At 40.4% G+C, this 483005-nt stretch overlaps 6 protein-coding genes, 2 long non-coding RNA genes, 2 other non-coding genes and 1 pseudogene across 19 annotated transcripts; 7 read left to right on the plus strand and 4 right to left on the minus strand.

Annotated features, from left to right (window-relative positions):
- Positions 1-1272: 1272 nt before the first annotated feature.
- On the plus strand, positions 1273-5681 carry LOC148109522 (uncharacterized). Its single transcript, XR_015725421.1, has 3 exons — positions 1273-1999; positions 3017-3043; positions 5651-5681. It is a non-coding gene; the product is annotated as an uncharacterized LOC148109522 (long non-coding RNA).
- A 3297-nt stretch (positions 5682-8978) lies between these two features.
- Positions 8979-28841, minus strand: NUDT9 (nudix hydrolase 9). Of its 2 annotated transcripts, none has more exons than XM_045791532.2 (8): positions 28708-28841; positions 23241-23480; positions 20881-20976; positions 18390-18476; positions 14536-14647; positions 13064-13210; positions 11035-11119; positions 8979-9739 (listed from the first exon to the last, which is right to left on the minus strand). In XM_045791532.2, exons 2-8 carry the CDS (start codon positions 23435-23437, stop codon positions 9561-9563), a joined length of 903 nt encoding a protein of 300 aa, XP_045647488.2. In that variant the 5' UTR covers positions 23438-23480; positions 28708-28841; the 3' UTR covers positions 8979-9560. The 2 variants fall into 2 exon arrangements, with proteins under 2 accessions (XP_045647488.2, XP_045647478.2); XM_045791522.2 differs by lacking the exon at positions 28708-28841 and adding an exon at positions 28094-28505.
- HSD17B11 (hydroxysteroid 17-beta dehydrogenase 11) lies at positions 28694-68887 on the plus strand. Of its 2 annotated transcripts, XM_045791540.2 has the most exons (8): positions 28694-28818; positions 35123-35791; positions 42335-42442; positions 45400-45531; positions 47236-47342; positions 54449-54586; positions 63155-63271; positions 67061-68887. In XM_045791540.2, the coding sequence occupies exons 2-8, from the start codon at positions 35582-35584 to the stop codon at positions 67149-67151; spliced, it is 903 nt and encodes a 300-aa protein (XP_045647496.1). In that variant the 5' UTR covers positions 28694-28818; positions 35123-35581; the 3' UTR covers positions 67152-68887. The 2 variants fall into 2 exon arrangements, with proteins under 2 accessions (XP_045647496.1, XP_087720133.1); XM_087864007.1 differs by lacking the exons at positions 28694-28818; positions 63155-63271 and having other exon boundaries at positions 35095-35791.
- Positions 68888-76868: 7981 nt separating this feature from the next.
- HSD17B13 (hydroxysteroid 17-beta dehydrogenase 13) lies at positions 76869-94395 on the plus strand. The gene is made up of 7 exons (XM_045791511.2): positions 76869-77206; positions 80670-80777; positions 81704-81835; positions 83735-83841; positions 85516-85653; positions 88699-88815; positions 94176-94395. Exons 1-7 carry the CDS (start codon positions 76997-76999, stop codon positions 94264-94266), a joined length of 903 nt encoding a protein of 300 aa, XP_045647467.1. The 5' UTR covers positions 76869-76996; the 3' UTR covers positions 94267-94395.
- An 18259-nt stretch (positions 94396-112654) lies between these two features.
- On the plus strand, positions 112655-112817 carry LOC123789878 (U1 spliceosomal RNA). Its single transcript, XR_006778941.1, has one exon. It is a non-coding gene; the product is annotated as a U1 spliceosomal RNA (small nuclear RNA).
- A 44329-nt stretch (positions 112818-157146) lies between these two features.
- KLHL8 (kelch like family member 8) lies at positions 157147-212626 on the plus strand. 5 transcript variants are annotated; one of them, XM_045791460.2, is made up of 12 exons: positions 157147-157394; positions 178076-178234; positions 185998-186357; positions 192102-192650; positions 193859-194045; positions 198369-198512; positions 199519-199630; positions 206498-206666; positions 206878-207037; positions 209419-209620; positions 209866-209950; positions 211278-212626. In XM_045791460.2, the coding sequence occupies exons 3-12, from the start codon at positions 186145-186147 to the stop codon at positions 211320-211322; spliced, it is 1866 nt and encodes a 621-aa protein (XP_045647416.2). In that variant the 5' UTR covers positions 157147-157394; positions 178076-178234; positions 185998-186144; the 3' UTR covers positions 211323-212626. The 5 variants fall into 5 exon arrangements, with proteins under 5 accessions (XP_045647416.2, XP_087720135.1, XP_045647406.2 ...); XM_087864009.1 differs by having other exon boundaries at positions 178111-178234; XM_045791450.2 differs by lacking the exon at positions 178076-178234.
- Positions 177570-177859, minus strand: LOC148109523 (dynein light chain 1, cytoplasmic pseudogene; annotated as a pseudogene).
- Positions 212627-236349: 23723 nt separating the features above from the next.
- On the minus strand, positions 236350-430111 carry AFF1 (ALF transcription elongation factor 1). 3 transcript variants are annotated; one of them, XM_045791433.2, is made up of 21 exons: positions 429863-430111; positions 416211-416284; positions 324694-324814; positions 323372-324292; positions 288904-288948; positions 283421-283507; positions 282432-282468; positions 279122-279173; positions 271340-271394; positions 271181-271218; positions 268382-268538; positions 262349-263296; positions 252770-252873; positions 251519-251783; positions 250652-250743; positions 250413-250473; positions 245849-245985; positions 245192-245260; positions 244428-244565; positions 242651-242856; positions 238527-241662 (listed from the first exon to the last, which is right to left on the minus strand). In XM_045791433.2, exons 2-21 carry the CDS (start codon positions 416246-416248, stop codon positions 241541-241543), a joined length of 3693 nt encoding a protein of 1230 aa, XP_045647389.2. In that variant the 5' UTR covers positions 416249-416284; positions 429863-430111; the 3' UTR covers positions 238527-241540. The 3 variants fall into 3 exon arrangements, with proteins under 3 accessions (XP_087720134.1, XP_045647398.2, XP_045647389.2); XM_087864008.1 differs by lacking the exon at positions 288904-288948 and having other exon boundaries at positions 236350-241662; positions 429863-430109; XM_045791442.2 differs by lacking the exons at positions 416211-416284; positions 429863-430111 and adding an exon at positions 359751-360307 and having other exon boundaries at positions 236350-241662.
- Positions 430112-431640: 1529 nt separating this feature from the next.
- Positions 431641-472918, minus strand: LOC123788189 (uncharacterized). The gene is made up of 4 exons (XR_006778440.2): positions 472624-472918; positions 472048-472094; positions 470328-470402; positions 431641-431816 (listed from the first exon to the last, which is right to left on the minus strand). It is a non-coding gene; the product is annotated as an uncharacterized LOC123788189 (long non-coding RNA).
- Positions 472919-473131: 213 nt separating this feature from the next.
- On the plus strand, positions 473132-477296 carry C8H4orf36 (chromosome 8 C4orf36 homolog). Of its 2 annotated transcripts, none has more exons than XM_045791394.2 (4): positions 473132-473206; positions 473670-473806; positions 476758-476909; positions 477144-477296. In XM_045791394.2, exons 2-4 carry the CDS (start codon positions 473742-473744, stop codon positions 477293-477295), a joined length of 369 nt encoding a protein of 122 aa, XP_045647350.1. In that variant the 5' UTR covers positions 473132-473206; positions 473670-473741; the 3' UTR covers position 477296. The 2 variants fall into 2 exon arrangements, with proteins under 2 accessions (XP_045647350.1, XP_045647342.1); XM_045791386.2 differs by lacking the exon at positions 473132-473206 and adding an exon at positions 473207-473267.
- LOC123789818 (U6 spliceosomal RNA) lies at positions 474270-474372 on the plus strand. The gene has a single exon (XR_006778918.1). It is a non-coding gene; the product is annotated as a U6 spliceosomal RNA (small nuclear RNA).
- Positions 477297-483005: the final 5709 nt, after the last annotated feature.

The following is a 483005-nucleotide window of genomic DNA, read 5'->3' on the forward strand; positions in this document are numbered from 1 at the left end:
ATATGCTGCTTCACCTGGTTGCTGTTGCTGTTTTACAAGCTTGAACAATTTGGAGGAAGTTCCAGTGAACAGGTAAACTTCTTGTATTTTTTCAAATGCCGTGTTCATCATTTTTAAAGTTTACAGTTGTCTGAAATGACCGACATCATGTGTCTTTTTACAGGTATTTGGCTTCTACCCACCACCAGGACCACCATTTTTTCCTCCGATCTTGTTCCCCCACTTCCCCCTCCACAACTGCCCTGGGTAAACATGGGTTTGAGGAATCTCAAATTATAAAAATATGTATTACTTAGATGATAGTTATTAACTTTCCCAAATTTTCATACCCAAATATGAGGCTTTAAGAGGTTGCCAGGCTTCAGCTCTTCACACCCCTTTCCCGCTCTGAATATTCAGTGACTTCTTCCAATGGCTCTCTACACTTGTCATCAAAAAGGTGTTCATACTGAATTCCTTTGACTATGATGAGCCTAGCTGCTCTTCATGAAGAAAATACTAACCTCTTTCAATATTTTTTTCTAAATCATCTTACTGCTTTTTTTCTCAAAGTTCTTTTTTTTCCCCCACCTCTCTGTAACTTTTTCTCGCAGGTGAAACAACATAATTATTTTGCTCTTCCTGTTCCTCTCCAATCTCTCACAGTATCTGGATTCTTGTAACATTGTTAAATAAAGACCAAAAAAGTGCTAAATACATAATAGAATTTCCTTCACTCTCTATGTAATACTTAAACTGGTATAGACAGATAGCATTCATTCGATTAATATTTACTGAGTGTCTACTGCATGATAGAGTCTCTAGTGAGGGCTGGAAATGCAAAAACTATGAGATAAATTCACAATCGGATGAGAGAGAGATTCATAAATGTAAAAATGTAAGTTGATAAGTGCTTCTAGATGTAAATACAAAGTTGACCTGGGCTGTGATCAAAGACTTCATTCACAGAGGACACATGATCTGAGCCTGGTCCCAAGGGCAGAGGAGTTGGTCGGGCATGGCAGGCAGAGGGAACTGCCAAGTGTGTGGGACGGACCTGAAAGCGACAGGACAATTTGGGAGAATGATTGGTACGATGAGGCTGCAACACAGACTGGAGACATGTTAAACTTGGACACTATTTCAACAATGATATTTTGAAAAGTTCAGACACATTTTAAAATAGTATCTTGCTTAACTTCTTGTCTACCACCTCCTTTTAAAACAGATATGCTTTTGCATAATTTTGGTTTTATATCTAAATGTAATAAACACCTTCCTTTTGCTTGTATTTAATTTAAAACTGTTTATTTCACAACTTTTAGTAGGCTTTCGGAAATTTGTCACTGAAGTTACAGTCCTCAATGGGACAGTCTTTCCCTTTAATGTTTTCACATATCCTACATTTCTAAGTACTTGCAATCATTAATTGCTAATTTTGGTTCTAGTCAAAGCTAGAGCATTGTTTCCCTTTTTGTTTTTTGGCTGAAATTCAGTAAGATTTAAGTTAATGCAAAATCCTGAAGTTTTGCGTTATAATTACAGTGTAGGAATCTGTTAACATCTTAGGTAAAGCTATGTGGCAACAAAGAATCACTAGTATTTGAAATGGAAACTCTTCCTTCCACCAGATGGCAGAGTAGTATTAAAAAGCAAAGAATAAACTACCGTAGAGAAACTGGTAGATTTGCAAGAACGAGCAAACGCATAAGATAGACTCCTTGGCTTTTGATTTGACTAATTAAAGGGGAAAAAAAAAAAAAACTCTTGAGAGAAAAAAATAACTTAAAATCCATTAGAATCTAAGCTCCACCAAGGAGAAACTGGGCTCCTTGGGAGCACATAATTGCTCAGTAAGTACTGGATGGATGGATGGATGGATGGATGGATGGATGGATAAATGGATGGATAAAATGAGTTAATGAGAAAAAACACTAAAATAAAACTTTTATTCACAATTCACTCCCCCCCTTTTTTGTAGATTCCAATTCCTCTTCCTTTTCCTTTTGCTCCAAATCAGGTAAGTATACTTAAGTTTCCTTTAAGAAAATATTTAAATGAATACAAAACAAAAACTTGAAAATTCTTTAGATTTAATTGGTGAGAAACCTGATACCAAGGATTACTAGTTATCATTTTCTTTTGGACCCTCAGTTATTGGTATTTTACCTGGTTTGAGTCATTTAATGTACGAATCTCATACCCTGGCAAACTGAACTACCTAAGACCTGAAACTTGCCTTGATCGTGTGGAAGGAACCCAGGAAACTAGTAGAAAAAGCACGTGAAGTGAAATCATCTAGGGATGCAGACTGTGCCATTTCATACTTTAGAGTGATCTTGAATTCCTTTGAGTCTTTCTTCTAGAGTACAAAATAATGAAAATGAATGATTTATAAAGTCCATTTCACCTCTAAAATCTTATACTTATATCTGCCATTAATGAGAGAAAAATGCATTCTTATTGAAATGGAATCTGTCCTAGAATCCTTTGAACTGGATTTAAGATTATGGTCATGTTATAAAACGATTATTTAAATTTCACTTTTGACAGCATTTTGCTGAATGGAAAGACAATTTACATATGATGAGATTGATTCAGTCACAAACCAAAAAATAAGTTGTGTATATTATAGCGTATTAAAACTAAATTTTTTAATGATACCCCTAGTAGAGTGATAGGAAATGACATTATTAAGGTTTTCTTTCATAAAGAAGAGACCCTAGAATAGTCTTTTTTCCAACCTAGTAAGCATAAGTTTAATGACCTTTTCAAGAAGTCCCTGCTATGTTTGGAGACCACAAAAGAAAATGTGGACTATATGCTTCCAGAGATAGTAGGTTTAGAGAGGAGGAAGGGGGGAGTTACTTAAAATATTAGTGAATATGATTCTTAATGACATGATTTTAGAAATATAAGAATTCTCAAAAGCCTGTTTTCATTAATCAAGCTAATATAAAATGTATAACACAGACAAGACAGACAAAATGCTGAATTACAACTCCTTGATTATTTGATTATGTTTCCTTTATTTTAGGTCCTGACACTTACTGATCTTATAACGGTAAATATATCTGCTCTGTTAATCTACAAAGTTCATAAAAATACTACATGCAACTCCCTATGTAAGATAGGCCAGTTCACCATGAAAATTATTATCCTTATTAGTCTAATCCATTTGGAAGCAAAATAAAGCACAGCTGTTAAATTCAAAGCCAAAAAACAATCTCAATGCATGTGGACAGTTCTACATTCATTATTCAATTCATCCAAACTATAAATCGACAAAACAACCTCTTCCATCACTGATGAGGTTGAAAGTGAAGAGTCGAAAGACAGACTTAACAGAATAAATTGCTTTAGGAGAAATGAAATAGACTTGATTATTTCTTCACTAACAAGGCATTAGCATAAACACATAATACATTAAAAATTATCAGATCTAAATTCCAACAGGTAATACTTTTTTAACTGAAATGCACAAATTCAACTTTTTAATGAGGCCCTTTATTGATACAATAAGTTATTCAGAATCTTAGTTTAAGAAAACTCAGGAGAGGGGTGCCTGGGTGGCACAGCCGTTAAGCGTCTGCCTTCGGCCCAGGGCGTGATCCCGGCGTTATGGGATCGAGCCCCACATCAGGCTCCTCCGCTATGAGCCTGCTTCTTCCTCTCCCACTCCCCCTGCTTGTGTTCCCTCTCTCGCTGGCTGTCTCTATCTCTGTCAAATAAATAAATAAAATCTTAAAAAAAAAAAGAAAAAAGAAAACTCAGGAGAAATACTTGAGTGGAGTTAAAAAAGAGAACACTAAAAAAGTCCATTTCCTCTAAAAACATACTTTTCATATTTAAACGGTTTCTGAAATCAAGCCAAACCTCACACTAGATACATATATTTATTCTAAGATCTCCTTTTTCTTTAAAATGTTATCATTAACTAAATGGTACATTTTATAATTGGTGGTATCTTAGAATCAAGGACATGCATATTTTGTACAGATGTCAGAAACTTAGACCTAAATCATGTGTGTGCCTGAAAGAAAAATTTTCAGGATTCGAGACTATTTCAAACCAACCATCTTGAGGAATATTTAAGTGTCCCAGAACCTTGAGGTCAAATAGTTCTGAGTCTAATCAATAGGAACATAAGTCTCTTGAGTTGAAGTGCTCTTGCTCTCCCCACAGTCCACTCTGTTTAAGCAGTATTTCTTTTTCTTTTTCTCTTTCTTTCCTTTTTTTTCTTCTTTCTTTTTCTTTCTTTCATCTCCAAATGACAAATAAAAATTCTTGCATATTTCTAACTAAAAATATTTTAGGAAACTATCTTCCATGATTAATTACTGATGATTACAAAGATAGCAAGTTCACCTCTACATCAAAACCTGGGTGGCTCAGTCGGTTAAGTGTCTGCCTTCAGCTCGGGTCCTGATCCTAGGTTCTGGGATGGAGCCCCGCATCGGGCTCCCTGCTCAGTGGGGAGCCTCCTTCTTCCTCTCCTTTTGCCTGCTGCTTCCCCTACTTGTGTACTGTCAAATAAATAAATAAAAATCTTAACAAACAAAAACAACCATGGCTGAAGCACCACTGCCCTGTGGTTGGAAGGCTTTGATTCTAATCTCACCTTTACAATTAAATTAGCTGTGTGACTGTGGGTAAAAGTATAGTTTACCTCCAAAATCTCTTCCAGTGAAAATATTGACTCCTCAGACATAGGACTCGTTCAGATTACCAGATCTGAACACTTACTACCTATTTATACTTTCTTTTACTGAACTTTTTAAAAGTATTATTGGCTGGGGCATCTGGCTGGCTCAGTCAGTAGAGCGTGTGACTCTTGATCTCAGGGTCGTGAGTTCGAACACCACATTGGAGACATTACTTAAAAATAAAGTCTTAAAAAAAAAAGTGCCGTTGGCCACAACCCATCTGGGAAGAAGTCTGACAGAATATCCTACAGAACTGCCTGGTCTTCATAGTCATAAGAGTTTTTTCTCCCAGTGATCCTAGTTACGTCAGAAAGCAGGAAGAGGCCCCTAAGAGAACAAACAGAACCTCAGGTATTGCTCTCGCCTAGGGGAAAACTGGAACAGTGTTCAGCTTACATGTTCTTATATATGTGGTGGGATGGACGGCTCTGCAAATAGAGGGATCCACCTTCTTTCAGTGGTCAATTCCCTGAGCAAGTTGTCGGTCTATTAAAACGGAAGGAACTGTGGAAGCTACAAAGCAGTACTTTTCCAGTGGACTGCTCATCTAAGCAGACCCTCGAAACAAAGTACTCATAGTTGCCCTAAAATTTTGGATCAAGAATCAGTCACATAGGGAACTTGTGTAATTTAAGAAACACAGCCCTTGCCTGGATGTGTACACAGCAAGTTTCTTAACCACTCACATCAAGTTCCTACCTTTCAGATATAGTGAATATAATTACAAGAACATAGTTACAAGAAAACAGTTTTTTTGAATTAAGGAAATTTAAATCTAGATATTGTATATTCATTTTTAAATCTTATATCATGTAAATAAAGCACTAAAAATGGAATTAATTTTTTAACAAAGATTTTCATATTGAAAATATTATAGCTTATATGTGGACTAAGTTAAAAAATAAGTTAAAAAATAAACACACTGACAGCTCTAGCACTAATCATTGATATTTCTTCTTTCATAGTTAATCACTTCTATTTTGAACCAACTTGGGGTAAGTTCATATTAATTTTTCAGCTATTATAAACTACAAACCCATTTAATGGACTAAAGAGATTTTTTTTTTTTTAGGGTTTCATTGGGGTAAGACTTTATTTCTATGATTTTATTGATAAAAGCAAGTGACATTTAATCTCAGGAAAGGTAAGAATAATTCTCCTGGACTATAAAAGCATATGGCAGAGTCAAACCCAACTGACTTACCCCAATTAGAGCTCCTGAATAATAAATCCTAGGCTCTTTAGATCAGAATTTCTGCAGGTCTGAAAAGGTATTTTCATAATGTCCATGGCATGTGACAAAATTTCAGCTTACAGAAATATATGTAATATTAGGTTAAGAAATTTCAAACAGTAAATTTTACCTCAGGCTTGTTTTGTTTTATGGACAATTCATAGTAGCGGTGAGAAAAGTCTGCTGTGAAACTACCACATCTAGAAATGGCCTGATTTCAAGGCAAGGCAATACATCTCCGTAACACAAAAGCATCAGCTTGCTGGATGGCAAGGCTACAAACCTTGAAACTTCCCACTTAGATTCTCATCCCAACTTGTTTTCATTTAAAATACATATAAAAAATAAGTATATTCCTTTTTTAAATATCTGAATTAATGTCAATTAAAAGTATACACAGTATGTATTTATTTGAATCTACCTTGCGAGACGCTGAGTCAAAATATTCCCAGTCCCATTTTGAGAAAAATTGGATTTCACCCAAGCTTTCCTTCTGACAAGTTTCACTGCTCTAAAACGCTTATTTAGTATTTCTTACCACTTCGAATGCTCTTACCAGGCCATCAAAGGCCGGATTTCGGGAGAAGTTAAGCCCTTCGTTGTAGAAAACCCAGTTGAGGATTCAATTTATCAGCACTTCCGGCATAACAGAAACACATTATTTTATACCGCCCAGTACACATGACTATACCAATGCTAACCCAGCAGCAATAAAATAACCATAGGATGGGAGACATGAGTGGAAGCAAAGAAGAAATTATGGCAAAAAATACCTTCATGTAATAACTATAATCTGTACTGTTTATTTTGGCAGAAATAATTCTCTCACAACTATGTCAGAAGTTATATGCGGTGAGTAAAATCTCCAAATATCTTTCAAGCACTATTACATATTTTAAAAAATATTTTTTACCTTAGGAGTTTAATAATCTAAGGTCATGTCCATATTGATAAATTAACAGTTTGATGAAAGGTGTACTGATGAAAGTAGGTAATTAATTAACCTACTTAAATTCATTACAAATGCTTTCTTCAAAGGATGTGTTTTTAGATCAGTTTATTAAAACTTCACAAATACGTTAGAGTATAATACCAACTACCATTTTTTATACTGTAAGAAAATACAGCATTTAGCCTCCCAAAGTGGTTGGAATTTTCAAGTGCCCTTGTTAGCTACCAAATATTTAGGTTTTGGATAATCACGGTCTTATTATGTAAGTTCAGCATATGCTTCCGTTTGAGCCTGAAATGCTTTCAAAAGCTTAAGAACACCTGCCAGCAAGACAAATATTGGTTGCTGCCACTTATCCTTAAGATATTACCAAATAAACTGTCTCTGGGCCAAAATTTCAATTTCAACAATGCTAGCTAAATCACATGTGGCCCTAAAGTCATAAACTCTAGCTGTATCACTATGGATAATGGGGGTACTCAAGTAATACGTAATCTTCCAAACTGTATGCTTAAAGTATCAAATCATAAAAGTTCCATCACCTTAGTAAGGAATACGATACAGAACAAATTTAGGAAAAAGGCAGACCAGGATTCAAATCCCAGCTCTGTCCCTTTCTGAATTAACCTTAGGACAATCTTTCTAAATATCATTTTCATCTGTGAAATGGAAATAATACCACCTAACTTCGTAGGATTGTTGTTGAGGACTGAGCGATATAATGTAGATACTCATAAATGGTACGTTATTACTATTTTGCTAAATATCTCATCTAGACGAAAGTATTCCAGGAGTATTCCTTATACCTAAAATATAAGAAAAGCAAATATGGAGGTAATATCACCTAGTAATATAGGAGATGTTCTTCCAGAAGTATCTTAAACTAAAATTTCAATCTGGTTTTTCTTATTATAGGTGATGCTGGATATTTAAAACACTTACCAGAAGATTATCTACTTCTATCTACATAGTTTTGTAATTCTACATACTTTGTATAATATGTTCAGAAAAACTCCAAAGACCATGTGCTTTAGTCATTCTTTAAATAAAAATGTTGTATTACCTAGTATCTAATGTCAATGTAAATGCTTCAACACTATTAGTAACATTTACTATAAGTAAATGTTAACATTCGGGGAACTGATCAAACTTTCTCAAGGGCTTTAGTAAACAGCTTCAATTTAACAAATTCTATTCAGTGCCAGGAAAAAGCAATCTCTTCCTGACAAACAGGAGAAGTAGAACCCAACTCTTTCGTTCTGAGAAAAGGTCATCCTACCTATCACGTAAGGAGCAGGCCATGCTGGTCAGCACAAGTCCCTTATCACATACCCAGAGACCGGGATTTTATGGATTTTAGAAAATTAATACCATATTTAAACCTTATCACTCTTCCAGAAGGGTCTGAAACAACATCCTGAAATCAAACATTCTAATGTTTCTCAGCAAAACTTACAGTCACACGAAAGGGAAAAAAGGCAGTTCAGGTTTACCATCAAAGTATTGACACTAAATGGGGGTATAAAAAACCTTTTGATTTACTTTAAGCTCAAGTTCTGTCCTCAAGCTACAGCGTAAACCGAATACCTTTTTCAAATATGTGAAGAAAAGGAAACAACTATGTCTCTAGCCCCTAAACCTCCTTTGCTTCAGACGCTCCATCCGTAGTCCGGCTGGAATGAAGAGAATTAGGATGGTCCCCACTTTAGGTTGACAGGCGCAAATACCATGGGTGGATATCTCATAGCCATAATGTGACACAACTACCCGCTCAGACAAGTATTCTTTTCCTTCCTCTTCCCTGCTTCCAGGAGCACCTACAACAACAGCTCTTTCCTTTCCTCTGGGAATTGTATTGTTAACAGTGGGCCTCTCAGAAACCTATCCAAATCCTTCATGTTCCCATCCAAAAAAAAAAAAAAAAAAAACCACAAAAAACACTAACTCTCAAAGACCTCCCTCTGTCTCTCTCATTTCAATTTCTGAACATCTATTTTTAACTTCACTTATGATACATGTAGTTACAGTAGAGTGAAATAAACATATCAATTTACTAATTTCCTAAACATCTTTTAATTCAGAATTTTTGAAAAGTGAGAATGTGAGCTCTTGTTCTTGATCTTTATTGACTAAAAGAGTGACTGAAATTTCCTCAAAACACTGAGGACTCTAAAGTCTAGAATACATAAGGTTTCCATTTTGAAATTAGCTTCAGCAAGATCACATAAAACAAAATATGAAGCAAATAATTTAAAGATAAATTAGATGGCAGGAACATCCTTCAGACACCAGAAGATCAATAGAAAAAGAAAAGAACTGACAAATAAGAACTAGACGGAAAACAGTTTTCCATAAATTTATCTGACCATAAATTTATCTTTATTCGTATTATGATTTTTCAAAGAGCATCAGTTGTTTAGATTTGGTTTAAGCCATACTTAAATAGAATACATACAAAATATGATTGTTTATATTTCTTTTGCTTGGAAAGCAGAAAATTCTGTGTTACATTTCACCATATTTACTAATTTTATTCTGATGCGAACCTTCTAAATGCAAATAGCTTTGAAAGTGAGTAAAATAATTTCCAAGTGATCGACCCTGCCCTCTTGTAGGATGAGCTCTGTGATACCGCCTTCTTGTCAGCACGCGCCCCTCTGCTGGCCTGTGGCTGCCACAGCGACTCGGGCTACAACCCGCGGCACTCAGTTTCAGAGTCCTCACTCCAGTGTGCATCTCGCTTCTCGGCCACGAGTTTGATGAAGTGAGAGTGACTGGCATAAAGCTGGAGTTGATCACTGATGTCCACCCATTTCACTTTTCCAGCATCATCTCCAGCTTCTAGGGTAAGGTTATCCATTATCTCACCTGTTACCAAAGAAAAAACATCACCAAGAAAAAGTAATTCATTTATCTATTTATTTTTCAAGATAATCCTGTAGCTTCAAGTATTCTTACTAAAAACAATCTTAAATCATCATTGTGTTAGGTGGCCCAGTCAATTAAAAACCAGAATGTTCCTTGGTGCGCCTGGGTGGCTCAGTTGTTCAGCGTCTGCCTTCGGCTCAGGGCGTGATCCTGGAGTCCTGGGATCAAGCCCCGCATCAGGCTCCCTGCTCTGCTGGGAGCCTGCTTCTTCCTCTCCCACTCCCTCTGCTTGTGTTCCCTCTCTCTCTGGCTGTCTCTCTCTCTGTCAAATAAATAAATAAAATCTTTAAAAAAAAACAACAAAAACTAGAATGTTCCAAATTTTCCAAATGCCCAAATTTTAACCAAGTTCCTAAATTTTTTTAAAAAAGATTTTATTTATTATTTATTTGAGAGAGAGAGCACTAGTGGGGGGGAAAGGCAGAGGGACAAGCAGACTCCGCCCTAAGTACGGAGCCCAACATGGGGCTCAATCCCAGGACCCTGAAATCATGACCTCAGCTGAAGTCAGACACTTAACTGAGCCACCCAGGCACCCCCCAAGTTCCTAAATTTTAAATAGAGGCACCAAAAAGAAAGCTTTTCTCTTTAAAAAGTAAGAATATTGGCCTTAAAAAAAAAAGTTCATATTAAATAAGTATGAAAACTTAAGTCAAAATAAATTCTAGGGGCACCTAGGTGGCTCAGTTGGTTAAGCGTCTGCCTTCAGCTCAGATTAGGATTCCAGATTATGATCCTGGGATTGAGCCCCACGTCGGGCTCCCTGCTCAATGGGAAGCCTGCTTCTCCCTCTCCCACTTCCTGCCGCTCCCCCTGCTTGTGCTCTCTCTCCCTCTCCCTGTCAAGTAAATAAATAAAATCTTTAAAAAATAAAAAATAAAAAAAATAAATTCTAGAGGGATTAGAGATTTAAATGTAAAAAAAATAATTATTGGCAACTCATTTTACATTTTTAAGGTAAGTGGACCTTTCTAAGCATGACTCCAAATGAGAAACCATAAATGAAAATATTTATATTTACAAATAAATATATGTATTAAAATAATTATAATTATCAAAAAATTAAAAGTAATGCTCTCAATCACTGTTGGGAATGTAAATGGCATATCTCTGTAAGACAATTTGGCAATGCTATCAAGAGCTTTGAAAAAGCAAATTGTTTTTGATGAGCATTCATTCCACAAATATCAGAGTGCCTCTTATCCAGTCGGTTTAACAAACGTAAGTCAGTTTACCTGTTTCATCATGGTAGTTCACGGCTTCTGTCTCCATCCACGCATTATCAGTGTTTCGAGGATCATCAACATATCCCTTATATATCTGTTTTTAAAAGCAGGCAGAAAAAAAAAGTGTAGAATGAAACACAAATGGGTAGAGCCGAGGCATGTTACCTTCATTAGAATCAGAAATGTAAATATCCTGTTGCAAAGTAGTGTGCATATAATTAACATTGCTTAACTGTACATTAAAAATAGTTAAAATGGTAAATTATATGTTATGTATTTTTTATCACAGTAAGAAAAAAGTGCCAAGCTCAAATTGTCAGGAGGCAATAATTAAGGATTTATTTAGGATCAAAGAACTACAATTCAGGGTACACAGATTTGGGTAGCAACCCAGTGCAAAGTCAGGGGTGTTTATTTTTTTATTTTTATTATTTTTTAAAGATTTTACTTATTTATTTTGACAGAGAGAGAGAGAGAGAGCACAAGCAGGGGGAGGGGCAGAGGGAGAAGGAGAAGTAGACTCCCCGCTGAGCAGAGAGCCTCACCCGGGGCTTGATCCCAAAATGACTCATGACCTGAGCCAAAGGCAGATGCTTAATGACTGTGCCACTCAGTTGCCCCAAGTCAGGGTTTTTTAAAGACAGAAAAGAGAATGCCTGTAAAAGTTGTTTACGAGGAATTTTGACTGGCGTTGGTACAGAAAACCGATCGTGGCTGAATATAATTGGTTGCTAAGGCTGTCACTAAGCAAGTCTGTTCTTTACCAAGTTGCAGGTGTTTGTGTTGAGTCTTTGGAGTATTTGGGGTTTGGCCCAGTTTAAAAGTTCAGGGCTCCACCTGGTGAGGAACTGCATAAGGCCCACCTCCCTAAAGGCCTCTTAGCTCCATTTTAAAACCCCTTGACATAACTGACTCCATTATTTCGCCTTTCGTAAAAGAAATGTAAATATCACACAACCTTTCATGTAGCATTCCATATGCTTCTTTTAAATTTCCTAGGAAACAATATTGTCCAGAACCATTTGAGTCAGCTTTAAAATTCACAAAACCCTCAGGGCGCCAAGGTGGTTCAGTTGGTTAAGCATCTGACTCTTCGTTTCAGCTCAGGTCATGATCTCAGGGTTGTGGGACTGAGCCCTGCGTGGAGCCTGCTTAAGATTCTCTCTCCTCCTCTACCCCTTCTCCCGCCCCATTCCCCCTCATGAGAAAATAAAAAATTCACAAAACCCTCCACTCCACAGACTTTAATTTCATAATTTGGGAATAGTCACATTTGGGCCATGTGACTTTTTTAAAGGCTCTCTAAATATTTTTCTGCTTAGTAATTTCTGTAATTATAGTTTCAGACATACAAAGATTCTCTTAGTTATAAAGAGATCTACAAATAAATTTAGTAAAGACTAATATTTAAGCTATTAATACACGAAAAGATTTGGATCTAGCCATCTAACACAAATGTGACCAAAAACCTAAACATAAATAAATAAGAAATCCTAATTCTAGAAAGAAAACAAAGCAAATGGAACAAAAGCCAGCATAAAAGACAAGAAACTGCCCTTCTTCTTATCACCAGTACACATATTCCTTATAAGGTCATTTTTTTAAATCACAAAGGGTATGTAGACAAAACAGACATAAGATTCAAATGGTTATCAACCAGAAAAACTCTGAGTAACACGATTTAAAATGTAAATGTCCTTTCAAAGGGCTAAATTCACGTAAAAATTTTTTTAAAGGTTTTCTGATGGATGGGTGAGCTGAGGGTCACATTAGCTCACATCTAGTCCAAAGAAAAATTCAGAGGAAAAAAATGTATTCTAATATATCTGACATAAAGTTGGGCTATAAAACTTTAAGTAGAACTCTGTTTACAGTGAAGATCTACTACAATTTAAGTTGTCTTTATGAATATGTATTTCAAATACACAGGTTAATTCACTTTATTCAGAGAATAATCTACCAGATTTCCAGGTGAACTTTTAAATAATTTTCACTAATCCATGGGGGTAAATCCTTCAGAGGAAAAACCACTTCTTACCACTAGATGTTCCTGGCTGAAGAGTTTGTGCAACTGTTCCTCTAATTCTCTCTTTTCCACCCCGGATTTCTGTAAGGAGTTGAGAGCTTCTTCACCAAACTCTCTTTTAAGTGTAGCACTAATCTTCTCTCCTGGATCCACCATCCCCTAAGAGTCACATTTTTGTTTAAGAAAATAAAAAGTAGTAAGCTTTAACTCATGCAACAAATATTTACTGGGTGACACAGCAGACATTTATTGTTCTACCTGCCCATAATCATGATCCCCATTCTCCTGTGGTATGTTCTTCTGTAAACCATCTGATTCTAGCAGAAGCAGCCAATCGGGGTTCCTCATGTATCAGACCACAGAACTGGTCCAAGGTTAGCCTATGGTAAACTGAGCCAATCAGACTCCCTTCCTGGTACCTTCCAAACTCCAGCTAAGGAAGGCCTGGAGGTAAGAAAGAATACAGCAAGCTAATACCTCCCCATTGTTCATTCCAGTCCATTTCCATCCTACAAGGAAAAAACCATTCTTGCAGACAGCAGTGTATGTATAGTCATCCTCTTATCAAACTATCTCCATTTCATAATATGGCATAAAATATAAAACCCTCTGTTGCTAAAAAAATTTTTAAAAATTAAAAAAAAAAAAAAAAAAAAACACAATCCTTTGTTGGGGGCACCTGACTGGCTCAGTCGGTTAAGCGTCTGCCTTCAGCTCAGGTCATGATCCCAGGGTCCTGGGATCGAGCCCTGAGTCAGGCTCCCTGCTCAGTGGGGAGTCTGCTTCTCCCTCTGCCCCTGTCTCTTGCTCTTTCTCTCTAATAAATAAAATCTCTAAAAATGAAACAAAACAAAAAAGCTCTGTTGCACAAACACCCATTTTAAAATGCCACTTCCAATATACACTGACATGAATGCAAAAAAAGTACACTATTTCTGATGATATTATGGAAATTTTTTTAATTACAAAGAACAGTAAGAAATAAAAGTTATCTTTTCTTATGTCTAAAGTTATCAGAATTCAGCTAAACAGTGCTAACAGTTTTACTCTGGACTTGGAGTAGAGGCTGAATTCTGAAACGGGATCCAACATTTATGAATACCTAATTTATGTCAGGTGCTTTATGCTATCGTTAGTACTACTATGAAGCAGATACAATTATCTTTACTTTAAAGAGAAGGGTCTGAACTCCAAATACTCAGCTCAAAGTGGAAAGGCCAAGATACGAGCCTATGTCTAACTCCAAAGTCCATGTTCTTTTCTAAGGGTTTTATAATTAGACTCAAATTCTAACAACTTTGATGCATTATCTTATACTTGCTACTGACAGTGAGACATCATTGCAGTGATGAATGACAAAAGAACTACTAATTTAAGCGGGCAGGAATGGAAGATAAATGAAGGATAAGATCCACACCAAATAACCTTGCAGCAAACGAAGCAACTAAGAAGGACTTAAAACATTAATTTGATTTAATTCTTACCCCTGGGATTGCCCATTCTCCACAATCTTTCCTTTTTATCGCCACAAACTGTAAGATGTTTTTCCCAGAAATGGGGTGGGTGACTTTATTTCCACTTCCATCCCTTTTCCACCTGTAAATAGTAATATAAGATCATAACTGATTTAGAACAAAGAAAAGGACCTGTCTCAAGCTTAAGACAAAGTTATAAAGATGTATTTTTCTTTGTAACAAGAGTATATACAAGTTTACCTCAAATCAGCTAGTTTTACCAGAAAAATTATTCTGTAACAGAAACATTCTGTATTTAGCACTGTTACGAACCAAGTCGGATATCTACTTTCCATAAAAGGTACTGTATTCTCTGTAATAAAAATTCAGAATATAAATAGTTTTTACTACTTAAAGTACTGTCAAAAAAAGACGTTTAAAAGCCAAACAGAATTTAGAGTTAGGCGTAAACTAAAAAAATAGTCCAAGGACCTTTTTTAAGAATCACAAGTAGTGTAGGGGCACCTGAGTGGCTCAGTTGGTTACGTGTCCAACTCTTGATTTTAGCTCAGGTCATGATCTTAGGGTGATGGGATCAAGCTCCGCACTGGGCCCCGCGTTCAGCGCAGAGTTTGCCTGTCCCTCTCCCTCTGCCCACCCCCCCCCACTCGCTCACTCTCTCAAATGAATAAAATCTTTAAAAATTTTTTTTAAATAAATAAATATCAAGGGGATGGTTCCTTTCAGAATGCACTTCTTCTAACCATATCCTGTTTCCCAAAGATGCTGATACATCTCCCCTTTCCCTTCTATACCCCCCCTACAGCCACCCCCCACACCCAATTTTAAGAACTGTTCTAATACTATCTTACGCAAAGATAAAGACTTTGAACTTCTGATACTAAACTAAAAAACAAAGCCTAGTATCTAATCATTGCTTTGCTTAGATTCAATGAAATAAATGAGTTTTTAAAAAAAGATTTCATTTACTTATTTGAGAGAGACAGACAGTGACAGAGACAGTGAGACAGAGAACAAAAAAGGAGGCGAGGAAGAAGCAGGCTCCCGCTGAGCAGGGAGCCTGAGGAACGAGCCTGACATGGGGCTTGATCCCAGGACCCTGGGATCATGACCTGAGTCGAAAGGCAGACACTTAACCAACTAAGCCACCCAGGCGCCCCTAAAACAAAATTTCTTGATATAATGGAAATAATATATTTTAATTAATGAACCTCATTAACATTTCTTAAATATCAATGATATTTCTATATACTATTGATATCCCCCCCCACTTCTGATGGCCCACACCTTCCTGTCTCACCAAAACTAGAAAGAAAATGTTAACACCATTAACTTTTGATCTGATTTTATTCACAATATATTAACACTTCGCATCAAATTTTCATTTTAAAGGATCTAAAGGAATGTCAGATAGTTGTACACATAGAATCTGTATGAGAGGCACCTGGGAAGAGAAAATTTAACACGTGCCCTAGCGAGTACGGGCAAGGACATCTGTGAAATTCTATACCACATAATGCTGTTCCGAATCACGAAGTACTTGAAAGAAAAGGGAATGGAATCTTTTCTTTAAAAGTGACGAGGTGACTCCTAGGATGCTCATTAGTGAAAAACTGGTATAAAAGAGAAAAAGCACAGTATCTAAAGCCAAATACCCCCAATTCAAATTTCAGACCTACAAGATTTAGGCGAGTCACTTAACCTCAGTGAGTCTTCATTTTCAGATCTATAAAATAGAAAAGTTAATACCTACTTTGAGGAGTTTTGTGAGAAACAAATGGGCAAACTAACATCTTACATTCTTCTCTTCCCTCCATTTCCACTGCCACTCATCTATTTAAAGGGATTCACTGGTTAATAGATCCATTACTGAGGCAGCAAAGAGAATCAACCTGACAGCACAGCTGAAAGCTAGACTCTGCCACCTGCGGGCTCTTCCATAGCCTTAGACCATCTCAAAGCCTTCAGGTGTCTCATTTGTATAATGACAGAATTAAGCTCAAAATGTCTATTACGTTGAAACAATGCAACACAATCACCACATACACTCCCGTATATTTGGTTCACCAGAGATAAAAATAAGCTAATGAGAAGCTAACTTTCAAGTCTCTAGCTTCCTTTTTCTTCTTGACCCCTTACTAGCATTCCTACTTCAAATGTTTCACACCTTCCTGATCTTAGCCAGCCTCACCAAAACTGGAAAGAAACTGATACTGTCATTAATATTTTTTACTTACATTCATTAATAAAAATATATTAACTCTTCCCATTTTATTTAAACCGTAAAGCTTCTAAAGGAATTTGAAACTGATAGGTAGGTTGGCAGGCAGATACGATGGTAGGTACACAGGGCTGGTAGGTGGGTGGGTGGGTAGATGCACGAAAGATAAATCTGGGGTGGGGTGTGAGTAAAGATCTCTTTTGGCAGAACTGAAAGGGCAAGTAGGAGAATGAGATCGGACAAATATCGGTACCTCTTCTAGTAACTTGAAAATAAGGAAAATAAGCTGCTTTCCTAGAGTTAAACTATGAAATCATATTTATATCTCAGATCAGAGAAAAAGAAAGTCTCCTGAAAGAGTGAAAGGCTCTCAAAATATCAAAACTAAAGAAGTAAAAATATTGAGGGTATTTGCATTATTTAAAGGAGAGTGACAATTACATCTGAGAAGGGAGTTGATAAGTGAAGAAATCCTAAAAATAAAAAAATTAAAAGGATGACAGAGATGACAGAATATTCCAGATATGTTGGAAAGATGATCCCTATGGAGATGGTCAAGTACATCTAAATACTGGATTCATCTACCTTCTTTATTCAGATTCATGCTCAGCAAGGGGCCTTCTGAATACAGTTTGGCCTACCAGAAAGATCTGCCACAGGAAGAGAAAGCCTGTCCCCAGTTCTGAAACCTTCGGTGACTCCAGTTCACACTCCTTAACTTGGCATTTAATATTCTCCACAATAAAACTGCACAAAAATTAGGTAGGTTTGATTACCCACTATTCTCCTACAAAAATCTGCTTCAACCAAGCCAGTCATTTCACTGGCCCTCAGCACTCGGATATTACTACAAGCCTTTTTCTTAGGCCTCCTGCTGTCCCCTATCCAAGCTTCAAGTTCAGCTCAAGTCCGCCTCCTTAATAATGCCTTTCTTGGGTGCTCTAGTTTACCATCATCATGACCCACATCTAATCTAATTTGCAGGGGGGAGGGGGAAAAGGAGGAGAGAGAGAGAGAAGAATTGAAGCAGGCTCCATGCCCAGCACGGAGCCCAATGCCAGGCTCGATGTCACCACCCCAAGATCATGACCCGAGCCAAAATCAAGGGTCAGACGCTTAAAATAATAAGAGCCACCCAGGTGCCCCTCATCTAATTTTCTAAAGCATCCTGTATCACCCATGTTACCTGACATGTTTTCTTTCTTTTTTTTTTTTTTAACTTTGACATGTTTTCTTATTTCACATCTTTCGTCTCGCAAATGAAGCCACAGCTCTTCTGTGACAGGGAGCTGAAACTTAGGATTCTTTTATTTTTTTATATCCTCCAAAGCACCTACTCAATTCTGTGAACAGATGTTCAGTAAATACTAAGTGAGTTAACTTTGTTCAGATAATGCCTAGCCTACTCATATAACAAAACTACAGCTTTACTCTTATATCAGTATGATTTCACATAAAGTCCCTTTAAAATACAGATTTCACAAGTATACCTATATATACACACACGTATATATACAACCACACATACATGTATACATTACATATACACAAACATACATACACGTGTGTATATAAACAGTTACAGTCCGTATTTCTCCAATCACTTGGCTTTCTGGTGCTGAAATGTCTTTTTCATTCTTACCTGGTTATGATGGGATCTGCAGCATGATTTGGGCCCCATCGCCCCAAAAGCCCCCGGCCAATCAGTCCTGTCCGTCCTGCAGGATTTCTGGGACAAAAAACGTAAAATCAACTGAATGTGTTCATCTTTTTAAACCCAACTTGATATGGCCCAAAAGAAGGCAGTAAGTACAATAAGAGGGAAATAATATCTCGTCCCAAATCCACTAGCATTATCACATATGTGGCACTAAAATCGCGTATTTCCCTACACTGTTATTTAACTTTTCTTTTGTGCATGTCGTAAGCTTTGGGCTTGAACCAGGAGGAAGATCTCATTTTTCAAAGTTGTTCTCAATATGAGAATTTTTTCCATTTTCATCTATACTCTTAAATTCAAACCAGAACTTTACTGGACTCTCACAGCAGGGCAGGTGAATGGTCTGCTCCTGATCAGATATCTATCTCTACAACAGGATGGCTTATCATTCTAGATACCCACACTGTGTTCACTTTCTCACTGTTTCGTTTTCTTACTCCCATCTCACACAACCCTTCTCATGAAAATATTTTTGTTACTTTTTTCAAGTTTATTTTTTTTAAGTAATCTCTATACCCAAGGCTCAAACCCGTAACCCCAAGATCAAGAGTCGCACGCTCTTCCAACGGAGCCAGCCAGCCACCCTTATTTTTGTTACTTTTAAAAGTCCATTTATTCTCAATGGGTTCTGCATGCTTATTACCAATAATATATATTTTGTAGCATATAATGAGGTAGTAGTATCAGTCTGGATTTCAAAATTTTAAAGAAAATAATTTTATAAAAATGCCGACTTACTGTTTAACCAAATAGCACAACCCAATGTTAAAAAGTCCGTCAGGTAAACATAGCAACACTCATGCATAATTTTCTTCCAGTCGATATTCCTTAATTGTTCAACATTCATTATGTACCAGTAAAATACTGTAACCTACAGCCTCACCTTATTAAGATTTTATCTTCTGTCCTCCCAATACATGAAAGTAAATAAACAACCAAAATTTTCCGTCAGCCGTCTCTTTTTATTCTGGTCTTCCCTGTGACTATTATTCAAGCTGAATGAGTTTTGCTATTGTTTTTGTACTAGATTCAGAAATATTTCAGCAAGACTTAACAAATAAAGACATCAGCGACAATAATTCTACTTTTCAAATTCATAGGAGGAGAAGCAAGGCGGCCGACAACTTTGTTTTATTCCATGTAACCATACACCTCTGAATACAAATGATCAAAACCAACAGTAAGAGAGACAATGTTAGTTTTTATAGATGAGCAAGCCTCTACCTTGTACATGAGAAACTATGGAAAAGACACATAGACTACCCTATAGCCTGAGAAGCAGAGAAAGTTGTTTGTAGTGAAAGAGAAGTAAATGAAACATGTAAAAAAAAGCAAAGATGGGTTTGCAATTCTATCCTTTCCTAAAGTTAGCTGCATTTGTGCTCTGGGCTCCTTGAGATGGTCCTATAACCCTGAAGTTCACTTTTGACTCAGGCAAGCTGGAGTTGTTTCTATTAGTCAGACCCTTGGCTAAGACAACATGCTATCCTGCCTTTGCTGCCTATCCTTTTACCTGGGAACATATCTTTTAATATATTTTACCCAGAAAAGAACCCAAGGAATAAATCAAATGCAAGAAAGTCCGACTTAAAAAGATTCAATAACACAGAAAAGTGAAGTTATGACCAAAGACTGAATTCAGCAAAACTGAAGAACCAGGTTATGGTGAGAGGAGTACAATCACTGCCTTGTCCTTGAGGAACTTAGAATACAAATCACAACATGTTTCAAGGTAAGAACTATGACCACAAATCTCTGATCTTTATTTGAGGCACGCTAATTTTTACAATTCTTCCTAACTTTTATATTGTCTTGTTAAGGAAAATGGAAATTTTTGGAGTTGTGTATAAAAATCATTTTTAGAAGTACAGAAAGAACTTTGATGTTAAGTTTTTGGGTTATTTTTATTTTTACTCTCACATTTGGGTAAATTCTTACCTTCAGACATCAATTTAATAAATTTAATGAACAACTACTGAACGTACAATTTACAATCCTTTTTCTTTCTTTTTCTTTCTTTTTTTTTTTTAGTAATACCTACATCCAGTGTGGGTCTCCAACTCACAACCCCCAAATCTAGAGTCACATGTTCTACTGACTGAGCCGGCCAGGTGCCCCTCCCTTCTCTGTTCATTTACTCAATTAATTATTTCCACCTTCAACGTGGAGTTACAAACAAGTGCATTCAAATCCTGCCTCTGCCATTTACTGTACACGAATTGTTCACATTCTCTCTCCTTATCTGTAAATGGAACTAAAAATACCCACCCACGGGGTTCTTGTAATGTTTTAATTAGATCACATGTATAAATTTTGTACATTGTCTGGCACATACAAGCACTCAATAAATGTTAATAGGGTTTTCTACCCTTTGAAGACCCATTATTGTAAGATATCCACCCCCAGTACCTACCTGGGTCTTCCATTTTCAATCTCATACAAACCATTCTGGCTCTTTCTCTCAATATGCCCATCCTTTTCATTAAACTTGGGAGAGAAGTTACTTTCACTGTAATGAGAATACCAAAGTAAAATAAGAAATAAAGGCCCAATACCACCAAGAGCTCACTAATGCCAATCTGTCATTTATAATAAAGTATTCCTGAAACTTAATTTTTTAAGAGTCAGTTTTCATTTACAAATCCATCTTACTCATTCAAAACAGTTTCTTAAAAAGTGTTAACTGAAACACCTTATAATACAAGGATATGTATTATAACCCCTCTGGGAAGGACTATGCAGAGAATCTGCAGCTCCTCCTCCATGCTACAAAAAGTCTACGTTACTATCAGCAAGGAGGAATTGTCTGTGGGCACAATATGGCAATTAGTGGTTCCTATGTGGTCCCCAAAATAAGATCCTTTCTGCTATCTTGATGTTTTTACTGTATCAAAGTAATTTTAATTTCCTCAAATGTACACTAGCTAATATTTTCATCAACGTAAACCCACAAAACAGTGAATTTACCCCAAAACACCACAGTAACTATGACATAGACTAAAATAGACGTCGTATGTTAGAAAAGTCCCAAATCTTGATCTTGATGGTAGTCAGAGCTATATAAACAAAAAATTGTTTTGAGCTATAGAAGCACATGTGAGGAATGAGCACTCTACTACATCTGTCATTCCTCAATAAAAATATTTTCAAAGGAGATATAAATAAACTACTTTCCTCACCATTATGACATCGCTGACATAAATGCATTGACAGTGAACAGGTGCATAGCACTACATTGTTCATAGGCAGTTCTGATGTAAATTTTGGCTTTTTTCTTGCTTTAATTTCAGTAAGTGAGCATAGAAGTATCTGTGCTCAATTTTGGAAATAGTTCCAATTTGAATGATTCAGACATTTTTTTCAAGACTTCTAACCAATCTTCCATCTAACACACAAATAAAAAGAATTAAATGGTAAAAATCATGAAATTATAAAACCAGAGACAATGCTTTTGAACTCTAGAAATTCACCTAAGGGGGAAAAAAAGCACAAACCTAATCATAATTGAAATATTAATGTTAGTACTAAAGCTTGACTTAGATGGTAACATAAATTCAACTCTTAAAAAATAAGCTGAATGAAAAAATAAGAAAATGTACTCAATCTTCCTCTGTTTACACAATATAGTACCCTTGCCAACACCATTAATTTTAATTGTATATGATATTTATGTAAACCCTCAAATGGGGGAAGTAGAATTCACAGAAGCTACTAATTTCTCCACAGGTTAGCTTCATGATTAATTAATAATCCAAGAACTGTTACAAAGTTACCAACATATCTTCAGATAAAATAAGAAAACTATAGGTCAAAATCAAGTCACAGCAGTAAGACCATGGTAAAGTTTAACCTAATGAACTAATACTGGATCTAACTAGCAATGTTTTTTACTTACCTGACTAAATAATCCCATTTATAATAAATTTGCCCATTAAATCAAACTTATAAAACTGATCTAAAACCAGGGTAGCAGTTTAGCAGAGTGGGTAAGAGCATGAATTCTGGAGTCAGATTGAGTTCAAGTCCAAGCTTCACCATCTACTGGCTCTGTGACCATATGTAAAGAATAACCTTTCTGTGCTTCCACTTTGTGTGTGTGTGTTTTGTTTTTCTATAAAGTAGAAATAACAACCCTGTCTTCCAGAATAGTTATAAGAATAAAATAATGCTTATAAAACACTTAGTACAATATCTAGTTCACAGTTAGTACATTAAAAAACTCTATCATTATATTCATTAAAAGGAACATATATATATATAATGTGAATTGATGTACTTCTATGAATTTAGTCAAAGGATTTTTGCTTGAGTATTTTGTTTTCTTCTCTCTCCTTTATCCATTTGTTTTCTATTTTTTTCCCACTGTTCTAATTTTATTCTAATTTATAGTAATCTGAAAAAATTCTGAAAAATATTTTCACTACTTCAAAACAAGTCTAGCTATGGTGGAAAATAATCACAAAAGATGTTCTACTGATAACCTAAATAGAACAAATGGAAATAGATACCACCACCTGCCATTCTATAAAACAACTCCACAGTAAAACAGATTAACTTTTTTGGAAGGATCATCATAAAACTCCCAAAAGAACAAGCAAACATGGATTGTCTATCTTTAGCAAGAATTCAAGCCAATGTGGAAACTGAATTCGGACAAAGTCAAACACCAGATAAAAATAATTTTTCAGCTGTCAAAATGGTAATTTACAAATACAGCCATTCTCTTCACCATCTTACACCCAGCTACCAGCTAATGCCAGATAATTTGCTCACCTGATCTGAGGATCTGCCCACCTAGGTCCTGCCAAGACAGAGACTGCAGTGTATTCCACAGGATTATAGTCTTGCCACTCAACAAACCAGCCTACTTTCTCATTAGGAACCTGGCTGCGTTGGACTTTTGAACCCGGGTAAGGAGATGTCCGAGCCTTGTTGTGGGAATTCCCTTTGGCGCCATTAGAACTAGACATGATGTTCGAGCTAAGATGAAACCCACAGGATGAAAATGTGTTTCTGGAGAGAAAAAAGAAAAATGTTTCACATAAATACAAAAAAATAAATAAATAAAAGAACCTAACTCAAAGACCCAAAAACATACTTTTCAATTTCAAAATATAAAAGTCTAACATCTATGAGAAAACTATTTTCCAAATATGAACATTTTAAAAATACTGCCAAATCTTATAATTGGAATCTACTCACTGAATTTTAGTTGAGAAAAAGGGACAGAAGTTTACTTTTGTTAGCACAAAAGTTGGGAAGTTATGAAAATTCAACCATAAAAACAAACGTAAAAGACGACTTTTTTTTTAAGTGGTCTATCATCTAACACACGTGTAAAATGTATGGCAAAAAATGGCATGAAAGAAGAACAAACAAAATGGAAATATCTGTTCTAAGTTCTTATATTGTACAAGAAGTAATGAAATACTACTGAAAGTCAGGTTATGATAAATATACGAAGTCTAAACTGATGACAGCATCCCTGCCCTGCTCTCACAATATCAATGATCAGACAACCACCAACTCATTAGGATGGTGAAATAAGCCAACATCCTGTGCCTCCTGATATCATACTCTGAGAAGTACACAGTGATCATATTTGAGGTATTCCTTACAAATGCATGAACAGAATCGAAAACATGAGAAAATACAGAATAGAAGCAGGTCAAGGGAACAGCTTGCAAAATAAATGTGTGTACTCATTCAACTGGTAACATCATGAAAGACACAGGAACTCTTTCGGATAGATCCAGACTAAAGAGACACAAAACTTAAATGCAATCAATGATCTTGGATTGGTTCCTGAACCAAAAAAGAAAAAAAAAATGTTCTTTGCAGGACAAGTGGTAAAATTTGAATGGGGTATACAAATAATTTTATTTTTAAAAAGATTTTATTTATTTACTTGTCAGAGAGAGAGCACAAGCAGGGCGAGCCGCAGGAAGAGGGAGAAGCAGGCTCCCCGCTGAGCAAGGAGCCCGATGTGGGCTTGATCTCAGGACCTCAGGATCATGACCTGAGATGAACGCAGATGCTTACCTGACTGAGCCACCCAGGCATCCCTATAAATAATTTTAAAAGGTGATGCAAAACCATATTTATTTATTCCGGACAAAGAAACACTTGAGACAAAACAGCTTCATTGGTGAATTCTATGAAACATTAAGAATTAACACCAATCCTCCTCAAACTCTTCAAAAAAACCGAAGAAGGAATATATCCAAATTTTTTCTATAAGGCCAGCATTATTACCCTGATACCAAAGCTAGACAAAGACACTACTAGAGGACTACAGACCAATATCCCTGAGGCACATCGATGCAAAAATCCTCAAAATAGGAGCAAACAGAATTCAACAGCACATTTAAAGGATTATACACCATGACCAACTGAGATTTATTGGAATGCAAGGATGTTTAAACATACAAAAATCAGTCAATGTAATACACATTAACAGAATGAAGGAAAAAAATACATGATCACCCCAACTGATATAGAAAAAGTCTGTCATAATCCAACACCCTTTCACAATAACATTCAACAAACTAGGAATAGAAGAAAAAGAAGAAAACTACCCCAACATATTAAAGGCCATATACAAAAACCCCACTTTTTGGTGTGACAGTGAAAGGCTGAAAACTTTCTCTCTAAGATCACAAACAAGGGACCCCAAACAGTCCCTTGAAAACAATCCTTGAAAAGAAAAAGTTGGAGATGCCATGCTTCCTAATTTCAAAACTTACTACAAAGCTATAGTAATCATAACAGTGTAATACTGGCATAAAGACAGACATACAGACCAATGGGATAGCATGGAGAGTCCACACATAAAACCGTACATAGATGGTCAAATGATTTTTGACAAGGGTGCCAAGACTATTCAACAGGAAAGGACAGTCTTTTCAACAAAGGGGGCTGGGAAAATTAGATATCCACTCCAAATGAAGATGGTCCCTCCCTTTATAGCTTATGTAAACACTAAGGCAAAATGGATCAAAGACCCAAACATAGACCTAAAACTATAAAACTCTTAGAAGAAAACATACAGGGAAAATTTCATGTCACTAAACTTGACAGTGATTTCCTGGATATAACCAAAAGCACAGGCAACAAAGAAAAATAGATAAATTGAACTACGTCAAAATTAAAAACTTCGGGGCATCAATAAGCAGTCACTGGTTCTAGATATACCCTCACTTCACCCAGGGTTCCCAGCACTATAGAAATTAAGAGTAACTAGGGAGCCTGGGAAGCTCAGTCAGTTAAGCGTCAGGCTCTTGATTTCAGGTCATGATCTCAGGGTCCTGGGATGTCGCCCCTTCTCTGGCTCTGTACTCAGAAGGGAATCTGCTTCAAGATTTCTCTTTTTCCCTCTTCTTCTGCCCCTCCCCCCATTCACGCATACTCTCTAAAATAAATCTAAAATAAATATATCTTAAAAACAAAAAAGAGTAACTGGCAAGCAATTTTACATTGTTCTAGTGGCATCTATCAAAAATAGTATTCGTAACTTCCAAAGAACATAGTTTGGCTTTTTTTTATCTTTAACTCAGAATTTTTTAAAATTTTTAAAATTTTACTTTAACTGGAATTTGGTTGACACACAATGTTATGTTATGTTATAAAAAGCACAGATGTTTATTCCTTACCTCCCCAAATCCCACTGAAAAGAGATAAAGATGTACAAAAGGCAACAAAAGCCACAGAAGGAGAGAGACTAGAACACCACCACTGAGTAAGAGACTGTAACCAATTTCAGGAAGAATGTAGATGGACACATACTGACCTACAAACCGAAATACAACAAATTATATTTGCGAATATGCACCAAAAGGTGGGTGAGAGATGCCATTTCTACAAGAGGTGACCTGAGAGGTTTCAAGCTTGAAATAGTGGGCCCAGTTGTCCTAAGTGGGCAGTGGGCAATAACCATGGAAATCAGTTGTCCTCCTTCCCCAAATAAAAAGTTAGCATTACTTATGTTTTCCCCTGGGATTAAAGCCAAAAAGTTAAAATGAAAGACACTAGAACCTCTATTGTTGGGGCGCCTGGGTGGCACAGCGGTTAAGCGTCTGCCTTCGGCTGAGGGCGTGATCCCAGCGTTATGGGATCAAGCCCCACATCAGGCTCCTCCACTATGAGCCTGCTTCTTCCTCTCCCACTCCCCCTGCTTGTGTTCCCTCTCTCGCTGGCTGCCTCTATCTCTGTCGAATAAATAAAATCTTTAAAAAAAAAAAAAGAAAAGAAAAAAAGAAAGACTAGAACCTCTATTGTGAATATTGGTATTAGAGAATACAGCAACAATTTAGGCTTAATACCACCACAGTTCACACTAGGAAATAAAGTTAATGCAGCTATGCTCAGCAGAGAATTTGCTCCACTAGTGTAAAGCCTGGAAGAAAGGGGGGAGGGGGCTACCTGCTCACACACACTCAACTGAAACCTTCCAGTCTACGTCCCCTGGTATATGATGCAAATGTTCTATCAGCCCTCCCATTCAGAGAAAACAATGTTTATCACTTACATTAATCAAAATATAAATGGATAACCGCAGTCCACCAGATGTTTGAGAAGAAACAAAAGGTAAGAGGACTGAAAAGTAACAGAACCACTGACCCATAACAGATAATTCATGAAACAGAAGATAATTTTTTATTTTAATTATCATTTTTACAGATTCAAGAGTTTTTATATCCATAAAATAAGAAAAGACTGCTATTAAGAAGAGAAATTAGAGAAAAAAAAGTTCTTGTCAAAATTGACAATTTAACAGAAGAGATGATGCAATGGGCTGAAGTCTCAATTAGTAATCTGGAATATAAATCGGAGTAAAATCTCTAATACTGTACAAAAAGACAAACGAATGGAAAATGAAAGAAAAAGAGAAGCAAGAGGTTCAATCCAGAAGATCCAAGAGCTATCACAAGAGTTGGGGGGGGGGGAGGTAAAAAAAAAAAAAAAAAAAAAAGGACAGGACAAAAATGGGGAGGGGCAAACAAAATTTCCTTTTGCCCAAGAAACATGACATGCCAAACAAGAATTTTTTAAAAACCACTCTTAGAGACATAAAACTCGTTCATTACTCTATGCCTAGCACAGTATCTAGGACATCGTGTTTACTGAACAATGAATTAAGAGGAAAAAAACAGGATAAAAGTAGGAGGCAGTATAAGATACCATAAATCCCTAAATTTATCCAGGAGTAAAGAGGTAGATGATAAATACATTGTCTACACTTAAAAGTAGAGGTGGTGGGGAGGAATAACGACCTATACTTTTCATTTTACACCATTTATACTGTTCACATCTTTAAACTAATTGCATGTATTAATTTTTATCATAATGTTTTAGTATCAACCAGGGGGAAAAAATGGCACGGGACACCACCACATCCAAACAAGTGCTATTTAAACTCTCGGAAGACAATAATATCGGTGACTGATGGAGGATAGCAAATTTCAGTATCAGAGACCAAGAAAGATTACTACCACCAGCCTTTCTGAAAACGCGAAAATGGCTATAAAAACCCGGGATGCAAGCAAAGCCTACAGAACCCGCAGGACCGTACGCTTGCTCCACCCACAACCCAAGGACTCAGAAGGCAGCAATACGAGAGGAAATACCTGCAAGCCGGAATGCTGCAACAGCCGGAGGACTGGACAGTCACAGAGGCCAAAGCCACAGAGAGGGACACTGTGGCTAAAGTCTTTCCCAGGATGCGTTCGGCCATCAGCTGCCCACGGGCCGCTTCGCGGAGCGAGGTCACGCTTAACTGGGGCCACAGCCTCGGTCCGCCCCGCAGCCCCAGGTATCTAGCGGGCAGTAGGACCGGGCCTCCCTCCCGTTCTGGGGAAGGAGTATCTACGTCTTTCACAGAAACACACAAGACCGGGACCTCTCCCCAAGTAATCCCCCGCTTGCCCCAGTGAGACGAAGGGAACCAGATCTGCGAACCACGCGAACGCTACCAGCGCCAGAAGCCGCGGAACAGCAACCCGGACCCTGTGACTTCACAAGTCCGTAACAGCGCTTTACATCCAGGCCGTAAAGCAAAAACAGCGCCGGCTTCGCAGCACCCACCTTTTGCGACCTCCCAGTACGCGCACGCGTACTTGGGGTGGAGTGGAGGGAACTGTATCGAGAAAGTGCCAGAGCAAGGAGAAAGTGAAAGAGGGTGGGAAGCTGGAAGGGGGGAAATGGGGAAAGAAAGAAAAGGGATTGAGAGAACGTTGTTTACCTGTTTTTATTTTTGTTTTTGTTTATCGGCAGGAAGGAGTTACAGGCAGCTCATGAAGTGAACAGCGGGCGTCCCTAAACCTATCCGAATGAGTAGTTGCAGGAAAAGGAGGTACTTTAGAGATTTGCCGTCAGTTTAAGGCTTTTCTCTTCCTCTTTTACCAAGTTGTTTACTGCAGCTGCTAAATTTGACAGAGCTTTGCCGGATGTGGCCTTGGCAAACCCGTGGAGAAGCAAACCAGCTCTGAGCCGGATGCGCAGCTTGGAGCAGGAATACAGAGCAACACCCAAAACAAACAAGGGTCAAAAATTAGCCAAACCGCCACACTGAAGATAGGTAATTCAGACCGTACAAAACAGTTTGTAATCTGGCTTTCATCTTTTATATTTATTATCTTATTAATGTAGCAAATTAACTTTTAAGTACATAATCCACTGTTTCAATGGTGTGGTATAGACGTAGACATAAAACTTTGACTATTGCAAAAGCCAGATTAATGAAACTTTGACAAGAATTGTTCTGAATACCGAAGAATGCAGAACTTTTGGCATATAACAGCTCTATCACAACCTCCACACTAAGAGACTTGACAAAACTAGTATGGCCTCTAGCAGTTCAAGGCCTTGTCCCCTAGGATAACCCGAGACTCCTTTAAAATGTGTTTGTGGAAGAGCTAACAGTGCATGAGAATTGACTGTTCAGGCAAAACCTCAAGATAGGCAGATAGTACCTACGCCCCTCAGTCGGTTAAGTGTCTGCCTTTGGCTCAGGTCATGATCCCAGGATCCTGGGATCAAGCCCCACATCTAGTCCTGTGCTCAGCAGGAAGCCTGCTTCTCCCTCTTTCTCTGCACCCCACCCCATGTTCTCTCTCTCTAGTGAATAATAAAATCTTTTTTTAGAGATTAAAAAAAAAAAAATGTGTCCAGGTAAAAACTTAACCCCTGTGCTCCCTGCAGCTTGGGGGGCCACATGACCCTTCCTGGCCAGTGACATGAATGTGATAGCCTACTGTGTGGGTTTTCTGGGAAGGCCATTATTTTGCTGGGCAAAAGAGACTGGCTGATTTAGCAGGAGCTATTAACCCTTTGTAATTTCCCCTCCCTCCTTTATTCATGCTTGAAAGGAGGGCACATTTCCTAGAGAAGGAGCAGCCATCTTGAGATCCTAATGACAAAAGCCACACACACGGATGGCAGAATAGGGTACAAGAAAGAACCTGAGGGGTTTTGTTGTTGTTGTTGTTGTTGACTTCCTCAAGTAATTGCACTAGTCCTGCATAGATTGCTTCTGGACTAATAAGGAAAATAAACCCCTACTTAACTAAGCTACTATGGGTTTATTTTACGTAAGAATCTTGACCCAAGAGCCAAATATTATAAGGTCTTATAGGTTATGGTAAGGAATTAGCAGTTATCCCAAGTGCAATGGAAAGCCATTAACAAACTTTGTTCCTCAAAACATAGAGAAGTAGGTATTATAAAAGTTGGAACTGGATTGGGGCACCTGGGTGGCACAGCGGTTAAGCGTCTGCCTTCAGCTCAGGGCGTGATCCCGGCGATCCGGGATCGAGCCCCACATCAGGCTCTTCCGCTATGAGCCTGCTTCTTCCTCGCCCACTCCCCCTGCTTGTGTTCCCTCTCTCGCTGGCTGTCTCTATCTCTGTTGAATAAATAAATAAAATCTTTAAAAAAAAAAAAGTTGGAACTGGATAAACAGCAACATAAGCGGTAATGGTTGAAATGAGAAGTCCGGTTACTAGACTCTTAATACTTGAATCTACTGCTATCCTCTCCTTTTCCATAATCCCCTGGGTCGGAAGTAGCCTACTTTCCTTTCTTTTCCCTGATGGCAAGGATTTTCTTTGTATCTTTTGTGTTCTTTCAATCAGTCAGCAGTCCTGTCTCTTACTAAGTTAATGCATGCTGAAGGAAATTTAAACAAAGAATTTAAATGACTTGTTAAAAATCATACAATTAGAGAGTGACAGAGCTGGAATTCCAACCTAACTTCAGAGTTTTTGCTTTGACATTATGCTGCCTCAGTCTTCATAAAGGCGAAGGATGAACAGTTTTGAGATGACTGATTTCTTCTGGTCCAGTCTGTCCCAGTTAGTCTAATAGCAGCCTCCTGCTGAGGATAGCCACTATTAGTCATAAGAATGTCAATGCTATCTGCTGACTTTTAGCTTTCAGAATCAACATAGACCAAGTACAGAAAATGTTACAGTTACAAAACATAAAGTAGATATGATCAGTCCTGAGAATATGAAAGTAAACCAGATATTACCATTTGGGAGGTAGAAATGGACAGTTGAGGAAAACAATAGGGCTTACCCTCCTCTTACAAAATGGGAAGCCAAAAGTTTCATCATACAGTGGCAGGAATAAGACATTAAAAAGTGTAAAAGTTTTAAATATAAATAAACAGGAACGCCTGGGTGTCTTAGTTAAGGATCTGCCTTTGGCTCAGGTCCTGGGGTCAGGCTCCCTGCTCAGTGGGGAGCCTGCTTCTCCCTCTCCCTCTGTTGCTCCCCTGCTTGTGCACTTCTGTCTCCTTCTTTCTCTCTGTTAAATAAATAAATAAATAAATAAATAAATAAATAAATAAATAAATAAATAATTTTTTTCAAATTAAAAAAAATTTTAAATATAACCAAACAAAAGTAGTAAGGATAGTGACATAGTTGTATTGGGAATATATAGAGAGAAGGGTGTTAGGAGTGGAATAAGTGAACTACATCCTCAACTGTCATAGAAGAAAATGAATTAGTAATGTCTACTATTGATTAGCTAAGAAATGACAGTGTAAGCCTTTATTAGAGGCATAGAAGTCAACTGTAAAAGAGACAACTAAAAGAATTAAAAGTGGTTAATCTGAAGGGTTAGACAAGGTGGGACTGAGGACTATTGGTTTTTACTATCTGTCCTGCTGAACCATTTTTTTAAAAGATTTTATTTATTTGAAAGAGCAAGAGTGAGAGAGAAATTGAGAGAACGAGTGGGAGGAGGGGCAGAGGGAGAGGCAGACAGCCAGCTGAGCAGGGAGCCCAATGTGGGACTCGATCTCAGGACCCTGGGATCATGATGTGAGCTGAAGACAGACGCTTAACCGACTGAGCCATCCAGATGCCTCTTATTGAACCATCTTTAAACCAGATATATTCATTACTTCGAATTCATAGATTCATTACTTTTAAAAAAATGTGGTTGGACAAGCTGACATTTAACTCCCTCCAGCTCTAAAATTCAGACTTCAGAGCCAGGTGTGAAGGCTTCTATTCCACAATGACAGAAAAACTATTGGAAGCACCTCCTTTAGCACAGTCTGACAATCATTTTTTTTTTTAATTTTTATTTCATTTATTTATTTATTTGACAGAGAGAGAGACAGCCAGTGAGAGAGGGAACACAAGCAGGGGGACTAGGAGAGGAAGAAGCAGGCTTCCCGCAGAGGAGCCTGATGCGGGGCTCAATCCCAGAACGCTGGGATCACGCCCTGGGCTGAAGGCAGATGCTTAACGACTGAGCTACCCAGGTGCCCCTTGGCAATCATTCTTGAATGTTCTTCTTCAGTGTTCTTTAAAGTTACAGGGAAAAGGAAAGAGACTGTTCTTCATTGGCCTATGTAATTGCAAAGTATGGTGGCCTTTCCTTCTGAATCCACTAGGACTCTACAGAGCTAGCCTTGCAAACATAAACCTCTTACCAATGACTGGTTAAAATACAGTAGTAGCTATCATTCATTAAGTATATTTGTGTGTAAGATGTCAGCTTTGTGCTTTTTAAATATCTCATTTACTCAACCAAGCTGCTATTATATCCATCTTATATCCATATTATATCCATATATCCATCCTCAAGTGAAGTAACTGAGACCTCAGGAAAGGGTAATTAATTAACCAGATATGACATAGCTGATAAAAAGTTAGCACAAATTCAAAATTCTAGTTTTAGGGGTGCCTGAGTGGCTCAGTCAGTTGAGCGTCCGACTCTTGATTTCAGCTCAGGTCATGAACTCAGGGTCCTGAGATTGAGCCCCATGTCAGGCTCTGCACTTGGGAGTCTCTCTCCCTCCCCCACCGCAACACACACACACACACACACACACACACACACACACACACACACACGTGCTTGTGCTCTCTCTCTCAAAAAACAAATAACATCCTTGTTTTAATAGCTACGCTCTATTGCCTGTTAATTACAGATTAAGTTACCTAATGGTATGAGGGGGAGGTGTTATGAATGCTGTAGGAGTTATGAATAACAGGAGGTATTGTGAGTAATAGTTTTTACCCTTTTGAATTTTCAAAGTGATTTAGGGCTGGCTTAGCTTTTCCTCTTTGCCCTAAGAAAAAAGGCACCATAGCGTAGTGATAATGGCTTAGATCGAAATTCAGCTCTACCATTTATACTATGACCTCAGGTCATTTGCTTATTTCTCTTAAGCCTTTATTTCTTTATGTACTAGACATCTCATTGAACCTACTTCTTAAGACTGCTGAGAGGGGCGCCTGGGTGGCTCAGTCGGTTAAGCGTCTGCCTTCAGCTCAGGTCATGATCTCAGGGTCCTGGGACGGAGCCCTGCATTGCATCACATTGCATCGCGTGGGGCTCCCTGCTCAGCGGGGAGTCTGCTTCTCTCCCTCCCTCTGCCCCTCCCCCAGCTTGTGTTTGTGCATTCTCTCTCTCTAAAAAAAAAAAAGTGCTGAAAGGGTAAAATGAACTGTGTCTATATGTGAAGCACTTAGCATAATGCCTAGTCATAGTAAGTACTCAAATCATCATTGAAGGGCTCCTTATCCTTATCTTCCCCCCCACTTTTTAATGCCACTTCAACAGCTGGGAGGGGCTCCACACAGAAAACATTTTAAACTTTCCCAGTGAGAAGTATTTTTAAAAACCACAAATATGTAAAGTCACATACTTTGCTGCTATGTTGGATTAGTAGCTAATTATCACTCACAAAACCATCCACATTATAATTTTATTAGTGTTAATTATAACTTACAAAGAGTTGAATAGTTGATAGAGCACCGTGCTTAATGTTAACTCATTTGAGCTTCACAAGAATCCTGTAGAGTAAGTATTAATAACATCCCAATTTTACAGATTAGGAAATACCCTCAGGGAGGTGAAGTCACATACACATATAGGATTCAGGTATATGACTGTTTTCAAACCCTGGTTTCTTTTCCTAGACCAGGGAACTCCGGCAACTTAGTGGGTCAAAACTACCTGGTTCTCTTTAAATACAATTTTCTTTCTTTCTTTTTCTTTTTTTTTAGATTTTATTTTTTTAAGTGATCTCTATACCCAGCGTGGCGCTTGAACTCACGAGTCTCATGCTCTGCCAACCAAGCCATACAGGTGCCCCAACTACAGTTTTCTTCATAGAAAATATTAGGGACAGAGCCTACATATATGAAAGTCAACATATATGAGAGCAAACACACACACACGTGTAAAATGTGCTTTCTTCCTATAGGTATTGAGCAAAAAAGTTTGACAGAAACTGAACCTGCCTCTAGCCCCAGTTATGCGTTTACTTGCTGTGGGGGCTTTAAAAAGTTAATCTAACCAATCTATTCATTTATAAAATAGGTAGATAAACAGTTTTCTTCTCTACCTCCAAAGAGGCTTTTTAAAAATCTAATGAGATAATATACGTGGAAAAAAGCTCTGGAAACTTGAAACTTTCTATGCAAGTATTTGTACTACTGTAAACTTGGATTTGAGAGCCATAAAGAAAAGTTGCAGATGATAGATGTACAAATTCGTTGTGAACTTCAATTTTTTGTGATCTTCCTGCCTCTTAAATATAAAATGACCATCAGTCACCCACATGACAGAAGTCTCTTTCCAAGTACTGTAGTATCTCACGAAAAGCCCCAGTTCAATTACTATCAAGAACTGGATTGAAAAAATACATGTAACAAACAATGATTAAGCATTGCTGCACACAAACCCGGAACTGGGTCTTTTTTTTTTTTTTTTCCAGTAACCAATACTTTTATAAATAGGCTACTAAACCAAAAATCACATAGGTAATCTTTATGCAAGGTGATTTTCTTTCTATTTTATTACTCATGCTGGAAGCAGTGATTTATTAACCTGGATTAAGATACAATTACTTAAGTGTAATATGGTTTTTTCACAAATTCCAACGGGTTGAGTGAAAAAGGTTATCCAACTATACTGCTCTTCCTTGTGGAAACAATCCCTTATGATACGATACGGTTTTTCCCAGGCCTTGATTATCGTTGCCCTTGAAAGGACAACATTTTCTCTGCCCACCGGAAATCGCGCTTAGTTTAAACTAAAATGTGAGATTGCATAATTTCTCGGGATGGGGCAGGCGGATAGGGGGCGGCTCGCGGAACAGTTGATCTTCTCCCCACATCCCTTTTAAGACAGGAAACTACATTTGCATCCCTTGGCTGATGGTGAGCTTCAAGTTTCAAAGCAGCATCTGGACTGCGGACACCGTCAGCTATCTTTGTAACTTGGAGAGAAATTACCACATTTAGGAAAACAAGCGGAGCTAAGCCTCGAAGGTCGCCTCGCAAGACCCGGAGGTAGCGGGTCAAAGGCGGGCGAACCGGGAAGCCTTGCCCTCCTCTGGACTTCGTCCCTCCCAGATTTCTGAGCTGGCGAGCAGCCGCTCCGCACTGCAGCCCGAGCCAATTGTGAAAGACCTAATCAGGCCCAGCCCAGCGGAAGGAACGGTTTCAGAGTTGTTTCTCTTTGATAAAAGGAGCCCTTCCTTGCTCTTGCTTCTCCTCTCTTCGGTGTTTGACGGAAGCACCCTCCAGAAGCGATTTAGGGATTGGTGAAAGGAAGCACACCAAAAGCTCTCCGCGACGAGAAGGATGAAATTCTTTCTGCGGTGCCTCCAGCTTCTGCCCTTACTGATCATCTTCACCTTAGAGTCTCTTCTGAAGCTTTTTATTCCTAAGAAGAGAAAATCAGTTACTGGAGAAATCGTCCTGATTACTGGAGCTGGACACGGAATTGGGAGACTAACTGCCTATGAATTTGCCAAACTTAAAAGCAAACTGGTTCTGTGGGATATAAATAAGGTAATAGTGCTTCCTATGCTTTACTTTCTGGCACCTTTAATTGTAGTCATGGATGCGTTCTGTAGGCAACAACCCCGTACAGCATCTCTGTAAAGTATGGAGGGAAAAAATTTCTATTGGCATTTTATAGATCCATTAATGTTTATCATTACAGGATAAATGGACCTAGAGGATGTAAGATTCCCAGTTACTACCCATCATTAATTTTGCATTGTAAATGTGTCCTAACTTTCGCCCAGAAAAGAATTTGTGATCTCCTCCAGAGCCCGATTTCACTGATCCCTCTATCTTAAACAAATGGAAAGAATAATGGTTTTAAGCTAGTCTATTAAGAGGTTTGCACCTATTATGGAAAAAATTGTACTAGCCATTACTGAGATAAGTGGGTTTAAAAGATACCCAACAGAAAGCAATATTACTGTATCATAGCAATTGCCAAAAATAATTTTTTAAAATGATCTTTTAGTTAAAAAACAACATAAAAGAAAAAACTCTTTGGGGTACCCGGCTGGCTCAGTCAGTAAAGCATGCGACTCCTGATCTCGGAGTAGTTGAGTTCGAGCCCCATGTCAGGCCTCAAGTTTACTTAAAAAAAGTAAAATTAAACAAAAAATTTGAAAAAAAAAGTAAAAGGAAAAACTCTTCGACGTACATAATGTTTTACAAGAATAGGTGTAGGCTTAAGGAAGAGAGGAGGATTTAGAATCTAACCTTTTATGTGGCCAGTGGTAGATGGACGGAGAGGTTTCTGCAAGGCACCTAAGGCCTGAAAAGCCAGCCCTGCACATTAGTCAACGTCCAGCGCCCTAGCTGCAAACAAAAATTCAGGGAATGTGAAGTTCGATAAGAGTTCTCCCAGTGAGCAGGTGGTTGAGATAGTGATCAACAAGGACTTACTGAGTATTTGTTGCTCTGGTAATCAGTAAGAGCACAGTGGTGAATAGGCAAATAATCTTGTAGGGAAAATAGGCTTTAACTAATTAGACCTGCAACAAAAGATACAAACTAGGCCCAGTCTAATCTGATGTGGTCGCTGGTGGTGAATGTCAGGGTCAAACTCAGCAGAGCTCTCCACCTCTTCATGAGCCACCTCCTAACTTCCTAGAGCTTTAGATTCCTTTTCTGCAAAATGGGTAAAATAACAGTACTTGCCTTAAAGGACTAGGGAGGATTATACCAAATGGTACCCACAAAGCATTTAGCAGTGTCTGGCGTATGGTAAACACACATTAGTTACTTCCATTCACAAAGTGAAGTTCAAGCTAACATTGGAGGATTTAGGGCTAAGAATTAGGTTACACATCTGTGTTAATGGCTCCCAATGCCCTGTGCTCATTTGTACAAAATTTTCTCTGATTCGGAGTGGAATGCATTTATTCAACAAATATTTATTGAGTGCCTACTATCTGTCAGGCACTGTTCTAATGCAGAACTGAGGACATAGTGGTAAGAAAAACACAAACTTCATGAACAAGGGATGGTAAACAAGATATGCTGTATAATAAATTATGTAATTGCTAAAAGGTGATAAGTATAAAGAAAAGTAAAATATGAAAGGGTATAGGGTCTCTATGGTGGTGGAGGGGGCAGGGATGAACGTGTGGATCTTACACAGAAAGCCTCATGAGATGGAGAGAGTTGGGTCAAGATCAGAAGAGGCAGCCCCCCCATTCTCTGCGGGATCCGCAAATGCAGAGCATGGCACAGAGTGAGGGAAGAGAGAGAAGTAAAAGAAAAGTCTAGATCTGTGCTTTCCAACACGACAGTAGGTAGTGGCTACTAACCACTTAGGGTTGTTGAGCATTTGAAATGTGGCTCATCTGAATTGAGATGTGATGGTGGTGTAATTACACCCAGGATTTCAAAGACAGTATGAGAAAAGGAATGTTGACTATCTTACTAACAACCGTTATATGGATTACATGTTGAAATATATTTCATAATAATAACAACAAATATTCCAAAATAATATTTTGGCTATATTAAGTTGAATAAAATATACTACTAAATTTTATTTTTTCAATAAATGTGTGGCTACTAGAAAAATTAAAATTAAGTACGTGGCTCACATTATATTATAGGAGACAGCGCTGGTCTAGAAACTTAAGTAGCAGCAGCTCCAGATCAAGTTTCCCGTAAGCTATTGTGCTTCGGCTTTTCCTGGAGGAGCCAGTGAAGGGTTCTGAGCCAGATTCTAGGCTGTTGGGTTGCAGGGAGAGCAGTTAGGAGACCACTGGTAATCCAGGCAGGAGATGATGCTGGTTTTGCAGACCAGGGAGGTAGTAGTGGAAGTGGTCAGAAAATTAAGGACAGGGGCGCCTGGGTAGCTCAGTCGTTAAGCGTCTGCCTTCGGCTCAGGGCGTGATCCCGGCGTGATCCCGGCGTTCTGGGATCGAGTCCCACATCGAGTCCCACATCGGGCTCCTTCGCTGGGAGTCTGCTGCTTCCTCTCCCGCTCCCCTGCTGTGTTCCCTCTCTCGCTGGCTGTCTGTCACATAAATAAATAAAATCTTAAAAAAAAAAGTTAAGGACAATGTAGTATTTATTATGTTAAATTCATTGCATTTAAATAAGCCATCTATTATTTTAAGGCTATTTCCTTCCCACTTTTTTTGTGGGTGAAATATACATATATACTTAATGAAATTACAATGATAGTAACTGATAGTTTGGTTTTAATGTCCTTAATTGGCCAAATAAGAGATTGGCAGTCCTAGTTCAGTATATACACAGTATATACACCGCAGTCTACTTTTCTTGAATTTTTACAGGTTTTAAAATTATGAAAGTCTGAGAACCACTAAACCTGACTGGGTAGGGGGAAATTTCAAGCAGTGCAGGCAGCAGAACCTAGCGATGTAAAACTTTTGGGCTGGTGACTGTACGGAGAATGAGTGAAAAAGAGGAGAGTTTTGGATTGTTTTCAGATCAAGCAGGAAGGGCAGGGAGGGGCCAGATCAAATTCTTTCCCCCAGCGTTCAAAGACAAATTGTCCCCAGAGACAGATTCCTCAGATTAAGTCAAGCAGCAAGGTAGCAAAGATATCCTTCTCAGGGTGACATCTTCCTACTCATCGTGAAGTCCACAGAAAAGGAGCATGAATTTTGGGAGGGATGAGCGGTGGCTTCAGCTTTGTTACTCTGCTGAGACCGATGCCATGAATTTTTTATTGTTTTATGTAGATAATCACATTTCTTGACCAGTCTGTCACCTCCATGCCTCATTAGATAAGTTCGTGAAGATAAATTTATAGCAAGTGGTGAGCACCTACTGTATGCTCAAAGACTGTTTATCAGATGTTAAAGTGTATTAATGAATGGAAAAAAGCAATGGAAAGAATGAGGAAAACATGTAGATGTTTAGTAGTCTAGGTAATGGGCAAAAAGCTTTGGTTGTGGGGATAGAGGCAAAGAATGATAAGTAAAGACTTAAAGGAGAACCGAAGATTAAAAATTGAGAACTGAGGGGCACCTGGGTGGTCGGTTAAGCAGCTGCCTTCGGCTCAGGTCATGACCCCAGGGTCCTGGGACTGGGCTCCCTGCTCAGCGGGGAGTCTGCTTCTCCCTTTCCCTTTCCCTCTGCCCCCCTCTTCTGCTCATGCTCTTGCGCACATCCCCGCCCGTGCGCGCTCTCGCTCAAATAAATAAAATCTTAAATAAATAAAATAAAATAATAAAAAATAAAAATTGAGAACTGAATCCAGCACATTATGAAAAAATTAACAAGGGAAATGTTGAAGAATGATGAGCAGTTCCACTGTGCCGAGAAAACATTTAAGGGTCTGCTTATTTTTTTATTTCTTACCAAATGAATATGGAGACTGTCTAAAATTTTTCCTGGCAGAATTTTGAACTTAAATCTGTTGCATGGTTCAGGAGGTGTGGAGTGCAGACCTTGGCCCTAAGTGAGGAAGACCAGGGAAATAGCCAAAAGCATGACTGCAGATGTAAAGGAAGGACGTGTTTGTCACCGCACACTCTGTTCATTGATGGAGAAAGCCAACGGTACTAAGCGCATCTCCACAACTGCAATAAAGGGCAAATGGAGTTTTACTGTAGAATTTGTTCCAAAGAGGACTTTATGAATACCAAAAGAATCAGCACCATATAATTTTTAAAACTTTCTTTATTGTGGTAAATATGTATTACACAAAAATTTCCATTTTAGCCATTTTTAAGCGTTCAGTTTAGTTGTGTCGAGCACATTCACGTTGTTACGAAATGACCTCTACTATCCATCTCCAGAACTTTTTTGTCATCCCCAAATGGAACTTTGCACCCATTAAACAATACTCCCCAGCCCCTCTCCCCCAGCCTCTGGCAACCACCATTCTGCTTTCTGTCTCCGTGTATCTGACTATGCTAGGTATCTCATATAACTAGAATTGTGCCATATTTGTCCTTTTGTATCTGGTTTGTTTCACTAACTTAATATCATCACGGTTCATCCATGCTGTAGAATGTGTCAGAATTTTATCCCTTTTGAAGGCTGAATAATATTCCATCGTATGTATATACTACATTAATGAAATATACTTTTAAAGGAAGGGGCCAAATGCTGCCTCATGTTTCGATGTCCCTTGGGGAATAAGGGCTCCTCATCAGAGGACAAACAACAGTTTGTGTGAGAGATTTCAGCAAAAGGGAAAACACCCGATTTCCTTTTACTATCACAGTAAACTCACTGAGCAAACTGCGAATTCTTTCCATAGCTGTCCAGATTCGGGTTTTCTGCAAGAGGAATTACAGTTTACCAGCAAATTCGCACACTAGTGTTCTGCTCTACTGTTCTCTCTGTGGGTAAATGTAGTCAGTCCATCCACTTGTGCATTACCAACAATAATTTCTTGGCTTGCAGAGTTCACAAACTAACCCTCAATCCAAGGTATGGTTTGAGACGTTCTTTACAATGAAAAAGCTACAACACTGGTACAGGCAAACCAACAAACAAGCAAAAATGGAAACAAAAAAAGAAAAACGAAAACAGAACCCTCCGGTCTGGTCATGAATATAAGGTGACAAAATCAACACTCCAGACTGGGCTCGCCATTCCTTTTCTCAAATCCGCTCTCCTTGTGACTTCCGTGTGACTTGTTGCAACACCGTGTTGCCAGTTCCTTAAACTAAAAAAGGAACAACTTCAGCTTAGGTTCTTCCCACCTTCCTTATCTCATCCCAAATCCTGCTGATTTGGCCTCCTAAACATATGTTTTAAGGCTCATTCTTTTTACATTGTTTCTAGTCATGTCACAGTTCAAGTTTGTATCATCTGTTGGCCAAATCATTGCAAACTGCCTACTATGTTTCTCTCTTCCTGCAGTCTTGACCCCTAAAATCTGTTCTCCATACTTTAGCAAGTGTAATCAGTATAATACACAAATCTGATTCTATAATTTAATCAGTGCCCTCCTCTAAGTTTTTGGATAAAATATAGTATGACACACAATGCCCTTTAATCGGACTCCTACTGGCCTTGAGCTTTATGACCCAGCACGGCAATCTGGTAATATTTTACCACTGGACCTTTCTCCTATCCATCCCTTTGCTTACACTCCCCCTGCCTGCCCTTTCCCCTATTGATCTGTCTGTTCTACTCACCCTTAAGACCTAACTGGTACCTTTTCTTTTAGAATTGTATTTCATGCCCCTCCTCTGCGTTCCCATAACTCTCTGTATATTGTTCTGTTATTACACTTACCACAGTGTATCAGTTTGAACCATGTGAAACTGCCAATATTCAATCCTTTATTCTGACACAATAACAATTTCATATGTCCTACCTAAATCTTATACTTACTTTATGTTTCTTTCTACTAGACTGTGAGCTTGCTGAGGTCAGTACTCTGTCTCATTCATATTTCTTTTTTAAAAAATATTTTATTTATTTATTTGTCAGAGAGAGAGGGTGAGTGAGCACAAGCAGGGGGAGTGGAAGGCAGTGGAAGAAGCAGGCTCCCCGCTGAGCAGGGAGCCCGATGTGGGACTTGATCCCAGGACCCTGGGATCATGACCTGAGCCAAAGGCAGACGCTTAACCGACTGAGCCACCCAGGCACATAAGGTTCTTCTAAGCACTGTGACTATGAGCTAAACATTAAAATGTTAAAAGAGTGAGTGAATGAATGAATGAATGTAATTAACCCCTTATTTATTTAGCTAGAAAATTGATGTATGAATAGTTTTTAATGACACAGAAAGGAAAAGTTTAATATTATTTTTTAAATATTAATATGAAACACACACACATTCACGAAGTATATAAAATTCATGAATATAAAACTGAATGAATATGTGAATATGAATAGTATTTTAAGATTTTTATGTTCTTTACAAAAGCTTGCTTTAAGTTTGGTTCCAAATAAAAGAAGCTAGTCAAAGTACTAAGAGCAGAGTGTACCTGTGTCCCTGCCAGAAATGTGTCCAGTTAAATTCTTGCCTAACACTAGTTCAAACAATCTGACCTTAATATTTTCAGCTGTTGATATATAATATGTTCATGTCATTTAATTTGTTTTCTTTATCAAACTTTTTGTCGCCTTTCCTAGCACGGAATTGAGGACACAGCTGCTGAATGCAGGAGGCTGGGTGCGAAGGCTCATGCCTTTGTGGTAGACTGCAGTAACCGAGAAGATATTTACAGCTCTGCAAAGAAGGTGAAATTTTGCATTTGGTTAGGATCAGATCATGTCAGAGCCTGGAGGGATTCTGGAGATGACATCAACATGATGCAGACAAAGTAGCCGAAGTTTTGTGATTTGCCCAAAGTTGTGCAGCCAGCTAGTGGCAGACCCAGACTTCATTGTGTTCTAGAATCTTTCCATAGAGAGCTTGTTAAAAAATGACACCCCAGAGGTTTGCTTTTAGCGGATCAAGGGCTGGGCCCAGGAATCTGCCTGTTTAGTATGCCACATACCCACACCTCAGCCATGTGATTCTGCTACAAGTAAATTCTTCGATGACACTGCGAATCATTGATAGGGTCTTCAGACGCCCAAAGAACTGGGTTAGGGAGTTAGGATAAATTTAACTGATTATCAGGCTTTGATCATAGATAGAATTTATCTCTATAAAGCAGTATTTGCCTCTTCTATATACAACTGAGACATGCTATGTATATATAATGTAGCTTCACTCCGAATGCATTCATATATCTACTTGTTAACTAAATGCTACAATAGTAAGAAAGTCAATAGAATTATCTGGGCAAAGTTCTCAAAATACACATTCCTGGATCTTACTCCTAGATAATCTGATCCAGTACAGTATAAAGATTCTGTTTCAATCAGCCTTGAGAACCTCCTTGTTTGGGGAATTTTAGATTTGAGGATATTTTTAACTTCTACTTTTGAATTGTAAGCTTTTATCTCAAGCTAATGCCTCTATTACTGGTGAGGCCTGAGCTAAGTCGAAAGAATAAGTAGAAATCGGGGCACCTGGGTGGCTCAGGCAACTGACCTGATACTGGCTCAGGTCATGATCTCAGGGTTGTGAGAACGACCTGGCATCAGGCTCTGCCCTGGGTGTGGCGCTTGCTTAGGATTCTCTCTCTCCCTCTCCCTCTGCCCCTCCCCACACTCCACCCCTGCCCCTCTCTCCATCCCTCTCTTAAAAAAACAAAAAACAAAAAAACCCTGACTAAGTAGAAATTACTTAGTGGAAAATAGCTTGGTGGGAAATAGCTTTCCTGGAACAGGGTACAGTAAGAGCAAGGCCTGTAGACAAGAAACATCTGCATTTACGAGTTACTATTTTACTCGAATTAACGATGATTTTCCTTTAGAGAGATGTACAGTCTTCCAGTTACTACTGGCTGTATCAGTGCAAGTGACTTAACCTCTCCATGTCTAAGTTTCCCCAGTTATAAAATGGGGATCACAGCAGTACCTACCTCAGGGTTGTTAGGAGGATTAAGTGAATTAATGATGTAAAGTTTTTGGATCAGTATGTGGCACACAGTGATTGCTTCTAGACTCATCTGGGAATAGGCTGTTCTGGAAAAGGTAATTTCATTATTTGAACCTATTCCATGTGTTTTAACCCTCGTGTTTTTACTGAACTTGCTCAGGGATACACGATATGCTTAAACAGAATATGCACAATGACATGTGATTATCAGATATTTTGAAGTTATTTTGATGTGGTTACTTTAGTATCAGGATATTTTTATGTCCCCTAACCATTTAAACTCATGGCTTGCTTTCGTTATTGAGAAATGTGCAGAGCAGACGTTCACGATGCGGGGAGACAATAGGTGATGATGGGGAGCTCAAGGATGAAGGAAGGGACAAGTGTGGAGGAAGGGATAAGGAAGGGCAAATTCTTTGGCAGTGTAAAAGAGTAATTTATATTTTAAGTCATAGTAGTTTGGAGGCATTACTCCGGCTCCATCACTTCTAACCACATACACTGTCCTGTTCTTCTCAATATCTGAGGGGCATTATTCTGAACAACAGTTTTCATATCACACTAGAGATGTGGATATAAGTACAGATAGTGTTGCTCAAGGGCCCAGTGTCTTAGCTTGACTCTTTCATACCTTAAATACAACCTGATGACAAGCTTTCAGCAGTCGGCACACTGGTGTCCTACTGGGTCGCTGATGGGCATTCCACCTCCTGGCTTCCTTTCTGTTTGAGCCTTGAGGTTTGTCTTGAGCTCTGAAGTCAGAGGATCTGGGAGAGTCTCAGCTCCATGTGACCTTGAATAGCCATGTGGCCTTGGGCAACAAATAGCCATTCTGTGTTTCACGTTTCTCATCTCTAAAGTGAGCATACCAAGAGTTGCCAGCTCATGGAATTATTGTGAGAATTAAATGAGATAAATAATGAAATCGTGCAAAATGCATAGCACAATGAAAGCCTTTAACAGGCTATTTGTCACCTCCCCCTCAGGTCCCCAGCACACTGCAGCACTATCTAAATATGATAACTCTTTACAGAAGTTAGCTTTTATTTGGAACACAGTGTATAACAGAGGGCATTGTAACTCTAGGGTCTATCCACCAAGAAGCTTAGCTACTCAAAGAACTGTAAAAATATCAGATAAGATATTCTGGCGTTGCCAGCCGTTAGGCCAACTGCCACCCATGGGAGGAAGGTTGGTGAGCAACAGAATGGAGTGACTACAAAAATAAAGAAATAGAAGATGTGACCAGCTTAATGGTATAATCAGTTTTACATAAATCCCCAGATAGTCCCTACATTTGCCAATTAATTAAAACAATTTTTTGCTTACCTTTTGAAATAGTATTAAAGAAATAAATGCTGTGGGATTTTTGTTTGTGGAGGGGGGGTGTTTGTTGTTGTCGTCGTTGTTTTTGCCACTGGTTTTGTTTTTATTAGCCAACTGCCTCTCAAGGTAAAATCGATAGAGCAAAGTCAAGAGACTAAATTGCAAAAGAAAACTTCTACCTAGCCAGACTTACAGGCAGAGCTGTTTTGAAATTAAGTAGTTAAGATTAAAAGGTTCTTTTTTCCATATTGGCACATAGATTATAAAACTACATTTCCCCCTGCATCTAATGGAGGAACACATAGTTCTTTAATAATCCTTGCATGCAAACCTTCCTTCATAACTCTTAATGTTGCGGATATTTGTCTTATTTTTAAAGGTGAAGGAAGAAATCGGAGATGTTAGTATTTTAGTAAATAATGCTGGTGTAGTCTACACATCGGATTTGTTCTCAACACAAGACCCTCAGATTGAAAAGACTTTTGAAGTTAATGTACTTGCACATTTCTGGGTAGGTATGACTTCTTTGATGAAAACATTCCCTTTTGTAAAACCCAAAGACTATGTTTAAAGTGGAGATTTCAGGGCACCTGACTGGCTCAGTCGGTTAAGCGTCTGCCTTCAGCTCAGGTCATGATCCCAGGGTCCTGGGATCAAGTCCCACATCGGGCTCCTTGCCCATTGGGGAGCCTGCTGCTCCCCCTACTTGTGTTCTCTCTCTGTCTGACAAATAAATCAATAACATCTTTAAAATGGAGATTTCAGCAGACATAAAGATGTATCAAATTAATACTGAAGTTTTCTGCAGGTACTAAGGATAACATACAAAGAGGAAATTTTTCAGGGCACCTGGCTGGCTCATTTGGAAGAGCATGAGACTCTTGATCTTGGGGTCATGAGTTTGAGCCCCACATTGGGTGGAGAGATTACTAAAAAAAATAAATAGACTTTAAAAAAACAAAGGTCATTTTTCATGCTGTGACCAAATCTCATCAACCATTTTTTCTCCCCCCTTAAAAATATTAATAATAATTAATTAATAATAAACTTGAGGTGTTCTGTATGTTTTAATTTTAAGCTAGATTCTTACATCTATGTGATCTTGTTTATGAAGGAAGGGATTAGGGGTCATCTGTGTGGTTCTATTAAAGGTGAGCCCAGTTTGCTTTCAGATTCTCATGAGACTCAGGCCTTGAGTATTTTCTGGCCCCAAAGTTGCCAACTCTTCATAAACCTCACCATGCAAGGTCTATAGATACAGATAGAGAGAGATAGAGTGAGGGAGAGAGAGTGAGTGAGAGTTTCTGAAGAGGCTAAAAATTGCCCAAATGGCCAGTTCCTGAAAGGGTCCCTCAAAGTTTTCTTGGATATGACTTTGGGATACATAATCTCTAAAGAATATTGGAATTGGTGAAAATGTGATATTATGTCAATATTCCCAGATTATTGGCATCTGTCTTTGTATCTTTTTTTTTTTTTAAGATTTTATTTATTTATTTGACAGAGAAAGAGCACAAGTAGGCAGAGTAGCAGGCAGAGGCAGAGGGAGAAGCAGGCTCCCCGCTCAGCAAGGAGACTGATGCAGGATTTCATCGCAGGACCCTGGGATTATGACCTGGGCCAAAGGCAGATGCTTAACTGACTGAGCCACCCAGGCACACTGTGTATCTTTATAACTGACGAATTTGTCTGTCTTTCTGCCTTTATTAGAATGTAGGGCATCGTCTTAATGTTTTGAATCCCCATCACATAGTAGGTGCTCCATAAATATTTACTGCATGAATCCTTCAGTGACTACTGGAAGATTGCTATTCATTTCAGTATTTTGATGACATAACCAAACTATTTTCTAACAATTTCACATTACATAGAGAGTCTTTTTGATAACTCTAGATTATTACATCTATTCAATATATGAAATGATAGAAAACATCAGTGACAAAAGGGGTAGGGGATCAGGGGATATTAGAAGTTCACAATTTAAATGAAATGGATTCTCAAAGTTTTCAGTATCCATTGCTTTGCTTTGTTTTTCCAATCTAGGCATCCTATCCAGTTGCCTTTATTTGCCACATTCGGCAATTAATTGGGTTTTTTTCCTTTATTCCAGGAAAAATGTTAACAAAATATAGCTTTGTTTGGAAATATTTGCAATATTTGTCTGCAAATCAGAAATAATCATATATCTTTTTCTCTTAATAAACACTATTTCTAGACTACAAAAGCATTTCTTCCAGTGATGATGAAGAATAATCATGGCCATATTGTCACTGTGGCTTCAGCAGCTGGGCATACTGGCGTCCCCTTCTTACTTGCTTATTGGTAAGTGAGTGGGTGTTTCCTTAATTTATTTCTAGGTTTAACTTCTGTGTGATTTCTTACCCTGTCTAATGAAAGCTGCCGTTAATGATGATAAACTTGAAATTGCCCAAATAGTCAGGAAGTTGCACAAAGTCTCTCGTACAACAGCATTATCAACCATTAATCCCTTCCAGGCCGACCATTCTACAGGTGGCTGCAGGGAAATTATCCAATTAGAAGCCAGCTCTCTTTTTTTTTTTAAGATTTTATTTATTTATTTAAGAGAACACTAGAGCGAGAGAGTAAGCTGATGCAGGGCTCCACCCCAGGACCCTGAGATCATGACCTGAGCTGAAGGCAGACGCTTAACTGAGCCACCCAGGCACCCCCTAGCAGCCAGCTCTTAAAGCATTTCTTATCCCTTTTGGCAGCAAGAAATCATAAAAACAAGAGTGATATTTTTGTACCATGAATAAAAGTTAATAATTTTAATAAAGCAATTTCGTGGAAACAAAACAGTGTTAAAAGAAAGAGTATAATCTGGGATTCTAAACATTAAAAGCATCCAAAGAGTGGAATTGTTGTAAAAAAATTATAATAGTTATCCATTTAAAAACCCATGCCATTGTAATACCTGAAGAACTTACTACAGCAAGCAGAACACTGTAACAGTGTGCTCCACTGTATACCGTCAAGAACTGATCAGTGAGGCCACCATACCCCAGATGATCCTACTGGTTACACACACCGCAACAGTGCTTGGCCACTTCTATATTTTAGCAAATAACTCTTAAAATGTTCAATTGCTGTGCAATAATATCTATTGTCAAATAAATATACATACAAACATGCTCAAATTTGTTTTCTACCATCATGCCCTTTTGGAATTAAGTATCTAAATTCTAGAAACAACAGAGTTGTATGGGTATAAATATATAAACAGAGGCATGGGTGGGTATCTTGTTATATATACACGTATGTATCTAAAAGATCTATATCTTGCATTTTACAAGTCCCCAAGGATATATACCAAGCCATTTTGCTCTAACCACACCTAGAGAGTGGTCATCCTTTGATAATGACAAATAATTTTATTCTGGTCCTTTTATTCATCTATATTTTCTTTTTTTTCTTAACATATATTTAATAGTTTTTAAAATCAACACAGACTTGGATTGAGGTTTTTTCCTAAAAGACGAAACGACCACAGAGGCAGTCACAGAGCAGATCGATGGTCCAGAGCCAGTAGAAGTTAGCTGATTGTCCCCTGGCCATCCGAGGTGGATACCGTCTGGCATTCCTTCACTTGATGAAAGATAGCTGCAAGTGTTGCTTCTCAGCTGGTACACAACACCCTGCTCCCCTGCCAGGTTCTTAGCCCCAGGCATCGACATAAGCCAAGAGAATCTGCGTCCAGCAGGGCTGGGAAGGCTGTCATGCCTCCTCCTTCTCTTTGCCATAGTAAATACTGTAGCTCTTTTGATTCAGGCTTGGTTCTACTCCACTGAACGTGCAGCAGGGAAAATCAAGAGAGAATGTGTTTTGTGTGAGAAACAAATTTATTTTGGTCCCTGTTGATAGTGCTTTCAGCAAGACCTCACCGAGTCTTGTCAAAGCAGAAACGACACACACAGTTGTGCGGATTGCAGACTACACAATTCTAGGCTGCACTATTCATTTTCAGGTCCCTTTAAACTCGGAAGGTTTTCCAGGAGATGGCAGTGAAGTCGCTTGAGAAGACTAGGTTTTTTTTCTTCACACAAAGGCACCCTTTGGGCTGAAAGGCAGGGTCACAAGCACACAAGTGGTTGTGCACTTCCGGATTTGGGATGGTGTGGCGGCTTGCTTGCCCCTGCAGGACTCTCAGCCACACGTGGCCAGAGCGGCTACAGTGTGTGATCCTTCGTGACCATCACCGTCTTTTTTTTCAGTTGACTCTGGTTTTTTGCTCAGCATCTGATCAATGATAGAGCTTTCACAGAGACACACCGAAGGCCTCTCCCGGCGGAAAGCAGTGTCTATCGGTGGTTGTTACTAACAAATGGGCAATGTGACTGAGACACTGCTTTTTAACACATGAATTTTACTGAAGTGTAGCATACATGGGTAAAAGCGCAGAAATCATAAATGTGCTGCTCAGTGAGCTACTGTAAAGTGGGCACATCTATTTAACCACCGTGCAGGTCAAAAAATAGGACAAGGCCTTAGAAGCCCTTCTAGAACTCTTCCCAACCAGCAATCCCTCTTTCCTTCTCGAAGGTAACCCCCGTATTGATTTGTAACACCACAGATTAATTTTGCCTGTTTCTGATCTTTACATACACACAATCACGCTGTGTTTGTGAGGTGTATCCTTGCTGTTGTCCGTCACTACCGCTCCATCATTTCCTTGCCTACAGAGTACTGCATGATGTGACTAGATGGCTATTTATTTATCCATGCTACTGTTTACAGGCATTTGGGTTGTTTTCAGGATGGGACTGTTGTGGATCATATTGTTAGGAATCTTGACTCCGTCACTTACTAATGTTATGTGACCTTTGGCAAGTTACTCCTTTGTGCGTCACTTTCTTCACCTGGAAGAGAGGCTAATCATGGCGACTAACTAAATCCTCGGGCTGCTGTCAAGTTTAAACCGCATAATGTAATGCACTTAGAGTAGAATCTGGAGTCCTGTAAGTGTTCGGTAAGAGGAGGGTACCTGTTGGTGTTACATTCCAATTCTACTTTCCTGTAATCACACAAAGTAGTAAAGTCCTGCCTCTCGTTTTAGCTTCCAGAATGCTTTGCCCCAGTGGAACTAATCCTATATGCTCCGGCTCCCCAAATGAGAGGGGATCTGGAATGACCTGTTTTTTTCTTCCCCTGTAATTGAGCCTTTAGCTGTCACCAGCCTGAGTTGCTAAGCCACAGCAAAAGAATTTATTACAGCTCCAATCACCTATATATGTTGGAAAAAAAGTTTCCATTTTTTTTGAAGTTACAGTTCAATAGTTTTAAATGATTAGTGTGAAAAATCCAAGATCAAAGAACTGGATTCGCGGTGACAGGCGTTCACCTTTTAATTCTATTCTAAAATGTTTTTTTGCTGCTTGCTAAGAATTTTGTCCAGAAGCATTTTGATTTTTAAAAGAAAATATTTAAAGGTACCATGAAACTCTGGCTAATATATCTTGTCAACTTAAAGAGCCAATTTACAAGCATGAAAGTCACCAGTATGGGAGGACGTGGCAAAATCGAGTCCTGATCTTTATTAGCTTATAATGAAATGTTATTTAAAAGAATGATTGGGATAAAAAATATTAATTCAAATTATTAATAATAAGGAATTTGATGTAATGTTACAAAGTGCAGGAAAAAATCCACTATAGCTTTCATATATACATATGTCTAAAAATAAATTTACCCTGAAGTTCAAAAATACAGTTATTTTAATATACTCAACATCATTAACTCTGAGCTTTAATATATTTATGCACTTTTTGGTTCACTTAAGAAAAATCAGAAAATACAGTGTAGTAAAAGAAAAAAATTACTGATAGTCTTACTGATAGTCTAAAATACAGTTTAGTAAAAGAAAAAAAATTACTCTTAGTCTTACCAGAAATAATCATGGTTAGCATTTGTTATAATCTTTTAGGACATTTTAAATGCAGGTACATAGTCAAGGATTGAAAAAAATCTGCCTACATAATCTTGGCTTTTTAAAATTTTAAATGAACATTTTGCACGTTAATACATATATGTGCAATATTATTTTCATTTTTTGCATGGTATGCCTCTGCACATAGTTGCCACTATGTGTGCAGTTTAGCCATTGTTGTTGCACGGTTCATTTGTCAGGACCCTTTCAGTTGCAAGGAACACAACACTTAAACTGCCTCGGACCAAAAGAGGAATGTATTAGCTCCGTAGTTAAGAGTCTCGGGCAGGGTCTCTGCCTCTGTCTGTTGGTGAGGTGGCTACCAGCAGTGCCAGAGTGATAGCCTCTCAGTAGCCAGCAGGTGAGGGCAAAGCCGTGATTTCCCAGTACTGCCTTCAAACGCTCTAGTTCCAGAGGTCGCTCTAGCTACGAGGATCCAGCCACTGTACAGGGTGACACCTGTGGTGGGTAAGAGTGACGTCACCAGAATAAGGAACGAGGAATGCCAAAGGGCAAAAACAACAGCGGTCCACTCCAGACATTTAAAATTGTTTCCAACCAGTGGCCTTCATGAAGTACATATCCCAGAGACTAACCTTGAATATAAATCTTTAGAAATATGATTGGTTCTTTCTGTGGGATAAATACTTATAAGGAGAATGACTAGATCTAAGAGCATGGCATATCTTTAATGAATTTGATACCTTTTGCCAAATTGCCTTCCAGAAAAGGCTGCCAATTAACCTGTGCTTTGGAAAATAGAAAGCTGTGGAAAGTTCTCTCTCATCTTTTTTATTTTTATTTTTTTTAAGCTTAGACATACTGGAAGGCTTCAAGAGAAAAGATTCCTGGTTCAATCATTTAAAATGAAAACATTCTGTATGTTGAATAGCAACTCAAACAAATAAAAATTTCCTCATATCCTCACCATTATTGCTAGGCAAAAATTCCCTCTTGTTTTAGTTTGTATTTATTTTATTCCTGAAACAACACGTCTTTATATGCATATATCCATTGGTATTTTTATATTGTGAATTTTCTGCTAATGTCCTTTAGCCATTTATCTACTAGAGTATTGTCTTATTCATTTATAAAAGTTGCCCTATGTTAAGCCCTACCCACAACTTACATGTTGCAACTGCTTTACCAGTTTATCATTTGCCTCTTAACTTGGTTGGGAGCTAATAAAGTTTAAAGTACATCATATAGAGGCCTGGGTTATTGCCCTGATTTAAAGCCTGATTCTGCCACTTCATTTTATGTCTTTGGGCAAGCCCATTAACTCTGTTGGGAGAGGTCATCCCGAAAATGTGACCTGTGAGCTGGACCTAGGCAATTGGAGGCTCCTCCCCACTGCCCTGTCCTTGGAACGTGGTATCCAACTGCCTTCACCATTCCCAAAAGCTGCCCCCAGGACACACCCATGAGATAGAAATGTGGTGTCAAAGGGCACCTGGGTGGCTCGGTCGGTTAAGCGGCTGCCTTTGGCTGGGGTCATGATTCCGAGGCCCTGGGATCAAGCCCTGCATCGGGCTCCTTGCTCAGCAGGGAGCCTGCTTTTCCCTCTGCTTGCTGCTCCCCCTGCTTGTGCTCTCGCTTGCTCTCTCTCTCTCTCTCTGGCAAATAAATAAATAAAATCTTTAAAAAAAAAAAAAAGAAAGAAATGTGGTATTGAGACTATCTGGATAGTATGTATGGCTCAACCCAATTAAGGCCTCTATATAAACTTTTAAGATTCTGGCAGCTGGGTGTGGAGATCTACCACCTTACAGCTGCCCAAGACAAGCCTCCCAAGTTTCCTTGCTTATTAAACCTGCCACCCACCAATCTGGAGTGGTCTGCCTCTTTCTTTGGCCTCCCTGCCCTGTGTGTGCAGCAGGGGGCAGCTTCACATTATATCCAACAAGCTCCCAAGGAGATTGCAAACCAACTACTCCCGCCCCAGTGCCTCCGTTTCCTTTTTGGTAAATGGGATCATAGTAATATCCATTGCAAAGAGTTGTGAGGATTAAATGCAATAATACATCTGAATAACTGAAGACAGCGTCTGACATGCAGTGATCAATTTTACGTATGATTATTTTTGTGTCGTTTTTCAAGGTGAGATTTACATTTTACATAAGTGAATCTAGCAATCTTTTAAGGCTTCAGTATGTGTAAGCTTTAAAAAAAATAAGTTGAGAGAACTTTCCACAGGTTTGTATTTTCCAAAGCACAGGTTAATTGGCAAGAATTTACAACTACTTTGTATAATTGCTAATAAATACAGACTTATAGAAAAATAATCTGGTAATTAATAGCACTGAATTGCACATTTAAAAATGGTTAAAATGGCAAATTTTGTTATATATATTTTCACACAATTTTTAAAAATTTATAATGTAATATTCCAAAAACCATTGAATTTTACATTTCAAATGGGTAGATTATGATACATGAATTTATTTCTCAATAAAGGTATTTTTTTAAAAAAACGAATTAGAAAAGTAATATCAGCTTAGAATGTGAATAATTTTCTTTCTCTTGCCAAATGAAGGAGCTGTGACAATAAGAATTTCTTTGCATTTTGATTTATTCATTTGACAAATATTTGTTGAGCAGCTATTATAAGGCAAGCACTGTGCTAGGCCCTGGGGATTTACTGGAAACCAAAATAGTCATGAAATGTATAATAAAAGTATGAGGGGCGGATGTTAAAAAAAATTCACCCCAATGAATATTTAATCATAAATCCTAAATAGGCTATCATAAAAAAACTGAAGATTACAATATAGTGGGGAAATAATCGAGACTAGGGGCCAGGGGGGACCTCTTTGAGGAAGTGAAACTGAGACTTAAAGAGAAAAATAGGACTTGTCCAGAGAACTTTCCCAGGAATTCCTGGATATATTAGATAATTAACAGGCTATAGTGACATTAAATCTTACAGAAACAACAACAGCAAAAACAAACACTTGGCCAATTTTCCTAGCAAGACCTTTGAGCCTACTTAGTTCTCACTTCGTTAAGTGATATTGGGACGTCGTAAGTGTTCTGTGTGATTGCTTCTTAGACTTTAAGGAATGATTTATTGATTTATTTTTGAGAGTGAGAGAGGTCCTACACGCTTGAGCTCAAGCAGGGGGAGGAACAGAGGGAGAGGGAAAGAGAGAACCGCAAGCAAGCGCCCTCTTGAGCACAGAGCCTGCCCTGGGCTCGATCTCATGAGCTTGAGATCATGATCTGAGCCAAAATCAGGAGACGGACGCTTAACCAACTGAGCCACCCAGGCGCCCTGCTGCTTAGACTTTAATGCGTATCAATTTACCTGAGGATCTGGAATGCACATTCTGATCTGGTAGGTCTGGGCTGGACCCCGAAACTCAGCTGATGGCAGTGAGGCTGGGCACAGGTCCACACTTAACTAGGGAAAACAGACATCCGAATTAAGTAGATGCAGCATCTTTCTAGAATTATCTTGTGAGCTCTCTGTGTTTATTTTCAGTTCGAGCAAGTTTGCTGCTGTTGGATTTCATAAAGCTTTGACTGAAGAACTGGCTGCCTTAGAAAGAACTGGAGTCAAAACAACATGTCTCTGCCCTAATTTCATAAACACTGGCTTCATCAAAAACCCAAGTACTGCGTAAGTTGAGATGGAAATGAAGACAGAAGGGTTGGTGATTACTATGAATATCCACCATTCTGTGGGTTTTCTTAATTATTTTAATCCTTTAAACACCTGATATGCAATGCCCTTAGCTCATCTCAATTTCAGCTCCTGTAGAGTGTGGGAAAACAGGTGGAGAGACAAAGAGAGGGAGAGAATGTGTATAAACATAAATATGAGTTAACTCAGGTGAATTTGCTAATAATCCTACTCCCCCCCCCCCTTTCCCTGGGCAGTGGTTCTCTGACTTAGGTATATACACATTTCACCAGGAGTGCTTGGGAACCATGTAGGGGTCCTACCCCAGAGATGTTGATGCCTTGGGTTTGGCTGGGATAGGGTAGTGGTGGGGAAGGAGCTTGGGGCTTCTGTTTAACATGCACCATCGGTAATTCTGATACAGATAACCCAGGACCACAGTGTGAAAAACACCTTCCTTTGGTAATCTAGAGGTTATCCTCCAAAATGAGTACCAGTCTTTACTTGGTTAATAAATAAAACTACAGGGGCGCCTGGGTGGCTCAGTCAGTTAAGCGTCTGACTCTTGAATTCAGCTCAGGTCCTGAGGTCAGGATCATGAGATCAAGCCCTACGTGGGGCTCCAAGCTGGGCATGGAACCTGCTTAGGATTCTCCCTCTCCCTCTGCCTCCACCCCTCCCCCACCCCCTCTCCCTCTCTAAAATAAATAAATAAATAAATACAACGATAAAGGATCAGTTCTGAGGTTAACTTTTAATGTTTCTCCTTTTCGGAAATAGTTTTAATGGCTTCGTAAACATGAAGCATACTTTTGGAAAATTCCAATATAGAGAAAAATACAAATACGTTCTTTTTGAGCTTCCTGGAAACCCTCTATCCAGTGCAGACTACTCTTAACATTTTGATGAACATCCTTCTAGACATCTCTCTATGTACTGCTTAAATGTCTGAATTTTATGTAACTGGGATATGTTACACATGGCGTTCTGGACGCTGTAAGTCAAGTACTTATTTTGATCAGTGTTATGTTGTGGACATCATTTCCTGTCAGTAAATACAGAGTTTTATCATAAATTGTATCGAGTACTTAGTCTGAACAGTTGCGTCTACTAGTGATTTTCTCCCTCTGGCACAGCTGTGGTGAACATGCTAGTGCACACACATTTTCACATTTTGGTACCATCTCCTTCAGGTAGATTTGATTTATTTTATTTTTTAAAAGATTTTATTTACTGTGAGAGAGAGAGTATGAGCAGGAGGAGGGGCAGAGGGAGAAGCGGACTCCCCACTGCGCAGGGAGCTGGATGACTGGGACTTGATCCCGGGACCCCAGGATCATGACCTGAGTCAAAGGCAGAGGCTTAACCGACAGAGCCACCCAGGCACCCCTACACTTATTTTTATTTAGTTTTACATTAAAATTTCTCAGGTTTTTTTTTTTTTCCCCTTCATGGCCTTTAGTTTCCGCGAGGTGTTTATAAATGTCTTTTTTCACCCCAAGCTTATGAAAATATCTACCTGTATTTTTTTTCTAGTACATTTATGGTTGCGTTTTCACATTTAGACCTTTGCTCCACCCAAATTTACTTTAAGAGATAAGGTCACGGTATTGCTTAATTGTTTTTCCCAAATAGTAAATGTTATTTTGAATTATTTATTAAGTTATACGTCATTCCTTCACTGCTTTGAAATGTCATCTTTATAATCTGCATATTTACTTGGATCTACTTTTAGATTATCTATTGTGCTGATAAGATTTAATTTTTAAGTTTTATTCTGCCTCCTCAAATTTTCTCCCTCTTTCCTCCCATCCATCTGCCTTTGGTGAAAATATATTTTAAGTTAATGAAGAATATTCATTGTGGCCCTTTGGGAAAATAGCAGGTTCTATTTAAATACACCTTAACCTAAATATGTCTACCCACAGGTAGACAGAGTAGGAAGCCAACATCAGGTAGAAATTTGATAGCTGTCCAAAGATCTCAAGCCCCCGGAAGAATCTTATCAAATTGTCCAAGAGCCTATTTTTTAAAAAATTTATCTATTTATTTTAGAGAGAGAGCACGCAGGGAGAGGGGCTGTGGGAGAAGGAGAGAGAAACCCAAGCAGACTCCAGGCTGAGTGTGGAGCCCAGTGCAGGACTTGATCCCATGACCCTGAGATCACAACCTGAGCCAAAACCAAGAGTTGAACACCCAAACGACTATGCTACCCAGATGCCCCAAGAGCCTATTTTTAAAATACAATTTTGTTAGAAAGCAAAAGTGAACATATTTACTTCAGAAGGCAGTGTTTTAATTCACCTTTATTAATCAAGAAAACCCTACTTGGACCCTGAACAGAGAACATAAAGGACAGATTAATTTGGGCACCTGAGGAGTAGACCCTGACCAGGAAGAGTAGAATGAGGATAAAACTTCACTAACCTGTCAGACAAGTACTATATGATCTCACCTATGTGTGCAATCTAAAAAAGCTGGACTCGTAAAAACACAGAGTAGAATGGTAGTTACCAGAAGCTGGGGGTGGGAGCACTGGGGAGATAATTGTTTCAGGGCATAAACTTGCAACCAGTAGATAAATAACTTCTGGAGTTCTAATGTGCATAGTGATTGTAGACAGCAATACTATATTATAAACATCAAAGTTGCTAAGAGGCTACATCTTAGTTGTTCCCATCACACACACACACAAAATCATGTGATGGAGGTGTTAGCTAATTCCATGGTAATCATATTGCAATATATAAATGTGTCAAATCAACACATCATACACCTTAAACTTACATGTGATATGTGATGTGTCGGTTGTATCTCAATAAAAATAAATAATTTTTTTTTAAAAGAGTCCATTAAAATTAAGAGGAAGTGTCAAAGGAAGAGGTGAGTTCCATCCTCAAGGATAAGATTTGCCAATTTCCTCATCACTTTCAGGACGAAAACCCTCATTGGACCCTGATATAATATATTTGAGTTGGTTTTTTTCACCCAGACTGTCTTTCAGCAGTTAAAAACAGACACCATATTTTTGAAAATGGTAATTGAATTTTTTAACCTTGCCCCCAGGACAAGGTTGTCCAAAATAACCTTCCTTATGGGCAAGAGTGCCCTCTCCTGGCAAAGTGCTACTAGTGACAATTAAAAAGTAATTGGGAAGCTTGCTGAGTATACGTGTATATGTGCATATGTATCTTTGTTCACTTTTCTAACCATTTGGTTATGATTTTTTTTTGAAATGGAATTGCTGGATTAAAGAGTAGGAACTTATGGGGCGCCTGGGTGGCTCAGTCGTTAAGCATCTGCCTTCGGCTCAGGGCGTGATCCTGGGGTTCTGGGATCGAGCCCCATGTCGGGCTCTTCCTCTGGGAGCCTGCTTCTTCCTCTCCCACTCCCCGTGCTTGTGTTCCCTCTCTCGCTGGCTGTCTCTATCTCTGTCAAATAAATAAATAAAATCTTAAAAAAAAAAAGAGTAGGAACTTATTTACTTTTGATAGATTTATTAGATTGCCCTCCAGGACCGTCCTGATTTATCCTGCCACCGGCAGGGTATGAAGTACCTATTCCCCTTATCTGTGCCAGCTTTGAATATTAGCATACGTTTAATCTTGGTCAGTGTGATGAAGGGAAAAAAGAACTTCTGTGTTATATTAGTTTTTTTGATTATTAGAAAGGCTGATGATCATCTTTTCATATTTAATAAGTCCTGTTATTTTCTTTTCTCCACTCTGCCTATACAAATCACGCTGCCTCATACAAGCACTTGCCATATCAGCTTAAGGAAGTTCCCTCATGTTCCTAGTTTGTTAAGTGCTTTTTTCCCCCCGCATGAAAGCATGTTGGGTTGTGTCAAATGCTTTCTCTGTGTCTATTGAGATGATCATGTGGGGCTTTTCGTATGATATATTATAATGATTGATTTTTATATGGTGAACCACCTAGCATTCTTGGAGTTTTTTTGTGTGTTCTTTTTTTTTTAACCTATTTTATTTTAAAGAGAGAGAGAGAGAGAGAAGAGCCAGGGGAGGGACAGAGGGAGAGGGAGAGAATCTCAAGCAGAGACTCTTCACCAAGCCTGATGCAGGGCTCAACCTCACAACCTCGACATCGTGAGCTGAGCTAAAACCAAGAACTGGATGCTTAACCAACCAAGCCACCCTGATGCCCCTGCCTTGCATTCTTGCAATAAATCTCACTTGGCCATGGTATATAATCCTTTTTTAAAAAGATTTTATTTATTTATTTGAGAGAGAGAGAGTGATCTAGAGAGAATGAGAACACAAGTGGGAAGGGGCAGAGGAAGAGGGAGAGGCAGACTCTTTGCTGAGCAGGGAGCCTGACATGGGGCTCGATCCCGGGACTCCAGGATTACGACCTGAACTGAAGGCAGACACTTAACTGAGCCACCCGGGCACCCTTATAATCCTTTTACTATGAAGCTGCATTTGGTTTGATGCTGGATTTTATTGAGGATATTTGTATCTGTATTCATAAGAGATACTGTTATTTAGTTTTCTAGTGATATCTTAGTCTGGCTTTAGTTACAGGGTAACTCTGGCTTTTAGACTGAGCTAGGAAGAGTTGTATGTTTTTGAAGAACTTTAAGAACTTTAAGAAGGACTGATGTTAATTCTTTAAACATTAAGTACAGTTTTTCATGAAGCTATCTGAAATGTTACTCAGATTTTTTTTTAAAGGTTTTATTTATTTATTTGACAGAGAGACAGCCAGCAAGAGAGGGAACACAAGCAGGGGGAGTGGGAGAGGAAGAAGCAGGCTCCCAGTGGAGCAGGGAGCCTGATGTGGGGCTCGATCCCAAGTCCCTAGGATCACTCCCTGGGCCAAAGGCAGAGGCTTAACGACTGAGCCACCCAGGCGCCCCATTACTCAGATTTTATATTTTCTCTTGAATCAGTTGTAGTACTTTGTGTTTTTCTAGGAGTTTGTACATTTCTTCTAGGTCATCTAATTGTTGGCATACAATCGTTCATAGTATTCTCTTATAACCCCTTTTATGTCTGTAAGGTTGGCAGTAATGTCCTCATTTTCATAATAATATAAGTATTCCTATGCCCTCACATGCATTCCCCTTCCCCACACCAACAGATAGGCCTGAAGTATTTTCGGACAGTTTCTACAAAATCCATCATGAGCATTTATTTAATAGGATTTGCAACTCTTACTAAGACTAGACTGTCTGGGAAAAATAATTTTCCACGTACTGATACTTTCATGATTAAGATTTTATTCTGCCAAGATATTATTTTCCGGAGGCCTTTTCTTTTTGGTCTTTTAAAAATCATGGTATTGGCCAGCCATTAAATTTAATGAAAATTTCTTTGGCAGAGGCTAAGACTTTGGGTAAAGAGATCAAATACACTAAGAAAAGTTTAGTCAGTACAACACCATTTGGTTGGTAGGTTCACAAGGCCACAGTGTGAATGGGGAAGTATACTATACTGTTTACACAGGTGTTTGCGAGCTTTCATGGAGCTCGGGAATAGTGAAGTCTGGTAGCGATATGCTAGAAAGTGAATTTCCTTCTGAACACTTCAAGGCACCAGCATCTTTCAGTTTCTCGGTTCCTCCTCCTTGGTGCTCTGCTTATGCCACAGGCTAAAGGAGGGCTTAGTCTTCTTCAAGTTTCCATTGCCTTTCATTTTTGCCTCCTCTGGGCCAAAAGCTATCATCTTTATAATTACATTTCCTCTTCTATTGCATCACCACGTTTTTCCTATATAATATTTCAGGGTCCAGGGGGAGCATAGTATTTTCATAAATGACCTATACTGAGAATGAAAGATCATGTCATATATATTTTAAACTCTGCTCTCCTTGATATATTCAATTATCATGCTCACTTTTTAAAATTTAAATTCAATTAGCTAACATATAGTGTATCATTAGTTTTTGGTGTGGTGTTCAATGATTCATTAGTTGCGTATAACATCCAGTGCTTATCACATCACGTGCCCTCCTTAATGCCCATCACCCGGTTATCCCATCCCCCCAACACACCTCCCTTTCCACAACCCCCAGTTTGTTTCCCAGAGTCAAGAGTTTCTCATGGTTTGGCTCCCTGTCTGGTTTCTTTCCATTCAGTTTTCTCCCTTCCCCTATGATCCCCGTATGAATCATGCTCACTTTTGAGTATAAAACTACACTTCTCAACTGTCCTAATTTTACTTTACTGCACATTTTTTCTTTCCAAATGAACTAGTCTATATTTGTTCCTTTATATTTGTTCTCGTCCAATTCCTTTTGTCTCACTTCTCTTAACTAGTCACACACATTTAAAATCTGCCTCCCCAGAATATTACTCACTCAAATAGTGTGGTGATGTTGGCAAATTTCATGAGTGTATGTAATTATATACCTTTTTTTCCAAGTCATCAATAAAATGTTAAAAAATTAGGACCAGTTCTTGTGTAATACCATCCGAAGTGCGCACGCTCTAACACGCAGATAGCAAAGGCCACCTTTTAGAGACCTCCTGCTACTCCACAGTGCGTATGCCAGGGTGATTGCCCAGTGAGGGTGCAACATGGAACTAAGTAATAAGCCTGAAAAGTAAACCAAGACCTAGTAAATATAAAGGTTCCCTATGGAGACGAAGGACCTAGAATTGGGCACATTTCTTGTTTTGTTTATATTTTTATTTTATTTTTAATTTAAATTCAATTAATTAACATATAATGTATTATTAGCTTCAGGGGTACAGGTCTGTGATTTATCAATCTTATATGATACCCAGTGCTGATTACAACACATACCCTCCCCAGGGGCGCCTGGGTGGCTCAGTCGTTGAGCGTCTGCCTTCAGCTCAGGGCGTGATCCCGACGTTCTGGGATTGAGCCCCACATCGGGCTCCTCCGCTGGAGGCCTGCTCGTTCCTCTCCCACTCCCCCTGCTTGTGTTCCCTCTCTCACTGGCTGTCTCTCTCTCTGTCAAATAAACAAAATCTTAAAAACAAAACAAAAAAAACCACATACCCTCCCCAATGCCCATAACCCAGTGACTCCATCCCCCCACCCCCATCCCCTCCAGCAACCCTCAGTTTGTTTTCTGAGATTAAGAGTCTCTTATAGTTTGTCTCCCTCTCTGGTTTCATCGTTTCATTTTTTCCTCTCTTCCCCTATGATCCTCTGCCTTGTTTCTCAAATTCCACATATCAATGAAGTCATATGGTAGTTGTCTTTCTCTGATTGACTTATTTCACTTAGCATAATACCCTCTAGTTCCATCCATGTCCTTGGAAATGGCAAGATGTCATTTTTGATGGCTGCATAATATTCCATCACACACACACACACACACACACACACACACACACACACACACCATCTTCTTTATCCATTCATCTATAGATGGACATCTGGGCTCTTTCCATAGTTTGGCTATCGTGGACATAGCTGCTATAAAGATGGGGGTGCAGGTGCCCCTTCAGATCACTACATTTGTATCTTTGGGGTAAATACCCAGTAGTGCAATTGCTGGGTCGTAGGGTAGTTCTATTTTCAACTTTTTGAGGAACCTCCAGACTGTTTTCCAGAGTGGCTGCACCAGCTTGCATTCCCACCAACAGTGGGTTGCCCTTTCTCCACATCCTCACCAACATCTGTCGTTTCCTGACTTGTTCATTTTAGCCATTCTGACTGGTGTGAGGTGGTATCGCATTGTGGTTTTGATTTGTATTTCCCTGATGCCAAGTGATATTGAGTGATATTGAGCACTTTTCCATGTGTCTGTTGTCCATTTGGTTGTCTTCTTTGCAGAAATGTCTGTTCATGTCTTCTGCCCATTTCTTGATTGGATTATTTGTTCCTTGGGTGTTGTTAAGTTCTTTATAGATTTTGGATACTAGGCACTGGAGACATTTTTATACTTTAATTTTCTCTGATTCTTTAGAAATTGTTCGCTAAAGAGTCTTAGTATATAATAAAACTTGTATAACGGTACTTGTCTTTTTCCCCAACACCTCTAAAGATTTTTTTCAAGATTCTATTTATTTATTTATTTGAGAGAGAGCGAGAGAGAAGGAGAGCACAAGCAGGGGGAGGGACAGAGAGAGACGGAGAAGCAGACTCCCCACTAAGCAGGACGTCCTGATGTGGGGCTTGATCCCAGGACTCTGGGACCATGATCTGAGCTCAATTGACTGAGCTCAATGGACTGGCCACCTAGGCTCCCCAAGACTTCTAAAGATTTAAAAGTGAGTTTGTCAGTCCTAATCTAACTCAATTATTTTTGAGTTCTGGCTACTTCTATAATTCTCATTTGCACAATTAGGACTGTAGTCTCTCCGTCACAGGCTGTTGCAAAACTTCCGTGTGATGGCCTGTGGGGCGTGTTTAGCACAGTGCACAGTACGTGATAAGCACTAAATAAGTGGTCGTGGCTATTATTCATGCTACAGCAGCTACTATTTTTGAGCACTTACAATGGGCCAGGTACTGCAAGTCCGTGATGTTGTGCTGACTACGGTAATTTAGCTTCTTTGTTTAGCGCCTCACTAAAGCCAAAGCTTCCGTGAAGTGTTTGGTTGCTGAAGACTACTTCTGATTTCAGTTTGGGACCCACCCTGGAACCGGAGGAAGTGGTAGACAAGCTGGTGAATGGGATCCTGACTGAGCAGAAAATGATTTTTATTCCATCTTGTATAAGCTTTTTAACAGTGGTGGAAAAGTAAGTGATATTTACGTTTATCAGCATGATAAATATTTATGTATTACATCTTTTTACTCAGATTTAAAACGAGACATTTGGTAAAGTACAATTAAATGGAATTAAGGTATAAAAAAGATAGGCTTCAACAATCCATCAGTTTTTAAAACCACATTTGTTAATCCTTGATGCAGCGTTTGTATAGCAATGGGGTTAATGAACTGAATAATTTCCACAAGTTTTTAAGTTTTCTTTTTAGAGAAAGAAAGATGTATATTTCTGAAAGTCTTATCTCACAGATGAATGACTATGAAGAAGGATAGTTGTTTTTTTTTTAAAGATTTTATTTATTTATTTGTCAGAGAGCGAGAGAGAGGGAGAGAGCACAAGCAGGGGGAGCAGCAGAGAGAGAGGGAGAAGCAGGCTCTGCACTGAGCAAGGAGCCCGATGCGGGACTCCATCCCAGGACCCTGGGATCATGACCTGAGCCGGAGGCAGACGCTTAACTGACTGAGCCACTCTGGCATCCCAAGAAGGATAGCTTGTAAGCATCATTACATAATGGAATCATGGAACTAGATATTGGAGGAGACCATTGTAAGGTTTTAGATATTCATCTAAATATGCAAAGATAATCATCGGGCTCTTATTTTGTGTAAAATCATACTGAAGCATAGGAACTGTTAAATAACCCTTTAGAATTTTAGAGATCCTTGAGCCTGACTACTTGTATGGACCAGTGGCATCAGCATCACCTGGGAGTGTGTTAGAAAAACAGAATCTCTTGATGTCCTGAATCAGAATTTGCATTCTTGTAGTATCCACAGGTGATTTGAATGCATATTCAAATTTGAGAAGCATTTCTTTAGGGCACTAGCTCTCAGCTTTAGTCACATTGGCATTCACTTGGGAGTTTTCAAAATACTAACGCCTGGGACCTACTCCCCACGACTGATGTAATTGGCCTGGATGTGGGCCGGTCTCTGAGAGAGACAACTTTCTAAGTGATTCTGATGTACAGCCAAGATTGGAAACCGCTGGCTTAACCACCTTCCTCATAACACATTGCCTTATTACTCATATGGGAACACCGTGTAGCAGTGAGGCTGGTCCAGGTCATGAGGGGAATGTGAAGAGGTGGCTTAGGTTAAAAGAGGGAAGGAAGGAAGGAAGCCAGCCAGCCAGCCAGCCTGCCTCTTGTTCTCTGTCCCTGCAGTCAGGTTTCTGCAACATGGTGGGGTATCAAGATCGCTTGGGAAGATAATTTTAAATATCTGTCACATGGAGACAGGTAGACATTATAGGACTGTGAGGTATAAATAAAATGGCACACTTAAATTATTTAGTATACTATAAATACTCAATAAATGTTATATACAGCTATTATTATTATTATAAGTAACGCTATTATTAGCATTGCCAATTTTTCTCTGACTGTGAATGTTTGGTGCTCAGTTGCCAGGCCTTATTTTATTTTATTTTTTTATTATTTTTTAAAAGATTTTATTTATTTATTTGACAGAGATAGAGACAGCCAGCGAGAGAGGGAACACAAGCAGGGGGAGTGGGAGAGGAAGAAGCAGGCTTCCAGCGGAAGAGCCTGACATGGGGCTCGATCCCAGAACTCCGGGATCACGCCCTGAGCCAAAGGCAGACGCTTAACGACTGAGCCACCCAGGTGCCCCTACCAGGCCTTATTTTAATGCTATCTGGTCAGATGTATTTAGAGGTGGATTTTTTTTTTTGATACAATACAGTACTATAAATGTATTTTCTCTTCCTTATGATTTTCTTAATAACATTTTATTTTCTCTAGTTTACTTTACTGTAAGACTATAGTATGGGGGGGAAGAATATAGCGTATAATACATATAACATGTAAAACACATGTTGATTGTTTAGGTGGTCAGTAAGGCTTCTGGTCAACAGTAGGCTTTTAGTAGTTAAGTTTTTGGAGAGTCAAAAGATATATGTGTGTTGTGCAAGGTTCAACTGTAGTTACACCAACTTACATATTCTGTTTAGATTCTCAGTCTCATCGGAATGTGGCGAATTCCTCCATATTCTTAAGTACCGGCATTCCTCATTCTATTACCCTTCACCTCACTGTACTCTCAGATACTGTGTTTTTACAAACTGAAGGTTTGTGGTAACCCTGTATCAAGCAACCCTGTCAGTGTCATTTTCCAGCACCGTTTTCTGACTTCATGTCTCTGTCACGTGCCGATAACTCTTGCACTGTTTCACACTTTTTCACAATTTGTTACGGTGATCTGTGATCGCTGATTACAACTCCCTGAAAGCTCAGATGTTGGTAAGCATGTTTTAGCAATAAAGTGTCTTTTAATTACGGTCTATAAAAATTTTTTTAGACATAATGCTATTGCACACTTAAGAGACTACGGTATAGTGTAACATAATCTTTATATGCACTGGGACACCAAAAATTTCACTGGACTCGCTTTATTGCAGCAGTTTGGCACCAAACCTGCAGTATCTCTGAGGTCTGCCCATATAGGGTGGGGAGGAAAAAAATTAGACCTACTATGTGTCCACCATGTACAAAATAAAGAGTTTAAAGCATTTTATATTAACACATTGATTCTTCACAAGAACGCGATGGAGTAGATGTTAATTTTTCCATTTTCAAGTGAGGAGTTTAAACTCAAAAGTTAAATAACGTATTCAGCATTATGCTCAAAACCAAGTGATTTATCTGCATTTTCATTTAGCAGTTCTGTCTCCTCAGTCTCTCAGTGGAACATTTTAAATAATATTTTAGATTATAAAGTATAAAATTAGTTTCTGTTCTCACTTCCTTTCCCATGTCATGTTTCTTGTTTTAAAAGCCTTTAGCCTCTCAACTCTTCAGTTCTAGATACCTCCTCTCTTAGATCCTCTGAGAAACACAGGCGTGTATCTAGTTCAAAAACTAAATATTTCAAGTCACTCCTACCCTAAAGGAGGTGAAGCCTCCTTCCTTTTCCTTTTGACAATGAAATGGATTTAATTGGAAAGAACACATAGTAGTGACTCAGAGTTAAATCTCCTAATCTTAAAACTAATCTTGTTTATCTAACTGACCCTTAAAAAAAAAGACTGATCTTGTTTAAAATAATACATGATAAAGGATACACCCAAATCACAGATTATAGATATGTAGTATCTCTACTGATTGAGAAACTACTGATGACAAGAAGTTGCTATGAATTTTTTTTGTTTGCTGTCACAGCAGCACTTACATGCATTAGAAAATAGTGCAGGGAAGTAAGAGACAAATCACGTCTTTAGTTTTTAGACAAGGATTATAGCACATACTCATCCGAGGCTCTCTGTAGACGGTAGGATGGAAAGATCCATCCTGCAGACATTTCCATAGCCAGCTGTGGATGAGAAAACAGCATTATAATGGGGAAACTTTACAAATACCCATTATTAAGTGGGGACTAGGACAATAAGGCTAAAGTCTGTTTTTTAAAGAAATATCCAAAAAACTTCCTTATTCTTAAAGGAAAGAGAGAAAGAAAGAAAAAAGAAAGAGAAAGGAAAAGAGAAAGTCCAACAAAATAGTTTCCATCTTGTTTGTGCCTGTTCTCCCTTCCTCTCATTGTATCGCAGGGCTGTGTGACTGTATTCCAGCATATGATTTATACACTAAGTACAGCTGCCTCATACATAGAATATAAATTAAAAAGCTCTTTTTCTTATGCAAAAAAGGATGATATATGAGAAATGTAAGCGTTTTAAAAGATATTTTATAAATGCACTTAATATTAATTTCCTAATTATTTTCATGTATCTTTTTTTTAGGATCCTTCCTGAGCGTTTCCTGGCATTTTTAAAACGAAAGATCGATATTAGGTTTGATGCAGTTATTGGATATAAAACTAAAGGACAATAAATCCTACATGGATTACATTCCACGTTTAGTTGACGTAAATACATATCTTCAAAAATACCTGCTTTCCAAAACATTATTATGTTTAAGTAGTGTAACTTAAATTCTTCTTCATACATTAGCTATAAATAAATAGAACTGATATACCAGGGTTAAGTCAATTTCATCTAATACTAATCAGAACTTTAATATTTAGACTTCTGCTTTCCTCATTATCTTTCTTTCTTCAATGTCATCTTTTGAGGCCCTGGCAGTCCTCATTTATTATCACTTGTCCCTTAGCAGAAAGCTAATTTCATACAATACAAAGAGGGGAATATCTTAGGAATTGACCTTATAGAAAATGGAGAAAAGGGAACTTCTCAAACTCAATACACGAGAAACAAATAAACAAATCAAAAAATGGGCAGAAGATATGAACAGACACTTTTCCAATGAAGACATACAAATAGCTAACAGACACATGAAAAAATGTTCAAAACCATTAGCCATCAAGGAAATTCAAATCAAAACCACACTGAGATACCACCTTACGCCAGTTAGAATGGCAAAAATAGACAAGGCAAGAAACAACAATTGTTGGAGAGGATGTGGAGAAAGGGGGTCCCTCCTACATTGTTGGTGGGAATGCAAGTTGGTACAGCCACTCTGGAAAACAGTGTGGAGGTCCCTTAAAAAGTTAAAAATTGAGCTACCCTATGATCCAGCCATTGCACTAACTGGGTGTTTACCCCAAAGATACAGACGTAGTGAAGAGAAGGGCCATATGCACCCCAATGTTCATAGCAGCAATGTCCACAATAGCTAAATCGTGGAAGGAGCCGAGATGCCCTTCAACAGATGACTGGATTAAGAAGTTGTGGTCCATATATACAATGGAATATTACTCAGCTATCAGAAAGAACGAGTTCTCAACATTTGCTACAACATGGACGGCACTGGAGGAGATAATGCTAAGTGAAATAAGTCAAGCAGAGAAAGACAATTATCATATGATTTCTCTCATCTATGGAACATAAGAACTAGGAAGATCGGTAGGGGAAGAAAGGGATAAAGAAAGGGGGGGGTAATCAGAAGAGGGAATGAAACATGAGAGACTATGGACTATGAGAAACAAACTGAGGGCCTCAGAGGGGAGGGGGGTGGGGGAAAGGGATAGGCTGGTGATGGGTAGTAAGGAGGGCATGTATTGCATGGTGCACTGGGTGTTATACACAACTAATGAGTCATCAAGCCTTACATCAGAAGCCGGGGATGTACTGTATGGTGACTAACATAATATAATAAAAAATCATTAAAAAAAAAAGAAAATGGAGAAAAGGAATAGAAATAATTTTATAATAATTTCTAAGATTTTGTGGCTTGTGAAGTCTTTCCAAAATTTGTACTATAAATGTGTAAGATATATTTTTATTTCAAATTGCACTTAAATTTTATTGCACGTTTCCTTTTCTATTTTCTATAAAAGAAAAACCTTCAGGCTCTCTAAATACACTGAAGGACTGTATCTAGTGGCATTTCACAGTTTCATATGATGTAAGAAATATTACTCAAACATTTCATCTTACACATTACCACTCTGTTTCCTGAAAGATGCCTCACATTCCAAAGCCAGACATTTTAGCTCAAGGAAACCAGAGATCGACACGTGTTGCAGGTATAAAGACATCATTGGGATTTGAGGCAGAGAATTAGGAGAATGTACCCACAATGGCAACAATAAACAGATCAGACTTAAACTTTTGTCTCCATCTTTTCATCTTGAGCGGAACTTGGCTTAACCTTCAAATTAAAGGAAAATGGATTATGCAATCAAAGAACTTTTCTTTAACATCCAGAACTTTCTCAGATGTGAGTGATGTTCAGTGAGATGAGAATATAAGATCCAACTTATAAATGGGAAAAATAAGCAGGCTTGTTGGATTTCTATTAAAGAAAAATATTTCCAAGACTGTATTAGACACATATACAAAGGAAAGAACTTTGGTCCTTGTATCAGAAGGTTCACACTCAGAAAACATAAATCAGAATACTGACTCTTGTGAAATGGAGTAAATGAGTCACATTAGGTAAAGTTCATGGTAAAAGATCTTATTTCCGTTTCTAAACAGAAACGTATTTATTTAATATTTGCTTATTTACCTACAGCAATTCTGTGTAGCAGGCGGTGTTGAAGGCATCGTTGAAATTCCCGTAGGGAGCAGGAACCCAGAACCTTAGAGGCTGCAGCCCCGGCTCTGCGGAGAGGTTCCTGAATACTGTGCAGGCTCTCGGCTTTTATTCTCCGCCATCAGGCAATTATGCTGTGGCTCTAGGTCCGAAAACTTCTAACATATTTATTTAAGTCTAAACACTTGACCTACTCAGCAAATTAAGCAGTCTCATCAGTGCCGCTGCAGATTAGAAGGATCAATGATATCTGTTTAAGGAAGGGTACACTGTAGATTCTATGATAGATGAGAGAACTTCACAGCAGGTGTTCCTACAATACCTTTCTCCCCGCCCATCAACTTCCTTCTTCTGATACAGAGAATCTAAATACAGTTACATTCTACATTCAACGGATATCTGCGTCAAGAATGCAGTCTTCGAAAACATTGTTATATCTGAATAACAGAACTGACATTCTTCTCCACACAGGAGCAATACTGTGGTAGCACTCTATTAGAGTGCCTGGGAATAACCACAGAATTTATAGATTTACCTAGACCCTGTCCTGTTAGCAGAGACTAACACTAGAAGATGGAGAGTCTCTTATGGTCGGCTTATAAGTCATTTTGAAATACATATAGTGTTAATTCATTGCTGTAAATTATACCCATTCAGCTTGCCAAGCGGAACAATGAAGTAGGTAAGGAGAAAACCTTCAGCGAAATCTTCGGTAAGATAACTGAGGCCCCAGATATACTGATAACTTTCCTCTTTTTACAGTAAACATGTTTAGCTCTTAACACTCTTGTCTGAAATTAACATCTGAGTGGGCTCCGGCATTAAGCATTACGAGAAAGAAGTACTACTTCTTGGATGGTATGCTGACAAGATGGGGCTTGGTCCCTTTTCGGGGTGCTAAGCACACGCTAGCACGGTTTGCCATTTAATCCTCCTGCAATTCTGTGTAGCAGGCGGTGTTGAAGGCATTGTTGAAATTCCCGTAGGGAGCAGGAACCCAGAAGAATCTTAGAGACTGGGACCCCAGCTCCGCTGAGAGGCTCATGAATACTGTAGAGGTTCTGGGCTTTTATTCTCTGCCCTTTAAAAAAAAAAAAAAGTTTGCTCTGATTCGCTAACATCAGGCAATTACTGCTGTGACTCTAGATCTGAATTTTTTTTTAAGATTTTACTTATTTATTTAACAGAGAGAGAGTGAGAGAGAGAGAGAGAGAACACACAAGCAGGGGGAACGGCAGACAGAGACAAAGGGAGAAGCAGGCTCCCTGCCAAGTGAGGAGCCTGATGTGGGACTCGATCCCAGGACCCTGGCATCATGACCTGAACCAAAGGCAGCCACTTAACCAACTGAGCCACCCAGGCATCCCTAGGCCTGAAAACTTTTAACTGTTGATTTGAGTGAATGAATTCTAACTCTAAACCCACTTCTCCACAATTTAGTGGGAAAATTCATCTCAGCCATCGATAGGGCTGCTTCTGAGAATCACACCAAAATCAAAGAGGCTTATGTTGTCTTGGGGTAAACAGGAAAGACTTCTCTAATTATCAACTGTCATGGTATTCTGTGGTCCTAAACTAAGACCTTGATGACAGATGGCTCTTTTGTGGGGTAGGGATATTCTGACCGTTGGCAAGGAACCAGCCCTCCCTGGACACACCATAAAGTCTGAGCTCTTGCTATCACCCTTGGGGCTCTGCCTGGGATGACTAGGATTCACTGGCCTTTCTTATTCCCTTTGAGAATATTCCCATGCTTGCCTTCAGAAACACTCTTCCCTGTCCCTGTCCCCATGCCACCATTCTCACTTGCCAGAAATCTATTCTTTTTAATGGAAATGATGATTAGAAAGAGTGAGGAATCAGGTCACGGAAAAGGGTTACAATTGACCCTTAGTACGTCATCAACACCAGCTTGATTAGTGCGTAAACAGCTAAGAAGGATTTTGCTGTGGGGACAGGGAGCAGTTATTAAGACCTTCCTCTTCCAGGCTTGGTGATAGATTTATTCCCTTGAAGAATTCTGGTGGTAGACATCATTCTTCCCATTTTATAGATGAGGTAGCCTGAAGAGATTCAACAAACTTAACCGAAAATCACACAGCTACTCAGAGGTCAGGCTGAGGATTTGAATGCAACCGCACTGTCGGACAGCCTCAGTGGAATTCTTGGAGAGTCGAACCATCACCCTAAACACCCTGTATCTCCTTTTGCCCAAGCTTTCCTTGGTATTCAAACAATATTCCATAATCAGCCAATGATAATCTCTGATTGAAGCTCTTTCATCTAGGAATTATTTTAAGGTGAAACAAAATGCTGCATGCAGGTGCCCGAGTATTCTACCTGAAAAAAGGCTAGCCTGGACTGACCCAATATCACAACAGTCTCAAGTTTCCTAAAGTTAAAATGCTGAGCCCGAAAATACTGGGATAGTCTGGACCTGTGCTGGACATCACATCCTTCCAAAATACATAGGAATTCCCACTTGACCATAGAGTCGATCTGACCACTGAAGGTTTTTTTTTCTCCTTTTTCTCTTTCATTTCCACTTTTTTTTTTTAATTGGTATAGGCATGGCTGGACAATCTTGGGACAAAAGAGATGTGCCTTTTACTTTCATAGTCTTCCCTATAATTACACGTGGCCTAGTACGGCAAAAAGAGCACTGGGCCATCCAATTCAAGCTAGCTGCGCTGGAACCTCTGTTTCAGATTACACAATCTAATTCAGTCCTTTTACAGATGAGGAACCTCTGTTTCTCATCTGTAAAAGGACTGAATTAGATTGTGTAATCTCCTCTGTTATCTCCAGTTCCAGTTACATAAATCTCTTATAACCAACACATGCAAAACCTAGCATCTTCTGTACACCGTCTGTGTTCCCTAGCAGAGAATGGCATGTCTACCAAGTGTCCAAGGTAAAAACTTAGAATTACTCCTGCCTCCTTCCCTCTGCGCACCTCATCTCTCACCTCTCCAAAACCCTCTAACCTCTGGCACACACATTCAATATTGGTCACCATTCCCACATTTCCAGCCTGAATCTCTCCTCTGAATACCACACACATATGTAACCCCCTTCTTAATGTCTCTGCTGGTGTGACCAGCAAGCATTTCACCCTAAGATTTATGAAACTGAACTTTTGATGTTACCCCAAACCTGTTCCAAACCCCATTATTCCAGTTGTTCAGGCCAAAAAACAGTGTAATCCTTGATTCCTTCCACATTCATTACAAAAGCAATTCTGTTTGCTCTACCTTGAGAATATATCCAGAATTCTGTCACCTCTTATCACCTCCACTGCCACCACCCTGATGCAAGTCACCATCACCTCTTGTTCCCCCCAGCATAGCAGCCAGAATGAATCTTTTTTTTTTTTTTAAGTAGGCTCTACGTCCAGCATGGAGTCCAAAGTGGGGCTTGAACTCAGGACCTTGAGATGAAGACCTGAGCTGATATCAGGAGTCCGACGCATAACTGAATGTGCCACCTAGGCACCCCCAGAATGAGTCTTTAAAATATGAGATCATGTCATGCTTCAGCTCAAAATCCCCCATTACTTCTCACCTAAAATTTAAAGCTAAAGTCCTTACCATGAGCTAGAAGGCCATATGTAATCCAATCTTACTTACCCCCTAGCTTATTACCTATATTAGTCAGAGTTCTCCAGAGAAATAGAACCAGGAGGAGGTTTTATATACATACATACATACATACATACATACATACATACATACATACGAGGAGAGATATCTTTCAAGGCATTGAGGAATTGGCTCACATTATTGTGGGAGGCAGCAACTCTGAAACCTGTAGGAGAGGCTGGCAGACTGGAAACTCCTGGGCAGAAGTTGATGCTACAGTCTTGAGGCAGAATTTCTTCTGGCTCCGGGTGTCTTAGTTCAGGCTGTTACAGCACAATACCAAAGACCAAGTGGATTGTAAGCAACCAAAATTTATTCTTCCGAGTCCTAGAGGCTGGCAATTCCAAAATCAAGCCACCAGGATTTAGTGTCTTGGTGAAAGCCTGCCTCCTGGTTCACAGCCAACCAGCCTGTCTTCTTGCTGTGTCTTCACATGGCGGAAGGGCAAGGGAGCTCTCCAGGATCTTTTACAAGAATGCTAATCCCATTTATGAGGGCTTATGAACTAATCACATCCCAGAGGCCCCACCTCCACATACCATTACTTTGAGGATTAGGTTTCAACCTAGGAACTTTGTGGGGGGACACAAACATTCAGTCCATAGCACAGAGAAAGCTCAGTTTTGTTTTCAAGGCCTTCCAACTCATTGGATAAGGTCCATCCACATCATTAAGAATAATTTTGTCTTATTTAAAAGCTATTGATTATAAATGTTAACCACAAAATAACTTCACAACAATATCTAGATTAGTGTTGCACTGAAGAGTTGAAAACTATAGCTTAACTATGTTGACCTATAAAACTCTCACTAGCCTCACACTCTTTCAGTTCTCTCGAGCCATACCAGTCCCCTTGCTGATCCTCAGCCCACAGACATGTTTCTATCTGAAGACCGTTGTACTTTACTGCTTCCTCTCCAGAATGCTCTTCTGCAGAACAGCCACGTGGCTACCTCTATCTTCCCTTTAAGTCTTTTTAGAACTTCTCACTCCATATCTAAGATTGCAACCCTGCCTACAGGGCCATGCCCTGTAAGATTCCTCTGTCCTCTATTTTTCTCCTTGATACTTATTACTGTGGAGTATACTATATATTTTGATTATTTACCTTCTTTATTGTCTACATTGCCCCTAGAGCAAAGCTTCCTAAGGGAAGTGATTTGTTTTTATGTATTTCGCTCAATGGTATATCCCCAATGCCTGGAATAGTAGCTAAGACTTGCAAAGGGTTTGATATGTATTTATTGAGTGAATGCCCATTTATTCTATTATTCCCTCTCCTAAATATCTCTTTGCCACCATGTGCATTCAGGCCACCACCATTTCTGGCCAGGGTTACTGAACAGACATCCAACTGGTCTCCCTCCATCTATTCTTGCCCTTCCTCTAATGCATTCTCCATCCTGCAGTATTTGTAAATCTGATGATAGCCATCCCCTGCTCAAAACCTTTCACTAGCCCTCCTTGATGCTGAGACTCTGAGTGACTGAGCTTCTGATATGTTCTCTATTTTCTCTCTGCACCACACTCTGTTATCCAAGACGGACCTTCCTAGTCCTTGAATGTGCCATGATCTCTCACTTCCCAGTGCCTCTACACATGGTTTCCTATATCTGGAACATTCTTCACCACATGGCCAGCCCTGCTCACCCTTTAGGTCCCATTTATGGCTCACCTCACACCCTCCCCCCATCTTCAGGTCTGGTGATGCTCAGATGGCTCCTTCTATTTAGGACCATTGTAGCACTTTGCACCAGATAGAGAGTAAAGGGGCAAGAGATTTCTATCCTCCCAAGGATAGAAATCAGAAAACAGAGGTAATCATTGTGTAATACTTTGATAGTACGAGATGAACGATGCAATGGCAAACGGGTGGGGTGGAAGAAGATTTCACAGAATATTTTTACAATGGTAGAAAACAGAAAATAGTTGAAAGCAAAAGAGACAGGTCCTGTAGGCAGGAAGAAGTTGGAATTAATAGGGAAAGAATAATTAGAGGAACAAGGAAAGAAATACTGAAAAGTGCACTATAGAGATCAAGACCCTCTCTTTGCTCGATAAGAAGTTGGATTGATATGCAGAGATGAAGCAACAGGTTTCATAAACAAAAAATAAGTTGAGGCCTCTATAAGATGTGAACTTGGGGTTTGTCTGGATAGAAATCAGGTTTTGGGGTGCCTGGGAGACTCGGTTAAGCTTCTGCCTTCGGTTCAGGTCATGATCCCAGGGTCCTGGACTAGATCCCCATGTCAGGCTCCCTGCTCAGTGGGGAGCCTGCTTCACTCTGCCCCTCTCCCCCTGCTTGTGCTCTCTCACTCTCTCTCTCAAATAAATAAATAAGATCTTAAAAAAAAAAAAAGAAAGAAACTAGGTTTAGGAGCCTCAAGAAATTTACAAGACATTTAAGACTACCTAATACCGCTTTATCAGTTTGGCAGTACACAGAACCTTTGACAGTGTACTAATGAACTCTCCAGAAAGGAGGGGAACAATATTTATTTGAAGAGATTACATTCTTCAACTTGTACTTGGCAAATTACTATAGTTAGACTAAACAAACAGTGGGTTACAGTAATGTACATAAATCCTATAACTTTCTCATTTCATGGAATCCAAAGAAAGGGTGGTATTTCCTGATAACCAAGGTTCCAGTCTCTGTCCCTGTGTATTTGACTTATTTAGGTCATTTAAGTGGAGTCATGCAATATTTGTCCCTTCGGGCCCTCATTTCACCTAGCATAATGTTTGTAAGGTTCATGCATGTTGTAGCATGTATCAGAATTGCATTCATTTTTTAAAAAGGAATAATATGGGATGCCTGGGTGGTGCAGTCGATTAAGTGGCTGCCTTCAGCTCAGGTCATGATCCCAGGGTCCTGGGATCGAGTCCCATGTCGGGCTCCTTGCTCATCAGGGAGCCTGCTTCTCCCTCTGCCTGCTGCTCCCCCTGCTTGTGGCTCTATCTCAGTCTCTCTGACAAATAAGTAAAATCTTACAAAAAAAAAAAAAAGGAATAATATGGCCTTGTTTGTATATATTACATTTTGTTTATCCATTCATCCATTCACGGACACCTGAGTTGTTTCTACTTTGGGGGTGTTGGAAGTCACGCTGCTTTTATCACTTCTCGGCCTTTTGGCTAAGATCACGCGGAAGTCACACCACTTTTAAGTGGCGACTTGGCTCCTAATCTAATGCTCATTCCCATAGCATCACAGAGGGGATTGATTGCTTTATATAACCTCCAATCTCCTCCAAACTCAAGAGGTTTTTGGGGAAATGGGCACCTCCTGTGAAATAATTAGTTCACTGAAATATTGATGCTGAAATTTCATGAATAAATGAATCACACTAAGGTTGGTTGGCCAATACTTATTTAAGTCTCCTGAAGATAATATCTCTGCTTTCTCCTTTTCCTTCAATTAAACACACACACACACACACACACACACACACACACACACACACACAATGGTTTACAGAGAGATACCAAGAGAATACCAAAAGACCATTAGCTGATGCACTATCTCTAGCATTATTTCTAGAGGGCACCTGGATGGCTCAGTCAGTTAAATGTCTGCCTTCGACTCAGGTCATGGTCCCAGAGTCCTGGGGTCAGTCTGCATCCGGCTCCCCGCTCTGTGGGGAGTCTGCTTCTCCCTCTGCCCCTCCCTCCACTCATTCTCTCTCTCAAATAAATAAAAGAAAATAAAATTTTAAAAAACAGAATTATTTCTAGAGGTGAAACTTCACTGTGCAACACAGCACAGAACTGCTGCTCTGTAAGCAAGTCCAGAGAGCTCTTTCTCCAGGATTCCTTTGTCCCTGTGCCAAGCTTTAAGTAGCAATTGCATCACGTCCAAACTCAGGTGTTTCCAATCTACTAGAACACGTGGACAAAGTCTGCAGCAAACCTGGCTTACTTCTGCCAGTCCCATCCACACTTGGAGTGCAGCTCTTCCCGGGATCTCTGTGTGGAGGGTGGCTCCCTGCTGGCATTAGACAAGGACTGAGCCGGAGAAGAGTACAGAGCAGAGCCATGAATATTGTCTTGGGTATCCTCCAGCTTCTGCTCACCATCACCTACTCCTACTTGGAGGCACTGGTGAAGGTTTTCTTTCCCCGAAGAAGAAAATCTGTGGCCGGGGAGGTTGTTCTCATTACAGGAGCCGGGCACGGAATAGGCAGGTGGACTGCCTATGAATTTGCGAAACGGAAGAGCCAGCTGGTTCTGTGGGATATTAATAAGGTAATGCACTCACTTGCCCATCTTTTAAAGTCACAAGACATATATTGTAAACATTATTTGACTTAGCAACTGCTTACCTTTCTATTTTTCTTTTTCAGCATTTCATAAATTCTCCAGTGCCTTATTCTACATTTGCATTGGGATGGTTTGACAAAGGGAACATAATTGAGAACTAAGCAGTGATTTTTTTATGCCATGATATGTATAGGTTGATAACACAGACTCGGAGCCAGGCTACTTCCAAGCTTCCCTTTTTTCTTTCTTTCTTTCTTTCTTTCTTTCTTTCTTTCTTTCTTTCTTTCTTTCTTTCTTTCTTTCTTTCTTTCTTTCTTTCTTTCTTATTTTATGTATTTATTTGAGAGAGAGAGCACGAGCGAGGTGGGGTGGGGGGCAAGAGGAGAGGGAGAAGCAGACTCCCGCTGAGCAGGGAGCCCAATGTGGGACTCAATCCCAGGACCCTGAGATCATGACCTGAGCCGAAGGCAGATGCTTAACCGACTGAGCCACTCAAGCACCCCATCATTTCCTTATCTTTCAAAAGGAAATAATACCTCACAGGATGGGCAAGAACAGGGGTCAGCAAACTACAGCTAACGGGCCAAACCTGGTCCTTGAGCAGGCTGTTGAGCTAGGAATGTTTTTTACATTATTGAAAGCATGTCAAAACAAAAACCAAAAAAGAAACAAAGAAGAACATACGACAGGACCTCTTAGTGCCTCCCCTCATATCCACACAATCCTAAAATATTTACTTTCTGGCAATTTACAGAAAAGTTTGTGTACTCCTGGGCAAGCGGATTAAACAAGTAAATATTGTAAGTGCTTAGAACAATGCTCAGCCATAGTAAATATTAGTTGTGTTAAATAAAACCCACAAGCAGTGGGTTACGTTTGTCTTGAGCACTCATTTTTCTTGTACTATTATTTGTAAACGCTATATTAGCTACTCAGAATAAGAGTGAAATAGCTGAAATTTTGTGTCCTTTCCCCTAAACTTGTGAATTCTGGTAAGGCCATGAAAATACACATAGAAAAATGTTACCGGATTTTAAGACTGGAAAAAACTGTGAAGTGTTTTGTTTTTGTTTTTTGGTTTTTTTTTAAGAATCAGATTTTCCACAAATCACAGTGAGATCTTAACTGCCATTATATTACTGCTCTCCCATGTTCTTTGCTATCATGTCCAGCTGTCCCCTATTTCTTAAAGCTTTCAAAAATGTCGCTTGGGGGCACCTGGCTGGCTCAGTTGATAGAGCATGTGACTCAATCTTGGGGTTATAAGTCAGAGTTCCACGTTGGGTGCAGAGATTACTTAAAAGTAAAATCTTTAAAAAGAAATGTCACTTGAACTTAGAAAAGTAGTTCTTTTCTGGTTCTTTCCAGACAGCAAAGAATACTATACAAGGAAAAGTTGATAAATTTCTGTGTAACAGACACAGGCATTTAATAGATGAGTTGATATACATGAAAGTGATTTGGCATCAGTTTGGGCCTTGAAGAGGTTCCAATGCACTTTTTAGAAGAGGACAAGAATTTACAAATTGAGTTGTCTGGTGTTCTCAAGCATTCATCAAAAAAATAGAAATAAGTATAAATCCATGAAAAAGACTTGATAAAATCTAACCTTTGGATCTTTCCAGATGTGTGGTTGGAGGGAAAGGATTCATTCTTATTACATTTTTAAAGTTCCAGTGACAAGGAATAAAAATGACTTATTTAAGATTCTGCCTGAAGGATGAGTCACCTAACCTCACAGGATTTCTTTGAATCTTTGGATTTTATGGTTAAACATTACAGGTATTAAATTATTCACTCTAGGGCTGCAAATGTAACTCAGATCTCCTTTACCTGTGGAAGGTACCAACTTCCTTTTTGTTATGGCTGGCTTCTTTTGCCTTACCTAATGAATATACTAGCAGCTTGCCCTCACTCAATCTAAACTTGCTTTAGGAAAACTCTGAAAAGTGGAGTAAACCATGCAACCTGGAGTTGAAGCTAGAGCAACTATTTTGCTCACAAAAAGACAAGGCATTATATTTTTGCAGTTCTGTAGCTCAGTTATAAGCCTGACAAATTTTTAATTCTTCAGTCAAAGCCTCTGAGGACAGCTCTGGTTACCAATGCTCTCTACTAACCGTGAATCTAGAGCCAAAAGAATGCTTGGTGGTTCTTGTAATCCGGCAATAAGCAAGCTACCAGCTAAAGCCTAAATTGGTGAAAGAGCTCCTGTCCTCCCTCTCTACTCCTCTGCAACCCCCAGAAGTCTATGAGGGGACATTGACTCTGTGACTACATGTCCTAATTTCTGTTTGGGTCTATTCTTTGGGATTTCAGGCTACTGCTCCTGGGCTTACCTGAGGTAGTGGAATATGAAGGACCCAAGGCAGGTGGCGCTGGCTAAGGGAACCCACCTGCCACCCATTCAGGGACTGCCCGCAAGCAACAGCCACACTACTGACATCCCGGTGTGAGAAAAGGGCTTTCAGGTGCCCTTGCCTCTTCATCACAGTGAAGAGTCTATATACTGTGAGAGGAAAAAGTGTAATTTTTTTAAAACCTTATAATCTCAATAAAATAAATAGAGGTCAAAATTTGAAAAGAATTCCAATTTTCCAGAAATGCAGGTCTAGAAACAGGACAATTTTACCTTAGAAGAAAGGTCTTTGAATTTAGGCTGAAAACAAGTTTCTCTATCTCCATGTCCTAGTGTTGTTATAAAGTTACTACAAAGTTATTACATCCGTAAAGTTGTTACATAGACGAGACTCTATCCAGTGGCCCTCCCCCATTTTCCCTCAGGAACACCTGCACGCAAGATTATATCCCCATGAGTAGTAGCATTGTCTCCCTATGAAAGTCTTCCTCAAATAAGGATCCCTCTTTCTCCTTCCCTGTGAGAGGGTTCAATTAGAACCATCGAGAAAACTATGACAGGCAGGGGCATAGAGTTTTAAATTACCACGTGTTTAGAATTGCTTTGCTACCTATTATGTGGTTGGTGCTCCAAAGATATATGTTAAATGAAAAAACTGAGTTTTCTTCTGTGTCCTCAACCACCTCCATTCATGGCCCCACAAAGAGCGACATCTTTCAAGCACGCTCTAGCTGTGAGAGTAGCCTGCTTTAGAAAAACTGCCTCCCGGAGAAGTCCTCTCCCCTGAGATAAAAAGCTAGAAAAACATGAAGGATTCCCTCCCCTCCCCACTTTGACGGAGAATGGCTGTTGAGAATGAAGCCAAAGTGAAAACCCGCGCCTGATCGGAGCGCTCGCTGGCAGAAAAGCCAGGGAAAATCTCTGCGCACTTAGCCAAGCAGCGTCTCTCATGAAGCTTTCGTACAAACAAGGAGGGCATTTTGGACATGAATTTTAATCTTTAAAGATATTTCTTCTCCAGTTCCTTCTCTCCCACTCTTGTCCCCTAACTGACCTACATCTTTCTGCGTTTGTCTTTTCCGATGACAGCACGGTGTTGAGGAGACGGCCGCCGAGTGCCGAAAACTGGGGGCCACTGCGCATGCGTATGTGGTGGACTGCGGTAGCCGAGAAGACATTTATAACTTCGTCAAGCAGGTGAGACTTCAGAATACAAATTCCTTCAAATCATTTTGTATCCATTGACATGGGAAATGTAAAGGTGCCTTTTGGCTGCCTGATTTAGATTAGAACTGAGGAAGTTGTATGAAGAAGGAAGGGCATGTATTTTTTCTTTGCATAGAATTCCCTCAACTCTGTCTCTTCTTATTGTTTCATATCATCAGTCGGTTTCTTTCTGATCAGAAGTTTCGCAGTGATACAGAGTGACAGAGAAGAGATTTATCCCCAGGAGAAAGGATCACTCACTAATTTCATTTTAGTCCTATTACTTGTGCAGTAATTCTTTTTTTATAAGGGATTTTATTTATGTTGCTGCTAGTCTTCTATAGAAAATGTGATGTTAATAGTTATAACAATTTTTAAAAGAGTAGATATCAAATACAATGAGCCAAACACTCTGATAAATGACTGCAATCTCTACAATAACCCTACTGACCTCACCGGATAGACAAGCAAACTGAGGTTGAGAGGGGTTAGCCAGTCCGGGGGCACATGGCTAGTAGGTGGTAGGACCAACATTACTCAGCACTATAAACATATTTGGTCAGGACTGATAAATCAGTTAATCAACACAAATATTAATTTCACTTTATAGACAAGTTTTAAAAATCTATGAATTACAGGGTATGAAATTTAGATGTTAAAAGAAGTTTCTCCTAGCTTTATGACAGTGTTCCCTTTGCATCCACTTTCTGGCCTCAAGTTCTTTCCTGCCTAAACTCTTAAGAGATCTCGTCAAGTGAAATAAAGAATCTAATCCCTGGATGACATCAGCCCCGAAACTATCCATCCTTCCTTCCTTCCTTCCTTCCTTCCTTCCTTCCTTCCTTCCTTCCTTCCTTCCCCCGCCCCCCAAAACTTTGAGTTTCTGTAACAGTGAATGTGTTTTTTCCATTTCAAAGGTAAAGAAAGAAGTGGGAGATGTAACCATCCTGGTGAATAATGCCGGGACAATATATCCAGCTGACCTTCTTAGTAGCAAGGATGAAGAGATTACCAAAACTTTTGAGGTCAACATCCTAGGACATTTTTGGGTGAGTGTGAGAAACATTTCTGGTTTGTGCGTATCTCACACCTCTGAAGGTACATGAAGTTGTAGTTAAGTTCACACCTTTATATTTGCCTTAAATCAAGACTCACCAAATTAATTTGAGTGGAAGAGTCTCTGACAGAAGGGCACAGCTTGAAGGGACACAACTCACCAGAATGTAGGCTAGTTGGTCTGTCTTCTCCACCAGAATCTAACACAAAACATGGCCTGGATGGACCAAGTGCTCAATGTATTTGGGGAGCTTTGCTAAGAGTTGTCAGTGCACATCTTTTCAGTGCTTTAGAAGAAATATATACAACATACATTCACTTGTGACCTCATACCATGGAATTTTAGAACTGAAAGGACAACATGAATCGCTACTCCAGTGTATATAGGGGTTAGGAACTTTTCTGCATGGGACTCAGACAAACCCTAGATCCATGTCCAAACGTAGATATATGGTTCTACAGGCCTCTTATAATTGGCTATCAGAAGACTGAAATATGACTTTGTAAAAAGCATTTATATGGATTAATCTCCCAGCGCCTTAGTATTAAGTGTAGAACCTAGAGCAAACCTGGAGTCTGGAAGAGAAGAAAAAGAGATGTGTCGTCCTCACACCTGCCCCAACCCCTCACATGTGCTAATGAGGATTGATGATTATGACCACCAAACTGCATAGAGACCTCCTGTGTTAGTTATCTATAGCTACATAACAAATTATATCAAAATTTAGTGGCTGAAAGCAACAATAAATGTTTGTTTTCCTTTCAGAATTTCTGTGGGTCAGAAGTTTGGGAGTGGCTTGGTTTGGCAGTTCTGGCTGTGAATTTGCATAAGGTCCATAGGGTGTGTTTATAAAATTCTCATAAAATATTGATATTTCTCACAAAACAGCAAAAGCTTTTTGAAGATAAAGACTTTTTGTTTCCTGTCACATCAATATATAATATGCAGTGTTACAAATAGGGAGGTACTAAATCCAACCGTGATGGATACTGATTGTGGATCAGGACGAAATTCAGCTTTTAAATTTGATATCGTTACACAAGATTCTTCTCATTAGAATGATAAAGCCCCAAACCAAAAAAAAATTACACAATACCAGATTACCATAGGGGTCTTTTCAGTTCTGAAAACACTGAATTTTTCCCTTGATATTATTCAGATGATATATCCATAAAGGAGATATTTGATTCCTTCTGAAGGGAAGACGGCGGAATATTTTTCTTTTTTTTAAGATTTTATTTTTGGAGCACCTGGGTGGCTCAGTCGGATAAGTGTCTTCCTTCGGCTCAGGTCACGATCCCAAGGGCCCGGGATCAAGCCTTGAATTAGCTTCCTGCTCAGCGGGGAGTCTGCTTCTTCCTCTGCCCCCTACCCTGCTCCTGTTCTCTCTCTCTCAAATAAATAAATAAAAACTTAATTGATTTAAAAAATCTTTTTTTTAACTTATCTATTTAAAGAGAGGGAGAGAGAGAGCACAAAGGAACACACAAGCTGGGGGAGAGAGAGAGAAAGAACTGTAAGCAGCCCTTGCACTGAGCATGGAACCCCACATGGGGCTCAATCTCATGACCCTGAGATCATGACCTGAGCCAAAATCAAGAGTTAGACACTTAACTGACCAAGCCACCCAGGTGCCCTGGGAAGAAGGGGAAATATTAAGATGAGTTCTTAGCATGTGATATTTAGTACACGGCCCTCAATGCCAGCTTAAACAAATACTTCAATCTTTTTCATATCTGTCATTTATATAGAAGTAATTATGGAATCTTGACACGTATTTAATTTCATCTTAAAAGTTGTCTCAAATGCTATTTTTTCTTAAAAAGAAAACTACCTAATTTAGAAACCTAACACCTGAGTCATTTTTTTTCTTTCTGCAATGACCTTTAAGATCACAAAAGCACTTCTTCCATCCATGATGAAGAGAAATCATGGCCACATCGTCACAGTGGCTTCAGTGTGTGGCCATGGAGTGATTCCTTATCTTATTCCATATTGGTAAGTATTTTCCAGCAATGATATTTATATAACCCTTTCAAAGGTTTATTAGACTTTAGATTCCAATCCTCGTAGCAGGGTTATTTACAGAATTTACATAGTCATCTAGAATAAACTTTTAAAAATGACTTCTCCTAAAACAATGAAACTGGTTGTAATGGTTAAAATATATTCAGACTTCTGAAAGCTCCTCTGTAGAGCAATGAAATATAATGCCAAGTGTGCTTCCATTGTATCCTGGAATGAGTACTTGTCGATAAAAGAAACAGGGAACCACAGACCAAAGTAAAACATACGGAAGTCCAGGTGAACATCAATGTATGCCATCACCTGCGTGCCCAAGATCAGCTAACCAGAGCAAGCCCCGGACCAAAACGGTTTCCAGTGTGCTCGTGCCACCAAAGACTGTGGGGATGAGAGACAGAAGGTGGGGGAAGAGCGAGAGGGAGAAAGCCCCTATCTGATTAAAAGATGTAGATAGTACACTCCAAGATCTACCAAGGACACAGACAGAAAAGGTTGGATGGCGCCGAGGATACACTCTTTGCAAAATATCTTTTCCTTGTGAACTCCTTCAATGGTATCTCATTTCCTATTTCAGCTTCATATGAACCTCATAGAAAAATTTAACTTGCTAACATTTGGTCCAGTTCTTTTTGTAACAGCGAACACATGAATATCTGTGGGAGGGTGTGGGTGTGGGTCATTAATAGATTTATTATGTACTTATACATTATGTTCAAGGTTAAACTGAGTTACCGATGGAATTACTTCTGACACTGATTATAGTCACTGTAGTTCCATTTCAGTGTCAGGGATTGTTGCACATACATATGGTTGTTTCAAGCTGCTTCTACCACCATCAAACCTTACTTCAAAGTAAGAATTTCACAGATTAAACATTTGCTCTTTTAATGTTTAGAAATGTGGAAACCCAATGTCCTAATACTTCTCCCTTTTTGTTTCTCCCTTAAGAAAGCAGCTGGCCTTTAATTTTACTGTTCTTATTGTCACCTGAGCCAAAAATACAATGAACATTTATATAGATTCTTATAGGTAATGAAGTTATAAGGCATATGTTATAAAATTTAATCCTCAAGTCAGCCCTCTATTTTATTACCTGTGTTTAAAAATCAGAAAATCAAAGAAGGTAAAGCGATATGCTGAAGGCTGCACACAGGCACAGCTGCACCACCTGAAGTCTTTTTACTGCAGATTTTCACAATGAAATTTAGAAGCCAAAGCAGCCTCCAGGATCAAGAGAGAAACTAGGAACTCACTTAACAAGAAAGAGAGGAGAAATGTGTAGAGTCCCACAGAAGTTTTAGTGTAGATATTAGTTACAAAGTTTTTCTAAATATGTTTTTTCTGTTTCATATTTTTCAAAATAAAAACAGTAATTAAAACTGATTAGAAAACAGTTTGAAGATTGCATGGAACACCTTACACTAGGGTGGAAACGTGAGCAGTAAGCCAGTTAATACATTACTAGGATGCGTTCTATTGCTATCATTGCTAAATAAGAAATTGGTACATTCAGAATTCTGTAAAATCATGTAAGACAATGTAAATGAAAATTGATGACCAAGTGGAAGTTGGCTTCTTGTTCTCAAACCAAATCAGCATTGCCTTCTTGTAGAAAGCTAGTAATAATGGTGGGTAATTCTCTTACAGTTCCAGCAAATTTGCTGCTGTTGGCTTCCACAAAGCTCTGACATTAGAACTTGAAACCTTGGGAAAAACTGGAATCAAAACCTCGTGTCTCTGCCCAGTTTTTGTGAATACTGGGTTCACCAAAAACCCAAAGACAAGGTGAGGTCAAAGTCAAGCCAGGATAAAAATATGGCATGAGAAATTGATATGAAATTTGTACAAGAAGTTTTTAGGTGAATCAACTGAGAAAATAGGAAAAAAATGAAAAAGGAAAAATGTTTCTTCTTAATGTTATACTGCCTTTAAGTTTCATTTTGAAATTAGATGAATAAAGGGGGAAAATGCATTGATGACTAGCAGGAGTGACCCAGCTGCCAATGAGTTAGGCAACTGGGTGTTTATTTGTGTCCAGGTGAAAGGTTCAACACACTCAGGTGCCAAGAGGGAATGAGAGGGGGGTGGGACAGGCTAGAGAGGTGTGCTCAGAGATGTCAAGAGTGTCCTCTCCTAGAAACCCCACCCCCAAAATGAATGTGATATAACATCCCCCTCTCCCATTCATGGTTTGTCCTCCTAAGAGTATGGAAAGGTACAGGTATATGCCCCTTTTCCATCTTCCATGGTGCTAGCATGAAGTACTCTAACATTTTTCAAACTTGTCTGGTCCTAAGAATCATTACCTGTGTGTACATAGAAAATAAATGTTCTATGGGTCTTTCTTAGAGATTCTGATTGAGTAGGCCGAGATGAGCTCCAAGAATGAGATGTTTTGTTTTGCTTTGCTTTACAAGCATACCTGCCAGATAAGTCTGGAAATAGGTTTGGAAAACATTGATGTATTAATATAATCACGGGGGGGGGGAGGGGGGCGGTGCCTGGATGGCTCAGTTGGTTTAGCATCTTCCTTCAGGTCATGATCCTGGGGTCCTGAGATCGAGCCCTGCGTCGGGCTCCCTGCTCAGCTTGGAGTCGTCTTCTCCCTCTCCTTCTGGCTTGTGCTCTCTCTCACTATCTCTGTCTCTCTCAAATAAATAAATAAATAAAATATTAAAAATAAATAAATAAATATAATCACAGCATTTGATCACCATTACCTCCTTGTCCTCCATAAAAATGCAAATGCTCCTAGGGGCAGCAATAAACTGAGCTCCTAACCCTTTAATCAAGATGAATTTCTGTGAGAAATTTGTGTCTGGTAAGGGAGGATTTGAAACCATAAGAGAGGAGAAATTGGTCCTGAAAGGAGAGGGAAAAAAAGCAGAAAGGTAAGGAGATGGGCCCTAACATTCAGACACCTTCACAAATTTGCTTCAACTCTGGTATTTATTCTGCTGCAGGTTAACAAAATACACTAAACTTGCCCATCTGAAGCCAATTTATTACTAAAGGGGAATTAGACCCAATTTCATTCATTCAAAAGAGCTAACAAATTTTCCTTTAAGCTTCCTTGAAGCTACTGACTCGGAACTCTGGATTAGCTGTGGTCTAACCTAATTACTGTGTGGTCTCTGGAGCTGTGGTCACTCCCTGGCAGTGGAGTTTTTAACAGTGCTAGACCATAGGCACTTAACAAGTACCCAATATTTAAGTAAATACTGTGGAACGATTGAGACTCTGGACTCAGTTTTCTTAAACAAATTGGGCCTAATAAAACCCTCTTGGCCAGCATTCAGGCTTAGTGTGTGCCAAGAGTACCGGGTCCACGGGCGGAGAAGACACAATAGATGAGAAGAGTAAGCCTAATGTGACCCCAGATAGTGTGGATGCCTGGGGATGACCCTAGGGGCTGACAGGCATTACCGAAGGTTGACCCAGATGGCTGGATTCTGAATCTCCTTGGCAAAAGCTGAAATATTCATATACTAATGTCAGGCTTCGCTCAGACACTGGGTTGAAGAAACCAGGTAGGAAAAATCAGGGAGGGAAAAGGCAGAACCCAATAATTTAGAAAGGTATTAATTTATAATTCTGCCTGCTGGCTTGCTAGTCAATGCCATGGAAACCTCAATCACACAATAATCTGTAGTAAATCACGGAACATGTCAGGAAAGGAGGTTATAACTTAACTCTCCCACCCAACCTTTTTCTGTTCAGCCCATGCATCTTAGTTTTGATGTAACACTTTCAGTCCATTTACATTTTAATTTCTTGTCATCATCTTGCACTAGTGGGCATTCTACACTGAGCCTGTGGTTATAAGTGCTTCTCAAGAACTCATGCTCACAGTGTTCAGTATAAGCAAGGTCACGCCTCCAGTTGCAATGCAATACTCCCTGGGTGCATCTTGAACTTTCATTAAATTGTAGCATAGGCAATTCAGACATGGAACTCGAGAATTAAATGCCTTCAAAACAATCCAGCTTTGGGACACATGGGTGGCTCGGTGAGTGGAGTGTGTCTTCCTTCAGCTCAGGTCATGATCCCAGGTTCCTGGGACTCAGCCCCACATCAGGCTCCCTGCTCAGCAGGGAGTCTTCTTCTCTTTCTGCTTGCTCAGCCTCCTGCCCCCCACCCCCGCTTGTGCATGCTCTCTCTCTCTCTCTGACAAATAAAATTTTTTTTAAAAAAATCAATAATCTAGCTTTACAGGATAACTCCAGAAGAAAGAAAGTATGCTTAGCAATAGCCTTGTATCCCACAAGCCCTGAAGAAAGATGTCAGATGTTTTCTTTCTGTCCCAAGAATAATCCCACCTGCTACTCTTCCTTGCCTGGAGCCTCTTCACCTCTACCATCTAATTCCTCTCCACTCTTTTGATATATTTTTAAAAGATTTATTTATTTATTTATTTGAGAGAGAGAGAGAGAGAGAGCACGAACAGGAGGAGGAGGAGAGGGAGAGAATCTTTAAACAGATTCCCCATGGAGCGTGGAGCCCGTCTTGGGGTGCAGTCCCAGGACCCTGAGATCATGACCTGAGCAGAAACCAAGAGTCAGATGCTTAACCAACTGAGCCACCCAGACGCCCCTCCACCCTTTTGATATTTTGACCGAGTGAGCCATAAAACATGCCCACTGGATGGGAAAGTTTAAGATTGTGATGACAAAACATCCCTATGGCATGTGTGGGAGCAGGAAACATTGTTCAGTGAATCCTGGAACCCTTTAAATCCTAATTTGGTGACGTGATAAGTTAATTTTCCTGCCTTTGATAATTAAAACAACACCAACAAAAAGAACCAAACTTTTTTCTTCTTAATCACAGACTATGGCCTCTTTTGGAGACAGATACAGTTGCAAGAAGCTTGATAGATGGAATACTTACAAATAAGAAGATGATTTTTGTTCCATCATATTTCAATATCTACTTAATACTAGACAAGTAAGTATAGCACAAAACATCTAAAATGCTAAAACACAAACAGAGCTATCAGTGTGATGAAGAGTCTTTCAGCTGTGAATGTTGCTGTGGAAGCTCCCCATGCCTGGGGAGAACAGTTAAGTTTTCTCTGTTATTTCTCTGTCTTATTCAATCTATAAAAAAAGAATGATTCATTTTCTCTACCACATCTACCATCTCAGTTTAATCTTTGCTAGAGACTATTCCAACTGAAGGAAAGGCTGTTTAAAGAGAACACAATATAGCTAAAAATAAAGGGTCTATTTAAAAGCCTGCTGGAGTTTTGATGGAAATTGCCTTGAATCTATTGATTAACTGGGGGAGAATTGATATTAACAATATTGAGTCTTCCAATCCAAGAAAATAGAGAACATAAAATATCTTTCCTTTTTTCCCTCTTCTTTAATATCTCTACACAACATTTTATAGTTTTCAGCATTCAGTCTTACACACATATTATCAGATGTATCCCAAAGTATTTCATGTTTTGATGCTATTGCAAATGGCATTCAAAAAAATTTTCTATTTCCCATTGTTTGTTACTAGTATGTGTTTGATTTTTGCATTTTGATCTTGTATTTAGCACCCTTGCTAAATTCATTTCTAGTAATTTTTTGTAGATTCTAAGAGATTTTTTTATAGGTTATTTCAGATGATCGTATTGTCTGCAAATAAAGACACATTTACTTCTTCTTTCCCAATCTGTATGGTTTTTTTCTTACCTTATTGCACTGGCTAGAACTTTCCATGCAATATCAGATAGGATTGGTGAAAGCATACATCCAAGTATTCCGCTTAAGAGAAGAGTATTAAGTATTTCACAATTTAGTGTAATGTTAGCTGTAGATATTTTTTCATAGATGCTTTTTATCATGTTGAGAAAGTTCCCTCCTATTAGTATTTTGATGAGAGTTTTTATCAAATGCTTTTACTAACTATGTTAAGATCATATTTTCTTTCCATTTTCATTTCCATTTGTTGATATGGTGTATTATACTGATGAGTTTTAAAGAACAAACTACCCCAGCATTGTAATATCTTTGTCTGATTTTTGTGTCAGTATAATATTGACCTCATGGAATGAGTTGGAAAGTATGCTCTCCTTTTCTCTTTTCTAGAAGAGCTTGTGTGGGATTGGCATTATTTTTTTCTTTAAACATTTGGTAGAATTCACCAGTTAACCCATCTGGGGCTGTTGTTTTCTTTATACACAAGTTCTAACTACAAATCTAATTTCTTTAAAACCTATAGGGCTATTCAGGCTACTTATTTGTTCTTGGTAATATGTGTCTTTCAGGGAATTTGTCCATTTCATCTAAGTTGTCAAATTTATTGGCATAAATTTATTCATAATCTTCCCTTATTGTATGTTTAATATCTTTAGAATATCTCAATCCTGGTATTGGTAATTTGTATTTTTTGGTTTTTTATTCTCTTCAGTCTATCTTGAGGTTTATCAATTTATTGATTTTTTTCAAAGAACTAGCATTTGGTTTATTTTATTTTTTATGTATTTTTCATGTGTTCTACTTCACTAATTCCTTTTCTGATCTTAATTATTTATTTGATTCTATTTTCCATTTAATTTTCCCTTTTTCTAGTTTGTTAATGTGGAAACTGAGTTCATTGATTTTTTTTTCCTAGCATAGGCACTTAATGCTATAAAGTTTCCCTGTGTACTGTTTTCAGTTCTGTCCCTCAAATTCTACATATTTTGTTTTCATTTATATTCTGTTCAAAATACTTCTAGTTTCCCTTTTGTATCATGGGTTACTTAGAAATGTATTTTTAAGTTTCTAGCTTTTTGGATATTTTCTCGAAATTTTTCTGTTTTCTAATTTAATTACTTCATATGACTTAAATATTTTAAATTTATTGAGACATGTTTAAGCTTGGAACATGTTTATCTTGGCAAGTGTTCCATGTGCACCCAAAAAGAATGAGTAGTGGGACACCTGGGTGGCTCAGTCAGTTGAGTGGCTGCCTTCCCATCAGGTCATGATCCTGGAGTCCTGGGATCAGCCCTGCATCAGGCTCCCTGCTCAGTGGGGAGTCTGCTTCTCCCTCTGCTCCTCACCCTGCTCTTGTCCTCTCTCTCACACACTCTCTCTCTCAAATAAAAAAATCTTAAAAAATAAAAAGAAAGAAAGAAAGAGAGAGAAAGAAAAGATAAAGAAAGAAAAGAATGAGTAGAGTATTCTGTATTGTTGAGTGTGCTGTAAATGTCCGCTTAGGTCAAATTGGTTGATAGTGCTGTTCAAATCTTCTATATTTTTACTGATTTTCTGACTATTTGTTTTATCAATTATTGAAAGTGGTCTCAAGATCTCTAGTTATAATTGTGAATTTGTCTATTTTCTTTCCATTTTTGCTTCATATATTTTGAAGCCCTATTATTTTGTGCATAGCAATTAGGATTATTGTGTCCTCTTGAGGAATTAACTACTCTGTCATGTTGGAAATAACCTTGTTTATCCCTGGAAACATACTTTGCTGTGAAATCTGATAATATAGCCACTTCAGTTTCTATAAGTTAATGTTATCTTAGTATATCCTGTTCTGTTCTTTTACTCTTAACCTGTTTCCTTATATTTGAAATGTATTTTTGTAGGTAGTATATAGTTGGTTCTTTTTTTTTTTTAAATCCAATTTGGCATCTATGCTTTTAGATTGGGGGTTTTTAGACTCTTTACATTTAATATGATTGTTGACATAGTTAGATTTAAAGCTAAGTTTAAAGCTTGCTGTTTGTTTTCTATTTATCCCATTTGTTTTTGGTTCCTTTTTTCTCTTTTTCTGCCTTCTTTTGGTTTAATTGAATATTTTTATACTTCCATTTTATTTCCTTTTTTTTTTTTTTGGCTTACTAGCTATAATTCTTTATTTCCTTACTTAAGTTATTGCTTTAGGATTCATAGTATGTGTCTTTAACCTATCATAGTCAACCTTCAAATGATATTATACCACTTCAGGTATAGGCTAAGAACGTTACAGTGGCATGCTTCTATCTCTCCCTTCTGACTTATGCTGTGATTGTCATACATTTTACCTCTACATATATTAAAAAACCCACATTACATAGTTTTCATTTGTTTAAACAGCCAATATCTTTTTAAAGAGATTTAAATAACAAGGTAAATTCTTAAATGTGTATCCATGTGGTTTACACTTCTGGTGCTCTTTATTAATTTGTGTAGATCCAGACTTCTATCTGGTATCATTTTCCCTCTGCCTGAAGGGTATCCTTTAACATTTTCTCAGAGAAGCTCTGCTGGTTGTGAATTCTTTCGCCTTGTGTATGTTTAACAAATTCTTTATTTTGCCCTAAGCTTTGAAAGATACGTTCACTGAGTATAGAACTCTTGGTTGATAGTTTTTTGTTTTTCAGTACTTAAATGATGTTCTCTGCCACCTCTATGATTTCCATATCATCTCTGCTAGAGGCTGTTCTAACTGAAGCAAAGATTGTTTTTAAAGGAACACAATATGATACAGTGATTAAGAAGGCTCCACCTAAGATTAAACACCACTTTACCACTTAGTAGTTCTTTGACCATGGATGAATTATTTAACCTCTGTGGCCTCAGATTTTCCATATATAAAATGGAGATGTGCTAATATCTCCTTTCTAAGCATGCCATAACAATAACATAATGCAAGTAAAGCCCCTGCCATTAAAAAGCACAGAAGTCGGATACTAAAGGCTTAGGAAGCAGAACTTACATAGAATTCTAGGGAAAAGGGCATCTGGCTGGCTCAGTCTGTAGAACATGCAACTCTTGATCTCAGGGTTGTGAGTTCAAGACCCACAGTGGGTGTAGAGATTACTTAAAAATAAAAAAATATTTTAAAAAATGCTAAGAAGAGATAAGATTATTTACCCAGAGAGATAATCTCAGCTTTCTACTGAGGGACAGTTTATGATAGATTAAAATTGTATCAATGAGAAGATAACTATACTAACTTCACAAGCTCTTGGGTCATTTTGAAACCAATCCACATAAACTGTGCTACCTTGGAATAGAACCATTCAAGAACAGGGGACAAACTGCATTGCTGCATCAATTTCAATCTTCCATTTTAGCTTCAATAGACTAACAGCATAACCTCAACCTCATGGCAACATCATCTCGAGTTGACTAATGTCTTGTTGCTAAGCAACTGTAGGAAAGGAGTTTCATAAGATTCCTCCTCTCTTTAGGCTCAAAACAGGTCATATTAATGTGGAAAAAATCAAAATCATAGCATAGTTGCTTATGAACAAGATAATAAACATAGTCATACTGTCAGAGTTGGAGAATAGATATCCCTGTACAATAAGCAAGAGTCTCAAAGTCTTTGGAATTATTGTAGAGCTGTCATGGTGGTTTGTTACTCAGCAACAGGGACTTACTGTTAATCTTCTTCACATATAATTCCTTTAACAGAGATAGACAATTTTGTGAGCAAATGCAATTACTAGCATGGAGGTTTCTTCGTGAGGATAGTTAAAAGGCCTGTACAAGTTCTCTTATACTGGTCTTTCTCCCAAGCAGAGCTTCCCTGCCCCTTTGCTTATTCACTCATCTTCCACCTGGCCTGAAACAAGGATGTAAATCTTTCATTAGTCAACAAGACCAAAGTGATTTTCACTATGACTTTCTTCATGGAATGTGTTACATCTGTCTTGTTATCTTCACACATATGCTCTTCCTTTCATCTGCCTCCTCAAATCTTACCCATCCTTGAACACTTTGGAAGTTTTTCTTCACTATTCCAGCCCACATGAATCCTCTTCACAGTTATAACCCTTAATTAGAGAAGGCTGATATTTCTCATTCATTGTTTCAAGACAGCCTCTCCTCTTTTCTTAGCCTCTCAGCTCAACAATAAGCTGCTCAGGCCATAGCTATTTTTTTTGAGTACTTTTGTCCACCTTATTATAAGGTGTGTAATAGATATTCAGTAAATATTTAAGGAGAGGTGGAAGGATGGAGTTTTGGTGGTGTCTTTCTGTGAATGCTTCCTATCAGGATTCCTTGACAGTGTCAGCAATAAGTCTAGACCTTTAGTTTCAGATCTTTATCATATAAAATCTCCTGTAAGATTTCACTAATATGAGAAGGTTTGAAGAATAGTACCTATCAGTGCTTTCTTTATATGTTCACAGTATTTGAACAATAAGTATTAAAAGACACACATACACACAAAAGAGAGAGGGGTAGATGTGAAGGAAGAAAGGAGGAACACAGGAAGATTAAATGCAAACCAGATAAACTCTTGGTATTTTAACGGACAACAAAAAAGAACTCTCATGTCAAAAATTTTTAATTGAGAATTTTTCATCTCTTTTTTTCATACAGATTTCTTCCTGAACGTGCCTTGGCAGCTATAAATCATTTACAGAACATTCAATTTGAAGCAGTGATTGGCCACAAAACCAAAATGAAATGAATAAATGAGCTCCAGCCGGAGAATTATGCACCTTAATGATGTAAATCTAAGTTTAGAATCAATGCTTCAAAGCTTAATTTCACATTTTTCAATACTGTTAATATTAAAAACATTGGTTTGACATTAGCAGCAGTCAAATGAACAAGACTAATTACCTGTCTTTCTCAAGAATATTAATGTAGCTTTAACAGTCAGATCTATTTTTCATTCCATGCCTCTTAAAAACTTCTGTGCTTACAGAAACATATTCAAAAGGCCACTTTTCTTAAGGTAGTTTATTTCTTTTCTTTCTGCTTTGAGGGGGAACAAATCTACCTCCCTGAGAGTAAATAGAGAACTTATCTACACAGGGAAGGTTGAAGACCTTTTCAACCGTGTGAGTTGGCAGTTAGACGTGAAGTTGAAGCGAGCAGCAGTGTCCAAAGGCCAGAGAGGTTACTGCTGTGAAATTCAGCATTTCAAAGATTTCTGTAGCTTCTCCCTTGTCATCAGCCCAAAACAGTATTCTGTAGTTTCTTGCTTGATTCTGTCCTTAGTATAGCTCTTATCTCCACCAAGAGTGGACGCTCTATACTTTCTGCCCTTTTCATAATCTCTTAAAATACTATGCCATTGCAAAAGGTGACCCTCTCTTGAATATCAGAATATCTGAAATTTTAACCCCATGATAACCTCTTTCTTTATAGTTTATGCTTTCATATATCATTGGTACCAGAGATGTTTAGATAGTTTTGAGCTTCAAAAATGAAAACTAACATGGAAAAAGCAATCAGGCTGACTACCTAATACTAGACAATGGATCTAAGAGATAAAAGAGTGGTCTCTTTTTTTAATAGAAAAAAAATCCAATTCCCACTACATCAAGAGTAATCTTGTTTTTGTGTTTTTCTTAAATATAATAGACTGCTTTTACATCAACTATCTGCCTGTTTTTATTAAAAATGAATGATTAAAAACAAATCATTAATAAAAATTTCTTAAAAACAAATGATAAATGTTGTGCTTTTAAAAAATAACCTCTTGTAGTTATAAAATACAAGTTTTGATTTCTAATCTCTCAGTCTCAATGAACCTCCTTTAGGAAGCAAGGATCTGGATGGTAAAAGCTAGAACTTGCAGATATTACGGGGTCCCAGGTTTCTCTCAACTTTGGCTTCTTTGACAGCAGGAGTGTTGGTTCATCAAATGACTTACTAAATCCTTTCTGTGTGTGGCACTGAGCAGAGTATTATTTTTTGAGATTTTTTTTCCTAGCTACTTTGGCAATAATTTTTATTCATGATGACATTTTATTTTATTTGTTTATTATTTTTTTTAAGATTTTATTTATTTGTCAAAGAGAGAAAGCACAAGCAGGGGGAGAGGAAGGCAGAGGGAGAAGCAGTCTTCTTGCCTAGCAAGGAACCCAATGCAGGGCTCCATCCCAGGACTGTGGGATCATGACCTGAGCCGAAAGCAGACGCTTAACCAACAGAGCCACCCAGGCATCCCCATGATGACATTTTAATTCCTTGCTTTAAAACTAAGAACTGTAGGGACACCTGGGTGGCTCTGTCAGTTGAGTGTCTGCCTTCAGCTTGGGTCATGATCCCAGGGTCCCGGGATCCAGCCCCACGTCGGGCTCCCTGCTCAGTAGGGAGTCTGTTTCTCCCTCTGCCTGCCACTCCCCCTGCTTGTGCTCTCTCTCCCTCTCTCACTCTCTTTCTGACAAATGAATAAATAAAATCTTTAAAAAAAATAAATAAAACTAAGAACTGTATAAGTGAAGCTTAAAATGTGTTATTTTAAAAGTGTGATTACAAAACTTCAAAAGGGAAATATGTAAAGTAGAAAATATAAGCCTACCCCCCACAATCCCAGTCCCCAGAGGTCAGGCTATTAATGTACAACCTTCTGGTCATTTTCTATTGCATATACAAGCATATATATGATAAATACATTACATTCTTTTATTGTATGCGTTATTGTATGTGTTACATAATAGGTTGATAACATGCATTCTATTCTGTAACTTGTTCTTTTAACTTACCAATGTATCACAAACAGACTTTTCCTTTAGTAGAGTTTAACCTCATCCTTTTTTGGGGGCTCACAGTACTAAATGATATTATAATTAACAATTCCTTTGTAATAGACATTTCTTTGGCTCAACAAATCCAAAAAGATTGAAATCACATCATGCATATTTGCCAACCATAACAGTATGAAACTAGAAATCAATCACAGGAGGGGCGCCTGGGTGGCACAGCGGTTAAGCGTCTGCCTTCGGCTCAGGGCGTGATCCCGGCGTTGTGGGATCAAGCCCCGCATCAGGCTCCTCCACTGGGAGCCTGCTTCTTCCTCTCCCACTCCCCTTGCTTGTGTTCCCTCTCTCGCTGGCTGTCTCTATCTCTGTCAAATAAATAAATAAAATCTTAAAAAAAAAAAAAAGAAAGAAAGAAATCAATCACAGGAAAACATCTGGAAAGAATACATATACATGGAGGCTAAGTAACATGGTACCAAATAATGAATGGGTCAACGAAGAAATCAAAGAGGAAATCAGGGGCACCTGGGTGGCACAGCGGTTGGGTGTCTGCCTTCGGCTCAGGGCATGGTCCCGGCATTGTGGGATCGAGCCCCACATCAGGCTCCTCCGCTATGAGCCTGCTTCTTCCCCCTGCTTGTGTTCCCTCTCTCGCCGGCTGTCTCTATCTCTGTCAAATAAATAAAAAAATCTTAAAAAAAAAAGAGGAAATCAAAAAATACTTGGAGACAGGGGCACATGGGTGACTCACCCAGTTGAGCGTCTGGCTCCTGATTTTGGCTCAGGTCATGATCTCGGGGTCATGAGATTGAGCCCCGTGTTAGGCTCTGGACTCAGCGTGGAGTCTACTTGAGATTCTCTCTCCCTCTGCCTTTGCCCCTCCCCCCCACTCTCACATATTCTCTCTCTCTCTCTCAAATAAGCAAATAAAATCTTAAAAAAAAAATACATGGAGACAAATGAAAAGGAAAATGCAATGGTCCAAAATCTTTGGATGCAGCAAAAGGTGTTTGAAGAGGGAAAATTACAGTGGTACAGGCCTACCTCAAGAAGCAAGAAAAATCTCAAACAACCTAACTTTACATGCAGAGGAACTAAAAAAAGAAGAAAAAACAAAGCCAAAAGCTGGTAGAAGAAAGGAAATAATAAAGATTAAAGCAGAAATAAATGAAATAGAAACTTAAAAAAAAAATTGAATAGGTCAAGGAAACCAAGAGCTAGTTCTTTGAAAAGATCAAGAAAACTAATAAATGTTTAGCCAGACCCATTAAGTGTGTGTGGGGTGGGAAGCAAATACAATCAGAAATGAAAGAGGAGAAATAGCAACCAACACCACAGAAACACGAAGGATTATAAGAGAGTATTATGAAAAAGTATATGTCAACAAATTGGACAACCTAAAAGTAATGGATAAATTCCTAGAAATAAATGACTTTCCAAAACTGAATCAGGAAGAAATAGAAAATTTGAACAAATTGTAATCAGTTTGAATCCGTAATCAAAAACTCGCAACAAAAACAACAAAAACTCCCAACAAACAAAAGTCCAGGACCAGATGGACTTACAGGTGAAACTACCAAATATTTAAAGAAGAGTTAATATCTATTCTTCTCAAATTATTCCAAAAAGCAGAAGAGGAATAAAAGCTTCCAAATTTATTCTACAAAGCTAGGATTGCCCTGCTACAAAACCAGATAAAGACACTACAAAAAAAAAAAAAAGAAGAAGAAAGAAAGAAAGAAAGAAAGAAAACTACAGCCCAGTATCTCTGATGAACATAGATGCAAAAATCCTCAACAAAATATTAGCAAACTAAAAACAACAATAAATTTTTTTAAAAATCATTCAACACGATCAAGTAGGGTATATTCTCAGGATGCAAGGGTGGTTCAGTATTCACCAATCAGTCAACGTGGTGCATCACATCAACAAGAGAAAGGATAAAAACCCTACGACCATTTCAATAGATGCAGAAAAAGCATTTGACGAGATTTAACATCCATTCATGATAAAAACTCTCAATAAAATGAGGTTAGAGGGAACATACCTCAACATAATAAAGGTCATATATTTTTTAAAAAACCCGCAGCTAACATTATAATCAATGGTGAAAAACTGAGAGCCTTTTTTCTAAGAGCAGGAACAAGACAAGGATGTCCGCTCTCACTACTTTTATTCGAAATAGTACTGGAAGTCCTAGCTGCAGCAGTCAGGCAAAAAAAAAAAAAAAAAAAAAAAAAAAAAGGAAATAAAGGTATCCAAATTAGTAAGGAAGAAGTTAAACTGTCACTATTTGCAGATGACATGGTACCATTTATAGAAAAGTTTAAAAGACCCTACCAAAAAACTACTAGAACTGAAAAAAAAAATTCAGTAAAGTCACAGGATATAAAATTAATATACAGAAATATATTGCACTTCTAAATACACTAAAAATGAAGTAGCAGAAAAAGAAATTTAGAAAGCAATCTCATTTACAACTGTACCAAAAAGAATAAAACACCCAGAAAGAAACTTAACCATGAGGTGAAAGACCTACACTTTGAAAACTATAAAGCTTTGATGAAAGAAATTGAAGATGACCCAAACAAATGGAAGGATATTCCATGTTCATGGATTGGAAGAACCAATATTGTTAAAATATCCATACTACCCAAAGCAATCTTCAGATTTAATGCAATCCCTATCAAAATCCCAACAGCATTTTTCACAGAACTAGAACAAATAATCCTGAAATGTGTATGGAACCACAAAAGATAAAAATAGCCAAAGCAATCTTGAAAAAGAAGAACAAAGCTGGAGGCATCACAATCCCAGGTTTCAAGATATGTTTCAAGATATTCAAGATATGTTCAAGATACAAAGCTGTAGTAATCAAAACAGTGTGGTATTAGCACAAAAATAGACATGTAGGTCAGTAGAACACAGCAAAGAGTTCAGAAACAAACCCACACTTATATGGTCAATTAATCTAAAACAAAGGCAGCAAGAATATGCAATGGGAAAAGACAGTCTCTTCAACAAAAGGTGTTGAGAAAACTGGACAGATACATGCAAAAGAATGAAACCAGACCATTTTCTTAGACGATACACAAAAACAAACTCAAAATGGTTTAAAGACCTGAAACCATAAAACTCCTAGGAAACATAGGCAGCAATTTCTTTGACATTGGTCATAGAAACATTTTTCTATGCATATCTCCTGAAGCAAGGGAAATAAAGGCAAAATCGAACTATTGCGACTACACCAAAGTAAAAACTTTTGCACAGTGAAGGAAATCATCAACAAAACAAAAAGGCAACTTACCAAATGGGAGCAGATATTTGCAAATGATACATCCAATAAGGGATTAATATCTACAACATATAAAGAACTGATACAACTTAACACCAAAAAAACACAAATTATCCAGTGAAAAAAGGGCAAAAACCATGAGTAGACATTTTTCTAAAGAAAACATGCAGATGACCAACAGACATGTGAAAAGATGCTCAAGATCACTTATCATGAGGAAAATGCAAATCAAAGCCACAGTGATCTCTCACACCTGTGAGAATGGCTAAAATCAAAAAGAAGAAACCACAGGTGTTGGTGAGGATAGGGAGAAAAGGAACCTTTGTGCATTGTTGGTGGGAATGTAAACTGGTGCAGCCACTCTAGAAAACAGCACGGAGGTTCCTCAAAAAGTTAAAAATAGAATTGCCATATGATCCAGTAATCCCACTACTCTGTATTTACCCAAAGAAAATAAAAACACTAATTCCAAAAGACATATGCATCCCAATGTTTACTGTAGCAGTCTTTACAATACCCAAAATATGGAAGCAGCCCAAGTCTCCATTGATAGATGAATGGATAAAGAAGCCATGGTGTGTGTGTGTGTGTGTGTGTGTGTGTGTGTGTGTGTGTGTGTGTGTGTGTATTTCCTGCCTTAATGAAACTCACATTGGAGAAGGTGGGGCAAACAAGAGAAGACAAATATTATAAGAGAGTATTTAAAATAGTAGAGTCAGGGAAGAACTCTCTAAGAAGCAACATTCTGGGGCAGAAATGTGTATGAAGTGAAGGCATGGCCCATGCAAATACCTAGGGTAAGGAACATTCTGACAAAACCCAAACTTCTGTGAAAGACTGTATGAGGCCAGAGTGGCAGCACAAGTGGGCAGAACTGTAGGTGATGCCCTAAGAGAGGTAGGCAGTGACCAGATTCCTGGGGACCACATAGGACACAGTAAGAAGTTCTGATTTTTCTGAGTGTGAAAGGAAGGATCTGAGAAACTTGAGCTGGAGATTGACCCCAATAAATAAAATCTCAGTGTTAGTAGCAAAGAAGAAAACTTTCCTTTTTAATTCCACTTTTGGCTTGAACCCTTTGTGGGAGAAACTCAGAGAAATGCCTGGAAACACAAATATTGAGCTCTCTTTGTCAATTTTCCTGCATGTTTTGAGTATAGACTTCTTCCTTGTAAGTTCCAAGTGAGTTTCTAAATGCTTTACCATGACGGGTTCCATCTCATGATTCTCCGTAAGGGCTCTTACTCCCACTAAAATCCCATTTCCAGGGCTATCTCTAGGGTGTGCAGGTCCCTGGGCAAATATTTGTTGTGGGACTCCTGTATATAAAAATTAGTTGATTTAAAATATATTATAAAGGGGCACCTGGGTGGCTTAATCGGTTAAGCATCAGACTTTTGATTTTGGCTCAGGTCATGACCTCAGGGTCTTAGGATTGAGCCATGGGTTGGGCTCCCTGCTCAGAGGGAGTCTGTTTGTCTCCCTCTTCCTTTGCCCCTCCCACCTCAAATAAACAAATAAATCTTAAAATATATATATATTTATTTATTATAAAATGGTGTCTGGTTGGCTCAGATGGTCGAGCATGAGACTGTCTCAGGTCATAAGTTCAAGCCCCATGTTGGGGGTAGAGGTTAATAATTAAAAAAAATTTTTAAATGTATATTATAAAATTCATAAGTCTATGTGAAGCATAATGACTTATTGATGAAGATTTAGAATAATAGGAAGATTTATTTATTTATTGTCCAATCAGTGCATGTAAAGATTCTTCTTGGTATCCAGCTCCCATCTCTCTTTATTTGGTTCAGGAACAATTCCTTTCTTTTTTCTTTATTATCAAGTGAGCTATTTCTTGCTAATTTCATATCTTTTGCCACAAGAAAAGGTAGCAATGTTATTATTACTTATAATGCCATGGCGCTTGTAACATGTTTGTTGAAATAATACGAGTCTTCTAGCCTCTACAATACCCTCCTACCATTTATTTCATGGTAGTTGTATTATTACCTTTGACTTTGCATCATCCATTGTGCTACCTGTAAATACTGGCATCAATCGTTCAGAAATTGCTATGGCACTTCTTTGATAATAGTCACAAATTCAAGTCTGACCCAGAGTGTACAGGAACATGTGAATAATTTGTTTTCTGATCGTGTTGAATTTACTACTTGTAATGCTATATAGCACAGCTTGGAACAACCATCTTCCAACTATGTCTTGTCTTAAACTTTTTAGGCTATAATCTTTCCATTTCTAGAATGTGATCTTTTTCAATAGTAACTCTGGGGGGGGGGGCAGTGTTATATAAACACATAATTTTGTATATACAAGGTGTAGTTGCTACTCTATGGATCTATTTTGAAAGATTTTTTTAAGTATTTAATTTTATTTTTAAGTGATCTCTACACCTAACATGGGGCTCGAACTCACAACCTGGAGATCAAGAGTCATATGCTCCGCCACCTGAGCCAGCCAGGTGCCCCAAAAAACTTTCTTGATAACAAGAAAGGAATCATTTCCTGTATAGTGTAAGTATAGGTTCTTCTTATCTGACAGCAATGAATGATATTTAAAAAAACTTTTTTTATTTAAAAATTCTGAAAGGATATACACTGAAACACTTCCAGGGGATGGTAAGGTTTGAGATGGTTTTTAATTTTTTTCTATTGTCATCTCTATTTTCAAGGTCTTTCCAGACTTTTATTTATTTGTTTCCTTGTTTGTCTGGGTTAGGACTTATTTTTCTCTTTCATTTTGACAATTAACATTTAAAATATAAAATTTTCATAAGAGAAAAGCTTTTTCATTTCAGATAAAGAATGCTATGTGATTAGAAATTATGCTAAGAAGGTGCACCTGGATGGCTCAGTCAGTTAAGCGTCCAACTCTTGATTTCAGCTCAGGTCATGATCTCAGGGTCGTGAGATTGAGTCCCACCACGAGTCCCGCAGGACCCCTCATTGAGTGTGGAGTCTAAGATTGTCTCCCTCCCTCTCCCTCCACCCCTCCCCCTGCCTCTCTAAACAAACAAACAAACAAACAAACAAATAAATAAGGGGGTATTGAGAAAAGAGAAATTATATTAAGAAGATATTATTTAGGAGTTAAAATCTTTGTATTTTTTTTCTTGGCTTTTTATTATATAGATTTTTGAAATGTACATACAAATAGTATAATGAATCTCTTTGCCCATCGTGCAGCCTCCCCAGTTGTCAGCTCTTGGCCAACTTGTTTGATCTGTATTTCCACCCACTTTCACCTCTTCTAATATTTCTTAAGTATATGATTTTAAAAACCACATAGCACTGGGGCACCTGGGTGGCTGAGTCAGTCAAGCGTCTGCCTTTGGCTCAGGTCAGGATCGCAGGCTCCTTGCTCAGCAGGGAGTCTGCTTGCCCCCTCCCTTTGCCCCTCCCCCCACTCATGCTTTCTCTCTTTTCAAATACATAAATAAAATCTTTTAAAAAAAACACATAACATTAAATTTTCCTCCTTAACCATTTATAAGTGTACAGTTCAGTGGTGTTAAGAGTATTCACATTATCATGCAACAGATTTCTAGAACTTTTTCGTCTTGTAAAACTGAAACTCTATACTTTTTTTAAAAACTCTTTATCGTCAAATTACTTATTTCCTTTCTCCTGCTCCCAGCCTTTCTACCTCTTGTTTCTACGATTTTGACTACCTTTGATACTTCATATGTGTGGAATCATATGGTATTTGTCCTTTTATAAGTGGTCCATTTCACTTAGCATAACGTCCTCAAAGTTCATCCATGTTGCAGCATGTGAGAAGAGTTCCTTCTTTTTTAAGGTTGCATAATATTCTATTGTGCGTATGTACCACATTTTCTTTGTGTATCTGTCTGTCAGTGGGCATCTGGATTGCTTCCACCTCTTTCTTCTATTATTTTTAAGCAAATCCTATATATCATATTTTTGGAAATATTCTTTATTTCATATTAATTCAATCCAAGTTATGTCATTTCATATTAAGCAAGTTAAGCCCTTAATATAATATTATATACATCTGGATAATCATTGTGGTACATGATATATAATTGGGTAAAGGGCGTAATAAAAGAAGAGAAAGAGCTTATCAGTGAGTAAAATGTTCAATTTTTTAAAATGTAGGGACTTGTTGTATTGGTATTGAAGCTCACCAATTTGTCTTTCCAGAATTAGGGCAAAACAAATGTCTCATTCAAGTATTAAAACTGGATAATTTATGTAGAGATTGCCTTAATATGAGAACTTCAGATTTTCACCAGTATCAGTGTTTGCTCTAAGACTACAAACAACTCAGATGGTAAACAAATTTTAGGGGAAAATTCTTTAATTAAGAAAACTATATGTTATTAGGTATATCTTACTAAAACTCAATTCTGACATTTACATTTTTTTATTCAAGTATAATTAAAATACAGTGTTATATTAGTTTAAGGTGTACAATGTAATGATTCAACAATTCTATACATTATTCCGTGGTCATCATGATAAGTGTGCTCTTAATCCCCTTCACCTCTTTCACCCACCCACTCCCCACCTCCCCTCTGGCAACCACCAGGTTGTTTTCTATGTAGTTTGAACACTTTATTTTATTTTTTAATATTTTACTTTTAAGTAATCTTTACACCCAACGTGAGACTAGAACTCACAACCCCGAGAACAAGAGTCACACACTCCACGGACTGAGCCAGCCAGGCGCCTGCATAGTTTGAACATTATAAAATCAGTGAGATAACTGGCAAAATTTGAATAAAATTATAACAATGTTAATTTCCCAGCTTTAATAATCATTCTATGGTTTATGTAAGATATTGACATTTGAAGAAACTGGTTGAAGGTTATACTCGTACTATCTTTACCACAATTACATAAATCTGAAATTATTTCAAAATCAAAAAGCTTTTGAGTGCTAGTTTATATGTAATTGGCATCTTCTGAGTAAAACTTAGATTTGCCCTTTTAAAATTCCAAGCTTGATGGGTTAGAGACTGAGAAATGCACACTGTGAGAAGGCAAAGATGAAGGGATGGTGGTCTTGATCATACTATTTCGAGCAAGCAGCAGGGAGCTTGCTGAGAACTTCCTGCCCAGAGACCCAGCTACCTTTCTGATGTGTAAAGGAGGGCCAAGTGCCAACAACCAATAACCAAGCAGAGACACCCACCAAGTTCTTAGTCGTTGACTTTTTATATAAAATGGAATTTTTTCAGGGTGCCTAGGGGGCTCAGTGGATTAAGCATCTACCTTCAGCTCAGATCGTGATCCTGGTGTCCTGGAATGGACCCCCGTGTCCAGCTCCCTGCTGAGCAGGGAGCCTGCTTCTGCCTCTTCTCTGCCTCTTCCCCCCCTTCCTCTCATGTTCTCTCTCTCTGTTGATTAAATAAATAAAATCTTTTTAAAAAAGAAATAAAATCTTTTTAAACAAAACCAAGCCAAAAAATGCAATTTGTATTTGCAAAAAGACAAACTAGGGCACCTGGGTGGCTCAGTCATTAAGCATCTGCCTTTGGCTCGGATCATGATCCCGGGGTCCTGGGATCGAGTCCCGAGTCAGACTTCCTGCTCCACAGGGTGTCAGCTTCTCTCTCTGCCCCTCCTCCCACTCGTTCTCTCTCTCTCTCTCTGTCTCTCTCTCTCAAATAATAAATAAAATCTTAAAAAAAAAAAAGACAAACTGAATATGAAACTTAGAGCCACCCAGAATACAGGCGAAAGGGGACTTAGAGTCATTTTTCATTAGTGTGAAGGAAAATATACAAGTTAAATATACTACATCTGTTTTCCTAATAACTGGATATAATTACATTTTGATGAATTTCTTCTTCATGCTTTCTTCCTGTGTGTCTGCATGAGCTTATCACAAGGTCTCCCTGTGTTTGATAAATTTGAGCTAATGCCTGACCCTTTATTGTGCAATTAATACTGTCTTTGAGCCTGATATTTAAAAACTACGAGTAGCTATTAATTTCATAGTAGTTATTGTCCAGTAGGCGAGCACAAGTCTTATCTTAAAGATAAAGCTCTGGCAGTAGAGCCAGGTACGAAAGAAAACTGAGCTAAGTTGACATAACACAAGGCAAATAGATGGTCTAAGAAAAATTCAAAGAGACCATTTCACTTAAATGGTGCCAAAGATGCAGTTTCAGTCAACCAGATGGTTTTCTATCATATAGACATGACTTGAAGGTTAGTTCCTTTTCTAGCTTTCTAGTCACACCCATATGTTGAAGACAGATCAGCTTCATGGAAATGAAATCTGTAGCTTCGCAGGGCCCTGTGCTCAGAGCAGCCCCGCCATTGTTTCCATACTCTGCTGTCACCATCTTGAAATTCGTAATAATTTTGGAACAGGGGATCAAGCATTTTCATTTTGTGCAGGGCCCTGCAAATTGTGCACCTGCTCCTGGCTGAAGGCGCTTCCATTTGCCAATCAGCTCTCATCCAGGACACTATTTTGTGGCCATCATGGCCTTCAGTGCATAAAGCTCAGCCTCAACCCCTGTCCCATCAAGCTGAAAACTAAGATTCCAGCCTTAAGACTATTATCATTTACCTAAAAGGTACTTGGTGAATGTTAATTTCCATCCCTTTCCCTCTCTCTTTCCCACTTTCCTTTTCGCCTCTCCCTCTTCCCCGCTTTATTCTCCTTTTCTCCTTCCATTTCTTCCCCTCCTGATTCACCCACCACCTTACCAGCTCTTCCTCCATTCTGCCTCTTCTCTCCCATTTCTGATGTTCACATTCCCACTCCTCTCTCACTCTTCCCTTTCTATCAAGTCCTCTCCCACCCCCATTCCCCATTCAGGGTGAGACCTTTAAGAGCTGGTACCCTGGGAGCCAGTGTGGCAGGAAATAGCCAGGCTTAGCATTTCCACTAATGCCAGCTCTGCACTCCCAGAGTGACCATGCTCTCAGGTCCTTTCGACCTTGCAGAGGTGGAGTCACCTACTGTCCCTTGACTTTTCCAACACACATTTAAAATTTGTATCCCCTGCTTTCTAATTTTTCCAGACTGAATGCCAGGAAAATCCACCTTTCAGCTAAAGGATGTGTTGGAAAACAAGTTGCTCTTTGAAATGACCTGAAGATGAATCTGAGGGAGATGAGGTAGACCAGACACCTGGAGGGCTCCTGGACTCTTGGAAATTTGGGTAGGGCCAGTCTGACCGTAGTCAGTCTTGTCAGCATGGAAACTGTTAATGTGTTTTATTCGCACTTACATAACCTGTCACCAGATGAGGTCAAGATCAGTCTGTACGTGCTTCACAGAAGGAGTTGCCCTCTTTGTTCAAAACCTTGCTAAATATGAGAAAGGTAAGCATTATACATTTTGGGTGGTAGAGCTTAAACAAACACATCTGGGGGTGGTGCCAACACAAATGGCAGAAGTTGCTCCTGATTTGCTGGGACCCCTGCCAAGTGAAGGCCTGACGATTCTGGTCTGAAGGACTTTGTGCAGTTTCATAAAACAAAATTCATTATTTGAACTGAAACATGATCCAGGGTTGCACAGAGGAATATCTTATCTTAGTTCAGTCAAGGTAAATGATGCACTAATCTTAAGTAGGTTCTGGAAAAGAAGTCATAATTCTTACTCTTACTGATCGAGGCAAAGTGCAAAGATCCCCTTCAATATTGCTTGCTTTTTAAATTAAAGGATGGTGGTTTTCTGTTTTTTTTTTTTTAAAGAGAATTTATTTATTCATTTGAGAGAGAAAGAGAACGAGTGGGGAGAGGGGCAGAGGGAGAAGGATAAGCAGACTCCCTGCTGACCGGGGAGCCCAACGTGGGGTTCGATCCCAGGACCCTGAGATCATGACTTGAGCTGAAGGCAGACGCTTCACCAACTGAGCCACCCAGGAGCCCCAGGACTGTGGTTTTCTAGAAGCAGAGACATTGTGGTAGTAGAGTGAGGGAAAAAAAATTATTTTTGTGGTTCAGTGACCAAAAATTATTTTGTCAAGTAAATAAAGGAGTATGAGTAGCCTGCAGTAACACAAGATATTGTCGCAAATAAATTCCACATTTCCAGTAGTTAATTAACATAATGAAAATGTGTTTCTTACTCATATAAAGGACCCAGGCAGGTATGTGTGTTCAGAGGGCAGTTTTTGGTTATTTCAAGGTGCAAGTTCCTTCCTTCTTGAAGTTCGTCTGTTTTCCAACGTCTCAGGGCTTTCTAAATTGGATGGTGTAAGAGAGACTGGAGAAGCCTCATCCACTTCTAAAAATCCCGTAGCCCATCCAAACACCTATCAACAGTTGAATGGATAAACAAAATGTGGCAGGTGCACGCAATGGAATATTATTCCACCTTTAAGAGGAAGGGAATTCTGACACATGCTACGACGTGGATGAACTTTGAAGACATCATGTTAAGTGAAGTAACCCAGAGAGAAAAGGACAAATATTATAATTCCAGTTATATGAGGTACCTAGACTAGTCAAATACGTGTAGACAGGGGTTCCTGGGTGGCTCAGTCAGTTGAACATCCAACTCTTGGTTTCACGTCAGGTCATGATCTCAGGGTCCTGGGATTGAGGCCCATGATGGGCTCTGCACTCAATGTGGAGTCTGCTTCAGATTCTCTCTCCCTGTCTCTGTCTCTCTCTCAAATAAATAAAATCTTTAAAAAATAAATCAAAACAAAAAACCAAATATGTGTCGACAGAAAGTAGAACACTGGTGGCCAAGAACTGGTGGGAGGAAGGAATGGGGAGTTATTGTTTCAAATATACAGAGTTTCAACATCACTCATCATCAGGGAAATGCAAATCAAAACCACAATGAGATATCATCCTATACCTGTTCGAATGGCTAAAAAAACAAAAAACAAAAACAACCCCCCCACACACACACATGAAACAACAACTGTTGGCAAGGATGTGCGAGAAAAAGGAACACTCGTGCATTGTTATTGTGGAAAACAGTATGGAGTTTCCTCAAAAAGTTAAAAATAGAATTACCCTAAGAGTCAGTAATCACACTCCTGGGTATTTACCCAAAAAATACAAAAACACTAATTCAAAGGGATATATGCACCCCTATATTTATTGCAGCATTATTTGCAATAGTCAAATTATGGAAGCAGCCCATGTGTCCCTCAAATGAATGGATAAAGAAGATGTGGTATAGAGGCCCTGGATGGCTCATTAGTTGGGCATTGGACTCTTGGTTTCAGCTTACATCATGATCTCAGGGTTGTGGGATTGAGCCCACCCATCGGGCTCCACACTCAGCACCAAGTCTGCTTAAGATTCTCTCTTTCTCCCTCTCCCACTGCCCCTCCCACCCTCCACCCCCCCCCCATCACGTGCATTCTGTCTCTTTCTCTCTTTCTCTCTAAAATAAAAATAAATAAACCTTTATTTAGAGCCTGGGTGGCTCTGTTGGTTAAATGTCGGACTCTCGATTTCAGCTCAGGTCATGATTTCAGGGTCATGAGATTGAGCCCCATTTTGGGCTTTGCACTGGGCATGAAGCTTGCTTAAGATTCTATCTTTCCCTCTCCCTCTGCTCCTCCCCCCCACTCATGCACTCTCTCTCTCTCTAAAAAAGAAAAAAGAAGATGTAATATATATATATATATATATATATATATATATATATATATATATATATATATATATATATATATATATATATAATGGAATATTTCTCAGCCATAAAAAAGAATGTAATCCTGCCACTTGCAATGACATGGATGGAGCTAGAGAGTATAATGCTAAGCAAAATAAGTCAGAGAAAGACAAATACTATATGATCTCAGTCATATGTGGAATTTGAGAAACAAAACAAATGAACAAAGGAAAAAAAAAAGAGAGCGAGAGAGACAAACCAAGAAACAGACTACAGAGAACAAACTGATGGTTACCAGAGGGGAGGTGCATGGGGGGATGGCTGAAATAGGTGATGGGGATTAAAGAGTACATTTATGATGAGCACTGATAATGTATAGAATTATTGAATCACTGTGTTGTACACCTGAAATTAATATAACATTGTGTGTTCCAGCTATACTGGAATTAAAATTAAAAACTTAATTTTAAAAAAGATTAAAAATTAATAAATATAAATATATGTGTGTATATATACACATGTATATATATATATATAAATTGAATAGAGCTTTAGTTGGGGATGATGAAAAAGTTCTAGAGATGGACGGTGGTGGTCATTGTACAACAATGTGAATGTACGAACCAACATGGGACTATAACTGAACCATTTAAAAATAGTTAAAACAGTAAATTTTATATTATGTATATTTTACCACAATAATACTAAAAATAAAGCCTTTAGTTAAGTACTAGTTTTTGTTTTTTTGTTTTTTTTTTAAAGATTTTATTTTTATATTCGACAGAGATAGAGACAGCCAGAGAGAGAGGGAACACAAGCAGGGGGAGTGGGAGAGGAAGAAGCAGGCTCGTAGCGAAGGAGCCTGATGTGGGGCTCGATCCCATAACGCCGGGACCACGCCCTGAGCCAAAGGCAGATGCTTAACCGCTGTGCCACCCAGGCGCCCCTAGTCAAGTACTAGTTAAGAAAGCCTGGGAGCAAATAGCCCCTGGCTAGGTAGCAAGTGGGAACACCACACTGTAAGAGGAAGCACAAAGTTGGGGTGGACAGCTAGGCTTTTCTGCCATAACCAGGAAGGGAAAGGGGCAAAGCACTCAAGTATTCTTTTCAAAAAAGATCCCTGCCTGATGCTCACTCATCCCTATTCAAATAAGATGTTTTCTGGGTTATTATTTCCTCTCAACGTGAGTAGTTTATTCTCGCCTTTTAAAATATTACCTATGTAGCTAATATTTATCGAGTCCTTACCATGCCCCAGCCAGTGCTCTAAATGCCCTGCACATATTAAATTATTTAACCATAGTAAAACCTTTATGAGGTAGATACTCTTGTTATCCTTATTTTAAAATACAGGACCTGAAGGGTGCATGAGTGGCTCAGTCAGTTAAGTGTTCAACTCTTGATTTCAGTTCAGGTCATGATCTCAAGGTCATGAGATCAAGCCCTCCGTCGGGCTCCATGCTTGACACAGAGTCTGCTGGAGATTCTCTCTCTCCTTCTCCCTCTGCTCCTTCCCCCACTTATGCTCTAAATAAATAAATAAATAAAATATTTTAAAAATAAAATAAAATACAGGACTGAGGCACAGAGAGATTATGCCTCTAGGTCAGGACATACAGCTGCTGAATAGCATAAACAGGACTGGACCCACTGTCCAATAGAGCCTGTATTCTTAACCACTGTACCATACTATCTGGGAAGCTGTGGTATATTGACTGCTCTGTGTTATCTATAGCTAAGACAGTAGTTCAGCTGCTCTTAATGCTGGCTTACACAATAGAGAAGGTTTAAGTTCTCTTACTTTAAAAGTCTAAGCTGCTGGATGGCCCAGGAGAAGCCAGCTCTGCTCTACAGTATCATTTAGGGACCCGGACGCTTTCTTTTGCTCTACCTTTTCTGAGGGTGTATGCCTTGTGCTCCAGCACGTCCTGGTGCCAGACCAGAGGAAGTGGGAAAGAGCAAGAGAAAGGAAAGCAACTTCTTTCTATGATCTGGAAGTCACATATACCACTTCCGTTCCTCTGGTTCAGCCATAACTTAGTCATATTGTCACACGTGGCTGTAAGGGGAGCTGAGAATTTAGTGCCCGGCGAAGCAGTCATGAACACATCGGAAACTCAGGGGGAACTGGATGATTAGCCCTCTCTGCCGTGCATGGTCCTCACACAATCCTATGCTTAATCATCACACTGTATGTAGTAACCAGGTACCAGAGATGGAGAGTTACTAACAAGACTTTGTATTGAAAGCAACTTGGAGAAGTTCTAGGTCCTAGAAAAAGAGGTGAAAAATAGTCCGTAGAAATCAGTAGCACAGATTGGTGGTGGAATGAACCCTGATTTTGGATTCCAAAAGACTCGGTTCTAATCTGTTTCCGCCATTTACTAGTGTGTGAGGATGGGCAACTTAGCTTCTCTCAACTTTGGTTTTCTCATCTATAAGATGAAATTGACCACAATACATACTTTCAGAATTATTTTGGCAATTAATAAGGTAATGCATATAATGTCTAACATGTCAAGTTTGACATTTCCAAAACCAGGCCCTTAATATTCGTTCTCAAACCTGCTCTTCTTGTGGTCTTTTCTATCACAGTAGACGGCAACCTCATCCTTCTGATTCTCAGACTAAAATCCTTGGAGTTGTCATTGACTGTCCTTTCCCATCTTCATATTGAAACCATCAGTAAATCCTGTCCACTCTTCACTTAAACCACATCTGTTACTCAACCCCTCCATGCCATGTGTCCTCTGCTGCTGCCCTGGTCCAAGTCATTGTCTTGCATTGCCTGGATTATTGCAACAGCCTCTTGACTGTTCTCGCGGCTTCCTCCTGGGCCCCTAGCAGCTAAATTCATCTTTTTAAATATAAGATTGATTCTGTTCAGGGTGGTTGACCCTGGTTAAAACGCCAGTTATTTTACCAGCAAAATGTTTTTTTCCAGAAATAGCAAAGGAATTGCCATTCGAGACATGCAAGCTATGGCAAACCATAAGCAAGTCTGGAGAGGAAGGGACAGAAGCCTTACTTTATAGAGAAAAGGAGGAAGCTGGGAGGGGCTGCTTTGAATTAGACTCCTTTGGAGGAAAGCAAGAGATTAGGGTGGTGATGGTTTCTGCTTGGCTGGGTTGTGGTATTTTTTTATTGGTTGAGCTTGTTGCTGGGCAAGGAGGCAAGGTATGTCTCTTCCTGTTGGGTCTGCAATTGATGTCCAGTAGTAGGGTGTAAGGGCTTCCCCTTCTGGCCTCCTTATTCCACTTTAAATGAGGTTCCTTTATTCAGTTTCGCAGTTCCCCCTTTTGATGAAGATGTTTCTCCAAAGCATCACTGGTCCAGAGTTTGGTTTTCTGCATTTGATGGTTTTGTCCTTTGGTGCCAGGAAGGACCTTTGCCGGTTGTTATGTCCCACATCAGAGGGCAAGTGCATAGAAGTTGGAAAACATTTAAGGCCATATTTGGTGACAAGGAAAGTTAGGATATTAACCTGGTAGGGGAGATACCATGATCATGAAGGTCATTTTCCCACAGTGAGACTCATCCTTTGCATTCCAGATGTGCTGACCCTTGAGATTTCCCCAAATGCGGGAAACTCAACTGCATAATTTGTGGTAGGGGAGGACTTGTTCACACTCACCCCTGGGCAAAGCACACACACACACACACACACACAAAACCAAAAAAACAAGGGTGATTAGGAAAGAGAACTCTCAGGCATTTCTTATCCAAAGTCTATATCTTGTCAAGGTCATAAATTTTGGAGAGGGTATCAAAGCACGGAGCTGGTGTCACCCTACTGAATATATAATTTCTACAAAGATTTGACAAGCAACAGGCAGAAGACTTAAAAATAATTATGCAAAGCAGAATCAAAAGTAGTATGACAATTCTAGTTTTTATGATGGTTCTAAACCAGAAGCCCGAACCGGAAGGTAACCAGGTAAATAGGTCAAAAGTCGGGGGTCAATAGATGAGACTTGTTATAACCAGCGGGCTTGTTCCCTGATCTTGTGTAATCGAATTTCTACCTCTCCAGAGGCATTTATCCATGTGCAACATGTGGATTTATGATTATACAAATGCCCCTTTGTTCAGCAATTAGGTAATCAAAGGCTGTGGGATTGTCAAAAACAACTGTAGTCAAGTCAGGTGATCGTTGTTGGGCTGCTACTGCTTTAGCTGTGGAATCAGTTAGCTACCCTAATGTTAGGGAGCGATTTCGGATCATTCATTGGCATGTACTCTGATCCAGGAGAGAAAGGCTTATTTTGAAAGGATCTTAGAGAGGAGGTTTTCATTTTGAAAAATGCTTCTTGTCCAAAGAAAGATAGCTGAGGCACCATTCAAGTCTCAGCCCAAATGTCATTTCCTCACGGTGTCCTTTCATGACCAGCCCATCTAAATCAGCCTCTTCATCCTGCCAGTCTTCTTTCCTAGCACCTCCTACTCTGACACCTGTTTCCTATTTATTTGCTTACTCGTTTAATGGTTGTCTCCCTTCCATGAGAATGTAAGTTCCAAGAGAACAAGCACCTTATCCGTCTTATTTATTACTGTATCTCAATGACTTGATACAGTGCCTGCTATTTATTAGGTGTTAAATATTTCTTAAATAAATAAATGTGCAAGGGGCGCCTGGTGGGCTCAGTCAGTGGAACTTGTGACTCTTAATCTTGGGGTTGTGAGTTCATGCCCTACACTGGGTGTAAGGATTACTTTAAATAAATAAATAAATAAATAAATAAACAAACTAACAAACTAAGTAAATAAATAAATAAATAAATAAATAAACAAGCTTGGAAAAAATTAAATATTAAAAATTAAATTTTTAAAATTATATTAATTAAAAAATTAAATAAATGAAGGTGCAAGATAGTTTTGTGAAGTATCCATTAGTATCCATTAAGGTAGCAGTAACCACTGTAACAGATAAATCCCCAAATCCCAGTGGTCTGTAGAATAGAATTTTATTTATCATTGAAATGAAGTCCATTCAGGAGACCAAGCTTTTTTTTTTTTTTTTTTTTTTTGCAGGTCTGTTCTCCTAGTGGGCTTGCATGTCCTCTGTTTTCAGCAGGGGGAATAAGAGGATAGTGAATCACCAGTGAAAGTTTTTGTGGACTGAAAGTGACATATATTACCTCCTCTTGTTTTATTTTGGCTGGCACTCATTCATATGGCTACTTCATTCAAAATCTGTAAGTTTGAAGTCTGTTCAAAATTTCTGATTTGAGGGGAAACTGGCTGGCTCAGTCGGTGAGCATGTAACTTACTGTCTAGGTCATGAGGTCAAGCTCCATCCATGTTGGGTGTAATGAAGTCTACTTAAAAATATTTTTTTTTAAGTTTGAAGTTCTCATGGATTAATGAATGAATCAAGTCAGCCACAGAAGCACTAAAATGTCTGCTCTTATCCCAATGTTCTCAAAGACAGTAAAAAGGTCAAACATGAAAACCTAAAGATAAACTGTTGATGTAAAGTGCATTCATTTATAACAAAATTATTATAAATTTAAAGGAAAATAAAATCATAAAGTTAACTTTAAGTAAATACTACGGCAATTATAAGTTAAAACATTATATATTTTCCAATAAGCTATGGTCAGGATATTTTTCTTGGGTGTCCTTAATGATGTCATATTGCCTTCCTCTTCTCTATGACCATCTATAGAACAATCTCTATAAAATCAGTTTCTCCATTTCTAACACATGTCTTGCCCCTCGGGTGAACAGTATTATAATTTAACCTTAAATACTGCATCTACAAGATGATTTTTTGGGAAGAAACCAAATAATCAATCCCAGAAAACTAAGAACACCAGAAGAAAAGGGAAATGAAGCTAATGGTAGGAAGGCAAGAGAACACAACTGTGATCTAGTGAGTGGCATGGGAAATGGGATGGGAGGTAGGTGCGTGTGTAGCTTGTGCATATCTGAGTTGGAGATGTGGTAGTGTTTAGTCATTTCTGGACAAAGTCACGTACACCCTGTCAGGGTTCCTAGAGCAATTTGCAGAGCCTTCTCATAGCCTTTCTACACTGGGTTACAGTTGTCTGTTGTCTCCTTCTTCTCTACTGGATCAAGTTCCTTGAGTGTAGGAACCTTGTCCTTCCTTCTTCAGATTCCCAGCTCTTCCGTGGTGCCTATACACAGTAAGACCTCAATTCATGTTTAGAAGAAATTTTATAATAAGACTGTTGAAACTATGTTGAGAGAGGAACGCTTCCCCCATCCTTCTCCAGAATGCCAGCTATCCCCCAGGCAAGAGATTGGCAGCTATTTCTTTAAGAAACTAAATCACACAAGAGGAAAGGTCTATAGATTCTGACATCTGGGGGTCCAAAATGGAAAAATCTAATCGTCCTCTGAAACAACTACAGTGAACCAGCCCATGTCTCCAGAATGTGTTTGATTTTTCAGAACTGGGGACACAGGATTGCCAGGTATTTGAAAACTATGCCTCCTGCATGGCAGATAAAGATCATAAACAATTTTTTAAAGACTAAAAATCAACAATAAATAGAGGAAAATAAAAACTGAAATTTTAATTGATATCCTTGGAGAGATATGAAAATATATTGCACACAAGAAACAAAGAGGATATTATTAAAAGGAAACAACAGAGAACAAAATGGAGTTCTTGACAATTACAGGTTAGATAGCAGGCCATGATCTCAGGGTAATGGGATTGAGCGCCACATTGGGCTCCATGCTCAGTGTGGCGTTTTCTTGTCCCTCTCCCTGTTTCTCCTCATGCACGTGCTCGTGCTCTCTCTCTCTCTCTCGATCTCTCATAAATGAATGAATGAATGAATGAATAAATAAATAAATAAATAAATAAATAAATAAATACATACATAAAACCTTTTAAAAAAAAGTTTGAGTAGATAATGGTATCACGCTTCTCAACAGCAACATTAGGGAGCTAAGACTAGGGAGCAATGCCTACAAAATTCTGGGGAGATATAATGTTAAAACTAGAGTTCTACAAGAAAATTATCAAAGAAATAGAGGGTAGAGGGAGACATTTTAGAGATGCAAGCTTGAAAATGTAAATGCAAGCAGAATTGAAAGCTTGTCAACCTGCTACATGGCCTTTCTCAGGAAGTAACCAGAAGATAAACTTCATCAAAATGACAGGATAAACTAAGAAAATACCTATTGCAAGAATTAGAAGAAAAGCAGTGAAATACAAGAGAGGTGAAGTTACAGCAGGCCTACAGAATGACAAGTCCAGATTGGAGCAGGAAGCAGAGGAGTTCCAGGAGGGCTATCTCCGTAATGTGACGGAGCCAACTTGTATGGACTCACAAGAATAGACAGTGTGCTTCTCTTTTCAACCGTGCATTCAGTGATATCACTACTCGTAGCTTGAAATGGGTCATGTGTTAATCTGTATTTACACAACGGAAGGGGAAAAGCTAAACTTCAGAGTTCAGTTGCCCCTACCCGCCAAGGACAGCTAGTTGTTAAACATTTACCAGCCTACTCCTGAACTTTGCAGATTTGCTGTAAAGTTTAACAATGGAAATTTATAGTAAGAGGTATTTTGCAAAACTTTTGGGAACATGGGAAACTTTAGCCATAATTTCGAAACTAAGCAAGTAGGAAAAAATGAGGTAGTTACTATCTCTAGGAAAAACAAAAAGTACACAGTAAAAATACTATAATTATAACATGTTATCTGGCTCAGCGATGAGCAAATTTTACATAATTGTAATAACGAAAACCCTGAATATGGATGTAATCAAAATTGAAGTATCATCATATTGGAGAGAAGAAAACAGGGGAAAGGGTCTGTGAAAGAGAACTAAAATCTTCACCTGTCGTACTGGAAGTGGAGGCAGGCATGAGAATGTCCCTTCTCAGATTTCCAACTGCAGGGAACAAACATATCTGTCCAACGGGCCTAGTCGCTGCGCTTTGAAATCCATCACTACATCTGTGCGGAGTCCATACTTCCCATGGGCTGCTCCCAGCAGTGACTGAGAGAGAAAGGGATATTAAGGTAAACTGGTTTCTGGGAGATAGGGGATTTCTCCAATGGGTGACTATGATTTGAGGAATCCCCAGGGGCCTTGCTGACCTTTCCTTTGAATTGCTCTGTGCTGTAAAGTGATTCCACCCAGTCTTTCTCCTTTCCCTCTCTCTGACTTAGTAAGACTTGCAGATCAGTCTGATAGCATTTCAGTTTTCTCTTGGTTCTCTCTCCATTTTTCCTTATAGGCATTTCCCTAATAAATTTCCCACTTTTGTGTCTGCCTCTTGGAGGGTCTGGACTAAGAAGTGAGTTAATAATACCTAAAATTATAATCAAAAGATGGCTGTATATACTTTATTTTCCTAGAATATGCATGTAAATGCCAAAAGAAATAGCTAAAAGAAGTGATAAAGAGCCATACTTTTTTTTTTTTTTTTTTAATTTTTATTGAGGGACAAACTCAGACTTGGAAAACCTTCAGGGTGTGGTGTACATGGGTCAGTATGGCTGTTCTCAAGCATCAGGAGATGTTTTCTTAGTTATTCTTTCTTTTTTTTTTTTTTTAAGATTTTATTTATTTGAGAGAGTGAGAGAGAGAGCACAAGCAGGGAGGAGGGGGAGAGGGAGAAGCAGGTTCCCCGCTGAGCAGGGAGCCCAACATGGGGCTCAATCCCAGGACCCTGGGATCATGACCTGAGCCGAAGGCAGAGGCTTAACCAACTGAGCCACCCAGGCGCCTGGGGGTAAACATTTTTAGAAGTCTTTAGCACTACTGAACTTTTTAATATATGTGTATATATTAACTATTTATAAGTAAGTTGTTTTTAAATGACAGACCACTGCTGTAGACGTTGCTTGCTTTAGATTATAGAGGGAAACCAAGATTTTTTTTTAATTTGTTTCTTTTTTTTTTGTATGATGTTATGTTAGTCATCATGGAGTACATCATTAGTTCTTGATGTAGTGTTCCATGATTCATTGTTTGCGCATAACACCCGGTGCTCCATACAATACGGAAACCAAGATTTTATCTTGACTTTATAAACTGTACTTCTAGGACATGATCACTGTATACAATGACTCCTTGCACTTTCTTTTGGCATCAGTGGTTTCAGGCTGATTCATTAAACTCCTTGCAGACAGCTCCACCAGGAGGGAGCAAAATAATCTGCCGTCAGAGGGGCTATGCTGAAATGAAAGCACTATTTGCAATGTCCTTGGGTTGTTGTTTCTATGTTTAATATATACAGAAGAATAATTTTTAGAGATGTTATTTTTCCCTCCTCTCCTCCCTATTTTGGGTAGACAAGTGCTTAGTATTACTTTGTCTTAGAATTTTTGCAAAGGCCATCAAAAGTGGTATAAATCCTCAAAAAGTTCACTAGAACTTTTAAATAAAATCCAGGAGAGTAACTTTTCATAATATGCTATGACAGTTTATTAAAACATTGTATTTTATTGTCTAAAAACGATAATAACCCATTCACCATCTTCATGATCAAGATTATTTTCCCACATTGTGCTCAAGTCTTTATAAAAAAGTTACCTAATCTAATCCTTTAAAGTTTTCACTGAAAATGTAGTGGGAAATTCTAGTTAAACTAATAGGTTGAGATATAAACTTATCATGTTCCTTTTCATAATTTCTCTAAAATAGCAATTAAGAAATCTTTAAAAAGTATAAAAGGACTAAAAAATAAAAAGACTACAACAGAGAAGAGAATGTAGAAAGCAGATGGAGGAGGGCTAAGTAATTTAGCAGAATAGAAAAAAGCTGAAACCTAAAACCCCAGAGGGGTAAACCAAAAAGAAGCAAACTAATCTTTGCACCTAAGTTCTGAGTAAATTAAAGTAAAACAAGCAAACAAGTGTGATACCCTCAAGTTTTAAGATCCTCTATAGGACATAAGATATTCTTAGAACAAGAAAAATGTGCTGTTTTATAGAAGGAACATTTTGAGGTTGCATCTGGGCGGCTCAGTTGGCGAAGCATCTGACTTCAGCTCAGGTTGTGATTTTGGGATCCTGGGATCTAGCGCAGAATCAAGGTCAGTGCTCCGCAGGGAGTCTCCTTGTCCCTCCCCCTCTTCTTCTGCCCCCTCCCCCTGCTTGTGCTCTCTCTCTTTCAAATAAATGAACAAAATCTTTTTTAAAATTTATGAGAGAGAAAGAGAGCACATGAGCAGAGGGAGAGGGAGTGGGAGAAGCAGACTCCCCACCAAGCACAGAGCCCAATTCAGGACTTGATCCCAGGACCCCGAGATCATGACCCAAGCTGAAGGCAGACACCCAACAGACTGAGTCACCCAGGCACCCCTGAATAAAATCTTTAAAAAAAAAAAAAAAGGAACATTTTGAAAACAAAAGGGAAAATCTTAGAGGTTAAATATATTATGGACATTAGAAACACAAAAAAGGGGGGGTGGTGCCTGGGTGGCTCAGTCAGCTAGGTATCTGCCTTCACTTAGGTCATGATTCCAGGGTCCTGGGATTGAGCCCCTCATTGGGCTCCCTGCTTAGCGAGGAACCTGCTTTTCCCTCTCCCTCTACCCTTCCCCCCACTTGTGCTCTTGCTTGCTCACTTGTTCTCTATCTCAAATAAATAAATAACATCTTTTAAAAAACCACACACACACACACACACACACACACACACACACACACAAAGGTTTAGAAGGTAAAGCCAAGGAAATTTCACAGAAAGTAAAACAGAGACAAAGAGATTTAAAATAAAAACAAAGATAAGAAAACTAGAGAACCAGGAGAGTTCCAGATAATAAAAGAGAGGGAGGAAATTAACAAAAAATTATTACCAAAAGATTCCCCTATTCATTTAGTCATGAATTCATTCGTTCAGGTTTAGTAAGTACCTACTACGTACCAGACCCCACGCTAGGTGACAAGAACTCAGCGGTAAATAGTAAAGCAATAAAATTCCTGATCTTGTGGAGCTTACTCAGAAATGAAGGCTGTAACTCTTCAGATAGAGTCTACTGTATATCATAGGCAATAAATTTAAAAATATTGACAGAAAGCACATCAACATGAATTTTCAGAACACCAGGATGATGAAAATCTCCTAAAATCTTCTAGAAAGAGAAAAAAGTTTATATACAAAATCTTGTGAATGAAAAAAACAGTCTTCTTAACATATACATGGGAACTTGAAGACAATGGAAAGATGTCTTCATAATCCCAGAAGAAATTATTTTCTACTGAAAATTAAATTCCCAGCCAAATGAACGTGAGGGTAGAATATAGTCATCTTCAAACATTCCAAGTTTTCAAAACTTTTGCTTATCATGTAGCTTTTATTGGGAAGCTACTCAGAAGAGGTTCTCCACACAATGGAAAGTTAACAAAAAAAGATGTAGGATCTAGGGAACAGTGAATCCAATACCAGAAAGGCAAAGGAAGTTCCAGGATGATAGTTGTGCATCAGACCTAAAGAGCAACCAATCCCAATTGGAACAGAAGGCCAAGGAGCTGCAGGGAGGGGCTGTTTGCAGAAAGAGTGAGAGCAAGAGAGAGGAGTTGCAGGGAGCAGATACATTACCTGATGCATATGTATTAACTTAAGAGGACATTTATCCTGCTATCAAGCATTAAGAAAGAGTGAAGGATGGGTGAATAAGATAAGAATAAGCTAAAAACCACTAAAAAAAGCAACTTTTTAGAGGTGTAAGGTAACTAATTTGTAGAAAGTAATTAAGAATATGTAAAAGAGGAGCACCTGGGTGGCTCAGTGAGCTGGGTGTCTGACTCTGGATTTCAGCTCAGGTCATGATCTCAGGGTCATGAGATCGAGCCCCATGTTGGTCTCCATGCTGAGCATGGAGCCTGCTTGAGATTCTCTCCCTCTCCCTCTGCTCCTCCCCTCCTTCATGAGCATGCTCTGACTTCCCCTCTCTCATAAAAAAAAAAATAAAAGAATATGTAAAATTGGAGGAAAAATAGTAGAGCGAACATGTTTTTTATCAGGAAATAAATAACTGACAGCCACTTAAAATTAAATAGATTGTGTTTTTGCTCTTGTTTCCCTTGCCTCAGGCAATATACCTAGAAAAATGTTGCTATGGCCAATGGCAGAGACATTATGGTCTGTGCTCTCTTCTAGGATTTTTATGGTTCCAGGTCTCACCTTTAGGTCCTTAATCCATCTTGAGTTTATTTTTGTGTGTGATATAAGAAAGTGGCCAGTTTCATTCTTTTACCTATAGCCGTCCAGTTTTCCTAAAACCGTTTGTTGAAGGGACTGTCTTTTTTCCATTACATATTCTTGCCTCTTCTGTATTGAGACTACATCAAAATAAAAGCTTCTGCACAGAAAAGGAAATAGTCAACAAAATAAAAGACAACCTACTGAATGGGAGAAGATATTTGCAAATGACATATCCGATTAAGGGTTAGTATCCAAAATATATAAAGAACTTATACAACTTGACACCAAAAAACTCAGATAATCCAATTTAAAAAATGGGCAGAAGACATGAACAGACATTTCTCCAAAGAAGACATACAGATGGCCAACAGACATATGAAAAACAACTCAACATCACTCTTTGTCAGGGAAATGTAAATCAAAACAACAATGAGATGTCACCTCGCAGCTCTCAGAATAGATAAAATCAAAAACGCAAGAAACAGTAAGTGTTGGTGAGGATGTGGAGAAAAAGCAACCCTCATGCACTGTTGGTGGGAATGCAAACTGTTGCAGCCACTATGGAAAATAGTACGGAGGTTCCTCAAAAAGTTAAAAATAGAACTACTCTAAGATTCAGTAATCATTCTACTATTTACTCAAAAAATACAAAAACACTAATTCAAAGGGATACATGCACCTCTGTGTTTATTGTAGCATTATTTACAATAGCCAAATTGTGGAAGGAGCCCACGTGTCCATCAATACATGAATGGATAAAGAAGATGTGGTATATATATACAACGGGATATTTTTCAGCCAGAAAAAAAAAAAGAATGAAATGTTGCCATTTGCAACGATGTGGGTGGAGCTGGAGAGTATACTGCTAGTGAAATAAGTCAGTCAGAGAAAGGAAAATATCATATGATCTCATTCATTTGTGGAATTTATTTATTTATTTATTTTTAATTTTTTTAAAGATTTTATTTATTTATTTGACAGAGAAAGACAGCCAGCAAGAGAGGGAACACAGAAGGGGGAGTGGGAGAGGGAGAAGCAGGCTCTTAGCGGAGGAGCCCGATGTGGGGCTCGATCCCAGAATGCCGGGATCACGCCCTGAGCCGAAGGCAGACGCTTAAGGACTGTGCCACCCGGGCGCCCCCATTTGTGGAATTTAAGAAACAAGAAATGAACAAAGTGTGGGGGAGGGGACAAACCAAAAAAACAGACTCTTAACTATAGAGAATAGATAGTTACCTAAGGGGATGTGGTGGGGGATGGGAGAAATAAGTAAAGGGTTAAGAGTACACTTATTAGGATGAGCACTGAGTAATGTATAGAATTGTTGAATCACTAGGTTGCAACCTGAAACTAATATAACACTGTATGTGAACCATACTGGAATTAAATAAACAAAAGAAATAAAATACAAAACAAAACCAAACCCTCACAGATACACACACATCAATGGGAATGATTGTGGTAGTGAGGGCAGGAGAGGAGGGGGACTTGAGCATTTTTTTAGTTTTTCTGCTAATTCCAACAGTTTACACGTCTTGAGGTCAGTTTCTATTAATTCCTGTTTTTCTTGATTTGGTGTTCACTCTTTTCTGCTTCTTGGTATGTCCAGAACAATTTTAGTTTTGTGCAGAACATTGTGAATAATACATTGTTTAAAATTTTTAAAAAATAAGTAAATGTTCCTTCTGGTGAGAAGGATGATGGCGGGGATGAATGTGTTAGAGGCTACTACTTTTCATTACAAGCCTTCTTAAAATCTGAGTATGTGTATTTCTCTAATAAAAATTTAAATTAAATTATAAAAATATATTTAAAATTAATGCTACTTGGAGCAGCTGTCAAGCAGTATATAATAAAATAGAAAAATAGTTACTTGATAAATCTATTTTATTTAACAAATTTTTAAAAAGTTCTCTCTTCTGGGTGGTTCAGGTACTTTCTGAATTTGAAGAAAGAGTAAAGGAATAAGTCATCCATGAAAATAAGTCCTGGTCCATGGCCCTGGAACAAAGAGAAATCAGGTAATTACCCCTATTGTGTGAGCATTTCATAATGTATAGAATTGTTGAATCACTGCATTGTGCTCCTGAGCCTAATATAACTTTGTCTGTCAAGTATAATTCAATAGTAAGAAAATTTTTATTTATTTTTATCTATTTTTAATAGGCTCCATGCCCAACGTTCAGCCCAATGCAAGGCTTGAACTCACGACCCTATGATCAAGACCTGAGCTGAGATCGAGTCGGATGCTTAATTCACTAAGCCACCCAAGTGCCCCAGTAGTTAAAAAAAAAAAAATCAGGAAAGGCCTAGCGGCACCTGGGTGGCTCAGTCGTTAAGCATCTGCCTTCGGCTCAGGGCGTGATCCCGGCGTTCGATCCCGGCGTTCTGGGATTGAGCCCCATATCGGGCTCCTCTGCTGGGAGCCTGCTTCTTCCTCTCCCACTCCCCCTGCTTGTGTTTCCTCTCTCGCTGGCTGTCTCTCTCTCTCTCTGTCAAATAAATAAATAAAATCTTAAAAAAAAAAAAAAAAAAGGAAAGGCCTAAAGCAATTTAGGCAGTGGGTCAACATGATTCATTAAATAGGCACAAGGTTCTATCTGCCTTCTGCTCACCATCTCTCATTTGTCACAGAAGTCATGTTTGAAAGGGAACTCTGAGTCATTTTGCAGCAAGATTAGACAGACTCATATTCTCCTTCCTTCCTAAAAGGGAAGTGGTATAAAATTCTCAGTGTCAGAAGATGTAAGAGGAAAAAATGTTAAATATTTGTAAAGTATTAAAAACAGGGAAAAAAAACTGGAAAAGAGAGAGAGAGCACAAGAGCGCTAAAGAAAATTTTATAACTTGGCAACTTTTGTTATTATATAAACCTTGGGCAAATGCCTCTGAAGTCTCATCTGAGATGGATTTAATAGCGATACAGGAAAATAACTCTGCAAATTTCCCAAACATTTAAAATAAAAAAGTATTCTTTAAATTCCTTCATGTAAAGTTGAGCTAAATAAGTAAAACACAGAGATTCTCCAAGAAGGAGAAATAAGGGAATAAACAAACGGACAAAACCTCCTATCCTCCCTGAATGATTAATGATACAATAAAGATGAAAAAAATGCATTTCCCTATAATCCATTCTTGGTCGTGTACCCATTAATAGTTTGTCCTCCCTTCCACCTACTAATATCATGCTTAGTAATGTATATCAAGTGGACTGCAGACTGTCTTTTTAGCACATAAAGGAAAACAGCAACGGTGATTAAGAAGCCCTTCCTACTGTTCTTCCTCTTATTCTTTCTCCTTCTTTTTAAACAATCTCTTTAAATCGGGACGAATTGATTAGCAGAATAAGGAGAATGGTGAGGGAGAAGGACATGGAGTATCTCAGCTTTGCTTTTCACAGCAATAAAGAGAAATTAGTAATTAATGACTTAACACTAGCAGAGATTCTGCATCAAATTAGTTTTCAGGAAAGGAGATGCCAACAGAAAGCGTTACCAAATCAACAATATTTGGGTCAAAGGTGAAGTATTTCTCTGTCTACGGAGAAATAATTCTGTAAAAATTATTCCAGCTAGGGCTATTTGAAGCTATTTGGCAAAACCAACTTAAAAAAAAATAGACTACAAAAGTAAAGATGAAAAATTACCTCCTCCCAAAATACGACACTAAGTAGTTCTAGCCATAGCATGACCTTTCCAAATCTGTTTTTCTAGTGCATTGAAGAGGAAAAATTGAATTCACAAGAATTCCCTTGAGGGAGAGTGCTACAGAAGACAAGCCTTGTCGACCCTGTGCATGTTGGAAGCTCAGAAACGGAGAGCGTCTGAATGTGGGTAAAATGCCCTACGTAGGACAAGGGGATGGATTTTGTGGTAGTTTCAGTAAAGGAAGAGCAAAAGACCAAGAGGCAGCCGAAGGAGGGTAACAAAAGCCCACGATGTGACATCTCGTGAAGACTACCACCAGCGTTCTTCATGCAGATCTACTGGAAAAAATCATGAAAGGCTTGAGGTTAGTGAGTAGAAAGTGGTGAAAGTACAGATTTCAGCTCCAGGATCTCGAGGGGACTGATCAGAGACGCACGTGAAGGGAAGAGCAATGGTGAAGGCAAAGGAAAGCGTGAAGAATCCAGAGGCCATCAGACCCTCACAGACCACGATATGAGGGCCCAGGTGCCCAAATGGCATAGAGGTAACAAGTTATTTGTCGACTGAGAAAAGAGGCAGAGCAGAAATAAAAGCGTTTATTTGGGGGTCTCGGAATTGCAATTCAAGGAGCACAAACAGGGGTAGCAACCCAACTTGTGTGCCCTCGGGAACAAAAATCAAGGGTTTTAAAAGACAAAAGAGAATGCTTGTGTGGGTTGTTTACAAATAATTTTGATTGGTGTTGGCGGCAGAAAACTAACCTTGGCTGAGTATAATTGGTTGCTCAGGCTGTCACTAAGCAAAGCAGCAAATCTCAGGTGTTCATGCAGAGTCTTTGGAATATTTGCAGCTTGGACCAGTTCAGAAGTTTACGGTTCCATCTGCTGAGGACAGGCATAAGGCCCACTTCCTTAATGGCCTCCTGGCTCCATGTTAAAACCCCTTAACATAAGTGACTCCATTTTATTTTACCTTTCACAGTTTTATTTCGCACTTTTGCTTTTCAGCTTATCCAGGCTGCTTTGAACTAAGGTGAAAAACCCATTTTGATCTCAGATGAAATCCTCGTTTTAGCACCAGGTGTGCCCCTCACGGTTACTGCCAAACTATGAGACTCCTAGTGGAGGAAGGGGACATGACCTGTAAGAACTTTTGGAATACAATCTGTGTCGCAGGGAAGTTAGGGAGACCGCTGAGGTCGTGATTACAGACTGGAATAAGAGAGTGAGAGTTAAGGGAGGTGCAATTTAAGAGAGAATATTTCAGACAGAGACCCAGGCATACCCAGGACCATATGAGCTTCCTGGAATGCAAAGGTCCAAGAAGCTCTTGATGACCTAGGATGCTGGGTGTTGATATTCCCCCAGCCCTTATCCTACTTTACCTACCTAAAAAGGATTTTCAGAAGACTGAATGGCTTCTGTGGAGCTGGTGATCAGGCACATATGGGGAACCGTGGTCGAGGCTCCTGTTGCTACAGACAGTTTGGAAGAAAACAAGGATAGGACAGGAGGATTTGGAGTTCTAAGCAGAACATACCACTGACATAAAGAAAAAGTGGCTATTAATATAACATGTACAGGTCCAGCACTGGGAATTGGCAGGGACTCAAAGACATCAGTGCATTTATATTGGTGACAAAATGCTTGCCAGAGTTCAAGAGAAAATTGCTACAACCCATCTGCCAATTTGGGGGCTGTGCACAATAGGAATTTGGAAAGGTCTCTACATAGTCAAAGGACTTTTGCTGTGAGAGATGGCAGGGAACATAATGTGGAAAACAGGGCAAGTTGGAAGACGTTGCTCTAATCTAATCTAATCTAATCTAAGCAATTTAAGCAAAAAAATATTGTAGAAAGTCAATTTCCAAGGATCTCCTTCTCTCCCCCACCCAGGGTGAAATGGTATACCACTTCAGATTTGGAAGTGATAGAGAGGTGAATATTTATGGCCTTAGAGGCCCAAATAGCAACATTAAATAAACATAAGCAATATGCAAGGTATAACGAGTCTTTCTCCAAGGTTCCAACACCTGAAAAAATAAAAATCCAAAGAATCCACCTAAAACAAAAACACGGGATAAAAAATATTCTAGAATAGTCCCAACTTGTGCCTGGCAAGTGTGTTACTTGAATCCCAGCCTCTCTAATTTTTTTCTGTCCTTGAAATAATCTCAGGATCATTTCCAAAAAGTCCCTGCTATGGCAGGCCAGATGGAAAAAGAAAAAAAGAAGAAGAAGAAGAAGGAGGAGGAGGAGGAGGAGCAGGAGGAGGAGGAAGTTGCCTTCATAATGTAGATTACAAAATTGAATCAGCCCAGGAGCAGTGATCTGAAAATGTCCTCACTTGTCTGACAGCTTTATCATGTAGAGGGAGTGACGAGGGGAATCGCTACTCTGTGGCAAACTCTGACCAACAGGGAGGAATTTGCTGTTGAAGTGGAAATGACAAGAATTTCTGGTGAAAGTTATATATCACTCAGGACTGGAAATATATAGCATGAAGAAGCAGGGACTCATGAAGTGCCCAATTGCTATCTCCAAGTATTTGAAAAGCATCCATGTGGAAGAGAGACTTAGATTATTTTATTTATCCCTAAGGAGTAGAACTAGGTCTGGGGCACCTGGGCAGCTCCATCGGCTGAGTGCCCAACTCTTGGTTTCAGGTCAGGTCATGCTCTCATGGCTCATGGGATTGAGCTCCAAGTTGGGCTCTGTGCTCAGGGGAAGTCCACTTGAAGATTCTCTTCCTCTGCCCTCCCCTTGAACTCTCTCTCTCTCTCTGAGATAAATAAGTAAATCTTTAAAAAGAAGAAGAAGAAGAAGAAGAAGAACAACAACAACAACAACAACAACTAGGTCCAATGACTAGAAACCACAGGGTAATAGATTTCAGTTACTATAAAGAAATAACTTTCAAATATACTCAATGCTGCTTAAAGATTTGATAACTATAATTACCAGAGCCACCTTTTTGGGGTTTTGTTTTGTTTTTAATCTCATACTACAAAAATGTAGAGATTATTATTAGAGATGGGGAGTTCTCTGTTGCTAGGGGTGTCTAAACCATGGCTGGAAAGCCTCTTGGTCAGAATTGGTCCTATAAGCACTGGGCAGAATATCGGTTAGATATTGCTGCAGAACAAACCACTGCAAAGTGTAATGGCTTATAACAAAGCTATTTAAATCTGGGGGTCAGCACTTTGAGGTAAGTTAGCTGGACAATTCTCCTGATCTTGGCTAAGTTCAGTCATATGTCTACAGCCACCTGCTGGGTCAATTGGGAACTAGGACATTCTCTGCTGCAACATTGATCCTGAAGCTGGCTGGCTTCCCACAGCAGAGAGGAAGGTCCCAACAGAGTAAGAGGAAGTGCGCTAAGAGCTAGCGTACCATCACTGCATCCTATTGGCCAAAGCAAGTCACAAGGTCAGCCAAGATGCAAGAAGTAGGGAAAGAGACCTTACCTCTTCACAGGAGGAGATAAAAAGTCATATTGAAAAGGTTTGAGCCACAGAGGGGAGTGAAGGATTGTAGTCATTTTCACTGGCTTGTATAGAAAGTCACTAAGGATGTTGAGCAGAGGAATAATGTAATCAAATAAGCATTGTAGAATGATCACCCTAACAGTATGTTGAGAGCCATTGCTTTAATGTCCCTCAAATTATACTACAGAAAACATGAGTTATAGACAGTCTCACTTTCCATGGTTCTGATATGCACAAATTTCAGTTACCATAGGTTTAAGTTAAATAGCATCATTTGCCAACAACACAGTTCCAACCTCTGGTAGCAGGGTATAGTTACTGAATGATTACATAAGGTATCAACTCACTCCTTGTTCTTTAGTCCACAAATCACTATGTAAATAACAGATGCCCATCATGATCAGCGACCAATCACATCACTGTCTTCAAAGTTTGTCAGTGATCGTCACTGCTCGTCCGTAATTCAGTTCACAGGCAGCCAGGAAAGATAGTTGTAGAGACTTCTTGTCTCCTGGTGATTTACCCATGTGACATTTTACAAAAACAGATAATTGAAAGAGGGACTTGGCCAAGAAAGGTGAAAGAACAGCCAAGAAACAAAAAATGGTAACATTAGATGTCAAGTTCCAATTGAGCATAAGTGGAGCTATTAAGAAATAGCTGACCACAGAACTGGCGACATTGCATATGCAGCCAGAGGAACGTGGCAACGGCAAACTTGGGGCCGTAAATGAAGAAAGTGGTTTTGACAAAAAGGATAAAGATGTCCCAGGGGAAATGACAACAGCAAAAAACTTTACATCAAGGCAATTCTCAGAGCTATTTTACAACACTGAAAGCACAAAGGATAAAGTGTTGGAAGCTGATCCAAACTTAGGAAGGAGTATGGGAATCAGCCACGGTAGAGAAAAGACGCCAGTTCTACATGTAACTTACACGATGAGAGGGCAAGCGCTAGTCAAAGTCCTTGTGATAAGTTTTTTACAAACATTTTAATTCTCAATCTAAGGTTTTAAATTACAGTGGACTAAATAAATATTAGTTTTTCTATTCTTCATTTCCTTATATACTTTTAACCAACAATAAGAAGTTTTTAATATTTTGACAAAAGGTCACAGAACTATTGTAATTCTTCCCATTGATGAAGATTGCTTGGCATGGTTTCGGTTTGCATAGTCGTGTTTATGGTCCCATAGTACTGTGCAAAGAGAGGACTGTCCAAGAAAGTTCCTTATCAGTCAATGAGATTGTTGTTTATAGTTATCAATCTGGAGTTGTTTTGGGTGTAGTAATTCTGTCATTAATAAACAAAGAAAAATTAGATATTAGGAAAACAAATTGAGTTTTAATAGTAAAAATATTTTTAATTAGAAGTAATCCCATGGGGGCACCTGGGTGGCTCAGTCCGTTAAGCATCCGACTCTTGATTTCGGCTCCGGTCATGATCTCGGGCTCATGAGATGGAGCCCTGCATTGGGCTCCACGCTCAGTGGGGAGTCTGCTTGAAGAGTCTCTCCCTCTGCCCCTCCCCGTACTCGCGAGTTCTCTCTCTGTCTCACTCTCTCTCTCTAAAAATAAAATAAATATTTTTTAAAAAATGAATCCCATGGCTTTAAAAAAAGATTAAACTGCTTTAAGATCTAGTAAACTACTCCCATAAGGAAAACTGAGGATACGCTCTTCCCTAAACATTACTTCAGAGACAGTGATAATGACGCATAATGAGCAACAAGTAGATCTTTATCAAGAATAAAAGCTTTCTGCTTCAAAATAAAAACCTGTTACAGCCTCATCAAAAACAATAGCTTCCAATTCTTTGGAAGCTGCCAGTGCTTTGGGGAAGGGGGCTCCCTACCAACCTTGGAATCAGCATACTCTCTTTGTTTTGGTCCCTCCGATCATCTGAACTAGACGAATAAATAAAAACACCTAACACCAACTCTTCCATTAGTCTCCTATGCTCCTATGGTCTGGTCCAAAAATGAGAGTCGTGAAAGCAGAAAGGGTGAATAGCAAACTGTGTGCCCAGCAAACCAAGCTCATGCACCCAAAAAAGTTTTAAAAAGGTAAATGGTTAAATCATAGCTCTCCTCCCTCCACAATTAAATGGATAAAAATAAATATCCCTTCTGAGAAAGAGAAGAGGAAAAGAGGGGAGAGGGAAAGGACAAACATGGGCTTTGTGTGTGTTACAGGTCTTTCTTCTGAGAGTCTCTTCCTCTTAAATTACCTTAGCAAACTAAATATGGACTTGTTTTAAGGTAATAAGAAAATGGCCGTATTTGTTTATTGAACAAACACCGCCACAGATTTTACTGTGTGCCAGACGCTGTCCGGAACGCTTTGTGAACATTCAGTCAGGGAATCATATCGACAACTCTTTCAGCTATTCTTATTTATCCCACTTCGTAGATGTAGAAACTGAGGCACAGCGAGGTTAAGTAACTTGCCTGATATCACATAACTAGCACGTAGCGAAGCAGGAATTTGAACCCAGGCAGACTGGCCACGGAGTCTTGCTGTTTTTCACTGGACTATGACGTGTCAGTGCTTGCCACCCAGAAGTGTAGTTTGCTGTGTTTTTATTTTACTTTTCAGATCCTTCCCACTGACTTCTGTTTGTTCTGCTGAAACTTGGAAAACATTATCCTCTTTACTTATGTATAAGAACTTGTATCCGATGCCTGATCTGTGATTTTCATTCAGTTTAATGGTCCATGAACTTTCAGTGAAATCACCTTCTACATAGGGCAGAAATGTGCCTTTGTTTCTTGAAGAAAGAGAGGCCTATTTTTACAAACTTACAGTCTTTGAAGAGATAGTTATAATGGAGGTGCCTGGATGCTGGAGTCGGTTGAGCTGTGGACTCTTGCTTTCCGCTTAGGTCTGATGTCAGGGTCTTAGGGTTGAGCCCCCCATTGGGCTCCACGCTGAGCATGGAGTCTGCTTGAGACTCTTTCTCCCCCTCGCGGAGGGAGAAAAGATTTTCTTTAGAGAGAGAGAGAAAGCACAAGTCTTGGGGGGAGGAACAGAGGGAGAGGGACAAGCAGACTCCGTGCTGAGTGCAGAGCCTGACTCCAGCTGGATCCCACAACCCTGAGATCATGACCTGAGCTGAAACCAAGAGTCAGATCATCAACCAACTGAGCCACCCAGGTGCCCAATAAAGAAAATCTTTTAAAAAAAAATTTATACTTACTCAGCTCTGGTGTCAATATGTACCAGGCAATGTGGTAAAGCACATTGATGCAGTTTCTCCCGAACACCACACAACTCTAGGAGGTAAGTACCATTATAATGTCCATTTTATAGATTAGAAAACTAAGGTTAGAGAGGTAAAGTAGGGCTCTAGGGCGGCAGTGCCAGCTGGGTGGGGGCACCCGAGAGTCCCTGATTCCATCTCCCAGGAACTTGGGGAGCTGCAGCAGCACCGTGCAGGGTAGCGAGAGGCAGGTCATGGGGACCCCTGCGTCCCCCTGTGGTTCAGGCGTGAGAAAGAGCCTGGAGGGAGTTCAGAGACCTGGGTTCAAGTCCTGAGTCTGCTACTACCTCGCTTTCTGTCGCTTGGCCTCAGCTTTCTAGTTTAGAAATGGATGCCCTTCTCTGTGCCCTTCCTTCGACAGGTGGTGGTTATAAAGGCACAAAAGTTCTTCAGAAGTCACAGTCTGCAGCCAGAGCCCCTGACCTTCATTTTCACCGACAGGTGGCTCGGATCAGCAGAGGGGTCAGGGGTCCCCCGGGTTTGGAGCACAGCCCAGAACGGCAGGTGTGTAATCACTCTGGAGGTAAGGAGGGCCCTGCTCATCCACCTCCTGACTGGAATTTAGGACCCTCAGCCCTGAGTCCTGACTTTACAGAAGCTACGTTTGGAAGTGAGGAGTCCTTGGACCTGAGGAGGAGTGAACCTGGGTCCCTGCACTCACTCACCCAGGCTGATCGCCTTCCTTCTTTGGGTCCTGATGTTTTTGAGCTGTAAGATAAGAATTTAGGGTTTGAACCCTAAGTCTGGTTCTCAGGATTCCTGAAGCCTCCACCACACATCTGAAAGGAGGAGCCACAAACTGACTTTCTGTTCCTTCACCTATTTGCGGTTCTAAATTATACAAGTACCATGTGAGCGTTTGAATAGAGCCTCTTCCTAAGACTAAGGGCTGAGTGGGAGCTACCCATTTCCCACCCTGGGGCCTGGTCTGTGTCTGCCTGGCCTGGGAGAATCTTTCTGCTAAGGGATTGAGGAGAGTATCAGGTTGGAAAGTAATCTCTTTAGATCTGGTGGACAAACTATGACCTACAGGCCAAATCTAGCCCATCTGAGTGGTTTTTACATTTTTTAATGATTGAGAAAAAATGAAAAGGATACTATTTTGTGACATGTGAAAATGATATGACACTGAAATTTCAGTATGCATAAACGAAGTCTGTTGGGGAACACACACACACACACACACGCACGAAGAGGTTAAGTAACTTGCTCAAAGTGGCAGAGCCAATAGATGTGGAGCCTGGACTTGAAGCCAGATTTCTCTGACTCTGAAGATCATTGTTTGGTCTATGACCCTACGTCATTCTGTGTCATTCTCCAAGATGAATTATTTCCTTATAAGAATAGTCAAAGGAAGATCTTGGGGAACAGCAGAAGCTGGGTGCTGCTTTACAAATAAAATTCTTCCTCTGAAAAATGGTAAGCCACACAGTGACTAACCTTTCATAACCGACAAGGCATTGACAAATAAATACCAGAAAACAAAATTTAAATGGAGGTTTTAAAATCAAACTATCATGAAGCATCCCTTCTAAGGCATCATTGTCACTAATATTTCTTACCTCCTCCAGAACATTTCTCAGAAAAAACATACACTTTACAAACCCCTGACAGGAGTCTTCCTCAAGACACCTAACAGTGCTGACTTTTCCCAAGTAATTTTTCAGAACCTAGACGGTCTTCACAGTGTTCAATGGTCCCCATGGGTGTTCGATACCACATTGTTTTCCTTGTCTCTGTTTTTCTGTCTTTCCCATTATCGGTGAATGAAGAGAACACTTCAAAAAATATGTCCTGTACCCTTTCAAGCATCATGTCCTTGAAAAAGAAATAAAAAGAGAAAGCAAAAAGAAACAGTGTATGTTAAATGGATTTTAAACACAATACCTGATGTTTTTTCAAGATGGATTAATTTATAATTTGGAGGCCATTCTACCTGCTTATTTATAACTTCGCTATTTTATTGTAAATAATTTCAACGACTCTCCATATTTATGTCTTTCTTTTTCTAAGTTATTTTACTTAATTATTATTTTTCTCAGGATCCCAGTGTTCCTAAGTGTACCTTGGTCTTACTGTGGGGGGAATGGTGCGGGGAGGGGGGGAGAAAATGGCTGCCATTTCACTTTATTCCCTCCTCAGTTACAAATGGACCCCCTTCCCTCCCCCTCCCCCGCCAGAAAAAAAGAGTAGTAACTTTTATTTTATTTTATTTTATTTTAAAGATTTTATTTATTTATTCGACAGAGATAGAGACAGCCAGCGAGAGAGGGAACACAAGCAGGGGGAGTGGGAGAGGAAGAAGCAGGCTCATAGCAGAAGAGCCTGATGTGGGGCTTGATCCCATAACGCCGGGATCACGCCCTGAGCCGAAGGCAGACGCTTAACCGCTGTGCCACCCAGGCGCCCCAAGAGTAGTAACTTTTAAAAAGTTAAAGCTCCATTTGTTTTGGAAGAATTTGTTTCGTTATGATCTTTTAACACAAACTTTACCTGTTCCTTTAGGAATTTATCAAAATACACTTAAGAAAATATTTTAAAAAACCACCCTGACCTAAAATGGGATATTTTATTATATTGCAAATTAACCATAAGGCATCTATTTACTAATTCATCAATCCTTAATTCTCAAATTTTCCTCAGGAATAACTCCTTTGTGTTTCTCCCCTACCCCGACCATGGCCTCATTTTTTTTAAATTTTGAATATTCAACAAAATACTTTTTAAGTAATAAAGAATTTCCTCCATTTTTAGGGGTTGGACATGTTACCCAAAACCGGAGCCACCTCTTGCGGTCAAGCTAAAAGTCACAAGCAAGTCGAAGGATAGGAAAGGGAAAGGTAAACTTGCAACAAGTAAAGGAGAATACTGAGGGTATTTCCCAAAACAGTGTCTCCTGGAACAACAACACGGGTAAGTGTTAAGCTAAGCGTGCATCCATATTCATGAAGGGACTTGAGCAAGGGGGAATTCAGCATGGAATTGGGGTGTCATCAACTCTCTGGCTCCAGTTGGTCTGGTATCTGAGTGCTCACAGGGATTCAGCCCTGCAAAGTTAACGCAAGAATGTGTGTCAGCTCAATCTTTACTTTTGAACCAGCACTGAGAGTTTCACCATTGATTTATTGTCCCTGGTATGATTAGGTTATCTCCTGGCCTGGTGGCTGTTTGTTCTTACCTTCTCTTGTTCTTTTAGTAGAATCATTGACTACTAAGGTCTATTCTTCTGCAATTTCAACATAACCCAGGAAGTTCTGCGAGAAATGTGCTTGCGGCAAGTAGTGTCAGTCAGGCATAGATCACGAGACGGCGAGGGGCCTCAAATGACTTTTCTTATGTCAGAAAGCTGTGTGTCATCTATTTCTGGGGACCCCTGACTCTTTCTGCCTACAGACAGAGGGTGTAAGTGCTACCCACGTAGTTTTCCCCTTAAAGCCATGGGTCAAGCCTGTACCGAGGGTGGAGAAAGAAATAAGATTCACATAGAATTTAAAAATGAGGGGCGCCTGGGTAGCGCAGTCGTTAAGCGTCTGCCTTCGGCTCAGGGCATGATCCCAGCGTTACAGGATCGAGTCCCACATCAGGCTCCTCCGCTGGGAGCCTGCTTCTTCCTCTCCCACTCCTCTGCTGTGTTCCCTCTCTCTCTGGCTGTCTCTCTGTTACATAAATAAAATGAAATCTTAAAAAAAAAATGAAGCATTAAGCTAAACTGAACTGAGTATAATTAACCAAAATGTTATGGTAGGGATTAGATGAGGTAAGGAAGCGTCTTTGCCCTCAAACAGTGGTGAGAAGATGAACAGTTCCTTCAAGGGCAACAAGAAAACCTCCCTCAACATTCATTTACACAAATCCACAAATACATCCCTTTCTGATGCATTTCCTCCAGTCTTCTCTTCACTGGCCCACAATGTCTAAATCAGGTGTTTTTACTTGCATCACCTAAAGCTCAAATGAAAGGCTGAAGAATTTTCCTACACATCCCTTAAAAGCACGTACAATGTGGCATCATTTTCTCAGCACTCATTCCCCGGGTGAAACGCCTACATGCAGAAAATGAAAGTAGCTGCCCGTTTTCACAGCAGTACCAAAGAAAAAGTGCACTTTGCCCCTCTTTCCTATGGCCACCATCCATCTTCATGCATCACTCCCTAAAGCTCTAGCATTACAGGGAGTTACAGCTAATGCTACATTGAAGTGTTTAATGGGTGGAAGAATTAAACGCAAACAAAAACAAAAGAGCCATCACAAACTGCAAATTAAGGGATCAGCAAAACCCCTGCTGGTTTAAAAATCCCATTGGACCTTGCCAGTACACTAATTAATATAATAAGACACACAAAGATCTTGCTTAAAATGAAGCGAGCAGGCTGCCCACGGCTTGCTGCCCACTCCCTGAGCAAGCATCTGCTTAGAATGGCACCAATTGTCTCCTTGGGAGGTTAAAGGAAGGGAGGGGAAAATTGCTTTGGCAGAGGCTAACAGTTAACTAGGCCCCTTTTGAAAATAGAATTCTTACCCTGTTTTTAATGCCAAGCACATACAATGTCAAGTAAATTGGTCTCAATACAGAACATGACAGAACCGCAGCAAATGCATGAAAGCACTACTATGTACACTAAAAAAAATAATAGGAAATATATATATATATACACAATTAATCTCAAATCTTAACCAGTATTTGAAATTTTTTTTTTCCTTCCAACTTGTGGAACTCTCCTGTACCTAGAACAGAGCGTGGTACAGATAAATATGTGTTTAGTAACTCTGGTAGAAAACCATACACCTGTGGATGTTCCACAGACATTGTTAAGGTTAACAATTCAATATCAGTTCTTGATGTCCAAACCCAGAGGCCAAACATCTTGTTTTGCTTTGTTCAGTCAAGAATCATTTATTATGCCCATCACTGTTCTAGGTGCGATAAAGATTGTTTTTTAATTTTTTTAAGGTTTTATTTATTTATTTGACAGAGAGAGAGACAGCCAGCAAGAGAGGGAACACAAGCAGGGGGAGTGGGAGAGGAAGAAGCAGGCTCCCAGCGGAGGAGCCTGATGCGGGGCTCGATCCCAGAATGCCGGGATCATTCCCTGAGCCAAAGGCTGACGCTTAACGACTGAGCCACCCAGGCGCCCCCCCCCCTTTTTTTAATTAAAGCTTCCTTAAGCAGTTTACATTCTGGTCTGCAAGAAACAATGCACAGGTAGGAAAAGTTAAGTAACACTACAGAGAAATAAGAACTGAGTGACACAGAACAGGAGTAAACTGCCTTATTTCTGTTTCTTACGCCGTATCTAGCCACTGTCGTAGGCCACGGCCCTATGCGATTTCACTTAGTTCTCACTGCTGTGCTTTAGAGTAGGTTTTATAATCCCTCATTTTATAGAAAAGAAAACAGATACTCAGAGAGGTCACTCAAGGCGATGCTGATGGTAAAAGACAGAGTTTGGGATCCCAGATGTTTTACTTCAAAGATCAGACTCTTCCCAAGATGTCACACCGTCTCCTGTTTGTCAAACTTATAAAGTATGTTTGTGCCCCTTCTCAGAGCTACAGAGATACTTAGGAATAGTATGATAAATCGCCAAGTACGCATCGTCCATCCTCCATAATTACCTCCTTGTAGTCAATCTCATTTTATTTATACCTGTGCAGTCCTCCCCCACTCATTAGATTATTTTCAAGCAAATCCTGTATACCATGTATTTTCACCTGGATTTTAGTGTGTATGTCTCAAGACAGGGGCTGTTGTAAAAAAAACAAAAAACAAAAAAAGCAGGCTCATAATCACAATACCATTATGACACCTAAGAAATTAACAATAATTCTTAATTCAAATATTCAATCCACGTTCAAGTTACTCGTTTTTTTTTATAGTTGTTTTGGTCAATTCAGAATACAACCATAATTCATACTTTGCATGTGGTTGCTAGGTCTCTTAAGTTTCTTCAAACTTGTAGTTCTCCCTTCAACACTTTCTTGGCAGTCTGTTGTTGAAGAAACCAAAAGTAGGAGACAGGCTCAGATTTGCAAGCATACAAAGGGCTTTATAAGCCGTGGTGAGAACTTTGGGTTTTAAGTGCAATGGAAGGCCGTTAAGAAAGTAAAACGTATTCTCAATTTTATCTGGAGTCATTCTTCTAGCTACCATGTGGACAATGGATCATAGGGGGCAAGAGTAGAAACAGGCAGAGTCATTGCCATCTCCAGCATTTAGACACTGCCCTTAATCTTATGTCCCGCAGCGATGACTTCACATGGAGATTTTCCTGTTTTCTAGATTATCAGTGACTACACTGGATGTGGACACTTCCTACCAAATATCTCTCTTTGGGATAAGAGACAACTTTCTTTTCGGGTTCTTGATAATGAACATGAGGGAACGTACAGCAGATTAGTCTCGGCATGGCAGAGAATCAGCCCTCCCTTGCTCTGAAGTTCTCCCCTCTGGGCAGAGACAAAGTGGTCCTTGGCTAGACTCGCCAGCATGAACTGAACCCCACTGTTCACAGCAGCTTGTAGCACAAGCCTCACTGAGTCTGCTTGAGTTGGCAGCATTAAAAGAAATTCGGCCCTTGTCAATTATCAGGGCTAAATGCCCCATCCTGTGTTTTCCAGCTTCCACTCGAAATAAAGTGAATATTTCTAATTCTCAAAGATTTAATAAAACACACATTTCAAAGAGAATTAATATGGAAGCTTTTGGGTTTGCTTGCTGCCAATAACATCTGAAATGTAAGTGGCCGGGAAAGGGCCTTTCCTGTACCCGGATCATTAATAATAAATTGTCCTAGTCTTCTCTTTAAAAAGATTAAATTTCCCAATATCTTCTAGAAGGCACAGTAATTTTTGTCACCGTGAATTATTTTTTATAAAGTTATTTCCTGTCTACCAGTTCCTTGGGAACTTTGTGGCATAATCACATTGACAAGCCAAATAAATGTGCTGGCTGAAGGGACTTTCATGTCAGACTGCTTGGGTTTGAATCCCAGCTCTGTCTCTTTCTTAATTGTGTAACCTTAGGCAAGAAACTTAATATCTCTGAGTTCAGCTTTTCTCCTCTAAAAACTGGAGATAGTAATAGGAATATGTCATAGGCTTGTAATGAGGACACAACTGAGTTAATCTCTCTAATAGATTTTGAACACTAATAATAGTGCTATCAAGTATTAGATATTGTTATTAGCTGCCTCCAAAGTTTTAAAATGTTTTTGAGGCTGTAATTCTTCCTTCCTTTTTTTCTTTTTTGAGTTTAATTTTTTAAGTACATAATGCAATGGGTTTTGGTATGTTCACAAAGCCATACAACCCTCACCCCTACATAATTCCAGAGCATTTAATCACTGCACAAAGAGATTCCGCAAGTTACTGGCCATTCCCCACCCTCTGGCGACCACTCATTTGCCTTTGGTCTCTATGGATTTGTCTGTTATGGACATTATATATAAATAGAATCATAGAATACATGGCCGTTTGTGTCTAATTTCTTTCACTTACCGTAGTGTTTTCAAGGTTCATCCATGCTGTAGCATGTATCATCAGTACTTCATTTCTTTTTATGGCTAAATGATGCTCCATTGTATGGACATGCCACATTTTGTTTATCCATTCATAAGTGGACGGACATTTACATTCTTTCCACTTTGGGGTTATTACGAATAATGCTGCTATGGATATTCTTATACAAGTTTTTGTGTGGATGTAAGTTTTCAATTCTCTTGGGTAAATACTTAGGAGTGGAATTGCTGTGTCATGTGATAACTTTATTTTTAACTTTTTTGAGAAGCCTCCAAACTGTTTTCCAAGGTGATCACACCATTCTGTATTCTCACCAGCAATATGTGAGGGTTCCAATTTCTCCACATCCTCATCAACACTCATTGTTGTTTGTCTTTTTTATTATAGTTGACCTAGTGGGTGTGAAATGGTATCTCACTGTGGTTTTGATCTGCAATTTTGCTAGTGACTAATGGCATTAAGCATCTTTTCATATGCTTATTGGCCATTTGTATATCTTTGGAGAAATATTTATTCAAGTCCTTTGCCCATTTTAAAATTGGGATGTAAATATTCTTTATACATTCTGGTTATAAGTCCCTAATCAAGTATACAATTTGCATATATTTTTTCCCATTCTATGAACTGTCATTTCACTTTCTTGATAATGTCCTTGGAAGCACAAATGTTTTTATCGTTGAGGAAGCCCATTTAAACATTTTTAATTTTGTCTTTTCTTACTTATGCTTTTTGTATCATACCTAGAAGCCATCGCCTCATCCAAAGCCACAAAGATTTATGCCTAGGTTTTCTTCTAAGTGTTTTATTTATAGTTTTAGCTTTTACATTTAAGCATGTGATCCATTTTGAGTTAATTTTTGTGTATGGTATGAGATAGGGATCCAAATTAATTCTTTTGCATACTGGATAGTATGTCTACCCATCTACCAGTACTACACTTTGTCTCGATTACCACAACTTTGAGAAAGTTTGAAATTGGGAAGTGTGACTCCTCCAACTTTGTTCTTCTTTTTAAGATTGTTTTGGCTATTCTGTGTGCCTTGTATTTCCACATGAATTTTAGGATCAACTTATTAATTTCTGCAAGAAAAAAAAAGCAGTTGGGGTTATGTTGAATTTCTGGATCAGTTTGGGTAGTTTTGACATCCAAATGATATTGATATTAAATCTTCCAATCTATGAACATGAGATGATTCTATTTATTTAGGTCTTCTTTCATCTTGTTTAACAACGTTTTATAGTTTTCAGCGTACAAGTCTTATATTTCTTTTGATGTTATTATAAATGGAATTGTTTTCTTAATTTTCAGATTGATCATTGCTAGTGTATAGAAATTCAACTAATTTTTGTATATTGATCTTGTACCCTGCGAACATACTGAACTCATTTCTTAGCCCTAACCGTTTTGCATGTATATGTGGATTCCTTAGGATTTTCTATGTATAAAATTATGTCATCCATGAATAGAGTAACTTTTACTATTTGCTTTCTAATATGAATGCATTTTATCTCTTTTTCTTGGTTAATTACCCTGGGTAAACTTCCAGTACAATGTTGAATAGAAGTGACAGGAGGGAGCATCTTTGTCTTGTTCATGATCTTAGGGGAAAGGTTTTAGTCTATGTATAAAAAGAAATGAAGTATGATAGACATTAGTATGATATTAGGGGATGTCTGGGTGGCTCAGTCGGTTGAGCGTCTCACTGTTGGTTTCGGTTCTGGTCATGACCTCAGGGTCGTGGGATCCAGCCCCGTGTTGGGCTCTATGTTCAGCTGGAAGTCTGCTTGAGATTCTCTCCTTCTCCCTCTGCCCCTCCCCCACTCATTCTCTCTCAAATAAACAAATCTTTTTTTTTAAAAGGCATGATGTTAGCTGTGGGTTTTTCATGGATACCCTTTGTCAAGATGAGGAAGTTCTCCCCTATTTCCAGTTTGTTGCATGTTTTTAATTATAAAATGTTGTTAGGTTCTCTCAAGTGTTTTTTTTTCCTGCATCTATTGAAATGATCATGTGGGGTTTTTTTCCCTTTCACTCTTTCATATGATATATTAAATTGATTGGTCTTCATATGTTGAACTATACTTGCATTCCTGAGATAAATCCCACTTAGTAATTGTGTACAATCTTTTTTTAAAGGTCTATTTATTTATCTTATTTTAGAGAGAGAGCATGCTACATGGGGCTTGATCTCGTGACCCTGAGATCATGACCTGAGTCAAAACCAAGAGTGAGACGCTTAACTGACTGAGCCACCCAGGCACCCTAGTGTGTGATCTTTTAAATATGATGCTGGATTCAGTTCACCAGTATTTTATTGAGAAATGTTGTATCTGTATTCATGAGGGATATTGATCTATAGTTTTCTTTTCTTATGATGTCTTTGTTGGTACTAGAGTAATACTTACCTCATAAAATGAACTGGGAAATTGGGACCGCTATAGGAATCTGTCCATTCATGTAGGTTAACTAGACCTATAATTGACATTTAATTGTTTATAGTATTCCTTTATAATCCTTTTTATTTCTGCAAGGTCGGTAGTAATTACCCTGCTTTCACTTGTGATTTTAGTAATTTTAGTCTTCCTTCTTTTTATCTTGGTCAGTCTTGCTAAATCTCTGTCATTTTGTTACTACTTTTCCAAAAACCTTTAGGTTTCTTTGATTTTCTCTTTTTGTTCTTATATTCTTTACTTCATATATTTCCACCCTTTATTATTTCCTTTCCTCTACTTACTTTCAGTTTAATTTTCTCTTTGTTTTCTAGTTCTTTAATGTATTCGTTAAGTTACTGATTTAAGCTCTTTTTCTTTTTCCCATATAGGCAATTGCAGCTATACAATTTTTTTTCCTGCCCTAAAAACATGCTTATTGAGAAATCACTCAGGACTACATGCAAGGAATATAAGATGTAATGCTTAGCATCTGAGGACCTAAAAGGTATTATTAATAGAACACGGATTTGTGTTTCTGCAAGAGGAGCAAAAGCAGAACTCATTATCATTATCAATGTTAAATTTGTATTATTATCTTCAGTATACCAACTAAAAGCTATCAAGCCTGACATTATTTTCAGAAGTAGGATATAAATAATACAATCTATTACCATTAACTTCACCCTATCAATCGGCCAATGTTTTCTTTATGTCCGTGCTGGTATATCTATCTCGGTTAAATGGTTTGTTTATTTAACAAAAGTTGCATCTCTATGTTGTTTGTTAGGCCTGCCAATGAAAGAAACTAGAACTAAGCTAACTTTCTGTTCTTCTGATTATGTTAAAAAAAAAAAACAAAACATTTTTGGAAGAGAGTATCTACTGAGAATAGCTAAATAAACAACTTTAAGAAAGAAAAATGTACTGGCGAGCACCTCATCCCTCAAGTCCCAGTGCAAATACAACTTTCCTTTGAAGCCTTTTCTGATCTTCCAGAAAATTATGTATTCCCATAATTTTCCAATTCTGTCTTATTTTATAGGATTTGACGTGTGTTATTGTTATTATTTGTGTTACAGTGTCTTCCCCGGTAGACTGTAAGACTGTGAGTTCTGGGAGGTTGGGGAGCACGCTTTATTCATCACCAGGGCCTGATGCTGTGCCTGGGACTCAACACTGTAGTCATCTGGGAACATGGCTACCAGCCAGTTCTGGGATTTTAGCCATGAGAGTATGTGGTACTTCAGAAGTTCATTTCGCATCTTTTGCCTTCTCATTTACTCTCCCATTATCAAAGTGGTTGGGATTGATATTGTCATCCTCACTTTAAAATTAGGGACACACAGTACGGAGAATTTAAATGAATTCCCAAAAGTTAGCAAAAAGTACTAAACGTATATTTAAATTTATTTCGGATAAATTTTCTGTCATCAGCCTGCTAAAATGATGCTATTCCCTCCTCTGAGGCTACCTCCCATAAGGTATCTATTAACAGATCAAGTTCATGTTTTTTCCCAGTATAAGACAAATATTCCTAAAATAGAAAGAAAAGTGACAAATTTTACCAAAAACCCTAGAAGACAGTCTGCTGTTGTTTTAAGCTTTCTCTTGACCCTAGTCAAAGCTAACTCTGAGACAGCCATTTGTTTCCTTTTGTTTCCATTCCTTCCATCCTGAAGATGGAGCGCTTCCTTCCCTACTGCTCCTTTACTAATGTATTCCAGCAGGGGGAGCCTCAAGAGCTTTCCAACGGTTACTATGGAGCCTCTCTTCTACTCCACCTTTCCCAAAGACAAATTTTGGTCTAATTCTGGTGCCAAGTCATTGAATGGGTCTCTGACTTTTCCCTAAGGGTACGCTGGGAGCTGGTAGGGTGTAAACAACTTGAAAAGAGAGACTGTATTATATCACACATCTCCATATTCAATTAAGGTCATATTTAAATATTCAATATAAAGTATAGAACATAATTTTTAATGCTTGATTTGCTATAGTTAAAGATTGTGATAGATGATGATTAAATGATAACAATCATGCTCTCCCCCTCACCCCCTCAAAAGGTATGGCTTGTCCAATTCCTCTCAAAGGATGACACACAAAAAAATTTTTTTCCTGGCAAAACAGTACTTTTTTACCACATGCTCTATGCTTCACAATCTCATCACTAGGGATAACTACTGTTCAGTGTGCCTTATAACCAGAATTCCTATGCATAGACAAATGTGTTTGTTTTTATAAGGTAGGGATTATACTCTATACTTTTATATGTCCCTTTCTATTTATTTTTTTATTTTTACTTTTTAAATTATGGTATACACACACTGTTATATTACTTTCAGGTGTACAATATAGTGATTCGACAATTCCATACATTACCCAGTGCTCATTACGATAAATGTATTCTTAATCCCCTTCACCTATTTCACCCATCCCCCCCCCACCACCACCACCTCTCCTCTGGTAACCAACAGTTTGTTCTCTGTATTTAAGAGTCTGTTTTTTGGTTTGTCCCTTTTTTCTTTGTTTGTTTTGTTTCTTAAATTCCACGTATGGGTGAAATTATATGGTATTTGTCTTTCTTATACTGACTTATTTCACTTAGCATTATACCCTCTAGATCCATCCATGTTGTTGCAAATGACAAGATTTCATTCTTTTTATGGCTGAGTACTATTCCTCTGTGTGTGTGTGTGTGTGTGCACGTGCGCTCGCACGTGTGTGTGTGTGTATAAAATATCTTCTATATCCATTCATCTATCGATGGACACTTGAGCTGTTTCCATATTTTGGCTAGTGTAAATGGATGGAAGAATGTTTTTATATTTTTTTCACTTAGTGGGTCAAATCCTTAAAAATAGCTTTATATCTACAATATGGACCCAAAGCTCATCCCACTCTAAATGTATTGATCCATCCAAGAGTTGAATGCTGATTGCAGCAAATTGTTGGCCAGCCTGGGTTTTGGTAGTTTAAGCAATGTCTAAACAATGACAAAGAATGCATTGTGGAATGCTTCTAAAAGATAATATTTAGTTTGAAATAAACATTTAAAAATGTATTTATTTAAAATAATAAATCAGGAGCACCTGGATGGCCCAGTTGATTAAGCATCTGACACTTGATCTTGGCTCAGGTCTTGATCTCAGGGTCCTGAGTTTGAGCCCCAATAATAAATTAAACAATGAAAAAAGAAATGGAAAAATACTGAGTATCTTCTATAGGCTGGATATGGTGATAAAAAATTTCATTTATAAAAAATCACTTCCAGGGGCTCCTGGGTGGCTCAGTCGGTTAAGTGTCTGCCTTTGGCTCGGTCATGATCCCAGGGTCCTGGGATTGAGCACCGCATCGGGCTCCCTGCTCAGTGGGGAGCCTGCCTCTCCCTCTCCCCCTGCCTGCAGCTCCGCCTGCTTGCATGCTCTCTTTTTTGCTTTCTGTCAAATAAATAAAATCTTTAAAAAATAAAATAAAATAAAAAAAGATAAAATAAAAATCTCTTCCAGGCAGACTAATGTAAACCTCAAAAGCTTTAGAAAAAAATATCTTCATGTTTCAGGAATAGAAAAATGTTTCTTAAGGAAGTTATAGAAAGCTCAACCCATTAGGTAAACATCAATACATTTTATTATTCTAATTAAGAACTGATTATCAGAAGTTACCATTAAAAATTAAGAAGACAGGCCACAAATTGAAGAAGATATTTAATACTCGTATAATAAACAGAGGATTACTACTTATGATATAAAAAATTGCTCCTAAAAACTAATCTTAAAAAAATAAAATAAAATGGGCTCCTGGGTGGCTCACTCGGTTAAGCATCCAACTCTTGATTTCAGTTCAGATTGTGATCTCAGGTTCATGAGATTGAGCCCCACGTCAGGTTCCACACTGGGCATGGAGGCTGCTTAAGATTCTCTTTCCCACTCTCTCTGCTCCTCTCCCCCACCTCCACCCCCCCCCCCCGCATGCATATGCTCTCTCTCTCCCTCCTTCTCTAAATAAATAAATAAACAAAAAATTTTAAAATAAAATAAAAAACTAATCTGAAAAAGGAACAAAAATCAAATAGAAAAATGAGGGGATGGGGCACCTGGGTGGTTCAGTCCATTAAGCATCTGCCTTTGGCTCAGGTCATGATCTCAGGGTCCTGGGATCAAGTCCCTCATAGGGCTCCTCAGGGAGCCTGCTTCTCCCTCTGCCTGCCATGCTCTCTCTGACAAATAAATATATAAAATATTTTTTAAAAAGAAAGAAAAAGAAAAACAGAAGGGAAATTAAACAAAAATTTTGCAGAAAAGGATATCTGAATATGTAATATTGAAACTCATTCCTAACTAGATAAATGCAAATTAGAACCAGGAGATACTATTTTATATCTACCAAATTGGCAAAAATGGAGAAGCCTGGGAAAATTAGGTGTTGGCCAGAATGTGGAACAACTGAAATCCTCAGAAACTTCACTCAAAAGTATAAAGTGATGTAACCATCTTGGAAGACAATATGGTATTATCTATAGACATCCAAGTCATGAACCCTGTGAAATCAGCAATTCTCCTTCTGGAGAAACTCTTGATTCGCTGTGTAAGCTGTACTATAAACAAGTGTTCAATCCAGGCGTCCCTACTTTTATTTAGTGGTACATGCATATATACCATTAAGTACCAGATAAATTTAATTATTTTAAAATATTTTTAAAATTGTATATTTAGGGACACCTCAGTGGCTCAGTCAGTTAAGGGTCTGCCTTTGGCTTGGTTCATGATCCAAGAGTCCTAGGATCAAGTCCCTCATCAGGCTCCTTGCTCAGCGGGGAGCCTGCTTCTCCCTCTCCCTCCGCCTGCCCCTCCCCCTGTTTGTGCACGCACATTCTCTCTCTCTCTCTCTCTCTCTGTCTCACTGACAAATAAGTAGGTAAGATCTTTTTAAAAAATTCTATTTTTAAAGCTGTTAGCTCTGTTATGTTTAAATTAGGGTCATGGTTGTAGAGATAATGTGTTGGGAGAAAATGAGATTTGTGAACAAAGAAACTGCATAATCATGTTTGATTGATTTGGGTACAAAAAAGAAAAAAGATTAAAAAGAAGTTCCCCTATATCGAATTTTGGAAGCCAAGAGAATTTGGTTGTCACCGAGAAAGTTGGGAATAGTAATTGATTGGAAGTCAGGACTCAGCATGCTGATATTCAATGTTAACAGGAGAGCCAATGGAGAGATGCAGTAGGTTATAGAAAGACTCATGTGAGGACACCTGGCTGGCTCAGTCGGTAGAGCATGCAACTCGTGATCTCGGGGTCGTGAGATCGAACTCCACATTGGGCATAGAGTTTACTTAAGGAAGAAAAAGACTCATGTGAAGGGTCATTGGTACAGAGGTCAAGGGTAGACTTAAATGTGAATTAGATACCTGAAGCAAGGAGATGTCAGAGGCCTCTATTAGGTAGGTCCGTTCTTAGAGGAAGAATAACGGAGCGATGAAGCGTGACCTTCCGCTGGTGCTATAGCAGCATCTTCCTGTAACTGTCCTTATGCATAGAAATAAGGCAGTTCATTAAAAAAGGAAAAGAATGACCAATGGGAATATCAAAGTTCGTCCTTATTATTTTTTAAAGATTATTTATTTATTTATTTACTTAATTTTTTTTTTCGAGAGAGACCGTGTGCACGTGCATGAGAGCATGAGTGGGGGGAGGGGCAGAGGGAGAAGCAGACTCCCCAATAAGCAGGGAGCCCAAGGTGGGGCTCAATCCCAGGACCCTGGGATCATGACCTGAGCTGAAGGCAGATGCTTAAGTGACTGCGCCACCGAGGTGCCAGGTTCGTCCTTACTATTAATCAAAGAAATAAAATTAAATATTGGCAAGGACTATACAAAAAAAAATAGAATTGATAGAGTTGTCAGGAAATAAACAATCTCATTATTTCTGGTAAGAGTATATACCTTCCTAGGGGCCACTTAGGTTAAGATATTGCAAATATTTTGACCTTATATGCCTTCTGATTTCCCACATTTTGGGAAGTATCTTGATGATTTAGCTTCAAGTTATACAACCTAATAATCTTTTTTGAAAATCAAAATTCAAAACAATAAAAAATGAAAGCTTGATTCAAGGGATAGTAATAAGGGCACCTAGGTGGATCAGTTGGTTAAGGGTCAGACTCTTGATTTCAGCGCAAGTCATGCTCTCAGGGTTGTGAGACAGAGCCCTGAGTTTGGGCTCTGCACTCAGCAGGGAGTCTGCTTCTCCCTCTCCCTCTGCCCCCCACGCACGCTTGTGCATGCTCTCTCTCTCTCAAATAAGTAAGTAGATCTTTAAAGAAATTTTTAAAAATAAAGGGATAGTAATAGTAAATCCATATAGTGAAATGTCTACAATAATTTTTCAATGTTGTTAAATATAAATACGTTTTTTAAAAAAGATTATTTATTTGTTTGACAGAGAGCACGAGCACACAAGCAGGGGGAGGGGCAGGCAGAGGGAGAGGGAGAAACAGGCGCCCTGCTGAGCAGTGAACCTGATGAGGGCTCCACCCCAGGACCCTGAGATCACAACTTGAGCTGAAGGCAGACACTTAACTGACTGAACCACCCAGGCGCCCCATAAATACTTTTTGACAAGTTATTTGGTACATATTCTCAAGTGAGAAAAAAAAAAATTTAAAAAAACCCCAGTATTAATTCATGTAAAGAAAATGGTTCAAAGGATAACAGCAAGACATTAACAGTTTTTATTTTAGAATAGTGATGTTATTTTTATTTTCAAATTTTCAACAGTAAGCGCATGCTGCTTTTATAATAAGATAACACTAGCATTTTCTTTTAGTTTTAAAAAATGTGTTTGTAATATTCCTCTGGTGGTTCAAAAATATGTTTAGATACCATGAAAGCAAAGGAAAAGGAAAATATCAGGGCGGAGAATCTATATCAAACAAAGCACATCCTTTGTATATTCCTGCCATGAGTAAGTTGACTACCATTGTATATCTTATCATTCTACCCTGGAAGTAAACCTGGACGTGAACCTGAAGATCAGAATTTAAGTCAGAGTTACTGCATTTGGGAGATGATTCCAAGAAGCATTGGCAGCAATATGAGAAAGAACAAAGAAAGAAGATATTAAAGGTGTGTTATCATACAGATTACTGCTGTGGGCAACTGGGTTCAATCCCCTGAGGAATTCTGGGAAACTGTGTAGAAGTTACCTCAGATTTCCCCTCATCACGTAGGTGACTTTGCTGCAATTTTTAGTCACTAACTCCCTCAGGCACTGTTTGAGAGCTGCTTGTGAGAAAAAGGGAAGACACCTAACTTCCCAGCACTTCTTGCCTTCCCTGCGTTTGGGTAATCAGGCAGACAAGAAAAAAAAAAACCCTCAGGTGAAGAGTCACAGATGTCTACACACAGAGGCCTAGGTTCTACCTGCATGTTCACTGCCCAACTTCAGGAACACCCCTACTGACACACTTGTGTAAAAATCCTGGGGCGCCTGGGTGGCACAGTCGTTGAGCGTCTGCCTTCGGCTCAGGGCGTGATCCTGGCGTTGCGGGATCGAGGCCCACATCAGGCTCCTCCGCTATGAGCCTGCTTCTTCCTCTCCCACTCCCCCTGCTTGTGTTCCCTCTCTCTCTAGCTGTCTCTATCTCTGTCGAATAAATAAATAAAATCTTTAAAAAAAAAAAAAAGAGGAAATCAAAAAATACTTGGAGACAGGGGCACATGCTGCTGTGTTCCCTCTGTCGCTGGCTGTCTCGCTCTGTGTATAAATAAATCTTTTAAAAAAAAAAATCCTGACATTTAGAGGTCGTGTGCTTTCCAATACTGACTTCGAATGATTTTTCCCCATTGAATGTCCACATAATAATATGAAGGTATAATATGAAGGAGTAGGTAGGGCATGGTGATAAAAAGAGGGAGAAGATTAAGAAGATTACAGTTTGTGTTAACTGCTCTGTGCTGAACCCTGTGTTAGATGCTGTGGAAATAGAAAAGAAATGTAATTCATAAATTTTGGTCCACAGAGCTTACAACAGAATGGAATATGTATATACATGTGCAACTTTAAGGTGATAATAAAGGATGTATATAGTTCAGTGTCCGTGCTAGCGATACAGATAAAATGCTGAGGAGAGAGGCATTTCCATATTTAAAAGTAGGTCATACACTGAATCATAGACCAGACCAGAGGATTATATTACAATTGAGAATGACAGCATTCTAGGTGATACGCCCAGCATGAACAAAAATGTAATAGCAGGTGTGCTGAATATCTTCCAGTTGTCTCTATCCTGCTTTGTGCCAGAAAAGCTGAACTTTGTGAAAAAAATTAACAGACTTCCTTGTCCTCTGGCTTCCAGCAGCTGCCTTTGGCAGGGGCTGTCACTTGAGGTGAAAGAGGAGAAAAAGGTGGGGGGGAGGGCGGCATTGCTATCCCAACTTCCTTCTCTCAGGGTCACCACAAGGTAGCTGCTTTCCTTTAGGAAGTCTTTATTATAGTCAGGAGGCCCTGTACACGTAGCTTTCTCTCCTCTCCACCTTCTAGTAACTACTCTCTTACTAGCTCAGGAATACTGCACTGTTCCTAGGAGTTTTTCCTAGAACCTTTCCATACCTTTATTCAATTCCCTTCAAATTGCCCCTCAAATGTACCGCATGTTTTTGTCAGCTGCCTGACTGAAAGGATGGGGAGGGGCTCCATGGAGAGAAGAGTGAAATGTTTGACAGAGCTTGAGGAAAGAGTTCATGTTGTGAAGTAGAGGCAGGTAAGATGGACATTTTCCTTTTAATTTCTTTTCCAAAGAAAAATGATACTACAGATTTGAGGACAAGATTCTGAGTGAAGTCTACACATTCTTGACTGACGTGTAAACGGCTGCTTGCCAATAAGCCTGCAGTAAAGGCCATCACATGTTCTCTATTCTGAGCTCTCTTTGGCCTCATTTGTTTTCCGCTCAATAGTTGTGAGCATAAAGGAAGTCTTTCTGTGGGTACCTCCACCAGGTAGGCACATATCCAATTGCCCTCTGGTCTTCGATGATCCAAGCTTCAGCTGATGATAAAAGTAGCAACGGAAACCTTCCAAATAGGCTGAACAACAGGCTATTCTATTCTAGTAATCCACTTTGCCTTTGCGGAAATTGGCCGCAAGTTTCACTTCTGATTCTGCTTCCTTAAAAAATAAATGAACTTATAACAATTTTTCTTGTTCAGTGTTGATTTATAAACTCCCAAAGAGAATCACTTACAAAGAGGATCGGAAATTTGAGCTACTTTCCAGATATCTGTGCAAGGATTATGGGCGCATGGGTTCTAGATGACGGCTACACGACAGCCAGTAATTACTTAGGGGAAAGAGTTACATCATCTACAAAAGGTTGCAATGTGATAACCTCAAACTGTGGGTCTTAAAGTTTCTATGAAAAATGGTCAAGGCCTAGTGAAGTGAATTCGCATAACTCTGTCTGATTACTCAACCTTGATTTATCGTTTTTCATCAGTGGTTTTCACCTGCTGATCTCTTCTTGGCTCCTGACTGTTGTACCATCTTCCTCTGCTGACCCAGTGAAAAAGCAGTCCTAAATTGCTAATTAATGAGGAAGCAAGGCCTGCACGCCTGGGCAGGCCACTGTGCCAGTTCCAAAATTTGGAAGCAGCCACATTTTGTTTATCAGTTGGAGATGTTATTCTTTTTGCAACTGGGAATTCTCACCCCTCAAGGGCTGTAGTGAGATTGTTTTGGTGGTTTGATGGTCATCAGGGACTCTGGCTCCTTCTGTCCTTCTTTCACCATCCTATACGTGACTCAGATAACCTCTCGGTCCAAGATCGCGGCTAAAACTCAAGCCATTACTTCCAGGAAGAGAGAAGGATGAGAGGACCCTCCCAGTTGCATCAATTCCCCTTAAACAGCCATCCTCCAAATTCCATGCAACGCTTGTGTCTAATTTGTCTGAGAGGCTGAAAGACAATTTGTTAGCTAGGTACATAGCCACCCCTCAAAAAACCTGGAGTTCTCTTATTCACAAAGAAGGCAAGAAGATACTATTTAAGCACCTAGCAGTATCTGCTATGCTACATTTTAATTTAAATAAATCAATATTTCAAAAAGTAAACTTTTCAGAGATAGATTCCATTATGACAATGTGAAGATGTTACCGGAAATCTAATATAGATCTATATCTTAAATGAAACAAGCACTTTTCTTTTTTAAAAAAATTATCTTTTTTAAAAAAGATTTTGTTTATTTGACGGAGAGAGAGAGTGCAAGCAGCGGGAGCAGCAGGCAGAGGGAAAGGGAGAAGCAGGCTCCCGGCTGAGCAGGGAGCCGACTGTACTCGGGGCAGGATCATATGTAAGCCAAAGGCAGATGCTTAACTGACTGAGCCACCCAGGCGCCCCTAAATTTATCTTTTTATTTATCTTTTTAGTAATCTCTATACCCAACATGGGGCTTGAACTAGCCACCCCAAAATCAAGAGTTGCATACTCTTCTGACTGAGCCAGCCAGGCGCCCAAAACAAGTTCTTTTCATACAGATCATACATTTGGAATATGTCAGAATTGAAACACAATTGCATTTCTTTCACTGTGTCAGTTTCTACCAAGTATATGGATACAATTTTGCTCAGAAGTGTATTGCAAGTATTTCAAACATAGACATTGGAAAACAAAGTTTCTCTATTTTTCTGATGACTAAAGTCACAATACTTACAGAGTGGGGAAGGAATGGAGGCAAATTGCTCTCATCCTGTCACTTCACATATTGCTCTGGAGAGAATTCCACAGCTCCCCACATATGCAGCCTGAAAGCTCAACCAGGTGTAGGCAAGTTCACAAGAAATGGAAAGTGATTTGACCTGGGTAGGATTGAGTAGCAAAAGTGAAATGTTAAAAACGGGGGAAACCCGGATTAAAGTATAAATTGTAAAAACTCACAAACATAAGTAATTTTCAAAAGAAAAACTTAGTGCACAAACTGAACTAGCAGCGGCCATACCAAATATGTTTCTGTTTTAGCTCAATTCACTGACCCACCCCCAAACTACCCAAAATACTCACCACTCTAAATAAGAACTATGGATGTACTGTGTAAATATATCCTCAAATAATGTTCCCTAGCCTGGAGCTGCACCCCACTCCTTCCACTCATTTTTTTTTTAACTCAAATTCTGTCTTTTAGAAATATTCTGAAGCCACCAGTGGGAATTAGTGATTGTCCTTTAGGAAGCAGAGTTGTATAGTTGTGACAGGGTCTTAGAGTCTGCAAACCTTAAATATTTACCATTAAAAATATTTGCTCAAATATTCTTCTTTATTGCACGTAGTTGATATACATTCATTTATTGCCTAATGTTTATTAAACAGCTACTATGTATCAAGTACTGTGCTCCTACTTTCTATTTAAGAGTCTTTCAGATAAATGAAAGAGGTAGATAACTAATTAAAATGCTCACTGGTAAGTGCTACCTTTGGGGCAAAAATAGGTTGCAGTGTGAGTATAACTGTAAGGAACTAACCCAGAATTGAGGAGAGGGCACCGTAACCAGGGAAGACTTCCTGAAAACAGTATCTAAGTTAATACTGGATGATGAGTGGGAATTAGTCAGGCAAAGGGGGAGAAGGCACAGCAATTACAAAGGCCCAGAGAGAAATTAGGGAAATGCAAATATTTCAGAGACAAGAATGGAAAAAGGTTAGTGAAGGTTTAGAGATACCCGTGTCAGATTATTGGCAAGGGTAATGGATGTTAGGATGGTCATAAATTAACTAATATAGCATAAGCTGGGCCACAGGATGAAGGCCAGAAAATGTAGGCATCCGGTGTGCGTTGTGGGGCAGAAGGCAGGAAGTGATAGTTGTTAAAGGGAAGCCGAGGCACTACAGTGAAGTTTGGACGTGTTAGAGGGTGATAGGATAGGGGTCAAGAAGTGTCAAGAAAGCACAAGCCAGTGACCCTCTCTGATTTGGACAGGGAAAGGTGGTCTTGCTGGTAGTGTTCAGGCTCTTTAAGGAAGTTCTCATATGCTGGCAGTCTCGAGGGCTCTGCCCTCCGGCTGAGAAGCTATGCCTCCACTGCAAATGAAGATAAAAACTGTCCTCTTCATTAATCTTCCCAAATCCCTCCACAGGCCACATCGGAAATTCTTTTGGAGATATAAAGCCTTTTATTTCAGGATTAGAGATTAAGATGCCTTCTATTTTAGCTTAAAATGCAAACGTTGATTAAGGTTAAAACACTGTGGTTTATTCAGACCAATGTACAACAGACAAGGAGTCAACAGATACCAGGCCTTTTCCAGTTTTAATTTATGGGACTTTATGGGATTTAGGGAAGGGAAGAAAGACCTTTACTTACTAAGGCCAGTGCAGTTTATTCTCAAATGGAGCTAGAGAGGAATCAGTAAAAGCTAAGAAAATATTCGTTGTCAGATTTAGGAAATATGTGTTCTTTACTTTCAGTGGAGGTTAGGGATCCTGGCTGAGTCTGAAGATGAAACTGACAAAGAGAGGAACAGGAGAAAAGCATACACATTTTATTGAATTTTTACATGTATATGGGAGTTTTCCCAGTGAAGACCTGAGCAGGAAGCTTTCATACCTTTTAGACAAAGAAGTAATAAATTTGTGACAAATTCACAAGACAAAGGGATTTGGGTTAGGGGGTACTAAATAATGAAATAGCTAGGAAGATATGGGTAAGTTTAACCAGGCTTGCTTACATAGCCTTCTTGGCCCTAAATTCCATTTCTGGTGATAAAAATGTCTTCTTTCCTCTTTGTATATGGAGGGCACTTTTTACGTGACTTTTTTTTTTTTTTTAAGATTTTATTTATTTGTCAGAGAGAGAGCACAAGCAGGAGGAGCAACAGGCAGAGGGAGAAGTAGGCTTCCCAATGAGCAAGGAGCCCAATGCAGGAATCTCTTCCAGGACCTTGGGATCATGACCTGAGCCAAAGGCAGACGCTTAGGGGCGCCTCGGTAACGCAGTCGTGGGGCGCCTGGGTATCGCAGTTGTTAAGCGTCTGCCTTCGGCTCAGGGTGTGATCATGGCGAACTGGGATCGAGCCCCACATCAGGCTCTTCTGCAGGGAGCCTGCTTCCTCCTCTCCCACTCCCCCTGCTTGTGTTCCCTCTCTCGCTGTCTGTCTGTCAAATAAATAATTAAAAAAAAAAAAACAAAACCAAAGGCAGACGCTTAATGGATGGAGCCACCTACGCGTCCCTACAGGGCAGTTTTATCAACTGTTTCAGGTAAGAAAGGTGGGAGGGTGAGCTGCAGAGTGACCTTCCTTCTTCTGCTGTTTTTTTCAAATATCTTCAGCTTTATTCAATATGGCAACATGCTAAATGTGGGGGTAGCACGTCCTGGATCCCATCACGTTGCATCTTGTTTTGTGAGATATATATATTTTTAAAATAATTGAGAGCATTTTTGTGGATATATTACTTTTTAGAGAAGGACTCTCTCCCTCTACCCCTAGTTTATTCACATTTGGTTTGAAAATTTCATTTAATTTTTAGATTTTTTTTTTTTTTTTTTGTGAGTCTTCTCTCCCAACAAAAAGCTCTAGATTGGTGTACCTTGTATGTTCCCCACTCCCCTTGTCACTCTATGCATACCTTTTCATTTCTCTCAGTTTTCTGTCTCCTCCACTAGAGTGCCGGGACTGTTTAGTTTTGTTGACTGCGTATTTCCCATTTCCTGGCTCAGTGCCTAGCACATAGTTAAATGCTCAGTAAATATTCTTGAATGTATAAATGATAAGAGTATCGAAATTTTGTGTATATTTCTTTGATGTAGTTGGTAATTACAAGTAATCTATTGCTTTGTATATGTCAATTAGAAAAGAAAAAGCCACTCTACTCTATGGCATTTTTTATTTCATTTTTATTTTTTTTAAAGTAAGCTCTAGGCCCAACACAGGGCTTGAACTCATGACCCTGAGATCAAGAGTCACCTGCTCTACCAACTGAGCCAGCCAGGCACCCTTATAGAGTGTTTCTTTAGGAGACATAGTACACCTGATTAAAAAGAAAAGTTCATATTATATAAAAAATTCTATTAGAACATGGTTTTATTAAATTTATATTGTATTGCATCATGGTTCCAGACAAATTTTATAATTGTGTGTGTGTGTATAGTTTAAAACTGGTCTTGTGGGGCACCCGGGTGCCTTAGCCATTAAGCGTCTGCTTTCGGCTCAGGTCATGATCCTGGGGTCCTGGGATCAAGCCCAGCATCGGGCTCCCTGCTCAGTGGGAAGCCTGTTTCTCCCTCTCCCACTCCCCTTGCATGTGTTCCTTCTCTTGCTGTCTCTCTCTGTCAAATAAATAAATAAAATCTTTTAAAAAAATTAAAAAAATAAAGCTGGTCTTGCTCTATTTTTCTAAGGGCATTGACATTAAATTTGCAAAAATACAATCCTCTGAAGAGAAATATTTTGAAATATTAAGGATTATTTCAATTTCTGTTATATAAAAAGGGTGATTTTTTTTAGAAATGGAATTTCAAATTCAAGTAGTCATTTTGGGTTTTTTACGTAAGATGTTACTATTTTTACTTCTATTTTTTAAAAATATTTTATTTGTCAGAGAGAGAGAGAGAGCGCGCACACAAGAAGGGGGGCAGGCAGAGGGAGAAGCAGGCTCCCTGCTGAACAAGGAGCCCTATGTGGGACTTGATCCCAGGACCTGGGATCATGACCTGAGCTGAAAGCAGAGGCTTAACGGACTGAGCCACCCAAGCACCCCAAGATACTACCATTTTTAAAAAAGCTCTTTTTGTAGTAAAATCAATACAAACCTATGTGTTAACATTCATAAATGTACCTAGGGTTGAATTTATTCTGAAATAGATTCCTGGAGTTGTAAAAGCTTGAGTTTGTTCAAACAAAAAACATATTAGGAGAATAACCTTTTAAATTTTTTTCTTTTCTCTCTTTTAATCTCCCACCTCTACATTGCACTGACTTGATTGAAAAAATTGTTTTATTTCAACATTTTTACTTGCAATGGTTTTTGGCAGTGTCTGCTTAGGTCAATTAACTGCTTCCTTCGGTTTATAAACTGTGGGTCTGTATTTATAAACACAAGCCGCTGTGTATATCCTCCGCAGAGCACGTGGAGAAAGTGACATAGGAGTAAAAACGGAAGTCTTCCCTCTCCACCATTTTTAGAAAAGACACGAAACCTAAGGAACACTCAACGCGCGGGAGGGGAGTTGATGGATATAAAAGGAAACTAAATTCTGTATGGCCCCCGAAGTGAAGAAACGGATAACTTCAGAGATATTTATGCGCTGTCCTGTCCAGAACTGTTTTGAGGACGTCCCCTAGGCCCCGGTCTACCTTCCCCCCGCAGCACAGGACAGCAGGTCTGTGAAAGCTCCCGCCGCCCACAAACGGGCGGGGGCGGTGAGGACGTGGGGGGGCGGGCACCCGGAGGAGGTAACCATAAACCACACCTCCCAGAGTGCAGTGCGCAGGCTCCGCCGCGCGCTCCGCTCGCAGCCCCAGAGGCCGCCGCTCTCGGGGCTGACCCGAGAGGACCCCGGGCGCCGGCCGGGGTTCTACGGGGCCGCGGAGGAGGGCGCGCGTCCGTCAGCTGCTCGCGCGGGGCTAGTGCGGCGCCGCTCGGTGCTGCGGGGAGACGCTGGTTTGCTGGAGCCTGGTAGGGCAGCTGCAGCCTTGGCGAGGCCGGCAGGAACCGAGCGGAGGGACGAGCCGAGGACCGAGGTAACTGCGTTCATTCCCCCTCACGTCTCTCTTCCCTTTGTGCGGTGCTGTCGGTTCACGCCGAGCCCTCCCTTACCCCAACCTGAAATCGTAACGCCGCCCCGGCTTGCGCCTCCGGCTCGAGGAAACTCCAGCCCTACGAGCAGTAACTAAAACTCCACAGCTGAGACGGTTTGGGGCCCATTAAACCGCAGTATGTTTTCTGTCGGTCCCGTTGGCGGGAGGAACGGGGTCGCATTTCCCGGAGGAGATCCCCCAGCCTCTGGTTCTGTCAGCCGCGTCGGTGGCCCCCTTGGCTCTCTCCTCTCGGCCTTTCGAAGAAGAGGGGGACGGGCAGGTGCTTGGTGGGGTGCAAAGACTGAGCAGGAGCAGTGCGGCCGGCGGGGTTCGGGGGCCCGGAGAGGGCGGCCGGCCTGTGGGCGCGCGGCAGGTGGGCTGTCTCCCGGCCCCGCGGCACGGGGAGTCGCCGCGCGTCCGGGACTGGCCTGCCCAGGGGGCTCGTCTCCGGTCCGGGGCTGGCCCGCCGGAGGGGCTCGCTGCCCGTCGGGACTTGCCTCTCCGCGGGGCTCGCTGCTGGTCGGAATCGCTGGTACTGGGGGTTTGCTGCCCGCGCCAGCTGTCCCTTCCGCGGTGGTGGAGACCCTGTCGAAGAGTGCCTCCTGGTGTGGCGCCAGCAACCGCAGCCCCTTTCAGAAGGCGCAGCCGCTCCGCGGAGTTTGTTTTACTGCCCCGGAGCCAGCTGTTTCTTCCTTCCACTCAGTTCTGGGCTTAGTTAACTTGCTGGTGTCTTCAGGCAGGGCGATTTGTCTACGGAGTTGGGAGTTTTCTAGCCCGGGGCTTGTCCTCTACTGGATTTGCACAGTCGTAGCGTTTGCGCGCCTGGGTGTGAAAAGCGGTTTACGTATATTCCCACTGGGCAGTGTTGAATCAGATGACTTTCGCGGAAAATCGAACCTTTTTCAGTTCGTTTTATCTTTTAATCCTTTGTCTTTTATCTGTCGTATTCGTTTTAATCTTTTTTAATAGCATAACTATTTTTGGCTCTTTATGCTAATGTTACCGCTGTGGGTGGTTACCACATTTGGAAGATACTTTGGGGAAGGCTTCTTGAGAAACCTGGGTTGACACAAGTATTTTATCTACTAGTTGCGCTTTTTCTTTTTTCTTTTTTGCATTGTTTTTCTTTTATATAAGTTGATAATTGACTCTTGCTGTTCTTCATTCTCACTCTATGAAGAAACCCTTTCTCCATCTCCCTTGAATCCTGATCCTGGCAGAGGGTCGACTTGGGAGAAGAGAGGACGTCTGCTTGGCGGTGGTTTTTTTCATTGGCTGCTACTTTTCCTACTGCTTGCTCCTGGCACCCCCTTTAGTTTGTCAGTCAACCCATGACCCACTTCAGACTTTTAGTCCCTTAATATATTGCCTTTTAAACTATCAAATAGTGTGAACATAAATATAAAAAGGAATCTTCAGAAAACTATACTCACATGTGCTCTTAGCTTCATATTAACATTTAAAACTAATTCTTTTAGCATTTGATAAGATTACTGTTGATGGTTTTTTAAATGATAATATATGCTGCAATAATGGCAACTACTGTATTCTGGCAGGAAACTTAATTCACAGGGTAATTTTTAGAAAATTATTTCCTCATTTGTTAAGAAAATGAGGTAAATTTTGACACACCCGCCCCAGCCCTTTTGCAAAATATAGCTTATATTTAGGGCAGTTTTAGGTTCATCGCAAAATTGAGTGAAAGGTACAGATTTTCCCTACACCCTCTGCCTCCATACGCCCCCTGCCTGGCTCCCTATAGGCACAGCCTCCCCCCGCCACCATCGAAATTCCCATATAGAAATGGTACATTTGTTACAACTGATGAACCTACATTGACAGATCATTATCACCTAAAGTTTATGGTTTACGATAGGGTGTTGTATATTCTATGGGTTTAGACAAATGACGCTTTAAAAAAAAATCAAGAATTTTTTAAGAGTTGTAGAGAATGGAAATGAGTATTGTTATTTAGAAAATATTGCAAGGAATATTTTGAACATCCTAAAAATTAATTTCAGATAGTTTTTGTGTTTTAAAAAAATTGGATGTTTAAACTTTCAGTTTCTTATATTTACATTTTCAAGAGTTATTTATTTTTGTATATTAATAATTAGAGTTGAGTAAGAAGGAATGCTTCATAGAATAACAAAATGTCCTTATTTTTCAGTCCTAAAACTCATTAGCATGACCATTTATTTTTCTGAAAACCATATTTTATGTTAACCAATGAAGCAAGAAGAAATCAAGTATTTTAAATATACTAATTTTTCTTTACTGATGTCAAGATATATCTACAATAGGATGTGACCCATTAGGCTTTTTTTTTTTTTTTAATCTGTTTTCTCTGAGGGGTTTTTGTGGAAGCATCAGGATATAGTAATGTACTAAGTAAGCTCAGTTCTGTAACTAGATAACTGAATTAGAATCCCAACTGTCCATTTGTTGGCTGTGTGACCAGGGCAGTTTATTTTCTTAACCTCCATTTTGTTAGCTGTAAAAGGGAGATAAAAATATTACCTTGTTAATGAATCATGGAACACTGCATCAAAAACTAAGGATGTACTCTATGGTGACTAACATAACATAATAAAAAATTAAAAAAATATTACTTGTTATAATGTGAAATCATTTTATAAACTGTAATACACTGTAACGTTTATTGATATCACTAGTTACATGCTGTGTTTTAAAATGCTGCCAGTGTATTTTCAGGTGAATACTGCTTGAGTAAATACTATGAAACTTTTTTTTTTTTTAAGGGCTGGCTTTACATGAGAGTTCATTGTCTGGTTATGAATGATTTAGTTGGTTCTTATGAGTCAGAGGTAAAATTATGAAAGAGAGTCAAAGGTGCCTCGGGAAGATTTCTACTTCATTTGGTTCTTAACCTAGATCTATGGGCGTGTCCATAGTCTTACAAGAGTCTGAACTCTGTATATCCATACTTTGTGGGGAGAAGACCCATAGCTTTCAACAGCTATCTAAAGAGGATTCATGCACAACCCCCTGCAAAGGTTCTAAGAACTCTTAGCATAAGTTATCTAGGCAGACTTCTTTACTAAACATTTTGCAGATTATTATTATTATCTTTAAAGTAGGTTCCATGCCCAGCGTGAAGTCCAACTTAAAAAAAATTCAAACTCACAATCCTAAGATCAAGACCTGAGCTGAGATCAAGAGTTGGACATTTAGCTGACTGAGCCATCCAGGCACCCCTTGCAGATTACTTTTAATACTAGTTTTTGGTTTTTTTGAGAAAGATAATTTTTGAACCACCATGAGTACCTGTTTTTCTTCCAGAACTAGAGGTTGATATTTATGATATACTACGTTCATATGAACAATAGTGCTGCTTCTTATATGTGGAGATGACACCCCTGATGGATCCATTATTGTTAGGCAAATACTGTCCATTCCTCCCCTCCTTTCTTGTCTTGATGGGCAATAGAATACTTGGCAAGGAATGATACCCTAATACAATGTAGCATGTTAGAATATTATTTTGAAATGCTAAAAGATAATTTGGTTTCCTTAACCTAAAATTTGAACATTTTTTCTTTTCTCAACAGAACACCAAATACTAAAGAAAATTATTTTGTCTTACAGACTAGATAATGATATTTACCTAGTGTATTTGTTGTCATATAATATTTCTTCCTGTATAGCACAGAGTACAATGTTTTATTAATTTCCTGTATAGCACAGAGTACAATGTTTTATTAATTCTTAATTGTTATTTTGACTCTCGGAATTTCTGGTTTGGAAAGAAAATTGACAATCTGCTTATGTAGATTAGATTATAATTGTAATTTTATAACATTGAAGATTAATCTTATTTGCATTTGGGGAATTTTAGAGTTAGGTTAGAGTTCTAAGTTTGGGTTCATTCTTGAAATAGAGTTTGGAAGTAAGCTACATCAAACTGCCCTATGTTTCTTGTTAGTATTAGGTTGCTGAGCTCTGAGGCTTTATAGTGTGAAGCCAACTTCTCTTCTAGATCAGTTACCAGTAGCATTCACAAGGCCTGAAGTGTGTGAGGTGGATGAAGTAATGCAGCACAAACTTAAGAATAAACCTATGTAGTGAAGTAATGTCTTTTGGTCTTTTTCCTTGAGGTGTTTTTTACTTTTCCCCTTTAATATTGGTCAGTATTTTCATTTGAAGGAAGCTTTTCAAAGCTCAAGTTCTAAATCAATACTTGGGAATTTATGGAATAAAGTAACAGAACTGTGTTTGGCTTTCTAGGTTTGCTTTTTATAAAATTAGTCTGAGAGTCCTATATAAATCTCAAAGATAAATTAGAGGTGAATGCCAGCATTTGCAAAGTACTTTATGGGTACAAAATAAGTCACTATGCTGGATCTTTAGTTATTCTAATGCTGATGATTGCTTAATACTTTAATAATGAAAGTTTGAGTTAAATTAATTGGACATAATTAAAAAAGAGGAATCATTTCAGGGAAAATTTTACTTATGGGAAAACTATCATTTTAAGAAGATCCGTGATTTTATGTGTATTCTCTTACCCTTGAGCTTTAAAAAATTCAAAAATGTTTCCTGTATGGGGAGATTATTATTAATACCCCTATTTTAGTTCTTAAAAGTCATTTTGTATATGTCATACAGAGATAATAGTTAATGTCATCTTTAGCCTTGTGGTAAGAGTTTTGACTTTCTAGTCAGGCAAGCCTATGTTGAGTTCTGGGCATTGCCACTTAATTGCTGGTAACCTTGGGTAGGTTTCTTAGCTTCTCTGAACCTCATTATCTACAGCCATAAATATAGGAATACCTTTTCAGCTTGTCCCGAGGACTGAAATGAACAAATGTTAAGTATCTAACTCAAATAATAGCAGTTACTTATATGGTGTATGCGCCAGACAATTTATTAACTCATTTAATTCTTATAACAATCCTGTAAAGTTGGTACTGTTGTTTTCACATTTTTACAGGTGAAGAAATGGAGGCTAATGAAAGGTTATATAACTTTACCAAGGTCATACAGCTAGTAAGTAGATAGTAAGCTCTCAAAGCTGACTGTTGTCATTAAAAAAAATAATAATAATAAAAACAATAGGAAGACTTAGGGTAATATAGCCTGTCCTCATCTTTTGCTTTAGTGAAAAATGCACCTGAATGTAGATCATTATAAAGCATATTTTATTTGTTTGCTGGAAAAAATGGAGTACTGTCTTCCTGACCAAGGACTCAGGATCATATAATTTAAAAAAGTAAAATTGTTATAATGTAATATTAAGTAATATGTTATATGTAATATAATGTCATATATTAATGATGTAAAATTATTACAAAAGTTACATTCATTTATTGAATGTTTATTGTATACGAGATATAGGGTTAAATACTTCATATATTATTTCTTCATTTAAACTTAAACAAAAAAAGTTTTATCAAGTTCTCTCTACACCTGGCATGGGGCTCAAACTCACAACCCCAAGATGAAGAGTTGCATGCTCTTCTGACTGAGCTAGCCAGGCACCTCTATTAGTTCACTTAAACTTCACAACAACTTTAAAAGAAAGCTGAGGCTCAGAGTGATTTTAAGTGACTTGTCCAAGGCTAACAGCTAATAGAAAATCCCAAAACTGTCTGGTCCTAACGTCTGCTATTAATCACTAGTTTATGTGTCCTGTGTTAGATATGGCTAACAGATTTCTCTAAAAATCAAGGCAACTGGGGCGCCTGGGTGGCTCAGTTGGTTAAGCGTCAGGCTTTTGATTTTGCCTCAGATCATGATCTCAGGGTTGTGGGATGGAGCCCTGCTCGCGTTGCTGTGCTAAGTGGGGAGTCTGCTTGAGATTCTCTCCCTCCACTTCTGCCCCTCCTCACTGCATGCACGTGTGCATTCCCTCTCTCTCTCTCTCAAATAAATCAATAAATCTTTAGAGGTATCTGGGTGGCTCAGTTGGTTAGGAGTCTGCCTAAAGCTCAGGTCATGATCCCAGAGTCCTGGGATCAAGCCCCATACCTGCTTCTTCCTCTCCCTCTGCCTCTCTCCCTGCTCATTCTCTCTCTCTGTCTCAAATAAATAAATAAAATCTTAAAAAAGTGAATCTTTAAAAATATATATAAAAATAAAAATAAAGATAACAGCTTAGGGAATTTTAAATAGAAAAAAAAAAACACTCTCACATTTTAGAGGTAAACAGTGGTTACCTAAAACTAGGGTCTTATAGGCCAAACTCAGCTTGCTCTCACTTTTGTAAATAAAGTTTTAGTGGAACACAGCCACGCTCATATCTTTATGTATTGTCTCTAGCTGCTTTCATATTACTATGGCATAGTTGAGTGGTCATGAAAGAGACTAAATGGCCCACAAAGCCTAAAATGTTTATTATTTGGCCCTTCACAGAAAAAGATTACTGATCCATGACCTATCAATCCTGTTCTTTTATAAATGAAGAAACTGAGACTTGGGAGATTAGGTAACTTCCCAAAAATGTAGCTAAAATCCAATTATCCTGATACCTAAGTCAGTGTTATTTCTGCTATACTATGCCACCTCTTTTTATTTTTTTATTTTTATTTATTTTATTTTTAAGATTTATTCGAGAGAGCAAGAGCACACAAGTGGGGGGACAGAGGGAGAGGGAGAGAGAATCTCAAGCAGACTGTACTGAGCGTGGAGCCTGTCGCAGAGCTCAGTCTCACAACCCTGAGATCACGACCTGAGCTGAAACCAAGAGTCAGACACTAAACTGACTGTGCAACCCGGGCACACCCCTATTTTTATTTTTAAAATTTTAATTTGTTCATTTAAGTGCTTGCTACACTGAATATGGGGCTTGAACTCGCAACCTCAAGATCAAGAGTCACATGCTCTTCTGACTGAGCCAGCCAGCATCGGTGCTTCATGCTACCTCTTTTTAAGTTCTAGAAAATCAACAACTGTACCTTATGGTCATTATATAAGGGACTTTAAAGCATTATAAAATGTTTATGACCTATAAGAATATTTAATCCAGTTAAAATAGGTACACTAGCTGTAATAACAATAAATATTTAGTCATTTCCCTTTTGTTCTTGGAATTTGAAGAACTTTTGTGAATATACTTTGTACACCCCATCCCATAAATTTCTGTGACCCACTTTAAACTTATGTTTCCTTATTTTCCTCCACAGATTTCTCTATAATAGAGACTTTTGGAATCATTTCATTAGTTGATTCCAAAACAGCAATTGCAGTTGGAACCATCTCGTGGGTGGAAACCTACCACATATACATCTTTACAAAAGAGAGATCATACATCTTGTATCCAGTTTTCTTTCTCCTTACTTTTACATTATTCATGGATTTTTAAAAATATTATTCATGGAATTTTTTAAGCATTGAGGTGATATGATCTGATTTGAATTTGGGAATGATAACTGGCAGCAGTAGGAAGGATGCACTGGTGAGAGAAGAGGCTGTTGGGAGGCTATAATCATAACTGTGAGATGATGGGGCCTGGGACTAAAGTGATATTGCTGGAAGAGCAGGGCCGACAATGTGAGAGGAACTGAGGAAGTAGAATGTATGAAACTTGGTTATAGTTGGGTAGAGTGGAGTGGGAATTTTGAATACATGGGAGCTTTCACATTCAGTGGGGAGCCTTGATCATCCAGGCTAGTTTGGGTTGTCGGATAATATCCAGTATATCTCTTTACTATTGCCTTTACCACATTATTATTATCATCATCTGTTTTTGTCCCATCTGGATAATTCAGGCTCATTAATGGTAAGAATTATGTCATGTCTTAATCATCTTTTTTAGGGGAGACTTATCTTAGATAATCTTTTTAAAGATTAGATTACTTTTGTGCATTCAATTTTTTTTTTAAAGGAAAATAGAAGAGATAGGTTAAGGTGTTCCTAAATTTCTTCACATTTAGAGTCTGATTCTTTTGAAGCAGTTTTTATCTCAGAGTCATTCTTTTTTTCATACAACATAATCCCCTACTGCCTCTAGGGGATAGATGATGCAGCCTTTAAATGTGTTCTGTCATCATTCTTCCAATTTTGTCACCACTCTTCCGATTTTGATGCAGGTGTTTACTTGCTTGGCGATACACATTTTTTTTTGCCTATATCCTCACAACAAAACATAACACCCTCATCTATTGTGAATATTTAACTTTCTGAATCTTATGAAGTAGTGCTTCTCTCTGTAGTGAAAGACCAGTTTGTGAACTGTTATTTTTAATAAAAGACAACAAAAACTAGTTACTAGAAAAATTTAAAAAATGGATGTACAAAATATAAACTTCAATTATTCATTATATTCAAAGGGTATAAAATTATTCTGTCAAATATAAATTTCCTGTAAGAGTTTCGAAACTCCATTTTTGTACTTACCTCATTGCAGACCTGTAAAAAAGAAAAAAATTGTGGACCAGACTCACTTTGAATAGCACTGCTATAAAGCACTTGTTTGTTGCTTTTCATATTCATCTTTGAATTAACATAACCTGGGGTATAAGATGACTGACTGATTAAATGAATATATTCTAAGACAAATGGTATTTTCCCTTAACACCATATTTCTATTTTTTATTGTAATTTCTTGAAATATGATTATAAAACCATATGATTTACATACACAGTATATGTATGGATGTGTATGTTGGTTTGTGTGCTTACCTTGTGAAAATGAAAGGAAGTTTTCAAACTCCTAGGAGAAGACTGATTCTCGTGTAGCCATGGTAACAGTTGGCAGGTTTAACACTGGTTTGAGTGACTTACTGAGTAAATGACATTCTTTAGAATTGTTTTTAAGTCGATGTAATCAAATCAACAACAACCTGTCTTAGAGAACAGGATTTTGCAAGCCAGCCAGTCAATGGTAGCCCTTCTAGTAACCATGCTTTGAAACCTCTGAAAAATCCACCAATCCCTGGCCTCCACATTTCCTCCTAAACCCTATGTAAGATTAGCAGTCTGCTGTACTCAGAAGGACTGTGTCTGACAAGCGTAGCTTTCTCTAAGTAATTATCCAGCTTTGTGTTTTTTGTTTCATTTCAGATATTGAATGGGAAATATCTTTTCACACTTAGAAACAAATTATTGGTAAATTTATTTTTTGGTAGGCTTTATATTTTTATTCAAATAATTATCATTTCTTATCTTTAAGTACAGTCTAGTGACTTCTGTGACATTCTTAAACAAAACTAATAAGTAATAGAGTCCCTACCTAAGAGAGAGTTCATACATGTTGTTCACATACTTAGGTAAAATTCAATCTTTTTAAGAAATTTTTATTTTTTAGAGGTGCCTGGGTGGTACAATTGGTTAAGTGTACAATTCTTGGTTTTGGCTTAGGTTGTGATCTCAGGGTTGTGGGATCAAGGCCTGCATGGGGCTCCATGCTTAGCATGGAGTCTGCTTAAGAGTCTTCCTCTGCTCCTCCACTCCTTTAAAAATAAATACATAAATCTTTAAAAATAAAATAAAAAAATTTTTACTACTTTATACTAGACTCCCCAACTATTGACTATAAATTATGTTCAGACAGTTCAAACAAATGATTATGGTAGTGAAATATTAATAGATGGCCTTATTAATAAAGCAGACCCCAAAATAGAAACATCTTACAAAGTATTCAGTGCAGTGAAAATGTTTATAGACTCTGGGAATGACACTAGTATTTAACAAGCAGACTTAGATAACAGTTGTATCTAATACATGGTAATGCTAAGAAAAACATGTTTAAATCACAGCAGTAAATTGTTAGAAGCCATATATACCTTGACTAAGTAGGAACTACTGTAACTATAATCCAGTTTGTCAAAGCAGCAGCTTCTCCTTTAGTTACTGGCACAGTGTATTTTCTTTTGAACTGCTTGATTCAAAATTTAAAACCTCTATTCTTTGCTTTTGTAAATAAAAAGGAGATAATGGGTATAACCTATCAGATCCTGTATAAAGTGTAATATTTTGTATCATCTTAAAATTTTCACCTAATTGAATCATAAAGAGTACAAACTACAGTTATTTTTAAAGAAGAATGAATCTAGACTTTCTGGAACAGGAACTTGGGACGATGATGGAGTAGGAGGATTCTGAGCACCCCTCTCATGGACACATCATGGTGCAACTACATAACATGCAACTCACTTTGGAAATGACCTGAGGACTTACAGAACAGTTGTTCCATAACTTAAGACATAAAGAAAAGGTCACATTGAGAAGGGTAGTAGGGCAGAGATGTGGCTGGGAACCAAAACTCTGCATAGTGGGAAGGATATCATAAGCCTGGAGGTCCTCCGTGAGGAGTGATCAAGCCCCACATTGGGTACCCCACACCTGGGAGATCTGTACTGAGAAAATGAGCCTCCATAACATCTGGCTTTGAAGATCAGGGCTTAACTGAAGGAGAGCTGGAGGGCTATAGGAAACTGAGCCTCTCCTTTTATTTATTTATTTATTTATTTTATCTTTTTTTTTTTTTTTTTGGTTGCCTCGCTTTTTTTTTTTTTTAATGATTTTTTATTATGTTAGTCACCATACAGTACATCCCCGGTTTCCGATGTAAGGCTCAATGATTCATTAGTTGTGTATAACACCCAGTGCACCATGCAATACGTGCCCTCCTTACTACCCATCACCGGTCTATCCCATTCCCCCACCCCCCTCCCCTCTGAGGCCCTCAGTTTGTTTCTCATAGTCCATAGTCTCTCATGTTTCATTCCCCCTTCTGATTACCCCCCCCTTATCCCTTTCTTCCCCTACCGATCATCCTAGTTCTTATGTTCCATAGATGAGAGAAATCATATGATAATTGTCTTTCTCTGCTTGACTTATTTCACTTAGCATTATCTCCTCCAGTGCTGTCCATGTTGTAGCAAATGTTGAGAACTCGTTCTTTCTGATAGCTGAGTAATATTCCATTGTATATATGGACCACAACTTCTTAATCCAGTCATCTGTTGAAGGGCATCTCGGCTCCTTCCACGATTTAGCTATTGTGGACATTGAGCCTCTCCTTTTAAAACCAGAACCTATATTACTGTCTCTCAGACCCAGCACAGAGGCGGCAGTTTGAAAAATGCCTAGCATATATATGAAGAAGATTTATTGACTAATTTTAGAGAATGTGCTGGAGAGGCTGAGATCTGTAGGAACTTTTTCTGGGAGTGTAAGTGCTGGCAGGCATCATTTTTCTTGCCCCCCTTCAGCCTAACTGGCCCAAAGCTGGTGGGAGTCAGTTCTGTACTCTCCATCTACCCTGCTAGTACTGCTCCTTTGCCCAACATTCTCTTGTGGATCTACCCCCTCCCCCCGAATCTGCAGGGGTACCTCCACAGCAGCTTCCACCCTGTCATGCCTAGTTGGCAGCTTTTGTGTCTCCCCGTCTCCCCCAAAGCAACTGCTGCCCCCTCATACCCAGCAGGCAGCTCTTCCCAAGTGACTCCTGCCCACCAGCACCCCCACAACAGTTGCAGCTAGGCCTCTCAGTCAGCTGTACCAGGGGCTAACCCCACCCACCAGCATGCCCATAGTAGCTGCAGCCAGGCCATTCAGCCAGCTGTGCTAGGGGCCAGCCCTGCTCATCAGTGTGCCCGTGGTAGTTGAGGCTGGTCAATGTAGTCATCCCAGGTGGGGGCCAGCCCCACCCACCAGTGTACTTGCAGCAGTCATGGCCCAGTTACAGTATGAGAGCACATGCAGTTCTGGTGACTAGGGATGGGATTGTGCTACTGGGCCACATAGGAAGCCCTCCACACAAGGCCACTACTTTCAGGACAAGGAGACATATCTGACCCACTTGACATAGAAACAGAGTCAGACAACATGAAGGGAGAGAGGAATATGTTCCGAATAAAAGAACAAGACAAACCTCAGAAAAGGAACTAAGTGAAACAGATAATCTACCTGATACAGAATTCAAAATAATGGTCATAAACATGCTTGCCAGATTTGAGAGAAGAGTGGATGAAATGAGTGAGGATTTCAACAAAGAGAAAATACAAGAAAGAACCAATCAGAGCTGAAGGGTATAATAACTGAAATAAAGAAGACACTAGAGGGAATCAACAGTAGATTAGAAGATGCAGAAGAATGGATCAGTGATCTAGAAGGTGGGGGAGTGGAAATCATCCCAAGTTGGAAAGCAAACAATAAAAAGCATTAAAAAAAATGAGAATAGGTTAAGGGATCTCTGGGACAATATCATGCATACTGACATTTGCATTATAGGGGCTCCAGAAAGCAAAGAGAGAGAGAGAAAGTAACAGAAAGTATTTGTAGAAATGATTGCTGAAAACTTCCCTAACCTGAGGAAGGAAACAGGCATCCAGGTCCAGGAAGTACAGAGAGCCCTAAACTAGATGAACACAAAGAGGTACATACCAATACATATACTAATTAAAATGTCAAAAATTAAAAATAAAAGTCTTAAAAGCAAGAGAAAAGCAATTAGTGACATGCAAGGGAAACCTAAGGCCATTGGTTGATTTTTCAGCAGAAACTCTTCAGGCCATAAGCAGGTGGCATGATATATTCAAAGTGCTAAAGGAAAAAAAAAAAGTATAACCGAGAATATTCTACCCAGCGAGATCATTGAGAATTGAAAGAGAGTTAAAGAGTTTCCCAGACAAATGAAACTTGGAATTCATTACCACTAAATAGACCTTACAGGAAATTTTAAAAGGACTTCTTTAAGTGGAAAAAAGGCCAAAACCAGAAGTAAGAAAATCATGAAAGGAGAAAATTCCACTGGTAAAGTCAAACATATAGTAAAGGTAGTAGATCAGTCACTTAAAATGCTAGTATGAAGGTTGTAAGACAAAAGTATTAAAATTAGTTATATATACAGTAATTTTAAGTAAGATACACAAATTTAAGAGATGTAAAATATGACATAAACATAAAACATGGAAGGGGAGAATAAAAATGTGCTTTTAGAATGGGTTCAAACTTAAGTGACTTATCAACTTAAAATAGAAGTTAAATATGAAGTTAAATATGAACTTCATGGTAACCACAAATCAAAATCTTATAATGGATATACTAAGATAAAGGAATCCAGTCATACAACTAAAGAATGTCAAATCACAAGGGAAGAGAGCAAGAGAAGAATGGAACAGTGAAGAATTATAAAAACAACCAGAAACCACAAAACGACAATAAGTGCATATCTATCAGTAGTTACTTATTTTTTTTAAAGATTTTATTTATTAGAGCACACACGTGCTAGTTGGGGGAGGGGCAGAGATGGAAGGAGAGGGACAAGCAGACTCCCCGCTGAGCACACAGCCTAACACAGGGCTTGATCTTATGACCCCGAGATCATGACCTGAACTGAAACCAGGAGTTGGCTGCCCAACCTACTGAGCCACCCAGGCTCTGTTATCAGTAGTTACTTTAAATGTGAATGAACTAAATCCTCCGTAAAAAGACGTAGGGTGACTGAATAGTGAATCAAGACCGATCTATATGCTACAAGACAGTCACTTCAGACCTAAAGATGCATACAGACTGAAAGTGAAGGGATGCAAAAAGATACTCCACGTAGGTGCACCTATCTCTCTAAAATCTTTTTTTTTTTTTTTTAAGATTTGTTTACTTATTTTAGAGAGTGTGTGAGCAAGGGGAGGGGAAAGGGGAGAAGGAGAAAAGTAGATTCCCTTCTGAGTGCAGAGCCCGATGTGGGGCTCAGTCTCACAACCCGGAGATCATGTTTGAGCTGAAACCAAGAGTCGAATCCTAAGCTGAGCCACCCAGGTACCCCTCAAATAAGTAAGTCTTAAAAAAATAAAAAAAGAAATTCCATGTAAATGGAAGTAAAAGGAAAACTGGAGTAGCAATTCTTATATCAGACAAAATAGACTTTAAAACAAAGACTGTAACAAGAGACAGAGAAGGGCGTTACATAATGATAAAGAGATCACTCCAACAAGAAGATACAATAGTTATGAATATCTATGCACCCAACATAAGAGCACTAAATATGTAAAGCAAATATTAACAGACATAAAGGGAGAAATTGACAATATACAATAATAGTAGGGAATTTTAAAACCCCACTCATATCAGTGGACAGATCATCCAGATAAGGAAACAGTGGATGTGAACAACGCATTAGACCAGATGGTCTTAACAGATATATACACAACATTCCATCCAAAAAGGGCAGAGTGCACATACTTTAAAAGTGCACATGGGGGCGCCTGGGTGGTGCAGTCGTTAAGCGTCTGCCTTCGGCTCAGGGCGTGATCCCGGAATCCCGGGATCGAGACCCACGTCAGGCTCCTCTGCTGGGAGCCTGCTTCTTCCTCTCCCACTCCCCCTGCTTGTGTTCCCTCTCTCGCTGGCTGTCTCTCTCTGTCAAATAAATAAATAAAAAATCTTAAAAAAAAAAAAAAAGTGCACATGGAACATTTTCCAGGATAGATCATGTTAGGCTACAAAACAAGTCTCAATACATTTAAGAAGGTTAAAATCATATCAAGAATCTTTTCTTACCATAGCAGTATGAAATTAGAAATTAATTACAAGAAAAAAAATCTTGAAAAAACAAACATGGAAGGTGAAAAACACGCTACTAAACAACTAGTGGGTCAATGAAGAAATCAAAGAGGGAATAAAAAAATACCTGGAGACGAATTAAAGTGAAAACACAATGCAAATTTTATGGTATGTGGCAAAGGCCTACCTCAAGAAACAAGAAAAGTCTCAAACAATCTGACCTTATACCTAAAGGAACTAGAAAAAGAACAAAGCCCAAAATTAGAAGGAAAAAAATAGCAAAGATCAGAGCAGAAATAAATGAAATCGAAACTTTAAAGAAATGGTAGGAATGATTTGAAAACAAACAAAATTGACAAATCTTTAGAGTCATCAAGAAGAAAAAAGAGGACTCAAGTATATAAAATCAGAAATGAAAAAGAAGTTACAACCAACACCACAGAAATAAAGGATTATAATAGACTACGATGAAAACAAATTAGACAACTTAGAAGAAATGGGTAAATTTCTAGAAACATAATCTTCCAAGACTGAAGTAGGAAGAAATAGAAATCTGAACAGAGTGGTTACTAATAACAAAATTGAATTGGTTACCAAACTCCCAGCAAACAAAAGTCCAGGACCAGGTGGTTTCCCAAACATCTGAATTCTACCAAATATTTGAAGAAGAATTAGTACTTATTATTTGGAAATTATTCCAAAAAATAGAAGATGAAAGAGTACTTCCAAATTTGTTTTACCAAGCCAGTATTACTCTGATACCAAAACCAGAGACACCACAAAAAAAAGAAAATTATAGGCCAGTACTCTGATGAACATAGATGCCTAAGTCCTCAATAAAATATCAGCAAACCAAATTCAACAATGCATTAAAGAGATCATTCACCACAATTAAGTGGGATTTTTTCCAGGGATACAAGAATGGTTCAGTATTCACAACTCAATCAGTGTGATATATCACATTAACAAGAGGAAAGACAAAAATCACGTGACCATATCAATAGATGCAGTAAAAGCATTTAACAAAATGCAATATTCATTCATGATAAAAACTCAACAAGGTGGGTTTAGAGGGAACATACCTCAACATAATAAAGGCCATATATGAAAAACAAGCAGAGGACCTGGATAGATGTTTTTCCAAAGAAGACAGATGGCTAACAGGTACATAAAAAGTTGCTCAATATTACTAGCCATAAGAGAAATGCAAATTAAAACCACAATGCAATATCACCTTATACCTGTCAGAGTGGCTGTTATCAAAAAGACAAGAAATAAGGGGCTCCTGGATGGTGCAGTTGGTTAAGCATCCAACTTTTAGTTTTGGCTCAGGTTGTGATCTCAGGGTTGTGAGATTGAGCCCCACTTTGGGCTCCACACTGAACATAGAGTTTTTTGGGACTCTCTCTCCTTCTCCCTCTGCCCCCTCCCCCCCATGTGCACATGTGTGTGCTCTTTCTAAAATAAATAAATCTTAAAAAAGACAAGTCTTGGCAAGGATATGAAGAAAAGTAAAGTCTTATGCACTGTTGGTAATATAAATTGGTGCAGCCACTATGGAAAACAGTATGGAGGTTCCTCAAAAAATTAAACATGGAAATACCTATGCACCACTATGTTTATTGCAGCATTATAAACAATAGCCAAGGTATGGAAGCAGCCCTAGTGTCTGTCTATAGTGAGTGGATAAAGATGTGGTATAAATACCGTGGAACATTACTCAGCCATAAGAAAGAACAAAACCTTGCTATTTGTGACAACATGGATGGACTTAGGGGATATTATGGTAAGTAAAATCAATTAGACAGGAAAAGACAAATACCACATGGTTTCATTTAGTATATTTGAAATCTAAAAAACAAATGAACAAAAAAACCCCTAAAGAGACTCTTAAATATAGAGAACAAGATAGTGGTTGCCACAGGTGAGGTTATGGGGGGAATTGGTGAAATAGGTGAAGGGAATCAAGAGGTACAAATTTCCAATTATAAAATAAATCAGAGGAATGAAAAGTACAGCATAGGGAATATAGTCAATAATACTGTAATAACGTTGGTGACATAACTACGCTTACTGTGGTGAGCGTTGCATAATGTGTAGAACTGTTGAATCACTATGTTGTACACCTGAAACATACAATATGTATGTCAACTGTACTTCAGTTAAAAAAAACAAAAGAAGAATGAGTCTAAGAGTACTATTGCTGCCTGTAGTTGGTACTGCAGCAGTGCCATTTGGAGTTCCTCCTTCTACTTAGTACTGTTCTGATTAATGTGTGGTATAAAAGTCACTCTGCCGACAAAGATTTTAGCTACGAGAACAATACAGTATGAGTTGATACAATGTTCTACGTAATGGTATTATATATTGATAGTACATGCTAGTATGTGTACAGATTATAAATACAAAGAAATTAGAAAAAGGAGAATGAAGTGACTTAATATTTAGTATTTTTATGCTTTTGCTGTACGTTTTGTTTTCTGAAATTCATTGTAAGTTGTGCTTAAATGTAAAAACACATTAGTTTCATTGTATAGTCTCTTCACTGAACCAGTAAAACCTATCTGCTTCTGTTTGAAATACTTCTTTCTTCAGAACTTATTTTGTTGATTGAGAAAGACTTTACTAGCACTTAGAAGAACAGCAACAACAAAAATGGTCTCACTTCCTGTGTGCTTAGTGTCATAACACATTATGGTGTGATAGGAACAGACATCCGTGGATCATCTCTTTGTTTCTTTTTAAATTTCTTAATATATTGGGGAAGGGGGAGTATCTTATTTTTCCCCCCTAAGGGTCAAAATCTTAGATACATTTTTTTAAAAGCATTTTGGGTTAGAGTTTAGGTTGAGTTTTACTTTCACTTAATACATCTTTATGAGTCTCCAAATCTGTGAAGTTCCTTAGAGGAGTAAAATGTCAGGGTAAATATTCTGATCTTGTCTTCCTATTTTATTTATATATGATAGATTTTTTAAAAAGTTGAGGACAGACATTGCATTCTTTGAATAGACCATTTTAAGAGAATTTGGTATAGAAAGTTTTTAAGCTGTTGTGTCTTGCCCAAATCTGGTTTCAATGTAAAAATAATTTTATAAAAATGAATAGTAGTGCCCTTTTCATAGAACAATCCTCTGACAAAGAAAATAGTTTTGTGATAACAATAATAAATTAAGCCTTTCACTAAACAGAAGTTAGAGTGGTTTCATACAAGGGAAAATGTGTACGATAGTTTTGAATTGTATGTAAGTAAACTTAGTGAAATTTAGAAGTAACATTAATAATGCTTGCCATCCTAATACTCAGACTTTTAGGGTACAAAATATGGTATGATGAAAGTTCTGGATGAAAAGAAGACTCAGTAGCCTAATGAGTAATGAAGAGTTGATTCAGTTCTTTTATATTGAGGGAAAAAACAACCCATAAAAATCATGTTGACTCAATCACTTATGACCCAGGCTTATGTGGGCAAGATACATAGATATTATTAAGATACTGTTCTCTAAGAGTTAGCACTGTATTAAGCAGAAAAGCCTAAAATACTAAAGGAATAGTCAGAGAAGTACATTGTACTATGTGGGTTCACAGAAGGGTAATCACACCTCATTGGGAGAATGTACAGAAGGCTTCATGGAATTCAGAAACATTTAATTTGGGCCTACACATCATACCCTCACATGAAATAGCTTGTGTACTTGCACATATATTTGAGAAAAATGGAATAGTGAAGTCTGATTTAATAGAAAAAGAATGGGCTTAATCAGAGCTGAATTGAAATCCTAGCTCCCATGTTCTACCTGTGTCACTTTGGGCAAGTTAGGGATGTACTGGCCATCTATAATGTATTCATGATGCTTAAGTGAGAAAGTTTATGTAAGATTTCTGGCAAAATATGTGACACATAGTGGTTTAGTAAGTAGCCTTTCCCCCTCCTTTCCCCTACTTTATGTCAAAAATTAATGGAGGAAAAGACTAGGAGGTAAGTTGGAATCAGAGCAATGAATGCCAGGATAAGTAGTTTGAACTACATACATAGTTTGGAATTGACACTGAGAGCTAGATAAGTCTGGCAGCATTGCCCGTAATAGATGTTTAGGGATGATAGGGGCATGGTGATTGGTTAACGGGGGCTATTATAATCCAGGCAAGATTTGTACATTTCAGAGTGCGGTAGTCCTCCCGCGCCTCCTTTATCCATGGCTTCATTTTCTGCAGTTTCAGTTTTGTGAGGTCAGCTGCTGTTCAGAAGCAGATGATCCTCCTGACGTTTCATCAGAAGGTTAGTTGTAGCCTAACGGTACGTTGTAATGCCTATGTCATTCATCTCACTTCATCTTATCTTGTAGGCTTTTTTGTCATCTCACGTCAAAGAAGTGTGGGTGTAGTACAATAAGATATTTTGAGAGAGAGACACATTCACATAACTGTTATTACCATATATTGTTGTAATTGTTTTATATTATTCGTTGTTAATCTCTTACTGTGTCTAACTTACATATTAAACTTTATCATAGGTATGTATGTATGTTCATCAGAGATATTGGCCTGTAGTTTCCTTTTTCTTGTAGTGTCTCTCTCTCTCTCTTTTTTTTTTTTTTTTTTTGATATCAGGGCAGTGCTGGCCTTTTTAGAATAAATTTGAAAACTTTCCTTTCTCTTCTATTTTTTGGAATAGTTTGAGAAGAATAGGTACTAATTCTTTAAATGTTTGGTAGAAAACAGCTCTGAAACCATCTAGTCCTGGACTTCTGTTTTTGGGGAGCTTTTTGATTCCTGATTTAATTTTATTGCCAGTAGTCAGTCTTTTCCAAATTTCTATTACTCCCTGATTCAGTTTTGCAAGATAATGTTTCTAGGAATTTATTCATTTCTTATAGGTTATTTCTTATAGGTTGTTCTTATTTGTTGGCATATAATTTTTCCTAATATTCTCTTATAATCCTTTGAATTTATGTGGTGTCAATTGTTATTTCTCCTTCACTTCTGATTTTACTTGATTCCTCTTTTTTTTTTTTTGGATAAGTCTGGCTAAAGGTTTTTAAATTTTGATCTTTTCAAAGAATCAATTGCTGGTTTTATTGATTTGGGGGGTCTATTTCATTTCTGCTGTAATCATTATTATTTCTTTCCTTCTACTGGTTTTGGTCTTTGTTCTTCTTTTTCTAGTTCCTTTAGGTGTAAGGTTAGGTTTTTGTGTATGATTTTTCTTGCTTCTTGAGGTAAGCCTGTACTGCTATAATCTTCCTTCTTAGAACAGTTTTTGTTGCATCCTAAAGATTTTGGACCATTGTGTTTTCATTTTCATTTGCCTTTATTTTGTTTTGTTTTGCTAATTTAATAACCCAATAACAAAATTGTACAGAGAATGGCTATACAAAACACAATAGAGGTTCAGAGATTGTGGTGTTCTCTCATGCAAGGCTTCAGATTTCAGTCTCTGGTATTTGGAATTTAGTCTGCAATCCCTTTTTTTTTTTTTTTAAGATTTTATTTATTAGAGAGACAGCCAGCGAGAGAGGGAACACAAGCAGGGGGAGTGAGAGAGGAAGAAGCAGGCTCCCAGCGCAGGATCCTGATGTGGGGCTCGATCCCAGAACACCAGGATCACGCCCTGAGCCCAAGGCAGACACTTAACGACTGAGCCACCCAGGCACCCCTGCAATCTTTTTTTTTTTTTTTTGGATGGACCACTGGGTATGTGACACCCAGTCCATGCTTTTAACCAAATATGAACAGAAGAATGGCCACTTGGCCCAGGTAGTAGTAGATGAAGTGTTTGGTTTCATGTGTCACATAACTACCGAAATTTCTCCCTATGATACAGTGCAAGGTGGGGTTGTACTTCTTGTTAAACTCCTTAATATGGCTGTAGTGTCCTTCCCTATATTCAATGTCTGAGTAGCACACTCCACTGAGTCCTGTTGCATCTCTTCTGACATACTGGCATTTTTTTATTACAGACTTTCAGTAAGCACATGGTTATGGAGGAGCAGGGGGTAGTGGACTGCAGTGGCCTCCTGGGGGAGAGGCTGGTGACGCTCACACCTGGTGGGAGCTACTGTGCTATTGAAGCCATGGCATCTAAGGAGCTCTATGCCAGCTGCTGCTGTCTAGTCTGTCTCTATGTATTTTGTGATTTCCTCTTTGATTTCTAGGTTAGCCCATTCATTGTTCCACTGTTTTGGTATAGAATGTTCTGAATACATCTGAATGTTTGGGGATGGAACGTTCTGAATACATCTGTCTGATCCAATGTGTCATTCAAAGCCACTGTTGCCTTGTTGATTTTCGGTCTAGATGATCTATCCGTTAATGTAAGTACGGGTGTTAAAGTCCCCTACTGTTATTGTGTTACTGAAATTCTTTATGTTTGTTAATAGTTTATGTATTTAAGTGCTTTTACGTTGGGTGCATAAGTGTAATTGTTATATCCTCTTGTTGGATTGTGCCGTTTATCATTATGTAGTTTCTTTTGTCTCTTGTCACTGGCTTTGTTTTAAAGTTTATTTTGTTCAATATAAATATTGCTACCCCAGCTTTGTTTTCATTTAAAAATTTTTTAAATTTAAATTCAGTTTAATTAGTATATGGTGTATTATTAGTTCCAGAGGCAGAATTTAGAGATTCATCAGTTGCATATAACAAACACCCAATGCTCATTCAATCAAGTGTCCTCCTTAATGCACATCACCCAGTTACCCCATCCCCCCACCCACGACCCCTTCAGCAACCCTCATTTTGTTTCCTAAGATTAAGAGTCTCTTATGGTTTGTCTCCCTCTCTGATTTTGTCATGTTTCATTTTTTCCTCTCTTCCCCTATGATCATCTGCCTTGTTTTTTAAATTCCACATATCGGTGAGATCATATGATAATTCTTTCTCTGACTGACTTATTTTGCTTAGCATAATACCCTCTAGTTCCAGCCACATCATTGCAAATGGCAAGATTTCATTCTTTTTGATGGCTGTGTAATAGTCCAGTGTGTGTGTGTGTGTGTGTGTGTGTGTGTGTGTGTGTGTGTGTGTATGTATGTATGTGTATCACATCTTCTTTATCCATTCATCTGTTGATGGGCTTCTGGGCTCTTTCTATCTTTCGGCTGTTGTGGTCATTCCCAGCTTTGATCTGCGTGTGTCTTTAGATCTGAAGTGAGTGTTTTGGAGGCAGTGTATTGATCTTGCTTTTCTATCCATTCAGTCACCCTGTGTCTTTTGATTACAGCATTTAGTTCATTTATATTCAAAGTAATTATCGATAGATGTACTTATTGCCATTTTGTTACTTTATATGTAGTTTTTGTAGTTGTAGTCTCTTGCTTTCTTGTGGTTTGATGGCTTTCTTTAGTGATACGCTTAGGGATTCCTTTTTGTTTTTTGCATATCAATTACAGGTTTTTGATTTGTGGTTACCATTAGGTTCACATGTGATATTTTATGCATATACCTGTCTATATTAAGTTGATAGTTGCTTAATTTGAACCCATTGTAAAAGCACTAAATCTTTACTCCCCACATTTTATGTATATAATACTTTACATACTTTTGTGAATTCCTTGGCTGTCTTTTATAGAAATAATTGGTTTTACTACTTTTGTGCTTTAACTTCTGTACTGGTTTTATAATTAATCTAGTACTTTTATTGTTTGTATTTACTTGTGAAATTTTTTCCTTCCCTAATTTTCTTAATCTTGATTGTGGTTTTTCCTTTCCACTCAAAGAATTCCCTTTAACTTTTGTTGGTGTGGGAAACTCTTTATCTCTCCTTCTATTCTGAATGATAGACTTGCTGGGTAGAGTATTCTTGGTTTCAGGTTTTTTTTTTTCTTTTCAGCACTTTGACTATATCATGCCACTCCCTTCTGGCCTGCAATGTTGTGCTGAGAACTCAGCTGACAGCCTGTGGGGTTTTGCTTGTATACAAGTAACTGTTTTCTTTTCTCTTGCTGTTTTTAAAATTCTTTTTTGCTACTTTTTGCCATTTTGTTATGTGTCATGGTGTAGACCTTGTTGGGGGTGATTTTCTTGGGAGTTCTCTGTGCCTCTGGCATCTAAGGAGCTCTACCTGGGCTCCTTTATTAGAGAGACAGCCAGCGAGAGAGGGAACACAAGCAGGGGGAGTGAGAGAGGAAGAAGCAGGCTCCCAGCGCAGGATCCTGATGTGGGGCTCGATCCCAGAACCCACAGTTCTCTGTGCCTCCCAGATGTGGGTATCTCTCTTTCCCCAGATTTGGGAAGTTTTCAGCTATTTTTTCTTCAAATAAGTTTTCTTTTCCCTTTTTTTCTCTCTTCTCCTTTTGGGATCACTATAATGCAAGTGCTGTTATACTTGATGATGTCAGTCAGTTCCCATAACCTATACTAATTATCGTTCTCTTTTTTTTTCTGTTCAGCTTGGTTGCTTTCCATTACTCTGTCCTGCAGTTTGCTTATCCATTCTTCTGCCTTTTCTAGTCTGGTATAGATTCCTGCTAGTGTGTACAATTTTAATTTCAGATATTGAGTTCATTTCTGGTTCTTTTTATCTTTTCTATCTCTTTGGTGACAATCTCACTGAGATCCTTCACTGTTTTCTCAAGTTCTGTAAGTATCTTTATGACCATTACTTCGAATTCTTTATCAAGTGTATTGCTCATTTTCATTTCATTTAGCTCTTTTGCTGTGATTTGTCCTGTTCTTTCATTTGGGACATATGCCTCTGTCTCCTCATTTTATCTAACTCTGTGTTCGTTTCCATGTATTGGGAAAGTCAACTACATCTCCTGTTTTTGAAAGTGTGGCTTTATGAAGTGGAGGTCTGGTGGTGCCCTGTAGTACAGCATCCCCTGTTCACCAGAAACAGGCACTTCAGGGGTGTCTCCTATGTGTGTTGCATGCACCCTCCTATGTAAGTTGTGGCTGAGCTGTGTTTGCCTTAGGTTCAGTTGGTTGGAATGACCCAGTCTATCTGCTTTTGGCAGGGTTTTGGTCCCTGTGCTGTTGAGTTGCAAGTCTGGGGACACTGTTGGCTTGTAGTAGGGGGATGTCAGCAGTCAGACCAGATGCCTACCCTTAGCTTGTGTGCTGCAGCTGTGGTAACACCGAACTGCAGGACACTTTTCCTGCATTGCCCCCTGAGAGGCTTTTGTTGGTTGACAGGCCTGCAGTCAGACTAGATGCCTGCCACCAGTAAGTCTTCTGAGGCTGCAGTTGGACTGGTGTGTGTGGTTATCTGCCCCTGTCCCCAGCACAGGAGTCACTTTGGAGTGGTGCTGTTCCCCAGTTGGGCTGTTTGTAGGATGCATTGCAGCAGGAGCTGCTTTGGAGGGATGCTTGCCAAGTGAGACAGGGTTGGATGGGGAAGATCTGCAGGATAATGCAGGGTCAGGGCGTGTGGTGTTAGCAAGCTAGATGGAGTGTGTTTCCAGAAGTGTCCAGCTCTCCAGGCTTGGGGTGGGAGGAGAAATGGCATCTGCCAGCTCTTTTGTTCTTGAAGAAGTCTCTTTAAGACCCCTGCTCTCCAGCATATGTTCTGAGATTAAATAACTCTTCTTCCTGCATAACCCAGGTGCTTTTGAAATTGTTGCTTTTATGTTGGGTCTTTCAGGGCAATGATTCAGTTTCCTGTCACCTTCTGGCTCTCCCAGAGCCAGGCCTTGCTCATTTTAAGTATTCGGAGTTAAGCCTCACTGATTGTAAAAACTTGTGAAGGTAATCCTTACTGGTTTTCAAAGCCAAATATTGTGGGGATTTGTTTTTCCAGTGCAGGTCTCAATGTGGGGTCTGCTTTTCTTCCTTCTCTGTACTTGTGGAAAGCCTCTCATATGTGGTTAGTCTTGCCAGGAGTTAGTTTGTTGATCATGTCTCTGTCCCTCTTACCCTTTTTTATGTGGCCTCTTCCCCATGATTAACTTTGGAAAGTTTGTTCTGCCAGTCTTTGGGTCATTTTCTAAGTTAGTTCCTCTGATGTGGCTTTCCAGGTGTGTCCTTGGGATGAGATGAGCTCAGGATTCTCCTAATCTGCTATTTTCCTCCTGCACCTCATATCTGCATCATTTGACATTCCTAGCAACAGTTCATAAGGGTTCCAATTTTTCCACATTCTGGTCAACACTTGTTATTTTCTGAATTTTTGATTGTGGCCATCCTAATGGTTGTGGGGTCTTGATTTGCATATTCCTGATAGTGATGATTGAACATCTTTTCCTGTGTTTATTGATCACTTTTATTTCTTTGGAGAAATGTCTATTCAAGTCCTTTGCCCATTTTTAAATTAGACTGTTTGAGGTTTTTGTTGTTGAGTTGAAGGACTTCTTTATTCTGGGTATTAACCCCTTATATATACATGTCTTGCAAATATTTTCTTCCTTTCTGTGGGTTTCCTTTTCATTGTGTTGTTTTCTGTGCTGCACAAAAGTTTTAAAATTTGGTGTGGTCCCATTTGTCTGTTTTTTCTCTTGTTGTCTGTGCTTTTGGTGTTATATCCAAGCAATCGTGGCATATCCAATGTCATGAAGCTTTTACTCTGTGTTTTCTTCTAGGAGTTTTATAGTTTCAGGCAGCAGTGTTCCTAAGATTTATAGGTTTGTCGTTTTCTTACTGTCTTTGTTTGGCTTTGATATCAGGGTAATGCTTGGCCTCATAGAATGGGTTAGGATGTTTTCTGTTCTCTTCAATTTTTTGGGGAAAAGTTTGGAAGGAATAGTATTATTTCTTTAAATGTTTGGTAGAATTCACTAGTGAAGGCATTAGGTTTAGGTCTTTAATTTGTTGGGAGATTTTTTATTGATTCAATCTTCTTAATAGTTATGTCTATTCAGATTTTCTGTTTCTTTGTGAATTAGGTTTTGTTTCCTAGGAACTTGTCCATTTCATATTCAGTTTGTTGATGTACAATTGTTCATAGTGTTCTCTTATAATTCTTTTTATTTTTGTGGAGTCAGAAGTAATGTTCCCACTTTCATTTCTGATTTTATTAATTTGAGCCTTCTCTCTTTTTGTCTTAGTTGATTCAGCTGAAGTTTTGTCAATTGTGTTGATCTCTTCAAAGAACCAACTTTTGGTTTGTTTTCCTCTATTGTTTATCTGTTTTCTATTTCATTTATGTCTGTTCTAATCTTAATTTCATTTCTTCTACTAGCTTTGAGTTTGATTTGTTTTTCTTTTCTAGTCTCTTAAGTTGTAAAGCTAGATTTGAGATTTTTGATTTGAGATTTTTATAATATGTTTATAGTGTAAGTTTCTTCCTTTGCACTGCTTTCACTGTGGCTACTATCAGTTTTGGTATGTTGTGTTTTTTCATTTGCTAAGAATTTTCTATTTTCCCTTGTGATTTCTTCTTTGATCCATTGGTTGTTTAAAAGTGTATAAATTTTCCAAGTCCTGCCAGTTTTCCATTTCTCTTTTGTCATTGATGTCTGAATTCATCCTGTTGTAGTTAGAGAAGATATTTGGTATGCTGTTTATCTTTTTAAATCTGTGAGACTTAATTTGTGGCCTAACAGTGGTCTACTCTGATACATGTCCCATGTGCACTTGAGAAGGATGTGTATTGTGTTATTGGGTAGAGTGTTCTTTTTATGTCTTAGATCTAGTGGGTTTGTTGTGTTGTGTTCTCTATTTCTTCTGTCTGGTTGTTCTATCCATTGTGAATGGAGTATTGGAGTCTCCAATTATTATTCGGGAACTATTTATTTGTCACTTCATTTCTGTTAGTTTTTACTTCATGTATTTTCATGATTTGTCATTATATGCATAAATCTTTGCAATTGTTATATCTTCTTGCTGTATTGATCCTTTGTTAATATATAATGTCTTTATTTGTTTCTTGTAACATTTTTTGACTTAAACTTTATTTTATCTGGTATTAGTATATGTGTATTTGCTCTCTTTTGGCTACTATTTGCATGGAATATTTTTTTCAATCCTTCCCATTTTAGCTTGTTTGTGCCCTTGGACACAATTAGTAATTATTAAATTTTGATTAAAATTTTTTTAATTTTTAATTTTTTATTTATTTTTAACTATTCCCTCAAGTTGTATAGGAAACCAGATTTGGTGTTACAGATGAAAGTTATGGTAATACCAGCTTTTACATTAATGATTACTTTTTCTTTTTTAGATGTATTAGTCTCTTAAATCTGTAGAAAACAAAATGTGGTTACAAATCATTGCTATAGTAATACCGGCTTTTGTAATTACCCATGTGTTTACTTTTACTGAACTCTTTATTTTTCCATATAAGTTTGACTTACTGTTTAGCATTCTTTTATTTAACCTTGTAGGACTCTCTTGAATATTTCTTGCAGGCTGGGTCTAATGGTCACAAGCTCTCCCAGCTTTTGTTTATTTGGGAATGTCTTAATTCTTCCCTCACTTTTGAAGGACATTAATCCCAGATATAGTATTTTTTGATTGACAGTTTTTGTCTTTAGTACCTTGAACATATCTGCCCACCCTCTCTGGTATCTGAAGTTTCCGATAAAAAATCTGCTGATATTGAGGAATCCTGTATTTGATGATTCACTTTTCTCTTGTGTTCAAGATTCTCTTTTTATCTTTGGCTTTTGGAAGTTTGATTATAATGTCTTGTTGTGTTTTCTTTGAGTTCCTCTTTTGTAGAACTTCTCGAATGTTTATATTCATGTTTTTCATCAAATTTGGGGAGTTTTCAGTCATTTATTTAAATATTCTCTCTTCCCCTTTATTTTTGTCTTACTCCTCTAGGATCCCCACAATGTGTATGTTGGTCTGTGCGATGTTCCACAAATCTTTTAGGTTCTGCTGATGTTTCTTCATTTTTTTCCTGATAGTCCATAATTTCCATTGTCTTGTCTTCAAGGTTGATAATTCTTTCTTCCATTGCTCAAATCTGTCCTGAGCACCTCTAGTGAATTTTTCATTTCAGTTATTGTACTTTTCATTTCCAGAAACTCTTTTTGGTCTCTATTTAGTTTTATGTTTCTTTTTTTGATGGTATTGATTCTTTTCCTGACTCCACATCTTCCTGTAGTTCTTTGAGCATCTTTAAAAGACTTATTTTAAAGTCTTCATGTAGTGTAAATCCCTTTAGTTCCTTTTTAGGACAGTTTGTTGTTTGTCTCCTGGCCCCCATCCCAAATGTGTTCCATTGTATGTCTTGTAATTTTTTTGTTGAACACTGGGCATTTGAATCTAATAATGTAGTAGTTCTGGAAATCAGTGTCCAGATTTAATCCAATCCTTCTTTAAGGTCTGCTATTTTTTGTTACTTTTTTCTCTCTTTTTGATTGTTTTAGGCAATCTCTGTGCTGAAGATCAACCTGAGGTATAATTTAAGGTCTTCTTAGGTCTTTTCTGAGCATTTCCCTTGGCATGCATTGTCACTTTCTAATTTTCCTTGTATATATTCTTGTTTTTTATTGTTTTGCTTCTGAAAAGGGAAAACAAAAACAAAAAAAAAATGAGTGGGAAGGAAGGACACAAGCCTTTTAAATCCTCTGGAAGTCACTTCAGCTAAGAGGGAAGGACTTGCAACAATAGGTGGAAGTGTATTAACAATGACTGTCCACCCCCTTATCTACACCTCTGATCAGAAGCAGTAGTCAGCAATCAGCAGAGATCCCTGATATTTGGAGGACTGGGTCCTTTTTGTCCACCCTGACTCCTGAAAATTGTGCAGGCTCTCAGGAACATGCACACAGCTGCTTACTTGCCACCTGACTGAGTATGTGGGGGTGCGCTGCTGCTACTGCTTAAATTGACTAAAATTAAACATCTCAGTTTTTCCCTGGAAATTGCAAGCCTTCAACAAACTCCACAGAGTTCCAAAATAGTTAGATAGATTCTACCAGTGAAATTGTTGCCTAGGTGGGGAAGACAGATTCCTGATGCTTCTATTCCACCATCTTCCCAGAATTTTCAAATTAGATTTTAAAGGAGTTCCTTCACTGAAATAATTAGGTGAGGTAACTTACATGACATTTAGCATAAAGCTTCAAAGTTACTTTTTCTTTCTTAAGTAATAATTTATGTGGTCATTTTACATATGTAGTTTTGGTAAGCTGTAATTACTAATGATATTTTTTCTTTTGGTGCGTTTTTATGTGTTTTTTAATCTCAGGAAACTGGACAATGGCAATTTGAGTGGATTTTGAAAAATGTCTGAAGGTTAGCAGGCTGCATCTACCTTCTGCCTTCTCCCCACTCTTTACAAAAGAATAAATAGGATGTTTGAGAAGAGAGCTATATTAAAAGAAGAGTGTTGCAAATGGCTTCAGAATCTGTGAATGCAAAACAAGCTAGGAATCACTGCACAAAGGGGAAAAGACAGCAGCACCAGCAAATAAAGAATAGGTCTTCAATTAGTGATGGTGATGGGGAAGACTCCTTTATCTTTGAAGCAAATGAAGCTTGGAAAGATTTTCATGGTTCCCTTCTTCGGTTTTATGAAAATGGAGAACTCTGTGATGTCACACTAAAGGTGAGACTCTCTTTTTTTCTTTTTCAATCTCTTTATTGCATTATGAAAACAGGGTTTCTAGAATCACACAAGGCAAATTTTTGGTGCCATACTTATTTGTTACAGTCAAGATGATGTTAGTCTTATGTTAGATACATAAAGGGAGGTTAGCATAAGATACAATTATTGTACTAATTAAATGTTAATATTCATTATTTCTTAGTTAATTTAACTCCTGAGAGTTCTGGAACCTTAAAATGTTAAGTAGTTATAATTACGGAAATTAATAAATTGCTGTTGACCAGTAAGCTTTTAACTCATGAATTTAGAAATTACTTAGAAACTTAGGAAGTCTTGGTTGTTTATTCAGCTGCACTAGTATTTTAGTATATGTTCCCACCTGGTAATTTAACCTCAACTTTAAAATAATTGTCTCTTAAGTGAGACTATCTATACCTGATAGTGAAGTAGTGTCTTTTTCTCTGACAAATAAATAAATAAAATCTTTTTTCTCTAAGATTTTATTTATTTATTTATTTGACAGAGAGAACACAAGCAGGGGCAACAGCAGACAGAGGGAGAAGCAGGCTCCCCGCTGAGCAGGGAGCCCGATGTGGGACTCAATCCCAGGACCCTGGGATCATGACCTGAGCCGAAGGCAGACGCTTAACCATCTGAGCCACCCAGGCACCCCTAAATAAATAAAATCTTAAAAAAAAAAAAGTATTACAACTTAATCTTTTACAGGTCTGTTATTGGGTTTTTTTCTTAATTCTAATTCAACATTTCTTCAACTGTCAGAATTTTAACTGTCATAGAACAACTAAGTCAAATCGGGTTGTGGATAATTTATAATGCTCTGTTCAACATAAACTTCACTTTTTATATTCATATAACTTTGAGGATTATTCTTTGATATAAAGTCATCTATGTTCTTTTATTAGTATGTTTCTTTAGACCATTATTGCTTTTAGGACACACATTTTAGAAAGAGCATTGCACTGGCTTAGTCAGTGGTATGTGACTCTTGATCTTGGGGTTGTAAATTTGAGTCCTATGTTGGGTATAGGGATTACTTAAAAATAAAATCTTTTTTTTTTTTTTAAAGATTTTATTTATTTATTCGACAGAGCTAGAGACAGCCAGTGAGAGAGGGAACACAAGTAGGGGGAGTGGGAGAGAAAGAAGCAGGCTCATAGCGGAGGAGCCTGATGTGGGGCTCGATCCCATAACGCCGGGATCATGCCCTGAGCGTAAAATCTTTAGGGGCACCTGGGTGGCTCAGTCAGTTAAGCATCTGCCTTTGGCTCATGACATGATCCTGGAGTGCTGGGATTGAGCCCCACGTTGGGCTTCCTGCTGAGTGGGGAGTCTGCTTCTCCCTCTGCCCCTAACCGCACTCATGCTCTCTTTTTTTCTCTCTCTCTCAAATAAATAAAATCTTTTAAATAAAATAAAATCTTTTACAAAAAGGCAATTATTCAGATTTATTTTGTTATTTATATACATGGTCATTAGCTGATTTTTAAAATTCCAAAATGAGCACCTGTATTAGAAATAACAAGTTTATTGAGCATATATTTACCAAGGTCTTATCCTAGTACATGGAGAGTATAAATAAGCTTGAAATTTGAATAATAGTCTATTCTTGCCTTGAAGGCATTTGAAATTTAGCCAGGAATAGGCACAAACACAGCTAACAATAGTACGATTTAGTGATTATCATTTTTGTGTTATTTTTATGGTAACGTAGGAGAGGATTTACGAATTACGCCTGAGAGGTGATTGGAAAGGCTTCACATAAGAGATTATTATCTTGAGGTCATTCCAGGGAGAGGTAAAACTTGTTTATATATTATTTTGTTTATTAGTGAAAACATTTTAAACAGTATATCCAGTAGCAGGTCTAAAATTATATATGGGGCAAGCTTTTTAAGGGCAACAATTTGGTTGGCTAAAGGATGGGGAAATTAGTCTTGCAGAGGTATTGCATGGCACTCATAATTCTCATGTTACAGATCAACAAGAGTAACATTTACAAAGATGCTTATACTCATGCTTTATGTAGTTTGAGGAAATGTAATTATTCTTATGAAAGATCATAGTTAATTTTACTTAAAGAGGTTAACAGATTATTAGAGGAAGGAAACCCCCTACATCACCTGTTGATGCTGCCACTGAATATGTTTTATTCATATTATTTGACTTGCTTTTTTTTTTTTTGAAACTACATGTTTCTGTAATTTTTTTAAACAAATGTTTATAGGATTCTAATAAATACTTTCAAGACTAAGTGTCATAATTTTTTGGTGTCAGACTTCTAAATGACCAGGTGAGAATAAGTCCTCCAAAAGATTTCTGGGAAGCAAAATATCTGAACTACATTATAGTAGCATACTTCCAAGAGGTAGAAATGATAAAATTATTAGCCTTATAAATGTAACGGATGACTCCTGACTGGAAGGCAGGAGTTTAATCTACTAAAAGAGAAATGATAAAGGAGGAGGTGATTTTATGTTTAACACTTAAGCATTCTCTGTTAAGCAGTGTAATAAATGATCACTTTTACTTTCTGACATTCAAGTAATAAAGTGATATTTTGATTTTTTTCATGTTCAGAAAAGGAGGTACTTAAATATTTATATTTGTAGATCCTTGTTTATTGGATCTCTAAAATGTTATCCATTGTTTCCATTATGCAGGTTTTTAAAAAGATTTTGTTTATTGTCAGAGGGAGGGAGTGACCACGCACAAGCAGGGGGGAATGGCAGGCTGAGGGAGAAGCAGGCTCCCCACTGAGCAATAAGCCCAATGTGGGACTGATTCTAGGTCCCTGGGCTCATGACCTGAGCCAGAGGCTTAACTGACTGAGCCACGCAGGCGTCCCTCATTTCTAAATTTCTGATGAAATGTTCTTTCATTCCTAAATTTCTGATGAAATGTTTTTGGTAATTGATAATTATTTTTATGTACTAGAGCAGAAGAATATAGAAATAAACTTTCAGTAACATAATGAGATTATATAATGTCAAAGGAGAGAATTAATGCATAAAAGCAACATCAAAATATTTGGCTTATTTCATACACATGGCTCAAAGACCTTTTTAAAATTAAGATGGGTATTCTAAAAGGGCACATAGGGGGTGTGATTGTGTGTGTGTGTGAAATATTGAAGTTTTAGTTTATTTGAATCAAATTAAAATAGAATTACTGAAGGACAGGGGCGCCTGGGTGGCACAGCGGTTAAGCGTCTGCCTTCGGCTCAGGGCGTGATCCTGGCGTTCTGGGATCTAGCCCCACATCAGGCTCCTCTGCTATGAGCCTGCTTCTTCCTCTCCCACTCCCCCTGCTTGTGTTCCCTCTCTCGCTGGCTGTCTCTCTCTGTCACATAGATAAATAAATAAAATCTTAAAAAAAAAAAAAAAAAGAATTACTGAAGGACAAAACCTTATGAACAATATGAAAATAATTTGTGGTCCCTCGATTTATACAGCTTGGGTAAGAAAGCAGTGTTAAAATAATGTTTCACTGGGAATTGTAGAATTCTATTTTATGTAATGGCAAATTGTTGAAGCAGATTTATGTCATGTGAGATTTACAAATATTTGCATAGAAACTAAATCTCAATGGTGGCATATGCAGATATTCTAAAAAAAAATAATTTTAGCCAGTTTTTGAAATGTTTAATATCAGGTTTCAGATCCCATTTTAGGGCTGAAGTGAATTTGAAAACATGCCAAGCTTTCTGCTTTAGTCTAGGTTACACCTTGACTCTCAATAGAATGAATCTAAATCCTGCCTTCTGAATTCTTTTAAAAAATTAGTATAACAGGAATGATAATCTTGTGTTTGTTGAAGGAATATTCATTTTTCCTTCACATTAGTGAAAAAAAGGTCAGGGAGGAACACTTATAAACAAAAGCCTTTATACATTGTAATACGCCTCAGGCCTTTTTCTTTAGAAGTTCTCATTTTAAAATTCATTCCCAAATAATGAGACACAACTATAAGTGTATTATTTAGTCAAAATGCTACATGCAAACAGGAGAATTGGTAAAACACTATCCTATTTCTTGTACTTAATGATTATTTAACATAAAGTGCTGGGAAAACTGGGTACTCAGTACCAGAACCTTCCAGATGGAAATAAAGATGTAAAACAATAAAACCATAGAAATACAGGAATACCTGAAGTTAATATTTATGGGCTATCAGAATGATTCCAATTTTAAGCATAGCACCTAAGGCAGAAGTCATAAAGACAAAGATTTATTTGATTGTGTAAAAATCTATAGAAGGTGAAAAAAAAAGTACATCATAAAAGAGAAAAGCTGGAAGTATATATGACAAATGACTCAACACTCTAAGTGTATGAGGAGTTCTTACATATGAAAAAAGTCCCAGAAAAAAAGTTCATAGAAGAGATAAAAATAACCCAAAATTAATGATTCAATGACATTAGTAAAAGATAAACTAAAACAATGGGATAGTATTTTCATTCATCAAATTGACAAATATTTTTTAGTAAGTTATCAGTCAAAATATGGCACAAATATTGTAGGTAGATCAGAAATAGACAATTTAGCAGTATATATCCAAACTGCACCTATACTTTGAAATACCATTTCTACTTTTAGGAATTTATCTGTAGGAAATAATGGAGTGTGAACAGATTCAGTGACAGCAAAGTTTACTGTGTCATTTATAAGAGCAAACTATTGGCAGCATAATTTTTCAACAAATAAGGTGGTAAGATTTCAGTGTTTTTTATTATATTATTTCAAAATAATTTAAGAAATGAAAAAACTTTAGTTAAGCTCATAGTAAATACTACTAAATAATAGTTTATTTACTCTGTGCTTCAGTGTTCTCACTAATAAATTGTGGATCGTAATAGTACCTACTTATGGGGCATTGGAACAAATAAGTGAGTTAAGTGAAAAGCACTTAGCGGACACAGTGACTGTAATTACTAATACTGTGTTGTATATTTAGAAGTTGCTAAGGGGAGAGATCTTTTTTTTTTTTAAAAAAAGATTCATTTATTTATTTGAGAGAGAGTGTACGCCTCAGCATGGGTTGGGGGGAGAGGCAAAGGGAGAGAATCCCAAGCAGACTCCCCACTGAGTGTGGAGCCCAACACGGGGCTCGCTGTCATGACCCATTAGAGATTACGGCCTGACCTGAAACCAAGGGGTGGATGCCCAACTGACTGAGCCACCCAGGTGCCCCTAAGAGAAGAGATCTTAAAAAGCTCTTATCATAAGGGAAAGAAAAAATTGTAATTATGTGAGGTGTTAGTTACTAAACATTGTGGTAATCACTTCATGATATGTACATAAATGAAATCATTATGTTGTATAACTTAAACTTACAAAATGTGATATGTCAATTGTATCAAAACTGTAAAAAAAACTTTTTTTAAAAAGGGGACTCACAGACCAAATATAAGAATAGTGCTCAAATAGTGCTAGATGATGTGTGTTGCTCTTCTCATTCACAGAATGCTCCTGAAATTTGAGATAATATAGAAAATCATAATTTATGATTTTAGTATATGTACATTATAGACAATAAGTGGCTTATTTGGAAGAAGAAAATTTCAACTAGCTTAGATTAAAATAAGTGACCAAAGGATTGCATTGTTAAAACGAACACACTAAATCCCTGTGGATTTTTTCTCTGCTACCACACATGCTCAATGCTGATCTAAAACTGATTTTTATATTAAACTGAATCTCCTTTTGTTTCTTTGTTTTGAACAGGTTGGCTCAAAGCTGATCTCTTGTCACAAACTAGTATTGGCTTGTGTTATCCCCTACTTCAGAGCCATGTTTCTCTCTGAAATGGCTGAAGCCAAGCAAACACTGATTGAGATCAGAGATTTTGATGGTGATGCAATAGAAGACTTGGTAAAATTTGTCTATTCTTCACGGCTCACTTTGACTGTTGACAATGTCCAACCTCTCCTATATGCAGCCTGTATTCTACAGGTTGAACTGGTGGCTAGAGCTTGTTGTGAATACATGAAGTTACATTTTCATCCCTCGAACTGCCTGGCAGTGAGAGCCTTTGCTGAAAGTCACAACCGAATAGACTTAATGGACATGGCGGATCAGTATGCCTGTGAGCATTTTACTGAAGTAGTGGAGTGTGAAGACTTTGTAAGTGTGTCACCCCAACATCTCCATAAGCTTTTGTCCTCCAGTGATTTAAATATTGAGAATGAAAAGCAGGTCTATAGTGCAGCCATCAAGTGGCTTCTTGCCAATCCTCAGCATCATTCCAAATGGTTGGATGAAACACTTGCACAGGTAGGGGCTGAAATAAGATTGTGTATAGAAAAATGAAGTGATATGGAAGCAAATTAGATTGTTTCATTGATCATGAAAAGTGTAGATTATCCAAAGGAATTTGGAAATCTTTGTGTAATACAGTGTGAAAATGGCTTTCTCTACTTTCCTATTTACTCACTGTGCTATTTAAGGATAAGTCTGAATTTGTTACATTTAATTAGAAATGTCATTCTTTTTAACCTGAATGTTGAAAATAGCCCTTTGAAATTGTAGTAATATTTTATTTATGCTGATAGAAACTGGTTCTGAGAAAACAGCTCTAAGTAACTATTGTTTTATAATGAAGTTTCTAAATTGTTGTGAATTAGTTTCCTATCTGGAAAGAACCACAAGACGTTACTTTCCATTTTCTTTCCTCACCACAGTGTCACTTCTATAACCTCAGAAACGTGGCTTTTTTTCTATGTTACTTACTTACTTTCTGTCAACAGGACAACCTGGGTAGGGAGATAATAAATAGGCCTTAGAATTACTTTGAAAATAAGTTTGTCAACAGAACCAAAAAATTTGATGATCTCACAGCTATCTTATTTGTGTGTATGCATATGTACTTTTAACTCAAAATTATATTACCTGGTTCGATCATCCCCTTAATCCACTAGAAAATCAATGCATCTTTAAGGGAAGAAAAGTGAGTGCCTCTACTTAAAGTGGGGATGCGTCCCTGATTTAATATATAACCTTCCAAGGTGATCGATTTGGAGAAAACAACACTGATTTATTATGAATGTTTCTGTGTTCAAGCAATGAAGAAATCCCATTTCCATTTGTTCAATCTTGGCTTTAAAAGGCAAAAGAACAAAACATGGCAATTTTGTTTTGATTGTGCCTTTTTTCTAGCAGCAGTGGAGCCTTGTGATTATGACACTACTGTTTTTGGAAGTAAGAAACTTGAATGAATGCAGTTGAATTATTTTATCCCGTCTACTTAAATCTGTATTTAAAGGGGGGAAGATGCATTTAACATATAATCTGATTTCGTTAGTGCAGACCATACTAGAAATCACGTTAGAACTTGGCTCATTGAACTTCCTTCACATGTTAGAAAGGCTTTGTGTAGTAAATGAGTTTTAAAAAGACAACATAAAATACTACAAAGTAGAGCATGAGCTATCTATATCTAATTGCAACTTAAATTTTACATCTACAACTCTTCGTGATCTTAGGTGCGTTTGCCGCTGTTGCCAGTTGATTTTCTTATGGGTGTTGTGGCAAAAGAACAGATTGTCAAGCAAAATCTAAAATGTAGAGATTTATTAGATGAAGCAAGAAACTACCATCTTCACTTGAGTAGCAGAGCAGTTCCTGACTTTGAATACTCCATTCGGACTACCCCAAGGAAGCAGACTGCTGGTAATTAAATGACTAATTTTAGCATATCTACTGGAAGAATTATATTCCCAAACTTAATTGTAAGATGGTTAGTACCTGATTGTCTTAAAGTAGTAATTGGCAAGTATGGTTATATGTGAATTCTTACTGGACAAGATTCAGGTAGTTTTACAATAAGCCAATTTTTAAAAAAGCCGTAAGTTCTATGCACTTCAAAGAGCCTGCTTAAATCTCTTTTTTTAAGGTTTTCTTGATACTTCTCCCAGAGTTAATTCCTCTGTCATTTGTGCTTTTAGAATATTTGTTTACACTTGTTTTATTTTGCTGTGTTACATTGAAATTTATTTATTTGACATGTTTTGAGCTCTTCAAAGATAAGGAAATACCTTATTCAGGTTTATATCTCTAGTGTCAGGGATGGAACTTAACACATATTTTGTGTTTAAATATTACTAGGTTCTGTGTTTTATCAAAAGAAAGGCACTAAATGGAGTCCCTGGCTGACTCAGTGGGAAGAGCAACATGACTCTTGATCTTGGGGTCATGAGTTTAGCCCCATGTTGGGTGTACAGATTACAAAAAAAGTAAAAAAAAAAAAAAAAAAAAAAATAACAACAAAACTTGAAAGGCACTAACTGCATTTAAAATTTGTATAATAGATTGTTAGACTTTTAGAATCTAAAGGTCTTATATTTAAGGAGGCATGCAATTTTACCTTTATTTGCCGCAGTTTTCAGACCTTATTTTCCTAATAGTTCATGTTCGCTTATGTTACTTTTTACAAGTAAAAAAATATATATTTGAGGGATGATGGAAAATAAATGAAAATCCAGGAATTCAGGAAGTGGTACTCTGAACAGAGAGTTTATCTACATTTGTTGCTACCCAATATAATAATCAAATAAAGAGATCTGTGGGACAAAGGGCAGTACTTGATTATGAATAGTGGGGTTTTATCTAGTTAAAGAAAATGTGAATGTCATATATGTACTTATGAAGAATCAGTTCTTCTAAATACAGTTGACCCTTGAACAACCTGGGGTTGAACTACATGCATGGGTCCACTTGTATGTAGATTTTTTACAGTACTATAAATGTATTTTCTCTTTCTTCTTATTTTTTTAATCTTAAGTAGGCTTGACACCTAGCATGGAGCCCATGAGAGGCTTGAATTCACAACCCTGAGATCAAGACCTGAGCTGAGGTCAAGGGTCAGATGTTTAACTGACTGAGCCACCCAGGCACCCCTCTTATGATTTTCTTAATAACATTTTCTTTTCTCTAGCTTACTTTATTGTAAGAATATGGTATATAATACATACACAAAATATGTGTTAGCTGACTGTTTATGTTACTAGTAAGACTTCTGGTCAGCAGTAGGCTATTAAGAGTTAAGTTTTGGGGGAGTCAAAAATTATATGCAGATTTTCAACTACACAGGAAGCTGGCATCCATAATTCCTGGGTTGTTCAGGTGTCAACTGTAGTTAACATGGAAAGGACTCTCCTTTTTTTAATAGGTTGATGTTAAGAATTAAATTTTTTGAAGTGTAGGATTTTTTAAGTTGTGAATCCTGTTTCAGGAAGTCAAGATATTTAATGAAATTCCTCTTTAAATTCAGTTTTAAATTTAAACAACACCTTGGTAGCCTGAGTTATATGCATATAGTAGGCATATAGTAGACCTTGTATACCTGATCTCTTACCTGATTGTAGGAACTTAATGAGTAGGTTTTAGTGTAGGACTTAGTCCTTACTATGGGATAGATGGTGTTATTCCATTTTATGGATGAAGAGACTAAGGCTCAGAGAAGGTAAAAATATGCCCAAGGCTACACAGAGAAATAGCATAGGAAGGATTTGTATCCTGTTTGTTTCACTTTTAGCTTTTTTCCCTTCCATTCCATGTTCCTAGGTGAACTGTATAGCTGAAATACTAGTTTCTACAGAAAATCTATTCAATGATTGAGATTACATTCTGGGATTGTAATTCCAGCTATGCCATTAAATATTATAATTTGGGGCAGATTTTGTAATCTCTGAAAGCCTTTTTATTTATAAACAATTTTGATTTCCATGATCTTTAAAGCCTCTTCCAACTTTAAATTTCTTTGACTTAAAGTATTGATTTAGTTGGAAAAGATGACACAAGCAATTCTGTACATTTTTTAATGCAGTCATTCAGCAAATATTTAGTACCTCCCACATGCCAGGTTCTGGGGTAGACATCAGAAATGCAGATACACATAGAATATAGCCAGCCCTATTTTGAGAGAACTTGCAGTCCAATATAGGGAAATAGACATGTGAATAAATAAATGCAATGAAGTGGTAAAGGGATGTTGATATAAGTATAGTGGGGAACACAAAAGAATGGTTATTTTTACCTCAGAAGGGTTCAGGAAAGGTTTTATAGAGAAAGTAAACCTCAGTCTTAGTTTTGAATAATAAACAGATGTTTTTTAGGTTCCAGTTAAGGAAAGGGGTATTCAGTTCATTTTTCATCCGTCGAATGCCTAGTACATGCCAGGCACTGTGCTAGCCCTGATTAGTACAAAATGTTTAACACACAGTCCTAACCTATCTTAGACTCTGGAGACAGATATCAGCATAATGGATCATTTCTGTACTGTGTTAAGTGAATGATAGTTACCAAAAATTGGCTTTGGAACATCAAGGATGAGCACTGTATGCATTTGCAGGAACATGAAGTTTAAGAGAAAGAGAGGGAGATCAGGTTAGACAGTACAAGGCCTTTATGCTGTGCTGGGCTTTATCCTGTAGGGCAGTGGTTCTCAAAGTGTAAAAGAAGTGGTGGCCCCTGGCCCAGCAGCATAAGCATTCACTTGGGAACTTGTTAGAAATATAAATTCTTGGATCTACCCCATGCTTATTGATTCGGAAACTCTGGAGGTCAGGACCATCAACCTGTGGTTTATGCTTTCCAGGTGATTCTTGAACCACACTGAAGTTTTTCTTTTTCTTTTTTCTTTTGATTTTTTAGATTGCAGTGAAATATGTATAATCTAAAAATTTTCATTTTAACCATTTTTAAATCTGCAATTTAGTGGCATTGGCTAAAGTTTTTAAAAACTGATTTAGGTAATAGAAAGCTGTCAAAAGAGCCTTTTAGTTAGTTTACTCTGTTGAAGGTCTGAAAGCAAAAAGACCGCTAAGTGATAAGAAAGGACAGGATTTTGCAGTAGTTGGATAAGAGCACATGAGGGCCTGAACTAAAGCAATGGCAGTGAAATTGTGAGGGAGAGAAAGGGCAGGGCACCTCAGGGAAGGAAGAGGTTTCAGGTAGGTGAGGAAGGGAGAGCCATTTGAATATGTTGGGTTTGAGGTGCCTGTGGGACATCAAGTGGAAACGTGGCTTAGATCTGTAGGTTGGAAGGCATTATGATACAGATGGAACTTAAAATCAAGGAATGCACTTTTCCTGTGTGAATATGAAGTATGTGAGAAGTAGGCAAAGGATGAAACATGGGAAACAGGAAAGAGAAATTGTTGGAGACAAAAGGAGACTTCAGTATTATGAAAATCAAGAGAGTTAAGGAGTTTCCCAAAAAGTAGGGTGATCAACATATCGAGTGTTGAATTTGTATTCAATAAGAAATTAACTTAAGGGGCACCTGGGTGGCTCAGTCGGTTAAGCATCTGCCTTTGGCTCGGGTCATGATCCCAGGGTCCTGGGATCTAGCCCCACATCAGGTTCCCTGCTCAGCGGGGAGCCTGCCTCTCCCTCTCCATCTGCTTCTCCCCCAGCTCATGCTCTCTCTCGTGCTCGCGCTCTCTCAAATAAATAAAATCTTAAAAAAAAAAATTAAGAGTTTATTAGATGTACTTATGATCTTAGCAAGAGCAATTTTACAGAGTAGGTGAAGATCTAAACCATACTATAGGGGCACCTGGGTGGCTCAGTCATTAAGTGTCTGCCTTCAGCTCAGGGCATGATCCCAGGGTTCTGGGATCGAGCCCCGCATCAGGCTCCTCCCCTGGGAGCCTGCTTCTTCCTCTCCCACTCCCCCTGCTTGTGTTCCCCCTCTTTCTGGATGTCTCTCTGTCAAATAAATAAGTAAAATCTTAAAAAAAAAAAACAAAAACCATACTATAAAATGGGATGTTAGCAAACAGAGATAGCTGTTGTATCCTATTCTTTGAGAAATTCAGATAAGGGGAAAAAAAGAAAATTAGATTTTTAGTAACATAATGACATTGAAGTTATCCAGATAACTCTTTTTTTAGCAGTTCATCAAAATTTTGACTTCCTAAGTATTTTTTCCACACTAATTAAAATTAGGGAGCTATAATTTTGATCTGTGTTTTCTGGCTTTCCCTTTAGGTGTGCTGTTTTGTGTAGGTGGTAGAGGTGGATCTGGTGACCCGTTTCGCAGTATTGAATGCTATTCTATCAACAAAAACAGTTGGTTTTTTGGGCCAGAAATGAATAGTCGAAGGCGACATGTGGGTGTAATCTCTGTGGAAGGTGGGTCCATTATTATCTTAAGTCATGGCACGTGATGATAACACTCTTTTAAAATACTTGAACTTTGAGAATTTCTTTCTGCAAGAAAATTGCTAAATTACAAAATGTTTCACTATATCAAAATATTTGTGTGGTGATTATTTACTTGCCTTATGCCCATAGATGCTCAGTGAACAATGTCTTGTATGTAGGTGCTTATTGGGAAAAGGAAGTTAAAGAGTTAAACTCTTCGGAGTTATATCTGCAAACTAATCAAACTGAAAGTGTTTATTGAATTCAAATAATAAATATATATCAGCTTTTTTCTATGCCTAATTATTATTGAAATGAGATTTTTTTTACTGGTTACTGAAAAGGAAGTGATTACAGAACCATGGGTAAATTGTTAGGGGACTTTAAAAAAATAACTTTTTTTCCTGATTATAAAAGTGTAAATTCTTTTCAGGAAAATATGAGAACATTCTAATGAAAAGTAAAAATCATCTGTAGCCCAAACACCCAGAAATTTCTAGTCACAGTTGACATTTTTGTAGTAACCTTTAAAATTATTTATTGTATGTGTATTTTTAATAACTTCATTTAGAAAGTTTGATTATACTGTATTGAATTTTATATTTTCTTCATATAACGTTGAGTGTTTTTAAATTTTATTAAACATTCTTTGAAAGCATGATTAGTGATTTCATCTACTAAGTAATAAAAAGTTGGGAAACCAAAGGTAGGGATAGTGTTTGAGCATTTAAATAACTTCACATTGAACAGCATGTTCCCAGCATTTTATTAAGTAGAAGCTTACAGTTATTTTCATTTGACTATTTAAGTGACATTATTCATAATGTTGAACAGAAGACTATTTGTTGAAATTATCATGCTATTCTAATTATATGTTGATCATATATATATATATGTACATATATATATACACACACACACACACACATATATACGTAAATAACCATCAGTTTACTTACTTGGAATCAACTGAAAATGCTTCTCTGTTTGACAGGTAAAGTGTACGCAGTAGGTGGACATGATGGAAATGAACATTTAGGTAGCATGGAGATGTTTGATCCTCTCACTAATAAATGGATGATGAAAGCATCAATGAACACAAAGAGGTGAATCAGCATGGAATTCTTTTTGATTTGTTGGTGGAAAATAAAGCTTCCAATCATTGAAAGGGCTAATTTTCTACTTTTTACGTTTTTAGAAACTTTACTGTCTTAAATACATTTTGTTAAATTTAGCATCCAATGTGATGGTTATAATTTTTATATTTTCCTTCTTGAGATGTATTTTATATTTTTTATATTTTAGAATATGGTAATGATTAACATACTTTCCACCTAAACCTGAGCATTGATTTTCTTTTTTTATTTTAACTCTGAAATAATTTTAGGTTTAAGGAAAAGTTGCAAAAATAATAGAGTTCTTATGTACCAGTGATTCTCAACAAAAGATGATTTTGCTTCCTTTGTGGAATACTTGGCAATATCTGGAGACATTTTTGGTCGTAACAGTTTGGGGGTGGGGATGTTGGGGGAGTGGCTGTTGGCATCTAGTTGGGAGAGGCCATGGATGCTGCTAAAAATCCTGTAATGCACAAGAAAGCCCCCCACAGCAAATTTTCCCCGCCCCAAATGTCAGTGGTGCTGAGATAGAGAAATCCTGCTGTATACTCTTTGCCCAGCTCCCATAATGGTGACATCTTGCACCATCATAGTACGATTCCTGAAACCAGGAAACTAACATTAATACAATAGTATTAATTAATATTGCCAGTTTTTCCACATAACCCTATGCTTTGAATTAGTTTTCTTGTCTAGTTATATTGCCTGTTAATCTAATACAGTGTGAATAGTAGCAGAGATGGTAGGTGTTTTTATCTTATTTTTGATCTTAGTGGAAATGTCTCTAATGTTTCCCTACTAAATGAGATACTGGCTTTAGGACTAAGGCATAGGTTTTTTTTTTTTTAACATATTAAGAAAATACCTCTCAGGGCACCTGGGTGGCTCAGTTGGTTAAGCATCTGCTTTCAGCTCAGGTCATGATCCCAGGGTTCTGGGATTGAGTCCCACATCAGGCTCCATGCTCAGCCGGGAGCCTGCTTCTGCCCCTCCCTGCTGCTTGTGCTTTCTCTCTATCTCTCGCTCTTTCTCAAATAAATAAGTAAATTCTTTTAAAAAAGAAAATAGCCCTCATTTTTTTACTCATTTTTTATTATGAGCCTTAATATTTAAAATTTTCACCTACATAAGTTGAAATATATGTTGATAAGTGGATCAGTCTAAAGAGGAGGAAGATTTTCCATAACATGAATTAGTAAATGTTGACTAGAATTTTCTTAATGACTTGAATATCAAGTTTTCAGATATCTTAGGGTGAATGGATAGCTAGTATTTGATCAAATCAAGATTCAAAAGCATAGTAGGCCAAACATACTCTAAATCTATAGGCAATACCTAAAAATAAAGTTATAGGTTAAAACCTGCTTTAGGTGTTATGAAAGACACATTATATCAATACAACATGGTGGAAAATCAGGTTTGCAATTATGTTTCTTACGGAAAAAATTACTTGAACCAATATGAAGCACAGCTCTTAAAAAAAGGAAAACGAATATAATATAGTTGCCTATATTGAGAAGTGGATCCTTTAGATCAAGGAAGATTGTAGTTGTTCTGTTTTTTATGCTGATCTCTCCATAGCTATAGCCGGGGTCTCAAAGTGGGATATGCAACATCAGTTGGGATATGGGAATAAAAATTGGACGTATATATTTTTTATTGCATCCTTTTAAATTTGTTCTGATTGCATGTTTTTTTAATGAACACAACCTGTTAATACAGTAATGTATGTTTATAATTTGAAAATAATTATGGTTTATGGGTGGTACACAAAAATTGTTATAAATGTAGATAACCTGGGATGCATAGAAGGACTAGCACTTTAATAAGAGATCTGAAAACCGTGTAGTATAAAAAATTGTTGAAGGGTTCTGGTTTGGGGAGAGAGGATTTTTTGTTTTATTTTACTTCCAGTGTAGTTAACGTACTGTGGTATATTAGTTTCAGGTGCAGAATATAGTGATTTAACAGTTCCATATATTACTCAGTGCTCATCAAGATAGGTGTACTCTTTTTATTTCCCAAATATATTTTTTTAAATTTTTCCTTCTAACTATTTATTTTGGAATTGGTGTGGAGTGAGCCTAGATCTCTTTTTTTTCCAGTTGATATATAGTGTAATATTAGTTTCAGTAGTACGATTTTGTGATTCATTACATCCATACAGCACTCAGTGCTCATCACAATTTCCTCCTTAATACCCATCACCCAAGATAAGTGTACTCTTAATCCCCTTCATCTGTTTCACCCATTCCCCACCCACCTCCCCTGTGGTACCATCTGTTTGTTCTCTATATTTAAGAGTCTTGTTTTTTGGTTTGTCTCTTCTTCCTTCCCCCTTTTTGTTTCTTAAATTCCACATATGAGTGAAATCATAATATTTGTCTTTATCTGACTGACTTATTTCACTTATCATTATACTCTGGCTCCATCCGTGTTGTTGCACATGGCAAGATTTCATTCTTTTTTATGGCTGAGTAATATTCCAGTGTGTATGTGTGTGTACACATATATACAGCATGTTTTCTTTATCCATTTATCTATCAGTGGATACTTGGGATGCTTCCGTAGTTTGGAATATTATAATATTCCATATTATAATTTTCCATATTGATGCTTCCATATTGTAAATAATGCTGCAGTGAACATAGGGGTGCATATATCCCTTTGAATTAGTGTTTTCATATTCTTTGGGGAAATACCCAGTAGTGGATCTTAAGGTAGTTCTAGTTTTAACTTTTTGAGGAACTTCCATACTGTGTTCCACCATGGCTGCACGAGTTTACATTCCCACCAGCAATGCACAGGGGTTCCTTTTGCTCCATATCCTTGCCAACAGTGTTGTTTCTTATGTTTTATATTTTAGCCATTCTGAGAGGTGTGAGGTAATATCTCATTGTGGTTTTGATTTGCATTTCCCTGATGATAAGTGATGTTGAACATCTTGTCTGTTGGCCCTCTGGATGTCTTCTTTGGGAAAATGTCTATTCGTGTCTTTCTCCCATTTCTTAACTGGATTATTTGGGTTTTGGGTGTTGAGTTTGTTAAGTTCTTTATACATTTTGGATACCAACCCTTTATCAGGTAAGTAATTTGCAAACATCTCCCATTCAGTATGTTGTTTTTAGTTTTATTTATTGTTTCCTTTGCTGTGCAGAGCTTTTTACTTTGATGTAGTCCCAATTATTTTTCCTTTTGTTTCCCTTGCCTTAGGAGACATATCTAGGAAGATGTTGCTATGATCAGTGTCAGAAAAGACTGCCTTTGCTCTTTTTTAGTAGTTTTATTGTTTTAGGTCTCACATATAGGTCCTTAATCCACATTGAATTTGTTTTTGTGTATGGTGAAAGAAAGTGGTCTAGTTTCATTCTTTTGCATGTTGCTGCCCAGTTTTCCGAACACCATTTTTTGAGGAGACTCTTTTTTCCATTGCATATTCTTTCCTCCTTTGACGAAGATTAATTGACCATATAATTGTGAGTTTATTTCTGGGCTTTCAATTCTGTTCCATTGACCTATATTTCTTTTTTTTTTTTTTTGCCAGTACCATACTGTTTTGATTACTGTATCTTCATAATATAACTTGCAGTCTGGAATTGTGATACCTCCAGTTTTCTTTTTCAAGATTGCTTTGGCTATTCAGGGGTCTTTTGTGGTTCCATACACATTTTAGGATTGTTCTAGTTCTGTGAAAAATGCTGTTGATAGGGATTGCATTAAATCTGTTGATTGCTTTGAGTAGGGTAGACATTTTAACAATTTGTTCTTATTCATGAGCATGGAATATCTTTCCATTTGTGTTGTCTTGAATTTCTTTCATCATTGTTTTATAGTTTTCAGAGTATAGGTTTTTCATCTCTGGTTAGGTTTATTCCTAGGTATTTTATTCTTTTTGGTGCAGTTGTAAACAGGATTGTTTTCTTAATTTCTCTTTCTGCTGCTTCATTATTAGTGTATAGAAATGCAGTAGGGGCTCCTGGATGGCTCAGTCAGTTAAGTGTCTGACTCTTGATTTTGGCTCAAGTCTTGATCTCATGGGTCTCCTTCTGTAGATCTTACATTCTAAAAGGAAAGATACAAATAAAGATATAATTACAAGGGCAATAATTCCCTTTTTTTTTTTAAGATTTTATTTGTTTGTTTCAAAGAGCAAGCAAGCATGAGCAGGGGGAGCGGCAGAGGGAGAGGGAGAAGCAGACTCCCTGCTGAGCAGGGAGCCTGATGTGGGTTCTATCCCAGGGCCCTGACATCATGACCTGAGCTGAAGGCAGCTCAACTGACTGAGCCACCCAGCCGCCCCAAGGTCAATAATTCTAAGCATAGGGTAAGTAAAGGGTGCTTGAAAATGGAGAAAATCTTAAGTTCCATTTAAACTAAGATCTGAAGGAGTAGAAGAACTTATCCTGGTTAAGTGTTGGTGGGTAAAAGGGTTATGGGTGGGAAGAAATGAAGTCTGAAAATCTGGAGGTCAACAAGAGCAGAGAGCGTAAAGGAAGTCCAGTAAGGCTGAAAGATCAAGGTGAATGGTGTGAAAAAATAAGGCTGAAACAATAGGAACGGATGAGGGATTTTATGATAATCAGGTGTGGAAGGTGGAAAGAACAAGAAGCAAGGATGATCCTTCAGTTTTTGGCTTAAGCAATTGGATATGGATAGTGGTACAGTTTTCTGCATTAGGAAGAAAAAAGCAATGAACAAGATAAAAATTTTTGTTTCCCTTGCAATGGGTATATTTGTTTTCTATTGCTTTGAAACCATTTACCACACACTTAGCAGCTTAAAACAGTATCTGTTTATTAAACCTCACAGTTTCATAGATCAGAAGTCCAGCAGGTTTGACTGGGTTTTCCATTTAGGGTCTTACAAGGCCAAAATCAAGGTGTAGGTTGGGCTAAGTTCTCATCTGGAGGCTCTGGGGAAGAACCTACTTCCAAGGTCATTTAGGTTATTGATAGAATTCCATTCCTTGAGATTGTAGGACTGAGTTTCTCATTTTTACTGGCTATTGCCAGGTGTCACTGTCAATTCCTAGAAGCCACTCTCAGGTCCTTTCCAGGCATTCCTCACTGTCTTCAAACAAGCAGTGGCATGCAGAATCCACCTCATTCTTTGAGTTTTTGAGTTGTCTTCTGCTACCAGCTGGAGAAACCTCTCTAATATGGCTTGTGTGATTAGATAAGGACCATTCAAGTAATCTCTTTTTTGCCATATAATGTAGTATAAGCATGGGAGTCAAACTTGAGGGTGAATATACTGGGGTGGGGGGGGTACATCTTAAAATTTGCCTATCACAGGGAAGTAGGCAGTGAGTTTCATCTCGGATTAAAGTTAAGGTTGAAGAGGGATGCCTGGGTGGCTCAGTTTGTTAAGTGTCTGACTCTTGATTTAAGCTCGGGTCATGATCTCAGGGTCATGAGATGGAGCCCTGTGTCAGGGAGCTTGCTTAAGGCTCTCTCTCTCCCTCTTCCTCTATTCTCTGCCCTCCCCCCCCACCTCGCTCACTTGCAGAAAATTAAGGTTGAAGAGCTACCATGACAGATTTAAGGTAGAAGTTGGATATATGTCTGGAAATATACATTTGATTATAAATCCATGAAAAGAATGAGATTGCCTTGGGAAAGAGAATGTAAGTGGTAAGAGGCCTTAGGGAACTTGATAATTTAATGATGGGGTAGAGAGGAAGGCACTGATAAAGGTAACAGAATAGCACCAGCCAGAGATTTAGGAGGGAATTCAAATGTGTGATTTCATGAAAATCAAGAGAGTATTGAAGAGTAGGAAATAATATTATTAGCTATTTTGGTTTGGGATGGTGAGGGGGGAGGGATATTTACTAGGTACACGTCTGTCATTATATAACACCTGTATGTTCTAGAGTGTACACACGTGTTCACACACCTGCAAATTTTTATAGCCACAGTATTTTGTAAGTCATTGCTCTATACTCAAAAAAGAAATTAAGGGGATTGAAAATGAGTAACAACGTTACCCTTAAGAATCCTTCCTAGGGTTCTCTTTGGTAAACTTAGAATCTCGGTTGACCAGCTGCATTCTCCAGTAATAGAGCTAATACATAGCACTAAACATGGGCCAATCACTGTTCTAAGTGCTTTACCTATATTATCTCTGTATCACCTGTGTCTGCTCCTTCCTCAAATGGGTCACAGATGAAGCGGCAAGGTAGAAGTTTATAAAATACACTGTCCAAAGTACATACTAAGTCAGTGGCAGTTTATAGTTTTAGAATAGTTTAATTTTTATTGCTGCAGTGTTTAAGAAATTGATATAATTTTTTTTCTGATCACCATTACAGTGAATTAGCTTTTACCAAGGGCTAAGTCTCCCTCTTTCCAAGAAGGGAAATAAATGCCCCTCAAAAGTAAAGCGATGTGATATAAAGCTTGTAATACAAAAATTGATGTTCTTTTGTGTGGTACCGTGAAACTCTGCATCAAAACACGTGCTCTGCAATGACTTGAATTTAGAAATGAGATTGACTTCTGACTTCCACAGCAAAACATCTCTGTCAATTCATTAATCTCTAGTTATTCATTTTACTGTTGAATGTTTTGGACTCCATTTATATTATTTTGTTGGGTTTCACTTTGTTTCATTTGAGTTTAAATTAACCTGTGTAGGCTGTGCATTGTAAATCCAGAGGGCACTGTTCACATACAGTTGCACAATTTGGCAACCTTGTAGCCATCTATTCAGAAGCTTTGATAAATCTAAAAACAGGGAAAAAAACCTCATTGAGATTTAACAAAGTAAATAACTTCCCTTAGCATGATATTTTTACTACCTTTTTTCTGGAAACAAAACCGGATGCTTAAGTACGTTATATTATCTTTGCAGGCGAGGAATTGCCTTGGCCTCCTTGGGAGGTCCAATTTATGCGATTGGAGGGTTAGATGACAACACTTGCTTCAATGATGTAGAAAGATATGATATAGAATCTGACCAGTGGAGTACAGTGGCACCAATGAATAGTCCCCGTGGAGGAGTTGGCTCTGTGGCTCTTATAGTAAGTTATGTGGCAGTTTGCTCATGGATTGCATTGTATCACAGCCCTAATAAATAAAGGTCTGCTATATTCATATCTCCAGGATGCAGGTAATGATCATATACCATATTATCTCGTGAAACATTGCTTTCTTAAACATTCTGGCCTACCGATAGGACCACATACAAATCAATTAAAAGTCTAATGTCATGTGTTCTTATTCTTTATCTAGAACCATGTTTATGCAGTAGGTGGCAATGATGGAGTAGCTTCTTTGTCTAGTGTGGAGAGGTACGATCCACATCTGGATAAGTGGATAGAAGTTAAAGAAATGGGTCAACGAAGAGCAGGCAATGGAGTTAGTGAGCTCCATGGTTGCTTATACGTTGTTGGTGAGTGGATGATATTTCTCTAGTTTCATTTATTGCAGGATATACGGTGATAGTGTCATAAGACAACACAGTAATACAAATTATATTGCATTTAGGTTCAAATGGAATAGTCCTAAGTTTTGCTTTCAAATTACCAAGGTTCACATTTGTGCTTTATTTTATGCCTTCATCCTTCCTGTTTAAAATTTCTACCTTCATATTTTTACTAGGAGTAGCAAATATATCTAAAGTAGAGGATTATATTTAAATAAGATATATATATATATATATCTAGATATATATAGATATCTATATATATTTAATGTAAGGACACAAATGTGCTTTGCTGAAATCTTTTAAAGATTTAAGATTTTTTTCTCATCTTCATTTCAAGGGAATTATGTTGACTCCTTTAAGCAAAGCAATGGATATTTCATATGCATAATGGTGTTGGTATCTCTATTGCTTTTTACTTACTGAATTCCAGAATTGGAAGGAACCATAGGGCCGTGCTTTCTCAAACTCGAATATGCGTATGACTTCTGAAGATGCTGTTAAACTGCAGGGGAGGAGCCCAGATTCCATATTTCTTTTTTTTTTTTTTTTAAAGATTTTATTTATTTATTCGACAGAGACAGCGAGAGAGGGAACACAAGCAGGGGGAGTGGGAGAGGAAGAAGCAGGCTCATAGCGGAAGAGCCTGATGTGGTGCTCGATCCCAGAACACTGAGATCACGCCCAGAGCCGAAGGCAGACGCTTAACCGCTGTGCCACCCAGGCGCCCCCAGATTCCATATTTCTAACAGCTCCCAAGCGTTAATCAATGCTGCTTCTGGTCCATTCAGCACACTTTCAGTTGCAAGGTTTTAAAGAACTATAAGATGGTAATAATGATGAGAATTATTAATGAGAACTAATAATGAGAATTATTTGAGAGAATTATTCTAAGAATTAGAGATAATATGTGAAGCATCTCAAACTGCATCTGGTACTTTGTAGTTACCCAGTAAAGTGGGTGGCAGTATTGTGATTAGTAATTCCCTCCTTTACAGAGAAAGAAATTGTTCAGAGAGGTTGTAACTAGCATATGTCACACTTATGTTGATGTAAACTGTTTGTTATTACATAACTTAGAGTTCTTGATAAGAGAGTGTGGGATAGTATTAGCATTGAAATATCTGCAAGTAATGGAAATAATGCTGAATTTTCCAGTGCTTACGTATATTAAAAGAAATAACATAATTTACCTTTAGATCTTGTCTGATCCTCACAGCTCTGTGAGGTAGCGAAGACTCAGAGAGTTTGAATAATTTACCTCATAGTCACATGCCTTTTAAACTAGTGACAAAGCTGGAATTTGAACTTGAGTCTGTGAGAGACCAGAGTTCTTGCAGTACACAGTTGCTACCTCTCACAACTTCTATGTAGGAGAGCTAAACCCTTTATTATAATGAAAATATGTTTTATATTGTTGTGGTGAGGATACTACTGTACACATTTGTCAATATTTATCAAATTATACACATAAAATTGGTGAATTTTATTTCAATTAAATTGATTTAATTAAACCCATTAGAGAAGTTAACTGTTGTGGGTTTTTGTTTTTTGTTTTTTACTGACCTTGTTTCTGAATAGACTGATCATAATAGCAACACTTCCTGTCCTCAGGAAAATAGGCATAGTTGCTGAAGAGAGTTATTACTCATATAGACTGAGATGGAGTCTAAAAAAAGGCACATTTAGGGGAAAGAAGACTGTCAAAATAACAGTCTCTATATTTACCCCTCAGGAATATAATAAGTAGCATTGTTAGAATGATGTGTAGAGAGAACTGTCATCATCTAGAATATGTTGCATGAAGATGTAGTTTTGACAAAAATTGGTGAGAATTCAGTCGTAGCCGTCTCTGTAATTATGATGACAATTACAGTATTAGGGGAAACAGTTGGAAAACTTTCGAGTCAAATGATTCAGTGGTAGTTTATTCTCTTCTCGGGCCCTCTTACTGTTTAAAAATATGATAACATACACACAGAGAAGGAATCTCAATACTGTATTACTTGCTTCTAGGAGGCGAAGGACAAATTATGAATGTTTGTGGGGGGGTTTTCCTCCTAAATTATCTGCTTAGATACGGGGACTTTAGTTTTTTCTATTTTGAGATTTTTAATCTTAGCATTGAGGTATAAAATACTAAGTTATCTCGAATTGTTGAAAAATGTCTCATAGGAGTTGATAGTGATGATATGTATTGGGGTGAATCTTTTCCCTAATTTTCTCTACTTTCTAAAATGTTTTTTAAAAGATTGGGTTGTGTAGAAGCTATTGGATTGAGATTTAATAGTTAATTTCTATGAAATGTAGTACTATTTCTAAAATCTTTTTTTTATATATATATATAGGTGGTTTTGATGATAATTCTCCTCTGAGTTCGGTTGAGCGGTATGATCCTCGAAACAACAAATGGGATTATGTAGCGGCACTTACCACTCCCAGGGGTGGAGTGGGGATCGCAACAGTGATGGGCAAAATCTTTGCAGTTGGTGGGCATAATGGCAATGCATACTTAAATACAGTGGAAGCATTTGATCCAGTGCTGAATAGGTAATTTTCATGTTTTCTGTATGCTTTAATGGGATCTTCCAGTAACAGATTATTCCAGAGTGCTAAAATACTACTAGACATAGCTGTTAATATAAAACGTTAGGGATATCTTATCTCCCTGAGGAACCTTCCTGTCTTTCAGAACCAGTCCCAATAATAGGGAGTTTTTGCCTATGGTTGGTGTTTTGAGTAAAGTAAGTCATGCTTTGTTTTAAGATAACATACTTTTTCCTCTGTCTTTTCAGGTGGGAGCTGGTTGGATCTGTGTCTCACTGCAGAGCTGGAGCAGGTGTGGCTGTGTGTACCTGTTTAACCAGCCAAATTCGAGATGTAGGTCATGGATCCAATAATGTGGTTGATTGTATGTGATTTGAGTTCCAGCCACCAACAATTTAGTCATATTTGATATGCAGGAAGGACAGCCAGGATTTTGTGTGACCACCTTTGAACAGTTTTCACTACTGCTAGAGTCTTATTTTAAATGGAAACTGTCGTATTGTGACTAAGTGCAACATTTAGCCCTGTAGCTAAAGATCTATTAGTAATAAAAGTAAATGTGATACTCCCCACTTTAGCAAATAATGGAATAGGGAAGAAAAAGAATCTAACCTGAAACCATACCTCCTCTGAAAAATGTTTAAAGTAGTACCAAAACCTTGAAATCCCTCTTTAAAGACTTTTTGGATAAATCAAAACTCTCAAGTTTTACCTTCTCTTTTGCCTTAAAGTGGGCTTTTCCTAGAGGGGAGAGTAGAACCTGTTCATCAACACAAGTATATCTTGTTCCTTTTGAAGATCATTTCTACTTGGTGCTGATGAATTTATGCCTTGTTTTTTTTCTAGATGTCGATTTTTCAATTTCTTGGGTGTTTATAGAAGTAGAAAAAATGTTTAATCTTTCTCAGTGCCACTTTGGTTGAATTTTCAGAAGCTGTATGGGAGTGCTGTAAGAAGCCCTTAATTTCAGTTTGACTTGTTTAGGGCAACAAATATTTACCTGAACTAATCCCATTTGAATAAATCTACACTTTTATTTTTTCATCTCATGCAAAAAGTATTTGTTTCATATTAGCAAAAATTGAACCAGAAGAAATATTAGAGGAGAAGGCTTTAGAGTTGATATTATTCTAGTGCCCAGTTGAGAGACCTTGAGAAGAAATGGTGCAGATTACATGACTCCCTGAGAGAAATCTGAAAATATTTCTCTCTTTGATTTAATCATTTGGTTTTGAGCCCAGGATTATTACCTTTCTGTTTTGTTCTTTTCCACCATCCTGGTTTTTAAAAATACTGGAATTTGGATGTATTTATTATCAGAAAATGAATGCATTTTTATAAAAATTCTTTATAGATTATGGCTTACTGATTAGTTCAAGTCCATTATTACCAAGAAAAGATATTAAAAACAGAGCAAGATTGAAATTTACTGTTTCTCTTCAGTCACCTTCAGTATATTGAACCTCAGTTGAAAATATTTCTGTGCATTAATTTGAAGCCAGGATATTGATAAACCTACTGATTTAACAGCTCTTCGTGGTTTTAGCCAGTATTATAAAATGGTCTATTCATTATATGTAAATACTTGTATAAATATTTATGAAGAATATGAAAATATTCTGTTTTGTATTTGCAATGCACTTTGGTACCTCTCTTCCAGGCCTCCCTGAATTTTCCTGTCATCATGCCTCACAATTTAGTGTAGTTCATTGCTGGTTCACAAGGAAGCTGGGGCATTGAGGAACACTACCCCCCATCCACCCAGCTCTGAAGTTCATTGCCTACTAACTGTGATGGTCCTCATTAAAAGGTAGCCTGGGCTTGTCAGTATAGTGGGATCAGAAGCCACAGTACAAAAGCCAGTGTCTATTGAGTATATTAGACCAAAAAAAGAAAAACAAATTGTAGGAGGATCTCAGGCTAGCAGATAAAGGTCTTTCATGAGGCAGATTTAAAAGTTCCCAAATTATGCCACTTTTTGCTATCAGCCTATTGGCAAGTTCATAAGTCTTTGCTGGATCTGAATCAGTATTCTCTTGTATAACTATATTTCAGTCATTCCTCAAAGCATTTTACTCTCTAGCACTCACTGGATTGGTTATAACTAGCTGGATGTGGAGCATAAAATCTCGACACCTGGCTTCAACTGTCTATTTCTTATGTCTACTGGAATTCTTGTATTATAATGCTTGTCTGACTATGGTTACTAGAATGTTGTATTTATTTTGTGGGAGAGAGGATCATGATCTTGCTGTTTCTAAGATTATTTAAAGTGGGTTTTTTTAAAATGTATTTCTGCTTTTGTCACGTGTGCAGAGTTCAGGAACATAAAGGTGTTAAATTTCTTTTTTTTTTTTTAAGGTATTAAATTTCTATTTCTGGTTTTTACTATACTGTAGTCATCTAACATACTAAGGTACCCTAGCTACTCATAAAATAGGAAGTACTCATAAGGAAAGTGAAGTGAAGAAAACATGTGGCTGGCTGTTATATTATGTGTAGATCGTTAGAAGCATAGTTTTGAAAGACCTGACAATGGTTATGAAAAGATAAATAGTGGAACCAATATTCACAGTTTATTAAAAACATTCTTTAAGATATTTAATGAGAATCAGGCTGAAGGAATCATGCAGTTGAAAGATGATTACATTCACAGGAATAAAGAGATGACATTATTAAAAGAATATGGCTACTTAATTGTGAGGCCTTTCATTTTAACCTCAGATGTTAATAAGAAAACCAAAAAGTGATATAAAATAGAGATAAAATTTTGAAATGGCAGGTGGGAAAAAAAAGTGAAAATTTGCATATTATTATTTCTTCAAGAAGTATTGTAGGTGCTTTTGTGTGATTCTCCCATAAAGTTATTAAAGCCACTGCTTTCCTGTATTGTATTGCCACTTTAGAAACAAATTACTTGATATTGGTTTTGGTTAATTTCACTGTACTCTGTGTAACTGGTTATTTTAAATAATTTTAAATGTTTAATAAACTTCGTACTCCCTCTAAGCAATATTATTTATTCTCTTAATTCCCGCACACATTTTGAATTTATAATGCTATTAAATGCATAGATAAGAGATTGTTAAAATTATGTAAACTCCTCTTGCAAATGGTAAACTTAAGAATTTTCTTTGTTCCTTTTTTCTCCATGTCTTTCTTGATAGAGAATGCATTTAGAATCTAATTCATATCTTATCAGTTAATGTTTTCTGTCGTTTTTTTACATCAGACTTCCAAAGTAATTATTGTTGGGGTGTCATTGGCTCTGTCTCTTCTTTATGTGGAATTAAAAGTTGCAGTAAAACTTCTCTATAATATTTTCTTAAAACTGTAAGTATGTTTGTGTAGTAATATCCCCAACAAATCAAAATAAAAAATTATCATATATACTGCCGAGTACTGAGATCAGAGTTGGATTCATATCAGTACTATTTATTGATTCAAAATGTACTAGGCACCTGGGTGGCTCAGTCGGTTAATAAGCATCTGCCTTTGGCTCAGGTCATGACCCAGGGTCCTGGGATCGAATCCCTCATCTCTCCCTCTGCCTCTCTCCCTCTCTCTCATGAATAAATGAAATCTTAAAAAATACACACACACACACTCTCTACATGTATCTATTATGAATAGCAACTTTTTTAAAGATTTTATTTATTTGACAGAGAGAGATACAGCGAGAGAGGGAACACAAGCAGGGGGAGTGGAAGAGGGAGAAGCAGGCTTCTCACTGAGCAGGGAGCCCAATGCGGGCCTTGATCCCAGGACCCTGGGATCACGAACTGAGCTGAAGGCAGACGCTTAATGACTGAGCCACCCAGGCACCCCTATGAATAGCAACTTCTATAAGGTCTATGTAACTTTGCTTCTCGTTTTTTTACTACTTTTACAGAATCCTATCAAAACTATCTAATTGTTTATTCTCCAACCCTGACATTAAGTTGACTGTAATATTTTTTTTCTCATATAAAGGATATTTAGAGGCACCTGGGTGGCTCAGTCAAACATCCAACTCTTGATCTCAGGGTCGTGAGTTCAAAGCCTACATTGGGCTCCACACTGGGCATGGAGCCTAATTAAAATAATAATAATAATTTAAAAATAAAGGATATAGGCAACTAATGTAAGTAGTTTCACTAATCTTAGTAATGATTAAAGCAATAGTCTCTTCAGCAACTGCAGACTTGTACAGAAATGAGATTCTTTATGCATTAGGATGAATGTTGTCCTTCCAAGTAAGTGGTTTTTTTCCCTTTTCCAGTTATGTTGCCATTGCTAAACATTTTTCTGAAAATGGCCGTGAGAGTCCATTTGTAAGGCATCCAAGAGAATTAGTCTTGTCACTCATTTTAGTCATTTGCTATTTTTTTTAATTAGTTTTTTTTAAGATTTTGTTTTTAAATAATCTCTACACCCAGTGTGGGGCTTGAATTTACAACCCCGAGATCGAGTTGCATGCTGTACCCGCAGGGCCACCAGGAACCCTAGTCATGTTAATTTTGACCAGAATCTTGATTATGGCCATGTGTACTTTTTTCATGCTTATTTCATGTTTCACTTTTATGATTCACTTTTTTCAAGCTTGATTAAAAATATTTTATAGTTACAAAAGGGGACATCTACCCTAAAAAAATTAAGATTTTCCTTAACTGGAAAATTTTTTCACAAATAGACCGTTCCAATGGAAGATTTCTAAAATCGCCCTAAGTGATAGTAACTTTTTTTTTTAAGATTTTATTTATTTGAGAGTGAGTGTATGTGTGTGTGTGAGAGAGAGAGAGAGCGGGCACGCGTGCACACACAAAGGGAGCAGGAGAGGGAGAAGCAGACTCCCTGCTGAGCAGGGAGCACGATGCTGGGTTCCATCCCAGGACCCTGGGATCAAGACCTGAACGGACGGCAGATGCTTAAGCGACTAAGCCATCCAGGCGCCCCTGAGCAATAGTAACTTTAGTGAAAGAAGTATAAAGCTTCTTTAAGGGGAAACATTATTTGATGAAAAATTCTTGTGGTTTTGTTGTTTCAGAGTTACTCTTCCATTATATTAATGGTTGAGGCTAAGTTCAGCCTACCTGAACAAACTCTTTAGACTGTAAGGGGCTTTTTTTTTTTTTTTTTTTTTTTTTTTTAGATTGATTTATTGGGGCACCCGGGTGGCTCAGTCGGTTGGGTGTCTGCCTTCGGCTGGGGTCATGGTCCCGGGGTCCTGGGATCAAGCCCCACATTGGGCTCCCTGTTCAGCAGGGGAGTCTGCTTCTCCTCTGCCTGCTGCTACCCCTGCTTGTGTGCGCTCGGTTTCTCTCTCACAAATAAATAAAATCTTTAAAAAAAAAAATTAGAGAGCACAAGTGCGAGGGGGGGAGGGAGAGAAATCCTTGAGCAGGCTCCCTGCTGAGCTTGCGGCCTGATGCAGGGCTTGATCCCAGGACCCTGAGGTCATGACCTGAGCCGAAATCAAGAGCTGGATGCTTAACCGACTGAGCCACTCAGGTGCCCTTATAAGGGGTTTCTTAAATTTGGGTAACAGCTAAGGGGAGAATTAATAAATTTTTTAAAAATTGTGTAGTTTGTACCACTTTATAGCATTTTAATCTTTACAATAATTCTGTATTTTACAGTTAAAAAATAGATTCAAAGACATTTAATGACTTGTCCAAGATCCACAACTAATGAATGGTTACGACCACTATTCTTTGTGACCAAAAAATCCCACTGTTCCACCTAACCAGCTATACTATACATCTGCTTTTACAAGGTAGTATACATACATTTAAGGGAAGATGATTTCCTTTTTATACTGTCTTCACAATGTAAAAGTATTTCTGGTCACTATTTTTTGAGATATAATTGACATAACAGTTTCAGGTATGCACCATGATGATTCAATATATGTATATTTTGTGAAACAATCACCACAATAAGTCTAGTTAAGTAAGATTCATCACAACACAGTTACAATTTTTTCTTATGGTGAGAACTTTTAAGATTTCTCTTACTAACAACTTTCAAATATACAACACAACATTTTTAACTACAGTCACCATACTGTAATTATAGCCACAGGACTTCTTTTATAACTGGAAGTTTGTACCTTTTGACCACCTTCACCGACTTTGTCCACACCCCACACCCAACCTCTGGCAACCACTGGTCATTGTATTTCTTTATGTAATGTTTGATATATTAAAATACATGCAATATGAAACTAATGAATAATAACTGAACACCTACATACCCACTCCCTAATTAAGAGCTAGAACATTTCTGATAGTATTGACTGTACCTTCATGTTCTTCCCAATTCCAGTACCCAGCTTACCCTCCTCCCCAGAGGTAACTATTGTCCTGAATCAATCATTTTTTGTTTTTTGTCTTTTGCTTTATATATACATATTCCACATAATGTTTACTTTTGTTGAACTTTATACAAAATAGTATCGTACTTAATATGTAGCCTTATGTTACTTGATTTTTCCATTCAACAGGTTCATTTTTATAATTGGGTACAGTTTTCCTTATTTTTGTTTTTGGCTTTTACAGACAATTCTAAAATGAACATTCGTATAGTTTCTTGGTACGGATTTACAAGAATTTCTTTATATACCTAGAAGCAGAGTTGGTTGTAAGGTATGTGCCTGATTAGCTTTGTAACAGTTTTATAAGATAATACAGTTATTTTCCAAAATGGTTGTGCTAGTTTACAATATGGTTTATCATTTGCTTATACTGGAAGATCTGATTCTTGCCAATCTGGTAGGTGAAAAATGACATTTTATTGTGGCTTTAATTTGCATTTTCCTAACAAGTTGAGCATGTTTTCACTAGTCTTGTTTCTTCTGTGAAATACTTCTTGGTGTCTTTTGTCCTTTTATTTTTTCTTAAAAGAGTTCTTCATAATAGGATACTAATATTTCTATTGTTAATCTTAACACATTCAAATATAGTTATTTTTATATCTTAAGATTTTTTTTTTTTTTTAAGGGACGCCTTGGTGGCTCAGGTCATGATCTCAGTGTCGTGAGATCACCTCCACGAGCCCTCTGTCAGGCTCTGTGCTCCGTGCAGAGTCTGCTTGAAAGGCTCTCTTCCCCTCTCCCTGTTTCTCTCCCCCTGCTCATGTGTGTGCATGCTCGCTCGCTCGCTCTCTCAATCTAAAAAAAAAAATTAAGGATTTAATTTTTAAGTACTCTCTACACCCAGCATGGGGTTGGAACCTACAACTCTGAGATCAAAAGTTGTATGCTGCACCAACTGAGCCAGCCAGGGGCTCTAGGTCTTAAGATATTTCTTATAGTCTCTAGAAGTCAGAAATTCTCACGTTTGTCTTTAGTCTATTTGGAATTGATTTATGTGTGAGAAGTAATTTAATTTTTTTTACTATGGGGATGACCAGTTTTCTTTCTACTATTTATTGACTAATCCATCCTTTCCTCAGGGACTTTATCTACATGGCGAATTTCCATGTAAATGTCTATTTTGGGACTTTCTTTGCCATTCCATTGGTCAGTTTGTCTAACCAAGAGCTAAGGTGGCACATTATTTTAATTGCTGTAACTTGATTAAAGGTCTTGATAGCTTATAGAGCAAGTCTCCCCTCACTTTAAGGAGTGTTCTTGGCCTTTTGTTTCATTAAATATTAGAATCAGTTGTCAAATTCTTTGGGAATAAAAACAATAGGAGGTTCTTTTTTCTTTTTTTAACTAGAACCATATTTCATTTATAGTTACTTAGGAAGTACTGACAGCCCTACAATATTGAATTTTACTAGGTTTTGCTATTCTTTATCAGAGCAAGGAAGTTTCCTTCTATTTTATTAAGTTTATTGTAGGGGTAGAAATTTATGAAACACTTTCTTTTCCTCTTGAAATAAATGTGCTTATTCTCCTTTAATCTGGTAATGTGGTGAATTACACATAAAAAAAATTTTTGAATGTTGAGTCATCTTTACATTCTTGGGCTAAAGCCAACTTGATCATTAAGTAACAATCTTTTTAAAAATACACTTCTGAACTTTAATTGCTGATATTTTGTTTAGGACTTTTACATCTGTGCTCAGGAGTGAGATTAATCTGTTACTTTGTTTTCAGTTTTTAGCCTCAAAGAATGAGTTATGGAATATTCTTTCTGTTCTCTGAATTAACATTGAAATAATCCACTTTTTGAACATCTACTAGAACTTAATTGTAAAACCACTGGGGTCTACAGTTTTCTTTTGTGGAAAAATTAACTACCAGTTCACTATTTTATTGATAAGAGGATATTTTAGAATTTTTAAGTTGGTTTTGGTAAGTTTTATTTTTTAAAATGCCATAATTTTCTGGATCCCACAAGTTTTATTTTCATCATTTCATTAATGTTCACTTCTAAATATTTTTAAAATGTTTATTACAAGTTTTTCTTTGAGCCATGAGGTTAGAAGTGTATTTTTAAATTACTAATTTTATTTGATCAGTGATCATGATCTGTTTGACTCCACTTCATGGAAATATATTGAACTTGTTTTATGGCCAGTTGTGGAGTTAAATTTTGTTATTTATGTATTCTTAAAAAGCCTGTTTTGGTGCAGTTTCTGTATTCGTGCATTTTTTTTTTTTTTAAGATTTTATTTATTTATGTGACAGCCAGCGAGAGAGGGAACACAAGCAGGGGGAGTGGGAGAGGAAGAAGCAGGCTCCCAGTGGAGGAGCCCGATGTGGGACTCGATCCTGGAATGCCGGGATCACGCCCTGAGCCGAAGGCAGACGCTTAACGACTGCGCTACCTGTATTTGTGCATTGTATCAAACTAGCAGTTTGTGCTACTCAATCTTCTGTACGTTTCCATTTTTTTTCTTTGGCTAATCTCTTCCTCAACAGTGTTCCTCAACATTCCATATTATGATTAGTTGTTACTAATGTGTTGAGGTTTTAGGTATATGCTGATTTTAAACAGAGTTGAGCATTTTAAGTGTGTGTTTTCAGGTGTGTATTTGATTGTTTTTAGGGATTTTATCCTGGAAGGGAGCTTTCACTGGTTAGTTTTGAGAGTTCATGGACCCAAAAATGCTTCAGCCTTTTCAGACCTCAGACCCTTTGCTCTCTCAGTATTTGAGAAGGCAAAACCCCATCCAATTTCAGTACTGTTGTGGAGCTGGTCCTCTGAATTTTCCAGTATGTTTCCCTCTTTTGTGGTTCACGTTCCTGGTTGCTTCCCCCCTGCTCAGTTGCTAATTTCTCACAGGTCTTATACCTGCCCAAATTTTGGGGTTCCTGAAACACCTAGTTTAATTAGGATGGTGTACATAGGTTTTGTTATCCTACTTGTCCTGTTTTTTGGGGGTTGGGTGGGGGGGTGGGAAGCAGGTTAAGTGGTCAGAAATTTTACCAGCACTTCCATTTCTGTCCAAGACTTTTGCCTTTTTAAAAATATTTTTCTGTGTGTTTTCCCTCCACCTCTTCCTACTCTTTTAGTAGTTAACCTTAAATGTTCATTGAAATCTTCAACAACCTAAAGTTACTTAGTATGTTAAATGCCTTCCTGAACACTGAGGGCCTTAGAACACTAAATTTCACCACCTCTCTTCCAACCTTTGTTATTCAGTATTTTAGTTGTTTACCAATCCACATGTAAACATTAATATTTATTTGGGTTCACTTTGATCATTTTTCTTTTGTGATCTCAGACATTCCTTCTGAGGTAATTTGTTTTCTAAAGAATGTATTTCTAGAAGTTACTTTAAGGAAGTTCAAGATAATCGCTCAGTTTCTGTTCATCTGAAAATGTCATTTTACTGCCATTTTTACATCTAAAAAAATTTTTTTTTAGCTTTGTTGTAGTTGACAAAATCGTATATTTGAAGTATAGAACATAGGGGTAATTGGCTGCCTCAGTCAGTAGAGCATGTAATTCTTGGTCTCAGGGCTGAGTTTGAGGTCCATATTGGGTGTAGAGATTACATTAAAAATGCATATATATACACACACACCCACACACAGAACATGATTTGAGATATACAGGTCCATCACAGTTTCATGTGTGCGTCTGGTGAGAACACTTAAGGTCTACTCTCAGATTCCACGTAACACTTAACTGCTACTCTTGATAGTTTAACTGGGTACAGTTCTAGTTAATAATTCTTTTCTTTCAACAGTTAGAAGTTATTCCACTATTATCTAGTTTCCTTTGTAGTTTAAGTCAACTGCTATCCTATGGGATCTTTTACTTTCTGCTACTATTACAATCCTTTCATCTGTTCTCATCTGTAGTTTCATTAAAATGCATCTAGATGTGTGTCATATTTGTCATATATCTTTCTGCTTAGAAAATTTCAACCACGGGCTCTTTGAATATCACTTCCTTTCCTGGAACTTTACACAGAGCTGAAATGAAAAGTAATGAAATAAATAGTTTAAGCCGCTGTTACAACATGGAATCTCTAGTTTCAACTGCTATTTTTCATTCCCAAATGTACTATTTCATTCTCTTTTAGATAGGCTTGGCCTAAGTTTTTTGATTCATTTTTGCTTCTTTTTCGTTTCTTTGAGCATTTCATATATAGTTAACTTTATATCCTATGAGTGGTAATTCTAGTATCTGAAGTCTTTCAGGGGTCCTAAATCTGTTTATTGTCACTGAATTTTTCTTTATGGTGCCATTCTGCCACTGCGTGTGATGATTTTGTTTTGTGAATGCTTCCTTGGTTGAACTTGTGGGAATCCAGAGTTTCTAAATTGGACATGTTCTCTCAGAGAGGTTTTGCATTTGCTTCTGTAGGCCAGGAACTGCCCCTGGGACACTTTAACCCTCTTCTTTGTTCCTGGCCTAATTTGGGGTACTCAGGCTTGGCTCCTCCCCTTACCGTCCATCCAAGGCTTTAGTCTCAATCCCAGTGCTGATAAGGGCATTTGTCCTCAGGACAACCATGGCTTTTCTGTTTACTTACCATTCCTGCTTACATATTGTCCTTGGAGGTTTCCCTGCTTTCCTGAAAGTCTAGTAAGCATTTTAAAATGTTCTTATTTTATCCAGGAACTAACAGTAATGGGAGGGCCCTTTAGGGGGTGCCTGGCTGGCTCAGTAGGTAGAGCATGGGACTCTTGATCTCAAGGTCATGAGATCAATCCCCGCGTTGGGCCTAGCACTTACTTAAAAAATAATGAAGTGTATTTTATTTAAAAAAAAAAAAGCCTTTAGTAACCCCCACAAGTAGTGTGTTGCCACTACCATTCTAGAGCCAAAGAAAAGGGCATAGTTTTGTCTTAATATTCACTTACCTTTCTCTTATTACTGCTGGACTCCTTTCTAAAATTGAGTATCTTAGTAGACTTTAACAGTTTTTAGTCCCAGATATTGTCATACCTGAAGTTTTTTTTTTTTTCCTTAAGATTTTTATTTGAGAAAGAGTGAGAGTGAGCAAGCAGGGGCAGAGAGAGAAGCAGACTCCCCACTGAGCAAGGAGCCCAATGTGGGGCTTGATTCCAGGACCCTGGGATCGTGACCTGAGCCAAAGGCAGACACTTAACCAATGGAGCCAAGGTGTCCCCTGAAGTTTCTTTCTTGTAAATTTAAAAATCAGGAATTTATAAAGGATAATTCAGGATACGTAACATTGCTTTGGCATAGATGGGTCTATCATCACTTCTTGTCTCAAGTATGAGTTTTTTATACACACCAGACCCTTAACTTGATATTATAAATCCCTTCATAAATGTGACTCCACAGTACTGGTTTTCATTCGGAAAATAATTCCGTTCTACCTGAAGCTTTGCAACTTTTTTTTTTTAATGTTTCCATTTTGGCCTGTGGCCAAAAGTAATAAAATTTTTACCTGACCATAAATTGCCTGATTCCCTACCCGCCCCCATTCATCTGCAAACAATGTTCTTTTTTCCTGTCTGGAAACCAGAGCCCAGGACTGAAATGATACAGGGCTATTTATATTATATCCTAACAGTGCTCACTACCTATTCTAATGCAGTATTAAATCCATGTGCTTCGGGATCCAGGTTTACTGAGGTCTAATTTATATAAAATTCATTCACCATGTTTACAATCCATCATCTATTAAGTTTAGAGTTGTGCCAACATTACCATAATCCAGACTTAAACATTTTCATCAATCCCTGCCCCCAAATTTTTATGACTTTTCTTGCAGTCCATCCCCACTTCTCCCCAGGCAACCAGGGATGTGGTTTCTGTCTATAAATTTGCCTTTTCTGGGTATAGGTGAGATTGTATTCTAGATAGTTAAGCATCTGGCTTCTTAGTATAAATTGGTTTTTGAGGCTCACCAATCTATACTATAGCATTTTTATTGCTGAACAGTATTTCCATCTTATGTTTATATCACATGTTTATCCATTCACCAGTTGATTACCAAATTTTGGCTATTTCTGAACTTTTGACAGCAGCAGTATACATACAGAAGTAACACCAATCACCAAAGTAGTAATTAGTAAAAGTTTATTGTGTATATACTAGAAGCATTCAAACCACAGAATGAGGCTAAAGGGTATACTATCAAACAAACAGCTTATATAGTGGGAAAGCAGTGACTGTTTGTTTATTCTTCCCAGTGATTAATAGGGAATTGGTTAGTGGTTACCTCATATCAACTTTGGGAAACGTTTCAAGTTTTGCTTATGAATTTTAGAAGCATAAGCAAGAAATGACCCGGGTCAAGTTAATCTTGCAAAATTAAGTTTACTGTGTATAACTAAAGTGGTTTTGTCGGCCCAAGGAATTTTTAAGGCTGTTCTCCATTTGTTTTTAATAATTACCCCCTTTTGGTCATTTCCTTAGCAGGCTGAGAGTACTGTTAACCAGTACAGTGTTATTCTCAGTTACCACTGTTAATTTAGTCAGGCCAAAGAATCACATGTTCAGGGCTTTCATCCAGCTAGTTGTCAGACTGGAGGGCCATGCAGTCACCATCTACGTCATCTCTGTGGTTACCGTTGAGTTCATCCAGTTGTCTGGTAATTGGTATGTCAGTGGCTGCTGACAGGCATTGAAAACCCTCAAGAATACACAATGCACTGGAGACGTGAATGTGATGACGGTGAGGAAAACCACTTGGAAAAAAACAAACCTATTTATATATATAGGCCCAACATGACATATTAGCATTCACATCCTCATGGTTACTTAAAACATCCTTATATTTGTCCTTTCCTGTGTCAGTGAGCTTTCACCTAAATTAGGTCTCTGTATAATGTGAGGAAACAGGTAATTTAACGAGATGCATTTCCATGGAAACAAAAGAGAAAGATTAATAGTTCCAGCAAATCGGAGAGCTGTCAGTTGAGAAAATTTCTAGTGTTGGGTTCAGATGGAGTGGGGGCAAGCCGTGAGAGTCTGACAGATTTTCCTGGTTTGCAATGTGAATCAGACATATGAGCTGTTGTGAGGATTTCTCTGAAGTTTATATCAAGTTGTGCAGCTTTAACCTTGCATGGCTCTGGGAAAAGGGCAGTTTTAGTTTCATAGTGATTCCAACTCAAAAGAGTGGGAGAAAACTGGATGTGTTAGTTTGGAGAGTTGTAGCCAAACACCGGAGCAAACTAGAAGAATTCAGGATCTAGTCTAGTTTACAGGTAGAAAACAAAACCTCAAAGACAATAGTACTAGAATCCAGTATCCACACAGGTGTATTATTGAAAGGTAATTTTTTAAAAAAGATTTTATTTGTCAGAGCGAGAGCACGCACACCAGCAGAGGGAGCAGCAGGCTCCCCACTGAGCAAGGGCCCCTCGGGACTCGATCCCAGGCCCCTGGGATCATGACCTGAGCCCAAGGCAGATGCTTAACCGACTGAACCACCCAGGTATCCCAAAAGGTATTTTTTCCTCATCATTCCCATAATGATCAGAGATAATGACAGTAGACTAATTTGCAAATTAAATCTAAAATTGGCCTAATTACACAAGTGCAGCAAGAACAGGGATTTACTGCTTTGCTGGGACTTTTCATAAGGAATCTCAGATTGGATTTTCAAAAGCTTGAGGCTAGGAAGCCAAGCCTAGGACTTACCCAACTGTCCTGTTACAAACAGAGCAGATTCTTATTGAACTAATTTTTCTTTTTTTTGAGAGGGAGAGAGAGTATGCATGCATGTGAGTGTGAGCGGGGTTGGGGGGCAGAGGGAGGAGAATCTTAGGCAGCCTCTATGCCCAGTGTGGAGCCCAACGTGGGGCTTAATCTCACAACCCTGAAATCGTGACCTGAGCTGAAATCAAGAGTCAGACACTCAACTGACAGCCACCAAGGCGCTCCTGAACTAATTAAATACTTTTCAAAATCTGGAGAGATCAGGTGGAATGAAAGCGATAAAGGCTTTAGCCTTTGTTGCAAACATACAGTTTACCAAATTGCTGTAAGTTATAGATAGCTTAAGAGAGGAGAAAAAGGGGTCCTTTAAATCTGAAAAACATTAAAGAACTAGCAGTGTCTTAAATGAAATCACAAAAATTCTAATCATCTTCATAAGTTCATTTAGTTGTTTCTAATTCTTGTTTTGTTTCATCTTGGGTTAGCAGTTTTTCCATTAGAAATTCTTACCCAGTTCAGTGTTAACGAAAGTTGCCAGAAGCCTGCATCTTTGAATAACTGTCAATATCTTTCCCATGAATTTCTTTCAAAATGAAGCATTTTTGTAGGAACACTTCTGCAAAACAGAGTAAACAACTACTGTCTGTAAACGGCAAAAGACTTATTAAAGATCTGGTGAGAGTTCCTATATATATATATATACCCTCAAAATGATGCAACTGGCAGGTAACTTTGGTTATTTTTTATGATCTATAGTATTTTAAGATTATACCTGAAACTATAATTGATAACACTATACAAGACATATGAAATTCTTAAAAATCTTATAATTTCTGAATTATTTTAATGACCTATATATCCCAGAAATAGGATCTAAGAACATTAAGCAATTACAAATTATTTGATGTTTCCCATACAATTTAATGTATCAAATAAGCCTAAATAAATTAATACTTCTCTTTTTCATTCAGAATTTGATTTGGAGAAGTTTGTCAAAAGATTTAAAACATCTGATCCAATATGATCATTGGTCACTGTGAAAATAGTTATCCATTCAACCAAAGCGACAAAAGATTTCAAAGGCAAATACAGAAAAGTTTCATAGTTATAAAAAAGCTTTTTTAATAGAGAAGACTCAAAGGCTTGAAGCACAGGAAATATTTTCATAAGACACAGATCTTTATTTCCTAGGCAAATTATAGTTAAAAAAAAAAACACTTTGTTTACAATTTCTTATTAAAAGCAGACCAATAATCAGCCAAATTTTAATTTTTGCATCAGTATACTTTTTTTTTAAAAAAGATTTTATTTGACAGAGAGACAGCCAGCGAGAGAGGGAACACAAGCAGGGGGAGTGGGAGAGGAAGAAGCAGGCTCATAGCGGAAGAGCCTGATGTGGGGCTCGATCCCGTAACACCAGGATCACGCCCTGAGCCGAAGGCAGACGCTTAACCGCTGTGCCACCCAGGCGCCCCCCCTCTGTAACTTTCTATATCCACTTAGGTTTTGTCCTTTTTCCTTCCTTCTTCTGGAACAATCATTTTACTTTAGGACAAAAATTTTTTTTCCCTAAAAACAAGGCAAAACCCCAAAAGTCCTTTCATACCTTTCCTTATCCAAAACACACATTCTATTTTCCTTACCCTTTTTTTTTTTTTGGAGCCCAACATGGGGGCTTGAACTCACAACCCTGAGATCAAGACCTGAGCTGAGATCAGGAGTTGGACGCTTAATTGAGCTACCCAGGCGCCCCACCTTACCTACTTTTCACCTACAGTTCATTTTTTTAGCCCTGTTACTTCTAGTAGTTTTAATTACATATATTAGAATTTGTAACTGTTAGTTTTCACTAGGAATTAAAGCTCCTAAGAAAACAATTGTGGGTTGACAAATTTATAAATGTATCTCATAATTCCTAGAAGTATATTCTTCCTCATAGATTTTTTTTGGTGTGGCACTAACCATGTTTATTAATGGACCCAAATATCTTTTATCTCCCTATAGAAATTAAAAAGCCAAAAGTAGATAAACATTAAATGCTAAATGTAAGTTTAGAAATGACTTAGATAGTCAATGAATATCCATCATTCAGTTAAAATTAGTATAAACTTCAAGTTATTGCTTTAAACACTCATGTTTGGATTAGACATCAAACAACTAATCATCTTATTTTTCTTTTTGGCAAATTTTGAAGACATACCTGCTTTTATTAAACCAGCCAAACTTAAACAAGTTTTTATTTATCAAAGATTATCTCATCATACTGATCTTGGAAAACATCTGGGAGTATCCTTAATTTTCTTTAAGTGAATTAAATAGAACTCTTCGCAATTTAATTTTAATACCATCTGGAAGAAAAATACCACACCTGTAATATACATAGGCATTAAAAAAAAGAGACATCCACAGAGATCTTAGAGCTTTTGTTTTGAAAATTTTACCCAAATCTCAAGGTACAAAAGTCAAAAGAATTGTTGGTTGTTGGACCCAAGCTGTTTTTTTTTTTCTTTTGAGAGAGCACGCATGCCTGCAAGAGTGGAGGGGTAGGAGCAGAGGGCTCCTCTTAAGCAGGCTCCAAGCCCAGCACATAGTCCAACGAGGGGCTTGATCTCATGACCCCAAGATCATGACCTGAGCGGAAATCAAGAGTGGGACTCCCAACCGAGCCACCCAGGTGCCTCCCAAGCTGTGTTCCTGACAGATGCACTAAATTAAGGGTACATGCTCAGATGGCCAAAGATTTTTTATTTGCATGCTGTAAAGGATACTTTCAGAGCTCTTTTTGGAGTCATTTTTGTCTTTTAGAAGCTTCAGCATATCAGTAAAAGGATGCATTCCATGGTCTGTGAGAGGTTTGGAATCTTCTAAGGCTGCTCCTTAAGGTGGACCTATTTACATTAAAGGTTCCCCAAAGTGGTCCCCACAATTTCAAAAGTTTATTCATTTTCCAAAAAGGCACAAGAGCCTCCTCCATAGACCAGGTGGAAAACTATCCTTGCCTTTAAATGTCTAAACTGAGAGAGGCCCTGTTTTCTAACGGTTTCAAAACACAGAGAATCACATTCCACACCCCCCCCCATTCACCCTCTGAACAGAATAGAATGACTTACCAGGAAGTTTCAACAAGCGAAATGCAGGTGTGCACTATAAAGTTGGAGAGCTGAAAACACAAGGAGCAGGGCTCAGATGCCAGACTGACTTACCCTCAAGTTCCAGGATTAGTGAGAAGACTGAGTTCCGTGGGCTTCATGGGTACCAGCACCTGTTTGTTCACTGACCTTGGAGACATTCGGGGTCTTCTTTGGATCCCACTTCTGTTGCTAGGACATGGCAAAAGTTCAGAAATAACGGAAGTAAAACCAACCCATCACCCAAGTAGTGATTAGTAAAAATGTATTGTACACACACCGGGAGCACTCAAACCAAAACCTGGAATAAGGCTCAGAGGAGTATTTGTTATCAAGCAGCTTATATAATGAGAAAGCAGTTTATTCTTCACAGTTTTGGTTATATTAGAATTTTCTTAAATGGTAGGGAATTGGTCAGTGTGTTTCCTCATACCAACTTTGGGAACTGTTCAAGTTTTGCTTATGATTTTCAAAGGCATAAGCAAGAAATGACCCAGGTCAAGTTAGTCTTGCAAAATAAGATAAGTTTTGTTTGTATGACTAAATTGTTTTTGTCTGTTCAGAGAATTTTCAAGGCTGGTCTCTGTTTTTTAACACTGCCATGAATGTTCATGAGCATGTCTCAACATAAACATGTTTTCATTTATCTTCATAGGTTCATACAACTGGAATTGCTGGGTTGTATGGTAACAGTTTTTAAGAGACTACCAAACTTATCCACAGTGGCTGTACTATATTATATTCCCATCTGCACAGTATGAGGTTTCTGGTTTCTTTTCATCCTAACACTGTATATTGTCTTTTTCTTTGCTTATAGCCATTCTACTGGGTCTGAAGTGGTACCTTCTTCTGGTTAAATCCATGTATTTTTTCCTAAGGGAAATGATTGCTCTCTAGTGGTGCATTCTGCACATTACAGTTGCAATAAGGGCACTAATGAGAAGCCTAAAGCTAAAACTTGTTAACATTTACATTCACTTCATGCTGTGCCTGCATTGCTTAGCACACTGAATGCAGTTTGAGGCCCAGGTTCAAAATGTTTTTCTCATTACCACTAATAATAATCCTCAGGAGCTGGCTGTTGACTGTGGTTTTTACTTAATCCCCGGAGGTACATTATAATCAAAACTCTATGCTTTTGTGCTTCAGATCTCCTCCACTTCAAGCACGCAGATTTTTTTTGTGTATGGGTTTACACCTGTGGAGTGGCTAATGCCGATGAATAAGGGGAGGACAAGGACAGTTTTGTTGACTCGAACCTACCACATCCTCTCAAGCCAGAGCCAGAGAAGTAAATAATTCTTACTAGTGGAATGAATGTAAATTCTTTTTAATTAATTGCACACAAATGGAATGTCTGGTGGCTCCCTGGTATTTTCAGGTAACACTTTGTAAATATGCCTGTAGAGAGTTGTAAAGTTTTAGAATGGGTCTCAGCTGACCCCAGGCTCGTAGGCTCTGCTGAAAGGAGAGTACTATGCACGTAAAATAGCGAAAAATTGAGCAAAGGAAGGAACCTGGCCAGGGATTACAGGAATGTATATTTGGTAAGTAATGAAAGATGTGGCTTCAGGAAATTACGGAAGTAGAACCAAACATTTAATGGTTTAATGTGAGAACCTACAACTCTTGCTTTAATACAACAGGCTATCACTTTTTTTTTTTTACAGAGTGTCCATATGTGAAATTTCCCTAACTTCCTGTGTTTCAGGTAAATGCGGTGTGCTAACAATACATTTTACTATCCTTACATGTCCATTAAATGATCATGTGTACATACATATGCATATACACATAAATGCATATGCATACACAAATGCCTGAACACAGAATAGGAGAGAATATAATGGATGGGCCTCCCCATGCCGTAGGGATGGTGATGTATCATGGATGGAGTAAATGAAAGGAAAAAAGGCTGAGTAGCTCCACTTTGCTCCAGGGAATTTAGGACAAATAGGGCACAAGACTGCTGTCCTCTGCTTAATAGATAAACCGGCTTATGCCACACTGTCAAGCTTGAAATAACTCAGTCTGAACAGTGTAGCCACAGGGTGTTAGTTTTACAATAGCATCTATATTAGGACTGGCCGGAGGCAAGTACAATGGCAATCTGAATGGGAAAGTACCAGATCTGAAGTTACCTGTCACCTGGATGGAAAAGAGACATGCCGTCCAGAAGCTAGGCACCGTGCCCCGTGCTGTGTGTTAGCACATTCTGCAGCGGGTCATTGACACAAAGCAATCACTCAGGCTATTGAATGGATAGAAGTAAACCTCATAGGGTAAGAAATCAGTCTTCCGTGGTTCTTTTACCTTCATTTAAAATAAGCAAATGCCAGGTTAATAGGACTGTAGTCAAGTGAGGCCTGGGACTGACCTGTGACTAAGATTTGATCTCTGTAGGCCATAAGAAACCTATGGTGAAATTCATTCTGTACATCCAGTGGGCTTCAAAATGCCAATATTTCACAGCTTTCAGTTTACCCAGGATGTGTATCATTTGAACAAGTAATATGTTTTAAAGATTAACGGACCTTCAAATGCTATATGTCACTATTGTGCATGCAGTTTCACTTCAATAGGGATCAATCATTGCCTCCTACAGGGTTGGAAAAAAAGAAATGGGAATTGTAAGCAGCTCATGGATGATGTTTTCTGAGGTGCAAGCTATGGAGCAAAGTTGAGAAGAGAGCCATGCGGTGGGTTAGAGGCAATCAACAACCTAGTCCAGGTTTCTTAATTTACAAATTAGAAGAAAAAAGATAACCCCATAGAAAATGAGCTAAGCACAGGAATAGGCATTCCACAGAACCAGAAACAAACGGCCAATAAATTTGTGACAAAATGGTCAATTTCAGTTGTCAGAGAAGTGTGAATTGTATAAGGTTTTTCATATTGTATCCAAAACTGGCAAGGATGTATGCCCAACCTGATAAAGGCCTTATATAAAAAACCCATGCCCAAACTTTCCCGCAAGGTCAGAGCAAGACAAGAATGCCCACTCTCACCACTTTTATTCAGCATAGTACTGGAAGTCCTAGCCACAGCAGTCAGTAACAAAAAGAAATAAAAGCCATCCAGGTTGGTAAGGAAGAAGTAAAACTCACTACTCTATATGCAGACGACAGGGTACTAAATGTAGAAAACCGTGAAGACTCCACCAGAAAAGTACTAGAACTGATTGATAAATGAGTTCAGTGGAGCTGCAGGATACAAAATCTATGTACAATGCAATCTGTTGTGTTCTTATGCACTAACGAAGTAGTAGAAAGAGAAATTAAGAAAACAATCCCATTTATAATTGCATCAAAAAGAACAAAATACCTAGGAATATAAATTTAAGAAGTTTAAAGACCTATCTATACTCTGAAAACTGATTTAAAAAAAACCCTCTAAAACAAACACTGACGAAAGAAATGGAAAGACATTCCATGCTCATAGGTTGGAAGAATACTGTTAAAATGTCTGTCTATACAACTCAAAGCAATCTATAGATTTAATGTAATCCCTATCAAAACATCAGCAGCATTTTTCATAGAACTAGAACAAACAATCCTAAAATTTGCATGCAACCACAAAAGATCCCAGATAGCCAAAGCAATCTGGAAAAAGAGAAAGAAAACTGGAGGTATCACAATTCTAGATTTCAAATTATATTACAAAGCGGTGGTAATAAAAACAGTATGGTACTAGCATAAAAATAGACACATAGATCAATGGAACAGAAAACCCAGAAATGAACTCACAATTATACGGTCAATTAATCAATAAAGGAGGAATGAATACACAATGGAAAAAAGACAGTCTCTTCAACGAATGGTATTGGGAAAACTGGACAGCCACATGCAAAAGAATGAAACTAGACCACTTTCTTTCACCATACAAACTCAAAAATGGATTAAAGACCTAAATGTGAGACTTGAAATCATAAAAATCTTTGAAGAGAGCACAGGCAGTAATTTCTCTGACATTGGCCATAGCAACATTTTTCTACCTATGTTTCCTGAGGCAAGGGAAATAAAAAACTATTGAGACTACATCAAAATAAAAAGCTTCTGCCCAGTAAAGGAAACAACAAAAGTAAAAGGCAACCTACTGAATGGGAAAAGATATTTGCAAATGATAAAGGGTTAGGATCCAAAATATATAAAGAACTTTATAAAACTCAACACCAAAAAAAAATCCAATTAAAAATGGGCAGAAAATACGAACAGACATTTCTCCAAAGAAGACAGACACATAAGATACTCAACACCACTCATCATCAGGGAAATACAAATCAAAACCACCATAAGGGGGGACGCCTGGGTGGCTCAGTTAAGCGTCTGCCTTCAGCTCAGGTCATGATCCCAGGGTCCTGGGATTGAGCAGGGAGCCTGCTTCTCCCTCTGCCTGCCACTCCCCCTGCTTGTGCACTTGCACACACGCTCTCTCTGGCAAATAAAATCTTAAAAAGGGGGGGGGCGCACCTTGGTGGCTCAGATGGTTGGGCGTCTGCCTTTGGCTTGGGTCGTGATCCTGGGATCAAGCCCCGCATGGGGCTCCCAGAGGGAGCCTGCTTCTCCCTCTCCCTCTCTGCCTGCTGTTCCCCCTGCTTGTGCTCTGTCTCTCCCTCTCTCTAATAAATAAATGAAATCTTAAAAAAAAAAAAAAAAACCACCATAAGGTATTACCTCACACCTCTCAGAATGGCTAAAATAAAAAACACAAGAAATAACAAGTGTTGGTGAGGATGTGGAGAGAAAGGAATCCTCTTGCACTGTTGGTAGGAATGCAAACTGGTGTAGCCACTGTGGAAAACAATATGGAGGTTTCTCAAAAATATAAAAATAGGACTATCCTATGGTCCAGCTATCACTCTACTGGGTATTTTACCCCCAAAATACAAAAACACTAATTAATTCAAAGGGTTACATGCACTCCTGTGTTTATTGCAGCGTTATTTACCATAGCCAAACTATGGAAGCAGCCCAAGTATCCATTGATAGATGAATGGATAAAGAACATGTGTTATATACAACAGAATATTATTTCACCATAGAAAAGAATGAAATCTTGCTACTTGCAACATGGATAGAGCTAGAGAGTATTAATGCTAAACGAAATGTCAGAGAAAGGCAAATGCCATATGATCTTACTCATCTGGAATTTAAGAAACAAATGAAAAAAAAAAAAAAAGACAAACCAAGAAACAGACTCTTAACTATAGAGAACAAACTAATGGTTAACCAGAGGGGAGGTGGGAGGGAGAGAATTAAAGACTACACTTATCATGATGATTGATTAATTAATTAAAGGGGGGGAAGAATACATACCCATCCACAGTTGATATGAGAGCTTTTTGGGAGAAGTGGTTTGGTTAACATCCAAAATTGTAAATTTGACTTACCTTTTGATCCAGACATCCCCCTTACAAAAATTTATCCTATAAAAATACTTAAAAGAATGCAAAATGATGTGTATATCAAGATCCCTTAAAAAAAAAACCAAAAAAACCCCAAAACCAAACCAAACAAAAAACAACCATCAGTACAGCACTGTACCAGAATAATGGTGGGGGGGTGTCCAGGGAAGGTGTGTATGCATAATGTGAGAACGTTTACATAAAGGGTGATATATTCTTACTGCACAATATTTTGTACCATAAAAAGACTGAATAAAGTGAAAAGAATCAGAATTTGGTATATTCCACATTTATGTTTAAACACAGGGTATAAGTGCACAATAAAAGTTCTGGAATGAGATGCACCGAACTTTACGGCTGTTAACTCTGGAGGGAAAGGGATGAAGTATGTTTGCCCTTGCTATTTTTGCTCTGTATGCTTTTATGTCATTTTTTTTTAAATAGCCTATTTGTAAATCAGTTGAAAACAGGATTTAAAAAAAAATGATTTACATGTATATGTAGGCTTGGGAAGCTCAGCAAAGCCACTGTAGCATATCACTTACTCCCTCCTTAAGATGCTTGCCAAGTCCTCAGCTGCAGTCCTGGGTGCCCAGTCCTCCCTGCAGGAAGAGTTTCTTCAAAAACTGCAGGACAGAGGTGGAAAAGCAGTGAGTCGAATAAACTGAAGACATCCTTCTAAAGCCCATGCAGTTGAGTACAACTCATTTTTCACGTCCAAGAGTGCACGTACCTGTAGAAAAATATGTGTGTGTGCCTGTGTGTGTGTACACGTGTGTGTACTGTTGCTTAGATGATAATGTACAGAAATATTTAGCAGTAGAGAGCTACAAACCCGTAATTGTTTCTGCCGCCTACCCATGAAGTAAGGTAAATGAGAAGTTAGGACTGGGCCCCAGTAATAGAGAAGGGTGATTTATAGCACTTATCCAGGGCAGGCATATGGTCTTCTGAAGCTAAAATAGACTTGTCTGTTTAGGAAGTACTCCAGGTCCGCCCTCCAGTCTGTTCGAAGGGCACAGGTCTTTATTATCAGAGCCTTGATGTCTCACTGCAGTCTTGCTTTCAGCGGAGTGTGGTCTACGGGGAAACCACAAACACTGACAGAGTCCTGTTCTAAGACAAAACAGACCAGACGGGTACATTTATCTAAGCACAGCCAAAGTAACAGCAGATAAACCTCTCATTATATTACAGTAAAGACGCGTTGGGCTTCAAAGTAGTTTAGAACGGATTGGAAGATTCTCATCACCTAGATGTCCTAAGTGAAAGTAGCCTGGGTTGTGACAATTTACATTTCCAACAACGCTGGCAAACAGTGAACAAATATCTATTTAAATAATTCAGGCCCTAAGAGTGCCAAAATACTTACTAATACAGACTGAGAAGGACACAAAGGGCAAGGACTGCTTACCCCAGAGCTGCCGCCGCCGGTGCTCCATGGCGATAGTGTGGCCTCGTGGCGCCTGGGGAGTGGCCCGCACGCACCTCAAGACACCAAAAGCAGCAACTGCAAAGACATTGGTAGAAGTTGGCCTACTTAAAACAAACTTTATTTAAAAGTGCCATAATAGGGATGTCTGGGTGGTTCAGTCGTTACGCGTCTGCCTTCGGCTCAGGGCATGATCCAAGAGTCCTGGGATCGAGACCCACATCGGGCTCCTCCGCTAGGAGCCTGCTTCTTCTTCTCCCACTCCCCCTGCTGTGTTCCCTCTCTCGCTGGCTGTCTCTCTGTCACATAAATAAAGTCTTAAAAAAAAAAAAAGTGCCAAAGTAAAAACTGAAATGCAAAAGGTAACTTGGAGAGAAAGTTCTTTTTTTTTTTTCCAAAGATTTTATTTGACAGGCAGCGAGAGAGGGAACACAAGCAGGGGGAGTGGGAGAGGGAGAAGCAGGCTTCCCGCTGAGCAGGGAGCCCGATGCGGGGCTCAATTCCAGAACGCTGGGATCATACCCTGAGCCGAAAGGCAGACGGTTAACGACTGAGCCACCCAGGCGCCCCTGGAGAGAAACCTTTCTAACATAATAAGAGGTTAATATCCTGAATACAGAAATCAAAAAGGAAAAAGATGAACAGCCTGAAGGGACTCATGTATTCTCTCTTGCTGCTCAGCCTCATCTCTTCCTTAAGAGAACCCTTCCTAATGGTGAACTCATTACATGATTTAGATGAAAACCTTCCCCCCATCCACTGAGTTGGGCACTTGAACTGGGTCTTAGGGTATTAGCCACATAACCCACACTCTGCGAATGGCAACTTGGTATGTGATGGGAAAAAGTAGTGCCACAGGGATAAAATGTAAATGAAAACATCAGAAGACACTGTTTCCCACCTAAAGAATTAGGTGGGGTCTTTTCCCCTTGCATTCTCCAAGCATGATACCCAGGGCTGGTAAAGGAATGGATTATGAACGCATGCTAAAATCAGGAAGAGTCAGAAGTTGTTGGGCCAGGGAAAAGCCCATATTCACAACAGCGTTTCAATGGTTGTATCTTAACCAAACATTGAAAGTTAGCATCGCTAACAATTTTAGGTGCCTCCTGATAGGACACAATGTGAAGTATACCACATCCCCTGTGGGGTCCTGCCAAATATAATCCAGCCTCTAAGACCTAACCCACTTTGTAGGAAATATAGGAGTTGGAGGAATGAATTAAAGGACACTTTGGGAAACACACAAATCCAAGATGTAGGACATCGTATTTTTTAAAAGATTTTTTTATATAATGACTAAATGCATGAAACTTGACTGAATCCTGGTTTGAAATAAGCTCTAAGAACTTTCAGGGACAATTACAGAAATTTTAACATGAAGTGAATATTAGATGTTTGCTGAAAATTTTTCTTAGATGCTAACATGAAACTGGTGTTGGAAAATGTCCTGGGAAACGTGTGAACTTTTTTGGGCTGAAACCCAATTCAGCATAAATATATACATGCAGACATTTACGTAAGGACAATATGGTAAAATATTAATTGCTGTATCTGTCCAAATAGTTTGATTTAGGGATGGTTACAGAAGCATTCTTCACAATATCCCCTAATTAGAAATAATCTCAATGTCTAACAAGGAGGTTGGTTAAATAAACTGGTACAACCATACAAAGGACAACTACTACTTAAAATTTGTAATAGACAAGATAGGACATGGGACAGTTTTTGTAAAAAAAAAAAAAAAAAAAAAAAAAAAAAAAAAAAAAAAAAAAGATGAAAACCAGAGATTTTATGACCCATCTTTCAAGACCTACTTGAGATTTCTGTCCTATAGCTTCTCTTAATGAGGACTAAAACACTCCCTTTTCCCACACTTGCCTTGCGTGCTTACCAGTTCTTGTTGCTTGTCGACTCTACCACAAGCTTGCTGAGTGAGCCTGGGTGTCTGTTCAGTAGGACCGCTGTAAGTAGAGGTCAACCTAACCTACAGAACAAGAAATGAGAAAGGAAGAGGAGGGTAGTGAGATCTTTATCAGTGTTTGGTCGGAGGCTAGAGGGTAGCTGTGGGGATATTATGGTGCAGTGAGGGGGAGCGGTACATAAAGGAGCCACCGGTGAGTTTATGAGTGTTCATGCCAGGCTCTACACTAAGCACTCTCCAGAACCATCTAGCCCAGTCCTCACCATCTTACTACTATATAGATACTAAATCAATGAAGTTTATAAATGAGAAAACCCCAGAGAGGGTAAGTAACTTGCCTAAGGCCAGATTACAAACTCAAGAGCCAGGATTCAAATTCAGCAAGTCAGATTTCAGTACCTAGGTTTTTCCTGATTCACTAAAATCACTGAGGTAGAACATGAGTTCTTTCAGAGTAGCCAAGGGAGGAGAGACCAGACGGCCTCTCAAAACCATTCAATACCAACATTCTACATACTGTGCACCCAACAAACATTGAAAATAGGCAGATGATGGTCACCGTTGTACCTGGCACTTAATGTCAGAAAGAGAAGATGCCACACTGGTGAGAAGCTAATTTGGGTGTGACTATAGTTCTTAAAAATAAACCAAAGAGAAGGATGAGCTTCCCTCTGCCCACACTTCTTTTCCAAGAAATACATATTGTGAATGAGAGCACGCTATCCCACCACGTCAGACTCTTCTTGGCTGTAAGTGGTAATTATGTAGCAATTTTAGGAACTACTCAGGCAAAACAAAAGCATGGATTCAACCCCAATGATTTCTCTAAATTTTTATTAATTTTTTTTTTTTACAGCTCGATCCTCTTGTGAAAAGGAAAGAATTTGAAGATTAACAAGTCAATTACATGTTTTTTTAAACAGCAATTACTCCTCATTACAGAGAACAACAAACAAAAGATCTGTGGCACGTTATCTTTGGAAAGATCTTTTGCGAATTTTTCTTCTAAAAAAAAAACTATAATTTTCACAGATCACATATGTCTCTTTCAAAGGACTATACAAGGCAGCTAAATTTTATTCACAAAAGCCCCAAGTTGCAGTTCCATTGCTGAAGTAGATAAAATACATGGAGTCCCCCCTGTGTTGCACATCTTCCCATTGAGAGCGTCACTGCGTCCCTAGCCTATGTACAAACTCACTGTGTGGACTAGACAGCTGGCACAGTACTCCGCAAGAACTAAAGACAAATTCATATTTTAGATAGACCAGTGATTACTTATCAGCTGGACAATTCATTCCTGTTTTAAACAATTTTAATACCAAGATTTGAATTCCTCTAAAGTTGTAAGAAAGCAACAAATATATAATATAATATAATATATAATGGTAATAAATAAAAAAAAGGCAACCCTGCTCAGGTATCATCCGAAACATGATCACATTCAGAAAAAAACAAAGATTTGGGACACATGCGTATACACACACACACACACACACACACACACACACACACACCAACATGAACAGTGTGTACTTGATATCTGAGGGGGCGTGCAGTAATTTTAACAATATATGCTGATGGCCTGAACAAAAGGCGAAGTTAATACTGCCTGTGTGAAGCATCACTTAAACATCTACTTTGAAGCAAAGCACATTATCCTCCTCATAGGTCGGCCACCGCTGGTCTCACCAGTGCAGCCTGGCCAGCCTTGCTGCCAGTGGTCTTATTCCCTCGTCCTTCCAGGCTGATAAATCTTATCTAGGCTCACGCGGAGCTGTATGTTTCCTTCCTGCCCTCGTGGGTAGAGAAATACAGGCACTTTTCTACCCATCACAGTACCTGTCGAGATCTGTTGCACAGTGGAACATAGTGTGATTTCCCTAGGACAACAGGAAATCCACAGCCCCCTTACGTAGACAGGTGGTGCTTGTCAACTCATCGTAAGAACTGAAGAACATGGCCAGTGGTCAGCATTCTTACTCACTGAGAAACCAACACAACTGCATTGCAGATTGGAGGTTTATATGGTAGAAAGACCACTTGCAATGTTTCAAGGAAAATCCCCAATCCCATGTTATTCTGCCACTCCACCTCCAGCAACGAAATGACAAAAGATAAAAAGGCACAGGAAAAACCTTACATTAATTCTCAACAGGACCAAAAACAATCAAAAGAGACAACCCACTACAGAAAGGGAACAAAGAAGTACCGCCATAATCCTGACACGCCTCCACGGCCACATACACAACTCACCTCCCAGTGAGCAAAACTCTGCCTTTGTGTTTCTAAAAGAAGCCCAGATATTCTTGCAAAATGTAAATACTGGTAGTTGATGGCAAAGACTGTAGTAGACGACGTGGCAAAGTTTTTCAAAGATTTGTGTAGTGTCTGGGAAAATAAATCCTTAAGAAAAAAGTAGAATCTGTGGAGGGAGGTAGGGAATCGAGCCTAATTTGATTCATTTACCTTAAGATGAATAAATATGCCTCAAACCTCATGAAGCAGAACAAAAGGTAGAAGACCCACACTAACACGTCTTGAAGCCACAACAAAAGAAATACAGCACTATCCCCAAATTAGTATTATTTCAAAGTTAGGTTTGGTCAACAGAGGCACAGTGAATACATCTAATTCAACCAGCCTCGTACTGTGTGTGTGAGAGCGTGTTCGTACGCGTGCAACACACACACGTCTCCTTTCTGTATCAGATACAAAAGCTGCTCGTTTGGGAGAACATAATGGTTCATCTTTTTGCTTCTAAAAATTACTGGGCAGGAATTCTAACAAAATAGTAAGCTCCTGATTCTACTAACATGAATATTTTAGGTACCAATTAAGGCAATTTTTCAGCCAGAAAGGGGTCGACTGTTGTTTTCTCAAAAGCCTGAGATCTGGAATTAAAGGATATAAATGTGTTCTAATTTGTCTAGGGGAAAAAGCTAAATGTCCTGGTCAAAACAGATCTATAAAATAAAGGTCCTTTTTATTTAAAAAAAAAAAAATCAGATTCATTCAGTATCATTCAGCACTGAGTGTATCCTAGAAGTCATTCAACTGCAGTTCTTGTCCTGATAATATGCCTGCTGGACCCTCGCTTCCTCACCACAACTGGCATGTGGTGAATGTTTTCACATTCTTAACCCAGTGTCATTTGGTAAATTTCAGTGAAGTGTTTTTCAGTCTTTAGCAGGGCCCCTAGTCTGGCTAAAATCTCAAGTTCAGTGATTCACATTTTAATTATCTCCAGAAAGGACAGAAACATTCAACATTTTAAAAAGTAAAACAGTGTTCTTCCATTTCCTAGTAGACAGACACAGACACACACACACACACACACACACAACACACACGAAACTGTAGTGCCAAAGGCAAGATTTTACACTCAATTTTCACTCCTTAAGATGTTTTGTATTTGTCTCATTTTATAATCTAGTCCTTTCAATTATCTACCTCAGTACAAATTCTGCCTTTGGGGATTTAAGCATGCAGTGAAAAAGTGCAGTGATTTTAAAAATTCTTTAGATTTCTATATACAACTGTAACAGGAAAAAGACCTTATGAACATTAAGGATTCATCAGCCACAGTTTTTCACATACTCTATTTAAAAAGTAGCCACTGGGAATCCTCTTTTAGGTACAATGCAGTAAGAATCGGAAATATTCCATGTTCAAAATACTACAAATTGATCTCTGCAAATTGATTCGTTTTTCAAGGGACAAATAAATTTTTAATATAAAGGTCAGGGAGAAAAACACTACACACGAAGAATAAGGCCACTGAAAAAGCAATCAGGTTTTTTGTTTTTTTGTTTCAGAAGTGGCTGAGAAATCGACTCAGAAATGTCTTCAGTCACAGAAGCACGGTCGCTCACCGACGGCGCGCGCACACACACACACACTCCAACACAATCTGCATAGATCAGAACCTGTCCGAAAAAGACATACCCTCCCAAATTGACAGGTGACTTGTATTGGGGATCGGTGGGGTAAAGGGGGCAGAGAAGGCCAAGTGAATAAGGGGGAAAAGGACATTAAATAACCACATAAACCTGGTTCTGGTGTTTTGTTTCACACGTGTAAGAGACGGACACGATGCCACAATCCACCAGACAATTGCTGCTCGGCTAACAAAAGGTTTTGTTAAATGGCCTTGCTCTAGAACATCAGCGAATGAAATCGGTCCATCAGGATCACACATGCCGTTCTCATGCTCACATTCTGCTGCTGTATCTCTCTGGCGTTCACCTAAACCTGAGGTAACAAACCTCGAACTAGCTACTGGTAACAAAGAACAGGCTGGATAAGACACTGAAGACCGGCTTCACGCGGACAATTCATACGTGAAAAATCCTCCCCACTCCCATCCTCTACACATCCCTTTATGTACTGACCCAATCGCCAAGTTCTTACGGTCCTCACAGGGACTTTCGACCTCTTCATTGTAAAGATGGCACTCCCTTCTTAGTATGAAAATGACAAACATTCTGGGCAGGAAACAAAATGCAGAGGGGCAGAAAGGGATGAAGGGAGAGAAAAAAGAACCAACGGTGGTGGTAACACTCACTCCTCAATTTTAATACATGTGCAAATTCTACTTCTAACAGGGATTTCAAGAATTGGCTTTTAAAAACACTGCACTCAAAATAATGCTTCCAATAACCTTCAAAGGTTCAATAAAAAAAATCTGTGCTTATGGTTATGTGGGAATTTTGATTGTGTTCTTTCATTTTAGGTCATTCCCTATGAACTTGGTTTAATGTCTATAATATGGCGATAACTACATATGGGAAGGCCACAGTTTCTCTTCAGTCCAATCAAATCTAGTTGATTGAGAACACTTTGGAGTGAAGGCATGTGGTGACAATTTTTTTTTTTTTAGTCTAATTAACCACCTAATTCTCCACATCCTCTCAGGGAGTTAATTTACCCTAAACACTCAAGGGCTCAAAGTCTACTTTTGTTATAAATATAAAATAATCTGTAGCAGAAAAATATAGCCTCTCTAAGAAGTAGATTTCATTTTTCTTTGTTTGCTGACAAAATTCTGAGTTGGTTAAACATGAGTTACCACATAACTGTAGACCACAGATCAGCACCTCAAATTCCAGCTCTACTTAAACAAAAATTAAAAAGCACTTTAGCCATCTGGTCGGGTATAAATGTTGGTTCCCTTCTTCCCCAAGGTAGAAAATTCAGAACATAGTCAGTGGTGACTGCCTTTTGCTGAAGCAGGGGTGGGGATGGCAGCACCACGACCTCCATCACGCACACGATCTCAAGATGGCTTCCCTGTGGGCGGCAGCTCCTCCCTCCACTGCTCGGACTTAGGCTGACTCCCAGCAGTGACGGTGATCGCGCGGTACTCCACGGAAGGGGGGCATGGGGGGAGTTGCCTTCGATTTTATAAATTGTGACAATACTTGGTATTATCAAAGCCACTGTTCATGGGCAGAAAGTGGGGTACAGTGGAGTCCTTCACAACTTACGCTTTATAGATGACCGTCAGAATTTACTAAACAAATATTTCCCCCTAAACTTAAAAGAAAAAAAAAATCATCCACAAAACCATACACCAAAATTCATTGTTTAAAAAATTTCCTGGGAATAGACCAGGGTGGCTACTGAGATGCCATGAACTTGCTCTCAGAGCTGAAACTGCTTCTCCTCATTTCATCTGCCATTTGCATCCTGCTGGTTAAAAAAAGTACGGAAATGTTTCTAGACCACTCATACGCCCACCGAGTCTACACTGCACTTCTGTCCTTTAGTTAGGAAAGGCAAGATCATCTCTGAGGCCAGCCTCCTCCCTTCCGCTTCTGCATAACCACCACGTCCGACCAACGGTCACAGAAGTTCTTGAAAGTTTAAGTGGACAAATGTCCAGGCCATCTCATGGTGCTTCTCTTCTCGAGTCTGGTGTCTTGATGAGACAAATGTCTGAACTGTTTTTGAGGCTTTCAATGTGCAAAAAAGTTCCCAAGCCATCAAATCGACTCGGGCCTCCGTTAAGGTGTTTTGGCTGCTTGTTTTAGCCGCTGAAAACCCTGTCTCGTATAGTGCACCAGATCCGTCAAGCTGCTGTTGAGGGCCAAGGCACACACACTTGTGCTGAGCTGAGCGAAAAATTCTGCAAACAAAGCAAAATCAAAACCAAGTGAACACATTTGCACACACAAAAACAAAAACGGAAACATAAAAAGTCAAAGTTTCAGCAACTGTATCTCCACAATATTCTGCACTTCATCACAGCAAAACATCGCAATCAGCGGTAATGGCTCGCCGGTTCTCCACGTCCCTCCACCAGGCTGGAAGGCTGAGCCCCGGGCTGGTTCTCGAGCCGAATCCGTAATGCCTGGCACAGTGACTTGTGCTGGAAAATACCCAACTTCCACTGCCGGGTCAATGGATGGGTGAATCAAAACAAAACAAAACAAAACAAAACAAAACACCCCCAATGTGTGAAAAGCATCATTAGTCTGCTAAGAAAGAAAGTAAAACTCTAAGAGGCTATGAGAAAAGTAAGTGGCTACAGCTAGCTGGCCACTGCCTTCCCTACAGCCGGGCTGTGCAAAATCCGCAACGGCATTACTGGGCGGTGGCACACCAGCGCTTACTCAGTGGTCACCGGACTGACATGGAGCAGTTCCTCTAACAGCACACACTCTACCGTCTCCTACACCTTGGCTTCTCCAAGAAAGACTTCTTCTCAAAGAAGTCCCGGGCATGGTTTCTATGCCATACTTCTTACACTGCTGCTAACCCAGGTACTGAACAAACGTGCGACTCGGTATTTAGGTCACACTCCCTCACGTACCAAGTTGGCTGTGCGCAGAGACAGCCGGTCTCTTCCCTCCTTCACTTGTCTTGCCCTTTTGCTAGCATTTCAGTTCAGGCTGAAATAATGATGCCAGAACTTCTGGGGGGGCAAGGTGCTGCAACCACTTCTAACTTAATTTTGCGGAGATCTAGTCACAGAAATCTGGCTCCATGCCACAGAGCTCAAGAAAGAACTGCGGCCAGGTCGTGAGGCAGAACACGGAACATAAAATACAAACCAACCGTGTCACTCCCTCCCGATCCCCGTGCCCCGGGAATTACCGCCACAGAGCCTTTACCTTTACTCTTCCTTGTAAGGGCCTCAGCCTGCTCCCAAAGATCAAAGGCGGTAAGGACATGAGAAGTAATGGTGACGTAAGAAGATGTCATGTTTTGGATGGTGACAGGCATGCCACTGCTCCCTACGCTGCCAGCACTTGACTGGGACCCGATGGAGCCGGCAGGAGAAGGCATTGGAGAGAGAGGGGACTGTGTGCCTGTGCTTCTGGAAGGTGGGAGAAAGAAGAGAACTGGTTAATCACCTAAACCCGCAGATGATGGACGTCTGGTCTCTGGGACTGTGGTCCAAGTTATAAAGTTTCAGGGTGTACGAGCCAAAATGGCAATCACTTCCACAAGATCAGAGACACCCTTCACCTTCAGTATTTGGGGAATTTAGTTCATGAAACACAACAAAATGGGGCCCACCACACAGAGAAAAGTAACTGGATGGAGGCAAGGCATCCTTCACTGGACACGGACTCAGGTGGGCACTCCTACATTCCAAATACGCTTGCTCCATTTACAGTCTACTCCTTTGGCCTGGGATCTCTTCCTCTCCCCACCCTCAGTTCTGACTTCCAGCAAGACAATGCTGCCCTGTGAAGACGGTTCAAATCTCCTATATATCCATTCGCACCCACTCCACACTGGGCACTCCTCTGGACCCCGGGGAGACAGCATGGCCTCCCCTCGGCCACCACCTGAACTGGTTCTTTGCATTTACCTATTAATTTATCCACTGCATTTCTCACATCCCATTATATTCTTCTGTCTATTCCTTTTCCTTCCGTGAAGGCTGGGACCATTTCTTACAAATCTTTGCATTTCTAGCCCTTAGCACAGAGGGTAGGCGCTTCCCAATTATCTACTGAATCAATGTCTGGATGAATAGCAGGACAGCCTCCGAGGAGACTGGGCAAGAGGTATTCGCGTCGGGGGACTCACAGTCTTCTCTCAACTCTCCTTCTGGCTATATACCTGCACATGCAAGTTAACAAGGGCCTTGATGTGCCTCAAGTGAGAAACATGAGGAAAACAGACATAAACAGTAATGGAAAGATGTTACTTCTCAATCAGGATTTTTTTTTTTTTTTTTTTTTTTTTTTTAAGAGAGGCCATATGGGAATCTCTTCTCTTCAATGTGCTAGAAATGGGGCAACCTTCTAGGTGATATTCTTAAAATAGCAAAATTTATCAGAACTGGGAATTTTTCAAGGAGTATAACCAAATTAAAAAAAAAAAGAAAAATACTAGGCAAATACTACAGGGAAGAAAATTCTAACTTCATCTTAACAACACCTGTACAAAAATTCTGTTTTTCACCATCTTATGGCACAGATGAACACCTTCAGTCCACAAAGGAGGCGGGAGTTCGCTAGAGATAGTTTTCATTCTTAGTATTATTGTCATGGATCCTAGATAAGGGCATGCAGTTCTGGAAAGTTCCTGTTTACTGAAATGCCAAGATGACGTTTCATATGGACGGAGAAAAGACTTGGGCTCTGATTGGCTCTGCCTCTGTTTTGTGTTGTTAGGCATATCTGAAGATCCTCAAAGCTCTAAAATTTTGACCCTATATTCTTTGTAATTATCTTTTTATGTTAATCAGCCAACACCTTGACTTACAACTATTCCTCAAAAAGGTAGAAATATGCTAATAATTTAAGGAGCAAATCAGCACACAGATGGACACAATTTTTGAAAAGCCAAAGTCATACGAATGGTTGCAAAAGCAAGAGGCAAATAAAGAGATAACTTGGTTTTGAGAATTATTTAAATTAGACTTTTCATTACCTTGCACTGCATGGAGAAGGTGCCTGGGCAACTTTGAAAAAACTGCTGAAGTGTTCGTTAAGAGCACGAGAATACTTTATTGCTATATCTTTTTTACAACGAAACATCGCCATGTTCAAAATGGACTGGCAACGCAGGCTATGAACATAAACAGAAGGTAAAGTGAAGTGTTACTTTGTAGACACGAGTATCACTACTCCACAAAGCCATCTACCTAACCTTTTATACTTTGCCGGTCTAAGGAACACACTGGGTCCTCCTCATCTACATGAGGAAGAACGTCTTACGCATCTTACTGTACTGTTCACAGTACCATCAAAAGTCAGTAAGGCATAAAGGGGCGCCTGGGTGGCTCAGTCGGCTGAGCATCCCGGTCTCGATTTCGGCTCAGGTCAGGACTTCAGGGTCCTGAGATCAAGCCCCGGGGCGAGCTCACGCTGTGTGTGGAGCCTAAGGTTCTCTCTCTCCCTCTCCTTCTGTCCCTCCCCCCAAAGTAAACTTTGGTAGAAAAACACAAATACACAAGAATTCCACTTAAGTCATGAGACCAAAGCCTCTATGAGTCAACAGTAAAATGGCAGTAGCTGCCTTTCGTAAAAAGTAACTACCAGTGGGATTAACCCCTTGACCACACATCCTACTTTCTGGTATTGTTCTGCCTTCATTATTGATTTCCGTGCTAAGAAAACAAACTACAAAATCTTTTTGTAACAGCAAAAGATGCAAAAGCAAATACTATTTAGACAAGAAAAAAAAGTACACACCATAAAACAGCAAATATCTTCTCTTGTGGAGTTGAGGCGTCTGAGAAGGATTTTAATGACATTATAAATCTATAGGAAAATAGAAAAATACATAAACAAAGGCAGTTAGAAAATCCCAGGCAATCAAGACATCTTATTATGTTTGTCTTGGTTTTATGTTGAATTTCCTGAAGATGTGAAGACACGAAAACCACGCAGAAAGAAACCCCAGGCCTCGGAGCAGTAATTTAGGCCATTCAGAAGAGCAGGCAAGGACATGTCTCTTCTCTGGCCTGTCTACCTGCTTGAAACCACGTAGACTCGCAGATTCGTGTCCTCACCGAGTCCCCTGTCCAAACACAGATAAAGGAGGGGGCAGATACTGAGCTGCCCGCGCATCTGATAAGACAGCCGAACTGGAAAAACCCGCCTCTCCCTGCAGGTCTGGCCTTTCACAGTGCACCTGGCGAAGGATGGAGCAGGACCCAGTCCCTCCATTCTAGCACTTATCTAGAACACATGTTCATTTAGGGCCCAAGAAACAGTCCCGATCAGTAGCTTTTTTAAAGGCTCCCCTTTGTTAAGTTGTCTTCCTACTAAATTTGAATGGATTCAAACAGTCAAGGCGAGGAAGGAGAAGCACGCAGGTAGACAGCAAAATGACGTGGTGGCACTTACTTAATGAGGTCTACGCTTTCCAAGTACACCGAGTAAGCCGACTTGGACGCCGGGCTTTCCGACTCTGTGGCAATCCCGCACTCAATAAGCGACAAGGCGGCCTCCAAGTACTTAAAAGCCTTCCCAACCTTGTCAGTCTGTAGGAGAACATGGTCAGTGTTAGGCCTAAGACAGACTTAATTGTTTAGTTTCTCAACCACACTCTTTACCTCAATTTCCCTCCACTGTCTTAGTTTAATTATGGCTAGGGGAAAAGCGTGAGAACAAAGGAACCCAAAATGATAACCAAAGCCCATTGGCTTTGACTACTGCACGATTTCTTTTAGCAAAAATTGAGTAGGAAAGAAAAACCAAAACAATCTTATTAAGACTACTCTCTCAGTCTTTAACTGCATGTTCAAACCAGGGCAGTAAGCACATCGTCCCCTTGTTACTAGTGTACAATGACACATTATGTGATTCTCCTGAGGAGATTTTCCTACACACCTAGAATGATGCAGACGCAAATGTCTTTGTTTGTGTTTATCTTATAAGCAATAGGAAGCATCATGGTTCAGGAGCATCTCGGAACTTATGTCTAACGGTAATCGTCTTATGTAGTTTAGAGCCAAACAGATTATCCGGTCACGTCTGGAAGCCAGGGTTAAGTGTACAAGGCTATCCGTGGGCCAGCAGGGATAAAATTTCAGAGTCCCTTAAAGGGCAAGTAGAAATATGAATGAAATGAAATGCTGGTGGTCCCCTAAACCTGAAGGTACGCGGGGTCACGGAACGCTCTCCTCCCTGGAACACAGCCAGCTCCCTGAGACTGTGAGGAGCACCCCCACCTTTTCTCTACACTTGCCGTGTGGACCATGTGTTGTAAGAGCAACCGACTAACACGTATCCAAGTCTGTGGTTTCTGCTCATGCGTTCGATTCGGTATGTTCACAAAGAACTAAAAACAGCAAAGGTGCAAGCGGAGTGTAAGGAAGTGGTAACACATCAGCAGAGAAAGATGGTGTGGGGCTAATTTTTAATAAATAACTTGGTTCTAAAATATTTTTTCTAAAGAAAGCCAGGCTCAGAAAATTAGTAACAGCAGGGACTTTCCTCAAAAAATCAAAAATAGAACTACCCTATGAGCCAGCACGTGCACTACAAGGTATTTACCCAAAGGATCCAAAAATACTGATTCGAAGAGGCACGTGCACCCTGATGTTTACAGCGGCATCAGGAACAGCCGAACTACGGAAAGAGCCCAGATGTGCACTGACTGATGAACGGACAAAGCAGCTGTGGTGCGTGTATGTATATGTATGTACGTGCGTGTGTGTGTGTGTGTACATGGATGTATATATGAATGGAATATTACTCAGCCATCAAAAATAATGAAATCTTGCCACTTACAGTGACATGGATGGAGTTAGAGTGTATTATGCTACATGAAATAAGTCAGTCAGGGAAAGACAAATACCATATGATTTCACTCGTGGAATTTAAGAAACCAAACAGGTAAACACAGGGGAAGGGAAGGAAAAATAAAATAAGATAAAAACAGAGAGGGAGGCAAACTATAAAACTCACTCTTGACTATAGAGAAGAAACTGAGGGCTGCTGGAGGGGAGGTGGCTAGGGGGATGGGCCAGATGGGTGATGGGTATTAAGGAAGGCACTTGTTGTGATGACCACTGGGTGTTATATGTAAGTGATGAATCACTAAATTCTACTCCTGAAACTAGTATTACGCTATATGTTAACTAACTAGAATGTAAAAATAAAGAAAAATTAAGAAAAACTTGAAATGTTAAGTATTATATTTAATAAGTGCTGTCAACTTCTTGTACTTGAAAAATGTTTTCTGTTTTAATAAAAAGTCTGCTTTAACATTTCAAAAAAAAAATCAGTGACAGAAAGAATAAAGATCAAATTGGCACGCCCCCACTAAACCAGCAGTAAGGGCTTTACTGGTTTGCTTCACTGGTGAGAATTTAACTCCTTAAAGCGGTTTATTTAATGCCATCTCTTTCATGGAAATTCCAAGATTTATACCGGCCTTATTGTATAAACAAAAGGAATGACAGTAAAAGAAAAAAAGAAAGAAAGAAAAGAAAAAATTGCCAATATCCGCTTCTTCGAGCGAAGTATTCTGTAAGGCTGATAATGAACTCCCCGCGTGGCTCCAGAGACAGTGTTCCCACAGCAGCGACCGCACTTCCCTTCTCAACAGTGAGTACAACGCACAGAAAAAACATACTCCTCTATATTCACTGGAGAGCTTAACTATTTGGACGCAAAATGCACCTATTTGAGACCTTGTGCAAATAAAGGAGAAATAAAGAAGAATAAAGAGGCTGCCCATTCAGGTTTCTGTCCAAACCAGCATATTATCAGAGTGAAATGAGCTATTATTAGCTATTAAAAGGAGTATAAATCAGGTATAAATCAGGACTGAACTCGGCACACTGGGATACATGGGCGGCTTGGGCAGGGAGAAAGAAGAGAGCATCTGTAGAAGTTAATTCATATACAAAACGAGAAGTTCCCTAGACTATTGTTTGAATATGAAGGAATCTAGGTACTGAAAGCGTCCAACGCCAGGGTAAGTTTTAGACCGCCTGCTGACAATGTACTGAATATTTACTCCTTTGCAGAACGGCAAAGGTTCTCAGAGCTCTGGCAGCGACTGTGGAGAGCTGGGGGCAGAGCCGGGGGCAGAGCCGGGGGCAGAGCCGGGGGCAGAGCTCGGGGGCAGAGCCGGGGGCAGAGCTCGGGGCAGAGCCGGGGGCAGAGCCGGGGGCAGAGCTCGGGGCAGAGCCGGGGGCAGAGCCGGGGGCAGAGCCGGGGGCAGAGCTCGGGGGCAGAGCCGGGGGCAGAGCTCGGGGCAGAGCCGGGGGCAGAGCCGGGGGCAGAGCTCGGGGCAGAGCCGGGGGCAGAGCCGGGGGCAGAGCTCGGGGCAGAGCCGGGGGCAGAGCCGGGGGCAGAGCCGGGGGCAGAGCTCGGGGCAGAGCCGGGGGCAGAGCTCGGGGCAGAGCCGGGGGCAGAGCCGGGGGCAGAGCTCGGGGCAGAGCCGGGGGCAGAGCCGGGGGCAGAGCCGGGGGCAGAGCCGGGGGCAGAGCCGGGGGCAGAGCTCGGGGCAGAGCCGGGGGCAGAGCTCGGGGCAGAGCCGGGGGCAGAGCCGGGGGCAGAGCTCGGGGCAGAGCCGGGGGCAGAGCCGGGGGCAGAGCCGGGGGCAGAGCTCGGGGCAGAGCCGGGGGCAGAGCTCGGGGCAGAGCCGGGGGCAGAGCTCGGGGCAGAGCCGGGGGCAGAGCCGGGGGCAGAGCCGGGGGCAGAGCTCGGGGCAGAGCCGGGGGCAGAGCCGGGGGCAGAGCTCGGGGCAGAGCTCGGGGCAGAGCCGGGGGCAGAGCCGGGGGCAGAGCTCGGGGCAGAGCCGGGGGCAGAGCTCGGGGCAGAGCTCGGGGCAGAGCCGGGGGCAGAGCCGGGGGCAGAGCTCGGGGGCAGAGCCGGGGGCAGAGCCGGGGGCAGAGCTCGGGGCAGAGCCGGGGGCAGAGCCGGGGACGTGGCCATCTGGCACAGACGGGGACGTCTCAGTCGGCCTCCGGCCGGCCCAGAACAGGGCCGCTCTGGAGACAGGTCTGCAGGAGCTTTGGCCCCCTCACAGCGTCCCGCATGGTAAGGACTTGATAAACATTTTGTCCTGAGGAGGAGGGCTGATAAAAGGGTCTCTCTAGCCCGTCCGAGGAGAGATGCCCGCCTACAGATGGGGGCCGAGCGCAGGCCAGGATCTGGGGGCCGCCGTGCTCTTCTCATGTGGTGTAAGGTTCAATACACGGTATCTGCGGGGGTTCTGGCTTAGAGAATACATTAAATAAATAAAAGCCCCCGAGTCTTAGATGTTCAAACATGACAAAGGGCAGACATTATCTAATTATACTGCAGCCGAGATATAAAAGCACATTTAATTACGGATGCCATTACCACAACAAAAGCACCACTTCCCAGAAAGTCCCAACAGCCACCGGGTAAAGAGAGCTCATTTTGTAAAAGCATGTTTACCAACACTGCAATCATTATTACCTTCATCTTAAAGTGTTACCTAATGGCACGGGTCCACTCGTCCCTCTTCCCTCGGGTTGCTATCTCAAGGGCTCCGAGGCAGTTTCGGAGCAGACCACCTCAGCCTCCGAAGGGTTCCAGGCTGAACACAAACTGATCGACTTTCAACAGCAGAACTCGTCTCCCACATCCCAAGAACTGACTCAGTGGCACAAGAAAGCCCTCACGCATTAAATCCAACACTAACAGGTAGATTTAACTTCCATTCATTTAGATATAAAACTCTGTCACTAGGTACCCTGTATATTCGCCCAGTTCAGACTGAGTCAAAGCAAATAATCTCACTAAACATCCCTTGCCCCTCGCTCCTTAAGACCCGCGGATCCTGCTTTACTTTGTGGTCCGCGTCTGTCCTCCCCCGACACACTCCACACCCCACCCTCACCCCTTCAGTGAAAGGGAACTCAAGGAGACCACAGAGATCTTATCAGAAAACATTCTACCAACGGGATGAAAGAGCCAAACTGACCATTAACTCTGCTTTTTGCTTCAACTTTTTGGCCTCCTTCATGTGAAAATCGGCTTGTTGTCTGAAAGAGAAGCGAAGACCAGGGGTGGGTCATAGGAACCTGGAATGACTATACTGGGACAAGATGACTGAAGACAAAGGGGGTGAAAAAGGCTGGGAGGAGATGGGGGGGGGGCAGCAGAGAAGGGGCAGAGGAAACAGGAGGAAAAAAGCAGCAGCAGGAGCACCCAGGGTCTTACCTGTCAAGCTTCACTGGAGGCTTCCCTGGTTTAGAGTTACCATTTGGCAAAGAAGGCACTAGAAAAGGATATGCAGTATCTCCAGAAGATCCCTTTAAAAAAAACGTATCATACAGATCACACTCCAATAGTTAAAACCATTGACCTAAAGCTACCACCCCTCTAAATTAGCAGAAAATAGTTCAAAAAAGAGGAAATCAAGCACTGCACAATTTAGCTTAGTTAAGCGTTTCCCAGCTAGATTCGACTGGAACTGTAGGTTCTGACTGTGCTGAGGCCCAAAAAGATGTAAGACAGGAATGTCCAAGAGCACGGATAATCAACAAAGCTAAATGTAACATCTTCTCTTAACACACACACACACACACTCACACACTCACACACACACACTCACACACACTCACACACACACACACACACACACACACACACTCACACCCAGGTTAGCAGGAAGAGAGGACCTTGTATTTGACTATTATTTGAGAAAGTGGCTATTTTTTTTCCATTACAATCAATAACGAAAAGTATCTGACACCAAACATGTGAACTAAGAACTAACCTGGGCAACATTTTTTACTGCAAAACACCCAACAGAAAATTAACACAAAAATCTACTCTGGTTTTTCACCTCTGCACCACTTTGTTAAGGAAGAATAAGGTGACGTCTACACTTACACGGAATATTAACCATCCTTTTACCCTCTAAAAACTAGAACTTCAAACACAAATAACTCGTCAATGCCTTAGTAACAGTGATGCAGAGCTCTGAAATACCACCATGAGGAACGTCTCTTATTTGGGCATTTAAAGGAAAGAGGCACTGATGTATTCCACTCCGTAAGTTCCAGCCCCCTCCCCGCTGCTTACTTTGTGCTCTGTACAGCTTCCAGATCCCTTCCCCTCTATTTTTCTGTGCTTGGGAGCAGAAGAGTCTTTGTGGTTGCCCTTGTTACTACTGGCACTTTGGGGAGGGTCCTGGCTGCAGGGGTCGGCTTCCCGCCTTGGCCTCTTTTGTGCAGGCTTGGCTGGCTTCTGGGAGGAGGAGGAGGAGGAAGTAGAAGAGGAGGAGGATGACACAGGTGGGGGGGCAAGCACTTCCTTCTTTGAGGGCTCAGAGGAGGGCTTGGATGTTCTGGAAGGAGACATCATGCAAAATTAAGACAGAACACGAACCACATAACTTAGTAGTTTAATTGCAAGATAAAATGGCTGCTGACACCAAAAATTAAGAAATCACAGAGCATGAAATCCATTCTTGTAGAAAGGCCAAATTTCAGGGACTTTAGGTACCTTTGAAAGATCTAGACCGATCTATGAATAATGGATTAAGTTATGTGGTTTGTCACTAAGCTCCCAGAGATCCCAACTCCCCCAACCAAGTTAGTCTTTATTAGCTGCTCCCCAACCCATACCCTCCTCTGACAAGCAGGCAAGCCCCGCTGCCACCTTCTCTCTGACTCCTCCCCCCTCCCTCAATCCCTCTCAAATCTCTGTTGGCTCCCACCCGGTGACACTATGCACTTTCTTTTGCCGAGTCATTTTATGAAGTGATTTCTTGAATAAACAAGAGAGTGAATAACAATAATTTTTTTATATTCACACCTTCCTGGAACTACTCCCCTGCCCCGTGGCCACCTCTCTCCAAAGCAAGAGACTTAGTGAATAGGCCTGGCCACTCCCAGTAACTGCCTGAAGAAAGAGCACTGAACTCAGGCTCCCAGGGTTCAAGGGCTAGCTCCCTCTGTCAAGAATTTTGTGACAATGGACAAGTCATTTTCTCCCTCTGTGCCTCTGTTTCCAATTCTGCAAAGTAGGGATAATAAGAGCACCTTTCTTGTTTTTACGAAAAATTCTTTTAGAAAGAAATTACTTTCAGATGTTCAGGAAATTTTCCATTGTTAAAATGTCTTTGATAAACCTTAGTTTGGGCTCCATGAATTGTCAATTCCCAAAAGGTCCTCGTGGATGAAAGCAACATGGAACAAACTTAGCACATCAGCAAAATGAGCCTGACAGTGTGTTGATCGACTCCTGCTGCTGAAGAAAAATGGCTTTGCCCTGTCAAGGCCCGGGAAGACTCGGTCACCTTGCAAGGCTACTGCTAATCTCTATACTCACTTCGTTTTCGAAGATTCTTTGTGGGAGGATGAAGATGATGACTGTGACTTGGTTTCTTTCTCCAGTCTGGCTTTCTTGCTATCCTGGTCTTTCTCTGCTTCAGCCTATTAGTGTGGCATAACAAAGTACACTGTTACAAGGACAGACATACGGACAAAACAGAAAAGACTACCCAGCAAAGGTACTGAGAGTCACTGGGCTTTTGGCAACAACTATACACACAGCAAACTCCTAACTACCTACACTGTGTGTGTTTCGGCAGGTGGAGGGAGGCAGACAATCGATATTTGATGAGATTTGTACTGAGACAGATCTTCACACAAGGAAGGAGTGTTCTTCCCATCCAGGGAAGGGAGGATGTCTGTGTCTAAGTAACAGCTGACAGCAGGAAGAGTAAGTAAGCGTCCTGAACACATCACTGATGTTTTTCTAAATAGAAAAGAATCAATAAAACATGCACATTCACAGCAAGGAACAACAGATGACTTTTTGAGTGACATCCCCCTTTCTTTCAAAAGGACCATCCACTTATGCCCACTAATTTATTCTTTGTATAAAATTAGGAGTGGAGTACTTGAAGCTCACTTTTCATCTAATTAAAAGTAAGTACGTTTTTGAGAAAGAAACAGCATTACCAAACCCTCAGTCTCTGTATCTTACAGACAGGACTAAAAAGACACACAACAAAGTAAGAATAGTTACTCTGGGATTCCAGCTAACTTTTTTTTTTCCTCTTCCACTGACCCCAACTGTCTTTCTTCCTTTCTTTTTAAGAGATTGTCTTTATATCTCTCTATATGTATATGGGGACACATTTCTATTTTTCAAAAAATTTGAAAAAAAAATGAAGGATAAGTATAATTTTAATGAGGGAAGAATATGAACAGAAGGGATATTTAATTCTATAGAGAGTCACATACCTCAAAAACACGTTTATACCAACTAATGTGCAAGTTAAACACACACAATGATTAGGAGAACCAAGACTTCTTCACGGCAAAGTCTCTTTCCCTTGTCGACCCGCAGAGCAAGTATACAGCAAGCCTCCGTAGACGCGCTGACTTCACGGCGGCCTCCTTCCCACCGGCCTGGGCTCACGTGACCGCTCCGTGGGAAGGCCAGCCGGTGACGGTGACAAGAAGGGGATTGGTGGGAGTCCTTCGATTAATTCTGATGCACATTTAGAACTAAACTCCTCCAACTGTCAGTTCACCCAGAGAGAAATCTGGGACACCACCCAGTCAATCTAGGACAATCCCTAAAAAACCTGAAATCCTCTCTCAAAGCCTTAGAGGAAAAAAAAACATTCTTCAAATTAACTGACTGTGGGAGGCCCCGATTTTTTTGCTTCAACAAAAAGAGAGACAGTGGTCTCTCCCTCATTCCCTGAATTTCTCCAAGAAAGATGAATAAATTTTGATGGGCAGGCTCCAGCTCTGCCCAGACACTAATAAGCAGCATGAGCCCGCTTGAAGGAAGGGGCGAGTGCTCGAAGGGAGGGGGGAGCGAAGCGTGCCCCTCCTACACCAGACACCCTGCAGACACGTGCGCCTCAGCACGCCATCCGGCCCTTCAGATCTCTCCCGGAAAAACATTTTATCTCTTGCTTCAAAATGGATCATTGATAAGTCAAGCAGAGAAAGACAACTATCATATGATTTCTCTCATCTATGGAACATAAGAACTAGGATGATCAGTAGGGGAAGAAAGGAATAAAGAAAGGGGGGGGTAATCAGAAGGGGGAATGAAGCATGAGAGACTATGGACTATGAGAAACAAACTGAGGGCCTCAGAGGGGAGGGGGGTGGGGGAATGGGATAGACCGGTGATGGGTAGTAAGGAGGGCACGTATTGCATGGTGCACTGGGTGTTATATGCAACTAATGAATCATCGAGCCTTACATCTGAAACCGGGGATGTACTGTATGGTGACTAACATAATATAATAAAAAATCATTAAAAAAAAATGGATCATTGAAGGTGGCTTATCAAGGTAGAGGTTCCTAATCTCTTGGTGTGTGCACAGTGACAATATGAAAAGGGGAAAATGGGTAGGGAATAGAGAAGAGAAATGAAATCCAAGGGAAGGCTTTCACCCTCCTCGAGGCTGATTCCACGTGGCCTGCACACTCCCAACAGCCACCACAGTATCTAGACAGACCTTGGACACAGCCAGTCCACAGGGACCAAGTTCAAAGACTTGGTGCAAAAATTGGAAATGTAATTACATTTTTATATTGATTAAAGGTTGAAGTGGTGATGTTTTAGATACACTGGATTAAACAAAAATTTAAAAACTGTTTTCAATGCTTTTTGCCTTTTTGTATTTTTTAATGTGGCTACTAGAAAATTTAAAATCACACATATGGATTACATTGTATTCCTAGTGGACAGTACCATGCTACTGTTTCCTAGAGCCAATCTGCAAATCAGGCCCTGAACTTCCAGCTAGCCAATGCAAAGAAGGAATTATAAAATGTACAGGTTAGGGGCACTTGAGTGGTTCGGTCATTTAAATGTCCCACCCTTGGTTTCGGCTCAGGTCATGATCTTGGGCCTGTGGGATCGAGCCCCCAGTCAGGCTCTGTGCTCAGCAGGGAGTCTGCTTGAGATTGTCTCACTCCCTTTGTCTGCCCCTCCCCCTCCTCTAACAAAATAAATAAAATTTAAAAAATAAAATGTACAGGTTAGATAAGATAAAAATAAACCAGCTACTCGGAAATATAACCATTCATTAAGAAGGCTGGAGAAAAAGCATCAGGGAGGGGGTCCCTAGTAAGGAGATAATGTGACGTAAATAAACAGGCACATCTTAAAGGCACAGCTGAACGAGGACAGGGGATGTCACACAGCTGTTTCTCCTGCGGCCTTCAGCGTGGATGTCACGGCCAGCAGCAGAATTCTGGAGCACAATTCAGAAGAAATGAAAGGCGCTGGCACATGCCAGGAGAAGCGTCCTGGGGTTCCACACAGCACACAGATCCCCATTCAACAATTCGTAATGGTGACCCTTGAGAGACCGTCCTCACTGGCAGAGAAGAGAGAGTAAACTGGAAATGACTGGGTTAAAACAGAATCCTACTATTCTCCCTGTCAGTTAAGAGCCTACTGGGCCCAAGAGTCTCTGCCACCGGTAGGCCCAGCAAATTCTCCGTTTTAAGATTAAGGGCTGGCAAGCTGGCTGGCAAGCAGTGCAAGATGATGGGAGATTTCTCTTTGGGCGAAGTCACAGAATTTGCTGAAATATCCAGACAGGTACTAACTCGTCCATGTGGTAGTTAGCCATATGTATACTTTTCCCAGTGGAAGGCAGTTCTTGGCAATTAATGACACACAGGATAAGTCCCCATGGGAAAAACAGGCACCAACTGTCCACAAGGGTACTTCCTTAAACAAACAAATGAAAGAACCACCAAACCCCAGAGGTGGAATGAGAGTTCATTTTTGTTTGTACACCTTCATGCTGCTTAAGACATGCTAGTCAGGACGATAAACCACAGCGGCAGACCTTATACACCACGCATGCAAATAAAAGACTCACAGTGAGTCAGCCCGCACGAACTGGACATTACCCCTGGCTTGTGCCAATCGGTGACTCAAGAGAGCAGCCCCAAACCCCAAGAAGTCACCAAACGCGAACGCGGACACCAGCATTTAACACCTGTGTTGGCACTTCCTGGGGTAACATGCTCATGACGCTGACAGGCAGCGTGACAAACCGATCGTACTCCCTAAGCTGGCAGAAAGTCAGCCATTCAACCCAATGAAGCTACCTTCCCCTTCTGGTGATTTTCCTTGCTTGACTGAGTTCAAGCCTGTGGGCTTGAGGTCAGTGTTTCTGCACACGATGCACTTGAAACCCTGTCATCTTTCTGTCTGGAACAGTCACAGAGGCTTCCCCAGAGTAAGTATTTGCAACTGGCCCAGAAGGGAAGCTGAGCGGCTGAGGGGCACAGCTGAGGCCTCTCAGCCTAAGTGGCTGGATTTAGGAAAGGGCCATTGAACAGGGCGCCGGGCAGTACTCAGCGGCAGGAAATGTAGTCTTGAATTCCAAGACTGAAAAGCAGGAGGCAAGGAGTTCTTCAGATTTTTCTGGGACGAGCAGAGAGACAAGAGTGATGTACTCTCTCTTCACGAGGAGAAAGAAGGCTCCTGCACCCCGATCTCCTTAGCCACAGATCAAGCCCCATTACGGGGAAGCCTATGTAAGCTCTGGGCTTCGGAAGTTCCCTTTTTCCACAAGGATAAGCGTCTCAACAGGGCCTGCATCTACAACAAAAGGCGGCTGCTGGCTGATGACTGGTTCCTAACTAACTTGTTTGCTTTCCTCAACCTGTTGGGTCGGGCAGCCGAGGACTACGCGCCAGATGCCGCCCCACCTACAGAGGACAGCGCAGGGCAAGCCTGAAGACCGTAAAAGGAAGCGCTGGCGCTGCGCTGGGCCCCGCCGGGTTCTGCAGGAGAACACCTTCAGGGCAGCCTCCTGCCTGCCCCGGCATCTGGCTCACCATCTAAGTACCCACAGGTAGCAAACGGAAAATGAAGACAGCTTGTTCAAAACGAATACTCATTTTAGTCCACAGAGTTTTTGACAGGAGCTTAGCTATGACAGAGCGGAGGAGCATGTGAAAGGGGAACGGATGCAGAAGGGCTGGCAGGGGTGGGGGTGGGGACATGGCACACTGGAGTGGCAGGAATGGGGACAACAGAGGGACTGAGCCAGGATGACTTTCCGTCAGAGTCAGTATATCACCAATCTTGAACTATGACCTTGTGCCTCTCTCCAATAATCCCCCCAACCAGACACCTGGGTACCAAAAAAAAAAAAAACAAAACAAACAAACCATCAGGTGTGAAAGAGAAGAACATCACTGCACTGGGAGGAGTCCACACGAGCTCCAGACCTACTTTTGCTAAGCAAGCAGCCAACTGATGTTAGAGCCTTCCTGGATCTCCTCTAGAAAAGGGAGCAGCTGAACAAGTAACCCGTAGGGTCTTGGCACTCAAACTGTAAGGCTGTCATCTCCCTCAGGGAAGCAAGTGGGCTTGGTAGCAGCTGGGGATAGGCAAAGTGGAGAAGCAGCCTTCCGGGAAATTTGGGATTTGCCTCTGCAGGAGGTTCCCTAAGACGATGACACACAGGTCCAATCAGCACCAAGAACGAGGGCAGAGACTTACTGAGAAGACAGATTACAGTCACAGTACTACAGAAAAGGAAAATTAACCCACTTTCCCCACTTCTTCTTGGGGAGAAAATACACAGGCATACGAGGGGTTTAAAGCATCTTGGCAACCATGCCCCTACGGTTATGACGCTCTTCTGAGGGCAACAGACAAGGCACGAAGAAATCGGACATCAGTGGCTTTAGGCAACTATAAGAGGTGACTTTTCAAACCCTTGATTTTGTTTGTTTTTTTTTTGTTTTTTTTTTTTAAGATTTTATTTATTTATTCAACAGAGAGAGACAGCCAGCGAGAGAGGGAACACAAGCAGGGGGAGTGGGAGAGGAAGAAGCAGGCTCATAGCGGAGGACCCTGATGTGGGGCTCGATCCCATAACGCTGGGATCACGCCCTGAGCCGAAGGCAGACGCTTAACCGCTGTGCCAGCCAGGTGCCCCCAAACCCTTGATTTTGAAGACGACTAACGAGAAATGTTGGTCTGAATAAACAATCCAAAAAAGACAGTTAGATCTTGGATAGAAGGAAAAGACTGAACCAACCATCCGCAAGCAATAAAAACGCACACTTTCCCACCACATCCCAGAACTTCCTTTTCCCATTCCCTGAAATTGACATAAGTGATAGCTCTGAAATGTTATTTCCAAAAATGCCAATGCTTCTTGGTCAGTGAAGCAATTATTTAGAAAAATGAAAAGGGAGGCTTGAATGAATATACCTCCTTGTTCAGGTATTTGTCTCCTAATGGTTAGGACAGTCTGGCATTTTATTTGAGAGGCGATCTATGCAATGATGGAAATTAAATGCGATATTATCTACAAAGTGCCTAGAATACCTAGCTCACGCCTGGAGCGCTGTGCACGTTAGCTGTGCTGTGAGAATGCTCTCAACTGCGCTGGACTGACTGTATGTGTTCTTTCGTACTTCTCGACTTCCATTTGTCTTCCTAGTCTGGAAAACGTTAAGATTGGTTTACAAATTATATAAATGAAAATACGAGTTGTATTTTAAATTCTAAACTGGAAGCTAGATGATGAAATTTGTAGTTTTTGTAGGGAGCACTACACGTCGAGTCACGCCTATTTTCTCCCACAATTTTCTCCATTTTTCCATCATGAACTGCCCCCTGCCCAGTTCTTCAAGGTAGTGAATACTTTTCTCCAGGTGCCACATCCAACAGCTTCATCAGAGCGGCTGTCACCCACCATTAAGTCTTTAGGATGACCCTCTCCTGCTTTTAAGTCTAAAATGGCTTCAAGGACCTGTTAACCCTCTGAAAATATTTGCTAAATTTTGCACCACAAGAGAAACAGACAGAATCCAAATGAAAAACTAAAGGTCAGGGGCGCCTGGCTGGCTCAGTCAGTAGAGTAAGTGACTCAATCTTAGGGTGATGAGTTTGAGCCCCATGCTGGGCATGGAGTCTACTGAAAAATCAAAAAAGAAAATACAGAAGAAAACCAAAATTTCACTAATGTGAAGGATCAGACACATTCTTCAACCGCTCAGAGAGCTTTTTTCTAGTGTTCACACTTAAAATGAAAGCAATGAACAAATCTTCACCATCCAAATTTGTGGAAAAGCACTCAGACTTGAACTGAGACCAGCCCTGCCTGCCTTGGGGCCCAGGCGCACACGCTGGGGGGAGGCAGCCACTCTGTGGGGAAGGCCCAAACAGTGGGAGTCAGGGTCCTGACAGGAAAGGGGGGAGCCCGCCCACACTGGGACGGATCTCAGGGTCATATGATCAATATTCGTAATACCTAGAACCCAGCAGGAATAAACCCAAAGACTATGATTCTCTGAGCATGAAGTAAGTATACAGTTGGACTACTTTTAAACTGATTTATCTGACAGCTTCTAACTAGTGACATACTTTAGGCAAGGAATTCCTCGTTGCCTAGATCCATGATGTCACAATGGAGCACCCTGCAAGAACGTCTCGATCCAGAGAACCAGCTTTGCACAATCTCAGCCCCGTGGTATGGTTCTACTCCAGCGGGTCCCAGCTCCACTAGGCATTAGGAGGGGGGAAGGGTGGGGGTGCAAACTCCGCCGTCGGCAATAAAGGCTCCTGGGGTGCCCAGCATGTGTAGCCAGGGTCTGGAACCACTGGTTCAGACCCTGATCCTGTCGGTATCACAGCAGAGAGGCAAACTGTTCCCAGGGGCAGATCTCTCTGCTGCCTGCCAAAGCATTCGAGAAAGCATGCATCTGACTCAGCTGAGGGGTCATTATTTCTCCATCCTCCAGACAGGGAGCTAAATGAGCTGCCCGAGTGCAGCAAGACCAAGGGCTGGGAATGGCCTTTTGGAGCGCACGGCTCACACACAACAGGAGAGCTGAGTTTCCTGTTCCAGAGCTACAAGCAATGCTTCTAGATTTGCACTGGGGTGTGGACCAGGCTGAGAACTGTCTGGGGACCCTCCAATTCCTAACATTCCCACCTGGTTTGTAAGTATTTTAGAAGCAAATCCTTCTCCCCACTCAAGCTAATGCAGAAGGTTCACTAGAGACTAGACAAGACATGACAGCTGGAGGACAATGTGATAAAAAGATTTCCCAGGAGAAAGGGGTGGTACAGGAGTGCATTTTTTAAAGATTTATTTATTTCAGAGAGAGAGCGAGAGAGAGCGAGCAAGGGGAGGGGCAGAGGGAGAATATCTTCAAGCAGACTCCCTGCAGAGCGTGGAGCCCCATGCAGGGCTTGACCCCACAACAGACAAGATCATGACCTGAGCAGAAAGCAAGAGTCAGAGGCTTAACCAACTGAACTAAGCAGGTGCCCCAAGGAGGGTATTTCTGAACCTTTCTCGGGGATATGAGATGCAGGCACCTTTTTCCTAGCCGGGTCCATGACAATTTCATCCATAAAGTTTTATGCTTTTAACACACACACACACACACACACACCGTATTAAATGTTATCGGACATGGGAATATGCCCTCTTCTGGCTGAAGCAGCACCACCAATTAGGACTGGATCCCACCTAGCTTGAGTGGCCAGCTGCGGTTATGGTGGTAATACACACCCTCACGTCTCGTTCAACAAGCTTCTGGAGAAAACAGTCGCCCTTTGCTATTTGATAAAGTCATGTTATATTTTTAACCTGGTGGAGTAACTGGTCGAATCACAGACAGGACAGCAGGCTTCGTGATCTTTTTGTCCTTTGTTATTCTTAGCTCAACTTCCACAACTGCGTAAGAAGTTTTTCTGTGTTCTTACAAGAGTGTTAAAAATTTTTATCCCTTGTCAGCAGGAAAGAGTTGGCCCTTCTTGTGCCTTTCACTCTGAATCTTGAACGGATTAGGTTGGAATGCCACAGAGGGAAAAATTCACTTATCTTTACCATGAAGCATTAGCAAAAAGTATATCAGGAGCTCAGTGATTCAGAATATAGGAAGGAAGGAAGACTGTCCAAAACAGTGGTATGTCCAAGTTAACTCAGGATCTTAAGTAGTGTATGAATATTTTTTTTAAAGATTTTATTTATTTGTTTGACAGAGAGGGAGACAGCACAAGCAGGGGGAGCAGGAGAGGGAGAAGCAGACTCCCCACCGAGCAGGGAGCCCAGTAGCGGAACTCGATCCCAGGACCCCGGGACCATGATCTGAGCCAAAGGCAGACGCTTAACCGATTGAGCCACCCAGGGGCCCCATGAATTCTTCCCCACTATGTTCGTTCCTTAAATGAAATTTCCAAAAACTGTGATAACTAAAATGACAGATTTTCAATACCGTACAACATACTACTAGCAGTCCGGTATTACTCAACAAGGTATCCTAACCATGCATTTAATAGCTCTATAACTTTTTTCTTATAATGTTCTGCTTATTAATAAAAGCCTTTAATAGAGGTCACAAATTCTAAATCTGGTAGTTTCAAATTAATGAGGTGTTAGGCAGCCATGAGTTAAAATACAGATGTAGTACCAGTACTAAAAAGGAACATACCACAGGAGTAAAATTTAGCATATAGCAGTTCTTTCAGTAGTTCAGAATACTGATTAACATTTCAGTTCGTGTAAGGTATTAATTTCTAGGGCAAAACTTAATAATGGGTCAGATGGTAAATACCAATGTTATCAGAAAAAAATAAAAATGTACCCCAAAATGCTATGTTATCCTATAACAAGATATCCTTTACCTTGCCTGCCTCACCCTTTCTCAAACTAGCAAGACTGCTAAAGGGATCTAGCATTTGCTAACGCCTGCCGGCAGAGTGGGAAGCATGCAGGCCCACAGTGACAGGGTCATTCTGGTACAGGAGCAAAGGCTACATCAGATCGGAGCCAAGATTTCCCGCCTCTTCTAGGACAACTCAGGGGTCATAGCCAGCCCCAGGCCAACAGCAGGTACAATCCACACTGCAGAGGGAAGCTAGGCCCCCTTCACTCACCTTTCTTTTCTTGGCCAACTTGCTTGAATTGTCTGCGCCTCTCTTCTCCGAATCGAGCTTCTTCCCTGCGGGAGGCTGCTTGTCCTCGGGTTTCCTTGGACGGCCCCCCTTGCCAGGAAGCTGGGGTATCCGAGAAAGAAGGTCCAGGGTTATCTTCACCATCAAGATCGGCGGGGCAGAAGTGTCCCTGAGTGGGGACAGCAGCTTGGGGTCTCTTGCAGGCCCCGGGAGCTTGTCCTTCCTGCGGTCCTCCTGGACGACCACAGCGCGCCGGCAGCCACTAGTCCTGCCGCCGCCGCCGCCACTGTGGGGTGGGCCCTGGTTCTGGGTCAGGGGAACCAGGGCAAAGTGCTCGGGGCTCCTGGCCCCCGCATTGTCCTTCGTGGGCTCGGGGCCCGAGAGCCCCTTGGACGGGGCCAGCGGCCCGCTCCTGTGCTTCTTCCGCTCGCCAGGGCTGGGCGCCGCCGGCTTGGGCTCTCTGTCTCCCGCACGGGGCCGCCCTTTCGTCTTCACCTTGGGCTTGTCTTTGGAAGGCTGGTCTTTGGAGCCGTACGGAGGGGGTCCCGGCTCACTTTCCACCTGCAGGCCCGCCCGCGAGTCTGCCTGGGCCAAGGCCTTGACGGGCTTCTTGGGTTGTTTGGTTCCCACCGTCTGCCTCTGCGGCGGCTCCTGCTGCGCCGGCGACTTCTGACAGCTTCTCTTGCCGGCGTGGGGGCCTTCAGAGGCGCCCCGAGGGGCTTTGCTGGAGCTTCTGAGGGGAGGATCTTTGGATTCCGAGTGCTCGTGACCAGGGGCGGGGCCGCCGCTGTCGCCTCCACCCTTGCCCTTACTGTCGGGGTGCCGAGGCAGGGGCTCTGTGCTCCCCTGCGCGTCCGGGGGTGCTGCCGGCTGGCTGACCTTGGTCAGCCAGTTGTCCAGCTGCCATTTGTTTGTTGGAGGCGGCTCGGGCTAAAAACAAAGGACAAGAGAAAAATGTGAACTGACCAAGGACGATAAGCGCTTCTGTGCTAGTCAACCAATTGTACGGGGCTCTCCCAGGGAGGTGCAATCATTCCAAAACCCAAGAATTCGAGTCCTTTTCATCCTTCTCTAATTACAGGTCAGAGTCTCTTAATAATTAACTCTTCACACAATCTTCCAATCTGTGCTACAGGAACCTTTGCTGTAGCAGCTACTGACTAAGGATAGACCATGAGATACCACCACTGACCATTGCTGAGAAATCTCTGTAATATTAGGTATTTTATTCTAATGGTAATTACAGTGTAATTTAGACAGAACTGACACATTTTGGCTTGTAAACTACCAGAAAATAAAGGGAGAAATAAAGAATAAACAGAATCCTTTTATCAAAAGGATTTTCAGAAGGCCAATGAACACACTAATTCTTAGTGATTACCTGTAGGCTTTATCCTGTTTTTTTTACATAGTTTTCCATTGAAAATGACTTTCCTCAAGACTTGATTTCGTCTCTTTTATTTACTTAAAAACATTAAACATTTATCCATGACCAGGCTTGCAGATGATCACGGATTACAGCCTGATTTTCAAATTCTATACCTTGGTAAGAGAACAAGTGAAGTCACATTGACCAATTAAATTGGTCCCTAAGTTTAGTCCCACTTTAACTCTTTAAAAAATCAAACATTAAGTCTCTTGTTACAGACAATCTTACCTGAAACAGCACCTATTTTTCTAAGAAACACAGGGAGGCTCCAGGCACACAATTAAAAGCAGTGAGATTAGACTGATGACAGCACATCTGATATGACTAACAAACAGACGTTCCTGACTTCTGGGCTCTTAACTGCGGTTTAAGGCTTTGTGGCTGACTGACTGCCGATGTATCCCAACATGCTCTCCAAGCAGATTATTAACAGAAGACCTAGTGACATCTGCCTCTCCAAGTTCCACTCTTACGCCTTGCATGTAGCGGTAAAGTGAGCTACTTACCTGAGCATTTCTACAGGCACACTACCGTACCGATCCATCTCAGGCCACATGGAAACAGATCCGTGGCTAACACAGTAAGCACTGACTACACCTTCTGAGAGGGCAGTACATCACTGACATGCTACATGTTTTTAAGATCCATTCATTCTGACGGGTGGTTTGTATGAATGACTAAATCATACACACGATGCACCAGGACGTTAGCTGGAAGATATTGCACGTGGGATTTAACCGTTTAGATGATGGATAAGGAGCTCACTCCAGTAGGTGGATGGTATTTTACAGGGAAAGACTGCTAACAATGTTCCCAAGTGGAACGTCCCAAATAATTCAACTCTATAAAAACACAACAACCGAATACATCAAGACATGTGGAGTTTTTGCCTAGGAAAAAATTAGTTAATAGAATGATCAGGGAGGTAGTTTGGGTTTGGTATAATTACAGAAGAGGAACTTGAAGGAACCAGGTATGACTAAACTTCGGCCACAAAGAGGGCCGCAGAACTGTTTTTTCTGCCTGCCCCTTACTGCTGCTTAATATAATAGATCTCCTTCAATATCAACTCTATACCCAGGCTCTCAGTTGAATTTCAGAGCAGGGAAGAGGGAAGAAGGAAACTACTCTAATGTGCCAAGCATTTATTTTGCCACAGGAAATCTAAAACTGTATTCCATATTCTAACAAGACAGGAGGACAGTTAAGGGTGGAGAAAAGAGTAGCACCCAATACCTACTTGTCAAACGATATTTCCTGTGAACACTTTAGGGTGTTGTAATCCAGACAGCTAACTGGGGACAAGGCATTAGGATGTATCACTTGCCATTCACCTTGCGAACCAAACCCTTCAAACTCTTTCTTGGGACGGGTATGGATCTCTCATCAGGGCTAAGTTTACAGCTCCATTTGAATCACTGACATGCTCTATAGAAAAGTATTTATTCATGAACCAAAAAGGAAAGTCATTCTTGGTATAAATAACATCTGCTCTCCCCCCACCCCAAAACAGGGCAGTATAAGATACATTTAGTAGGAATGTCCTACTAAAGGAATGTCCTGATTACAGAAATAAAACACATATTCTTCCACTGTGGTCCTAAAAATGTCCAGAAGGGAGGCATATGGCCCAATTGCAGGGTAAAATTGAGTTTATGTGCCCAGGCAAGGAGAAAGAGTAGGGCCAATCCTTTCTACAGACCTGCTATAAAAGATGGAAAATCTATAGAATTCTTTTAAGGTCAGATATTCGGGTGTTGGGATGGGGAAAACTTTACCATAAGGGACTGACTGAAATCGATTTCACAATGAATTTTAAGTAAAAGTGCTGGGTAGGATCAAGGTTTGGACTTTGCTTTCTTGCCCTGCCTTTCCTCGTGCCCCGCCACCAGCCTCCCACAGCTAGCGCAACCCAAACACTGCACGCTGGACGTGAAAAAATACCAGACTTGTCTTCATCAGGCGTTTCCATAAATGTCTGACTGTATGTCCCTTTACGTCTCCTAACTCCTCAAACTGTCAGAACTTCGTGTATTTTAGGATAAATTGTGATGTTGAATAAAAAGTTTTGAGCTAGGCACAAATATGCCTACTTTTTCTTTCTTTTCTTTCTTTCTTTCTTTCTTTCTTTCTTTCTTTCTTTCTTTCTTTCTTTCTTTCTTTTTTTTTTTTGTAAAAACACTGTCATCATGAGTAAGTAGGAGTCCTAAAATGAAAGGAAAAGAAAAGGAGAGAAGAGTGAGAGAGAGAGAGGGGGGGGGGGGGGCACGGTGTCCTAGGAAAAACGGCTTCAGAGTTAGATGGCCATGGGCCTGAGTCTTGGTGCTACTACCTTTTGACAGGTGAAAACACAGCTCCCAACCTCACAGGGTGGACAGGGAGCTAAGTCAAAGAATTCATGGAAAGGTACCCAGTGTCTAGGAGGCAAATTAACAAAGGCAGTGCGCGACAAGAACACCGGACAATGAATGGACTAGAAAACTACGGAGATCCTTGAATAACTGACAATAGAGGCATTTTTTTTTCTGAAGCGAAGCAGTAAAAAGACTCGTCCTCCATCTATTGAAAAGCTGCGATTTACATTTTGATTCACACTATCCAGCAGACACTGAAAGCAGCTTTCCCCGTAAGTTCGCCACCAGCCCATTGACAGGCATGGGACATTTCAGATCTCATAAGATCACTGGACCACTTTGTCCAATGAACTTAAAATGGAGTCATAAAAAGGAAAATTCTCAGCATTAAAAACAGATTTAAAAAAGGGTGAGAAAGTTAAAGCTAGTAACTGTGGCTCATTGAGGAATTCATGACTCTTACACAGGAGATTTACAATAAGGCAGGTATTTCTTTTCAAAGGGGAGAAGGTAGTTAAATACACTGGGAAAAATTAAAGGTTTAAAATCTAGACCCAGACAAAATATTTCTGGTGACGTCAAGTGTCAGGACATGACATAACACTGTGCCCAAGTCTAGACAGATTTGCTCAACACAAAGGGACAAATATGAGCCTATTTGGTAAGGCGATTTAAAAAAATAAAGTAGGATGGGAACATTTATTTTTCAACTAAGAGTCTCTAAATCTACTCCAGCAACCTTCCGAGCAATAAGATACAATGGTTTCATTAATACAAACACCAGATTAAATGTTTCTTTCGAGTTTCAATTATTCAGCCAAATCGGTACCATTTCCATTTTATTTGAACTGAATTTTATTACTTAATTCAATTTTCTTTCTTCTTTAGTAACCAAACAAGCATGCAGATTTTTCTACCTGAATAAGGTGAGACATAAAGCAAAGATCTTATAAACAGGGAACAATCACACAATTTGTCTGCAGAGTATATTCAGTATCTTTTTCCCTGAGACGCAGGGAAATGATTTCAACAGTAATTTTTATCACACAAGGAAACAGCCCCCAGAAATACAGAGAGTAGTTTCCAAAATCTGAAAGGCATTTTAAGTGCAGTTAATGCTGATTCACGTTTATTCACTCCAGAAAATATTTACTGAGCACTTACTCTGTGCCAGACATAAATTTGTATATAATAAAAAAAAAAGGACACTCGGTTATTTTCCCAGCCTCCCTTGCCCGCGGCCCCAGCTGTGAAGGCTCAGTACGTGTTCTCCAGATGCATTCAGTTCATGCTCTAGTGGAACTGCCTTGATTGCTAAATGGCAGAGACAAATACTGGGAACTTTAACGCTTTATCAGAAACACTCATTTCCCAGGATTCCCATCTAAAATATGCCAAGTCATTTTCTCTATACAAGCTGGTCTAATTCACTAAAAATGTCTTTCTTCCCTTTACACCAAGTAGTCTTCCCCAGCATAATTTTACATTGCTACTCCAAGTTTTGAGGGCATCTGGTAGCCCTGATTGTTATTCAACTTCTTATGCTCAACGATCCAGTAAAAAAACAGCATAAATCCTCCAGATAAACTTAGTGCTTGCGATTTGCCGTCTCATCGGTTTATCTTACGGTATCTCCCAAGGGTGGGTGACAGGCAAACACAATTACCCGTTTTACATGGAGCAAAGCGAGCAAGAAACACAGCGCTGGCTAAAATCACTTCGCCATCAATTTAATGCATGGCTTTTAGGGATTCAAAAATAGAACCTCTGATGACTTATTTCTAGTTCACGTTCCTGCCCTTTGCTAAATTGGGCTGTCCCCTTTTGATTTCCTTAATTCATGCATTCCTGAAATTTCAAAAAGAGTTTTCATTAAGATTAAAACAGCAGCCTACTAAAAAAAAAGCTTTCTTTTTCAACAGAAGGGAAAAGAAAATGGTGTGCAAAACATTCTTCATGAGCTGCTCTTCCAAATAACACTAGCAACAACAGAGAAGAACTCATCGTTTCAAACAGGAGAGAGAAGACCGCTCCAAACCTCTAGGGCCAAATGTCTGGTAAGAAGTAAACAGAAATAGCTGACTCTACCCAGCATGGGAGTAGGAGAGAGCTGCCCCACGGCCAGAAGCACTCAGTCCAGGGTCAGTGCTGGCCCACGGCAGACTCTGGCCCCACAGGACAGAACGCTGCCATCTTAGGCTGCCTCTCTGCCTCCTGGGGGGGACACGGTACCTCAGGAGCCGGCGTTTCTCGGGGCTCATTCTCTTCGCTGTCACTTGAGCTGCTCTCGCTCTCCGAGTCCGAGGAGCTGTCTGAGTCACTGGTGCTCTCTGACTCGGCACTGCTGGAATGTGCTGAGGCCGCTGCTTCTGGAAGGGACTGTGGAGCACTGTGAAGCGACCCGAAGAGAGACTCTGAAGACACCTCGCAAGGTGGATGTTTTTCCCTCTCTGCTCATTTCCCCCCCTTGGCCATTCTTCCACTACTCAAAAGAAAGGGCCTCAACATTACCGAATATCACTAAATTACTAATATCATCCAGTTGACAGAAAGGCCCACAGTGGCTCAAAAACCAGTGAAAAAATCCTTAAAATAGCTCACCAAACAGCTACATAAAGGAGAAGCCTGTGGAATTTTGCTCCTGAAGAACATTTTGAGCTATACAAAATTTATGCTCGATGGTCATGCTTTTCTATCAGAATTTGGTAAACCACAGCATGGACAGGCTGCCTGTTTTTCTAAGTAAAGTTTCATTGGAACACGTCTACACCCATTATTTTATGTATTATCTGTGTCTGCTTTTATACTATGGAAGCAGAGCTGAATAGTTTCAAGACAGGCTAGATGGCCCACAAAGCCTAAAATATGTACTTTCTGACCCTTTAAATGAGTATATATTAGCCCAAAGAAGTTAATTTACAAAAGAACAGCCAATACATCAAAATCTCCCTCTATTCTCTATATGAAAACTAACCAAATGGTAGCCAGAGAATTACTGAATATCATATATTGAATATAAATTGTGTTCCTCGAGAAAGTGCCCTCAAAGGTAATCCATTCACACTCTTGGGTAGTATTATAAAAGAGGCCTTTCTTTATGAGTGGCTTAGGATCATCCCCAAATACCAGCCGAAGTAGAGATTAATTACTCCAAGTTTTAAGGATAGGGAAATCGGGGCGCCTGGGTGGCTCAGATGGTTAAGCATCTGCTTTCGGCTCAGCTCATGATCTCAGGGTCCTGGGATCGAGCCCACATCGGGCTTCCTGCTCAGCAGGGAGTCTGCTTCTCCCTCTCCCTCTGCCTCTCCCCCTCCTTGTGCTCTGTTTCTCTTTTTCTCTCTCTCAAATGAATAAATAAAATCTTAAAAAAAAAAAAAAAAGAATAGGGCAGTAAGTCTAGGTCAGTGAGAAAACACGCTGACCACACTGCTGGACACATACCGAATTTCACAGCCTGTCTTAAAAACTTGCCCCAGAAGGATCGGCCAGAGCAGTAAATCAATAACTGTAACCTTGAGAGCCTCCACATCTACCTAAAATATGAAATAACTTGTTGAATAAAATTGTGTATTACAATAAGCAGAGCAAAAAAATATTAGATAAAGTCACTAGCTGAAGTAATTTTAAAACACACACAGGATGCTCTGATGTAATTTCCTCACATAGAAAAATGCCACCTCAGGTCTGCGACCCCTTCACACTGGTAGCTGGAGTCAGTGATGACGGGAACCGAGATGCACCTTCCAGGTTATTCCTGCTTCTAATTTTTGCCCACCTTTCCTTTTGTTTCTTTTCCTCCACTTTTAAGGTAGGCTGTTTGGTCATAATTTATGGGCCATCACAAGCCACCAGAAATTACTGAACAGAACAGAACACAAACAAGTGAGCAGAGCTTATGAATCCATGCTCTTCCTCCGCACGCACTACGGCATCACCTGCTCGACGCGAGGCGTTTAGCGCTGCGCTCGTCTCGGGACGGTTGGCTCAGGACGGTTGGCCACATCACGAGAAGCACAACAGCTACCGCACAGCTGAACTCTTCGCCCGCGGGAGGCAGGTACTGGTACGTTACATCATTAAATTCAGTACCAGAGGAAAATGCTATAAAGGTGGTTCGGATAACTTCCGTTTCCAAAAATTAAAGCATCTTATATTCTGGAATACGGCTGCTGTTTACAAAGGGAAAAGAGTGCCATTTTTCATCACACTAAAATGCACTCTAGCTCATTTTTAAAAGTAGCTAAGGGGCGCCTGGCTGGGCTCCCATCGGTAGAACATGCAACCCCTGATCTCGGGGTTGTGGGTTCAAGCCCCATGTTGGGTATAGAGATTATTTAAAATCTATTTATTTATTAAATGAAATAAAGTAAAATGAAAGCAGCTCAAACAATTAGAAATTCATGACTGAGAAAACAGGCACTATGGAAAACAATTAACAGAAATGATTCAGCTTTATAATTTCTGAAAACAGCAAATAAATCTTCCATAAAAACTTTCATAGAAGTATTGGGCTCTTCAGCGTTAAGTTTTAAAATACTGGTTATACAATGCTGATGAAAGTGATTTAAGCTTATTTTTAAACTCTCAAAAAAATACTTACTTTAATTAAAAATTTTATTTATTTGACAGAGAGAGAGAGAGCACAAGCAGGGGGAGGAGCAGAGGGAGAGAGAGAAGCAGACTCCCCGCTGAGCAGGGAGGCTGACTCGGGGCTCGACCCAGGACCCTGAGATCATGACCTGAGCTGAAGGCAGATGCTCAACCGACTGAGCCACCCAGGCGCCCCATGAACTCTCAAAAATTGTAAACATCCAAACTGATGATTTAGGTGGGTACAGGGATTGTCTCTTTTACAGCGTTAACAACCTCTCCAAGCTGATTTAAGCTTCCAAAAAATTCAACAGGTACTTTCTTCTAACTGTGATCCTTCCTGTCCTTCCCCATGAAGATGCTAGGAAAGCACTGAATAAGGCTATATTTTCCTCACTTGGTAGAAAAACGCAAACATGTGCTCGCACTCACACACGATACCTTGGAGGTGCAGAGGCAGCAGGAGGCTTCTCTGGGCTCTAGGTGTTCACCACAAGGGGAAGGAGGACCAGAAAAAGAACAAAGAACAGGTTAGGATACACAGCTCAGACGTATTAGATTTAAGAGGATTCCTAGCATGACGGGGTGTATGAAACTTACTTGTTCGTTGTCACTGTCCTCACTGTCACTGAGCTGAAGGTCATCTTCAAGCATGCTGAAATGGACAGAGACATTGTAGGATTTAAACTAATTTCTAATTACTTATTTCAGCATATAAATAGAAAATATGCTTAATGATTAAAAGGGAGGGATGGGATAGGTCTAATTTTTATTTATTCATCAAATGCTTCATTTTCCTGGAAAGGTAAGTTTTACTATAATAACACAGAAACCAGTTTAGTCCATGCTCTTTACCGTCTCAAGACTGACTCTTTCCCACGTTCTGAGCATTAAAAAGCAGAACTGCCATGAGACAGGGATTTGTGGCCAGCCCTGAGACTCAAGTTCCCAGGTCCACACTAACAAAACAAACAATAACAACAAGAAAGAGAAAAACATATGCACGATACACTCTACTTTCTTCTATAGTCTCCAACTAGAACAAGTGATTAACCATTAATAAGCTAACCCTGGATAAGTGAATATTTGTGAAGTGCTGAGAACGGTGCCAGGGCACTTAGAAAGTGCTCTACGTGAACTCAATACACAGCAGGATACAGGAAGCTATCGAGGCCACGGTCACCAAACTGTGCAGGTATCTTCCATTTTTGTCCAAAGGACATTATTAATATTGTGCTTTATTTTTCACTGCCCCCCTCCACAAATTCTCACACACTTAAACACTAATTAGTTGAAAGAGTAGAATTACAAATGATCTTGTTCTCTAGAAAATATGTTTAACTTTACTGCTATTATTCTGGTGAAAATAAAACCTCAGTTCACTTCCTCAAAGTTATCATAATACTTATCTCTAGGCATTCTGGTTTATGATCAGCCTACATATTAAGAGCAAACATGATACTTCAATTTTTTTAAAAAGCCATTTTCCAATCTGTACATGTTTACTGAAATCTTAGCCCTTCCCTACCTCCTCGCTCTTACCATCTTCCACAGGGATGCCTACATATCGGAAGAATGAATTAGTCATTAATTGCTTGCTCCCACTTCCTCCCAAATTTATGAGCATGACTATTTGGGGAAATGTTATTAGTGCAAGTGAAAACAAAACCAATCTGCTTAAGTATTATTAATGCTCCAAAAAGCAAAATTATATTGGAGGTTACAATCCCTTTAGTAGTTCCAAAAACACCTCTTCAATAAATAATCTGACCAACAATTTTTACTGCGAACCCACTAACCTGCCACTGAAGTAAGCAAGCATGATTATTTTGGGAATCCTTGGTAAAATCATTGTATTTTCTAATGAAAATAGATAATAGAACTTGGCTCCTTCATAATGACCACCTACATGCAATGTTGTAATTCTGCCAAGGAACTCTTTTCTCCAACAAATGTACTAGAACTGTCCTGTGAGAAGTTTCTAAAAAATATGAACACTGTTAGCTACTTATAAATGTAGATGCTGCTGGATATTTACCTAATGAGAGCTACCTTCTTATTTTAGCAAGGCTGGAAAGCACAGCCTTCAGACGCAGGACTTGGCAGTAGGTATCATAATGGTATACAGGAAAAAGTCATTCCACAGTGTTAACTGCCAAGTCGTGGCTTGGCTGGGGTATACCCAAGCAAAAGATAAAAGATGTATCTTTGAATAAATGTAAGGTATGACACAACCAGGAAAACAAAAAACAAAAAACCTGACAGTGTATTCCATATTAACCCCCACCGAAAAAAACCACAGTAAGTGGACCTCTTTGCTTCTTAAGTCACTGGGTTCTGTATAAAACTGATTTGCTTTAATTTCCTGAAACATCAATGATCAGGTAACCAATCACACTTCCTGTTGTAAGCAGAGGGCTAAGTGGTCTGCCTGGCTTCCACAAATATATTTTCCTAAAGTAAGTCAGAAAGCGTATGTTCTGACATTTAGCTCTACTTGCTCTTAGGGAATAAAAGGGACTGTAAAAATGCTGTCCCAGATTCCGAGAATTTCCCCTTCAGAGCCTTATGTAGACAATAACAAAACAAGCCTGCAGGTATGACACCTAAAGAGATAAGGGACAGTAACCTCTGAAGGAGGAGTGCTCCAGATATCGCCAAAGAAACACTCAAAAAGCAGTGATAAACCAACAGGGTCAAACAAAACCTACCACTTATGTAGGATATACTGGTTATTTACTGGTTATTTACACATGGCATTTCATTTAATCAAAATTCATAGTCCAATTTATTTAATACAAAAATCAATGGTTTTTTTTTTTTTTTTTAAGAATAATCTCCAATAGGCCCAATGTGGGGCTTGAACTCAAGACCAAGAGTCGCATGCTCTATCAACTGAGCCTGCCAGGCGCCCCAACGCAAAAATCAACAAAGTGTATTATGAGTGTCTGCCACCCCTGCTAAGAGTAACCACGGAATCTTCCAGAAACCAGAGTTTATTGTATCACCAGATGGGTAGCTCAACATAAACCAACATGCTATTAGTGGGGCTAAGAAAGAGACTCCTAAAGTTTTTTTTAACAGACCTGCCCTGAATCGGTAGTAAGAAAAACGAAGAAAAAAAGTTACATAAAAACCATATCTAAGTTTTACTAATACAGAAAATTAATCATGAATGTCACTGTGATTTAAAAAAAAAAAAAAAAGAATCCACATAGTTGGGGGAAATCTAACCTGATAACAGGTACAGGTTTTATTTTTAGAGATGAGGAAAAAAATTTAAAGCAAGCAGCTGCTAAAATCCCCGACTTGTCCCACAAACAGTTATGTCTGAGGCCGAGCACATTACTCGAGCACGCTTCACATAGTACGTGTGGGAGACTTGGTCCTTAATGTGAGAAATGGCAGAACTAATTACAGCACATCTGGGTGACCACGTCTGCACCCACTAGAAGGGAATCAAACCTCTTAGACCCAGTCTCCCTCATACCAGTAAGATCTAGGTCAAGAGAGCATAAGGCCCAAGGGACACACTCAATGGTAAGCTATTCTGGGGCAGGACCCAGTCATTTTCACCTTCACATCTTCTACAGCCAGAACTTGGCAGGTACCCTAAGAGGCCGGCTGAACGAGTAGCACCCCTTTTGCTGAATAGGTAACAGTACCTCGTAGCTGTGCCCACTGAGTGATCAGAGCTCTGCAGACACTGCCTTTACTCACAACCCTGCAGGCTGCCTCTGCCCATCCCCTCATGTTCTGAGGGTGAGGACACGGGCTCAGGGTGGCGGCCGAGCCTGCCCAGGATCATGAAGCTGGCACATGCCGCGTCTGGCCAATAGAGGGCGCCTTGCTTGGCCAAAAGAGGGCGCAATGGCTAGAAAACCTACCTGACGGGACGGACTCTGACGGGACGGACTCTAAAAGCTCCGGAAAGACTGATTTCAAAGAAAACAGTAATTATCCTGTTGGAATAAAATGGATGCACTCTTTTTCCCTTATGAAAATAAATGAACTGTAAACCTTATCTACTTTTAAAATTGGTTAAATGACTAATTTCACTTGCAAACACCGAGACAAAAGCAGCTATTTCAAAGCACTTGCCACCATATGGCCTCCACTGGCACTGCTCAAAAGAAGCCAAATACTCAGGTACAGCGACTCTTTGAACTAACACGTAGGTTTAACCACATTTTACATTACTGGTGAGGGAGGGTTTTTACTTAAAGGTTACAAGGATCCTCAAACCCCTTTGTGCAGATGCTCTCTTCGGGCAGCTGCTGCGCAAAGCTTCCAGAGCGCGGACACGTTCTGGCAGGCAAGGCCACAGTGGCTCAGAGCCCGACTGTGGGAGGTGAAGACGCACAGGACAGGCCCGCCTTCCTTTCCCGTTCCCCGGTCCTGGGCTTGCCAAAGACTTCACTGCCAACAGCCTGTAACATCTCAATTCAAACCCCAAAACTACTTAAATAAGCTGACTTTTTGGCTCAGTGTTTCCTACGATCAGGCCGTCCATTTTATTTGGGGAAGAGCGAGTGAAGGCAAGCTCACGGTGATTAGTAAGTCACAACCCTGGTACTAGGTGTGCGCAAGATGGCAAGTAATACTTTTCAGAAACCGCTCATGAACATGTGAGAATGTGTGACCTTGAACAATCTCACAAACAGAAAACTGATTTGGGGATAGAACGGGTGACAGAGGGCAGATAAAGAGAAAGAGGACGGGCTCCGAAGCAGACGTACGTAATTCCCCAAATCTAAAATGCAATCAGGCTGTGATTCCTTTTTTTGATCAAGGGTGGAGATAAGGACTGCAAATGTTTTGCAGGAGATGACAGGAGGCGACAAATTATGAAGAAGGCGCCACACATAATAAATGAAAAACTGAAAAAACACATCTCAAGCAGTTGTGACACTGCACATAATGGGAACTCTCCAAATGGTGACAGGGGCTGGCATTATTCAAATTCATGGAGTGACGGTCTACGGGAGACTACGGACAAACAAGACAGGGGGAAGTGTACATAGAATAATCAAGATTATTACTGATAAGGTAAAAATTGTCAGAGGTATAAACGACTACTTAAAATCCGTGGATGAAGTGAAGATAACCTGAGGTCACATAAGGACAGGAGAAAAATTACAAGAATATAAATGAGGGGAAATCTGAAGTTAATTAATAAGATTAAATCAGTAAGTATGACAGGGGCACCTGGCTGATTCAGTTGGGAGAGCGTGCGACTCTTGATCCTGGGATTCTGAGTTCGGGCCCCGTGTTAGGCAAAAAGATTACTTAAAAAAATACGTATGTCAAATAAGATATAATTGCAAGAATGACATACTGGACAACCAGGAAAAACCTAGAAAAATTATTGTTGGAAATGCCGTATATTAAGTATAGTTTATACGTGTATTTAAGCAAGTTTCTGTGTAATACTCTTCTTTCCACATTTACTCTCAGCACTTACTACACGCCAGGCCCTGCCCTAGATTCAGTGGATATAACTCTAAGCGGACAAAATCCCTGCTTTGTGGCACTTACAGTCTAGGAGAGAAGCAACTGAAGTATATACTCTTCCCTTATGAAAGGGGAAATAAACAACAAAAATATGTATTTTTTTCAATGGGTAAAAAACCTATGGAGGGGAATAGAAGAGTAAAGATGGGCGTGGGTTGCTTTTCTATATGGGGTAGTTAGGGAAGTCTGCACTGCTAAGGGGAAGGCATCCACTGCTGGAATAGGGGGTAGAGTGATAGGGGGGCATCCAAATCAGCAAGGAGGGGGTGCCTGAGCAGCTCAGTCGGTGAAGCGTCTGCCTTCAGCTCAAGTCATGATCCCAGGGTCTTAGGATTGAGCCCCTGCTCAGCAGGGAGCCTACTTCTCCCTCTCCATCTGCACCCCTCCCCTGCTTGTGTTCTCCCTCTCTCAAATAAATAAAATCAAAAGGAAGGAAGGAAGGAGAGAAGAGGGAAAAGAGAAGACAAGACAAGAGAAGAGAAAAGAAGAGAAGAGCAAGGAGGCCAACGTGGCCACAGTGGAAAGTATACCAGAACATGGGGGAAGAGGGATTGTAAGGGGGCTAGAAAGGTAAGTTTCTGGCGGGCTCTGGGGGCCCTTGCAGGGTGAGACAGAATACACATTCTTATGGAAGCAGACCACATCTTGTGGATTTAATAGCCCAGCATCCCACAGTGGCTGGAATCCACAAACTGCCTTCAGGGGTAACAGATTCTCAGTGAATTAAAACATATCTTATTCAATCTTCCAGTCCATGTTTCAATTAGTCTACGGTCACTTACCGCAGGAGATCAGCAGTTAGATCAAATGTGAGACTTAACCTCCACCGGCTCCTTCAAAACCATGCTTTGCACAGGCAAAGGAACTACTTCAAAGTTGTCACCGCCAGTAAGAATTACTACGCCCCATGTTTTCAAATGGCTTCAGAGCCTGCTGCAAAATCTATCAAGCCCCGTTAGACGTGGCAGAAATTCTCTGGCTCCCTCTCATCATTCAGGCTCCAGATCAAATGTCACCTCCTCTGAGAGACCTTTCCTGACCTGCCTCCCAAAGTATCACCACCACCCAAAAGAACTGCTCCCCGAGCCTGTCACCATCACAGCACCTAGTCTGTATGACATGCCACCCGCATTAAGTTACAGGACAAAAAGACAAGAATTCTGTCTTAGTGGCCACTGTTTCCAAACACCTAATGCAGCACCGGGCACACAGCATGTGTTCACTAATTATGCCCTGAATGGATGAATGGAAGCAATTTTTGGAAAGATTTCCAAGTCACCTGCAGCCGAGTCCAGAGAACAATATTATATCTAAGGATTCCCAAGTACTAACAACTGACAAGAAAAAGCATTAAGACCTAGATTGATTTTTAAAACCACAGTACACATGATCCTGAAATGAACACTTTTTTCTCTGGCATTCAAAGTGCATTAGACCATCTCTCTGGCACTCTGCCACTCAAATAGTTTCACTGCATGTCAAAGAGCCTTCACGCTGACACTAGATCAGATTAACCTGTGAGCACTAACAGATGGGACAGACTAAGTCTGAAACATGACTGCATTTCACAAATTAACTGGGACACGGAAGTGATCCCTTTTCCCCGCGGTACGTTCGGCACTTATCAATACCAGCAGCCCCGCCCGGCCGACCACAACCGTCCCACCCTCATTCTCTCCCGAGCCCTGCTACCACTTTCCCTCCTCTGTCACGCTTCCCTTTCCTCCTCACCTCCACAGGGCCCTGCCTTCCCCTCTCCTTCAACCTACCAGGATCATAATAAATATTCTTTCCTAGGTGATTTTATATCTTGCAAATGAACAGCTTTGTAAAGAAAACACTACCTATGTTAGAAGAGAGAAGTACGCCTGTCACACTCTTGCAGGCACCTCTGATTTCAGGGGTTTCACTCAGCAGAAGGACGGCCCATCTCTCTGAGGTGCAAAACCAGCACAGAAAATGGTCTAAGTCCCTACCAATTACCCGAGCCTGAAAGCTGACGGAATGGCTATGAGAGGGGGTGACTCTGGCCTGCTTGGTCTGAAGCTGCTTCCCGGCCTCGCTCACATCCAGCGGCCTTTCTTCCTCTCCCCACAGGCCCAAGGACACAGCCGCTGCCTTCCCTCGGAGCCGCCTCCACACACTGCTCGGTGGGGAACTCCTCCCCCCATTCTTTCTGTGAAGGGGGCTGCAAGCTCTTCAATTCCCCCTTCCACGGTACCCCCAAAGACACTGACAAGGGCTGTTGGTGGCTGATTAGATACTGAAGGAGTATTACCTCGTTCCTAAAAACCCTCTGCAGTTATAAGAAAGAGGTATTACTTCAATACCATCAAGAAATGACAAAGTGGTTCCAATTGCTGATTTGAAAATCTTTATTATGTACTTTAAACTGTTCCAAAAACCCCAAATGTATCTGGACTTACTTGGCCTTAATAAAGAACAGCTGGGCAATAGGACTCACTCTTTATTAGTTAAAACGGGGCCAAAAAAGTGGCAAAAAAATCTTAAATTGTACACATCCCCTAAACTTTGTTTTCCAAAGCAAAAGCTAAATAGCTTTTGCTATTTAGGACTGAAATTTACAACGCTAAGATCTTCTATTTTCTACAGTTAATATGTAAAGAATAGCTCAAATGCCTTTCTTTTGAGAAACCCCCTTAGCACACTCTCTGGTGGTGCCTGAACCTTCAGCAGGAGAGCCTAACGCAGGTAGAGATGTGGGGCGCTCCTTCCATTTACAACGCAGCGGCAGTCTGGGAAAGTCGTCACTTGAAAGCAGCAGGAAAAAAATCTAAGCAATGGGTTTACGTGGGAAATGATGGTGTTATGTTATAAACTTTTAATAAACAAAAGCATTTTACTTACGATGTTCCCTGCTGAGAGTTAGTGTGGGTCTTTGAAGATGTATCATGTTGTTCTGTGGGGGAAGGAAAATGATCAGAGCGGCACAATGAGATACATGCATGAGTTTATTAGTTATATATCCCCCTTTTTTGTGCCGTCCCCCTCACCCCCATCCTCACCTTTTCCACCTGAACACTCAGTCTACGTCACTTCAGTCAACCACAGTGCTTGCCACACGCCCCGCACCCAGTACAATCACCCCATTATATAAGAACACTTACATTACCTCTAAAAAGAAGACTTGCTCAGAATCTAAAAATCCTGAACAGAGAGAAAAAAACCAAAACCAAACAAACAAAAAAACCACACACAGAAAAGCCCTGCTTGCAGCACAGCCCACCCCACGGCTGGTAACTTTCCTCAGTGCTGGAGACCTGACTTTCCCTAATGTCAGCTTGCAGTGGGGGACTCCCATGGGAGCCCTAGGACAGGGCTGTTCTCACTGCCACCTGGTCCGCCCTTCCCTATCAGTGATCTACTAGCATTCCCTTTTAACAGCCTCTGTCCTCGGTCGAGCGTGCACTCCCTCTCACCCGTCCCCCCATTATTCAGCACCTGCCCCCATTCACTCATTCACACTGCCTCATAGACACGAGATGTTCAAGGCATTCGACCCCATCCTCGATGAGCGTACAAGTGACGGAGCGACACGTGACAGGCACACCACTATCTCCGATGGCAGGCCGTGTGAGAGGAGTACACAAATCAGTCACATAAATGAACTGTCCCAGGCATCTGAAGAACGGTCTCTCAGTTGGTAGTGACTGAAGATGGCAAGTTAGACAAGGAGCAAAATGAACTGTGTCACAAAAGATGGGTGAGACTTTGACAGAATGACTGCTGGTCAAAGGGGGGGGGAGGAGGAGGAGGAAGGCCTTCAGGCAGCAGAGACAGTGTGAGTGGGGGCACAAAAGAGGGAAGATTTAAAACGGCACTGTGTCGGAAAGGGTAAGGACGGGGTGCAAAACGTGTGGACATCATGGAAAGACGGGTGAAGGTCAGATTTTAGAGGGCGCTGAATGCCAGGATGGTAAGTTATAACCCTGTTAGGCAAGGAGACACCCCCGAAGCTCTGTAACAGGGACAGGACGGACAGATTCCTCAGAGAGATTAACCTAGTGCCACCTGGTAGAACTTAGAAGGGAATGGGCAATAGTCATTAGGAAGGCAACAAACCGTCTGGGAAGCTGCTTTAGGCATGAGGTCATAGGGACCTGATCGGACTGGAGAGCAATGGAAATATGGATGCTAAAAGAGACAGGGCTGAACGAGATTTCCCAAAAATGTCATGTGCAGACCTTGCAATTAATCACTTCGTCCTCGTGGTGGCAGCAGCTCTTGCATGGTATTTATGACTGCTTCCCCTTTGGGCTAGAAAGCTAGAGGCAGGACCACAAACAGGAGGGTCTAAGGTCACTCTCCCAAGTACTCACAGGGACTCTCACATAGTGTCTTCGCTGGCTCTAAAGCGCCACAAGGCTCTGGTTATCCTTGGGCGTACTTCATTCTCTGCAGACTCCAAAACCTTCAGGTAACTCCCTCTTCATCCAACACACAACTAGACCTCTCTAGGGTCCAGCCGGGCCCCACCCTCACAGAAGTAAGCAAGGTTCCCCGGAACACGGACAGAGAAGCAGCAGCATGAAAAATCCCCGGGGAAGCATCTAGTGAGCCAAGACCTATTGGAGACCTGCAGGGTCTGAAAATGCCTTGGAGCAAGGAGAAATGGGCCCCGACTCTCCATCAGCTAGAGGGCCACCCATCCTCCACCAACAAAGTGCTTGCCAGCGCACCTTCAGCTAGGTTTGGCTGAAGGGGGAAATCAAACAATTTAAAGGATTAAAGGGTCTTTCTAAACCAAGAGTTAGCAATCATCAAAGCTGTGAGGAACCCAGTGGAAGGCACAGGATCTACCTGCCTGCCAGGCAGCCCTAACAAATGGGGAGGAGGACAGCAAGCAGTAAAGGGGCGCACAGCCAGCCTGCCCACAGCTGAGCTGGCCATCCAGCCGAGACTTGCACCACTCCACTGCTTATCTGTCTCCGGAGAGGCTGCCAAAATGCTGAGAAAAAAAGATCTCCCAATCTCCCCAAGAAGCCATTAATTTCTATTAATTTTACCTTGCCACTTATGTAATACTGTGGCAAGATGATCAGGTTTATTTCTCTGCATTCCAGGGAAATTCAGTTACGAGTTCTTTGCAAGATCTTATTCAGTATCTAGAGCAGAGGATGGCAAACTTTTTCTATAAAGGTCAGATAATAAATATTTCAGACTTTGCATGCTGTACCCTGTGGCATAATAATAAATGAACGGGCATGGCTGTGTCCTAATAACACCTTCTTTACAAAAACGAGCTGCAGAGCAGACTGACCCTCAGGCTATGGTGGGTCCACCCCTGCTCTAGAGGAAAGGATAGTCTGTTTCTTGCTTTCCTCGTCTTTTCTACTCTCCTCACATCCTTGCAATTTAAATTGTAGAAAAATAAAGGGAAAAAAATATACGTAAGGGAAAAGAATGAGGTGGGGAGATTAGAGAAGAGTCACCTCCATGGAGTATCTATGTGCAAACTTCTCCCAACATACACACATATCCTACCTTGGTTGCCCTATTTTTTGAAGACTAATACTTCATAACTTGGACATGCACCATTTATTAATAAACTAAATGACTGCAAACACCCTAGTCATTTTTATAAGGTTTGAAATGCCTTGCATGTAGTTGGGACATGATAACTTTATTGAGCCCAGGGGTTACTGATGAAGAGAAAGGCTGGATCCAGTCAGCTTACTTCTGTTTCCGAGTTCTCAACTGTTTACAATCCATAAAGAGAGACTAAACAAAAACTGCAGGGTGAACAGAGAAAAACTAAAGAAGCTATGTACTCTATTCCTTATACAAATTTCTGACTTTTGTTAGGAAAAAACACAAGAACCACACAAAAGATTCCAATCTATTCTATATACTAATTCCTGGGTTACAATGCTCTGAGAGTCACATTCAAGATGTGTGCATACATCAGGTAATTATATTGTTACAATTATGACACATTGTATTTGTCAAGTACTTTACTACGACATCTTCATTAACTCTTTGCAACGATCTGAAACTCTACCTGAAGAACAGTTTTATGTTCCACGCCCTTCCTATTCTTTCAAGATAGGAAGCCCTCATCTGTGCTGGGCTATTTTTCATTGTTTTTTTGTTTTTTTAACATTAAAACAACAAAAACCGTGCTTTGTTCTCCAATGCAATAATCAGTTCCACTTACTCTGGTTTTGGGTTGCAGAACTGATGTGCTGAGAATCCTAGAAAGAAAGAAAAAAACAAACTCTATTAAAATATTAAGGTTTCTATATCTAAGGCTGCATCACGGCTAAGACTGATGAACACTGATAAATCTAATTTTTACATATCTAAGATGGGTTTTACTTCTTCTATGTACTATTTATTTCTTCTATTCTTCCCTAGAATTTATTTTTCCTTTGGTGTTGGGCAAAGATTTATTTATTTTTACAAAGTATAATGTTTTACCTTAAAACCAGTAACAACGAACAACAACAACAACAAAAAACTATCGTGAGAAAATATGTAAAATATCTAACAGGGCAAATTCTGGTCTGGGTAGACATAACCTCTTTTGAAAACAACACCATGGAAAGGAATAGCTGTAACATATTACCAGCGTGCATGCAGACCAAGCTGGACAGAACACAGATCTGAAGGTGCTATTTCAATACTCTGAAGGTCACCCCAAAGTACAAATAAGCGAAAGAAAATGGCAGTGTTTAAAATACACTGTTCACAACTACTTCGACGGAAACATGCAAGTCAGCGACTGATCCACTTGTTATTAAAACCAGCACTAATGCAGACGATCACAGCAAACTTTAATTAGCAGGTATGAAAAGTCTAAGATTTACGTGTTGCACGTGTATCTAAATTCCCAAAGAGGAATCAGACTACTATCTCTCTTACTTTCCCTGTGCTTCTGTTCTCCCATGTGTAAGAAGTCTCAAATGAGAGAATTTACTGAAAAGTCCCAAGTGCTTTCATAAGCTACAAATGTAAGATGTTCTTACATAATTTGGAGAGTGATGTATTTGAGAACATTTTGAAGCACTTCAAAAGCTAAGTTGGTGGGAATTTTAACCTAATCTGCAAAGATTTCAACAGCTAGTGCTAGGTTCATCTAGCTCACAATACTTCAGGCTCCGCACTGGTGTGGACACAGTGCCGGCTGCACTGATAAGGAATTACCTTGGTGGGAAAAGGAAATTTGGAGGGCTCAGCTGTACTAGGCGTGTGTATTGCTGTCAGAGGAGGCGGCCATGAATGGGTCATTTCCTGGAAAGAGATTTGGAAAGGGAAGAAAAAGTGAATTATAAATAGAACATTTATTGCTAAGTAAGTTAACTTTCCAAACTAAATGTAAAGTGGATTGATTGGTGGTAAATAAAAAGTGAAATCTTGAAAGTTATTTTACTTTTTAAAAGACTCCTACTTAACGGGCTATGTTCAAATGCTGAAGATCTCCAACTCACAAAACAGAAATCAGTTCAAAGAAGAAAAACAAGAACGCAGAACATGAACGGTCTTAACACCGAATATTATAAAGCATATAAACAGTAATAGGTATTAACAAAGCTTATGTAACTGTGAACACGGAGTCTCTACTCAATGCTTTCTTTCTCCCTCAGCTTCTTAATTGCATTTCCTGGAATTATTTAAGTTCAAAGGAAGAAGAACTTTCCTGTTTGACTTAAGCAAACAAGTAATTCAGGTCACTTGTTCCACTTGGGAGAGTTTTAATGGATTTGACCCTCCCCTGATACACACTATTAGTACATATGAACTTTATTTATTTTTTTTTTTTTTGGAGGAAAGAGCCTTAAAAAAATTACCTTCCCTTTCCAGTAATAGAAGTTTCTATTCACTATTTTCATGGAGGCAAGATTTCTCTATCTTACAAATTAATACATTTCTCTTGACATGAATTCTTTTTCTGAGCACATTCATGACTTAATAGTCGGCTTTGTTAAAAAACTGGAGGAAAATAGGTCAGATTAAACATGTCCAATCACAAATCATGCATGAGTGCACACACACACACACACACACACACACACACACATCCCTTTGGTAAAGAGCTAAAATGGCACTGGAGATCATTCATTCTCAACCCCTTCATTTTTACGATGAGAAAACTGAGGTCCAAAATGACTGGATCAGGCTGATGGCTGAGAACACACACCGTGGGCCCCTTGGCTTCTCCAGTCTAAGAGCAAGAAGTCCATTTCCCCGTGTGTCAGACTGGCCTGGGAAACTGGCGTAAAGATGGACAGGCAGCTCCCTACCAGCAAAAGCTGGTGACCCCAGACTGTGCTGAATCACTTCCCTCGTACAACACGGTGTATTATAACACTGCACTCTTTTCAAAGTGCAGACAACCTCTCCATTACCACAGAAACACCATCTGCTCCTCGAACAACTGGAGATGAATCTCTAGCAGGTATTTCCATTCCCAGCCTCTGCACCCTCGCCCTTGCCTTTCCCCACAGCTGCTCCCTGGGTGGCTATCACCCCAGGACAGACATAAACGACCTGGCACCGTGACAAGCAAAGTCACTGATGCTGGCTTTCTTGAGTAATTTTTTGCTAAAGGTGAAGACGGCATGCCCCTGCCCACTGACCCACCCCCCTGCTTTGTGCAGCACAAAGGAAGAATTCTGTCCTAAGATACGATGGAAAGAGTAAGCACTCTGGAGCCAGAGTCCCAGACTGGAATCTGAACTCTGATCCTTACCAGCCCCGGGTAGCCTGAGGTGCCGGAGGCCTCTGAACACTGTTCTCAGTGAGACGTGAACTCAAGACCACAGATTTTTCTGAGGGGAATGAGGGTAATTTATGTAGTGTTTAGATACATGGTCACAGAAAGTACTTAATAAATTAAAAGCATCACAACTTTTAATTTAGCCTAGTTTTTCAAGAATTTCAATACTGCACCAAAGACAGCTCCCTGCTGTTTTATTTATTTTACTACCCTTTAAGGAATGGGATCATTATACTGCTACAATGTAAAAATGCAATTAATTGAGGTGTTTGAAAGAATCCCCCCTCTTGTTTTCCAAGAATTTCTTTAGAATCCCAATGGTATCTATGACTTTTAGTCACCAATTATTCCCAGAAAATGTCCATTGTACTCACAATGCCTCAGGCTGCCCCAGCTATTAAATTAGGCAGTTGGAAAGTGCATAAACTCTTTCAGGCCCTAAGTCGTTTGCCAACAGTCTGAAAGAATTTATATACTTCCCTAAATGCCTAGCTTACTGGAGGGAGTTAGGCCTTTGGAGAATTGGGGCCATAAGGCGAGGAGGCTGCCCAGAATAGCACACAAGGCCATGAATTCACCCCCTACCTTAACAATGACGTATCACACCTGCCCAGTCTTGGCTTCCAGGCGCCGCGGCCGCTGTCGCTCCTCGCTCTCCACCCTGTTGTTCTGCCCTAGACACACTGTCTAGCTCTTGGTGCTCTTCTAATATGCCATCCTGTTCCCACCTCAAGGTTTTTTTGCATTCTCTTCTCTGTCTAGTCCTCTTCATTTGCCTGCTATGGTACTCACAGTACTTAGCAATACCTGACATTTTTATTATATAATTATCTTCCCCCTGCAGTAGTCCCCTTTAGAGCAAGAACTCGGTCTTATTCATCTGGAATCCCCAGTGCCTAGAAAAGTATTTGAGGCTTAGTGGGTATTTGTTGCATAAATGAATGAACAAATAATAGGGCTGTCACTCACTGTCGTAGCATCACTGGGAGGCTACACCGAGGTCATGTGCATGAGTACTGCACTGACTTCCCTAGGAGGCTGTCCAGGCCATCCCACTGTAAGGAGAGAAGGTGAGCTGTTTCCATACACCCACTGAGGACATGAGGGTACAGTGCCCTGTCTGGATCTCGTGTGTGGCCAATTCCTAGTTTCTAGTAGCGTGTCTATCTGCTATCTTCTTACCCCATCAGCCTGCAGGAATTACAGGCCACCAACTTCCCTTCTTTGAAACACTTCCACTCTTTTTTTTTTTTTTTTAAAGATTTTATTTATTTATTTGACACAGAGAGAGACAGCCAGCGAGAGAGGGAACACAAGCAGGGGGAGTGGGAGAGGAAGAAGCAGGCTCATAGAGGAGGAGCCTGATGTGGGGCTCGATCCCATAACGCCAGGATCACGCCCTGAGCTGAAGGCAGACGCTTAACCGCTATGCCACCCAGGCGCCCCGAAACACTTCCACTCTTAATATTTCCACCAGAGAACCGAACAGTATCTTCTATGATTGACTTTTTCTGTTAGGGAACTATTTACTGCTTCTATTGTCCATCAGAAAGATTTGTGTTCAGATTCCTGGCAGTCTTCATAAATTGCTGGTACAAGAGGAGAAGAACAGGAACCAGGAGGCAGAGGAAAGTATCTGGATCAACCCCAGAGAGTGGGAGACCCTAGGGATCATCTATTAGCCCAGGGCCTTCATTCTACCAACGAGGGAATCAAGGCCCAGGGCATGATGTAGCTGGAGCTCCAAACAGAGGAGAAAAGAAGGGGCACAGCCTCGTAAGTCCCCGCTATGCAAAGGCCTGTGTCCCTCCTCAGCCCAGGACATCCTTCTGTTTGCTTTCTGTACGATTTCCAAATGAAAATAGTCATCTTGGTTGCTTGCATTAACCATTCACTTTCATGTATTTCCAGGTAAGGAAGAACCCATGAAAGTGATGGTGGCTGAGAGGGGAGGGAGTTTATTAAATGGGTTTACTAAATTAAAATTGCTTGTCTGGTGCTCTAATACCATCATCCTAATTAAGGGATTCCACAGGTAATACAGTAACCCACATCAAAACCTAAGAGTAGCATTTGACATATACAGAAGACAAACTATTCTATATTGTTGCATTTACTTTTGAAATAACTATAAAACAAATCACATACACTTTCAGAGAAAACGCTAAGACCGTATTTTATAACTAAGTCATCTGTTGTTTTTATGACTCATCATACAAAGGATTTCAGAAATACCAGAAGGAGAGGATGAAACAAAAGCTTGATCAAGATAACCTGTTTATTAATCTTCCTAGCTGGTTCACAAAAACTGCTCAATTCTAGCAGTACAAAGCATGTTTCCTTAGAGATATTTCTTTCTCAGAAGATCCTAACCACAAAAGTAGAGGACGAAGAAACCAAAAATGATGGGACTACCTTCCAAACATCTGGTTAGACACTACCTTCATCAAAAATTTTGCAAGTGAGAAGGTACCCTATAACTGCTGGTTTCAGGGGCACCTGGGTGACGAAGTAGGTTAAGCATCCGAGGCTCTTAGTTTTGGCTCAGGTAATGATCTCAGGGTTGTAAGTGCGAGCCCTGCATTGGGCTCTGTGGAGAGTCGACTCTCTCTCCCTCTCCCTCTGCCCATCCCTACCCCTCCTGACCACTTGCTCTCTCTCTCCGTCTAAAATAAGTAAATAAATCTTAAAAAAGAAAAAAAAATACTGGTTTCAATACCACCTTACTTTACAATGAAAAATTAAAGGAAAAAATTGGGTAAGCATATATTTTGAGGAAAAGTGAGCAGTGAAGATACAATTAAATAGGTACATGTGTCATATATATCTCTACTTCAAAACCAGAAAGCTTATAGCAAAAGATAAAACAAGAATATCATTAAAACCCACATAGAGGAAAGTTAAAAGCCAAAGAAAAGGACTGAGAAATAAATAAAACCCTTAGTGGGCACCTGGGTGGCTCAGTCGGTTAAGCGTCTGCCTTCGGCTCAGGTCATGATCCCAGGGTCCTGGGATGGAGCCCTGCATCGGGATCCCTGCTCAGCGGGGAGCCTGCTTCTCTGTCTCCCCCACCCCTGCTCATTTTCCCCTCTCTCTCTCAAAAATAAATAAAATCGTAAAAATAAATAAATAAATTGGTTATCACAATTACAGTACTCAGGCATTAAATTTAGCTCTAGATTTCTTGGAAATTAAAGTCAAAATGGGAAACTTAACAGTTTATATAATTCTTTTCTGATAAAAAGAAAGCATGCTGATTCATGAGGAGAATCCATTTATTTTTTCCTGGAGCTGAATTCTAGGAGGTATGTGTTGTCCTTGTGCAAAAACACCTTGAACCCAAGATAACAGGTTCAGTGATGTATCAGTAGCAGCAGCACAAATGTTCACGGCACCATCTCAAGAAACAAGAGTGAAAAATAACCCTTCAAGGTAGGTTTATAGATGTCCATTTCCTTTCTACTGCTTTTTTATTATTATTATTCCTTTAAAAATTCATGGCCTCCCTGAAGATGAGGCCATACATATCCGGTGTCGCCTACAAAACACCAAGAGGTACCAATCAAGCACTGTTTAACCCCTTAAATACAGAGGACTTTTCTTTCTGAGAAGTGAGCAACTCCCGTGAGTCTTTATGAACAACAATCAGAAAAACCTGAGAGAGGTCTTAAAACTCTGGTCCAAATGCCTTGCAGCTTATAGACTTCATCTCAATTAACAGAATCTGTCAGAGAGCTCAGTCAGGCTCTCAGAGTCCCTGTTACTAATCTGGTAACTTGCATTGGAAGGTATGAGGAGGCGAACTGTTTGAAGGGGTTTGGAATGGCAACTGTTCACTAAAGTCAAGTAAATGGATATCTGTCTACCTCCTTCAGTATTTCTTCAAATGGAGAAACAGTAAAGAACTCACCTTCAGAATCTCTTCAACACAATGAACTTCATTGGAGTAGGTCTGCTGCAAGTGAAAAACAGGAAGGAAAAGCTTAGCACAAACACACACCAACTGAAGCATTAGTGGGTGCGGGGATTCCCTCACATCAGGGCCACCCTCTTACTGGCTAAGTCGTAGGAGCGTCACATTCTGGAGGAAACAAGACCAGACACCAACCTGACTTAATCAGGGAGGAAAGGGTCTGCTAGAGACAACGGGAGGATAATTTGGACCCTCAGGTCAAAGTTTCCAAAGGAAAATATGTATCTTAAAGAAAATCAGTAAATCAGCAAATCTAGGGGAATAACAGACAAAACGAAAGTGGAGGCAGAAAGAGAGAAAACCAGGGTTGCCGCTTGTGGCTTCATAGGAACATCCGTCCAGCCAGCCAAGGAAAATGAACACAGAGATGGAAATCATCTGAACACCTCAGTGAGCCCACAGCAGAGAGGCTAACACCGAATCACGGATAGATTAGATTTGGGGGGTAATAATCTAGCCAGCCAAAGATTGTCTTTAAAGTAATGACATGCACTCTAATGTCTCTACCCCTCCTTCAAGTCAGCATTTTCACAGTATATATGCACATGTATATACACGCACATGTGCACACAAACATACACAAAGTATTTCCCCAGAGAAAGACCCCAGGGAGAGAGATTTCCTAGCGTCTTGGATGAAACATCTACTATTTACTTCTTCAGGATTCCCAGAGAAATGAATGCTGCTGCCACTAGTATCACCACCACAGACAGTGTCTAGGAAATGTCATTTTACAGTCTTTATATTTTTAAGTGCAAAGAAAATGGAAAAGTTAAAAAAAAAACACTAAAAAAACCCAACCACTTTTCCTTAACTAGAGACATGAAACAAATCCCATGACCTCATGATTTTCACTGGGAAAGAAACGTTTTGCTCTGTATCAATTCAGAGCCAAGTGCCCTGGGCCAGTTCTATACAACACACACCCCTCCTGTTACTGCCACCGCCGTGTGCATAAAGCACAGGTCCTCCCAGTCCGCCAGGTCCAATACCTGCCTCACAGCTGGAGAGGAGATGAAAGGGTTCTTTACCTGGCTCTCATTTCTAATCTGAGTGCAATTTAATACAGCATTGGTTGCCAATTCCTGATCTAGGATTCATTAACCCACCATTCCAGTTTAAGGATGAAGGAAAAGGAAAGAAAAGAGCACACAACATTCACACTGTCGTGGAATCAAATCTAATGGACATGTCAATGTTCAAATGTAATTTAACCTGCACGGGTCTGGTTTCAAACCATGTAAATTTCATGGAAACAATTTTGTTGAAATGTTTGCAGTTTGATATTTTTTAGGAAGTTAGAAGGTATAACCAAAGAAGGGTATCCCCTTCATCCGCACATCCTATCATATCTGCCTTTAGGCATACGCATGTCACTAACTACACCTGCTTACCTGCTTTTTGTTTTTCAAAACCATTAAGAAATGCCTACAAACTGGACCAAACACTAATAACCAAACCTTTTAGCACAAATGTCAGAAACAGAACTGAATGCTGTTTTGACCTGAGGGTAAAATGTAAGAATATTCTACGGTTCCAATTTCACACATGCATCATCAGGAAAAATAACAATTTACGAGCTGGAGGTAAATCAATACAACAGAGCATATAGCATATTAGTACTGACTCTGGTCAGACAGTCCCCTCGTCCCCCATCTGTTCCTGGAAGGAGAATGGGAATCCGATTAACATGTATGGGAATCCATGAAATAGTGAAGCATGCTGGAATGAGAGAGAAAAAGATCTGCCTACCGCTTCCAACAGAATGAGATGAGAAAGCTGTAACTTCAGGATGCTAAAAGACTTTGCAATATTCGTAATTATTCAAGGAGTCAACACTTAGCCAAGATGCTTCATGTCACTAAAAGACTCTTTTTTTCTAAAGCTTTATCACATTAGATGAAGCAGAACTGAAGAAATTTTTCTACAGCTCAGTATTTATTAGTATCTGGGTAAGACAAATATTGCTAAGTAGTCAACATTTAACCCATTTAAAATTATAAGCAGGGTCTTAGGTTCAAGCATTAATTTGTTTAATTTACTGTGAACTTTCCTATTAGGTCCACTATGAGAATGGGAATATTTGAACGGAGCGCAGGGATTCCATTCCAAATACATGAGGATATTGTCATATTTAAACACCTCCAAGCAGCACTGTTTATAACGGCAAATAACTGGAAACAATCAAATGCCCAACAACAGGAGTCTAGCTAGAGACCTTCACAGTACATCTACACAGCAGTATGATACAGAGAATTAAAATAATAATGTAAATGTATGCGCCTACATGGAAAGATGCTCAAGATATTTTCAACTTCTTTAGAAACAATCTTATGTTTACAGAAAAATTACAAAAACAGGAAAAGAAAATCCCACAAACCCTTCACCCACATTCCCCAAATGTCAGCATTCCACCACATTGTTGTTTACTTTTCTCCCCCACCCAACTACACTGAACTGTTTAAGAGTAAGTTAGAAAGAGTTAATGTCCCTTCACCCTTAAATACCTCTGTGAGTACCAAGATATATTTTTAAAACTCTATTTAACAGAGGGGAGGTTCCAAGATAGTCTGTATAACAGGAGCCCATTTCAGGTTCCATCTACCTGAGATTCAGATCTCTACTCTTCTTCCGACCCAAATTAAAGACTCTTTAAAACTAGAGTATAGGTATTTCAAATGTGTCTGCAGAGATCTGTAGGGACAGGCTCCCTTATTTCATAAAATACAAGTCTGGCACCTCCAAGTCTGCCACTGGAAGGAGACCTTCCAAAAAGGGAGGGGAAGTTCAACAAACCATTATGGCCTAATCCCTGCCTTAAAATCCACTTTGGCCACAGGGTCTCCAGCTGAGTCCTGCCACTCCTGCTCAGAGAAGCCAGGCTCCCTGGCACAAACCCTGCGGCCCGAGGGGAAGGAAACAGTCTCGCTAAAGCACAGCCTGCTGAAGGCTGCAGATCTTCAGGTAAGACTTCCACAAAGAGAAAGAGGTGACAAAAAGCAACCTGCACAAAATCAGCAAGTTCTCCTTCGCAGGTCCTTCCCTCATCCAGCGCCTGCTTCCATGATGTAGACAGAGACGTTAGCACTTACAACCACAAATCCCACTGCTGTCTCTCATACTCAACATCTGGGTTCCTAGGGGAGCTCAGCTCTTCCCTCCTGCCCACTTGTGGCTACCTCACAAATCTGGTGTCCTGTGTACAGATTGACCTCGCTTCCCTAGGAACTGTAATTCTATTCAATTAAAAATAAAATAACAGCAGCTACTTACTGAATACATATTGTACCTGACATGGCATTAACCTCTTTACATACTATTATTTCCCCTATCTGCTACCATCTATTGTAAGATGCAACATCATTAGGTTGGTGGGCGGGGAGACTGCACTAAATGTCCCCATCCACTGTAGATACAACCCTCGTTACAGAAACTTAAAAATGAAATACCACGGCTAACATTACATTCAACTGTGAAAGCTGAAAAAAAGACATCCACATTGGAAAAGAAGTAAAACCGTCCCTATTTGCAGGTGACATACAATATACAGAAAACTCTGAAGAATTCACCAGAAAACTATTAGAATAAATGAATTCAGTAAAGGTTCAGGATACAAAATTAATACACATAAATCTGTTGCATTTCTATACACTAGTAACTCTCAGAAAGAGAAATCAAGAAAACAGTCCCATTTAAAATCACATCCAAAAACAAACCAAAACAAAACACCTAGGAATAAATTTAAACTAGTAATGAAAACTGAAGACAACACAAATAAGTAAAAAGATAGATCATGCTCATAGACTAGAAGAATACTGTTAAAATGTCCATACTACCCAAAAATAAAACATCCACGCTACCCAAAACAATCTACAGATTCAGGGCCATCTCTGCCAAACACCAACGGCATTTTTCACAGAACTAGAACAAACAGTACTAGAATTTGTACAGAACCAAAACAGACCCCAAATAGCCAAAGCAATTTTGAGAAAGAAGAACAAAGCCTAAGGTATCACACTCCCCGATCTCAAACTATACTACAAAGCTATAGTAAGCAAAACAATATGGTACTGACACAAAAATAGACACAGATCAAGAGACCAGAATAGAGTCCAGAAATATGAACCCACGCTTGTACAGTCAATTAATCTTCAACAAAGGAAGAATACACAATGGGAAAAAGACGGTCTCTTAAATAAACGGTGCTGGGAAAACTGGACAGCTACATGCAAAAGAATGTAACTGCATCACCTTCTTACATCATACACAAAAATAAACTCAAAATGGATTCCAGACTTAAATCTAAGACCGGAAACCATAAAACTCCTGAAAAAAAAAACACAGGCAGTAATCTCTTGGACATCGGTATAAGCAGTATTTTTTTTGGATCTGTCTCCTCAGGCAAGAACAAAAGTAAAGATAAATAAATGGGACCACGCCAAACTGACAGGCTTTTGCGCAGTAAAGGATACTATCAACAAAACAAAAAGGCAATCTACTGAATGGGAGAGGAGGATGTTGGCAAACGATACAGCCAATAAGGGGTTAATACCCAAACTACACAACTCACAGCTACTATCCAGAAAACAATCCAATTAAAAAATGGGCAGAGAACTTGAACAGGCGTGGTTCCAAAGAAGACATACAGATGGCTGACGCATGAAAAGACGCCCAACACAGCACTAGTCACCAGGGACGCGCACCATGAGGTGCCGCCTCACACCTATCGGAAGGGCTCGTATCAAAAAGACAAGAAGTAACAAGTGTTGGCGAGGATGTGGAGAAAAAGGAACCTTCGTGCACCGTTGGTGGGAATGCAAACTGGTGTGGCTACTCTGGAAACAGTATGGAGGTTCCTCAAAAAATCAGAAATAGCATACAGTGCAGCAATCCCACTGCTGGGTATTTATCCAAGGAAAACAAAAACACTAATTCGAAACGACAGAAGCACCCCTACATTTACTGCCGCATTATTTACAATAGCCAAGATATGGAAACAGCCTAAGGACGCAGCCACAGATGAACGGACGAAGATGTGTACAGATACACAACGCAGTATTACTCAGCCACAGAAACACGTAACCTTGCCACGTGCCACAACGTGGATGGACCTAGAGGGTATCACGCAGTGAAGGAAGTCAGAGGAAGACAAATACTGTGTGATTCTACCTACACGTGGAATCTAAAAAAACAAACAAAACAGAAATAGACTCATAGATACAAAGAGCAATTTGGTTGCCAGGGGGGAGGGGGCTGAGGGTGGGGGGTGGTTGAGGGAAAGGGATTAAGAGATACAAACTTCCAGTTATAAAACGAATAAGACACAGGATGCAATGTACAGCATAGGGAATATACTTAATAGAGGGAACAATTCTGTGTAGTGACAGATGGTAGCTAGATTTACTCCATAATGTATATAAAGGTTGACTCACTATGTTGTACAACTGAAACTAATCTAATATTGTATATCGATTCTGCTCTAGCAACAGCAAATAAATCTCTGAGGGAATTCTGTATAATGCTCCAATTCTCCTATCAACCTCTGTGGCAGATATTATCCCACTTTTTAAAATGAGACTGAATTCCAGAGAAATGAAATGTCCAAAGTCGCACAATGCTCTGAAGTGACTGAGCCTGGGTTCATAAGGGTGTTAATACTACCTTTCCAAAGACCTCAACCTTCAGGCAAAAGACCAACATTTTAGCATTTTAAGGAGGGGATGTGACTCCAGTTGTCCTACGCATGACCAAAAACATTCTTTTAAGAACAAAGTTTGCCTCTGTTTGTGCCAAGAAGCACTTTGGTATTCAGATTCAACTGCCTCTTAGTACTACAGGTGCGTCAGGCCAGAAAAGGCAGCAATGCTGGCCTCGGTCTGATTGCTCACTCCTCTTGGAATGACATTGTGTAATCATAAGGAAATGCACTGATACCAAAATAAAACATGTTAGTAAATGTCTTCTAAGCACGACACGGTTTGTTTTAATAAGCTAAAAAGAGCTGAACGGAAGAACCATACCTCACCACTGAGACCAGGAGCCCCTCGCAATACTGTGTCTTAAGTCTCTCAAGTTTCAACAGAGCAGCACTTTTGTAACAATGCTGCTCTCAGAAAGGCTTAGTTATCACTACCCAGGAACTGCAGGGAGCACAAAGGCAGCAGGCTGCGGAAGGCGGCCAGATAATCTTGGATTCTAGCTCTGGCCCTGCTGAGGACTGGCTCTTCAATTCTGCACCAGATTCCACTTCTTTGGGACTATTTCCTCATGGTGATAAAGGGATAGTATTACCAGTCCTAACCAATACACATCTGCTGGTATGCTTGCAGGCCCAGAACTCAGAACATGAAAATAAATGTCCAGATTTTAGCTTCAGAGACTTCTTAAACACTGCAGTATGTCCTAATTATAAGTCAATGTCTTCAGTAACAGACTACTGGAAATAAACACACTGGGGACAAAAGGGAAATCGTTTTGCATTGTTTCATCCTTAAAAACATTAGGACTGCTCTTAGAAACTATTTTTCACCTGATTGGCAAAACAAAAAACTGACAATACTGTGTCTCTAAGATAGACAGGAGGAAACAGGCACTCTGATACCCTGGTTGGTGGGAGGGGGAAAGGTCACAAGTTCTGAAGACACCAATTAGGCAACAGCCCCCAAATTCTAATTTCCTGTACCCTGACCCGGCAATGTGACTTCTAGCCCCAACTTCTACATATCCACACAGACATCTGTAGGAAGTTATCCACTTCAGCCTAGTTTGCAAATAGTAAGATACTCGGAACAATCTAAATGCCCACCTAGGGAAAAGTGGCTGCGATAACTGTGGCATGTGCCCCTAACACACAAATACTATGCAGCTATGCAGAAGGAGGACCCGTTATATATTGATTTGGGGGTAATCTCCAAAATATACCGTTAAGCAGGAGAAAAAAACATAGGTGCAGTGTACGCCAGGATCTGTATCAATGAAAAGGGGACAGAAGGGAACATGTATGTGGAGTTACTCATGACACATGAAACACCACTGGGAATACCGGACGAGAAGCCTGTCCCACTGGTTGGTTCCACGAGGGAGATTCGGGGCCGGGGGGAGATTCTTCTATGTACATATTCTTATCCTTTAAATTCTGAATCATGAAATGTATTACCTATTCATAAATAAAAACATAATTAGGCTGAGATTTTAAAAAACAGGGATAAAAATTTTTATTCAAAGTACAGTCAAAATGTCTTCTGCCACATTTGTCTTTACTTTCTATTAGTCTTCCTCTAAGTGACTTTCCTTTTCCCAAACACACACCTAGGTGCATCGATTCCAGCTCCTTCCTCGGCGCTCTGGGCTTGCCCCACCTAACACTCAGTGCACCGAGCTGTTCACAGATGTGCCGGCAGCCTTCCATCACAGACTGTGAGGGGCTCCTGTGGAAACCCAGGGCTACTGTTCAGGCCTGGTCTGCTGTTTGCTGGCTAATTCACTCTTTCTTCCCAAACTAACCGACAAGTCCCTGAAAGAGGTGCATTGTTTGGGTTTGCTTTTTTAAGATCAGTCATACTTTTAAATACCGAGCAGCCACATACAAAATACACGAAACCTCCCAGGACTGCTGTGAGGAAGAAATCAGACAATACATGTTAAAGCTAATGCCACAGGAACAAATGCAGGCATTTATCATGAAGATGCCACAATCAGCATTTCCAAGAGACAGATTAGGGAAGGAAACCAAAAGGCCTGCCTGAGCGAGGTTTTGACACAAAATTCATTTTATTCTGTGAATACACAGTAAATTACCTCAACAGTGAGGCCTATTACAAGAACACGTTCGTACTGCTTGGGTGCGCCTGCTCGGGCTGGGAAAGGTAGAAAGGTGTTAGGAAACATGACTTCTTCAGAAGCCTCGTGCCCTTTGGGCAACTATCTAAACGTCTACTTCACACCCGGTATTTTAGAATAATTTTTAAGATCCCTAGACAGATTGACAGGCACACTCATAGTACAAACATTTTTTAAAAGAAAGCTATAGATAGTTAATATGGAAGGAGGGATAATGAGCTAGGAGACAGAACAGGGCACTCTTAACAGCGTTAACCGTATTATGTAAATTCAACTGTTCAATTCTAAAAAATTAAACACCCTCCCATCTCTCCCCAAATATTTTCAAATAATGGAAAGGTTCCGAATAGCTTTTAAAATGTGAACGCTCTACTATGTAGCAAAGAATCCCTCACATTTCCTTGGAGCCCTTTATTTGAGGCCACATGGTCTGCCACACATGAACGGCTACCATAGTCAAGGTCAGGCTACTTGCAGACATCTCTATCTATAGCTCTTCGAATACATTTTTCAAGGAAAGAAGGAAAGAGATCGATAAAGGATAAGATCATTTTAAATGATGAGGGATCTGGGGCGCCTGGGTGGCGCAGTCATTAAGCGTCTGCCTTCGGCTCAGGGCCTGATCCCAGGGTCCTGGGATCGAGCCCCACATCAGGCTCCCCCGCTATGAGTCTGCTTCTTCCTCTCCCACTCCCCCTGCTTGTGTTCCCTCTCTCGCTGCCTGTCTCTATCTCTGTCGAATAAATAAATAAAATCTTTAAAAAAAAAATAAAAAAAATAAATGATGAGGGATCTATAGGTCACCTACAGTTACCATCCAACAACAATTTATTGTGGAAAGACCATGCTTTCTACTCGTATTGGAGGATTTAGAAAGAGTGGTCGTGTGGAAACAGGGCTGTCACGAACACTGGCCGACTTTTTCTGGAAGTCTTCTTACTCCTTCACTCTCTGCCTACCTTCAACTCTAAAAGATAGCCCTTGGTGTTTTCATTTGTTTTCCACAGACTTGTTTCCTATTTTATTTATCTCTGTTTATTCATCTGTGTCTCTCAGGACCTCAGCATAATTCCAGACTAACACAGATGTGCAAGTAGTATTTGAGAAGTGAATTTACTTTTGTCATTTCACGGCATCTCTGACAAAATTCAGAAACACGAGCTTACCAAAAAGTACGGAGTATTCTATGGTGATTCTCTTTTTCCTATATATTAGAAGCAATATGTTTGCTCACATTTGTAACATTCCAGACAGCTTCACAGAACAATGACACTTTTTAAGACACAGAAATCCTGAATTAAAAAAAAACAAAAAACAAAAAATGCACAACCTATTGTAACAAAATTCCCTCACCACTACCAACCCCATCAGACGTTTTTCACCCAAGGAGTAGTTTTCTGAGTGCAATTTGGGGATGTGAGTATCTCCAAGCAAAGTTTCAGATGTGAGGTAACAGGAGATCATGACTGTTGGGGGGTGGGGGTCGTACGTCAGGCATGCTTGGGTTGGGGTAAGGAAAGGCATGGGTCTCCTTGAGACAGAACATGAGGAAATACTCTAGGGATGAACACAGAAGAATGCTGGAAGCTTGGAAGATGGGTGACACCCCAATTCACTTATTAAACAAAAGCAAATATACCTGGTTTTTAAGAAGTCACCTTTAGATAAACTGCTTTTTTATAGGCAAATTATTATTTTCTTGCCTTTCATGAACTAAAAATGAAAGGAACCCTACATATCATTACTGAAACTTACAAAACCTCACAAGTATTTTTAAAGATCAGTATGAATAATTAGAGTTTACTGTCCCTCCCAGTCACTTTGATTTGACCTGAAGTACTTTGCTTTAGTGTCATTAAGATTTAATTTTCCTAAAATGTGTAAAATTTATGAAAGCTTGTAATTTGTGTTAACTGAACTACTTAAAATAGTCTGGAAATTCTGTTTAGATCTCTATTAAAACAAAGTATCTTTTCATTATGGAACCCAGGATCTAGTTCTTAAGATTTGGTTTAAATAAAAATATGGATAGTGCATAGCCTTCTCCACATACAGAACCGTAAAAACTAACTTCATCTAAATGTACAAATGAGTATGAGGGGTGTACTGAAAGTGTTGGTTTTGTTTATTTTATTACTATTATTTTCCTACGATCACCTGAGTGTGTACATTTTAATGTATTCGCAAAGTTGCCGCAGAGTCACATGTAACAGTTCCTATATAAAAAAAAATACTATTTGTTTATCATTATATACAGAAATTCTTCAGTAGATATTATTTATGATGATGTTGACTAGTTGTCTTAGTGTAAAAGTTAAGAGGAAGGGAGTCCACCTGAGACCTGACTTAAAAACAAAGTACCTGGATGAAAAACAAATGTAAAATAACTTACCACTGCTTGATAGTACTTATGTCTAATCTTGATTATTCACCAACTCTAACTTCTGCCTATGAACCACTACCATTCACCATGTAATAAGGTATCAGAAATCCCCAATGCTCTTAAGACTTGAAAACACTGTGCCTTTAATGAAAGATCACATGAGACCCCACGAAGCCCAGTGGGTGTAGCGACCGTGAACGATTTAGTAAGACTGGCTAAAAGGGGAGAGAAAGAAAAGAAAGAAAAGAAAGAAAGAAAAGAAAAGAAAAGAAAAGAAAGGAAGAGAGAGAGAGAAAGGAAAGAAAGAAAAGAAAGAAAGAAAGAAAAGAAAGGAAAAGACAGAAAGAAAGAGAAAACAAAGAAAGAAAAAAGAAAGATCGAAAGAAGGAAGAAAAAAAGGAAAGAAAGCAAGAGAGAGGCATCTCAAAGAACAAGTCTAGACACTGGTTCCGTTCCAGTGATAATAAACTGACAAGTTCTTTCAAATGGACCAAACTATATGATCTATTCCTTCCACAACCAATTCTATTCACTAAAACAACCTTCACATTTTTTTCTAAGAGAGATTTAATTTTTATTTTTGAGTGGGTACATTAATTTGCAAAGCATGAACAGCCTTTCAATTAAAATATATCACTGCAGGGAGGGTGTTACACTGTAGTGTGATGGTGTTTTATGACCATGCTTCCTCCCGTCCCCACCCCACCCTTCTCTCTTCCGCTTGCTTGCGCGTGCTCTCTCTCACACTCACACTCTCTCTCTCTCTCACACACACACAAACACACGCGCGCGTGCGCACGCACACGAGTGCTCTCTCACAAATCATATTAACTGATGGTTTTGAGTCTAAAACAACACTACTAAATTACTTTGTCAACCATGACCGGATTTATGGATACATAAACCTGTATTACTGCCCCTCCTTTGAGTGTATGTGTCTATCAAACTTAAGTGGCAAACAGTGTTCAGGAACCATGTCTAATTCTATGTTACATAGAGTGCCCTGACTTTTTTCTTTTTTCATAGCTGAGCAAAAGCTAAGACTAGAGAGGCACCAGAAAAAAAACTTTCCATCAGTTTCTGGATTAGGTTGAAAGAAACTGAAGTCATATGAATAAGATAAGCCATTTAATCCATGCTTTGTCTGAAAGAACATAAAGATTTTATCTTGGGTTTATTCCAACAGTAATCTCAACAGTCCCCTCTGGGCTAGGTGTTGGTTGTCTGTCTCCTGGCATGATGACTTTTAAAAAACAAAAACAGAACCGTGAAAAAAAAAGGAAAGAAAATTACTGAAGCAGGCATACATGCTCTGAGGAAGCAATTTGAGCTTCAAACTACCCTGGGGATTACTGATACTATAATAAACAGAGGAGAGAAGGAAAATAAAGATGGCCTTGCCCTTTATATCTAATTCTGAACAAGCATATTCCCCTTTCTTGGGGCTTTGATGTTAGGTAACAATCAGGTTACTTGCCAGGGTCTAGAAAAAGGACCAAAGATCATTGTGGGGAAGTACAAATCATCTAATATTGTAACATTATGAATGGTTACAAACCACTTACTTAATCCTATCATCAAAGAGCACCTAAATTTCTAAGAGACTATTTTGCTTTTCTATAATCTATTAAAAACCAGATTCATTCTTTTTAGAAAAAAAAATTATTATTATTATTTTTTTTTTTTACTAATTCCACTGACTCTCTGGTAGACTCAATAATCTTTTCCTTTTCCTGAATTATCTTTGTATGTAAATTTGGTCTGAAAGTTTAGACAAATTGCATCAGGCTTCCAGTAAAGCCCATCTCATGAAGTGATTTATGTACTGGCCAAAGTGTAAAAGTTTAGTAACAATGTTTCAAACAAATATTTAGTCACTCAACAAGTGCTATATATAAATGCAAGGGGCAAGATAGATATGTATAAAATATATAAAATATAAATATATAAAAATATAAACATTTTATTCTTGCAGGGCGCTTGGGTGGCTCAGTCGGTGGAACATCTGACTCTTGATTTCAGCTCAGGTCATGATCTGAGAGTGGTGAGATAGGGCCCCACGTCAGGCTCCACGCTAAGCATAGAGCCTGCTTGGGATTCTCTCTCTCCTCCTTCCTCTGCTCCTCCCCCAGCTCATGCTCTGGCTCTCTCAAAAATATATATAAAATAAATTTTATTCTTGCATATATCTTAAATAGGTACTTCATATGTGCCAAGGGAAAACATTCTTTGCTTGTAAAATAAATGTACTCTAATAACCGCTATATTTTTTAAGAAGATTTCATTTCTTTATTTACTTGAGAGACAGCGCATGTGCAAAAGTGGCAGGAGGAGTAGAGAGAGAGGGACAAGCGGACTCTGTGCTGAGCACGGAGCCCGATGTGGGGCTTCATCCCACAACCCAAGCCGAAGTCAAGAGCTGGATGCCTAACCGACTGGTGCCCCTAATACCTGCTGAATTTAAAGCATTTTAAGCATTCATACTATATATGATCACGATTCTACAAGTGGCAGCAGCAAACAGTTTATGCCCATTTTGAACACATGAAACAGTGACTCCCCTCACAACTTTCCCCATCTCAGTATTTTCCACTCTCAGTCTCCTTGCTTTTCTCATCGTCTCAACACTGACACACACCTGCAGTGAAGTTTTAAAAGTACTCTTGACTTTAACCCAGAGCCCTTGACCCAAGACTCCAAATGTTCGAGTGTTTTAAGGCAAGGTAAGTCAACCCCATCTGTCATAACTCCCAACATTCTTGCATCTACTGTCATTCCTGTTTTCCTAGAATACAGAATCTAGGTGCCAGAGAACAGAGAATAGGAAAAACAGTCGGCCATTCTAACAGTAGCAACAAAACCAACTCCTTTTGAAAACTACCTTTAAGAGAAAGGAGGGTCAAACAAGCAGAAGTAAGTGACATCTCGGTTGTACATAAATCCACCTGTGGCCCTCCTGACTATTCCTCACACCTGGCACACGGCCTGCTGCAAAGATGCTCTTGGCGCCCAGGTCGCTTTTTTACTGACATTATCATAATTACAGTGCCAGTCTGGGGGATGCAGATGGAAGGGGCACATGCTATATAAAAAGTCCTTTCAATTTAAAGTTCTTTAATTGGTGTACAGCTGAATCCTCTGTAAAAATAAGCAATATTATTTATACTGCCACAATCCTGCTGTCTACCGAGTAAGATTAAATGAACCTGAAGAATTTTAGATGGGCTCCAGAGCAGGTGAGTCTTATCTGTTTTATCATCTCTTTTAGTTAAAACTTTTAAGAGGCATCTCAATGTCAAATGTTTCCTTAGTAAAATTCTCTCAAAAGCGTTTTGCAGGACAAAATAAGCCATTTTTTTCTGGACTTAAGTGGAACAAGTTCTTTAAAAACAAACAAACAAACATACATTATTTGTGAGGGGGCTTAAGTCACTTGAAAACTCTATTCCTTCCTAAATCTGGAGCTAACAGGTTCTCCAACTCATTTTAGGACATAGTTCCTACTTTTAAAAAGCCCAAAGGTAGGGGCGTCTGGGTGGCTCAGTTGGTTAAGCGTCTGCCTTTGGCTCAGGTTATCATCCCAGCGTCCTGGGAGTGAGCCCCCGCATGGGGCTCCCTGCTCAGTGGGGAGCCTGCTTCTCCCTCTCCCTCTACAGCCTGTTCCCTCCGCCTGTGCTCTGTCAAATAAATAAAATCTTTAAAAAAAAAAAAAAAAAAAAAAAGCCCAATTTAAAAAAAAAAAAAAAAAAGCCCAAAGGTATAACCTGAATTCAAATCAATCAAGGAAGAGTTCACACTATAATAACTGGAGGGTTCTCCCTCTTTTCTCATTACTTGTACCCAACTTCTCTGCTCTCTTGTTGTTAACACAAAACACTGTCATCCTCTCTAACTAGCCTTTCATCACATAAATTTAGGCCCCACATATATACAGGCTATGTGACCATGAATTACGCTGAATAAATTAATTTGAACCAAATAACTCTAAGAATATTAAAATTTGTCTCTTATACTTACCTGTACCAAAGTAAAATTACTTGAAAATATTCTTTACCGCTGAAAATAAATTACTACTTAAAAGTTAAAATTTGGGTGGGAGCCCCACAATCATTTGAATTTGACTCAAATTCCATTTGCTGAAAAATGAAAGCAAAGCAATAAAAGCCAAGGGGGGAAGGAGAGAGAGGGAGGGAGAGAGAGGTAAGTGAGAGAAAGCAGAGGGGGGGAAGCATACACGTGTATACACACACACAAACACACAAAGCTTCTAAGCTGCCAGGATCTTCCATTTGTACCTTTACTTTATAAAGACAAGAGAGACCATCGGTATTTGCCAAGAAATCCAGAAGTTCAAGACCAGAGCTTGAAAGATGGACAAAAAATTCTGAGTGGTAAGGAACTGCTTATTTTAAAGTGTTTTTTAATTTCTTTAAAATGCATTGCCAGAAATAGGCACAAAATGATAACGTTATACTTTCTTTACTTTTACGCCATTCTTTCATTAGAAAGAAACAGTGACAGAGTAAGGAAAATCCATAATCCAAACCAACAACCGCGAAAATCTCAAGAGGTATGCGAAGTCCCTAGTGGCAGCCAAAAGGGAAAAAAAAAAAAAAAAGCCACACCACACCACACCACCTGTCTGCTACCTATCAAGTGTATACCAAGGGAGGGGACATGGGAGGGGCCGAATACCTGTGGCTGGAAAGCTTATTTACCTTGTTTAGAAGGTCATGCACACATCGGCACTCAACTACAGAGGTTATCCTGATCCTTCTCTTCTTTGATGTTAGCCCCTAACAGAGGAAGCAAAAGAGAAGAGGAGGGGAAAGGGAAGGGAACGAGGGAAAGGCAGGATGGAGCGAGAGAAAAGGGGAGGGAGAGAGGTTTTCTCTTCTGAGGCCTCACTCTCTCACCTCCTTCTTCCCCACCTGAACCTCACGCTCGCACTTACTTGTACTTACTGTGGGGCAGCTGTTCACTGGGGGGCACTTACCTCTGGGAACATGTCTTACTGCCTTCCTACATGGCAAAAAGGCTTTTCTGTTTTCATACATCCCCTTGCCAGCCCTAATCGGTGCCACTAGGTCACTGTCTTTTGTGCAAGCGGCTGCAATGGCGGCCCTGACAGGAAAGAACTTTTCATCTCTTCCCTTGTACTGAGCCATAAGCAGCAGCGAGGGCTCCCAGGCACAACTCCCCTGGCTCTGCTCCTAAAAACGCTCTCTCAAGTACACCGTTGCTTAGCAATATCTGCCTTCCCCCTGTACGTTTGAAATTGGCAACATCTGTCCCTTTAGCGGTTTTGACTTGTGCAAAGCACCATGCTCATAGTTTTAAAACACACGGCTTTATGAAATGGGCAATCCTCCACTCTTCCCACCAAAACCGGGGATGCTGAAGACCCTCTGAAATGGTTTAAATCTTTACTTTGCTGTACTTTGCTTTCAAGGTCAATATACAAATCGTCGCAATTTAAAAGTGCCAAGAGCACAAAAGCAAAATATTTAAGGCACCACTGGGAGTCCCTATTAAGCCCCACCTAATAAGTATCTGCACGATGACACCTGAGGATTTGCCTGAAGTTAAATTCCATTCAGCTCAAAATTTTCTACATAACTAATTCTACCACCAGGTATTATATGCAAATACAGATTAGGTAAACCATAATGCGTATAACCTACAAAGGCAATGTATTCATGGAGTAGATGGGCAATTTTCACGCTCACATTAGAACCCACTTCATAAACAAAAATACACCAACACAGACAGACACACAGACATACACACACGCACTGATCAACGGCAAAGGAACCTAAAGAGTCTAGAGGGGAAAAAAAATTCATTTAAGTAATTCCAACATTATGTATTTCAAAACAAATGATCTTAAGTTTCCTGTGTTTTTTAAATTTATCCCTCAACAGTCATCTTAGTATTTTGCTAAAGTTACTCATTAACATGAAAGTAGTTTATAATGCTATAATTTTACACTTAAGAAAAAAATCTAACATAAAAATGAGTATTTTTATGGGTAGTGTATACGTTCTGCAAATAACTTTACTTATCCAGCATACTGATGGGAAATAAAAATCAGAGTAATAAAAAGTATAAAAGTCAATGAAGAATTGAACCACACTCCGTGTGTTGAAACTTTGGCGTGTAGTTAATTTTGTTTCTTTAAACAAATCAGGCTACAGTTTTCTTTTTGGCCAAACCAATTGACAGATTAGAAACACATGTTTTCAAAGACATTCTATAGGAACAGAGTTTCAGCTACAAAGGGCAGGGTGACCTATTGGTCTCATCAAGTCTCTACCTGGAACTCATAATGAAGCAGAAAAGACTGCGTGATACTTACGGCCACTAAAAATACATCCAAAAGGTCCTTAATTCTGCAAATTTAACAACAGCCCTGAAATCCCATTAACGTGCATGGATTTACAATCCTGCTTGGCCAAGAAACATGAATTCAACACCCTAGAACCCACTTCTCACCGTAGCTCATCACTCATACTTGCCCAGATGTACACAGTAATTCTTGTGAATTTAGGCTTTTTATTGCAGTTTATTAAAGAAACTTGAGCAGACTTTGCAACTGGGGATTCTCAAAAGTCTCAGATGTTCCTCCAAGTCGTCCTCAGTGGTTCTGGCCTTGCAGAGTAGTGCTTATGAGCAAGGGTCTGAGTTGGACAGACTGGCTTCCAGATAAGGCTCTGCCGGGAACCAACTACAAGCTCACTGCAAGGAAACGGCTTAACCACAGTGCCTGGTACATAGTATATTCTCAATAAAATATATCATTTTTACTGTTATACTCTTACATGACTCAAAAGCCTCAGTCTTTTTTTTTCCTTTTTTCCATTCTACTAAACTTTCTCACTTCCCCATACCATCAGCCAAACACAAGCTTTATTTAGTGAATGTGTATAAAAACTTCCTCTGGAAGGGGGAAGGGAATGCTGAAGGAATGAATGACAACAAATTTGATATCTTTTAATAACTACATCATATAATCCTTGCTTGCACCTTCCTTTGATTTATCCTTAAACAGCCAAGGTCTCTTCAGCTTTGAAGCAGCCATCACCTATGGATGCTTGTGTCTGTAGTATGTTTCTAATAAATTCTAAATTAATTAATGTAGGAAAACATGGTAATTTGTAGACACTGGCTCATGGGGACTGGGAGGATGGAGGGAGCCCAGGCAGGGGCTGCGGTGCTGTCCACCAAGCAAGTGCTGATAAGCCCTAAGGGTTCAGTTGAGCCTGCCTCCAGGATAGCCCTCACATCAAACCACTTACCAGACAAGGAGAAAGTGCAAAAAAAAAAACCCACAAAAAAAAACCAAAACAAAACAAAACAACATTCCCTGAGAATTGTTTCAGGACCACCCAGGGAAAACAAGGACTGGCCATGTCAGCACTGCCCTTCTCCATGACTGCCCGTATGCATGCAGAGTCTACTGGGTGGGCAATCAATGAGGGGCCACCAGAAAGCCAAACCCTGGGTTTACTTAACTAGAGCATTCTTGAGAATTTCTCCATTCTGATGCTTCTGGCATCAGACTTGCTCTTAAGGATGAATGCCACAGTGCCAATCAATCAATAATTATTAACTTCAAGTAAGGGAACAAAAACACAGGCTGTAATACTCATCAAAATGAGCTGTGTCTTCATTACCCAGTAGTGATACTCTACCCTATTCTGATATCCTGAAGAACATCTATGTGCCTTGTACAGCTTCCACCTTTGAAAATACTCAAATAGAGTTAAGCCCCGAACTCCTTCAAATCCCACATACCTAATAACTTTGCAGGACAACCTGCTGGCATAGTCAGAAATAAATTTCAAACAATATTATCATCAAAGTCTTCTAAAAAATACGCCTCACTCAAGAAAATTTTCTATAGTATGATATTGGTAGCAGCGGTAGCAGCTAGGCAGTAGTAAAAACATGTATTAAGTACCAGCTGAATAGAGGAGGTGGAGGAAGGGGGAAAGGAAACGGTGGACAAAATTGAGTTCTAAACGGAGGGAAGCTCCTCCAGCATGAAGAGGTCCTTCACAGGCGAAGACAAGGAAATGTTTTAAGTCACCACCAGGCCTCAAGCTCATTTTCCTTCTTTGCCACTGGCCCATCTCTAGGCAAACTTTGTAAATTCTTTCCTCTGTGACTCAAAGTATAGTCTAAAGCAGTTTTACCCAAACTGCAGTCATTTCCACACTATCCTGACAAGGATACCATATTGTATTGTAGCACCGCCCGTACTATTTTCTTTAAATCGACTTATGATCGATTCCGTTTTTCACTGGCCTCACCGAAGTAACAGTATTTGTGAAATCCTGAATTTGATGTGCTGGTACATATATCTTTCCTAAGTTCCATTAAGATACATAAAATAAATATTGATGCCCTATACTCTTTTGGACGTTCAGGTACCAATCAATAGTATTTGAACACAAAACTGAATAGATATCCTGGGACATTTCACTGGTGTTTTTCAGAAAAGCCGTGGTGACCTCCCTCCTTCACAGTCATCCTATCTGATCAGTTTATATAAGTGTTGCCCATCCTCTACATCAGGCTCAGGAAGCCTTCACCAGTTACATGAATATGCCTACTCATGCCTATCCTTCCTGGCTTTGTGACCCAGATGACAAAATTAACACCATATGATCTGCAGTTCTGTACCGTGACTTCCGCCCCGTGTGTTTCATGATGCCCAAATACAACTGAAACCTCTTGCCCCGTGGAGTTCTCACAACAGCTAATACAATTCTGGAATCCTGAAAACACAGCAGGTACTCAGTACTTTACTAGTGGTACAAAATATTCACTCAAGTCTCTTGTAAAAAGCGTATTTTAAAATTTGAATGGGTAAATACACAATTTTCCTACAGTGTGAATTTGCTTTTACTGTTATTGCATGTCAGCGAAGGTGGGACATCGTGTAGCCTACTGTATGTTAGGCAAACGTGTACTTTACTAGTGGTACAAAATATTCACTCAAGTCTCTTGTAAAAAGCGTATTTTAAAATTTGAATAAAATTAAATGCATGACAAAGAATTTCATTACTTCACCAAAACACCCGAGAAACATAATCAAACCAACCCAAAACATTAGGAAACTTCTTAGGATCCTGATGGCTTCTAAACAGAGTTATAAAGTCAATAAAGAAACTTGAAGATGGGTAAATACACAATTTTCCTACAGTGTGAATTTGCTTTTACTGTTATTGCATGTCAGCGAAGGTGGGACATCGTGTAGCCTACTGTATGTTAGGCAAACGTGTATCCCATTTCATTTCCACACCAGCCCTGTAGCTCAAGTAGAGATGCCTCATTTACAGATGGAGGAAAATGAACCCAGGTATTCTGACTCCACAGTACCATCCATTAGACAGATGGCCTCCCATTTGTGCTTCTTTAAAGCCTTAAAATTCAAAACTACTGGAGCACCTGGGTGGCTCAGTTGGTTGACTCTTGATTTTGGCTCTGGTCATGATCTCAGAGTCCTGAGACTGAGCCCCACAACAGGCTCCGCACTGGGTGTGGAGCCTGTTAAGATTCTCTCTCTTCTGCTCCCTCTTCCACCTTTTCAGGGGTGATGGGAATCTTCGGAGCCACCCAGGGGCCAAAGCTGTGTATCTCTTCCTCTCTTCCACTTCCTGTTTCTTTTTTTCTTTTTTTCAAAGATTTTATTTATTTATTTGACAGAGATAGAGACAGCCAGCGAGAGAGGGAACACAAGCTTGGGGAGTGGGAGAGTTCTGAAGAAGCAGGCTCCCAGCAGAGCAGGGAGCCTGATGCGGGGCTCAATCCCAGAACCCTGGGATCACGCCCTGAGTGGAAGGCAGACACTTAACGACTGAGCCACACAGGCGCCCCCCCCCTTCCTGTTTCAACCAATAAAGGCTGTTCGTTCCATAAAAACAAAAACAAAAACACATATACATGTTGCTAAGATCAAAGGAAGGAAAGCAGTTCTTGTTCGCTGATGGGCTTTGTTGAAAGCCCATTTCCCATTTTTCACTATAGAAACAAGAAAAGTAATTTTGAATAAAAGGTATTGAAGAATATGCTACTGGGCTCAGTATAGGAAACAGCATCAGCATCCAACTGCTAGGCATTCAAATTCCTTTTTAAAAAAGAATTATAATATTTTAGAGCTGAGAAGAGCACGACTGACGGACTACCCACCTCCTCATTTAGGAAAACGAAGGGAGCGTATTTCTACTTGGTGACAAGGAAATAAGAATCCATGTTCCATGGTTTGGGTGGTAGCAAACAACTTAAAAAAATAGTTAAGTAGGCTGACATTGCGGGGTTTTCTTTAAAATATAACTTAAGTGCCTGAATCACACATCTGAAGGCTTATCGGGAAACATCTCTGTATTTGGAAAGAAGGGCAAAAGACGAAGAAGCAAAGTAGGACCAACTTTACATAATTTCTTTTAAAAGTGTGAAAATCACAGGCTGGCTCAGTTGGCAGAGCATGGGACCCCTGGTCTCAGGGTTCTAAGTTCAAGCCCTGCGTTGGGCATAGAGCTTACTTAATTAAAAAAAAAAAAAAATCAATTGCTTTTTACTTTAACTAGATACCATTAAACACATTTCATTATAAATCCTTCTAAAAAGATAGGTCTTTTGCATGTCTGGGTTTACATCCATTGGATCTGCCCAGAGGGAGGAACAATCATGAGGATACAGAAATACCTGACTTCGCAGAGAGGACAGTGACACTCACAGGGCTCAAGCAAGGATGGGGGCAAGAGAGTGTGTGTGCCCTAAAGGATTAGCCAACTGTTGCTTTGCAGGAATGCAAAACTATGCTGCCAATGCTTGGGGGGGGGGGGGTCAAAATCCAGATTTCAATGTGAGGTATATTCATTCTCAGATGCCAGCAACTCAGTCAATGCCACCGGACAAGACCCTGGCCTTCTGGGGGTGAGTACTCTCTAAAGTTGGCTTTAATGCTGCCTTCTCTCACAAATGGGGGAAACGGGAGAACACAGTCCTGGCGAACATGCTCATTTTGAAGACATGAGTCTCTTTTTACACAAAGCATAGCCCCACATACATTATGGACATCTTCGGTTCCCTTGGGGAGATTGTGAAAAGGCCCTCTGTGTGGGGAACACAGTACGAGGCAGCCCCACAGCTGTACTGTGCGATGGTCCCGTTTGCCGCACAAGCGCCTGCCAACGCCTGCTTCGGTGGACTGGCATATGCAGCCTGACAGACCACCAGAAACACGAACCAAGTAAGCAAAACAAACCACAGTGTAGTTATTTTACATGACTTGCATGGAATAAATCTGTGAACTATAGGTGAGTCATCACATAATAAAGGACTCAATTAGGTTCAGAACAACACTCTAGTGTTTTCCCTTGTCGTAGCAACTAGCTCACTGGAATCTTGAGAGAATATAAGGGGCATAAAGAACCCTGGTGTCTCTGTTTTACTCTTTCCTGCAAGATAATTAATCTTACTAGAAAATTAAAACCAGGCTGCCAGTCGGGCATTTTCAGGGTCAATAATTCTTAAGTTACTAGGATACCAATTAATGATACCCAAGTGGCCTGGAAGAGTTAATGCCCCTACCCAAAATGGTTGGTTCATTCCCAGAAAAGTGATTCATTCAATGGCAAAATATTTAAAATTGAGAATCCTCTGAGATTAACAGCAATTTTATCATATGTAAGCACTTACATAAAAAGAAACCCAAAATCCACTAAAGGAAATTTGGTGTCTTATTTAATAGAAAGCACCTACATACATGACAGATACAGAAAAATCATGACTTTCCAAATTTCATAGTACATAAAACCACCTGATTAATCTCTAAACTCGATACTGAAAGTACAGCAATTAGGAGGCTGGAGCTCTACTAAGAATGCCTAATGATCGGATTACGCTGCTTATTTTCAAATCCACAGGTAAGAATGCCTAACATGACCTCGGAAATACTCAGGCTGAAAATGGTAAGTCAAACAATTTCTTTAAAAAATTGCTGAACTTAGTGCCTGCTCCCATCCTAGTGTCCTAAATAGGAAATACAGTCACACATCAAATTGTTCCCCCCACCCACTCTGATAAACACTTATAAGAAATTATCTTTCAGATCACAAAGCCAAGTGAACTAAGAACTCAGGCGCAGCACAGAACAGGAAAAATCCCCGTTTTCGCCCCTGTCCTCACTTGTGCTAAACACAAAGGACAAAGAAGCAAAGGAGACACATGATACTGCCCTCAAAAATGTTTTTACCACCTGGAGAAAGACACAGAGGATAACACCAAGAAGTCCTGGGACAGAAGTCTGTACCAGCAGCACAGAGGAGAAGGTCATGTCTTTCAGGGTCTGGGGGGCTGCGGTAGGGACAAGGAAGCATCAGCAGGTGGGCCATAACCCATGCCTGGAGAGACAGGTAAGAATCCCAACAAGAAAGCAATTGGGGGAGGGGGAGGTTGGAAAGAAGGCAATTGGAAATAATCTGGTTTTTATCTTGGACAATGAAGAGGTACTGAAGGATTTTAAACTAGGATGACTTGATTCAATTTTCATATAATAAAATCACTCTCTTATGCAGCAGTATGGCAGGTAGTTTGGAGAGAAGGAAAAGGCAGAGACAGGTTAGAAAGAAGTTATAGCAGTTCAAAGTTAGCATGAACAACTGAACTAAAGACGGGACCACGAGGAACAGAGAAAAGGAGAAGCTTTCAACGATACTTAGAAGGCGATATCCCTAGGACTGGGTGGATAACGCAGGAGACAGAAAGAATGGAGACCGGCGGCCAGGAAGGAGGAGAATGTTTGGTGTGTATGAAGAGGTAAAGGAGACCTAATGAAATCCATCACAGATGCTGAATTTGAAATGTCTGTGCAACATTAACAAGAGCTGGATAAAACGATCTAAAGCTGAAAAAAACTTTCTGCCAGTTTCAGGCTAGAAAAATCAATTTGGTGGTCATGAGGGTGTGTGCAGCTGAAATCTTGGGTGCAGATGAAGGGCTGCAGAAGGAGAAGAGATGGTTGAAGCAGAGCTTGGGGAAGAGGTGGGAAAGGCAGCCTCCAATGGGGATTATTTAAGCATGTGTGAAGAGGCAGGAGAAAAACCAGACAAACGAGGGCAGTGTTTCAGGGGATGGTGGGCAACAGCGTCAGAGGCCATAGAGAGGCCAAGCAGGCAAAGTCGGCCTCAAGCACCCTCCCGGACTCTGTCTGCCAGGCGTCCCCTAGAGGCAGCGCCGTGGAGCGGCAGGGGCTCCATGCATCAGCGGTGGGTTCGGAGACTACCTGGGAGGAGAGGATGCAGGCAAACGGTGCTTACCTACTTCCTTCTTGCCTACCTACTTCTTTCTCCAAGAGTTTTGCCTAGGAAGGGAACAAGAAAGAGGTAATGAGAGTAAAACAGGAATGAGGAAAGGTTTGTTTTGCCCCTTAAGCTAGGAAAGGCCTGAATGTAACTACAGACTCTAAGGAAAAGAGGCAAGTAATCAGGGAAAGGCTTAAGGTAACCAAAAAGCGCATGCGGGTGGAAGGGCCAAGAGAAGTATCAGCTCCTTATTGAGATCAAAGGGAAAGAGGTAAGTGGTGGATATAAATACGGATTGGGGGGGGGGTGTAGATGGAAAGAGCCGAGAGATCTCGTACGTGGCGGCCTCCTTCCTTAAAGGGTAGAAACCTCAGAGAAAGCCACATGGCCACCATGACCAAAACTGAGTTTTAATCATCCTCTCATTTGAATCATCTGTTCCACCCAACATTTGCATTTTTCAGGCACTGACATGAAGGCAAAGCCATGGAGAAAAGCAGAGCTCTTAACACTTCAAATAAAAGTGTTAAACAAATGATCATTACTCCACAGAAGCCATGTTTTGTGGTAGAAAGAGGACTGGAACCAGGAGCCAAGGGTCCCGGTTTCATGCCCCCAGCTCTGCCACTTACGAGCTTAAATCATAAAACTTCTTAGAGACTCCGTTCCATGGCATGTAATATGGTGATTCGTGCCAACGGCCCTAACTCACAAGGTTGCTGTGACAATTGAGAGAGAAACAGATTAAGCAAGTGCTTTGGAATTAAAAAGGGGTGGGGTGGGGGCTGCAGTAAAATATTTTCAAGCGCCTAAGTTTAAGGAAACATTTATACCAGGAATTGCCGAGCTATGGGAATGTGTCCTGCAGGTGTCGAATGCAAAGCCCCTGAGCTCTCAGGCAGAGCTGGGCAGTGGGGCCCCTCAGCAACACAGTTCTTGATAACACCGCCCCTAAGCAAATGCTGTCTTTCCCTAGGCTCTTCGCTGGTTTATTTTTAACACTTGTACATCAAATTTTTAGGGCTTTATTCAACCTAGCATCTTAACTGGGAATTCCTGGTCCCCTTGATCTGACCCCACCTACATTTCTAAAGCATACACCAATAAACGAGAATGTATTCAGTCTTTCTACTTTCCCAACCACAAATCCTCATTCTGATAACCCTCTAAATCCTACCTTTTTTCTTAAAGCCCGGTTCAAATTTTAACTCTAATTGCTCCTTCTACTACCCATTGCGCTCTCATTACATTCCAAGTGCTGTTCCAAGCATTTCATACGGGCTACCCTCAATCTAGTGGCCCCGCCGTACAGATAGCGAAACTAGTAACAACACAGCAAGGTCAAGTTTCCTGCCCAAGGTCTCACAGAATTGTAACCCCATGCTGCAGTGTCTGCCATCAAGCCAAAGCAATTTCTAGGTCTCACAGAATTGTAACCCCATGCTGCAGTGTCTGCCATCAAGCCAAAGCAATTTCTCCTCTTTATTAAGCACCGGTTCTTGGATAAGTTATTCACTAACGAACTAAAAAACTTCACAAACTGCCCCCCTTCTCAGTATGTAACTCATCTCCCCATTGCTCCGCTCTCCCCTACCCAACCACTCTTGCGAGGCTCCTCCCTGTGTCCTCCCTCCACGTTGCTTCTCTCCCCTTTACTGCAGCCCAGAATGCACTTTTGCCACTACCCAAAACTGGGAGTGCTACAAAAGTCGACCCTCAAAGAATGTACAGCTTCCCCTTTTGAAATTCAGGCAGCATAATGTAGGGGTCAGAGTTAAAAGTGTGGATGCAAGCCAGACTACTTAGCTCTGGATTCCAGAGCCAGCACTTACCGCCTGGGTAAACCTGGACAAATGAGTCTCTCTGTACCCTCTGTGAGCCTCTCAGTAAAACTGCAATAACAGTGCCTACCACATGGGACAGTTGCAAGGATTAAATGAGTTAATGCACAGAAAGCATTCAGAACTGTTCCCACTATAAAGGAAACAGAAGAACAGTGTGAGCATTAAAAGACTGTAATTAGTAGTTCCACACTACCTTTTTCATACGGATGATACTTTATATATTTTTTACACTATATAATAAATGTACTGTGTCAGTGTCTTTCCCATTAGCTCCCTTTATATCGAGTGGGTGTTCAAATGCTTGTAGACTAAAAAGGCAGAAACCTAGAATGTAAAGATGTGAATCCTTCCAGACCAAACTATTCCTGACAGGAAAAGAATTTTTAACATTTTTAAAGAATGTCCTGATTATTTGATAATAGAAAAAAATAACTTTTTCATAAATTAACATGTTCTCAAATATGAAAAAACGTTAGAAGTAAACTCTACAGCATCAAATTCTGTAAAAAAAATAAAAAATTTTGTAAGTTTGTAAAGAGTCTGTAAGAATAACTTCAGGAAATCTGAACAACATGGAATGCTTTAATTCAAGCAGCTCAACGCAAAGCTTTAAATTCTCGTCCAATATATATTTTCAGAGTTCTATTATTTGTACGTTGGAACAACAACAACAACAAAACCCTAAGATGATTTATCTAAGGGACAGAGCTAGAAATAGGACCTCTAATTACTTAAATACTGAGGCCCCTAGATTAAAACATTAAACCTCAAAACCCTTCAGCCAAAGGATTAAGGAGATTAGAGCGGGCTTGACAAATTACCAGAGGGTTAGGGGGAAAAATGCAGACAGAAAGTAGGCCAAGTATACACAGGGAATGAAATGAAGTTCAAGAGAAAACTAATGGTGTGTGTGGACCCTGAACCTCGGGGTTGGGGGGAGACTGTCAATCTAGTGATTTCAACAATTAAAGAAAACAGCATCAGTATAAAAATAGCTCTTATAAAGTTCTTGGAAAATGTGAATATGCAGCAAAGTTAACCTCGGAAAATAACGATTTTCAAATAGATCTTGGCAACTGGAGAGGAGAATACAAGGCCAAAAAATAAACTTGTTATGATAACAGGAACCAGGATTCTCTCTTAAAAGGAATTCTGCTTAAATAGCTCATTAGTATTGGTCACTTCCATCAAAACAACCCAAATCAAAACTACTAACTCAGTCATCAACAGACTCCCCTTGGAATATTTGGTTTTCTGTCCCTGAAGATTATCAGTTGGCTCAAAATAAATCACAATTAATCTAGACAAGAGCTAAAATGACTCCGGTGGCTACGTGAGAGCCTGGGAGAGCACTCGGCCTGGAAAGATTCTAAAGAGTTGAACGTCTACATTTTGGCAAAGGCACAACATGAGGGACCCAGGGGGGATCCCATAACTCTCCACAAACATCTCAAGTGTGAAAACAACGAGGAGGAACAGGAATTTCTTATCCTGGTACCAAATGTACTTCTGGCATTTTGAGAGGGAGTAGAACAGAAAACGAACAAAGAAAACAGCTCCAATTAATACCACCCAAAAAGATTTTCAAGGTTCAATTGTAGGCTTTCTTCTTCGGCAACTATATGTAATTCCGTTATTCATACTAACTCACTTCTAGCAATTTTAGAGCGTCTCAAAAATATCTTGCCTATATTATTTAGAATGTTTCCTTCAGAGTTTAAACTGTTTCTTCAAATTCAAAAAATTACCAGGATCAGCTCTAGTCCGTGAAACTGAAATCTGATTTTTTTTTTTTTTAAGATTTTATTTATTTATTCGACAGAGATAGAGACAGGCAGCGAGAGAGGGAACACAAGCAGGGGGAGTGGGAGAGGAAGAAGCAGGCTCATAGCAGAGGAGCCTGATGTGGGGCTCGATCCCATAACGCCGGGATCACGCCCTGAGCCGAAGGCAGACGCTTAACCGCTGTGCCACCCAGGCGGCCCTGACATCTGATTTTTCACCAGCATTCTTCACTTTGTAAAGATCAGCTCAAGGGGGGAAAAAAACCGAAAAAACCAAACACACACACAGGACTCAGGCAAAACCAAGTAGCCCACAGTCCCAGTCTAGGGCTCAGGCTGGCTGTAGCTTCTGCTCTAAAATTTCTGTCCGTCACTTGCTACTATGTTTTCATTCTATATTTAGACGTGTGGGGACTCTAAAATTTAGCCAGCTTCTAAGCAGATACAAGTTAATCACTAGTCAATATTTCTCACAGATCGGAAATATTCTTCTCCAGACACCCAGCATGATCAGGACCTGTGTACACAGATAACCTTTCTGCTTTGTTATCATTTTCTTAACACAAACATTTAAGTAGAGCAGGTCTGCCCAAGTTTAACGGAGTGCTAGCTCCTGGAACCTAATTTAATTTGCTGTAAAAGAGTTACTGTAATACAAACATCTTTAGAAACCTGAAGCAAGCTAGATGAGCTAGATACGGCTGTATCAGAATCTTACTGTCCCCACAAGCCTGACAATGTTGGGGACACACGCAAGGAAACAGGAGCTGTGGAGGAAGAAAAGCGCGTACGTAGTCTTCGGAGTCCTACTCCCTCCTTTCTTCCCTGAGGCTACTCTCATTTCCTACTCAGGACAGACAGTCCCATCAATTCAGCCCGATCCTTTAGCTTGAGGCCCACTTGGGAGAGACCGGGACCACTGGGGTTGGGTCTCAGCCCTTGTGGAGCCGTTTTTGTTTCCAGGCTCTAGAACAAACCTCATGAAAATCACAGATACAGATTCTAGAGCCCACCCGTATACCGGTGGAACCAATCTTCTAGGCTGGGGACGAGGAATTTTTATTTATCACAATTTGTCTCTTTAGCAGGCTTCCCGAGGTGATTCTGATGGGCTGCCAAGTTTCTGAATGAATGCAAAAAAATCCCCCTTGACCTACAGCACTGAGCTTTTAACTCAAGAGGACTTGTAACGGTCTCTGTCCATCACGTGGCATAAGCCAGTGGCACATGCTGCTCCCTCTTCCTGGAATACTGAAGCTGCCTAACCCCTAGCATATCTGCTGTGGTCTGAGTGTTCATGTGCCCCCCCAGATTCATGCTGAATTCCTAAATTCATGTTGAAACCCCAAAACTGATGACAGTAAGAGGTGCGGCCTCTGGGCAGAGCCTTCACCAATGGGATTAGTGCCTTATAAAAGAAGTTCCAGGGAGATCCCTGCCCCTTTCACCAAGTAAGGAGTGAGAAGACACCAACTAGGAACTAGGAAGAAGGTCCTCTTGAGAATATGATTGCGGCTAGTGCCTTGATCTTGGACTTCCAGCCCTCAAAAGTCTGAGAAATAAATTGTTGTTGTTTATAAGCCACCCAGTCTGTGGTATTTGGTTCACAGCAGCCCAAACAGACAAAGACAAGCCCTCACTTCTGTCACTTTTACTCGCTATTCAGGTCTTGCTTGAATTCTTCCCTGAGCTCCTTCATTCTAAGCCACAGCCCCCCTTTATCCCTCTCATATGTGGAGTCCTTCCGTTACAGCGCTTGCCGAAGTTCGTACAACTTGGTCGAAGTGGTTATCTGCATTATGTCAGTTCCTAACTAGATAGTCAAGGCCCAAGAGGGTCAGAACCATCTGTTTTGCCCATCCCCAGCACCAGGCCTGACACACAGTAGGTGCTCTAGGTGTTTTAGTTAGAAGTTGCAGAACTGATGGTGTATACAGGAGAGAGTGAACTTCTTCACTCTCCTGAGCCGTGTATCAGCAGGATACACAGCACCAACACACCAAAAGTGAACTGCCTGAAGGGTTAGGTCATTTCATAAGAGGTAAGTTGCTCTTTTCAGGGTTTAAGATAATAAGAGAACTAAATATGGAAGTATGGAAGACTATTTGCACATATGAATGCAAAGTGAATCACTATTGCACAATTTTCCACTGTGGGTTAATTCACACTGGTAGGCCGGCAGTTCGCTGAAAATGAAAGGTTCTGTTTAAGAACTGCCATGAGTCGGGGCGCCTGGGTGGCTCAGTCGTTAAGCGTCTGCCTTCGGCTCAGGGCGTGATCCTGGAGTTCTGGGATCGAGCCCCACGTCAGGCTCTTCCGCTGGGAGCCTGCTTCTTTCTCTCCCATTCTTCCTGCTTGTGTTCCCTCTCTCACTGGCTGTCTCTCTGTCAAATGAATAAATAAAATCTTAAAAAAAAAAATTAAAAAAAAAAACTGCCATGAGTCAAGGTAGTCCAACAATGAATTCAGAGCTGCAGGTGACACCTGGGTTTTGGAAATTAGGTGGAAGCATTTAGGAATATTCCTCACTGATGCCATAAGAGGCCACAAGGAAGTCAGAGAGACCATCAGGACTCAAAATCAGATTCACCTGGAGGGGTACGGCAAGGGACCACATAAGGACATAGGGGCAGTGGCAAATTTAAATTCACAGTAAATTCTGCTAGATGCCAGTGAGTTATTTTAATAAATTAACTGTACCATTTACATGCACACTTTAAACTAAGTGAAAAAACAGAAACCTATCATTTCTACTACTTTATAAGCAGATTCTCAAGTTCCCAGTATGGTCTTCAGTTTCTGTTTCTGAAGGCCCAGCCCATCCTCATTTCTTCCCACCTGCTGCCCCTTGCCTAGGTTAAGCTGAGCCAGGAAGGGCTTGATTCAGGGACTTTCCAGACGGTCTAGTTCCAAGGCTTTAAATATGTACTATATGTATACATGGCCCAAACTTATCATTTCTAGTCTTAACATCTTCTCTGAGCTCGTCTACTACTTACGACTGCCAACTGGTCGCATCTACCTGGACAGATAACGGCATCTCAAACTTAACATCTGGTCTACTCAGAGCTCTCTCGGTTTTCCCTCCAAACCTGTTCCACCCAGGTCAGGTCCACCCTAGGAGGCACATCCCGGCATCCAAACCTATCAAGTCAAACAATCCCTGGTGCCTCACTTTCCCTCACCTCAGTCGCACTCCCATCTCCAGTCAACCAAAGCCCTACCAGTTCTGTGCCAAAAACATGCGGAATTTGCCCAGTCTACCCCAACTCCACTCCTACTATCCTACTGCAAGCCACCATCATTTTCCAACCCCTACCGGGTCTCCCTACTTCCACCCCTGCCCCTCAAGCCATTTTCCACCCAGAAGCCAGAATGATTTTTTTCAAAAAAGAAAGATACATCACTGCCCTGCTCAAGATCTTCCAGCAGTCTCTCTCTGCACTTAACCAGCAGAAGTAGAAAGATCATAAAACTGAGAGTCTGAGCTCTGGCTCTACCACTAACTATAAATCTTGGCAAAATTACGTGACTTCCTCCAACTAGGCTGTAGTTGCGAAATGAAAGGGCTGTACATTTAGCTTTAGAAGTCTAATATTCTAAATCCAGTATACAATTTAAAATGCCTATCTCAGCTTATTCCATTTCTGTGTCAATAAAACATCTATTTCATAAATCCTGTATCTAATCCCCCCACCCCTCCCCATCCTGGGTCCATGCTCAGGAACACAACACAGAGTTGCCACAGGTTTTCTCTCACTTTCATTTGATATCTTCAGGCAGAAAAGAGGGACAAGGGGCCCTGGGTGGCTCAGCTGGTTGAGCATCAGTCCCTTGATCTCAGCTCAGGTCTTAATCGCCGGGTCCTGAGTTCAAGCCCTGTGTTGGGCTCCACACTGGGCATGGAGCCTACTTACCAAAGGGGGGGGGGCGTGCCTGGGTGGCTCAGTTGGTTAAGCATCTGTCTGCCTTCGGCTCAGGTCATGATCTCAGGGTCCTGAGATGGAGTCCCGAATTGGACTCCCTGCTCAGCAGGGAGCCTGCTTCTCCCTCCCCTCCCCCATCATGGCTTGTGCTCTGCCTCTAATAAAATCTTTTTTTAAAAAGGCGGGGGGGGGGGGTGGCTAGAGAGGAATCTCAACCTTCCACTTGGGCAGGTCCATCTGACGTGGCAAGGTACCCACATAAGATCTCCGAGTCCTGGCTGCACCCCTCAGATGGGTCGTTTCAAGCTGCTCGACATCTGCCAGCTGAAACAAAACTAAGACAGACACGCCCACAGAGAAACCATGTGCAGATTTTTGCAAGCCAGGCCTCTCTGTGGTCAGAATACTGACCTTTTGATCATTTTCTTTTTCCTGTAGGATTTTAGGAAAGACTAAGTTTTAACTATGGGAATGACTTATTCCAGAAAAGAATATCATTTTTTAGGAGAACCAACTAAAATATACAAACCACGTTTGCCTCCCACAAAATGCAAGGACAGTGTGGTGTGAGGAATTCACGCAGATGTGGCTTGAGAACGAAAGAGAGCCATGCGGATGAGATGACTTCTCCAGTTTGGTTCATTTTTTTAAAATACTGTGCCGTGGAAGCCATGGGGAAGGGGGTGGCGGCAAACCGCGAAACCCTCACACTCCGAAAGCCAGGAAAGAAAACCTCCTCTGACTTGCCTTAGGACAAATTAAGCAAATAAAGGAAAACCACTGAGCTACCGCCACGCCCCTTCTCTCCCAGCTAGCAACAGCCAACTTCCTCTATCCCCACTCTCTATCCTTCTGCCCCAACGTCACAAACAGCCCAAGATACTGCTAATATTCTGGCTCCACAGCCAGAGGTCACCCGCTCTGGGATGAATTCCCTGCTTTTTCCAACCCCCATCTCTATGCTTTCCTTTGATTCATCAGAATACTAAAATTTGAGATTTTAATAACTCTGCTTCCCAGACTGACTCCCCCTCCACTCCAGATCTGAGCTCTGAACTCCCCCTTCGCACTGGTCATGTGGCACCCTCCATCTGCCCAGGGGTTCCAAGGCAGTTGGCACCACAAAAATGAGAACCCCGAACAGAAACTAGACGGAGCCATCACATTAGAATGAACGCTCACTGCAAACACAGACAGAAGAGGAAAAGTTCACATCTACTCGAACTGTCGAAGGCAAAGGACCGCGTGCCAGGAAAACCCCATTCTCCAATCACCACATCTACGGAGGATTTTGCTCATTCCAAATATCCACTCGGAAAATATTCAAGGGCCATGTGGCATGGTCCTAGGTTTGAAATACACATTACATCTGAGCAGCTCTCCTCGAGGCCTTGGAGAAATCTCAACTTGGCTTATCTCTTTTTCACCGAGGAAGCAAAAAGTTAAGCCAGGGCTCTCTCCCCGGAAGGTCTACTGGAAATCTGACTGATTGAACGTAGTAACTAGGTTCCCGGCTTTGAGACTGCCATTTCAAACTTTCTCCAAGCACCAAGTACTAGAGTCTGAACTCAATTGTTCTCTAATTGTTTCCTGTGTGGAGGCTGATGTGTGCACTAGACCGTCACCGCGCCTGCAGCAGCGACCAATACTTGCTTGGCATCCCACCCCGCACTTAAGCATATGGTCGAGCATTTGGTAAACAAGGCAAATATTTGCTGATCTGTCTTAAATTTGTTTTAAAGCAATTTTAAGTTGCTTTTTTTCTTTAAGAAAATATGTTTAAATTCCCCCTTTATCTGTTTTTTAAACTGGGAAAACAGAACACACCTTACTTGATAAACAAAGCAAAGAAAATCCCACTAAGTTCTTCACTGCACGAATTATAAGGCAGGCTGACTGGCCATTATGAGGGGGTAATCTCACTTCATTCCACTCTGCCCCTAATTTGCTGCCTACCCCTCCTCCCAACACAGCACAAGATGTTTGGTAAATATCTCGTTCCGGTGAATCTTCAGGACTTGAGAGGTTAAAGGTAGAGTTCTGCCATCTTGGTCATTTCTACCACCTGCTTTCCTCCCCATTTCCCATTTTTCCTCGGCCTCCACCCAAGTCCCATTCTGTAGGCATCCAGACTCACTCCAGCTCACCAGGTGACTGTGGACAGAGCTATAACCTCTCCTAAACCAAAAGCTGACACCCCAGAGGAACAGATTTTCTTCCTTCAAGATAAGGGTTATCTTTCCAGCTAAGCATCCCCAAGTCTGTTTTGGTTTTTGGTTTTAAGCCTTAAGGAATTTTACCTTGCAGCACCATGTAAGACTGCTATCTGGGGCACACAGAAGCTTTTGAGCAATGGATATGCAAATTAGAGGTTTATACAATAGATGTGACTAAACCAAGGACATTACCTTAACAGATAAGCTTTCCGACAAATTCACTTCAAACATTTCACTTTGCACTACTAATCTGAATTTGGGAGTAACCATTGCTAATTTAGAATTTCAGTGATAAGATGTGTGCTCTGATTCTCTTCATTCAAACACAATGCTGCCATTTACCAAAGAAGCAGAAAAAGGCATTTTCTTTTTGTTTAGAAAGATAAAGTATTTTGGTTACTTGAAAAAGCCATTGCTGAATAACATTCTGTATTGTATTTGTGACTCACTCTCAAATGAGACATCAGGACAACCCCCCCACCCGTCTTCTTTCTTAGGCGGTAAATGAAAATATATTAGAAGTTTAGTTTCAGATTTTCCTGTAACTTACAGAGAACAAATCTTAAGAAATACTTTGCCTTCAACATTTTAATTTCTTATTTTTACTTTTTTATGGTTTGGATCTCAGAAAAACTAACTGGGGCTGAAGAAGTATTACCCCCCCCCCTTTTTTGCTCTACCATGTTAAAGTCAGTGTTCCCCTAAACAAGTAAAAACAAAAACAAAAAAACAATGACAGCTCAAAACTTTCCTGAAAGTTTCTCATGATAAATATACTGTGACTGGGTTGTGGGTTATACAGGTGCACACATTTTTCAAAACATGCCAAACTACTCATGATCTCTATTACTTTAGAGCATATAAATTAGGACTCAGTAAAAATATTTTTTTAAAAAACCTTCCTGAAAATCCCATTTCAGTATCTGTCATCCATCATTCCTCTCAGACCTGAGTTCTCTGTGGGGCAACAAAATCCTAGAGTCACAAAGGAATCTCACAACCCGAAAGCCATTGGTACCCAGGTCCCCAGCTCTCCAGAAAACTTCCATCTCGAATTTTCCCTCACACTGGAGTTGGCCCAGATGCGAAATTCCACTCACCTCCGCTGACTGAGACGGCATCTTCAGCTTGGTGAGCTTGGCTTTGGCAGGCACTTGTAAGTTGGTTTTTTCAAAGGTCTGCTGCCGGTACTCCTCCGGCAGTGGCTTCAGCTCCGGAGACTCACTAGGAGCCTGATCTTGACCATCCATGGGCCGGACGTAAGCCGTGGGCTTCTGCTGCATTGCAACAGTTTTTGAAGGGAGGGGGGGTGGGGGGAAAGTCTGAGAAGGTGGCTGGGGAGGGGCCACCCCGAGGCTGGCAACTGCCACCAAACTGTCTTGAGCAGTCTCTTTATCGTGGACCTTTACCACGGGGTCTTTGGGAGATTTGGCCGGGCAACAGCCTTTACTGTTACTGCTGCCGCTGTGAACCTTGCTGCTTCCTTGTGTCCTGGGAAGAGCGTGCTGGTTGGAATGTACAGGTGACAGGGGGGGCACTGGGGAAGGCAAGGAGAGGAAGGGAGAGAGCTCCCTCTCTGGAGCGGAGTCTGTCACCAAAGCACAACGGTCTCCATCAGCTCTGCGGTCACCTTTTTTGTGATGACTAGAGCCGCACCCCTCCTGACCAAGGCGATCTTGGGTTGGGTGCTGGCCGTCTGGTGGGCCATAGCTTTTGACATGAGGATTTGACATTGGTTCCATTCTTGGCTGTGCCATCTTTGGATTGTGGCTAATGTTACCAACAGGAAGTGGTCCAGAGGCAGGAGTGTTAATAGGCTGGTGGTGAGCACTAGTGTGGAAGGAGTGGGATGGAATGCTGCTCCCCTTCTCAGGAAATAAAGGATATCTTGGCTTTCCCAACCTATTTTCAGAAGCATCCAAGCGATGAGGGTGGGACTTGCTACTAAGGAACTCCTTCACTTCTTCATAGTTTCCCAACATGTTCTGTATTCGACTGGATAGCTCATCACCTTTTTCTGTCTGGAAAAGGACAAGACAGCAGAGTTAGATACTGGGGGGGGGGGGGGGGGGGGATCTAAGGAAAATCCATCATTTACTAAATGATGTTACATAGTACCATTTAAAGGGAAAAATAAAACCCACTTCAATTTAATGTGTAACGTAAACTTTAACATGCAGTTTAAACTCAATTCCCCTGTTGAGAAGCCCATTACTTTTAAGACAGGAGACTAACATTACAAAAGACGACCACAAATTCGGCAATTTGAACAAGGTTCAGAGAATTTTCATAGTTTGCTTTCAAAGACAATCTAAGGTAAGTTGTCTTATTTTCACATGTGTGGCCCCTGTTCATACTCATTTTCATCACAGAGTTAAATATGGTGATAAATCAGGCTTTCTAGCATTCAATAAATAAATACCTTGTAAGGCTCTCCAAAAAGGGGGATCTTTTCAGGATATGCCTCTTTCTCTTGGTGAGCTTCCTGGTTGCGCCTTTCCTTCTCTCTAATGCGAAGCAGGTTTCTGTCTTCATTGTACAAGCTGTTTCAGATGCCGCAAAAGAACAGAAATAATAAAATGCATCAGTGTCCAAGTTTTGCTGTGCATATGTACACGTGTGAGGGAGGCCAGGAGAGGTCAACAGGAAGTGATGACAAGGGAGAGGTTTAAAGAAGGCCTATGTCCCTCAACCCACTCCTGGATTATGGCTGTGACCCTTCAGGCCTTGGGTCCTGGCTCCAGAAACCTAAGCATTCACTCTGGAATACTGCCTTCATGGCTCAGGAAGGACTCCAAACTGAACAGTCTTTTATAGGCAGTCGTGGAACAGAGACAAGATTAATGATATTTTTACTTTCAGCTTGCAAAATATGGGGTAGAGGTAGGAGCTTTTCATCTGAAGGAGTCAGCAGGATGTGAACTTTAAAAAGGCTGTTTTCCTGGATCAGTATTATACATTTTGGAAGATTAAAATCAAAAGACCTGTTTCATAATTAAAAGATTACCAAGCACCCAAAACAGCATTTACTTTATTCTCAGCCTATTCTACTGGGAGTGTCTTGGCATGTTAAACCCGAAAAGATAATTTTTATTTCTCATTTCAAATGTCAAGGATGGGAAAATCCAATTTTAGACGCCAGCTTTACCTACCAAGAAGTCTGATGATCTGATTGCCCTACTTAAACCACATAAAAATACACCCTAAATCATAGCCCTGGCACAACAAGGGGTTCAAAAGGCACTCACTGACAAACAAATGGCAGAGAGGGAACCAGCAAGAGTGCAGTTCTAGCGAGCTGGCCCAAAAGTGGGCCTGCCTCCGGCGGGCAACACAAGCCACACCCTCCTGACCCCCACATGTGATATACACGAATAATGAAAACAAGAACTATAAACTGACTTTTGTCCTCATACACTTGCTTCTAGGGTAGCTACTGAATCTTTTCCCCCAACATTATGTAAATAAATAAGTAGGAAAACGTTAAATTGTCTTGCCAAGACCTTTAGAAACTCTAGCCCTGATCTCAGACACCCCTTTTCCTGGCCTCTCTGCTCTCATGACTTCTCTTATTTCCTCTGAAAAGAGCCTACTTACTGGCCTCCCTGCCTCCCCAACATCTTGTCCCTCCGAACTAGCCTTCTCATGGAAAGAAATCCAATCTAAAGCTGTGGTCCTCATGCCACTATCCACATTTTAAAATAACACACATTTGATGGCTCTTTGCTGCTGCGGAATCTTCGCTTTGGCATTAAAATCCCCCAAAGAATCTGGTACAGATTTACTCTAGATATTACCCCACTGTTTCCCTGCACAGCCACATGCCTTCTACGTGATGGTCATGTCCATTCCCCAAACATACCCTGTTAAAAGCAGCCTTCTGCATTCTAATCCCCACCCCAGAACCTGAATGATAACCGATTCTTCCAGGACCAGCTTACCCATGAAACAGGAGTCTCCCGCAAAGCATCTCTATATTGCAGGCATACTAGACTATTCCTTGCTCCTCACTGGTACCTTGGACTTTCATGCTTTCATTCTAATCACACAAATTTCCTCTGCTTCTCTCTCAACCTCACACCACCATCCCCAATTTTTAGCTACCAGCAAATCTCTTCAGTGGTTCCAAGGACACCCACTCTAAAGGCTCCCTCAAATCCACCAAGCCTGGGCTGACAGAACAGACTGACTGCTTCTCTCTTCTCCTCCCCTTTCGCCTAGAATGTGAACTCCCATCAAAATAGAACCTCTCATTTATCTCTTTCTTGATGCTAATCCATGGTGCTTTGCACAGACACTAATCATTAAATATTTTTAAATTAAAAAACAGCCACAATGCTTACAGTATATTTTTTAAAACTTACTTGTAATTTTAAAAAATTAGCTCTGGAAGACATATGCAAAAACACTTTTTAAAAAAAATAGCCATCTAAAAAGTGATTTTCCGCTGTTTCCATAGCCTTAAGGTGGTGGGGAGGCTAAGCTCCCTGGCTACGTTCACCTGGATGTGGAAAAGAACTCCCTGCTTAGACCACCGTAACAAAAACCTTCCCTAAACGATGGCTATCTCAATGGCCTACTTCATAAGAGAACTACAAAGTGAACAATTTATGTTAGTCAACATACTGAAAAAGTTGAGCAAAAACTAAACCAGAAACTGGCTATGGCGTCTTCTTTAACAGAGTGTGAATCTCACATGTTTTGGACAATTACATTTATTTATGGTTGAAAAAAGCACAGTGGACTTTGATGACTACTCAGGAATTCCTTTCAGTTATTTTATAATTTTGGTAATTCCTCATTGGCTTAAAAAAAAAAAAAATCATGTAACATCAACATACATCCATGGGAGCCAAAAAGAGGGCTGATCAGGAAATAACTTTTCTCCTTCAAACTTGCTTTGACAGCCACTTTGTTTGCAGAGGGGGTGGAGCAGGCAACTGTCCCGTGCGCAACCTGGAAGGCCAAGCTTCTCTTTTCCAAAGCTACTTGGTACACGGACCCCACACGGGGTGCACACAGTAGGAGAAGCTGCCCCCTAGGGCACCTGCTTTACTAGTCTCGCCCTCTCTGATTCTGCTGGGTACAACGCCAGAATCCCTGCCCACTTCAGAACTGCCAGCTACCGGTGTCTCCGAAAAGGGAGCCCCAAATGGCAAAATTCTCAGGTCCAGATTGGAAAGTGAGGTTGTGCCAGCAGCACTTCAACCAGCAGGCTGTTTGGGGCCCTCACTGCATTTTCCTGTCAACTCCACACATATCTGAAAGAAAAGCTACCCTGGCTTAAAAGTACTGAAGTATTCGTAAATTGATCAGCACAGCCTTATCTCAGTATCAGTTCGGTAAGTTTTACCACAAACCTCTAGGTTTTAGTTCTTAAATAATAAAAATTGCTATGGAAATAATAAGAACCCAATTTTACAACATTCCTAACAGTGGCTTATTGCTATGTGATTCAAAAATCAAGGTACCTCCCACAGGGAAGAAATCCTATTAAATTAGTGACTCTGCTTAATTAAAGGTTTTATTTCATTAGTATAAAAAAAGTTAAAACCCAGACCAAGATTTTATTGGCAGACATATGTAATACTATACCAATTTGGAAACAAGCTTTGAATGTATTTCTTTCTTTTTATTTTTTTTTTAACCACTACCCTTCAACTAAAAAACCCAAAAATAGTGAGATGAGGAAAGACCTCACGAGTGGCACTGGTAGGATGAGTTAATGAGGTCTGGACTTAATGAGAGAAACTCACTCTGCCCCACAATGTCTCTTGGGTCTCACTCCCCAAGGCTCCTGGGCAGGGCAGAGGAAGGCAGAAGAGATAGGAAGTGACCAGTCCACAATTCCCAGGACTTCACAGCATAAGTTGTGAGCCCTCATTCTTCTGGATTGTCTACCTTCTCCTTGCCACTGACCAGGTTTTACCAGTCGTACTGGGGAGCTCTCTGGTTTATTTTGGCTTTTACTTCCTGTAAGTTTGCAATGGTTTAAAGAATGGTTTGTTAAGGTTCGTAAGCAAATTTTTTCACGAATATTTTCTTTTTCTTGGTTCCATTTTGACATCAGGGGAAACACAGATTTTAAAAATATCAATGCAATTAGTAGCATGAGTCCATAAATCACTGTTCAGCCTTACACATCATTTTTAATTCAAAGTGGAAGCAAAGAGCGGGTGGATGGAAGAATTTTAAATGAGGGGATTTTAGGTAGCAGTACATGTCCTACATGATTCACAGACTGTTAATTACCTTTGAATAATTACAAGCTGACTATCACTTCGTTTAATTAAAGGTGGCGTTTTTCCTCTGGTGTGGAGGAGAAACATTCTTCCTCACGGGAAGAACGTTCCTCATGGAACATCAGCCTTCTACCATCAGACCTTCCCACTGTTCCACACAGAACAGAGTGAGCAACAAGTGCTCCTTCCTTGCTCTCCACAGAGCATTTTTGTATTAGATGAGAGGTTCCTGAACCAGTGAGCACTAGAATCACCTGGAGGACCTGTGAGAACGTGGAGCACAGAGACCTACCCCCCGCCCCCAGTTTCTGAGTCAGGAGATACGATGCGGGGCCTGAGATCTGCACGTGTAACAGGTTTCTAGATGGTTCTGAAGAGTACAAGAAAGCACACTCCTCTTGGGGGCTACGGATCAGTTTAATAAAGCTCACCAGAAACAGGAGCAAGGACGACAGCAACAGCAGGTTGCCGAGGACTGCCAGCACTTCGCGTCTCTTACCCGGTGAGCACTGACTTAGACACATCTCAGCAGTCTCCTACTTAACTTTCACAACACCTCTGTGAGAGGGAGCTTATGCACCCCATTTTCCAGATGGAAAAAAAAATAATAAAGCTCAGAGATTAATTTGCTGTTAAACGACAGACCTTAAAATTCAAATGCAGGTCTGCTTGGCAAAAAAGCGTGTATTTTTTTTTTTTTTTAAAGCGTGTATTCTTAATCACAGTTCTGCTAGCGAGGTCTGCACAGCAAGGCTGTGTTAAACAGGGCAACAACAAAGGAGGTGTGCTGTACGCGCGCTCACTCACAATCACTCGCAATTCCTTGGTCTCAAAGAAGGTACGTGTCGATCCGTGAGGTTTTATCCCTGCCAGCAATCTCAGAGCCACAAAGTGTGTTCGGTTCAATGTATCCACACGGGCCTGTCTGTGCGTCCGGACCTGACAGAGAGCCCCTGGACAGAGGGATGGCTGGCAGCATGAAGTTACTCCTCCAGTTATAAAAACTGCACCACAATTCTGATTTTAGAGCCTTTCTTTTTTTCTGAGCCCTTTTTAATGGACAGACTTGAGGTCACTGGCCCCATAATAATCTCTGGACTCACAAGTCACCTCCAGTGCGGTAAGGGACCCTTCACATTAATTTCTTTCCAGGGCAGGCTGCAAATAAACTTGCACCGAAGCCGCCATCCCATGCCCGACATCAGGGCTCCCCTCCCAGTAACTTCTGGCCACTGACCTAGGCCATGTTCCTTGGGCCTCGATGCCAGTTGTCTCGTCAGCCCAGGAGTCCCCACCTGGGGAGAAAAGGACCACCAAGTCACAGGAGGATCTGAAGCAACTGACGGCATTCACAAATAAGGCCCCGGGGGGAGAGTGCAAAGTCTGACCACCCGGCAGATGGCCAGGAGTTCCACCACAAGTCTGCCTACATAAAAGAGGGAATTACTGTCATTCGCCACATCGCTGCTTCTGGGTCACACACTACGTCCACCATCTGCAGAGGTTCAGCGCTGATGCATCAAAATGATCTCTGCAAAGTCCAACAACCCACGTCCTCCTTCTATTTTTTATTTTTTTTTAAGCGAGCTACAAAGACCAAAGGGGAAACCCCAGGCTTCAGTTTCCAGAGCCCTGCAGAACACAAGCGCACGAGCCATTACGAAGGGGGGCTGTGTCACACAGGTCTTCAGTGACGGAATTCCGCCAGTCTAACCCACACAGGAGCCCGAGCGAAGCTGGGGGTGTAAAACACGCCAGGATGCTCTCGCTCTCGGAGAGGTGGTGAAGCTCCTGAGGAATTCGGAGCTGCCCATTCAGCCCTGAATGCGGTCATTTAGTCAAGCCCATGCTGGGGCCTGTCGGGGCACATTTACTGTGACTTTTCAAACGCTCCTCCTTGGGGTTATGGGTGGGTGTGGTAAAACACTGCGGTGCAATGAGGAAATCACAGCTCTCTATGGTTTAATGAGAGCGCTCCTCTTTGTCACCTTCCCTTGCACTAAAAAAGGAGAGGAATGAACGTGGAAGGAGGAAAAGGCAGTAACAGGAAGGCCCACGTTGAGTGTGAGCTGTGGGGCAGCAGGCCGGCTAGGCCATCGTCTGGCTGGGAGCACCTTCTTCCAGGCTGGAGCCCACGGGCCCTGCTGCTGATCTAGGTTAGTCATGCAGGATCTCGGGATGCCACTGGGTGCTTCCATGGCAACCCTGGGCCCACGGGGCAGGCTGTGCACAGCTGACTACCCATTCATCACCCTTGACTGGCCACTTCACACAGACCTGCCTCTGATAGATGTGACCCACTCTCTCTAGAACTCGCGTTTAAAAGTTTAATTCTCCCTTGGGGAACAGGGTGTAATTTCTCCAGTGTCTTCATCTCCGGAGGCATGGAAGAGACATTCGGCGGAAAGGAAAAATCCTCAAATCTACAATTGTACATTAACTTTGGAAAAGAAGGCGTCTTTTTACTGTTTTAGGAGCAGCTCTCTGCCATTCTGACTTGAATGTGTGAAGATGAAACTGAAAACTCTCAAGTCTATTCACGAAAGTTGGGCAACCCTGGCTTAGAGACTGGTGATAGAGCATGTCACAAAGTGAGAGGCACAAGGATGGCGGGTTTGGGTTCTTACTCTTGTGCAAGTGACTTTTTTATTTTGAAAACCACCCCTGTTGACTTTTACAGTCCATCTTCTGGCCCTTTTTTCCCAGGTTTCTCTAGTCCGACAATCTAACATTCAGGGACCATTTTTCACACATTACAGAAAAATGTCAATATACTTCAAAGCACAAAGTTTGCTTTGTCATTAAAACTGTATTACTCATCAATACAATTTAAACATTAGAAATCAAAGTGGCTCCATGTTAGAAGAAAGAAGTGTTGCCTCAAAGAATGGAAAATCTTCTCCCTCTTTCACTTGTGCATATAAAAGAATTTTCAACAGGCTTTCTTGTAATAAAAATCACTCAGCGGGGCGCCTGGGTGGCTCAGCCGGTTAAGCGTCTGCCTTCGGCTAGGGTCATCATCCCAGGGTCCTGGGGTCGAGCCCCACGTCAGGCTCCCTGCGCTGTGGAGAGCCTGCTTCTCCCTTTCCCCTCTGCTCCCGCTCGCTCTCTCATTCTCTCTTAAATAAATAAATCTTTAAAAAAATAAAAATAAAAATCACTCAGCTAAGTACTCTGAAGATTTCACCTTTATTACCTCCCCCATCACCTAACGTACACAATAAATGCAAAAACAATCCAAGACTTAATCCTTAATTTCAAAAACCGAATCTGATTTAATATAAAAGATAAATATCAGCCAAGTGAAATGACAAAATAGCATTCTGTCACTGTTGTTCTCCTGGAGGAGCTCCCAGGGGATCAGGACCATCTCAGAGTAACAGCTCTCTGCTACTCCGCGTGCCACAGAAGACTCAGCCTCGTTAGAATATGGAAAGAGTTGTATACAACTCCATTTTGCAAAATTAAATCAACCTTTAAGATTTTTTTACGTAACTTAAAGGCATACTATGAATTTTAAACTGAGAGAGCCTCTACCTGGGCAAACTAGAGTAAAAAAGTCAGTCACTTCCACCCTAATGAGAGACATGTTAACTTACCTTTCAAAATGAATCTGCCAGGTATTTTTCTGCATGCATGTTAACATGTAGCAAGTGTCTGAAAGGATTCCCTTTACAAAAATCTATCAAGAAGCAGCACCAGATTAGGGTGGAGGAGGTAAGTGGTAGTATGGTGGTTTAAGGAACATTTTAACTTTTTTTTTTTTTTCACAAGATAGTATCCATTATTTGTGTAGTTAAAAATTTTGATTAAGAACAAAAGACATTGCTTCATATAACAACATCAAGATCAGGGCTAAAGAAATACAGGAGTGTTGAACATTTTGTCAGTAACTCTCACTGGAACCTATGAACACGGACTTTGGCCCCTGGACTCAGTCTTCGATCATTACTAATAATTACAGACCCATCTGCAAAAGCTGTGCATTAGAGACTATGTCCCGAAGTCCAAACACCAGCAGCTGTTTTTTTAGAAAAGTAGTCTAGGGGCGCCTGGGTGGCTCAGTCGTTAAGCATCTGCCTTCAGCTCAGAGCCTGATTCCGGCGTTCCGGGATCGAGTCCCATATCAGGCTCCTCTGTTGGGAGCCTGCTTCTTCCTCTCCCACTCCCCCTGCTTGTGTTCCCTCTCTCGCTGGCTGTCTGTCAAATAAATAAATAAAATCTATAAAAAAAAAATAAGAAAGAAAGAAAAGTAGTCTAACTATAGTCCATTTTGGTTATCTTAATAGATCACAAATATATTTCAAGAGGCATCTTTACCCTATAGATGGAAAAGCATAAGAATCTGTCTTCTTCAACGATCTTAAAAGGGCAGTGAGGGAAGCTGTGCGGGTGGGAATACACAACTCTAACAAGAGGAGGATGAGGGAAAGGAGACGGATGAGCTACTGCGTTCCTATGTGTAGGACATAGTCCCTTACCTTCTAAACACGTTTTATTTTTTTAGCATATTTTAAACATAAAAAAACAAAAACAAAAAACTAGTACTGACTGAGGAAGGACATCATGCAAATGGCACAATTACACAAACCACAACAGTGAGAAGAAATGGCTCCCGACCTTGCAGATCTGACAATCTATGTGCCAGGGGTTAGTAAAATTTGCTGTTAATGCTCTTTGAAATGAGAACATAGTGATGTTACTGAGAAATTCCAGAAAATGGCAGTCTCTCAGAGGGGATCCCTAAAATGCTGACAGTTCTTACTTACAGTTCACTGAAAGCACATTCAGAAATCACCCTCCCTCCCACAGTGGCAACAGGTTCACTAGAGATAAATCTGCCACCTATTTCCGTCCCCCCATTTAGTTATAACGGTCCCTGGTGCTCAGAGCTCCCTCAGACCGCCTGCCTACTGGAGACTACACATCTGGCACCAATCAGAAACATGGGCAGAAGCTGTTGGCTCTTCCCCTGCAGGTCTCGTCTGTACGAGGACCAACCGGAGCACTGGCCTCATGACCATGCCGTTCTTCTTACACACTCAACTGACCACGAAGGACCACATCACACACCTCTAAAATAATGAGGCTGGTCAAAGTCTGCATCACTACAGCCACAAAATAAAAGAACACGATGATCACAAACGAAGAAAGAATATAGACTAGCAAGCTCAAAGTTCTGGGCTTTTCTTTAAATGCTTGTCTCATTTAATTCATACTCAACAACAACAAAATGTTCTGCGTATTAAACCTATTAAGCATACAAAATTCAAACAAAGTGATGTGTGGACTCCTTACTCCGACTCGGAGCACAGCCCCCCTAGATGCCTTGTTCTGAGCCACTTAGCTCCACACAGGTACCTCACTGAACTTTCTAAAAATCATGAATTGGATCTTATTATTCACCTATTTACAACTTTTCTGAACCCAAAAGAGCCTACAGGATTAAAGGTGATGGGTGGTTAAGCCAAGCAATGCCCTTCACTACCTGGCTTCAAGAAGAAGCCTCTAACCTTCAGGGGGTAAGACCTCTTTCTGCTTATTTCTCACCCCAAAATAGGTTAAGACCAATTTCTGCCCCCTCTCTCTTTTCTAGACACTGTGAACACAAGGAACTGGGAGGCGTGGGGGGGAAAAAGCACAGCCCTTATCTCTGCGAGTTCTCTCATGAACTGCCCCCTGACTTTGAAAGCCTTCTGGACTATCCCTGCCCCTCCATCCCAGTCCCCCAGCACCAACCTCCACTCTCACCTCCCATCCCTGCCGTGAATGACTTTCTCTGGCATACATCTGTTCTTATAAATCTGTCCATGTTTGCATTTACGAACACAAGACGGACCGCGCACGTGCCTGCAGATCTTCTTTATTAGCTGAGCTCCTTAACGCCAAGGACTATTCCTGAGAGCACAGTGCTTGGCAAAAAGTGATGCTTAGTATACATCTTTGACTCAATGATTATACTCAAGCATTACTCAATTTCAAACAATCCAGAATTCTACTGAAGTCTGCCAGTCTTATTCATTATTTGATGACAACATATGATTCATTGTCTGATACCTAAAACTGATTTTACCAGATTGTTGTACCCATCAAATGACTCAAGCCTAGAAGGAGGCTGACAGCTCTCCTTCCTAGGTCAGCCACGAAAGCTGCCTCAGCTAACACCATATGTTTATCAGTTAACACTACAGGTTTTCATTTTTCAGTTTGCCATATTACTAGTCATGAAAGTCCAAGTATATGACACCAAAAAAAAAAAAAAAAATGTCTGGGGCGCCTGGGTGGCACAGCGGTTAAGCGTCTGCCTTCGGCTCAGGGCGTGATCCGGGCGTTATGGGATCGAGCCCCACATCAGGCTCCTCTGCTATGAGCCTGCTTCTTCCTCGCCCACTCCCCCTGCTTGTGTTCCCTCTCTCGCTGGCTGTCTCTATCCTGTCGAATAAATAAATAAAATCTTTAAAAAAAAAAAATGTCTGAGTAACATTTATAGCAAATACACATTTAATTTGAAATCAAATAAGATTCAGAATGATATTAATAAGCTGTCTCTAGGACTAAAACTTCCAACAACAAAAATCCCAAAATGAAAAATCTCTCCATGCTGTTATAAATGCATCATGGGGAAAACAAAACAAGGACCTACAGACCTAGAGAGTTTTAAAATGCAAATGAGATTATATGGCTCCTTCCACTGCTGAAAGATCACCATAGGCTTCCCTTAGCATTCAAGACCAAACCCAGAAGCCTGACCTAGAAGGCTCCATCCCAGCCCCAGCACACCTCCTCTCAATTGCTACCTCCAGATATACTCCCCTCCCCCTGCCCTTCTCAACTACTAGCCACATGGGCCTTTGCATGCCAGGAACGAGTGAGGCTGTGCACTGCCCATCCCCATCTGGATGCTCCACCCAGAGAGCTGAGGGCAATGCTGTCACCAACACCTCAGTTTAAGGGCGCTCCTCCATGCGGTCCCAGATCGAAACGGGCACTTGGCCCCACCAGCAGGAGTTCTGTAGCACTTCACCCCGCTTCGTCTCTTTATCACTATCTAAAATTATCTTGTCTATTCAGTTATCTGTTTAATTATGTTTGGCTCTCCACGCTCACCTCCTCCAAGAATGTAAGCTACCCGTCAGTCACCTTTTCACTCTTGTGCCACACTGTGTACCCAGCACTAACCCATTAGGCTAAATAAGTATTGGCTGAAAGGATGGAAATCGGCATACAGATGCAGAATATCAAGTAGTTGTTTCTTTTTAAAAAAAATCGTACAATTTGAAGCTAACAAAAGCATTTTCGAAACAGTACGAAAAGATAGTATGTTATTTTTTTTTAATTAGGCAGTTATGGACAGCATCCTACAAATAACAGATTTATACATCAAATTGTCAAGTACCACACAGAAAGCAAGAGAAAAACAAATCATTCCTAAATTCATCTTGCGTCTCATGAGACTGCTGAAATGCCCCTAAGGGGATTTACGGGGGCGGGGGAAAGGCAACTCTTTTCTCAACTATTCAGGAGCAAGTTTATTTTTTGTTCGTTAGGAAGAGTCATAGGAGATCAAATATACTAAGTGGATATTTTTTTGTCACTTAACATCTTGAGTACCAGCTAACTCCCAGCATACATCAAACTGAATGAGTTGCATTCTACAGAGCAGCTTAGGAACTGCACAGATTTACCTTCCAAAAGGAAGAGTCCCTCCCAGTGACTGAACTCCTAACGCACACACATTCCAGAGAACCAATCGCACCACATACGATAAGAAGAACTGTTTGAAACTGGGCCAACGTACCAAGTACTGCTTCAGCCAGGATAAATGCTCAGCATTTAGGCTTGCTAACCAACAGCAAAAAGCAACAGGAAAAGGCTTACATTTGGAAAATGAAAGGAAAAACAATGTCTATGTATTGATAAGAACAGTGAGGAACAATGGGATAATAAGGAAACTGGCAAGAGGTGATTTATTTTTCTAAAGAAGAAAATATTAAACATTTATTCTTTACATGAGTACGTAGAGACCCATCAGCACATTTCGGTTACTGAACAAACAAAAAAAAAAACTGTAGGGCTCCTCCTCTATCCATTTAATGAACCTCATTCCGTTATGGGAGTATATATCAAAGACCAAACTCAAGGACGGATCTTCCACTCCCCGGTGAACACACAACTTCCAGTAGAAGCCACTGCCAATTGTATCTTAAACCGAGTTAAACAGGCTGCTGTGGACATGCATATGCGAAAAGATAAACTTTCTACGACTAAAAAAAAGTTTTTTTTCAGGCTCCAACAAACATATGAACGTAAAAACACAAAGATATCCAAACCTACTACGTATCACACTAAACAGACAACCTAAGAATACAGTGTTGTTAGATTTTTACAGAATCTTCACGTTTTTTCTTTATCCCCCCCCCCCGACTTACAGTTATCTTCTTTTGGTTAATTGCACATGTCACATTTGTTTTCACAGAAAGCAAGCTTAATGTCATAAAAACGAGAGGCAGCCTCATTATTCTATTCCATTTCACCCCACAGACATTTCAAGAAGGAAGAACAGGGAGATTATTATAGGAGAAGAAAGCTGGAAACATGTATTGGTATTTTATATGGCAACAAGCAACAATTACATGTTTCTAAATATTCTCATTTTCATCATAACCCCAGCTCACCTCCTACCACTGGCTATAATTGGCATCTCCTTAAAGCTAAACAGTAAGTCATTGTTTTCCTGGAGAAGTCTCCCTTCATTTTGACCTCTGCTAAGCAGTGTTATGAGCCTTACAAAGCTTGTCAGGATTCTTTGGACTGGATTTTGGCCCAGCCATGGACATTTATATGCAGAATATATCATCTTTTCCCCATCACTGCCAACAGGCAGTTCACTCGCTTAAAACAAAGGGTATTTATCAAACATAATACAGCACCCTCCACCTTCTTCAACACCAGTAAACTAGAATCTGAGAGTTCACTCAACTTCTTTTTTAAAGTACACTTCAGGGGGCGCCTGGGTGGCTCAGTCGTTAAGCGTCTGCCTTCGGCTCAGGGTGTGATCCCGGCATTATGGGATGGAGCCCCACATCAGGCTCCTCCCCTATGAGCCTGCTTCTTCCTCTCCCACTCCCCTTGCTTGTGTTCCCTCTCTCGCTGGCTGTCTCTATCTCTGTCGAATAAATAAATAAAATCTTTAAATAAAATAAAGTACACTTCAGGAGCTTCACAGACTGTCTCTTTTATAATGCTTTACAATTTCCATTTTTAACTGAGAAGCAGAAGCAAATATATCCATTGTAAGGAAACAATAAGCAAACATTTAAAGTTACCAAATGCACTGATGATTTATATTAAAAGCCTCTGACTGTAAAATATTTTCTTCCAACAGAATTGCATTTTAAATGTTATGCCACTTAAAGTTATTTAAGAGCACGAATGCACTTCTATGGTTTTCCATAGTCCAACTAAGATCTTAAGCCTCACAGAATAAAACACAGAAAATGGGTTTCCCCTCCGTATTGGCTCCCCTCCTATGTGCTAGACCTAAGGACAAAAGAAGTAAGGTTCTACAATCTAGAGGGAGAAATACAAGGGGCGGGGGCAGATTGCTAAGAGTGATTGCAGAGGTTGGTTACAAATGCTAAAGAATCAGGAGAAAAACACCAACTCTAATGGAAGAAGCCTGGGATGATTTAATTAAGAGCGATGACATCTGAGCTTGAAGAATGAACAGGAGTTTGGAAGAGGGGAAGGGGCCTCCACACGCCTGCTGAGAAAGCATGTAAGTCGTGGAGGGGTGAGCATTCACCATGGGGTGTTTGCACCATCTTACTTCAGTGCCCAACTGCAACTCCAAATTTCTCCTAAAAAGGGTCCAAAGAACCATTGACAATTCATGGGGATGACAGCCTTTTGCAGCCATCCACTCCACTTGGCTGGCCTAGAGCCTCAGTGATATTTTAGGGCAGCAGTCCCCTGAGAATTGCCTGTGGCCTTTTCTTGGCCTGAAACAATGACCTCAAATTACCCTGCACATGAAAAACCATCAATTTTAGGAAATGAACAGAGTGGAGATGTCACAGTTTAGAATGCAAATGGACTTAACTGTGGCCTTAGATGATCGCAAAAACAAAACTGTCCACTCCTCCCACCCCTCCATCCTCCTCATTGCCCCAAAGAACACACTCCCGGTGCCCACTCAATAAAAAACCTTGCTGTGCAAAGTCTGGCCTGACTTCCTAAATCAAATGATTTTACTTTTTTTTTTTTTTTTTAAGATTTATTTATTTATTTATTTGTCGGGGGGAGGGGGGGAGCACAAGCAGGGCCAGAGCGGCAGGCAGGGGGAGAAGCAGGCTCCCTGCCAAGCAGGAAGCCTGATGTGGGGCTCCATCCCAGGACCTTGGGATCAGGACCTGAGCCGAAGGCAGACGCTTCACCGACTGAGCCACCCAGGTGCCCCCGATTTTACGCTATTTTCAAGTCCTCCTCGTGTCCTTGTGTTTGTTGAGCCAGCAGTCGTAATTCCACGATTTTTAAAAGTTCAGTAATAAATTTGAAACAAGCATTTAGTTGAACATCCCCACCTGAACTGTTCCTTCATTTCCTGACACGCTTAGCCCAGAAGTTTCAGGCTTTTAAGTAAAATTAGTTTAAAAAGAATAAGGCTACCAGTGGCAAAGAGGGGGAAAATGTGTTTGAACATTCCAATTTGAATAAACATTGATCAATGCTTACACTGCAATATAAAAATGTACAGTAAACAAAGTTAGCAGAAACAAAAAGATGGACTAGACCAGAGGTTAGCAAACTGGCTCATGAGACAAATCTGGCCCAGCTGCCTGATTTTATAAATAAAGATTTATTGGAACACTGCCCTGCCCATTTACTTCCACACTGTAGTCGCTTTGGACCTGGAACAGCAGAGCCGACTAGCTGCAACAAAGACTGAATGGACAGCAAAGCCTGAGATATTTACCATCTGGTCCTTTACAGAAAACATTTGTCAGCCCTTGGACTAGACCCGAAATTATTAAGAAAGATAAAGGGTGACTTTTTTAAAGTTTATTTTGAAGTGTTTCATTTTAAAGGAATAAAGTACAGACTATTTCTGAAATAATTTCTTCTGAAACATGTAAGGCTTTAAGTAACAAACCAAATTTCTCTCTTATCAGCTTTCCTGACTTGAGGGGGAAAGATGAGAAATCTCCACTCTTATCTCTATCTAATTTTAATGCCTTACTCTTTTATTCCAAAAGATTAGCATAATGTAGTGTGTGGTGAAAAGTGTGCCAAGCTGGCAGCCTCCAGGGTCTGGCACCGCTCACTGCAGGATCTTATCTATTCCCTCCAGGACTCAGCTCTCCTACCCGGCCTGGCCTATTGGTCAACAGCCTCAGAAGGGCTGTGAAAAGAGTGTGTTGGTGGAAGTTTGGGAAACGCAGGGGGCATAAAAACATCCCAGTCACTGGTTCCAGCTGCATCTTCAATAGAGTAATAGACTTCACACTATAACTGTGTATGATTTTAGGATGAAGGGAATGGGAAAGGACAGACTATGAAGGAGATCACAGAGCAAAAGAAAACATTAGGAGAAGCTCTGGGATTAAAAACTCCCAAGGCACAGTGACTCCATCCAACTTCCCTGAGCTATCTACTCTAGCAGGCGGGTGTGGTTTGCGGAAAATATGAAGAATTAAGCCAGTGGTTGCTAGTAAAGGTCAGAACTTACTGTTCCTCAAATGTCCTGGTTCTTTAGAAGTCTGGTGGGAGACTGCATCACTAGATTTGAATACCTTTATTTAAATAAAAGGACATTTGTCAGGTTGACAGTATAAGGAAACAGGCTGACAGCCTTGATAAAATTAAACCGAGATCTTCAAACGAAGGTAGAATGAAACCCTTTACACATTTTAATTTTATTCCTTGGATTTAAAGCCTTCTAGGGGATCTCTAATTAAGGCTGCTACCCTCCCTCTGCTCTCAGGGGAATGCTGCTTCCCTATAACTCTGGCCCAATCACAGACTCAACGATTCCCTTACAATGAAATAGCTGAGAAGTGGCTGAAATATTTATATTAGACTTGACCAAAAGCCGGGGGATAACAGAACAGAAACAAACAGGTAACATTCAACCAGATAATTTGATTGACAAATTACAACTTGCCCCACGTCAGCTCAGGGCCCCTGGTTATCTATGGACCTACCACCAGGTTACTTGGGAAAGCATTCCTTCACTCCCAGACTTCTCTCATTCATCCTGGTCCAAGAGGGAGGCTCTGAGAGCCCTGAGCCCACCCATTCAGGATGAGTGACATAAACTAAGTTCACCTCTTTCAGGAGAGACCCCCATCTCCCTACCAATGACTTCCGCAGCATGATCCTGGAAGAACATGACCCAATCATCCTGGCACCCCTCCACTACATGCACTCTTTAACCAGCAGGCTGTAATTACATGCTGTCACATGCATCCACTGTCACAGAAATAGGGAGGTCTTAAAGAATGGACAGAGGCCTGTACTCCCCATGAAGTATCTTGCACTGGGAAAAGGGCTAACCCCCCCCCAAAAAAAATTGATTTTGGACTCAAGCCTTCAAAGCACTCTGTAAAGAAGGCTTTGCTTGTTTTAAAGAAAGCAGTCACCATATGCCTAGTCACAGACAGAAGAAATTTTACAGTCTGTGACAGTCATGGGAGAAGTCATTTTAAAAACAATGTTCAGGGGCGCCTGGGTGGCTCAGTTGGTTAAGTGTCTGCCTTGGGCTCAGGTCATAATCCCAGGGTGCTTGGATGGAGTTCCATGTCTGGCTCCTTGCTCAGCGGGAAGTCTGCCTCTCCTCTCTCTGCTTGTACTCTCTCTCCCTCTTTCTGTTAAATAAATAAATACAATCTTTAAAAATAGTAATAATAAAATAAAATAATAAAATAAAAACAATATTCAAGGAGCACCTGGGTGGCTCAGTTGGTAAAACGTCTGACTCTTGATTTCAGCTCAGGTCATGATCTCAGGGTCCTGGGTTCAAGCCCTGCAGCTGGCTCCCAGCTCAGCCCTCAGCGGGGTGCCTGCTTGAGGATTTCTGTCCCTCTCCCTCTGACTCTCCCCCTGCTGAAGCTCTGCCTTTCACAAAATAGATCTTCAAAAACAATTAAAAAATAAAAAATACACAAAATTAACACCTTGAAAGGAGGAAAAATAAAACAGGAATGAGTCCATTTACTCATCTTCTAATCATCTTCCCACATACATACTAAAAACTAACCCTAAGATTAGTGCTGTATCTTCATAGGGGTTTGGGTTACACAGACATATACGCTGTCAAAACGTATCAAAACTCCTAAAGTTTGTGCATTTCATGGTATACCTACCTTTTATGGTTAAAGGGGGAAAACCCTGTAAATAAATACTTAACTTTAATGACATACAAGCTGAAGTATTTTGGGATCTTCAACTTACACAAGAGGCATAAGAGATTAATGGATGGATATGACAATGAAGACATGAGGACATACATAGTAACACAAATATAATAATAAAGTGATAATAGTATAATCTGGGAATAAGGCTTTTTACTGTGAAATTCTTCCGACTTTCTGAATGTTTAAAAATTTTCCTGATACAATGTTAGGGAAAAAATAGCCACAAGAATAAACTAGTAAATATGGCAGGATCTAAGAGGCTGCCAAACACGAGGAGATCCCACATGGTTCCATCACACACATCTACAGATAAAACTTCAGGTTTAACCCAAAGTCCCTATCAGAGAGGGGAAAGGGGGTGTTGGTGCACCTGAGTGGCTCACTCCGTCGAGTGTCTGACTCTTGGTTTCGGCTCAGGTCCTGATCTCAACCCACAGCGGGCTCCATGCTCAGCAGGGAGTCAGTCAGCTAGATTCTCTCCCTTCCCCTCTGCCACGCCCCCTGCTTGGGACCGCACTCTCTTTAATAAATAAATATATATTTTTTAAAAAGGGTGTGGGTAAGGGGGAAGCACAAATTCATCTATGAACTAGTACAGCAACTCCCTGAAAGGAAAGAAGCCGAAGTGGTCCTGCACTCTGAGAGACACATCATGACAGCTGCTGTTGGCAGAACTGGAACAGCTTGAGCTTATGTATGTCTGCAGGCTGCACGAGTTTCTCTGTGTGCGCGCACTGAGCAAAACCTTACCTCGCTCTTTCAAAATCTTCCGCTTTTGCTCTATTGAGAAACTGCAAGGGATCCCGCAGAGATACTACATGCATTTGGAGGGGGACATTTCAGACTCCCATTTGGAAAGCTTTCAGGGCAATCTCCTTAGCAGTCACTGTGGAGACTTAAATCACCTTTCCCTCCCCTCTCCTCCAATCTTCACCTTTGTAAAAGAAAAATCATTGTTTTTCCCTATTTGAGAACTAGGTTGGTTGCGAGGTTTCAGAAAATTAATCTTCTCCAATTCTTGTCCTACTTCTTCATGTTCAGATTTAGTGCCTATAAAGGAACCACGGGAATCACATTTCCTTCTTCATATTTCAAAGTGTTTTTCCTCCAAGTCCTTCCCTACAAAATTACCAAGCCAGAAAGCTTTGGGCTTTAAGGAGGGCCTGATTCTATGGTTTCCCTAGTTTAAGTTACATCTGATATCTAAGATACAAAAGGCCCAGATTTTAGACATGCATTTTACACAAGTAAATTTGTAATACAATAGGTGGTTACCTTATACCTACCAATCTCCCTTTCTGCCTATTTTCTCCCTTGAGTTAGTTGAAAACTGCTTCTGCGATCAACCTCTTCCCTGCCAGATATGTTGAGGCCCCATGTCACTCAGAATTCTTTCCTTGCTGCTTTAAAAGGCTCGCCTTAGTTCTCTGCTAATGGGCTCCGTCACCTCTGACCCCTCCATATCACCGTCTGCTACAGAGCGACCGGATGGCCACTCGAGGTCCCCGAATGGAGACTGCTGTGTGTCAGTCTCCCGCAGCAGCTTTGCTGAATTCGAGGAAGGCAGAGAGGGAGATGAGCAATACGCAAGACGATGGAACGCTCTGGTTACCAGCATCGTAAGCTGGTTAAGAGCACGGTCTCTGGAGTCAGGGATGGGTTCACACATGGGCGCCACGACTTAGTTCTAGCAGGTCCTTTGGACAAGTCATTTAACCTGAACGTCAGCCATTTTAAAAAGGTCGTGGTAAAAATGGTACCAATTCCCTAAACCTAATGTGAGGTTTGAGTGAGCTAATGCCCTATAGCACCAGAGTAAAGCGCGAGCACTCCGGCGAGTAAGAAAGGAGAAATCCGAAAAGGTCTCCAGATGTATCTCCAGCTGTGCTCTTTAAAAACACTCAGGTTTTACCCTTTCCAAATTTGCAGCTTTTATCTATCCAAGCCTTTGTCCTCCCCACGTCCCCTCTGCTTCAACACATCCTTTCCTCACCACCACACTCAGAAGTGTTCATTGCGCTTCTCCCTTTCCTAGAGGGCTGTGTAATCCACACGGTGCCCAGCAGCGTCCTGCACACACGCCTTGCGTCCGAAGCAAACAGGCTAACTGGCACACACTGGGGCCAGCACTGGGTGAGCTGGGGTCTCACTACAACATACTGATGTTCTCTGAGGCACAAACACCCGCGTACCTCTGAACCAGGGGGACCCAGCAGAGCAGGGCTTCTCACCTAGGCACTACTGACATCTTGAACCAAGTAATTCTTTGTGTCAGAGAACGCTGTCCTGCGCACCGCAAGACGTTCAGCAGGACCCCTGGCCTCCGTCTCAGGTGACGGGAACACACTGTCTTCGCGGCTGTGACAATCAAATATATTTCTAGACTTTGCCAGATATCCTTGTGTGGGGGTGGGGGGTAAAATAACCTCCCCTTTTCCCTGCCTCCCTGTGTTGAGAGCCCTGCTGTCGAGAAGGAGAAATATTCCCCGAGTCACAGCGTTCGTTTTCTACTGAAAACAGCATCCACCACAATGCGGCACATTAAAAACAGACACGGGAAATCCGGAGCTACCTTTGTGAAAGGCACCTTCGAGATTCTGTCACTACTAGCTATGGCCAACACGGCAGGTCACAAACTCGAAGCTCTAATTGCTACCAAAGTTTCAGAACCGTTGTAAGAATCAAATGAACTAATGCATACATGGCGCTTGGCCCCTGTTCCTGGCCAAGAGTAAGTATTCACTATCTGTGAGCTCTCGTTGGTAAGTACATACCGCTAGAGTGCAAGTGCTGGGCAGAGCAGCACAGGCCTTGGCACCCCCGTCGCCCATTCTGTGTTCCTCCCCCCACCTCCCCAAGGACAAAGTAAGATAATCCAGTACTAACCACAGTACAATGGTCCCTGGAGCTGAGAGCATATGAAGCAGGGTAAGAGAACAGAAGAAAAAAAAAAAAGGAGAATCCAAGAATGGCAGGAAAAGTGTGGTGTCTTGCAGCAGAGGCAAAGGGGTGCACACACTTCCCACTAAATAGGAAGAGGCAGCAGGATGCCTGTTTCATTCCAAAATGAGTTCCTTATAAGGAAGCAGCTTCCTGAAAGAGGATGAAGGGTACAAGGGATTTCACATCTTCTATCCAGGGAAGTTCCACCCACGTAATTCTCCCTTTCCAAATATTATAGGAGTTCCCCGAGTTACAAATACCCCACAGCTTCAAACAGTAGCACTGTCTCTCCTTAATTCCCCTTGTGGTAACCAAGTTGTGGGGAAAAGGCATTTCCCAGTGCAGGGCATTAGCAAACACTGACCTCACATTTCTTCTGTACGTTTCCTCACCCTGAGAGGCATTTTACACATACTATACTTCCCTATTCTCATCTCATTCCTTTTTCCTGTTTCATACACTTCAGTTAAAAGACACACACACACACACACACACACACACACACACAAATTATGTTCCATTTTCTCCATCATTCTTTTCCTCCATTAGTAAACCAAGGAGCACTGACCATACAGATAAGTGTATGAAGGACAAGGACAGCATTTATGTGAAAGTCTAGAGTAGATGAGTAGAGGCTGTGTGTCAGCTGTCACTTGCTGGCTCTGTGACCATGATCAGTCAATCACTGAGAGTCAGTCACTTAACCTCCATGAGCCTCTGTTTCTTCATCCGTACAATGGGAGGGATAACCCCTGCCCTATAGATTCAATATCAAATATGCAAATTCTTGGCTCAGGGCTCAAAACATAAGAGAATGCACAATAAAGAATTGCTATTATCATATGCCAAAATTATACATAAGGTCTGTGCCCTTCAAAGTACACAGAGTTTACAACAGAAATACTCCCAAGAGTATTTTTTCCACCTTTTCTTCCTATTAAACCTAAAGGTCCCTTACAACACTCGTCCCTCTCACCAAAAGAACCAACGTAAGTAAGCAGAAGATAAACTGTCGAATTTATTCAAGCATGGTTCATCTGCCTTGTTTAATCAATTGCACTGTTTTCCATTATTGTACCACATGTTTGACATTTTGGCACCATAAGTGAAGAAACATTCCGGGTTCAGCCTAGGGCCTAACCTTCATCACATGATTTTCGTTGCTGCTTCTGCAAAATATTTTCTGTGCTCCAAACCCATTTCTGGAAGAAAAGCAGTTTGTAAATAGGAAATCATGCATGCTTTCTTTTTAAATTCCGAACATCTATTGAAATAACATCCACTCTTACCAGCAATTCAACTATGAAAACATAGTGAAAGAAATGATTTTTGAACTAAATCAGAAAGGTTTCTCTCAAAACAACAACAACAACAACAACACCATTACAGTGGCTTTTGCTGTCCTACAGTTTGGGCACAATTTTTAAAGGAATTCTTTAAGAATCTATAAGATCTGAATTTTCTGTTCTTGATAATCTGAACAATTAAAGTTTACAAAGTTAAAGACAATTGCCAAAAATCTGTTTATTTCCTTACCAATTTTAAAACGAGATCGCAAAAACAAGAAATGCGATTTTTCGTTGGCTAATTTTAAACTAATATTTAAAGGCACAATGAGAAGTAACCACTTCAGTCCGCATTAGGATTCCAACTTCTGCTGAAGCAACATGTGTGTTCTGCGTGAGCATACGTGTACAGGTACCTGCGTGTATGAAGAGAAAAGAAAAACTCCTAGGTCTTCAATGTTTAGTTTGTGAGCTATACTAGTTCTTCTTCAAGTATGACAGTCTTAGAAATAAACACAAATGAGTGAAGCCCATAAATACGAAAGTCAGAGTAGCTTCCACACCCAGCATCATGAACAGATCGCAACATCTTTTTTGTGGTCGTGTGTGAGTTCTGTTACTACCTTGGCTCCTAGCACAAGGTATAAAATAACACCTTGCTTTAGTCAATATTAACTAGGCTGCTTTTGGCTTTTAAAAATATATTCTTAGCATGGCATTTCTAAGTATAAAAGAACTGGAAGTCTTATGTTCCTCTTCAAATTTAAGAAAAAATGACAATAAAAAAAAAATCACAACAGCCTAAAGTAACCTCCACCTCATCTTTCCCCCTCTACACTGAATAAATTACCTATCAAACACATATCAAGAATGATTCAAAATGTGCTAACATTTAAAATTAAAGAAAAAGTGGAAAAAGAACAAAAAGAAAATGTTTGGTCCAGTTGCTGAAAATTACAGAAGACGTTTCTCTTTCATTTTAATTATAATTAACTTTAGTATATTGCTGCTTTTGTTTTACTGAACTACAGAATATTTTAAAGAGTCGAAATTTTACCTATTACGGTCAAGGAAAAGTGAATGAAAAAAAAAATCTGCTAGGAAGTGAGATCCTCCCAGGGCGCCTGGCTGGCTCAGTCAGTGGAGCATGTAACTCTTCATCTCGGGTTGTGAGTTCAAGCCCCATGTTGGGTGTAGAAATTACTTAAAAACAAAATTAAAAAAAAGAGAGAGAGAGAGAGAAAGAGAAAGTTTAAAAAAAAAAAAAAGGAAAGGAAAAGAAAGTGAGATCTTCTCTACAGCAATAGAGACTACAAAATCATCCTTCTGCCTAAAGTCCAATGTGAGTCACCTACAGAAATACAATTCTACTCCGGAGAGTGAGATTAACAATGCATTCATTTGGGACAAAAGCAAATGTATATTTTCACTTCCTCCTGGAGAAACTGAGGCAACCAAGATTTCCCAAGTGTCCCCAAAATAAACAAGTGGTGTCTGACTAGTGATTCAGGAGTCCCTGGCACTCAAACCTACACTTTTCCATTCCATGAAAATCTGCAAAGAACACAGTAATCCTGTCTAAAACTTTAATACTTCTGAAAAACAGGATGAGGTTTTTATAGGAAGTTATCCCATTAAAAGGCCACTAGCTTTTTTTTAACAAAATACTCAAGTCGATCTTGAAATATATCCATGAAAATTCCAAAAGCAGGAGTAAAGAAGGGAGATCAGCTCTCTTGCATATTAACACACTATATTATAAAGGTACAGTGATTCAGTTTTCACAATGAGTCTTGAATAGAGAGAACAGAATGACTACTTTTGAGAGAAAGGAGGACTCCAGAACCCTCACTCCTTAAACCAAAACAAATTCCACATAGATAAAAGATACAAAAATATAGCTTTCAAAAAATATATAATACTCAAAGAAACCTTCTGGAAGAAGCCTTAAAAGTAATATTTGGGGGTGGGGGCAATTTAAAATGAAGACATAACAGTTATGAATATCTATGTAACAAAAGCATTGGATGAACATTCGTAAAGCAAAGACTTCAGAAGATTATTAGGAGAAACAGAAGCTCATTAATTATATCAGACTTATTTTATCTCTCAGTCCACAGAATGGACAAAAATAAGAATACAGAAATTATGTAAGGCAGGTCTGATGTACAAATCCACATTTAACTCTGGACCCTGAAAATAAAGAATATACGTTCTTTTTATATGTTCACAATACATTCACAAAATTATCATATATTATGCCACAAGAGGGCCACAAGTAAATATGTTTATTTGAAAGTCACTGTAAAACAGAGGTACGAAAGAGATGAGGTGATAATGAATGCAGGATCCCTGAAGTAACTTTGTATAATCAAACACAGCTGTGGTGCAGGCAGAGGTACGAACTTTCAGTTCCTATAGTAGTTCGTTGTGATCACTTTTTTTTTTTTTCAAGAAGCCACAGAATCCCTTGAGAAAAAGGTACTTAAACCAGCTGCTACTTCCTAAGATACCCAAGGTAGAAGATTATTTCCTATTTCAAACAGACTAAAAGAATTCCACCTTCCACTGTGTTTTCATGTTTAATTATCTTCAATGAGAAGTTCATTCCTGGGCTTTTCCTTAAACCCCTTAACATATATAATTTATTAATTCAAGATCTGTTTTTGGTGAGGTGGAGGCCATCTTTCACCACACTTCCTATAGCAGTCCTTCACATGCATGAAAGGTTGCTTTGTAAATTAACCTTTGTATTTAATAGCCAGGCTAAATACCCTCCTTACTGTCTAAATCTTCACTTCCTTATGACTGGACTGAGCTGGGACTTCCCTAAATCTACCGCCAATCCTTATTTGATGGCTTTCCAAACTAAGAAAAATGTACTCTCAAATTTCTTTTCCACACGTTTAACTTGTTTATATTTACGCACCAATTAAGGAAAACTCTTCGAAAATAGAGTCTCTATTTTAAAAGTACAATTTGTTATGGAACTCATTTTGCCTTTATAAAAAACAACAAAACACAACACAACAAAACAAAAACCACAGGGCTGGGTTTTGATAGAATTAATCCACAAAAATAATTTTTATTTCAAGAACCTGCCACATGGCAGTATTTCCTAAAACCATATTTGCCCTGTTTAAAAACACCGTCCTTTTCACTATTATCACTTATTTCCATGTATATTCTGAAAGGGCAGTTAGTTCTGACATACATCATGACCTGTTTTTTCTCCACTTCAGGTCAACTTTGTCAGAGATCCTTGTGGCTGACATGAGATCAAGTTCCACACTCTCATTATTCTCTGTCACGACACCCCATTTGTTTTATGTCATGGTGCTTTAACAGTTTGTGATTGTTTCATTGGCCAGTTTGTTTGCTTAATTTTCTGTCCTCCACTCCACTCCCCAACCAGTTGTGAGCTCCTCTTCATGTCGGGAGACAGATATATCTGTCTGAACCAGCTCAGAGCCCTGCACACTGCGGCTGGCTCTCAGTGAGCAATGAGGCGCTCATCAATACATAATATGGATAATATTAAAAGCACTGTTCATGTATGTGAATTGGCCACAGTCATAAAGCTATTAATGCTGATATAATCTTTAAAAGGGATAGGTAAATTAATACCCAGAAGCAGTGAATTCCAGTAACATGCCATAATGTTGAGGCTCTAAAGCTGAAAGCACACGGGGCAGCCTCATTAAAGGCAGCCATGCAGGAGACCGCTAACCAGGGCCTCACAGCTCTTTTACAGAACAGCAGCGGGAGTGCTGGAAAGATGATTCACTTTCACTACCATCACACACACATCTAAAGACAATTTCAGAGCATTTCATGAAGTATTTTTGTTCATAAAATAGATCTATCTTTTCCTGAAGTTTGGAACACACCACCGATTGGGGGCATATGGTCACCACCTTCCCCTGGCAGGACCCAAGTTTTAAAGATAATTTCCAGAAGCTCTACTCAGATAACCTATCTCTGCATTCAAGACTGCAGTGAATGGGAACAGCTAATTTTTGCCTGAATGTTTTTATTAAAAAAAAAAAAAAAACTACACAATTATATAATAATTTCTAGGGCTATTTTGCAGTTCTGAAATAAAGGATTTATATATATATATGGTATACATATAAAATTCATATATATTTATAAAATATATATTTTATAAACATATACACAGCTATTTGCGGGGTTTATGAGCTGTGTGTTGGAAGATTTACTTCCTACTTTGACAAAAACATGCATTGATACTTCAAATGTTAATCTGGTTTTCTTTAAATATTCCTTGATATAAGTTTCTGCATCAAAAAACCCAACCAATTTTAGGAATACTATAAAGTATTTCTATGAAAAAACGGTTGTTGTGTTTTTAAGCCATATGTATTTAAAATGTCACATTATTTTTTAATAATCAATGCAAAATTGATCAGATCTCAGAGTCACCAGTTCCACAGCCCAGCTGACTCTAAAGATAGTAAAATAACCTGCAAAAAATTGACTGAATTAGATCAGTTTAAATATGGGCTAGCGTGGACATATAGTCTGAAAACAGTGTAGTGGTTTTTCCAAAAGGCATAAAACTATCCTAGGACACAGCAATCCCACTCTTGGGTATTCAACCAAGCAAAAGGAAAATGTATGTCTACATAAAGACTTGCATGCAAATGTTCATAGGAGCATTATCATAATAGCCACCCCTACCCCATAAACACACACACATACACAACAACCAGTCTATCATATTCAGACAGCAGAATACTACTCAGTTATTACAAGGACAGAACTGATAACATGCTATGCCATAGATGAAACTCAAAAAAATTATGCAAGTGAAAAATTTCAGATATAAGAGACCATAACATTCCATGTATGTGAAGTACCCACAAAAGCCAAATTTACACACAGAAAGACCATTGCATGGGGCTAGGAACAGGGATTACCTATAAACAGACATGAGAGATTTTACTGGGGAGACAAGATGTCCTAAAAATGATTTATGGTGATGGTTGTATCAGTTAGTAAAGATAACTGGATATACACTTGAAATGGGCAACCCTTATGATATGTAAAATATACCTCAAAGTTGTAAAGAAAAAAAAAAAACAACTTGGGCTAAGAAAAAAATTCATAAAACGAGAAGTAACATAAGAGATAAAAGATCTGGGTGATAGTGAATATATCCTGATGAAAGCAAGCTATTCCCCTCCCCTCCTGTCAAAAAAGTCATTTACCAAGCTACCGAAAGACCAAGTAGGAGTTTGAAATAATAGATAATACCAACACCTTGGAAGTACCACCAGAATATGGATGACCTCAGGAAGAGAGCAGGTTTTATTCTAGGCTTATCATGAGAACTGTCATAATCTTTTCAAAGCCTACGAATTAAAGTCCACATTAAGTAAATCTATGATTTTCACTTTATCCTTAGAAAAACATGACTGTTAAGAAAAATACGAAGCTATTTGCAAGAATAAGGCATCTGTCATGAAATTTAAAACAAAAACAGGGGCGCCTGGTGGCACAGCAGTTAAGCATCTGCCTTCAGCTCAGGGCGTGATCCCGGCGTTATGGGATCGAGCCTCGCATCAGGCTCCTCAGCTATGAGCCTGCTTCTTCCTCTCCCACTCCCCCTGCTTGTGTTCCCTCTCTCGCTGGCTGTCTCTATCTCTGCCGAATAAATAAATAAAATTTTTTAAAAAACAAACAAAAAAAAAGAAAACAAAAACCGCACACTATCAGCAAAATGATCAAAATTATCAAACTCAATCTTTTAACTTCCAATTGAGAGTTTTTTGTCTTCTGGGCACAGTTCCCACTTAAAAACAAAAAAATTATGTTTAATCAGTTATTCTGAATTTTACTAAAACCAAGTAACACGACAAGCAGACAACAATCATCTCTCTATTCTTTCCAACATTTTCAGCTAGAAACTGATTTTGGAAACAAATGTAACATACTGGGTTGCACTGTATCTTTTTACTATGCTAGTGTCAGTAAATGTGGCTGCCTAATTTCTTTCCTGTGGTACAAGGTTTATATTTACACAATTTTTTAAATGGAGAGTTAGCACAAGTATGGTTTAACTCTAAAAGGGAAGTGAGAGGGTAAAGGTAGATACACTGACTATAAAATAACAGAAAAACCTAATTCCTAGAAGTGTAATTGCAGATCAACGTTACTTGAAAAAAAAAAAGAGAGTTAGCTATGTGTTACTGTCCAGAATTTTGTACCAATATCCCTTTTAACAAAATTTTTAAAGTATTTAAAATTCAGCGTATTAACTCAAGAGGCTCTGTTTTCCTTTAAAAAAACCACACACACAAAAATCATAGTATCATGGACTCATGACAGCTGAAGCTACCAACTTACTAGATGGGTCATCTTACTTAGAAATGTCTATGGTAAAATATTAATTTATTAATCAGGAGAAAAAACAAGCAATTTCTGCAAAACTAGGAAACAGGTTTCATTCTTTTACCCAAAACAATGGGAACTGGTTAATTTTATACCACTCCAAAAATTCACACCCAGAGTAAATCAGGTACACCTGCATTTTTAAGGCAACAAGAATAAGGGGAGCAACTTAACAAGTTATCCAGATGCACATGATCCAGGATGAAAGTCACGTGAGAGAGCAGGCTCTAGTGTGACCAAGAAAACATATGCACCAAATCAAAATTTAATTACACTGCAGGACACTGTTTGTGAATTGTGCTCCATATTTTATCAACTGCCCCCCTTCTGACAGGACAGTTTCCTGAAGGAAAGTTCCAAGAACTGAAGAGTTACAACACCCACATACCAGAAAGTGTTTCCTGAATTTTGTTACAGGAACTGACATCTGCTATAATTTGAACATTTACTTCCCAGTAGGAGACCCATTTAAAATTTTTGTTGAATATTATTTGTTCAACGACAGTAGACGAAGGCAATGTTTTGTTTAAAAAAAAAACAAAAACAAACCACCACCACCACCTTTCAGTTTCATAGAGTTTGGGTATAATTGACTGATTCACAGTTGTAACTTTTCCCCAGGGAACAAAAACATCTGCCGCCTGATAAACTGGGGTGTGTGTAGCGTGTGCGTTCATAGTTTTGGGAGGCAGCCCAGAATGGGCAGGAATGGGCAAATTACATATCCAGGTTCTTGGAAGAAACAATTCTTAGGAAAGAGCTGCATTATCAAACTTGGGCATTACTTTTAGTACCTTCCTTCTCCTTTTACTTCTTAAATTTAGTGCATCTGGACACTTGAGCAATTGCAGTTTGCGACAGGTAACATATATTTACAGAGATGGAGATCTACTTTTCCTACCAGCCTCTTGTCTATTTCAACGGGGGAAGGAGGACGTGTATATATGAGCACATATTAAGTCAAAATGTAACTGCAATGAACGATATACTTTATGTATCTCTCACACACAGACTCCACTTCACAAAGGGTAGTGGCGGGGGGGCGGGGCTCTGGCCTCAGAGAAGCAGGTCTCCACCCAAGCTCCACCCCAGACCCGTCCAATCAGAATCTCGGGGGGTGGAATCAGCACACTGGCAAGCACTCCTGGTGATTCCAGTGTCTAATCAAGTTTGAGAACCTTGAACTTAATAGGACTACCCTGCATCTAAAATGTTCCTTTATTTGTCTACTTGCCAATCCAGCAGTAAGCAATACTAAAAAGAAAGGCAAGATCAGGGGGGCGCCTGGGTGGCACAGCGGTTGAGCGTCTGCCTTTGGCTCAGGGCGTGATCCCGGCGTTACGGGATCGAGCCCCACATCAGGCTCCTCCACTGGGGGCCTGCTCTTCCTCTCCCACTCCCCGTCCTATGTTCCCTCTCTCGCTGGCTGTCTCTATCTCTGTCAAATAAATAAATAAAATCTTTAAAAAAAAAAAAAAAGAAAGAAAGAAAGGCAAGATCATCTGGGGTAAAATACAGGCAAGCCAGTGACTCAAGAGTTACATTCTTAACTGTCTCCAGCCCACCCAAAGGATCATGTGGCCCATAGGCGTCCAAGTATTCATCATTATACGAGCAACAACATTATGGAGCAACAACAATTCTTGGTACTTTTAGAGTGTGGTCAAACTGTGGGTGCCCTTTGGAGATATAATACTTAATACCAAAGTAATGGCCGTTTAGGTGTCAATGGACGATATATATTTGTCCCTTCAGTGAGCTTCAGTTCTTTTTGACAGGATATCAGTACTGGAATTCTTCTTAATATATTAAACCTGACCTCAAATTACTGCTTAATAACAGCCTTAAGAATCTGATTGTTCAATCGGGTTAAACTAAAAACAAAGCCAATAAACCATAACAAGAAAAGTTATGTTCTCACCAGAGAACAAGACTTTCAGGATATCAAGTCTGCTGGCTTTGTGACCATCGGGTTAAGCTTTAACTCACTGTGGACAGCTTGGAAAGGGGAAAAGTTTGCACAGAGGAAAGATTCTCAACACTGATCATTGCCAAGACACAAAAAGTCAGCACTTGGGATTGTTTTGAAGTTAATTTTTACTTTAGGGTCTCTAGGGCATTAACACCAAGAGTTATCTTATTTTTCCCCTTGAGGCCTAAAGCTAAGCTCCACCTGATACATTTATAGTTGAGCAAGATATTACTGTGCATTCAACCTCCTGTATTATTCTGAGCAAATGAATACATGTATATTCATAATAAAATTAACAACAACCTGAAGCAGAGCTAAATACTACAGCTTTCTCTCTCCCAATTTTTTTCACTTACGTAAAAAGGGTAATCATTTAAGCTGCTGTAAAAGTTATGCACACACCCTATGCCAATAAAATGTAACTGAACCACAACAGAGATTATGATATCCAAGCTTGTTACGTTTGTACTTCTGAGCCAAGAAACTTTGTCCTAAAGATGCAGATTTTTATTTCCAACTAGTAGGGAGAGAAAATCAGAATGCGCTACCAGTTGTAGTTCTCACTACAACTCACAGGACTTTCTCTTTTAAAAGATTTTGGAATTAAGTTTATTTGCCAATCTTGGAAAACAAACGAAATGGAGAAATTTCCTAATAGAAAACTAAGTTTATATATTTAGAAGCAATCAAATTGTATGTTATATCTCAAAGCAGCAATGAAGATAATTGGCTTTATAATTCCTCCACTTTACAGCTATTGGGTAATATATAGATTTGGGGGCTCAAACCAAACGACAGTACCAAAATGAGATTTCCCTCTTATCCAGGATTAAGATAACATTTTTCATTACTGAAAATACATGAAATTTAAATTGCTTAAATGCAGCATTCACTAAATTCCATTTTCAAAACAGTACAGAAGCAGCTATTGAATACCTTTTCATGCTCTCATACAGAATCCCCTAAATCTCTGGAGAGATCACTTGCATTAACGTTGCCAAAGAACGTCCCCATAAACCAGCTGACTGAAAAAAATGACTCAGTTCTCCTTCTTTATCTTGGAAGAAGCTGTAGTCTGTGAGTCAGGAAGCTCAGCTGGCTCTCAGGATGAACTAGAAGGAAATCACTTAAGAGACCTGTCTGTGTTTCTCTTCTGTCAAGGACACTGTTTACAATGGCGTCATAAGGGAAAAAATGAAGACATTCAGTGGGTCAAAATACTGCATAAATTATTTCCCTCTCAAAATCACTCCCTTGAACGGCACTTTCCAAAATACCATAGCATTCTCCTTTGCTATTTGCTCATACTCAATCAGCGCTTCTTTGCTTTCATGAATTTTCTTCCAACGTAATCAGTAGCTCACAAATCAGGAGGGCAGAGGACAGAGCAGAACTGGTTCTGTACCAGTTTAAGAGCAATGCTTTTTGCAATGGAAAAATTTCCCTCACCAAAGAGATCCACCAGAAACCGGCTTCATAATAATCTTGGGAACAATCTGACTTTGCTTTATTATTATTATTTTTTAAACTTCATTAACATTAACTTCAGTCAAATTCAAACAAAAACGCTGTGGGAGAACTGACTAAACCTAATTTCCTTTTGCAATTTGTCTGAAAGTGCTTTCTTCTGAGATGTGCTCAGCCACCAGATGCTACTCTCCTACAGAATTTCAACTCCCCCACTCCCCCCCTGGGGGGGGGGGGAGCAGGGCTTCTCCAGGAGCTCGAGGTGCATTTTAAAACTGGTTCATTAATCCCTGGGAGTAGGTGAAGGAAGGTATGTATATACTCCTTTCTAGAATTCAAGGATTGCTTCAATGAGGGGGTTAGCAGAGATGAGGAACCAGACAAAGCCCTCCCTTCTGTTTTATCCATCAACACACTGCTCAATCTAAAGCAAGCTAATCCTCACAGAAAAGTATAAATCTTCAAACTATTGAGATTCCATACCCACCCCTCCCCCCATCATAGGCTAGCTATTCTCAAAAGAGGGCATGCCAGGTTGTATACTTCTATAAAGTATTCTGTGCCTTAGATGAGAATTCGGAAACTAAAGCCATGATCTGTAACTATTTCACATTAAAGAAAGCAAGTTTGTTATAATTCCCATCAGAAAGTAGTCAATGTATCTGTTGTACTTACAGGTTCCAATCTGAGAGCTGAGGCATAATATATGTTCTGCTCTGACACTGCATTTCTAAGTGACTGCCTTTCTCCACAACTCAAATACTCAAACCAAATATTAAATGCTTTCAAAATATTGACCCAAAATCTAATTTTTAAAACATAGGCAACTGACCTTTCATTCAACAGATATCTCCCACTTCTGGGAGAAAACAATGAACCACAAAGCAAAACAGAATAATCAACTTCCTACTTTTAGGGGCTTTCCCCCCTACTTTAAGGTTTAAAATGAGGGAGGGAACTGGTCAACTTCAATTTATAAAGGTTCATAACCTAAGAAATACTTAGGCAGTCCCTCCCTCATTCAGAATACTTCTAGCTTATGCGGGAGATACTAAAAATGTGAGACAACATCTTAAGGAGCTGACTATAGAAAAGGAATACACTGCCTAGCCTATTCACAAGAAAAATTAGTCATATACCAACTGCAAGTATCAAATGAAGAATATTACCTTACAGCAATGCCAAATAATGACAGAGAAGTGCCATGGCCATCTCATGTATTCACTGTCAGTGCCACTAAATTCATTTTCATCTAAGTTCTCATCTGCCTCTTCTACTAAGGGGGAAAAAAAGTCAAACTATTTTAAATAGTGCACAATGAAACAACTGTGTTTAGAACAAACTGAGCTATGAATCTTAAGGGCCAATGAGTCCAACAATCCAAACTAATTGTTCCGACAGAAAACAGACACTGTGGCTGGCACCTGGGCAGGATTTTACTACCCTAGATTATAAATCAGAGGTGATGGTTTTGTTTCTCTTAGCACTGCTCTCAACAATTTGACCCATCTTGAGGTTTCCTTGAAATCCAAAACTATGTGTGACCTTCTCTTTAGATCTCAAAGATTACCTACCTACTGTCCCACAAAACACAATGCCTAGGGGCACATGGGTGGCTCAGTTGGTAGAGCGTCTGCCTTTGGCTCAGGTCATGATCCCAGACTCCTGGGACTGAGTCCCACATCGGGCTCCCTGCTCATCAGGGAGTCTGCTTCTCCCTCTCCCTTTGCCCCTCCCCACTGCTCATGCTCTCTCTTGCTCTCTCAAATAAATAAAATCTTAAAAAAAAGAAAGAAAGAAAAACACAATGAGCATAGACCACAATCCAGATGTAACTGTAGAAAGTGAATATTTACAACTTGTGAGATACACTCCCATTATGCAGGCTAAGAAAACCACAGACATCATGGCCTTGCGGCTTTGTTCCTGGTTCAAGGGCATGTTTGAAGGCCAGGTAGAAGAGCAGAATATATACAGTCCTCTTATTTCTATTAGTAACAAGTTGAACTACCATACTGATAACTCAGATTTTTCCATTTTGTAGCAAAGCACTTTTAGCAGACATTGCTTTTTGTACACTTACATTGAGGCTTTGCAGTTCCCTTTTCACACCTCACCTGAAGGATTAAAGGGGAAGTCTGGAAGTAAGGAAATGCTGCAGAGCAGCCCAGGCAGGCATTGCTCTACCTATGTGACCTCAGGCGAGAAACACGCTGGCTGGGCCTCAGTTTCTTTCACGATAAATGTGAAAAATAAAAGTACTTACCTCTTTAAGTGACTGAGAAGGATCAAAGAGATAATCCAATTAAAGCAGCTGTGCCTGGCACACTGCACGCAGTGTCCAATTAGCTATTGTCTCATTTTACTCTTAGTTTAAGAGCTGAGGCATTGAAATGACTTGCACCTGAGTTCAGATCCCAGCTCTGTATCATTGAGTTCTGTTGGATAGTATTTACTTAATTTCTTAGACCAAGGTATCTTAATCTACGGCTTTATTCCATAGACCCCCTTGGCAGTTAAATTTCACTAGAGGTTGGCAAACGAAGATGCAACTTCTGCTTCTCATCTAAGTTTTCCCACTACTCGGTCACAAGTTAAGAACACCTTTCTTAAAACAACCAAGAACATGGGGCAGGGGATAAACCATGGAGTTGAGAGGATTAAATATATAAAGCAAATAGCACACTCTATGGAGTAGTTGTTTCTCTTCCTAGAAAGTCCTCTTAGGAAAAAGTCTCGAATTTTATAGAGCCCAAACTTCAGCATTCGAGCTAGTCTATTTCTTTCAGTTTTCAGACCTGAAACGTATTTAGCCTTCGAAGACATCCCCAAATCACTGTACTCCACCAAATATCAACTTGAAGAGCCTTATTACTTTAAACAGGTGACACCAAACTGCTTTCTAGTAAAACTAAAAGTTAAAAAAAGAATTTAAATATAACTCTAAGTTTCCCTTAAGCACCAACTGCTGTCACAACTAAAATGAACGCACACACTTCAGTCTGAATCGTGTAATGATCACTAATGCCTTGTCATCACTCCTTAACACTCATTACCAAAAAAAAAGGAACCAACTATGGAAAGTCAGAGCTGGAGGTTCTTACAAATAGCGTTCCTCTGACAGCAACTGCAGTTCATTATCCTCTCCCCTCACCAACCCCGGCACATTCCCGGTCTTTGCCTACTCAGCAGATACTCGCAAGCTGTGCCGTTTTACGTGGAATACATTTTAGCAGTCAAATTTTCGATCACCCACCAGCCAAATTCTCAACCACCTTCTCCAAGGCGAGCTGTTTTTACATGAAATGATTTCTAAAATTCCGATCAAAATACTAGTCCCCTCCCCCCGCCACCCCCAAATCAGGAGAACCAAAGGGAGGTGCACAAAGAAACTAAATGAAAAATTTGGGCAAAGGCAACCAAGTTAAAACAACTTAATTCCTCCGAGAATAACAATTATTTTGGAAGACGGTAGAAATTGAACTTTTCACTTTAACTCAACCGCTCTCCTCTCCTCTGCAGGAATTGTCCAGTATGCTCTCCCAACTGTTTTTTTTTTTTTTAATCTGACATTAAGTAATGAACCACAGCATCGGGAATGATGAGAAAGCAATGACAAAGCTGCTTCCTGCCGGTCTTCGCAGCACCCCAACCGTCCCTCCCCCACCGCTGCCCGCAACCTTCAATTCCCCTAGCCACGAACACATTTAAAAAGTTTCTCTCGGTGCCTGGCTTACCTTGACTGGGCTGCCATAATTCAGTTTACAGAGCTCAAGGACTTCTGTCCATCGGAGCCTTCAACCCGCGGCCCTTCTGCCAGCGCCGCGCTCACCATTTGCCGGGGCCGGGCGGGGACGGTCTCCCCAGCGCGACTCCCCGGTGTTACGGGACTACCTGCTCCCGAGCCCGGGCGTCCTCAGCGCAGCCTCGGGCTCCGACCGTATTGGCTCGCACTAATCCTGATGGACATCCGGGCACTGGGGCCTCTGCAGGCGAACTACACTTTGGACCAGCTCGGGGAACGTCGCGTCCGAATTCAGAGCCAGTGAGATCCCTCGGGGCGATTTCGCAGAAGGGAAACCCAAGAAGCCCACGTCCAAAGCCCACCAGCGCACAGCCCCCACCGAGCGGCACTAGAACTCGGGCCGGCGTTAGAAGAGAAGCGAAATCGTCTTTCGGCTCACCGAAAGTTGTCCGAGTTCGCCTGAATACCCCCTGTCAAGAAAGTTCTGGTGGTATGGTCCGCCTCCTTAAATGGGCACGGCGCTCCACCGGCCCGAGCCGGAGGCTGCGCCGGGCGGGGGCACCTAGCCCGAGTGCCGACGCAGCCTGCTCGCTCGCTCGCTCGCTCGCTCGCGGCCCAGCCCCGCCTGCAGGCTCCTGGCTAGTGCTCTCTTGCCAGGTTTTAACAATGTACAAACACACCGCGGGAACACACAGTACCCGGCCGCTCAGAACTCCAGCTCCAATTTGAATATTTGTTGAATATTGGGCACCAAGAGGCTACAGTGAGCAAGGAAAAAAGCCACAGCAGTAAACCGCGTTCGCTACTTTTGATCATTCCAATGCTTGCAGTCAGGAAATGTGCAACTAACGCACCCTTGTTTTACTTTGTTCGCTTTCAGTTTTGATTTCATTACATTGAGAAAAAAACATTAACAAAACGCCCTTCCCTTTTTTGGACAACATAGATTACAAAGTAAACAGTAACTCATTTTGGGATTGACATTTAAAAACACAGTCACCGAGGATGCAAACCAACAATATAGTAAACACTGTGTACGAAGTACAAAGGAAAACGGGTCCTCCTAAGAGGACCGGGGAAGGTATTTCAACAGTGCCTGCAGGTAAGCAGGACAAACCTTAAGGGAGGCAGAGATGGAGGGAGGCTGTGCCACAGCATCCCCTGGGCTCCAGGAGCACACTGGAGGAATGGGGAGCTCTTACATGAATGCTGAATGAATGCCTGCCCTGGAGACTCCTCAGATCTACCTGGAACCGGTACACTGTTGTCCCCCTCGCAGACTCCAGACTGTATGACTGCCAAGCCACGGAACACAGGCACGTTGACCGCTGGCAAGAAAAAATACAATGCTGGGAGGAAGGCCCAATGCATCTTTATGTGTGGATCTCAAAGTGTGATTAGTGGCTCCTGGGAGTCCCGAAGAACTTCTGAGAGGTCAAAACTACAGAATAACACAAAGACATGATCTGTCTTTTTGACTGTGCTGACATTTGCACTAATGGTGCAAAAGCAATTGTGGGGTAACTGCAGGCGCCTGAGCGCCAACCAAGGCAGTGGCTGCAAACACAACTAGTAACACCGCATTCTTCACCACCACAGACCAGCAGTTACAGCAGGTGTCCTTTACGAATGTCCTTAATGAAGCAAGCAGTAGGAATTACTACTTTTGTTAAACCTCAACAAGGCCTCGAGTAGAGGTCTTTTTGATGTTCTTTGTGACAAAATGTGAAGTACACAAGGACCACTCCACTCCTGCAGAGTGAAGTACAATCGTCTAGAAGAAAAGTACTGGTGTAACTGAGTTGCAAGCTAAACCAGCTGTTTTTTCACGGACTACCATTTTTACATGCAAGAATGATGAACTGTGGTTTTTCGAACTTGGGTTTTTGGCAGTCATCTTCACAAAAGTGAACAAAGTGAGTCTGTTTCCTCAAGGAAAACAACTGACAGTATGTATTGCCAATGATAAAATTGAGCTTTCAAGCATTTTGGAAAACTTTACATCCGCCACTGATAGCTTCCCAATAATTAAAAGACTTTTCCAATGAGATTGGAGGAAGACCCAGTCATAGCCCTGACTGCCTCCATTTTGCCTTCAAATCTGTTCCTCTTAACTGTTTTTTTCCCCCTCCAGCTTTATCTGTTAACTCAGGCAAGGGACCCAGTGGGCAAAATATCCAGTGATGGGAACCAAAACTACCCCCTCAAGCAATAAGGACTGCCCTGACACCAGCAAGACCCTGCATGACTGACCCCAAGACAATAATCAACCTGACCTCTGCCACGCAGCTGCAGAGTACCCACCGATCTTTGCTCTGCGTTTTCCCTATATAAACTTAGACGTATTCTCGGCACCTTGGAGACAGTTCTCAGGACATTAGCCCACTGTCTTCCTGGTGCTAGCTTCACTGAAATAAATTCCTTTCTTGTTTCACCACCACTGGTCTCTCAGCCTTTAGATTTTGTTAGCGGCGAGTAGCAGAACCTGGTTTGTTTGCCCTCCCTCCACCCTCGCCAGGTGTTCTTGCACCCTGGGGCTCCAGTAACATATTTTCAGGTGAGCTGGCCAGGAGCTGTGCTTCCGTTTTGTCCAGCCCTCTTGGGATTCCCAGATGGAGCAGCCGGCTGCAGGGTGCCAGGGCTCACCCGTTCATTTCCCAAATTAGTGACGATGACAGGTTGGAGACAGCCACTAGTGACAGCACTAGTGACAGTCGACCTCAGGCAGGGAGAGTGAGGCGAACAGTCCCTTACAGCTGCCTAAACTTGTTTTGGGGACACTCCTTTCCGCTCCGCCCCAGATAGGCACGAACTGCCTTAACCACATTTGGCGAAGCAGAAAAATGAACTGAGGAGTAAGTGGGCCCTGAAAGATTTGGTTCCTGGTAAATTCCTCCATTGTGCGTGCTGGGCCCTGTCCTTCTCTAGTTCCCTGCTCTCTGAGCTCCTTGGAACCATTCTGAGCTTGTGTGGCTTGCTCATACGATTTGTAACAAGAAATTTATAAAATTTATCATTAGAGGTACCATTAGAAGAGGAGAAAGGACGAGTGGCAAGTAGGGAAGTCAGGATATGTGTTTGTAAGGTCTCTTGAAATTTGTGTAAGAATGGGAAGTACTATTTCTGTGCCCTCTCACACCCCCCTAAGGAGAATATTGGCTGACTAGTCTCTTTTAGCCATGAACCTATGACTAAAAAGAAGGTGGAATTTTACTGTAACACTACCTGGCCTATGTGTATGTTAAGCTCAGAGGAAAGATGGTACTAAATGGCTCTCTTGGATTCCTTCCTCCCATTCAGTTACCACTATACAGGGGGTTTTGATTTGGCTCTCTTAGCTTGTCTTGAAGCTTGTTTGGTTCAGTCAGTGAAGCCCCGACTTCTGGGAAAGAAGGAATGCTAACAGAGGTACTGTGAACTTCGTTTAGTGGTAGTTTTGTTTCTTCTGTGTTTTTTCTGAACTTTTGCCTGGGAAGATTGGAGATACTTCTGTTTCCAAGGAAAGTCCATTAGGATATATTTTGAATAAATGATGCAGAGGGCTAAAAAGCAACCAGAGGAAAAGCCTGTCTTGCAGGAGGGAGAGACAGGAGATGGAGATAAAGGAAAGTTAGTCCAGACTTTGACTCTACCTCTAGCCTTGCTGGGGGCACCCCTGCCGCCTCTGCCACCACCTCACCCACCCTCCTCCTGTCCTGGACCACCACTGGCTGGGTTCGCACAACTGCCTCCTTTATTATCCTTGGGGCTCCTGGTGCCATAGGCCCCTGCTCCTTCTACCTTCACCATCAAGGAGCACAAAGCACCCCAAGCTGTTGGGCCCCCTCTATGTGAGGTTCAAAATCAGCATGAAGGAGTACAGGGGCTCCCCTAGACTCACCCCACCCACTTCAGATTTCCCCACAGGAGCGCCAGGTAAGACGGACAGTGGGGAACAAACTGATGGACTTTTTAGCGGACACAGGTGCACCATACCTGGTATGAAAGCCAATTCAAGGTTGTTGGTTTAATTAAAAAAGACATGTCTTTAGAGTTATCAAAATTAAATATAAAACTCATTCTACCATGGTTCACTAAAGGTCAAATAAGCTCATGTTATCTCTGTTGCAATTTGTCAGCAAAAAGATGACTCAACGTGACAGCTAATTTAGTCTCTCTCATGAAGTTTTCACAGGTAATTGTTAAAAGCAAGTAGATTTTTTTAAAAAGGTTTATAGGGGGGAGCCTGGGTGGCTCAGCTGTTGAGCGTCTGCCTTTGGCTCAGGTCATGATCCCAGGGTCCTGGGATTGAGCCCCGCATCAGGCTCCCTTCTTGGCAGGAAGCCTGCTTCTCCCTCTCCCACTCCCCTTGCTTGTGTTCCCTCTCTTGCTGTTGTTTCTCTCTCTGTGTCAAATAAATAAATAAAATCTTTTTTAAAAGTTTACAGGTAAACTTTTTCTTTTAAAGATTTATTTGAGAGAGAGAGAGTGACAGAGGGAGAGCACAAGAATCCCAAGCCGACTCCCACTGAGCACCAAGACAGACACGGGGCCTGAGATCATGACCTGAGTCGAAATCAAGAGTCAGACGCTTAACCAACTGAGCCACCCAGGCGCCCTATAAGTAAACTTTTAAATAGCTTTCAAAATCTTTGGTAACCTAATACTTTGAAATTTCGCTAAATAACAAATTGGTTTGAACTCATTGTATATGTAAGTCTTTTCCAAATAACATAAAATACTGAAACATTAATTACTAAACTTGTCTTATTACAAAGAAACTAAAGATACTTGGGTCTACTAGTAAACATAGTTTATGCTTCACTGAAAGTTGTACTATGAATAAACACGTTCCTAAAAATTATGAAATATATTCATAAATTTGCCAACCTACAGAATTCTGGTGTAACAGTTCACAGTCGGTTACTACTTAAGTTTTCACTGGAGACTAAGGGTCTAAGAGTCAAAATTCTGATCCATGTAATTAAGACTGCTAGACACGATAAGGAGAGCAACTCACTGTGTAGGGAAAGTAAGATGTGTTTTTGATTAAGAAAGGTTAGGAGAATGGGAGTACATTTTTGTTGAGGAAAACAAAGTAATTTTGCTCCAAAATGAGACCAGTTAGGGAGAGAAAACTTAGGATAAAATATGAATGTAAAAAACAAAAACAAAAAACAAACCCTTGTGGAAGGTTTGTGAAGGGGAATCTTTGGAAAACAGTTTTGTGCGTGTTCAGGACTAAGATTGGAATGAATGAATATTAAAAGGACACTGGTGTAAGATTGGAATTGGGGTTTTTTTTTTCTTTCTGTTAATATGACAAAGTTTTCTTAGATTATTGGTCTACTCTTGATAAGAAATTATAGTTTTTTTTTCTTTACCTGCCCAGAAAATCAAAGTTTCTTTTTTCTTTTTCCTTTTGTTTTAGAATTGGATTTTCTTTTTTAAGATTTTATTTATTTTGAAAGAGAGCACAAGCTGGGGAAGAGGCAGAGGGAGAGGGAGAAGCAGACTCCCCACTGAGCAGGGAGCCTGACTCAGGGATCGCCTAGGACCCTGGGATCATGACCTGAGCTGAAGGCAGACGCTTAGCCGACTGAGCCACCCAGGTGCCCCAAAAACCAAAGTTTCTATGTTTTGTCTTTATCAGGTCTTTGATTACTTAAGAAGGTCAAAACTTCTCATTATTAAAGGTGCTAAGTTTTGCTAGCAACTATGTAACCTTCTGTAGAATCTCTTATTGCCATTTTGGTTACATAGATGATTAAATGTTATGTTTTATAATGATTTATAATTCTATCTAGGCATGTTGCTTTAAAACCTTAGGTTTAGGGGCGCCTGGGTGGCACAGCGGTTAAGCGTCTGCCTTCGGCTCAGGGTGTGATCCCGGCATTAAGGGATCGAGCCCCACATCAGGCTCCTCTGCTATGAGCCTGCTTCTTCCTCTCCCACTCCCCCTGCTTGTGTTCCCTCTCTCGCTGGCTGTCTCTATCTCTGTTGAATAAATAAATAAAATCTTTTAAAAAAATAAATAAATAAATAAAACCTGAGGTTTAAAAAAAATTAAAAAAATAAAACCTGAGGTTTTTAACAAAACTTCCCCAAAATTCAAATTCAAAATGAAGTCTTTTTGACTAATTAGGCTTGTTTATTTGGTATGTTAAGTTACATGGGAAGCACTGTCAAACAAATGATGATAAACCTTCTTAGGTTATATTGCATGGGCAAATGCTATAACTGTCCTAGAAAAAATTTTCTAAGATTATATTTATTTATTTATTTATTTATTTGAGAGAGAGTGAAAGAGAGAGAGCATGAGCAGGGGGAAGGGGCAGAGGGAGAAGCGGGCTCCCCGCTGAGCAGGGAGCCCAACTGGGGGGTGGGGGGATGGATCCCAGGACACCAGGATCATGACCTGAGCCGAAGGCAGAAGCTTAACCAACTGAGCCACCCAGGCCCCTCTGTCCTAGAAATTATATGAAATTCTTAAAGTTTCAACATGTCCTGGTATAAGGTCATCACTTGACATTCTACTTATGGAAATGCCATGTGTCACAGAAAGAACTGGATTACCTTGTCAACTGCATTATAATGCGTTATAACTCTCACCAGATCTTTAACCAGGTCCATCTTTGAGTCTTTTGTCATTTACAATCATTGTTCTGAGGCTCTTGCAAAATGTGTTTCAAGGGAATTCATGAAAAGGACTTTTGACAAATACAGGTTTCTGATATCCTTAAGATCACGAAACTAAACTGGGTAAGAATTTCCAAAACTAACAGAAAAGTTGCATTCAAACAGAACAAGATTTAATAACAAGGAAGTGAATGAACTGAGGAAGATGATTATAGTTTTTATAACTCTTCTTTGAAACACTGCTGGTTCTCTGTTTGCTCTTCCAGATTTAAGGAAAACTTTTCTCTTAAAATATCTATGACCTACAGAAATATGATAAAATAGTCCTTTGTGAATGAATGAAAATATTTATCTTTTCTCCCTATCTGAACCCTTTAGAATTCAGAAACTCTCCATGAGTATTCTTTCTTTCATGACAATTACAATTGTTTACATAAGTTCAATAAGAATCTGTTCTCCTTGCAATGGAACACCACTGGAAACACTGGTTATATTACCAGGGCTTTGAGTGGAATGTCATATTTGAGAGAGACAAACATAGACTCAGATATGACCAGACAGCTTTAAGGAACTGACGTTGACTTTATGGAGCCAATAGACCCCCTGGGAGATGTTCTCCGATACTTTGCTTACAGAGTTCCCGGCAGCCTTAACCAAATGAGTAAGGAATGTCACTTCCGGGCATATGCAGGACTCTTCCGATGCTTGGAGGACCTCAAGAAGAGAGGGATTTACCCAAATCTACAGGTACTGCAGTAGAACCTGACAGCAAGTATTTGGCTTGACTTCTCACCTTGAGAGGCTATTAAAAGTTCAATCTGAAATTCCTTATAAAAAATTCCAGCAAGGGGCGCCTGGGTGGCTCAGTCGGTGAAGCATCTGCCTTCAGCTCAGGTCATGATCCCAGGGTCCTGGGATCGAGCCCCGAATCAGGTTCCCTGACAAGTGGGGAGCCTGTTTCTCCCTCTCTCTGTGTGAAATTTTAAAAATAGTTCCAGCAAAGCAGATTTAAAAGAATTTATATGGCCAATTATTATTCTTGCTGTGCTTATGTAAATAATTAGGCCAAGTTTGTTAAAACTGGACTTGTTTTAAAAACTAGTCTTAAAACTAGTCTTAATTTGGCTATCTTTGTTGGAAATGAGGGTGGTTTTAGAGAGAAAAATTATGTCTCAATAACACACTTTTGTGGATGTTAGATTCTAGTTTTGATTGTCTTTAAAGGTTTGTTGCTCACCTAACCTATACAACTTGAGGTAAACTTCAGAGAAATTGCCACAATAACTCACATACAGACAATCTTCATGCCTGTTACTCTGTGGGGGATAAAAAAGGACCCATGGGCATATGATTGAACAGCTGGATAATGGGAGGCACTTGCTCGTTAGGAGTTCTTACCACTCCCTTCTCAGTCACATTAAGCCTGAGGTTGCCCATCGGACTAGCTCTCTCAAATTATTCACCCAGGTCACACAGGACCTCCCTGGGGAAATACAAGATGGAGTTGAATATTTTTTTGGGTATACTTTGCTCCCCTAGTGCAGAGTTGCAGCTCCCCAACATGTGTTTGCTTTAGTAAAGGAACAGATCACCACCACCACCCCAACCCGTACCCCACCGCCATGTGGGAAATGCAGTACATGGTGGAACTGAGTAGTTAACTGCTGAGCAAGTCCAATGGAGTAAAGCTGCCCCCCTACATAATAAAAACTTAAATAGTATTCAGAGATCATCTCAAGCTATGTGGCTGGGATGGCAAAAATCACTCCTTAAAAGCCAAGTGTACCCCCACTCTATGGGGTTAGCTATGGACTTGTGGAAATAATGGATGGCCTTACCTTCATTATGAGTGGATTAGTCAATGCACTTGGGGGTGAGTTACCTCCCGCTGATTAAATTAAAATGAAATCCCAGTGATTTCTCATAATTGGGATATTGTTAAAGCTCCACATCGGGCAAAGAGGGCTTCTGGATGGTTTTATCCCTTAGCCATGTTTGTCCCAGGAGCTGCCTCTATCAACGTGGGGGGCTTTGGCGAAGCAAACAACAGCCACCTTTACGCAGACCCAGCATGCAGTCACTCTCCTAAATGATGAAACCACACAAAGTCAAAAGGTAAGCCCTTCAAAACTGGATGGTCCTTCACATTTTGACTGCAGCCAAAGGAGGAAGCTGTACTGTCATTAAAACAGGATGTTACGTCTCTATTCCAAATTACTCAAAAAATATAACTGAAGCCAAGAAAGATTTAAACAAACACGTAACTGTTACAAATGCCCTAGATCTAGATCTTTCCGCAGCTGACTAAATTCGATTCCTTTTAAATGGAAATATGCCCTGCTAAGCATTGCTATATTTCTTTTTCTTCTCTTTGGTTGTTGTTTGACTTTGTATTTGTCACACAGAAGCCCACGCTTGTACTAGCTCAGAGATGCCCTTGCTGTCCTCCTCAGCAGGGACACAAGAAACAAAATTCTCCTAACCTGTCAGAATCTTGCATTCTAAAATGTCGACATTATTCCTGGTCTGCAGGAAGTAGTTACAGCAGAAATGACTGTCGTCCCTCCTCCTTCCATTGAAATGGAATGATGATGTGCCAGTGAGGATTTGAAGAGGACCCAGTCTTTGCCCTGACTGACTCCATTTTGCCTTCAACCTTTTCCTCTTAATGGCTTTGTTTTTCCCTCAAGCTGATCTGTTAACTCCGGCAAAAACCCCGCAGGCAAAACATCCCGTGATGGGAACCAAAACTACCCCCTCCAGAAATAAACTACTCTCCTGACGCCAGCAAGACCCCACATGATTGACCCCAAGACAAGAGTCAACCTGACCTTTGCTGCCACTTGGAGTATCTACTGATCTTTGTTCCACGTCTTCCCCATATAAACTTAGAAGTATTCTCAGCACTTTGGAGACATTCTTAGGACATTAGTCCTCTGTCTTCCCAGTGTTGACCTCACTGAAATTCCTTTCTTGTTTCACCACCACTCTTCTCTCAGCCTTTAGATATTTTTAGTGGCAGGTGGCAGAACCTGGTCTGTTTGCTCCCAACCACCGCCACCGCCCCCCACCCCCCGCCCCGCCGTCAGGTGTTCTTGCACCCTTGGGCTCCACTCCAGTAACAAGATGAGGGAAATAAATGTGATTTTTAGAAGATCTGCATAACTTCCTGACCGATATCTTCTAATTGGTACAAAGTCATGCACACGTAGAAGATTCACTCAAAGTGTAAGACCAATGGATTCTAATGTATCAAAGTAAAAAAACCAAACCAAACCAAACAAAAAAACCTCAGTGACAGGATTTCAGATTCCACACTGCAACTAAGCTTTAAGAAAATATGATTTGTTTAGTTTTGGTATAATATCAAAGGAGGCATTAAAATACTGCCACCCTTTTCTGTGTGAGACTGGATCACCTTCTTAGATTTCAACCAAAACAACATTGCAACACATTGAATACAGAAGCATATACAAGAATCCAGCTGCCTTCTATTGTATTAAGCTTCTACTGTGTTAACAGTAAAGAGATTTGCATAGACATAAAATAATGCCATAACTGTTACTAATTTATTTTATTTTGGAAATAGTTTTCACTAAGAAAGTATTTAAATTGACAAGTAATGGGTTTATTATTATTTTAAATATTTGTTTTAAATATCTCAATTTTAATTTTTTATAAAATATTTTATTTATTGATTTGTCAGAGAGAGAGCGAGAGAGTGCGAGCGAGCACGAGCAAGGGGAGGAGCAGAGAGAGAAGCAGTTTCCCCACTGAGCAAGGAGCCCGATGCGGGACTTGATCCCAGGACCCTGGGATCATGACCTGAGCAGAAGACAGATGTATAACCAATTGAGTCACCCAGGCGTCCCTCAATTTTAATTTTTAATACAGTAAGTATCAATAGATAAACCCATATATATAAAACTCTTTGGGGTTCTCAATATAACTGTAGGGCACAAACGTTCCATGTCATTTGCTAATACTTTCTTGTCCCCGTCACCTCTCCACACTCATCATGGCTTCTCTTGCATTACAGGTAGTATCCTTGTAACTAGTCCCAGGTAACCTGCTAGCACCTAGATCAGCTTTGAAAAAATATGGTCAGATCACCTGGGACTTGTGTTAAAAACACAGTGGAGCCTAGAACTACTGAATCAAAGTCCTCGTGGGTTGAGGTCCCAGGGATATGCATTCGGCACCTTCTCCAAGTAACACTTGTGTCTGCTTCTAAGTGAGAACCACTTACCGAGGTCATGCATATTTAGAAAATAATGTTAAGAGCTTTTTGATTCACTGTTGGTTTATAATTCCTGAATCACTTTATGGATCATGGCTGGACAGCATTTATCTTCATTGTCAGAGATCTCTATCAAACAATAAAACCCCATTGCGTGCATATATTCTTATTGCCATAGTAGAGTGATAAACCTTCAAGGAAACAAAGCATAAATTCAGGGGGAAAAGTCTACTCCTAAGAACTTTCTGCTTGCCATTTTTCTCTTGTTCTTCTCAACACCAACTATGATCATCTGTGCTTTAAACAAGCTGCTATCAGACATCTAAGTAAGATGAAACAGTATTTCATCAGAGCATTTACTCACAGAGTCTCCACTTACCACAGGCTAGGAAAGTAACATCAGTAATATTACAATTACACGTTTCCTCTGTGAACTGTGCTAATTGTTCTGGCACTATTTAAATATGAAGAAATGGAAGAATACAGCAAGCAGTTAACCCAAAAGGAAAAAGGGAATCACCACATCATTACACCTGAGATTACCCAGGCTGTCAAAACTGTTTGTAAATTAGGGAGGGTAATTTAAAACTGAAGCGGGATTATACCTGACTTGTAACAGATCTAAAAATACTAGAGGAAAGTGCAAGAGAAATTTTCTGGAATTAGATACTGTCTGTGGCTGCAGTACAGCAATACAAACACGGGTGTTACGACTTCCAAGCGTTCTGAAAACACCACTGTGTCCTAACCACAGACTCGCTCATTAGTAATGAAACTGAACAAAGACGACATTTTTAACCTTTGGGTAGGGGGTGGAGGGGCACAAAATTCTTGGGTTTTCGGATGAAATCTGAGGAGAAATCCCCATGCATATGTCTGTTATACTTTGATATGCTCATGATCTCCCTGGCACCCACTGAGGGAGCCCCCTGAGGTCTGGAGACTTCAGGAGAAGAATCGCTGGGACCTGAAGTATTCTCGAACTGCACCAGCTCATAGACCCAGCTTAGCTTACAAGTAAGAGGTAAGCCCACCGGTGAATCTTCACTGCCCCTTTAAACTCAGAGCTATCTTATTAATTGCCCAGTGCAGGGAAGAATTGCTCATGAAAACAGAAAGAGGTTACATGACACCGAAACATCATCTACACAACAAACAAGTTTCTCTGTATAGTGAGAAAATGCTAATCATCCACATTTTCTGAATTAATCCTACAGTGACCAAGTACACTAAAACCAAAAGTAAGGTACACGATTTAATAAAAGGGTAGAATTTACAAGGTGAGTGGGACAGACTAGTTTACAATCCAAACTATAAACTATGTTCCTGGATCACAAAAGTATCTTCTTATTAGCTCTTTAAGTTAATGGCCTTTATAAATGACACTTGAACACAGGTAGTGGCAACAATATATGGCATATATAACACACCGTAAGTACAATCACAAATATGTACTAGATATTGTTATCCAAGAATGAAACAGAATCATCTTCCCAGTGCTCCATTATCTATTTGGCAAAATATACAGACATATGTTTAGAAATATATATATATATATATATACACACACACACACACACAATTATATATATACACACACTACATATATATATACACACACACTATATATATATATATACACACACACACACTATATATATATATATATATATACACATACATATATACATATACATATACACATTTACATTTTTAATTTTTTAAAAAATTTAGAAGGCAAAATAACATACCTTGGTTGAAATTAAAGGGGGGGGGGGGTAAAATAAAGGTTACACAGGTTACCTTAATCCAAACTGTAAAATGCCTCCTTCAATGTACTATGCATTTGGTCCACAACAGTCATTCAATGATTCTACTTTTTCATATCACTTTGGGTCTAAAAGTTGCACAGGTCAAATCTCCTAAAAATTGCTACTTCATCTCAATGGAATGTTGTTTAATGGGGACACTGTAAAAAACTCACTTCACCAAAGGAATGCTCAAGGTTGCCACTGGAAGATCTCAAATAAAGCAGACACGGGAAAAGGGAGAAGAGGCAAAGGAGGAGAGAGAGAAGCTGATCAGTCCAAGGAGGGCAGGACTAGCAGGGAAAAAACTATCCTGAGCATCACTGGAAATTACCGGGTGCCCCCGTCAGCTGTGACCTCAACGCAAAGCAGTCCTCCCCTCCCTGGTCTTCAGAAAACCCTCTTTTTCCCCCGGGGCACTATTCCAAAGCTTTATTCCAAATCTCTCGGGTCCTCTATGGTGGTCTTCAAACTGGGGGTCCGAGGAAATTCACAAGAAGCATGAGGGCAAAGGTTTTAGGTAAATCTCTTTCCAAGCTCCTTAACTTCCAAATGCCTTCTGCAGGCTTGCCGTCCACTTCTGACTTGCCTTTCCCTACCTGAACAAGAAAAGCAGGCGTCTCACTCACCCCCAGTCAAAGGTGCATTGCTCCAGGGCGTAAACACCTCTGAGGCCCCAAAGGAACAGATCCATGTAGCAGAATCCCTGAGCTCAAATCAAGAAATATTCATGGGTGATTCCTCATGAAAGACATCCAGGTAACCAACCTATAGCAAGGCCCGTGCCTTCTCTACCTAGCTATACAGAATTACGAAATGAGGTGGAAGATTTTCTTCAAAGGTTTGAAAATGAAGACTTGCCATTTTTCATTGTCCTGGGTGGAGTGCGCACACAAGCAAAAACCTTTAGGACTACGGCCCGACTTCAGCTTGCTCCTCACTGAAGGTCTTGTTCTCTACTTCTGCTTTACACTTTTCCACATCTCCTTCTGCTTGTGCACTGTGAGAGCAACCCTCCTCCCCCTCCCCGGGACCCCTGCCCTTCCATACCAATGACCTATTCTCAGCCTGCAAACAAGCTCAAGCTTCCAAAACCCCATCCCAATACACACACACGCACACATACACACACACAAACACACACAGACCGCCTTAAAAAAATTTTTTTTGGACTTTATTTATTGAAAGAGAGAGAGAGAGATCACGAACGCGGGGGGGGGGGGGAGGGTGTAGGGAGAATCAGACTCCCCACTGAGCAGGGAGCCCAATGTGGGACTTGATCCCAGGACCTGGGATCTCATGACCTGAGCCAAAGGTAGATGCTTAACTGACTGAGCCACCCGGGCGCCCTAAAAAAATTTTTTTTTAATTTTAGAATAATTTTCGATTTACAGAAAAGTTGCAAAGAATTCCCATATACGGGGTGCCTGGGTCGCGCATTCGTTAAGCGTCTGCCTTCGGCTCAGGGCGTGATCCCGGCGTTCTGGGATCGAGTCCCACATCGGGCTCCTCTGCTGGGAGCCTGCTTCTTCCTCTCCCACGCCCCCTGCTTGTGTTCCCTCTCTCGCCGGCTGTCTCTCTCTCTGTCAAATAAATAAAATCTTAAAAAAAGAAAAAAAAGAATTCCCATATACCTCCCCAGTTTCCCCATTTTCACATCTTATAGCACTATTTCTCATTTGCCAAAACTGAGAAATCAACACCGGTATATTACTTTGAACTCCAGACTCTGTTTGGAATTCAGTTTTTCCATTAATGTCCTCTTTCTGTTCCAAGAGGCAATCCAGGGTATCACACACTGCACTCCGTGACAGTATCTCCATTTTTCTTGGCTGTTCATGACCTTCACAGTTTTGAGGAGTTCGGGCCAGGTGTGCTGTGGAATGTCCCCCTCTCCTCTTCCACCAGTCAGGGTTTATCTGATGTTTTCCAGTCAAGGGAAGGAGGGAATTACACTCCACCTCCCGTAGAGTATGGCTGGTATCTACACATCCTATTTGGAATTCTTCCGTGGGAAAGATTTGCTTCTTCTCCATTTATTAACTTACATAATCATTTCTTTCTATCAGTATGTGCTCATGGTTATTTTATCCTTTGGGTTTTAATTCAGGGCTACATGACTTATTTTATTCATCAAATTGTTCCAGACTTGGCCATTGGGTGCTCTCAGGTTAGCTCTCTGTCCCTTTGATTTGCTCCCTTCCTTTTGTCTTTTGAGCACTTCCCTAACTTCCGGTCCTACAAGATGCACCAGGCTCACCTATTTTTCTCTACCCCAGTTCTAGAATCAGCCATTTCTCCCATATATCGGTCTCCTCTTCTTAAAAGCTATCACCTGGGGTGCCTGGGTGGCTCAGTCGGTTAAGCATCTGACTCTTGGTTTCAGCTCAGGTCATGATCTCGGGGTCATGATCTCAGGGTTGTGAGATGGAGCCCCACATTGGGCCCCACGTGGGGCTCCCCACTCAGCTGGGAGTCTCCTTCTCTCCCCCTCTTTCCCCCTTTCTCCTCCTTTGCCCCTCCCCCTGCTTGAGCTCTTACTAAATAAATCTTAAAAAAAAAAAAAAAAAAAAAGCTATCACCCAATCTCCTACCATCCCAGCCAAACTTCCTAAATGAAGAGTAGTTGGCTTCCTTTGTGATGCCAGTGACCACCTTCCTTGAAGCTCTCTTCTGTGGACTTTTAGTATGCCACTGTATTTTGGGGGGAACTCATTTTTATAATTCTTTCTGCTCATACATCCAGAATTCATTACAAGACACTGGAAAACTTCACTTAACTCTCAGTCTCTGTATGTGGTCTTGGACAATATCATCAGTGACTCTCCAGAAGTTTCACTCAGCCCAAACCTCTCTCCACAACTCTGAGTTCATTCTTCCCAGCTACCCAGAAACATGATCCTGGGTATGAAAAGGCACTTGGAAGGCTGTCCAAAATGGATCATTCACTTAGCAAAAAGGGTCTCACCCTGGCAATGCCAAGAGACACCTGTCATTCAGCCTGAGCGGCTGCTTGAGTCTGCAAAGGGCATTTTCTCTATAAAGAAGACAATGTGTCCCTCCCCAAAGAAGGGATGGGAAAGAACTGAGAGGAAGGCTAGAGCTGGTTCCATTCTTGCAAATAAAAGCAGAAGGCAGAATTTAAAAAGGGCTTCCAATTAGCAGATCAGGAGGGACATGAGTAACACAAAACTAAAAAATGTCATTATCTTTATAATGGGTTTAACTGTAATGAAGAGCAATAAACACCTTAAGATAACACCTGCTTCCTTAAATTTTTAACTAGCAAAAACCAGTGAGTGTGCACAGTAACAGGTGGTGCGCAGAGTAGGTAGTGACACCTTTAAAAAAAAAAAGGCAAAGAGGTGCGGGAAAGAGACAAAGTCGGCCTGAGAATGGCCACAGGCCAAATGGTGACCCCCAGCAACTCACACTCAACAGGGCCAGAATTAATCTGACCCCAACTCCATCCAACCCATTCCTCTCCCCTTGGTCCCTTGATTATCCACCAGTATCCATTACCCAAACTAAAGATCAGTGACGCCCTTTCCCTGGCTCCTTCTCCGTATGTAATCACTACCTAAATCACAGAGGTCTCCTGAGATAGTAAAAAGGCAGGGTGCAGGGGTACAGGGGTGGGGATCTCTTCATTTGAAATGCTTCTCTATTATTTTCAATGTAAAGATTTTTATTTATTTATTTTCAGAGAGAAAGAGCACATGCAGGCGTGCACAACAGGAAGGGCAGAGAGGGGAGAATCTCAAGCAGACTGAGCTCAGCGAGGAGCCAGATGCAGAGCTCTATCCCACAACCCTGAGACCCCGACCTGAGCCAAAACCAAGACTTAGATGCGTGAACCAAATGCGCCACCCAAGCGCCCCTATTATTTTCAATTTATACAACCAGTCTCTAAGTGCGTCATCTTCCCCTGGGTTGAATACACTTTCGCCCTCCTGTTTTACAAAAATATTTAATGACATGGGGGGATATTATAATATAGTGAAAAGTTAAAAAAAAAAAAGGCAATTGCAATATGGTGCACTTGCGAGGAACCCACTTCATCAAAATGTAATTGAATATGTGTATTAAAAAGATTGACTGGGCCTCTGTACCAAAATGCTAGCCATAGATATTTATGGATGGAAGGATCAAATATCTTGTCTTTTTTTTTTTTTAAGATTTTATTTATTTATTTGACAGAGATAGAGACAGCCAGTGAGAGAGGGAACACAAGCAGGGGGAGTGGGAGAGGAAGAAGCAGGCTCATAGCAGAGGAGCCTGATGTGGGGCTCCATCCCATAATGCTGGGATCACGCCCTGAGCCAAAGGCAGACGCTTAACCGCTGTGCCACCCAGGCGCCCCCAAATATCTTGTCTTATTCTGAGCATTTAAATATTTTCTAAGTATTATAAAATGAATACGTATCTGTATTCCTAGTCTCTAAAATAAACAATCACAATTATTATAAAAAATAAACTATAAACAGGGGTGCCTGGATGGCTCTGCTCAGTTAAGCAGCTGCCTTCAGCTCAGGTCATGGTCTCAGGGTCCTGAGATCTAGCCCCCCTTCAGGCTCCCTGCTCAGCAGGGAGTCTGCTTCTCCCTCTGCCTCTGCTGCTCCCCCTACTTGTGCTCTCTCACCTGTGCATGCTCTGTCAAATAAATAAATAAAATCTTTTAAAAAGTCAACTTTATATAAAAAAATTAATAATAAATAAACAAACTATAACCAAATCTTCATTCCAGAAAGGGGACCAAGGTCATCTAATCCAAATCTCTATGCAAGAATGCTTTCTCTTCCTAGTCTGTTTGCAAATCTCCAGGGACATCTACTGTAATTAAAAGGCAGCCCCTCCCACTGCTGGCCAGTGATGAGACCAGAAAGTTCTGTGCTGCACAGACCTGAAATTGGCTTCCTTGCAGCCGTCATCCACTGGTTCTACTTCCGCCCTCTTGATCCTACTGTAGCTGTCCAGCTTTCTTATGCTTAGTGTTTGAGGGTATTTCTTATTCTCCCCTTTTCTCTTTTACGTCTGCATGTTTTTATATTTAAAATAAATCTAAAATATAATGAAATGCGTCTACTGTAAGGGTGTTGTGTTGGGCGCAGTCCAGTCTGCTGGATCTTTGTCTTGTAATGGAAATGTTCCGTCATGTATTTTAATCATTGATGTGGTTGGGTTTAAGTTCTACCAACTTGCTATTTGTCTTCCATTTTCCCTCGAGATTCCTGTTGCTCCTTTCCTGCATTCTTTTGCAAATGTTCAGGCCCCACCCAAGCCTACAGAATCAGAATAAGTGTGGGTGGGGCCCAACAACTGGAATTTCAACAAGCAGTCCAGGTGATTCTGTTTTACACTCACGTTTAGAAACCACTGCTCCAGGGCTAATAACTACCAAATTCTATTTAGAGTCAATCTTGTACCTATTCCCAGCTGACACTTTGGTCATCTAATTCCTTCTGGAAATTAAAAATAATCACAAGGTCTTCTAGAACCCCTCCCATTCTCTTAGTTCCGGTTCTTTCTCATATATCATCATGCTTTTTCAATAGCTTAAGAACTCTTTCTCTTGCCAACCTTCTCTCCCCACTTAGCGTTCAACACTACTGCCAGAATATATCATTCCTAAAATACACATCAGATGTTACTCTCTTGTGGAAAAAAAGAAAAAGAAGAGAGACAATATGCCTTGCCCTTGGCCTCCAGGATGAAGACCATCCTTCTTACAGGGACATCCAACGCCCATCCCCGCTGGGTCAAACTTCAGCAGCCCTTCTCATCTGCCACCCCCCTCCCCTGCTTCCTCGGCTTATCACCACAAACACCCTCCAGCCAGACGCCTCTCCTGCCAGCCGTCTTTGCACAAGAGTATATTTTCTTCGGTGGAATGCTCCTTCCCCCTTCTCCAGCTGGAGACCCCCTACCATGTCTCAAATCCCAGCCGCTGCAGCCTCCCCTGCTATCTTAACCTTCGTGCTCTCCCACAAGCTCCTAGCTCTCCTGTGTATCAAGTCACGAGGTGGGAAAGGATCAAGGGGAATGTGTGCTCGTCGGAGCGGAAAGGCAGCCAAAAGATAACGCAGCTGACAGATAATGACTGAGACAGAGGACCGTGAAGAGCTCCGCTAGTGGCAGCTGGAGACCACTTCCTACACCTGAACCCGAGGGACAGCCCTGCCCCCACCAGTGGAGCCTGAGGAGCTCTCTCGTTATGTAATCGCGGGACTCCGACTGAGGATCACAACCGGAGATCAGTGAACGATTTTCGACACTTCAGAAAGTCCAGAGGAAATCACATATTTGCCCGTGGAAAGTATGTGCAGGCCTCTGCTGTGGGCCTTTCTGGAGCGTCTGCCAACTGCGTGTGGTAACGCCAGGGAGCTCATGCTCACCAGGAAGTCTGACTGACAAGCTTCTGTGGTTTGATTACTTTAAAAATAGGAGAACAGCAAAGTTGTTTAAATGGAGTTTCTTTAGCAGAGGGACTCTTTCAAAACATGGCGTCCAAAGGAGAAGGGAGAGACAACAACAGAAAACAACAATTTAAAATGCACACAGGGGACGTGACTTGAAGACAGGTACTTGCCACAGATGTGAACTAATAATGGAAACAATTCAGATCCTTCAGACGAGGCACTGGTTCAACGCCTTGACTGTCCTGAGAATCACCTGGGGGAGACGGATAAGTTCCTGACACCCGGGGCCACACCTGGGCCAAGTACTCTCTGGAGGTGGGACCCCTGCGTCAGTATTTTTTAAATGTCCTCAGATATTGTGAAGCCAAGTTTGAAAACCTCTACTTTTGAGCCTTGCGATGTCCAACTGAGAACTGCCCTACACGGGAGGCTGCTTGGAAATACAGAATCTGGGGTGCCTGGTGGCTGGGCGCCTGGTTAAGCGTCTGCGCCTTCAGCTCAGGTCATGATCCCAGGGTCATGGATCGAGTCCCGCATCAGGCTCCCTGCTCAATGGGGAGACTGCTTCTCCCTCTGCCTGCCATTCCCCCTGCTTGTGCTCTCTCTCTCTGACAAATAAGTAAAATCAACAACAAAAAAAATCCAAGAAATACAGAATTTTAGGTTGTTTCAGATCTACCAAATCACAATCTACATTTTAACAAAATTCCCAGGTGATTCATACACCCAATAGAGTCTGAGAAGCACTATACTGTGAAATACAGAAGATTTAAGAATTTACTCTCAAAGACAAGTGACCAATATCATCCTGATATTCGTTCTAAAACAATAATCTCCAAACAATGTTTTGGTGAAGTCCTTTATGAGTTGGGGAGTTTGCCATTCCTTCAAAATACCCTCAAATTGGGGCGCCTGGGTGGCCCAGTCGTTAAGCCTCTGCCTTTGGCTCAGGTCATGATCCCAGGGTCCTGGGATCGAGCCCCACATCGGGCTCCCTGCTCGCTGGGAGCCTGCTTCTTCCTCTCCCACTTCCCCTGGTTGTGTTCTCTCTCACTGGCTGTCTCTCTCTCTCTCTCTCTCTGTCAAATAAATAAAATATTTAAAAAAAATACCCTCAAATTTTCCTGAATACACACATAAAAGGGAAGGATGTAAGAACTGGAAGAGAGGAAACATTTCTCTATCTCTGCAGGCTGTTTTCTCCTTTTGTGAGAAAAAAAGTTTACATACCCAGACGAGCTACAATGATCAGTAAATTGCAGCTTACATGACATTAAGAGCTCATCTCCCCACACATAAAAAGAGGTCAACTACTGACCTTTGTCTGTGACAGCCAGGCCTGTCCCAAATGTGTTTTTATTCCTAGCAAATGTTTGAATCCAAACAATTCAAAACCTAATTTGAGGCACGAGTTCTGCATTCCATTGGAGGGCAGAGGCTCTTCTCCAAAAAATGGGGGGGGGGGGGTTCATTTGAGGTCATGAGCTCTGCCTCCTACCTAGGTCACTCAAAAGAGGAAGATTAAAATGAAATCAAAGCAGCATTTATTAAGCATCCATTATGTCCAAAGCCCTGCATAACCCTATAGGAGAGATTTAAAAACTCTTTGTCTTCAAAGCACTTACTAACTGCGGGAAAGGGCATTTTTCTATGTCCTAAGTATCCTGAAAATATAATGAATCTAAAAAAAAAGTTGATTAATAACCAATTATACCTCTTCATGATCAAGGATCTCTAAGCTATGGAGTTAATTCGTTTTAAGCATCATGTTTAAGGATTCCTTTAAGAAAAGTTTTAGTTCACAGGCGGTGCCTATAGTCTCCGAAAGGAGGCGACTTCCTGGCTAATCCAATTAGACCTCATCCAGTTTCCAGTGGTCAAGGTGAGAACTCTCAGCTGGGAACTCTACTCCCAGTTGACAGACTAGTTAGTGGCCTTTAACACCTCAAAGCCAGCTGGCCTCGTGCCTTCAAATGATTAACAACTTAATGGACCCCTAAACTGCTTCCACTTGGAAATTCACAGAAAGATGACTTGCTCCCAAATCCAATATTCCCTCAGTATGCGTGCTTGAGATGTTCAGTAACAGTCCTAGTACCAAAGCCTGGGCACAGCGGCAAGCAAGGTGCTGGCAGTAATTCTGTTAGGGATACGAATTGTGACTGTTTGCTGAGCCCCCACAGTATACTGTGCTTTGCCCGTATTAAATTAATTCCCACCACAAGCCATTAAGCCAAGTCCAGTTTTACCAGCCCTGCTTTACAGATAATGATGGTGAGGCCCACGGAGCTGGGTGATTTTCTCAGTCACACAGCTGGTAAGTGGTGGGCCTGAGCTATGACCCTGGCATCCTGGCTCCAGGAACCCTTGCTCTTAATCACTATGCCAAGCAGCCTCTGGAGAAGCTACTGTTACACTGTCGAGCCGTCAGTCACTGGATCACTTTTACAGTCTTTTAGGAAATACTTTTCCTGACATCTAGCTATGTTTCATCACAGTACTCCCAAATTTGACATTACTTTTGAACTCAGCTAGGTGGCTTCTGCAAAAGGCAAATAGGGATTTATTACCACAGTTGGTCTGGTTTGGTGTTCTCCACGAGTATTTGGGGTTGAAAGAAATTCTAGGGGTACTTGACTGGCTCAGGCCATAAAGCACGTGACTCAATCTCCACAAATTGGGTGTGGAGCCTACTTAAAATAAAAAAAATATTAAAAAAAAAGAAATTCGAAATCTGGGACCAGAGCATCTACCATATTTTAATGACTAAAGATAAGGATATTTATATTTAAAAAAGCAAGTTGAAGTAAACATGGAACACCAGTCCTGGTTTTTACCTGATGTGTCAGGTGCTACAAACACTGGAGTTTTCCGCCATGATGACGTGGTTAAGAGAGGCCCGCCTCCATCCCAGCAGGAAGTCTGCAAAGCTGTAAGCTAATGTCACCGAGTTTGAGGGGTAACAGTAATGCAGTTATTGATGGTGGGGTCATCTAGGACAATCACTTTATGAAGAGAAAGTGCTTTCAGAACAAGAACTTGGCTGAAACAATTTCAACTAACAGCATTTCTCTCTCCTCTCTACCCCTCTTCTCTCTCCTTTAATAAATGCACAGATGCAGGGAGCCATATATGTAGTTACATATTTCCAACGACCTTAAATAAGCGGACCCCAGCTGATAAAATAATACACAAAAAAACATTTTGTATACAAACAATTTTCCTAACGCTCCTACGTTATTCTCAGCATGTTCCCCGAGCATCTTTGGCAAGTGTCTCCTTTGTGCTCTGCTTACTGCTGGTGGCCAGCAGTGCTGCTCATGGATGGCGCCCTCTCTGTGGGCAGCTTGAAACTGCCCTCGGGGGACCTGGGATTTCAAGCAGCTGTGTTGTACACGAACTCTCCTGAACAGCTCTCTCGAGATGTATCCCATGGCCTTGTGTTTTCTTCATACTTCTTTCCCATCAACAGCTAACCGAGGCTCTTTGAATATTACCAAAGCAGGGGTGCTGATGGCTTGCACTGAAGGGGAGTGGCTATCTTCTACAACCCGTGAAGCCTTCAAGAAGTGCCAAATTGTTACTACTCTACAATGGTTACTGCCTCTGGTTTCCACCTGGATGGGAGTTACCACCTCTTGACGAATGAAGTCTCCCACACAGAGAGCTGTCAGCCCAGTCTGACTCGGCCCAGTCCATAAACTGTGTTGTCGAGCTCCTGCTGGACCCCTCGCTCAAAGCTCAGAACTGCATGTCAGCCCCTGCTCAGGAGAGGGCAAAGGGCCAGGAAAAAAAATCAGAGGAGTTTTCTAGGGCCTAGGATCAATCAGGCCAATCAGGCTGAGCCCTGGAGTCCCTGCCCACAGAGGTACAGTGTTAAATAGACTTAACCACATGCAACACTACTGTTTGCACTTAAGAGTATAAGATTCCAAGAGGAAAACAAGAGGGAGTGGCTATTGCATAAGAAGCAGAGAAAAAAACAAGATAGGCAACTAATCTAATCCTCTTATTTTATTGGTAAGAAACTCAAGTACCAGGGTTTCCCAGGTTTAAACAGACTTTAATATGATTTCCTTAAAAAACATAACCACAATATTATCGTCCCATCTAAAATGTTTAAAAAAAATAAAAATAGGGGCACCTGGGCGACTCAGCTGGGAGGGCACCCGACTCTTCGTTTCAGCTCAGGTGATGACCCCAGTCTCCTCAGGATCAGCCCCGAGTTGGGTTCTGCATTCAGTGTGGAGACTGCCCCAGATTCTCGGCCCCACCCCCCCACCCCGGCTCTCACACGTGTACCTGCTCTCTCTCTAAAAATAAATAAAACCTTTTTTTTTTTTAAGATTTTATTTATTATTTGACAGCCAGGGAGAGAGGGAACACAAGCAGGGGGAGTGGCAGAGAGAGAAGCAGGCTTCCCACAGAGGAGCCCGATGAGGGGCTCGATCCCAGGACCCTGGGATCACGCCCTGAGCCGAAAGCAGATGCTTAATGACTGAGCCACCCAGGCGCCCCTAAAATCTTTTTTAAAAATTAAAAAAAAAAACACATGTTTTCTTTAACATTAATTACTCTTTAATATTAAAATTTTCCTTGACGCTTTCCTCAATTTTCCTTGAGGCTATTAAGCCTCAAATATCCAGTCAGTCTTCAAATTTAACTGGTATGCTTAGATCAAATAAGATCCTTTCACTACAGGGTTATGTCTTGGGTTTTTAAATAACCTATATATATATGTAAATATATATATATGTAAATATATATATATACATATATATATATATATACACATATATATATATATTTTTTTCCTACAGATTTGTTGGGGGGAAAAAAGATGACTTCCTGTAGCGTTCTCAGGCTATGGATTTTGCTGACAGCATGCAGGAAGTGTCCTTAACGTGTTTCATGGTCCAGTGTATTTCCTATAAACTGGCTGGACCAGATCCCTGTCCAAACTTTTGGAAAGACTATCACAGGTGGTTTGTCTACATCCCACTGAATCACATCAGGATACACAACAGTTACCTCTTTTTAAAAAAAATCTTAGCACTAAATAATGGATCCAGGTGTTATCACCACTCTAAACTATCCCATTGAAAAGCTTCTCACCACGTTTTAACCTAATGATATTATCATAGCTACTGGTGATCACTGCCTTTCAGTTTGAGAATGTAAATACTGAAATGATAATATTCTAATGCTATCACTCCTGATTTGTTAATTTTTCCTGTAAGTAACTTTTCCTCCTTATTTGGTTACCCAGTTTGTTCAGGAAACTAGGATAAATGCTGGATACTTTGTTTTCATTTTTTAAAAATCATGAGCTGGTTCCCTACCATTTTCCAAAGGTGATTAATGGATGTTGTTCTTTTAGTATCGGTTTAAATCCACAGGTTTAAACATATTTGATATGTTTTAATCCACACAGTTTTACTCTTTTAAGCTTTTATGCTGCCATTCGGCTGCTGGGAAACCCTTCAAGTTGTTTCTGGAGTCTTTGTTATCACCTGAGTAGTCTTGAATAGTGCTTTGCTTTCTGGTAATGATGAGAACTTGTAGGCTCATCTTACACATTTCTAGACCCAGACCTAAAATCAGTCTTCACTTCCAAGAGTCCTGGTTCCTTTTATTGGGAAATGGTATCTAAAATCCACACTGTGGGATCTGGGAGAGAGCCCTGCTGCTGGATTGGCCATTTTTTAGGCTTTTTTTGTTTGTTTTTTCCACAAGAGACAGAGGAAGAAAACATAATTTTATTTGTTTTTTCAAGATTGTATTTAGGGGAGCCTGGGTGGCTCAGTCAGTTAAGCATCTGTCTTTGGCTCAGGTCATGATCCCAGGGTTCTGGGATGGAGCCCCACATCGGGCTCCCTGCTCAGCAGGAGTCTGCTTCTTCCTCTTCCCCTCCCTGAGGCTCATACTATCACTCGCTATCTCTCTCAAACAAATAAAATCTTTAAAAAAAAATTAAAAATAAAACAAAAGATTGTATTTATTTATTTCAGGAGAGAGAGCATGCAAGCAGGGGGAGGGGCAGAGGAAGAGAGAGAACCTTAAGCAGGCTCCACGCTCAGTGCAGAACCCGATGCAGGGCTCGATCTCACAACGCTGAGATCATGCATGACCTGAGCCAAAATCAAGAGCCAGATGCTCAACAAACTGAGACATGCAGGTGCCACAAAAATGCAATCTTAAAAAAGATAATACGCATCATTAATTTCCATTGATATTTTCAATTAAATTTAGGATTACAGTCTTTTTACTTACCCTCCTTGATTTTGAAAATTTTGTTTCCTAACAGTACAATAACAATACCTCTATCATTACTAACCATGTTTGCTGAGAACAGTTTACAGTTTGTCACCGGAGTCACTTGAAATACAGATAGTCTTCACTTTGCAGAGTAATGAAGGTCCAAAAAAGGCTGAAACTCTGGTGGCACCTGGGTGGCTCAACCTGCTAAGCGTCTGCCTTCAGCTCAGGTCATGATCCCAGCGTCCTGGGATTGAGCCCCACGTCAGGCTCCCTGCTCAGTGGGTAGTCTGCTTCTCAGGCCACCTCCCTCTGCTTGCACTCATGCTCTCTCTCGCAAACAAACAAATAAATAAAATCTTTTCGAGAAAAGCTGAAACTCTGCAAACACAATCTTAATAATCAATGCAGAAAATTACAATTGTTGGGGCACCTGGGTGCTCAGTTGGTCAAGCATCTGCCTTCAGCTCAGGTCATGATCCCGGGGTCCTGGGATTGAGCCCCTCCTTGGGCTCCCTGCTCAGTGGGGAGCCTGCTTCTCCCTCTCAGTCTGTGTATACACTCACTCTCTCCTCCCTCTCTCTCAAACAAATAAAATCTTAAAAAATGAAATTACAATTGTTCCATGTCCTTTTTTTAAAAAAGATTTTATTAATTTATTTAGAGAGCATTCAAGTGGGGGGAGGGGCAGGAGGAGAGGGAGAGAATCTTAAGCACCCTGGGCTGAGCGCAGAGCCTGATGTGGGGCTCAATCCCAAACCCTGAGATTGTGACCTGATCAGAAATCAAGAGTCGGTTGCTTAACCAACTGAGCCACCCAGATGCCCCTGTTCCATGTCCTTTACAACTTTCTGTCAAAATACTAAAAATGCATGCTATAAGTCTAAAGGTTTACAGGGAAATAATTTCTATATAACTTACAAGTAACATATAAGTTATATATAAATAACATAAAAATATATAAATGAGATAGTTTATAGGGAAATAGAGTAAAACTAGTATTAAATATGCTGTGATTTGGGCGCCTGGGTGGCTCAGTCAGCTGAGCATCCAACTCTTGATTTCTGCTCAGGTCATGATGTCAGGGTCAGGGGTCAGGGTGAGACCCCAAGTTGGGCTTGCACTGGGCACAGAGCCTGCTTAAGATTCTCTCTCTCTGCCCCTCCCCACACACTCTCTCTCTCTTAAAATAAACAAATAAAAAATAAAACTAAAATTTAGAACATTAAACATATTGAGAATTAAAGGGTTTTATTTCTTTGTTTAAAAAATAAAAAACTTTCTAAGAGTACTCTGAACGGTGCGTGCCTTCTTGTCTCATAACTCACGACACAAATCGGACATCTCTTCTACACCTGGGCAAACCGTCATACTCCTAAGTACGGATCAGCTTCCAACATTTTATCCTTGGCTCTGTCAGTGTGGTGAACTTGCCTCAATGCGGTGAAGTAAAAGTTCCTTTCACGTGAGTGTTTCTGAGGCACCTTACCCCCCGGGACACCGGCCTCCTCCTCATCACAACCTCTTCCCTTACTTGTGTCAGTAAGTACCTGTCCCCTGCGTTCCTCTCTGGCTCCAGTCAGACACTTCTCAGCGTTTCTCTCTCAGCATACTTTCTTTTTTTTTCTGCACTTTCCCATTTGTTGGCCAATTCTCTCTTTCAGTTATCCATTTATGAGAAATGCCCCAGGGGGTTATCACTGGGAGACAAGGAGCCAACACAACTACAGCGACCAATCACGGGCAGGTTTTAAAAGAAGTGACATGATTGGTTACTGATCATGAAGCCCTTTGTTATTTGTACAGTGATTTGTAGAGTAATGAACGAGTTTGCACTTTATGAAATTGCTGTGCTAACTGAAATTTGAACCACCGCCTTTCAGGACTGGTGTTACTAAAACCATGATAATGGAAATTTGTGTTCACAAAGCAAGGACAGACTATGATTCCTATCAGTAAAGACAACCCACCAGCTTGAGAAACTATTAGATTCATTTGTTCATTGTTGCTTCCCACTTTTAAGGGCTGGTTTCACCCTCCACAATTTTGATTCAATTCTGTTTTATAATTATGTGTAACGTTTAGCAGTTCCAAGGTGAGCCACAAAGCAAAGTATATTCAGGAAAGTCTAGTTTCTCTTTTTGTCCCCCCGTCAGCTTCTGGGTTATCTATTACTTATTCTTTTAATATAAGCAAATGCATATACATTTTCATATTCTTCCCTTACTATATTTGACGATATTTTTTAAAAGAATTATTTACTTATTTTAGAGCAGAGGGAGAGAGAATCTCCAGCAGACCCCCTGCTGAGCGAGGAGGCCCATTCGGGGCTTGATCTGGGGACCCTGAGATCATGACACGACCCAAAATAAAGAGTCAGATGCTTGGGACACCTGGGGGGCTCAGTCGGTTACGGGTTTGCCTTCGCCTCATGGCTTGATCCCAGTGTCCTGGATTGAGCCCTGCCTTGGGCTCCCTGCTCAGCAGGGAGTGTGCTTCTCCCTTTCCCTCTGCCTCTGCCCTGCTTGTGTGTTCTCTCTCTCTCTCTCTCTCAAATAAATAAATAAATAAAATCTCTGGCAGAAATAAAAAAAGAATCAGATGCTTAACTGGCTGAGCCACCCCGGTGCCCCTTCTGTACCTTACTTTTAAAAAATGATATATCCTGGAGATCACACAAAAGTAGAAAATAAAGTCTTTGTTTCATTTTATGCTTTTACAATGCTCCATTATGTTGAAGTACCAGCTTTTTACGTTTATTTATTTGTGTGTATGTATATAATCTCTGTACCCAATGTGAGGCTTGAACTCAGGACCCTGAGATCCATGCTCTTCTGACTGAGCCAGCCAGGTGCCCCAAAGTACCAGATTTCTTTTAAACCAACTTCCTAATGATATTTGGATTATTTCACCTTTTGCTATTACATTTAGTCTATAATGAATAAACCTGTAGATACCTTTTTCTTATTTTTGCCAGTGTATCTTGGGGATAAATTCCTAGAAGTGAGCTGGCTGAATCAAAGAGCAAATGCAAATGGGATTTTGCTACTTACTGCCAAACCCCCCTCACAGGGTTATACCATTCTGCATTCCTGCCAGCTATGTAGGAAAGTACTTCGTCCCCTACAGTCTTATCAATAAAACATGTTGTTAAACTTTTTATTTTTACCACCCTGATAGACAAGATACGATAGCTTAGTGTAGTTTTCACTTGTATCTCTTTTATTTTTCATGACTGAACATCTTTTCTTAATAAAGGGACATTTAAAAAAACTAACTGCTCTGACAGGTTTGATATTTTAGGATAAGAGTTTTCAAAGAAAAATTTCACATGGGGCGCCTGGGTGGCTCAGTCGGTTAAGTGTCTGCCTTCGGCTCAGGTCATGACTGTAGGGTCCTGGGATCGAGCCCTCCGTCGGGCTCCCTGCTCTGCGGGGAGCCTGCTTCTCCTTCTCCCCCACTTGTGCTCTCTAGCTCTCTGTCTCTCAAATAAATAAATAAAATCTTAAAAAAAAAAAAAAGAATTTTCACAAGGATAAAAAGTAGTATTAAACACACTCCTTAAAAATCTGAGTAATTTAAATAAATACCCTTCCAGCCCCACATAGGCTTTATACAGATCAGTTTATTGAATCAACACCTATCTGCGGGTTTTGGTGTACCAGGACCTGCCCCTAGTGTACTAACGGAGGCATGGTAAAGGGGTATGGGAATGCCAAGAATGCCATGTTCAGTGGGCTCCCAACCATTTAAAGATCACTGGAGTTGAGAGTATCTAAGGTACTTTCAATAAGGAGTAGTTCACTAGGGCCAAAAGTCAAAGGGTTTTCTGGGTTTAGAGACGGTCTGAGCAAAGAGTGATAAATGTTCACAACAGAACAAGTCTGCCTTTTCTATTTAAAAAAAAAAAAGGCAGTAGAGTAGGCTACAGATGCCAGAGAATTATGGTGAGAAAATCAGGGACATATACAACCAAAAGCTTAAAACTATAGCTGTAATAAAAACCTGTAACTAGGTACCTCGCATCAAACATAAAACCCGATGTTGATTATGGATTAAGTCCAAGAACAGAGAGCCCAGAAAGGTACTTTGTCCAAGGACAAGGATATATTCCCCATCCCACATGAGCAGAATAATTTCTATTCAGGATTAAAAACTGAGAAATGAGCAGGCTTACTGTGAAACTTTACACTGTGCAGTTTACTAAACAGATTCTGTTATGACAGAAAACTGAAATGTAAAATGAAAAATAAGCTACCTTCAATGAGACATCATTAAAAAAATAATTCAGAGAGTCTTTGATTGAACCAATTACACTTCTAAACAAAAACCCCAATACAGAGGTGTCTGGGTGGCTCAGCCGGTGAAGCATCTGCCTTCGGCTCAGGTCATGATCCTGGGGTCCTGGGATGGAGCCCCAAGGTCCTGGGATGGAGCCCTGAGGCAGGGATCCCTGCCCAGCGAGGGGGCCTGTTTCTCCTCCCCCCCTGCCCCTCCCCACTGCTTATGCTCTCTTGATGTCAAATAAATAAATACAATCTTTAAAAACAAACAACAACAACAAAAAAAAAAAACCCCAATAGAACCAAACCACTCCATAGCCCATTTCTCATCAAACCTATCAGCAACCATTTACCGTTCCCTCACACTCACAATCAAGAGTGTAAGAGTCAACACAACCCAGGGCAGAGTACACAGCTGATTCGTCTTTGTACCCCCACAGCACCATGTGCAGTAGGCGCTCAATAAATACTTGGTGTATTAAAGAATGAAAACACCCTCCCATAGCAACATGCCCAGACTTTTCCATGGGAGGACCTTTCTCCTGAATTATAAATTAGGGCAACTCCCTAGTAAACCTTTCAAATAAATTCAACAACCACTTCTTGAGTGCCCAGTACATGCCAGCGTGAGGCCCCGGCCTTGGCAGCGGCATGTGAAGATGAGTGACTCACAGTCCTCAACCCCCGGGGGGAATTCAGTCTAGTGTGAGAAACACGAACTATAAAATACAATGGGAAAATGCCACCGTGGAGATAAAATGGTGTGGGAACACAGGTGAAGGAACACATAATTACGCAGGGAACGAGGAGAAGAGGTGAGGTCAGAGAATCCACAAAAATACAATCCCAGTCCCCTCCTCCCCAACGCACAGGCTCGTACTTGCTCTAAAATGATATTTGAGAAACAGAAGAATGATCAAGTCCTTCCACAGCAAATCACACTCAGCAGGTCGACAATAGGTCATGGCTTATCTCCATGCAACGCTAAGTCCACAATCGCCACCCCCGCAGGGAGCAGCCACCTGCTGGGTGAGACACTGTGCAGGGCACTTTGTAGGCCTTACTTAATCCTTACAATGACCTGATGAGGTTGCTGCTGTCACCTCACCCTGACAGATGAGGAAACCGAGGCCAGATTTAAAAAAAAACAAAAAACAAAACCCCAAAAACCTTGTTCTCCATGTGGGAATGCCAGAGGCCGAGACCTGAGCCCAGTTCTGGCTGCAGAGCCCCCCTTCTTCTCAGCCTCGTTTCCTGCTCCCCGCACTACAAAACTTCACTAGTATCAAAGTCCTTTAAAGTCTGTGAACACAAGTTGTTTTAAACCTCTGTGCTTTCTCATGGAAAGCCCTTCAGCACCCCTCACAAATCCTTCCACTGCCCGGCAGGAAAAACCCAGAGGGCCCTTCCTACTACCAAAGTACCCTTGTTACATCCCCGGATCACTGACTTTATCGCACTGTGCTGTAACTATTTGTTTGCATTTACATTTCGACACACAGGTCTCCTACGCTACTCCTATGATAATTAACCTTCACTATTTTAATTATGTTTGAATGTCTTTTTTTTAGGGGACACCTGGGTGGCTCAGTTGGTTGAAGCGTCTACCTTCGGCTCGGGTCGTGGGATCGAGACCCATGTCGGGTTTCCTGGTCATTGGGGAGCCTGCTTCTCCTGCTCCCTGTGCTGTTCCCTCTGCTGCACCCCTGCTTGTGCGCACTCTCTCTCTCAAATAAATATAAATAAAACAATAAAAGTAAGTGGTTGTTTTTTTTTTTAACGTCACCTCCTTGGAGAAGCCAATCCTGACCCTCCTTTTTTACTTAAAATTGACTTCTCAGTGGGACGCCTGAGTGGCTCAGTTGGTTAAGGGCCTGCCTTTGGCTCAGGTCATGATCATGATCCTGGAGTCCTGGGATTGAGTCCTGCCATCGGGCTCCGTGCTTCTCCCTTTCCCTCTGCCTCTCCCCCTGCTTGTGCTCTCTCTCCCTCTCTTGCAAATAAATAAAATCTTTTTAAAAAATAATTCATACATACATACATATATACATAAAATAAAATAAGATTGACTTCCCAGGGCACCTGGATGGCTCAGTCGGTTAAAGCGTCCGATTCTTGGTTTCAGCTCAGGTCATAATCTCAGGGTCCAGCGATCGAGCCCTGCACTGGGCTCCATGCTCAGCATGGAGTCTGCCTGTCCCTCTCCCTCTGCTTCTCCTCTTGTACGATCTCGGCGCTCTCTCTCTCTCTCTCTCTTAAATAAAATCTTTTAAAAAAACAAATATAAAAAATAAAATTGACTTCCCCACCCTCCCAAGTTACTTGCTTTCTCACACCAAAAGGGGTTTTTGCAGTTTCTAAAATTTGATTTCTTCATATGCTTCATGGGGGCAGGAAACATAACGTCTGTTCTGCCGTCCTATTTCCAACACCAACCCTAGCACTTAGGAATATTAATAAATATTTGTGTACCTGCCTCCTTAGACTATTAACTCCTTGGAAAAAAGGCTGTCTTCACGAGTTCTGTATCCCCAACATATAACGCATGGAACCACCTCCATAAATGTTTGCTGAACTGAAACCAAACAAAGGTGATGGTAGAACCAATAGGATTTTCCCCGGGGAAAACCAAGTCGTTTTGGAAGATCATTCAAGGCATGGGATCATTATGGTCAGAAACACGGAGGCCAGGGAAGGGCAGCTCTCGGTGAAAAGGCGCTCTGCACAGCAAGGAGCCCGAGAGAGAAGTGAGGAAAACATTAGAGAGGGGAGCACCCCAGGCTGCAGAGAGACCCGCAACATTTCTCTTTAGGCAGCGATGACCTAGCAGAGTTCTTAAAGCACTTGCCGTTTTTGAAAGGTCGTTGCAAACAGAAGGGGATAGAGGAGGCAGCTGTTTGCCGCAGGTACATGGAACTGGAACCCGTTGCAAATATCCAACCAGCAGCCTCAATTACATTCACAAGATGGAAGGAAAAGAAAGGAAGGCCTGGAATCTGAGCCCAGGAAAAACAGCACAATCTCCTACACCACAACCTGAAAGTGTATTCTTTGTATCACGATCCACATTTTTAGCTAGTCACCAAAATTCTTTTCTGAATTTACATGACCAAACGTTACGTCCAGCTTTTTCTCTTAAGTGTGTCCTAGCGCTTTCCTGTGATTCCACTGTCAGCCTTTTATATATTTTATATGAATGCTGTTAATTAGAAGAAATATAATCCTTTCAGGAAATTACAAGTTAGCAATTCTTGATGCTATTTCCTAATACCTTCAGCGGCACTTAAAATCGTAGAAGAGCGACTTCACAGTTACCAAATGATACTTTAGAACTACAATATTACATTTCATGTAAATCACTGAATTTACACAAACTCAAAAGTTTAAGTAGGACTAAACTTAAACACACGAGTTCAATTCTGCCATAGCACCACTTCGAGCAAGATGATATGACCCCAAAGCCTCCAGAGGAAAGTGGAAACGAGCAGAATCACCATAGTTCTCACCAGAAAGATCTTATGTAGGACACTTTACTGTCTTCTACGATCCTGTAACATTTTACTGAGACTGCCCTTAGGGCGTTTATCTATCACACAGTTTCGTAATTTATCTGTGTGTCTATCTCGCTGGCTAAACAGACATGGACTCTTATTTTGACCATCTTTGATACATCAGATTTTTTTTTTAAGATTTTATTTATTTATTTGACAGAGAGAGAGAGAGCACAAGCAGGGGGAGCAGCAGAGGGAGAAGCAGACTCCCTGCTGAGCAGGGAGCCCGAGGCAGGGCTCCGTCCCAGGACTCTGGGATCCTGACCTGAGCCGAAGTCAGACGCTTAACCTGCTGAGCCACCCAGGAACCCCGACACATCAGATTTTAACATTCTCCCTGCCACAGTGTTTAATAAGTACTTGCTGAGTGAATGAATGAATGAAAATAATTCTCAAAAAGGAGGGCTTTCCTAATAAAAAACTGTCAGTCCTCATTCTGATTCCAGGAAATAAAGCTCAGCAAATTTGTTATTTGGATACCTCCTCTCTCTTTACCAAACCAATGTGCTTCCAGAAAGGAAAAAGGAGCTGCTATACTAGTCCAAATATTTGGATTAAAAATTTTTGGCCACACCATAATTGGCATGCTTCCTTTTCCCCTATGATAAAAGGTGTGGTAATTCCAGAAAAAGAGACAGGGACCGTCTGAGGCAGAAGTGGGAAGCCCAGTGTAAAATTCAGCATCAACGACAAAGCAATTCCGCAGGTTATTTCTATGGTACCTCATGCTCTTACCCTACCCCCCCACCAAGCTGCTACAGCAACCAGTTGTGATGGGCATGGGACCCAACCTAACTGGTCTCCCCACCTCCAGCTCCTGCCAGCTCCACTTTTTGCTGCCAAGCTAATCTCCCTACAGCACAGCCTGTGATCAACAGGCCCGAATGAAATCATCCTTGTCCTCCGCCCTCCAACGCCTCCGTGCAGTCCCACACTCCTTCAAGTTCATTGCGACATCGGGCCAGAGCCTCAGGGGGGTCACTGACCTCTCCCACACCCACTGGTGTAAATCCTGTCGATTCTCCTTTCCTGGTTTTCTTCTATGCCTCTCCTTCTTGCTTTTCATCCCAGGGTCAGCAGGCCTAGCCTAGCTCAGCTACAGCCAATAAACATAAAAGGGGGGCTTCAAATATAAGTTTCCATTTGCCAGTAGCCACATTAAAAAGGTAAAAAGAAACCAGGGCAATAAATTTTAATAATGTTTTATTTAAAACCAATATAACCAAAAAGTAATTTCATTGTTTGACTTCTAACCAATACAAAGTTAATGAAGAATCGTTTTACTTTTTTTCCCCTCCAGACCAGTCTTTGAAATCTGTGTGTATTGTCCTTTTCCAGGGCATCTCAGTTCAGACCAGCCACGTTTCAAGCGCCACATGTGCCAGCAGCCACTGTGCTGAACTGTAACGGCTCAGGCTCAGATGCAATAATCCCACTGCACAAACCGCCTCCCTCTTTTTCACCTCCTGCAAAAACTCTAATCCAGCTGAAACAGATCCTTCCCTAAGCCCGTGTTCTGTCATGGCACTCCTCTGGCTGTCCCTTCAGTACAAAGTGTCTTCTGGTCCTCTCCAAACTCCAGTGCCCAGTTCCAGCACTAGCTCATTCATGAAGCCCTTCCCATTACACCCCCACTCATAACTCATTTCTACCTCCTTTGTACTTTCAGTTCTCATCCTGCAACTCTGTAATAACATTAGTGCTTTTGCCTGTTGTACCCAACAGACTGTAAACTCCGTAAGGGCATAATACTGCTATTATATGATAGCTCTTAAAGAACACGGCACACTGCTCTGCCTACAGCAGACGTGATAAGCTAGCTTCTGATGATGTAACTCTTTACTTTACCAGCCTTATAAGTAAGTGTACCCTTAACGTGCGCTCTCAAGGTACAGGTGGTTCCAAGGTAAGCGTAACCACTGGACGTGTAGGCGCATCCAAACCCCACCAGGGAAAAAGCCACACTAAGTCCTCCTCTGACTCAAAACTCTAGCAAGCATCATAGATCAGAAGCATATCTTCATGCGAGAAAAGGACTGAGGCCAGAACCCCTGGAAATTCCGCACAGCATCACGGGCCTAATGCTCATAATAATTCATCAGAGATCTAACTATTAAAAATAACATGTTATAACATATCAGAAAATGGAAAGTCCCAGATGAGATACCCTTATCTGTATAACAGAGTGCTGAAGTGACAGCCAGGAAAACTCGGGGCCCCGTCCCGCCTCTGTAATGTTTCACGTTCCTGTACCAAACCTTTAACTTTCTTGACTTGCGAAGGGAGGGGGAAGGGTAGTCCCCATCCACTGCAGGGATGGTTTCTTTTGCACATGGCCCCCACAGTGTAAATGCCACAAAGCTTTCCCGAGTGACCTTGTTAAAAGGACACTCAGACATTTCTACCCCTCTGGTCAAAAATAGTTTTCCATCTCACTCCAACAACTTTCCAGTGGCCTAAAGGCCCTGCATAATCTGGCTTCCTAGGGCTCTCTCCGACCTCATTCCTCCCCCTGGTCACTGCTGGGGCATCACTGGCTGCCTTGCTGCTTCTCAATCCTGCAGAACACACCCTGCCCCAGGACCTCTACACAAGCTCCCTTGGGCTCAGAAGTTTCCCCCACCCCAGCCCCAGCCATCTGCCTGGCTCACACTCTTCTCAGGCCTCTACTCAAACAAGACCGTATCAGAGAGGCCAGAGGCCTTTCCCGAGGACTGAATGTAACATACAAAACAGCACAGCTCTCCTGCACCTACGTGACACTGTTTACCCCCACCCCCACTCCTTTATAACCCTGAGCCATTACACATTTACTCTGCCTATCCCTACACTGGACAGCAGCTCCAGGAAAGCAGGGTCCTGCTGGTTGTATTTGTTCCTGTAGCCTCAGGGCAGAGAATAATGCCTGGAATTCAAAACAAATATTCACTGGCTGAATAAGTGAATATGCAACATTTTAACTGTAAGTAGCAGAACAGGAGTGCCTGGGTGGCTCAATCGGTCAAGCGGTCAAGCGTCTGTTCAGCTCCGGTCATGACCCCAGGGTCCTGGGATGGAGCCCCGCATCCAGCTCCCTGCTCCTCGGGGAGTCTGCTTCTCCCTCTCCCTCTGCCCCTCCGCCCGCTTATGTGCTCCCTCTCTCTCAAATAAATAAAATCTTTAAAAAAAGAAAAAAAGAAAAAAAAAAAGCAGGAGCGCCTGGGTGGCTCAGTGGGTTAAGCACCTGGCTCTTGATTTTGGCTCAAGTCATGATCTCAGAGTCCTGAGGTCGAGCCCCATGTACGGCTGTGCACTCAGTGCAGAGTCCGCTTGTCCCTCTCCCTTCCCCCACTTGCACATTGCTCTCTCCCTCTGTAAAATAAATTTAAAAATCTTTTAAAAAAATAAAAATAGGGGCGCCTGGGTGGCACAGCGGTTAGGCGTCTGCCCTCGGCTCAGGGTGTGATCCCAGAGTTATGGGATTGAGCCCCACATCAGGCTCCTCTGCTATGAGCCTGCTTCTTCCTCTCCCACTCCCCCTGCTTGTGTTCCCTCTCTCGCTGGCTGTCGTATCTCTGTCGAATAAATAAATAAAATCTTTAAATAAATAAATAAATAAACAAATAAATAAATAAATTTTAAAAAGGAAGTAGCAGAACAAGAGACCATTTCCTCACTTTTTCAAATAATATTTTAAATATATTTTCATTTTAATACATGCACATTAAGAAAAAAGTTATCCATAAGTTTATAAATTTAAAAAACAAGTCATCTTACTGAGCATCCTAAATAATCCTATTCCCAAGAAAATTCACACTGCAAAGGTTCATAAATGTCCTTTCAGACCCATTCTATGTATGCTTATCTACATTCCTATTCATAAAAACAGGATTCTATCTTTTGATTTTATTCTGTAATTCACACACTGTATCATGCAATGTCTGTACACTTACAACGATCTCATTCTTTCTAATAGCTACTTTCCTATTTTGTAGGTAGATACTAGTTTAGAATTCAACCCCCTACTGATGGACTGATTCAAGTGTCTTTCATTTGAAAAGACAAAAACAGAGTTTTTTGGCTTTGTTTTGGTTTTTTTCCATTGAAAAGACAAAAATAGTTTTTTGGTTTTGTTTTGTTTTTTTCCAGGCCAAATAACTTACCCTCTGGCCAAGACATTAGGAACTCACCTATACATCCTGAAACTCGAGCAGAAACTGAGGTAGATTAATGAAGGAACAGAGAGAAACTCCACACAAGAGGGTACCATTTAAGACCTGAAACCAATGAACACAATCTTCTGCTTCCTACCAAATGGCCCCTTCAACTCTCTTCACAATTCAACAAGCATTTATAAAGCTAGAGATAATTCTGGGCCCTATGTGCCATCTCTCTTTTTTCTCCTCTTCCTTTTTCCCCTCCTTCTGAAAGATGAATTACCTCAGCCCAGCAGCATTAACCCCCACACAGACTCAAGAAGAATACCACCTAACAATTCTCTTTCACCCATGTGTTCTGCAAAAGATAGCCATAAAAGGTCCCCAGAGACCCTCCAATGGCCGACTTTATTTCCTGAGCTGCCTTCATGATTTATACAGAAATTTCTCCCCCCTATTCTGTCCCCAGCAGTGATCCCAGAGCAGGATGTTACTCATAAATCTTTTCCCTCAGCTTACCTACCACCCACTGACCAGCTTATTTTTACAAGAGTTGCCATTTCCCATACTTCCCTAGTGTAAGACCCCTATGTCACAAAAGTTTTGTTCCTGAGGTCTTTGTCCATCACAAGAACAAGGCACAGTCAAATGTCATACTTCTGCCATTGTGAGTACAGAAAATTCTACAAGGCGCTATGAAGGAATGATGATAAATTTAAAAACACACCCTACCGCCAGAGAGACAAAAGCAGGCAAATCACTAAGAGGCCATGACCATTTTTTGATGGTAGAGGTGAATTCTCATTTATTTTTAAAATATTAATTTATGGGACACCTGGATGGCTCAGTCAGTTAAGAGTCTGCCTTCAGCTCAGGTCATGATCCTGGGATCCTGGGGTCCTGGGATCAAGTTCCACATTGGTCTCTCTGCTCAGCGCGGAGCCTGCTTTTCCCTCTGCCCCAACCCCCACTTGCGCTCTCTCTCGCTTGCTCTCTCTCAAATAAATAAAACCTTGAAAATATATGTAATATTAATTTATTCAATATCTTCTTAGTCCAGGTACAATGCCAGCCCTGCGAGACAAAGATGATAGCCCTTAAATCAGTTGTCTAATGACAGGATCTTGTAAGGAAGATAAGCATCACAGCAATTTAGGAAATAAATGCCGTAATAAAAGGCAGTATCTCCGAGAGGCAGGGGACCACTGCTGCCCAAGGGTGACAGGAGAAGTTGCGCGAACAAGTGAGTGAACCAATAGTTGAACAGCATTTGATACTCGGAGCCATCCTTCCTATGCTCTCTTCCCTTCTCCCCCAAGCCAGCACTCCCTTGTTTTTCCTCCCACTTCCTTGCTTTTTCTTCTCAATCTCCTTGAAATTTCTTGTACTTAGTTTCCTACTCTTAGGCATTTTCATTTTCTCACCCTCCCAAGAAAATCTCACGGATAACTATGATTCAATTTCTACTAAACAAATGTGTATCTTAGGTCCAGACTTTCCCCAGTGAGCTCCAGTCTTAGGCAACCAATTGCCCACTTGACATCTCCACTTGCAAGGAGTTTCATAGGCATCTCAAACTTAAACTCTCCCCAAAGAACTTAGAACACCTCCAGTCTTCCCTACCTTGCCAGCAGCATCTCCCAGTAACAGAGCCAAATAATTAGGAATTGTTCTTGACCCTTCTCTTTTAAACATCCTTTATGTCCAACGACCTACAAATCCTTTTTCACTATTTCTCCAAAATTATCCAGAATCGATCTGGTCCTTTCCAGCTCTCCCATGAACCACTTAATAATCCCCCAGTTGGTTTCTCTGCTTTCTCCTCTGCCCTACTACACTCCATTCTCCATTTGATAAATGACCCTCTACAATCATATCAACCATGAACCCACTTAAAATTCTTTGAGGACTTCCCATTCCTCTAAATACAACGTCAAATTTCTTAGCATGGCCCACCAGATCATTTCCTGGCTCTGTACTCTATTTTCCAGCTATACTGAAATTTATTCAGTTTCTCAAAGGAGCCTTATTTTTTTTGTTTGTTTGTTTTAACCCAAACCTTCACAAGTATGTTTTGTTTTACCTGGAATACATTCTTCTCCCTATTCCACCACCCACCTGTTTCAATTGACTCTTTTTTTTTTTTTAAGATTTTATTTATTTATTTAACACAGATAGAGACAGTCAGCGAGAGAGGGAACACAAGCAGGGGGAGTGGGAGAGGAAGAAGCAGGCTCATAGTGGAGGAGCCTGGTGCGGGGCTCGATCCCACAACGCTGGGATCACGCCCTGAGCCGAAGGCAGACGCCTAACCACTGTGCCACCCAGGCGCCCCTCAATTGACTAACTCTTAAACATGCATTCATTTTCTGCCCAGCCACCCCTTCCTCCAAGAAGTCCCCCCTGATTATTCTGCAAATCTGCATTTAGTTGCCCTTTCCATGTGCTCCTGTAAAGCCCTGTACTTCCTGGGTAGCACTTACAGATGATTGAAGCAATGATGGGAGAAATGCACAGCATACGCCAAAGGATGTAATTTGAAAGACAAAAGCCTGCAAAGGGATTTGTGAGTACTGCTGTACAGCTAGGCCCCAGGGTTGGTGGAAAGATAGGAGTGACTGAGATGAGACTTGAAGAAAAGGTTGAAGCCCAGAGGATGGAGGTTTGGGTGCCCCATTAAGGGAATCCAACTATAAACAGATGATAGGGAGCCGTGGAAGTTTTTCAGGTAAAGAACAAAATGAACATTCGGAGAACCTCTTAGCATAATGTAGCTCCCCTACTGAGGAGGAGCAACGAAGTTAGGATGGAGAGAGCATGACCGACCTTCAGAGAGAGAGAGGAATCTGGAGAGGGCAAGGATGGCTGACACGGACGCAGTTCTGGCTTAGAAATCCAGATGTGGGAGTCACCTATCGTGGGTAGGACAGCCACAGTGAGGCTATACAGAGAAAATCTGTGGTATGAGAAGGAAGCAGGTCAAAAGGAAACAGTCATCAAAACAAAGAGGCAGCCCACGGAATGGGAGAAGATATTTGCAAATGAAACTAGATAAAAGGCTGGTATCCAAGATCTACAAAGAACTTCTCAAACTCAATACACGAGAAACAAATAATCAAATCAAAAAATGGGCAGAAGGTATGAACAGACACTTCTCCAATGAAGACATACAAATGGCTAACGGACACATGAAAAAATGTTCAAAATCATTAGCTATCAGGGAAATTCAAATCAAAACCACATTGAGATACCACCTTACACCAGTTAGAATGGCAAATATTGACAAGGCAAGAAAAACAAACGTTGGAGAGGATGTGGAGAAAGGGGATCCCTCTTACACTGTTGGTGGGAATGCAAGTTGGTACAGCCACTCTGGAAAAGTGTGGAGATCCCTCAGAAAGTTAAAAATAGAGCTACCCTATGACCCAGCAATTGCACTACTGGGTATTTATCCCAAACATACAGACATAGTGAGGAGAAGCGACATATGCACCCCAATGTTCATAGCAGCATTGTCCACAATAGCTAAATCATGGAAAGAGCCGAGATGCCCTTCAACAGACGAATGGATAAAGAAGATGTGGTCCATATATACAATGGAATATTACTCAGCCATCAGAGAGAACGATTACCCAACATTTGCAGCAATATGGACAGAACTGGAGGAGATTATGCTAAGTGAAATAAGTCAAGCAGAGAAAGACAATTATCATATGGTTTCACTCATTTGTGGAACATAAGGAATAGCAGGGAGATCAGAAGGAGAAGGAAGGGAAGAACGAAGGGGGGGGTAAACAGAAGGGGGAATGTACCATGAGAGACTATGAACTCTGGGAAACAAACTGAGGGCTTCAGAGGGGAGGGGGTGGGGGGATGGGCTAGCCTGGTGATGGGTAGTAAGGAGGGCACATATTACATGGAGCACTGGGTGTTATACGCAAACAATGAATCATGCAACACTACATCAAAAACTAATGATGTACTGTATGGTGACTAACATCACATAACACAAAATTTTTTTAATAAAAGAAGGAAGCAAGTCAGGGACAAAGGTTTGAGGAATGACAACTTTTATTAAGCAGGAAGAAAAGGAAGTTGCATGTGGAAGTGGGAGGGGCCAATCAGAACGGTAAAGAGCTTGTGAGCCAGCTTAAGGGCCCAGAGAAGGAATCAGGGAGGAGAGAAGGAAATATCCCATCATGTGCCCAATTTGCTTGCAGCACTCTGCACACAGTAGGTGCTGAGCATTTGCTGAAGTGTAAAATAATACACTGAGCTCCTCTGTTCAGGTTACATATATTTCAAAGAAACTGCATGTATTTCTCAGATTGTCAAGATACTTTCTTACTACAAAGAGATACTCTGAGAGACTCAGAGCTCAAAAAACCATTCCCTGATTCAAAGGATGCCAGATGTGAATCCTTTTGAAAAGAAACACCAAAATTTGCTCCATATAAATAGTTACCCTCTAACATTTCAAATTGAGGGTTTTAATGTATCCTATCTTCATTAAGGAGAGAAATCTTGCTTTATTTTAAAAAGGTCATCTGAGTGGATGGAATAGGGAAAGAGTACAAAGATCTGGACAACGACAGATGAACACTGACGGAGGAGACTTGGCATGAGCAAAGGGAAGGCGGAGGTAAATACCCAGGAGCTGAAAGCGACGCATTGTAAAGGGCCAATCAGCAAACTGGCTGAACCAAACAACTCTTACTGATTCAAAAATGTCCATTAGCATCCTAATGATACCGAGTATCAATATTTCCTTTCTGAACCATAACTAAGTACCTATATTCAAAAGACAGGCAATATTCCTGCTTTTCTGGCTACACTGCTTTCCGAGACACAGACTTAGAATGCCAAGCGGAGGGGAAAAGATGTTTTCCCCAATGGGCTATACCCTTTACTGCTCTTTTGCTAATGCGTTGGTGAGAGGAAAGGAGTAGCAAGTACGTGGATAGAACCTGCCCGTTAACCCAAGCCTAACAGCCTGGCTCCAAACAGACAACACTACTGTGAGATGACATTGACAAATTAGCCTGAAAAGTGAAAGACGTGTGATTTTTTTAAGCACCATTGGCTATAAGGCTTGCTGTACTTTAAAGCAATTTGGGGTTTTGTTTTGTTTTGTTAGCAATGTTTTTAAAGGTCAATGAAGATGAACAGGTAGCAGTAAATCGCTGTTTACACAGTTCTTTTTTTTTTTTTTAAAGATTGTATTTATTTATTTGACAGAGATAGAGACAGCCAGCAAGAGAGGGAACACAAGCAGGGGGAGTGGGAGAGGAAGAAGCAGGCTCCTAGCAGAGGAGCCTGATGTGGGGCTCGATCCCATAACGCCGGGATCACGCCCTGAGCCGAAGGCAGACGCTCAACCGCTGTGCCACCCAGGCGCCCCTGTTTACACAGTCCTGAAGACTTTATACACAGGCCTTAAAATGTACTTTTCGATAAGTGGGCCACCGAGTTATTGCCTCAACTATGACCCGATTTCACAGAACCCCCAAGTGAACGCATTAGTAATACAGCAACAACTTTGAGCTGCCCTTCCCATAAAGAGCAAATGAATACCCATTACAACCATCCTCTCTCTCTGACAGCCAAGAACAGCAGCAGACTCAACCACTCATTAATCACAGGTTATTTGCAAAGCACAGAGATAGCGCTGAGGGATCAAACAGGCCTCCGCTGTCAAAGTAGTTAACAATTTACTCAGATGTGTGAAATAACACTGAGACGAAGGAAAATAAGCACTAGAGGTCCTATTAGTCTGGGTCTGATCAGGAAGGAGAAACCACACAATAATGTGAACAGAAATTTAATATAAAAAATAATTCAACCCTCACAAAGGAATTAAAGAGAACTCTAAATCATACCCAGAGCTGAGAGAGGGTGCCCAAGGGAGAATAAACTTTGAAGAGGAGTCCCTCCCCAAAACTGAAGCTGGGGTGTCGCTGGCCAGGGCGTGGCTGCAGCCGGCTGGGTGGCCAGTAAGTTCGCTGTAACTGGCCTACGCTAATACAGCAGCAGGGAAGCATCCTCTGGAGCCGAGGCGGCTGGCAGGTGCACAGCGGAACCTGGTACACAGGGGGAGCTGGCCGCTTCTGCAGCACGAGGCCTGGAGTGTGCGGCATCTGCACGGAGAGGACGAAGGCGACGGCTGCAAGGCTGCCGAGAGATCGCGTGCACAGAGGCAGAGCGCCACTGGGTATGGGCACACACGCAGTGTGCGTGCTCACACTCAGGCACTGGACCGCAGGCCTGACAAAAAGAAGCAACCGCAACCAGGAGGAGAAGCTCCCCAACTCCACAATGTCCCTCCAGTACCCTCTACTGGCCAAGTTCAACACCCGGCTCCCTATGAAGGAGAGATGCTTAGAGTCTATTGTAACAGAGCAGGTACTGAAGGGTGAATTTGGAGAAGAGAAGCGTTAATGAAACTGTGGCACAGAGGAAAGGACAGCGGTGAGAGTACACAAAAGGACAAAGGTGAGAGAAATGAATTCCTTAGGTGATTGGAGTTCGAAAAAGACATATTATTTCAATGGAACCTGGAAGAATGATTAAGATTTTGCGAGACGGGGGGGGGGGGGGGGGGGGGGGGTGCTGGGAAAGTAACAGGAAACTCGTTGCAAGTTAAGGGCACAGTTTTATTATTAACTCTGGGATGTTGGGAAAACCATTTAACTTCTTTAAGCCTACCCTACTCACCTTATAAGATACCTAGGAGGTTAAACTGCAACAGCAGACTGTTAATAATGCTTTGAAAAAAGTTTAAAAGCACTAGAGGCATCCGGATGGCTCAGCTGGTTGAGGATCCGACTCTTGGTTTTGACTCAGGTCATGACCTTGGGGTCAGGGGATCGAGCCCCGCATAGGCCTCCACACGCAGCACAGAGTCTGCTTGAGATTCTCTCCCTCTCCCTCTGCTCCTCCCCCAACTCACTCACACACACACACACACACACATGCATTCTCTCTCTCTCTCTATATATATATATAAAATAAATGAGTAAAATCTTAAAAAAAAAGTTTAAAGGACTAAATGAAAACCACTTGATGGTAATACCTTTACATAGTAACTAGAATGCAAGCTCTAGTATAGGCTCCGACTAGCTCACCTCCTCCCATCTAGCTCCTTTCCTCCCACCCACTCCCCCTAGTTCCTGGGAGACACCTGTGTCATCAAGGTCCTATCTGCATAAGTCACTGTGGAATGAATGAGTGGATCTTGGATTATCAGAAACACAGAAAAGATCTTTCATTTAAAATCAAACTAACCCAAAGGAAATAAATGACCTATTTCCTTAAAATAAAATGGTAAAAAGTATTATTAAATATCCTCTCTGTATAGTTAGGCACACTGACCTTGATGGATACCCTAAAGTATATTCTTAATGTAACATTTTAACAGGAAATATGCGGTGAGAATTTTATTGAAAAATGAATGCAAAGTGTCATCTACCATTTTTTAATTACCCAAATGCTCAATAATATAAATCCCATAGTAACAACAAAAATCATTCTCATGCTCGCTTCAGCAGCACATATACTTAAAAAAAAAAAAAAAAAAAAAACAATCTCAATCACGTGAGCCCACAGCTCGCAGGAACAGCCGATTAAGCAGTTCACACACTGCCAGGCCCCTGTCACTGACCAGGGGTTTCAGAGCTGGGTCTCAAGAGCACAGCAGGGCTACTTCCCAAATACCGCCCAGGGGAGCCCAGCCTTTTAAACCCTACTAGGTGTTTTAGGGACATCCCCGAGTTCAAATTCTCCAAGCCCTGAACACTAAAATTCTCAAAGGCGGGTCAACAGAAAAGGAAATAAATTAATATTTATTAAATACCGACTCACGGCAGGCACACTGCTGGGTTTTAAAAAATACATTATCTCATGTAATTCTTTTTTTTTTTTTTTAAGTAGGCTCCATGCCCAACATGGGCTTGAACTAACGACCCTGAGATTAGGAGTCGTGTGCTCTCCTGACTGAGCCTGCCAGGCGCCCCACACCGTTATTCTTATTTTACAGATGAAGGAAGTAGAGTTTGGAAAGGTTAATAAGTAAATTGCCCAGCATTACACAGTCTAGCGGGGCTAGAATTCAAGCCCAGGTCTAAGGGATCGCAAAACAAACTTTTCCCCTTGAACTTCAGCTGCCTCCAGGTGAAATTCAATGACAGAGTCTTGGTGGGCCTGGAAGAACTCCACTCACCTGGGTCACTACTGTAGGCTGAGGACACGGGGACAGAAAGGAAAAGTGACACTGACATTAAGAACTGTTTGAAATACACTCCCCTCCCCACTGCCCTCGTTGCCTTTGCTCTCACGTCTTTGATTTTTGTTTTTGTTTTTTTACAAGCTAGCATGTATTTTTAAATCTATTTTTTTATACAAGATATAGTCTCAGCTATCCTCTATTAAATATTCTGTTGTATTTGAAAATCAACAACCCCATTCTTCAATTAAGGACAATTTCATATCTCAGTCATCAAGTGCACACTGGAGGAAAGTAAGTCTCACCGGATGTTGAAAAGATACTCTGAAATGAGAACTGCTACAACTTCAAGCCGTTGAGATGTTGATTTACTCCCAGGGCCACCACCTGACATCTGTGCAATGCTCTAAGGACTGCGAGGGGCTCTCCAAGAGAGCACACATCTGGCCGCGAGGATGGCAACAGCTCTGCTGCAGGCGAGCTACAGAGATCCCAACTTACTCCAGGCTGGGCACCACCTCTAGCCCTCAATTCATCTTTTTCCTGCCACTGGCTCATCAGGCACCCCAGCCCCCGCCCTTCCTTTCTTGTCCCCTCTCCTCCGTCTACACCTCAATGTAAAGAAGCCAGCCCTGTCCCTTCATCAGAAAGGATGCATGTTTCCGTGACTACGGGAGCCAGGCTAAACCCTGTCCTTGGAGCAACCTTTGATGTCATGCTCCTTTATGGGGTCAGAAAAGGTACAGTCCACTCCAGAAGATCTCTGGCCCAAGCCTCATGGTTTCAAATCAGAGCTCAGAATGTACTTCCCTGCCGCAAGCTTCTGCCAAGACAACATGGAACAGGGGGTTAAGGGTTAAAAGGTAGGTAGCCTGAATAGCAACCACTGATGAGTCAGTTAGCGAGACTCTCCTTTTCTTTTTTCATCTGTAAAATATAGCCTCATAGGAAACTGAGATCGAAATGAATCATGCCTATCAAATAAAGACGTCTTAGCACGAATGCTGGTCACTGTGCTCATCAAATATTAGCTGCTGTTGGCATCTGAGCTCACAAGGCAGTGCTAACGGCAGTGGCTCCCACAGGCTCGCCTTCTAGTATCAGAGGAGAATGGACAGCCTTCAATACTCTTAGCTCCAGCTGAATCGCCTGGGCTGGAGGACTGCTTCTCTACCCACCATCCAGGGACCTGCTTGCTCCCCTCCAGCTGGGACCTCAGCTCCCTTCTCAAGTCTCACCCTTTTTTGGAAGATACACTCAGGAGGTGATTACCAAACATCTGGAAAGCCAATAAACACGTTAGAATTCCTGGGTGCCCAGAGCCTTACGAGTTCCACCCTAGTTACAAAGGGCAGTCTCTGACCTTCAGTTTAACATTTGGTTGAAGCTTAGACTAACAGCAACAAAGGAGCCAGGTGAAAACCAAGCAAGAGATAAGCTTGATGGGGAGTTGGGTACACAAGGGAGGGAGTTTACCGAAGGTGGACCTTCAACTTTGTGGGACTGAATTTACAGAGCACTTTCCAAGTCTTGGTTCCATAAAATGCTAGATTATTCGTGTTCATAGTAGTGTTGCTTTCAATACACAGTGAACATAAAGGGTTCAAATACCATCATTTTGGCGAAAGGTTTCCGTCCCATGCAAAGCCCCGCACTACACAAATAAAAGGAATAGAACTTTAAACTTTTAAAAGTAAAATTGAAAACAATAGCCTCTGGACTTCTTTACGAAGTTCCGAGAATTCACTTAAAAACTGACTTTTTTCTGCACAGCACAGGAGCAAGGGCGTTTTTCTGTTGAGGTTGGGTGGGAAAAGGAGCAGAGGAAGGGTCTAAGCCCTCAACCTCCTTGGAGTACAGAGCTAAAGAATTTGCCCTGTTCCCCTGCTGGCAACAAGCACACCGCTGCACCCAGCCCCAGCGCACTCAGACCTTCATCTGCGAGGAGAACCTGCGAGACCACGTGGGCAGGGCGCACGGCTGCGGTATTTGGGGTCATGGCAAACCCGGGGTAACAGTGGCCGCCTCCTCACAACCTTAAAAGAAACCTTCTCCAGCGTGAGCAGTCAGAATTCAAACGAAGAGCAGCCCCACACTCAGCACTAGGAAACCCTGTTTTCTTTTAATTAAAAAAAAATGAGAGGTCACCCCTCAGCTTTGTTTACAAGTAATGAGTCCAGCAGCCCCCATTTATCACCCCTGGAGATTCTTTTACACTTTGATGTGAAAAGAGTCAGGGCCCATTGTGATTTCAACTACTCCAACAGCAGTCCTTTCATTTGCAAACGAAGCCCCGGCCCCAGCAAGAACCAACTGTCAGAAAAAATTCATTGCCTTTCCTTCCAATGATTTATCAGAGATGGGGGAAGAGAAGCTGGCTTTAAGACAACTTTCCAGAAAGGATTCCCAGCACACCCCTAATCCATTCCCGACCTTTGCTGGTTCTTCCGGCCCCAAATGCCCCTTGCCCAAACCCCACTGCTCACAAAAGGCGACCCTCTCTCGCAAAACCATCCCCTTTGAAAGGACTTTCTCTCTCCTTTAAGCTTTCAGACAAAGCCCAAGTGGCCTAACTTTACTCACTGTTTTCAGGTGTTCTCTCCCTCTTGGCAATGCTCCGGAACAAGAAAACTACCTGACTTGGCCATAACAGACACTCAACTATCCCAGTAACTGGGTCACAAGGCACCTGTTTTATGCCATCTTTGTCATTCTCTTGCATTAAATGGAACTGAGTATTAAGGAAGTTTAAAAGAGAACAGGATTTAAAGATTTCTTCACATATCTAAGAATTCAACGCGGTAGTGAAAGATACACAGCAGGACTAGTAAGCCTTTTTTCAAGTGAACGTTAAAAAGTAGAATATAGCATACATTTAAAATGTATACAGCTCTTACTGCCATTTGCAACAACATGGATGGACCTAGAGAATATAATGCTAAGTGGAATAAGTCAGAGAAAGACAAATATTATATGATTTCACTCCTATGTGGAATTTAAGAAACCAAGCAAATGAACAAAGAAAAAAAGAGACAAAAAAACCCAAGACTCTTAAATACAGAGAACAAACCAGTGGTTGCCAGAGGGGAGGTGAAGGGGGAGGGGTGAACTAGATAAAGGGGATTAAGAGTACGGTTACCGGTTACCGTAAGGAGCACTGAGTAATGTGAAGAATTGTTGAATTATTACATCGTACACCGCAAACTAATAATACTGTATGGTAATTATATTCCAATTTCTTAAACGTGCGCAGCTCACACATGCATTTCACAGAGACATACTCTTGTAACCAGCACCCAGATCAAAACAGAACAATACCAGCACTCTTGAACTATTAAACTATTTTTAGCAAAAAGACTTATCTTGACTCCAACTGAGCTTTAGAGCTCACTTCCATTCTACAGGAAATACCTGGGATAGAACCACAGGGATTCTCGACCTCAGCAATGCTGACATTTGGAGCCAGAAAATTCTTTGTAGTGGGGGCCATTCTGCGCATTGTAGGATAGTTAGCACTCCTGCCCTTGACCCATTAGATTACGACAACTCAAAATCTCTCCAGATGTTGTCAAATGTGCCCCCAACCCTGGGGTGGGGGTTGGGGTGTAAAATTATTCCTGGCATACAAGAACAAGTTAAAAACATGAAGAATTAACAAACCGATAAATCCACTGTATGTAGGACATACAGTCCACTCAATTCTACAGCCAGTCAGTCCCCATCCCCCACCCCTCAAGGAGGGTAGGTCCTCTAGATGAAGACTGGCTGGCTCAGTTGGAGGAGCGAGCGTGAGACCCTTAATCTTGCAGTTCTAAGTTCAAGCCCCCATGCTGGATGTAGAGATCATTTAAAATAAGGAAATAAAATTCTAACAATAACAAAGAAGGAAAACCTAACACAACACAAGCATTTGGCTTACATGAGTCAGGATGCACATAACTTTAATAGAGTGTTTGTTAAATAATCTCTATACCCAACATGGGGCTCAAACTCAGAACCCCTGGAGATCAAGAGTTGCGTGCTCTACCCACTGAGCCGGTCAGGCGCCCCTAATTTTAATAGACATGCTGATATGGGCTAGCCATTAGATGAATCTAAAATGTTCATTTTATTAGGTAGGAAACTGGGGTACAGTTATGTAGGGAACCATCCATATTTTTTAGGGATGCACAGAAGGTACGCAGGAGTGAAAAAACTGAGGCCTGGGATTTACTTTAAAACACTTCAGCAAAGAAAAAGGATCAATTTTTAAAGTGTGGCAAAATACTGAGAAATGTTAAATGCGGGAAACGGGTATTTGATAATGAAATATTCTCTCCACTTTTACTAAGGTCTGAATATTTCTATGAAAAAATATCCTTAAGTTTTTATTTGAAAAATGTCTTTTAGAGTGAAGGAGAGAAAAGGAGAGAGCAGGCAAGAACTATGATTAAGTCCATACTAAATCAGATTACCAAGGCCAAGCAGAGCCCGTATGACTTCTTTAGTGCTGCTTCCATGCACAGGACTTCTTTCCCTCCCTCCCTTTAGACTCTCTTCTTCACAAAACATCTTGGATGACCTCACGCTTTCAATAGCTTTAATAAGACACGTTTTCTTTATATCTATGAACATCTTACTTACACAAACATACACAATCGAGCATCTACAATTTTAGCAACAAAAATGGTGGCAGTCTGCATTGCAGTTTATGAAAAGGCATTGTCTGACGAAGGCATCCAGACTTGTTGGTCAAGGGCAGAAATGCAACTGCACAGTGCCTCACACGTTAAATGTTATTCTGTGTAGTCCTTTAAGAATTTCACAGCCAAAACAAACTAGTTGCCCCCGGCATTCCCCATAGTCTGATTCACACATTCAGCGATTAGCTTCTCCAGGCCTCTGCTTCCTCCAGTACAAGGAAGCCGATTACCATCTAATCTGACCACTTTACAGGGTTATCATGAGCTACAGAAAACAAGACTCCGATTCTGAAATAATGTCCCTCAGGCTTCTAGAAACCACAGGAACCTGGAACTGAAATTCTCTTCTTCCTAACCTTGTTCCACAGATTCCTGAAGAGGCTAACTGCTACAGCTTCAGGAAAAAACGGTTATTATCATTGAAGTCTCCCAAAAAGAAGAAAAAGGTTCTTCTCCAAATCGGAATAGCATAAAATTAGGATCCCTACAAAGATGGTGTAATCCCAAACAATTTAACTCAATGTTCACCTTATCCACCACCACAGACCAAAGTATCACCTAAAATGATATCATGCCAACTACCTAGACTAGTATCCATTACACAGAAGTCACTAAATAACATTAACCCATTCTCTTCCAATTCTCAGCACTAGTAGAGTTCAGGGCTGAAGGAGAAGAGAAAAACCATATGCAAATGAATCTGAAACTGACCCACTAGCACAGTGAACCGGAACTTAGAATAATCTAAAGATGACTCTAGGGGCGCCTGGGTGGCTCAGTCAGTTAAGCATCTGCCTTCAGCTCCGGTCATGATCTGCGAGTCCTGCATCCAGCTCCCCCACCCCTGCCCCGCTCAGGGGGGAGTCTGCTTCTCCCTCTAACCCTTCCTTCTCTCCTTCTAATACATAAAATCTTTAAAAAAACAATAAAATTTTAAAAAACAACACTAAACATGAATCTACCTTGCAAGAAAGTAATTCCACTTCTAATATCTACCCAAAAGAAATGAAAACATATGTGCAACATTATTCATAATAGCCAAAAAGTGGATACAACCCAAATGTCCATCAATTGGTGGACAGTAAATAAAACACTGGTATATCCATACAACGGATTATTTGGCAATAAAAAACAATGAAATATTGACACACACTACAACATGGATGAGTCCTGAAAACTATGCTAAGTGAAAGTAGCAAGTCACAAAAAAAAAAAAAAACCCATATTATATGATTGCATTTATATGAAATGTTCAAAACAGGCAAAACTATTAAGTAGATTAATGGCTGCCTGGGGTTGGGGTGGGAAACAGGCAGCTTCATCTACTGGGAGTGCAATTCTGAACACGGACTATAGAAACGGTTGCACAACTCGGTGAATTTACTAAAAATCATTAAATTGCATACTTAAAATGGCATGTAAATTACACCTCCATAAAGTGGTTTTTTTTTTTAATATATAAAAACGATGCTACTTGTAGAAAAGAAAATACTACGCGGCAGTGTTTTTTTACACTCTGTGTGTGATTTAGGACAATCCCACTGCCAATATGTAAAACAGACCACAGTAAAACTTGTGAGTGTATCCACATGCTCTGCAAATAAATACACCCTGTGTTTTGTTTTTAAAGGTCTGTTTCCTCTATCATTCTTCTTCATATGAATGCTACTCCTGGAGTAGCTCATGGAACAATCCCTTCTATCCAAAAAGTTGCCTCTGAAGAAAACCCTTCCCCTCAAAATACAATTAAGGAAGCTTCGGACTCCCCTGAAATCCACCATTCCGCCGTCATCACCAAAGTGGTGGAATCAATAACCTACTGAGGATTTACGATGTAGGAGGTCCTATGATAAGCACTTTACACACATTACCTATTCTTCCCATCCCTGTTTTTGTTTCTTATCCCCATTTTAACGAGGCTTTAAAAGTTGAGCGATTTTGCCCAAGTAAGCAGCGGGTCAGAGATCTAAACATAGAGACCCCACCACAAAGCCCCCACTCCAGCTTGCTTATTACAGATGTACCACTAGTCCAACCGGATTTTACTGGTGGAAATTATGCAGTATTTCTACAGTTTAGCCTCCCTCCCCCCAAATTTAAGTGTCCCTTCGAGATAACTAATTCTGAAAAAGATTTCCTCAGGTCTGGGGTAAGTCTGAAACCAAACACTTCTAAGCCCATCAAACCCAGTGACTCATCTTAAACCCCTTATGACAATGTCACATACTTAATGATTAGGAACCATTTTCTAAAATAAAGGGATACAATGAGTTCTATATAGGAAACATTACTGCACTCGTAAATCAGGCCTTAAACTACTTGCTTGGCAAATACAGGAAACCTTCCTAGCTCCCCAGTTCACACTCCAGGTGTGGAGTAGTTACAATGCCCAGGCCAATCCCTGTTGCTGGAAAACATGGCCTCCAGCCATTAATCTCTCTAGTAAGTATCTGGAAGTTAGGCCCCTGATGGACTCACACAAAGAAAATCTGTCCATATAATAGGTGTTAATCAGCTTAACACCTTGTAGCTTCCTTACTAATTGAGGACTCTTCTCGGAGAGTTAACATTATTTCGGACTCTCCCGGGGAAGGAGAGCTTCTAAGAGTACAGTACTATAATACGAATTCAGCATTCAAAAATTCAATCTTTCAAATCTTCCCAAATACTGAAAAGCATATCTCAGCAGATCTCCTAAAATCTGTGTAAGAAGTACCTACTCTTATATATGGAACTATATAAAATACACCTAACATAGTTTACTATTAAAAAAATTGAGATATTTAAAAGTTAAAGATACTCAAATTTATGAAATAGAATAAAACTAACATCGAAATTCTTTGAAGAGAACACATAAAATGTATACTATATGATTAAATTTAAATAAAATTTAAAAGCAAACAAAACAAATTCATGGTGTTAGAAGTCAGAAGAGTGGCAGCCTGTGAGGGAGTTAGTAGCTGAAAGGGGACAAGAGGAGGCTTCTGGAGAGCTGGTATTGCCACTTGATCAGTTACACAAGTGTGTTCACTTTGTGAAAACGCACTGAACTGTACTAATAACGTCTGCCCTATTCAGTTTGTTATACTCCAATAATAACAATTTTTAGAAAGAACAAAAAGAAAGGAGGGGAAAGGAAGGTGGGGCTAAATGTAAGTGAGCGGAGATTCACTAGTGAGTGTCTAATGCTGGTAAATCTGCAAATCAGAGAATAAGCCTATTATTTATAAGAACCAAAACAAATATTGTCTTTACACATTACATTAATATTCTGCCCACGCTTATGACTTTTGATAGCCCTGAGCAAAGTAAGGGCTCACACTCAGGCTTCTGGTTAGTTTGAACAATTAGAGTTGCACACTCAATACACATCTGTTTCCTTTCAAGTACACGCTAGCCCTGGACCAGTTCCACGTGAATTTGATGGGCTTTTTCCTGGACTACTAAAAGATTAACCTGTCATGATTAAACATTTAAACAGTGAGCTACTGATCTATATTAAAAACTGAGCTCCATGCAGGACTTCCCCTAGCGTTATCACTTGTACTGGGTATTAAAACTAAAAGGAGCGCATCAGGGAGGTTATGAGTTGAAATAATAAAACTGGTTCTATAACTGCCAGAATGTTACTATAAATGCCATTTACCCATCCTAATAATTAACAATAGCAAACATCTGTAAGTAATAGAACACAAAATACTTTTTAATCTTGCCACTGATAATACTGTATTATAATTGATTTTTCTACTAGAAATTATATCGGATGCAATGTCAACAACTAGAAATTTTTGAAAAATCATACGCCCACAAAAATCTTACAGTTGAAATTTAAAATTTCTTCATCCTCTTAAAAGTTCACCATTCTGATACTTAGATTCCCTGTAGGAAGACACAGTTTTAATATGCTATTGAATTCAATTCTCCCTAACTGATGAAATTCAAAGGAACCTGATTCAAAATGCCAACACTTTTCTAGAAAAGGACTAATGACTTCAGAGGAAGTGTGGAAATGTAATCAGATGTGAATAACTATCAAAATTCTAAAAATGAAAAATAATGACAAAGAAGTGCCTGAATATTAAGATCTATGAAAATACAGTGAAATAGCAGGGCACCATTGCCAGGAGAAACAATCGATGGAACAAAAAAGTCCAACAAAAGACTCAGGAATGTGATGGAATTTAGACACAGCACTCAATGGAGAAAAGATAGATGATTTAATAAATTATGTTGAAACATTCAACTGGCTAGACTTTTGCCTTTAAAAAAAAAAAAAATGGCTCCCGAGGCACCTGGGTGACTCAGTCGGTTAAGCATCTGCCTCGATTTCAACCCAGGTCATGTCAGGTCTTGACATGGAGCCCTGTGTTGGGCTCCCCTCTCAGGAGAGAGTCTGCTTGAGATTCTCTCTCCCCCACTGTCTCTGCCTCACCCCCAGCTCACGTGTTCACACGCACTCTCTCTCAAATAAATAAGCCTTTTAAAACATTAAATAAATTAAAAAATAAAAAATAGCTTCCTAACATCCCTTGGGCTTCTCATTTTCCTAATAACACGGGAATGTACAGCACACACTTACACTAAAATTAATTACAGACAGATCAAAATATTGAGAAGTCCAAGATCTGGGGCATCTGACTGGCTCAGTCAGTACAGCATGTGACTCCTGATCTAAGGGTTGTGAGTTCAAGCCCCACATTGGACAGAAAACTCAATTTAAAAATTAATTAATTAAAAATTTAAAAAATTTAACAGTCCAAAATCTGACATGGGTCACAGGCTAAGAGGGCTAAGCAGTGAAGTAAATGTGAATCCAACCGTGTGGAAACTGTAGTGAACTAGAAATCAAGTCTTTCTGGGGCAACCTGACAAAGCGGATGTCTGCAGGAGGAAACAGGCGGGAATTTCGGAGTCTGGCTGACCTGCAGGCTGAGGATGAACATGCTGGCACACCTGGAGCGCACTCACGACACACCATTTGGAAAGCTCTGAATCAGAACGCATCTAAGCTCATGCCTCGTGGAAAAGAGCAGAGGCTATTCAATCATATCTGAGTAGCTGCCATACGGCAGTGCAAGCCCAATGCTGTTAACTCCTAATTTTTTAAAGAAAAGATGGAAGTCTAGATGGTTATGTAAAACACACTGGCAGATCTATTTTTTTTAGAACACTGTGAGGGGCCAAACAAAACCCATCTGTTGACCAGATCTGTCCCAGAGGCCACCAGCTCACAAGTTCTGATTTAAATGCAAAAAATGAACCCATTCAAGTGCCAGCAGAGAACACATGACATTATTTGCACAATCTCGGAGCTGGAAAGACCTTTCTAAGCACAATCAAAACCAGAACCCATAAAGGACAAGACATTTAACTGCATAAAAATTTAAGACTTATGTGTAACCGAACATAATGAACAAGCCTAAAGACGGCTGACAACAGCCTCCCCGAGTTCTAGCAGAATGCAAGCTGCTGCACCCTGGTCACATGCCTTCCTCTGCGGGGGAGGACAGTGCGCCCCGTCTAACAGTACCGCCAGGGCCGCCTGGGATAGAGGAAGAGTTTCCTAAACGAACCAGAAAAGGGAAGTAGGACAGCATCCAGGCAGGACCTTCCAGAATTGGGGGCACCATCATCTGTTACTCAATAAATATGAGTTAAGTTTGAGTCAACATGTCTCACACATTAACGTTTTTGAATATCTCACAGTATAAATAAAAATTGATCAGTGACATTAAGAATTCCCTCTGGATAGCAAATGAGTTATTCTTAATAACCACTTCAGGACGTTAACATGCTCCCCTCGGCCAACCGTGATCATTTAGGACACGCAAGAAGGAAGTTACCGATTTGCGCACAATCGGAGGGAGAGATCTGAAAGCAGTAAACGTCACTGACCGAATCCCTGCCTTCCAAGCTTTCAGGAGAAGGTGGATTTCATGAACAGGTGGCTCGTTTCTCCAAAGCTGTGTAATACGGACCAATATCTGAACACAGAATTAGGGTGCTGATCTACCATAACATCTGTATGTTAAGGAAATGAGTTAGGAGGCTCAGAAAGTACTAGGTTGAAAGAAAATATGGAGCCAGTCTAACAGGTTTGGCTTCATGCAGAGAATACCGAAATTTTCCCATAGTGTCTTGCATGGTAAAAATGAAAAGCATCAAGCTTATTCTTTGAAAAAAACATTATAAACTTAAATATTGTCACATTTTTGAATCATGGATTTCACCGTTACCTGCTGCTGCTGCTCTTGACCCTTTCCGTAAACGCCATTGCTGCCGGTCAGTGGAAAATGACAAGTCTGTTCATCTGAAAGAGAAAGAGCAACCTGTGAATATCAGCCCATCAGTAAACTCACAGGTACACAGGACTTGCAGGAAAATCTTACTGGAAACAGAAGTCAGTGTTCCCATTGGAATTAGAGTGGGTTCTTCATCAACTCTCAAGTTATAGGAACAAACTGGTTACCATATACCAAAGGCCAAATGTACTTCTAATTTCGAGGCGGCTACTCAAAGCCATTTCAGCAAGAAGAAATATGCACAAGTTTATCATGAGGAGGAAGAACAGAAATAACTTTTCCCCAGTGTCCACTGTTGCCAAGCATTGTGTTGGGCCCTTTTAAAATGGCATTTCATGTAAACATTAAAATCAACTTGCAAGGTAAATGCTAACACCCCATCTACTAATAACTCATTTTATAAATAGAAAAACTGAAACTCGGTTTTAAGTAATTTGCCTGAGGTAACAGGTTATGCGAACACCCTCCCTAGAATCAAAAGGTAGAGAGGTAAGAGTATGCACAAGAAGGGAAATCAGCCAGTTGATCTTTACCCAAGAATTCAATACTAAATAAAAAAATAGGCCAAATAAGAGCCAATCGTAAAAGAAAGAAAGAGAAAGAGAAAAAGTTATACAACCTGGGAAGATAGCCTTGGTACTGTCCTGTGTATCTCTAGAAACAACCTCTCTCTCTAACACTATCAACAGCTGTTTCCTTTTCCCCTTCTTGTATGTATTTGTAAATTTATTGCACTTCTCCTAACTTGCTTTAAATAGTTTCAATTTTTCCAAACATCCTTAGGCAAAGGATCCATTACAAATTATCTTGGTACAGATTTAACAAACCATGTGATACAAATGAAAACCCACTAAATTTGTAACCGTTTTAGATTGCCTCTTACGTTTAAGAGGCTAACTGTTACACTTCCGGCCAGCTGAAACACTGAATACAGTCCAGCTTTACTCACACCTGATAAGGTCTTTTATCTCCTCCTCCATGAAATTAAAATTGCTGACCACAATGTTTCCACACCAGTAGTTATCACTGTCACTCCATCTCCTCCCCCCAAGAAAGAATGCAGCATGGATGCTACAAATATTCTAATGAAACTCACACTGTAGAGCTCTAAGTTTTTCAGGGTCAAACACGCTCTGGGGTAGCACACTCCTCCAACCTGCTAAATTCTCCAACTCAAATCCCAATCATTCCCCCCAGCCCACCACTACCCCTGCCCCTTACTCTCTCTCACTCTCCCTCTCTCCAACACACTTTTATTTCCCTTTCCCCTCTTTCTCTACCCTCTTTCCCCCTTCCTTTTACCGCCATTACTCCCCCTCCTCCCTTCACCCCCTTTGCTGCTCCCTCTCTCTTGACATGTAGGGCTGGCACACAGCAGGTGGTCGATAAAACAGTGTACCATTTCAGCATTATTCTTCATAACACTGTAAAGGCTTCGGCAGAGTCCGGGATGGCAGTCTCCCACATGACCCTACCAATCAAGATGCCCATCTGCTTGCAGCCCAACACTGCCTTCCCTGGGGCTTGCTGGAGAGCAAGAGGGCAGGGAGGGAGGGGGTAGGCTGGGTTGTGGAGGAACACCGACCTTGAGAATGGTCCTGAGTTCCCCAATTTGTTCATTTAGTCACTAAGCCAGCAAGTGTTTCCTGAGCATCTACTCTAAGTCACGTACAGAGAATAGGAGGGAAGAAAACAGACCTGCCATCACTGAGCTTGCAAACTATAGGAGTTTAGCAAAGAAGACACATAAGAAAAATACATAGATGTTAGATATTGAAAGGTGCTATAGAGAAAAACGAAAGTGTAGAGGGCCAGCAAGGAACCAAGGTCAGGTGCTGCAATTTTGTACAGGGTGATCAGAGAATGTAACATTTGAACAAAGACCTAAAAGAAATGAGGGTCAAGCCACACCAAACTGCAGTGAAAGATGGTCCTAGAACTCTAGGTGATAATGATGTGTCCATGCAAATTCATCATTTGTAACTAATATACCACTCTGCTGGGAGATGATTATGGGGAAGCTGTGCATGGGGGCAGGGAGGAGGGTCGGGGGAGTCAGGGAGGTCTATGGGAAATCTCTTTACCTTCTGTTCAATTTTGCTGGGAACCTAAAACCATTCTCTAGACAGTCTATTTTGGGGGCACCTGGGTGGCTCAGTCAATTAAGCAGCTGACTCTTGATTTTGGCTCAGGTCATGATCTCAGTGTTCGGGGACTGAGCCCCCACAATGAGCTCTGTGCTCAGCGGGAAGCCCGCTTGAGGATTCTCTCCCCCCTCTGCCCCACCCCTCGCATGTGCTCGTGTTCACGCACGCACGTGCGCTCTTGCTCTCTCGCCCTCTCTCTCAAATAAATAAATAAATCTTTAAAAGTCTGTTCTTTTTAACTGTCCTAGGGATTGACAAGTCCAAGACTGAAGAGGTCGGACAAATCTGTGGGTCTCACCACTGGGTTCTTGGGCACCTGGATACAGTACAAAGTGAAAGAGACACATTCTCTGAGGGATCTGGCCCCAGGGCACAGCCAGGAACTTGTCTATTCAACTCAAATATTTTATTCTTTAATTTGCCAGAAGGCTTTCCACAGAGGCAGGTGCAAGGAGTCTGCATTGCCAGATTACTGTCTCTCAATTACGTCCCACCAGAAAAACCAAATTCAGCCCGTGAAAGACTGTTTAGGTGCTGATGTATGATTTACAAGGCTTATGGAGTAGCCATGCAACTCACAAGGTTACATTAGGTTGGAATGGAGGCCTACTGTAGTCAGGAAGTTATTAACCTACACCACTGCTAAGAAAGGAAAACTGTAGTCAGGAAGTTATTAACCTACACCACTGCTAAGAAAGGAAATTAGTATATGCTTCAGTTAATGTCTCTTTCAAAGAATCTTTCTTAAAAATCTAGTCACAAAACTGGACCATTTCCTTACACCACACACAAAAATAAGACTTAAAATGGACGAAAGACCTAAATGTCAGACAGGAATCCATCAAAATCTTAGAAAACACAGGCAGCAATCTCTTCAACCTCAGCCACAGCAACTTCTTACTAGACACATCGTCAAGGGCAAGGGAAACAAAAGCAAAAATGAACTATTAGGACTTCATCAAGATAGAAAGCTTTTGCACAGCAAAGGAAACAGTTAACAAAACCAAAGGCAACCAACAGAATGGGAGAAGATATTTGCAAATGTCTTATCAGATAAAGGGCTAGTATCCAAGATCTATAAAGAACTTATCAAACTCAATACCCAAAGAACAATCAAGAAATGGGCAGAAGACATGAACAGACATTTCTGCAAAGAAGACATCCAAATGGCCCACAGACACATAAAAAAAAAAAATGTTCAACATCACTGAGCATCAGGGAAATACAAATCAAAACCACAATGAGCTACCACCTCACACCAGTCAGAATGGCTAAAATTAACAAGTCAGGAAACAACAGATGCTGGTGAGAATGAGGAGAAAGGGCGACCCTCGTACACTGCTGATGGGAATGCAAGCTGGTGCAGCCACTCTGGAAAACAGTCTGGAGGTTCCTCAAAAAGTTGAAAATAGAGCTACCCTATGATCCAGCAATTGCACTACTGGGTATTTATCCCAAAGATACAAATGTAGTGATCCAAAGGGGCACCTGCACCCCAATGTTCATGGCAGCAATGTCCACAATAGCCAAACTATGGAAAGAGCCCAGATGTCCATCGGCAGACGAATGGACAGAAGATATGGTGTGTGTATATATAATGGAATATTACGCAGCTATCACAAAAAAAATGAAATCTTGCCATTTGCAACGACGTGGATGGAACTAGAGAGTATTATGCTAAGTGAAATAAGTCAAGCAGAGAAAGACAATTATATGATCTCACTGATATGCAGAATTTGAGAAACAAGGAAGAGGATCATAGGGGAAGAGAGGAAAAAATAAAACAAGACAAAACTAGAGATGGAGACAAAAACCGTAAGACACTCTTAATCTTAGGAAACAAACTGAGGGTTGCTGGAGGGGAGGTGCGGTGGAAGAACGGGGTAACTGGGTGATGAACATTAAGGAGAGCATGTGATATAATGAGCACTAGGTAGTATATAAGACTGATGAACCACAGACCTGTACCTCTGAAACCAATAATACATTTGTTAATTATTTAAATTTAAATTTTAAAAAACAGACCAAAAAACCCCAAAACAAAATAAAAATATAGTCACGTGTGTACAAGGAATTATGTGCAATAAAATATTGTTTATGACATTAAGGAAACTGGTAACAACTTAATACACGCCGACACAAATGGTTCAATCAATTATGATACATCATGAGATGCAACAGAACATCAAAAAGAATACATTTATCTAAACAAGATGCGTAACATGTACAATGTGAGCCAATTTGCTTAAAAATGCTTTTTGTTTATGCACCATACACACATACGTGCATGCATGCACACACGTGTGTACACACATGTATCAAACTGTAAATGGTAACTGTGACTTCTCTGGAAAGGGCCACTTCTATTTTGTATCCTATGAATTCTTTATTATCTCTTTCAACATATTTTTCTCTACAGGGGCTAGCAGGAAAATAGACGGGCCTATAAATATTGAAATCAGAAGGTCTTCCTTAAGTTTTCACACATTTTTTAATATTATTTCCATAGATTACAAAGACAAAATGTGATGGGGGGGGAGTAGGCAGTTTAAAATCCTCCTATTAAAAAAAAGAGAGAAAGTACCAACTTGGCTGTAGAGCAGAGCAGAGGACAGGTTCAAGGGAGACAGGTGATCACTTCGGGCAAATTAAACCCTACCACCCCCAGTGTTCCCATCTGTAAAATGGAAACTAGCAAATTTTACAGTATTGCTGAAAAGAGTGAATTCTATCGCTAAAATGCCCAGCACACTGACACTTCACAGGCAATCAATACGTAGCAGCTCTTGTGGAGCTGGGCTGGGGGAGCAGAATACAGAGCAGCTCTCAAGTCAGCAACATCTATGTTACATTTTATATAAGTGAAGCAAGTAAGTTTCATTTAGGAATGTACCCTGCCAGGTCTTCTATAGTCCTTCCAGTCTCTTGCAACAAATGTATTCAGAAATAAAAATGTCGGGGGGGGGGGGTGGGGGGGCGCCTGGGTAGCGCAGTCATTAAGCGTCTGCCTTCAGCTCAGGGCGTGACCCTGGCGTGGCAGGATCAAGTCCCACATCAGGCTCCTCCGCTGGGAGCCTGCTTCTTCCTCTCCCACTCCCCTGCTGTGTTCCCTGTCTCGCTGGCTGTCTCTCTGTCACATAAATAAATAAAATCTTAAAAAAAAAAAAAAGAAAAGAAATAAAAATGTCGGGGTGCCTGGGTGGCTCAGTCAGATAAGCGTCTGCCTTCAGCTCACTCCAGGGTCCTAGGATCAAGCCCTAGGTCCCGCTCCATGCTCAGTGGAGAGGCTGCTTCTCCCTCTGCCTCTGCCACTCCCCCCTCCCTACTGCATGTGCTATCTCAAATAAACAGATAAAATCTTAAAAAAAAAAAAAAGTCATGTATATCACATTGCTTTTCTCACCAAAATAGCAAATAATTCAAGTAAAAAAAATGTTTCTCCTTCATTTTTTAAGGGCTTCCAAACCTAGCACATTCTAGGGAACCTACTCTCAGAAGTGCTTATGACAAGCTGGTTGAAAGGCCTGCTTTGCAACCGACTAGCTATAAAATCTCAAAGAAATTACTATTTTTTTCCTAAGGTCTCAGCTCTCTCATCAGTAATATGGGGCTTCATGGGATGTCATGGGGTTCAATAAAATGCGTGTAATATTTTTAGCACAATGCCTGGCTCATGTTAAGCACTCAGTGAAATGATAGTAGTTGTTGTTCTGGTTATTTTGCTGCCAATCAAAACACATGCCTGGAAGAATCCATATATTGCTTTTCAATGACAACAGAGATAAGCAGGTCTCAAAGCCCCGTGACCATGACCCAGTTCCCAAAGGAGAATATGAGGAAAAGAACTCCGTTCGGATTCCAGAGGGACTGTGGACTGGTCAGTAGTCCCTGTCAAGTCTACTTCCCTTCCCCTTCCCCACACATTCCTCTAGGAGTTAACAGTCTCCTGGTAACAGGCAATGTGTCAGAGTTGAGTCATGGATCATACACTGTTTTCGTCGGCATTCTCCCGAACTCTGCCCCAAGCAGATCATCATCTCCCAAGGCCCTAAACTGATCTGATCACTCACAGTTCCTTTAGCTCTGCAATAACACGTGGCACCCATAGCTTAGAAAGCCATAATGCATTTCCCCAACTGTCTCTTCACTTCAAAATCCTTGTTCAAGAGGACTCCAGTGCTACCCCAACCACAAGTATCCATTTCCCACTTGTTGGCTCCCTCTCATCATCTGGATCTCTGCTCAATGATACATTCTCAAAGACACCTTCCCGGTTACAGTAGCTAATGTAGTACTATTGTGCCTTCAACCTTATCCTCCAGCCAACCACTCTCAACTCCATTATAATCTACACGGCTTAGGAATGTGTCTAGCTGCCAGGTAACAACTGCTTCATTAATGGAAGCTTATACTCCCATAGCAAGTCCAGAAGAGGGCTACTGGTATAGTGTTAGCTGTTCAATGAGGCCACCAAGAACTCTGGCTCTTTCTGCTCCGCCATATTTAGTGTCTTGTCTTTATGCTTGTCACCTCATGGTACAAAAAGGCTGCTGCCATAACCAGATTATCTTACCTACTTTAAAGGCTGGAAGAAGATGAGAAGAGAAAGGTGCGGCTAGGCCAGCCACATTTTTCTCCTTTTGTCAGGAAAGGAAAATCCTTCCCTAAGACCTTGCATCTCAAAAAAAACCAGAGCTAGGTCACATGGCCTCCTAAAGCTGCAGGGGACGCAGGTAAGTCAGGTTACAAATTGTTAGCACTGGCCAAGAACAAGCATGATCTATCACCTAAAACTAGGCACGATGTAGTCCCACACACAATTAAGGTTCTTTTAACAACAACAAAAATGGGAATGGGCATTGGGAAGGAAAGTAACAGTGCTGGCCAACTTATTTTTCATAGTACTTACCATCTGAAATTATTTTATGCAAAATAATAAAAGTAAACAAATGTTAACTGCTCATATCCTCTCCACAGAATGCAAGCTGCTAAGTCTAGCTCCATATATATATACATATATATATACACACACACACATATATATGTATGTATATATATATATATATATATATATACACACACCCAGACCCTAGCTTTTAAAATAATCGTCAAGTTTCTCACAGCAGGTAGGTATTATATTTATATATAGGCACTGGAAGATAGGATCTGTAGTGGCAAATTAACCTCAAAATCTCAGTGTCTTAACAGAACAAAGGCTTATTTCATACTCACTCTTCATGTCCATTGCATATTGGTGTGCTGGGGTAAGAAAGAGGGCAAAGAGCTTTTCTCCACATTGAGAAACCCAAACTGTTGGAATCTCCACTTTTTCAAAATGTGGCCTCAGGGTGTGCCATAGAAAAAGAGAGTTGGAGGGTCTCATGAGAGCCACTTAAATGCTTCAGCTCAGAAACACATGTTACTCCCACAGACACCCCACTGGACAGAATTAGTCACATGACTTTTTTTTTTTTTCAAATGTTTCTTTGTTTTTGTTTTGTTTTCAGTAATCCCCACACCCAACATGGGGCTCAAATTCACGACTCCGAGATCAAGAGTTGCATACTCTTCAAGAGTCTCATGCTCCTTGCACTGAGCGAGCCAGGCACCCCAGAATTAGTCACATGATTCTATGTAATCATAATGAGGCAGAGAAACATGAGAACACACATGAGTATTGGCAATAAATGTTTCTGCTTCACTCCCCACGGGCTGGTAAAATGATGCATTAACCCATTTTAAAATGCAGACCCATTAAAGAAGTTCCTCGGAACAAACTCAAAGTGAGGGATACTCGGTAAAGCAATTATTTCATCTTGTAAGGTAATACTTACCATTAAGACACACACACACACACACACACACACACACACACACACATTTTTTCCTTCAGGAGTAATAACAGGAAATATTTATGTAGCACGTATTATGCTCTGCCCCAAGTACTTGCCAAATTTTAGTACCTTTAATCTACTCAACTACCCAGTAAGGGAGACCTTATTAGGAATAACAGTTTTATTAACCCCATCTTGTAAGGGAATGGAAAAGTGTTAGAAACCAATCCTCCAGGGACCCATGGCATTTCTGCATATTGTACAAGCAGAGGCACCAATTGTCTTTGTTCTAGACAATTTTCAAGGATGTTTGTATAGAGAACAGACTTGGAAAATAGAGATAGTGTCTCCTACAGCACAGGGCAGCATGTTTACTGCTCAGTATAAACAAAATAATGTCTCCTCCTCTGGAGCAAAGGGCAGGCATGCTTACTGCCCATTATAAAAGATTAGGATTCCCTAAACTCAGGATTCTCTCCTATAATGCAACCCATTTTGTTTCCAGGTGTCATCTGACTCTCTCCACATCTCACTTTGGAAACTGGGGCTTAGGGAACCAGTGTGAGAAAATGTTGACACTCTGGCTACAGCTATTATTATGAGCAACAAAGTCACTCCCAGGAGTCCATGAAACTGTGGCAGGTTAACTTGTTACCTTGAAAGTAGGGTAAAATCTCAGAGCCTTCACAGTTTTTGACAAAAAATTAAGTAATTTGCCTAAGGCATGACAGCTAGTAGGTGGCATATGCAAGATTTAAGCCCAAGCTGTCTGGTTCAGTAACCATGCTCTTAAATTTTTAAATTCTCTGCTATATGGCAGTTCTCAAAGTGTAGTTCCAGAACTAACATCATCAATATCACCTGTGAACATGTTACAAATGCAAACTCTTGGGCATTACGCCAGACCTATTGAGTCAAAACTCTGGGCTGGGGCAGGGGGTGGGGGGTGGTATGGGAAACATGTTTTAACAAGTCTTCCAGAAGATTCTGACAATGTAAGTTTGAAAACCACTGCTGCACTGCATATAGTCACTGAATCTATAAGACGGAAGGAAATGGTATGGGTATATCCTGATTCACTAGGGACGTGACTGACCTTTCAAAACTTGATTAGCAGATTTCAAACACTAAGGGAGATGGTTCATAAGCCCTTGCATATAATTTTTTAGGAAGGTAAGGATCTTTATATGGTACAAATAAACATCACATGTCTTTTTAATAGGCCTGCATAATATTTTCCTTTGGAGTCACAAATACATGTCCAGAATGCTAAATGAAAATACCTGCTTTTTTATTCCCATAATGATCAGAAAGAATTACTTAGCCAAGGGAGAAACACTATTTATATTTTAGAGTCAAGCTGTAATTCTTGAAAAACAGGAAACCACATATCAACAAAGCCAACTCAGTGTACCATAGTGGAAAGGGCACCAGGCTTTGAGTCACAGAAGCAAGTCACTTAACTTCTTCAACTCAATTTCCTGATTTTAAAATGGAAAATGAACTCCAACTTTAGAGTTGCAATTAGGCTTAAATGATACATTATTTGAAAGCTGTTGGTAAACAGCTTTTATGCTACGTGAATGTTAAGTCCACCTGCGTGAGCTCTTTCTCTTTCTTGATCATGGTGTTACCACAGTTTCTCCAAAGCTTAGAGTACTGGCTAGCACAGAAAAGATGCTCAGTATGGATGAGGTACTAGGAATGAATATGAGGCATCTTATTAATGATGTAATTGACTCCTCTGGACTCCACTTGTCACAATAATTTCAGCCTTTTAATAGGAAAAAGTCACTCTAACAAGAAATCCTTAGTCATGTTTAAAATGGGCCAGCTAATTTAAGAAAATCAGCTGATTTTCTTCCCCTGGAGAACACTACTGAAGGAGTTCTATCCTAAGACATAAGACGGAAACTCCTATTAGCAACCCTGATGGCCTTAGAACCTCACGGTTTCAAGTCTACAATAATTTGTTGTGCATATATAAACAGTCAGGAATAAAGGATGTGTACCTACAAAGAGCTACATATTTCACATCTACTTCTGCATTGTGGCAGAATTTTAATAAATGGATTACAGGGTTTATGAAATCTATTTAAATAAAATCTGAGATTCAAGTCAGCAAATATTAAATAAACTACTACTGTGTATAAAAAAGAGACAGCTAAAAAACTACAGTGAATTAAATATCGTTTGGGAACAGAATTTATAATTTAATGAGGAAAATATAATTTACAAAGCTTTGTATATTTATGTTAATGCAGTTCCGTAATTTGAACTCTCTCCAACATACTTTCTCAATCTCCTGAAAAATTAGTTAATAGTCCAGAGTTCTTGAAATAGGGGAACTTCAAGCTTTTAGCTTCAACAGACATATCTAAGTTAGCAAATGAATTCAAGCTGAAGGTCAGCTTTCAGTATAGGGCTTTAATAGAAAGGACACTACCCCAACTCTGTTGCCATACCTTCAGGGACACCTGCAGGGTATACTGTTCCCTGTCTTACATGATTCAAATATTTATACATAAATTACCTCTACCTTTAAAAAGTGAAAGCATAAGTCCATCTTAAGATTTATAATTTGAACAACCAATTAACTTCACAAATAATTATGCAAATTCGTTTGATGAAAGCACAAATTACAGTTGAGCATGAAACTCCTTTTACTTGCTTCTTAAAAATATATTGAGGGTTGCCGGGGTGGTGCAGACACTTAAGGGACTTACTCTTGGCTTGTGATCAGGTTGTGATCTCCGGGTTGTGGGATCAAGCACCATGTTGGGCTCTGCACTGAGCTCGGAACTTGCTTGAAGATTCTCTCTCCCTGGCTTTCTGCCCTGCCCCCCACCCCCACTCCTGCTTGCTCAAACGCTCGCTCTCTCAAATAAATACAGAAATCTTTAAAAAAAAATTGCCAAGATGGGAAAACAATTTTGAAAACAAGTTTGCCTTTTCTAACACATCTTTTCAACTCAAGGCAATATAACTTTAACTGAACAATTACATGGCTACAGCAATTTGTAGATGTTTTCAGACACGCAACTCCTATGTATGGTAAATGAACAGTACTCTTCCAAGTTTAATCCAAAATCCAACTGAGAATCTTAGTTAATGAAACAGTAACTTTTAGCTCAACCCACTCCTTCAAAATTCAGTCAAACCAGATAGGAAACAGAAGAGACAACCAGTTTTGATGTAGTCTAGCCACTACCTCAAAGTAGTAAGTCTTATAACCCCACAGTGAAACAGTGACTTCTGGTGGCAAAAAATGCATGCATACTCCGCATTTTGCAGGAGAAAGCAATGTTTAAAATCCCTGGCTTTTCTGACCATAAATTCTCAGTCCCTGGATGACCTTTGCATTCTAATTTAACTCACTGTGATTCTTCAAGATTGTATTTTTACAAAGTTGAAGAGTTAAGCAAATCACAAATGCCAAAGCCAATACAAAAACTGATTGCTACAGTCAACGTATAAAATATGTTAACTCTGATAAGTAACAGTTCATTTTCTTTCCGCAGGTGGAAAGCATGCAAGTCCTATACCCCCAGTCTCATTATCCCTCTAAGTTATATTTAGAAAAAGAAAGGGGAGGAATCCCCCAATATCTAAATTCACTTTTTATTTTTATTTAAGTAGGCTCCACACCCAGCGTGGAGCCCAAGGAGGGGCTTGATTTTGTGACCCTGAGATCAAGACCTGAGCTGAGATCAAGAGCTGGACACTTAATGGACTCAGCCTCTAGGCACATCTGAACTCATTTTTTTCAAAGCCTTGTGTCCTACTCTTCAGTACCTCTTTGTCTTAAACATCCCCACTCCTTCCTGTGGTTCCCCCTCTCCTAAATTAGCTAAATTCAAATTAGTTTTTCTAGTTTTACACAAGTTCTCTTGCTTTCTCTCCCAGTCTCCCTTCATTCTCTTGAGCCATTATTATTTTTTAGTACTCTCCATTGCTTTTCTGCATATTTATCTTCAAACACAATATTTTCTGACACTGGCAAGAGACAACACCTTTAAATTAAAGCAGGGGAATCATCCAGAATTTTCAACTCTCCTGTGAACTTATTTCCAGAATATCCACTCAAGGAATCCTTTCCACTGAAGATGAAAGACAAGCTAAGGAAATACATTAGACAGAGGAAGTAAACATTGAAACAGGGCCATGCCTAGGTATTCTCAAGCCTCTGAGCAGAACTAGACTCATAGTCCAAAGGTCTTTCTCTTCTACGTGCCTTCTATCTCCACCCGGAGTCTGACACACGTAGCTCCGGGAGAGGTATCCCACCTCTGCCTACCTTTTACGAACTCTGCATGACCTTGCTCTGAAATAATCTTGCACAAGCAAAATATCCACACTTCTCAGGCCGCTCCCTCGCCTGACGTTTCTGTGTCTCAATTTCTGCGCTTTTTTCCCGCTTTGCAACTGTCCCAGGGAACACTGGGTCTAAGCCTTAATTACGGTTTCGCCTTTAAGGTTTTAAATTTGTCTGGTTCCCGATGGTATGTCATCTCCCCGCCCCCCCCCCCCGCCCTCAAAGTGCACCAACAGGGTTAAAACTGCCCCATCCCACACTTAAAAAAAATATATAGCAAAACACGGTCTGCAAGCGCCCCCCCGACCCCCACCCCCACCACAACAGAGACTGGCTCCCGGAAGAAACGGACACATCGCCACCTCCAAAACCAAAGGTCTTCCTGGGACAATTTGCATAACAATATTGGGGTATACGTGAGTGCAGAAACTCCTGGAAGATCGACCTAGTAAGAAAGTATCAGGACCCTCGAGGTCTCTCGCAGATTCATTAATGTAACTACCATTACGTTAAGGTAGGTACGATTCACAAAACTCTCCAATTCCTCTTCCTTTTAATTCGACGACCCTGGAGCTCGCAACGTCGGAGGGCTCGAAAGCAGCAGTCACAGGAGGATCAGACACCGGCGTAAAAAATTACCAAGAGAAATTAACCAGTTCCACTTTCTGCAGATGCCGTCTCCCTGCGCCCCAGGGGCAAGTCTCAGAAGGTGCCTTCAACTTTCCCCCTCCCTCTCTCGAGGCTGCGGACCACCGACACGCGCCTCCCTCTCAATCGTAATTAGATCGGATTGGATCCACTAATTCTCTCAACTAGACGCAAGAGGGAGGGGTGACAATGACGCGGGGAGGGGGAACTCGGGATGGAAGCGAGAAAAGCCCCGCTTTCACTCCGGAGAAACTTCTGGGACACTTCTATTACGCAACCCCGAGACTAGGTTCCAAAACCGAACATCCTTCCGCAAGACGCGGGGCGCACCAGTAGACGTCTGATTTGGGGGAGTAGGGAAGGAAAATGGGTCTCTTCCTGTGTTTCTCACCGCTCCACCTCTAGTTCTTCCAGACGCTACCTGCCCCGCATTTGCAAATAAGGGTGATGCGAGTTCCGCGTCTCCTTCGCCCGTTGCCCCCGAAGGTTCCCACCGGAAAAGTGGGAACGCCAGCTACTTGAGTCAGCGTGCTGGGAAGCAGGCAGCTAGGCGGGGAGAGCCTGGGCTTCCCAGAAGTCAGCGGCTGCGGCGTTCCCGGCGAGGCTGACCCCCAGCCTGGGGGCGCACAAGGCTCCGCTTACCTTCCTGACCCTTGCTCCTCCAGTCCCAAGTCGTGCGCCCTCGCCACCTCCGCCCTCCCCTGACCTGTTGCGGTGGGGAAGGGGCGCGGGTGCGGAGAGCAAAGGCGAACGCGTCCTCTCGGGATTCAGAGGCGGCTCGCACGGGTTTCGGCTCACGAGCCGCGGAGGCGAAATTGCAGCTGCGCCCGCAACGCGCGCAGCCGGCGGCCGAGTGCGCAGGGGCCGCGCGCTAGTCCGCTCGCTGGCTCGCAAGCTCCGCGCGCCGGTGGCGCCAGAACGCCCGGGAGGCAAGGCCACGCCCTCCTCGGGAGGCCCCGCCCCCGGCCCGGCCCGCCCTCACTCTGCAGCCCGGCGCTACGCAGATCCGCCCGGCCCACGCCCTCTAGCTGGCGCCACCCAAATCGCTAGGAACATCGCCGCCCTCCTCGGGAAATCGGTGGGAGGATCGAGGGAGGATCGCACCGCAGCTGAGGATGGAATTCTGCAGTGACCGCCCCGGCAGCGTGGGTGACCCTGCCCCGGGCTGATGTGGGGCACAAGAACCCTTTCGTTTTACAGAGATATTCAGCTCAGTGTCAAGTTCTGACTAAAAGTGTCAAGGAGCCTTTCTGCAGTCTTCTATACAATTGAAACAGATTCTGTGCCCTTTAAAGGAGACAATAACGCACATCTGGAGAGTGTTTTCCAGTTTATAGAGGGCTTTTCACACACAGGCCGGACTCATCTTCTCAACAAATACAACTGATACATCATTATTGCCATTTCCCAAATAATGAAACCGAAGAGCTGAAAATTAAGTGTTGTGCCCAGTGTCGCAAGGTACAAAGTGGCATGGGAAACAGATCTCCCGAACCCAACCTCTGGGTTCTTGCATTTCACGAGCCCAATCCCAGAAAATCCTCCTAGAGGTAGGGGCTTTGGCAAACAGAACCAAAGGAAGAAGAGAAAGCTAATGTCTAGTTAAAATGCCACTGGATTCCTTCTACGAACATAACAGGGAAAGCGTCGAGTTGTCTTAGCACCATCTCGCCTCCCTCACTGAAAGAGATGCAGAAAGATTACATTGAATGGCTCAGATGGGTTTTTATCGTGATGATTTAAAGTGGGTGAAATTATTTGGATGGTGAAAATTACCTTATTCAAATGTAATATAATGTAAATGTAAATTAATGTGTGAAAATAACCCCCTCAGCGCCCTCTGTATTTCTTCTCACCCTCCTCCTCCTCCTTCTTGTTGCCATCGTTTGCCCCTCATTACTCCTTCAATGTGCACATGAACGGTGTTGATTGAAAACCTAATCAATAGATATTTGCATTTCCAAATTAAACCTTTGGTTACCTGATTTAATTTCCCATGGATTGTTTCCAACATATAACTCTTCTTCCTACTCCCTACGCTCCCATGGTGATTTTGACTTGGCTTACCTTAACAGCTAACATAACGAAGGTGTCCCTGATGAAATTTGGTGTGCCTCTAGATGAAAGCTTTAGAGGTCATCTCTGAGCAGGAGTCACCTCTGACAGATGGGTGTTTGTATAGTTCTTAAAAGTTTCTAATAGAGATTGGTATCTATTCTAATCATAACAAATACTTTAACCTTTTTGTTATGGAACTAATACATTTCATTGTAATATATATGTGAATAATGTTTTATAACCTAAGGGTGTTTACCACTCCTATCTAACATTTTTTCCTTTGTCATGTTCCTTTTTATCATCCCATACTATCTCCTAATACCTTCAAACGGTGCGGTCAGCTTAGTAAATAATGTTGACAGTGAAAGTTTGATAATTTTATTTTCCTGCTTTTGGAGCTGAAGGATGTAATTTTGCAAAAATTTTCTGTAAAAGATGATGTAGTTTTGCTTCAGAGAGTAGTCCATTCCATTTATATGAATATTCTTAAGGCAATGTGCTAGGTGATGGGCCGTATCAATAACAAAGGTTCCAGCGCCTAGCAGAAACAAACAAGTAAATAAATAATTCCAATGCATACTTCTATTGATTAATTTCTGGAAAAGATGGCAGCTTATTTAAAAACACTTAAGTCAGGGGCGCCTGGGTGGCACAGCGGTTAAGTGTCTGCCTTCGGCTCAGGGCGTGATCCCGGCGTTACGGGATTGAGCCCCACATCAGGCTCTTCCGCTATGAGGCTGCTTCTTCCTCTCCCACTCCCCCTGCTTGTGTTCCCTCTCTCGCTGGCTGTCTCTATCTCTGTCGAATAAATAAATAAAATCTTTAAAAAAAATAAATAAATAAAAACACTTAAGTCAAACTTAATTTTTTAAAGAGATTTTATTTATTTCACAGAGAGAGAGTACAAGCAAGGAGAGTGGCAGGCAGAGGGAGAAGCAGGCTCCCTGCCAAGCAGGAAGCCTCATGCAGGACTCAATCCCAGGACCCTGGGATCGTGACCTGAGCTGAAGGCAGCCGCTTAACCGAGTCACCCAGGTGCCCCCAAATTAATATTTTTAAAGATTTTATTTATTTATTTGACAGAGACAGAGAGCACAAGCAGGGGGAGCAAGAGAGGGAGAAGCAGGCTCCCCAATGAGCAGGGAGCCCATGGTGGCACTCAATTCCAGGACCTGGGATCATGACCTGAGCCAAAGGCAGACAACCGACTGACTGAGCCACCCAGGCAACCCTTAATTTTTTTCATAATAAAAAGCGGGATGGTTATTCTAGTGAAGTTTTGTGTTTGTTTGTTTGTTTGTTTCAAAAAGTTGCCTGAGGCACCTGGCTGACTCAGTGAGAAGAGTATGTGACTCTTGATCTTGGGATCCTGAGTTTGGGCCCCATGTTGGTGTAGAGATTACTACCGAGGGGCGGAGGGAGAGGGAGAGAGAGAATCTTAAGCAGACTCCACGCCCAACATAGACCCACTGCAGGGCTGGATCTTATGACCCTGAGATCATGACCTGAGCTGAAATCAAGAATCAGATGCTTAATTGACTAAGCCATTCAGGCACCCCCCTTTTCCCTCTTTAAAGAGTACTTTTAAAACTGCCTCTTCATGCGAGGACTCCTGGGATGCTACTTGACAATTTTCAGCCATGTTTTTACTTAAAATTTAAAGATAAACAAGTGAATCCCCTGAGACTCACAGAAATTCGTAGGCTGTATTCTCAGAGCACCCTAATGGTACAAAGGGGCAGGAACATGATGTTAAATGGAGACTGGCAGGAAATGTGCCTGCATCACGGCACAGACGGCTGTTTGCTTGGCCAGCCTGAAGCGCTCCTAAACTCTGTAGTCAGCAGGACCCACAGTTTAAATTACGTTACTTCAAAATTACTACATGTATATTTCAAAGGGATAATTTCTTTAAAGTGTAAATAAATCCCAACCAAATTGAAAGCTGAGTATACACTTGTAAAAGAAAACAATCAACCCAGAGTTGGGAGGTGTGTAGATGAGGAGAAGATGAGGTGTGTAATGAGGAGGGAGGTGGAAGGCTTAGACTAAACCAGGTAAGGGAAAGTGGTGGAAGAGCCAGCTCCCCAAAAAAGAACACAAAGAGGGGTAGTAGGATCTTGGGGCAAAGATTACGAGGGGCAGTGATAAGATAGAAGACAGGAAAGGTCAACAGGAAGCTGCTGGTAAAGTACCCACCATGCCAACCTAGAGTTTTCCTTTCATCCTAAGATTCAATCAGGCTGCATTTCATTTTATTTTATTTTATTTCATTTCATTTCATTTCATTTCATTTCATTTCATTTCATTTTTTTTAAAAGATTTTATTTATTTATCTGACAGCACAAGGAGGGGGAGAGGCAGGCATAGGGAGAGGAGGAGCAGACTCCCTGCCCAAGCAAGGAGCCCCACAGCAGGACCCTGTGACCATGACCTAAGCCGAAGGCAGTTGGTTAATCGGCTGAGCCACCCAGGCGCCCCCAGGCTGCATTTTAGACAAACTACTGTGGCTACCTTATGAAAATGAATACGAGACTGGAAGGCTGTCGTCAAAATCCCCGAGGCCACATAAGAAGTGTGCTGAGAGCTCAGCATAGATTGTAGGCAGATACAGAAATTCCTAGCTTTACATCTCAACCTGGGAGGCAGATATGCAAATGTAAACCTGCTACCTTTTGCTCTAAAAAGAACTAAAAAAAAAAAAAAAAAAAAGATGCAATATTACTGTAAATAAAATAACTGTCTTTATTTCATCATGAATATTTAGCAGAAAATATGGTTCCACGTAACCTGATATCACTCTTTCTAACCAGTGCAATATGAGTTTCATATTGTGTGTGAGTTTTTACTCATTGCTACTACATACTACTTCCCAATCCCAGTGGGGATTATGAATGTTTTTTCGTCATGTGGAATATTGTTAAACTGATTTAATATTTATAATAGTAATTTGAAAAATCCCAATGAATCTGGAGCAAAAGAATATGAGTACAGCATCCATATTTTTCTCTAAAAAGTTAATGCAGGGATTTAACCGAATTTCTACAATTTATCAGATATTTCACACACAAAATGTTATCTAATTCTCTTGAAAACATGTGTATATATCTAATTTATGTATAAATTGGAATAAGCTCAGAGAGATGATCCCGATCATGATTATACAGCCAATAAAGAGAGTCAGTACTTGAACCCGGTTCTTCTGTAGCTCAAGGTCATGTTCTCACCATGCAGATGTTAAATCCGCATCAGCAGGCCCGAGAGAGTTGGCTATGGGTTTTTATTCTGACAGTTACATCTGGAGGGTTAAATAGGACGAGGATAAGAAAAATCTGATTAATTATGGGAAAATCAAATAGCTGGGAAGTGGAAAAGGGAAAGACATGAATCAGAGCCAGAATACAAGAGTCAAGTTATGGTGCCCCCATGGGAGAAGGATTGGTGGTAAGAGTACCCGAAACCTGGGGCACCTGGGTGGCTCAGTCGTTAAGTGTCTGCCTTTGGCTCAGGTCATGAACCCAGAGTCCTGGGATCAAACCTCATATCCAGCTCCCTGCTCAGCGGGAAACCTGCTTCTCCCTCTCCCACTTCCCCTGCTTGTGTTCCTCTCTCACTGTTTCTCTCTCTCTGTCAAATAAATAAAATCTTAAAAAAAAAAAAAGAGTACCTTACAAAGTATGGCACAACTTCAAGAATTCAATACTCAATACTATGATTCACCTGGACCCATACCTTTCTTCTAAGTTCTTTCTAGACTTTCACCTTCATTTGTTCGCAGGAAATTTCCACGTGGTGATTGTGCCATAAGCAAAACAAACTCAGCATGTGAAGCATGAAATACATATTATTTCATTCTGTCCACCTATTCTTCCATAACCCACCCAACTCAAATCCTCCTATTTGGTGTTCAACTTTTTATAATGGTACCATTATGGACCCAGGATTCACATTCAAAAGTCCATTATCTACCAAGTCATATTTAACTTTCCATTTAAATATCTTCCTCCCCTACAAGTTCCCTTTCCTTTCTTGTTGTAGTTCTTCATTCTTTCATTGAGTAGCTACTAAGTGTCAGGTACTAATTTTGTTCAATTCTGGGATATAATGACAAGTAAGAAACTTGTCTTGTCCTTGGACAGCTCACATCTAGAAGGAGAGTATGGAAGGCAGAACTCTAAATGGCCCCCAAGATTCCCAGTCCTGGGGTGTATTTGCTATTTAATTTTTCTCTCCTTGAATGTAGGTCAGCCCAACCTAATCAGGTGAGCTCTTTTTTAAAAGAGGATCTATGGGCTCAAGGAGGAGGAGAGCAGAGATTTTTGAAGCTATAGCAGAAGCTCTCCTATTGACCTTGAAGGAGCAAATTACTGTATTGTAGAGAGGGCCGTATAACAAGGACCGGAAAGTGTCTTTGGGAACTGAGAGTGGTCTTTGGCCACCAGCTGGCAATAAAACAGGAACCTTAGTCATACAACTGCAAGGAAATGAATTCTGCCAAGGGAACTTGGAAAGGCATCTTTCCTTGGTCAAGCCTGCAGAGGAGGATACAGTGGGCCAACACCTTGATTTCAGCCTGGTAGGATCCTGTGCAGAGGGCCCAGGTAAAGCATGCTGGCCTTCTTAGTTATAGAAACTGTGAGGTCAAAAATGTGCGTTGCTGGGGCGCCTGGGTGGCACAGCGGTTAAGCGTCTGCCTTCGGCTCAGGGCGTGATCCCGGCGTTATAGGATCGAGCCCCACATCAGGCTTTTCCACTATGAGCCTGCTTCTTCCTCTCCCACTCCCCCTGCTTGTGTTCCCTCTCTCGCTGGCTGTCTCTATCTCTGTTGAATAAATAAATAAAATCTTAAAAAAAAAAATGTGCGTTGTTTTCAATTGCTAGGTTTGTGGTAATTTGTTACGCAGCAGAAAACTAAAAGAGATAAACTCATTGTCATACAGTCTGCCTGGTGCTATGAAAGAAGTATGCATAGAATGCTATCAGAGCATAGATCGGGGCATCTAACAAACCCTGATGGACTCAGGGATGACATCCTACCAGAGGCAGAACCTAGGATAATAACAAAGAGAAAGAGAGAGTTGGGGGCAATGTGAGTCATCAGGAAAGGGCACAATGCTGTGTGGGCAAAGGGAGCTAAATACGTACAAGTCCCAAAGTGATGGAGTTCACGGTGAATGTTAGAAACTAGAAATACTTCAGTATGTTCGAAATCAGGAGGAGGTTGGTAAAAGATGAGGATAGAGATGTAAGAAAGGGTAAGAAAACCCCCCAGCCCTTGACCATTTACTGATTGTATACTATGTGGTGGCCCAGTGTGTAGACTGAACCGAGCTGCTCACAGTAGCGTCCGGTGATATAGCCATGTGTGCTGTGGAGTTGCCCATTTGCCTCACATCCAGTCCACTCTGCTGTGAATCACAAGGGGTTGATTCTTGCAAATCACCTTTCTTAGGTTTCTTCGCTGGGAAACTGACTTCTGTCTAGGTTTGGCCAATAGATGTCATGGGAGGAGATCGTAGGGCAGGGAGAGAGGAGACTCCAGAGTGTGTCTCTTTGCTCTCTGCTTTGGGCATGGCTCTGAGCTGGTGGCTGCACCTCCTCTCTAGGTTTAGCTCCCACAGATCCCGATCAGCGGCTCTGCCTCCTGGGCTCTGCTAACACAGTCTTCCCTTAGTCCCAGCCTTGGAAGTGGCCATCACTTCCTGCAGTTGCTTAATCCCCTGTTTGGTCTTTCAACTCTTCAGTCTGTAAGACTGTATTCCCTTATTAAATTCTATTAAATTACCTGGCATGAGTGTTATTTTCCTAATTGGATCCACACTGAATCACCATATTTTACAGACAAAGAGACTGAAATGCAGAAAGACTGAGCAACTTGCTTATCCCACAGTTAGGCTACTGTGGGGCTGGGATGTAGACCAAGTACAGTGACTTCGTCAAGCTGCATTGTGTCTCTGAGCTTACAGCACCACACTGAGTGAGCTCCTTTGTATTTCGCTATTCTAGTAGCTTCTGAACTGTTCTCCATCCCTCTTCTGTCTTCACTCTCTAGTGTGTTCTCCACAATGCTGCCAGATGAGTCCTCCTAAAGCATCTTTGGTCATGTGACATATCTGGCAATTGCAAAGAAAACTAAGCACCAACTCCCTATTCTAGACCCCAGACTTCCCAAAAGAGTTCTTCATCAGCCTTTCCAGCTTCACTTTTGTTAAATATTTTGCTCTACTGGAAATCTATTCTTTTCACTTTTACGTCTTTGCTTATACTGTTTCTTTTCTTTTCTTTTTAACAAATTTATTTATTCTTTTAAGTAGGCTCCATGCCCAGCAATAGAGCCCAATGTGGGACTTGAATTCATGACCCTGAGATCAAGACCTGAGCTGAAATCAAGAGTTGGATGCTTAACCAACTGAGCCACCTGGGTACTTCTTTGCTTATACTGTTTCTGTTCCCTTTAGCTAGAATGCTCTCTTTTCATCTTTTGAAATAATCTCTCTCTCAGTTCTACATATTGATAAAATATTTGTCCTTCAAAGCTTATTTATTCATTCATTCAACAAACCTGGGCAAGGTACATTCTAGGCCCTCAGGATAGAAAGAAGAAAATTGTTCCTATCATGTAGAGTAGGGATTGGCAAACTTTTTCTGTAAAGGGCCAGATGGCAAGTATTTAAAATATTTAAACTTTGTTCGTCACATGGTCTCTGTTGCAACTACTCAAGATCATACATAAGTGAATGAACATAACTATTTCAATAAAACTTTATTTACAAAGACCGATGACAAGCTGGATTTAGCCCATAGGCTGTAGCTTGCTGATCTCTCCTTTAGAAACTCATATCAAACAAATGGAAAAGCTAGCAGGAAATGATAATGAATAAAGCATAGGAAAGAGATATGGAGAATAGAAGTAATAGTGTCAGCATCTTTGTAAGAGGAGTCTCAAAAGACAAAATTTAAAAGAATAAAGAAGAACAGGATATAGTTGAATAATAAATTTCTCATAACTAATGAAGAATGATTTCAGATCGGGAAGTTCAGAGAAGACATAAGGAAAAATCAGACCTAGACAAGTTATAGTGAGAGCATACTAGAGATAAAGAAAAGGTCTGAAACTTTCTAGAAAGAGAAAATATATAATCTGCGAAGGAATAGGAATCATACTGATGTTAGACTTCTCAACAGCATACTGGCTGCAGGAAGACAAAGAAGTAGTATATGTTATACTGAAAAAAAAAAAACAACCTTGAGCCTAGAATATTGTATTCAACCAGATTGTCTTTCAAATATAAAGGCATAGGAAAAGTGATATTCAGTCTCAAGTATACTAGTTCTCAGAAAATTTGCCACAGAAAGACTCACATTGAAAACATTCTTGAGGAAGTACAAAAATGAGAAGAAAAATAAAAAATCCTGATGTGTTTTAAGAGATATCAGAAGTAACTGTATCATATATTTAGGTAAAGCTTGTTATAGCCTTAAAAAAGAAAAAGCAACTAGAACCAAAGAAAAGAGAAAATATATCTATTACAATGCAGAACTAAAATCCTAGATATTACTAATATAATGGATGGATGCTTTGGGAGGATATGAAAGGGACAGGAGAGCATGCTAATAATATTCATTCGAGTAATAATAAGGATGTGACCAGTTTAAGAAATGAATAGGAAGAAAATAAGTAAGGTTATGTTTGTATCAGTCTAGAAACAGACCACGCCCATAATTCATCAGGGCATATTTAATGTAACAGTTATGAACTAATAAAAGGTGGTGAACTATTAAGAGAGGTAAAAGATAACTCTACAGAACAGCAAAAGTAAGTCACATCACTACCTCTATGCTTGGGAGAATATCCACCCACCCACTTGGAACAGACCCCACCCCCAAAACGAAGCTGAGGTTCAGAAGTCCTTGGAGAGGATAAGGCTGCAGCCTGCTTGATGACGGACAAGGTCAGTGAGTGCTGCAACAGCCCAGAGCTGGGGCGCAGCCTGCAGGCCAGGAACTGGCAACTGGAAGCGGTCCATTTAGGGTGGTGGTGGAATGGGCCTCTGCGTCTTCATAGGAGACATCCCAGAACAGGAAGATGTAGGCAGGGAAGCCACCCCTCTGCTACAGCTTGCAGTGTCCCTCCAGTGCCCTCTGCTGTAAGGCCCAACACTGCACCAGCTGGCAAAGGAGAGGAGTTCACGGGGCCCAGCTCCAGGTGGCTTTGGAGCTGACAAGCAACAAACTCTAACAGTCCTCTCCAATTTTTTTGCCCCACTCAGTGTTATTTTGTCATTATTCATCCATGTTCTATGTGTATAGTTATTGAATATACTGCCTTGAGCACATTTCCTAATTATCTTTCTCTTTCGTTGTGTTTTTTGGGGGGTTATTTACTATTTTGTGGGGGGTAGAAAACTAATAATAATGCAAATGAGTTAGCCCATAGAAATGGAAATCAATTGTGTTAGTGGATTACAATTGATTATTTCCTGGCGATTAGACCATTTTGTATCTTTTTGTAAATCCATTTTTTTAGCATTCCTTGCATCCCATATATGTGTGGTGGTTGTTTGAATTCTCCTTTGATCTAGTTGTAACATCTTACTGGGTTCCTCATTAATTAATGAGGTAAATGAAACCTGACACATACTTATTTTATATTTGTGTGAAAGTTACGATCTTCACTTTCTTTCTTTCTGTTTTCTTTTTTTGAAAGGTTTTATTATTTTTTTATTTGACAGAGAGAGAGCACTAGCAAGCACACAAGCAGGGGGAACATCAGAGAGAGAGGGAAAAGCAGGCTCTCTGCCAAGCAGAGAGCCTGATGCAAGGCTCCATCCCAGGACGCCGGGATCATGACCTGAGCCGAAGGCAGACGCCCAACCAACTGAGCCACCTAGGCACCCCTTTTTCTTTCTTTCTTTTTTTAAAAAAGATTTTATTTATTTATTTATTTCTCAGAGAGAGATAGAGACTGAGCACAAGCAGGGGGAGCGGCAGGCAGAGGGAGAAGCAGGCTCCCTGCTGAGCAGGGAGCCTGATGCAGGACTTGATCCCAGAACCCCGGGATCATGATCTAAGCCGAAGGCAGACGCTTAGCTGACTGAGCCATCCAGGTGTCCCATGATCTTAACTTTCAAAAAAATATATCTTGAATAAATCAGTCCTAGAGTAGTCAAATTCATAGAGATAGAAAGTAGAATGGTGGTTGCCAAGGCCTGGTGGGAGGACATGGGGAGCTATTTTTTCATTGGTACAGAGAATCAGCTTGAGAAGATGAAAAGGTTCTGGAGAAAGATAGTAGATGGTTGCACAACAATATGTATGTAGTTAATACCACTGAACTGTACAATTAAAAATGGCTAAAACAGTAAATTTCATTATGAATATTTTACCACAATTTAAAAAATAAAAAATTAAAAAATTATACTTTAGGGGCCCCTAGCTGGCTCAGTCACTGGAGCATGCAACTGGATCTCAGGTTATGAGTTTAAGTCCCATATTGGGTATAGAGATTACTTAAAAATAAAAAAAATCTTTAAAAAAATTATACTTTGGGGCGCCTGGGTGGCTCAGTCGTTAAGCGTCTGCCTTCGGCTCAGGGCGTGATCCCGGTGTTATGGGATCGAGCCCCACATCAGGCTCTTCCGCTGGGAGCCTGCTTCTTCCTCTCCCACTCCCCCTGCTTGTGTTCCCTCTCTCGCTGGCTGTCTCTCTCTCTGTCAAATGGATAAATAAAATCTTTAAAAAAAATTATACTTTAACACTGGCTAGTTTAATTGTTTCTCAAATTCAGTCACAATTTTACTAAATACTCTATACCTAAAGACTAAAGACTAAATTGTAAAGTTAACCTCCAAAAGCTTGTATATGAAATAATGGAAGAAAGAAAATGATTAATATTTACAAATAAATGCACACACACAACAAATGAGATAATATGCAAAACTACTGCAGTCCTTGTTTTTGTAACTAATCACGGGGCCATAGTTGATATTTATATCCCATTCTTCCAATACTTATTCTGTATTTCCTTTGCTCTCACCTAGGAGCTCAGCTGGTCAGTTTCTTAGTGGAGTGACCTAAATCTTCATTCTTGAAGCATCTCAGTCCTCAATATTCCTGCCTCTTTTTGTTTTTTGTTTTAATTTTGTTTTATTTAAATTCAATTAATTGACATATAGTGTATTATTAGTTTCAGAGGTAGAATTCAGTGATTCATGGGGCGCCTGGGTGGCACAGTTGTTAAGCGTCTACCTTCGGCTCAGGGCGTGATCCTGGCGTTATGGGATCGAGCCCCACATCAGGCTTCATCGGTTGGACCCTGCTTCTTCCTCTCCCACTCCCCCTGCTTGTGTTCCCTCTCTCGCTGGCTGTCTCTGTCTGTCAAATAAATAAATAAATAAATGAATAAAATCTTAAAAAAAAAAAAGAATTCAGTGATTCATCAGTTGCATATAACACCTGGTGCTCATTACATCACGTGCCCTCCTTAATGCCCATCACCCAGTTACCCCATCTCACCACCCACATCCCCCCCAGCAACTTCAGTTTGTTTCCTATAATGAAGAGTCTCTTATGGTCTGTCTCCCTTTCTGATTTTGTCTTATTTTATTTTTCCCTCCCTTCCCCTGTGGTCCTCTGTTTTGTTTCTTAAATTCCACATATGAGTGAAATCATATAATAATTGTCTTTCTCTGATTGACTTATTTCCCTTAACATAATACCCTCTAGTTCCATCCATGTCGTTGCAAATAGCAAGATTTCATCCCCTTTTGATGGCTGAGTAATAGTCCATTGTATATATATACCACATTTTTTTTAGCTATTCCCCTATCGATGGACATCTGGGCTCTTTGCATAGTTTGGCTATTGTGGACATTGCTGCTGTAAACATTGGGGTGCAGGTGCCCCTTCGGATCACTACGTTTGCATCCTTGGGGTAAATACCTAGTAGTGCCATTGCTGGGTCGTAGAGTAGCTCTATTTCCAACTTTTTGAGGAACCTCCATACTGTTTTCCCTGCCCCTTTTCGAATATGGTTTTCTGTTAACATTTACTATTGGGCATGCAAGTACTAAGATATGCCCCCAGGAAATGCCCTGGGTTCCAGATATAGTCCTATTTGTACTTGTGGGTTAGCAGCAACCTAAGTTCCCTCTTGGTAATCGGGATCAGTCACTCCAGCAGTAGAGAGATGTTTTTTACTGCCCACTGGTTTGTGCCATGAGAAGCCCAAGATGGCCAGGTGGCAGCCTCATCTTCCAATGTAGCACAGGTGTTGTTGTGTCCCCTGGTGGAAGCATTCCGCCCTTTGGAACAAAGACCTTTAAAGCAGCAAATCTGAGTTGTCTAGATGGGAAGCAAAAATTTTGTCAGTAGCTTATGTGATATAATGGTGAGAGGAGCCACTCCCACTTATATGCCTTAATTCCTGAATCCACGGACTCTGGCTGTGGAGGAGACAACAGCATATAATGACCTCTGATTCGAAGTATATATACTGCATTTTGCAAGTCTGAACCCTGTCTTTGAAGATGTTGTCTCACATCTGGCACCATAACTGAGTTTTCAGTAAGCAATTACACCTTTAAGTTAAAGCAGCTACCTATAGATCATGGAGTATGTGGTGAGACTGGTTAATTCTATAGGCTTAAATTCACTGCAGCATTTCTATTGGTATGAAATGAGTGGTGCTGTTGGAATATTGCGATGGTGAATAAGGCATTCTGTGAGTCTATTGATGGAGGTCCTGGCAGAATTATGGGTAGAGAAGGCGTCTATACTGAGAATATGTGTCTATTATTGTGAAGAGGGTTTTCTGCTCCTCTCAACAATGGAAGAGTTCCAGTGTAATCAACCTGCTACCAGGCAGCTGGGCAAAGGTGCCTTATCGGGGGGCCAGTGCTGATCTCTGCTGTCGGTAGATAAGGCACTCAGCAATAGCATTAGCCAGGTCAGTCTTGGTAATGAGAAGTCCATGTAGTGGAGTCTATGTCTAGCTTCCATCCCTCCATAGTCATTTTGTTCATGGGCTCATTGAATAAATGCTGGGTGTCTGGGGAAAGAGGTTGTCTGTCTTCCACAGAGCATGCCATTTTGTCCACTTGATTACTAAGAGCCTCCTCTGTAGCGAACATCCTTTGGTGGTCATTCACATAGACAAAAATAGCTTTGCACTCTCTGTCCTTTCCAAGAAGACCGCCAACATTCCTCTTCTCCATACTTTCTTGTCATCCATCCTTCAATCTGATTCCTTCCTTAACCATCCAACCAAACTGTTAGCAACCACACACGAATCAGTGTAGATACGTCATTGTCTTCTCACATCAGACGAGGCAGATACATTAGTTTCCTCATTTCTAAGCCACAACTCAGGTGGCTTAGAACAACCAAAAGTATTATCTCATAGTTCTGGAGGCTAGAAGTCTGACATTTAAGTGTCAGTAGGGCCATGATCTCTCTGAAGGCCCTAAGGGGGATTATTCCCTCCTCTTCCTAGCTTCTGATGGTTGCTGGCAATCCTTGGTGTTCCTCGACCTACAGTTGTGTCATTCCGATCTCTGCCTCTGTGGTCATATGGCATTTCCTGCATATTCATGTCCAAATTTCCCTCCGGTTACTGAGCACCAGCTACTGGGTTAGGGCCCACCTTAGTCCAAGATGACCTTATCTTAACTTGATTATGTTTGCAAAGATGCTATGTCCGAATAAGGTCACATTCACAGGTTCTGGGTGGACATGTACTTGGGGGGAGGACACTATTCAATTCAGTACAGTAGACAATCCTACTGAGGTTATTTCCCTTCTCCGCTGTCCATTAGGGTGCTTTCTGGGTGGCGTTTTCTTTAAGTATATTAAAATTTAATTACAAAAGGATATATGCAATTTCACATATTTGAAAATTAAGTTACATATTACCGAATAATCTTTATGTTTAAAAGAAAAGTACAAAGTAAATTAGTACTTAGAAATAAATGATAATGAAAATACTACATGTAAACACTTTTGGATCACAGCAAAAGCAGTTCTTAGAGAAAAAAAATATAATTTACATATATTTATTAAGAAACAAGAGTTTGGTTTTTTTGGGTTTTTTTTTTAGACTTTTAAAATTTATTTGAGAGACAGAGAACCTGGGAGTGGCAGAGGGAGAAGAAGAATCTCAAGCAGACTCCATAATGAGTGTGGAGCCCAATGCAGGGCTCGATCTCACAACCCTGAGACCATGACCTGAGCCAAAACCAAGAGTGAGATGCTTAACTGACTGTGCCACCCAGGTGCCCCAAGAAATAAGACAGCTTTAAAACAAAGCAGCTAAGTATTTCATTATGATATTTGAAAAACAGTAATATCCAAAGAAATAAGAAGGAAGCAAATAATAAAAATAAATAAAATAAAGAAATAAAAGTGGTAATATTTTGTTTTTATTTTTTAATTTTTTTAAAAGATTTTATTTATTTGTTTCAGAGAGAGAGAGAGAGCACAAGTAGGGGAGACAGGCTGAGGGAGAGGGAGAAGCAGACTCCCTGCTAATCAGGGAGCCTGATGCAAGATTTGATCACAGGACCCTGAGATCAGGACCTGAGCCAAAGGCAGACGCTTAACTGACTGAGCCACCCGATGCCCCAGTAATATTTTTTTAAAGATAGAAAACAGTAATGAAATATTAAATGAGTTGCAAATCTCTGGCAATATTGAAAGAGAGAGAGAGAGAATGCAAATAAATAACAATATAGAAAGGGGGAGAGAATTAACCATAGTCTCAACAGAAATTAAAACTTAATAAAATAGTTTATGAATAAGCATATGTAAATACATTTTATTTTATTTTAATTTTAAGATTTTATTTATTTATTTGAGAGAGAGAGAGTGAGAGAGCATGAATGGGGGGAGGAGTAGAAGGAGAGGGAAAAGCAGACTCCCTACTGAGCAGGGAAGCTGATGCTGGGCTCAATCCCAGGACCCTGGGATCATGACCTGAGCTGAAGGTAGACGCGCAACTGACTGAACCACCCAGGCACCCCGTAAATACATTTTAAAACCTAAATGAAGTGGACAAAACCCAAGAAACACAAACTGCAAAAATAATCCAAGAAGAAAGAGAACTTGAAAAGATCAATAAGGATTAATCAAAACAACAAAACTTCAAGTCCTACATAGTTATACAGATAATTTCTACCCAAGTTTTTTTTTTAAGTGTATTTATACATTTTTAAAAGTTTATTTATTTAAGTAATCTTTACACCCAGTGTGGGGCTTGAACTCATGACCCTGAGATCAAGAGTCACATGCTCCCCTGAATGAGCCAGCCAGGCACTCCAATTTCCACCCAAGTTTTAAGATATAATTAATGTGCAGTATAAACTCAACAGTGAACAGGAAAACAAACAGAAAAATCTAAAATGTAGTCCTTTGAGATCAGGAAAAAAGAAAACAGTGTCCACTACTACTGGTGAAATTTAGTGTAGAATTAGTGGTTTTGGCCAATGGTATTAGGAAAGAAAAAAAAAGCTGAAGGGATATCAGAGGAAAGATAAAACTCTGATATTTTTCCAGATAATATAATCGTCAATGGAGAATAACCACCAGACTCAAATCATGAACTTATCAGAACTAATATGAGAGTTGAACAATATTTCAGATACCAGCACAACATACACAAATTAGTTTCCTTTCTCCACATTAGCAATAATAAACTAGAAAATATAATTTAAGAAAAGATACCATTTAACTTAGCAGCAATACATTTACGGAGAAAAATGTCAAACGGCAATAAAGGACTTAGAGGGTGATCTGAACGAGTGAAAAGACATTCCATGCATTTGGGTTGGATAACATTATAAAAGATATTAACTTTCCCAAATTAGTCTATAAATTCAACGCAAATTCAATCAAAATTTTAGTTGAAAATTTTAAGAAACTTGATAAACTCACTCATAGAGAAGAGCAAAACCCTGGAAATAAAGAAGTTGACCTTGGAAAAGTAGAATAAAAATAGATCTTGGTTTTTTTTTTTTTTTAAGATTTTATTTATTTATTTGACAGAGATAGAGACAGACAGCGAGAGAGGGAACACAAGCAGGGGGAGTGGGAGAGGAAGAAGCAGGCTCATAGCAGAGGAGCCTGATGTGGGGCTCGATCCCACAACGCCGGGATCACGCCCTGAGCCGAAGGCAGACACTTAACCGCTGTGCCACCCAGGCGCCCCAAAAATAGATCTTGTTTTATCAGCTATTAGGGCATATCACAAAAAAACAGTAATAAATGCTGGATGTTTTTGACAGAAATAAATCAGAAATGAGATTGCCATATGGAGACAATAAAACTGGATCCCTTCCTAATATTATGTACAAAGGGACACTAAAGATTATCTAAGAGCATAGGTATGAAAGATAAACAAATATATTAATAGAAGAAAATGTAGAATTTTTTTTTGAGCAAGGAACTTGGAAGGTGAGAGCTAATCATAGATGGCGGCTGTGGGGATGGAAGGGTCACATGAAGACATTTAGGAGGTTACCATTGACAGACTCCTGCCTGACTCTGCCTTATACTGCTACCTCAAAGTTTGGAGGTGGGTATAAATTATAAATGTATACACATATACACTGCTTTATATTACACGTTATGCGTGGTAGTTTTGTGGCACAGTGGTATAGAGGGAATAGAGTTTGGTGTCAGAAGACCTGAGTTTAAGTCATGGATCTGTCGTTGACTAAGTGTGACCATGAGCCTTAGTTTTCTTAGCTCCATAAAGTGGATGGTCAAAAAAAGACAAAACTTGGGCGCCTGGGTAGCGCAGTTGTTAAGCGTCTGCCTTCGGCTCAGGGTGTGATCCCGGCGTTCGAGGATCGAGTCCCACATCGGGCTCCTCCACTGGGAGCCTCCTTCTTCCTTTCCCACTCCCCTGCTGTGTTCCCTCTCTCGCTGGCTGTCTCTCTGTCACATAAAAAAAAAAAAAAAAAAAAAAAACTTAAAAAAAAAAAGACAAAACTTGTCGTGTACTAAACATAGAGCTCAACCTACCAATACCCTGTTTTTCCAGTTGGACATCCTCCTTCCTATTATAGTTGATCTTTGGTGTATGTCTTTATCTGGGAATATTCTTTCTCTCACACGTTATAGATAGCTCAATTTAAACACGACTTAACAAAATAACAAAACAAAAAGAGGAGAGGAAATTATTAGCTCTTGAGATTTAAAATCCATGAGTGGATCTAACTCATAACATGGCTGAATTCAGATGCTCAAAATATGTTTCAGGAAGCTGTGCCACTTCGTCTCCCGGCTCTGTTGGTCATGGGTTAGGTGTGTCCTGTCTGTTGTTCCCAGGAGTTTCAGGCTTATATTTTCACAGTTCCAAGGTGGAAAGAGCATCTTTTGCTGTAAACTCTCCCAAAAGCTCTGTGATATATGCTGTTTGGGTTAACTTGATTCCCTCTTTCATCCTTGAGCCAATCACTGTAGCCAAGCTGGTGGTACTTACGTTGATCAGCTTAAGCCAATGTCATATGATCATTCCTAGAATCTGGGGTGGGGTCAGGAGCACCCAAACTATGAGTACTAGAAGGAGGGTGGGGGTAGTTTCCCCAGGAAACACAGGGCTCTATGATAAAAAAGGAGAGGAGGAGGGGGAAGTATATGGGAAAGAAAAATAATTATTGTATCTTTTCCCTTTCCTTTGTCTTTATTGTTCATTATGACAAGAAAGCATATATGAAGATGTTGCCGGAACCAAAGACCTGGTGATCAGCCCTTGGGGAGGACCTTGATTTAAATTCAAGGATAGCTGGGTATATGAGAGACAGGATTGTGCAGGAAGAATAACTTAGAAATTGGTAAAGCCCCTTCCTCACCTCCTCATCATACAGAGAGCTTTTTTTTTGTTTTTTTTTAAGATTTGTTTCTTTATTTGAGAGAGAATGAGAATGAAAGAGTGAGAGAGAATGGGGGAAGGGGCAGAGGGAGGAAATATCCAAGCAGACTCCTGCTGAGCTTAGAGCCTGAGCGGGGCTCTATTTCACAATACATGAAATCAAGACCTGAGCCGAAACCGACAGTTGGACACTTAACCAACTAAGCCACCAAGATGCCCCGAACTTCTTTTTTTAATGACTTTATTCAGGTATAGTTCATACCATACAATTCACCCATTTACAATGCACAATTCAACAGTTTTTTGTAATGCACAGAGTTGTGTGACCATCATCACCATCAATTTTAGAACATTTCAGCATCCCCAGGAGAAACACTGTATACTTTAGCTATCATTCCCACTTCCCTTAATTCCCCCATCCCCACCAGCCTTAGCCAAACACTAACTATTTTTTGTCTCTATAGATTTTCCTATTCTGGACATTCAATATAAATGGGATAATATAATATGTGATCTTTTGTGACTGCCATCTTTCACTTAGCATAATGTGTTCAAGGTTCATCTATGTTGTTGCATGTATTAGTACTTCATTTCTTTTTTATGGTTGAATAATATTCCATTGTGTAGTTATACCACATTTTGTCTATCCCATTTATTAGTTGATGCATTTTTGGTTTGTTTCCAGTTTTGGGTTTGTTTTTGGGTGGAAATACGTTTTCATTTCCCTTGGGTATATATTTAAGGGTAGAATTGCTGCATCAAATGGTAACACTGTTTAACTTTTTGAGGAACTTCCAGATTGTTTTCCTAAGTGTCTATATCACTTTACATTCACAACAAGAGTGTAGGAAAGTTCCAATTTCTCCACACCCTAGCCTGATCTTTTCATTATCTGTCTTTAAAAAATTATAGCCATACTAATAGATGTTAGGTAGTATCTCATGGTTTTGATTTATATTTCCCTAATGGTTAATGATGTTGAGCATCTTTTAAAGTTCTTGTTGGCCATTTGTATATCTTCATTGGAAGAAGGTCTATTCAAATGTGTGTATATATATGTATTTCTCCCCCCATTCTGTGGGTTGTCTTTCCACTTTCTTGACAGTGTCCTTTGAAGCACAATTTAAAAATTTTGAAATTCAATTTATCCAATATTGCCTTTTGCCACTTGATTTTTAACATGCCGCCCTTGCAAACAAATTTTTATTGAGTATAGTTGATTTTAGGTGTACAACTTATTTTTAATTTTTATTTATTTCCTTGCCACTCTTGCTGCTTTTAAACCTGATACTTTATACAAAAGCTTATCTCTATTTCTTTTTACACATAAGATCTCACAAGTACTTTAGGTGAGTCCTAAGAATGTTTTTAAAAAAGTGACTCACAAGCATGGGACATCAGAGCCTGAATAAGGTGAGAAGGATATCCACTCAGGATGTGAAGGGTCAGAACTCACAGAAGCTAGGAGGACATCCATGTATGGGGTGGTTTCAGAACTGGGGTGTTGGAGCCCAGGAAAGGAAGGCATCCACACATGAGAGCACCCTGCTGTGGGGAGTCAGAACCTGAATGGGCAATGAAAGGGGTTCATGCCGGGCGGGGGGAGGGCGGGGGCAGCTCAGTGCATTTAAGAGTGAGAAGGCTTCCACACTGAGGGTGGACTAGCCTGGAATAGAGTATTGGAATACAAGCGAGATGAGGAAGGTATGTGTATGGGGGAGAGGATGGTGGAGGTGATGGGAGATTGATTATATTCAGGAATATTGATCAAATATTAAGGATAATAAGGGTCAGGTTTCTCACTATTGGAGAAGGGATTAAAAGCACAGAAAGGAAGAAAACTGGAATGAAATTTGTGGTGGATCAGGATTGGCAGTATTGGTATAAACTCATGGTTTTTAATGTATAGAGATCAATACACAAATGTAGATATAAATACATGTACATGCATTTACATATATGTATTCACAGATAATGTCCATCCATGCCTAACACATATGTCCACACATGTATTGATTAGATACGTCTCCTGAAAGAACCTGGGAGTAGTGGCATCTCCATAGCAATGAGCAAAACCAGTCCCCAGATATTGGACTCTAAATATCATTTTGAGAGCAGGCAAAGCAGCTTACATAAGGATAAAGGCAGGCATTGACTATTGGGAAACTGTCCATTGCAGGAAGGTAGAGTGGAGCTATTCACAGTGGGAGCTCAGGGACCTTTAGTGGTTTGGGGACCAAGAATGAGTTGGATCCCAGCTTTGGATTTATCAGGTAAATGATGTATTGACAACAGGTTCTTTAAAATTTCCAAGCCTCGGCTCTTCATTTTAAATAGGACAGTATAAGGATAGAAAGGGAAAAAGTAAGTCAAATGCCTGATATGTTGTGAGCACTCAGTATTCTTAATGAGAACACCAGGAAGGCATGATGCAGCAGTGAAAATAAATCACGGAAATAAACAAAATCAAAAAGACTCTGAAAACTTTCAGAATCTTCATCTAAGCTCAGGAGGCCAGGAACTTGGTAGAGTTCCAGGGGCTTTTCAGTCCCACATACCAGCTATGAAATTAATATGCAATGCTTTCATGTTAATTAAGCCTATTAATATAAAATTTGTGGTAGGAGATCTGATCTGTGTGTTGGATCGTCCCAAGAGTGGGGTGTCAGATTGGGTGGGATAAGAGGAATTATTCCAATTTGACTTTATTCCATAGAACTAATGAGCGAGGGAAATTCCTATGAAAATGGGCTGCCCCTGCAATCTCACTACTGCTCAAAAACAGAGTTTTCTCAGTTTCCTCCCTCCCTCAACAGTGCTTACATCCAATAAGTCACCAAGCCTTTCTCCTCAGTTTCCCCACAGTTGTTCTCCTTCTCTTCACCTCCACTCTGGTTCTAGCCTTCCTTCCTTTCTTTTTTTTTTTTTTTTTAAAGATTTTATTTATTTATTTGACAGAGACAGAGACAGCCGGCGAGGGAGGGAACACAAGCAGGGGGAGTGGAAGAGGAAGAAGCAGGCTCATAGCGGAGGAGCCTGATGTGGGGCTCGATCCCATAACGCCGGGATCACGCCCTGAGCCGAAGGCAGAGGCCCAACCGCTGTGCCACCCAGGCGCCCCTCTAGCCTTCCTTTCTGACTTGGATATTTTGTGCAAAACTTTCTAACTGGTTTCCTGCCCCTAGTTATTATGTTTCCAAAGCATTCGCCAACCTGCCATGTAGTGATTTCCATTTTCTCAAGGATTAATCTGATTGTATCATGTCCACACCGAAACTCCTCAAATCCTATTTATTCCATGATAAATTTTGCCCTCCTTCGATAGCATTCAAGGACCTCCTGCCATGTAAGAGGTACAATCAAAAGAGGCCATGTACTCCCTGTCCTTTGGGACCATATTTCGCATTTCTTTAAAAAAAATTTATTTATTTGAGAGAGAGAGAGAGAGAATGTGGGCGTTGGGGTGGGGGAGGAGCAGAGGAGGAGGGAGAGAGAGGGGAAAAAAATCTCAAGCACACTCCTGGCTGAGTGGGGAGCCCAATGCGGAGCTTGATCTCATGACCTTGAGATCATGACCTGAGAGGAAACCAAGAGTCGGACACTTAACCAACTGAGCCACCCAGAAGGCCCCATATTTCACATTTCTTTTTTTTTTTTTTTAACGATTTTATTTATTTATTTGACAGAGAGAGACAGCGAGAGAGGGAACACAAGCAGGGGGGACCTAGGGGGGTGAAACAGGCTCCCCACTGAGCAGGGAGCCCGAACTAGGGCTCGATCCCAGGATGCTGGAATCATGACCTGAGCCGCAGGCAGATGCTTAACGACTAAGCCACCCAGGCGCCCCTAATTTCACATTTCTACCTAATCTTTTTACCTAGGCCTGCCTTCCTTTTCCTTTCGCAATGATTGTTTCTTTTTATATCTTGTCATTAAAATGTTTTAAATCACAGTTTAAAATGCCCACGGCATAACAGAGTTTAAAAGATTGTGATATGAGGCTCAGTCTCCTGCCTATCACACTTCCTTTTCCTTGGAGACTACAACTTTCATTCTTGTTGGTTATTTTCATATCTTCCTCCATATCTCTAAATAAAATGCTTATGTTGCTACTCGATTAAAAAATTTTTCAAACAAATAGAGGTCCAGGAGAAGACAGCTTCACAGGTGAATTCTACCAAACATTTGAAGATTATTTATTTATTCATGGGAGACAGAGAGAGAGAGAGAGAGAAGTAGAGGCAGACAGGGAAGCAGGCTCCCCGTGGCACAGGGACTTAATCCCAGGACCCTGGGATCCAAACCTGAGCGGACGGCAGATACTTAACCGACTGAGCCACCCAGGCACCCAAAACATTGTAGGTTTTAAACTCTATCAAACATCTAAAGAACAGTTAATATCTATTCTTCTCAAACTATTCCAAAAAAATAGAAAGGAAAGAAAACTTTCAAATTTATTATATGAGGCAGCATTACACTGATACCAGAAGCAGATAAAGATATCACAAAAAATGGAACTACAATCCAGTATCTCTGATGAGCACAGGTGTAAAAACCCTCAACAAAATACGAGCAAACCGAATCCAACAATATATTAAAAAAATCTTTTGCCACGATCAAGTGGAATTTATTTCGGGGATGCAAGAGTGCTTCGATATTTGCAAATCAATGTGATACATCACATCAAATAAGAGAAAGGATAAAAACCATACAATCATTTCAACAGATGAAGAAAAAGTATTTGACAAAGTACAACATCCAGGTATTCATGATAAAAGCCCTCAACAGGGGCACCTGGGTGGCTCAGTCCACTAAGGGTCTGCCTTCGGCTCCGGTCATGATCCCAAGGTCCTGGGATCGAGCCCCACATTGGGCTCCCTGCTCAGTGGAGAGCCTGCTTCTTCCTCTGCCCCGCCCCTACTCACCCCTGTGTTCCTTCTCTTGCTCTTGCTCTATCTCAAAAAAATAAATAAAATCTTTAAAAAAAAAAAAAAGCCCTCAACAAAATAGGTTTAGAGAGAACATATCTCAACATACTAAAGGCCTTATATGAAAAGCCACAGCTAACATCATACTCAATGAGGAAAAACTGAGAGCTTTTCCTCTAAGGTCAGGAGGAAGACAAGGATGTCTATGCTTACCACTTTCCTTCAGCATTGAACTGGAAGTCCTAGCCTCAGCAATCAGACAACAAAAAGAAATAAAAGGCATCCAAATCAGTAAGGAAGAAGTAAAACTTTCACTTTGCTCATGACATGATACTATATATAGAAAACCTTAAAGACTCCACCTAAAAAACCTGCTAGAACTGATACATGAATTCAGTAAAATCGCAGGATACAAATCAATACACAAAAACCTGTTGCATTTCTATATACCAATAATGAAGCGGCAGAAAGAGAAATGAAGAAAATCCCATTTACAATGGCATCAAAGAATAAAATACCTAGGAATTAATTTAACCAAAGAGGTAAAAGACCTGTACTCTGAAAACTATAAAATACTGATGAAAGAAATTGAAGACAACACAAAGAAATATACATTTTATGATCATGGATTGCAAGAACAAATTTGTTAAAATGTTTATACTACTCAAAGCAATCTACAGATGTAATGCAATCCCTATCAAAATACCATCAGCATTTTTTCATGGAACTGGAACAAACGGTCCTAAAATTTGTATGGAACCACAGAAGATCCCGAATGGCCAAAGCAATCTTGAAAAAGAAAACAAGACTGGAGGTACTGCAATTCCAGACTTCAAGTTATATTACAAAGCTGTAGTAATCAAAACATTACATGGTACTGGCACCAAAATAGACACGTAGATTAATAGAACAGAATAGAAAACCCAGAAATAAACCCACAATTATATGGCCAATTAATCTTCAACAAAGCAGGAAAGAATATCCAAAGGGAAAAAGACAGTCTCTTCAGCAAATGGTATTGGGAAAACTAGACACGCAAGAGAATGAAACTGGACCACTTTCTCACCCCATACACAAAAATAAACTCAAAATGGGTTAAAGACCTAAATATGAGACCTGAAACCATAAAAATCCTAGTAGAGAGCACAGGCAGTAATGTCTTTGACATTGGCCATTGCAAGAGTTTTCTAGATATGTCTCCTGAGGCAAGAGAAATAAAAGCAAAAATAAATTATTGGGACTAGATCAAAATGAAAAGTTTCTGGGGTGCCGGGGTGGCTCAGTTGGCTAAGTGTCCAACTCTTGGTTTTGGATCAGGTCCTGATTACATGGGTTGTGAGACTGAACCCCATGTTGGGCCCTGTACTCAGTAGCAGTCTGCTTGGATATTCTCTCCCTCTGCCCCATCCCCAACTCATGCTCTTCCTCTCTCTCTCTCTCCCTGCCTCTTTCAAATAAATAAACAAAATCTTAAAAAAAAAGTTTTTGCACAGCAAAAGAAACAATCAACAAAACTAAAAGACAACCTACTAAATGGGAGAAGATATTTTCAAGTGATATATGCAATAAAGGTTTAGTATCCAAAATATAAAAATAACTTACACAACTCAACGCCCAAAAGGCAAATAATCCAATTAAAAAATGAGCAGAAGATATGAACATTTTTCAAAGAAGAGATACAGATGGCCAACATAAAAAGATGTTCAACATCACTTATCATCAGAGAAATGCAAATCAAAACTACAATGAGATATCACCTCACTCCTCTCAGAATGGCTAAAATAAAAAACACAAGAAACAAAAAGTGTTGGTGAGGATGTGGAGAAAATGAACCCTTGTGCACTGTTGGTGGGAATGCAAACTGGTGCAGCCATGTGAGAAACAGTATGGAGTTTCCTCAAAAAATTAAAAATGGAAATACCGTGTGATTCAGTAATTGTACTACTGGATATTTACCCCCAAAATACAAAAACACTAATTCAAAGGGATACATGCACCCCTATGTTTATAGCAGCATTATTTACAATAGCCAAATTATGGAAGCAGCTCATGTCTATTGATAGATGAATGGAAGAAGAAGAGGTATGTATATGTATGTATATACATATATATATACACACACACACACACACACACACACACACACATACATACAATGGAATAAATATCATTGAGCCATAAAAAATAATGAAATCTTGCCATTTACAACAACATGGATGGAGCTAGAGACTATAAAGCTAAGCGAAGTAAGTCCGTCAGAGAGGATAAATACCATGATTTCTTCATATGCGGAATTTAAGAAACGAAACAAACAAGTGAAAGGAAAAAAAGAGGGAGAAACAAACCAAGAAATGGACTTTTTTTTTTTTTTTAATTTGACACAGAGAGAGACAGCCAGCGAGAGAGGGAACACAAGCAGGGGGAGTGGGAGAGGAAGAAGCAGGCTCCTAGCGGAAGAGCCTGATGTGGGGCTCGATCCCAGAACACTGGGATCACGACCTGAGCCGAAGGCAGAGGCTTAACAACTGCGCCACCCAGGTGCCCCCGGAATTTTTTTTTTTTTTAAAGATTTTATTTATTTATTTGAGAGAGAGAGAGAGAGCACAAGCAGGGGGAGCAACAGAGGCAGAGGGAGAAGCAGACTCCACGCTGAGCAGGGAGCCTGATGTAGGACTTGATCCGAGGACCCTGGGATCATGACCTGAGCTGAAGGCAGAAACTTAACCGACTGAGCCACCCAGGCGCCACAAGAAACAGACTCTTAACTAAAGAGAACTGATGGTTACCAGTAGGGAGGTTGGTGGGGTGATGGGGGAAATAGGTGAAGAGGATTAAGAGTATACTTATAATAATGAGCACTGTGTAATGTATAAAATTGTTGAATTACAAATATTATATACCTGGAATGAATATAACACTGTCTGTTAGCTATACTGGAAATTAAGTAAAAAACTTAATAAAAAATTTAGTTATCTATGGACTTTGTACTACTGAAAGTTTCACTCTTCTTTCACACACACTCACATTCACACCTTTCCTGTCCACACATCCTGCCAGGTGCCAAAGGTGCCCCTTATAGAAGTGCCCTCAAAGTTTGCCCACAATTATCTTTCTGGGATCTTTCTTCACTCCCCATGATGGTCTTATTTACTTACTGTACCTGTCATTCCCTCATGATAGAAGTCTAGTCTTGTCTACTGGATCCCATGTCTTCCTCTCATGATGGAGGTTCTTGTGTACTGGATGCCACGTCTTTTTTTGGTTTACTCCCTCATTTTGGAGAAGCACATTCTTTCTACTTTCCTATAAAGAATTCAGTGCAGGTATATATTTGAGACCTTTGTGTGATCAAATATTCCCACTATATTCCCTGTTTTGTTGGGTTGCCTTCAGCAGCAAGTAAATGAAAATCAACTTGAAGTGGTTTAAAAAATAAAATTTATCTCATATAATTAGTCTAAATGCAGGATGGCTCCAAGGATAGTTAATTCACTGATAAATGAACTATCTTTGAACCCAGTCTTTCCATTTTCTAGCTTTTTCCCCTTAGATTAGCTCTCCTTATGTTCATAAGACGGCTACAGCAATTCAAGGTGTATCCAATATCCAGATATCAGAAGGTATAAAGGAAGAAAAGATAATCTCTTCATCAGTATCTTTTCTAGGAAAGAAGAAACCTTTCCCAGAAACACCCGGTTGATTTTACCTTATGTCTCATTGGTGAGAATATATCACCTGCCCAAGCCTAAATGCGAGATAAAGGGAATGGTACTACCTTGATTGGCTCAGATTAATCAAGAGCTTAGGAAGTAGCTGGCATCCACACAAGCACATGACCAAGTGGAGGAGCATAGATGCCTGAACAAAACCAGAGCTCTAACAGTAAGGAAGAGGGGAAATGGTTTTGGAAGGGAATCAACAATGTGTACTACACTCCTGGACATATTTTGTTTCAGTAATCCTGACTTTATTTTTTTTTAATTTTTAAATTTTTTGTTTTTATTTATTTTATTTTATTTATTTATTTTTTATTTGACAGAGAGAGAGACAGCCAGTGAGAGAGGGAACACAAGCAGGGGGAGTGGGAGAGGAAGAAGCAGGCTTCCAGAGGAGGAGCCGGATGTGAGGCTCGATCCCAGAATGCCGGGACCACGCCTGAGCCGAAGGCAGATGCTTAACGACTGAGCCACCCAGGCGCCCCTATTTTTTGTTTTTAAAGATTTATTTTATTTATTTGACAGAGAGAGAGAGACAGCCAGCGAGAGAGGGAACACAAGCAGGGGGAGTGGGAGAGGAAGAAGCAGGCTCCCAGCAGAAGAGCCCCACGTGGGGCTCGATCCCAGAACTCCTGGATCACACCCTGAGCCGAAGGCAGACGCTTAACGACTGAGCCACCCAGGCGCCCTGGTAATCCTGACTTTATTACAGTTTCCCCAATGCTCGTATTTTTGGACCCCTGACTATGCATTGGCTCCTGCTATTCTTGTCACTGTAGAGGCTGAAGAGTAGGCTTGATTTCTGGAGTCTCCCTAGGAAGCCATTTATCTCTGTACACTTGACTAGCATTAGATTAACCTTGTATCCTCTATAAGTCAAGTCCTAGCGTTGATACTCGGTGCTTCCTTACCTACTGAGATGGGGTCCTGGCTGCACATTTGTACTGAAGCCCTCCTGTTCTCCCATCACCACCAAGACTAATTGGTTCAGGAGAGAATACTCAACCCAAGTTTAACCAGTTGGATTCTCTCCCTATTTGGTATTAGGAAAAGTCAGTCTCCATTTGCTTCAAACTATCACTCCAAACTCAAAAGAAGCAGCCATATTCCATCTTCTGCTTTGAGAAAGAGAGAAATCTTTGCAGGGAGAAGGTGCAAATGCACAGAGAGAAGCAGGAATGAGAGGGAGTGGAGTGTTCCTGGCTTTCTAATTCTTGATTTCAGCCTGTCTGAGGGTTGGCTGCATTCCTTGTCCTTGTGTCCTGTGAGATAAACAAGTATCCTCATTTTAAACTCCCCTTTTGATTTAAACTAGTTTCCTAGAAGTTCTGCTATTTTTAACTACATCATCTTAATATAAGGAGTTATGACTGATCCTTCTGGACTGGGGCTATGAAACCTGAGGGCTTGTGACTTTATCTTGTGGCTCAGGGTCTCTTTCTTTCACCCTTATCACCAGGTTTTATTTATTGTAAATCTCGTGGGGAATCTGGTATGCTTGGGGAGGGGAGCTGAGGTGTTGTAAGCAAGAATGGATAGAAGGTGTATGTTTGGTTCATGCAGAGACTAGTAGGATGTTTCACTTTTCTTCTATATAGCATAAAGTAAGCATTAATAAATATTTGAGCAGATAAGCAGTCTATACCTCATAACTCTGAATGTGATAGAAGATTGAATCTTAAAGTAATTGTTATAGCTGTTGTGTCACACTGAGATAAGAACTCAGCGGTCACCTGTAATTATTGCACCTGCTGTCATCGTGTCAGGGTATCAGACGTACACATACGAGCTGACTTCACTTTCATGTTATGCAACCAGTTTGTTGTAGGTGGGACAATTGTAGTGCTGACGCAGGAGACCACACTTAAAGTCCTGAGGAGTTACAAACGGCTTGGGATCTGAACAAGCACTTTTGCTCAGAATCTGCATTGTATCACCTTTAATCATGCATTGACCTCTTGGCCAACTTTCATCACTTCTTGACCCAATTCCTCATATGTATGGTGTTACTTTGGACGAATTGGAACTACAGTTCCCAGAACCCCTTCCTTGTGTGATTTGCCTTAGCGTTGGAAAAAAAGCATATAAGATTTGGCAGGTAGTAGTGGATGAGCAGTCATGCTCTGGAAGAAGCACGCAGAGAGGTTTGCATAGGTCAGTTGTCCCCATTCTCCATCACACTGGTGGCAGGTTCCATATGTTCTTGCTCTCCCCTGCCCCATACCCAGCTCGTCTCTCAAGTGCAGGCCCTGCTGACCAGCAGTGACTCCAGGCTGGGCCGTCCCACTCTGACAGCTGAAGTGCCTGGTTTCTCAGATGGCTTTGCAAACTCCATCTTGCCCACCTCTGCCAGCACTAAAGGAGAGTTGGCCAGTGACTTTTCCCTGATCCTTCAACTTCTGCTTTTCCCTTGATTCCCCTGTTTCTTCAACAATAGAAGGTAGGAGTCATCATAGCTTCTAGCATATAATGAATCCTCAATAAACATTTACTAAATGATCATTAGTTTGTAGAAAGAAGAAAGAAACTACTTGGGGCACCTGGGTAGCTTAGTTGGTTAAGCGTCTATCTTCAGCTCAGGTCATGATCCCAGGGTCCTGGGATCAAGTCCCACATCAGGCTTCCTATTCAGCAGGGAGTCTGCTTCTCCCTCTCCCCCTGATGCTCCCCCTGCTTGTGCTCTCTCTCTCTCTGTCAAATAAATAAATAAAATCCTAAAAAAAAAAAAAAAGAAAAAAGACAGAAAGAAACTACTTGTCTCATTGAACTGGCCTAGATGCCAGATGGTGGAGATTCTCTTCACAATTTTGGCTAAGAGGAAAAGGTGCTTTCCAAACTCCTATTATTTACTTCTTAAAATAATTCCACAGGCATATTCCCTAAAAAAAAAAAAGGCACAGTTGAAATAGAGAAATGAAAGTAGCTTACTTAAGATCCTGGGGCAAAAGAGGAAGTAAACCAAAATTAGAATTTGTAGTTATGTTTTCCCTAACTTACAACTGAAGTCTGCTTAGCAGCTCATTAAGTTTTATCTTCCTTACCTTATCAAACCCACTTTTGTTCACCATCACCTCTTCTGCCCCTCACATGTATACCCACGTATGTTTGTCTAAACACTACCAGGAAAAAATACATCAAAGTTTATGCAAGTACTTGTTCAAAGTACGGGTCTCCACAGGGAGATATATTCAAGTCAACTTAACGAGTATTTACTGAGCATCTACATGTAAGAAAACTTAAGACTGCAGGCCAAGTAGGGACAAATAGAGAGCCAATATGCTGTGGTGTTCCTATTGGAGAAACTTTGTAAGATTCTTCGATGTGAAACCATTGTTGGTTATTACTCAATTCCTATTCTCATAACCCTGTCTTTTTCTCATTCCTCAGTTGAGTCTTGGGGTTGTGGTTTCCGCATGAACATACACCCAAAGTAGCTTAATGAGATTCAGCAGAAATAGGTCCTCCAGGCCATGGCACATCTAAGAGAATATTTTGTTATTCTCTAGGCAGGTAGTTCTTAAAATTTTCTAGTAAACCTTCACCTAGGAAGCCTCTTTAAAATGCAGAATCCAGGGGTGTCTGGCTGGCTCAGTTGGAGGAGCACGAAACTCTTGATCTCAGGATCATGAGTTCAAGCCCCAAGCTGGGTGTAGAGATTACTTAAAAATAAATGAATAAATAGGGGCGCCTGGGTAGCGCAGTCATTAAAGCATCTGCCTTTGGCTCAGGGCGTGATCCCGGCGTACCGGGATCGAGTCCCACATCGGGCTCCTCCGCTATGAGCCTGCTTCTTCCTCTCCCACTCCCCCTGCTTGTGTTCCCTCTCTCACTGGCTGTCTCTCTCTGTCAAATAAATAAATAAAATCTTTAAAAAAAATGAATAAATAAATAAACTTAAAATAAAATAAAATGCAGAATCCTGGGCTTCCTTCCTCACCCTTCCCCCACCAACTCTCCCTCTGTTGATTAAAATTTAGGTTATCTATGGAATTTCTATTTTTCACAAGACTCCAGGCACTCATCTGATGCAATGTTCTCCAGGCCAATTTCGGGGAAATGTCCAAAAACACTTGAAAGACAATCACCTGGGCTCTTATTTTTTTAAAAGCTGATTCTTGATCCCTCTGAATTAGAATTTTGCTGGCAGGGCCTGGGAATATGCATTTTAAATTCATCTCCCACTTGATTCTTATGAATTCCGAGACCCTCTTTGAGAAGAATTAGTAGATCTCCTACTGTATATTTAAAGCCCAGTTTAGATACAAAGTCCTCTGGAGAGAGAAACAGAAAAAAGAGAAGCCTTTTTGCTAGTAAACATTGATTTTAGAGTCATTCCTTCCTAACTCTTAGAATCCATTCCCAGCTTATTGATGTTCTAAGCATTTCCTGGAAAAAGTCTGGGTTCCCAAGGTCAGGCAGCTTTTATATCCTCTGAAGTGCTCAGGACTGCTGATGGGCCCATCCAAGGTAGCCCTGATTTGCAGATTAAACACAGGTAGGCCCATCAAACAGTAATGGGAGCCACAGAAACCTTGGGGGTTGTTAGGCAGTGTCTTCCTGAAAAATGGCGCCATGGTCTTTCCGGGGCCAACATCAGGCCATGTGTCCGCCCCCCTCACCCCATCCCATCCTGACATTCCCCATTCCCAAAGCCATGTGTAACATGTTATCCCAGATGCCAGTTCTGTAAAACAGTAACTGTCCTTCAGATCATTTGAAAAGGGCATGATGTGGCCATGTGGAGTGAAACAAGCATCCTGAGATGGATATGGCTGTGAATCTTGGCCTCCCTCCTTAGCAGGACTGAGTGTGGACTGGCTCCCGAGCCTCAAAGGTAACTGCTAGGAGGGGCGGTGTGAAGTCCAGAAAGCTGGTGTGTCAGAGCACTGGAGAGTGAACAAAGACATGGTACTTTCCTCTCTTCCTGACTCCCTAGTTCCTTTTATCCTCATTCCTTCCTCTTTATTCCATCTCTCACCCTCGCTGCTCCAGACAACTGGACTGGTTTGTAAATCTGAGAAGGCTTTCTTCACCGCCCCTTCCCCCCCCATTCCCCAGCTTGTGGAGGTCTCTGGTTAGGCACTACTTGTTCTCGCCAGCCTCCCACAGCCAGAGCCACTACTTGGTCATCTTTGCTGCCACAAAACCTGCTCCAAGGACTGAAAGGGAACATTTGCCGAGCACCAGGCAAGTGTCAAGTGCGAAGTGTCAAGGACTGAAGATATTACAGGAAAAGTGCTTAGGGAGGTGGGTGGCTTATTTAGTAAATTATAGCTATTACTCACCATTGTTTTGCTATTTATTTCTCAAAGTGAGCCTGGATGGGGTGCCTGGGTGGCTCAGTGGGTTAAACTTCTGCCTTTCACTCAGGTCAAGATCCTGGGGTCCTGGGATCGGGTCCCACAACTGGCTCTCTGCTCAGTGGGGAGGCTGATTCTCTTCTCCCTCTGCTCCCCCCCCCCGTCCATGTGTGTGCATGTGCTCTCTCTCAAATAAATAAATAAATCTTTTTTTTTTCCAAAAAGATTTTATTTATTTATTTGACAGAGAGAGAGACAGCAAGAGAGGGATCACAAGCAGGGATAGTAAGAGAGGGAAAAGCAGGCTTCCTGCTGAGCAGGGAGCCTGATGTGGGGCTCGATCCCAGGGCCCTGGGATCATGACCTGAGCCGACGGCAGACGCTTACCAACTGAGACACCCAGGCGCCCATAAATAAATCCTAAAAAACAAAAGAAAAGAAAAAAAGAAGTGAGCCTGGAGAGTGGCTCCTGACTGCTGTTCTGCTCCTCTCTGCAGGTGAAAAAACTGAGGCTCAGAGGAAACTAAGTAACCTGCTCCTGGTCACATAGCTAGGAAGTGGTGGAACTAGAATTTTAACCCAGTCCAGAGACAACTTCAAAATCCATGCTTTTCCAACTGCCATTATTAAGTCCTCAGGTCTTCCATTCAGAACAAATATGGGAAAACTTCAGAAAATGCTGCTAGTTCTGGAAATATACACATATTCCATCTTTTCGTGAAATAAAAGTGCCTTATAAATGACTTTGAAAAAGTTACACCGTATTTATGGGGAAAGTGACAACATTATACAAGATTGGAAACCTGTTGATAAGCTGCTGACATTGGGTGATGCGTAGATGGAGATTTGGTGTATGAATCTCTTTGCCTTTGTATATATTTGAAATTTTCTTCATTGGAGAGGTAAAAACCAAATTCATTTCACCTCTGTCCAAAATAAGGTGATTATGTACAGTAGCAGATTATCTATAGGCCCTAAATTCATCATTGATAGACTTCACATTTTGTGAGGATTCTGTGGTTTTTGAAGATTTGGAAGACTAAGTTTTTGGTTTTTAAACTCTCAAAATGATGAGAATTTATATTTGTCGTATAATATAGGCGAGGCAACTAATGGCCATGACAGTCCTATGGTGAAAGTTGAACTATCTCCATCTTGCCGATGGAACACTGAGGCACTGGGGAGCTCCCTGGCTGGAGGACCCTCAGCTGTGGGGAGGGGATTCTGAACTCAGGTAGAATGTCTCAGGTCCACACGTATTCTGTTGCTTGCCTTGAGGGCACCATGTTTAAGCAAATACTCATCTTAAGTCTCAGGGAGGAATGATTTTACCACAAAATACAGAAAACCATACTAATTACAGCTTAAGTGGTTTAAGCAAAAAAAAAAAAAAAAAAAAAAAAAAGCGTTCATTCTCACTTAATAGGAGATTGGAACAAGGCATTCCAGGCTTGATGACACCCCTCAGACATGACTCCTCCGCTCCAGGTGCTCTCCGTCCTTAAGCTCAGCCACCCCTGCTTGATGCCTTCCCATCGTTACACTGATCTCATTGGCACAAGACAGTGGCCTCACACAACTTTTTAATGCACTTGTGACACAGGAAGAAAGGTCAGGGGCAGTGCTCCTGAATTCTTAAGAGTGTTTCTCGCCTCAGCAGGAAGCAAAATAGTTCGCAGAGGTTCCCAGTAGACTTCCCCTTATGCCTCATTGGCCAGAGCTTTGTCCATGGTCACTCCTAGTGATAACCAAAACTGGGAAATCGAGTATTTAGTAAAGAAGGAGAAAATTACTAGGGTTGACTTTGATAAGTGGGAAACATTAAATCACTGGGAAAGTTGGATTATTATTATTATTATTTAAAAATATATAGATCTTCACTTACAGTTTTTTTTAGGAACACAGGGGAGAGATTTATACCAAATACCACAGCAAAGTTTCTTAAATATACCTTTTAACATTTCTCTGTCCCAAAGTCCCACTTCTTATATCAGTTGCCCTAACCTCATCCTGTCTCCTCAAAAGCGTGAACACCTTTAGAATTCTCCTCACTACACCCTCTTTCTACTTCTTTCTCCTCTTAACTCCTCCTCATTTCCAGATCTTTCCTTCTATTTCTCTTTATCTCTTTCTTATGTAAGAGTAATTAGCCTATTGTGTTAATTACCTACTGGAGTCACAAATTATTCCTAGTTTAGTGGCTTAAAATAAACATGTTATCTCACAGATTCTGTGGGCCAGGAATTTGAGAGCAGCTTAGTCGGACGTTTCTGGCCCAGTGTCTCTCATGAGGTTGCAGTTAAGGTGTGCACAAGGGCCACAGTCATCTAAAAGCTTGCCTCGGGTTGGAGGATCCCTTTCTAAAATGGCTCACTCATACGGCTGTTGACTTGAGTCCTGGCTTCCTCATTCCATGGCCTTTCTGTAGGTCTGCTCAGCATGGTGGCTGGCTTCTCCCAAAGTGATTAATCTGAGAGAGGGAGAACATGAGGTAGCTATAGTGCCTTTTATGACAGTCTCTGAGTCATACACTGTCACTTTTACTTTATTCTATTTGTTAGAAGAGGGTCACACTCAAGGGGAGGAGACTTAAGCATTCTCACTACACACACACACACACAAAGAGCTAACCATGTTAACTATGTGGGGTGGTGGATGTGTTGATTATCTTGATCTTGGTAATTATTTTATTTTTTTATTTTATTTTTTAATTAATTAATTTTTTTTCATATACACATCTCTATATTTATATATTAGATAGAGGCGCAGGGGTGGGCGGGGGCACCAGGCTCTCCTCGAGCTATTTTATTTTATTTTAAAAAGATTTTTTCAAAGATTTTATTTGAGATAGAAAGTGCGAGCGAGAGAGCAGGAGAGCAGGGGAGCAGAGGGAGAGGGAGAAGCAGGTTCCCCGATGAGCAGGGAGCCCTATGTGGGGCTCAATCCCAGGACCCTGGGATCATGACCTGAGCTGAAGGCAGAGGCTTAACCTGTGCAACCCAGGTGCCCCTTGGTAATCATTTTACAGTGTATATGCATATCAAATCATTACACTGTATGCTTTAAATATATATAGTAATATTAGCAATTATCCCTTAATACAAGTATAAAAAAAGAACTTATATTGGGAAATCAAGCAAATGGAAAAGAATTAAGGCGTAAAATTGACAGACAGCTTTATCATTAGAAAGTCAGTGCTTGAGCAAGTCCAAGAAATTCTACACTTTGAAATAATTCCTTTCTCTTAAATCCTGAATTTAAGTAGATTGCTTTTTAATGTCTATGGGGACTTACATACATTCCAATTTTAGATTTTGGGTTAAGAAGGGCATCTTAATTCTTTCAAGACAACTTTCACAACTGACAGAAAGAGTGGTGATAATTTCTTTTTCCATATTTCTTCAAGCTGAGAACGTATATTTTTGAAAATTGACTTACATCTTCATGGGTAAAGAGAGCTTTACTTCTTTTTACTTTTTGTATTGAACAATAATTGATATACAATACTGTATTAGTTTCAGGTGTACCACATAGTGACTTGATATTTATATATACCAAGAAATGGTCACCACAATATGTCTAGTTACTGTCACCATACAGTTATTACAATATCATTGACTATATTCCCTATGCTGTACTCCTCATTCCTGTGACTTATTTATCTTATATCTAGAAGATCATTAATCTCCTTCACTTATTTTGTTCATACTCCCTATTCTCTTCCTCTCTGGCAACCAACAGTTCATTCTCTATATCTGAGTCTGTTTCTGTTTTGTTTTGCTTCTGCATTTGCTTTACTTTTAGATTGCACATATAAGTGAAATCATATGGTATTTGTTTTTGTATGAGTTATTTCACTTAGCAGAGTACCCTTTAGGTCTAGCCATGTGGTTGCAACTGGCAAGACTTCATTCTTTTTTATGGCTGGGTGATATTCCACTGTATATATACATACACCACATCTTCTTTACCCATTCATCTATTGATGGACACAGGTTGTTTCCATATCTTGGATATTGTAAATAATGCTGCAGTAAACACAGGGGTACATATATCTTTTTTTAGTGTTTTCATTTTCTTTGGCTAAATATCCAGAAGTGGAATTGCTGGATCATAAGGTAAGCTGTATTTTTATTTTTTGAGGAACCTCCACACTGTTTTCCATAGTGGCTGCACCCATTTACATTCCCCCCAAAGAGTTTCCTTTTCCCCACTTTCTTGCCAACACTTGTTATTTCTTATCTTTTTGTTTCCTTGTCTTTTTGATACTAGCCATTCTGACTGTCGTGAGGTGATATCTTATTGAGGTTTTGATTCGCACTTCCTGATGGTTAGTGATATTGAGTATCTTTGTGTCTGTTGGCCATCTTCTTCTTCTTCTTTTTTTTTTTTTAAAGATTTTATTTTTATTTATTTGGCAGAGAGACAGCCAGCGAGAGACGGAACACAAGCAGGGGGAGTGGGAGAGGAAGAAGCAGGCTCCCAGTGGAGGGGCCTGATGTGGGGCTCGATCCCAGAACACTAGGATCACGCCCTGAGCTGAAGGCAGATGCTTAAAGACTAAGCCACCCAGGTGCCCCCAACTGGATGTCTTTTATGAAAAAATATCCATTCAGGGCATCTGTCCATTTTTTAAAAATATATTTATTTATTTATTTTAGAGAAGTTGGGGGCAGAGGCAGAGACAGAGGAGGAGAGAGTCCCAAGCACACTCCACCCTGAATGCAGAGCCTGACATAGGGCTTGACGTCACAACACTGAGATCACAACCAGAGCCGAAACCGAGTCAGACGCTAAACCAACTGTACCACCCAGGTGCCCCCTGTACGTTTTTTAAATTTGACTGTTTTTCTGATATTGAGTTGTATGAGTTCTTTATATATTTTGAATCTTAACCCCCTATGGGATATATGTAATTTATAAATATCTTCTACCATTCAGTAGATTGCCTTGTTGTTTTGTTGATGGTTTCCTTTGATGTACAAGCTTTTTAGAGTGATGTAGTCACAATAGTTTATTTTTGCTTTTGCTGCTTTGCCTCAGGAGATAGATCCAAAAAATATTGCTAAAAGTGATGTCACAGAGCTTACCTCCTGTTTTCTTCTAGGAATTTTATGGTTTTGGGTCTTATATTTAAGTCTTTAATCCATACTGAATTTATTTTTGTATATGGCGTAAAAAAGTGGTCCAGTGTCATTCTTTTGCATGTAGCTGTAAAAAACTCTCTCTAAAAGAGAGCTTTTCTTACATATGGGGGGAGGGAAACGAGGGACAAATTTTAGACTATGGCGGCCAATCACAAAACTTTGCATACAGAAAGTGCTCAACAGATGTGTGTTAAATTGGCTTGAATCTAATTGAATTAAAGCTTATGATGAGGGGCGCCTGGGTGGCACAGCGGTTAAGCGTCTGCCTTCGGCTCACGGCGTGATCCCGGTGTTATGGGATTGAGCCCCACATCAGGCTCTTCCACTATGAGCCTGCTTCTTCCTCTCTCACTCCCCCTGCTTGTGTTCCCTCTCTCGCTGGCTGTCTCTATCTCTGTCGAATAAATAAATAAAATCTTAAAAAAAAAAAAAAAAAAGCTTACGATGAACTATGAACTATTGAGATGAATAAAATTAAAAGGACTATATGGATATTGTAAGCCTGGGATATAAATCTTCAAAAAAAGAAGGTTAGGACAAATAAACTTTATATCCTATATGAACTTTAATGAATTCTTTCTTTCTTTATTTTTAAGTAATGTCTATGCCCGACATGGGGTTTGAATTTATGACCCCAAGATCGAGAGTCACATGCTCTACCTACTGAACTTTAATGAATTCTTTACATAAATATGTCAAAATACAAAACATGCAAAATTATTATGATAACTTATTAAAAACTTAGTACTGTAATTATGTGAAAGATTTAGACAGATTCATGGAATCAATCATAAAAAATATTTTGGGGTGCTATTGGTCTGGTTTCATAAATGACACAAAGGCTTAGAAACTTTTCATATTTATAAAGGGTCTCTAGCCTAGGTTTTTTTTTTTTTTTTAAAGATTTTATTTATTTATTTGACAGAGACAGCCAGAGAGAGAACACAAGCAGGGGGAGTGGGAGAGGAAGAAGCAGGCTCCTAGTGGAGGAGCCTGATGTGGGGCTCGATCCTAGAATGCTGGGATCACGCCCTGAGCCGAAGGCAGACACTTAACGACTGTGCCACCCAGGCGCCCCTCTAGCCTAGGTTTTTTGATTCCTAGTTAGACCTCTTCTGTCAGAGCATACCACCTCTTCATCTGGTCTGTATCTCCTCAGGAAAAATCTCAATTGATATGATTTATTATTTATTTAAAAAGTCAATAAAATGTGACTAATTTTGGCAAATATTTAATGAATAACTGGAGACCTCATCTTAATTTTCTAATTGTTCTTACTTTCCTAGTTATTATAAACTAGCATGGAATTGAAATGTCAATTGGACAAAAGTAGATAAATCCTTTGTTTTAATTAGTACTTTACAGGGTGACATCGTAACACTCCAAAGCCCTCATATATTACGATGTGTAAAGAAATACCTTTCTTCCTATTCTTACAACTAATGCTGTATGCTTGCACAGTGGAGGAATCCCAGTGTAGTTGTCAGAGGCTAGCTATCCTGATGTGACCTGCTCCACGGCAGATGCGGGTTCACCATCCTGCCAGAGGGGATGCTTACTGCTCTAGATTTTGTCCTGGGGAGAATCCTAGGCTATAAATCACACACCACAGTCTTGGATTAGGGTAATAGATTCTGATCTGCTCTGCCTCCCAAAGAACAGGAGTTTATCAACTGGGCACCTGGGAAATTGTAATTTCCACCTCTAAGGAGAGCAGAGGAGCCTGGACACTATTTTGTGGCTATTATTTTCCATGTTAGTCAGGCACTAATGTGTTTAAGGTACAGAAACCTACTCTGTTGGGGCGCCTGGGTGGCTCAGTCGCTAAGCCTCTGCCTTTGGCTCAGGTCATGATCCCAGGGTCCTGGGATGGAGACCTATGTTGGGTTCCCTGCTCAACAGGGAGCTTGCTTCTCCCTTTCCCTCTGCTACTCCCCCTGCTTGTGCTCTCTCTCTCAAATAAATAAATAAAATCTTAAAAAAAAAAAAGAAAGAAAGAAACCTACTCTGTCAATTTCAAATAAAATGGGCGGGTAGTCAATGTTATTGTAAGGATACAGTGGACATCTTCATGGGCAGAGGGATATATAATTTAGTCAGAGTATCAGAGAACTCAAAGGAGGTATGTCAGGAGTGAAACTGACCTGGGCTAAATTAGGTTCTGCAATTTACTAGTTATGTAATTGTAAGCAAGTCATTTAGTAGCCCTATAAATCCTTTTCTTCCTTAATTGTCTTAGGGAAACTATTATCCTCTTCCCCACTAAGCTGTGAGGTTCAGATGACAGGAAGAAGAATGATTGCTGGCCCAACAATATTCTGTTAATATCTGTATGATGAGAAATTAACAGAGTATTTGAAAAGGGCGGTTGCAAAAATATACACGTGTAAACCTTAAAACCTAGCCCTTATTACAACCCTGGGAGAATGTATAGTATGGTACACAGAAAAATATCAGAATTGCATAGTCTTGGGTCAAGACCTGTGACTTTGGAAAAATTATTCATGCTTGAGATGCCTCCGTTTTTACTTCTCTAATATCCCGACATATCACACCACTAAATTTATAATGGCATCTATGGTTGTGATAATTAAGTGAGGCAATGTATACGAAGTACCTTGAACAGTGCCCAAAGTGTAGTAAACATCACACTGCTACCGCTTTTTTGTGGTGTTACGTGTTTGTTATCCTTCTTGCATACCTGTTTGTACCTTAGTTCTAACAGCAGGTGGCAGCAATGCTCTCTTAACCAATTTGAACGAACCCTGCCAACTTTTCGGAATAATCAGTGAAGGCTTACCCAATAGGAAGATAAGCGTAAGGCACCAGAAAGTGTGTGTGTGTGGGGGGGAATCATAGAGAAAAGAAAAAAGAAAGGAAGGGAGGAGGAGGAAAGGAGAGAGAGGGGGTGGGTGGGAGACAGAGAAATGTTTAGAAATGATGTGATAATTCAAAAAAAAAAAAAAACTACTAAAATACTCTTTACGGGGGTGGAGCGAGAACCAGATCTTTATTGGATATCGTTCCACCTTCTATAGGATTTAACTTTATTTTTGTTTTTAAAGACATGTGGGAGAGTGGTACTTACCATATATTTCCTGTGTTGACAGTTTTTAAGGCTCTTAACTGGTCCTAGATGAGATTTCAGCTGCCCGGAAAGAATCTGTAAAGCATAATGTGTTTTACTGTTCATTTTATCAAATTATTAATCTCAATTATAAAAATGTGGCTATTTTCCTCTGTGTAAAATATTCCTTCTACAAGAGGTATATTGGTTATCTGTTGCTCTGTAACAAATACTCTGAAGTTTGGTGGCCTAAAATGATAAGCATTTATTTTCATATTTTCTAAGGGCCAGGAATCCTGGAGTGGCTTAGCTAGATGGTTCTCACTCAGGGTCTTCCCATGAAGTTTCAGTGAAGACATCAGCTGGGCCTGCAGTCATCTGAAGGCTTGATGGAACCTTGGAGGGTCTGCTTCCAAGCTGGCTCACTCATATGGGTGCTGGCAAGAGGCTGCAGCACCTCACCAGTTGTTGGCTAGAGGCCTCTATTCCTTTGCATGTGAATTTCTCCATAAGATGGCTTGAGTGTGCCCTAACATGGCATCTGATCTCTTCTAGGGTTAGTGATCCAAGAGAGACCACAAGAAGGAAGCCACAATACCTTTTATGACCTGGTGTTAGAAGTCATACTCCGTAACTTCTACCATATTTGTTCAAAGTGAGTCACATAGGAAATAACTAAAGACAATTCTCTGGAATCATACACATATACAGGAAATGAGGTTCAAACTTGGAGAAATCACAGGCTGTCTAATCTCTCTCAGTGGGGCCCTGGACATATCCTCTCCCTAGATCTTGATTTCTTCCTCTATAAAAAGAGAACAGCCACAGCTCCATGAGCTACAACCCTAAAGTGGCCCATCTCTGCCCCATCTGGGTGTGATTTCAGTTAACAAGCTGGTCTTCGTTTTTTAATCTCTAAAATGAAATGATCTTAGATACTGGCTTTCACACTTTTTAGACCCATTGTGAGAACTGTGTTTTGGGGCGCCTGGGTGGCGCAGTCGTTAAGCGTCTGCCTTCGGCTCAGGGCGTGATCCCCGCGTTCTGGGATCGAGCCCCACATCAGGCTCCTCCGCTAGGAGCCTGCTTCTTCCTCTCCCACTCCCCCTGCTTGTGTTCCCTCTCTCGCTGGCTGTCTCTATCTCTGTCAAATAAATAAATAAAATCTTAAAAAAAAAAAAAAGAACTGTGTTCTATATTGAATCTGAATACACACACAAGCATGAAAAAGAGTCCATATAAATAACAAAAATATAAGTTCCACAAAACAATAGACTTATTTGCACGATGTACTCTCACTCCCCACCTCCACCCCATTCTATGTTAATGTGTTTGAAAAAATTCAGTTCAAAATCTACTACATTGATGTTACAGCCCATTAATGGATTCAACACTGTTTGGGTTAAAAACTAACACCCACTCTCCTTGAGGCTCCTTTTCCAATGGTACTAGAACAGAAATGTTAGAGTGAAGGAGTCCTCACCTCTAGTTTTGGGGAAGCAAAAACCACCTCCAAAGGTGGTTTAAGCCTACCAGCCTATCCTAATTAGATAGGAGCTAGTATCAGAGGTATCTTGTCAGGGTGGAATGGGTACCTTGTTTAGCTTCAAAAGTTGGCCCTGCAACAACTCGGGCAGTCCTTTAACTTGAGTTCATTCCTCCTCTCCAAAATTGGAGTAATAAGTATCCCTTGCCTATCTCATAAAGTTGTTACTAGGTGCAAAATTAGACAATTACTTACCATGTTGGCAGAGAATTTATGCATGATCTTTAATCCTCACAAGGACCCTGCAAGATACAGAGTGTGATACTTCGTTTTACAGATGGAGAAACTGAGGACTAGAGAATTTACATAGGCAAGACCTTAAAGTTAGCAAGTAGCAGAACTAGAATTCCAAACCCGTTCTGACTGCAAGACCCACGCAAAATAGGTAGGCTATTTTCATTTGACATTTAAGTGGTGAGCATCTGACGTATTAAAATACAGATTCATCCTGAATCACCACAGTGTCATGACTTCAGAAACTGGTCCGTCAGGCCACCTTTCCTGTCTTGCCCTGACCACGACCAACACGTAACTATCACATGTAGGCCTGGGGCTTTTTGGCGTTTCTAGCTGCCTTGACCCACCAGGGAGAGCGAACATTGACAATAGCGCCTCCGGCTCCTCAGGCGTCACCAGGGAGCCTCGCTCACAGTGAACACGTCAGAACCGAGCACATTTAAGTGGTGCCCCCAAATGGTCCCCACAACAGGTCGCTTCAATTCAACTCCCTGACATTCAAAAGTGTCATTTTCAGAGAAAGGCCTAGCTTACAGCTCTTTTGCTCGTAAGTTTTGTTCCATCAAGTGTGTGAGAGCCTCGACTGCTTAACCCGCAGGCCCCCGCGGGACCCCGTCCCGGGCCTGGCTCCCCGGGCCCCTGGAGGAAGGGACTGGCACCACAAAGCCCTTTATTGAGGCGTCCGCGTGACGCGAAGCACCCCGGTCCTGGGCGCGGCCCGCAGCTCGGGCGCGAGCAGGAAGGAGGCGTGTGCCCGCGGCGCGGGCCGGCCGTGTGCGCGGCCATGGGCGCCTAATCGAGCGCGCGCTCCGCCCTCGGCCCACGGGGGACCGCGAACCTCCGAGACCAGCGAGCTCCAGTAATCAGGCGCCGGCGCCCGCCCCCCTCTCCCCCCACCCCGGGGACGCGCCCTCGAGGCCCCGGGAGACTGGGCGTGCCGGCCGCGCGTTGGGTGGGGGTGGGAGGAGGGGTGGGGCGCCGGCGTCGGAAGGGGCGGTGGGAGGGCCCGCCCCTCCGCCCCCGGCTCTGCAGCCGGCCGAGGCTCCACCCACTTCCTCCAGCCGGCTCCTGCTCGGAACGGCGCACGGGGGCTGCGGGGGGCTGGCCCCTCTGAAGAGTACGCGGGAGGGGTGGTGGGCGTGTCGGTGGGAGGGGCGCGTACAGTGGGCCGCTTCCGGGTAAGCTGAGATTTTGGAAAAAGGGAAATCCTGGGAAGATTTGCATTCTTTAAAGGGCTCGGGCGGGGAACGGGAAGTTCCCGTACCCGCAGAACCATTTGTCACTTAACATTGCCAAAGTCAGACACGTTTGGGTGAGGTGTTTGAGCCAGTTTGGCAGGCTTGGGCAGTGACGGAATGCCGATGTTGTTAACTTGGCATTTTCTCCGTAGAGGGCAAGAAATGATAAAATGAGTTCATGGAAAATGAAAGGGAACATGGTTGTATATTAGGCGTTCAGCTTCAAGGAATATTTATTAGGGACGTTCTGACGTTCAGAAATGCTCTAAGTCTTTTTATTATCTGGGTATTAAAAGGTATTAAAGTAAAAGCCATTAATTCTGTGCGTTGCAAACATTTCAGGTAAAGCGAACAGAGTATGCCAGTCATTCCATCAGGCACCTATGTTAAGAAATTGGACTGTGGTAATTCACCATGGCTTATGGCTTGACAAGAAAGAACACAGTGAAAACCATATTGCGGGGCAGTTGTTATAAAGTGTAAGTATTTTCATCGTGGTGAGCATTGACTGGGAGTGGGTAAAATAAAAGTATCGGAAACCCTTATATTCCCCATGAGATACTGGACTATGTGAAGTGTTTTTGGTTATCTCAATAGTGATTTTTTTTTAGGAAAAATGCTTTTAATAAGAATTTACAAACTATCTTACTTGGTCTTTACAACAAAACAACACAAACTGAGGTTTGGAGAAATGCGTTGATCAAAATCACACAGTCATGGAGTAAACAAGTGACAGGGATGGAAGTCTGTCTTCTTACTCCAAAGCAACATCTTTTAGGTTAAAATACCTCTGTAGATAGTATAAATCTACCTAAAAATGTCTTGGTGTCAGATATATCTTAACCAAGCATTTAATTGGCTGGTATAAAGAGTCAGTTTTGCCTCCTGTACACTTTGGCAGGTGATGTATGTATGCTACGGACAACGTGGGCTTTGCAATCAGTAAGATTGGGCCCCACATATACTGAAACTGGAATGAAACAGAGAAGATTAGATGGCCCTGTGCAAGGATGACGTGCAAATTTGTGAAGCATTCCATATTTTTATACTGCAAAGCCGATCTGTTTCACCTACCAAACTGATTTAAAATAAATCTGCATGTTTATTGGAAAAAAAAAAAGACCTGAGCTTAAAGCTTGGCCCTGTCCTGTCTCCCTATGCCGCCTTGAGTAAATGATTTAACTTCTCTGTATCTTGGCTTCCACATCTGTAAAATGAACCTATCAATGTATGATGTAGAATACAAATACTGTAAGATACTTGCACATTGCTTGACATACAGTAAACCCATAGCTGTCCATGGTAGTTTCTCTCTGTAGTGTCCTAGTGCTGCCTTGTGTGTTTTCTTTTTTTTTTTTTTTTAAGTTTTGGACTTGTTTTTTTAACCTCTCTGCCACAGTCTATGACATATTTGCCATTATGAGTCAGTTGAATTTTTCTTTATAAACAATATTCTAAGAAGTAAATGGAGGCACCGTTTGGGGTTCTAAAACTAGAACTATAGGGAAACCAGAGCAAACTCACCATTGCATTTTATTTAGTTTTGCCATTTCGGTAGGCGTGTAGACCTTGAACTATTCGCAAGTACTGTGGTAGTCAACATTATTATAAATGTGATTTTTTTTGGTAATGGAGATAATCCTATGTTTGGAGAATAATTGAAAGCACTGATTCTGCAGTTTTGGTCATGTGGGATTTTATATCATGAATAGTCTCTGCAAAACCAGCACCTTATCTATCATTCTTACAAGAAAATGTTTGATATCATATTTAAAATAACGGTTAAATAAAGAGGAAAAGAATAGTATTGACACTCTTTGGAATTCATTTGCTAAGGCATCTCCTCACCTTGATTTTTTAGCTAGGTGTTTTTAGAGGATTATGAAAAATATATACAAGATATTCAAACAGAATAGAAGCATTTGAAAGGAAAATAAAAATGCTATCTCTCATATCTCAATTCCCACTCCGCCCAATCCCACTCAGGTAAAATGTTTTATATTTTCCTAGAATTTCTGTGTGCTATACAAGATACACATAAACACACATACACATACACACACGTATGTTTTTACATGTGTGATTGTGTTGAACTTTGCTCCCTTCCCCACCGTATCTTATATAGCCTAATGGTTAAGACCTCCGATTCTAGAGCCTGACTTTCTGGATTCAAATCCTATTACCATGACCAATAGCCTTGTGATCTTGAGCAAGTTGCTCTACTCTTGTTTCCTAATGCGTCAAATGGCATAACAGTAGCACCCGCCTACCTCGTAGGCAATTAAAGGTGTTCACATGTGTAAACTGATTAAAACAGTGCCCAGCATATAGTAAGTGCTAGATAAGAATTAGCCGTTTTATTGCTCGTCTTTCTAAATCAACATATAAGGATAAACCTCATTCTTTCATTAGGTGTATGTACCACAGTGTGTTTAACCAAGCTCTTCCTGATAGACATTAAGGCTATTTTGTGAGATTTTTTTTTTCGACAAACAACACTTCAGTGAACATTCTTATAAATACATCTTTGTGCCTTTGTTCAAATGCATTTGCAATAATTGTAAACTTCAAGTCGCTCCTTAAATTTAGGGGATGAAATAAAGGAAAACAAGTAGACCCATGTATAGAACACTCTCATTTCCCCAGTTTGTTCCAGAGCAGGTCTTTTACCTTTCCTAGTGCATATGAACTCCTACGGACTCTGTGGATGAAAAACATGTGGTTGACATTTTAAATTTCCGATTAGAATATATAAAACAATTAATTTGAAGTTCATGGTGATTATTTTTAATATTATAGTTTGGGATTTCCTCCCCTTCTCTAGTTTTCTGAGGATTCTCTTGGTACTAGTCCTTCTAAATAACTACCCCTAGGCTAAGTACCAGCTCTGGTTCTTAATTAACTTCTGAGTCTCTGTTTCCTTGTCTACCCGCATGGTGGTTATAAAGATTAAAATAAGATCACACCCTCAAAGCCTTAGTGTATGCCAGGCACCCTACTCAATGCACGATTATTCCTCTTTCTCCTTCTCTAATATGGCCATATTTGTGATCAGCCAGAAAAGACTTGGAGCATACACTTCTTAACCATATCCTCTTCAAAGACATGGAAAGATTGGATTGACTGCAGGGAGGCTGTTTTAGATCAGAAGTTCCTGTCATTATAATTTATTGTAATTTTTCAATATATTTCTATATTAGTATGTATATATATACATATATGTGTGCGTGTATATGTATAATATGTAAAATATATAATATACCTTATACATTTAATGTGAGTCTCCTTCTCCTCTGGAAAATCCTAAATTCCCCCCATAAGCAAAAATGTCTAGTGGAAAATGGAACTGGGAATTAAGATGTCTTCTATATATCCCACGATAGATGCTCAGTAAATATTTATTGAATGAATTAATGAATTTTTGCTCCAGACAGGAACCTTGGGAACTTGCTTTGCTTACAAAGACCTGGTACACGAACCTAGCCAACATCAAGTTGCCTTTCTTGGGAGAAATTACATTTGGTAGTTCTTTACACCTCAAAAAAACTAAAACCAAGAATGCTCTGCTGCCTTCTGCAGAATGTAAGTTCTATAAGAACTACTTTAGTAAATAGCAAATTTTATCTGTGTTATTTTGCTTATTATCAGAGAAATGTTTAAATCTGCTCATTCACACCCATATCCCTCATCTATGGAACACTTCTTGTTTAGTATCTAAGAATGTGAATTTTGCCATGTGATTCAGTGTTCATTTTTAACAATATTATACCTGGTGAAAAAAGTCAGTGGGATTGCTCCATGTTTTTTATTTTCCAGCCATCAAACTTGAAAGGGAGTATGAAATGAAGCGCTTGAATCACTTGAAATGTCAGGAGAACGCAGCTGAGGAAATTCAGCTTTCCCTAAGAGAGAGGCAAGTTGGTTTGAGAAGACCTCTTCCACCTAAGTGGTCATCATCTCATAATTGAATCTGTGCTCAGTGCTTTCCACATCCAAGGCAATGAAGGTCTCCAGCCTTTCACTGTGTGCAGCTGCGTGCCGACATACGATGCCTACTGGTGGATGACCCAGCTCCTGCGGGTTGACGGACAGCTCTGACAGATCTTCTGGGTCCCTGCCACGTACTTCTTCCTTTGTACCCCGAGTGACAACACTGTAAGTAGGTGAAAAAGTAGCTGAAATTGAGTCATTTGTGGGATTGTTTATTGTGATTTTCACAAAATTGCACTAAGGGAAGAGGAAACTCCTCGTCAGAGGTATTATTCTGACTTTGCATCTTTGAGACACCAAAAAGGAGAGAGAATAATTCTATTTTTTTAAAGATTTTATTTTTAAGCAATCTTTACATCCGATGTGGGACTTGAACCCACAAACCTGGGATCAAGAGTCACATGCTCCACCGACTGAGCCAGCCAGCCACCCCAAGAAAAATTCTTTTAAACATGGTAGACTGAAAAATTTTGTTCGGTTAAGAAAAATTTCATTTTATTTTTTATTTTTATTTTTTTAAAGATTTTATTTATCTATTTGACAGAGAGACAGCAAGCCAGATAGGGAACACAAGCAGGGGGAGTGGGAGAGGAAGAAGCAGGCTTCCAGCGGAGGAGCCTGATGTGGGGCTCGATCCCACAACGCTGGGATCACGCCCTGAGCCGAAGGCAGACACCCAACGACCGCACCACCCAGGCGCCCCGAAAAATTTCATTTTAGTAACTTTTCAGTTTCCAATGTTCAGTGAAACATCATTTACTATGCTCATGCAGTTTTATTATTTATTTATTTATTTATTTAGTCTCACGACCCTGAGATCAAGACCCGAGCTGAGATCAAGAGCTGAGCTTAGATCAAGGGTTGGATGCTTATCTGAGTCACCCTGGCGTCCCTCTCTTGTAGTACTTTAAAGTAGCAAGTAGAACTTACTTTTTGCTTTTGTTTTCCTAAAACATCATCTACTCCCTTTTGCTTAATTTCGTAGTGTCTCTCTGGGATGCCCTTGGAGCATGTGAAACACACATATGTGTGTGAAAATGACATGAAAATGCAAAGACCTTATTTTAAGGAAAATGCTTGTTTACAGAGGCTAGAGAATGGTGAATTGATTAGCTAGAAAATGTTGCACTAGCATGAGCCAATTTTCCTAGAATTTGAATCCAATACAACACACTTGGATATGAAAGCTCTATTTAAGCACAATTTCGTGTTTATTAGATGAATCAGTAGGTGTTTAGCATCTTCTGTTATCTTAGCCTCATTCTGGAAGGCCTCGTGGCCTAGCGGTTAAGAGTTCGTACGTTACACCTGGCTGCCTTCTTCGGCTGTCAGCTTGGCTACTTATAGTGGTGTGACCTGGGGAGAGTTGCATTATGTCTCTGAGTTTCAGTTTTCTTACATGTAAAACAGGGATGATACTGGTACCTACTACACAGAGTTGTCTTGAGAATTAAATGGAAACTGGCCCACAGTGAGAACTACTCTAATAGTTATTCTGGTAATTACTGTGAGCATCACTGCCTTTTTACTGCTATAATCTCCGAAGCAAAGATGAATTATATTGGCCTGACTCTGTTGACCTTTGTGGAGGCCAAAAGTCTTGAATTTTCAAGAATTGGCTTTTGTTCTTGTCAATGTATATATACTTGCCAGGCCATACGTGACATGATTTTTTAGTTCAAAATCTGGCCACTGTACCTATGGCATCTCCTGATCGCTTCTGTTTAAAAACAATGATCTCTGATAATCAGTTTGTCGCTTATGTCTTTTTCTTAAAAGAAGCCTGGAATATTTGTGTGCAAAAAGCCGCATCTTAATGTCTTCCCTGTGCAATCCAGAAACATAGATACCAGTTTATGGTCTGCTCTCAGGAGCCATCAGGGAACCTTAAGTATCTTACTCCTCCCTTCAGAGCCTTTCTGCCCTAGTAAGTCACATTAACTGGGGGGATGAGTTATATGCTTCTGTACTTCTTCAGAGTTGTGAAAATGAATGAAATATATATCTGCTTGCTAAACGATTTCCAGAATAAAGCTTTTTATTTTTTTAAACTCCTTTTTTTTTTTTTTAAGAATTTATTTGAGAGAGAGCACGCACATGCACAGGCATGAATGGGGGGAGGGGCAGAGGGTGAAGCGGACTTCCTGCTGAGAAGGGAGCCTGCCCCATGTGGGGCTCAATTCCAGGACCCCAGGATCCTGACCTGAGCCAAAGGCAGGCGCTTAACGGACTGAGCCACTCAGGCGCCCCTGGAATAAAACATTTTAATATTTCTTGAGAAAAGTTGGGATCTGAGAAAACTTTAGTTCCCCTCATTCTCTAGAGAGAAAAATGCCTGCTTGCAGCTTTAATATTCTTCTAACTACATTATGTCTTTAGGCAGATATTTCTGAACCTGTTTAAAACTACATATTTTGAAATAAAACTATATCACAAAATAAATTTGAATAATGTGTTTATATCTCTTCCCTGAATGACATGAGAGCAGGAATGGTTTCTTTTTTTTTAAAGATTTTATTTATTTGAGAGAGAGAAAGTGAGCAAGTGAGAGAGAGGAATGGTTTCTTATGTTAGTTCTCTAGTGCCTATACTGATGCCTAATTCATGTAGGTACTCAGTGTACATTTATTGATTATTGATTGAAAATTTACATATGGTCAAAGGTCCATAACATGAAGTACTTCATAATTATATCCTTACTTTTTGTGGTAGGACAATTTTTATGGAGAGGCAACGGTGATCTGACTGAATATGGGCTCAAACAGTTCACAACAGAGCTAAACTAAAATTCTTAAAATTGGGGCGCCTAGGTGGCTCAGCCGGTTAAGCGAGTGACTCTTGATTTCAGCTCAGGTCCTGATCTTAGGGTCTTGGGATCAAATTCCACTTCAGGCTCTGTGTTCCATGAGGAGTCTGCTTGAAATTCTCCCTCTCCCTCTGCCCCTCCCCTGCTCTCTCTCTCTCTTTCTAAAATATAAAGAACATATAAAGAACATAAAAATTTTATTTACTTACTTACTAAAAGTTTGCTCCTTTACATTTCTGCCCCCTTCCTGTTGTTTTCAATGTCACAAGTTACATATATTTTTTTAAAGATTTTGTTTATTTATTTGACAGAGAGAGAGACAGCCAGTGAGAGAGGGAACACAAGCAGGGGGAGTGGGAGAGGAAGAAGCAGGCTCCCAGCAGAGGAGCCTGATGTGGGGCTCGATCCCATAACGCCGGGATCACGCCCTGAGCCGAAGGCAGACGCTTAACCGCTGTGCCACCCAGGCACCCCACAAGTTACATGTTTTTATATTGTATCTCTGTTAATGTAAATGTATAGTTACCTCTTACGTTTTATCTCTTAAATCCTATCCCAGAATTAAAAGTAAACCACCATTACAGTATCACAGTATTCTGTGTTTATATATTTACCTTTACTGGTGACATCTATGCTTTCAGTTTGCCTCAGTTTTTGTTTATTTGAGGAAGTCTTAATTTCTCCTTAATTTTTGAAGGTCACTTTTGCCAGATATGATATTCGTGGTTGGCAGTTTTTTCCCTTTCAAAACTGAATATATTACCCATTCCCTTCCTTCCTGCAAAGTTTCTGCTAAAAATCTGCTGGTAATCCAATAAGAGCATCCTTATACACATTGAGTTGCTTTTCTCTCACTGCTTTCAAGATTCTTTTGTGATTTTTGACAATTTGATTATAAAGTGTCTCAGTGTGAATCTCTTTGGTTTATTCTAGTTGGAGTTTGCTGAGCTTCTTGAAGTTGAATATCCATTTTCTTCTTCAAATTTGGGAAGTTTTGGCCATTGTTTCTTCAAATAGGCTCTCTGCTCCTTTTTCTCTTCTGGGACTTCCATAATGTTATAATGGTCTTCTTCTTCTTTTTTTTTAAGATTCTGTTTATTTATTTGACACAGAGAGAGAGAGCACAAGCAGGGGGAGCAGCAGGCAGAGGGAGAAGCAGTCTCCCCACTGAGCAAGGAGCCCAATGCGGGACTTGACCCCAGGACCCAGGGATCATGACCTGAGCTGAAGGCAGACACTTAACTGACTGAGCCACCAGGACCCCCTATATTAGTCTTCTTGATGGTACCCCACAAAGTCTTTTAGACTCTCTTCATTTTTCTTCATTAGCTCTCGTCTATTGATGCCATCGTAGAAGGGTATCAGGGAAAAATCTTCCAATTCAATATTTCCCAGAGGATAAATTTTCCAATTTTGTAAGAGAAGATGGACATAAAGAGGAAAAAGAACAAAACTGGTTATTGTGTTTTTGCCAAAATTTCAAATGTAACAGAAGTAGTAAGAAAAGAAAATGAACTTCCATGTCTCCATCACCAAACAGCCCTTATGAACTCATGGTCAATTTTATTTCACTTACGCTCACTCACTTTCCACCCCCACCCTCCCAAGTCCCCACCACCAGATTATTTTTTATTGTATTTTATTATGGTTTTTTAGTAAGTTAGATATTTTTTAAGATTATTTATTTATTTGAGAGAGTGAAAGAACATGAGCAGGGAGAGGGAGAGGGGCGGAGGGAGAGGGAGAAGCAGACTTACTGCTGAGCATAGAGCCTGATGAGGGGCTCAATCCCAGGACCCCAAGATCAGGACCTGAGCTGAAGTCAGACACCCAACCAACTGAGCCACCCAGGTGCCTCCCACCAGATTATTTTGAAGTAAATTCTAGACATCATATCAGTTCATCCGTAATTACAGAAATGCAAATTTTATGAATGTGAACATTCCCAATTTTGTAAGGGATGGACTGATCAAGGCATACCTAGCGGGGCATAATCTACCCCTGTGGGCCCGAAGTTCAGCTTTTCACTGGGGAGTTGTATCTGGTGGTTGTTGTTTCAAAATATTTAGAAGCTATTGTCTGAATTATCCTCAGATTCTTTCTTCTACCTGTGATACAGTGGCTCACCCGGAGGACATTTGCTCTTAGGAATTATCATGTCAGTGACCCATTTGATTTAGTGATCCTGCAGCCTGGAAACAGCTGTCAGGAGCACAGGGGTTCTGTATGTAGTCTTGGTTGGATAACTTTGAGGAGGTGAGACTTCCACATTTCTAGTTCAGACTGGCTTTATAAAATTCAAATGTGCTTTGTGCAAGTCGCTTATCTGCCAACCAGAGCCGCTCCCAAAGCTTCTTGGTTGAGTATCTGGGATTTTCTCTGTGTTACCCAGTTGTACCACTTATCTCTACCTTTTTTACACATTTGTCCTCTCCAGTTGTTCTTTCTTCCATTTGACTAGGTTTCTTCCCCACCAATGTTGTTATCAAAAATATGACAGCTGGTAACTGCTTAAAATGTGGAAAATACCATTTTATAATTACACAACTTTAACAAAAATTCAGTGTGTTTCTATTTCTTTAGAAATCAAAACCAATTCACTGTTTTCTTTTAAAAATTAATCATATCCAGCTGTACCCACATATGTTTTGGATGATAATGGGATTAGTTATGTGTTTGTTTTTGTCGTTTACATCCCACTGAGTAGCTTGCCCTTTTCCTTTTAGGGCCACTGTCACTAACTCATCTGGGCTGGAGGTAACACCTCCAATAGTTTTCTTGAAGACTAGAAATATTTTTCAATCTAAAGACCACAAGTCTACTGCATAATGTATCTAACATTGTTGCTATTAGTAAGTTTTAATTTCTTAAAAATCAGATTT

This window comes from Ursus americanus, chromosome 8 (genome assembly GCF_024610735.1).
Source record: "Ursus americanus isolate L20-20 chromosome 8, mUrsAme1.1.p, whole genome shotgun sequence".
Classification (NCBI taxonomy): domain Eukaryota; kingdom Metazoa; phylum Chordata; class Mammalia; order Carnivora; family Ursidae; genus Ursus; species Ursus americanus.

Coding starts and splice junctions, on each gene's coding strand:
- NUDT9 (XM_045791522.2), bottom strand. CDS start 28,200: ATGGCCGAACGCATCCTGGGAAAGACTTTAGCCACAGTGTCCCTCTCT. Junction 23,481..28,093: donor TGCAGCATTCCGGCTTGCAG/GTATTTCCTCTC, acceptor TTTTCTCTCCAG/AAACACATTTTCATCCTGTG. Junction 18,477..20,880: donor ATTGAAAATGGAAGACCCAG/GTAGGTACTGGG, acceptor TTTTTGTCCCAG/AAATCCTGCAGGACGGACAG.
- KLHL8 (XM_045791460.2), top strand. CDS start 186,145: ATGGCTTCAGAATCTGTGAATGCAAAACAAGCTAGGAATCACTGCACA. Junction 192,651..193,858: donor TGGATGAAACACTTGCACAG/GTAGGGGCTGAA, acceptor TCGTGATCTTAG/GTGCGTTTGCCGCTGTTGCC. Junction 209,951..211,277: donor TAACCAGCCAAATTCGAGAT/GTAGGTCATGGA, acceptor CCTCTCTTCCAG/GCCTCCCTGAATTTTCCTGT.
- C8H4orf36 (XM_045791394.2), top strand. CDS start 473,742: ATGGCTTATGGCTTGACAAGAAAGAACACAGTGAAAACCATATTGCGG. Junction 473,807..476,757: donor CGGGGCAGTTGTTATAAAGT/GTAAGTATTTTC, acceptor TTTTTGCTCCAG/ACAGGAACCTTGGGAACTTG. Junction 476,910..477,143: donor TCTGCTGCCTTCTGCAGAAT/GTAAGTTCTATA, acceptor TTTATTTTCCAG/CCATCAAACTTGAAAGGGAG.
- HSD17B11 (XM_045791540.2), top strand. CDS start 35,582: ATGAAATTCTTTCTGCGGTGCCTCCAGCTTCTGCCCTTACTGATCATC. Junction 35,792..42,334: donor TTCTGTGGGATATAAATAAG/GTAATAGTGCTT, acceptor CGCCTTTCCTAG/CACGGAATTGAGGACACAGC. Junction 47,343..54,448: donor CCCTTCTTACTTGCTTATTG/GTAAGTGAGTGG, acceptor GTTTATTTTCAG/TTCGAGCAAGTTTGCTGCTG.
- HSD17B13 (XM_045791511.2), top strand. CDS start 76,997: ATGAATATTGTCTTGGGTATCCTCCAGCTTCTGCTCACCATCACCTAC. Junction 80,778..81,703: donor TTTATAACTTCGTCAAGCAG/GTGAGACTTCAG, acceptor TCCATTTCAAAG/GTAAAGAAAGAAGTGGGAGA. Junction 83,842..85,515: donor CCTTATCTTATTCCATATTG/GTAAGTATTTTC, acceptor ATTCTCTTACAG/TTCCAGCAAATTTGCTGCTG.
- AFF1 (XM_045791433.2), bottom strand. CDS start 416,248: ATGGCGTTTACGGAAAGGGTCAAGAGCAGCAGCAGCAG. Junction 279,174..282,431: donor TTCTGCAACCCAAAACCAGA/GTAAGTGGAACT, acceptor CTTCCCCCACAG/AACAACATGATACATCTTCA. Junction 251,784..252,769: donor AAAGAATCTTCGAAAACGAA/GTGAGTATAGAG, acceptor GTCTCCTTCCAG/AACATCCAAGCCCTCCTCTG.